The following is a 526,895-nucleotide window of genomic DNA, read 5'->3' on the forward strand; positions in this document are numbered from 1 at the left end:
TGTCCAACTGCTTACGTAATCTGTTCAAAAAATGTAAAGTGTATAACTGTTATTCAATATTTCCTTTGTTTCCATTCTAAATAAATTGATGCATTTGACTGCCATTTGTCGTTTTGTTGTTGCTTTTTGTCGTCATCCAAATAAAAGAAATTACGTTCATTTGATACCAGATGGGGTTAGAAGATAACGACCTTTTTCGACTCATTAATATTCGCGATAAAAACGAAGATGTCAGCACACCCCACTCAAAAAAAAAACTTCTAAACAAATATCCAATCGGGAAAAGACTTAATTTTTACCACCACAACAAAAGAAAACGAATCATAACCAAAGTATGATGTATAACCATAGAAAATCGAAAAGGGGGAGGTGTGTTCAAGAAAGAAAAGAAACGGGCGGGAACTGAGTAGTCAGTCAAGAACATCACGGGGCCCATGCCAGGGCATTAGAGCTTAGCAAACCTTGCGTAAAAGCAGACCTACTGTTGGGTAGCTGCTGCCACTGGACTCTGAACCCCGCGTGTGTGTGTGTGTGTGTGTGTGTGTGTGTACTGCAGTAATAAAAGGCGCAATAGTCCGTCGGCTGCAAGTCAGTTGCCTGTTGGCTGTCGCCCTACACGTGTCTTCTCGTTTTGTCGCCCTCCCCCCTCCATTTTCAACATCGATTCGTTTTTGTTTTTCTTTTCTCGGTGATTTAGGAGGGGAAAAAAAAGCGAGGGAAATTGTCAGGCGATTGGCAAATGACTTGATGAGTGGCGCTTCATATCAAGTGTAGTGTGAGACATGCATTTGCAACGATGACACAGGTGCAGTGCTGCGATTCCAACTATTAAAAACACGTGGCGAAGCTTTCGATCGTACGCACTTGGTGTGGTTTTTCAAGGAGTGAGATGTTGCAACAATCGTCGCCTCACGGTTTACAACAGCAGCATCCAACAGACGATTTGTATTCGACCGAATTGGTTCATCACCACAGTGGCCACCATCAACAGCAGCCGGTTCAGCTGCAGCAGCATCCACATCATTCCAGCGGCCCTTCTTTGCCCATGGACTTGCACCTACCTCAGGGATATCCCTTCTACACGTCGTCCCACACCGTCAATAGCAGCGCCACCAGGTAGGCCTTTTCGTCTAGAACGTCGAATGTTGTTGTCGTTTATCCTCTTTCATCTGTCCCTCCCTTTGCAATCGGATCGTGTTACGCTAACTAGAAGGTGTCGATATCAGATCGACACATAGTCGCACTATTTTTGTTTTTGAAGTCTATCCATGTAACACGAAACCGTGAGGCCAGACGCTGTGCTCAATGGTGATCGATCCCGATGGTATACGATCGTCATTGTTGATTGATTTCGGCATCCGAATTTCTTGCTTTTTTTTTTTCCTCGTGGGTGTTCCAGTAGAACTGCCCTCCTCTCCCCCCTTTTTTTTTTTTTTTTTGGCTCTTTTGATATTACCGGCTGGAATTCAATTGATGCCTATGTCGATCACAAGACGCAGAAATCCCGCGAGTCTTCTAACTTCCCCTCACCGCCGTCTGTTCGATTATTGGCGTGGTGCTTGCACGCCATAGAATTGAGTGCGGATGCTTTTTATTTTTATTATTTTTTATTTTGTTTGATAAGTACACGCAATCCCGCAGGATGGTGAGAGGTGTCGAACGATTGAATAGATATCACGCCCCGACCCGTTTGATTGATAAATGTGCAGGGCAATGCGGCCTATGGTGGAATCATCTTTGGTATGCGCCATGTTGTGGAATGTTCCAACGACTAGAACTTTAGAGAAAATGAATTTGAATTTGAAATTTATTATTTTTTTTTTTTTTTACGTAAAGAAAATGTGTGGGAGACAATTTTCTTCGTTCCTCGTTTCGTCTCCCTTTTGAAGTAGTTTCACTGAACTCATTGGTCGGCCATCTTTTTTTTTTTTTTTTTTGGTCAAATGTGTGCGGGGCATTTACGGCGGCACGTCATCCCTTTCATTTCTTTTCTTTTTTTTTTTCATGCGACATTTTGACTTTGTTTGATTTCCCGCCTCTTTTTGTGTGCGTTGTTAAATTTCCCTCTTTCGTTTTTCTTGGAAACGATCATTTTCTCTCGTTCCAAAACGAATGAAGGAAAGCAGTTTGAAAAAAAAATAAAAATGAAAATTCCGCCGTGTGTGCGTATATAGTATTATTATAGATCGAGGTATGTTGAAAAAAGCGCAAGGGCCAAACTCGGGAATTAACTCTCCGACGTATGTCCAAGTTCTACGTGCGTTCACCGGACGACATCTTGACAAACGGATGTGGCATTTTTTCATTATGGTTGTGTTTGGGGTGAGATTATTTTCTACGGTCAATGCGGATCACCTCTTTTTTTTTTTTTTTTTCAAAAGGTTAATCAAAACGAACATTCCGAATCGATTTAATACGGTCGCATTCTTTTTCTTTCATTTTGTTTTTACCCCCCTTCACGTCGATGACATACACACCGGGAATAAGAATCCCCAATAAATATGCGCAATGTCCTGATTGTTGGATCATTTGGTAAGGTTAATTGCAATTTAATGGCCGTGGTAGTCACAGGGATTTTTTTTTTGTCTTGATTGGCTTCCCATCGTCATTGAAGCTGAGACATGTGGGAGCTCCTGGCGGTCCAACTGGGCCACGTCCGCAATGGGATAAGGTCATTTGAACAGGTCGCCGGTAGAATCGGGAAAAGTTCCAGCTCGTTTTATTTTTATTTATTTATTTTTTTTTAATTTTTTTTTTTGGCACACACAAAATTCTGTTTGTTATCCAGATCGAACTCGACCTGATGACAATCAGCCGTCGGCTCCGTTAAAGAAAAAAAAAAAAAAAAAAAACTACCTGTCGTTGCGATCAGCTGATTAGCTAATGAGTACGAACACTGCGAGACGGAAAAAGAAAAACAGTTTTGACGCAATTTCAAAATCGGCACGTTTTTTTTTTTTTCAATGGACTTTAATGGGGGGGGGGGGGGAGAAGAAGAAGAAAAAAAGGGGACCAAGTTGATGAATGTCCGACTGGCCCAGTACCGCGAGGCGGCCACCCATGGATCGAAGGGCTGACGATGGAAAGGATATAAATATATGTAGTGATCGATGGATGAGGGGTATCCATCGCGATAGTTTTTCAGAGTCTCACAGACTACTGTAAAAGGTGGTGACCTTGTTTCTCCTTCCTCTTTTTCTTTCTTTTTATTTCCTCCCGTCTTCCTTCTCTTTTGCTTCTCTCTCTCTCTCTCTCTCGCTCCCCTCTCTTTCTTTTTTTTTTTTAAATGGATGTTCTACTAGGCGCGCGCGTTCGACTTCACTGGACTCTGTGTAATTAATGACCGGCCGTCTTTGCGACGTATTCTATAAACACTGCCGCGCGCGCGACTTGCCGGACAAGAGCCGGCCAGCTGGGGGGCTTCCACAGTATAGAAAAAGAGCGCGGCAGTCGAAAGAGCTTTTCCCTGTTCCAGATTCTCACTTCTCTTTTCTGTTTTTTTGTTTTTTTCTTTTTTTGTTTGTTTGTTTGATTTTATTTTTTCGTCTTTTGCTTCTCTTTTTTATTTCATTTGATTTTTTTTTTTTTTTTTTTTTCAATTTGGCTTCGCGACTTGTCACGTCATTATTCACAGAGGTTTGCGTGTCAAAGTGTATGGACAATCACTGCCAATATCGTTTGAAAAATTAGTACGTTCCATTCGTTTGTTTTTTTTTTTCTGTTGCTGTTTACATCCGCAATTGAACACAAATTTTCATGTCCGTCTTTTTATCCGGGCATTTTTAAACTATCGTTTTGTTTTGTTGCTGTTTTGTGTTTCGCTGGACGATGGTCGTAATCATTCATCCACAACGAGAGTGAGCAGCGTTTTGATGTGTGTGTGTGTGTGACTGGAGCGGCCAGCATTGAAACTGTTAGGAATCTTTGTTTCATAGGAAGAGACCCACAGAAAAAAAAAAAAAACAGGGGCGGGCCACTTTTGGCCGGCGACGCGGCTCATTTGTCTGTGAACTTTTGAGAGCGGCAGCAAAGATTTTTTAAAGTCAGTTTCTTTTTTTTTGTTTTTTTTTTTTTTAATTTAATTTTTTTTTTCTCTTCCTCCCTTTTTTGTTGTTTACCTAAAGTACTTTGTCTTAACCTTTCGAGCTTGCTAGCCGATTGTAGCAAGTACCATCAGTCCCCCCCCCGTCCATCTCACCGTCCAAGAGTTGTTCCTAGTAATCGTACAATCGCATCTACGGTGATTCAACTTCTATGTTCTACCGAGCGGATGACTGCGTCACTTCACCTAACCATTCATTTCACATGTATTCTTTCAAAGTTATACCCTTTTTTTTTTTTTTTTTTTTTTTTCATTTTACCTTACTGACACAGCCAGGATGAATTTTTTTTCCATTTAGACCAGCATAGGTTTTTATTGAAAAACTAGCCATTACCGCCCGTCCCGACCCAGACAACAATCGTTTTTTTTTTTTTTTTTTTTTTTTTTTTTTTTTTTTTTCTGATATCTGTAAGTAGAAAAAGAAAGAGAGAAAAAGGTCACACACAGCGCTTCGGATTGATTGTTCACAACATATACCGACGAAGCGATAGATATTGACTTAGATGGACAATCAGGTGGAACCACACGCGCGCGCATCACTTGGAGAGCCCATGCTGATAGAAACTGTATAATAATACAAGAAAAACAAAACAAGGAAGGAAGAAGGTTAAACAGAGACGGAGAGAAGGGGGGAAAGAAATCAAACGAGGACAAGGAGATGAAAATAAATAAAAAACAAGTTTTTTTTTTTTTTTTTTTTTAAAGCTTGTAAGACTGTCACAAGACGGTCGACTGTTTTTTTTTTTTTTTTTTTAATTTTTGTTTATTTACCTTCTTTTGTTTTTTTTTGAATTTTCGGTTGCTTGTGTATTTCATAAAAGGCACCGGTATATATATCGCGCGACGATAGGTTTTCTCTTATAGGCAGGGCCAACAGCAGCAGCAGCAGCTACACACCCGAATGTATAAAGCGTGCCAAAAAAAAAAAAAAAACCGAGAGGATATACGCAATTATACAGATATACCAGTTAACGGACTGTTTTCATGACTTGGGTGGCCCGTCTTGGCGACACTGGGTGGCTTTTCTTGTTTTTTGTTTTGTTTTGTTTTTTTCTGAATACAAAATTCAAGTCGGATGGACATTTTAAAGCAAATGAAAGCGCGCGATAAAACTGGGTAGCCACTGAGAAAAACTAAGGCAGTCCCCGCTTTAAATTTTTTCTTTTGAATGTCGGACCGCACCTGAAAGGACAACTTTCTCGTTAAACGTCATCAGCCGACCCCGATTAATTAGCTCGGCCATTTAGGAATTAAAGTAAAAAAAAAAAGAGGGAAATTGATATTAAACTCTGCGCACAGAAAAACGAAATCCAAACAGAAAATTTTCCCTTAAAAAAAAAAAAAAAAAAAATTTAAATCAAAGTTTTTTTTTTCTCTCTAAATTTTATTTAACATTTTTTGTTTGTTAAAAAAAAAAAAAAAAAAACTTGATGGAATGGCCCCGGAATGGGGAGAAGAAAAAACTATAAGGGTCCACACCGCCGTTTGCCGTTGTCCTTTGATAATCGAGCCCTCGTTTGTCTCTTTCAAACTCTCCGGAGTCTCAGACTTCTACGGTCCGTTATACGCATTCACGTATAAAGGGCAGACACGATACATTTATATATCGTCTCTCTATATACTCTTATATATATATATATATATATATATACTTATGCCCACACACACACACACACACAGACGCATAATATGCTTTCCGAATGTCTTAAATATATGCAAAGAGCCGGTCGTGTATTTAGGCCTGTTTAAGGTTTTGTTTTTTATTTTATTTATTTATTTTTTTTTTTCTTCCGTCTGGCGCTTATATCGATTCATCAGAGTGTACAAACGAAAGAGATGGATTCAATCGGGTGTTGTCAACTGACGCTGATGTCCATCCCTTTTTTTTTTTTTTTCTCTCTGTTTCTTTACAAAAAAAACAAAAACAGCAGCGTTCTATCAATATAGTAAGTCCGGCATTTTGCGTTTAAGAGTCGGACGTGAATCGAACGAAATGGCCCCTCACTTCACGCACGAAATCGCGCAACTGTTTTCTATCTTTTTTTTTGTTGTTTGTTTGGTGGCTGATTTTAGGACCAGCTGTCCGTCGCTAGCCATTCATTGGCCCGTCGTTGATCGCGCATAAATTAATGCGAGACACCTGTTGATTCCGATGGCGTTTTTCTTTAAATCTTAAGCGTTAACCTGACAAAACGTTTTCTAAAAAGAATGTTCTGGCCTTGTTGTTACAAAACACTAACTGCATCTATTATTTCCTCTTTTTTTTTTTGCGCTTGTTTCCCTTGTTTTGATTGAACTCTATAGGCCTACTGCGCTTTATGATAAACGCAATGTGGATAAACACAATTGAATCAAGCCATTTCCAAAAACAAAAAAAAAAAAATTTGAGAATGCAAATGAGGGGAGGGGAGGACCGCGTTGATTGGGTTTTGCGGAGGAGAAAGGCGCGCGTGCTATAGATATGTGTTTTGAGAAGGGACGGTTTTGACTCGGCTACTGGAAGTTGCCCCGCTTCGTTGTGGATGGTTAAAAGAGAGAGAGAGACAGCGGGAAAGTGAGCGTACCCAGTGGAACTGGAGGAGCGCGTCTATCGTGGCAGAAGTTGCGGGTGGCGCAAAGGGGTGGCATTTGCATGACGAAAATGGCAAAATTCTATCTACCAAACAAAACTAAAACTCTCAGAGCTTTGAAGAGAAGAGCGAGCAAAAGGGGTGGGGGGAGAGCCTGATAAACATCAGCACTGCAACCGGCAGTTTTCCCAAAGTCAAGCTGGAACAGCAACTACGAACGTCTACAGAGGGGAACTGGAAAAAGAAAAAAAAAAAAAGAAAAAAACGTTGGCAATGTGAAGGCAGCCTTCGGGGACCAATCCAATCAGTCATCCACCTAAAGAAAACGACGTTCGGCTTCTGTTTTTAATCGAAAAAAAAAAAAAAAAAAAAAAAAAAAGCAAAAGGGCAAAACGCAAAAGTTCCATTTTCTTTGATTTCGATGATGGCGATCGAACGTTTCGCTTGTATGTCTCTTATTGCAAGAGTCTTAATCAAAAAGAGCGTCATTGTTTTGATTTCATTCTGAAAGCTGCTGAAACAAAATCTTGTACATTTATCGCATTTAGGCGCATCTTGTTTCGCGGTTTGTTCGAAACAAATGGCAAAACAAGATGCAGCGTGTCACGTAAATCGCATCGATCCATTTCCCTGTTTGTTTCTTTTTTCTCTCTCTCTCTCTCTCTCTCCCGTTTTATTACGAGCAAGCGGCTTAGCATATGCAAATTAGACAACCGTCAATCGTTAAACGTTATACACACATCGGGGGGATGTAACCCTTCAACAAAAACTAGTGGCGGCAGCAGTTGTATCTATATGCACGTAGAGAGGGTGACGATCCTCCTCCCCACCCCCCCACCTTTTTTTTTTTTTTTTTTTTTTTTATTGTTGTAAAAAAAAAAAAAAAAAAAAAAAAAAAAAAAAAAAAAAAAAAAACGATTCGTTTCCCTATTAGAATGACACCGCCAGGCTGGACCACCCTTCGTTCTAACCCCCGCGTTGATATCTCGAATTCTTAAAATGCGTTAGATAATCGTAAAAAAAACAAACAAAAAAACACAACAACAAATCAACACACAGATGTACGTCAGTTTTTTTTTATTTTTTTTTCGTGTATGTAAAACAACTGCTGTTCATATTTGTTTTCGTTCACGCCTGTAATCGAGCCGCGACTCTTATTGGCAGTCTCGGGGGCAGCTGTTGCGCTGTGCTGTAAAAAGATATCGCATTTAGAGGAAGATGACTCGAGTTTGCCAAGGCCTATCATTTTTTTTTTTGAATTTTCAAAATAGGCCTATCCGCATTTTTGGTGACGATAATTAATGATTGTCGAAAGAAGAATGCGACCGCTGACGCATGATGAATGGCTATTGAATAAAACAAATAATGGGATGACATTGCAGTGGTACATGTCAATCGAACAAGGGCAAAAAACAAGGGCCTGCTTCCTTATAGACGAACACGCCGATTCAAACTGTCCACCGATGACGAGAATTTGTTTCGAAAAAACAAAAAAACAAAAAAACTTTCACAATTCCAGTTTTTTTTTTTCTCCTCCGTTATCTATGTATGTCTTTTATAGATTTTTCATAGTCGACATGATTGATGCCGCTCCATCGGAGAAAACAACAATCGGGGGGCTCGCGTACACGATTTATTTCGCCGCATGAATCGCCTGTATGTAGTGCCTATCATATGTTATACCGGAGCTAACGTAAGAAAAAAAAAAAAGGGGGCTTTTCAGTTCTTTTATGTAGAAAAACATTCCGTCACGATTGGGACAATGTAGACATTCCTCAAATATATTTTTTTTTCTTTTTTTTTCTGTTCAAATGATCGAAATTAGAAATTGGAAAAATACGTCAGCCGTCATTGCCGATCACCTCCCAACACACTGGATAAATGAATTTTTAAAATTGTTTTGAAATGAAGGGCTGAGATGAGAATGTATTTTGTGTGTGTTAAATTTAGAGGCTAATCTAAAAAGGGGAAAGGGATTTGGACGTGAGCACGTCATCGCCAGGAGCGCGCGTGAAAACATGGGACAGGTAATGCGCGCACATTTATTTTGTATATCGATAAAGATGAATTTACGTTACTATAAACAGGCGTGATTTTTTCTTTTTTTTTCTTCCCCCTTTTTTTTTTTTTTTTTTTTACGAGTCGGCCAACGTCTAGAAGGTGCGAAGTAATCAAGATGGACAGTAAAGATAATCAACCGATGGATATATATATATATATATATACATCCCGCCCTTTAGTGCCCCTCTTACTCCCTCCGCCTTTCGACGTTGGCATATGTTTAAATATATTCCACGCGTATCGCACCGCCAAGCCCCGCCAACGCCTTCGGGCCCCCTTTTTTTTTTTTTTTAATAAATTCAACATCATCACAATTTCGATCAATTCAACCGTTCGTTTTTTTTTTTCTTCTTCTTCTTCTTCTGATTTATCGCACAATGTATCATCAATTGGCCTTTTCTCTATCGACGAATGAGGAAATTATCCGTTTTTTTTTTTTTTTCACGTCAATTGTTTTTTGTTTGTTTTTTTCCCCTCCATTTGTGTATCCTTTTCTCTTGTATCTGGTCAAGAGTTCGGTGTAAAAAGAATGGCCCATTGCGTCTAGAGGAAGGGAACAGGTTATGTTGCCAGCAGCATTTTTTTTTTTTTTATTTTAGCTGAAGAAGGCCATCGATGTAAGAAAAACTTAAACAAGGGAGAGTGAGAAAAGAAAAGAAAAAAAAATAAAAACAAAACAAGGAGATAGAAAGAAAGAAGACGGAAAGGATAAAGGTGTGCATTTTTAACGCGCGCGCGCGCGCATCGCAGTTTGTAGCCAACATTTTTTTTTGTATTTTTTTTTTTTTTTTTCTTTCGAGCTCTTGGTCCGTCCAGCAAAAATCTAGCGACAGTCCAGCTTGTAGTGAGCTGAGGCGAAGAAGGGACCGTCAACGTTTTCGGCCAGGCTGCTTGCTGCTGCTGTTGGGTTAGCTGTCTGTCAGCATTTAATAAATCAAAAAAAAAAAAAAAAAAAGCGAAACTGGCCTGACTCGGGCCGTCATCTTTCAGGTGTTCGGGCGTGGTGTCTCTGAAAATCGTTTTTTTTTTTTTTTTTTTTTTTTTTTTGTAAGTTGTTTCTTTTGTAACACTCGATCCGACTGTTGATGCAACAACTTTTCATGTCGCTTCCGTCAAACGGATTCCCTTACGGTCCAGTGAAACCGACGAGGTGGACAGCATTTCAAGTCCATTGTTTTTCGGGTTTCTTTTTTATGATTAAATTATTTATTTTATGTTTTTTTATGTGTGTGTGTGTGTGTGTGTGTGTGATATTTTAAAGTTGCTATTTATATTGACCGTTGTTTTTTTTTTTTGTTGTATTGATTGAAGCAGGAAAAGCGGACTTGAGGATTTCGTCAGCGGTCACCATCATCCGAACAGCGGACTCCATTCGGGGTAAGTCCGTCCTTCATTTTGGGTTCCTTTTTCTTTCTTTTTATCGGCATTCAATTAGTCTTCTTGTTTAAACTGCGCGTTTTCAACTGTTGCGTTCAATCAGCGAATCGGCTTTTCTTTTGATCGGCCAAAAAAAAAAAAAAAAAAAAAAAAAAAAAAAAAATCCCGCGTCGCTTTCGGTACCACTTTCGCCCAGCAAACGGCCTTTCTTGAATTTTTATTGCGACCATAACTGATCGCCTTTCTTTCCCCCCCCCCCTCCTCTGTTTCAAGACGTTGCCATTGCATTTAAACCTCGTGTTAGATAGCACACAAAGCTTGCGATTTTCTCGATCCAATCATTCAAATTTGAATCATTTGAATTGATTTTTTTTTTTTTTTCTGAAGGCCTAAACGGCTAAATCAAACTGATTCATTAGATCTCGTGATGATGGCAGGGGGGGGGGGGGGGGTTTGCGTGTTGAATCGTACCCGTCACTTAAAAGACGCTCGTACAACACGACCCAATCTAATGATGACCGACGTGCACGAACACGAGTTTAAGTTGCCTGTGGACTACCTACCACCTGCTTAGCCCAGGTGCATTTTTTTTTTGTTTTTTTTTGTTTTTGTTTTTTTTGTATTCGGGAATATAAAAAAAAAAAAGAAAATAAATAAATAAATAATAGAAACTTGTTGCCGCGCGATAATCGGTCACGCGAGCCGAGGAGCCTCTCTCTCTCTTGTCCCTGTCGTTTTGATTCACATGGTAACAAGCTCTCACGCCCGCCACACCTGATGATGTGTCCTCCATTTTGCGCTGTCATCCCTTTTTGCTCCCGCTTTTTTTTTTGTTTTTTTTTTTTTTTCAATTTTTTTCAAACGCAAATTTTGAAACCCGAAACCCCCTAAAGTGATTAGTTGCCATTCGTTTTGGGACCTTGATACTTTCTTTCGTTGCGTACACCTACAACTGATCTATCAGTAGCTTGCTATCTGGTGACGCAATTCTTTTCTGTTTCTGTTTTTGTTTTTTGTTTTTTGTTTTTTTCCAACCTTTCTGGTCAAACGGGGGGAAGGTTAAAGATTTTGACATGGTAAAAAAAAAAAAAAGAAAAAAAGAGATTTTTCTTTAATGGAAATATAAAGCGCGTTGGTGTTTTTCCTTGTAAGTGTGGACACACGAGGAATAAGGAAACAGGCCAAAATGTTTTTTTTTTTTGAGGAAACATCCTTTAGAGCTCGGTGGTGGGGCAGGTTCCAGCAGCAGCAGGAAATGTGTCAGAAAAAGTCCGTGACAGGAAACGATACGATTTTGAATGTTGGCGCTTTTTAAAAACTCACAGCACCACCATTGCGAACGCGTTGTGTGTACAACGGGGGAGGGTGTTGGTGTGTAAAAAGAACCTGCCGTATATATTGGCAGTTTATTGAACGAACGTCAGCTGTTTTTATACGAGAATTATTCAAATGGTCCTTCGTTCGTTTCACGAAAAGTACCGAGGCTTTTTTTTTTTTTTTTTTTTACTGGTTTTTAATTTATTTTGGCCGTCGATATGGAATTTAATGTGAAAATAAAAACAAGATGGTGTGGTATCGTTTTCATTGTGACATACGTGTTAGAAGACAATAGAAATCGTAATTAAATGTGAAGGTATTAAGAAGAAGATGCGTTTTATTTTTCACGTTGGCTTAACTCGCAGCGTGTGACGTAAACCACAATCGGATTGCACTCGTTTTCCGCGTAAAACGTCAATCGCATTATACGTTTGCACGCTAAACTCGGATTCCAAGTCAAACTAGAATTTCTTTTTTCTTTTTTTTTTTTTTCTTTCTTGGGTTTGCGCTTATTCTTGGAAGCTTCGTATATTTTATTTGGCGTGGAACACAAATTGGCTGCAAAGACTTTGTCCAAGTGCTACCGGACAGACCTTCCTCCATCTTTTCTTTTCTTTTCTTTTCTTTTTCTTTTTTCCCTGTCTGCTCTTTCTTGTGACATTTGTGACTGAACGGCACCTTGTTCGTCTCGACTTCTCAAGTCACTCACCTAGCGAGCGGTAAAACAAAAACAAGAAAAAAACTAAGGAAAAAAAAACGAAATAATTTAAAAAGAAAATTTACAAAATAGCTTAGCAATGTAAATCTTGGATTATAAAATGACTCACCGCTAACATGTAACGCCACCCCACCCCCTTAGCAAGTTTGTTGTTTTATAATTTTGAAATCAACGGTCTCGGTAGTAAAAATGAAGTATGTTAAAATCTTACAATGTTTTTTGGTACCTTTTTTTTTTTTTTGAAGGAAAATTGTAGGGTCCCAAATTTAAAAAAAAAAAAAAAAAAAAAATGCACAAGGGCTCGTCTAGAAAAAAAAAAAAAAAAAAGAAAGATGTACAATTTCAAATTTTCACCCCTTGGAGACGTAGTCTCAAATAGGAATAATGAGCGGCTCATTAACATAGTGGACGCCGGTGCGGGAGACGGCCCCCTTTTTTTTTTGTTGTTCCCCTTTCGACTTTTTGTCCCACCATTTTTTTTTTTTTTTTCTTTTACTTTTGTAGATTAAATATTTTCACTTAGTATACGTAAAAGTCTACTATGCGATTTGTAAGGGAAAGCCTTGCACACTTGCCGTATCGATGGTATTCAAAAACAAATATGATTATTGCTTGCGTAGCACACATTCTGCGAAACAGTTGATTGGCTGCGGGATTGAAACTGTTCGAATCTCGCCGCGATTCGCTATCGTTTTGTACTTTCACGGATGTAGTTTTCCCCGAATCGTAGATATATGTCTCGTGTTCTTTCTTTTTTTTTTTTTTTTTTTTTTTTTGCTTGATTACGCAGCCAGACATACAATCAATTGAGGGTCTCGGTGTTCGTTTGAATCATTCATCGTGCGCGCTGTAATCACGATAGGATCCCCCAGTTTCTTTTTGTTTTGTTTTGTTTTTTTTTTCCTCCCCGATTTGGTATGGCCACCATACAACGCCATCTGTTAATGTGAACGAGTACTTGACAAGTAACGCACTGCCAAACGGATTGCGTTTTGTTGTGAAAATACGGGACGAAGCAAAGTGGATTTCCTGGTTTTTATTGTTGTTGTTGTTTTTTTTTTGTTTTCGATTTGTTTTTAGCGATTACACACACACACACACAAAAAAAAAGTAAAAGGCCCCGCTCTTGCGAATCCGAGTTGGCTCGCGCTTCGCCGTCTTTTCCGATTATCTGAACACGAATCTGTTGAGGTACTTGTAATATTTCCTTTTTGCGCGTCGCCGTAATGTTTTTCTTCTTCCCCTTTTATCATACAAGTGCCTTGATACTTACCCCTCCCCTTTTCCCTGGATAACACACAAACACGCGGCGTCTCGTCCCGTGATGTAACAGCTAGATTCCACTTTGTTGGTTACGAAACAAAACAAAAACAACAACAACAAAAAAAAAAAAAAAAAAAAAAAAAACGACTCAAATGTACGTCTCCTTTCGGCCGCATTGGCATGCTACACTAGTCAAGTCTGCCCTCTATATATGGGTGGTTGTTTGGTTAGCCTAAGTCTCGCAGCCGTCTGCCAAATTGTTTGGCGAGCTTTCGTTTTGGGCCGGAGATGAACGTGCCTGGACGCAACAGTTTCTGGGCTACATGTTCGAACTATGCGGACGTATACACACAGTCCAGAAAACAAAAAAACTATAGAGCTGCGTTCTAGATAATATTTGCGGAAGAACTTAAAAAAAAAAAAAAAAAAAAAAGAAGTAAAGAATTCAAATTCTTTTCTTTTCTTCCCTTTTGTTTTGTGTGTGTGTGTGTGTGTGTGTGTGTGTGTCTATCCAGTTATAACCAGGGAGCTCTCTCCGTATTTGTGTCTCCTGGACAAAGATCCGCTTCGAATGAATAGACAAAATGTAACATGACATACCTTTGGGGAGGGAAAACAAAAACAAAAACAAAAAAAATGAAGGAATACTGTAGAAAACAATTCTGAGGAACTCGGCGTATGTAATCAACTCTAAGGGAAAACTACAAAAAAAAAACAAAAAAAAAAACAAGGATGGTTATCCATTGAGCCATTGTTGATGGATCGTATCGGTGCGGCTGCTCATTTACCATCTTTGTAACATGACGTGCCCTGCGTCCATCAAACAGTTGGGCTGATATGAGGACGGCTACCGGTTCCCCCTCTCATCGTCCCGTATCTGATATCCAATCGTAAACATTATTGCCAATCGAAGTCACCGTACAAAGCATTTGTTTTTGTTTTTTTAACGGGGGGAGGGTGGTTATTTCAATTAAAAAGAGTTCAAAAAAAAAAAAAAAAAAAGAAAAAGAAAGGGATAGATAAAATTTGAATGCCAATAATATCGGATCGTCGTTGGCGATCAATCTAATTTCGATAACGTTGATGCGCATATATAGCCAGTGATTAATTTAGCTTACGACATTTCGGGTCTTCTATACCTTTGACTCTGGTATGTGTGTGTGTGTGTGTGAGTGCGTGTGTCCTTTATTTTTCTCTTCTTTATTTTTTTTTTTTTTGTTTTGTTTTCTTCTTTGATTTTATTTATTTATTTTGCTATGCTGTCGTAATGGGAGGGATTCCAAGATGGCCGACTGGACCATGTCTTGACATTGACGAATTTGCGTCACCACCGGTTTCCCAGAGAGACACATTCAAGAACCTGAAGAAGCTTCTAAAGAGCGAAGGTAGACAGTCAAAGAGAGAGAACGAAACAAAAGAAAATCAAACTAAAGCGGAACATAATAAATATCTCGTATGAGAATCAGACGAAATTCTTACAGTCCTCCCCTCTCTCTCCGTGTGTGTGTGTGTTTTCCCATTGCTGCGATTGTCACTACGACTTTTTTTTTTTAAGGTTCTTTTTAAATTAATGAGACCAACTGTTCTATCTGATTTTCTTTCTTTCTATGTTTTTTTTTTTTTTTTTTTTTTTAAAGATTTATTTATTTTATTTTATTTTTTTTTTTTTTTTTTTTTTTTTTTTTTTTTTTTTTTTTTTTTTTTTTTGCCTTTTGGTGTCCCTTCAGTTTTCTCCGCGCATCATTTATCTATTTCTGAGGACATTGTAATTCGATACTTTCCAAAAATCGCATGAAATCTCTTGACTGGCGTTTTGAATAATGTTCCTCCATCTTGCGATGATAAACACGATCTAGATTTTTATGTTTTTTTACAAAGAAAAAAAAAAAAAAGCATTTTTTGCTTGATAATTCATGCATAATTGCTTGTGTCTACAAAAATCATAAATAATGGCGAATCGCAGTTACGAGAGACTTAAACTACATGTCGTATTCGATCGGTAAACGACGTTCTTTTGCATAAATAGAGCGCACAAATAAAATGGTGGGGTTGAAATTTAAAAAAAAAAAAAAAAAGGGGGGGGGGGGGTGGGCAAATGGAAGTGCGTCTAAAAAAGGACATGTGTGCAATTAATGCGTGACATAAATTCGCCGTGTACGACAAATCAAGTCGGTCTAACTCTTTCAAACTTTGTATACGAGGCGGCACGGTGCGGCGTGGGAACAGCGGTGCGCTCTTATTTTCCTAACGATTATGCGTCTTTTATTTATGATTTTTGTAGCGCCCCTTTTATTTCGATTGGTGTGTCGGTAAAGATAGCGTCAAAAGCGGCAGCAAGTGATAAATTTTCTCGGACAATATCAACAAGAAAGACGGACAAAAAAAAAAAAAAAAAAAAATTTGTTATTTGGATGGGGAAAAATAATAAGAATAGCACAGCCGGCTTGTAATGTAGGCTATTACGTGAAGGGGGCCTTACGTGAATGAAACGGAGAGGGGTGGGCCGAAAATAAATACCTCCACAACGAAAAAAAAAATTGTACAAAAGAAATTTGAGGGGGGGGGGGGCTTCTTTCTCAACGATTTGCATATGTAGGTACCAAAAAAAAAAAAAAATGAAAGAGCAACTTGAAATGAAAGAAAAGCGAGCAAAAATGGCAGGGAGGGTTCCACTTACCTCGTCTCTCATTATACCCAACAAGGCAACAATCCTCCCTTTTTTTTTTGTGTGTGTGTTCTTTTTCTTTTTGTATTGCAACTGTTTGATGGTGTTCCTCTTTGGCAGAGATAGGCGTCTCAATGTTAAGGTAGCGTTTGCTACCTTTGTGATACAGCAAACTGGTTGTTATAGAGCCTAACTTAATTGGACTATCAAAATGCAGAGGACTTTGATCCTCGAGGCCAAATGAAGCGATCATTTTCGATTTAATTATCATTATTTGTTTGTTTTTTTTTTTTGTTTTTTTTTTGGCGTGAGAACGTTCACTTTTATCGCATCCGGGAATCCAAGAAATGTTGCACGACAAAGGGTAAATGATTCGCTGAATGTTTCGGACGATGTACAGTACATGGAGGAAAAACAAAAACAAAAAGAAAGCAAGGACCGAGTTTTGTACTCACTTCTTATGTCACCCCGCCTTATAGGACACGAAGTGAGACAGCAGTGGGCTGTTTTTGAGCATTCGTTAAGGAAATACAGCTTTGCGAGTATCCAACATTGTACCGATCCTTCTTTTTCATGGCAATGTGTCGTTGGAAATTGTTTAGGGTACAATGTGCAACAGTAGCCGAAGAACTCTTTACTTTTTTTTTTTTTTTTTCCTTCTTTTATTCAGGCAAAATTTTTCAAGTGTTCAAGTGCTTTCGTTGTTGTTCAGAGGGCAAAAAGAGAAGGAAAAATAACAGGGCAAACATGTGTTGCTCGTTTGGTATATATTTTGAATATGCAAATGATCGTGCGTCTGTGTGTGAGCCGCTTTTTCTTTTTTCGTGAGAGAGCTTCTACTGCTAGCCTGACATTGAGGATAAAAAAAACGGGGGGAGGTGAGGGGAGCCGTCACTCTCAGCAACTGGAGCCCTCTTGGAAAAAAAAAAAGGAAAAAAATCAACTGGAGATCATCTACTTGATGACAACAGTTATTCACTTGCATGGAGGCCAATTTTTCTTCTGCGACATTGTACACCTTTTGGTACGGGCCACGGGAAGGATGGAGAAGGAGGCAACAGTAGCGCATTGTCAAGCCCCCCCCCCCCCCCCCCAAAAAAAAAAAAAAAAAAAAAAAAAAAAGATTTTGGCTAGATTCTGTTCACAGTAGCCGCATGGTAGATGTCATCCGGTTTTGGGCCGCGATGAATTCCGGGCGTGTAGAAAATTTTAGACACCAGACATTCATGAACGACAAGCGACTCTACATATCTTTCGAAATTCAAACAAAACTTAAAAGAAATAGATTGGTGGAGAAGCGTGAGAGGGGGAAAAAGAAAACGACCCAAAACTTTTTTTTTTCTTTTCTTTTTTTTTGTTTTTTTTTGTTTTTTTCAATCCCTGTCGTCTAAAATAGTTTGAAATTCAATGAAATTCGTTGTTTTTTGTTGTTGTTATTGCCATACGCCATCTAGCGGTAGGTTTCGTAAGAGGTCGCTAGATGGCGATACTTGTTTTGACTCAACGTTTTTTCATTTTTGCGTTCAATTAAATGTTGACAGGGGAACGATAGAAACAATTGAAATCAATCATTGCCAATCGAGAATATGATTGATGGCCCATAACCCAAAGATGGAATTTAGTTTTTCCGAAAGAAGACGGGTAAGCGTTATGACAAATTTGCTTTGCCTTTGTTCCCGCCGATGATAAAACTTGATGACCTTGTCATTTTGACGGAAAAATAATTTCCCTGCACGGCAATCGGAATGCGGATTTGAAATCAGCCACAGAGATATCGCAGCGAATCAAACAGCGATATTTCTTTGCTAAAAAAAAAAAAAACAAAGTGGTGTGGCCGGAGTCATTCAATAGCGTAGAACGGGCTTCCCATTATGATCCGACAAGGGCAGGACGCTCCTGCTCTTGTCGCTTTTTAAATCATTTCAAAGTTCTTATGCATTCAACAGTAGTTTCCCTCATTCGTGTTAACCGTCCACATCATTTTGCATACCAAGTACGCGTCGATGCGCGTACGCTAAACGTTGATAGCTGACAATGTCATCGACTCTACTTTATTTTATTTTTTTCGGCCACTACGAGTCAATGTAAAAAAAAAACACGTAAGAAAAAAAAAAGTATGGTTTAATATAAGGCGGGCGACATGCCATTGCGTTTTCAGAAATGCGCTGCGTGACGCGAGTTTGAAGAAACAAGAAGAACAAAAAAAAAAAAAAGACATTGAGGGAGAAGGGGGGGGGGATATCGACCTACGGAAACGAAGAAGAGGTACGTGTACGAGCCAAGTGTGTGATCCGATTTAGAGGGATGGGGGGGGGGCTGCTGCTCGGCAAAAGAAGAGACTGGAGGAAAAAGAAAAGAACAAATTCAAGAATAAGAGTAGAGAAATCCAACGAAAAGAAAAAAAAAAAAAAAAAAAAAAAAAGGGGGGCAAGAACACAGGCACAGGAGCATGTAGACGGTACAGTACAGAGAGACCCGACCTGTTTAGTAAGCATAGGACGTCGTGACGTCATTTGGTATTCCGGCCGGCTTCTTGCTCATCAGCTTTGCCCTCTTTCCTTCTTTTTTTCTTCCCTCTTTCTTTTATGCGCTAGTCTACATCGACTGCTGCCTCTCTTTTTTTTTTCTCAATCCACCAGTATATTTATATATTATTTATATAAATGCACGGCACTATAGCCGACAAGCCGAAGCGAGTCACCATTAAGATGATTTCTTTGAGCGACTTCAAACTTTAGTGCAACGACTCGAACGTATTTTTTGTTTTTGTTTTTTTCACGTCAAATCAAAAGAATGAGAAAGCGAATGCGAAGGAGAAGGAGAAGGAGAAGGAAAGACAAATTCGGGGGGTAACCGGAGCAAAGTCGACAGTTTGATCCAAGCAATGCATTTCGATCGCGTTCAGATGAAGGGGAGAAAGAGGCAAAGATGATGCGTGTACATCATCAGTCAAATGGATATAGGCCTATATCACATCCGTGTCATGGATATTATTATTATTATTATTTTTTTTTCTTTCTTTCTTTCTTCTTTCATCCTTCCGTGATGTTGGCATATGGTTTGCTGGTTAGGTGTTTTCGACACCCGAGGGATCTAGCAATAAGGTTTCTGCGTCACGAGAGCTTGCATAATGAGGGCGACCCTTTTTAAATCTTCTAAGCTCCCGTAGCGAATGAGATCTATCAGAAAGCCACCGTAGAAAAAAAAAAAAAAAAAAAAAAAAAAAAAAACACAAAACAGATCGATTTCTTGTTTGTACAATTTATTTGACGAGCCTTAAATTGATGAAACTAATAAAACGAGGAAAAAGTTTGGAAAAAAAAGTTAAAGATCAAAAGGTGGGTTTCGTTCTATTTCCACATAATGATTCATTACAACCGTTCACGTGTGTGTATATATATAGACCTATGGCCTACCAATGCAGGTGAAGGATCAATTTCTAAAAAAAAAAAAAAAGTTGTGGATCTTAATTCTGGGGGGGGGGGGGGGGATGATATTTTGGTGCCCCGAAGGTTAACGGGTCCGGCAAGTTGATCATACTTTTTGGGTTGAGTAACGCACTACTACTGCCATTTCACGTCCGCATTCGAAATCCACAGGGCTCTGGCCCGGCTCAACTAAATGGCCATTATAGGCCTCTATATATAGCGAACCGTGTACCACACACCAAAGTCCCACTTTTATTATCGAAACTTGTTTAACTCTCTCTCTCTCTCTCTCTCTTCTCATCTCTTTGTGGCTCAGCGTACAGAATGTCAGCGGACACGCCCACAATGTGTTACCGCACTTTTTTTTTTCTTTTTTTTTTTATTATGTTCAAACAACAAAAATATGTTTTTGCTTAAAATGAGAAATGTGAAGAAAGTCCCCATATTCATAAGCGACGTGATGACTCCGTCACAGTCATCTTTACGAGTACTGCCCCCAATATAATTTATTCATGGCCGAAGTAAAGGCTGTTTTGTCCGGAGAGCTGCCGGCCGTCGGATCTCTTTGCTTTGATTTTTTTTTTTTTTTTTTTTTATCCGTTAAAAGAGTCTTCTGCAAGATCCCCCATTTCGTCCGTCATCTTCAATTATCCATCCCTTTTTTTTTTTTTTTTCGTGAGCCTGGCTCCAGCCTTTTTCTGATTGGAGCATCTCGCACGAATGTTAGCCGTGGCAACATCCGCACGCCTAAGAAACTCCTCCCACTTTCTTCCATGTTTCGATGAAGCGGGCGGGAACAGCGATAGTCATGCGCTTTCAACTCTTGTTCAGCCTTCAAAGTTTTAACGTGCACACATACTTAAAAAAAAAAAAAAAAAAAAGAGAGAGAGAGAAATAAACAAGAAAATAAAAGCTCATATTTCCAACGCGTGCGGCCATTCGTGTGTTTATAAAAAAAAACAAAAAACATTTCAATTGAAATTCAACTGCGTTGTTTGACGTGCTCATCTCTGAAACGTCGTACGGTTTAGATCATTTTCGTACCCTCCCTCCCTCCTCCCGCCCCGTGGAATGTTTTTTTAAACTTTTTCCCGCAATTTCTGGTTAAGAAGCTACGCGAAGTTTGAGGGCAAATGTCAATCACGCATCAAGGGCGAACGAAGAGAACGTGACGGCAGCCAGAGAACAACATATTCGACTGTCAGATTTACACTTGTAGCGTTCAACACATACGCACGCATACTTTCTGATAGCCGAAATTTGGCGGGACGTGAAACGTACACACACACACACACACACGTACATAATCCAAAGAATTTATCCATATTAGTCTCACGTACCCCGTTCTTTGTTGGCCCGCCCCATCCCCCGTAGCGCATTTCAAAAGAGTCATTTAGCGAATAGATTTTTTGTATCCAGGTGTAAATAATCGCAAAGGCCTACAGAAAAAAAAAATAGGCCCTCGACATCAAAAGATCATTTTTCTTTTTGACCTCTGTGCGTACCCGTGTAAGGGACTTGTGTGCCCTGTGACAAGCCAAGCAAAGGCTAAAAGAGGCACGTATGAAGAAGTCCAATTCGTTTGATGGATGCTCTTTTCTTCTGAATAATGGCCTGATGGAACAAAGTGCAAAAGAGGTCTGGAGCGATGAGTCAATATACAAGTGAACATTTTGCGTCCCAGATGCGATTTCTTTTTTTGTGTGTGTGTGTGTGTGTGTGTGTGTGTTGTTTGGGCAATCTCTCTCCATTCGTTTCTATCTAAAGGGCTCACACAGACTCATCACGGCCTCGTGAACTGAAAGAGCAATATCAACCCCCGTCCCCCCAACCCCTAAAGTATATATATACAATATAGGGATGGCAAAAGGTTCTGTAAAGGGCATGTAGTGGGTGGAGGGGGAAATGAAGAAAGAAAGAAAGAAAGAAAGAAGAAGAAAAAAAAAAAAAAAAAAAAAAAAAAGGTCATTTGTCGTCACTAGACTTATTGGTTAAGTATTAGCTTATAAACACAGAAGGCCGGGTTGTGTGTCGTGCCACCATATCGAACGATCGTTTATTATGTGGAGGGCTTGCCTGCCCTCCCTTTGGCCTTTTTGCTGTGTCGCTACTCTGTGTGCGTGTGTGTTAATGTATCGTTAACAACCTCATCAAAACTCACCCTCCAACTTTAACCCACCCTGGCTTTTTCTATAGCCGTTATGTCACAAATATGTACGCAACACTTGTGACTCGGCCGAAACTCTTTTCATTTATCCGATTGTTTATCGCCGTCATTTTCGCCAGCGTATCGTTCTTTACTAGTTAAACAATTGCGTAAGGAAAACGATAGTATGTAAACCTTTAAAAAACGATAAAAAAAAATGTGCTTCACTTCCTTATGTTAACGGCCTCTATTTATTTATTTATTTTTTTTTTTTCTTCCGGGATCTTTTAAATAGGCCATATATAAATAAATAAAAAATATAAAAAAAAAGGAACAATCGCCTCGTTGCGTTTCGAAAATCATCTGCAACCTCAGCAATCCAGCATTTTATATAGATGCAATTGTGCTGGACTGATGCGTCCGAACCCCGATGCTGAGTCCAGCAACATCGACACTTGCCACTCTATTGAGTGATTGCGCGCGTGGGTGTGTACACACGATGCGGCTGTTGACACGTGACCTTATAAAAGATCGCGGCCCGGTATGGGGGACCCACAGTCATGGGTTAGTTCAACCTCATTAGCACCTTATTGAAAACCATCATCTGACTCTATAGCCTTAACGTATTTTTTTTTTTTTGTTTTTTTTTTTTTTTGTTCTTTTTCTTTCATTTTATTGCATTCCTTTTTTTTTTTTCTCTTTTAAGTTTGGTATTATTGTGTTTTTTGTTTTTTGTTTTTGTTTTTTTTTTATCATTTTCATCTTCGTCTCGGTTATATTCCGGAGACGGCCGCCGCGATTGCTCGATTCTGGCTTTCCCCGAGATCAATTTAATTATAGCGACGTGACACGAACGACTAATTCACGAATGAACAGAAGGAAAAAAAAAAAATGGAGATCTTTTTATTTTCGGTATTTTTATTTATTTTTTTTTTTTCGGAGGGAGGGTTTTAATTCGGGTCAGAAGTCGGACACTCACGGATTGCGTTTGCCACTAATTAAAACACACCAGTCATGTTGGCCAATTGGAAACGTCGCCCGAGTTGACGGAGAGCGTGATCGTGACATCCGCTTGCATCGTATCACGTATTTTTTTTTGTTGTTTGTTTTTTTTTTGTTGAGCGAAGAAAGGTAACTAGTTTTTCCTGCAAAAGAACTAGTGACTGATGAGAAAGAAAACGGGGGGAAATTAAAACGAGAAAAAAAAAAAAGAAAAATGAGCTACCATCTTGAATAATTGGAGGTAAAAATAATTGAACAGTCTCGTCACGCGCTTATTGATTTCAAAGAGGAACGGGACGGCCGATTAAAAAAAAAAAAAACGAATTGGATAGCGCTGGTTGTACATGTCATCTACACTCATCTTCTTTTTGGACGTGAGCCCCCCCCCCCCCACCGCCGGGGACTTGTTCATTCTATTTTCATAGCGCAAAACAATTTCATTTCAAAATCTGATATCAACATCACTAATTTTAAATCGTAGAATGTCGTAACTGCTGGAAGGAAAATAAAAACACATTTAATTTATTCTGAATTTTGTTTTGAACCACGAGAGCTCAATCGATACGTTCTAAAAAAAAAAAAAAAAAAAACTAAATCGAAAAAACCTCAAATCAGCTTACGAATTTATATTTGAATGACTATATACGCATGTAACGTAGAAGCACAGAAGCAGAAGGAGGGGTGACGTCAAAAAAAAAAAAAAAAAATGTTATAAAAGACGCAAGGTTCTTACAAGGGTAATCAAGGTCTATTGGAGGGTTCGGTGCTAGTCTTACTGGTTTGATCAAATGGAAAAAAAAAAAAAAAAAAAGAAAATCGCTCGCTGTGTGTGGTACTATTGACTATGGTCGCAAATCCAATTCACGCTAGACCTTAACCTAACCTAACCGTCTTTTTTTTTTTTTTTTTGGGCTTGCCCATTTTCTCCCCTTCATTCCCCCGCCTGACATCCCACTGATCGGAAATCCTCCCCTCGGCCCAACTTGTCTGCCTTATGCGCGTTTGTGTATGCTTTTTTTTTTTATTTGATCCATGCACATCCAACCATATGGCGAGAGGCGGGAGCGCGCTGGCGCGCGCGCGCGCAAAACAGCGATGGTTGATGCGCGTAATTGCATTGAATTTCCATGAACAAATGAAGGGGGGGCTTCCACGAACCGCGGAGCAAACTTTCTAGCGGGCTTAATTGCTCTTAGACTCTGCTACAGACGGAGAGAACAGCACGAGGGAGGGGGGGGGGATGAAAACTTGACAAGGGGCTTCAATTCGATGAAGATACTTTATTAGCTGGTTCTTATTTGTCTTGGGGTTAAATCCACATTGATTTAAGCAAAATGAAACACTGTCTTCAATAGTTAGCCACGCGCAGCGCTGAATGTAGCGGTTAAAAATGATTCATCCCGCCGATTTTGAAATTCTTGGGGACTGGCTTTAAAAAAAAAAAAAAAAAAATGCATCATGTCCCACACGTACTACTGGAACGTTTCAACGGCTCGTTGTACGAGCCGTGATATTTATTTTATTTTATTTTTTTTTTTTTTTTTTTCACGCCAGCATTATATTCTACGATTCCAACTGCGTGCAAGTGATGGGCGTGCGAGTGTGACAAGGAATATAAACAAGTTGTTCCTTTCTGGTTACAGAACGTGTACAATCACGGCACGTCGCCGTACTGGCATAGGCAACTTTCTTGCCCAAAGTCTTGGGCTGTTTTGGAAACAAAACAAAACAAAAAATAAGAAATAAGAAATAAGAAAATAGCAGGAAATAGAAGCAAAAGATTCACACGCTATTGATCGTTGATCTGAAGATAATAGTATCTATCCTAACATTTCCGGTTATACCTATCGTATCTATATTTTCTGTTTTATTTCGTGCAATAAGCGGAGAGAGAATGATGTCGAATAGGAACATGGACATGTCATGTTGTCCGCCTCAGGTAACGCTCGTAAACGCTATATCCGGACATATAGGATGGCCGGCAATATATCCTTTTCAAGTGTCTAATAACCGACACGAAAACAAAACAAAACAAAACAAAAATCTCACAGTTTATACTATTAATACCGACCGTGAGCAGTGATTTTTGTAAAATAAAAACAAAAAAAAAAACAAAAAAAAATCCCACGTCCAAACGTCTAATACTTCGAAAACAATTTGAGTTTATTCCTGTCCAAGTGAATCAGACGGGCATTTTCGATCGTTTATTTGTTTACGACCGATGCGGATCATCTTTTTTTTTCTTTTTTTTTTTTGAAAAAATCCTGTATGTCTGACCGGAATTCCGGTTTGGTAGATAACGGGGGAATTTGGACTGGAGTCTGACATCTATAGGCAAACGAAATCGATTGCCTATAAACAAACAAAAAAAAATTGGCGTAGAATTTTTTTTTGTTTTTTTTTTTGTTTTTTTTCCTCCGATGTTTTGCCCCTTCCGTCTTCAGCCGGACGAGTAGGAGGAGAGACAGCGAACGCTGTGGGTGGTTGGGAGTAGGCGGAGGAGGGAGGTGGGGGCGGATGAAGAACGAGGAGCTCATACCAAATGGGACGGATGAGGAGTCGCCGGCGACAGTCTCCATCCCAGTGGCTAGCAGTAAGTGCGTACCTGCTTCTCTCGCTCTCTCTCTCTTTCTTTTTTTCTTTCAAAATTACTTGCACTGCAAAATCGTGCTCCCGGTACCGGACAAGTTGTTTGATCAGGCCGGTCACATTCCGCAGAAGAGGAAAAAAAAAAACACACAAAAAAAACAGGCGCTTGAACTGAAGGTGCAGAGAGAGAGGAGGGAGACCTTCATGTCATAACAAATACCTAGGGCTTCTAGCTCCTCCTACACCAGTTGTGTGTGTCCACGTCGTCGACGTTTTTCTTCTTTTTTTTTTTCGAGAGGACAAAAAAAAAAAAGCGGAAGCAAGTCGGGACTAGTACGTCCGCCCGCCTGCCCGCCCCCCTCCGTTTGGAATCATTGATATGCAAGAGCATCCGGCTGGTGGACAGTAGTAGTAGTGACCTGGTCGGAATCGATGATTCGAATCCCCTCCGACGGCCCTACAAGAATTCAGAATTCAAGTTGTGGAACACTTTTTTTTTTTTTTTTTTTTTTTTTGGTGGGGGGGGAGCGGTTGGAAGTTTTTTTTTTTTTTTTTTTTTATAAATATCGGGAGGTGTGTGATTGTTGCTCACGATGGCCGGCTACGCTCTGGGCTTGTGCGGAAGAGCCGCTGCCACCGCTGCCGGAATCCGCGATCATTTTAGTGACGAGTCGTCGTCCGCCTCTTGGATGGTTCTGCCACCGTATCCGCATCATCAGTATCCTGGCGGTCCGGGAAGTTTAACGGCAGCGGCGGCCGCCGCCGCTGCCATGGCTGGAAGTCTGGTCGGTCACGCTAGTATGGGCCACCATCACTCGGCCGTTGCCGACTACTCCGCACTGGCTTCCTCGCTCCAGCAGCAGCAGCAGCAGCAACAACAACAACAACAACAACAGCAACAACAACGTCGTTCGCCTCTCTCTTCCGCAGCTTACACGCATTCATGGTTAGTTCCAGGCAAAAATCGAAATTCGTCTGCTATTTTTCCCCAGCTCCGTTCTTATTTATTTTTCCAACGATCGCGTCGCAAAGAAATTAGAATTTGTACTGAGGGTTCAATTAATTCGTTCACTTCGTCCATGGGTGGTTCATTGACGCGCACGTTTTGATCTATGATAGGGCAGTTTGTTTCTAGTTTTTAAAATGGAATTGAATCGCCTTCTGTTTAACGTTACGAAGATGCGTAATGGAACGGACATTTTATTCTTTCCGTTTGAAGAACATGCGGACACATCACAAGAGAGAAAAAGGTCCAACTGGGGAAAAAGAAAACGAAAGTGCTAAGTTGATTTATTGAGAGCTGGAGCAATCCCCTTGTACACCATCTTTTTTTTTTTTTTTTATTCCTATCTTTTTCGACTTGTTCTTCAGCCATTTGCAACTGGCTCTCAAGTGGATCTATGTTTTCCAAAGACCTTCGCATCGAATGTAGTACATAAAAAAAAAAGAAAGAAAGAAAAGAGAGACACACACATCAGACAGTAGTGTTAAGAGAAGGGCGGTGGGGGGGGCTGACGGATAATCCAATCGTCCAGTCGCTATAGCTTGTCCTCTCATTCTCTGGAGAATTCCGCCAACATCACACTCCAGGATTAACTTTGATGCCGAAAAAGCAAAAGAGACTCTTACTCTCTCTCATCGTATATCGTACATGATGATGAACGTCTATATCTTTTTGCTCCAACCATCTCCCTCTCGCTTTCCCTCTTGGCTTTTCTCTTGACGCGCAAAATCAACGAGCCTAGAGGTGTCCGTCCGCATCGGATACGTTCCAGCGGCCGAATCTTTTTTTTTTTTTCCCAAGCAATATGGCGGCTAATTTGGTTTCATCTGTTCTCGCCTTCTTTTTTTTTTTCTTTTGCCCCTCTGCCGATGGTGTTTATGTTCTTTTACTTTTAGGCCTATAGAGATGTTCATTTATACTGGCAAGCCTGTTATGATTGTTACCGTGCCTTTTGGTGTATAGTACATAAATGCAGTTCTCCCTTACGTATTATGCGTACGGCCCCATGAGTCTCTTATCATGACCGTTGCGCATTTTTTTTTTTTTTTTTTGATCTTACGACACACGGGCCGTTTGAATCACTTCATTCAGTATGGTCATACGTGATGGTCGTCTAGGCCTATTTTTAGGGTCTACCCCAATTTGATCTCTCGCCTTATGTACGAGTGCGTCTTTTTTTTTTTTTATGTTGAAGCCTAAGCCTCCTAATAGGCCTATACGAACTTATGAACATATCCGTGTCATATATTATCTGGGTTAGCCGAAATCAATATCTTTTTTTTTTGCTTTCTTAAAGGATCTTGTTCAATCTTTTGGTTACATTCTTTGGTGGACATGTTGTGAACATGACGAACATTAGAAATGTGTAATAATTCATGATTTAAAGCATCATTTTCTTTGCTACATTTTGCCATTACTGGGTCACTCTTTGCAATGGCTTATTCCTGACAAAGTGATGATTAGTTCACTTACCATTCACAGCCATTTTTTAGAATTAGAAAGGCTTCATTTTCAACGAGTACGTTTGCCGTGTACGCACCAAGTTTAACTCTGATATCGTCAGAGTACCGTAGATGTGAAGGGTGTGGACCTGTCGACTGTCTCTGGAACAAGTGGGGGGATTTACGTTTGCTATTTAAAACTACACGATTTGCCCATCTAGAGTACATCTACTAGCAAAACATCGACGTGCGACTATAATTGATTTGCTAGTGTTGAAAAAGCTCACGTTGATCGCTGTGTGTATGTAAAACCGTAGATCTGTTTGTTTTGCGTACGCCTCTATAAGCTGTATTGCGGGACGTTTGTACAGGTGAACGTAAGCTGCTCACTTGCGTCGATATAGAGATGGAAAAATTGAAAGAAATAAAAAGAGGCGCATGCAGCCCAAATTCAAACAAACAGTCCCGACGGATGGGTCGCTCTTTTTCTTTTTTTTTTTTGAGTGCCTCTTGTTTTGTTTAGACCTAACGCCGGCACGTGCCGTTCGTTTGTGATCTACCCCTCTTCAAAAGGAGTCCCACAGAAGAAAGGCCAATTGAATTCTTTTCCGTACACGGTCAATGAAACTGCGTGCGAATTAAGAAATGATGAATCATTTGTTTCAAGTCCATCATAATGTCACCCTGAACGGCAATACAGCATATGTTATTCCGACTGTCTTTTTCGATGAGAAGTATGCCGTGTTATTAAAGAGTAATGGACAGCTATTATTCACAGTCTTGCTCGTCTTTTTTTTTTTGCTACCCTAAATAAGACCCGCTGTGGCACGAGTTCGTATTGCACTTCATTTACATCTGAATAGGTGCCAATTATTGATCTGACCCTTTGCCCTTTATGTAGAAACCTCCCCCCCCCCCCCCGCTCCTCGAAGTGGGGTGGCGTAGGCCTTGGCATTTTGTTGAGGATGTCAATGAGGGAGTGGGGTGTTCTATACGCTGGTTGGAACGATCTGAATGACTAAAGCAATCGAACATGATTCTTTTCTGCTGGTCTTTTTGCTTCCCTGAAAATAATAAATATTACGCCATTCTTTGCGTATCAAACCATAGCTTCTCACCCTATATCGTCCGTGTGTCCGTTGTATGCCACTGGGAATCCTCCGGTGGTGTGGATCATTTCAAACAAACGGTAGAACATTTTTTTTTTTATATACGTATATTTTGTGTGTGTGTGTGTGTGTGTGTTTGAGGGGGAGAGGTCGCCCCAATTCGTTCATTCCCAAGACGCAATAGTCATCGGCTAGTTCTCGAAAAAAAAAAAAAAAAAAAAAAAAACGGGCGTCCATCGTTTTGAGTGGACAAGCCTCTTATAAAAACGGTACCAGAAACAAAAAAAAAAAAAAAAAAAAAAAAAAAATGGGATATTACCATGGGCAAGTCTTGAGGACAAGTCACAAGTGTGGAAAAACAGCCCTCCTCGTTCACCACTATGCCCATATCGGTCATCCCGCAAACGTATACAAGTCGCCCCCTAAAGACCCATTTCGTGAGCAACGGGGACTTGCTCCGGCCTGTGTCATTTGATCGAACAGTCTGCATTTTGTGCTACTGGCTTAGTATCGTTGTCTCTTTCTCTTATTTTATATTGCAAGCAAGAAAAAAGAAAAAAAAAAGAAAAAAAAAAACACAATGGGCATGTCAAAGCTCGTGAGAGAGATGAAAGCCATTTTGGAACGAGGTTTCTGTATTTGTTAGATAACCATCGCAAGTAGCCATTTGCTGGATAGCTTGAATGGCTCGTATTGATGATGTGAACCTTTTCTTTTTGTGTGTCACAGTATACTGGAGATGAGGAAAGAGAAATCAAGGGACGCGGCCCGATCCCGTCGCGGCAAAGAAAACTATGAATTCTACGAGTTGGCCAAGATGCTACCACTTCCGCCGGCCATCACTTCCCAGCTGGACAAGGCCTCCATCATCAGATTGACCATTTCGTTCCTTCGGCTAAAGGACTTCTCCAGTAATGGCGACCCGCCATGGATCAAGGAATCCCTTTCATCCATCACATCAGCCAATTCGAATTCTTCGTCATCGACAACGTCGTCTTCGACGGGATCTTCTTCGACGTCAAACAAGGCCAACAAAGGTCAGTACTTTGTGGTCCGATTAGGCCTATAACGAAATGTGTTGCCTTCTCGTGCCAGAGATATGCAAATGTGTCGGCTTTCCACTGATTCGATCAATGAATCAAATCAAATGAACTTGTACCGACATACGCACTTTGACAAGCATTTCTAGCTGTGTGGGCAAATCGAAGGGACGTCTTTTTTTTTTTTTTTTTTTTAAAGGGATTTGAGTTTTCACGATTGGCTGACTGATGACAATCGACCATCAGGTTGAATTGAATCAACGCTGACAACCCCTCGCGTCTATAGTTCTTTGGTTTATCCAATGGAAACTCAATGTGCATAACCCACCGAACGGAGGTTTTAGAAACTAGCCCCTTTTTTTTTTTTTTTTTTTTCCTCCTCCTCTCCTCCTCCACACACTCCCTTCTATTATGATGGAAAGTTGAATTTGATTATCTCCCTTTTTTATGGACGCTCGAAAATTCTGACATGTTCCACCACCACGTGTAAAACTGTGAGAATCCTAGTTTTTAGATTCAAAGACGTGGCTTCCCATCATTATTAAATCGAATGATTCTAAATGGATTATATTTTTTAGGTAACAGCCGTTCGAGATCGCATCAGAACCATCAACACAATCAACACCACCATCAACATGCACACCATCAATTGCAGCTGCAACAACATCAACAACACAATTCGATCCCGGCGAGCGTTCACGTCGAGTTGTTCGATCAACACCAAGGCACGCACATCTTGCAAAGCCTCGATGGTTTCGCTTTCTCGCTCGGCTCCGACGGCCGATTTCTTTACATCTCCGAAACTGTTTCCATCTACTTGGGCCTGTCGCAAGTCGAGATGACTGGCAGCAGCGTCTTCGATTACGTTCACACTGCCGATCATGCGGAATTAGCGCAGCAATTGGGCCTGACGTTGGCCACCAATCAGGCCCATCATCCAGCCAGTTCTTCCGGTACGAGCTCATCCCAACAACTGCCACCGTCGCCCGCTTCCGGCACGGGAAGTGTCGACGATGGAAGCTGTTGCATGAATCCTGATGGTATGTTATTCTTCACTGGACAACGATAAATTGGGGCCTTCTGATTTTGTTTATTTTTGATCAAACAGTAACATCGTTAATGAGTTTGGAAAGTAACTCGGCCTACCAGGGCCTCGATCGTTCGTTTTGCATTCGAATGAAGTCGACGTTGACCAAACGTGGCTGTCATTTCAAATCGTCCGGCTACAGGGTACAAACTAAAATTAAAACATTTATTCTAATGTAAGTCAGTTTTCTCTTTAAAACAACCATCTTTTTAAATTTCCAAGGTGGTGATGGTTCTGTGTCGACTTCGACCGCAAAGCCAAGCGTCTATTGCCAGCAAATCCGGTGTCGGGCAGCCGAACAGTGGGCCGTCAGGTCAGAACCAACCGGTTCCTCTACTTGGAATGATTGCCATGGCTATCGCCCTACCGCCGCCTACCGTTCACGAAGTTCGGCTTGAGCCGGACATGTTTGTTACACGCCTGGCATTCGATTTGAGAATCATTCACTGCGAGCCTAGGTGAGCATTTTAAACTGAAGACAACACTTAAAGCTTTGAACATAAAATAAATGATGCATAAAATCGTTGTTAGGATTGCTGAGCTTCTAGAATTCGTAGCCGAAGATCTAACTGGTCGCAGCCTCTACACTTTGTGTCACGTAGAAGATGTCCGCCTATTGCGCAAGGCCCACACAGATTGTAGGATTTACAATTTCAATGTTGTTCAGCCATTGGCTCATTTAACTAGAAAATTGAATTTTACGTTCGCTAGTGATGCACAAAGGGCAAGTTATGACGCCCTATTACCGAATCCTTAATCGACATGGAGGATTCACTTGGATTCAATCGTGTGCCACTGTAGTTTGCAACTCGAAGAACGGCGACGAGCAGAGCATTGTCTGTGTAAACTACGTCCTCAGGTAAAACAAGCGATTTTCACAAATAAATTTAAATTGTATATTAATTCAAATTTATCTGATCTGACACGCAGCCGCACGGAAATGAAAAACGTGGTGGTGGATCAATGCCAACTGGATTCAGCACCTAGTCTTCCGATGAAACCCAACGTTTTCAAGACGGACCATGGAGCGGTGGACGTCCTGCAAAGCTCAACGGAAGAGTCCAATTCGGAATGCTCTGAATCGTTAACGAAGAACGGAGTGACGTTAACCGATCCGCACCGATCGTCCGTGCAGAGCTCCGAACAAAGTCGGCCGTCTTCCGAAGTGGAAGTCGAGGTCGTCAACGCTGCGCCGGAAGAATCCGTTTCGTCGGGAATGCGGAATCGCGCGTTGCCCGGCCGACCGCATCACCATCGATCGGCCAAACGCAAATACGACGAGTTGGGCACGGTTTCAGCAACCAGCGACAGTGCGATGATCGGCCTCGACGCCAACAATCAACATCATTCAACAGACAATTCGAGTAGTAACGAGAGCGTATCCATCCAAGATCATCACCACTCGAACGCGATGACGGATCATCAAAGCGAAGTTGATGTGGCCCGCTGGAAGAGGCTGTACGCCGGAGCCATGGAAAATGATTCCCTTCAGGTATTTTTAACTCTTACACAGTAAATGATTTCGGTAGACTAACGTATTTTCATTTGATGAAAACGCATTAGGATCGGGATCTGGATGGAAGTGGGATGAATGGAAGTACTACAGATTTTAGTACGGATGCTCTACTGTCTAATGGGAAGCCACGCTCGACTATTCAGTGGATCGGCACACCGCCCGTACCATCCGGTTCGTCTTCAGCGGCCGCAACGGCTGCTGCCCTGTCGGTACCGTCGTTGTTACGTCAACTGTACGCGAGCAGGGAAAGCGTCATACGCGCTAACGTGCACGCAGCTGCGGCCGCAGCAGCCGGACGCGCGCAGTCCAGCTACTTCGCGAATGGTGATACCTTGTCCACAACGCCGACTGGTGTGCCCGTTGGCAACGATTACCCCGGTGATGTGTTTCCACCTACCTCCTCTCATTCTTACCATTCCGCATCGGCAGCAGCCGGAGGCTTTCTACCAGAGTATTTACCAGCCATGACTCCTCCATCGTCCGTTTCACCTCGCGATGCGGCTGCAGGTGCGCTGTTTGCCGCCGAGGCTTCGTTACGTCATTCGGCCTACAGCGGTCTCACCTCGGCCGAGTCTTCTTACACAGCCAATCCGAGCCAGCCACTGGCGTTGAAACCTCATCATCACGTTCACTACGGTCACGGTTCTCTCGAGCATCATCATCACGCCCACCACCACCACAATTCGGCCGGAGCCCATCATCAATATGCTACCGTCCAGCCTCTCGTTTCAACCGATGCTGGCCAATTCTATTCTCACGCACCTTCAGGTTTCCACCTGTACCATCCGCAGGTGGCCAAATCCTCGTCATCATCGTCAGTCAACAATTCTGCCACGTGGTACCCCAATTGACCTGCGAAATTTTACCGACTTTTGGCGTTGTCCGACCGAATTTTGTTTGACTGAGAAGTCTGAATAGATGTAGATTTTATTGGATAGGTGTTCGTCGACGGTCTGCGTTTAACTGTTTTGTTTTGTTTTTTTTGTTTGTTTGTCTGTTTCTATCCATATGAATTCCATTGACGAGTCGAATCATGCTTTCTTGCCTACACAGCCACGAAGACAGTTCCCCGTTGCGTATTTAAGAAGTTAAAACAAAAACTAAACAAAATGACAAACAGTAATAACCAAACGTCCCCCTTGAAGTAATAACATTCCGACAGCATTCACATGATTTGGAAATGTTCAGTGACTAGTCTTTGTTCCGTTAAATTTCAACGTAGCCAGTTTTATATCATGGACAAAACATACAATGTCGTGCTAAAAAAAAAAGTCCTTCTCTATAAAATTGTACAGTACGTTTTATTGCAAACAGTTCCAGACTGTTAGATTTTTTCCCCTTTGTCAGTGACACCGAACTGATAAAAAAATTGTTTGTTTGTTGTTGTTTTTTTTTTTTTAATCCACGCTGTCTTGTTATTGATGTGCTTTTCATTTTGAATAATTCTACTGAAGAGGAACTGAGATGATACCATTCGTGCAAAATGAATCAGCGTGCAAATGTGCTATAGAAATACTTCGTAGACTTGCAAACAGGCATTAAGTAGAATCTATGAAGGTTATTTATTTCATAGAAATGGATTTACGAAAGAAAGTGTTTGTTTTTTGTGTCTCCCCCGTCCTTACCCCCATCCCGTTTGAATTTCTATTGATCTTTTTGTATACATTCTTTTTTTTTTCAATTCTGATCGAAGTGTATCTCTGGCTTCACCTGCCATCGCCTCTTTTTATTCGCAATACACACACCCCTTATGGTTTCAACCCAAGGTTTTTCAATTTTTCTCCTTCACACTCGATATTCATAATTTATGAGTATTCAAATTCAAGTTGGTTACGATGCAACCATTTTTATTTCGTTTTGTGGAATTAAACGGAAAAACAAGAAATAAAGTTGGGCGCTAACAGCACTATGTTTTTTTTTAAATTTATTTAAAAAACGACTGGTCTAACGAGAAAACCGATAACTAAATTGAAATCGGCGTTCAATTTTGATTACGTTGTGCGATTTGTTTTCTCTAGGCTACCGAAAACTTATCGAATACCGGGAGCGATTGCGCATTGCGCTTTGCACAATTGAGTTGTAACGTACTAGCGTGCCAACATTTGGTACCGTTTTTGTTTGTTTCAGAAAAGTTTCTCTCATGAAAAATATAAAGTCATTTTTCGTGATTCTCGTTGATTTCAAATCTAAAGTAAATGTGTTCATTGATAAATTGGAAATTTTGGGGAAAATACAAAATTGGTGGAAAAGTCGGGCTTATTTTGCCGGACTTAGTTTGCCGGGCTTATTTTTAAGGCAATTTGCAGCAATTTGGCAACAATTTGGCCAGCTGACGAGCTATCAACTACAGAAACACAAACAAGAATTAAGTTCCTTGTGGTGTATGTAATAATAACCTAATAGTAGATTTAGTTCTTGTTGGGAAACTGTTTAGAATGTCCACAACATTTTTTACTGCAGACTCATATGGTGTCTTATCTCGCAGTTTATCTACGATGTAGCTCAACAGGCACATAACAGTACCAGACATCGAACGTCGGCACTTTCCCATTCCCAAGGACATACTTCCATTCAGGAAATATTGGTCGTCATGGACAAATTTATCACCAATGTTCGTATACAAAGTGCACCCTCATAATATGTAATCGATTGTGTAATTTTTTTTCTTGTGATTCTTCAAGGATTCCAGAATTGCAGATCAGCTGGATATCATACAGCAACTGCACGAGAAATGTTTGGATTCCGTAATGGTATACATATTTTCTCTGCTAGGCATTAGCGATTTACGTACCACTGAAACAGTTTGTAAACTTTGGTACTCCATTGTAAAGAAAAAAAACCTTTGGGAAAAACTTTACCAAAGACACAATGTTCGATCCTCCACATTGAAACTACTACTTGATCGACGAACATGTGAAGGCTTTAATACAGCCGAAGATGAGTTCTTGCATAAAAGACTGTTAAACGCTTATGAAAAAGTACAGCATAACTGGGCCACGGGCACCTGTGTGAAGAAATCCGTCAACGTTGGTCATTGTTCGCGATTCGTCATGGATTCAAAGCGCGTCATAACATTGGATTCGACTCTTCGTGTTACCATGTGGAATAGGTGGACACTAGAGGAAGAACGTTTACCACTCACGTGTGAAGATGGTATTTCAGAATTAACTCATCTTCAATTGGCCGAGGATTTGGTCTTTTGTTCGTATAGAGACGGCACAATCGTAGCATGGGATATAATGGAAAAAGCTGCTCGTTTTCGGTTCAAAGACGAAAATATTAGCGGTTGCGATTTGAAAATTCATACTGCCCATGGCTTATTGGTTAGTTTTGTGACGGTAACTGGGCCAGTTCGGGGTTGTGATCAGACCAGATTTTCAGTACGATCCCTTCAAAAACCTTTTAGTATTGTCGCTGACGAATTGACAACACGAATTCCCTGTGCCAGAGTGAAAGATGTAACGTCCGATAGTAATTATTTTGTTGTATTCCTATTTTGCTCAAACAATTATGTCGTTTCGGCTGACGATGTTAAGATTCAACTTCGGTCTGTAGATACGTTTGAAGTCCTTCGTGAAGTTTGTGGAATTATCCCCTCAGATCATGTATTCAAATACTTTGATGGGTGGCTTATAGCTGGAATTCGAACTATTCGTATATGGGACATAGAGAAAAGTGACTGTCAACATGTCATTCCGCAATCAAACAGTAGTATTGAAGAATATGAAACGCTAGTGGTTGATATCCAACTTGACGGTGAGCGTCTAATCATTCGCGATAACTCTGGGACGTTTAACGTTTGGTTGTTCTGTTGTAAAAAGGGAGCGAATTTGTCTAGCAGAATGGGGTTGCTTTCAAACAACAATGTTTCAATATCATCGGAACCTATTGCGAGAAGATGTGAAAAGTTTAAGTTTGACGAGCTCCAGATCGTTACGGTTGAGAGAGTCCAAGACGACCTTCGTGGCCCGTTTGACCTGCTGATAATGAGAAATTTTTTCTGATATGGCCACTGTTTACTAGTGATATCATCACCACTAATAAAGTCTTTGCTGCAAAATGTTCTGGTGTCTTGTAACATTATTGTTTGGATTACTTTATTCTTTATAGGTTTTTTACCTTGATCGTATCATTAATTCCTTCTACTACATGGAATAAATAAAATTTCCAGGGTAGCAAAACTATAATTGCTCAAGTCTAAAGAGAGATGTCAGAAAAAAAAGGAAAGAGACACATGAAAGGTGACACTTGTATTATACAAATTTGTTGCTTGCAGGGGCGAAGTTGTCATACAATTTTTCCTATGCAATTCGATGATACGCGTGTCGACATTTGTCATTCAGAAAAAGAGCGAAGAAAAAAAATAACTAATTGATTTTCATTTGTCGGTGGGTTACTTCTTTCTTAATCGTCTACGTGACTTGATATTTTCGTTTTTTATTGCTGAAATTCAGTTATTTTTATGAAGTAAAACTTGAGACTAAAAATATGGAAACACTTACTGGGGCATGACAACGACTTCCCCGAAAAAAACAAAACAAAAAAAAAACAAGATAGGCCAAGCACCCACTTTAGTTGAAATTTAGAACGGCAGATGGCTAAGTAACAAAATGTATTTTGCTGTTTAGGACTGTTTTTTCCGAGAATTTCTCTTTTCTCGCCTGCAAGCGCCTCGTCAAGGTTGCGTAAAACCACTTCCGTATCCCACCTGCACTCGGACTCAAGACAGAATAAAAAAGTTGCACAATGAAATGAATCACCTTATATGTCGGTAAATGATTTGGCTTTGTTAGTTTTATGGACACAAAGTGGAACGATTGAAAACCCTTCTAGCTTATCCCTCACAAACAGTCATTGGAGCATATGTCCTGAATGTTGGTAACCTGAATGTACCAATTAAAATTTGCCGATCTTGAAGTGCAATTTAATTGAAGAATATATATATTTAATAGAAATTCGACTTTGTAGTGAACAGGCGGGAGAAACTCAATTTTAGTGCAGCCTGATCGAGCAAGTCAAACTTTCTACAGCGCTTTCGCTCTCGACCTTCTACCAGTGAAGCGAGTCGCGTCTCGCTTTCTTCTTACCATTCTCTGAATGCAATACTTTTTTTTCTATTAGTGACCTATAAATCCCATTTCGTTTATAGGCAACATTCAAATGGTCAACAATGCTTTTTTTGCCTACGTCTGTAAGGAGACAACTGGTTTGCTGTACTCATCGCAATAGTACGTCATGTATTTATGGCGAAACCGTTTTCAGGTGGTGCAATCGCGAAATCTGATCGTGTCCCACGATGAACCACAATAATCGACGAAAGCTGTCGCTCGCGCATAAACTTGCTGACTGATAGCGTCCGGCCAACTTTTTCCAGCAATAGTGGAAAGTAGCATAATTCGTAGGGGAAAACAGAACGGTGGACTCGTTTATTTTATGTCTCTATAAGAAATAGGCCATCTGATAAAGAATATATATTTACTGCATGGGAGGAAACCTATAGCGAAATTACTAGAGGTGTTGCGTTAGTTTTCTATAAGCGTATGACGCTTTTTTTATTTTTAAAGCAGAGGTACTGTAATACATAGCTATGAAAAGCAAAAAGTTGATCTGTTGAACATTACCAAATGTAAATGGAAAATTATTTGTCCTTACAGATATTGGTCAACATAAATGAAAATGCGCAATGTGGCGTTCGTGAAGTCACGACACAAGAGAAATCAGCGGACCGCTTTATTGGTTTGAAAAGAGTGCTACAGCGCCGCAGTGTCAGAGTCGCGAATCTTATCAATGAAGTGAATCGTAAGCTGTATTGGGAACCTAGCCCCCTTGAGACTGCGATAACTAAAAGAAGTTTCCGAGCATCGGCACCGCAGCGCTGCCAGCGCCATGGTTACATTTCGTGTCATTTGCCAGTCTCGAACGAACCTAGTCTAGAAGAAGTGGGGTTGAGGTGGGGAAACACTATTGTATTTGGCATTGTCATTTCGCCGTGAAATAAGTGAGGAAGACAGTGAAATGGAAGCTGAAAACATCGTGGAAGATGTTCCACCAGCGATTGGGGTAAATAGGGCTTGTTTATTCCTAGTTTAAACTGGAGAAAGACATTGGTTAATGAAAAGAAGAGACAGTGCTATAACTCCAATGGCAGCCATGTTGGAGGCCTAATTTCCTTGTCAACTTCCGAGTTTTGTCCGTAGTTCCTTTACTCGTGATCAGTGCTGTTTTACATAATTTGCAATATATGAAGTGTTTTGTGCTTCATTTTAGGCGAATACGATGCTCAGCCTTGTACGAAGTCGTTCGGAACTATCGTCCAATTACCTAGTTGAAAAGGAGCCCTGTCTAAAGTGCTTTGATTCTTGGCCAGAATCAGACCAGGTGTGTATTCTTTTGTTTTGTCCTATTATGTATCTAGTCTGTACAGTTAATGACAATTCTTGTCCAGGTGGAGTTTGTGGAGCAATTGTTGCAGCGAATGTGTCACTACCAACATGGCCACATTAACTCGTTTTTGCAACCAATGCTTCAACGAGATTTTATATCATTCTTGCCCAGTAAGTATAAAGATATTCATTGTATTTTATTTGTGGTATAAATTTTTGTTTTCAATTCAGAAAAAGGTCTTGACCACATAGCTGAAAATATTTTAAGTTACCTGGATGATAGTAGTCTTAGAAATGCCGAACTAGTCTGCAAAGAATGGAGGCGTGTGATTGCAGATGGAATGTTGTGGAAGAAACTTATAGAAAGAAAAGTACTTTCACTTTACAAAAAGCTTGAACTTCGAGTTAACGGTGTCTTAAAATAGGTGCGAACAGATTCACTCTGGAGAGGCTTGAGTGAACGGCGAGGATGGGGTGCATATCTTTTCAAACCTCGTCCCGGTGAACAACAGCCAGACCATTCCTTTTATAGAAAATTGTATCCACGTATACTTAAGGACATTGAACAAATTGAAAATAATTGGCGGTGTGGCAGACACACACTGCAACGAATAAACTGCCGATCAGAAAATTCGAAAGGCGTATACTGCTTGCAGTACGACGACCGACGCATTGTCTCTGGTTTGAGAGACAACACCATTAAAATTTGGGATCGGCAGACTCTACAATGTGCAAAAGTAAAATTTTTGTTTTAGCGGCCTAATTGGATTTACTTATTCTCTCGCGTGATCATTTTTAAGGTTCTCACCGGACATACTGGATCAGTGCTTTGTTTACAGTACGATGAGCGTGTGATAATTAGCGGATCGTCTGATTCAACTGTGAGAGTGTGGGATCTCAGTAGTGGAGAAATGGTACTCAAAGAAAGACATTGATATAGAAATAGTGTTATAATATTATTATTAACTCTTTTCTTGTTGGAAGGTCAATACACTCATTCACCACTGTGAAGCCGTCCTTCATTTACGGTTTGCTCATGGGCTCATGGTCACGTGTTCCAAGGTAATCTAAAGTGTTTATTTATTCGAGCAAACACCAAGTGGAAAATGTTTTTATTTCATGAATTAAAAATTATTTTTATTTTTAGGACCGAAGTATTGCAGTATGGGATATGGTGAGTCCCACCGAAATCAACCTCCGTCGTGTACTTGTGGGTCATCGTGCAGCTGTTAATGTCGTTGACTTTGATGACAAGTATATTGTCTCAGCTTCGGGCGATCGAACCATCAAGGTCTGGTCAACGGCAACCTGTGAGTTTGTCCGTACCCTAAACGGACACAAGCGGGGCATAGCCTGCTTGCAATATAGAGACAGACTAGTTGTCTCTGGTTCTTCCGATAACTCAATTAGGTAGAAGTTACTTAACTTGATCCAATAATCATATAACTCACCTTCAATGTTCTACGGTCGTTACCTTGCAGGTTGTGGGATATTGAATGCGGGGCTTGCATACGCGTATTGGAAGGACACGAAGAATTGGTTCGATGTATTAGGTATGAATGGTGAATTCAACTTTGAAACGCGTCAACGTTTTTAACTGATTTTTCGAATGCTTTAGGTTCGATTCCAAGCGCATCGTAAGTGGAGCATACGATGGAAAAATCAAAGTGTGGGATTTACAAGCGGCACTGGACCCCCGGGCACCAGCTGGAACCCTTTGCCTTCGAACCCTCGTGGTATTATCCTTAATCATGAATCTATTTTACTTGTTATTCATGGAAATATTTTTAGGAACATACCGGCCGAGTATTTCGACTCCAGTTTGATGAGTTCCAGATCGTAAGCTCTTCGCACGATGACACGATCCTCATTTGGGACTTTCTTCACACAGATTCGCCTTCTAGTTTAACGCCATCATCACGTACCTCACCCCAGCGCACTTACACCTACGTGTCCATGTAAAGCTTCTCTAGGTCGAGGACAAGAGAAACAGGCATCAAACTTAATGCGTTAGTGAAGGCTATCGCTCCTGTTGTTTGAAGTCCCGATTCGAATCGAGGGATGTCTCTCTTGCCTGTCTCTCTCGCCCGTTTTTTTTTGTGCTTTTTTTTATTATTATTAAAAAAACGTCATTCGCTAAGTTGTTCCATTGTGTACGGTCCAAATAGACGTCGTCTACCTTACTGATTGGAATGCATAATTATCTCGGGAGTGTTAGTGTCATTTTCGGCCGCATGTCAACGGAAGCGGAAACAACTTCGAGTATGTTTACTTTCCAAACAGCGTTTCGCTTTGTTACTTTTCTCCTATACACTTTGTGTATTTTTTCTCATCATCCCCCCTTACTACTGTAATGTGTGCTTTTTCATCATGGCAGGGGAGGGACTATTGTACAGTACATGTGATATTCCATCTCCAGTTATATGTCGTCTTTTATGCACTACCCAGTTGGGTCCAACAATTTCAAACTACTCCTTACAAGAATATGGGCTTAGGTAAAAACATAAGAACCAGCTCATTGATGATTTCATGACCAAGCAGTAGTCTACTAAAGGTAAATGCTCCGCAATTACCGCTTGATTGTCTTTTTTAAACACTGAAACTGTTTTTATTTTTGCACACACACGTCTGCATGAGGCGTACAGTTAAAATAAAATTTCTCCTTGGAAAGTAATGCATATTTTAGAAACGATCTAGTCAATAGCAACCAGGGTATACGAATAACAGTATGATTATTCTATCGAGCGTGCAACATAGGAATGTAAATGTAGAAATATTTTGCTTTGTTCATGTCGCTACTCTCTCCGCTGATTTTTCAGCACTCCTAATCAGCGTGCCAAAATTTTTCCTAATAACCAAAAGCACCTCTGCCAATCATAGTTTAGAGGAGATAGCAATGCAATATTCTAGTGTAGCTATTATGTATTTAGTCTTGTGATCCAACTTCTGGCCGGCTTTGCAAAATCATCTATTACAACAAACTAATCTAGTTTTGCAATATAGCCTAACTCATGAATTCAAAGACTCGAATTGTGTGAAAGGTGCCACAACAGTGCCAAATCGAACTATTAAGTGCCCTAGAAAAACAAAGTGATTTTGAAGAAACCAATGCGAAACTTTATGGTTAGAATTGGCTTTCAAAATTGAGACCCACTCGTTTACCCGGCAGTCGGCACACCTGTTTAATCGTGAGATCATCAAATAGGCACGCCCTTGTAAATCGAGATTCAAAAAACGGCCAGTAGGTGGATGAAATCCTTCGACCAGACGTCACGGTACTGCTGTAGAGCGCAGCGAGTGTTTCGGGTTTTTTTTTACTTCGGTCTGCTATACTGCCACCAGTTCCTGTCTTCTTACATTACCCATCACTCTATTGATACCTGCCCCATTAGGTGATATTTATGCAAGTCAAAGTAAATTTATCGCATTATGGATGCCTATGATGTAATAGTTAACCAACCGGTTGTTATCGACAACGTAAGTTTGTTACCATTTCGAACAAGCACTAATCGTTTTGTGTCGATTATGACGTTTACATTTACACATAGGGTTCCGGATTAATCAAAGCAGGATTTGCTGGTGACCAGGCTCCCAAAGCCCATTTCCCTAATTATGTTGGGAGACCAAAACATGTACGTGTCATGGCTGGAGCTCTTGAAGGAGATATGTTTATTGGTCCAAATGCTGAAGAACACCGTGGGCTATTGAGCCTAAAATATCCAATGGAACATGGTTATGTGAATGACTGGTCTGATATGGAACGAGTATGGCAGTATGTATACAGCAAAGAACAGCTCAACACATTTGCAGAAGAAGTACGAAACATTTGAGCTAACATTGGAATTGTTTTCCACGGCAATTAAGGAACATTGTTAATTAAATGGGAATTAATTTCCTTTTTTTAGCATCCAGTTCTTCTTACTGAAGCACCACTTAACCCCCGCCACAACAGGGAGAAAGCTGCTGAAATATTTTTTGATTCTTTTAATGTTCCAGCTCTATTTGTATCTATGCAAGCTGTTTTGAGCTTGTATGAAATATTTCTTATTCATATAAATTTTTGCTTTTTATTACTACTTTTTTTTATATGCCCAAGTATTTAATGCTCAAATCATAATGTCAACTAATAGGTATGCCACAGGCAGAACAACTGGTGTTGTTTTAGATTGTGGAGATGGTGTAACTCATGCTGTACCTATTTATGAAGGATTTGCCTTACCACATTCAATTATGAGATCTGATCTAGCAGGAAGGGATGTTACTAGATATTTAAGGTATGTTTGATGTTACATTGTATCACCGCAGTATATGATATTTTGCTTTATATCGCCCATGTCAGGTTACTTCTACGAAAGGAAGGCTATATATTCCGCACCAGCTCTGAAATGAAAGTTGTCCGAACGCTAAAGCTGTGTGCTTGTTATCTGTCATCAAATCCTCTTAAAGAAGAGAGCATTGCCGATGCTGATAAGGCTACCTATGCGCTTCCTGATGGCTCTAGTATTGAAGTAGGCGCTGCACGATTCCGAGCTCCCGAAGTATTATTCCGTCCAGATTTGATAGGGGAAGAGTGCGAAGGTCTGCATGAGGTTTTGGTCTTCGCCATTCAGCGGTCAGATCTGGATTTGAGAAAAACTTTGTATCACAACATTGTACTTTCCGGTGGATCTACTCTCTTCAAGGTATGTGTAATGTGGTGGAGTACTCGAAATCGGCTATCAAAATGTTTTCTTTCATTTTAGGGTTTTGGTGATCGCTTATTGTCAGAAGTAAAGCGTTTAGCTCCACGTGATGTTAAAGTTCGAGTAAGTCGATTGATTATAGAAATAATATAGTGTAAATTCAAATTTTACTGTGCATCAATGCTAGATGGCTGCCCCGCAAGAAAGGCTGTATTCGACATGAATTGGTGGTTCAATTCTGGCATCACTCGACACTTTCCGGCAAATGTGGGTTTCCAAGCGAGAATGGGACGAGGAAGGTGCGCGAGCAATTCATCGTAAAACTTTTTGAAAATTTATTTATTTTTTTTATTTTACATTTATTTGGGCTTCAAATCCTATTAAGCAATTCATTGTTTACCGTTCCTTCTATTGCCTAAACTATTCTTTTTCTTATTTTTCCGCCTTTTTTTCAAAAAGAAAATGGGAAATGATATAACTTGAATGTGCACACTTTTCTCCCTCATTCTACCGCAGCTGAAAATAAAAAGCAGTCAAGTCATTAATTGATTTTTTAAACGTACGAGAGTATTCGATCGATCTGGCTAAATTTGTCTTAAAAAATTTTATGATTCGTCAACCCTTGTTATTCCAAAGCGAACTTCCAGTTTGAATGGCAAGACACGACATATTTATTCTTTGTAGATTACGGCATTAGCGCAACGGGATTCTCATATGGCAATTCGTTTTACCCAAAAGAAAAAAAAAACATTGGGCTTTTTTTCTCTTTTACTGCTTTCGCCACTTACCGGTAACATTTCTAGTCAATCATCTACATACACCGACTGAAAAAAATTTTAAGCCCGACTTTTCTCGGTCGGGCTTAAAAATTTTTTCTGAAAAAACTGAAACTCATCAAAATTGGTTGAATATCACAGGATATACCCAAAATTTGAATGCTGATTCCGGGAAAATTGCTATTTTTTTCATTAATTTAATTTTTATTGAAATACACCAAATATTTCTACTGCATCACGCTAGCGCTGTACCGTGATGGCGCGCTAGCATTACGTTAAATATTCGCCGTAATTCAAATGTTATACGCAAAGTGAAATGCTGATTCAGGGAAATTATTCGTTTTCTCGTCAAAGCAGCTGTTTTTGAAATATATTTAATAGTACGATACTCTGTTTTGTACAGGTGTGCTGTACCCTGTACCGTACTGGCGCGCAAACCTCGGTTTGGGAAAGTCCGGCTTATTTATTTTGTCGGGCTTATTTTCAAGCCCTAGGTTCTTGAACATTGGGAGCGGTTGAGTGAAATAGAACTGGATACCTTACCACTAGATGGCAATACCGTTTGGTGGGTCGTCTGCGATATAAATCCAAGGTTTACCATATGTATATGGCAATATATGGCAATCCGTTTTACTATGGCAATCCGTTTTACACAGAAAAAAAAAATTTCGCCAAAAAAAAAAAAAATCACACTTTTTTCTTTTTTTCCGACACGTAGTCATCTATCGCTCAGACTCGTTATTACTGGCGTAGGCAATTTCAGTCCATTGGATGCCATTCGCAGTTAGTTCAGTAGCGTGGATGGAGAGAATAACGCGTGGCTGGAGGAACAATTGAAAAATGGATAAGATGATACAACAAAAGGATGGTAAGTATAAACATTATTATATTGGTTTTCAATTATTAATTATTGTTTATTAGATCAAATTATGAAGCTGCAGGCCCAATTATTGGAACAACACAAAATATTAGATAACAGCAAAGCTAAGGATGGTAAGGCCTAATATGTAATGATTCTATTTATTTGCTTTTATTCACTTGTGTTTTGTAGCTCAAATTTTGAGTCTACAAGCTCAGCTAGGGGAAAAGAACAAATTGGAACGGAACAGTTTCCAAACAGTGAAGGAGGTTTTTCCAAACTCATCCCTAACTGAACATGAGGATGAATTGGCATTAGGCGAACACAGTCAGGTACCTAAACTTTTCAAATAAGAATTCAAAATAAGTATAGAATTTTAACAAACAATTATTTATTGTTTAGTTATTCAGTCTACCACCTGACAGCGAGTTAAAGTTACATTCTGTTAGTGCTGCACTAAAAGAATTGTTAGTAATAAGTCCATGCAGCGAAGGAAGTGAACAATTGTGGGACCGTATATGGGCTGAAAATGGGTGTGGTACGGAAACCCAGAAATACCACGAGTTCAACATAAAACATAAATTAGTTACTTTTCGGTTTTTTGTCTATTGAAAAAGTATTTTAATGCTATTATTTTGCATTCACAGAATTTTAGTGGGGGATCAAGTCAAGTCTGGAAGTGTTACAGGATGGAAGAGTGAGCCTACAGTTGAAAAACACTGAAAGTGCATTACCATTAAGGTATGAGGTAAAGTAATAGAGTATGCAAATTGTCTAATGAGAAGTACCATCTTGTGTGAATGAATCCTGTGTAACAGCAATCCCTTATAGTTCTGTCACAGCTAGAAGCCTCAAATAATTCTGCTTCTCTTGCTAAAGAACAACTTGTCCTTTACGTTCAGAGTGTTGGTGAAGCTGGGTACTTAAATGGCCCTAAAGATGTTTCATTTCGTTGGCATTGCAGCGATGAACATCATACATGGACTTTTAGGTATGAAAGGAATTTTCTTGAAAATTTTTTGAATTTATGACAAAGCATTTCTCCTGCTTTTTGCCAACCATGTCTAATCTAAAAAAAAAATTATCCAATAGGAAAGGATTTTCAGCATACTGGGAACACAACTATCAACAATGCAACATTCTAGGGGTGCTATTTTATCATTCAAGAGCCTTATACAATGATTTTCATCTGCAATTTGTATGGCCTTTCCCAAGCTTCTGCCAGAAGTTGAATCTATAAGTCATGTAAGTCACATGAGCAACAATTGAGATGCTTAATGGTGTTGTTTTTCTTTTCTCTGCATAGGTTAATAGTAACATTGGATCTGAAAAGATTCTTGGTTGGGACAAGACACTGAATAAATTGTAATGATTGAATGGATGACATAACATTTCTATACTTAATTTGGATTCCCGAGACGGTATTTTATATTTAAAAAATTGAAGTGCATATCTGGGCTCCCTTCCTTTCCGTAGCCCCGTTTCCCCTTGACTCGTAATAAGCCCGTAGGGGGTCATGCCCCTACTGTACGGTATATATAAAAACAACATATACCGAGGTTTGGAGGGCTCTGGCCGGAAAGGGGACGTGGATGTCCGCTTAGTCCGATGATGTGTTCACGGAGGGCTCTGTGGCTACCCACAAATCCGAACTAAAGGTTAATCGCTCCTGTAAAAATGTTCCAAATCTTCAGCTCTTCTTCCGGCTTCTCTTAGCCAATCACCGGGTAATCTCCCCGGTGGGTCAACAAGGCAGTGTCTCCCCCTGCCTGGGTTGACGGCAACTTTTGAAAGGGCTATTGTGCCTTTTTAAAGTTGCAAAAATAATTGTAATGTGCAGAGAATTGTCAATAAATTTTTTTTCATAAAATATTTTTTGCAAAATTTGTCTCTTTCATTGTCTGTGTTCGATTTGTTAACAGATTACAACTACCATTTTTTTTTTTATTTAGCCTGCTCAATTCACCTATATTGTTTTATCCCAGCTTTGTTGGTAAGCATTGTTTCCATTGGTTTATCGTTTATCTGTAAGCATTCAATTATAATCCAGGGATCGAACCCTGGATGTTCGGCATACCGCGCCGATGCTCTACCAATGAGCCATGAATCATATGATATCAAATTGGCTTTTTTCTAGTCACTTGCGGACTCGCATTTACACTTTGAATAAAACTGAAATGCAATATTCTCTTCTACATTTAGATATAGATCTTTCTACATCTACTAAGGTTTGAACCCAGGGTAACAGTAATCGCAGCCGAATGCTCTACCACAGAGCTATGGACCTCACGAAAGCAATAGAAAGATAAACATATAGTTGTGAAAGACTGCATAAACATCCTAGACGATAACATATGATATGCGATAATAGAAAATTTAGATATATCTCGTGGCTCAATGTTAGAGCATCGGCGTTGCACGCTGAATGTCTGGGGATCGATTCCCATGCCAGTAAAGCAATATATAAATACAAAATTACTTCAGAAAATATCCAGGTATTACACGTTGTTCCTTGTCTAAGTTCAAGAATTCAAAAAGCGTAATAATAATAATTGAATACTTACAGATAAATGATACAACGGTGGCAAAAACAATAAAGATGAATTGAGCAAGCTAAATAAAAAAAAAAATGGTAGTTGTAATGTGTGAACAAATCGAACACAGACAATGAAAGAGACAAATTTTGCAAAAAATATTTTATGAAAAAAAAATTTATTGACAATTCTCTGCACATTACAATTATTTTTGCAACTTTAAAAAGGCACAATAACCCTTTCAAAAGTTGCCGTCAACCCAGGCAGGGGGAGACACTGCCTTGTTGACCCACCGGGGAGATTACCCGGTGATTGGCTAAGAGAAGCCGGAAGAAGAGCTGAAGATTTGGAACATTTTTACAGGAGCGATTAACCTTTAGTTCGGATTTGTGGGTAGCCACAGAGCCCTCCGTGAACACATCATCGGACTAAGCGGACATCCACGTCCCCTTTCCGGCCAGAGCCCTCCAAACCTCGGTATATGTTGTTTTTATATATACCGTACAGTAGGGGCATGACCCCCTACGGGCTTATTACGAGTCAAGGGGAAACGGGGCTACGGAAAGGAAGGGAGCCCAGATATGCACTTTAATTTTTTTAATATAAAATACCGTCTCGGGAATCCGAATGAAGTATAGAAATGTCATGTCATCCATTCAATCATTACAATTTATTCAGTGTCATGCCCCAACCAAGAATCTTTTCAGATCCAATGTTACTATTAACCTACACTGAGAAAAGAAAAACACCATTAAGCATCTCAATTGTTGCTCATGTGACTTACATGACTCATAGATTCAACTTCTAGCAGAAGCTTGGGAAAGGCCATACAAATTGCAGATGAAAATCATTGTATAAGGCTCTTGAATGATAAAATAAAACCCCTAGAATGTTGCATTGTTGATAGTTGTGTTCCCAGTATGCTGAAAATCCTTTCCTATTGGATAAATTTTTTTTTTGTAGATTAGACATGGTTGGCAAAAAGGAGGAGAAAAGCTTCATCATAAATTCAAAAAATTTTCAAGAAAATTCCTTTCATACCTAAAAAGTCCATGTATGATGTTCATCGCTGCAATGCCAACGAAATGAAACATCTTTAGGGCCATTTAAGTACCCAGCTTCACCAACACTCTGAACGTAAAGGACAAGTTGTTCTTTAGCAAGAGAAGCAGAATTATTTGAGGCTTGATCCCCCACTAAAATTCTGTGAATGCAAAATAATAGCATTAAAAATACTTTTTCAATAGACAAAAAACCGAAAAGTACCTAATCCATGTTTTATGTTGAACATATGGCATTTCCAGGTTTCCGCACCACACCCATTTTCGGCCCAAATACGGTCCCACAATTCTTCAGTTCCTTCGCTGCATGTACTTATTATTAACGATTCTTTTAGTACAGCACTAACAGAATTTAAATTTAACACACTGTCAGGTGGTGGACTGAATAACTAAACAATAAATAATTGTTTTTTAAAATTCTATACTTATTTTGAATTCTTGTTTGAAAAGTTTACGTACCTGACTGTGTTCACCTAATGCCAACTCATCCTCACGTTCAGTTAGGGAAGAGTTTTGAAAAACTTCCTTCACTGTTTGGAAACTGTTCTGTTCCAATTTGTTCTTTTCCCCTAGCTGAGCTTGTAGACTCAAAATTTGAGCTACAAAACACAAATGAATAAAAGCAAATAAATAGAATCATTACGTATTAGGCCTTACCATCCTTAGCTTTGCTGTTATCTAATATTTTGTGTTGTTCCAATAATTGGGCCTGCAGCTTCATAATTTGATCTAATAAACAATAATTAATAATTGAAAACCAATATAATAATCTTGATACTTACCATTTTTTTGTTTTATTATCTTATCCATTTTTCAATTGTTCCTCCAGCCACGCGTTATTCTCCATCCACGCTACTGAACTAACTGCGAATGGCATCCAATGGAATGAAATTGCCTACGCCAGTAATAACGAGTCTGAGCGGTAGATGGCTACGTGTCGGAAAAAAAGAAAAAAGTGCGATTTTTTTTTTTCATATATATTTTTTTTATTTTATTTTAAACGGATTGCCATATATGTAAGTTTCCTTCATATTTATATGGCAATCGTGCAATTACGTGCAATTACGTGCATGATAAGGTTATAATAATAGCACGAGGCATATCTTCATCTATACTTATCAGGTATACCTTCCCATTAGTGTGATACATAATGCTAGTAGTCTCTGTTAACGAAGTAGTGTTAAGTATATGCAACTCGCGCGATCAACCAATAATGAAATAGCAAAACAAATACGAAAAAAGACGCCACCCCATTTCATTTATGAACAAAATGCTAAAAATGTTTTTAATATTAATGTTCATTTTTTACTTTTTGCAAAGTTGAAAAAAAAAATTACCGGAAGTGATCGGAAGTAGCCTATATCTCCAGAAATACTAGACCCACAACAAAACGAATATGATTTTCGTAATCCTCGTGAAATTTAAGGTGTGTCTGACCTATTTTGACCTGTTTTTGGCGAAAAGTCCAATTTGGCCAAAATCGCGATTTTTCCTGAAATTCGGGGAAATTCCGTTCCGTTCAGGGAAATTTGCGATTTTTGACGATTTTCGGGTATTTTCTACTGACACATGGATTCGACCCCAAATTTCACGAAGATCACGCAAATGCCGGTCTTTTTTTGTTCAGACCAATAGATAGTGAGTTATTAAGCATTTTCAAACCGGATCTTAAACCGGACGTTGAAATTTCGAAAATTTAAAAAGTGAACTATGTTCTTCTTTACAAGGTTTATAAGATCTGCGCAGTTTAAAACGTTAAATATAGTAAATTAATATAACATGGCCTTTTAAAGTTGTTGAAGTTCAGTTTTCAGGTATGACTCATATACCACTTAAAAGCAATACCACACACATAATAATCCAGGAAAATATTTCAAAACCCTCACCTTTATTTGATATCCATCAGAATAATTAGCTCCACACGATTACACTTATAAGTTTACATTATTATTAAATAAAACCTACAGCACAAGCACAATTCTGATACAACTTTTCATAACAATGATTTGGGACATCTGGCGGCCGTAGGTAGACTTCGTAAAGCCAGACTTCGTGAATGTTAATAGCCGTCTCGTCGTTTGCATAAGATAATTTTTGTACCAAATAACATTAGAATCCAATAGATTCGTCCAAGAAATCGTTGAAATGTTACAATGTCACTCGCAAGATAGAAACTGAAGTTCTAGCAATTGCAAGTGGATTTTTCATTCCAGATAGTTGGCCCAGAGCTGGTATAGCCACCATGTCCCAGCTTTCAGAGAATACTACTTGTATGCAGTGGCACAGGCTGCGCGTAACTACTATATGCAAATTTAGAATATGTTGATTTGAGTGTAGACAATGGATTGCATAACAATGTCAGCTACAATTACCAATTTTTAAACATTTACACCCACCTGACAGAGGAAATCCTCTGGTGCCGAATAACCCCTTTGTTTTTCTCGTCTGCCAGGTTTTCCTTTTCACAGTATATCCCTGATGAATGAGTGAATGGTTTCTTGTGGGAGGCCTTTCCAGTCACCCTACTTTGTCTTTTTACACAGTGCTAACTATAAGAGATGTTCAGAGTTGAATTCAACCTACATATTGTAATTACTAACTGATATACATTCCTGCTATTGGTTTAAGGTAACCATTCATTTGCTAACCATTTTTTTCCCCAAATAAACAGCTCTATGCCTTATGCCCCCACATTTCAATGCCCAGTTCATTCCTCATCTTCATTATTCTAGTCACTGTAAAAAAAAAAATATTTCATATCACACTTACATAAAACATTTCATGCGCGTAGATATTAATGTGTGTACACCATTACAATAAGCTGAATCTGAGGCGTCACGCAATAGATGTTGTAAACGGGTTGGCTGTACGGCAATCACTATGTATTCTCTCGCAGTAGCTTTTTTTTTTTACTAAAGAAGAAAATTTGGTTCTATGGGCAAAAAAAAAGATAAAAAAGAAAACACTAAGAAGCTAAACAGTAGAAACTATTAACTTACCAATCATTCAGGCACAATATTTTACAACTTTAAAAAGAGAGGATTCAATTTCTACACAAAAATCAAAATGGAATGGTCGTTATGTCTTCGAAGAAGCCCATACCTTGATTTAGGATAATTCACTTTCATTATCCAACCATTATTCTCGAAGGTAGCTTTTCCAGGTCGAACTTCGTCCAACCCTTGCTGGTAATTTCAGTGATCAATTCCTTGAAGTCAATAGGAATATTATGAAGTTCTTTTCCTTGCATAAATTTTATCCGCAGCAAATGGCTCTACATCTAATATGCCTATATTAAACACATACCACAAGAAAGGGCTGCAAACAACACCGCATGGGACACACAACATATATATATCCTATACAACCTGCAGAAAGAAATTCATATGTACCTTATGAAATCACTGAACCTATTAACTCATTTGCGATATACAAAATTTGATACCATTTTCGGCTGACTTGTTTAAAACGTGCATGGCGGAAAACTCGAAAGTTTTTACGACAAAGAAATTCCAGAACAGCACTAGACGGAGCAGATGTAACTATGATGGCAACTGATGGTAATTTGAGTTTCGTCTGTTTGACGCCCCTGAAAGCTATGACATACTAAAACAAAAGCATCTTTGAGATTTCTTTTGCATAATTTTTGTTTTGAATAAATCCATACAACCCTATAAGGTCCTTGATTGGGCTGATTTTACCTGGCAATCACGGTTATAACAGAAGTTGCAGATGATGTCTTAGCCTTAACCTTTTTCTACGATGTTACAATTTAAATTTATGGCCGGTTTACTTACAGGTTCCCAAAAAACTACGTTTAGACAAACAGTTGGCGGACATCTATTAACTAGCCTCCAACGTGCTGCCATCTAGTAACGACATAGTACGCATCCACTTTAAAATTTATACCTACAAATACAGCCAATATTCGAGAATGCTAGCGCGCCAGTTCGCTACGGCGCAAAGAAAGTGCCACTAACATGACTTTGTTTTCTTTTATTTTCAATACCGCTGGGTTAGGAAGAAAACTAATAGCTGAATCGAAATCAGCGTTCAATTTTCATTATGCTGCGTGAGTTTCTTCGAATTCCAAGAGATGCCGTTGCCGTCGTCGCCTTCTCACTTTTCCGTTTTTGGCCAAGTTTCAAATTTGGCTTAAAATACACGATTTCGATGCAGAATTGGATGCTTGTCACGGAAATTAAGTTTATTTTTCAATAGGTATTATAGTTTTAAAATTATAAGTCAAAAACACAAGTCGGGCTTAAAATTTATACCTACAAAAAATGCCACTCATTGGTATTAGGGAAAATCACAGGATATATTCAAAATAGAATGCTGGTTGCGGGGAAAATGTTATTTTTTCCACTAAGTCAATTGTTTTTTAGTACAGCCAATGTTCGGTAATGCTAGCGCGCCAGTACGCTACGGCGCAAATAAAAAGTGTCACTACCAGCACTTTGTTTTCTTCATCTCTTGGAATGAGATGAAACACACACCCCCATCATTACTCATCAATAAAACAAAAACCACAAGTTTTTAATGGCAGTAATGTTCTGTCAACCTTTTTAAAAGGTATTTTGCATACAGATTTGAAATAAGACTGAAAATCTCAATTAAATGACAAATATTTACCATGTAAATTTTTGGGCCAATTATCAGCTTCGCAGGATCTACAACTATACAAAATAATTATTTGTTGAAAATTTATTTGATACATAACAGAAGAAACCTTCGTCTTTTTTCCCAATAAGTTCTGTACAAGCGTGACAATTTGTAATTGTAACACACTAATAAATAAATGTCAGACTAACAAAGTTGATGATCAACTGGTGTTGAAGTCCAATGGTTGCAAAATGCCATTTTCGTGGCAATAGTTTTAAGATGTTTTTTTTTAATACTAAAAAAGCCCCTAGAATGTCATGTTTTGTCCTGACGGGTATTTTGAGCTAATGAATGGAATCCATCCCAAATTTGACGATGATCACAAAAATGTTAATCTTTTTCTAACAAACCAAGAAATAAGGAATTATTTGGAATTTTAAAACAGTAGGTAAAACCGTGGAAGTATGCACAAGAGCAAAATTCGGGACTGGTTTCGGAAGCACTAAAGCTGGTAATGGCGCTTCCAGCAGGGCCCGTGTTTCCTTCTAGTCGACCTATGGCTTTGTCAATTTGAGCTCGTTGTGCGTGTCTCCAGGTTAATACAATGCGAACAATCGAGTCCGGCCCGATTTCAGTGCCCTTTTGTATTAAAGGACCTGCCCAACGGAAGATTCGCGCTTCAAACAGCGATTTTTCCCAATAGAACAGGCTTGCGACATTCACCCTGAATAGACACCTAAATCCCTTAGTTTATTCACGAGGATACGACCCTATCTGGTTTCGGAAAGCATATGAGCTTTCCGTCTCTGTTGTCTTCGTTAACAGCACTTCACCGTTCGAAAAATATGACATACTTTTTCATCTGTACGAGCTTTCAAAACTTACATGCCTCATTTTCATAGAGGCAAACATCAGCGTTTTCTCATTCTTACTCAAGAATCGCCCAACTCAATGGGTACAGTTTACGTCACTTAAGAAAGGACACTTGGTCAACTGACCATGAGTTATAAATTCAACTCGGATATTCAATTTCTTTACGGACGTATCAATCCGGGCCCGACAGCTCCGGAAGCCTTGTAAGAAACAAAAAAAAAAAAAATGAATGAAACAACATACTTTCCTTCAACAGGAACTTCAAGAACTCTGCCACCAACAAAACCACGCAGGGCGTCAGGATGCAATTCAAAGAGCAAGCAAAGAATGGTCGTGAGAGCTCCTTCGCCAGTGCCTAAATTGTAGCATGAAGGATACCGGCGCCGGCTTTGGCATCGAACATTGTAACAAGATGTACGGTAGGAAGAAAAAACGTATAAATTTCATTATAAGTTACATTTATATTATTTGACATGTAAGCTTAATTCTAGAAAGTACCGGTTCCATTTGGTTGGTGTGGTGGAGAGTCCTATAAGTGGTGTAGTTAATTCAGCGCGACCGAATCAGCAGAACGAGGTGTAGAACCACTGCATAAAATTCAATGCAAATAATTACATCAGGTATAGATGGTATGCAATCATATATAGAAACATGAGACCATGCATGTTTGCTGAACGCTTATTGGTTCTCGTTTTAAAAAATTTAGTATGGCCTTCTACTAATTAAACGGAGCTTATACTTCTCGGCAAATCTTGAGCAAGCCCGCAAATGCTCATAAAACTTGGACATAGCACATAAATTATCTTTACTAAGGTAGAGTAACTCGACTCTTAACGTTTTTGCAAATGGTTTGAATCGACAGTCGAGGATAGGGTTGTTGGCACTTCCTCATGGCAAATGCAAGGCGCCATAACGTGTCTATCTGTTGCTTACTTGTTCATTTTCACAAATTTAATTCACCAAACAGCTAAAGACGTAACTAGAATCAAATTTGAATGGCGACGAAAATGCACTTAAACTATGCACATTAAGATCAACCAAACAACTAAAGATATACTTAGAATCAAATTTGAATGGAGACGAAATGAACTTGACATGAAGCTATACTCACGTTTGGGAACAATGTAAAGTTCAAAGGCAACCGACTGGTGAAGTTTTAACTAGCAACGATAGTAAACTTTCTACCATCAAGCTCAACTGCATTCACGACCAGGGAAATGGGATTTTTTGCATCCGATCGATGAGGATGAATAAGGAATTTCTTTATTCTACAAGTTTTTTCATATGCAAAAAAAAAGAATATTCTTTGTTTCAACAGTAACACTTAATCATTAAGAAAAAAAGCGAGAAAACGGCATAAAGAGTGCAAAATAACAGCTTACCTTGTCACTGAAAATGAATTTGTTTTCGTCATCCAACAGAAAATTCATTTTGCCGTCGTCGTTTACAAAGATATCATAATAGTGCTTGTTCCGTTTCACAATTCACCAAGTAGTGTCTATGAAATGAAATAAAAGAAAACCATTAAACAAAATTCTATATACAATATTCTATCAACAACTTTGATACGAGTTTTAATTATTCGTAACGGTGTGTTAATTTTTTAATCCGTCAACGTAGATGTGATAGCCGAATAAAACGGGAAACACTACTGCTCTTAATTACTTGTCACTGGCGTTTTCTACTTAGCTCCTCATTGTTACCGCAGTGGATGTACATCCAGCTCCAGTGATGAACCTTTAATCTGTTCATGCAGGAACTGAATAGGAAGTCTTAAATAAGCCTCATCGCCTTACCTCAAGTAAGCCTGCTTACTTGAAGATTTTCCTTATAACTGAAACCAAATGTTGGTAATGTAAATATGATAATCCAAGATCTTATTAATCAGCAACCAAGTAGTTTACAATATTATAGAAAAAAATCCACATTTCTAGCTTTGTTTGATATTTTTGAAGAAACATTCAACAAACAAAAATGAAAAATGTGGTTATCACTGATCCCCTACAATTTAAAACTATTACTTACTAGATAATTCTTCAACCTAAAACATACTTAGGAGATATTGATCCTTCTATGCTAGCTGTAACGCAGTAGCTTGGATATGTTTATCCTATGAATTCATCTGAATGCTTTTTGCTACAGTTTGTCCTCATCTAGACACACAAAGTGTGTCACCATAAGCACATACAATCACAAGACAAGAATGAAAATTTGGAAATAAAATGACTAATATTTAAAGAAAATAAATTTGACATTATTTAGCATAAAGCTTACCAAAGTGAATAATTCACCTATGTGAACGTACAGCAAGGTAAATAATTCACCAAATCACCTTCAATTAAATAGGTAATATAACTGTCAGTAGAATTCTTATCTGAAATTTTCATTATCATAAATGTAATCATGAATGAGTTAGTATAAACCCATTCTAGTATTGTTTCAAACAAGATGTGCATGATTGTTATTACAATGGATGAAAATTGTAGTTTACCTAAATATTAGCAGATTTTTTTCCTGGTGGCCAGTTGTAGTTGCCAAATGAAACAAATCTCGCCAGCGGTGCAACGGCGAATAGTTTTAAGCATCGGCATTTTTCCCTAATGATAAGCTGGTGTCAATTGTCACTTAATTCGAATTTTTTCATCCATACCAATAGAAATAAAATCCTATAAACAATGTTTAGGATTAGAGGCAACATTGATCCTTAGATCAGCAACAAACTTTCTGGAATAATACTTTAAAAAAACTTCAGTCCAAGTGTATGGAAGTTCTCCGCAAAGAACCATGAAATCCATTACGACCTACGGAACATGCCGAAACAAAATGGCCACTAGTGAGATTTTTTCCCTTTCCCTAGCCTTTTTTCTCCTCAAATTCTATTGGCTGGTCCTTAGACGTCGGCCATCATTTTTCCGAGGAAGGCGGGAGAGAAAATGGTTTCGGCAACTTTCCTGTAAATTTTATAAGGATCGTTTCAAAGTAAAGTAGGGGAGACTGGGGTGATTTGGGACACCTTTTGTTTTTGTTCCATAACTCCTTCACAAATTGCTTGATTTTATTTTTGACTGGATTTATATTTTTGTTGTACCTTTCTTTACCTCCGTGTTTTTTTCCCGATTTTTATAATAAATAATTTACGTTTTACAGATTTTTAAAGTTTTGAAAAATTTGAGGGAGGAGCCTATGGTGTTGGGTGAATTGGGACACCAGGGTGGGTGATGTGGGACACCCTAAGTTTATACTCATAAAATACATTTAAAAAATTGTAATAAATCAGTAGGATACTACTAGATATACTCTTTTTTTTAAAAAAGTAAGTTAGTTAGAAATGTAACTTTTTTACTAATTAATGCAACGCTGTTTTTGTAGCTCCGCCTTTAACTCCACCCACTACTGTTCAATTTCAGGCACATTTGCTGTCCCAACTAGCCCCAAAAAAAGTCTTTTGGTAAAAATACAATTTCCCCTCAAAATAATGGTCCTAAAATTAAATTTTTTTTTGCAAACGATAGAGAAATGAATAGACTACCTGTTTGTATGTATAAAATATTAACTACTTGTAGTATTGTGAAGAAAAACACTAAATGGCGGCGAAAAATTTAAGGAAAAAAATACCGTTTTTTAAATTTTCTACATAACTTTCGTATTTTTTCAAATATTCGTTTAAAACTTTTACCCTAAATAGGAAACACAAATACTAATAACATATATTTTTTTTTAAATTTTAAATCAATTACTTCTATTTTTCCTCTAGCTGTCCCACTTCACCCACTGTCCCGGCTCACCCCAGTCTCCCCTACACCTTGAAACTAGAAACCACTAAAAATGGATAGTTCTTTTCAAGGGCTACAGAAGACTTCCATTTGGCTGTATGAAAAGGTGGGCGATTAGCCAACATAACCACGTCCTTAAATTTACGAAATACTATACACCGCATCTGTGGGTGAACAGGTTTGCTCAAAAACCTAGATCCACAGTTCAGGCTATGATGAAAGCGAGTCCATTGAACTCAATAACAAGTTAACGACTGAGTCACGTCATCTAAGCAGAGCATCAGCTGAACTAGATTTATACGAAATAGTTGTGTCGTAGCACATGAAAAAATAATTAAAAATTGGGGCCGCCAAAGCAACACACAAAATTTTTGAAAATGTCTTTTAATTTTTCTTTGCTTGTTGAAGCAAAGCTTGAACCGTTAATATTACTGTAGTAGGGTTCACTTACCTATTGTGCTTGCCTACATACGCAGATTTATTTTCTCGAGTTATTGCCTTGTATGACGATAAAAAAAACAGAAAGCTTGATCACAATTAGATACCCAATAGTCAACATTCATATCACGGTGTTAAAATGGTCCAAGCTCTTCCTGAGCGAGAACCTACCAAAAAAGGAAACTGGACGGGCTACTATTTGCTGCATCACTCAATAGCATAGCCAAAACAATTTCCATTTACAGTTTACGACTGATTTATTTTCCCCTATACTGCTTGCCGTATTTCTATTTCTCAAAAGGCACTTCGTGGCCTAGATAAGGTGCACGAAAACATCTCTCTGTCATCACTCTAGTTCTTTTCTCCACCATGGCGGTAGCTCCACTAGGCTTTTGCGACCTATCGCAGACGAAAGGATTGTTCTTCTATGTGTTCATGGCGATTTGGTTCAACGTGCAAAATATCTGTTGCCAAGTGTTACCAATGCAACCATCTACCAAGAATATTCCTCACCAAGTGTTCGTGGATTGGCTGATACAAACCAGTTCTCCAACTGCTCTAGCTTCCAATATCAGTGAACAATGCATCCATCACACACAATATTACTTAACAGCACTCGATCGACGGCAATCATGGGCAGTAAAAAGTAAGTTGTTTCACACCTTTATGTTTTTCTCCAGCATGGTTTTATAAGGATATTTATGATGTAGTGTACGAATCTTCTGGGCGACTGGCAGAGCAGTTATTTCATACTAATAGTCACAACGTGCATCACAGTTCGGGTTTGTTTGATGAATGCCTTTCCATCCAACCAGAAGATGTGCCATTTCAGGGGCAATATTGCACTGTTTTCTTTGAAAATGAATCAGTCCGGGAACACGAAAACGACCACAACTATCGAAGCCAGGACCTTCTGGAAACGGGCAAAACGGCTGTTTGTAAAGAAGGAGAACCCAAAGAACATAAATCGAATTTTGTGATGCCAAGTGTTGGTTTTTGCCTTCCGTCCACTTGTAGTGCAAGGGATTTGCGCTCTGCCGTGGCTCAGATGGTTGGAAAACAGCTTACAAACAAGATGGATTTCACTATGGTGGCCATTGCAAACGAAAATTATTGTTACTCCCAAGACAAGATCAGTACCAGCAGGATACACTACGATAAGCTCGCAATGACCGTAATGTACGTATGCAAATTCACGTTGTTTAGCATGTTCGTTTACCAATACAACTAATATGTGTCAAACTTTCTTTTAGGATTGCCTTTTGCCTCCTCATTGGGCTTGTTTTAACGGCTACCGTTCATGACAATTGGAGTGGGACATCGTCGAGCTGCCCAGATATTGCGCCACAGGCCTTCCACATCAAACTGTTGCATTGTTTCTCGGCGAAAAGGAATTGTCGAATGCTATTCTCGACCAAAGATGACGTCAAAGACAGTTTAGCCTGCCTGCATGGCATCCGAGTTATAACGACATGTTGGATCGTCTTGATTCACGTAGCAGGAGAATTTAGTCAGCGAATGAGTTACACTAAACAATTGGATATAAAGGTATCAAATTCGTACGTGTGAATTGCAATATTCGTAAAGTAAATTAGACGCAGTATTAAAAATTTGGCATTTGCACACAGAACGCATCACGATGGGAATTTCAAATCTTCACAAATGGATTATTTGCAGTCGATACGTTTTTCTTGATGAGCGGCCTTTTAGTCGCATTTACGCAAACGCGCCAGCTGGATCAACATGGCGGTTTCTTTAACATCAAACGTTTTTACATCCGTCGATTCGTCAGGTAACAACCCAAAATTAAAAAAACGCGAATGTTTTCTTACGTATTGCCAGTTTAAAGGCTGACACCAGTCTACGCGTCCGTTCAGCTTTTCATAGCGACATTATGGTCGTACGTCGGGACGGGGCCCGATTGGAATTACGTCCGGCAAATGAGCAAGAGCGTCCGTCAAAATTTGTGGGCCCACATGCTTTATATTAACAACTACGTCGCCGTAATCGATCAGCAATCGAGTTTGAGCAATCCGTTGACGGGCATGATCGAGGCGTGGTATCTCGCCTGCGAAATGCAAATGTTTTGGATTAGCCCGCTGTTTATCTACCCACTCTGGCGATGGAGGAAAGGCGGTTTAATATGGACAATGGCTTGTTTTATGTTTTTCTTAGGATTTTGCATGGCTCTGTTTATAGCTTACGACATACCACCGACAGTCTTCTTCAATAGACCGTAAGCTTTTCATGAAGCAAAGTGTTTTCCTGCTTTTACACTTCCATTTGCTAGGTCAGACATGCAGAAACTCAACGAGTACTGTCGAAAACATTATCATCTAACCATCGCACGTATTCCACCGTACGTTATGGGCATTCTACTTGGATGGTTGTTACATAAAACCAAAGATAGAAAAATCCAAATCAACAAAGTAAGGGAAAAGTTATGCCTTACATTCTGCTACTCATACGCACCGTTTAACTAAAAAAAAAAATGCAATTAGTTTTTAGTCATTGCAGGATGGGTGATGGCCTTATTGATTGGTTTGCTCGTTATCTTTGGTATGATGCCTTACTTGGATGAAGCCCAAATCCCTGTAATCAATCCGTTTGTCCGCATTTCGTACGGAGCGTTTCATCGTTCGTCCTGGGCGATGGTCGTCGCTTGGCTCATATTTTCTTGCACTCACGGATACGGAGGTATTCAATTATCATTGCTCCATCAATGCCCTACCTCATTATACCTGAATTGTCACTGTACTAAATGTTTTTCCGCAGGTTGCATTAACACTCTTCTATCGTCAAAGTCCCTCTTGCCTTTAAGCCGGTTGAGCTATGCAGTCTACCTCGTCCACTTCGCTTACGTCAAAGCATATGTCTCTCATATGCGTAAGCCCATGTACATAGCGGAATACTATTTCTTCACCACGTATCTGGGAATACTGATGGTCTCCTTCATGTTGGCTTCGGTCATCTCCGTCATCATGGAAATGCCATTTATGAATTTGGACAAACTTCTTTTTCCAAACAGCCTGGAAATTAAGAAGAGTAAGTTTATATTTCTATGTATGATTGGTGTGTGCAAAATGCGCCGAATCTAAATTTTCTCTTTCGTTTAGCAAAAAAAGAAGATGTAAACGGCTTGGTAACGAAGAACAAGTATCACTGATATACGTTTCCTGAGCGAGAAGAAGAATAAAAAACCAGTTAGGATTTACGTGCTGTTGCTTTGAAAAATGAAACACACGGATGTCATTAAATACATGTTTTTTTTTTGTTTTGATATACCTTTGCTTGAAGGAGGTTTTTTTTCACGTAGCATCCCGCTTTCTAGCCCTGCGGTACTTCACTTTCTAGGACAGTTTCGTTCGACGTACCCGTGTAAACCGCGTCTGCCATCTGCTTAGTATACGCTGGCCGGCATTTAAAAAAAGAGAAAGACAGGAATTACCTAATCATCCTGAGCTTGCGTCTGCTAAAACAACGGCCAACAATGTGCAAAACAATCAAAGAGCAATGTGAACATCCAATAATTACTTTCTTTTATAGTTTAGCTACGAAAGAGAAAAGGATAACGTACGCCAACACAGCATTTCTCAAATAAACAATACCTGGTTACAAAAAGGGAGAAGAACATGCCGTACCCGATAGCTATAAGAGTTGAATCAAGATACTTTCCATTTACCTTAAGAAGAAAGCACCTCCGGAAATCGGAAACCAAAACTTCAATTGTATTGAACTAAATTACGCAGATGCCTTAAAAGGTTGATGAGGATAATCAAAATACGTTAATCTTCATTCTTTAGTTAAAGCGATTGACTCACAGGATTTGCCGCTGTCCTACGGAACTATTTACAACGTTATTGTTTCATAGCAATCTTTGCGTTCATCATGGCTGCGGAGCGTGTACGATGCTTAGAGATTGCGACTGCGTTATTGAGGAAACAAGTACGTCCACAGTTATTGGGAAAACTACCGAAGCGGTTCGAACATTACCGTAAGAATCTAAAAAAGAAATCGTGAAAACAAGTCAAGCAACGGTTCTGAAGAAATCCGATGAATAACATGCACGCATTCATGATCAAAATCTGTCCTCTTCCATTCCGATCCAATCTGTTCTGTTAAAACGAATAGTGTCCTTTGCACTATAAATTATTCTATACATTTCGTGTAAAACGTTCCAGCCGGAGAAATTAAAGTCCATTGAATTCCCTTTTTCTATTTAGTTATTCGTTTCTGTATAATTTTAAATGCAGCAGCTGCCAGCAAGATTGGCTGAACCAGATCTTGGATTCACATCAAATGTTGCCTTCCGCATCGCTTTCTGCAATTAAAACTCGACTAGCAAATGAACATTGCCGTAAAGAAATCTTGACTTCCGGCTCTGGAGTGTGGCAAATGCCCGCAGAAAGTAGTTATACCTCATCATATGGGGGTCACCTTAATCGAGTTTGACGTGCATATCTTACGTCACACGCCGAAGCTGGGAACGCGAGTTCCGCATTCCAAATAAAGAAAATCCGTCGTTGTGGTGGCGTGAAAATTGCATAACTTTCGGTCAATACATTCGCGGGCTTACCATCTGTGAAAAGCAGTTCCTCATCAAGTTTAATGGAAACGAACAATCACATCCGCCAGGAAGTGAAAGCGATGGCCCCCATTGACCATCCGGTAGCTGTAGAATCGTGAACCTTTTTCCCAGTTCTTGTTTGCATTTTTTTTTCTCTGTTAGTCGTGGTCGTGGAATTTTACCGTTAAAATCAGAAATGAATTCGATTACCTGTTTCCTTCGTCACCAAGTGAAACTTGTTCTTCCGTTATTCATTTTGTTTTCCGTAATGGAACTTGAAAATGGAAAGGAAACGCGTGGAAATCCGCCAGCGTCGTTGAACCCTACGTTTCACCATCTACCGTACTTTTGCTTGATATGCATTGAATTAAAAAAAACGAGTGAACAATCGACAGAAGGAAAGTGTCTGATATGTTGGAAAATAACAGCACAAACAAGAAACAGAAAAAAAACTGTGAAAAAAAATGTTAACCGCGACAGTTATCACAGGGAACCGCGTGAGTATACCCTGTCTTCAGCTCGTGCAGGTTTATTCGCACGCAACCCATCAGATAAAAAAAACTTTTCATTTTTTTTCGCTCTCCAGAGAAAACATTTTTGTCTGCCTTTAAAATTCCCTTATAGGGAAGCAGACGTGTCACTACAAGTCCGTTAGACTCGTGTACGAATGCCGTTTAACCGCCTGCAGGACTATGTAAATATTGTTGCATAAAACAAAGGCTATCAAATTTTTATTTTAGCTGAACTTTGGCTTCTGCTAAAGTATGCAACACAGCATAAAGTCATGATCATTCCCGTGTTTAAATGATTTCATTTCATTTTTTTAATCGCCGGATAATGAAGAGAGGAAATGACCCTCAGTTGCTATATAATGGAAACTGTGCACGCACGAATGTTGGGGTAAATACAAATATGACGTTCGTGCGTAAGGCAAGACAGTAAATGTAGTACGTATTATCTACTAATATAAAGTAACGAAAAAAAAGAAAAGGGACAAGTTGTAAGTGACTGGGTTGTCTGTGGCGGCGGCCTCTGCTTGAGCAGCCGGGCGTTACAAAATTTAGTATTATATTCGGTCCTGTTTTATGGTCTACCTCTTTGAATAACTGTTTCTTTTTGTGCAGTTTCTCGGTGAAGAAATACAGCGTCCCTCAAGTGATGACTAGGAAGAAAACAAAACAACTAGTACAGAAGAACCAAGTTTAATGGGTCACAGGGATCTCAGTTGTTTTCTTTCAATTCGTCTCGGTTTACTAACGTCCGAAACCATATACACACACACATCCCATTCTGCACTCACCTGTTCTCTGCTGACAGCCCCTCCCACCTTCCCCTTCCTCCTTTTTTCCTGTACTATTTAGACCGGAGCTTCCTAACGGATCGACTCCAGTCCTACTCGTAACGGCTTCCCATTCGTATAAGGCTATAGTGCTCTTACTCGTCCCTCATCAGTCCTTTTAAACCGACCCTCTGCGTTGGTTCTTCTTGCCATTTCGCATTTTTTTTCCCCAACTTAGCGTGTTTTTCGCAAGATAACGTACAAAAAAGAAAAAAGACAGTGGTTGAACAACAAAAAGCGGTTCACGGCTATTATGAAATCTTGTTAACGGATCGCGAAATTTTCAGCATCGTTAGCCAGGTGAGAAAATCTTTATCGAACTTTAATATATTCATATTGTTTTAGATTGCCATGTCGTTTAGTTAAGAAGGCTATTTGGGAGTGTACGTTGAACCGATGTTGGTGTATAATATTTACGGCATTAATTGACCCTCGTTAAACGAAAAGAATCGCAAAAAGAAGGCCTGCAATTTTGTTGATGGCTCGAGCCAGGAAATGCGAGAATGACGTCGAACTAGGCGGAGCCAACAGGTTAAGGCGTTGGGGTTCAAACGATGTTCCCTACCCGGTGTGGCATGTTAAAGCGTGAAGTTAAAAACCATGGCACAACGTTATAGCACAGTATCATCTTGTTTCAAGCGAACGTGCACGTCCTTGACCTTAACCTTCAACGCCCAAGAAAGATGTTCCTCTAAAAAAACTTGGAGTTGTAAACCAATCCCGGTTTCCAATTTCCCTCTCGCCCTTTCTCCCATTTCACCTGTTAGCGGCGCTTTGAGCAAACGGTGGGGGACCTGGAGAAAAGCTAACGGTACTATTGAAAAAGAGTCGAGAATGCCCTATGAATTTATAATAGACGAAAGGAGGGGGGGGGCGAGAGTAGTACATCCCTTCGTTTTATTCTCAAACGTCTTTGTTTACCAACAGAAAAAAACCTCCTCCGGATTTGGTTTTATTTAAGTGGGTTATACGAGCAAACAAAAGTAAAAAAAAAATAAATAAAGAGAAAATAATAACAGTAATAATAAAAAAATAATTCACATGTTGTAACTTTTCCTCTTTTTGAAAGAGATAGTTCAGTGACGTAGAGATATTTGATCTCCGACATTGTAACCCAGGAAGGGAGCGTACCACATTCCTTTAGAGGGCATTGACCCTCTCCGTCTTTTTATTACGCATTATTATGATTTTGATTTCCTTAACTTATTTTTTTTTTTTCAAAGATCCCCGTTGACCAGCGGTCATTTCTTTTTCCTATTTCCCATCGTTATTTATTTTCCACGTGTCCCTCCCACCTTTTTATTTTCTCAAACCACAACCCACGAAGGGAAATGTTTGGGTATTCGTTTTTCATTTATTTTCCAGTGCTTTGAGGCAATTTCCATGTTGGAAATTTTTGACAAGCTACATAATAGCTGAGCCAAAATATAATGAAAATTCTTTTTTGGCATCAAATCAATTTCGAGAAATCTTTGCACTCCGGGTTGATGGCATCAACCAGGCATGTAAGAATATGAGACCTGTAGCACCGGGTACCGTTTGCCAACTCAATTCGGGAGTAACAGGTTTTTCTGTTTTGCTTGTTTTTGCTTCCTCATTGTTTCTTTTTCAATTATTCGTCTTCTTCGAAATCTTGCGTCAATGTGAAAGAGAAGGACGTAACGGCACATCACAGCCGAAGCTCCGCAATTCTGCAGATGATGCGAAGCAGCAACAAGTTTCCGGATGCGTGAATGATGTGTCATGCGATGCGTGTGGTATTTTTTTTTTATGCCTATTAATGTGTGAATAAGAAACTGGTTATGTGATGATGACGATAGCCACGATCAAGCCCACTAGCAACAAACCTAATATGGGTGGGAAAACGCTAGCAAACCAAATTCGGTAAATCTACCGTTAAAAGAAAAATGAATTTGAAAATTAAAATTTAGATTTCAAAGTGTGATGTTCTTCTCGCTAAGCTAAAAGCAATTTCCGATGAGGAAGTGGCTCAATAACGTTCCATCGCTTCAAGAAAGAGGAGAGTGTAAACAAATATAGGAAACTGTGTCTCCGACAGTGGTCTAGACAAGGTTTGTTTAGTAACAAAATGAGGGACCTGTATCACATCAAAGTTGAACGATAGCAGCTCTAGGAGTTGACCCACTAACTCATGCCACTTCTCTTTCTTTTCTCTTGCGTTCATGTCCAGTCGTAATGCAAGAATCACTATCGACAAAAGTGAACCAGCTCATTTGCCATATTAAGCTTTTGTGCCACATTCATTTGGCACTCACAATGAGGTCTCGTACGTCTCACCCAATTCTTAAACGATTTATTTGGTCACAAAAACATCGAAACCTGCGTACTGAAACGAAAAAAGAAATAGAGCGGCTCTCTTTCCTGTCTGACATCTTGATCAAGCGAAGGAGAATTTATTAACCTTCCTGTAACAAACCAGAAAATATACAGTATATATAACAATAATAATGACGGGAAATGCATTGTTTTGTTAGAATGAACTTCAAGAAAAGAATAGCAGCTGTCGTCTTCGTTACGGCAATGTTCACCGCAACGGTGTACTGCCAGCAGCAGAAACAATCGCCGTTGTCATCGGGCGTACGACAACAACGACCGACAGCGGCACCAACGGTTCCGCCAGCCGCAGCCATCAAGAAGGACGGGCCCAATTTCGACCAGCAGCGCTTGACTGCTTTGTTCGGGTCGCAGGCTCAACCGGTATACGGCAAGCGGGATCCGACCACTGGCCAAGTCGTCCTCGAAGCGGCTCCGAACAACCCGGCACCAACCGGAAACCGACCAGCCAATCGATTCACTTCGCCAGCTGTCGAAGCGAAAGAGGAAGTTCAACCGGTAGATGCAACCCAAGATGCAATCGATCGTAAGGATACCAGAGTGCCAGAAACGAACGAAATCAATCCATTCGAATTGCTCCCACCTCAGTTTCACGATTTGCTGAACATTCCTCTTCACGATTATGGCAATGGAACGACTTACAATCCTTACGACAAATTCAAATCGCCTTTGAAGAACAAGTACCCTCTCGTTTCCACTGGATACGCCAATACCAAGTACCAGGGTTCACCCAGTACGACGACAGTTAAACCAACCAAATCGGCCGTTCAGCCGGTGAAGCCTAGCGTTGGTCAAGCGCAGAGTGGCTACGATTACGACTACGATGTAGAGGATTACGCTCCAATCAAAACTACCCGTAGGCCTTCGTCGAAGCCCAAAACAACAACAACGACGATCAGGACGACAACTGAAGATCAACGTTATCAGGATCAGTATTCAAACAGACCAACTACTAAAAAGCAAAGAGTCCGTCCGTCGGTTGACGTTCCCAAAGATCCTGAATCGTTTGATTATCGACCAAAGTACCAAGCGGAAACAACACGCAAACCATTGGTCCGGCCTCAGGTTTACGATGATATTCCTTATTCGAGTGTAGGCACATCGACGCACAGACCGGAGAAAAGACCAGAGAACAGGCCGTACAGACCAGAGACTAACCAGGAATATGTGCCGGACAACAGACCGGACAGTAGACCAAGGCCTTCTGAGTTTTCTTACGAAGAGACATCACATCAACCGGCAAGTGATGATTGGCCTCCTCGTCAAGAAGAATTTAAACCCTACAAACCAAATAGGCCTCCAGTGTTTGATGGGTTCAGTCCGTACAAACCAGATAGTCGGCCGAAACCAGCCAAGGAGGAAAAGGCACCCACTCAACCACCATCGAGACCAAATTATTCGGTAGTTGCAGGGTTGGACAACAACGATCGCGAGCCTATTTTTACACCCCATCAGTCCTACCGGCCTCACTCAGACGACCATATAGCCGAAATCAAAGTGACGCCGAAGCCGTTCTTTGCTGCGGATGAAAATCAGAACTTCGGGCAACAGCAACAGCCGCAAATCACTGTCGGACAAGTGGACGATGTGCCCGACATCATCTACGATTACGACGATGAACGGAGCAAAGGGGAAGGTGTCATGTTTATGTTTGACAACGGGCCTTCTGGCGTAGCTTCTGGCCCGGATCTGTCCAGCACGTCGGGCGTGACACAGAAACCAGCAGCACCAGTCACGCAGAGTCCCGTGGCCAGCCCTTATCCAACTGTGGCCAGTCGCGATCCACGACCGCCGCAAGTTTTCAGTCCAGCCTTCCGGCCTTCTGCTCCCGTTCGTCCCTCATCGGACAGTTCGTTCCTGCCTCCCCTTCCATCCAATCAGAGATTGCCAGACAGTTGGAATTCGTTCCCCCAGCAGAAACAACAGGCCGGCAACGATTCACCGCGGCCGCCGTTCCGGTTCCCAACCGATCATCAACAGAACGCCAAAGAGAACCAGCCACCCAATATCCTGCCACTCTTCCGTCCTAATACGAACCCGACAAACGAATTCCAGTTCATCAAGCATCCGCAACAGGTTGAATTCAATAGGCCGCAAACACCTCTGTTACAACCTGGACCACAGCCGAACTTGCGACCGAATGGGCAAGCAAGTCCATCGCGAGAGCAACGACCAGGAACAATCAATCCTCTTCCTTCCGCTCTGCAATCGCCATTTTCTTCCATCTCTCAAGCGGTAGCCAATTTCTTCGGACGTCGTTCGGGCCATTCGACAGGTAACCAACGATCCGGAAATTTGGATGCCACAGAGAAAATGGATCGTTCCGGCATTGCCGAACCGACTGACACGGAAGCTGACCTGGACACAGCAGAAAGCAACAGTGGCTCTTTCGTTCTTTTCAGCCGACCTGATCAGCCCTTGGTACCTTCGCCCATCTCCGTTGATCGGTCTGGATTGAGCCTCCAGCTTCCGCAACAACAATTACCTCCAAATTTGGGTGCAACTCCGGCTGCCACGCATCCGCAAGTAGTCGGAATTCGGGCATCGCCAGAAGATGGTGCTAGCAAACCACCGGCTTTCTACGTTTACACTACCCACGAACTCGAGCAAGGTAAACCACCTTACCTCGTCGTTGGTCCTGTTCTTTCAGGCCCTCCGAACGTGGCCGGTGCCCAGCTAGTTCACTCCGTGCCCGCCACTCCGATAAACACTCCTGGAAGCCAACGTCGAAGCGATGTTTTGAACGATGCACCCAATCGTCCTAATTCTCTCTCGTTCCCAACGTCCAATCAAGAAGAGACATTGGCTCCTCGTCAACCTGAAATCGCGCCTGTTCGCAAACCATTTTTCCCAATTTCATCCGCAAGCAATAACAAAGAAAGACCCAACCGTCTTCCGACTGGATTATCTCCACCTCGTCAAAACCCCCCTCCTCATCGTAGACCACCTCCAGGATTTTTATTCCCAGAGATTCCATTGGAAACTGATTCAGTTCCACCGCAAGGCATCAGTCCAGTATCGCAAGGCATTCCACCTCCTCGAGTTCCGTTGAATCCTCACAAGGACGTCGCTTCGCTGTTTAGTAACCCGACATTGCTCCATAGCCGACCAAGCGAAGAAGCTGTCTTCCCGGTCAACCAACAACCGAAGGTGCCAAGTGAGCAAGCTGTGGCTGTTAAGAATCCTGATGCATCGGTTGGCGTTGCATCTGTTTTGAGCGTCCCGCTGTACGAAACTACGGTGACGAGCACAGTGAAACCGCCCAAGCGGAAAACGACCAAGTTGCCATCACGGACGACTACGTCGCCTGCTTACATGGAGTCATTCAATAATCAGCAGCCAGTCACGTATGCAACTATCCAACAAGAGGATGGTAAGAAGATTGCCGTTGTTAATCCAGCGTACATAGTGACGTACAAGAGTCAGCCGGGACCACCGGAATTGCTCGACTTGGACGCCCCTTTCGTGCCTTCGGTGGAGAGTCCGTCGGAAGTGGGAGAAATGTCCAGCATTCCCTTCGAAAAATGGCACGCTCTGCCGCAAGAAATCGAACGTAAAGGCGAAGAATCGCCGGAAGAGATTAGCCAACGTGGTGTAGTAGACAGTAGCCAAATCGGTCATCAATCCAGTGGAAGCGATCAATTAAAATATTATGGGGGATTTCTCCCACTCATTCCCCACGCACAGGAATGATTCAATTGAAGAAACTTAAATTATGATCTGATTATTTGTTGCGCTATTTGTTTTGTTTATGACAGTTTGATAAAAAAAAAACACAAGAAAAAAAACAGCGTTCTCTTTATTCCTTTTTAAAGCCGATATTTTTTATTTATTGGGTAATCTTAAGTTCGATATGGTTATGTTGGGCGCAGTCGGTGGCATTCTTACTTATAATTCTTCAACCTTTATTTTTGATTGGTCTGGCCGAAATTTTCATTACGTGGCCGCGGACAACCATCACTTGCGAATCTGCCTCTATGTTTATATATATTCCCAACAGAACGTCATGATTGACAATACACAGTGTCAGTTGACTTGTACTTTTCCCAATTTCCAGAGTTAACGTTGTATTTTCTTTTAAATTATAGGCTTCTTTGTACTGTTTTGCTTCGTAGATCTGGAGCCTAGACGGACTGCGCAAGTCACGTTGCTGAACCGTATATAGTCATGCGCGCTGCTGGGGGCATCGCTCAATAATGTCAACAAATAGAATGAATCGAAGTGATTTGTTCAAGCACGTAAACGCCAAACCCGATTTTTTTGTAACTGATATCTTGACGATACTTTGCCTGAACATTTTGTGTTTACCTGATTGTGTTACCTAGACATAATAAGGAGCATCTCAGTTACCATGTCCATTTTGTCCGAAAAATCGTATTTCACGTATTCTACTGTCCCTCAAGATGACCGAAATGTCGAATCTGGCTACAAAACGGCCTTTGATTACAAATCAATATTCTCTTATGATAGCGCTTTTAAAGACCAGGATGGAACTGGTCAAAATAGTGCTGCTGGCGAAAAATGTTCGGAAACCATCACTTCAGAAGGATTATCTGAAAAAGTCATTGCCATTCTTGCTTTGGGTTTTAGTTATCTTCTGATATTTTTTACTTTACCAGTTACTGTCTGGTTCTGTTTCAAAAATCTCCCGCAATGGGAAAGAATTGTTGTCTACCGCTTGGGAAAACTTATTGGTGTCAAGGGTCCTGGTAATGTATTTCTAATTCCTTGGCTAGATTGCTCCACAAAGTTAGACTTACGTACTCAGGTTATATGTCATCCTCTCAAACAGGTATTGCTGTTGCTTAAATTTCACTTACTTGGATTAGCAGCTAATCTGAAATTTCTACCTATTCGTTTTTGTAAACAGTTCCTCACAAAAGATCAAGCCATTGTTGAAGCAGCATGTAGTGTTTTTTACAGAATTGGTGACCCAGTTCGATACATTAGCAATGTACAGGATCCAGAACTCAAAGGGCTGAAAATTCTTGCCAATGCAATTGTCATGAAACGGCTAGAAGCCGCTGAGGCGAGAGAATTTCAAGCTGCCAGGAAAGCTGTCATAGAAGAACGCATACTGAAAGAGCTCAACTCGATCACTACACCATGGGGAATTGAAATTAGTTCAGCACATATGTACGATACTGTCTACTGCATAGCAAATCATTACTTTAAAAGATTCAATTGATTTAACCGTTTATATTTGACCCCACAGTGAGAATTTCCAGATCCTCAAAGAAGCCCAGCCAGTCAATGCTTTCATGAATGTCATGCAACAAATGGGAATTAACTTTGGTTCCGGGGATGGAGCTACCGCCGGTCCAGTCATCCCCCCATCGGTTTCGGTGGCAGACGTCGGAATGGTTATTCAAAATGAATTGCGACCAAAATCCAAAAACGCCGTCAAACTTAGACACATATTGGATGAAGGTCCCGGCGTTTTAGATAATCCTGTCGTTATCTGTTTCAAAATTGGGAATGAGGATGTAATTTACGCAGATTTTACTCAAGGAAAAGGTAAGCGAAACATTTTAGTGCAAACGTGCCCATAAATTTGAACGGCCACGAATTTTTACATTGACCGCAGGCCAAGTGTACGAAGGCATATTCTCGGGAGCTGTCGGCATCACGCTGAGCCTTACTCAAGAACTTTTCGATTCTCTGATGGACGGTGCATCACAGTCACAATTTCTGCAGGCCTACCTTGAGGGACAAATTACAATTGATGGAGACATGCAAACTCTCATGCAATTGCAAAAATTGCTACCAAATATGCAAAGTAGTTGAACAGCACACACATTCTACATTAGATCAACCAAATCTCACAAATCTAGTCAGACATACCTTGGTTTATTTGATGCGGATTGTCCCTTCGAGGACGTGGGCTACTTGGCCCGTCAATTCGACCCGCTGTTCCACAATTTTCACGATTAAATCCCCTCCTCGTTTTGAACACTGTCTAGCTATTTATGTAAAGATCTACTCATTTGTTACAGTCAACTAATAAATATTAGTAAGTGTCTTACCTCGAAAGTGACGCTTGTTATAAACTGTTTGCCAATACGGTGCGAGTACTGTATGGGCAGATCCCGTAACTGGATCCTCGGGGATTCCAACCCAAGGAGCGAAATAACGGCTGTAAAAGTCGTAGTCCTCTTTGTCGTTAGCTTGCAGGGTAACTATCACTCCTTTGACCATGCCATTCTTCTCAACGGCAAGCAGATCTTGTAGAGATGGGTTTAAAGCCTCCAAATCTTGTCTGCATATAATGACGGGAATTAGAAACATAAGTGGTATTTTAATATAGTATAGATCACTGTTTGCTACGCAACAAGCTACCGAATGATCATGCTCTTGCACCGCACCCAACCTTGACGCAAACCTACAAGTGTTAACAAACCTGTTATATTTATTGGCTAGGCGCAAGAGTAATTTCTTGGTTGTGGCAGAATGTTGAACATCTTGGATTTCAAGGTTGCCAACGACGATGCGTACAATATCTGGCAGATTTTCTGCTTCAAATGGCGAAGGAGGATTTATTGGGAAATCCAAAGTAATAGATGATTCACCTTCCTGAATGGCTTTTAGGATTCCACTGCGTGTTTTAAATTCTATAGTTTTTTCTTTATTTCCTGTCAAATGACACATAAAGAGATAATTGTGTTATATTAATGAAGGCTTATGTTCACTTAAACAACCAATCAAGCTAATAACTTGCCTAATTTGTGGAAAATAACAGCAGCAGTTGCAAGTGTAGCCTATAAAATGTAACCCAATTATTTTGTAACATTAACCATATATGCTATTGTCATCTGTATTACATGACCACACAAATCAACTTCATGTGTTGGTGTGAACCACCGTAACCCAAATTTAGTGCCTTTTTCAAATGTCTTATCACCATCAGTGTCAATGGTAGCAAAGGCAGTTTCAGACAAATTCATTTCAGCAGCTATTTTACTTTTCAATGTATCTGGAATATCCTGGAAATATTTAAAAAAGTTTTTTAAATTACAATGTGAGATGAAGTAACCATTTGGCAAATCCCTTACTTTTTCCAAACAACAAACAGCTGCTGGATTACCAGAGAAAAGCTCGTTCGTGAAAGCATCAACAACAAAAACAGTAACAGAAGATAGTTCCATGTCTGTGTTAACTTGTTGCGAAAATATAACTTCAGCTGTTACCTATCGAACAGATTTCCAAAAAACGTTTTAAAACCACCTTTCGGAAGAGTGAAGGTTGTCACGAATTTGCATGAAGTAAGACGTCTGCTTGCCTTTGCCGATGAGTTTCAGGTGGGGAGATGACCCGCCTCGAGAAGGAGGGACTAAATTAATCTTTAAACTGTTGAGTATTGACGTTGAATAGCCTAGCCTAAAAAAAAGAACGCAGCTCAAGGGCACACTAGTTCGTACCTGTAAAAATCAAGCATGCAAAATTCAAATACAAAACTAATGTATTATTACACGAAAGGAAACTGAGAAGATCAGTGCAATTTACATTAAATAAGACGCAATTTGAAATCGCTGTACGAAACGATAATGGCATTACATCGCCATACCCGAAAACGATTTAACACAGTTCAATTGATGAATACCAAATTGGAACGACAATAAAGGATGTCATTGATCTCCAAATGTAGGAGTTTCATCAGTTCATAAAATTTGATGACTTCATCAAGTGAAACGTGTTGCAATTATTTCTTCACCTAAAATTGCCGGCAGTTTGAACTTTGTCACTTGTTTCCATAAATTTGATGACCATTTGAGTGTTTTTCAATCCTCTGGTACTCGTAACAGCCTGTTGCATTGAGCCATAAAAGAAATTAACGATTTTGAAAAACAGCATAATAGAAAGAAAATTCAATAAATCTACTCACATTTGCAGTTAATTTAAGAAACTCGTAAAACTTTTTCAAAACGACGATCATTTGTGTAAACTTCTTTTCTGGAAGTAGTTCTTTGACTTGATTTTCATATTCCTTTATCGACAATAAGCAGAAATATTAGCAACGTTAATCTAAAATGCGAACAATAAAAAAAAACAAACAAGACAATTGAATACCGTATTCTTCATGACAACATATCCCAACAATAGTGCAACATATGCTGCGACCATACTGTCTTCCATGTGCCGACCAGCCTTATGCAATACTGAAAAGAAGAAAATACGTAAGTTTAAATCACACTGATAATTATATAAGGGAGTTTCGGGAAAACGACTTACATTTCTTAACTGTTTCTTCCATAGCGTCTTCTTGGGTTTTTCCGGTATTATTTGATGCAGGTTCACTTGCACCTGTAAATAGAAGCAAATAAACATTGTTTTTAAAACCTACTCCGTTCACTAACCAGTAGAGGTAGATTTAGCTGTACCAGCATCAGTTTGATCAGGTTTACCATCCAAAATCTCGTCAGTTCGCGCTTCTTCTAAACGAGCACTGTCTTCTTTTCTGACGAACAAGTCAATCAAAGCCCTTATGGCTACGTTTTTGTTGCCAACTTCATCTTCGCTATTGGCTGGAACCGTGACTGTCATCAGTCGATCGCGGTTACTTGAGGAGCGCTCAACCAAGTTGATCAATATTCCTAATGCCTGATAAGAGAGAGAGAAAAAATCAAGTTCAAGTAGATCCTTGGAAATGCAAATAGATATAATTTTGACGTTGATGCTAATGTTGTGATAAAAATCATCCACTATACCAGAGTCATAACATCAAAAGATTTATCTTCGGGTAGACATAGTGATGTCTGAAGAAGGCATACAAAAGTCGTATTCCACGTAAGGGATTTATTTCCGTAAACCTTACTGCCAACAGCTATGGGGAATCAAAGAACAACATGACGATTTAGAAACATAAACGCCATTGAGATACCAAAGTAACTTACAGTCATCGTTGCTATCGTGAGTGAGATTCATCACCACCTTCATTAGATTGGAAAGAGTTTCGCTCAGGAGATTACCCAATGAAACATTATTTCCTGCTGGCCAGAACACTGCAACTTCTCTACAAAGAAGCATTAGTAGACTTAGAGTTCCATCGACCAGACGTCCGTTGGAGAACTCCATTAAGTAATTCTGATTTTCCTCATTCTGGAATGTCACCTACCATTTGGATTGGAGGAGAGAGAAGATTTAACGTGTGAACGTATCTTTGATGTTGAACAATGAACAAATTCGAAAAAAATAACTTACATTTTCTAAAACCCTCAGGCATCGATCGACTTTCTTAAGGGCATCAAGCCGACATTTATCCCATTCCCAATTTGAAATTCCATCGGATGGGGAGGTGAGGACAGCTGTGCAAACGGTCACGGTTTGGATAATGTGATCGAGACCGCCTAGAACACGCAGCTCTTCTTTGAACCATTCACCAGCTTTTTTCGAAGTCAGGCTTAAGAGTGTTTCCATAGCTAGCTGGGCAGCCGTTATGTGATCAAGCTGCAAATGCGGAGCGTGGCCCTTACGAACCATTTCTTCGCATAATTCACGTACTTTAAGTTTATTTTTTTCTAGTTCTTTGCCTTCCAACGGGTCGACCTGACCTGCAACAATTTCAAAACACGATATAGCATGACGAGATTTAAGATATGTTCAAACCATAATCAATTATCTTACCAGCATCGATTTCGAGAAGATTAAGCATAAGTTCTAGGCTATCGCGGTCCAAATCCATGTTTAGTCGATCTTGAGTAAGAACAAACATGATACAGGACGTGCATAGTGCAACACTCTGTGAATGGAATGACAGGCCAGTCAGGATTATTTCTTAGATTAAGGTGACTTTCAACACTTACGGCTTTAGAAGGTGCATCCTTGAGCGCTTTGAAAAATTTTGCTACTGTAGAATGTGCCCGAAGATGCATTCGGAAGGCAGGTTCCATGCACTTTGAAGCTAGGCTCATGGCAGAAAGACACCTGTAGAAACAACAGGGCAACATCGAACGTAAGTATAATGGAGCAATGGATACGTAATTAGCTTTACACACCTTGTGGCTGTAGGATTTCGATCTTGAAGCGCATCAAGAATGTAGTCAACATCATCATTGAATTCTTGAAACTCCCCAGATTCTTGTATCTGATGTGCTTTTTTTACGTTACGCACCACCGTATAATAATCTTTGACTTTGCGGGGGCAGCGCAAGCTACTATTGGTCTCTGAGAGTTCTTCGCCATCGAGTTCTGAGGAATGGGCAAGCTTCTGGGGCACTGAGGAAAGAGAATTCGAAGACAATGCACCTAAACGAGCAAGTTTAGGAGGTGGTCCCTCTGGCTCATCACCTAACTCGTCCCAAGGTGAGGAGTGAGGACGTTGTTGCTCTTCTGGGGACAATCCTGCTGACGATGACAGAGCAGCAGCGGCTGATACACCGTCAGATTCGGCAGACGCTGCTTTGCGTGCGTCATCCTCATGCCAAGTGTGACGATAAAGGGCAAGACCTTTCTTGCCTTTGGCAGCAACTGAAGATTCACCTTTAACTAACGAATTTTTGTCCACTGGAGGTTGTGTCGAGATGCCTCGACTTTTGAAAATACTCGACTTCCTTTGATGATGTTGAACAGCTGGCGGAGGAACTACAGACGCGTCTATGCTAGCTATCTCTTCCTTGTGCACCGTTATGACATCCTCTGGAATGACTGGCTTCTGAAAAGTCTCTTCCTCCTTTCAAAACATATTAATGTATCACTGGATATTTTCTGAAGAAACTTTAACTATCGGAAGGCGATGTACTTACTTCAATAGATGGACAATGCTCTGGACTTTCTCGCTTTGTAGGTACTTCCGGAGAGATTGCCATTTTTTCTTCTACTGGAACATTAAAAACTTTCTCGGGGCATTCCACTGGTAGAGAAACTTCTTCTTTGGGCATTTCTATGACAGGAGGAGTAGCAATCTCGCTCGTTACCTTATCGGCTTCGGTTCCTACTTTGCTTACAAAAGCATTCGTGTCATTCCGACGGATTATACGAAGCTTGATTGGCGGCTTACATTCTTCTTTACTGTCGTTCAAATTTTCAACACCATTATTTCTTTCCATTTTTTCTTCCTCTTGAATTTCTTCTTCTTCTTCGAGGTCGGCTTCTCTGACTAAGGTCAAAGGTTCTTCCAGTTCTGAATTTGCAGCATCTTCTTCCTCTTCTACTTCTTCTTCTTCGGACTCTGATTCACCTTCCCACTTAGCCCGCTTTCGTTTGCCACGACCACTAGATTGTTGCCCTCGTACAGAACGGTTGTTTTTGACTCGGCGTCTTCCGCGTGGCGCTACTCCCCTTCCAGGATTGGGTTTATAACTTGTCACAGCTGCAGATCCACGTGGGCTTGATACGCGAGCCCCTTTCGGCCGCCCTCTTCCTCGTTTTGTCGTAATTTTTGATGTCGGTGATGTATACGTAGGGGAGAGATAACCCACTCCACCGGACGATGCTGGGTAGAAATTGGTATTACCAAGGATTTCACCGTGGTTTGATGGATAGTCAATACAGTTTGATGATTGAGACGAATTTTGTACATTTGAAGGATTTTTCGTAACATCTTCCACTGCCCGCGATTTAAAAAATTTTCTCGGTTTTGGTTGAGCTGTACAATTCGTAGTAGTATTCACACCAGTTTCAAAATTAAAGGCATCCAGTCCAGTGTTTAAAGCTGTTGATGTGTGACTTGCCAATCCATATTCTACTGGTATGCATTTTATAGGACTCATCCCTCTTTTACCTATAGAATCAGATTATTAAACAATGGTACAGCACAAGTTCCTGTAAATTCTTACCAGCTTTACTGCCATTTACTTGACTGCTTCTCAATGATGTGAAAGATGTTGTGCCCCATTTGCCCACAACTCCAGCTGACTTTGAGGCAGTGGGCCTTTTATTACTGTCTGCAATAATCTTGTCAAATTGAATACTTGCTACAGGGGCAGATACTCCTCGTTTTCCATAAGTTTTGTTGTGTTTCGACATTTTTGCAAATCACTTTTAATGCTGTTGTGGTCAACTAAGCTGCTTGTCAAGTGAAACTGAAGAAACTAGTTTTCAAATTACTTTAAGCTATACCTTTTATTCACATACTACTGCATTCACCATATAGTTTGTATTTCAGAAATCCGTGGCGCGTACTGCAGTCTGACGACAGACGCCAACGACTCGTGTTGCACGACAGCGTCTTATTAGTGTATCGGTAATCCAAATGGTAAACATGTGTCTTCGTGACAGCTTGTAAGTATACGCATAAAAATAATTGTCATAACTTCAAAAGAGTAGCTGAAATTAGGTAAAAACCAGGCGCTGATAATTTTTATGATCACAGTTCTTTTTATCAGACATCAAGAGCGGTTGTAACACAAAGTGCCACCTAGAAGGCGAAATTTGTACTATCAGGACTATCATTTAGATAGTTTTATCTTTTCGTATTTGCATATTATTCTAATATTTTTACAAAATGATTTGCCCCTGAATGGCAAGCATGTTGCTTTAATAATGATCGGAAAGACTTACTGAAACGGTCCTATCCAGTAATCCCGGTGCATTTTAAAATATGTACATTATATACTATTAGGTTTGAAATTCCGGTAACGACAAATTTGTGATGATAGGTCAACAAATACGAGAGTTGTTGGTTAAGGATTATTTTACCCAGGCTAGCTTATTGTTGTACTCAGCCCGTTCTTTGCCGGAGACTTGATGTTACCAATTAGTTACCCACAGAAAACTGCGCGGGAAATGACACAAAGTGCAAGATTATGATTGGAAACATTACTCATTGTCCTAATGGAAAGAGTTAGACAATAAGCGAATAGTTTCACTTTACAATTCGATTCTTATAAACTGCAAATTTAGCGTTGGAAATTTTTTTTATAGCTTGATTGTTTAACTGATAAACAGCGGTTAACTAGTTAAACGTTAAGGCCACCTAATGGTGGTAAACATTATGATGAAAACGAAGGATCCGTCTGCTAAAAAGGAAAAAACGAAATCAGTGTTAGTGCTGGGTTCCGACTTTTTGCTTCATTTGTCGTCGGTACAATTGCCAACATAAAACTAAAAAATAAACGACTAAATTATCATTAAAAAGGCATTGACATGAGTCTCCTATTGTTACACCTGAGCAAAAGGGAATTCCTCAAAACATATAGTTGCCATAAAAGCATATATATTCTAAGTAATACAAAACAAAGGGAAATATGTGGGTTATTACCACTGCTTGAAAGGGATGGAAGCAAACATCGCGCTGAAGGCATACCCTTTCAACAAATTCGACGACTTCAATACAAAGATTTTGGTCATCGTCCAACACCTACATCAAAGTTTAGTGGAATTTGGTTTGGCATTGTTGGCTGTGGAATGTTTTTGGCACTTTTCTGGGATGTTCCAATTATGTAAGATTGTAGTTATATTAGATACAAATCTTTAATTTGCAAAATGTTAATAATAATCTTATTTAACATACAGGCTATTTGAAAAAATCAAGGATTCCATCAAGCCTCCAAGGGTTGATGCTGCTTCTCTAAATGAAACAGATCAGGATGCTGAGCACACAGAAGCTGAAGATCAAAATGATAGTGTTGTAAAATCTTCAAAGAAATCAAAAATTGGCTTCAGAGAAAGAAAAATCATCGAGTATGAAAACCGAATTCGCCATTATTCAACCCCGTAAGTTAAAATTTAAAAAATTTATATAAATGGGGGTGTTGATGGCAGTTGCCAACCACCTTTTTCTCACATTAGTTAACTAATTATTTAATAATACTCTGTATATATTTTTTCCTAGATAATTTCTTCAGCTTGATGTAATAATTTCCTTTCAAGTATACTGTATGCAGTATTTGGCATACCAATATAATTATTCAGGTTATTACATAGCTTTGCATGACTATTTTAATTAGCTAGCCTATAATTGCTGATCCCGTATCGGGGGTTGTCAGTTGGGTTCAATGTTCCGCTCAGCGTTGTAGATTTGGACGGCTTTTTTTTTTTCCTTTCTGTGGTTTCAAGTTATTTTTGCCATTTTTAACCGATGCAACAGTAGGTGAGGCAGTAACAATTTATGCACAGTTGTATTTTATTTTTTTTTTCTAAATGTACAAATGGATCCTAGATATTCCAATTCTTCGACCTTTAATTTTGTATCTCTTGAAAAAATGTATTTAAAGTATTCTTCTTCATCAAGGGACAAAGTTTTTCGATACTTTGCCAGCCTTCAAGTTGTACAATCGCATGGGGAAACAGAAATTTACATGACTCCAGATGATTTTTTAAGATCGATTACTCCGGGGATGAAACAACCAGATGGTACTGAATATTAGTAAAATTTTACTGTAACAATTCCAGTTGGATGACAAACACTCAATGCTTTATTTGCTCAAAGGTCTTGGGCTAGACCAATTTCGACGTTATGATCCTAAAGTAAGTATTAAGCATATATTTGAAAACAAAAGTATAACAAATGAATGCCTAACAATTATCAACTGTAACCCATCTATTTAATTTATCGTACTAATATCTTTCTTCCTATCTGCGTGAATGCCTGATGATGAAATGAAAATGGCGATTGCGTTAACTGCAGATCATGACACAGGTGCGAAATGCTTTGTATCAAACTTTTTAATTTCCATTTTACCTTTTTTATTTATTGGTTTATTTATAGATTTGCTTGTGTGCATGCATGGATTCTTAAGTTGTTTCTTAAAGTAACATTAAATAATTTTCCTGTATATAGACAATGACTGAGCAGTTAATTGGTGAGCTTGGTCTACGGGAGGATAGCGTCTTCTTAAAACTCGGCAGTTCGGGACTGATTTCTTTTTCCGATTACATATTTCTCCTGACTCTTTTATCAAGTAAATTGGAAATCATTTCAAGTTTACAATTTCGAGTCAAAAACTGAAATTTTTGCCAAATAGCTTCCAGTCGGCATTTCGAAGTTGCTTTCCGTATGTTCGACTTCAATGGCGACGGGGACGTTGATGCCGAAGAGTTTGATCAGGTGGCCACCCTTTTGCGACAGAATACGACTCATGGGTCAAGACATAGGGATACTACGGGAAACAGCTATAAGGTAACACAATGTTAATTCTCTGGATGGAGCAGAATTTTAAATCTCTTAAATAGGGTGTGAATTCTGCCCTCAGTACCTATTTTTTCGGACCGAATCGTGACCAAAAGTTAACGATCGACAAATTTCTCGAGTTTCAAAAGCAGTTAAAAGAGGAAATCTTAACTCTTGAAGTAAGTTGTACAATTCAACGAATTTTAAAACCCTGAATCATTAAACTAATAAGACAACATACTAGTTCCGTCGCAAAGGCTTAAGCGACGACGCAAAGCTATCTGAAGCCGATTTCGCGGAAATGCTCCTGGCTTACGCTGGGTATCCAGACAAGAGGAAGACCCGCATGATAAAACGTGTTCGTAAAGGGTAGGCCAATGTGTTCTTTGTTTCATTTTTCCTTCCTTAGTGTACAATAGTATCGCATTTATTTGCTTGGCTCATACGTTTGGCATAGAAAAATCATTTATATTTTTTTTTGGGTCAGGTATCAAGGTGAAAAGAGCATCGGAATCAGCCTGAAAGATTATTTAGACTTTTTCCATTTTCTGAACAGTATTAATGATGTTGACACGGCGGTAAGCTTCATATTTTCTTATTGTTAAACTAATAATATAACACATACGGGAGTATGTCAAACGTACGACATTAATTTAATATATTATTTTTTTTTTACTTTTTCGTTTGCCGGTTTTCGCAATTCTCGTTACAGTTAACCTTCTATCACATCGCTGGGGCATCAATCGAACCGAGTAATACCTACTTCCTTTTCGGTGCTGTAGTTAGATTTCTAGCTTGATAACTGCGTGAGACTGGTGTCAGAAGAGAACTCTTTAAATTTCGTAGAAAAACTGAAACGTGTCACTTATTAAACCGGTCTCATTTTTTAACGTTTGGATTGCGACATGTTAGTACTATGAAACACTGACTAAGGGTCAGTACGGCCGTTCACCTTCTAGTTCACCTGAATTATTCGTTTCCAGTACCAATTGATTTTGTTTTAGTCAAACCTTTTTGGTTGAGTCCAACCGGGAAGTGCGAGCGAAATCGTTGTTCAACCTGATTTCTAGCTTTCCTGATACAGTTGCACACGGTTACCGTTAAAATGTCAAGTTTATTTGTTTGAGACTATAACATTCCGTTTGATTGATACAACACTTGGTAATGTTTTTCTTTATGGACAGCTAGTTTCGTTTCTGCCATGTTATTTTTATTCGCACGTCTTGTAAAGCAAGTTTTAAAATTATAATCAACATTTTCCTGTATTTTTTTTTTAAACTACAGGTACGTTAAAGCATGTGGCACGTACGGTGGCACATGTCGAACTTGCTGATCACGTTGTTGAAGTGGTTTTTACTATATTCGACGAAAATCGTACGTATCCAAGTTGTAACCTGTATTTTTTAAAATCTTGCCTAGCTTAATCAACTTTTACTATTTATAGAGGATGGGCAACTGAGTAACAGGGAATTCGTTGCAGTAATGAAGAACAGAATGATGCGTGGTCTCGAAAAACCCAAAGATACCGGATTCATTAAGCTAATAGAATCCTCTATAAAATGCGCCAAACAAACCAAACCTGCCCTATTGGATTTTTAATATTTCTGCTTTTATCTGGCTTCCTATTTATTGCCCATTTTAGGGACGGCTTAAGTGTTCAAACCTCTTTCCAGTTGTGCTACGTTTTTGGTCTTAATATCTCAACATTAATGATTGACGTTAACTTAAAAACTAGTTACAGAATTTTTCCGGTGGCATTTTGCCAAGAAGCTCGAGAAACCGATTCAGTATTTGATAGCTTTTCGTTTTTATTAACAATTTACTAAGTTTTATGATGTTCTATTATGAATAAAAAATCTAGCAGAGCAACGCATTCAACATTCAGTATGCCCAGTGTGTAATACATAGTTGTGATTCGTGTATAGGGAAACGAGGTAACAGTTGTTTTGAATTTGAAATTCTTGTTTAGTTTATTCATTTAATAAAATGCGTTTACATATATGATTGTTTTTAACACCCCGTGGAAATACACGACCATTACACTCGGAAAGCAGACCACCGTACTATATAGTTCATTTACTCCGCAACTGCTAGAGAACATGAGGAACAGGCAAAACACAACAACCAAACAAACAGAAAACACCAAGTATCGTTCATTGCCTTCGTGTTCTAACCAACAAAAGTCAATTTCAAGTTGCACGAACTACAACGAGTCCAAAATCTAGATATCAGGTACTCAAACTACTTATACAACCACTACTAAAGTGGTTTGAAATTTGAGAAGTGCGTCTCTAACGAGAACTTTGGTTGAATGTTGTAAAAGCAATAAAGCAAGATATCGGAATGCTCCTTCTTGACAGGTTAACAAAGAGATCAAATATGTTCTCCATGGCTGGTCATAGATGAGCGGGCTTCTATAACAGCTTCGGTAGATTGTGCTGCCCTGGCATAAACTTGATGCGACCGTTTAATATGTTGGTTTAACGTTTTTCGACGAGGATAAGCACGACCGCACAAATGACACTGCATAAACAAGTATATTCTAGTCGACTTATTTCAACGTAAATACGAGGGATACCTTTACCTGAAAACTTTGCCCGCTATGACTTTCCATGTGTTGTCGCAAATCCGAACGGAAACAGCCACACACATTGCAAATGCCACTTCGCACCATCGGTGCGCCTACTGAAGATCATTTAAAGTTAGAATTTTGCGTCTAACGAGGGAAAACCATCAAACTTACTTTCTGAATCTTGAAAGCTTTGCTCTCCATCTTCGTCGTCACTATAACTATGAGAAGAGGTACCGGGTTCGTTATTTTTTTCTGCAAACATCCTGTTTTCGTGCCTGAAATTTGCGCGGAAATCATCGGGAGTGGATGGCACCCTTGGCGAATTTTCCTACAAAAAATTGCGCATTTGCTATAAAAGAAGTGGTCATGCGAAAATTAGCACTTTGTCGCCTTACTTGTTCATGATGTGATTTGTCAGAAGCATCACTCATTTCAGATGAAGGTGGGGAAATTAAGGCCTCTTTGGGTTTCAGGTAAATTTTGTTGGGTTGCTTGATATTGGTGGGATCTATGGCAGAGTAGGAAACTGCTTGGATGACGGGTTGGAAAGAAACCTCTGGTTCAAACTTTGGAAGGGATAAATCTGTTGGCTCCTCAAAGGAATGGTTTTGTTCTTTAGAGTTCACTGTGAAAGAGGGTTGACTGACATCAGCAGAGAAATTCCTCCTGCGCTTGCGTGGAGGAATGCAACTATCAGGATTTACTGCAAATTCTTCTTGGTATTGCTCAGCATTAGCAAGACCTCTGACTTTCAAGCTCTGTGCAGTTTTCAAGAACCCAGGAAGCTTACTTTGGCTCACAGTGACTTGGCCAGTGTACATGTACTGATAAGCAATAGAAATCGATAATTCAACAGAATGGCTTGTTGAAAAATGAATCATTACATCAATTAAAGCTTGAAGCTCTTCTGCTTTAACATCCCTGAGGATGACAATTGGATGAGAGTGAACTGTTTCTATGAAAAGTTCCTCAAAGTAGGGACTGCATGCAGAGAGAATGGCACGGTGGACACGGAATGACTTGCCCTCACAGGACAGTGTGACATCTACCAGTGCTCCTCTTTTGAGCATGGATTCCAAAACCAAGCAAAGGTTACTTTCATGGTTGTTCCAACGTAAAGAAAATTCTTGCTCTCCTCTGTTCATGTTGATTGTCCAAATATATCCACAGCAAAACTGAACACCTTATGTAAGTTGAGGTTTAGCTGTGAGGAAAAAAACCATTATTTGTTTTCAATTCAAATCATTCTATTTTGGTACACGTGCATAACCCTAAATATGTTAAGCGAGTAAAGGCATGAAAAACCCATACATACAGAGGCTGCCAGAGAGAATTCACTCGTCTCTCACAAGGCAAAATACGTCAATCGTTCTTTTGCTTGTGGAGCCACTCGAATGTCGTCGTTCAACAGGTTGAAAGCCAGACACACAGTTTACCGATACCGCCACAGATGGCAGCCAGAAGCTATGCAGCTTTTCTCAACTTCACAGCATTCACAGGCGACTGCTACGAACCAACGGACCGTTTTTAAATGAAGACAGAGGCCAAGCCAAGTAGTGAACAAGTGTTCTGAAACTTCAGTGCACTTTCAAATTCGACAAGTGTTTCTCGTGCGTGCGAATGAAAAGGTGATCGCTGTTCAGTGCAGTTAGTTGTTCTACACGCGTCAGACACACGACAGCAACTAACCAGCCTGATGTCTTTATTAGATTGTTTTGAAAGTGAAGCAGAGTAGCAGCGAGTGCATCAGGGGTTAATAGCCCGTTGGGCGTTTGACTCGAGAGGGCGGCGTGACTATTCCAGGTTCAGGTTGACAACCTGTTTTGGATCCCAAATTTTTCTTAAACTCTAACGTCCGAGTGCCTATTGCCAATACTTGTTCTGGTCGTAAAGTTGGTCACCTTGATATATCTCGTTTTTTCGTCTCCTCCCATCTCATATTCATCCACCGAGTTCTCTACCATCAGCATCGTCTGCCAGACTTGTTTTACCGGTAAGAACGAATTAAATAATATGCATTTTTTTTCCCCTCTTTTTTTCTTCAGCATTTAACAAAAAAAAAAAAAATGTCGGGAAGAAAAGAACGTGGTACGACTCCTTTTTTGGTCACGTGGACTTTCCCCCCTTCTCGTTCCAAACGGCTCGCGGCCAACTTGGGGAATATTTCTTCCACTCGAACAGTTTTTGAAGACGTTTACTTCCATCTCAATTTACGAATTTCAGCCAGCCGTTGTAACAATTTCCACTCTCTCTCTCTTTCTCGCGCACGCGTAACTCTCTGTGAGGCCTTGGTTAAGAAATATGAAAAAAAAAACTAAATAGTGGGTCAAGAGGGAGAGTCTGTGCAGCAGCAGCCACTTATTCCCTTATCACAGATTTTTTTTTTCTTTCGTCTCCAGATTTGGGCATGGCAGTTTTTTTAGAATGCCGCACCTTTTCTAATTTATTTTTCATTGCCTTTATAATCCTTCCCTCTAAAGTCAATGACATAACGTATGAGAGATTTCCTCTCTACGTAAATCTTTAAAGCCGTAACGGATTCTCGTTTTTCTTTGTAAATCATTAGACATTTCGAGTGTTGTCACGAGAAAGACAACACTTGAGTTCTTTTAGTGCGTGTGTGTGTCATGTAATCATTATCGGCATTATCATGTGCCCATCATTGTGCTTAGATGCAATGGCGCCACATTTATTTAGAACGAAAACTCGATTTGTTCTTTTCCCGTCCTAATGTTCATGTAAAATAACCTTTTTCGAACGAAATTCGGGGGAATTTTGGTTTGATTTTGTAAATCTATTTTCTTTTCCTTGTCTTTTAAAAAATCGTGTTTTTTTAGTCAACAAAAACAGAGATAAACATTTTAAGGTTGTCGCGTGTTTGCTACCCTCTGCTGGTAGTACTCACGAATTGTCAACACAGTCAAGGTTTTTTCCCAACGTTTTTCTAAATAAGGGGGGGAGGGGGGGAGATGTTCAGCATTTTGTACTCGACTTAAAGGCGATAAATTATCGAACGCTCTCAGCTGTTGTATAGTTCGTTGGCTTTGTGTAACAATCGAATAGAATCCCCAAAATAAAAAAAAAATGGCGCGTCAAACCACAATGCTCAAATCAAGGCTAGTCACTGCATTGTATTTGTTCAACGAGTGAGAAATGTACGAAGCGTCAAAGAGATAAAAGTATTGCTTTGATAATAGGACGCCCTCCCCCCCAAAAAAAATGGCTTACCTGGTCGTAATTACACAACAAATTTTTCTTTTGTTTTTAACCGAAAACAAATGCACCTACCACAAGACGTTACGCTTTGCCAGTGAACAAGCACAGATTTCTCGCATATATTCAAATTAGTGTTATAGGGTGTGTGTTACAAAACGAAAAAAAAAAAGAAAGAAAGAAAGAAAGAAAATGGGTTGGATGATCACGAGTCGAGAAGATGAGGATTCCTTTTCTGCTCAGTTTGCAAATAACGGGTAAATTGCTGCCGGTACCAATCGTCCAAGTAGCGCATGATTTTAATGGAAAAGTAAGCCAAAATGACCACTACCACCGTCACTTTGATCCACAAAGACGATTCTGCCATCCTCCTTTTTTCTTCATCGGCCGGACCCCTGTCATTGCAACAAGCTCTCGTTTTTTGTAAAAAGTAGTGCGCAATAGATCGTCTTGAAAGATGGATGTGACTTACGGCTTGGATTCGTGATGTGAACTGCGTTGCAAATGGGTTTTTTGTTTCAGTCGGAAGACGAGTAGGATTTGAAGAAGTCGATCGATTCCCAAATCCTTGGCAAACCGGTGGTCAACAGTAGGATGATTGCGTTCGTTACGACGAAAAATTGCATCCAGCCTACACCTATTTCCAATTAAAAAAAAGGTCGGTCTTCAAAAACAAACGAGCGCTATACACGTTGCAAATAGTTTATCGCCTTTTTTTTACGCTGGTTTTGCCAATTACCTTCACTGCTCGCCAGCCATGCAGTTAAGCCCCCTGTTTGATCACGAAAATGCAATTGAAAAAAATTAAGTTTTCTTTTTTCTTTTTGGAAAATTTATGACTAACTAATTCATTAACTGGTATGCAAATTCAGTACCTTCGGGCTTGTCGGTTTCGGCCGCCTTTTCCTCTTCTTTGCCTTTGACGCTGTTACTTTCTGTGCTACTACTAACGGCCTTGCTATGCTTCAGCGCGTCTCTTCGGTTGCCCATCACAAATGTCGTACTCGTACCCGTTCCTTATTGAGCAAAACTAACGTGTCTTTCAACTCCACCTACTACGATTTATAGCTTTTCGTTTCTTCAAACAGCAGCCATAGGAAAGCGAACTATTTTTTTTTTTTAAGTTGGATTATCTACTGTTCCCTTCCGTGTTGTTCTAGCAGCAAAGGCTTCGTTTCGTCATCGTTTGGTCGCTAGCTTTTCTCTAATTTAATTTGCTAACTAATCGATATTCGTGTTGAGCTTAACGCTTGACGTCGTCACGTTTTCCTATCGAAAGGGATCGGATAAAAAAAAAAACTCGTATCAAATGTTTTCTTGTTTTCAACTGTTAACGCATCACGTGATCGAATTCGAGGTCCTGTTTCCCGTCGCTGGGTTTTGCCAAAACTTGCGATGAAATACGCGGACCACCTATTGATCAGTCGAGAACCTTATAGAGAAGACGGACAACTTTAAGTCCTTTTTTTCTCTTGTTACTTGTCCGTTTGCAGCCCTTCCTTTTCTTTGCCATCGGAAGCCAACGATTCGTCATCAAGATGAGCTGCCAAAAATGGTTCAGCGAAGCGGCAAAATTCCCTTTCCGTCATCGTTTCGGGTGTAAAACGATCCTAGGGGCCCCGTGTTTATCGTAGCGTAAACGAGCGTTTAAAGGCGGAATGTTTCGTTTTCTTTGATATTTATTAGATGATGTCGTTTTTACTATTCTAGGTCGCTCAATTGCCAAACACACAGAAATGTGCAATACGAATTTTTTTTTTTTTTTTTTCGTTCAATTTCAAAGGATTTTTTTTTCTTCCGGTCCTGTGCAAGTTCGATTTTTCGAGTTGCGATCGGTAATGCGCGTGCGCGGATGTCTTTCGGGCCGGAAAGAGCGGTAGTCATAGTAAAGAGCGAGGAGCGCTAGACGGGCATTGCATCTCAACATTCACATCCGCCAAGTTTTTCTTTTTTACATTTCTCTCTTTGCCTCTTCCATCCGTGATAGATTTTTAGGGTGGTTTTTCTCGCCCCGTTTTATTTGTTTATTTTATTTTATTTTTTTTTTGCCCATCTTTGAATTGTTTGTTGTTCAACATCTAGCCCGTTACGAGTGCGAGCCGATGAGTTCGAAGCCAAAATGCCGACGATGTTGATCATCTTCGATCACGTTTTCCTGCTTTTGCTCCTGTTGGTAGCTCTGTTTTGCGGAGCCTACGGCCGTTTTCGCCCGTCGAAAGTTGTTTCTCTTCCCGACGATAGCAACGTCCAATTAGTGTGAAAACAAAAAAGAAACAAAAATGAATTCGCTGTTGACTTTTGACTTGCTCTTGGTGTTGGTGATTGTCGGCCTCCTGATTGTCACCGTCAGCTGTGCTGTCTTTGAACGACCTCCTGCTCGTTGCCGTTACTACCAGACTAATCGCAACTCGACCGTAAATGAGTCGTCTGTCGGGGCCGTCCAGCTCTGAAAAACAAACAAACAAAAAAACTTAGAAACTCACACACAAGAGTCAATACTCCATTAAGTCCGCCAAGGAGAAAAAAAAAGGCGAGCAGCTCAAGACGAAGAGGGAAAAAAAATAAAATGTGACGGCGCACACACATCGACTTACTTCTTTTGCTTCCTCGTTTTTTTCCCTATATCTCTTCCCAAATTTTATTCGTCTTTATTCTTTTTTTTCTACATGCAAAATGGATTTTTGCCAATGTTATACTGTTGGTTGTGCATGATTTGAAGTCCGTTGGCCCGCATCTCCTTTTTCATGCATCCCGCAAAAAAAAAGGGAATAAAAAAACATTTCTTTTTTTTTTTCTTAACGAAATATGATGATTGAAGAGTGTACCAAAATGTATATAGATGACGAAGATTAAATAACACGGAATAACTAAAATATCGTTAAAACAAAAAAACACAAAAACCGGTTTACCTCAATTTATTCGCGACATCCTGCCGTCATTTATCGCGTTGCAATGGATCTTAAAAGAAATACGTAGAAGTTGCAATAATGGATGGGACGACTTCGGTTCCATCGTACGGGTTTCTCTCGAAAACGAACCGTTTGGTTCTTACTTGTCAACTGAGTTCATTCTGGGTAGCGCATTTTTTTTTTCTTAATGATTTGTTTATTTTTTTCGATTCTAAGAAAACACAAAATAAAAGAAAAGAAAAAGCTGGCGGAGATAATGCTGGTGTCGGCCGAGGAGGTGTTGGACATCAGAGGTTCGCTTCTTCACGTCACCGAAGCTGAGGCCATCTTATTGCAGCTGCTGCGGCAATTAGCATCGTACCAACTTAAAGGTTTCCTCTCTTACTTTATTTTTCATTCAAATTTCCCGCCTCCCCTTTGGGGCAGTCGTTTTTTTTTTTTTTTTTTAACCAAAATGAATCATTTTTGTGAAACAGATTCACGATCGCCGGAAGGAGAACTTCGTCTTAAGCACATCCTATTAGAAGCTTCTGGACAGGTTCAACTTCACAACGACGTTGCCCAAGTGAGTCGCATTTTTTTTTTTTTTTTCGTTTAAATTTTTCGTTTTTTTTTTTTTTAATTCCCGAGATTTATCCCATCCTCCCTTTTCTCGCCCTTTTTGTCGTGAGCCAAACCGGATCGATATTCATGACCCACCCGTTATCGATCTGATTTATCTGCGCTGCTACTCATTTCTCGATATTGTGTCCGACATCTAAAAAAATCTTGAATAATGCATGAAGATGTAAAGGCTCCCTTTTTTTTTTTTTTTTTTTTTTTTTTTGGGTCTCACGACCTGCCTTAGTCGAGAATCGTTGAAGCCAAAACGGGAAATTCGTTAGTAATTATAGTTTAAAAAAAAAAAAAAAAAAAACTCCATCGTTTTTCATAAAGCCAAATTTGAATATCAAAAGGATCAAGATGGAAAGCGAGGCGAGCGCTCGTCGAATTCGAAAGACAAGCGTCGTCTAGTGCGCGGGGCGGGATGGTATATCGTTGTCATGGATTCCCAGCGGCTCGTTCAACCAGAAACATTTGCTGCTAGAGCTTAGTGCACTTTAGTTACACCCAAAAACTTTTGTTACGGTCGTGTTTTTTGTAAGAAGAAGAGAAGAAAAAAAAAGGGAGTTGGGAAATTGACTTGGTTTTTTTTTTTTTTTTTTTTTTTTGCGCGCGTCCGTCAGAATGCGGCCATTTTGATTGTATTTACGAACACGTAGAAAATAGAAAACATGGTCTCTCTCTCTCTTTCGTGGGTTAAAGAACAAAAAAAAACAAAAGGGCAACGCGGGTTGTTGGTCTACCGATAAGCTGGCCCTTTTCGTCGCTGCACGCTTTCTGGTGGGACGGCGATAAAAAAAGCCAAAACTAACGGAATAAATAAATATTATATTTAAAAAACAAAACAAAATAAAGGATAGCCAAAAAAGAAAAAAAGAATCCTTGCTGCGCCTGCTTGATTGCCTCGTTTTCTTGTCTACCCTTCAATATTTGAACGATGGGTTGATAAGAACAAAAACAACAACAAAACGCAGTATGTTTAGATGCGGGAAAATCGTTTGCTACGACCCCTCAAGTCCAGCAGTTTTGAAATATTTAAAAAGCGGCCTTGACGTACCATTTATTTATTTATTATTATTATTTTTTTTTTTTTTTGCCGGGTTTTAAGGCGTCTCACTTTATCGAATCCTATCAACGAATGATTGCTTGTATAGTGGAGAGATTTCGAAGCTTTACAACTTTCTTTTTTATTATTCTTTTTTTACATAGAAACGATGGAACGTTAGCCAACTGGCTCGATTGTTGGCCGGCGCCAGCGTTGGATTCGGAAAGGGCGCGCGGACGGTGCTGCAAAATTTAGCTGATCCCACCATCCGTCCCGTTTCAGCTGATCGCGCAATTCAAGTAAAGTATACGCATCAAAGGCAATTCAATTTATTCTTTTATTCTCGCAAATAGCCAAACACACACACACACACGGTCCCTTGTTGTTACATCCATTTGTTTTCTTTTGCCCTGCCCGAGAGATTGACACAGTCGATTCTTCCTTGAAAAGGTCGTAAAAACAACGAAGTAGAGAGAGAGAAAGAGAGGGGCACTGAAATTTTTGGGGCCATAGTAACAACTTGTTCAAGAAGAAAAATCACGAGGAAAAAAAAAAAAAAGTTTGAAAACTTTTTCAATCGACTAAATGGAACAATAAAAACTGGAAGACCGGGTACAGCATTCCGCAACGGTGATTTTTCTACGGTCGCACTATGACAGGGAGCCATTCGACGTTCGACAATGTCACGATCCTACCGAGAGAAACAAAACCTGATTGGACTTTCTTCAAACGACGTCGATTGAAAAAGAAAAACGCCAAACTTTTGGCCGAGTTCAACTATCCCCCCCCTCCAAAAACAAACGTTAACAAGATTAAATAAGACGAGGTGTTCTTGGTATGTCTTCTTGATAAGAAGAGCGTAGTAGAGCCAAAATTCTATCCCGTCGTATCGAGGGCAGAGCACTCTGCCGATCGATGTTAATCAAAGTCCGTCTAATGGAGACGAGTGGATGGCCAACGTGAATCGATTGAACTGCGCGTCGCCAATGTTTGTTGATTGACGAGATCATTAAATAGATGGTAGAAGTTGTTCTTCTTTACGGGTGGAACAGGCGCAGGGGGGGGGGGGGCATATAGATGTCGGCCACATCTACAAATCTTAGGCTTTTAATCGATGGTCCCCGAACTATGCCCCGATCGGCTTATTGCAATATCTCTTGTTACGTAAGCTACCGATGTATCATTCTGAAATGTATTTTTCCTTTGTTCGCGCTGTAAAAGACGATGAGAAATTGTACAGTCGACAGCAAAAAGAAGAAAAACGGCCATTAGTTTTTTTCTTTGTACAAACGAGTTCCATCCGGTTTGTGCGACCCTTTAAAGGGTCCCCCACCAATCGTTACCTTAAAAAAATTTGTTGGTTGACGACTACGCAATTGTACGCACACAGAGATGCGGGTAGAAAAGTGACTGACCGAGTTCAGCGAAATGGGATGGTTACATTTCTCACGAAGTAACAGAGACACAAAGAAAAAAAGAAAAGAAAAAAAAACCGGGTGTACCGTACACTCCACGAAACGTAACAAACAACAATCTTTTCGGGAAGTTTGACCCCAGTTGACTCGACGAACTGGCAAGGTCTCCGCGTTTTGTCAAATGCGGTTTTAAATTTTCATTCGGAAAGAAACAAAAATGAACGAAACAAAACAACTCAAAAGATCGTGAGAGAAAGACAAGAATATCTTTTAACTATTAAAAATGAAATAAAAAGAGGTTAAAAATTTCTCCATTGTTTTCGCATGACGTCAGTCACGAAAAGAAAAAGGAGGGGAAAGCTGTGGAGAAAATGTCTAATGAAAATTCCTGAAAAAAAAAAAAAAGTCGAAGAAGAGATCTGCTATAACAAACAATCGAGTTCCGGATGGGACGGGCTTTTGGTGCCACAAGTGCCTGCTTGATTTCGATAACATTTTTCGATTATCCGCTCCAACTAGCGTAGGACTTCCCTTTCGATGATTGGAGCTTTTGAAGCTTTGATTTCTTTCCTCTTCTCTTTCTCTTTTTGATATATACATTTGATTCCGGTTGTTTTAGTTGTGTCGCACAACTCGGGCCAAAAAAGTATGGCTCCCTGATGTCAGTTTCCATCCGGGCGTAGCGTGATCGAGTGATCCCATCTCATCACAAGTCTCCAGCTGAGCTCGGGTTCGATAGATTTAACCGGTTATTTTTGGCCTACCAAAAAAGAAAAGGAAAAAAAAAAAAAAAAAAAAAACAATTTGATGATTCACAAACATTTCGGATGCATTTATTCAAACGGAATGTGGTCGTCCATCATTGCATCCAGCCCTTCTCGCCGGATCCTGATTCCATATTCGAAGAAACAGTGAACAGTGCCCACTCATTCGCTGCTGAATTTCCTTTTTTCTTTTTGTTATTTTTTTCTTTTTAAAAAGAAGAAAAACAAGGAAAAAGAAAATACTACTAACCGTGTAAATATGTATTTTCTATTATTCTGCTTTGACAGATTCTCAAACTCAGGATCCAGCCGGCCATTGCTGCCCGCTACGTTGCGGCTTTATACAGTGAAGTGCTGGGCAGTGAAGCTTCCAAGGTAAAAACCGACAATTCTGCCTATACACATTTTGTTTTGTTTTTTTTCCTTATTGCTATTTATTTCTTTATTCAAAAAAAAAAAAAAAAATAATAATAATAAAACAACTGGAACATTGTCAGCGGACGGTGAAAGGGCGGGCCGCTGACAGCCATAGTCACGGTGGAGGCTATTCGTCAACGGAAGACTCTGCCATTTCATCCGAACATTTATCGCGCCATCCGTCTACAGACAGTTTGGACCGTTTAACAATGGCCAACCAGTCGGGTATACTCCATTTGTTTTAGTTTAGTTTTTTGTAATGAGTGTTTGCCAACGTTGTTGTTTCATCCGACGGACTTTATTGATCCATTGTAGACGAATTTATACGGTACCAGCGTATTCTAGTTTCTAACAGCCGCCACATCAAAACGAAGAGAGAAGCCAAAACAAAATGAACAAGTCGATTAAACTCTGAGAGTTCAATCAAGTTGTTAAATTTCCATACTCGACTGGTTTTCTTTAAGTCCTTAATTTTTTTATGAAAAAAGGAAGGAAACGAAAAAGAAGCTCGATTGAACCCTTACGTCTATTTTTATTGTTTTGTTTTCGTTTGAATTATCAGCAAGTACCGGACATGGTACGCCCCAAGAGGCACAGAATTACGGCATCTTTCGTCGGAGGAGGCCCATCCGCTTGGCTCGGTCACGTAGCAGCGCCGGAGATGGCGGAACCACTGGAGCGCTCAAGAACTTGGCCTGGGCAGCCAATGCGGCCATTCAACGCGCTCCGTCCCGCCTTTATCGACTTCACGACCAACCGTCCGCAACGCCTTCCTTGCCGACGGCAACGTTTCAGCCGCGCAAGAGCCAGTCCTTTCGCGATCTGAAAATGTCTCCAGAACGAGAAGATGAACCTTCAACCTATCCCGTTACCTGCTGCGGCCCTGAATTTATCGTCAAAAGTAGCTTACCTCCCTACGTGCTTATATTACCACATCAGCCGAAAAAGGTAGTTCTTGTTTTGTTTTTGTTTTATATATAAAAAAAAAAAACATTTTTAAAATTCCTAAATAGCGATACGCAAATTTATTTTTTTGACGTCCAACAGTTGAAGAAAAACAGGTTTCCATATCGCAATGGAATCGAATTTTTTTTTATGTTGGAATTCAATTCGAGTTTTTAGTCCGAAATGTTCATCCTTCACGAAAGGACACGAGATGTAGAATAGAAATGATTTCTATCATATAAAAACAAAACAAAAGTTGTTTTTAAACTGATGTCCGTAGCACGTTTTTACTGCGAATTGGCATCCAACGTAGCGCAGGTTGGGGTAGTTAAATGACATCAATAAGAAGAAAGACAAAAGAAAAAAGAAAAAATGTGGATACGTGTGCATGTCATTATGCTATCCGGTTATGCGTCAGCCCAAAAGCGTGTAGCTTAATGCCTTTTTTTTTATTATTATTAAAATATGCTTTGAATTTTAGCTATTTCCGTGTAATAAATAAAAAAAAAAAAAAGGAAAAGAAAACACTACCCTCATTTTTACCGTTATACGCAGAAAAGGACGGTGAATATTTTGCATTTGGATGGACGCCGATTACACGTTGAGTGTGACCCGGGTAAAACAAGAATCGATCAACTTCTGCAGGTGACCCACCTTCTGGTGGAATACTTTAAAAACGACTAACTAATTTGAAATATGGAAATGATTCTATCCCTTTTTTTTCAAATTTTTCAAGATGGTGATGGATCATTTTGGAATCGCAGCCAGCGACGCCATTTTTTTCGGACTATCTTCCATTAAAGGCGGCCAATTTATCTTCCCAAGACATGATGACAAGGTGTACAGTTTAGCGCCGGACAATTACAAGCAATTGCCCTATCCCAGTTTTAACGTTTATTTCCGCTTCCGCTTTTACGTCCACTCGGTTTTCGCGTTACAGTAAATTGCAAATGGATTCTGTTTTCAATTTAAAAATCGATATTAACCAATTTCTTTTTTATTTCTTTCCAATTGCAGTAGTCTGGAAAGCGAACATCTGCTCTATCTCCAATTACGCAAAGATCTGCTTGAGCAACGATGGGTTATGGACCCCATGGAAGAAATGGGCTTAGCCGCTTTAGCATTGACGATAGAATTTGGAACATACAATCCTAAAGTAAATAATCGTGCCTTTTTTTTTCAAATGATTTTTCGAAATTTTAAATCATTTCTGGCAATTAGATCCACGGAGTTGGAGGATCCTACTTCCACGTTGATCATTACCTGAGTCCTGGAACTCAGCAGAGTGTTAAGGGTGGTGAATTGGCTGCTCAGGCACTGGAGCGTCTACACGGGCGCATTCCTAAACTGCTGGAAAGACGAGTGGTTGAATGCAATTTCGTCAAACGGATTATGCAAACGCAGTCGTACGGATATCACCACGTGCACGTCATCGAGGTTTGGCGTCATCTTTGCGTTAAGGATAAGCACAGCTCTCTATTTTAATGAGTTTCTTCTTTGTAGGATGACGGATTGAGGACCACTCCGCTCAACTTGCTCGTGGGATTGGAAGGACTCAAATTAGTTCCTCACGCCACGTCGACTTCGTTTGGTACACCGTGCAAACACGTCAACTTGTACTGGGAAGATATTAAGACGCTGACACACTCTAAACACCACATCGTGCTGACATCCGGCACGGGTTCGCTCATCCGCAAACGACGTCTGTGCGTCGGGACGTCTCGAATTCGAAACACGTTCGACTTGTTGATTTCCCACCAAAAGATGGCGCTGACGTTGAAAAAACGTAAAATGCTTATCAGACCGGAATCCGCCACGCTACCGAAACTGCGTCACAACAGACCCGCCAGTTTTATCGAACCTGTCAAAACGCCGACGGAACCCATCAAAACATTGTCGAGCTCGACACTTCCACGTCCGTCAAACGCCGTCCGTATCTACGTGCCTTTTGGGCGTGTCGAAAAGCGACTCGAACCAGATGTCACGAGCCGGCCGATTGACGTCAAATCGAACGTCCCTTCGCCGGAACCCGTTTCGGTGACGTCACCAGAATCCTCTCAATACTCTACGCTGAGTTCGCTTTCCGAATCGACCATCCCCACGAGCCCTCGCAAAAGCACTCTGGTGCGGATGGGCACCAAGATATCGTCTGACGCTCTCATCCGTGAGAAAATGCGCCTTCAAGAGGTCAGCTTTAGCGAACGCATCGCTTCTGGCGATCCTTCTGGGGCGTACGTTGTCGGTAAAATTCCGATACGGTGTGACTCCTCGTGCTCATTTCATTTATATTTACCGTTCCCTTTTTTTTTTCCGCCAGACACCAGCGTTAAATCGGAGGATGAATCGCTCGTCTTTGACGCCCACGAGAGCATATCGCAATCATTGTCGGAACGATTTAATCGTTTACCTTATCTTCCATCACCGCCTCAACAACCCGGAGTCACCGTCAGGTATACCATACGAAACTGGGAATTTTTGTTTTTTGTTTTAAATTTAAATTAATCATTTTCAATCATTTTTATGGTTAGATTTTCAAAGGATCCTGATGGCTCTCTGGGCATTTTGATTGCCCGTGGTGTCCGCGGCGGTATCTATCTTATGGGACTGACGCCCAACGGTGCCGCTCATCGCCAGACATCACTAAAACCAGGTAAGCAAAATTAAGAAAACTCTTTTACGCTAATCCTTCAAAAGGTGGGTGGGGGGGGGATAAGAGCAGATGTCTGTCATTAAATGATTGACAGCTCGACACTTTCTCTCGTCTTTTGCGGCCTTCCACATTATCGAGGTCATCACACAATGTTTCGTCCCTTCTTTTATCATTTCTTATTTTTCGTTGGACGAAGCAAAAGAAAGGGTCGCATTGCTAAGTCAGCGAAAAATTCTAAAATGAGTTGGCTCGTTGAATGCGATCGCGTCCGTTTTATGGGCGATGTACGGATTATCAAAAATGCGTTATTTGTTAAGAAAAGTGGGGGGGGGGGCTGCTTCCGTCTGACCTTGCTTTCACCAGCAAACATTTTTATTCGATAAATTTGAAAGAAGAATAAAAAAAAACCTTTCACCCCCGCGTCCGCTATATAAGACGATCTCGTTCGTTTAGTTTTAGTCAGAATTCACCCTGCTTCCGAACAAGTTCAGATTTATTTTTTCAGCCGATTCATTTTGAGAAAAATGGTTTCTTTAAAGGTACGTCGAAACGAAAAAAATGCAGATTATTTTAAGTTTTTCCTTTAAAAAAAAAAAAATATCCGTTGGGCTCCGTCGTGTACACGTTGTAGGTTATTGTTTTACTGGCAATGGTGTCCCGATCACTAGCGCAGCCTGTTGGCAGTTTGCCGCGAAACTCGAAGGAGCGAGCCGCGCCCAAGGAGGAACCGGTTGTACCCGTAAATCACGATTACCATAAATTTCTTTATTATTTTCACTGTAGTCTGCGCACATATACGAGACGTTTGTTTATCTTCTTTAGCGCGATTATGCTTTCAACTATGACATTCAAGATGGTTTCGTCGGCATGACTCACGCCCGCAGTGAAGTCCAACGTAACGGAGTGATCAAAGGATTCTATCGTTACAGTCGCCCCGACGGAGTCCTTGTCACTGTCACGTAATATCATAATTCTCAAAAGAAAAAGATTTTTCCAACGCCAAGACTGACATTCAACAACAACGAAATTCCAATCTGTTTACATAGTTACACGGCTGATGAAACTGGTTTTCATCCTGTCATCACGGAAGAAAAAGCACCCAATTTGAGGTCATCCAGCGCTGTTCATACGATGTATTCATCAGATAATGCGGAACTGATCAAAATTACGCTGACCGAAGACGATGCTCAATTGGCTCGTCAAAAATCGGAGGCTGCACTGGTGGCCACCACGTCCCAACCTGGTCCTAGAGTTCAGCAGGATTCTCAGAATTCTGATAGGCAGATCGTATCACGATCCGAATCCATTTCGCAGCCACAGGATCAGCAGATTGCTCGTTGGTCCAGAATGATCAATCCTTAAACTGTTGTCTCTGCTGTCAACTCGCAAAGGCGCTGTAATTAAAAAAAAAAAAAAAAAACGATGAGGTATTGTTTCTTGTCGCTAGATGGCAGCTACGACTAATCTTCTCTCAGGCAAAAAAAAAAAAAAAAAATCTCATTCCAGTTCGCCGATAACCCCCGCATTTTGTCTACTTTGTCAGTTCCTTAATCTTTTACATTGTAGTCGTGAACCACGAGATATCTCTATCTTTCTTCGACATTTCGAATTTTTTTATTTGCAAATCTCTCCGATGAAATAAACAGTTCATTAGCAGGAGAAAAACAAGTTTCCCTCGCATAATTAGTTTCTTTTTTCTTTTGCATTGTTGAAAGTCGGGGCGTTGCCCTGTTTCGTTCGTGCAAAATGAAAATAGATAAGACTTCGAGGAAGAGCTTCGTGTTATGCTCGATTTTTAAATTGACTTTTACCTTTTTATCTAGTGCATTCTGGTACATTCTTGAAGATGTTCCACAAGCAAATGCGAAATCACGTTGACAGCGAAGTCACGCTGTCAATTTTGAGAGCTGACATCTTTCTAAAATTAATCGGTCGCACACACTGTGCCTAATGTGTTAGAGCAATGCGTTACGCTGGCGACCGATTCCCTGCCTTGTTTTCAAATAAATTTTTTGATTAAAATAATCAATTCACTTGAATGATGGATGACTTTTCGTCTCTTGTGTTTCCGTGCAGGTGATCGTATCTTATCCGTCAACGGACTCGACTGTGACGAATTGGACTACGACCAGGTGATTGATCAGATGCGCCGTATACCTCGTGACGTCGAACTGCTCGTCCTCCATCGTTCCGATGCAGCGAATTGAACAATAGAATGACGTTCCTCCCTTTGAAAATAAAGAAGAAAAAAAAACTCATCCGCAATGCAATCTGGCCTTGAAATCTTTCCGGATTCGGAAAAAGAATAACAAAACAAAACCAACCCAAATGGGCGCATTTGTCTACCTCGTCTTCTTCGACAACGACAATCAGATATCAAGCGGAATTTTCTCAGCACCGCCCAAAACATGCGCCTTATAAAGAAAAACGGAATCCTTGACGATCCAAATCTTTTCTTCCATCAACAACCATGACAATCACGTCAATCGGTGAGCAATTCTTTTATCTGTCAAATGTTTCTTTTTCGCCAAAAACGAAAAAAAAAGAATAAATAAAATGTTACTTTATTTTACCTGTTTGATCCTCCGACCCACCTCATAAGAGTTCGATGATTATATTGTTGCGTTTATGGTATTATTTCACAATGTACATGTTTTGCAAATAAAAATTCATTTTTCTTCAAAATATCAAGTCCGTTGCCTTCTCTATTTTTTTCCCTTTGGGTTGAATACCTTTTGTTCCAGTTTGTCCAACACCCCCATGTCTAATGAGGACATTGGCAAACGGCCATAGTTACAAAGTGTGTACACGAGTTGGAGTCCCGATGTTGAATGCATTTTCATTACGTTTTGTTTTCTTGGCGTCGGTCAAAGAGATGAAGCCAAGTAGTCGCGACGAAGAAATGGATCTTTGACAGCTGGAGCATGTCCAGCAGCGACATCCAGTATTCCCACGTTGAGTAACGTGTGAAAGAATCGGGCGTGTTCTTCTGTTGTATTTTTGCAGCGAGAAAACTATCCAGACCAGCAGAAAACCGCAACCGGATCAGTTAAAAGAATTTTCGTGCAACAAAACAGCAACAGCAGGGATCGGGTAAAACGACTGGCCAAAGGCGATAAATGTGTCCTACATGAGAATGGCGGTTTAACCACCATTCCGTATGAATTACTAGCGTAACCTGCATCGATCATTTTCTACTGGAGCCGGATGACCGGTTTCATTAAGTTGCCCGTAAACATTCAATCGTCACGGTGACCGCAACGCATTATGATAGTTGAACGACATAACGGAACGAGTCTCGTTCGTGTCACGCTTCGTTTACTGTTTTACCCCAACTACTACCTAGCAAGGGAAAAAAAGAGATCCAATAAATAACTTGACTTGATTTGAGTGTTTACTTATCAACGTTACCAACCGAAGGAAAAAAAACTCATCAGATTTTGATGTTGTTCGCTCAAGTGTTTCGCCTTTGTGTAAAGTCAACACGCGAAGAGGTGGGTCTTGTCGGTGTGCAGACGAGGGCGTCATCCATTGAGTCGGTCGTCTCTCTTTCTCGTTTAATTCGAGTTTTCTTTTCTTTTTCTTGTTTCTTTCTCTTGCCATTCACATTAGTGATGAAGTCCAAGTCGTAAATATTCGACGATTTTATGGCTTGAAGCAATTCGTCGTGGTATTAGCAAGTATAAATAGCGGCCCAAAACCAGTTGTTGCCATGCCCCATCTTTTCCTACGAACAAAATGTTTGGCAAAAAACAAAACATTCCTCCCCGTTTTTGAAACAATTTGCGTTCTGTTTATCAAATTGATTTCAAGCGCGAAGCATGAGAGGAATTTGGCTATGTACACAAGGCCAGTATATTGTTTTATTGTTTGCCTAATGTGTTTGCGTCTCCAACACAAAGCACATGAACTGTACGTAGGCAGACATTTGCGGGGTTGTTGTTGTTCGTAGTTCGCTACGCCACCGCAAAAGAAAACGCCAACGGCCTGAAGCTGGAGCGAAAATGTATACCATGGCTATACGCCCAAAATCCTTATGTGATGGTGACGGAATCGAAACCCAAGAAATACCCAAAGGCGAAACTTTATTTTGCTTTTATTTTATTACCATTTTCTTTTCTTCTTCAATTCTGAGCTTCGTTCGTTTGTGACCATAGCAGCAAGACTTTCGCCCAACATTCGAGCAGCGATTCTCTTTCTACGGTTCCCTCTCTGCGCGCTCTTTTTGTTAATGTAATTTTCTTTTACCTTCTACAAAAGGCATACAAGGCCGCGAAACCAGGTCATCGTCATTCTATTTCCTTCTCATTTATTTCCTCGTCATATTGCCATTGACAGAACAAAAAAAAAGCGTAACGATAAATATTGACAATGAAATCGATAGTTTGCAACAGCTGCTTTTTCATCACCCCTTCTCCCTTTCATCCTCCCCCCCCCCCTCTTTTATGAAACATCGTGGCGTCTGCTAACTATTAGTTCATCCTCTCTCTCCCCCCATATTGCTTAACAGCATGGCTGTCTCTTCTTTTTAACTGTTACACAGTTTCTAGCTAGTTTGACTATATTTTCCAAAATGGCATCATTTTGGGAATGATTTGGCTGAATGCCAATTGCCAGAGGCTGGTAGCACAGCGTTGCGTGCCTGTTGTGTGTGTGTGTGTGTACATGTTGCGTGCGGTATTCCCCACCTAGTTCTCTCATCGGGGTGCAGCAGCCCGGAGCCTCAAAAGTGTTTTCGGGGGTCGCAACAAACAGCCGTCCAGACACGAGCCTGACGTTGTTCATAGCGGTTCACGCTGGTTGCACTGGAACGTGTGTTTTGCCTTCCTTTTTTTTTCTCCTTCTTCGTGGTAACTCATCTCTAAGTATTGCACATTGTTGAAACTCTTCGAAAATGTTTGTGCTCAAGTGAAAGAATACCACCCAACAAATAAGTTTTGGAATGATTTGAATGTGACTCGTGTTTTCGTTTCCAGATATTTTTTTTTTTTTTAGTTCACGACAAAAACAGTGACTCGTGTGTGTGTGTGTTCTAAATTTGTACCGCTGCAGCTGCAACTTTCGACCCTCTACTCGTCGAAAATCCATCGGCCACCATTTTTATTTTGTGTCTTTTCTGCATTTACCTCGCCGTTGCAGCGGACGGTTCATTAATAGCTGATGGGCTTTTGATTACTCACGATCTTTCATCGATGATTACCCATCATGAAAGTTTCCACCATTTTTGAATGCATGTGGATTCAATGTCTGACTGTGTGAATTGTGAATGACAACGAGTTACGCACGGAAATTTTATTATCAAGTGAAACTTTATCGGGCTATTGTTTCTCAAAATAATTAAATAAAAAGAAAAGGCGATATGGCTGCCAGTGGCAAAACGGGTTCGGCCCTTGCTTCGACTGGCAAGATCGTCAAACCGGGTCAAACTCGTCCAACCAGTGTCACCTCGCAATCTTCTAGAAGGGCGCAGACGACGCTGACGTCAGCGTCGCGACGTAATGGCGCATCAGCACCCGTACTGCAATCGCGGAAGTCCAGCCTAGTGTCTACCACCTCAACTACATCCGTCAACAGCAGTAGTCAGCAGAGAGGCTTGAAACTTCGTCCTCACAATCAATCCGTCTTGCCTGTTCTTTGTGTCTACTCGGACCAAAATCAGCTGGTTCGCAAGGAACAATTTCGCGCCCCAGCTCCTGCTTCAAATCAAGCCAAAGTTCAAACCAGGCACAACAACGAGAACGTCCAAGCTCCCCGCTCATCCGTCCCCAGCAACTCATCCGGTAGCCAGATTCCGGTAGCAACGCAGGCCAGGGCCATTCATATGAAATCGACGATTTCATCGACTGCTCGTGTGGGCAACGCCAACAACAACAGCATCAGTAATAATGGGGCCAAACGCTCCAAAATGACCGTTCCGCGTTCCAATACAATGAAGGTCCCGCAGCCCGTTGCAGCGCCGCCGTCAAACAATAAAAGCAAAGGTAAAAGCAAGAAAAAAAAAAGCGGAAGAAAAGAAATTAGGTAAATTCAAGGTTTTTGCAATTCTCCCTGCCGCTAGATGGCAATGAGGCGAGTGAATAACCCCTAGGGCAATGTCATGGAGGTAGAGGAGGAATTTCGGGTCTTTTGGGGTAAGAAAAAAAAAGGAATTTTTTTTATTCCAATCCCCCTTGGGGGTAGCCATGACAACAGACCAAGGTCGTATGTTTGTGCGGCGTGGAATGTGTCGTTTTTCGATATAGAAAAAGCGCCCACATTTTAGCCAGTCGGTGCGAGTCATTCTCTCTCATCTCTCCAAGCCAGGGAAAATTATTACTCTTCAGTTTGTGGTCTGTTTGTGGTGGCGGTGCTTCTTTTCTCGTCGACATTTGCGTTTGTTTATTTCGGAAGCACGCTATTTTATTCGTTTCGATTCACTCACCGGGATCAGTAGTGTGTGCTTGACTGAGTTTTCGTACTCACCATTTTTTTGTTTCCCTTCTCTTTCCCCCCCGGAAATCCACAAGTGGGTGCCATTCTTTCGTACTGTCGTCCTTAGCCCCCCCATCAATTATTGGATTTCCGCTTCGGCTTCCCTCCTAATCAAGTGAGTTAATTGTGCACATTTGCCTCTTTCTTTCCTTCAACGTTAAACGTAATTATTTCGTCTGCCGCATAGATATAGAATCTGTTAAAGAATGAATGTAATTTTAAGCATCGAAACGTTTCGAAGGAGGGGGAAGGGTTTGGGAAAATGAACATTAAAGAAAACGAGTATCTTTTTGTCCTAATGTTGGTGTTAGTTTCTCATTCCGACGTAGGTGGAAATGAGGGGCGTATGCAGCGCGGCGACGGCTGACAGCAACAACATTCAACGAGATGAGAAAACGAACGAAAGAGAGGGGAGGGTGTGAATGTTTTCACAGTCACGCATCGACATTTTTCTCGACTTGCACCATCCAGCCATGTTTTCACAACAACAAAATATTCTTCTTTTTTTTGGTTTTTCACCTTTACGTAATGGCTTCGTCGTGAGTCATTGTATCATAGAAAATAGGTCTTTTTTCATGGTTGACCGCTAGATGGCATCATGAGTATAACTATTACGCCAAAACAAAATAAAAAACTATTATTATTTTGATGTTTCCTGTGCGGTTCGATGGAATAACACAAAACTACCGCTTCGGGCTACAGGAATTCAGTCTTCGCCTGTTTTTTGTGCTACCCAGAAAGATGTTTTTGTTGACTTTGCCTACGGGTCTTTTGATTTGTTGTGGCTTACGCATCGTATCATTCGTATAGAAAAGAGGTAAAAAAAAAAACGTTACGGAAAATCCGGTCTGCTCTGCTTTCGCACAGAAAAACAAAACTCGCATGTCACGCGGGGTTATTTTTTTACGGTGTATTGGCATCAAGGTTTTCCAGTTACTTTCATTTTTCTTTTTACCCATAACATTAACTCTACGTTGCGTTGGAAGAGGCACAGGAACGTGTTTTGATTTTGCCGTATCATTCGAATTTAGGTTTGTCATTGTTAGTTGGGGGGGGGGGGCCTCAAGGATGTATTGCCCAAGAATCTCTTGGCAATCGATTGCAACTTTGCAAGTGGTTTTGTTTTTCCCCTTTCTTTTTCCGAGAGCCATGTTATGTAATGCCCCCGGCGGAGTTCAATGATGCGACAGAGCAACGTCAGTTACGATCTCGTCGATGACTTGATGAGGCCAACACCCGTACCTGGTGGGCGACCACCAAATAGCCGTTACATTTCAATCCCTTCATGCATGGATAAATCAATTCTTTCTACTACTGATTTAGCTTTTTCGTTTCATGTGAAACAAAACCAGGATCATAAGCCTATCATCAACTAAGGCCAATCAATCTGATCAGCCAAACCGAAATGTGTGATCTAAAGAGAGTCGAGAGAGAAGAAAAAAAAGGACGAAATAGTTTTGATTTGCTTTCTAGGTTACGTCGTTTCTATTTCGAGCCCACCCTACCTAAAGAAGTGAAAGTTGTTAGCCCGTGCGTTCGCCCTGGCGACAACCTGGAACTGTCAGCCTTTGTGAAGAAGGGGGAATGTTAAAATCAGAATCGTTTTTGTTTTCTTTGATTGGGTGGTTTGAGGAATAAAAAAAGGATATACAGATGGAAAGGAAAGAGAAAGCCATGATATTGTTATATGGTTGAAATTGGCACGTTTATCTATTGTAAAATATCGTTACTTACCTTTGTTCCATCTTTTTCAAAAGCTTATCTCGTTCGTTATTTTTTTTTAGCACACTCACTCAACGGTTTTTATTTTTCAATTTTGTTTTGACAGGAATTGAGAAAGTGAATCGACGCCGGAATGAGAAGAGCGTTCCGCCGCTTCAATCCCGTAAAGCGGAAATGACAAGTGGCGTCTCCTCTTCCTCTGTTGGACCGAACCAAAACAAACCGACGGCCAATCCCCAGCTTCCTGGCTTGTCGGGCGCCCGTCCAACTACCACTAGCAGTAGTACTAGTAGTATTGCCGACGGGTCGGTGCGTGGTTCAGTTGCCGCTCAGCCTGCCTGTCGAGTGGAGTCGACCAACAACGTGCTCCCGTTGGCTCAGCGTCCTTCAACCGTTACTTCTCTACCTTGCAACGCTAGCAAGAAAGTGACAAGCGCACGGAACCATTCCAAACCGGCTCGCATCTCCACAAGCTGCGTTTTTGCTCCGCCTCGTCCCTTTCACTCGTCCGTTCGTGCGCTGGTGGCAGATAACCCCGACCCCAAACTCGACGAGTCTCAAGGATCGCCAGCCGTCGTCGCCAACCATCATGGCCCGCTACTTGTGGATGGCGCCGTCGCTGCCGGACTAGCCGACGCCACCGATACGTCTTCAGTCTGTGACAGAGACACTAATTACGTCGTGTTTGACTATCCTGAAGCTTTGAAGGAACCGGATCATTACAGTCAAGTGGTTGTGGGCGAACGAGAAGAAGAGGTTAAAGAGTCACCGCTGTTAAATCAACAAGATCACGACGTCATGGGCACTTACCCGGATACAGTCGGATACAGTTCCGAAAAATCGACCGATGACGCCAGCTCTGCTGCTGACGTTCCACAGCAACACGCGAAAGAAGATGATCTCCTCGATGACTTCTTTAAATTTGTTTCCAACGGTACGTGACACACTTTGCATACCTGTACGTTTGTTCTTCTTTCCCCGTTAACGTCTTTTTTATTTTTTTAGAATTTCAATTTGTCTTTTTTTTTTTTTTTCAATTTCTCGCTTTCTGCGTGAGGTGCATTCAATGCGGGTCCAATGACGTATCTCTCGTGACGTTCGCTTTTATTTTTTCGTGTCTTTTGTGGTTTTTACGATGAAAGTCTTGTCGGGTTTGAGGCGGATTTCCCGTCGTCACATGAAGTTCCGACGACAGCAAAAAACGGAAGATATGACGGCACCCCCCCCCCCCCCCCCCCCCAAGACATGAAATTGCATTAATGCATACCGCTATTGTTTTCATAATTCATTTTTCTCATCGAAAAAAATGTCTTATGTTTTCATTTCCTCGTTTTCTTTTTTTTTGTTCAATAGAAAACCTGAGAAAAGTGACGGTTGTGAAGACAGTTCAAGGCCTGGGTCTGAGCGTGACTGGAGGCGTCGCCTCCTCTGCAATAGGCACAGCGGGATTTTCACCGCCATCGACGCTCGACGCAGCCTTTGTCGCATGTTCCTGGCCAGGATTGATTCGTATCAAAAAGATCTTTCTCCACGGAGCCGCCTGGCAAACGGGTCAGCTGGCTGTCGGTGATGTTTTGTTGGCCGCCAATGGGCAGCCGCTTACCGGCTGCACCAACTATGTAAGTCTCTTTCTCTCTCGCAACTTATTTTTAATTCTACATGGCTTCTTTTTGAAATCGTATTATCCACCTGGCATTAGGAAGTCGTTTTGAGGTGAGGGGGAAGAAAAAAAAATGAGACCCTACAGGGATATATTTTTTTTTTTTGTTATTCATTAACCTTTTTTTTATTAATGGGAACCTGTCCATCACGCACTTAGGATTGAAGGTCAAAACACAATCTATTCCGCAATGGTCACCTTCAAATAGGGTACATTGTCCCAGGAATCAATTTATCTGATTTCCCTTTAAACAGTTCTCGGGATTCTCTCGTACACTTTTCGTTTCAAAAATTAGGGATTACGAAATAACAAGATTGGGCAGATAAGAATCTGTATGTTTTTTCTCTAGAATTTTTTCTTTTGTTTCAAGACTCGTTTGCGGAAGAATTTCAAGTCTTCAACTGAAATAATGATGATCTGACTGTATAATAGTTAATGGCAAGACCGCGAAGAGTGTCTTACCTCTACTTTTGATAATGAGGGCGCATTTCGTGTCTCACGGCTCAGACAGCGAAGGTCATGTCTGTTGCGAGGAGGACGGAAAAATAAAATGCCGTGTACCATTTTTTTTTATTCTGTGGCGACCGGATACGCCTTCAGCCTCGAGGCGATCCGTCAAAGAGACTGTAACGCAGCACACCCTGCGGGTCGTGATGAATCCGGTGTGTGTGTGTGCGTTCGCATTGTTCTTTTTCCTCTAGCGAAACCCCCATTTTTTATTTCGTGCTGACGCATTCAAAGGGGGAGGTAATATCAGAACGACCCCAAAAAAAGGGCCAGCATATGATAAATCATTGAACAGAAGGGCACTGAACGGCCATTTTTTGTTTCCTACCGTCCGTATCAGGCAGTCGTTTGAATATGATTATGTTCAACCAAGAAGAAACATGCTCAGAGCATGACTGATCATCTGTCCGTGTTGTAATAACATCGTCTTTATTTTTTTTTTTTGCATGAAATCTAAATGACTTTGATTTTTGAAACTTAATTTTATGTTTTCTCATTACAGGAAGCCTTGGAGGTGTTGCGCTGTTCGCCGCGTGAGACTCACCTTTTGGTGTGTCGCATCCCGTCTGAAACGGCAGAGAAGATGGGCATTCACCCTCCCGAGACGCCCACAGCCTCATACTCTAGTCATACTAACTGGCTCTCACCTGTGTTGACTCTCAGCACGCTAGGCGTAAGTGGCTCACCAACATTTCGTTTGAATAATTTTCCTATTATTATTATTTTTTTTTCCCCCTCTACAGGAATTTGAAATTAGCATGACCAAAGTGAATGGCAGCTTGGGCTTTACTTTGCGGAAAGAAGATGAAAGCATTTTGGGACATTATGTTCGCTCGCTGGTGAAAGAACCTGCCATTTCTGACGGGCGTATCAGTCCAGGAGATAAGATTATCAGCGTAAGTATTTTTCTCGCCACTTTTCGCATTGTTGGCTAGTATATACGAAAATCTAACCCGATGACACACGCGCTAAAAACTCGATAACAGGTGAATGGAGTAAACATGTCGGAAATGAGCCACGCTGAAGCGGTTGCGTTTCTACGTCGATGCCCGGACTCGGTCACGATACGGCTGTTCCGTGACTCGGCCGTTACGCCGCTTTCACCATTATCGCCAACCGAGCCAGAATCGGGATTGAACCGACCTCGCCCACTCCTCAGGTGTGTTTTGATATACTTTTGCCAACCGCTTCTTTGTTGGGGAAAATGTAAAAGTGTTCTATTTTATTTAACGAAAAACATTTGTGGACGTTCTGGTTGCAGACAAGAAGCGCAAGACTTGCTTCACGATTTAGCAGTGCGCAAGCAAGGTGGTTCACGAGGTGGTTCACCAGCTCCGGCTCTATCTGGCTCTCCTTGCTCACCCCGTCGTCGTCGACTGACAAAAACACCAAGCCCCGATTTAGCAACGGTCGTCAAAGATAGTAAGTTGTTTTTTTTGTTGTTTTTTTTTTGTTGTAGAAGTATTAAATGAATCGTTTTATTCAAGGATTCGGATCGCCATCTTCTCATAAAGACAGTTGCTGCAGTCTCCCTCCCAATTTCACAACGTCGCCGCCTATGAGCCCTCTACCTGAAATGGACATGGAACGCGATGCTATGGCTAATAGTCTAGATCTCACGGGTAAAACAATTGTTCTCTTTGTAGACGTGTCAGCAAATTTATAAAATGAAATGTGATTTTTTTTTTTTATAGATTCAAATTCAGCATCGTTCCACACCCCTTCAGGAACGACCAGAGCGTCGCGACCGGATTTTCTCGACCTCAGCAATTCGCTGGTGAAGAAGCAACGATTCATGTTCACGCCACCCAACGATCATCCACCGTCGGGTTTCGAAGAACGTCAAGCGGGTGATGGGCAACCCGAACCGCCAGTTCTCGACCAGGTCGAACTGGAGATCTCAGAGTACCTCACCCCGAATCGAATGGCCGATTCGATCCTTGACAATTGCTCTAGAAAGAGCTTCAGTGGATCGTTTTGTATACGAGACGATTCAGTAACTGACCATCCGGCCATGGGCAGTGTATTGGAGGAGACAATGGATGAAGAATTTGTCTCTTTCCAATCGAATTCGACAATGGAGCGGTACGCACCGCAGGGGCTGTCTGATCACGATCTCAGTAACCGCTTCCCTCTTTGCGACAACTCCGGAGCCAATCGTGGAAAAGACGGTCTGGTGAAATGGAAAGGCATCGTTCTTACGCCGGACGAAGAATATGCCGAAGAAGCTCATCTGGGATTGGTAAAATAATTTCACAAGTATTTTAATTTAAGACCTGAATTAATCTTTTTATTTTTTCGTTTTGTCCCAACCAGATCCAAACGATTGAACTTAACAAGGGATGGAACAGTCGTTTGGGATTTAGCGTAGGTCACGATAATGACGGGCAACTTGTAATCAGCGCTATTTACGATGAAAGTGTTGCAGCTAAAGACGGTCGATTGAAAGTTGGAGATCACGTCTTACGGGTACATATCATCGCCATTTGAAACCAAATCTTTTTCATTCTTTTAACGTGTTTCCTTTGTGTTTAGGTCAATGGCGAGAAACTTGAAGGTTGTCCGAAAGATTACGTTATCGATATTCTGCGTAAAACGAGAGGTCCAGTTGCTATTACCGTCCGCAAAATTGCTTAAGAGACGATTCTTCTTTTCTCAAATGTCCCTCTCGTCTTCATATTTCGTTCTCTTTTGTCCCGTCCGCGTGCCAATTTACCTACCAAATACTGTCTGGAAAAAAAAATAAGCAATGTACTAATCATGCAAATGATAGATCTTATACCGGCATCCAACTCTTTTTCGTGTGTAAAGCCAACCCTTCTCTTCTCGTTTTACCAAATAGCCTCCAAGGTTTGTCGCACACTTAATTTAGTGCCATTACATAATCCCTGATAAATAGTCCTTAGCGCCGTAAGCGTATCGGCTGTGGCCTTAAAGAGTGTATATGGTTTGTGTGCCTGTACAAAGCAGTTACTAACTTAATGTAATGATCACAAGATGTCGAACCGGTTTTAATAAAAGTTTTCTACGAACATTTTACTTAAGTGTTGTGCATAGTCATCCTTTCTGCTCCCTTCGCTTTTTATGACGAAATTTATTATATATTTCTTGTTGAACGAAATAAAATGTTTAGTTGAAGATCATCTTTTTCGTTTTTTTTTTCTTAATTAGAATTTAGACAAAAGTTAGTTTGTAAGTTTAACTTTAAAGAACTGCAACAAATTCCACTATCCAGTTGTTCCTACTGTACTTTTTATGTACTTGTATTCGAAACCTGTTGAACTAGTTCATTTGTTCTGTCAAAATTTCCCAATCGAGTAGCATCTACACATTCTCAGGACTTAATGACGTTGTTCTGCGATTTTTCAGTCGTCCGTCACAATTCATTAGATAACATTTGAATTCATCGTTAGTTTTGTTTACGTGCTCGTCGGTAAAGCAGACGTTATTCAACGTTATTCTACGCAGTTTTCTTTCAATACGTCATCCTCATTAGAGGTTGTTGGTCCAGAAATCTAAACTGAACCGAACGTGCTGTTCAAGATTCCACGAATGTTTCACTCGTCAACCTGTTTTCTTATTAAAAAGTTTGGACTCGCCTAAACCAGCTATTTGTTCTTCGATCCGTTCTGCACGAGCGTAATGTGAAATCCTCAATATATCGATTTCTTTGACAGAAATTTGTTCCATGAATAGAGTCGTCTGCTCTCTATTCCTGATGTAAGCCTTTTTTATTTTTTTTACATTTCAAACGTGCTCGTAAATATAAAGAAAATCACGAATTTTTTATTCATGTGCATGCGGTGCAAGAACAATGCCCCACCACGTGCCGTGAAGCAAAGTGGGGAGAGGCAAATAAAAAAAACTTGTTTCTCTTCCCTCCCACCATTGTCCACCTCGCCTTTGCTGAGGGCATGGCATTGGATTTGGCCGTTGAATTATCACTTTGGCGAGAACTACAGTATGAGGTGATGTAATTGCATAATTTAAATCATACAACCGTCCTACGCCCTTGTACACGCAAATCTTTTTGTCGTTTCTTCGACCAGAGACGCCTTCCTTGTTGCCTTGTGATTTTTACGTTGCAAAATGAACCATTGAACCGAACTAGTTTCTCACGGAATTAAATTACCTTTTGAAAGCTAAAGGAACAAAAACCAGCTGGGTAATAAGAAATTTACTGTGTTTATTACTCTCCATTGAAACAGGCCATCAAAATTACGTTATGAGTACTTTTATTTTATTTTCCCTAAATCGTGGATTGCATCTGTTTGGATATGTCGATGAAGATTGCACTAAGGCTAAGGCATTAAAGAATTTCTTTCGCAAACCCTGCTGGATTGTTTGTCAAATTAATTGGGTAAAAGCAATACTAAATTGCAGAAGACGAACAACGATCAAGTTATTCCGACGAACTTTCAAATATGGCTACATTTGGTTTGAACTAGAATACGTAAATGGATGTTGAACACATAATATGGCTCGGAAGCTTTTAGGCACTGTGGTGAAAGCTCCTTGACCCAGAAAACTACATACAGTTTTTGAATTAAATTAGTGAAATAACTTGTGATAGCAATCTGTTGTCCTGTTGAATCTAAACCATGTGTTTTCGTGGTAATATCTAGGGTTTTGATTTAAAAAAAAAAGAAAAAGTCGGGCTTATTCTTGTCGGGCTTAAAATTTTGACTTGGAAGAGTTTGGCAAAACTTAATGTCTAACCACTAGATGTCCACGCAAATTTACGACCTCTAGCCTTCGGCAATCTATGGCAATCCGTTTTACATAAAAAAAAAAAAAAATCGCACTTTTTTCTCTTTTTTCTACCCGTAGCCATCTATCAGTCGGTTTCGTTATTACAGGCATGTAAGCAATTTCAGTTAATTGTATCCCATTAGCAGTTAATTGAGTAGCGTGGCTGGAGAACAACGCGTGGCTGGAGGAACAATTGAAAAATGGATAAGATAATAAAACAAAAAAATGGTAAGTATAAACATTATTATATTGGTTTTCAATTATTAATTATTGTTTATTAGATCAAATTATGAAGCTGCAGGCCCAGTTATTGGAACAACACAAAATATTAGATAACAAAGCTAAGGATGGTAGGCCTAACACGTAATGATTCTATTTATTTGCTTTTATTCATTCGTGTTTTGTAGCTCAAATTTTGAGTCTTCAAGCTCAGCTAGGGGAAAAGAACAAATTGGAACGGAACAGTTTCCAAACAGTGAAGGAGGTTTTTCAAAACACATCTCTAACTGAACGTGAGGATGAGTTGGCATTAGGCGAACACAGCCAGGTACCTAAAGTTTTCAAATAAGAATTCAAAATAAGTATAGAATTTTAAAAAAACAATTATTTATTGCTTAGTTATTCAGTCCACCACATGACAGTGTGTTAAATTTAAATTCTGTTAGTGCTGCACTAAAAGAATCGTTAGTAATAAGCTCATGCAGTGAAGGAACTGAACAATTGTGGGAACGTATTTGGGCCGAAAATGGGTGTGGTACAGAAACCCAGAAATGGCACAAGTTCAACATGAAACATGGATTAGGTACTTTTCGGTTTTTTGTCTATCGAAAAAGTATTTTTAATGCTATTATTTTGCATTCACAGATTTTAACGTGGGATCAAATCAAGTCTGGAAGTGTTACAGGATGGAAGAGTGAGCCTACAGATGAAAAAACACAGAGTGCATTACCATTAAGGTATGAGGTAAATTAATAGAGTATGCAAATTGTCTAATGAGAAGTACCATCTTGTGTGAATGAATCCAGTACAACAGCAATCCTTTATAGTTCTGTCACAGCTAGAAGCCTCAAATAATTCTGCTTCTCTGTCTAAAGAACAACTTGTCCTTTATGTTCAGAGTGTTGGGAAACTGGGTACTTAAATGGCCCTAAAGATGTTTTAATTTTGCTGCTATTGCAGAGATGAACATCATATATGGACTCTTTAGGTATGAAAGGATTTTTCTTCAGATAATTTTGAATTTATGAGGAAGAATTTCTCCTCCTTTTTGCCAACCAGGTCTTATCTACCAAAAAAAATTTTATCCTATAGGAAAGGATTTTCATGTACTGGGAACACAACTATCAACAATGCAACATTCTACAGGTGCTAGTTTATCATTCAAGAGCCTTATACAATGAAGTTAATCTGCAATTTGTATGTCCTTTCCCAAGCTTCCACCAGAAGTTGAATCTATGAGTCATGTAAGTTCCATGATCAACAATTGATGTGTTTAACGGTGTTGTTTTTCTTTTCTCTGCATAGGTTAATAGTAACATTGGATCTGAAAAGATTCTTGGTTGGGGCAAGACACTGAATAAATTGTATTGATTGGATGGATGACATGACATTTCTATACGTCATTCGGATTACCGGATCGGTATTTTATATTTAAAAAATTGAAGTGCATATCTGGGCTCCCTTCTTTTCCGAAGCCCCGTTTCCCCTTGACTCATAATAAGCCCGTAGGGGGTCATGCCCCTACTGTACGGTATATATAAAAACAACATATACCGAGGTTTGGAGGGCTCTGGCCGGAAAGGGGACGTGGGGTGCCGCTTCGTCCGATGATGTGTTCACGGAGGGTGACGTGGCTGCCCACAAATCCGAACTAAAGGTTAATCGCTCCTGTAAAAATGTTCCAAATCTTCAGCTCTTCTTCCGGCTTCTCTTAGCCAATCACCGGGTAATCTCCCCGGTGGGTCAACAAGGCAGTGTCTCCCCCTGCCTGGGTTGACGGCAACTTTTGAAAGGGGTAATTGTGCCTTTTTAAAGTTGCAAAAATAATTGGAATGTGCAGAGAATTGTCAATAAATTTTTTTTTATAAAATGTTTTTGCAAAATTTTTTTCTTTCATTGTCTGTGTGTGCTTTGTTCACACATTACATTTATCAACTCTTTTTTTTATTTAGCTTGCTCAATTCATTTTTATGGTTTTTGCCACCGTTGTATCGCTTATCTGTTAGTATTCAATTAGTATTTATTACACTTCTTGACTTCTTGAACTTAGACAAGGAACAACGTGTAATACCTGGATATTTTCTGAAGTAATTTTATACTTGTATATTGTTTTACTGGTATGGGAATCGATCCCCAGACATTCAGCGTGCAACGCCGATGCTCTAACATTGAGCCACGAGATATATCTATTATATTATATCTATTATCGCATATCGTATGTTATAGTCTAGGATGTTTATGTAGTCTTTCACAAGTATATATTTATCTTTTTATAGCTTTCATAAGGTTCATAGCTCTGTGGTAGAGCATTCAGCTGCGGTAACTGTTACCCTGGGTTCAAACCTTAGTAGATGTATAAAGATCTACGTTTCAATTTTATTCAAAGTGTAAATGCAAGTCCGCAATTGACTAGAAAAAAGCTAACCTGACATCATATGATTCATGGCTCATTGGTATAGCATCGGCGCGGTATGCCGAACATCCAGGGTTCGATCCCTGGATAATAATTGAATGCTTACAGATAAATGATAAGCCAATGGAAACAATGCTTACCATCAAAGGTGGCATAAACAATAAAGGTGAATTGAGCAAGCTAAATAAAAAAAAAAATTTGTTAAATGTAATGTGTGAACACAGACAATGAGAGAAAAAAATTTTGCAAAAAAATTTTATAAAAAAAAATTTATTGACAATTCTCTGCACATCACAATTATTTTTGCAACTTTAAAAAGGCACAATTACCCTTTCAAAAGTTGCCGTCAACCCAGGCAGGGGGAGACACTGCCTTGTTGACCCACCGGGGAGATTACCCGGTGATTGGCTAAGAGAAGCCGGAAGAAGAGCTGAAGATTTGGAACATTTTTACAGGAGCGATTAACCTTTAGTTCGGATTTGTGGGCAGCCACGTCACCCTCCGTGAACACATCATCGGACGAAGCGGCACCCCACGTCCCCTTTCCGGCCAGAGCCCTCCAAACCTCGGTATATGTTGTTTTTATATATACCGTACAGTAGGGGCATGACCCCCTACGGGCTTATTACGAGTCAAGGGGAAACGGGGCTACGGAAAGGAAGGGAGCCCAGATATGCACTTCAATTTTTTAAATATAAAATACCGTCTCAGGAATCCAAATTAAGTATAGAAATGTCATGTCATCCATTCAATCATTACAATTTATTCAGTCTCTTGCCCCAACCAAGAATCTTTTCAGATCCAATGATACTATTAACCTATGCAGAGAAAAGAAAAACAACACTATTAAGCATCTCAATTGTTGCTCATGTGACTTACATGACTTATAGATTCAACTTCTGGCAGAAGCTTGGGAAAGGCCATACAAATTGCAGATGAAAATCATTGTATAAGGCTCTTGAATGATAAAATAGCACCCCTAGAATGTTGCATTGTTGATAGTTGTGTTCCCAGTATGCTGAAAATCCTTTCCTATTGGACAAATTTTTTTTTTTAGATTAGACATGGTTGGCAAAAGCAGGAGAAATGCTTTGTCATAAATTCAAAAAATTTTTAAGAAAATTCCTTTCATACCTAAAAAGTCCATGTATGATTTTCATCGCTGCAATGCCAATGAAATGAAACATCTTTAGGGGCATTTAAGTACCCAGCTTCACCAACACTCTGAACATAAATGACAAGTTGTTCTTTAGCAAGAGAAGCAGAATTATTTGAGGCTTCTAGCTGTGACCGAACTATAAGGGATTGCTGTTACACAGGATTCATTCACACAAGATGGTACTTCTCATTAGACAATTTGCATACTCTATTACTTTACCTCATACCTTAATGGTAATGCACTTTCAGTGTTTTTCAACTGTAGGCTCACTCTTCCACCCTGTAACACTTCCAGACTTGACTTGATCCCCCACTAAAATTCTGTGAATGCAAAATAATAGCATTAAAAATACTTTTTCGATAGACAAAAAACCGAAAAGTACCTAATTCATGTTTTATGTTGAACTCATGCTATTTCTGGGTTCCGCACCACACCCATTTTCAGCCCAAATACGGTCCCACAATTGTTCACTTCCTTCACTGCATGGACTTATTACTAACAATTCTTTTAGTGCAGCACTAACACAATTTAACTTTAACACACTGTCAGGTGGTAGACTGAATAACTAAACAATAAATAATTGTTTTTTAAAATTCTATACTTATTTTGAATTCTTATTTGAAAAGTTTACTTACCTGACTGTGTTCACCTAATGCCAACTCATCCTCACGTTCAGTTAGGGAAGAGTTTTGAAAAACCTCCTTCACTGTTTGGAAACTGTTCTGTTCCAATTTGTTCTTTTCCCCTAGCTGAGCTTGTAGACTCAAAATTTGAGCTACAAAACACAAATGAATAAAAGCAAATAAATAGAATCATTACGTATTAGGCCTTACCATCCTTGGCTTTGCTGTTATCTAATATTTTGTGTTGTTCCAATAATTGGGCCTGCAGCTTCATAATTTGATCTAATAAGAAATAATTAATAATTGAAAACTAATATAATAATGTTGATACTTACCATCCTTTTGTTGTATTATCTTATCCATTTTTCAATTGTTCCTCCAGACACGCGTTATTCTCCATCCACGCTACTGAACTAACTGCGAATGGCATCCAATAGACTGAAATTGCCTACGCCAGTAATAACGAGTCTGAGCGTTAGATGGCTACGTGTCGGAAAAAAAGAAAAAAGTGTGATTTTTTTTTTTTTTTGGCGAAATTTTTTTTTTTTTTGTGTAAAACGGATTGCCATATTGCCATACCTCTGGAGTGTTCAAAGTTCTGAAACTGGGGTTTCGGTGTCAATCTACGGACCGCTATGGTAGTTCGCATCAACGCCGCTAGCCTCGCCGCACGCGGGCGTTTATGCCGCATCCTTGTCAGGGAATTTAACGATGTTTCGAAAGAAGTTCATAACAGTAACAAGTGTTGCGTTTGGCAGCTTTTTGGCCGGATTTGCTACTGATAAATTTTATTTTTCGTCAATTAAAAACACAAAATTTTTAGAAGGTACAATAACAAACCACGATGATGTTCTACTGTCTAAACCTGGCTTACCAATATTTGGTACGGTATCTGCTGCTTCAATTGTACCTGCGAATACTAAACTTGATGAACGCAGGAGTATTCCTCCTGAACCAATCCCTGGTGCCTCTCGGGTTTCTCAGGTACGAAAAATAAATGCGACTTTTCTATACAACTCTGTTCCTAGTTAAATAATGGTTATTTAACATATTAGATTATGAGATTTGGGTTTCCTGGATTAGACAATGTGAGATCGCTGGATGATTACATATTATCCTATGACAGAAGAAACAGAACTGCCCATTGGGTATTTGAACACCTAACTGCTGAAACTGTTGCATACAATGAAAAAGTTGATCGTTCAAAATGTGATTTTGTTGAAGATGAATCAGTCCACCCCTACTTTAGATCATCTAATTCTGATTACAAAGCTAGTGGTTTTGACAGAGGTCACTTAGCTGCAGCTGGAAACCATAGAAAAGATCAACTACACTGCCAACAAACTTTCCTATTATCTAACATGTCACCACAAGTTGGAAAAGGTTTCAATCGAGACTCATGGAATAGACTGGAAAGACATGTCCGGAATCTGACAAAGAGCAACAAAAATGTTTATGTCTGCACAGGTATTTGGAATGATTTTTTTGGAGTTAACACTTAAAAATCAAATAAATTCTTTGTTGTTGTTTAGGGCCACTCTATCTGCCTAGGTAATCGAAGTTTTATATATACTTATTTTTTCTTTCAAATGTATACAATATTTTGTCTTCTTTAGGAAAGAAGCAGATGGTAAAATGTATGTTAAGTATCAAGTAATAGGCAAAAATCATGTTGCAGTACCTACACATTTTTTCAAAGTCATTGTCATGGAAAACCACAAACAGGAACTGTCATTAGAATCTTATGTTATGCCAAATCAACCAATTGATGATAAAACACCATTAACTCTTTTCCAAGTAGCTCCAGAAACAGTGGAACGAGCGGCTGGACTTTTATTCTTTGACAAATTGTCTCTTGACAAATTAAAAACAATTAATGGGAAAAGTGAAGTTTGGTTGTAGAATTTACACATTTACTGTTGATTAGTGCCAACTCATTATTTGAGTACAAGACAGAGCAATGGATGCAAAAGAAACATTCAACCTTATGATTTATATTCTTTCTGTATTATTTAATGAAGAAGAATACAAGACTTGATAATCATATCGATCGAAATGTAACTCCACTCGGATTCTTATAAAAGCGACCATGTACATTTAATTAATGAATGGAAATCAACCCTGATTCAATCAACTTCTGGATTTTAGCGGCGATGGCTGGATTTTTCAAATGACTGAAAAGAAAAAACGATAAATGTTAGAAATTGTTTTACAGAATTGCCTAATAATACTTACTCTTGAAGAGCGCGGGGTTCATTTTGCATTTGTTCTAAAATCATGCGCATTGCAGGATCGCGCAGTATCGCCTGTACTTCAGGGTCCGCCATCGCTCTCTTGCGTACTTCTTCGGGATTCGAGTTTGTTTGCATCATACAAGCTCGGTAACCATCAAGCGCTTCCTGATAACGGAATAAAAAGGTTCTTAAGAATTTTAAATGTTTGGAAAAAGAACAACTACCGATGCGTTTGGGTCAAGTTCCATGGCTTTTTGAAAAGCAGCAGAAGCCTTACTGTACTGCTGCATTCCTTGGAGAATTTTCCCTTTCCGAATCCACCCCTTAACTGAATATGACAAAAAGGTATTAAAATCGAAGCTCATTTTTTTCCAAACTGCACATCTTACCAAACGTTGGTTCAAGCTCTAAACACGAATCGCAATCTTTTAAACCTAAATCGAACGCTGCCAATTTCGTATAACAGGCAGCACGATTGCTGTAAACTTTTGCGTCGCTAGGATTCCGCTTTATCGCTTCTGAGTAGCACTTTAACGCATCGGCATATTGACCTAGGCGGCAGAAAAACACAATTTGTTTTACGTTACTATACTTCTACAAACCACAATAAAAAAAAAATAATCAGACCTTTACGGAAGAACTCGTTTCCTTTTTCCTTCTCCTGCTCAGCAATTTCGGGATTGATATACGCCTTGCGTTCTTCTTCGCGAATCAGGCTTTCCACTTCAGACAACAGAGTTTTCGTTTCGGGAGAGCGGAATTCGGAAAGAGATTTTTCGAAATTCAATTTCGCATTTGTAAAATCCTAAAAACTCCAACTGTGGTTTCAGCTGACTTTCAACAACAGCAGAAAATCATTAGTACCTTAAGCTTCTTGTAGGAGTTACCAATACGCGTGTATGCCTTGGCTATGAGTTTAAAGTCGGCCCTGTTTTCTCTTCCAATGTCAATGGCTTGCTTACATAATTCGATACACTTTAGGTAATCCTTTTGTTCAAAATGAACAGCAGCCAAATTGGTGATGTAAGTCATGTCAGTTGGATCTAGTTCAACAGCTTTGTTGTAATGTTCCAATGCCGCAACAAAATTCTTTTTCTTGTAGGCAGCATTTCCTTTTTCTTTTTCACTGAGGGCCTTTGCACATTTTTTATATGCTGATTAATTGTTCAATATGAGAATGACAGTAATGTACCATTTTTTTGTTTTCCGGTAAAGCATCATATTTAGCTTTTTCCTCCTTCTTTCTTTCCTCTTCTTCCCTTTTTTTCTTCTCCTCTTTTGGATCAAGTCGTGGAGAAGGTTCTGTAGTGTCCATTGGTTCATCTCCTGCATAGTATATTGCCTTTTATTAGACACTTCTAAACATAACTATTTTCTATCTTACCTTCGGCTGATGCCTCCAGGTCTACTCCTAGCAAGACACTGAGGGTTGCCAATACTCTTGGATCCCCTAACTTAGTGGCCATGGCACTTGGGTTATTCTGAAGGTCTTGTATCAACTGGAGGTAAGAAGGATCTTCAAACATTGCCTTTGTTTTTGGGTTGTTCTGTAGTTTGCTCATGACATCTGGGCCTGAAAATGGATTCATGAGTTTGGCTCCATGCTGATTTGCCTCCAGTTTTGCTCTGACTTCTTGAAGACCTTCTTTAAGTTGCTCATTGTTTGGTTCATATTTAAGACCTTCTTCATAAGCTGTTTGAGCTTCACCGTCACGTCCAAGATATGCTAATGCAGCACCCTTTCTCGAGTATCCTTTTACCCAATCAGGTTTCAAAGAAACAGTTTTCTCTGCATCTTGTAAAGCTTCAAGATATTTTCCTGCTTTGGCGTAAGCAGCTGATCGGTTCCTGTAAAGGACATGATTTTCTGGATCTATGGCTAACGCTTCGGAATAAAGTCCCACAGCTTCGTCTAATTTGCCGGCTGCTAGGGCGGCATTTCCCTGATCTTTGAGTTGTGTAGCCTAATCCATGAAATCAAAGCTCATAACCGACCGCCTGTGAAATGTTAGAATAATATGTTACCTTGTTTGCCATTTTACGGCAAGACAATTAGGAACAGTACGTAGAGACCAAAACGTTGATCTAAATAGGTTCACTTGCAGACTGTCAATGAAACGTTTAAAGGAGCAGCAAGCCGATCTCTACTCTCTGTATGCGAGGGAAAATACTCGAGGTCGACCAGAAACTTCGGGAACTTTCCGTCTGCCGAAAATTCAAAGGTCTAGATACAACATGACGGCCTGGTCTTCGAACAGTGCCACAGATTTTCGAAACACCTCGTTGTCGATGTCGTTTTCCTACTCGAGTTCTATAAGCATAAATTAATAACTAAATAACGTAACACTTCGTAGCAGGGGTAATTCTTTTTATAAGGAACACAATTTATGGGTTCAAATATTGGTGTGGTATGTATCTTTGCGATCCATAGCAAGTTTTTTTTTACGTAGAAAAATCATTAATATAATGGCTAATTTGTAATTTTAATGTTTCCCTCTAGGGGGCAGCTTAAGTATGGCTAAATTTTTCGAACTGGCCTCAATTATGGTATCTCACCGTGCTGTACCGTGTTGTTTTTATTACTGATTTATGGTGCTAGCCCCTAGGTATCCACTTACTAATGATTCAATAACTTTCTTAACTTCGAACAATTTCCAAATTTTGCAGTAGAAAGGGAAAAACTTGTCAAAAAGATCTCCAGAATTCTAATGTTTAATTGAGATGGATACTGTATTGTTGCGTTGTTTCTTATACATACAAAAAAAATCCCACAACTTTGGATTGTTTATTTATTGTTTTGTGCTAAAATATTAAATCTTTGTCCTCTTTCACGACTAGAGATATTTGCACCTTCTACTTTTCTATAACTGGAAAGACTTGTTGCGTTGCCTAAAGAATCATATTATCAATTACAATTGTCCTACGTTTCCGCACGATGTCGACCACTTCGACGTCCGGCGTTATAGGCTGCCATGGAAATAAACACGACACCAAGGACAACGTAGTAACCCCCATATACTTTAAACTAAAGAATGCCATGTGTTAGATTTAATAGAAAGTAATGCCTTCTTAACGTACTTGATCTGGTGGGGCGAGCGCAAGTCCGGCACTGTCAGCCACAATCAAAGTAAGAATGGTCTGGAAAAAGAGAGCTAGGAAAGTATTGATTCCGAATACCAGCCCATAGCTCTCCTGTTTCAACCCTTTGGCCACCTCTGAACTATAATTATAACAACGTAATTACGAAACTACCAACCATAACATAATAGCCAAAATAAGTACCTAGCAATAGTTATGAGTACACTGTAAGTTATGCAAAATGCCATGTATGTGACATACGTCACCCATAGCTCATTTGTCGTTCCAGCTATGTATAACATAGCACCTTCAAATAACGATATCACAGCTATTACAGGCTCGCCGTATATGGACCAATTGACAGGGGTATAGCCAATGGCCACAATTGCCAGAGCGCCTAATGTTAACGTCGATATTAAGTCATTTTTAGTTACTTGTTTACTAAATAATTTTTTTTTTACTCAAAAAAGTATGTAGTGCTTCTACAGCGCCATTGTAGATATTGGTTGCTTCCGAAGTATAAGCCACTGTTTCCCACAGTGGCTGGATATAGTTCAGTACTTGAAAGTAACCGCACATCGCAAATGCCCACCTTGAACGAGATGAAGAGTAAATTATAAAACAATCGAGAAAGAGAATGTTGTTACTCTTCACTAAGGATTCATTGGTAAGTAAATCATACCAAAGAGACCACTTGAGCATGTATGCATTTGAAAATGAAGCCTTGAAATCAATCCAAAGAAGACGATAGACCGATGTCAACGTCCATTCGGGTTCCGATTCGCTATCTTCAGTTGTAATCTGATGAACTTCTTTTACATCGTGCGTTTGTTGGCTATTGAGCTGATCCTGCGCTTTGTCGTCTTCTCTTGGCTTTCCACGATGGAAATAGATGGATTGAGATACACTGGGTAGAAAACACGCGACAACAGTTGCCGCCGAAACAAAAGCCAGGGATATAAAGTTTAGGGTGTAATAGTCACACAGTCCAGTTGCAACGAGCACCTGACCCAAAATACCTGCAACACATCTGCCTGTCAACAGAGCAGCTTGAGTGTACGCTGTGACCACCTGAAACTTGGACAGAGGTACTTGAGCATAAATATAGGTGTTGTATGCAATTTGGGTAGCTGTAGCGGCAGCATACAAAAACTCCACTCCCTGGTTATACACATATTAATAATCAAGTGTTTACTAATTTTGTTGTTTTAAAAGTGCCACATACCTGCATTGCTGCTACTCCTTGACCCCAGATAAGGACACACCATGTCATTATGTAGCATATTCCTTCAAACACAATTACAGGTTTGTACAACAAAAAATCTGTGACCAGGAAAACCACAACTAAAAGTGCCAGGTACGAGTAGGTCCAAACTGGGAAAATTTCTGAATAAACCTGATGCCAAAAAATTGTGAACATTAACACAGCAGTAAATGGTCGTAGCAAAATCTAACCTGATCTGTAGTCAAGTTTTTCCATGGACCAACAAGGTACTCTGTCAAAAATGGTTCAGAAGGCCTCAATTCCTTAAGAACACCAAAGAGGCATAATAACAAACAAATTTTGAACCACCTCTCCATTGTGCTCTCAGGAAATGACGAGTATGATGCAAGACCTTAACAGGATCCTACCGTTGTTTTACATGCAGATTTAAAGCAACTGGGATAAGATCGTGAGATTAGTCGAACTGAATAATACCCCTAACTCAAGTTATCATAGACCGAACGGTAAAAACCGGAGAAACTGTATGAACCTAAAGCTGGGCAGATACATCATACTGCCTGTACAAAACTTGGACTTTTTGAACTTCTCTTTTTTTTCTTCTCTTCAGATGATCTCCTATTACGTCACGCGGAAATCCTTCGTCTGCAAAGCCATCTATCGTCATAAGAAACCACTTCTGGATTTCTCAATAATAACACAGGAATAATAAACGAAATGGTAGTCGAACAAATGTTTGCGTAAATAACGAGCACATGTTTTTCTATTAGTCCAATCGTTTATAATGAGTACACAAAAGTATAAAGGGGCGGGGGCGAAATCGGAGGGGAGGGGATACTTCAAAGTAGGCAGGAGAATATATAGCGGGCGGGACCAAAGGCCACCACCACAATGCACACACATGAAAGCATTGTACTCTCTTATTTCATTAAATCTCAACCACAAAATGTTTTTTTTTTCTTTTCCTCTTGGCTCTCAATTCCATGTTACTTGAATAATAGATGTAATAACGAACAGAAAAAGAAAAACGCCACTATTTTTTTCACACGCGTCAATGGTAAATTATATCTTCGTTTAGCTCTATGATATAATGCATATTATATAAGGGGGCGAGTGCGTAGAAAATATTACTTGCTTCTTTTTTTTTTCTTCCACTTCCCTCGCCATTCGTGTCATATACAACGCGTTCGTGTATGTGTTGTACGTGTGCAATTTGCGTATTAACAAAGATATTTTTTTTTCTTTTTCCCTCGACCACTGATGCGATGTCGGGAATTTTTTTTCTTCTTTTTTTTTTTTAAACATTTTTTTTTATTGTTTTCTTCCTTTCTAGCCCGGGATAATGGAGGGATCATATTAACGAAACAGAGGATATAAAGAGAGTTTTGTGTGTCTGTGTGTGTCTAAGCCCTGTGTGGAAATAAAATCGAAAACAAAAAAACTTGAGATGACGACAAAAGAGATTTGAGTCGGGGTGGACTGGGGAAAGGAGGGAAAAAAAAAACAAACAAACCAAATGGATGAATGCGTATCGTTTCACGCGCAATTTACAAAGGGTACTTTTGACACAAGCAGCTGATTTTTTTTTCTTCTTCCGAATGCAATTATTTTTAAGTTTACATATTTACTCTAAGAGGCCACAGAATGTTTAACGCTTCACTGTGAACCGGGCGAATGCGGGAAACGAGAAAAACAAAAAAAAAAAACTCGATATTTCACAACTTGGTAATTTCATTTCGTGTGTGTTTCTTTAAAGAGGGGGGGTTTCTCTCAACGCTACTGGGCCTTCACGCGTGATCGTTGCTCTCGAATATGCCACAAAGACACAAAGTTAAGCTCTTCTCCTAAGTTCGAACTCGTGCTTCGATCCAGCGGCGATGAAAAAGGCACAACCTATGTTTTCGTGAAAAAAAAAAATGTTTTTTTTTCTTCTGCTATTTCCCTCTTCGTGTCTGTCAAACGCATTTGGGAAGTCGACGCAAAAAAAAAAAAAAACGCACGAAAATGTGTAACAAGGATAGCGAGCTGACGAAAAGGAACCGGCCCGTCACGTGACCAAACGAAAAAGAGAACAAAAAAAAAATGAACGAAAAAAAAAATTCATTTAAATAATAATAAAAGAAAAAAAAAGGATAAACACGACCTGAATAGATCGTGCGTAATTTCTTTTCTTTTTGTTTTGTTTCAATTCAACGGTTTTGCACTTGGGTTCGTTATGTGTGTCTCCTGACGAGGATAGCGAAGTGAGAGATAAGGACTGTTGTGGTCACGTGAACGAGATCGGATAAGTGTTTGTTAAACTTGATTAAGCTGTGACACTTTTTGCTTCCCTCCTAAGCCTTCTTTTTTTCTTTTCTCGTTTCAAAAATGAGAGGCACTTTGGCAAGTAAATTTTTTTCTTTTTCCGTACGCGATCAAGAGAGAGAAAAAAAAAAAAAAAAAAAAAAAAGAGAGAAACAATTTTCTATGTCACCTAAACGTGAGGGACATTTGCTTCCCTTTTTTTTGGTATTGCAAACGAAACAACAAAAAATGCTTTTACAATAAATACCCGGTAAGAAGGCAAACTAAGTCTACATTTCCTTTGTGTGTGTATCTAGCGAAGATATCAGGAAAAAAAAAAAATCAAATGAAAGCGTGAGCGACCTTTTTTTTTATGACGAGCCGTTTCTTCTCTTTAAGTTTTTCTCTTATTTTTTTTTTTTGCTGGCTACCGACCCGGTTGAATGTAGGCGTCACGCAGTCGTTGAACACCAGCCCGGACGTAGCGGACAACGTCTCTTAAGGAACTGTGAAATGTGAGCGGCCCGCATTGCCGATCCAGCTGGATAAAAAAATCTGAAAAAAAAAACAAAGCAAAAAGGAGTTTCACTTGAAAAATAGAATAAATTAAGAATGAACGTACCTTGAGCTTGCGCTCTTTGTACTAGATTGTCCGCCTGTTCCCAGAGCTCGTGGCAAGTGCACAGGTAGCTAAAGTACTGATTCTGCTTCTGCATGACACTGTGCACGCCGAGCGGTACCGAAACGCACGGGCCAGCATTGAGGTGATTGGGCGTCGACATGGCTAGCGGTTGACTGTTGGCCAGCTGTTGGGGTCGTTGTTGTTGCTGACCAACCTGGCCACTGTTGGGTTGACCGGGTGCTAATTCGCCACTACTGTAGCCCGACGATTGGCTACCCACTGAGCCAACCGACCCCGCTGGTGACGGAGTAGGTGAGAGTGGAGAAGGCGTCCCGGTGGTCCGGTAAAGAACACCTCCACCGGCATTAGCCTGTCCATGCATATCCAAGGCAATTCCACTGCCAGAGGCTCCGCCCATTGCCGGAGACGTCACCGCCACTGTGGTGGCCTTTAACGAGATCAAAAATTATGTGCATTAAAACAAAGTGGGTCCATCATCGGAGAGGTGGATGTTTACAACGAAAGGTTCACCTTGGCGTGATAATCTCCGAGCACCTTGGAGAACTCTTTGACCTCGTGCCGCCGCATTTTGAAGAGTTTGAGGTAGAGGAGCGACTGGCAGCGTAGCGACAGGATTTGAAGCTTGGCGTCAATGTTGGCCGATTGGGAGCCGGCCTGAGGCTGATGCCGGAACTTGGACGAGATGTAACGGATCAGATTGAGCGTGTCCTTGTACATGGTAAAAGCTGCTTTCTCCGTCATCCGGTCGTGCTCCATAGCGTTGCCCGTCAGGATAAAAAACAGCACAGCTTCCAAATATTGAACGGCTTGCAGGGTCCGGTCCGTTTGCTGTTCCATAGTAAAGACACAGAAACACAATCAACACTCGAAACGGGCAAGGGATGAATAAACATTTAGATCATTTCGTTACCTGTTTGTCGGCCGCGTGTTTGAGAGCTTTAGCTTCACTGAGGAAATGATTATGATCTCGATCTTCCTGTTCCAGCTGATGTGCTGGCGGTTCCTCGAAATAACTAAAATACACGATGCTGGTGCCCGGCTGCGTTTGCTGTTGGCTGCGCATCATGGGCGGTGGTGCTGGTGAGGCATTTCTTGGATCGTATGGAGATAGACAAGACTTGACATCGACGGACGGAATGTGTGTGGGTGTAGGAACGACCGGAGCGAGAGGGCCAGCCTCGTCCTCCTCTTCTTCCGTGCTGCGTTTCCGCCTGCTTTTCTTCTTCTGAGCCTTGCCCGCTTGAATCTCGGCCGCATCGTCCCCTTCGCCCTTCCGTTTCCGTTTGCTCTCCTTGCGATGCGATGGCGTTGCGTCCACCGGCGGCGGCACAGAGACGGACGACGTCGAACTGATGCTCGATCGTCGCTTGGAAGATTTCGATGACGACCTGCTGGGCGTCGACGATTTCTCAGCCTCACGTTTAGGCACTGGAGTTCTCGTTTTGTTCTCCACCGGCCGTTCGGGCATCTTCTCCTGCGTCGGCGGACGGACAGGAGCGGCCAATTTGCTTAGAGGTACTTGACACATCAAACTAGGCCGGCCGTTGACGTACGGAACGGCCGGTGCAACTTTAGCCGGTGGCGGAGGCGTCGGTGCCACCGGTGCTTTGGGACTGGCCGCCACTTCACTCACGACCTTCTTCGGTTCCAGTTTACCCTTCACACCTTTGCCACCAGCGGTCGGAACGGCCGCATCGGGCGCCGCCGCGCGATCTTGTCTTCCTTTCGCCCCAGTCGGTCGATAGATTTTCATAAACAGAGCACATTTACGATCAGAGTTCGGTTTCGAATCCATGTCCAGCTTGGGTGGGCTGTAATCCTTTTGCAGATCTTCGTCTCTCGGCCGCGGCTGGCCTTTGCCACCTCCGCTGGGCATCGATCTGCAACTGCTGCTGCTGCTGCTACTCGAACTGCTGCTCGAACTGCTGCTCGAGCTGCTGCGACTACTGCTCGAGCTGCTGCTGCTCCTACTCCGACTGCGAGACGGGAAAAGGACCCGGCTGGCCACGGCCGTCGGCGGCGTGGGCATTTTCGCGGTCGTCGTCAATTTCGATGGACTTTGAGAGTGGACGTTGTTTTTGCGCGGAGTCGTCGGAGGCGTCGCCGTCACCGACAGGCTCGGCTTTCTCGCCTTCAAAGGGGACGGCGTGTTCTCGACGTCGACTTCGCTGTTGGACGGCGACGATGAACTGCTCACCGACGACGTGGTCGTGTCCAGGATCTCGCGTGATATCGGAGCCTGGACGTTGGCAGATTGTTTCCTCGGTGCCCGACCTGGCCGTTTGGAAGCTTCTTTGCCCGAAGCAGGTGCAGTAGATGAATTGACTTGTTTCTTCGGCCGGCCGGGCCCTCTTCGTTTAGGAGGGGCTTCCACTGGCGCAGCGGGAGCAGGCAAAGCTGGCGGGGCCGTTACGACAGGCTGTCGTGGCCGCGCTTCTGGCACTGGACGCTCGTCGTCGCTGCTGCTGCTGCTCTCCGAATGAGACAAGCGATTCAAACTGTTTTTACTAGAAGATTGGGACTGTTTGACTCTCCGGTTGGTGGACGCTTTCGAACCAGATGAAGGCAAGTTAGGCCGGGGTGTAAAGTGATCCTCCGAGTCGGACATCTCCGACAATATGTTCTCGGGCACAATCATTTTGGACAAGGCAGAATTGACGTCCGGCTGCTCAGAGTCGCTATCTGAAGTCACTTTGGCTACGGACGATGTCGTCGCGTTCTTGTCTCCTTTGAACAGTCCGTCCTCCAGCTCGGAGGCGGGAGTTGGGCTGTCGAATCGAAGACCTGCCGAGCTGCCAAAGAAGTCATCGTCGTCATCGTCGGGACGACGAAGCGAATCGCCCAGGGTGTCCCTTCGATCCAATGAGATTTGATCAAGGCCTGACTGCGAAACGTCCGAGCCCCTCGTCGTGCCTTCGAATATGCTGCTAGGAGGATTGATGGGCAGGAACGATTTCAAGCTCCAGCTGGGAGTATTGGCCGGCTGTTGTTGCTGTGGCTGTTGTTGTTGGATGAAGAAAAACAAACAAACAAAGGATTACACGCTAGATCAATATCGATCTTGCTGATTGACAGATCACGCGATAACACGGGTTTAACTCTCTCTCATTGTTTACCTGTTTAGGCGGAGAAACGTGAGGGGGTTTTGTTTCCGGCTCAACATGTTCACCCTCAGAGCTAGAATCCGAACTGGAACCCTCCGATTCCGAACTGGAATCGTCATCTGAATCTTCAGCCTCACTAGGAGCGGCTGTAGCAGGACCAGAGAGTGGCGAACGAGGTCTTGGTGGACTGTTCATCAATGGTTCCATCGGACTGGAAGGCAGTGGGCTGAGAACTGGGGCAGTTGAGGTGGTGGCAGCGGCGGGAATCTTGATCGAAGATTCTGCCTCAGAGTCCTGATCGCTATCAGAGATGCTCAAATCATCCATTAGCCCGCCGTTGGAAGGCATCCGCTTCGGCGGTGGGTGTCCGAAATCGAAATGATCCACTTCTTTGCGCGGAGTGGCAGCAAAGGCCGTTAACGGTGTCACAGCAGCCGATTTCATCTCCTTGAGGATATCATGGACATCCGGTCCTTCCGGTGTCGACGGAGGAGGATTGTTGAAACTCAACTTTGGTGGATGGGGTCGAGCATTGTTCATTGGCGGACGCTGCCTCGATGAAGAGGTAGACGATGATGATGAGGAAGAGGAGGATGAAGATGATGAAGAAGACGAAGACGCACCGCTATGATATCCTCCACCGGGGCCAGGTCCAGGAGCCTTGTGTAACCCCGTCATACTACTTGTAGTATTACTATTACTACTGCTGGACCGGCCGGGCGGAGCTGAACTTCTTTGATGAGCAACATGCGGTGCAGCGTGCGACGGAGGTTTCATCAGATTACCGCCCGATGAAGAGAGCCGTTGGTGAGAGTGTCCCTGACCCAGACCCGAGGACGGGGCCGGCTTGGTAGGTGTAGCGAATTCTGGCCGGCTACTACTGCTCGATGGTGGAGGTGGAGTGTCGGGTGGGTCATGATGTTCCCGACTCGGTAGGGGTGTAGAGGGTTCTTGGTACACTCCGATCAAATATTTGGAATCTTCTATGATCGACGGAGCGTACCGGCCCAGCGTCTTGACAATCATCTGATGCGTCGGGTCATCTGAAGACGGCCGAAGCTGCGAATTAGAAACGCAATAATAACAATTAATTTTTTTTTCTTTTTTTGGCAGGGATGAAAAAAGATGATGAAGATATTACGCGGACGGGCGCGTCAAAGACGGGCATGAACGACTCCTCGGGCTCGGCCAGCATAGATGACATCTGGGCCCTGGCCCTGGCCTGGAGTTCACGATCACGTGATCGATCACCGGCATCACGACTGCTGCAATAGAAAGAAAACAAGTAAACATTAATGAATTATCCGGTAGACGACAAAAGCGAAAGGCCAACAAGTTCCTTGACGGCCTTGGATCATTGAAGATTTTGCAAAACAAACACAAATAAAGTAACAAGTGAAACGAGCATATACAAAACCGAGATGACGTTCATGTTTTCGGGTTTTGAAAATGATAATAAAAAGAAAGGCCAACAAGAGACTGAAGCTGTTTAGGTCTACCACTCTACGCCTTTCGGATGAGATGCACCGTTATTAGAGCCAACAGCTCGTTCCCGTTAAGTTCAATGGCCCTTTGGGCGGGGAAGAGACGACGAAATGCCTCTACGGCAATTTGGCGTGACGGCCTGATCATCTCGCCTATTGCAATCGAGAGGCGATTCCTTGATTGTCCATCTAACTTTCATCGATCCATAAATCCGATCAGTAGGGATAAACAATGTTAGTCACGCAAAAAAACCGAAGGGGAAAAATGGCGAATAAAGGATGACTATACTGTTCCAGTAGCTGGACTTGACTTTTACGGCCTTGGCCGAGCATCGAGTCGATTTAGGCCATGGACGACAATGCAAAATCCAAAGACTCTGCACTATTGTGTGGATGAAGTCTTCCAATCTCTACAGTTGCCTTATACGTTTCTTCATAAAGTTGTAGGGGGATCACTTGACCATCCACTTTTAGATCATTTCAAATCCAAAGTAACCAGAAAAAGGACAAGGTTCAGTAACTAGGGGACATGGACATAAGAGAAAACACCAAATACTGTTTGGTTGGTTGTGCAACACAGCGCCACCACTTTCTTTTCTCTGGATTTGGTCGAAAGTAGGGCACTCTTAAAATTTCCTGACTCTACCCTGTGCCAGTAGAAAAGACAAGGACAGCTCGCACTAAAATGCAATCAAGCTCCATTTGCACTTGAATCTCACAAAGGAAATAATGAGACGGTCAATAAAAGAATCAAATTCGCCTGCAAAATTCCCAGTCGACCTGATAAAATAACCAAGTTCCACCTGATAAGCCTGCATGTTTATATGTGGCACTGGACGCTTGTAACTTATCAGGGAGTAAACATTCACTAAAAGTGAATGTGTAAAACCTGTATCGAAGGGTTGATGAGCAAAAGAACCACTGCAATGACACACAAACGGTGATAAATAGAACAACAATAAATTAAATAGTTCATTACCTCAAATAATTAGACATTGTAGAGTCAAGATCATGAGTGATAAGATGAGGTCAACACCGGAAAATAGAAAGAACGGAATATTCTTTTATAGGCGACGAGTCGAACAATGAAGAGGTAACACACTCAGGCGTCGAGTGTGTGCAGAAGATTGAAATTGTTTTTCTTCCTTCTCTTGGTCGTCCGCCACAAGTTACAAAGGCTTTTTTTTTCTCGACCGTGTACGTTTGTCTTGTTTAGATATTTAAATGGCGAATCAACTGGCCCACAGCAAAGTCTGTCCAATCGATAGGGCTGGTAGTGCACATTTTCCACCCCATACGTGCACGTACGTAACCAATGAGAAATGTGTGCAAGTCTCTCGGCCACCACAATCCGAGACGCTCAGACGCTGTCGCGAGATGTCAGAAATCACACACACACACACACACACAATGGAGGAAGGGGAGGAGGAGGGGTAAAGTGGAGTGAATGTAACCAACACACACTAGATCTCCAATATATCCCAAAACTGATGACGAAATGGCCACACAAACAACGTTGATGTCTTCCAGTTAGTAGGTATATATGTATGTATACACAATAGGCAAAAGGGGGGGGCCTGATGTGTCGACGAGTTAACGAAAACTTATGAACCCTCTCACTACTCGAACTGCGCCACTGTCAGCAACGACGAATCACGAAGATTGCAAGTTCCGTCCAAATGGACACTGGAAGCCATTTGTGGCTTCATTACACTTTTTCAGATCGTTTCCTGACTATACGGGCCTTTGATATGGGGAAAAAACGTATTTCTCTCCGTTTCTCTCTAGCACAGTAGATGCTACAGGTCATGTCACTCCGCCTTACTGTGGTGTGTGTGCTATTGCTGCTGGGGCCCTTTTTTTCGCCCACTTCCCCATACAATCCTTTTTAACCACCTTTAAACGATTAATATGGGTTCCACTTAAAACACCAAAACATTAGCAAAACTTGGACGTGGCGTTATTGTTCAACGGATTTCCACTGACCAAATGGAGAAACTCGGTACCGTGCTGAAATAAAAAACACAACGACACCAGATCTATTTAGTCGTCCCTTGTGCCTCTTTTTTTCCGTCGGGGGTTCTCTCTTTTCACTTCTTCTGCTAGTTTTCCCAACTCTCTCTCTACGATTTCTAATATGCGAAATGGCATCGCTGTGCCGGCGCCATTTTTGAAAATCAAACACCAACAGCCTTCTGTATTACAGTAAAAGTGTATTTGCCATTTCAAAGAAACAAAAAAAGAGCTTTGGTTATTACCGTCAATGACAGCTCAACACTTTTCATTCATTAGGACAAAAAGGAGGTCAAAGTAAGAAGGATCAAACCAATAACTCGTAATGCAAACAGAGAAAATGAAGAACCAAAAGTGAAGAAATGTTTTTTTTTCATAAAAAAAAAAAATACCAGCTAAATTTATGTCACTACAATTGTCGGACCGAAAAAAAGGTTCTCAGCGACAGTCAACGACGTCCAGGCATGGTAACAGAGAAAACAATTTCAATTCCATCGTTAAGAAAAAAGTGTTGGGTAGGTCGAGCAAAATATGTTGAACACCGAATTCCAAGGTGAATCGGAAATAGCATTGCTCACGTTTTCCATTATAAAAAAGGAAGTTAAGATGAATGGGAGACCAAGATTCACGCAGACTAAAACAGATGACATTCTGCGAGTCCCTTTCTCTCACACTATTAAGATTTGTTGTTTAGTTTGCACGGGCGATATAATAATCTAAACGAGGATTTGACGGGCGGGAAAGGAACCAGGTTCCACTTGGCAAAACCACTGCTACAAAGAACAGACGATTTAGTTAGGAAAATTTTCTAAATGGAAAATTCCTTTGTTGGAATTGGCTTCAATTGTTAATTCTTTTCAACGAACAAAAATATGGAGAATTAAAAAAAAAATCATCGCGATCGATTTTTTTTCTTTTTTGCTTTGTTTTTTTTTAGTGGAAAAAAAATATGAGGTTTGTATGAGGCATGAAGCGATGCAGTAAACGCTGGTGTGCTGTGTGGGCTGGCATGTTGTAGTCGATTGTTGTTTTTTAAAACCGGGCCCGAATATAGACAGCTGAAACGTCGTGATCGGCGTAGCCCAGACGCTTAGCGTGTTTATAGACTTCGTTGGCAGCGGCCGAGACGGGCAAAGGCTGCTCAAGTTGGTCTCCCATAGACAGCGACAATTTCAAGTCCTTCTGCATGTGCTGCAGCGGCAGGTTGGTGGGGAAGGCTCCCTCGAGAATGGCTGAAATTGGTAAAACAACAATATAAATAATCAATATTTTTGACACTAGACATCCATAATATTTCTATGGTTTCAACGTATCGATTCAGCCATTCAAATTAAAAATCTACGACGCAACAATTTCGATGTTTGTTTAACCAAACACGAAAAAAAAAACGAATCAACTGTTACCTTTTCCCTTTTCAAGCAACAACGGACACGACAAGGTGGTAAGCTCAAAGATCTCTAGGACATCGCGTTGTTGTAGACCAGCTCGATCAGCAAGTGCCATTCCTTCAGCAACACCAGCTACGGCTACACCCATCATCAATTGCAAGACTAGGTTCATCTTTGACGCGCTTCCTACTTCGCCTATTCCATCCAAACAACAGATCAATTGAAACACTGACGTTCATCAAAAAATTTAGAAATTGTTTTTTATCGTTACCGAGGAAAAAGGAATTTTTGCCCATGGCCTGAAAGCAAGATTGGCAATCATCGAAAAGGCTCCTATCTCCAGCAGCTAGGATGACCAGCATTCCTTCTTCAGCTTGAACTTTACTGCCTTGAATTTGCGCCTCCAGATAACGACCTCCTTTACCGGTAATAGCCTGGTAAATTGGTTAACGAGTTCACCGATTATACTTTGCAACGTATGGCTTGGTAAATGTAATATACCTCCGCAATGTCTTGCGATGTTTCGGCGTCGATGCCTGTCATCTCAACAAACCCCTTGTCAGCTGACATTTCTTGGAGAACGCCACAATTGCCAAATACCATCTACATGCCGCGCCAAGGTAAAGAAATGGTGGATGAGTAACATTGTCATAAACTAGGCTATGAGGTTAACATGTTGGTATAAATAAACAAGGCAGAACGTCAAAACAATTATCCTTACGTCTTTGGCTACTTGAGGGTCCGAAACGCACGAAAACGTAATATCAGCCGCCGATATCACATCCGATGGAGTCAGTGCCTCCTCCGCGCCAGCTTTGACAAAATCTTGACACTATTTCAAAATAGAAAAAAATATGTAAATATTCATATCTATATATATATTGTTCGTTGTCATTTCGCTACGCTTATAGGTTCTTTGCCAACATTTATTTTTAAAATTATTTGTTTGAAAAAATGTTGAATCTATTGACCGCTAGATGGCAAGACGTTCTTTGAAAATATACCAGATAGAAAAAGAGAATCTGTGCATCAGGAAGATAGAGGAAGGGAATAGAACAGGCCGAGATAGCCCACTGTTAGATAACACACAAATGAGAAAAACGGGACCAAAACAACAGGGAGGGGGGAGCCTCAAAGGATGTTAGGCAGCCATAGTTATGTTTGCAAGTCGAACTAGAACATATAAACGAAACCCGACGAAAGGAAAGCTGATTCCTCATCTTTAGAGCAAGTATCATCATGTTGTAGTTTGAACCAGTCCGGGGGTTTCTGTAAACCACATAACTTAACGCACTGGTTTAAAAATATGCAATGCTATCGTGTTTTCAAGAACAAAAATTAGGTCGGACTGATAGAAGTTTTCGTTGTCCAAAATAACAATTTGCTATAGGGAATACGAAAGTATGTTTTCTTTCAACTCAATCATAAGTTTTCCTATTTCTGTTGGCGATATTGGTGCATTGAAAGTCAGACAAGGAGAAATGCATTATTATCAAGGCCACGGAGATGGAAGAGAGTGTAAACAACTTCGTATTCGTACATTAAATAAAAGTTCGGGGGCCAGAACTACAACGCTATTCCCGACTGACGATTTCTTTTCTAGCCTCGCAAACCACGAGATGTGTTTTCTTTTCACAGAAAACACACTTCCTTTGTTATTGCACAGCGCCCCAAGCGGACAGAGAATTACTAAGTAATCAAAAAATGTAACGGTCCTTTTTCTTTGACCCATCGCAGTGTCGACAGTTTAATTTTGATAAATGCAGAAAAAATTACAATGATTTAACCAGATGCATTTTTAACGCACACGGAAAAACTCAACGATTCCCATTCTTAAAAAAAAAAAAAGGACGATCAGTTTTCGCATCTACAAAAATGTCAGAAAGGCCGACGTGATTTTGTAAAACTTGAAACGTTGCATTACCCGACGCCACAGCTGATAGCTAAGAATCAGCCACACTAAGACACATTGGAAAGAGGCTTCCAAGGCTGCAGAAAAAACCGTTTCGGACGAGAAATGTTTTACGTGCTGCAAAAGTGATCTCCCCAAATATATACAGGTAATTAGTAAACGACACTGATTCGATTGGAAATTATGGCGCTCAGTGTTGTTGGAGGCTCGCGAACGTGGTGGAATCTGATAGTAGCTTTGTCGTTGACATCTCTCACAACAGCTAACGAAGTACAATGCCCCTTGCCGTGCCATTGCGAAAATGGCGAGGTAGACTGCACTCAAGCTGGTTTGAAGGTATGGCCAACTAATTTGCCAGCCAACACAACGACGCTTATACTTAGTCGCAATCAGTTAAAACGAATTCCTGTCGATGGATTCTATCTTTACCCTCGACTCAAAGTGCTAGACGTCAGCAACAATCAGGTCGAGCATATTGATGGGAATCTGCAACTGGATCATCTAGAAAAACTGGACTTATCCCACAATGCCATTAGAAATCTCGTGTTCCTACACGGGCTACCTAAATTACGACATTTGGATGCAAGTTACAACCAACTGAATGAATTGGAAAATAATACGTTCATTCGCTCTACCAGACTTCACTGGCTACGGATAGATAGCAATCCCATCAAAACACTGCCAGCGAGTCTATTTCGTCGTAACGAAATGATAGGCTATCTGTCGCTGTCAAACCTAGAAGTGGAGTCTTTACCACCGAGGCTGCTCGATCCAATGACTAGACTTCAACAGCTCGAAGTACGTGATAACTACCGACTGGATACGCTACGCGACGAGATCTTTCATTATCTGGGCAACAGTTTACGACACCTAAACCTTGCTAACAATAGTTTAAGCTCACTCCCACGCTCCCTACGGCAACTGGACGCTCTACGCACTTTAAACTTGGATGGCAATCCATTCCAATGCGACTGTCAACTCTTTTGGTTCGCGAACTGGCTCGAAAAACGCTCTGCTATCGTCCCGTCGAATGGCATGTTTTGTTTGGATTCGGGATTGCCCTTGGTCGAATCTTTGTGGAAGATGCACTGCAGTGCTGTCCGCCTTGAGACGTCAACTTTGTTCCAGGAAGGACTCTATGGACAGCCCGTTGTTTTGACGTGCAACTTCTCTGGCAACCCACAACCCAGCGTGACTTGGGTCACACCCGATCGCACTGTTCTACGTTGGCCATCAAAAACTCCTGCAGAGGAAGAGGAAAGTGTGGCTCTTTTATCACCAAGCCAGCTTCAAATTAACACTTTGAGTCGTCATACTGCCGGTGATTACGCATGCCACGCTTCGAACGCCCTATCCAACGTGACGGCTTTCATGCGCATTCACATCACTCCTAAAGGCTTTCGTAGGGTACAAATTCACAGCATTATTGCTGGATTTACGTGCGTCGGCGTTTTTGTTTTCGTTGCACTTTTGGTTCAAGGATTCCGCTACCTAATGGACAGGTTCGCAATACAACGCAATAAGATATAACTACCTCATATAACACTAATCGCTAAATGTTTCTTGTTATAGATTCGGATGGTGGGAATGCTGCTATTGCTGCGGTGAGAGACTCTCGCCACGGGCTAAACAAATCCGCAACTTACTAGAAGCCATCGAGCAGTATAAGAGCCAGCAATTGGAACGCCTTAGAGAAAATTACACAGGACAGGTACGGTAGCACAAAATGCAAACAAAACAAAATTCCTATATGTGACATACGCACAGGTTCATCGCATTAGGGAAAACTGTGTCCAGCAAATGGAACGTATCCATCAAGGCTATGCTGGGCAGGTAAAGTATCTGCGAGGCGTACGCGTTTACGGTACTCAACAGTTGACAACTATCCGCGAACAGTACAACGACCAGGTGAATTCTATTATTCCGCTATAAATGATTTAAGAAATGGCTCAAATTGAACGAAAAAAATTCAGGCTAAAAAGGTGTACGATTACACTGTTGACCGACTGCAAACAGTGCAACGCAATTACGTATCGCAGAGGTCTAAAGTACGTAAATTCAGCGCACATCAACTGATCCGTCTACGAGAAAAATATCAGTTCCAGCAGAAAACCCTCAACAAAATCATGGAAAATTTACCCGCATTTTACTTGGATTCGTGCCGCAGTGCTGCCTGTGCACGCACCGATTCTGTCTACTTTCAAGATGTTGGAGAAGTAGACGTTAACATTGACGTAGTAGAATCCATCATTAAGCAAGGCATCCAACTTGACTTGCCCGATGACATTTGCCTGGAAGACGAAAATCTTAACGGTATGGGAGAAGAAGAAATCGAGGCAGCCCCAGAGGAGACAGAAACAGCGGGAGGGAGACCACGAAAACGTTTTGGCCACGGACGACAGGCTAGTGCTGGTAGTCTAGATCTTAGTTTTCTTTTTGCACCAATTCGCTTCCCATCTCTTAACTGGCGACGGCGAAACACGGTTGATGAAGAAACGAAAAACGACGGTAGCGGAACAGCTCTAGAAGTAGCAGTAGAAATTTGCCCCGTTCCAGTTGAACAGGAACCTGAATGTAACAACACCCTACAAACCGGAACTCCAGCTGAATGTTAAACATTTCCTCAAACACTAATTCCCTATCGATGTTTCCTTTATGTGTCTTTCTCATTTTAACTGCCCCCCAAATATGTCCATAATGCGATTTTGGATGTCTGTGATCAAGTGGGTCGTGGTATGAATAAACGGATGCATCCCGCTATCATTTAACGGAATATAACAATATGTATGTGTTTTGAATGCGTACCTTTTCTGTTGTGCGGTTCCAGACGATAACTTTATGACCCGAGTTGAGGAGGTTCTTGACCATACCCGAGCCCATAATGCCCAGGCCAAGGAAGCCAAACTTGAGCGTGGACGGTTGAACGTTTTTCTCTTTCAGTGTCTGAGTCACTCTTTCAACATCAAGTGGTGGAGTGTCCTGTACAAACAAACATCAGGAACACGACGTGTGATTAATTTTACATTTCTAACAAACGCAAAGTATATGTAAGTAGCATTAAAACGTATTTAGCCACTAATGAATTGTAATATCACAATTCAGACACTACAATGCCATTACCGGTCTTTGAATTGTAGCAGGTTGGTCAAGTATTCTAGAAACCAATCCGCTTTTGCGAGGAGAGGTATGGTTGGTCATAACAGAAGTGTCACTTGAGTTATCGATGGTTGTGTTGCTGCGTGGTTTTTTCCGGCTGGGGGTGGGCCCGGAATCACTCCCCGACTCGTCTGATGTCCGCCGTTTTCGTTCCTATGGCGGAAAAATACCCAAAAAATGTTAGCTTATTTTTACCAATATGACCAGCACTGTATTCTTTATTGAATAATTGATAGAAACTTATAGAAGCATATTTAAACACAATTTCTGACACTTCAATGGAAATGGTTTTGATACCTTTGGTGTGCGCTTCACTTCTCTTTTGACTTTTTTGGGGCTGTCTTTTTCTTTGACTTCATCTTTCAGTTTGTCAAAGTCTTCATCACTCTTTCCATCATCGGTAACAGCTTGCACCTGTTCTTCTTCCTTCTGTAACAGGTAGGTTGTGAAAATTTGATCAACAAAATTTGTATAGCCCTCATTTTCTGTAACTTACAGGTGGGTTAACAATGTGTTTTTCAATTGCTTGGCAGGCATCTAAAAAGGCACGGCTCTTGCACGCTTTGGTAAACTGTTCTTTATATTCATGGTATGGTTTTATGTTGAAATCTTCAATCCAGGCACTGGTCAACATCAAGATTGTGTTATTATTCTATTTTACTTAGTAATTTTTTATAGTACTTACAAGTTGTCTGTTCCAAAAAAAAATACACAAGATGCAGTTTTTCCTGACGGTTTGGAAATACGTTTCAAGTCCTTAGGAGGGTTGGCAATCTAGTATAAATCAGAGAAACATTAAATGCAGAAATATTCTGAAAATAAGTAGAAACCAAAAAATATATTTTTCGAGTTTCAAACCCTATTTTGACTATACAAACGAACCTTTCCCGGCCAGGGTGAGAATCCTTTCATCTTGGCCCTGTTTTGGCAAAAACACAGGGAGTGGAAAATCAACAATTAACCAAGTGGACGAAAAAAATTTAATATTTATGAATATCAACTAACCACACTAAATCGCCTAATTTTAATGCTGTTTCCGACATGCTGAAGCAAGTTTTTTAACCGGACGAGGCGTAAAGTTTTCAACTGACTACACGCAGATGTGTGAGCGGCACACACAACAAGGAGACGCCAAAATTACAAAATTTATCGAGCGACATTGCCAGATCGACTAAGCCGCGAAGCTTCCGCGTGAGCAGGAGCATTCCCTCTCTCTCCGTGACTCCATCCGCTGCACTGTCTTAAGCCATCATCTTCTTCTTCGATTTTTTCTAACACATCATGTTTAAATGATTAAATGTTTGCCAAATATTTATCATTGACAGTTATAGAAAGCTCATGAACCGCCAGCATTTTTGTAAAATACCCAGTGGAAGCAAATTGTCGCAGTAAACCCTACGGCTTTGCATTTAAATGTCCTTATTACAAACCTTGGAAGTAGGAATACATTCTGTAAGTACAGAAAAAATACAGCGCTCAGTAGACAAAATATGCTCCTTGAAAAAAAAAGGAAAAAGAAAAACTGATAATATTTGTATGAGTTTTTTCTTATCTTATTTAAGAAGAAAAAATTCTTATACTCATCTGTAGGTGGCAGCATACTACGATCGATTTCTTGTAGGCGCCAATTTCCATCGCTGTAAACCACACAGAAAAAGGTTCTTTTGAAAGCAATCTTGTAGTCCTGATTGGTATGTTAACAAAGTCGAGAGAAGTTCTCCCCATTTGTGCCATGTTGATCACTCGTTACGTCCAAAACATGAAATGTTCTATTTTTTATTTCCTAGAAAACTTGTCATTTTCCCACTATTTGGGACGGATTGAAGTAAACCAAAGCTGTGTACGGAATGTCTAATTTCGTCTAGCTGTCCAACATGTCGACGAAAAATACCATCCCGCTAAAACTAAAAAGAAGAAAGATTTTTCGTTTTCGTCCTTCAACATTTCTCGTGAAAAACTATTGAACTTTGAGGGAAAGTAGTTCTCGTTATGAAGAACCACATTGACCAGACAGTTGGGCCTGGCCCACAGACAAGGTTTTCGAACTGGTACAGGTTAAGTCCATTTTGTTGCAACATGACCGACTGAACTCGTTCGAAGCTTTTAAGCATCCAACAGGTTACGCCCCAGCCGATAGATGTCGTTCGAATGGCAGTGTAGACGACAGAAACTTGCCGAACAACATAACATATTGTATTAAATTACCAAAATGCAAACTGCTGAAAGAAATGTAAATGGTTTCTTTAATTGCTATACTTTCCCTTAAGTGTTCTCATTTTTTGAAATAACATAATCATGTTTCTTTGCACACTTAGAGCCCTGAAACTGCCGCGGAGACAGCAGATGTACCTCTTCAGCTTTCAAACATAAAAGTATGACTGTTTTAATTCTGCGCATTTTCTCTTCTGCTAATTTTTTAAATTTAGGCCCTAGTCGACAAAATTAATGTAGAAGGTCTTGGTAGGACGAAAGATGACCTTGTTATCAAAAGTGTACAGGAGCTTTTTGAGGCTGGAGATTTCCAACAAGTTGTACTGAAGTCTCAAGAAGTCAGAACAAAACTGGAGAAACTGGGATGTTTCAAGAATGTTGGTGTGTTCATTGATACCAGTCGTGGAGACCATTCTTCCCCAAATGGATTGGATGTCACCTTTACAGTTAAAGAACTAAAACGAGTTCTTGGAGGCATAAACACTCTTGTTGGAAATAATGAAGGCTCTTTAGTCATTGGCAGTAATTTACCTAACACATTTGGAAGAGGAGAAAAGTTGCAAGCAGAATATACCTATGGCACAAAACAGTCAAAAGGATTCAATGGAATGTTTGTGAAACCCTTTCACAACAAAGCCAATAGCATGTAAGCCAAAGTTATGTCCATTATGAACTTCCATTTTAAGATTTTGTTTACATCTAATTCAGATTGACTTCATCCTTCTACCAGCAAAATTCCGAATGGGCCTCATCTGGCTATCACTTGTGTGAGCAAGGAATCTCTCTAGACGCTAGTTTTGATTCAGTCCCTCTTGTAAGTATATCAAATTAAATACGAAGTTTCATGACTAGAGACAAGAATAGCTTGAAACTTATTGTATTATAGTTACGCCATAGTGTTCAATGGGAGGGTGTCTGGCGAGAACTTTCTTGTCAGAGTCGCACAACGACGTTTCCTGTCCGTGAACAAGCTGGTCATTCACTCAAGTCTGCCTTGCGCCACGTGATACACTACGATAACAGAGATTCGGCTGTGTTTTCGAATAGGGGCACCCTTTTCCGTATGGTACAGGAGCTCGCTGGACTTGGTGGAGATGTCGGTTTCGTCAAGCACGAACTTACCTATCAATTAAACGTCCCAATCACAAATGATGTGGTGAGTTTTACATCCTCATTAATTCTGATTCCCTAAAAGATCGTTTTGAAAATTCCTTTCTTTATTTTGTTTATGATTAAAGGTTCTTCAAGGCTCCTTCCAAGGCGGTTTTATGAAACGATTGAACGATGAAAAAATGATTTACATTTGCGATCGCTTTTTCCTAGGAGGTCCGCATACTATCCGTGGCTTTGAACAGCGTGGCATAGGTCCACAGTCTGATAATCAAGCACTTGGAGCACAGGTTACACCGATAGCGTTTAATTTCAATTGGTTCGAGTTTTGAATCATCTCTGTAAAATATGCTACAGACTTACTGGGCTGCTGGTCTTCACTTGTTTACTCCTTTGCCCTTTAAGCCGGGACATGGTGGTCTAGGAGACATCCTCCGCACGCACTTCTTTGTCAACGCAGGAAACATAGACAATTTCAATTTCGGTAACGCGGCGATATCTGCCTCCATGGTTAAATAGTCTATATAATGCTATAGCCACATAACTTTGTTTGCTCCCCAGGTGATAATATCAAGGAAAGTGCCCGGATTTTAACTGACAGATACCGTTTGAGCTACGGAATGGGATTAATGTTACGGTTGGGCACGGTGGCTCGGATTGAATTAAATTATTGTGTACCCCTTAAATGTCAACGAGGAGATCGAACTCATCATGGCGTGCAAGTGGCTGTTGGAGTGCAGTTTCTATAATGGTAGCCAGGGAGCCGTGGGTGTCATGTTGAGATTTCGAAGATTAAACGTCATCTTGGAGCATTACAATTGCTTGAGACGAAATTGTTAAAATGTCCTAACTTCATCCCGTAGTGTTCGTCATTTGGTTGAAAATAGTTTGCAAAGAAGGTTTCTGTAAATACAGAGTTCATTTAGTTTGTTTTGTGTATTCGGATAGGCGCGGGAAAAGAATAGACGGATGGTTTTAATGCATGCAAATAAAATACGGGATTGGAGGCGACACAAAATCATTAACGGGGTGGGCAAAATAATTAAAAACAAGGGGAGGGAAACATTCCAGCCGCCTACTTTTTCATGTATGAACATCTAGAACGAGGAGGGTCAAGGTGAATTCCATCCCACGAAAAAGAAATTCAATTTAATTTTATGATTTAGGGCTTATGCTCTGGTCTCCACAAAAAAAAAATTTACCCACAAAAACTATGAATGAATGGAAATTCACTACACACACGCGCAAATGGAATTTGATCTCAACCATTCCTCGTTCTTCTGTTGTAAACCGCAATAATGACCTTCAGCGCGTCAGATGCTGATTGGGTATTTACAAAATTTTTACAAAATTCACGTGGAGATTTTTCTAATACTTGCAAACTTCACCATTTAAATCTTCAACATTTGCTTTTGGGGTGATAGGGATAAAACAATCATTTTTATATGAAATTCAAAACCATTGCTGTCCCGTTTCACCTTCCTTCTAGAGAATGGCGCAGGAAATCGAACAGCAGCTGCTGCGCCCACTTTTGCTTTTTTGTCGTTGATCTGTCAAAACCAATAGGTAAAAATTAATGACGAAAGAAAATTGGTTGAACCACAATTTACCTTGAGAATTAGGTTCAGGTAGAGTTTCTCGTGGAACGAGATGCATCACTGAAGTGCGACCAGGCGGCAGACCCAATGCTCCCAAGGTTACATTTCCATGTAAAAATCTCCCTTGATATATCAAACGCAGTATCTCTGCTCTTGACACACCTTCTTCATTCCATTCTAGACCCCACATTAAAAACATTAACAATTTATATTATTGTATGAAACTACTACACTGAATCATTTACCTTCTGGCCAATTGTCAAAAACAAACTGTGCAATCTCTGAAGCTGAGTCCTCAGGGGAAAAGAGGAACTCTTTAGTCTTGCCAGAGACCAGAATAAGTCTCAGGTTCACCTAGGATATTTAGGAATCTTTCATAAATTGTTCTGGATATAGAAACTATAATTTTAAATCAATCTTTGCAACAAGATAGTCAATGACCTTTTGCGAGCTAAAATAACTGTATCTTCGGCCATTGAAAATAGACAAGGGAACTTCTTACCTTATCCATAGGAATGTTTTTGCAGGGGCCCATTTTATTAATAAATGTTGAAATTTGATCAGTTGTCTGATGTTTGAAATTGGTAAATGTTTTGCTTTTGTTTAAAAGATCACAGTTGAACACCTTTAAAAACCTCACTAAGCGAGCCACATTTTAGTGATGCTTAAAACACTGGTATGCCGTCAGCACTGCCATGGCACAATTTGGCACACTGCAGAAGTGACGATTATTGAAAGAATAAATTATAAAGTGTTTAAATTCAGTTCAAAAACCAGCGAAAGAAATGAAACAGCGATTTCTCTCAGCGGTACGCAGATCAACGGGGAAGGGTGGGAATAGCCCTACACAAACGAACAATACCCAGTTCTTAGCCAGGAAACAGGGTGGGGGGATGACTACTAAAATGGTAACGATATCAATAAAATATGTGTAACCAAGTAAAAGAAGGTGATTTCTTGGAATTTGCAATGAGATTTAATAGAGAGATTCGCAGACAAAATGGCCAAGGAAGCTGGACTAACTATTTAGGTCACACACAAAAGGAGGCCTCCACCATGACAGTGCCTCTGTTTTTTTTACGTACGTTGCCAGAATATATATATCCAACCACGAAAGCCCTCTCTTTTCCTTTGCGTTGAAGCCTAAGGTATCGATCATGGGCGGTGATCGATACATTTTATTTATTAGCGATTTTCATTAGGCGTAAAATAAAATGGAAATCTTTCCTCGACTACTGAATTAAAAATTTTATTAAAACTTTGCTTTTAACAAGGAAAATAACATTATTGTCTTTCATTCGTGGAAAACGAATATTCTCGTTAGGTAGCGCAAGGTGTACGTTCTAGGTATTATACACACATAATTGTGGCATGTTTTGCGTTATGGCGGTACTTTTTTGTTAGTTGGAATTAACATTTTCCGTTTTAAGTATTAAACTTAACCGTTTATCTATGGACCGAAATCCTCGCTTTAAAACTAAAATTACTGTTACGAGTAGAACGAACATTTGCCTAACGTTTTCTAATATCAATTTTTCACGATCCACGTGTCACGTATCTGTAACTACATGATCAGAACAGGTTATTCGAAAGTTATCGAATTTGAGAGAAACGGCTAGAAATCTTCAGATCAGGCTACAGAGTTAACAGTTTTGCTAGGTTCGTTATGTGAGCTCATAATGTTTTAAAGGTTACGTCATGTAAACGTGATAGTAAATTGTATAAAAAACGGACACAACAGAAAACTCGTAAAATTCAATTACTCGAAATTGTTTATTTTGTACAAATGCGACAAACTCGTCAATACACCCGAGTTTTCGTTTTAGTTGACTACAAATGGTATTTCCTTTAAAATTAAGGAAATTGGCGAGCGCAATTTGGAACTTGTAAATTATGCTTTTTGTCGCTGAGCTTTTTCTTCTTTTGTCTCATTGGAACTGGAATCGCCGTCAACAGTTGAACGAGCACTTTTCGAGCCCATAGAGAAGCCATTACTCGCCTTTTTCGTACCTGTACAATTCGGAAAATCAATTTGGATACGTCAAAACTACAGGCACTTCATTAGAATTTTGGAGGCAAACGTGAGCAAACTCACAAAAAACTAGTTCAACGAAAACCATTTAATCATCAATATATAGAAATTCTTTCTATAGAATAAGACGCGGAACATGGACAATTTTAGTCTTAAGAGTTACATAGCTGAGGGAGTCACCCAGGGTTTGTCAAATTATACTCGATATATTTCAAATTTTACTAGCTTTACTTACATACACTATGGCAGTCGTTAGACATTTCATATCTTATCCAAAAATAGCTTTCTTAAGGCGACCAAGAAGACCATTTTCTTTCCCCTGGGTGTCCTGGCTGGCCGTTTGAGACTCCGAACCAGCCATCGGTGCTTCATTGATCCCATCCATTCGTTTACCTAACAACAATTCAACGCACACTATACGAAAAACTAATGTTTTTTGCCCTATCACACTGTAGCGTACAACGGAATCATTCACAACCTTTGGCTTTTTTCGCTATCAATTCATTAAACAAATATATAAATTTTTTTTTTATTTATTACCATCTTTCGTGTAGGTTATTCCGTTCACAGTTCCAGCGGTATCTTCCTCGACTTCGGCGTAGGCCAAGATAAGGTTTCTTTGTTTTTCTGTGAGTCGGATGGGGATTTTGATTTTCACATGTATGTAGTGATCACCAAATCCATAACTATTCACTTTGCGTAATCCTTTTCCGTTCAGACGGATACGTGTATGTGACTGCGTTCCTTTAGGGATGTCTACCGCTAAGTCTTCATATACTCCTTGGACACGGATTCCTCCCCCAAACGCAGCCTGCGGGAACGAAATATAGGCATCGGTATGGATGTCGGCACCGTCACGGCGGAAGTAGTCGGATTTTTCCACCCGAAAAGTTATGAAAACTTCCTTTTGGCCAACTTGCATCCTCACTGTTTGGCCATCTTCAACGCCTGGAAATAAAAAAGATAATAAAATATGCAAGGAATAAATTAGTTCCTTGGCCCTATTTTAACATAAATTTTGTTTGATTTTCTTTTTCTGATTTTCAAAAAATAAATACCTGCGGGAACTGGCACAGTGATCTTTTTCCTCTGAACCGTAGAGCCTTTCCCTTCGCATTCCATGCAAGGATTCGATATGTACATTCTAGAACCCATGCATCTCCTACAGGTCGATCTCATGATGAAAGGTCCGGTGCTGATTGTTTCCATTCCTGTTCCATTGCAGTACGGGCATTTAACAGCTTTCGTTCCAGGTTCGCTTCTTGATCCTCGGCATTTTGTACAGGTATCAACAACGTTCAAAGAGACATCTTTGTTTACTCCTTTTGCAGCTTGAGCAAAAGTTAGATTCATTGTCATCTAATTGTAATAAAAATACTGTAAGACACTTTCTTCCTTTTGGCAAAACATTTTGCATTACCTCCTGTGCTGCACCAAATCCAAATCTGGATTCTGCAAAATCTTCACCACCAAAGCTTCCTCCTTGGAAACCACCTTGACCAAAGATTTTTCGAAATAGTTCTTCTGGATCAACACTTGATTGGAAATTCCAATTCTGATGTCTTGAAAAATCAGGACCTGCATTTGGTCCACCCTGTCCACCACCCATTTGCTCTGAAGTAGCTCCCCAAGTATCAAATTGCTTCCTTTTGGTATCATCACTCAAAACCTACAACACCATTACTTGAATTTGCATCAATAGAATGAATACAAGAAGAATACCTCATAAGCTTCAGACACTTCTTGAAATTTTTTAATAGTTTCAGGATCATTTTTATTCGTATCTGGATGAAACTTTTTTGCTAGTTGATAATAAGCTTTCTTCACATCTTTTAAAGAAGCATTTCGGGGAACTCCAAGAACATCATAGTAATCTCTTTTTTTCTGGAAAATGGAACTGGAAGAGTGGAAATTTCGGCTACCTAGTACGTGATATTGATTGCAAAGAAAGAAATTTGAGGGAACTTAAATAAATTGTAATAAGTTAACTTTCCTACCTGATATACCATACTGAAGGAGAGCACGACCTGATGGAGGTTTGGGCAATACAGTTGCTGAACAGTGTTTAAATATTGCCCACACGGTTCTGGAAGAGGCAGACATTTTCTGCGGCTTCAACCACATGTGGTATACACAACCGACGTTGCCATCAAATGGTTTACGTTTCAGCAACTAGGAAACATTTACATTCGCCTCCGATGCGCGTAAAGCGCGATGTCGATCATTCAAGTTTCCAACGTTTTTCTTGAATAACGATAACGATAAAAGGGAATAAATATAAAGGCAATTTTTTAAATGGCAGAAGCAAAATTCTATATTGTTTTAACAATAGGCCTTGTTTTTTTTTTCGTGTCCAAATTTTTCCGCGAAATTTCATCCATACAACGTAAAACATTTTTCATACCCAAAAGAAAAGATAATAGTATACCTTTATAGCATACAATGGAAAATAATAGTAATGACATAGGACCGTAACACAGCAATTTTATGTTGATTAGTTAATTTAAGTGTAGTATAACCATTACACTTTGAGCAAAGCGGGTAAATTTTGCCTGCCACAAATATATTTGTATCAATAACAAAAAAATAAATTTAAAAAATCGAATTCATTGGCACCATGTGCCAAGAATGCAACCCAAAAAGAGTATGGCGCCGATATCCCTATTTGATTTAAATAATTTCGCGCAACTTTCACGGTCGTTGATCTTTACTGTTGATATCTGGAAAATAAAATAAGTTGCATGTAAAAAATGTCATTTGCTGTTATTTGATGTAATTTTGTTACTTGATAAATTAAGTGTGCACTGGTTGCTAAAACCGCCATATAATATGGCCAAGATTGATTTGCATTGATTCCGGCAATAGTAAATCCAGTAGCAGTGATCAAGCTAAACCCCGTGAGCCATTTTGTAGTGGATTCACCGAATCTCAAAGCAGTTGACTTAACTCCTACGACAGCATCGTCGTACTTGTCCTGTTGCAACACTTCATTAGCTACATTTGGCACGTATCAGTTACAGAGCTTGTACTTGGTGGGCGTATATTGTATCGTAGACCAAAGTCCACGCTACTCCAGCAGCATAGAGTGGCAAGCACACGCTCCAATCACAATAACCTTTGATGGCAGAATACCCAAGTAATGCTCCCCAGTTAAAGGTGAGGCCAAGAACAAGTTGAGGCCAATATGTAACACGTTTCATTAAAGGATAAGATACAACCAATGCTGTAAGAAACAACAAAAAAGTAGGAAGGAACTTGCTTGATTAAAAATATTTTTATAGGAAGGTAACCTACCTAATGAACTTGCTCCCAAAAGGATGCTGTACCAGTTCAATTGCAACAGAATAAGGAGTCCCACACTCAGTTGTGTCCCCAAAAAAACCCAGGCATTAAGAGCTTTGATTTGATTGCTGGCTAAAGGCCTATCTTTGGTTCTTTCAACCTATATAGATAGCAGAAATAACCACAAATTACAAGAAAAATTTTCTTCAAAATCAACAATACCTGTTGATCAATTTTTTTGTCCCACATATCATTTATGGTGCAACCTGCTCCTCTCATCACGATAGAACCAGCCAACATAAGACTCAACATGCCAATATCAGGAAAATTTCCTGCAGGTGCTGCTAAGGTTACACTCCATCCACAGGGCCAAAATAGTAGCCACGTTCCTGAAACAATTGATTATTAAAGAATTTATATTTTGGAAAATCATGTAAACCCTTATATTTTGTAACACTGATTGTCATGGGATTATAACCAGACAACTCAAATTCCCACCTATAGGACGATCTATTCTCATGAGTCTTAGGTATGGCTGCATTTCCTTGGGGGAGCCATTCACGAGTCTTTCAGCAAGGGTTAATTTAACCAATTTTGCATTGTGTTCTTTCTCAGTTTGTACAAACTTGCTGGTGGAAAACACTGTCCCATCCCAAGGTTTCTTAAGAAAAGCAGTTTTCAGTGATGAATTTGGTAACACACGCAAAATGCCTCGGTATTCCAAAGAATAACGAACAAAGATGCAGGACATCATTTTACTTGTCACTTCTAGTTTAAGCGAACAGGTTTTAGAATAAAACATCAACATCGAAAACGTTGCCTAGTTTCCTTTTTTTGCTACATTTCAACTTCGTATTCTATCCAGTTATACAGGTTACACCATGGTTCCACAACTCTGTGTACACTTATACTGTTGCTGTTATTATACCACCTGGGCTAGCCTCCAGGCTGTTGCTGGCCAGTCGCAGTCGTGCTCCCCCAAAGTGGTTGCCGCCAATGCACTTTCGTTCTTGAATTATGATTTCACTGAAATTATAAGTTTATTAGGACATTTACCTATTTATTTCCCAGACAATTAAATAATAGTAGAACAGAACTCTGCCTGATAACTCTGTATTGTTTCTTCAATCATACCAAAGCTTGACAGTAACAAAATTATTAAACTAAGAATTAGAATGGCTTACGGTGCCTTTACAGCTTCAGACACGAGAAATAGTGATTGAAAAGGTATGGAAAGCTAGGCTGTTTAATAGATAGGTTTAAAAAATAAACAAAGTAGACGTTTATTCATACCACACTGCTTACGATATTTACAGCGTATCGTTCAGGTTTAACAATATCCGCAAGAATGGTAAATTTTTTACATAATGGAACAAAGTCCGGAGGTCTCAACACCTTTAGTCATAGGAGGGAGTACCGTTAATTTTCGGCCAGCCAATCTTGGCTTGTTATTCACAGCGTTTTCGTCAGCAGTAGGAATTAATGGTTTGTTACTATTTTCTGGTACATTCGCGGCCGAAGGAACTAACGTCGTCTCGGATGGTGGGGGTGTGGGGGGCACAACCTGTTGTACTGTAGATGCAATAGTTGACGCTTTATTGAAGAGGTTAATTTTAATTTTAATTCCAGCAGTAGGCGCTGGAGCAGGTTGTTTGTTGGTCATTTCAACATTGCCATCAAGCGAAGAGTTCACCGTGGGAGTCTGAACAACCGCAACCACAGGTTCAACAATCGGTTCAGTTTCTTCGCTCAAGATCGAGTCTCGACATTCGATTTCTTCGGAAATTCGAGGAGCAAGCGTGGCTGGAGAACTTGATCCTTCTAAAACTTCTGTAGATTCCATTTTGTCTATCGGCTCCTGAACATTTCGAGGAGCTTCGTCCATGTCATCAAGTAGATTTTCATTCTCGCGTACTTCAGCCAAGTTAAGATGCAAATTTTCGCTGTCGCTGATCACATTCAAACTTTCCACTATGCTTTCCTCAATGGCATCCGAACTTTCTACTTCACTTGCTTTAACTTCGTCCAAACTTTCAAGCAGGTCTGCATCGTCTTTTAACACACTGACAGTACAAATTTTACTGATTTCTTCTTCGAGTATGTTTGTGAAATCCGTCTGATTAGGATCATAACTGGTGGGTCCTATTTCTTGACTCGTTGCAATCGGTAAATAATCACTTTCAAGAACGTCTAGCGCCTCGGTTTTTACACTACTCGATGAACTCGTTTCGACGGCTCGTTCAGGTTGAACCGGTTCGCTCTGAGTAACGCTAACTTCGAACTGCATCTCATTGCCAACAGGTTCTGTTTTGATATTTAAGCCGACAATTTGTTCTTGTGATATCACCTCTTCAATCTTTTCCATTTTGATCGGTTCTGTTTCAAGGAAAGGAAGTCCAGTGTTTATATCTGACAGACTGACATGCATATCCATAAGGTCTTTATCAGTTTCATCTTTTTTCGTGTCTGGCAATTCGAATGCAGGTTCATCCTCACATGATGCCTGTTTTTCATCCTCGGAGGAACTTTTGCCTCCTTCTTCGTTACCCGATTGATATTCATCCAAAGCATCGGAGGGGGAATAAGCTCCAGTTTCCTACATAGACAACATTTAAGGTGTTTTGTGTGTGTTCGATTACGTTCGGGTTCTGAAATTTTTTCATTAAAAATAATACCATGTTGGTGAGATGGTCCCGATAGCACAAACGATGAAAGGTTATTCCTTCAACGCGAACAGCATCTTTCAAGTGCCACTCTTCACTTTCTTCGTGGAAAAACTGGTCTAGTTCTTCATGACACACGAAGCATTTATTCTCTTCGGGGGCACTGCCAACTGCAACTGAAGTACTCTCTTCCCTGCTACAAAGAAAAGTTACCACTCAAATAACTCACAAGTTTGTTAAGACAGAAACATACGAAGTTGATTCATCTCCAATTCGCTCTCCATCTTTCTCTGACTTTTCTTTCGCTTGAGCTTCGAACCAATTCAATCGTTTTTCCTCGGAACCCTCTGTTTCTTCAAACTGAATCCAGTCGGAAACGCTGCAATACCTGTGGAAATTGAAGTTCATTACAAAAGTTTAAAAATTAAAGAAATGTACAAGACTACGTGCCATTTACGACTTTGAGGCCGTTTCGATGCGCCTTTTTCTCGTCTGTTTTGTCGGAAATGCCAATCAAGATGAGTGCTGTAACGCACCGTCTGATCGGCAGGGAATCGTAACCCGCAACTGCCACATTGCATGCCACTGTAGAGCATGGATATCGCGACATTGGGACGGACTTTCATGCTCTCGGAATCAGTTAAATCAACCACTGCCAAAGAAAAATGGTTTAACAAAAACGCATTAACCTTATTATTTGACTGGAAATTACCTCGCATTTTCAACTCTTCTTGTTTTATTTCAGGTTTAACAGGCGCCGGTTTCGCAACTTCAGGTGTAGTACCGGGTAACAAGCCAGTGGCCACCAACTTGGACAAGAGTTCACCAATATTGACCGTACTCAATGGAGGAGTTTGACTAGCGGTTTTCTCTTCATCCAGAGCACGGCGATTTTCTTCACTTTGAGTAAGAGGTTGTAGAACACGGCCGGGTTCAACACCACGTGGGAGTGACGAGAAGCGAACAAAATGCTTGCGACCGTCAAGGTAGATACCCATAGGCAAACCACCAAAGTCAACACTGTACGGATTACCGTCAACCACCGCTGTACGCAGTGCATCTTTGAATTGCAAAGTGAAGACTTTGCCATCCATTTCAAAGTGCTGCAGTTTGAGATCTAAATAAACAGGGATGACACTATGGGCATCAATGATCATTGTTACACGGCCAGCCAAAAGATCCAATCGACGTTCGGTGCCAATTTTTACGGTGGGAGGTGGACCTTCCAAAATCGCCTGTACTGGACGGCCGCTCAAATTAACTGTAATAGGTGGCCCACCAAACATGCACTCATACCTGTTATCAAAATACGAAAAAAGACTATAAAAGACTGTTGATAAATGCAAATTTAAATAGCAATGTCATTACCAGGTTCCATCAATATATAGTTCTCTGGTAGGTGCTCCTATTTTAATTTTATGGAGTTGTCCGTCGAAATGGAAATCCACGTAGTCATTACCAACCGTACAATCTACAGGCATATTATCAAGCAAAACGCGTCGAACGCAAGTCTGAAAACCAAGGAGACGGGGGTCATCGGCGGCCATAAGAATGATTGCTTTGTCTCCATAGAAGCGAATTTCGCGAGGTATGTTATCGATTGGGATGGTTTTCATGTCTTCATCTGGCCTAACCTATAAATGAAAAACAAAACATGCTTAGAATGCCGTAAAGTTTCGCATTAATCGTTTGATTACGTACCTCAAAAGCAGAGTTAATCGGACCCATACCACCTGGGCCATGGTGACCACGACCCGGCTGCATCATATCAAAACGTTGCATACGACCTGGGCCAGGAGGGAATGGTCCACCAGGCGGGAAGCCACCACCTCGACGGGGATCATTCCATCCTCTGTCTTGTTCAGGACCGAAAGGCTCAGGGCCAAAGGGTTCAGGACCATATGGCTCAAGACCATAAGGCGGTCCAGGCGGTCCGGGCGGAAGATCTCGACCGGGGAAGCGAAAATCATGTTCCATGCCGGGGTGTGGACCATGCGGACCCGGAGGACCAGAGAATGACTCGCGACGTTGAACTTCACGAATCATCTTCGTTTCCGACATTTGGAAGACTTGGCGAATGATGGTGCTGTACTCGCCGTCGTTGATGACTCCGTTGCGATGATTTTCCTTGGCTTGTTCCAAAATGTAGTCCATGTTGCGAGGTGAACCGCTGCCATCCTGTTCTCTTTCTTCTTCTTCACGAAGGCCTCCTCGTCCACCACGTCCTCCTCGGCTAGGCCAGGCTGCTCGACCACGAGGGGCAGCATGACCTCGTTTTGATGGTGGCCATGGTCCTCGTGGCGGACTTTCTCGGGTTGCTAATGGAGGTGGAATGACCACGCCTGGAACTGCAGGGATAACTGGAACGGCAGGCACTTTTCTTAAATCGATGTCTTCGTTACCAAACAAACTAAAAATCAAATGTCATAGAAATAAAAAGATCCCAATTTTTTCATCACATAATCGATCACTTACTCGTCAAAACGATTGGTTCGTCTTTTCTTGGGTTCGACCACGGTTTCTTTCTTTATGGTTTCCATTTTACGCCTTTCAGCTGTAAAGATAAATAAGAAACAATTTTAAGTCATAAAATTCAGATTTGCCTCACCCGCTTCCCCCAGCCAACTATTACGAACTACCAAAGTGTGCAGTTAATATTTCTAACAAATGAAACAGGGAGTTATTAGTAAGGGTGTCCGCGGAATATTATCAACCTTGGATTCCAGGTGAGTGGGGGCGTTTGTTGTTGTGGCTGTTGCGCGAACGGCCGACGTTATTTCGAACATTATTACTTCGGAAGGCGGCCACCACTTGGATATCGTCCTCAGACGCGAGTGCACTACAGTTTTTACCACCACCAACAATATCAAGACCACTGTGCACATCCTTTGTTAGATTATGTGTGTGTCCGGCACCTGGAATGAAGAGAGAGAGAAAAAAGAAAGAGCTGAGATTGGTCGACTCACCCTGACTTGGTTTGAGCATCATCAATCGCGGGTCACGGCTTTGTGGGGCTGACGGGCCAGTCGCAGACGGGTGGCGTTGACTGATTTTTGGAATGCGAGGCATTGCCTTGGCTGCTTCTCGCAAGTTGGGCTGATTCCGGGATTGTGGAGCAGCTCGTCCGCCAACCACTACCACCTCGTCTTCACCAGACGGACCCTTGCCAGTCTCAGAGTCTAATACGATCACATTTTCGGGATGGTGTTGTTCCTTGCCTTTACGTGCGCGAGAGGAGTCCTTGGATTTGGAGCGAGAATCCTCTTGGCCAGAATCTTTTCGTGATTTCTTGCGTCCAGGTTCCTTATCTCGGTCCCTATCCCTATCTTTTTTCTCTTTTTTTGCTTCCGTCTTCTTCTCCGGGGAACGACTGGAACGGTGGTGTGGTTCCACTGGTTCGGTTATGGCTACGGGTTGTTGAATAATCAGCTCTTCTATGCTAACATCTGGAGGCGTCAGGGCCAATTCCATCGGTTCTGGAACGGTGAAGGCATCGGACGGTGGTGGAACCGGTAGATTAGTGTCATCTAACGGACTCGCAGCGAAGAAAGCTGGAGTTTCTTCAGGAATTGGTAGTCCATTAGCCACATCGAGTGGGGATTTCTGAACTGTGCTGATGAGCTGTATCTACATAACATGGATGGTTTAAGCCAGGTCATAAAATTTGATTTGATTGTTTTCAGTTACCTGTTGTTGTTGGAGTCTGGCTTTGGTTTGCAGCAGCTCAATTTCTAATTTCTTTTGCTGAAGTTCAAGCAGTTCCTTTTGCTTCTTCAGAAGACTTTCACGCATTTCTGTTTCGCAAAGGTCGCTTGCAGGCACAGTAGGTACGGCAGCCGGTTGTGCTACTTTTGCGGCCGGCTTAGTTGGTTTGGTAACGCTGCTAGAACTCGACTGTGAACAACAAAAGAGAAAACATTTAAAGTATTAATTTGAACAAATTGTTAAACTGGCAAATTACCTTTCTAGTTGAATTGGGTTTATATCCCACGCGTTCCTCCTGAACGATCAACGAAAAGTAAGCACATCATCGAATTGTTAAAACAAATTCTAAATTAATTTCTATTGCAATGCGCTTGTAAGAGGATTCGCATCGGGATATAACATACCCAATAAGAGCTTCTCTAACGAAACGGATTGGCCATTGAAAATTAAAATTGAATTTACCTTGGGTAGGAACGCGGGATTAAGATGAATACTTGTAGGTAGCGGTGCAGTGACGGGCCATGCAGGATCGATCGACTTAACTCGAACGTCCAAGGCGTAAAGTTTTTTAGGCGGGAATACGTCCGACCATGTCTGGCGAAGTTTAAACATCGAGGCTCGCGTCGATTCTTCCACCTAAACGAAGTTTACGTGACATTGGTTTCGCGCTCATTTTAGACTCTTGTTTAAAAAAGACGCGCTTTGGTTTTCGAATTTCTTTCCCCTCAAAACACGACGGACGACTTCCCTCGGCTGGATTGTATTTCAAAGACAGTCGGAAAAGTTGTCGCCAAGATGAACCCCATTCTAGCTCCCATTGTGTTGAAGTGGTGTCATGGAAATACAATCAAACACAGACAAAACAATAACACTGATGTTTGTACTGAAAGGCAATTTTTTTCAAGACGCATCAAGCACGAATCAACAAACTGATTAGTTATGCCAACTTCAATGCTTCCATGTGGTGAACGACGATGTCCCGTTCCAATTAGCTACAAGAGCTTTAACAATCAGTCAGACGATCAAGACAAGCACATAGATCCCAGAAGAATTTGCTAGGTTTGGAGGGGAGTGCACTCCATTTATTTCGATTTCGGGGAAATGGGATGAGATAAAAAGACAAATTTTTAACGTGTTAAGTCGTAAGCCTAAAGCTGCTCAAGTGTTTGTGTGATACGCGTGTTCTTCCCCTTCTGGTAAATTATAATACCTTTTCAAAGACACTGCAAAATGAAGACACGATGTTCTGCGTGAAGAGCGATGTGTAAGCGCCGCCAATATTCTTCACTATAGAATCCACCAAGTAGAGAACAGGCAACTTCATCTCCGGCTTCACCTAATTTTGGAGGACCGTTTCAAGTGACATGAGTTTTCATTCAAGAGTTTTCACAGATGAGACCCAAAGGAATGTAACACATTTGTGATAGTCTCCAGATGAGGCAACAAAATGTGCATTGCAGTATTTCATCACAGACAATGACCAGAACTAAATGGGCTTCCAACAGCAATAATGTTACTGCTTGTATGGAACCCAAAGTTCAATCGTCAAGTCTCCATATGCAATCTTGCTCAACTGGGACAGACACAACAGAATTTTTTTTGGTTTTGTTCCATTTTCACTAACAACCATAGGGCATTTCAACATTACCCATTAAGAAACATTGGATATTTCAAAATCATCCACTAGAGATGAACAAAGTGTTACACAATTTAAAAAAAGTAACACAATAAGAATTATATAAAATAGACTTTTTCAACCTAGAAATCAAATGTTATACTTCTTCTGTTTTTTTACTCTACTTTCTATCGTGACCCATAACAGTTGGACCATGTATTCACCACCACTACAAAAAAAGATTTTCAGAAGACTTGTTGATGTGCATCAACAAATACAAACAGGCCTTTATCACCACGGAGATAAAATTTTATTGTATATAAAAAGAGAACTTAAAAGTTAAATGTAAAACCTGTGATAGATGCTTTTCAATAACTTTGACGATGACTGGGGCAGAGTCGACATTCTCCTCGGCCAGCATGGTCAACATATTGATGAGAGGCTTGCTATTCACCGTCAAGTCGGCCAGGGACGACATGTATTCTTCGGCGATGACTTCCTGTTGAGGATTGTTTTGTGCTTCACCCGCCATTTTAAGGCCAATTCCTGGATTCTGAAAACTTACCACATTCGACGAACAATTTTTTACTATGAAACCGATGAGGGTGACGTTTAATTGTTGAAATGATCTAGAGGGTAGATCGTTGTGTTTGACGTGCTATTCCCAAGCTCACAAATGGCGGATGTGAAAAATCGCTTTTGCGTTTCTCCAACGACAATGCTATGTTGCCATATCGTATCGATAAGAATCACTAAATTTAAAATCTTTAGAATTTAGCACTTTACACTTTAAACAAATTTGATTTGTATGTTATATCGCTGTATGTAACAACAATATTATGAATCTCACTAACTTTATTTTGTACTGGAGTAAGTGAACATCATTAACATCGAAATTTTAATTTGCATAATATGAAGCGTTTGTTTTCTGGAACTTTCACTCATTAAAATTTATTATCGCGTTCTTGCGAGTTCTGCCGTTCTATTTGATAAGACTTAATGTCTGCGTCAAGTACCAAATGCCTAAATCAAGCAAGTCATTGTGACGAGCTATTAAGCTAGGCTCTCAGGATCAAGACTTCAAGAGGCAGGACTAAGGCTAGCTGGCAACTGTTTTTGTTATTTCTTATTCGTGATTTAGAAGAAGTCTGTCTGCAAGTTGATCGTGTGCTCTCGTTTTTTTCAGTTCTGACATACATATTAGCGGGCAATTTAAACATATTTTCTGCCAACTTTGGCACCTTCAGAAATACCTGCACTATTAAAATCAACAAAATGTCAGCACGACTCGAACCTTGTGTATCGATTGATTTTGACAGTTCCGCACTTGATGAAGTAGTGACTAAAGCTAAAGATTGGGCACTTATGCATGGTAGTTATTGTTTTAAAGAACCTTTATTAACTTGTATTCTCATATGATATCCCTCTTGATTGATTGATGATATCCATTTTTTACAGGAGTCTGCATGAGATCACGACAAAACTTCAGTCCAGATTCTATTAATTTTGCCCCATTTGTTCTGGTTCCTTCAACTTTTCCAAAAAAGGAATTTGAGAAAGCCGTTGAACTGCAAACCCTTGTAAATGAGATGATTTATCGGATAGCCAATAATTATGACTTTCTAAAAACCACTTTAGCTATGTAAGTGCCTTTTAGAAAATTATTTTTTGTTAAAGTCCTTAAGTGAAATGCTAAAACCAATCTATCTTTTGTGTAGTTTTCATTCAGCGCATTATACTAACAATCTGTTCATCTTTATTTAGAACCAACACAGTTGACCCATTTACTGCACAGCTATTTAAAATATACACCACTGTCCAAGAGGAAGGTGTTTCTCAGGTGAGTACTCAGTTTTATTAATTTATTAACACATCAGTAAACACATTGGCAACACAGTGGGGGCTAATGTCACTGCTTCAGCTACGGTATTCAAACCCTTTCAATTTGTAACAGCAGTCTTAAATTTCTCTGAGCTGATAATTAATTTTAAACTGATTTTATCCCAAAATAAGTTTGATTTCATTTGCCTTTGTTATTGCTGATAAGGGTGCTGGTCTCGTGTCACTATTGCAGGATATAGCTTTAGGTTTAATTCGAAGCGATGTGATGCTGGGTGCTGAACCTGAGATGCCCCTTTCCAGTTTTAAACAGAGGCAAGTGGAAGTTAATACCATTGCTGCTGGGTTTGGCTGGCTAGGACCCGCTTCAGGTCATCTTCATAGGTCAGCTGCTATCAATCCAATATTATTTTTTATGTAGCCACATTATTGGTGTACCTTAGGTTAATTCTACAAAAACATGCCCCATTTTTTTCTCATGGTCGAAAGAAAAGATCCATTTTAATCATTTTTTTCTTATTCAGTCCCATTTATGCTATATGCTGCTGAGCAAAGCAATGGTTTATCTAACTACAGTAAACCTTTGCAAAGCAAGCCATGGGTATATTATATTAACAAGAGTGTTCTTTGCTTAAAGTGGATCGGCAATGCATGCGTACGTTGGTGCAAATTGGTGGCGGGGAATTTGAATAAGGTCAGATAGACCAGGTGCAGTTGTAGACGTATGCTTTCCCGTGTTCCTAACTCATCGTAAACCAGAAGGCTTCTTCTCTTGACATTATTAAACCCGTTTTGGGGCCGACATCTCAATCGTGGTAGCCCACGGTTGTCGTTGATGGAGACTATTGCCGTCAATCAGTCTTTCATTTGGCAGCGTTCATAAATCTAAAATGGCAATGGTATGAGTGGGGGTTGTTTAAAAAAATGTTGTGCTGTAACATTGCGACTTTACGAGCGATATAGTAGAAATTCACCCAACAGACTTGATTACATTAGAAAATCCCAGTTGAGTTCCGTTTTACTTTTCTTTCCTTTTTTAAGGGGGGGGGGGGGAGATTCTGGGGCCGACGTCACGTTACGTTTAGAGGGTTCTGGACTTCTCTGTAAACTCGAAAAATTAATCAAACGATTTATGAACGCTGCCTCATACGAAGTATTTGCGGAATGTAAATCCGTCAAAAGATTATCTGTTGTCGTTTTCGCTTAGGCTGCTTTGTGCAACATATTTACTCCTATTAATGTACAAGTACCAACTTAAACTTTTTGCACGCATAACGCAAATAACTTCTTAGCCGCACACCACATCCTTAGGTTAGAACTACTATTTTTTTTATTCGTACATCCCTTAATATTTTTCTATATGTTAATTCAAAACGAAGACACAAAATAAGCAGAAAAGTTTTTAGTTACTTCTTGTAAGTCAGATGAAATACCACACTACTTCAACGAAAACAAAAACACGTTATATAGGAAGAGTGCTGTGGTGGCTTATTCCGGTGCGATTACATGGTTGACAGAGATATCGTCCGCCAGGTCGAAATAAACACGATAGCCAGCTCTTTTGCGGGTATCAGTACGCGCATACCGCGGCTCCATAGGTAAGCCTACAACACCAAAAACATTGTTTGTAACCCAGTTAAATGTAAACCAGAAGTCGTGAGACAAGCTGATACTCTCTTTTCAGTTGTTACACTAATTTCACTAAAGGCCTGTAGATTCACATAGAACACAACAAAAAAATTACTTATTTCTCATGTAAAGCCGTGCATATTACCCTTTTATTGTTGAGGTTGAAATTTCGCCATTCAGATCTTGTCCTACACCTGGTCATTCTTGACTTATTTTCAGTCCCCAATGCACACGCTTTGCTCTAGTCGTTTCTTAATTGTGTGGCCCATTACCGGTGCCCGCTGTTTAAAAACAAAACCTGAATTTATCCGAGTTTTTTTTATATTGTGATCGTCCGTACAGTACAGTAAATGTTTGTGCTTTGCTAGAATTACAGCCAATACGCTGTTATGTAAACTGCGTGCTCTTCAACAGGTTTGTGATGCAAGAACTCGGTCATGGAGATTTACTTCAGCAGGTATTGAAATGATGTACTCTCTCACAGTTTTTGTACTTCGTTTCTAGTTACCATATTCGATTCTTGTAAGGATAGCTGCCAGAGAATAATGCGTTGGAAGCTCTTTGCGGTGGGATGCTTAAAGCCTGGGAAATATACAATCAACCTCGGTGAGTGACCGTGGCCATAGAAATGAAGTTCGAAGGTGATTAAAATCTTCATATTTTTTTATCATAGGGCTGTCATACTATTCATCGTGGAAGAAACTACATACAACATTTGTGATCAGAGATTCCACGAGTTTGAAATTCGCAAGCTGAATCCAAACGTTCGAGTTGTACGCCGTAGTTTGACACAATTGGGGAAAGGAGGAGCAGTGCTCGATGCGGAAAGGAATTTGATTGTGTAAGTACATTTATCAACAATTTACACTTCATTTCAAGGCAGATTTTCATTGTTTATGTGTAACAAAAAATTGTTGGAATTTTTCAGAGATGGCCAGGAGGTTGCCGTGGTTTACTTTAGATGTGGATATGCTCCTGATCAGTACCCGTCAGCTGACGGATGCGAATGGGATGCTCGTCTAATGATCGAGCGCTCGAAAGCCATTAAATGCCCGAGCATATCGTATCATCTAGCCGGGACGAAAAAAGTACAGCAGGTGCTAGCTGAACCTGGATTTTTAGAACGTATCTTTGATGATGCTGAGAAAATTGCCAAACTCCGCGATGTTTTCACTGGACTATACTCCCTCGACCTGGTAAGTGAAATTCCCTAAATTTGAATTACGATTTTATTGATGCTTACGTATTCGCTAGAACGAAGAAGGAGATCGAGCTGCCGAAATGGCCATTGCGAATCCTGAAAAGTATGTTCTCAAACCGCAGCGGGAAGGAGGTGGAAATAACGTCTATGGGAAAGAGGCAAGTTCTTCAAACGAACAAGAAGAATCGCATTTTGTTTTATTAAAACAGTACCTTTTTCTAGGTCGCTGAAGTGTTAAAACAACTTAAAGGGAATCCTGAAAGAGCTAGCTACATTCTAATGGACGTCATCCAGCCACCGTTGCTTCGAAATTGGATGATACGTCCTTCAACGCAACCTATGCTTGTAGATACATTGAGCGAGCTTGGAATATTCGGTGTTATCATTGGGTATAACAACTTGGCTATTGAACCTTTTTCAGACACTTATGTATTAAATGAAACCCTCCGCCTTATTATTTCAGAAATTCCAAGGAGATTTTATATAATTCAATGGGTGGGCACATGTTACGTACGAAAATCCACACCGCCAATGAAGGAGGAGGTAGGCTACACATTGCATATTATTTCAAACTGCCTTTTCAACTAAAAGAGACCTTTGCTTTATCAATTCAAGTTGCTGCTGGACTCGGAGCCCTCGACTCGCCATTCCTTGTTGAGTTGTGATTTCCATCAGATCAATTCTGTGTCACGTTTACCTGTAAAGTCACTTCTATAGTAGGAAATCGGAAAGGGAACAATAGAGAATGCAATAGCTACCAAAACGATACTTGTATTCATGGTAACTGTTTGAAATTTTAATTTCTATTGGCAACGTTTTGTTTTACTTGTTCTTGCCTGAAGATGCCTTTCGTCAATCAGTAAATGATGTTTCCTTTAGAATTTATTTTAAAATCGCACGATATGGTTATTACAGAACCTACAGTGATTATCTATCTAAATCTAATTGCATGTAATTTTAACTTAAAAAATGCGTTCTTTTCCATGTCCAGGTACATAGGGACAATGGTACTTAGCGTCGTTCCCCTTTTCACACCTTTCTTGCGTGACCCAATTTTCTTTTCATCAGTTGTTGATGCCGTTGCGCCGCAATGAGCCCACGCCCATTTTTTCATTCAAATTGACACACAAATTGCATCCACACTTTGTTCTAGAAGGGGAAAGTGAAACGGAAAAGCGACACATTCAAAGTAATGCAGCACTCTTTTTAAAGACGTTAAACGGTACCGATAAACACGATAAACGGTGTACGTTCCTGAGACAAGAGTAGGATGGAATGCAAATGAGAAATGTTTCAATTCACGAAAGCTTTTCAGTATAGGGTGGAGTTATCTTATGTCATGCTTCACAGTCGTCGACGGAAGCATCTCATCTCTCTATTCATATTGTATCCTGTTTTGTATATCCCAACGAGCTCTTTGCTTTACGAAGACGCTTATGGAGGCGTTTGGAACAAAAAAAAAAGAAATGTCCAAGCAGTCTACTTATTGGAAGGGGATGAAAACTTTCTCAACTGTATTAAATAGTGGCTTGCGTCGATGCTGGAACGTCAGTCGACATTTCCCCGTCATGTCATCCAAAGGTTTCGTGATATTTACCTTCATTTTAACACTGGTGCGTTTAACATTAAAAGTTTATGCGATACGTTAGTTACGTAATGTAATGAAATCCAAAATTGTTTTACAACCTAGACGGCGACGCCCAGCTGGAGTCAGGATTACGAAGTGGCCGATGTTAAATGCCATTTGTATGGAGATGCAGTTGCTGGAACAACTGCTTTCCCTTATTCGGAGGGGACGTCCAAACAGAAAATGGTAGCCCGATTGAAGAAGCCACAATACTTTCGTGGGCATCCTCTGTTCGCTGATGACTTGAAAGTCAATCCCTACACGGACTCCTATTGTTCCATTGTGCCCGAGCCTGGTGATAAAACGGGCCGTATCTACCGCCTGATCATCACGGACCTTTCCCGTTGCGGAGTCACCCATCATGGCGTGAGTATAGTGTAATTTTAGTTTAGTTATTCAAAGTAGTTCAATGACATCAAGGAATTCTTCCCTAGGGTTATGTCCACGTTCGCATATGGTTTCCACTTTTACCTGGTGCCATGACATCGCACGACCAGGAAGTTATTCTTGTCTGCAAGCCACTAGAATCTACAGTCCTGACACACAAAGTGTCTGAACTGTCCAGCACGGCGTAAAAATCTTAAATTTTCGCTTAATTCTTGTAAAGTTAATTGAATGGCTGCTTTTAAATGCGTAAAATAGTCCAAAACAAGCACGCGTATCGGGAGTGGTGGAAGAAACATCTTCCAAACTTGAGTACCAAGTCGATGTCTACCGCTATGTCGATGTGAGTCCATACCCAACAGCCCAACGGCAAACTTCGTTAAATGGTGCCAGTAAAACTAGCCCTACAGGTCCATACCTGGTTCCCGTTGATAGTGCGGTTTCAATTGGCAGTCGCTTGCAACTCAGAACGAATTTCAATCAGCAAAGTGGTTGGTATACTACCTTGAAAAACATTTCACGAACGAAGTTTAACGAAGGGATTTTCCGACGTAGCATGGAAATATGCCAAACTAGTGGAAGTGACTGTATCAACAGATCCACAAGATGCACATGCTGATGGTTATGTGCGTTTACTCCATCTAGGGTAAGACTTCATCTCATTTGTGTATATTTTAAAAAATTCATAAACAATATTGTACTTTAGATGTGTTCCACCAGAGATGAAGAGCTTGATGCGCTGCCAAGTAAAACGTCTTCCTGCAAAGCCGTCTGAAGTCTGGCTAGATTTCGAAGCCTTTTTTCTTGCTCCTACGAATTATTCGCTTCAGTCGAAGAAACCTAGACGTGAAGGCCAGCAATGGATCCACACAACTGTTCTTGCGTGTCTGAAAGATGAAGATTGCCCGCCGGTAAAATCCATCAAAAGTTTGCGACCAAATTATCTTAAAAACACTTCCTCTAATGAAAAGGAGACCTGCGATGATCCTGACAACCCGTCAGGGTATGGAAGACGGAAAAGATCGTCAACAGTCAATGAGACTAGCAATGAAGTGCAGTTTGATCAAAGACCGATTGCCATTCAAATTGTTGTACCTAAAGGTCTCTTACCCAAATATGTTTCAGATGACAGAATCAGCTAGAATTTGTTCTCACAGGTGAAGGTGATTCCAGCAGGGAAGTAAATTGCGGGATTTGGATTGTTCCGGTCGGCGTGTTATTTTCAGTGGCAGCTGCTAGTCTTCTTTTGTTATTCATCACCTGCAGGTGGAACATGCAAAAGAAAAAACAACTCTCCATAATGGAAATGCCTCCTAACTTTACTACCCCACAAGGGAACTTCCACTAGAATCCAATCTGTAAAGTTTATCAAACATACGCTATTCTTCAAATAGTTAAAAAAGGTTATATTGGGAAAAATGCAAAGAAAAGTTATTTAAAAATGCATTCTTGATATTGTATGATTGCTGAACGTGATACACTTGTAAACTCCCGAATGATTTCGAATGAATGTTCGTCCCAAATGTGGAGGGTAAGTGGCAAGCCATGCTTGGCAATAGAATAACGGTTTACTTATGCCATCACAAACTAGCTTTTCTAAAATACCTAATTTTTATTTTATTTCACTATTCCGCTTTGATTTTTTGATAACGTAGAATACAAGTAAAGACAATAGAGCTACTAACCTAGTGCAGGAGTATTCTTGGGTCTTGGTATCACGTCTTTTCAATTTCGAAGTATTCAAATTGTTCGGCAAAAATGGCACTGATGCATCGTCTGCTATTTGGTGTGTTTATGTTTTCAAGGTAGAGATGAAAGAGATTGGTAAGACACACGGAGAAAAAGTATTTTTTATACAAGTGTCGCAACCCAACGGTTGACCAAAGAAGCTGTTGTGATATGACCACGGTATGGTTTCTTCTAACCATAACATTAGGGGACCCGCAACGAATTTCTTGGGCCAACCGCATCAGCGCTCATTTGGTGGACAAACAAGAGAAAAAAATATCTCGTTTTTTCATACATGGATTTGCCAATCTCTCCTTCATCTTTGATTTAAGGTGGCCGGCGCTCTGGATAAATAAGATAATTTCGTTATACTAGATACTTTGGCCAAGTAAGCCATTTAGATGTGAAAAATGGAAGCAGATGTGCAGAAGAAATTCAATCACCTTATAGCGGTGACAACAAATTTTTCTTCAGATGTACAATCAGAAGCTTTGCATGTTGCTATAAGAGTGAGTTTTAGTTTAAGTTACTTTTTTATATTTTTTAAATACAAATTCTTGGGATGATTTTTCAGGGTTTGCTTAAAACAATACAAAACTCAAAGAAACAAGAGTTCCAGTTGGCGAATCTTCCAGCCAATTTCTTGGACATGATTGATTCATTGATTCAGAATAAAGAACTCAGCGTAGATCTAGCAATTGTTGCTGGGCGGGTAAGCTGCTTAACGAAGGTGTTCATCCAGAATAACCCTTCTGCAGTAGAGCAACTGACAGTAAACACATTACAGGCTGAGGGGGTCCCCAAAATCTGCCTCTTATTTGGTATTATTGATTGCCTACCAAACAATAGGTGGGATGTGGCTGTAGCCATTGTTGCTGAAGAAATTGCCCAACTGCTGCTGAACTTTAATTCAGTATATGTTTACCAAATGAAGTTGTTTCATACTTGGTTGGAACATGTTCGAAACATTGTTAATTTCATCCCTAATTCAAGTCCTGTTTGGACACAAATTCTGCTTCCTCAAAGTCGAGTGATGGAACTAATTGATCACCATTGGGAGACCAGTCAAATACGAAATTTATCCGGCCAATGCCTAACAACCATCTGCGATATATGGCGTACCTCCGAATCAACTTTGCAGTACGCTAATGTTGTTGCCAAGATTACGTTAACTAACCTAACGTGGCAATCGCAACCCAAGTACCTCATCTTAGCTACCTTGGTGCCTTTTATACACTTCAAGGAACTTCTTTTCGAATATCCTGATACCATCTACGCCATGACGGTCAGTCTTACTTCAAATCCAAAATGCCTGTTGGCTGGCGGAACGTCTCTTTTTAAGGCTCTAACAAAGCACCTGAACCCTGATGATTGGGAAGACTATTGCCAAAGCGTCCTACTTGAAGCGTTGAATCACGCTAATCCTGACATGCGATGTAATGCGGCTAATCACTGGCTTCCATGCATGATTCTTGCTTCGCCTGTGCTTCTGATGGATCTAAAGCAACGTCTCCGAAAAACCGATCCTCTTAATTGGTTGGCTTACATGTCGCTATTGAAACTAATGAATCAACTAGATGAAAACGATATACTGCTAACACAACAAGCACTTCATCATGGCGATGAAGATGTGAGAGTAACAGCGTTTGGAATACTTCTGCATAAAACTAAAAAAACTGAAATCGTACGTGCTGAAGATTGGACTTTGGTAAAAAAATTTTTGTTAAAGAATCTCCGATGCGATAATTCGCAATGTAAATTTAAATTACTATCCACAACACGGTTTTTCCTAATCCGAGTTTTGAAGTCCTGTCTCAGCCGAATGAAAGCCAAGTGTACCATAGATGAAGATATTGAGAATTTGCGTCAATTGTGTGACCATCTGTTAAAATGTTTGACACCAACCTCATGCTACCAAAAGAAAATCACGTTGCTAGATATCCTTTGCGACATCCACCAACTCTTTGGCGTTAGTGATACAAAAGCAGAAAATTTGGTTAGAGGTTCTTCGTTAACTAATCGCAGCGAGCTGATAAAACTGGCTGGAGAACGCTGGAACTTTACTGGAAAAGAATCTTTGGAACGTTACACGATCTGCTTGATGGATGAGAATGTCGATGTTCGCCAAAAAGCGGCCGAGCTTCTTCAAGACTTTTTCCCATGTCCGCCTTCCTCTTATGTGCAGTTGATATACAATCAAGGACTTGTACAGTGTGATAATTCCTGGTTACACCGCAGTGAGTGTGGTGTCAGCGCACTTGACCTAGTCAGTCATTGGTCATGGACGAACACCTCTGTAATTCCAAGACTGACAACAGAATCTTTAGTGGGCGAGATTTACAAGCGATTTCATCAACTCAAGCTTGACTGGACGGCTTCAGGACAAGCCGTTCACGGTTTCATTGGCGCTCTAGCGAAAGTGCTTCAAGTGACGAATCATCAGAACTTAATTGTGCCGTATACGGAGTTGATGGCACTGACTGACATGGTTAGTTGCTACGTGTTGGACATTTTATCTAGCAAATCTATTGGAAGCCCCGGTAAAATTATGATTGCCCTTTAGTGGACTGTTAATCAATTTCTACTTTTTCCTATTTTAAACCAAGTTATTATGCGACCGTTGGATGACAAGAGCCCGTCCATTGACGATCGTACAGGCCAGAATGTTCCAGTCGAGAAAAACGGCACTGCTTTCGATGACGTGCAGCATAAGTTGATTTTGACTCGTGGATTGTTGACTTTGAAGGTAAGTAAAATATAAATTCTAAACATAATTTTGTGCTAAAAATTTTTGTTTTCAACGCAGGAGTCGAGTAATTTGGCTGTTCAAATCACCACATTGTTGCTAAATGATGAGCGGTTATCGAAAGAAGAGCGCGTTCATTTGGTAGAACAGTGCGTTCACATAGTCTATCAAATCCTTCTCCGTTGCCGTCACGAATATGCCGTCGAAGCAGCTGGCGATGCTATGGAACTACTATGTAAAAAATGCTTTGTCAATCAAGAAAACGTGATCAGAGCTATCCCAGGCAAGCTGTTGGAAAATTTTCTGGGAAGCCTTGAAAATTCTAAATTAGGTACATCCGATATTCTTCGCCCAATTGGGATGGCTTTTTTAGTTAATAAAATAGTATGCAGTCAATCGGAGAAATCTCAGTTGGTAAATTAACAAACACAGTTTCTCAAAAATTATTTCACCAATTTCATTTTTCGTTTTATTCAGGATTCATTGGTCACAATGGCGACCAGAAGATTGATTCGTATTGCTGAGCGTCCAGTCGATATGAGTCAAGGACTCATCGATGCATGCAACGTACCGCAGCCAGTGGCTATTCACGTACTAACATCGCTAGTTCAGGATGCCTTACTGAACGTTGATCTCCAACCAGAGTTGATGGACCTCACCACCCAATTGGGTGTCAACTTGTTCAATCACCCACTTTGGTTTATCCGTCATGCTGCTGTACAACTACATGGAGCCATCGTGACAAGTTTGGTGGGCTCATCTAGCAAAACAACTGCTGAATTCTTCCACAAACTCCCAGGATTGGAGACGTTTTTCCTTGGCAAACTGGCCGGGCAAACGGATGGCCAACACATTTTTGCCGGTGACCTTATCCCCGTTCTGAGCATATTGAGCAGACTCTCACCTGATTATAGAAACGAGGATAGAAATTCCCGTTTTAAGGGCCGTCTTGTGGCGTTACTTGGCCATCCAGCAATCCAAATTCGTCAGTTGGTTGCCAGGAGCCTACTAGCATTTGTCCCGTTACCAAAGACGAAGTGGATAACTATGCAGCTTTGTGAAGATGCGTTAACTTTGGCGTCTCGGAGTATTTCAGCCACGCCTTTGCATTTATGTGTACGTGGATCTTCAGCCACGAATAGCCTTCACGGCTGCTTATTAGCTATTCACGAGTTCATCAATCGCTGTCGTGAGATTGCAATAAGCGTCCAAGACTGGGAAATGATTCGCAATTCGGTGGCGACATTCGTACCTATCGAAAAGCATCATCCTAGTTTCTACATCAAGTTGACCATCTTGAAAATTTTCAAAATGTTGAAGGGCATGGCCGGGACACCCGAGTTTTTTCGAATATATCGAGATGAATCGGTGCGTCAATTGTATTACCGTCACCCTGGTTTCAGTGAATGGCTGGCGCTTACGACTGAGCTTGTGCTAGGTGAAGGCTCGCTCAATTCCGTATTGGAAGCACATTCAATGGCTATTCAAGAATTTCTAGCCTTCTACAGCGGTAAATATTGGCCTGCTGTTAGTTTCAATTTTAAACCCTGATGCATTACTACATTTTTTTTCCCTCTAGGATTGGAAGTTGTGGAAGCTGCAATGCGATCACTCACGAATCGTTTTGCTCGGTTTTCCCGCTCAAGTGTCATGGCTAATCATATCAACTCCTATATTACGTACTTCATCTCTCGTTGGCAGGCACATCCTAGTCTTGTACCTATTTGTCTTGAATTTATCCAAATTCGAGGAGCCTCCGCTCTACAGGAGAGCGAAACTTCTCTACGTGAACACATAGATTTTTTTTTGAATACTTGTATAGAAATGAGACATCTGGGCTCTGCTGTAGCTCTATTGGCTTTCCCGACAGCATCGATCGTCATCAAAGAAGCATTCGCAAAAGGACTGCTAGTGGATAATGTGGACGAGGTTGCCATCCGTCTAAGCCGCTGCATCTTGAACGCTTCCCAGCAAGAAGAATCTTTGCCTTTTCGTTTGGCAGCTGCAACTAGTCTCAAAACAACGGGAAAGGCACTGATGGAGAAGGCGATGAATAATGCTCAATTAAGTCGAAATCTCTTCTTCCTCATCATGTATCTTATTCACGACGAAGCAAAAGAAGTACGAACAGAAATAACTTTCTTTTTGACGGAACTAGTCTCTTCAATCAAAAGCGGCTCTCATGGATATCCACCTTTGCTCCAGATGAGTGCCGAAGAGTGTCTAGAACAATTTGCCAGCCAAATTCACTTTTGGTTTAGTAAACAGCATCTTATTCCGGTCGTAATTGAGATGTTAACAGATCCCGATCTCGAAAAAGAAGATGAAGTAAAAGCTTTGTACGAGTGTGAAACCCAAAACGTATTCAGCGAGGAGATCGAGTCAATATTTCTCTTATCAAAAATTGTCCAGTCTTTCTTAGGGACTGTAGAGAGTGATAGTAATCCGTTCTTGTTGGATATCAATGTGCAAAAGGTGGTAGAAGGAGCCGCACGTACAGTTAGTAGTATCCGGTCCTTTGCCACTTGTAGAAAAAATACGTCAGGGTGGTTTTTTATTATGTCAAAGAGAATTTATTCAATGCTCAGTCGACTCGGTGCCCGACTGTCTATCTTAGCAATGTGTTGCCCATCTTATAAAGCGGACAGCCGTTTTGTGGAACTTCAAAAAGCAATTGATAGTCTAGGTCGGTATCAAATGCTGTAGTGTGTTTTTTGTTTGTTTCCCTTTTATACAGTAAAAATGGGATCAAATTATTCCGAGAAATGTTTATGCAGATCCTCCTGTGAAATTGCTAATTAAGTTTGAATTCTAATAGAGTTATGTATCAAAGATGCTGCATAGAAAACAAAATATACGGAACCGGGCACATTTTCTTAAAGATTAACCGCACAATAAAGGGAAATTATTCATTAAATTTTACTAGAGGGCTTTTTCATTGAATCTAAGTTGACGTCCCACTGTTCCTTTAATTTGATTGAAGTTTGAAGTCGGCGCAGTGCGCACTTAAATGGCAATAGGAAACAGTAAGAAATCAAACAAGATTCGTGGCTTAATGGTTGAGTATCGGTCCAGCCGAAAGTTGGGACGCTAACAGCACTTTGGATTGTTTTATTTAAAACCGGGTGGTTTCACGAGAAAACCAGTAACGTAATCGGAATCAGCGTTCAATTTCGATTATGCCGCGTGATTTTTGTCGAATTCCGAGATATGTCGTTAATGACCGATTCTCACTTTTTCATTTTTGGCCAAATTTTAAGATTAGCTTAAAATACATGATTTCGATTTAGAATTGAATGCTAATCACGGAAATCAAGTTTATTTTGCAATAGCTATTATAGTTTTTAAATTATACGTCAATAACACAAGTCGGGCTTATTTTGTAGGGCTTATTTTGTAGGGCTTAAAATTTATACCTACAAAAAATAATACTCATTGCAATTGGGTGAAAATCACAAGATATACTCAAAATTGAATGCTGGTTGCGGCAAAAATTTTATTTTTTTCATTAAGTCAGTTGTTTTTTAAAGACAGACAACAAATTGTTGTTAGCGACATTTTTTTTTACGCCGTGGCGTACTGGCGCGCTAACTTTATCAAATATTCGCTGTATATCGAAAAAAATTGACTTTTTTGAAAAAATAACATTTTTACCGGAATAAGCATTCAATTTTGAGCATATTATGGCAATCCGTTTTACATAAAAAAAAAAAAAAAATGTCGGAAAAAAAAAAATCACACTTTTTTCTTTTTTTCCGACACGTAGCCATCTACCGCTCAGACTCGTTATTACTGGCATAGGCAATTTCAGTCCATTGGATGCCATTCGCAGTTAGTTCAGTAGCGTGGACGGAGAATAACGCGTGGCTGGTGGCTGGAGGAACAATTGAAAAATGGATAAGATAATACAACAAAAGGATGGTAAGTATAAACATTATTATATTGGTTTTCAATTATTAATTATTGTTTATTAGATCAAATTATGAAGCTGCAGGCCCAATTATTGGAACAACACAAAATATTAGATAACAGCAAAGCTAAGGATGGTAAGGCCTAATAAGTAATGATTCTATTTATTTGCTTTTATTCATTTGTGTTTTGTAGCTCAAATTTTAGTGTACAAGCTCAGCTAGGGAAAAAGAACAAATTGGAACGGAACAGTTTCCAAACAGTGAAGGAGGTTCTTCCAAACTCATCCCTAACTGAACATGAGGATGAATTGGCGTTAGGCGAACACAGTCAGGTACCTAAACTTTTCAAATAAGAATTCAAAATAAGTATAGAATTTTAAAAAACAATTATTTATTGTTTAGTTATTCAGTCCACCACCTGACAGTGTGTTAAATTTAAATTCTGTTAGTGCTGTACTAAAAGAATTGTTAGTAATAAGTCCATGCAGCGAAGGAACTGGAGAATTGTGGGACTGTAGTTGGGCCGAAAATGGGTGTGGTATGGAAACCCAGAAATGGCATGAGTTCAACATAAAACATGGATTAGGTACTTTTCAGTTTTTTGTCTATTGAAAAAGTATTTTTAATGCTATTATTTTGCATTCACAGAATTTTAGTGGGGGATCAAGTCAAGTCTGGAAGTGTTACAGGGTGGAAGAGTGAGCCTTCAGTTGAAAAACACTGAAAGTGCATTACCATTAAGATATGAGGTAAAGTAATAGAGTATGCAAATTGTCTAATCTCTTGTGTGAAAAAACAGCAATCCTTTATAGTTCTGTCACAGCTTCAAATAATTCTGCTTCTCTTGCTAAAGAACAACTTCTCCTTTATGTTCAGAGTGTTGGTGAAGCTGGGTATTTAAATGGCCCTAAAGATGTTTCACTTCACTGGCATTGCAGCAATGAACATCATACATGGACTCTTTAGGTATGAAAGGAATTTTCATGAAAAATTTTTGAATTTATGACGAAGCATTTCTCCTCCTTTTTGCCAACCATGTCTAATCTACAAAAAAAATTATCCTATAGGAAAGGATTTTTAGCATACTGGTAACACAACTATCAACAATGCAACATTCTACGGGTGTTATTTTATCATTCGAGAGCCTTATACAATGATTTTCATCTACAATTTGTATGGCCTTTCCCAAGCTTCTGTCAGAAGTTGAATCTATGAGTCATGTAAGTCACATGAGCAACAATTGAGATGTTTAATGGTGTTGTTTTTCTTTTCTCAATATAGGTTAATAGTAACATTGGATCTGAAAAAATTCTTGTTTGGGGCATGACACTGAATAAATTGTAATGATTGGATGGATGACATGATATTTCTATACTTCATTCGGATTCCCGAGACGGTATTTGATATTTAAAAAATTGAAGTGCATATCTGGGCTCCCTTCTTTTCTGAAGCCCCGTTTCCCCTTGACTCATAATAAGCCCGTAGGGGGTCATGCCCCTACTGTACGGTATATATAAAAATAACATATACCGAGGTTTGGAGGGCTCTGGCCGGAAAGGGGACGTGGGGGTCCGCTTAGTCCGATGATGTGTTCACGGAGGGCGACGTGGCTACACACAAATCCGAACTAAAGGTTAATCGCTCCAGTAAAAATGTTCCAAATCTTCGGCTCTTCTTCCGGCTTCTCTTAGCCAATCACCGGGTAATCTCCCCGGTGGGTCAACAAGGCAGTGTCTCCCCCTGCCTGGGTTGACGGCAACTTTTGAAAGGGCTACTGTGCCTTTTTAAAGTTGCAAAAATAATTGTAATGTGCAGAGAATTGTCAATAAATTTTTTTTATATAAAATGTTTTTAGCAAAATGAGTTACTTTTGTCTGTGTTCACACATTACATTTATCAACTTTTTTTTTATTTAGCTTGCTCAATTCACCTTTATTGTTTGTTTATGCCACCTTTGATGGTTTAGCATTGTTTCCATTGGTTTATCGTTTATCTGTAAGCATTCAATTATAATCCAGGAATCGAACCCTGGATGTTCGGCATACCGCGCCGATGCTCTACCAATGAGCCATGAATCATATGATATCAAGTTGGCTTTTTTCTAGTCACTTGCGGAGTTGCATTTACACTTTGAATAAAACAAGTAAAATATTCTTTTCTACATTTTGATGTAGATCTTTATACATCTGCAAAGGTTTGAACCAACGGTAACAGTTATCGCAGCTGATTGCTCTACCACAGAGCTATGGCACTTATGAAAGCAATAGAAATATAAACATATAGTTGTCAAAGACTGCATAAACATCCTAGACGATAACATATGATATGCGATAATAATAAATTTAGATATATCTCGTGGAAAATGTTAGAGCATCGGCGTTGCATTTCAGAATTCTGGGGATCGATTCCTATACCAGTAAAACAATATACAAATACAAAATTACTTCATAAAATATCCAGGTATTACACGTTGTTCCTTGTCTAAGTTCAAGAATTCAAAAAGTGTAATAAATAATAATTGAATACTTACAGATAAACGATACAACGGTGGCAAAAACAATAAAGACGAAATGAGCAAGCTAAATAAAAAAAAAGTTTATAAATGTAATGTTTGAACAAACCGAACACAGACAAGTCAACCAACAGAAACAAATTTTGCAAAAAACATCTTATAAAAAAAAATTTATTGACAATTCTCTGCACATTACAATTATTTTTGCAACTTTAAAAAGGCACAATTACCCTTTCAAAAGTTGCCGTCAACCCAGGCAGGGGGAGACACTGCCTTGTTGACCCACCGGGGAGATTACCCGGTGATTGGCTAAGAGAAGCCGGAAGAAGAGCTGAAGATTTGGAACATTTTTACTGGAGCGATTAACCTTTAGTTCGGATTTGTGTGTAGCCACGTCGCCCTCCGTGAACACATCATTGGACTAAGCGGACCCCCACATCCCCTTTCCGGCCAGAGCCCTCCAAACCTCGGTATATGTTGTTTTTATATATACCGTACAGTAGGGGCATGACCCCCTACGGGCTTATTATGAGTCAAGGGGAAACGGGGCTTCAGAAAAGAAGGGAGCCCAGATATGCACTTCAATTTTTTAAATATCAAATACCGTCTGGGGAATCCGAATTAAGTATAGAAATGTCATGTCATCCATCCAATCAATACAATTTATTCAGTGTCTTGCCCCAACCAAGCATCTTTTCAGATCCAATGTTACTATTAACCTATATTGAGGAAAGAAAAACAACACCATTAAACATATCAATTGTTGATCATGTAAGTTACATGACTCATAGATTCAACTTCTGGTGGAAGCTTGGGAAAGGACATACAAATTGCAGATTAACATCATTGTATAAGGCTCTTGAATGATAAACTAGCACCTGTAGAATGTTGCATCGTTGATAGTTGTGTTCCCAGTACATGAAAATCCTTTCCTATTGGATAAAATTTTCTTTGTGAGATAGGAGTACCCAGCTTCACCAACACTCTGAACATAAAGGAGAAGTTGTTCTTTAGCAAGAGAAGCAGAATTATTTGAGGCTTCTAGCTGTGACAGAACTATAAAGGATTGCTGTTACACAGGATTCATTCACACAAGATGGTACTTCTCATTAGACAATTTGCATACTCTATTACTTTACCTCATATCTTAATGGTAATGCACTTTCAGTGTTTTTCAACTGAAGGCTCACTCTTCCACCCTGTAACACTTCCAGACTTGATTGATCCCCCATTAAAATTCTGTGAATGCAAAATAATAGCATTAAAAATACTTTTTCAATAGACAAAAAACTGAAAAGTACCTAATCCATGTTTTATGTTGAACTTGTGCCATTTCTGGGTTTCCATACCACACCCATTTTCGGCCCAACTACAGTCCCACAATTCTCCAGTTCCTTCGCTGCATGGACTTATTATTAACGATTCTTTTAGTACAGCACTAACAGAATTTAAATTTAACACACTGTCAGGTGGTGGACTGAATAACTAAACAATAAGTAATTGTTTTTTTAAATTCTATACTTATTTTGAATTATTACTTGAAAACTTTAGTTAACTGGATGTGTTCGCCTAATGCCAATTCATCCTCATGTACAGTTAGGGATGAGTTTTGAAAAAACTCCTTCACTGTTTGGAAACTGTTCCATTCCAATTTGTTCTTTTCCCCTAGCTGAGCTTTTACACTCAAAATTTGAGCTACAAAACACAAATGAATAAAAGCAAATAAATAGAATCATTACTTATTAGGCCTTACCATCCTTAGCTTTGCTGTTATCTAATATTTTGTGTTGTTCCAATAATTGCGCCTGCAGCTTCATAATTTGATCTAATAAACAATAATTAATAATTGAAAACCAATATAATAATGTTTAAACTTACCATCCTTTTGTTGTATTATCTTATCCATTTTTCAATTGTTCCTCCAGCCACGCGTTATTCTCCGTCCACGTTACTGAACTAACTGCGAATGGCATCCAATGGACTGAAATTGCCTATGCCAGTAATAACGAGTCTGAAAAAAAGAAAAAAGTGTTTTTTTTTTGTTTTTTTTTTACGAAAATTTTTTTTTTTTTTTGTGTAAAACGGATTGCCATAAGTATATCCTGAAATTTTCAACCAATTCCAGTAGATATTAGGAATCGAAGCTTCTGAATCGTGTCGAATCGAAAAAAAATTTTGAAATTTGGCCAAAAATGAAAAAGTGAGAAGGTTATATAGCCTTCCCACTTTTGTCAAAATGGGCCAAAAACGTCTCTTGGAATTTGTTGATTTTTTTTTTTTTCAGCTATTGCGTTAAACCAGCCATTTTTTTTTTTTTTTTTTGCACCGTAGCGTACTGGCGCGCTAACACTATCGACTATTGGCTATCTTTCAAAAACAACTGACTTAATGAAAAAAATAAAATGATTCAGCCCGACAAAATAAATTTTAAGCCCGACTTGTGTTGTTGACGTATAATTTAAAAACTATAATACCTATTGCAAAATAAACTTGATTTCTGTGATTAGCATTCAATTCTAAATCGAAACCATGTATTTTAAGCTAATCTCAAAATTTTGCCAAAAATGAAAAAGTGAGAAGGCTATAGCCTTACCACTTTTGTGAAAATCGGCCAAAAACAACATATCTCAGAGTTTGATAAAATTCACACAGCATAATCGAAATTTAACGCTGACCCGTTTTTTAAAATAAAATGAAGCAAAGTGCTGTTAGCATCCCGATCGCATACGGTTGCCGTGATTCAATAACCATGGCGCATCCCTATCGGCAGTTTCCCGAACGCAATGAAGGCTCCTAGTTTTAATAGCAAATCATCGGTGAATGTGTAGACTAGTTCCATTTTAGAGTTTCGTTTCCAGTAATCGGATTAATTCTACTGCTAGTCCCCAAATGGTATTAGGTGTTGTTTAACGGCTGTGGTGCTTTGTTTAACGCATGTGATAACACCTATAATTTTAGTAAATTGCTCTCTTTTTATTAGATTGATTGCACTAAGTGGCAGACCATAGAAGAACAACAAGGAAGAAATGACAAACGTTTGATTTAATTTTTTCGTGTTATTTTTTCTTGGGAACAAAGACGACCGTGTACATCTCGCCCTGGAGACAGATGTAAGTCCATCAAACGAGGAATTGGAAAATCTTAATCGAGAAACATAGCTGCTGAAGTCCGTCATGGATGTAGGACATGCCATCCGACTGGTCTTCATAAATCGGTAGATTTGGTCATAATCGGCTTCACAACAAGAGAACACGAGTTAATGATTGTTTCCAACATTTGAGAATCAGTTAATTACCTTTGGGGAAGATGTTTTGTCATTTTCCAAATCGGAGGAATCAAAAGGTGGACAGACCCAATCGTCGCAATCGAATTCATCTGGTTTGCCCTTTCTGCGTTTCAACGTAAATTGTGACTTCTTAATTATCTGTTAAAGATGAAAAAAACATTACATTGTAAATAGAATCATATGAATATAAAGAAAAATAAAACGAACTTTGACTTTGGCGACAGGAGTCAGGAGTGGATAGGCCGATGAAGTCTCCATTTCGCGTTTGGCTTGCACTACTTCCCGACCCACCAACTGATTAAAGTGGGTGGCCAAATGACGACGCAATAGCGTCTTACCCTGAGGAATTGATAGCAGAGTGGCTAGCAGCTCGGCATTAAAGCGAGCCTCGTGCACCAGCAGACCACCGTGAACACCTTTAATTGCGAAAACGACAGCAACCATTAAACATCCCAGTCTATCCGAGGCTATGCAATGAATATCTAATTCGTACCAGATCCTCGCATGTTTGGGGCGTACTCAGACAGATCAACAGCTCTTAGCCATTCCATGACACGGTGATTAGTCCAAACAGCTACTTGGCCAGGAGTAGGATGGGCCGGTTCTTCCGGAACCGAGCGACGTTGCAAACAACTCGGATTGTAATCGTTCATTCGCAACACTTGAATCCCCCGCCGAATGCAGATGAGGTGAAGTAGGTTTGTCACCTTCAGATGGGTACACAGGTCGTCGACTGTTAGTAAATGAAGCATACGACCATCCAGTCTAGACTCTAGGAAAGCGTCTTTGTACTGGGGCAAGCCGATATCATCCAACCAACGAACAGCCCATTGATGATCCAATTTCCCAGCGTTCTTTAGCAAATCTATTGAAGGAAAAAAGATGTGATGGATAATCGACTCACAACTGCTGCATAAATATATACCTGGTAGGATTGGTACAGGCGACATAGGATCCTGAGCTCGGCCTCTGGCCTCTAGAGCTAGGATTAATTTCTTTTTGTGCAGCGGATGCTTTACGGATAGTTCCTTTTCTATCTCAGCCACCGGAGCTTCTAGTAACTGCTGACCCCTACAATTCCAGCGTTGAACTTCGCTGACGTACAAGTGCAATCCCATATCATGAAGCCACGATGCGATATCGTCGCTGGACCATTGTGCGAAGGGAAGGTCAGATCTAGATCAAATAATCTGCTTTTAGATGATGCACTTTGATAGAAAAAAACATTATGTATACTCCTGGATAGGTTTGATCGTTTCCGCTGGGCCTGGAGACCCATTTTTCCAGCCTAAACGGGGCCCAGCAGTAGAGCGAAGAGTGCCACCACGTCGGAAATCTTCGGCTGAAAGCGGTGTCGATGGATCGCCCTCCAGTGCACCAGAATTGGCTCGTTTTAATCTTGAATAAAAGAAATATTATGATTAGTATGTCAAACAAATTCTACTCGCACAAGTTATTACTTATCGAAAATCTTCTTTAGACTTCCACGCGGTTGCTTCGAGAAGCTGTTGAGCGATGGTGAATGGGGTGACGTCGGGCTATTGAACGATGACTCAGTCATCACATCCTCACGTTCTAACGTGCTGGCGGCTTCATCCTGAAGACGTTTTTGCTCCGTTTCAGCTATTTCGTTTGTCACAACAACAAGAGAAAAGAAAGGGCGTTAAAAAAAATGCAACCGAGATGAGCGTGGCGGCTAAGGCACCAAACGATCAATGCAAAGACATGCATTCGGCCATGCAACAACAACAACACAAGCGACCATGCTCTACGAAAGGACCCGCCTAATCGGACGTCATCACGAACCCGGAAGCTACGAAATGCCAGGACGTCAAACAAAAACAAAACAAAAAAGAAAAAAAAAGGACGGAACTGCTAAATATCACGCGCTTCCGGCAAGCCGGACATCTTTGAACTACAAAGGCAAAGCCAATAAAAAAAAATGTTGTCATTCGTTTGAGGGAATTTTTTTCGTCCTCTGTTTCACCTAGATTGGGGGCCGAACTGCTGCGTTTGCTGCTGACGCGGAGCGAAGGGAGTTGAAAATGTTTACCAAACACCACGGCACGCTTGTTGGCTGTTACTGGCGGGCTGGTGCCCATCGTCGACAGACTGTTGTTGTTATTGTTATGATGGCTGTTGACACTGGTCTGGCGAGGTAGGGAATTGTAGGCATCCTGATCCAGTTTGCGGAAGACGCTGGCAGGAGGAGTCTGGCATTGGAACAAACAAAACAAATCAGGTCAATGTTTTTTGACGCCAAAAGCAGCAGCAACAATGACATGTCTACATACTTTGGGCGATTGCTGATAGGCAGGTCGCGGCGAATCCGTCACATGAGGCGACTGATTCGACTGCAGTGACGACGCTGAATTGGCGGAGAGCAAAGCCTGCAAAAGTCGTTCCAAAAATAGGCTCACATTCAACCGATGCATATTTTCAAATAAAATAAAAAAAGTTCCGAGTATCATGACTACTACCCGACGAGGAAATTCGGCTGTTGCACTGCCCGGATGGCGAGGTGGTGTGCCAACCACGGAGGCAGGCGAGGTAGCATTGCTTCTCAAATTCATCGATTGCAAATTTTCTAACATATCCTGTGAATTGGAAATGTAAATTAATTCAGCGTACGGACAAGCGATTTACGATGAAATGAAGCAATTACCTTTTTGTTGAAACCAGGGCCCAGCGTGGCTCCGCACAGCGCGTAACACTGCAAAACGTGATAATTAAGACACAAATGGATCGTGGTTAATGAGAGGAAATCGATTGTTTTTACCTGGCTAACCAATGTGATCATGTCCTGTTCGCTTCGCTTAAGCTGCCCTCTCAGTTCCATGTTATCTTTTTCCATGGCGGCGAATCTCAATTTCAAGCCAGAAATGTCGCTGAGCAACTCGAGTTGGCGCGTTTCGGCCGCGGAGCGCGACAGTATTTCCTGGCGATTGAAAACAAGCCAAATTAGCTAATGAAAAAATGTATGTCAGCATGTAAGAGACGCCGCATTCCACCTTTTGGAAATTATCTTCAGATTTCTGTAACTGGAACGCTCTGTCGGACAGCGTTCTTTCCAAATCAGCAATCTTCTCTGTTTGTGCTTCGATCTGGTCCATCAGGATCGAGACTTGCATCTGTAAGGAATCCTTGTCTCCTTCCAGTCGTTGGACACGTTCATCCGTCTCCGGCTTTAAACAGAATAAAAACAGAAAATTGGACATGATGAGCTAAAATTCCGTGATGGATGTCAACTAAAATATATCTACAAAAATAATAATAATAATAATTTAAAAAATGAGTTGGCGTGAAGACAAACAAATTTAGCCTTCGCCAGACGCATCGTAAGAAAGGGGTGGGGTACTAAGGATAGACGGACTGCGTATACAAGCAATTCAGTTTCATGAATTAGCCTTGGAAAATGCGGAATGATGGATGGATAATCTTGTTTTCGTTCATGTGTATCAACCTGACAGGGGACGGGCGGCGTCTGGTTGCAACAGCAGCACGAGCCGCGTTGCACGGCTGGATAGATTTCGGCGGGCGGGTAGAGCCACGGGGATGGAGAGGCGGACCAAGCCGGTGTTGCGCACCATCCTGCCGCGTGTCCGTGCGGATGCGATCGATCAAGACTGTACGTCTGCTGGACGTGATAGTGATGCGGCGACGGATGAGGGTGACACGGCCGACGGCTGTGCACCTTCTCTACGCTCGAGCGGCTGGACGGACGTCGATGACGTGCCGACGTCGAATCCACTTCGCACTTCGCGCTGGGCAAGTTTTTGCGCCGGATGACCAGCTCTTCATCGCTGCTACTGCTGCTACTGCTACTATGATTGCTAATGCTCGATTTTGAGCTGGCGTGATGGCGCATCTTGGGAGCGGCTCGACCATGCTTCTTCTTGGTGACAGTCGTATTAAACATGACGGACCTAATGACTTTCCCTTGATGAGCCAAAGTTGTTTGGCGCAATACGCGTTTTTAGTCGGAAATTTCACTTTTAACGAGATGCCCCATCAAAAACTCGTTAGCTTTTCCAGATTGCTCCAAGAGGTGACGGAAATAACGGGGTGAACCGCGCACCGCAATACACCCATATACACACAAACACACACACACAAAAAAAGGGGGGGGGAATCAAATTGAAAAGCAACACGAGCCACAATGAAAAGGGTCAATCTCAATTAAGAAAATTGAGGGGATACAAGTGCCAATGGATGGCGACGCATTCGAGCAGATCAGCCGACGCAACAGACTGCACGTCCTGAACGAACAGTCGCGTCTGACCGTATTAGTTCGGACCGTCTACTACTAGGCCACGCATGCACGCACGGACCTTTTTTTTTTCTTTCTGTTTTGTTTTGTTTCATCTTTCTTTTTTTGGGTTCACCCAAAAAAAAAAAAAAAAAATTTCTGGGCGAGCAACATCCACATGTGTGTTGGAGAGGAGAACAGAGGGTTGCGTAGGGTGGGATATCGAAGAAAAGCCGGTGTGGGAATCTGGCAGTGCAGGCATCGCTGGTCTATGTCGACGGAAACGACAGCCAAGAAAAGTTTTGAAGAGGGGAAACAACACTACAGAGAGAGAGAGAGTCTGGTAGAGGGTTTTAAATTTAGAAACACTCCGGTCTCCAAAAGGTGAAGACATTTCTGAAGGAGATAGAGACAGATAGAGACGGAGAAAATAGGCAGCCAAGAAGGCGTGAGGGCTTATACGCTTTGGGAAGAACAAGAGAAAGCTAACTTGAGTCGGGCTTTTCATTCTTTGAATAGTATCGCCTTTTTATCCACAATCAGCCTTTTTTTTTTTCTTTTTTAAAAGGGCTGTTCTCATCCGTAAGATTCATTTTGTTGTTATCCGGCGGAATTCCGGTAACTTTGAGGAGGGTCTTGCGCCTGAAAGAATGCGCTGCGCCTTGAAGTTTCAACAGATTCAGTCATCCATTGCCACCCAAAACACAGGATACACGAAAAGATAAAGTCAACTGCGTAGAATTAGAGATTCTCTTACGCTGACGGTTCGTTAATAGGATGAATAGCTTCGCTTTTTTTTGGTTAACTAACTATGGCTGTTCGCGGTCCTGCAAAAGACGTCATTCGCCATTGCCAAATTGAAAAACACGGACGTAAAGAGATGGGCGCACAACGAAATGCAAATGGCAACATTCCGGATGACTTGACTGACAGGCGGCAATTTCAAAAAAAACAAACAAACCACATCTTACTGAATGAAACCTTGAAAAACAACAAGAACGGACCCAGTGCCACTTTTAGCATGGCAACAAAAACAATATCCTTTCAAAGGTCCGTAAATAACCCCATATAAACGTCGTTCCATTTTCTTCTTCAAAGTGACTAACCGACTGTACATCCATGGGGTGGTTCAGTATCACGCCACCAATCCATTACGGCGCACTTTAATGGAAGAACAAAAGCGGCCAAGTTTGGCTGCCACATCGCAGTCCTGCCGTAGGGATGTGAGTCATCCCCAATCGCAAAGATGAGTCAAACGGAACACTTGCACTCAAAATGTTATTTCTTCAAACAGCTGCGTTTGGAAATTTAAAAAATACTGGTAAAACCATCAAAAGAGGTCAATGCAAATTGATTTAAAAGAAACGACAACTCCTGCGTGTGGGTGTGGTGTGAAAAAAAAAATTACGAGACGGTACCCGTATTCAACGCCCTCCCGCGGTGCCAATGTGACGTGCCCGCTCGTATACACACACACAAAAAAAGGGCCACGGACAACAACAATATCCGAAAAAGAGAACGGGATAGTTCCATCTGCCAATTTGCATGTCATGGGGGGGGGGGTACGGGCAGCTATAAATACCTTGGGTCGTGAGGAGTTGAACGCGAATGGACTGGGAGCGCCGCTAAAGGTGGCCGAACGTGAACGAACTAGCGGACTGTTGGCAACCATCTCCAAAGCGGCGGCGGCCAAATCGGCCGCCAATTGATTGTCAACCGTTCGCGAAGAAGATCTAGCGCACGGTGGCGAAGGGGCGACAAAGGCTGGCGGAGGGGGTGTTGCGGCCGCGAAGGCCTTCAATTGCTCGTAAAGCGAATCCAAACTGGGGATCTTGTTGCCAGCCTCCAACGGCTTCTGAGGCTGGAACGGATCGCCATCGCTAGATCCGTCGGCGAAGTCGATCGTTTTCGCTTTGACCAACGTCGGTCGGTTTCGAAGTGGCCGCGGTGGTTTCGATGCCGCGCCATTTTTTGGCGGTGGAACAGGCGGAGTTACCCGACGCTGATTATGATGTGCCGGACGGCCCATGGCGGACGCTGGAGACGATCCTCGCGCCCGGCTCAGGACGGGGGAGCTAGTTGGGGTATGAACGGGAGAGGGGGCGGGCGATCGGAAAGAGTAAACAACAGATGGGTGATTGAGCCGTTCCATACTGTAAGACTTGTACGGTGGCGGAGTGGAAGGCGGCGGAAGCGGGCGATAGCCCATCCACGAGTCGACGACCGGATGCACATAGGAGCCGAATCCTGGATAATATTGCAATGAGCCATTGGCGCCGTAAATAGGACTACTTTGCCATTGCCACGATTTATCAGCCGGCGGAGGTGGCGGAGGGGGAGGTAGGCCGGGCAAGTAGACAGTTTCGTACTCGTGATTGCCGTTCAGTGGCGGATGATCGAAATGGCGATCTTTATTCATGAGATAATCCGACTGCATGTTGATGGCTTCCAGCGGGTATGGACAATCGTAGATGTGCTGGTTGGACGGAAATACTGCGGATCGCTTTGACTGGGGTGGGTGAGAAACTAAGGCGGTAAGGTGATGAGAAGCGGGCGAATTTCGATTGAATGACCACATCAACAATGGGGAGAAAATGTCACATTTCAAAGTGCACACATGACAAAAATAATCAAAGCAAGAGGGACACTACACCACCGGGCCGGCTGATCGGCAGCGAGCGACTGTTGTCGTGTTGTGAATGCGAGTCAGCTGGGTTCGCTTCTAAATAGGAGACGCACGCCCGCGCTGCGCCTTCGACTGAAACACAACGTACACACCGAGGACCTGGAGCTCTCGGCACATATTCATTAGGTCCCCAGACGGGAACACACAACGGTTGTAATACACAAGAAGGGTAGAGGCAAACGCCTCATAAATATGTGATGCTCATTTCCTCGACTCTCTCGCCGAGGCCTTCAACTCTTGTACTAATTGCATTTTCCCCCACGTTGCCCAGTCATTAATCAATAGTGATGTGAGGCTTAGGATTTTTTTCCCTTTCTTTTTGGAATCACTAAAGGCTATTGTGTAATGAATTTTTTCTTTGCTTTAGCCATTTTCTCTTCTACGTTCGAAGAATTCGTGACAGCAGCATCTTTTCGTTCAACCCTCTCTTTCTGTTTTCTTCCCTCTTTTTTGGAGGGGCTCATTTCAATGGTCTAAATTTGACACTCTTGACTAGACTGATAGTGTGGTTGATGACAACTTGCAAAGCTTAATGTTTCGACAACATACATGTTTTCCTTCCATCTAAGAGTTGCTAGCACAATGTTTTAAAAGCAAATAGAAAAAAAAGACTCACCATTCCAAAAGCATTCATGATCCACTTGAAGACTTGCTTCTTGTCTGCGCCTGCCATTTCGACAACATCCTGTAGTTGATCCAGGGCTTCTTGGACTGATTTAGGGGCTGTGTGCGAATCTTGCGATCCAGAGAGCTTCCTCAGTTCTTGTTGTGTGCCTAGATTTCAAACTGTTAACTTCATGGCACACTAATTATTGTGAGGGATATAACCTGCAATGATTCCATCCATTTGTTGTAGAGCAGCTTCCAGCATTTTGCTTGCCTCTGCATGTGCGCTTAGTGCATTCTCAGCATGTGTGGGTTCCAACACCTGGTTATCATCATCATCCATGGGTACTGGTGGTTTCATATCACAATTTATGCTAATTTCCATGCATAGGGGTGATTCTCACACAACAATAAAAGGGGACTTGTTGATTCCACCAATACGAATCATTAACACAGTTGCAATCGACTTTTCTCGGATTCAATTTCGGGCGCTTTGAAAGCGATGTAGGACAAGGTTCACTTGAGAATGAAACAAAAAAGGCGAAACAAAAAAAGGCAAACGATAACAACCAAAAATAGGAACAAATTCCTAGCTGGGTGTGACGGAGCGAGCCAAGAAAAACAGAATATTTTTCACGTCGATTTTTTGACGTTCCATACAGCATTGCCAGTTCACGAGCCAAAAAAGCTTTTATTCTAATTCATTTGTTTATTTTCCATCGTTTTCTTTTTTTCCTCGGGAAAAATCACTTATTAGTAAAATTTTTAACAAAAATTAACAAAAAGTTTGATTTTATTTGTTGTTGCAATCACTTAAGCTGTTCCCTTTTCGGAACTTCGCAGCGATCGATTGGTATTTCAAGCGGCTTTTCAGCTTCTGGCTGGGGCGCTTCGATGCATAATACCTTGAAAAAAAAAAACGTTTGGTGTAAAAACGATTAATGTCAAGCCATGCCTAGTTTTTTTTTTCCTTTACCCCATCGTCGGTGAAGATCGATTTCAGCTCTTCCACCTTCAACGTTTCAGGTAAAAGATACTCGCGACAGACTTCCTGGTAAAACCGACCGCCGTCGTCTGATTTACGTTCCATTTTCGCATGAATATTCAACATCCGATCCTTTAGGGAAACTACATAATAGTCGATTTTTTTGGTTATAAAGATAAATGAAAAAGCCTATAAAATAAAACTGGAAAAAATACTTTTGATATCTTCCGGTTTGAATCCCGGCATGTCGATGTTAAGACGGTACATGGGTTTTTCATCGGCGAGAGATGCGTGTGGAAGGGCACGTGGAAGCATAGATTGGTTGAACGTTCGTCCGACATCCTGATACAGGCTGTTAAACGTGCGCTCCATATCGCGGACGAGTGATCGGAAAGAGGGATCAAAGAATCCGAATCCCCGACCAAACACACCTCTCGCCTATAATATGTAAAGAATCACTAAATACTTTATGCTTTGCTTGTGTTATAATGAACCTTTTCGAATTTACCTGCGGCTGATTTAATTTGAGAGCGGACCGGGACAATCTGCCCAAAACATTACGCGCAATGACGGAAGACATTTTCTCGACGAGTGAAAAGCAAACGCATTAGGCCAGACTATTTATAGAGATGACGACGTCGATCCGATGAAAAATTGTTAATCGTTCGCCATGCGAATCATTTCGCGGAAATTGAAACTTGAAAAACGTTTTCTTTACTTCCGAAAGCGCAATCACGAATGAATATAACGCTGTTAGTTTCGTTTGAGCTTAAGAGCCTGCTGATATCCTGAAATTGCGCAATATTGTACTGGATCACCTAAATTGGGCTTTCGTTTTTTACTACTGGGAAAAACGAATTTCCAATTAAATAAAATATGCGATCGTCAGATCAACCTTTGAATTGTTAATGTTTTTGTGAGATATACTCTTCTGAATACGACCGCGCTCGAGTATATTCATTTATCAAGGCTGACAGTGGTCGGCTGTACAGGTCCAGCTATAAGAGGTCATAAAATAGGGCCTGAGAAAGGCCCTTTAGGAGCGAAACATTTTATATGCACGAAGAAATAGTGACGGTCAAAAGTAAGTGGAAGGACCGCAGTATATCCCCTCATGATACTCTTGAATATAATCACAATGGTAAAGTTCATTCATGTCAAACATAAAACGTAAAGGTAAACGAACGAGAACATTCTCCGTAGGTGGCTTATCGCTTTCGTCCCATACGCACACTAGGCTATGTTATAGTCATGAAAACGTCAATACTCTGCATCAAATTAAAATTATGACGTATTTAAAAAAAAAAAAGAATATATGGGAAAGACAAAAATAACGCCAATCTAATTTATGGGTAGATAGAACGTTCATTTTGCTAACGATAGAGTAGCAGCTAACGTTATGTGCTTTTGTTTTTTTTTGTTTTTCTTTCACAACTCAAATCGGAACAATAATTCTCCTGCTGTTTCCGGTTATGAAATTGTCAGGCGTGTTCACATCTTTTTTAAAACTCAAGTACAATATACGAGTCTTTTGTTTTCCCTTTTTTTTTCAGCTGCCAACGACAGAAATATTAGGAGGGGGATGTTCACGATGATGAAGCAGCGTGTATGTTAGCGTTTATGTGTCACGCTCTGATCAGGAAGATTGCTGAATTATGATGGTGAATAATGGCAATGCGGTTTCGCTATTAGACCAACTATTTTTGCTGATTCATTGAACATCTTTGATTCAGAACTGGTTGTCCTGCTGGCTGTAGGAAAAGCTTCATTAGAAGGTTATTGAGTATATGTCTTCACAATGTATAAATTTCCCTACTTCCGTTTCTTGTTGAAATGTTGTACTTGTTCAACCTTCTCTCGTTTGGACGCGTTGACAGGGCGTGCGACAGGCAAACTGTCAATAGTTCGTTTGTAATAATTATACGAAATGAGGTCTCTATTTCCGGTAAAGCTCCCTTGTAAGCGTCGACAATTGCCAACAAATCAGTCTCTGCCAAGTTAGAAAACGGAATAATAACTAAAATTGCAACTTGGCACTGTGCAACGGATATGGCTGATGGAACGACTGGCTCTTTCAGTTTTTACTATGGGGAGCGTCTTTATTACAGTTTTGATATAACGTTCGTTGCCCTGTACATCTTTACTGACTCGCAAAGAGGGAAAATTGGTTAGATGGAACCCGTTCGTAGAAGGAATGAAGTCGAAATTATGAAAACGTTTTATTTTTACAATAGGGAAAGCAGCGTGTCATTTAGTCAAGAAAAAAAGGTTGAGTTGTTGAACAATATCCATAGTGGCAAGCTTGGCAACGAGTCGAATCGTGAGGAACAAACGAAGGTGTTCCGGAATTGCGGAAAAATCGGTCGCTAGGAGAGAGTTTTGGTAAATCTGCTCCGCCATAGTAAGACACGATCACTTGGCCTGCAAGGAATCTAATGGCATTTTCAATTTCCTCAGGATACCACAGTGGAGTCAGAAATTCAAACTGTAACGATGAACAAAACAAAAGGTGAATTAATAATCATTCAACGTTCGGAGTATCAGAAGGAGTTACCTCATTGATGGAATCAGCGTTGGAGCAGAAACTGCATTGTTGTCCGAACAATTTGAATAAAGCTTCCGACACGATTTGTTCACCTTGCCGTCGAACGCGGAACCAAAAAACGACTCGTCCCTTCATTGACGTCCAACCGCGTTTGCACTAATAAGACAATTGTTATTAATAAAATTACGACGGCTTAAAAGAGAGTAGTTAAGGAAGAGAGAACAAGTCAGTTTTACCTGACATTGGAATCGAACTTTAGCGAAGTAAGTTGCAGAATGCCATGGCCATTCAATAGACAATGGAGGGAGTTCTGTGGGCTCCAATGTCCAGAGATGTCCATGGGATGCCAAGAAAGGATGGAAAAACCAACGAAAGGCGCTCTGCCAGAATGCCTCCAATCCACTAAGATAGAAAATCAAAATTAGAAAGATTCAAGACGGTTGGTTAATTAAAAAAAAAACATACTAGGGCATCGGATTCCATCCAGGAAGAGGTATAAGCGCAACTGATGGAGGAGGCAGCGACCATTTGATAAGGCGACGCTTAGATGGGATTGGAGCGTGCTGGTTAGTATCATCCTGGACATCTTTGATGGACAGATATTCGTGTCTTACGAGGTGAACTGGAACAAGCTCCACATTGATCAACGGAAGAATGACACCGACGTTGATAAACTGGGTACACAGTTGCTGCTCGCTGAAAATTTGCAAAGAGTCCATCGAGATGCCACTGTCGGAAGAATGTCCGTATTCGGAGTCTGTAAGGGAGAATTATGTGTTAACGATAAAGGATCAACCGATAAAGAGCATAAATGCTAAACAAAAAGATCAGCAAGTTACCTGAGCAGACGCTTGAATAATCTTGGGAAGACATGTTGAACAAAATGAGGTACTATTGGATAGATTCGAATTCGAAATGAATGTGGCTGTAAGACAGAAGGAACTGAATGATTTCCGATGGCTGACCCATTGCTTATATATCGGAAGATGTCACCTAGACAAGCCAATAGGAACGTATCGGTGTACATCAAATGCAGGCCGTTTCTTCTTCAAGTTCCGTGCCCTGTGTCTTGCAGACATCTTATTATCTCCGGTGAGGAACCGCAAACAAGGAGGCGCGCGTTACAACACAAGCGATCCTTGGACGAGACCCTTGGGAATTCGACAAGCGAGGAAGTGATCCAACTCTGGTACATCTTCCGACGAGGCTACTTCCTACCTGTGTCCCTTTGATCCGAGCGGAGTGGGCAGGGACACGGAACAAACTGAGATGGGGCCGACCGGTGGGGTTCGGCATTTTCAATTGAAATGTTCCCTGTTTGAATGTTCTTACAAGAACTGTGGTTACTATGTGGAAGTCAATAATGACTTTTCTATGACATGCTGAAATGGTCCGCAAACTAACCTTACTGCTGATATTTACTTTATCAGTTGTCAATCAATGAAAAGAATTTACTCCTGAAGAATGCTGCTGATATCGTTACTTCATATTGATGGTAATGCTCCAGGACGTTAACTATACGATTTCTCTCATCTTTGATCCCAGCATGCATCAATTCAAGTGTCGAAGACATGTTTGTCAAACACAATCATGTTTCTGTAAGGTTGTAGCCTGATTTTCTCTCCGCTAATCGAATTATGCATAACAATATGTGGGACTGAGATTTAAATTACGTGCTGTAAATGGACATTAAAATGAACTAGTTTCCTCCCAAAACGCGGCTTCATTTTAGGAAGAATGTGGGCGTGAATCTACGTGACTGTTCTCTATGGCCATCATTCGTTCAACGGAAAAGGCAAGGAGACACCCAAGGTAATTTCCAACTCAAAATCCCACACCCTTCGATAACCATAGGCGAATTAAAATTTCTTTGTTTATAGAATGCAATGTAGGTTTGATTACGATAATCAGTGATGTACGCTGTGTGATTATGTAGTCGTTCAATCGCATAGAAACTAGGAAAGCAAAGCAAATAGAAAAACATTTTTTCGGCACCCAAAAGCTAAGTATCTATTATCCTATCTGTATATTGTCAAAGGAACTATTAGCAGTTAAGAAAAGAAAATTGGATCGGAGAATATGGCAGAAAACCAAAAGCTTTTACTATTGCTGGATAACTATGTATTCATTATTCAATCCTTATTATAGCATAAACGCATATGAGCTGCAACAAACAGGGCGGCTTGGCTTTTGCGCATAATAGACGATTGATAGAAAAGCAAGTATGCAAAGAAATAAATGTTACGCTGTTATGTGAGTGATTGTGAATCTATAGATTTCTTACAAGGTGACATTGATTACGTATCCTTAATCTGTGTCTAGAAAACAGGAACCACACCCATCAGGACGAATGCTTTGGCATATGGTCAGCTATCGGCAACCTTGAAGTCCAAAATCAAGGTGAACGTTTCAAGTATGCACTAACCTGAAGCAAGAAGAACAAGCCTTTGTAACGGATGACGGAAATTCTCTGCTATCAACAACCGAGTTTCTCCTCCCACATGGAACTATAAAAGAGCTGTGTTGTTGGTCGATCAAATCACCAGTTCTCTCAGTTTGAGAAAGCAGCTTCTTCTCTTCTACAAAAAAACAAATCAACATGAAGTGCCTGGTATGTATACACTTCCCCCCGTTAAGACAACAATCCATTTACCTTGTCATGGAGGAATCGTCATTCAAATTTGTTTTCTTTGTTTTATTCATTTTTCATTAGATGATCTTGGCTGTTTTGGTTGCTGCCGTCGCTGCTGCACCCCAGTACTTGCCTTATGGGTACTCTTCCCTTGGCTACGCTGGTCTTCCCTACGCCGCTGCTCCTGGCTTTGCTTACAACTACGCCACAGCCCCCGCCGCCTACCCTGTCGCTGCTCCAGTTCCTTACGCCGCCGCTGCTCCAGTTGCCTACCTACGCCGCTCCTGCTCCCATCGCCTATCAGACCGGTGCCAAAGTTGTGGCCAAATACGAGCCCGTCGAACAACACGGATATCAAATCGCTTATTAAACGACGTACCATACCTGAACGGGAGCATTAAATCATCTGTTTCTATCCGATAATTCGATGAATTCACCATTGGGAAACGCGGGCATCCATCTGTTCATTTAAAAAACGCAATAAAATTTATTGAAACGATTTTTTATGATTCACGTGATCCTTGACTTTAAGCAAAATAGCTTTGGCTGTTAAAAGCGTAACCCTTGACAGGTATTAAAAAAGGGTAATTTCTAGCTGAAAAAGATTTTGGTAAACAAAAATAACGATGATACAGAAATGCCATTCTTTCTGCCTGCCAATTTCAGTAGCAAACCTAAAAGCTATTTTTAGTGTTACAGAACAAAACACTGTCGACAGTCACAGAGAATGGAAAATGCCAAAAATTCATACTACGCAATGGTCGGTACATTTGTGTCTAGAAGCTGTACCGATAACAATTCATCAAACAATTGGTAAATGGATAAGCAAAACATCAGTACAGAGGTCGTATTTGAATCTGTGCAACCCTTGATTTCTCATACAATGCATTTTTCATAAGAATTTGTGGTCAGTCCTCGTCTATTTCATTAGTTTTTTTCTTTTGAAGTGAACTGACCTTCTACAATGGATTGCAGATTGAAATAAGACCCTGTAAGCAGCAAGCGACTTTGCTTTCCTATTTGCTCAGAACTCAATCAATCTAGGTGGCTATCGTGTTACGAAATATCAACAACAACGATGCCGGGTACATCGCAAGGAGTGGACATCATTCTAGACACCAGTATAAGGAAACAAAACTAATGACGTAAACAAAGGCCAAATCAAAGATGCGAAAGAATAGTCAGGTAAGAACTCAGACACACACACACAGACAGGAGATACCTGAAATATAAAAAAATTCTTTGCAATCCAAGAACATTATTTTTCTTTAGAAGTCACTGCCCAAACGCCATTCGGTATTTGTCGTGATGTACATACAAGGAGCGGAAAAATTCCCCAACACCGGAGTCCAATGGTATTGGCACTCCAAGAATAGCGTCGATTCACAGGAGAATGATTGCGAGTGAAAATTATTCTCCCAATTTTAATATTCCAGCATCACCCGCATCGCCATCCGCCTTTAACGTCATCTCTATGTAAAACTACGTACACATCCATCCGAATGAAAACAAATACACTGAAATGTAGTCTTTAAAAAAATCTTTATTTCGTCTTTTAAGTGGCCAGATGGACGCCCCTTATTGCCGACAGAAAGGATGTTGAATTCGTCGGCTTTAGATAATCTGTTGTTCACGTTCAGGTATGGTACGTTATTTAATAAGCGATTTGATATCCGTGTTGTTCGACAGGCTCGTATTTGGCCACAACTTTGGCACCGGTCTGGTAGGCGATGGGAGCAGGAGCGGCGTAGGCAACTGGAGCAGGAGCGGCGTAGGCAACTGGAGCAGCGACAGGGTAGGCGGCGGGGCCTGTGACGTAGTTGTAAGCAAAGCCAGGAGCAGCGGCGTAGGGAAGACCAGCGTAGCCATAGGAAGAGTAGCCATAAGGCAAGTACTGGGGTGCAGCAGCAACGGCAGCAACCAAAACAGCCAAGATCATCTAATGAAAAATGAATAAAACAAAGAAACACATTTGAATGACGATTTCCTCCATGACAAGGTAAATGGATTGTTGTCTTAACGGGGGGAAGTGTATACATACCAGGCACTTCATGTTGATTTGTTTTTGTAGAAGAGGAGAAGCTACTTTCTCAAACTGGGAGAACTGGTGATTTGATCGACCAACAACACAGCTCTTTTATAGTTCCATGTGGGAGGAGTACGATGGTTGAGATGCTGGCAGTGAAAAAAAAAGAAGCTTCCGCGATCCACCGCAAAAGCTAGTTCTTCTTGCTCGCGGCTTTATTTGAACACGTATGAAACAATTCACCTTAAAATTCGTTTTTTTTTTCAAGGTTGTCTTTGTTCACCAACCTTAGTCGGGATTATGCATCTTTATACTGATGGGTGTGGTTCGCTTTATTTTGTGAAACTGCACGTCGTAGACACACCCGTTTCAATGCCACGTATTTTTTTATGCTGTCGAGCGAGAACGTGATTCACTCGCAACTATGAAAATAATGTTTGTTCTTTTAAACATGTCAGCACCACGTACCCCAAACATTATGCAATATATCTTTAAAACACTCAATTGTTCATTTGCGAATGGCTCCAAGTTCCTATACTCTCTTAACTAGCACATTAGAAAATTGAGGTGAAGGAGTGGGGTGTCGTTCAGGATGGCCTTCAGTTTAACGCACTTGTGGCCAGCCAGGAAAGACTGGCTTGTCCAGTTCAACTTTAAATAATACACAGCAAGTAAAAACGCCTTGGCTTGAGGCGTCTCACGTGTTACCTTGCATTTCACAGTGGAAGGGTTGATAATATTTCAATGCTTTTGTCAAATTCATTTCATGCTTCGCAGATTGCCTATCCTATTACAGAGTCGCTTTAACATAGTAAATTCATTCTGTTCTGTGATGCTCAAAATCCTTTTGGCTGTCTTGTTCGATTAAAACAACTATCACCTTAAAAATTGTATCGGCCAGAAAAATGAAAACTAGTGGAACAAATTCAAATGTCAAGAACCTTTCAAATTTATGTCGTACATAAAACGCGTTCTCTCTTCTGTGTCAATGGCATTAACTCCCGACGTTTCAAGGTATTTCCTGTTGCTGGGCTGAAGGGATGCCGTGCAAGGGCGTGGCACCCTCTATACAAGCCATCCAGTACCACGCAAGGGATTACAAAGAGATAGTACAAACAAACACCGGCACGCAGTGTTTGGTGTATAAAAACCCAACGCTGAGAATATCAGACAGCCACACATCCAGCAATCGCGTTAGCAACATCAGCTCATTTGAAGACAAACGTCCGCAATGAAATTCTTAGTTCAAACATTTAAATCAGGATTCATTTCTTATCTACTTCATTAACTATGTAGAACATATTTTGATTTCAGGTAATCCCAGTCACTTTAGTAGCTACCGCTCCTAGTCCCTTACGCCGCTGTGTCCTACTCCGCGGCGCTCACCAATGTCAACCCTTCCGTTATGAAACCCACTGCTGTTCCGCCTCCTTATTCCGGATTATCCTTTTCCTATGCTCCTAACCCCCATCACATAAGTATGCCCGATCTCTAGTCAGGCTGGAGCCAAAGTTGCTGTAAAGTACGAACCCGTTCGAGCAACACGGATATCAAACTCGCATATTAAAACCTTTGGAAGTAATGGCTGCTTTAAAAGAATTACGATGAAGATCGCGCGCGTATGAAATGTAGAAACGGGTTTTAGGATCTTGTAATTACCTAGTCGCCAATGCGTTTTTGTTTCTTCTCTTTGTAAATTTTGTCCTTCAGCTTTTGAAAATAAAAAGTCAAACGACAACAACCGAATTCAAGTGTTTTACGTGTGTCATAAACGCAGCCGTACATTTCACAACGAAAAACGCACATCATTTTATAAATCAGTCACACTATATCCAAAGGTCTGTTCTTATGCTGCAAATCATTAGACTATTCAACTTGGATTGCAACCGTTGCAATGGGACTGTGCGGCGCTTTGATAGGTCTATTAGAGCCAAAACTCTTCCATGTTTATTAGTTGGCTAACTGACAAAATAAGACTAACGTAGCAGATAGATCAAAATAAGGTGGCCCGCTTTGTTGGAGGGATGTGCATTGAAATCCTGTTATTCTACTCACTTGCAACAGCGGTAAATTAGAGCCTTAATGTGGAATAATAAACAAGTAATTCAAAAGCCACGGCACGTTTTGGATATTGCGAAAGCGATAGGCGTTTAATTTCGCAATCAACTCAAGTTGTTGACAGGTAATACATCGCCTTTGATAAATCAATCGTTGTTTTACGGATAGCTCCAGCACGTTTTTTTTCCGCCATAATTTTGACAGAATACAAATGTTTCCTTGTAAACAAAACATTTAAAACAATCAATTCATCGACGACATATATAGCCGTATACGTTTATCAAGCATCGCTCTTTCGCCATGCGTTCGCACCTTCATTATGTCCGGCGGTAATAGTTTTAACTTCTGTTACATAATAAACCAAATCCGGCTTTATTATAATTAACTTGTAGATAGCCGAATATCTGGCCATGACGCGGGGATTTCTGTGAGGGGCGTTCCAATACCAGCTACCTGTTCAACAGTATATTGTTGGCGGAATGCAAATGCGACTTGTCCTAACTTTGATGACAATGAAATTATTGTCGTTGTTTCAAGGTACTGCCTTTGCGAGCAAACGCGATAGTTTAAACGGGCGAGGCTCTTTGAGTTACACTATGCAAAGCATAATAATATGGCGAAGTGTATGGAGATGTTCGATACAGAGACCGACTAACACGCGGTGGATTTTTCGTATAAAACGAGCCGACTTAAGTGCAACACAATCACACAATCATCAACTCTCTTTGCAGTTGCATTTCACTTCAAATCTTGGATCAAAATGAAATTCTTGGTAAGCATTTAACATTGTCTTTTACTGAACACTCTTTAACTGTTCCATTCTTTGATGACAGGCTGTTCTAGTTGCCTTGGCTGCAGTCTTTGCCTGCGTGATGGCTCAAGGATACGGTAACAACGGAAATTGGGGTTCTTCATCGTACGGTGATCAGGCTGCACCTCCTCCGAGCTCATACGGAGCTCCTGCTCCTGCTCCCAGCCCATACGCACCGCCTGCCCCTGCTCCCAGCCCATACGCACCCCCTGCCCCTGCTGCAGGCTGGTACTAGATCTGTGCCGAAGTACGAAAACTTCAACCAACGCAAGCCGAATCGTCTTTTGGATCCATTTGACGCCATGGTTTCTGGAAAAGAGTGGTACGGTGCGTAAAGCATTGTATATCTTTAAGGTGGTGACAATTTTGGGAGCTCTTCCTCTTCAAGTGTTGTTGTTACTATATTGTACAAATTCAGCCTTGTTTTATTAATTCTGAGAACATGATTGGCTTGACATTTCAAATAAAACGAAACAAAACAAACAAGCTGTAGACGCTTCTGCGCACGATTTTTCACATTCACGCACGTTCCGAGATTAATAAGAGACACTTCACGCTAACACAACACATATGTTCCAGTTTGCAGGCAGCTAACAAAATGATTTAGTCATTAGCTGAGAAATTTCTCTTTTATTCAACTATGTGTTTATGATATAAAATCTAAAAAACTTCAGCATAGAGTTTTTTTTTCGATTGATTCGCCTGTCGTGCAACAAACCAACATAGCTTTGCGAACCTTGGGACACGTTCCGACATTCCAGTTTTTAATAAACCAATAAATATACAGTCAAAGACATGTGCATCTTATATCTGCAAAGACTTTCCGTCAACTACTGTTCAATTTTTTTAAATAGATTACAGCAAGCCCTTCCCTGCTGGCATGGACTTGCGATGATCACATTGGATTGCTACTTGACATTGAGCTGTCACCAGTTTTTGCCAAAATGATTTCATCAAACATCAGCTTGATGTAAACTCCTTTTAATGTTAAACACGAACCATAATCTTTTGAACCGAACGCGATACCTGTCGCAGTACATGAAAACACTGCCAAAATTTCCCATTAGAATGTCAACAAACTAAACCAGAACCTGCCAACTTTGCTGCAAAATGCAAATGTGACCTTCATTCATTTTTGTCTGTCAATGAAATGCCCACAGATTTTCAAGGTACTACTGGTATGAGCAGACGGAATAGGAGAAAATGGGCGCATGTTTATTTAATGAAAGCAAAACCAAATTAGGGGTGGAATTACTCAATGAGCATTAAGCATTCATCAAGCACAGTTGATGTTAGCCTATAAAACGAGACGAATAAAGTGTAAAACAATCACACATTCACCAACTCTCTTTGCAGTTGCAACTCACTTTCAAATCTTAATTCAAAATGCAATTGTTGGTAAGCTGGTAACTCATACTTTGTTTTCCCCAGTGTTTTTTTTTTTTTTGGCTAATTTAATTCTTTGATTGTAGGCTATTCTAGTTGCTTTTGTAGCAGTCTTCGCTAGTGTGATGGCACACTCAGATGACAACTGGGGTTCTTCGTCGCGCGGTTCGCCGCCAGGACCTGCTCCGGTAAATCCGACTGGTAGTAGCCCATCACCGTATGGAGCTCCTGCACCCAGCCCATACGGAGCTCCTGCTCCCATGCACCCGGCGCATACGGAGCCCCTGCTCCCAGGGCATACGAAGACTATGCTCCCAGCGCATACGAAGCCCCCGCTCCCAGCCCATACAGAGCTGCTGCCCGAGGAGGGTATTAGACTGGTGGAAAATTATTGCCAAGCAGTAGCCAGTCGATCAACATGGATAAGAAAATGAGGAATGCCATTAAAATCAACATCAATTTGCTTTATTGCTTTAATCCGTTGTACATTTGTTGATTGTAAATTTCGAATAAACCTGAATGAAAGAAACGAATTGTTTCTAAAAGTATTATGTCCTTACGGTTACACCATAAGCTGGCTTTGAAAACCTGTTATAAAAGAGAGTAGCTCAATCTACCAGCGTCTTGGATTTTGGCAAATCAAATCCAATTCAAATCATTTGCGAATGTGGATTGAGTTGGATTGAATTGGATTGGATTGGTTAGGTTAGCTTAGGTTACTCGAGGACTCTTGGTGTCTTGAATGATTCAAAAATCCAATCCAAATACGCAAATAATTAGATTTGATTTGGATTGGATTTCTTTGCGGATTTGATTGCCAAAATCCAATACCCTGCAATCTAGACTGAGTTATCAGATCGTTTAGTAATGCGATGACAATGACAGTAATGGGTGACAATAATGTAAATAAATTTCGTTGATCTAATGTTAGTTAATTTTTTAATTAAAAATAACCCGTCCACGACGCGGGGAATTTTATTCACGATATTTTCTATGCTGATAAGCTATCGACTGTTGTAAAGCTGTTGTTTGCAAAATACAAAAATATAGCCTTCCCTAAATAGGATGACAATGAAATCTAATTGCGGCGTTTCAAGGTTCTATTGGCGTTAGCCGAACAAATAGGGTAAATGGGTGCGGTTCATTTAGCTGGTACTGTGCAAAACATTGCTTCGTGTAGAATTAATCTATTGATCGTAAAGTCATACGCAGTTGGGTTTTTCGCTATAAAAAGAGAGGACTCAAGTGTAAGAAAGTCAGACAAACACCGACTGTCTTTGCAGTTCCATTCCACTTCACATCTCCGCTCAAAAATGAAATTCTTGGTAAGCGCTTACAGAACGTTGTTTTTCGTGCATTCTTTAAGTGTGTCAATATTCTTTGATTGCAGGCTATTGTTGTTGCCTTGGCAGCAGTCGTTGTTAGCGCCATGGCTTTGCCGTACGGCTCTGTGCCTCAATCTCCTTATGACGAACCGGCAGCACCTCCTCAACCAGCTTACGAAGGTCCTGCACCAGCCGTAGTTAGTGATCCCTATCCAGTCGCACCAGCCGTAGTTAGCGATCCCTATCCAGTCGCACCAGCCGTAGTTAGCGATCCCTATCCAGTCGCACCAGCCGTTGTTAGCGATCCCTATCCGGTCGCACCAGCCGTTGTTAGCGATCCCTATCCGGTTTCTAGTTCCTCTTATTAGAGTGGTAACCGAATTGAGATCAAATACGGGCCAGTCGATCAATAACTTGCACCAAAATGAAGTACGGAAAACAAACAACGCTTTCACCACATGCCAACGCCATTGATTTCATTCATTATGAAAACCTGTCGTTTAAACTTTGAAATAAAAAAAAAGCAGAAAAAAAAACGAAAGAATCTGTTCGTCCTTTGTATGTGTCATATAGCAATGATGTCTAAGCTATGGTATCGATGAAAGAAGGCAGTTTCTAATGCTGAGCAATCCTCGAATCGTGTGATTTGGCGATGCACTTGATGGATAGCCTTTTCACTTGACATTGTAAACAGGGGGTGACTCGTTGACTAGAAGGATTGGAGTAAGAAATTGGGGGAAGCTATCACACCTTTTGTACAGGGAGCCTTACTTTATCGTGTTGAAGCATTTACATCTTTATTTACACACAATAATGTTATGTCATTTTTATTTTAAACAAAAAGATCCGCAGTGAACGGCGGAAATGGTATGTGTGTGCACGTTAAGTGTAAGTTGGAATTCACGGTCGTACGAATATGGACAGATTATGTAAAATCTGATTATGTAATATGGTATGATATGATGATCTGTTAACTACTGAAGGCGGGCTAATCGAAACAATGAATAATCAGTGAAGGGAGGATGGCGTAAACCTTAGGAAACAAGAAAAGCAATCCAACGAACAAAAGACTAGCTCGTCCTCATCTTTTCCAGCAGATGTGTGTTGTAAAGGTGAAATGACTAATAGTAAAACAAGCGTTAGAAACCATAGGCGGTACGTAGCGCATACGTAAGACAGTTGAAATGAGTACGGTTACACTTGTAGATAGAAGGCTATTTATCCACATCGCGGGGAATTTTCTTAAGGACGTCTGGCTGCCAAGAACCTGTCCAATGTTCTTGTGTTGAAACGATGTGCATTTAACCTTGCCTACTTTTGATGTCAATAAAAAACAATCAAGAAGTTTCAAGGTTCTACCGGTGCGACCAATAAAGATAGGGCAATGGGCGCGGCTATTTTCGTGACGCTATGCAAAGCGTAATGAAGGAGGCAATTCTCCATCGATTGGTCTACATGCAGTTGACAAATTTTGTATAAAAACGAGGCGACTAAAGTGTAAAACAACCACACATTCATCAACTCTCTTTGCAGTTGCATCTCCCCTCAAATCTTCACTCAAAATGAAATTCTTGGTAAGCATTTGACGAACATTGTTTATTTTACACTATCTAACTGTTCCATTCTTTGATGGTAGGCTGTTCTAGTTGCATTGGCTGCAGTCTTTGTCAGCGTAATGGCTCAGGGTTACAATAACAACGCAAATTGGGATACAGCTCCGAGCTCATACGGAGCTCCTGCTCCTGCACCGAGACAATACGGAGCTCCTGCTCCTGCCCCGAGCCAATACGGAGCTCCTGCTCCTGCCCCGAGCCAATACGGAGCTCCTGCTCCTGCGCCAAGCCAATACGGAGCTGCTCCTGCTCCTGCTCCGAGCCAATACGGAGCTGCTCCTGCTCCCAATTGGTACTAGTACTGTACCAAAGTATAACCATTTCAACTAACGCAAACTAAACAGTTTACTGGATCCGATGCAATGATTTCTTAAAAGGAATGTAATTTGCGTAAAGTATTATGTGTGTGTTTCAACGTGCCAACTGTCTTTGGGAGCTCGTCCTCTGAAAATTGTGTTGTTACATGGCCACATTGTATAATTCCAGTATTGATTTCATTTTTGAAATTCTGAGCAAAAATAATTGGTTTAAATTTCCGAATGAAATAAAAACAGAACAAACAAAATTTCGTACATTATCGCACGCGTTTTATGATAAACACACACGTACCGAGATGATCACGGAAAACCTCACTGAAATAGGATCGTTTGCGCGCATACTTGCGAGTAACGTAGGCAGCCATCGAAATGATGTCATCTTTGTCTGAAAACATTTTTCTATATTTCCACTATCTATTCATAGCCTATAGAAAAAGAAGTATGATGTCTCCCATTGTCCTCTATGGATGCACTCATGGTTGCCCAGCTGTTTCTTTGAATTGGTTCGTCCGTCATGTTACGAACGCTGAGACAACTTCCGACATTCCAGCTTTATATTAGCCATAATAACTACGCAAAATGTATCTACCGATTATAATAGGTCTGCCCATCTTTCTGCTGGCTGGGCTGGTGATGGCCAAACTAGACCTCCACTTGGTAGTGACTTGCTAATAGTACAAGTTTTTATCCAACATTATCTTTTCAATTATAAATTTTAATGTACTCTTTCGTGTTAAATAAGGCCTGTGTTTTTTTTAATCGATGTGATATCTTTTCGCAAGATTTGAAACCATTGCCAACATTTTTTGCTGCAAGATGCAAATATGACCTTCACTCATTTTTGTGTCAATGAAATTTCAAGGTACAACTGGTAGGAGAAGATGGAATAGGGGAAACGGGCGCATGTTTTTTAGTACAAGCTATCCAAAACATATCGGAGGTTGGAATCATCTATTTTGGTTGTTGGAACGATCAGCAACACGCAGTCAACTTTTGCGTATAAAATGAGGCGTCTAACGAGCAAAACAATCACACATTCATCAATTCTCTTTGTAGTTGCATCTCACTTCAAATCTTCGCTCAAAATGAATTTCTTGGTAAGCATTTGACGAATATTGTCCTTTATTGAATACTCTTTAACTGCTCCATTCTTTGATGGCAGGCTGTTCTAGTTGCTTTGGCTGCAGCTTTTGCCAGCGTGATGGCTCAGGGTTACAATAACAACGCAAATTGGGGTTCTTCATCCTACTCCGCGCCATCGGTAACTCCTCCAGTTTACCACGCACCTGCTCCCAGCCCATACGATGCCCCTGCTCCCAGCCCATATGGTGCCCCTGCTCCCAGACCATACGCACCTCCTGCGCCTGCTCCCAGCTCATACGCACCTCCTGCGCCTGCTCCCAGCCCATACGGAGCTCCTGCGCCTGCCCCTAGCCCATACAGAGCTTCTGACCGTGCCTGGTATTAGATTAGCGGTAATGACTGAGCATTAGTCAGTCCCATCAAACACGGAAATGAAATTGTTCATACTAAAAATTATAGACATCTTCAATATCAACACCAATTGTTATTTTGATTTGATTCCCTGTACATTCCTTGATTGAAAATTTCGAATAAATGGAGGTGAACAAAACAATCACGTTGTCTCTACTCGTATCGCATCCTTCACCTTTATGTGTAAGTCAACACTAGTATGAATGAGACCAGCTTGGACTGGAGTTCAATCTCTCGTTGATTTGAACTTGCCGTGAGATTGCAGTAAAAAACGATGAACAGTCCATAGCCTGGACAACATCGCTAAGCTCATGAAACACATTAGGCAGGAATCTGTATGTCCATGATATATTTTGCTTGTCACACTGCGTCATATTAATTTCAATCACGATCAAGCGGAGATGGAACCCTTATTTTCGTGCTCAATGTTTTTTGGAGGTCTTTTGGCATTAAACACACAGTGCTTGTTTACTGGCTTGCGTTCTTCCTCGTTTAAGATCACCTTATGAAACCTTCATCGTTTGTTGAAAGCATTCGACTGAAATAATGCAACCACTGCGTACTTGAGCTTTAACTCTACTTGGTCATTACCAGGGCGTTAAACTAGTCCAAACCCTTTCCGTAACAACTTCTTTAGTTTCTGCGACCAAGGAATATAGCAATACATTTGTGAAAATTTAAATTTTGTTGAGTTTGTCAACTGAAAATGGTCTGTCTACAACGCGGGGAAGTTTACTAATCGTGTTTCAATGCCAACAACCCATCAAGTATACTGAAGCTACTATTCGAAAAACGCAAATAGATGACCTCTCCTCATTTTTGATGAAAATGAAATCACTCACGGAGTTTCAAGGTTCTACTAGTATGGGCAGAACAGATAGGGTAAACGTGTACAACTCTTTGTTGGCGCTGTACATACCATAACCAGCTGGCGAAGTTATATATCTGGTGTTAGTTAAGCAACGACCAGCACGCAGTTGCATTTTGGGTATAAAAACGAGACGACTATAGTGTAAATCAATCACACATTCACCAACTCTCGTTGCAGTTGCATCTCCCCTCAAATCTCGAATCAAAATGAAATTCTTGGTAAGCATTATATTATTTACAAATTATTTTCCATGCATTCTGTAATTGTTCAATTGTTTGATGGCAGGCTGTTCTAGTTGCCTTGGCTGCAGTTTTTGCCTGCGTGATGGGTCAGGGTTACGGTAACAACGGAAATTGGAATTCTTCACCGTACGGTGCCCCTGCTCCGGCATACGCAGCTCCCGCTCCTGCTCCCGCATACGCAGCTCCCGCTCCTGCTACGGCATACGCAGCTCCCGCTCCTGCTCCGGCATACGGAGCTCCCGCTCCTGCTCCGGCATACGGAGCTCCCGTTCCTGCTCAGCCCGCATACCGAGCTGCTGCCGGTGGCTGGTATTAGAATGGAGCCAAAGCTATGGCCAGTCATTAGAAGGCTGAATAACACGGATTTGAAATGGCTTGCTGAAAGTAATGGAAGCCTCCAGTAACATCACATTTCTGTTTTGTATTTTTTTCTAATTCACTGCAAATTCCGTCATAAGAAAATTCAAATAAAACGAGAAGAAAAAAAGAATCATTTTGGTCCCTATGTATTTAGCCTACTTCACTCCGGGCCTTTTGTTTAAATTTCAGCATACGCCATAAAGGCCTTATTATTGGCTCATTAAATGGTTTCGAATGTTTGATATGGTAATTGGGATATATTCAAATTGCTTCGTTGAATGAACAGGTAGATCCAAATGGTTGATTATCTATTATGATGATAACCTAATGTTAGGTATCATGAGAACAATCCGATGGACATTAGCTCGTGATCGCGTTTTCGACAGGTCGTATTGCAAAGATAAGTGACTTGTCAAATTGGCGTAAGGAACGATGAGCGACTCATAGCCTGCGTAAGGTTGTTCAGTTGGGTATGATTAGGCAGACTACTGTAGCCATAATTTACTATGCTTATTGCGTCATTGCTCAGAACTGCTCAGAAATTTGATCTTTGATGTGCCATCACCAGATCTTTAAATCTCCATCAGTCTTGGCACTACTTCTGATTCAGTTTGTGTGAAATAGCAATAAAATCAACTGTATGAAAACAAAATTGTTAAGTTTACAAACTGCATCAAACTGAGATAGAAAAACGTGTCTACGGTGCGGGGAATTTTTTGTAAGTGCGTGTCAATGCTAAAAATCAGTTCATTGTCTTAAAGACGTTATTGTAAAATGCAGATACGACTTTTTCTAATTATGGTGTCTATAAAAATCAATCGGGAAGCTTCAAGGTTCTACTTGTACAAGCCAAAGAAAAGGGTCAAATGGGTGTGGCTCTTTACCCAAAAGCCATGCAAAGCGTAACGAGGGATGGCATTACCGACTGATTGGCCAACACGCAGTTGAGATTTTCGTATAAAAAGGAGGCGATTAAAGTGTAAAACAATCACACATTCATCAACTCTCTTTGCAGTTGCATCTCACTTCAAATCTTCGCTCAAAATGAAATTCTTGGTAAGTATTTAACGAACATTATCTTTTATTGAACACTCTTTAACTGTTCCATTGTTTGACGGCAGGCTGTTCTTGTTGCCTTGGCTGCAGTCTTTGCTTGCGTGATGGCTCAGGGTTACAATAATCAGGGTCCGCAGTACGGCCAGCAGCCGCAACCTGCTCCGGTATACCCCGGTGCTCCTCCTGCGCCCGCTTACCAAGCTCCTCCTGCCAATCCATACGCACAACCTCCTCCCGCTCCTGCATACCGAGCTGCTTCTTCTAGCTGGTATTAGTACCAAAGCACGGCCCTTTCCACCAACGCATATCGAATCATTTTACTGGGCCAATTGGACGCAATAACTTCTTAAGGACGTGATTTGCCTCAAATGTTACGTGCGTGTTGAAACGTGGCGACAGTCTTTGGGCGGTCATCCTCTACAAATGTTGTTACATCGCTACACCATATAATTTTTAAGTTTGATTTCTTGTCTTTCTTAAACTTTGAGAAAAATTCATTTGGCATTTCAAATAAACAAAAGCAGAACAAAAACATCTATGTTTTTTTTGGAATGTTCATCTTCAGACACCGGTTCACAACCATATACGAAAAACCTGTTGCTGAAAACGGGTCGAGTGCATTTACCTGCTCGTCCGCATGCAGCTATCAAAATGATTTGATCTTTAGCGGAGCAAGGAGAGCAGAGCAAAGTGAGGCTTTAAACTCACCGAGAGGTTAGGTTTCATCCATGGCTGTTCATTAGTTGAAATCGATTCGTGATTGCTGTCGTGTTATACTATAACAAGATTACTCTGCTTATCGTAGTTCACTACAGCAGCAAATGTTATCACGTTAAAACTCCCCCAACCTTGAACTCCACCCATCATGTTGATACTCCACCGCGCCATATGACGTCACTGCCATAAACTCTCACTTGAATATTAGCAGATTTAATTGCAAAGGTTTTAAATAATCAATAACAAGAGAACAGATGGCAGGTACTTATCTTTGTTGAAAAATGAAAAGAACAAGTAAGTACATGTCCGGATGAAAACGGCACACTGGAGACAAGGCAGGAGGGGGACAAATTGTGTCAAACATACACAGGCAAAAATGAAAAATTAAACACACTCACAACAAAATCAATGAGTCGAAAATTCAAAAAATGTTTGGACCACACTGGGATGATATGGATTTTTCATCTGGTGTCAAGTTTCAATTCAAAAATAATTGGCTTTCTAAACTCGGGTGTGCACTGCATACATATGTAAGGGGATTGGCTAGACAGAAAAATATAGCTGTAATTTGTTGATAAAATTGTACGTACCCTGGAGTAAAAATTATTGTTGAATTAACATTTCTTTTTTCGTTAGTTCTGTTTTCCATCGTATGTTTCTAATGCGTAGATTTTTGGCTGCGAGTGGCTATTTACCCACTAGTACAACACAATAAAAGGGTCCTATTTCTATTTTCAAAAAAATATATATATTGTCTAATGAATGGGCGCCATTTTCGTGCTCACGTCCGAAACTTTTGTTTTCGACTTTGTCCAACGTTGTAGACATGGAATGAAGAAGAGCATCAAGCCACTGGCTGCAATCATCGCACCCGCCAAGTAGAAGCCGGCGTCGTACGAGCCGAGGTTATCCTTCAAACGGCCTATTTCGTTTGAAAGTATGCATTCACATTTTTCGTTCCACTACATTGATGCACAAATAATTTTTACCTGCAATGGGCGGTCCGACGAGTGAGGCAATGCCCTGAAATAGCAACAGCAATCCAAAAGCGTTCGTCAATTTTTCTAGACCGAGTAGATCGACCAGGATGACGGACGTCAGGCCGACGTAGGCACCGATGGTGAAGCCGAACGTGGCGCAATAGACGATTAACGTAACGTAATCATCACAAAATGCGCTGAAGGCGGTAGCTGTTTAAAAATCAGAATGAAACAATGGATGAAAGATAGATGCAAAAATGAAGTTTTACCTAAGCCACAAATCGTAAGGGCTCCATTGTAAAGCCAAAGGCGATTGAGCCACGGTTTATCGGAGATGTAACCGAGAATGACACGACCAATGGTGTTGGCAATGCCTACGACGGACAAGAGAAAACTGGCGTTGGCCGACGGGATTCCCAGTTCGAGGGCTTTATCTTTGATGTAGACGTAAGGTACGTTAAAGCCAATACTTGTGCAGAAATTGGAGATGGTGAAGAGAATGAAAACGGGGTCTTTGAGTAGGCCAAAGTCCATCATTTCCATGTAAGCATCGTAGGATTCTTTGCTGCAGGGAATCAAACCGCAGACTTTGACCTTCTCGTTTTCGTTCGTCGTTCCAGAACCCGTGTCTTCCGGGATGCGCATCACGGAGCCGGAAAATCCCTTGGGGTCAGCTCGGTATTCGGGTATGTTCAACATGGAGCCGCTGTACAACGCGTCCTTGCGATACATGACACCGGACCCTCCGTGCTGTGAGCGCATGTCAGCTGTGGAACCCTTACGGCTAGATACGGTTATACCCATTTCCGCGTCTCGATTGCTAGGCAAATGGCCGTAGCTGCCAAATTTGCGATTGTCTTCGCCAGCCACGTCGCCTGGAACTTGAAGAAGATGCGGTTGGCTACGTGCCATTCGAGCCAGTGATGCATCCCCAACAGCTGTACTGACCATCAACGTGTTGTTGGTCGGTTTATCTTGATCGATCTTACGCGTTTCGCCGTTGAGCGCAACATCGTGAGCACTCCGCCGAGCGGAATCTGCCGGAGAATGATCACTCTCTTCGTTAATGGCCATCAGTTTTTCCTTCTCGACCATTTCGACAGCCATCTCTGACGTGGTCCTCTTCCTTCGAGGTCTAGTCGTCTCTAAGGGCCGGAATAAAGCTCCAAAGATAATGCAATTTAGGGTGATGGCCGTGATGATAAGCAGAGCTCCCCTCCACGAGTAAGTTTTGATGAGAGCTTCGGTTAATGGAGCAAAGATGAACGTGCCTATTCCAGATCCGCAAACGGCAATGCCCGTGGCAAACGAACGCTTTTTCTCGAAGTAGCACGTGACACTGACGATGGCCGGCAGATAAATCAGACCGAAACCGAAACCTGTTTGACGATTGATCGATGAGTTCAAAACGTCAACTGTGCATTTATTTTTGTTGGAATTAGAAAAACTACGAACCAGCTAGTAATCCAATAGTAACATAGAGTGTGGTTACACCATTAGCCAACGTACTGATGCCTAATCCTAAGGCAGCAATTAAGGCCCCAACAATCGTGATGGTCCTGCAGCCATATTTGTTCACAAGCGAACTGACAATAGGCCCTGTTTGATGTAGGACAGAAATGTTAATTGAATTTCGAAGAACAAATTAAAGGGTCTATTGATTGGAACATTACCTGATCCTAACGTGACGCCGACCATAATTGAAGCAATCCAGCTGGTGCGTTCGGAACCTTCATCGAAGTACCACATCAATTCGACGATGAAAATGCCCAATGTGTACGTGAATCCGTCCGCTGTATGGATTACATTTTTAATTAGAGAAAGTTAATTGTGTTTTTTTTTGTCTACTGGTTGAATATATGATTACCGATAATGTGAATCATAAAGGAACCGAACACGACAGCCCAGCCCCAACCGCCGTCTGGGGGTGGAACGACTTCTTCATCGTCGTTCGTCGGTGTCTTTTTGGCCGGCGCTCCGTGAGTCATTTTTTTTTCTCTTTTTAGATAATATTTAAAAACAAAAAAACAAAAAAAAAAAACGCCTAACGAGTTTCCAGTACGTCGGTTTGCTGATTGATGGCGTTAAGGAAATTCTATCTAGCGGGTCATTCAATAGGAAACGTTCGTTTTCTTTCTCAAACTTTCATCAGCATTTGTCCAACGGCATCGTTTCCCCCCTGCATAGAATTAAAGAAAAAATATTTTTTTTTTTAAGAATTATATATAGGTTAACCTAAAACGCTAAAAGGGCAATGGATAACGTAAAAAGTCTGAAGGTGCGGGTCACTTTCTTATCGATTTATTTCAAATCGTGCCTGCCGAGGACTGTAGTTCGTTTTGGAATTATACCTCTAGACTCTGTTTAGCGCAATCTTTGTGTGCTTGAATCTAAAATTAGAACTCTACTGCACGCTGTGCGCACTGCCGGATAATCAACTGTCGGTTAAATTTTCCCGAGGACATTTCATTTGAATAAAAAAAAAAACACATTTCCTTTCTCTTTTCGTCTTATCGAGTATGTTGTTACAACCAACGAACATGTTTAAGGATAAATGAATAAAAACCGCAGCCATATCCAGTTTTTGGCAACAACGACAGACGTAATTGAGCCACGTGGTGGCCCACGTAATCAGATATTCAAGCCACCACCCGCACACATACGCACAGCTTGAGAAACGTTCTCTTTCCTATTAACTTCTTCAAATTGTTTAGCTCTGTATTAAACTCAGAGCAGGCAGCTCTGCCAATCGTGAACAAGATGTTCGTTCACGACTTTACCTAGCGTATTGATCTCGAACAAAATCCATAGACTCTTGAGTTGTGACGTGTGCTTTGTCTTCTTTTTTTCGTGAGCGTGAATCTCACGAAACTTGGCGCCCTTGCACTCTAAACGAATCGTAACTCCCCTCCGCGCACGTCAAGAGCTCAACCCAATGGCCGAGTGACTGAAATTTTCACTTCCAAAGACTGGCAAAGACATGGCGTCTTTTTGCTTTCACTATAGAGAGCGGAGCCTCGTGTGGGAGGCGTGTCTATCCATCGGTGTAGGGGGAAACAAAATGCGCCTGATGTAACAAGCAGGGACGTATACACACAAAAAAGGAGAGGGAGTTCTGGCAAAGAGAGAGAGGAACTTAAGTTTGTGAGGCAACGGATGAGGGGAGAGAGATAAATTCCCGTATTGATGTTACCCTATGTAACTCCGGTCATAGTTTACTGCTCTCCCTTTCATCCGCTTTTCTTCCCCCCCCCCCCCCCTACAGCTCCCCACCCTTCAGGTCCAGGCTTTCCCTAACTGTTAACAGGAACACGATGCTTGGAAAGATAATCAAAACTTTTATTTATTTATTTTTTTCTCCTTCTCTCTTATGTAGAGAATATAACAGATGAAAACAAAATAATAGGTCTCTCCCTTATTGATTGAAAACAGAGTCTAGTTTTCAAGAGCGTCCTTCATAAAAATAGATAACAACGAGCGAGTGCAATGTACAATTCCATTGGCCCTTTCTTTAATAAGAGGGGAGGTGTGAATGCGAGTTTAAATCATTTTTTTTTTTCGATGTACGTGATTCTGATTAATAATGGAGGAAGAAACTGCAAATGGTTTGTGCCTGTGAATTTCCTTTATCGATCGGCGGAACAATGCGTTAAGTAATGTGCTTTTTAAATCTGACATTTCATTACTGAGCAAGGATATTGTGTATATATAGAAAGCCAGCTGCTGTAGCATTAATATTACGTGGCAAAACGCTATAGAAGGAGTTAATCTGTTCAACGAACTCAATTTTTTTCGGGTAGAGGGGGGGGGGGGAATGAAAAAAAAAATATGTAGAAAGTCCTAACGATTTCGCTGTTTTGTTTTCGTTCATTTTTTAATTACTGGGTGTCTGTTCTGTTGGTGTAAGGCAATTCGAAACCGGCATTCAATTCAAATTACCGGATAGGGAAGAAAAAAAAAAAAAAAAAAAAGAAGAAAAACAAAACGAATGGATGTGAAAACCTAGATAGGAACGAAGCGACTCAAGATCACAGTTGAGGTCGAAGAGGCCCCACTCCTCCCATGAAAAAATCTAACGACCAAAGTCCTGATCGATAACGTTAGACGGTTATCGCAGATCGTCTAGAGAAACTGACCATAACGAAAGCCAAAAAATGTCCATGTCTTTAAAGAATGTCAATGGGGCGTGAAGCGTGTGGGAATATCCGTTCAAACTATAGAAATTTCACAAGATTATCACCTTCGTTCTCTAATGATATTCACAAAAATGAAACGACAAAATTCTTTGGGATTTGGACTGGGGCGTGTAGCATGACCTACAGTCTAACGTCCGTTAGGAAAACAAAAGATGACAAGAAAAAAAATGGCTTAGCGACAGAAAGTACTGTAGGTGTTTATTGGTTTGGTTTATTGAAGATGGAAATAGATCCGGTATTTCTGGAATAATTAAAAAAAAATAAGCATCCGGCAGACGAATGAAGCGTGACGTTTGCCGGCTGAGCCAACATTCAATCAAACGGATCTTTGTCGCCCTGTGGATATTGGCAAGGTGATTGTTTGTTCAGTCGTGTAAACAAACCGTTGCCCGCAAAACCCTCGTAGATGTATAAGGTCACAGATGGCTATGTTAAGGTCCTAAAACAGGATAGCTCGAGTAAGAAGCCACTTGCGTCCAGTTCCTAGCGAGGTGGAGTGAACAGAAAGAAAGCCGAATGGATATCCAATTGTCCATCACTAATCATTCGAATGGGCTGACGCACCTGAGGTACTAAGCTCGTGATTTTGTGAACACACTTTAGTAGACGAGCGTTAGATTGCTTCATTCTTAATCTCGTATAGTTTCCAAAACATAAGCAAATTCGATCGTCTTCCCCGTGTCACATATACAAAGCGATGTTTTGAATTTTAATGGTAATTAAATAGCTTAACTTACCTGTATAGATTGATGTAAGCCAACGTTGGATTAGTGAGGCCGGCTAATGGGAACAAAACGGGACCAAGCTGAAATGTCTTGATCACGGCCCGCGCGGCTGCCGCTGGATAAATGATCTCGTTTAGTTCGGTAGCTTATTTTTCATGGAGTAAAACATGATACATGGTGGCGCTAGTAGTGTGAATGATTTTGAACGTTCTTTTCCCTACAAATCACGCGTTCTCAATACAGAGTCGATACTCGCTCGTCGGCTGGAATTCATCTGATCACGCCATCAGCATTTAACCGTTTGTGTTAACGTGGATCGTCAGTGTTGGAACAGCCACCGTTTGCTTCTTTCAACATTGAAAAGACGACTCAGCAGTTGAACAAAATGTGATCGGGTTTCTTTTCTTGCGTGCACCGGTTCCAATGAAGCCATCTGGCAGCGGGAATCATAACCGCAACGTGCAACCGTATGCAGATTAACAGACGGCCACGCTCTGCGGTGAATGCATCACAACTTATGGGCCGAATCGATAAAACCACCTAAATATAATTAATCAAAAACCTTATATGGATATCGATCGCTTAGAACGAGCTTCTTTTAAGGCAAAAACTAGGAATGCTCAGCTCAAATCCTATTATGGTCTATGTCATTAAGTTCGTCTCGGGCTAAATCGATTTGTTTGTAAGAAGCCACCTTCTTTTGCCTGAAAAAAAAAAAGAATTCTATTTTTTTTTTCATGTCAAAACGATGACGATGATGAGAAAATTTATGATACGGCTGACCCCATAGCAACTGCGCGTTAAGTACGGGCTGCTTGAAAAAAAAAGCTGGACACATCTGTTCATTGTCAAATTGGCTACTCGTGCGAACTGCCCGACAGCCGGTGTTATGCAATGTTGTTGATCACGAGCCACATGGGAGCCGTTACAATTCTTTACAGCCTTTTCGGGGCACCAGTTCCCCTTTATTTTTGTTTTTTGAATAGACTAATCGTGAAAAATGACGCTATATAATTTAAAGATTGGGTCAATCGAATTTCGCTATTTATTTTGAGCAATTAGAAAATGGAAAAGAAGGACAAGAATCACGAGAAAACTGGATGCCTCGGTGAATAATGCAGCGCTCTTTTGGCAACGGGTATCATAGGCTTGTGAATCTAGTTGATCGAACATAGTCCCATTGGCGCACGTTCCCGATACTCTCGTCAACAAGTGTCTCTTTTCATTGATGAGCCAACCTAAGTGGCAATCATCACACACAATGGGATCTACAATGAAGGAAGAAAGATGAATGAGCGGCTTATTTTAATCTGCAAAAAGCGAACTTACTTCCATAAATGTCAATAGAGCCGGATGCTTGAATCATCTGCTCCAACAGTTCTTCGAACGTTTCTCGTGGGAACGCAATTAACTTACCGAATACCATATACACCATCGCTGCTCTATAGTTGCCTGTAAATGATTAAAAACATATTTCTTTAACCTTCCTGTTTAGACTAGGAAGTAATTGCAGATTACCCTGGAACGCATCTGGCTCAATATTCTGAATTGGCATATTAGCCAGCCCGAGGGAATTCAGTGTTGACGTGAAAGCTAACGATCCGCTAGGCAACGTACTGATTTGATTCTCGCTAAAATCGAGCGTATTTAAGTTCGTAAAATTTCTCGCTGCCGGAGGAATCCTTGTCAATCCCAAATTGACCAGGTACAAACGGGTCAGTGAGCCCGTGTAATACAGCAAAGTGTCCACGATCGTCTCCATGGTGTCCTGATCCGTGTCCGTAGCCGCATTGATGATGATCGTGTCGAGGAATGGAGTTTGAGCTGGATCGTGCCACTCACGGAGTCCGGTTGGAGCGTATAATTCAATCATTCGCATGTGCGGCATCAAAGGCATCCGTGCCATGGTGGTCAAGGTGCAATCAGCTATTCTCATGGTTTCCAGAACTCGTAATTGAGCCAAAAAAACGAAGTCGAATTCGGTTAAATCACATGACATGATTTGGAAAGAACTGGTCCTTCCAGCTGAAGCTATGAACGCTTGAGGATCGATAGCACCGAGTTTCGTTCCATCTCCTCTGCACTCGAACGAAATTAAACCGGCTGTCTTGTTGCTGAAAATATGTCCTGGGATAGACATTGATGCTGTGAGGCTGATTCTAACCTCGTAGTGATCAACAATGGGAGTCTGCTCGAATGTCTTCTTAATGGTTTCCAATTCGGCTGGTGATGATGCGTTGCAGTAGATGTTGTAAGTTTCGTACGGCCAGTAATCGCATATGCAGTGAGGACCGTAATTCAATTCAATTGGGCATGCAAGTCCAAGCCGTTCTTCTGGTAAACTACTGGCCATTTGGTGCGGCGTAATTTCATGGCTCTCTACGCCGATTAAAATCAGCAGCTTCAAGAAGAAAAAAAAGGTAAAGTTTAATTAATTGAATTTTCGGTTACGTGATTCAAATCTGTTTTCTTCGCTTCAGTTCAATAATTAGAAACATTACGCTATGAAAATGATATTAAATAATACCGACCCCAATGATTGTACCCAACATTTTCCTGACGACTGTTTGGTCTTGACTGTATTTTGACAGGAATTAGTTTAACGCCTTATCATCCCAAAATTACATCGTTATAAATAAATGTATGTGTCGGACTTATCTTATCACGTTGTTGTTCACAATAACGTATTTACCCAAGTCTCTAAATGGCTATATGTTTTGATCAAAAAGATCAGTTTTAAGTGTGCCCCTATCGTACTCAATAATTTATGACAGTATTCAGTATAGATAAATATTTGTCGTGATGATTTCAGCTTTTTATTTAAACTATATCGCATTTCCCCGGCCACGAATAGTTTGGTGTATTAAGAAAGCATTAAAATAAAAAATTAATAATTGTTCGTAGACAATGTTTCATGTATGAAACGGATCTAAAATTTGATTCCGGGGAGCTCCACTATATTTTGGATCACGTTCAATCAGGACGTCAGATAGATGGGAAAGTAGTGGAGAGGCTTCTCAATTTTCTCTTATACACACGTCTCAAGTGTCTTAATAACGAAATGAGGAACCTATTGCAACCACGTTTTAATCTGCAACACTGCCTACACTTTAGATAAAAATGAGCGTATAATTATAGTGCCGAAATTTTTTTGCATAATCGCTTCTTCGCACGTTTTCCTTTTCCCAATGCTTATCATCTTCAGTTACTTAAAACTAGGTCAATCTTGCAGTGTGACAACATAGTCGATCAGAAAATCACACTCTTTATTAATATTTTTTCGTTCGGCACAAATTAGATCTTTAAAAAAATATCTGGAGAAAATCAAAGAAAAGGGAAACATCCTCAAGACGTAAACGCTATCGAGATGCGCGTGTTTTTAAACGTGCTTCCCCTTTGTGTTTCCATCAAATCTAAAATCGAATTCTATTGCGGCTGATCCATTCGGAGAAGGAAGAGATGCGGGTGTAGACGCCATACGTGTCAGTTGCGCATCCGATTCCCCAACTCACGATTCCTACTTGACATTGGCGGTTGCCACGGTTCATCATCAATGGTCCTCCGCTGTCACCCTGTCAGCAGAAAAGCGTTAGACTGTCAACAAAATTATGCAAATTATATCAGTTGTTACAGCACAGGAGTCCTTCCTTGGTGCTGTGGCACAAATGAAATGGTCCACGATGCCACCCGGAGCTCGAGTGCCGAAATTTTGCCTGCAATCTTGTTGCGATTTGATTTGAAGCGAAACCTTTTGCAACGTTTCAGCCCTAGGCCCACCTGAAAACAAACAAAAGGAGTTCAGGTCGGTCAGTGCAGTCCAATAAATTAGGATGGGTCTATAGTGTGGTGTATTTACCATCTCTGATGTTTCCCCAACCGATAGCCACTGCCTCTTTTCCATCGTGATTGACACCTACGTCGTCGTAGAGACATACAGGTGATAAAGTATTGCTGTACTGGACTGGCGAATCCATGGTCACCAACGCAATATCATTATACTAGATTGAACCGATCAGATAAGGAAAAATAAATTAAATCCTGTGTCCAGTTGGAATGGGTCCAAAACAAAAGTCATACCAATTTGGTGGCATCGAATGCCTTGTGGCGTGTAATGCTATGCACGCGTCTGACAACCATGGCCTGATCTCTCAAATCCACGGCTCCCATAATAACCGTGAGCTGGGCAACGCCTTGTGGTGTCAACCTTGACAAAGCCAAACAGGGTATTATTTACACACTGCGAAAAGGTATCGTTTAAGCAGTTTGAATGAATCACCTGTGAACGCAGTGCGCTGCTGTTAAAATGTGTATACTGTCAAGTAAGGAGCCTCCGCAATAAACCTTTCCGTTACCCATAATACCTGCCTTTTTTTTACGTCACAGGAAATGGTAAGGCAATATATGCCTTGAGACATATTAAGTTTAACCTTTAAATTTAACGGTTTACCATAAACGGGTATTCTCCAGCATAGGAATTCCAACCTCCAACAATACGCGACGTCGCGTCAGAATAGATCGTTTCATTTTCAAATGAATTTTCTAATTTCGTTGTACGATTATACCGTTGCGAAGGGTGACAGCATACTCCATAAATCTGTAAGAACATCAAATATTGTGAATGTTATCTGTACCTTAATTTTGACCAATTTAAAGTTTAAGAAAATAAACGTATCTAGCGGGCATCTAGCTAAAGACAGCATACATTATGTTTGTTCATACATGCTAAGAAGAAATCTGGTTAGAAAAAGTAGGGTTTATGATTTTCACCTGTTTGCCATTGGGCTCGACGTAATTGCACGTACCACGCGTGCCGATTACCCACGTATCGAGGTTGTCGATAGATCTGTGCGCTTCAGTATAAGGATAGCATTCTGATACGGGCAGGCAAACACCTGAATGTCCGTCATATGTTAGACATTCACTCATGTCTGACGTTTTCTGCTGATGGTCACTAGATTTGGGTGTTCGTGCATACTCTACATTTTGATTGGGTGAATGTCTGCTACCCGCTACGCCATAAAACGCCAAAAAGAAGACCGTTGACACCGAGTGGTTTGTTTACTTTAATTAATCAACTATTTTATTTCGAAAAAAAAAGTATTTACCCTTGACGATGATCGCGTCATCCGTTTCAAGAATCAATGCTTCTGTAACTAGAATTTGGAACGATAGCAGCACTCCGACGAGTATCCAATTAGAAACTGACACTTCCATCTCATCCGCACGTTGAATATAACTCAAGCGACTCGACAGAATTAAGTGATTTCTGATCAGGCTGCCTGTATCGATCTAAAAAACAGTGTGAAGATGCCCTACACTCGCTCACAACCAAACAATAAAACGAACTGGCAGAACTTGATTTTTCCCTTTTCCTTTCCGAGACAACAGCAGTTGGGTAAAGTAGCTGCTCGATCGTCAGCGTTCCACTTTACGATGTTTTACTTTGTTCATTCTTCCCTAAAGAAAAGCTATATAATGCAGCCGCACTGGATGGTGACCGAACCAGAGAAGAACGGCTATTTCGTGAGCTGCCCCCTTGAGAGCCAAAAGCGCAATTCTTGATGTTGTTAAATGCGGAAGTTTTCAGAGCTGACATGATTACGCATAATACAATCCAGTCCGTACACACTACCGTTTGTTTTATATTTGGCTTCTGTCTCCGCCTTTCTGACCCGGGAGGGTCATCTCTCCCATCAGAAAAAGGGGGTTTCCATGGGGATGCCTGAAATGGGCCAGCGTTTCTGACGCGCACAGGTGGAAAAGCCTTCAGGTCAACGATCTTACGTGACAGGCAGTCCCAGTATTCTTTCCGTATTGTATTAATGAGAAGCTTCAATAACGCGGTCACGTCATGCTTCCAGACTGAAATTCAACGTGTAAGTTCGGCTGTTATATGTTTGCAAACGTTTCGGAGAGCCCCCGTCGAAACTCATCGATCATTCAGATTGTTCTAATTAAAATACATAACTTACCAAATGGAAGGATAATTCTATGGGATGCCTTAGAAAGTTGTTAAGGTATCTTTCGGGTTTCGATATTTTCTAGCGGCATAAATGTATGTTTGTGTGGCACGCCACCTGCAGTTAACATACTTTTAAAAATATGTAAAAAGTAAACAAATGGCGCTGCAAAGACACGCCCCCTTATTCAGAAGGAATAATTTTAGAAATCTGGCAACAAAGCAGATCCCGTAAAATAAAATAAAAAACACATTTGTATTCGGTTTTCCTAAAGAACATTTCCCACATGCATTTTGAATGGTTTAGAAGTTTGGATGAGATTCGAACACACTAGTTTACGATTTTCATGACTAGTATTATACTTTTGAAAATCTGCTGATTCAGTTATAGTTAAAAATAATATAAACTACGTGAGAATGAAGGTACATTTGGGCTCAATAATTAGATAATAATTAGATTCATTATTTTTTTTCATGGACTGATATAATCCTTACTATTAACAGAAGCTAGATGTTCGTCAAATTCTGGCTGAGAGAAATGAAAGGAAGAAACGTGAAATGGAGTTAAATGGCTTTCCAACAGACACGAATGATTCTTTGCCTATGACACCAAGCTTTTCAGGTAATTTTACATTAAAATGACAGTCTAAACAGTTTCTGTTCACACAGAAAGCTTCCCTAGCAGTACAGCTTGCGTTGAGAATATCCTGAAGATGTCTAGCAGTTCTACTGATATCTTCACGAAATTTGCAAGACAAAGTATGCTGTTAGGGTTTACTGATTCTCAGTTTTCCAAAGATTCCATCTTGATTGAATCATCATCCCAGGGGTATTCATCACAGAGCAATACAGAGAAGAAATTAAATAGTTTTACAAAGTTGGACATTTTTTATGAGAAACAGGTCTTTCGTCTTTTTTCAGAGGGTAAAATACCAACCTTTAGCTACAATATTTAAAAACTCACTAATAGTTTTGTCTGATGTTTCCTTGAAAATTGTCTAGATCAAGTAAATTTTTCCTGGCTAGAAAAAGATGCAAGGATTAAAGATGTTCCAAAAATGCCCCATGCAGATCTGAAGAACTATTTACAGTCAGAAATACTGGTACCTTTTACAAACTAATGTTTGTTATGTTTTTTTTTTTCATTAATTTTATGCTCCTCTCCATGCAATTGTATTTCAGGCCAAACACTGTAGGCGTTCACATAGCTCTAACATTCTGGCATGTAGATACTTGTTTTTCTTAATGTCTGCAACTGCTAGCACGGATGTGATGCAAACTTGCCTTAAGATTCTTCAAGAAAAAATATCTGATACAAATGAGCCATACTCCATCCTAGTGCCAGACTTACTCATAGTTCTAATGAATTATGGCACAGTGAGCAGCAAACTCTGGTCTGACGGGAATCATATTTCCTTTCCTCGCACCTTTCGCGTTTATCCGCTGAACTCATTTGATTCAGAACTAAATCATAGTTTGCCCTTCCCTCGTCTAAATTTGGAAAAAGTATTATCCCTCTTGCGCTTTAACATAACAACATATCCCTATTTCTCCGAGTCCGAGAAAGGGGGTTTACTCAACCTGATGCTTAACCTTTCAATGGCGAACTACATAGTAGGAGATACTTTTCTCATCCTCATAATTAAAGACATAATATGTGCAATACTTGATAGCTTCAGAGCAGAAGAATGGACGGAAGTTGATTACAAAATGGTATTTTTTTTTTTTTTTTTTTTTTTGCATTTATTTTTTTTTTTTCATATTTCAACACTACAACTTATTCTCGCTTACTTGCAGGTGGAAGAACTTGCGTTGCAATGTTGGAGTGATGAACTAGATGCAATGGAAATAGTGCAACGAATTAGTTTTATACCGACGACGACAAGCCGTGGAGTGCAACTACTTCAATCTGCTGCGTTCCTTGCAATACAACATCTTATGGATTTGGAAGAAATTACTGTTTGCGGCCGTGTTCTGGTAACTTAAATACTACGTAGGGGTTTCGAAAAAAATCCATAGTAACTTTCTGTTTTTTTTTCTATAGTTGGAAGACGTTTACCGATTGGTTTTGTTATTAAGCCAAAATAATTTTAAAAATTATTGGACATTATTCGGTATCATCACGCTATTCAGTTTTACCCTGGATTCGAATGATTCATCGTTAGACAAAGTATTTCTGTTGTTAAAATTAAATGAAGCTATTTTCAAACTGTGTGTGTATCTGTCTACAGGAGAAAATGACAAATCTTTACGTAGCGATGAATGAAGCCCGCCATAGAATCAGAGACATTTCGGATCAATTGGATACTGCCCCTATGCTTGTAAAAAATCTCATGTGTGAGGTCTCTCTGATGTGGAAGGATTCCATTCCCATTGATAATGTTGTGTAAGTTTCATTAGCTTTGTTTATAAAGAGCTTTACCTCATTTCAGGAAGAGTGTGTTAAAAATGTATTTGCAAACTGCGATTTTGCGTAACCTGGTAAAACCCAAATGATTGATTTATTCTGAAGTACTATTACATGTGTGAACACATTGTGTCATACCGTAAGTATCATCTTATCATCAAAGATCTACCTCCAACGTAGTGGTGAGCCTTAGTCATTGAATTAAAGTAACATGAAAAACGACTAATTATCGACAGAACGATTTATTTCTCAGCTTTTATACAAAAGGTTAATTACACTTTGGGACACTCAGAACGACTTTGCAGTCTCTAGTTAGTCCTGTAAAGGTCATTGAACCTTGATCCGATTCATTCAAAAGTTTTAGCTTTCTTAGGGCAACGAGTTTCTTGATTGCCACGCGAGTGTGTGTATCGACATTCGGCAACGTAACAGTCATGATGAGTCTGTCGCGAATGCAAGCTTCAACGGCCAGGCGAGTTGTTTCGTTACCTCCAGATATGATTATGTTTCCATTATCGCCTTGTGGAAGATCTATTTTGACTCCATGTTTTTTCTCTAGGAGTTTTGTAATCCGTCCGCCTTTACCAGCAATTCGAGGAATTTCTGAACGTGCAATATAACGGAGGGTGGCAATACGGCCGTCGTTCTCATTTGGTACCAGGATCGGATCTGACTTTGTCACGTTTGGAATGTCCCCACCCTTCTTGCAGCCCTCAGACGACAAAGAACTTGACTTTTCGCCAAAGTCCCCTGTGTCTCCAGGACTACTCGGAAGGTCGGTGGCATTTTTTTCTTCATTGCATAATGAAACCAGAGGCTTTTTGGCAGATTTACTCGAACAAGATGTGCTATGATTAACTTCACAGGCATCAAACGGGTGAAGACGCGGCTTTACGCCGACGTCCGCCGTTTGCCCGGTATTAATCGGACAGTCTATGTCAAGAGTCAAATCTTGCCCTTGGCTTCCATTCGATGTGCTGATCCGGTTCTTTTTGCGCTTTCTTCGGTCCCTTTTCGCTTTTCGCTTAGCACTTTTATCAGCAGTGTTGAGCGTTTGGGTCATGCTCGCTAACTCAGACTGCTTCGCGTTCGGAATGTCGCGTCTTTTGTGGGCGAAAAGGCACCACAGCAGAATAATAATCGCACCAACCAGAAAAAACATTGTTGTGAGTTCCATGATGGTATATTTTTGAAATTACCCGATCTTGAAAGTAGTTGTCGTAAAACTAATCCGGTTTCAATAGTTTTCGAAACTCGAAGCGATGGAATGGTTCTAGATTTGTCGGTTTGTCTGAGTAAGCCAGGTTTCTAGAGGTGTTATATTTGAAAGCTGTAGAAAACTTATTCAAAATTTTCCTTAGTAAACAGCGCAGTATATCTGTTCTTCAATGTAATGAAACCTCCTCACAAGTGGCCGTTGCCAAGGATTTTTACTAAACCGAAGCCCAAATCTAAAGACGCTACAAATTTTTCGATTGATTATTAATTAAGTTTTCCTTTACGCACCAAATTCTGTTTGTTAAACATTTTCCGATCAAATCGTTCATTTTTTAAATGCTTGTACAAGTTTAGCCTGTCATCCTGGGATAGCCGGCATTGTGTCGTCATCCAAAGCTTATGACGAAACGTAGTCGACTATGTTACCTCTGAAGCTATGCCAGGTTTGGACACGTTTTCTCTTTCCTTTAATATGTCGAATGGCCATTTGACTAGGTTAGCAAGAAACGAAAATCGGAAGGTTTCCTGTTTCCCAAATAACATCATCCAATGTAAATATCGCGATTCGTCGGTCATTTTCTCCGTAAATGTATTGTGATTAGAAGGTTGTAACATCGCCATTTGTTTCAATAATTTAGATTTGAACTGGATGGATACTTAACGTTGGGAAAATTTTGGCTGGGCCGTATCGCAAATTAGAAGTCACTAATGTGTCATACTGTCTGCCTTGTCGGCGAAGACTTTCAATGCTGGAAAAAAATCTTCACATATTGGCAGGATTAGCGAGGGGGGTAAAACGAATCCGTAGGTTCCAGTATCGCCTAATTCGACGCCATAGCTGTATTTGATGCCTATAGATTTCGCCCAGTCCACCGAACCACCTGCGAAAAAATCAATCCAAGAGTCACGCTTAAAGCAAAGAAAGATTAGCCTAAAACAAATGCACATACCAGATGCTGAGTAAAGTAATTCAGCAGTGTTGCCTACAGTATACTTGAAACGTACAAATTTGGACGCAGCATCGTCCGCCAATGCTAACAATTCATCATAATCTGCAGGACGAAGGGCCTCATAACCCCAAGGAAGTAGTATATACTGACCATAACTATGAAGAGTGATAAAGACCTTTTTAAACCAAAAGATATTTTAAAAACTTTGACAAAGAGAGGAGTTAAAGGTAAATGTTACTTTAATTTTGGTCGATTTGCCCTGAATGAAATTTGAAACGGCAGCAGTTTCACGCTCGGAAAAACCAGCGGGTCCGCGAAAAGTTTCAGTGCACGGTTGTCGGCTAGCGCCCAATCCTCCCCACTGTTGAACACGTAGGAATGTGAGTGACAAATCAAGCCTGAAACCATCAGGAAGAAAAAGAAATAAAAGTGGAAGCATACCTTGTAACCAAAGTTCCGGTTTTGATCAACACCTCGACAAAATAACGCAACCTTAGAACGACTTTTTCGCCATAGGCGATTTTTCCTGTGTGTATACTCGTAACCTTAATTGTTAAAATATCAAGCAATTTTTAAGATAGGAATATATAGGAAACATGACATAACAACATTTCAAATACCATCAGGATTGATCACGGGCATAATGTACCAGTCAACGTTAGTCGAGAGGCCCGCGTTACCAGCAACTTCTACGAGTTGGTGGATAATATACGTCGCAACGGCTGGGGTAATCCATTCTCTCGCGTGAATTCCTTCGTAATAAAATTTACTTTCGTTTAAATAAAACAGAATGCAAGTGAGACTGTCGTTGAACCTTACCTCCGTCGATCCAGATGGCTGGGTTAGTATCCGGCGAAGAAGCTGATGAGATACGGACAACGTAAAGTGGCCGACCTTCGTATGACCAGCCAATATTAATCAATTTGACAATTTGCGGATAAGTTTTGGCCAGGTAAGTAAGGTAGTCGTATATATCACTTAAACGATGAAAGCTAGTCCAGTCCATTTTGTAGGCTGATGGACCAATAAAAGAAAAGAAATTATAGGTAAAAAAAACGAAAACAAATAGTAAGGCACTATCGAAGAATTTCAATGAACATATCGGTACGTCGGAAACTAATTAATTATCACTACTGCGTTGCTTTTAGTTCTTGATTTAGACTAAGGAAAAAAAATGTTGTGTAGAAACATCCGGAAAATGTACCTCGTGCTTTAATATTTTCGTTTAAGTTTGTAACGTTTGCATTGCCGTTGTTGATTAGCGTTTGAACATCGCCTATTTTCACCAGGTACGGGATTTCGGCATCGGCCAAACGTAATTTCAATTCCGACTGGAAATCTGGAGGTATCATTAGATCCATTGTGTTGTTTATGGATCTGCTTTCTTTCCACACATCGAGTTCTTTTCATTATCACGAGAAAAACAAAATTAATAACGGTAATCATGAGGAAATTTTATTTTCTGAATCGTTTTACCGTAATCGCGTTGAATTTTCAGCAGGAATTCAAGTCCTTCATTTGTGTGAGGTGTGATCGACCACAATTGAAATCCAGAATAAGAAACGACCTCTTCTGTCCAGACATGTTCTTGTGGAGCGGTAAGACAAGCAATAAACAAACAGTTGAAGATCAGAGCGGCAAGAAGATGAGACATTGCGTGTGGCACGCAGAGCTCTGAATAACAACGATGGCCCGGCAATGGGGGCAAACTGGATAGCTCTTCTTGAAACAGCCGTTAGGATCATGATATTGATTGCCTCGATGTGGGGCATGAGTCCCGTGCAACAGTATTTGCTTGTAACCCATTAGCAGCCAACCTGTTCCTTAATGTCTATTTTTACATTTAGCTTTTCAGATATGATTGCAGAACAGAAAGGAGTTCATCAAGTTTTGCATTTACAAAAGGATGTATGGAAATGCCTTTAAGAGTGTTGGTTACTCGCATCAATACGACCCAATATTCCAGTTTTTTATGTTTTGGAAGTTATCTTCTTCGACGAGGTTGAAATTCTGGTTATGCCACAACAATTAACCAAAAAAAAAAAAGAAACCTAATAGAGGCTTCAGTAAGTGCAACGAGTAGATTTTAATTTACATATTTGTCATGGTGGCTGCCTTATCGGCGAAAACTTTCAATGCTGGGAAAAAATCTTCACATATTGGCAGAATTAGAGAAGGGGGTATAACGATTCCGTAGATTCCAATATTGCCCAATTCGACGCCATAGCTGTATTTGATACCAATTGATTTAGCCCAGTCAAACGAGGAACCTACGTTTAAAGAAAATCTGGAAGTTATGGTTAAATGCAAAGAGGAATCAACATTAAACAAGCGCACATACCAGGTGCTGGATAAAGTAATTCGACGGTGTTGCCTACAGAATACTTGAAACGCACAAATTTTGAAGCAGCATTTTCCGCCAGTGCCAACAGTTCGTCATAATCCCGTGGATAAATGGCCTTAACACCATAAGCCCAAGGAAGGAGTATAAGCTGACCAAAGCTATGAAGTGTAAGAAAAACCTTGATTTTTAAATCAAAAGATAATTTCAAAACTTTGATGAAGAGGAAAGATAGATAAATTTTACTTTAATTTTATGCGATTTGCTCAGAATGAAATTTGAAACGGCAATAGTTTCCGGCTCGGAAAAAGCAGCGGGTCCCCGAAAAAACTCAGTGCACGGCATACGGCCAGCACCCAATCCGCCCCACTATTGAAAACGTATGAATCGTGTGAAAAATCAAGCTTAAAACCATAACGAAGAAAAATAGATAAAAATACCTTGTAACCAAAGTTACGATTTAGATCAACACCTCGACAAATCTTCCCACGTCTAGAACGACTTTTTCGCCAAAGTCGATTTTTCGTATGTGTGAACTCGTAACCTATATTTTTTCAATTTAAACGTTTTCTTTAGCACCTAGGAAGCATGAAGTACGAAAATTCCAAATACCGTCTGGATTGATCATGGGCATAAGGTACCAGTCAACGTTAGACCAGAGGTCCGCGTTGCTATCGACTTCCACAAGTTGATGGATAATGTACGTCGCTAAGGCTGATGATATCCACTCTCTTGCGTGAATTTCTTCTCATTTCCGTTTAAATAAGACGGCGTTTTAATAAGATTGGCTGTTGTATCCACAGTTGATCCTTACCTGCGTCGATCCAGATGGCTGGATTAGTGTCTGGCGATGCGGCTGATGAGATGCGGACAACATAAAGTGGCCGACCTTCGTATGACCGGCCAATGTCAATCAGTGTGACGAATTGCGGATAAGTATCGGTAAGGTAAGCTAGGTAATCGTATATATCACCCAAACGATGATAACTGGTCCAGTCCATATTGTGGCCTGATTGACACAAAAAATTACTAATAAGAGGAAAGAAGTCATTGATGGAAACACAAATGATAATGCACTATCAAAGAATGTCAATGAACAAAGCGATTCGTCAGAAACTAATTAAGTATCAATAGTGCGTTGTTTTTACTACTGTTTTTACAGTAAGCAAATACGTTTCTATTCGAAACTTCCTGAAAATGTACCTTGTGCTTTAAATATTTCGTTGCTGATTGTAACGTTGGAATTGCCGCTGTTGATTACCGTTTGTACATCGCTTATTGTTACCACGTACGGGATATCAGCATCGGCTAAACGTAATTTCAATTCCGTCTGGAAATCTGGAGGTATCAATACATCCGTTGTGTTGTTTCCGGATCTGCTTTCTTTCCACACATCGAGTTCTTTCCATCCACCGCGAGAAAAAGAAAAATTGTCAGTAACTTTGAGTAATACCAGGTCTTATTTTTCTGAATTTCAACAATCATCTTACCATAATCGTGTTGAATTTTCCGCAGGAAGTCACCTCCTTCTTTGTTGTGAGGCGTTATCGACCACAATTGAAATCCAGAATAAGAAACGACCTCATCTGTCCACACATGTTCTTGCGAAACGGTAAAACAAGCAATGAACAAACAGTTGAAGATCAGAGCGACCAGAAGCAGAGACATTGCATGTGGTAAGCAGAACTCTGAATAAATACGACGGTCCGGCAATGGGAAGAAACTGAATAGCTCTTTCTGAAACAACCGTTAGAACGATGATACTTGATTGTCTTGATGTAGAGACCAGTTGTCTGCAACTGAATATAAATGCTATATTATATCACCTACCGGCTACTGATTTGCTATTTTGGCATTTTGCTTTTCATCTATGATTGGTTTTAGGAAAAACGGTTACTCATGATTCATGAAGTTGTTAATTTAAACAAGGACCTTAAAAAATGCCGTTAGAGATGTTGGTTACTCCCATCATGGTGACCCTTGAATCCAGTTTTCACGCTTTGGAAGTTATTTTCTGCCACCCGTTTGGAATGTCGGTCTTCCCACAGCAGTTAACTTGATTTCCGGGATTTTATCTCGACAAAATAAGCCCGGCTTTTCAACCAATTTTATGTTATTCTATGTTACGGTGCAATCGTACTACAGTACAATATTCAAAATATTTATAAAACAGCTGCCTTGATGAGAAAACCAATAATCTTGTTGAAAACAGCGTTTTCTTTTGAGTATAATGTATAATTTAGTACAAAACTCCAAGTGGTATGCTCTTATCATCAAATGGAAAATTATCAGCTTGAAAATAATAAGCCCGACAAAACAATAAGCCCGACAAAATAATAAGCCCGACTTTTGCTCCAATTTTATATTTTTCGAAAATCTTCGATTTTACAGTGAACAAGAGTACTTTAGGTTCGAAACAAAGGAGTATCATGAAAATTTACTTTGTATTTTTCATAAGATCAAAAATTTCTTAAATAAATGGGAAAAATGGTAACAGATGTTGGCGCGCTAGTACGTTACAGCGCATTCGTGATACAAAATCATATTCAACAGCTCCCCTTAAGTTTTTGATATCCCTGGAGAAAAAAAAATCACACTACATAACCAAATTGAACGCTGATTTCGATTAAGTTATTGGCTTTCTAATTCAACCAGTGGTTTTCTTAAATAAAAGAAAACAAAGTGCTGTTGGTGCCATAAGTTTATTTTTAGTTTTTTACGATTAATTACAAAGCTATTGGGCCAATTGCAAAATAAACTTGATTTTCGTGATTTCTATTTAATTTTGAATCGAAAGCATGTAATTCAAGACAAATATGGAATTTAGCCAAATATGGAAAAGTGGGAAGGCCTTACCACTTTTGTCAAAATCGGCCTAAAATGACATCTCTGTTAATTCGATGGAAATCACACAGTATAACTGATTTGGAAAAAGCCACTGATTTTCTTGTCAAGTTACTCGTTTTTGAATTACACCGAATATTCGTGCAAAAAATAAGAACGGTCGGGCTTATTATTTAGTCGGCAATAAGATTTTTTTCTGCAAAACCGGCATTATCGGGATTGCGAATCTTACAAGATATACTGAAAATTGAATGCTGATTCTAATAAAATTGTTATTTTTTTCATTTAGTTAATTGTTTTTTAAATACACTGAATAGTTCTGCTGCATCGCGCTAGCGCTATAGCGTACTGGCGCGCTAGCACTGAGTAAAAAAATATTTAATATAGATCAACCTAAAAGTTATTTTCTTCATCCTTGATTGATTTCGAACATAATTCATGCATAATTTTTCATAGTTAGGTTAAATTAAAAAAGTTAATTGAAATCAAACGCGCTATTCTTTAAAGAAGATCTACTTTAACTTGAATATTATGTAATTTAGATAAAAATAAAAGTTATTTTCTTCATCCTTGATTGATTTCAAAGCTATTTCATGCATAATTTGTAATATTTAAGTTAATTTAAAGTGGATAAAGAAAATCAAACGCCCTTTTTTAAAAATCCAGTCTACTTTAACTTGAATAACTCAAAAATTATACAATTTAGATTTTAAAAAATGCTATTTTCTTCATCCTTGATTAATTTCGAACATAATTCATCCATAATTTGTCATAGTTAAATTAATTTAAAGAAGTTAATTGAAATCAAATGCGCTATTATTTAAAGAAAATCTACTTTAACTTGAATAACTCAAAGAATACGTAATTTAGATTAAAATAAATATTATTTTCTTCATCCTTGATTAATGTCGAAGATAATTCATGCGTAATTTGTCATAGTTAAGTTAATTTAAAGACGTTATTTCAAATCAATGGCGCTTTGTCTTTAAAGCAAATCTACTTTAACTTGAATAACTCAAAAGCTACGTAATTTAGATTAAAATAAATGTTATTTTCTTCATCCTTGATTAATTTCGAACAAAATTTATGCGTAATTTGTCATAGTTAAGTTAATTTAAAGAAGTTAATTGAAATCAAATGCGCTATTATTTAAAGATAATCTACTTTAACTTGAATAACTCAAAAGCTACGTAATTTAGATTTTAAAAAATATTATTTTCTTCATCCTTACTAAATTTTGAACATAATTTATGCATAATTTGTCATAGTTAAGTTAATTTAATGAAGATAATTGAAATAAAAGGCGCTATTATTTAAAGAAAATCTACTTTAACTTGAATAACTCAAAGAATACGTAATTTAGATTAAAATAAATGTTATTTTCTTCATCCTTGATTAATTTAAAACATAATTAATGCATAATTTGTCATAGTTAAGTTAATTTAAAAAAGTTAATTGAAATCAAATGCGCTATTATTTAAAGAAAATCTACTTTAACATGAATAACTCAAAAGCTACGTAATTTAGATTAAAATAAATATTAGTTTCTTCATCCTTACTAAATTTCGAACATAATTTATGCATAGTTTGTCATAGTTAAGTTAATTTAAAGAAGATAATTGATATCAAACGTGCGCTTATTTAAATAAAATCGACTTTAACTTGAATAACTCAAAAGCTATGTAATTTAGATTAAAATGAATGTTATTTTCTTCATCCTTCATTAATTTCGAACAAAATTCATGCGTAATTTGTCATAATTAAGTTAATTTAAAGAAGTTAATTGAAATCAAACGCGCTATTATTTGAAGAAAATCTACTTTAACTTGAATAACTCAAAAGCTACGTAATTTAGATTAAAATAAATGTTATTTTCTTCATCCTTACTAAATTTTGAACATAATTTATGCATAATTTGTCATAGTTAAGTTAATTTAATGAAGATAATTGAAATAAAAGGCGCTATTATTTAAAGAAAATCTACTTTAACTTGAATAACTCAAAGAATACGTAATTTAGATTAAAATAAATGTTATTTTCTTCATCCTTGATTAATTTAAAACATAATTAATGCATAATTTGTCATAGTTAAGTTAATTTAAAAAAGTTAATTGAAATCAAATGCGCTATTATTTAAAGAAAATCTACTTTAACATGAATAACTCAAAAGCTACGTAATTTAGATTAAAATAAATATTAGTTTCTTCATCCTTACTAAATTTCGAACATAATTTATGCGTAATTTGTCAAAGTTAAGTTAATTTAAAGAAGATAATTGATATCAAACGCGCGCTTATTTAAATAAAATCGACTTTAACTTGAATAACTCAAAAGCTACGTAATTTAGATTAAAGTGAATGTTATTTTCTTCATCCTTGATTAATTTCGAACAAAATTCATGCGTAATTTGTCATAGTTAAGTTAATTTAAAGAAGTTAATTGAAATCAAACGCGCTATTATTTAAAGAAAATCTACTTTAACTTGAATAACTCAAAAGCTACGTAATTTAGATTAAAATAAATTTTATTTTCTTCATCCTTGATTAATTTCGAACAAAATTCATGCGTAATTTGTCATAGTTAAGTTAATTTAAAGAAGTTAATTGAAATCAAACGCGCTATTATTTAAAGAAAATCTACTTTAACTTGAATAATTCAAAAGCTAAGTAATTTAGATTTTAAAAAATATTATTTTCTTCATCCTTACTAAATTTCGAACACAATTTATGCATAATTTGTCATAGTTAAGTTAATTTAAAGAAGATAATTGATATCAAACGTGCGCTTATTTAAATAAAATCGACTTTAACTTGAATAACTCAAAAGCTATGTAATTTAGATTAAAATGAATGTTATTTTCTTCATCCTTCATTAATTTCGAACAAAATTCATGCGTAATTTGTCATAATTAAGTTAATTTAAAGAAGTTAATTGAAATCAAACGCGCTCTTATTTGAAGAAAATCTACTTTAACTTGAATAACTCAAAAGCTACGTAATTTAGATTAAAATAAATGTTATTTTCTTCATCCTTACTAAATTTTGAACATAATTTATGCATAATTTGTCATAGTTAAGTTAATTTAATGAAGATAATTGAAATAAAAGGCGCTCTTATTTAAAGAAAATCTACTTTAACTTGAATAACTCAAAGAATACGTAATTTAGATTAAAATAAATATTATTTTCTTCATCCTTGATTAATTTCAAACATAATAAATGCATAATTTGTCATAGTTAAGTTAATTTAAAGAAGTTAATTGAAATCAAATGCGCTATTATTTAAAGAAAATCTACTTTAACTTGAATAACTCAAAAGCTACGTAATTTGGATTAAAATAAATGCTATTTTCTTCATTTTTACTAAATTTCGAACATAATTTATGCATAATTTGTCAAAGTTAAGTTAATTTAAAGAAGATAATTGATATCAAACGCGCGCTTATTTAAATAAAATCTACTTTAACTTGAATAACTCAAAAGCTACGTAATTTAGATTAAAATAAATGTTATTTTCTTCATCCTTACTAAATTTTGAACACAATTTATGCATAATTTGTCATAGTTAAGTTAATTTAATGAAGATAATTGAAATAAAAGGCGCTATTATTTAAAGAAAATCTACTTTAACTTGAATAACTCAAAGAATACGTAATTTAGATTAAAATAAATGTTATTTTCTTCATCCTTGATTAATTTAAAACATAATTAATGCATAATTTGTCATAGTTAAGTTAATTTAAAAAAGTTAATTGAAATCAAATGCGCTATTATTTAAAGAAAATCTACTTTAACATGAATAACTCAAAAGCTACGTAATTTAGATTAAAATAAATATTAGTTTCTTCATCCTTACTAAATTTCGAACATAATTTATGCATAGTTTGTCATAGTTAAGTTAATTTAAAGAAGATAATTGATATCAAACGCGTGCTTATTTAAATAAAATCGACTTTAACTTGAATAACTCAAAAGCTACGTAATTTAGATTAAAGTGAATGTTATTTTCTTCATCCTTGATTAATTTCGAACAAAATTCATGCGTAATTTGTCATAGTTAAGTTAATTTAAAGAAGTCAATTGAAATCAAACGCGCTATTATTTAAAGAAAATCTACTTTAACTTGAATAACTCAAAAGCTACGTAATTTAGATTAAAATAAATTTTATTTTCTTCATCCTTGATTAATTTCGAACAAAATTCATGCGTAATTTGTCATAGTTAAGTTAATTTAAAGAAGTTAATTGAAATCAAACGCGCTATTTTTTAAAGAAAATCTACTTTAACTTGAATAATTGAAAAGCTAAGTAATTTAGATTTTAAAAAATATTATTTTCTTCATCCTTACTAAATTTCGAATACAATTTATGCATAATTTGTCATAGTTCAGTTAATTTAAAGAAGATAATTGATATCAAACGCGCGCTTATTTAAATAAAATCGACTTTAACTTGAATAACTCAAAAGCTACGTAATTTAGATTGAAATAAATGTTATTTTCTTCATCCTAGATTAATTTCAAACATAATTAATGCATAATTTGTCATAGTTAAGTTAATTTAAAGAAGTTAATTGAAATCAAATCCGCTATTATTTAAAGAAAATCTACTTTAACTTGAATAACTCAAAAGCTACGTAATTTAGATTAAAATAAATGTTATTTTCTTCATCCTTGATTAATTTCGAACAAAATTCATGCGTAATTTGTCATAGTTAAGTTAATTTAAAGAAGTTAATTGAAATCAAATGCGCTATTATTTAAAGAAAATCTAATTTAACTTGAATAACTCAAAAGCTATACAATTGAGATTAAAATAAAGGTTATTTTCATCATCTTTGATTGATTTTGAACTTTATTCATGCATAATTTTCCATAGTTAAGTTAACTTAAAGAAGTTATTTCAAATCAATGGCGCTTGATCTTTCAAGCAAATCGACTTTAACTTGAATAACTCCAAAGCTCGTAATTTAGATTTAAATAAATGTTATTTTCTTCATCCTTGATTAATTTCGAACCTAACTGTTGCGTAATTTGTCATAGTTAAGTTAATTTAAAGAAGATAATTGAAATCAAACGCGCTATTATTTAAAGAAAATCTACTTTAACTTGAATAACCCAAAAGCTACGTAATTTAGATTAAAATAAATGTTATTTCGTGGTAATGCCTTACCACTTTCGTCAAAATCGGGATGTTGGTGGTTTTCTCCGTAAACCAGCCGTTTTCAAAATAAATTTTAAAAATGTTCCGTTAACACCCCAAATTTCTATCGCACTTACTTTTATCTTAACGATTACTCAAAAACCATAAACTCTACGTTAAATAAAAGTTCTTTATCGTGTTTTTTTTTAAATTTCGAAGTTAAATCATACATTGTTATCTAGATTTAATGATATTACTTGTTTAAAAGAAAAGTCGGGTTATTTTGTTGGGCTTAAAATTTTTGTTGCAACTAGTCTACCTTTACATTTCAAATTACTCAAAAACCATATACGTTAAGTAAAATCTAAGTTAATTTTCGTGTTCCTTATTAAATTTTGAATTTAATTTATACATAGTTATCTAGATTTAATTATATTATTTTTTAATAGGAAAAATTTTTAAGCCCGAAAGATAAAGTCGGGCTTATTTTCTAACCTAACTTTTACCGTTTTTTACGTTTTATTCAAAAACTATGAATCCCATGAATCCGAGAAAACAACTCTTATATTCGTGATGCCCGTTCAATTCTGCATCGAAATCATGTATTTAAAGCGAAATCTAAAATTTTGCCAAAATTGAAAAAGTAAGAAGGCTATAGCCTTCTCACTTTTCCAATTTTCTTCAAATCCTAGATTTCGTTAAAAATACATTATTCCGATTCGAAATTGATCGCTGATCACGAAAATGGGGTATATTTTTATATTAGGCTCCTACTTTTTGAATTAACCGTAAAAAACAGAAAGTCGGGCTTATTTTGTCGGGCTTATACTGTCGGGCTTAAAATTTTTTCCTATTAAAAAATAATATCATTAAATCTAGATAACTATATATGATTCTGATTCGAAATTTAACAAGAAACACGAAAATGAAATTTGTTTTTACGTAGACCTTATTGTTTTTGAATAATCAAAGAAGTTTAACGTGTCACGCTAGCGCTGTAGCGTATTGGCGCGCGCGCTAATAATGGTTTCGATTCACGCACACACTAATTTTTATTTTAGATTACTCTAAAACTATAAACTATTTATTTTTTTATAGGAAAATAAAGAGAAATTTTAAGCCCGAAAAAATAAGCCCGATTTTTGTTTTTTAGGTTTAATTCAAAAACTATCAGGCCAATAAAAAATAAATTTGATTTTCGTGATTAGCATTTCATTCTGCATCAAAATCATGTATTTTAAGCCAAATTTAAAATTTGGCAAAAAATGAAAAAGTGGGAAGGCTATAGCCTTCCTACTTTTGTTAAAATCGTCCAAAAACGATATCTCTTAGAATTCGACGAAAATCACACAGTATAATTCAAATTGAATGCTGATTTCGATTTAGTTATTAGTTCGTTTAAAAAAAAAGTGTTATGAGCGCCTCATCCTTATTTTTTTTAACGTTTATTTCAAAAACTATAATGCCAATTGTAAAATAAATTTGATTTCCGTGATTGTCATTCTTCAATTCATAATCGAAACCGTGTATTTTAAGAAAATAGGATATTTCATTGATGTGTCGTCCCTAATCAGGACAGTTAAAAATCAGAGAATGTGATGTTGCACTCCGCCGCACCGTGGATAAAAAAAGCCGCTTTGAACAATTACTGAATTATGCAAAAATTTCTTTTGCAATGTTTCTTAGATACTTACGGTATGTTAGCAAAAAAGAATACCATACGAAAAATCCAAAGTCTTTCATCAGTTTAAAGTTATCAGCCAATATGTGGATTATAAAATTTCAGCGCGCAAACTCACGGAAATCTGAAAAGAAAAATATCCAACCGGAAGGATGGCTACGGGACTATTTAAGACAGCAAAGAGCGCATCAGAAGACACAATTTTCTAGAACGAATCAAAAATTCGTTGGTGGGCAAAGTTCAGGTAGAATTTCTCTAGGATGATCGGAACTACAACCACTTACGAGCAATTTGCTACCGTCTGATTTTTTATCTGAAGATTCGCCTTCTAACTGGTATGCCTTAAACTCAAATGTTTTACATTTTATTCAAAGTGGTTAGCTTACTTCTGCAATTCGTAATTCTTAAGGTTGCCCAGTTGATTTACGACAACTGGAGGATGTTAGCTAACAGTTAACCTCACATGATAAAATAACAACTACTATTAGCAAACAAAACAATCTGTTCCTTACTAACGAAATCAAGAGGTCTACAGCCTTGTCAACCTGTACACTGTTGGAATTCTTGTAGAGTCAGAAATCGCAACCTGGCCTTTACAGCACCAAAGATGAATAACTACGGCGACCGCAAGAGAGAGAATATTCGTCACGCAGCAGGCGAAGACGTTTGCATTTCAGAAAGTCTACAATCTTTATTTGTGTGTATAAAATCCTCGTGCACCATCATCGGATCACTTTTTATCGTGTCTGTCATAGTTCTCATTAATCACCATCGACAACTGCGCAACAAGCCCATCAAAATGTATCTATTAGGGATCTGCTTTAGCTACTTGTTGTTTTTTATCACGTCCACTCACGAATTCATTTATTGGGATAGGACCGAATCAAAATGTCAAGCAGATATAGTCGTTTTTGGTGTCCCTCATGGTGCTGTTTTCTTGAACGTGTTCTTGGTTCTAATCGACAGATTGGTGGCCGTCAGTTTCGCCGATTGGTATCAAAGCATTATGACCGAAGACTTGGCATTCTGCATTATCATCATTAGCTCGATATTTTCCGTGTTGGTCATGCAAATCTTCTACCCCATCGCATTGGGTTCTTTACCTTGTGAGATCTCGTTTATTCGAGCTTATGTTAATGGGATACTCCTAGCTATTATATGTGTTGTGGGCATCGCATTGTACTTCACTGCTCGAAAAAAAATCGATCATCTCATCGCGACACAGAGCCGAACCAGTTCCACATCCATCCTTGAATTTAGTAACCTTGCAAAGAATGAAAAAACGCAGCGTCAATATCGGAACAGGCGGGAATTCTCGATCAACAATGATGAGATAAGCGAACAAGCGAAGGACAGTGAACGTCTCGATGAAATTCAAATAGAAATCACTCGTAATTTGCTTACGGGAGTCCGTTATCTTATATTGACGGCTTTTACGGCTCTCGTCTGGATCTCCGTTTTTTTCATCGGCCAATCGGTCAACAAAGATGTCAAATGCAGTTATTTTATTTTGCTTGAGCCCTTTTTAAAAGTATTGCTATTCACTTATGCTGCTTATGGATCAATGGTATTTTTTCATGGACTAGAAAAATTGAAACCGACGATTTTTGTACGAGTATTTAATTTGAAAAATTTTTGTTAACGTCAAAAATACGTATCTATATCCTAAGTTTTAGCACATTTTTTTGTAACGGATTTTCGGAAACACACAATTATTTAACGCAAAAACATTTAAAGCATTGTTACGTTCCCCCACCAGAATTACTCTAACCTATTTGGACAGCTGTAATTATTATTTAAAAACTTAATATAAAATAAGTAATTATTATTAGTATAAGTAATTATTAATTATTAAACCATTTCTAAAGTGTAATCCTACTTTATTAAAAGATTTAACATTTTAATTTGAGCGTTTCTTTTCGACTGATTCAAATACTCTTATAAAGTATTGCAGTTAAATACAAGAATAACCTGTTCTTCCATTTATTCTGCAGCTTTTTGTCGTACTTATAGTTTTAGCTTGCTGGTAACAAGCAAAGTGAAGAGTGTGCTATGTTAAGCAATTCCGCTGAAATGGATGACATCTCAACAATAAAATGCTGCCGATTTTCGGGATCCCCGGGATTCTTTTCCTCTGCGTTCTTTTCACTATTGAGAAAACAAAAATGTTTGGCATTAAAAAAGGAGAACGTTCTATTGCGCAAACTCGGGAAAAGAGGGATGGTTATGTTCGCATATTGTGGGTAAAACGGGATCGACAAATTAAGCCAATGGCGTACAGAACGGACATGAATTGGGAGAACGAAGTTGGACGACGATTGACGCCACACCCTCACAGCTTTGCGCCAAAGCTACTGGGCATATTCGATTATGTTCTGTAATCTGATGGACTCCAAACGATAATTGCGACGGTCAATTCGAATTCTTTTACATAACAGCGACTAATCAGTTAACTGGGAGAACGTCAGAATTGCCAGTCTGCTTTTTGAATCTATCCCTGTCAAATTTGGTCAGCGTGATCTCGCCGCCTATCACAACGTAAAGATTACCAGAATTTCAATCAAGAAGTCTTATTCCATACGAATATACAGTACCTTGAGTCGAGTCACACGCTTTGAAAATGTAACATAATTTAATGTTCCATCTGGTCGCTTTCTGTAGCTTCCTCTCGCAGGAGCCCATCTGATTGAAACATCTGAGCATTAGTTGACAGCAAATGTCTTTATCAATCAATAATTTAACGCAATCCAAATCAGAAGAATCTATCGAAGAAAGAGCGAGAACAAGGGACGTACAGAACAATCAACGCTAAAAGAGTACATCCGAAGCAAAAGGTGCAATAAAAGAAGGTAGATTTTCCTTACAGTCAGCAATTAACCTACCTCCTCTTTTGAAATGAAATCACGAATCTTTGTACTTATTAAAAAAATATGGACGAAAAGCTTTCTTCCATAAGATATTCAAAGCTCAAGTAATGTGCCACAAGACTCATCCTTCATTTATCCGCAAGTCGATGCTGATTTAGTTCCGTCCGTAGAGATGGATATCAGGTGGAAACGCTCTTAAAGATGCGCACACCAGAACTGCAGCTCACAGGTGGGAATAAGCTCTCCGCGATGTGAATGCCCAGTAGAAGCAGCAGGAAATCTACGGCAATCCAAGATCATCTAAACAGAATAACAAAGACTTCGTAATGATACACATATTAACAATTGTTACTAAAACACATTTCCCAATTATTCGCTTCGGTCTTGTCTCAAGGTACAAAACATGTAGCCACAAGGTAACATTGCTGCCATCCAAAAAACATATATGAAATACTTTACACGTAAAAGTCGTCCAAATAGGACTACGCTCATGATCTTCGGCTTACTGTGTGGAATAACGTCCCGTAATCAGGTTACAGTGACAAGTCGTGGTGCTATATTCTTTTCACATTTCAAGGACCATTTCACATAGTATGATTCAGCCTGTGAAATTGTAAATGTTTTATCACAGGTAGATGCGTTTTGTAAGGCAATAATGCACAGACAGCGAGAGTGCGAAATCAAAGGAACTGATGTCATTTCTTCTAGACTGATTAACAATCTTCATCGCATATGCTGCCCCAGTTCTATTGCTGCGCCCTACAGGCTTTCAGTTACAATCTAAGATTAGAATCGCAAGATGCTATTTTAGCTGAGTGCTCTTTGTAAAAATATACGTGTATGTGCCGTCTAAAACTTTATTTCTGTAAGCTATTACATTTTAGAAGTGGCAAAGCTTTTACTGTACGCACCCGTTGGGCTCGTGAGTACAAGCGTGATTAAAACAAGAACACGAATTTGAAATCAGTTTGTTGTCAGATTTAAAAAAAACGTGATACTCTTGTAACAAACACGAAAGATCAAATAACTGATCACACATCAAGAGTGTTCAGCTGCGTATTTGAACGATAAACAATCGAATACGCGACAGATCTGGGCATATTTATTATTTGAGAGATATTTCAACTAAGTGCTTCAATTAAAACTCATAATGGGTAAACAGACGAATGCAGAGTTCCACGTCAATTCAAATGTTTCTATTGACATAAAGCTCTAAACCTTTTAGATTATTCTTCTGGGCTTAATATCGCTTAATAAATGTAAACATTTTTGAAAAAGATCCTAACTTTCATACTCTTATGCCAATAGCTGGGTTTGCTAGCATTCAATAAATAAAAACAAAAAGACAGTGGTACCCTGGCAGGTAAACTTTTACTACAGCGCAGACTCATCGCAAAAACACGTAGGTAGTTTTTTAAAAACCTACACGAATCGAGTGAATGTACAATATAGAGCATCTATTGGCAGGATCAGTGGCTCATTCAGCTATAAGACGGCAGATGGATCGTAGCAATACGAGCAATTGAAACCGAAAGCAGCACGAAAGATTTGTTAACAAACACGAAACGTATCCATAGATCGCTACGAGTCAATATAGTTGTCTCTCCACACTCACAATCTCAATGGTACTTATCTAGTTCGATGGACAATAGTTTCAATCGCATCTTGATATAATTATATTGTTTTCAGACTGGGAGAAACGCAAGATCTTCATTATTCCTAAAATTGCAATGATGAAAAACATCAGCAGCAACGACAGGGAAGCCCTTCGTTACATTTTCAATCCAAAATGGAACATTCCGTCTTCGCAAAACGCGTTTTTCCATGTTATGAAACTGGTCTTGTCCATCGCCGGATTACTTGTCAACACATCGGCTGTGCTGAACATTGTTCGCCGTTCTCCGCTTCGAATCACGCCGGCAAATGTTTTTCTGTTGGTGGTCAATTTTCTGTATTCGCCTTTTTTATACGTACCTACCATCGAGTTCATTTGCTCCAATTGGTACCCTATCCAGTCCATTTATCAGTCACAAGTAGCTCTTGTACCTCGTTATTATACGTTCATGAATCTCTGGTTGGTTATGCTTGACAGATACGCAGCCATCAAGCACTCGGTTTGGTATCGAGAAAAAATCACGACACCTGTCGCATGTGGCATCATTTTTCTCAGCTCAACATCTGCGTTTCTTGTGAGTTTTCTAAGCGCAGTCGGATTAGACATTTGCGATTGGTTATACCGGCTCGTTTGTCCTACAGCTTTAGCAATTACGCTTGCCATTCTATGTGGATTATTCAAAACGATAAAACTGATCTTACACTGAATGAGACACTCCCCTTTGTACTGTGATTCTTTAGTCAATGGACCGTTTTTGGATTCGGAAATTTAGGGAAAACTAAACTGAAAAAATCAACGGATTTACTTTGAACGCAAGGAGACACGAAGGACAAGTTGATTTCTCCATTTTTGAAATAAAACGGTAAGGAAAATAAGGATGTTATTCAATGCGCAAACTCGGTAAAGAAGGCAATGCAAAAAAAAGGAGGCGTCAATGTAACTAAGCGATTTGGTAAAAGAATAGATCGTACTAGTGAATCTATTTAAGCAGAACAAGGACCTAATACAGCGTCACTTGTGGAAAAGATCCAAAAGAAACAACACCCCCACAAAAAGAAAAGTAAATAATAAAAGGAAATTGACTGACCAAAACTATAGCGAAGCAACACGTCCGTTCACCTTAAAATCGCTTAGATTCATGGTTACTCGCCCAAATCAAACGGTAAGCAACAGGAGAGTCACTGATTTAGAGTGCTATTAACCACACCACACCACACCACACGTCAATCACGTCACAACTTTAATAACCATAATCGTTCCTCGAGAAAGCCACTGGATTTTATTGCACGCGGATTTCAAAGATGGCCAATTCGAATGGACAAGACAATATTCCTTGCGTGTCTAATACGTCAGATGGAAAAAATCTCGTCTGCTTTAGTAATTTATTTTTTACTTCTCTTTTGAGCTTGCTCTTTCTTTAACTCTGGCTGAATCTTTTCGTTTTGGTTTTAACACTAACGCCGATTATGCAAAGGCGTCATCTTCATAGCGTGCACCGCGGCCAACTTGTTCACCTATCGATACAGGAAAGCAGCACCTTGTAAAAGCTGGGGGTTTGATTGTCCGACCACTGCTTCTATCACAGACAAAGGTAATGCGACCGTCGCAGATAATGAAATGGTCGAACGCGATGAAGCCAACAACAACGGAGAATCGTCCAACTATTGTACGACTTTCAACGACTGGCTTCAGGAAAACTTTGATATTGTTTGGTTACTAGATACCTTGGATGGGTTGCTGTGTTCTTTCGTTGTGTTGACTTACATTTTAGTCACAGTCTTTTTTTTTTCCTTTGCTTATCGGTTTGCCACTAGACCATGTGAGGATAATAAATTTAGCTGGCTGACATCTTACTCACACGAACTGGCTGTGGTGATTCCCATTGTCTACGCACCTATGGTATTCCGTATGAGACTTAAGAAATTTTGGCGTGTACCACAACGGTAAAAGAATTCTAAAACGACCAATAAAGAAATTGGCGATTATGAGAAAGATTTACTGCGTGGAATTGGAAAGCTTATTCAATATCTTTACAATGATGCTTTTTATCTCGTTGTCGTTTAATACCCTACCATTATTTAATCTCGTTTTGATAATCATTTACACAATTGATTTTGAAAGAAAATGAAATTTTGTTCGATTTTGACGTCCTTCACATTTATCGTCTATATGTGGTTAACTGAATGTCACATTAAGTGTTCGCATAATGTTCTCAATTCGTTATACTTCGTGCCGACATTTTAGGGAGCGTATGCTACACGCTCAACTGTGGATGTCAAATATCTGTCTTTTGGTTGATTCATGTAAATATTTTCGTACCTAATAAAAATAAATCGTACAACTAACCTCCGCACAATCTCTCATCTTGCACATTTTTAAACAGAAAGAGTAAGATAAATGATAAACATTACATTTGTCAGCATCCTGCTTGATTTTCAACTTTTTTACAATTCCGTACGTAAAACTTGATGACAACTGTCGCATGCATCAATTATTTGCAGCTTCTTCTGCCTGTCTCAATATATCTAAACACAATCGAATGAGACATACGCGAATAGATAGATGGAGTTGTTTATCCTGAAGCTTTTTTGCGGTTATTTTCGTTTTTCTATGTGGGTTATTCACAGCAATGACGATATTATACTGATTTAGCCCCATCCAGTTCTATTGGGATTCCTGTAATCGAGCTGCCATTATTCTCTATTGTTGTTTCGGAAATTTTAGCGAAACAAAATTAAAAAATCGTGGTATTTCATGCAACGCGCAAACTCGTCAAAAAAAGATGCAAGAAAACGGAAGGCGCTGGTATCAACGCCAAGCGACTCACAAGGCCAATAGAGCGTCCTAGCAAATCTATGAAATGAGAGCAAATACCTAAAAACAGCGCCACTTCTAAAGAAGATTCAGAAGAAGTAACATCCAAAAAGAAAAAAAACTGAGCGGCGCGAACTATAAGCGAAAGCCAACAACTGCGTCGAACTCGTTTGATCTTCCAGATCAAACGGTAAGCGATAGAATATATCCATCACGCAATCCTAAAAGTTAAGCAATTAAACAAGCTTTATCGCAATCAGATTCAACCAAATCGTTTCTTATATCATTTGAATCAACACTGCGCGCAGATTTCAAAGATGACCAATTGCAAGGGACAAAGCATTCTTTTTTGCACGTCCAACCCTGAATTTAGTAATTTCATCTGCACAAGTAATTTGTTCTTTTAATTTTTCTCTTTCGAACTCGGCCATCGCTAACGGTGCGTGTGTTCTTTACACTAACGACAATCATTGCAATCGAAAGGCTTCATCTTTATAACGTGCACTGCAGCCAACTTGTTCGCCATCGTATGTAGGAAGTCCATGTCCTGTGAAAGCCACAAAATTGATGCTTCAACCAGCATGGCTACTGAAGAAATCGTTTCCAGTGAAAATATTGAAAACGTCGAACAAGGAACGGTCAAAGACAACGAAAAGAAATCATCTGACGATGTCGTCGCCAATGCTAACGCTATGCCCGACCGCTGGAACCCAAAAACTGTTAATGCAATTTTGAAGTTAGATGTTTTGAGCATGACGCAATTCTCCGTTGTTGGGATGGCTTATGTTTTCGCCGCTGCCCTTTTTATTTTCTTCGCTCATCGATATGGCATTGATGCACATCACGGTGATGAAGCTATTTGGGCAACATTTTGGTTGCAAAATCTAACTCTGGCGTTCCCCAGTTTTTACTGTCTTATGGTATTTAATCTGAGAAACAAGAAATTATGGTATGTATATCACAAGAAAATTTAAAAAGAAAACAAACAAATGACAGAGAAGTTGGCCGTTGGTTGGAACGATTGATTTTGGAACGATTTTTGGTGAGTTCGAATGCTCTTTGAACATCTTTGCAATGGTAAGCTTCGTAAAACAAAAGAGAATAGAAAATCCCCGTAGTCAGCCGTTTAGAAATGCGTTTTATCTGTTGCTTGTTTTTTAACATAACGCAGATGAGTGTTTGAAAAAACGCACTTCGCTAACCATTTGCAAAATAATTTTATCAAGTAAATTAAAATCTCGTTCGCTTATGGCATTGTAACACTAAATGTCCGCTTAAATTGTTCCCTGTTCTTTTAAATAACTTTCATTCAATTTTACCTAATAAATAAATTGTAAGAGACATGTGCACTTCAGCCAACTGGGGAGTGTCAAATTTCTGAATTTAATGGTTCATGTAAAGATGTCTGTGTCTAATATCAATAAAACAACATTTTTCAACTTTACCCACACAAGTTCCTATATTTATTTTTGTGAATTTTTCAAAAGTAAGCGGACAATAAAGGATAGAGGTTTAGTGCGCATCCTGCTCTCTTCCGCGATCTTTCCCATGTGCAATGTGTTACGTCCAATTGCTTGTTCCCTCCCTTATCACTAACAATTTCAGAAAACAAAGGTAAAAAGTGATTAAAAAAATATAGAGCAGCACAAAAATGACGAACGATTGATTGAATTACTCTTTTCTCATTGAGCCTAAATGCAATTCAAGACCACTCCAGCTCAAATTGCTGTTTACCTCTAGCAAGTGTCCGACTTAAACATGAAACTTAGAAACACTAACGATGGCCCGTTGCATACACGCCCGAAATTGCAGCCATTAACAGCTTTGCGCCATTAAAAACAAGCTGGGCAATCCATGCAAGGTTGATGTGCCATCTGGAAAACACCAAAATAAGAATAAGAGGCTGTCAGAAAACCTTCTTTTAAAGCAACGGGACTATGTGTTCGTGCCTTGTCGTAAAGTAACTGGGATTAAAATTCAAATTTCGAATGCACAAAAGCGAAAAACAACACTCGGAATACGAGGCGTTACGAGCGTTGTATGCTAATCAGTAACCGCTTTTACAATAGCTACAATAATACGTCCAAAGATCTTAATTGTTAACATGGCCATGATGTGGGCTAATAGCGAGGGATGGAGGAGGGGTTAAGAGATTTGTAAAATAAAAAGCAGGATTAAATGTTGATGGTTAAGCTCACGATGGCCACATCCGTCATTACGTGCAAACCAGTCACTGCCGCACTATTAATACCACCCATCAGTCTCGTCCTAATCCAGTCTCATCAGAACACCAAAAAATCCGCACATTTCAAGCACGATTATTTAGGAAGATGTAAAAGAGCCTTCTCGCATTTTCTCACAAAGTAATTCCAGTTCTAATCTGCAATGCAAGTTCAAAAACGAAGGTAACAAGTGCCACTCAGACTTCCTTGGCGCAGACTCGCACAAAAAGTAAAGGAGTGCGCGAGAGGCCTCTGTAGTACGAGAACCTGTATGAATTGGAGCAATAGTTTCAAATGGGATAAGCAACACTTTGTTTTACAACTCGTCAGAGCATTCATCTTGAGAAACGAAGGCAGTAGAATCGAACTAGTCGTAAGAGCAACAGCATAGTCGCTTTAAACGTTTCGTTTTTTCTTCCGTCAACATGAACAAGGTAATGTTTACGAAAAAAAAAAGGAACTCAAAAATCGATTATTTAGTTCTTAGTGTTTCAGTTATCTGAGATTTTGAGATTCGTTCAACGTAAATAATTAGAAAATTTTCTTTTTCATTTATAGTGTATTTCGAAAATCGACAAAAGCAGTCTGATGAGCAAAGAAGAATTTCTTCGAGAAGCGCGTAAACATTACACAACCGACCTTAACATTTTAGTAATGAGTCCAAAATGTCTCTACTGGGCTTTAGGAATGTCGATTCTCGTTTTATACATAGTGACCATTCTGCGTCATGCCCATCTCCGCAATCAGCCAACAAACGTGTTCCGATTGGCCATGGCTTTTTCCTATTTGTCATTGTTCCTCCCTGATGTAATTGATTTCATTTACTGGTTTCTATTTCCTATCAAATATGTTTGCAATGGTTACGCGCCCGTTATCGACGTACCTCCGGCGATCGTGTTTGCCAACGTGATTTTAACCCTCGTCAATTACTATTTAGCCAGTAAATTCCCCTTGTGGTATGGACGAATGATAACAGCCCGACTTGCATGGCGTGTAGTTACTATCAACTCATTGGCATGCCTGTTCTTCTCATATTTGTTTTCCTATTTCTGGCGCTGGTGAAAACATTTAGAAGTCATGGCATCGTTGTTTACGTTACTATAAATGTAGTCTTGCATTTCGTTCAATATGAGACTATCTAATTGGAAATATTTGATGTTTTAAATGTTATAAATAAACTTTAACTATACAAAACGTTTTTGGCAGATTAAAACAAAAAATAAATTTTTTGAAAATTACTTTTGTCGTTTAGTTTTCAATTCGACAATAACCTTCAAAGCTGGTATAATCAAATTTAATATACTGGTATGATTAGAACACCATATACCAGTATATTCTACTCAGCGTCCGTATCACATTTAAATCGTTAACTCGATTAATGCCCAGGAAAAAAAAAAACCATACATCTCGAATGTGAAAGAAATTTTTACAATCTGTCGTTTCTTGTAATTTGATACATCATCTCTGAATAAGACGATCAATCTCTTACTATAGCAAAACAAATCTGTCCTTCAATCTGAGGTGGCAGCAAGCACAAGAGTTAAACTCAATGAATACTTAATGCTTCAATCTGATCGTAAGAGAATATCTGCTAGCTGACCAAATGCTTCAGATGATTGTTACACAGCAAAGAGGTAGATTAAAGTTTCAGTAAAAATCAATGCGACATTGAGAAATAGAAATGATTTTAATAATGCCTCTTCCATACTCGTTTCTTATTAACGCAGATCAATGAAAGAAGACATCACTATCACAAGTAAAAAGAGAAAAACCAAAGGACTAGCTAATAGTTGCGAATTCACTAACGAATAATATGTCTAGTTACTTTCCCAAGACAATGAAGACGGACGGGATTCATCGTAATAACTCACAATCAAAAGACGATATTCTGATTCAAAAATTGGCGTTAGTCTTTCTCAATCCTCTCGTGACTCTTCGACACTTCCAGAATACTTAACCATTTTATGAACATTTACACTTGAGTGCTAGAAGGCAAAAAGCGCAAATCAAACATACTTTTTACTTCGAGAGCCTTCCTAATAATCTATATTGCATTGACAATAGAAATTGAAACCAAGATGTAAAAGTAGATTTAAGAACAATAGCACTCACGTCCTATTAGCAATTGATAATTCATGCGAGGACAGCAGATGAAGTCGACGTTAGTGATTCAAGGGCTGATCTATCGCCTATCCAACGTCTGACGTTGCACTGTAGATAATGTAGTTGGCACACGAACACAATTAAACTGTTCACTGCGGCGTAGAAGACACCAACGTTAAGACTAACTTTTGTACCACGCAACGCAAACACCTTAACGACCACTGTCCAACAGGTGAATAGCAAATCAAAAAGTGAAAAGGGCTGCCAAGGTGACACCAAGTTCGCCCTTCAGCACGTGGAACAAAAAGGACGAAAGGAAAATTCTAACCCTACCCACTTTATCTACGCCTTCCTATGCCTGTAAGGTAAATTTCAAGGGTATACAAGGTAGGCGGATTTATTTCGCTTTAAATTTTTCTTTTATCACGGACGTTTTTGTATGTCCTTGTCTTCGATTGCAACGATAGATCTCATTCAACTAGAATGCGCGCCTCTCGTAATGCTTTCACCGCTTTTACTCGGATTTAAATTCGATAATTCACGGTGGGCCTGGCGTGAAATGCATCCCCTTTTTTCGATGTAAAACAATTATTTTAGATATATCCTTTGAACACAAAAAGAATCTACGCCAAAGAGAGCATTCAATTAAACTGCCAGTGGAAATTCACTTACTGGTGTCTAATGGTCTTGATTGTAAAAAAGTGCAAAACGAAAAGAACTGACGTTATATCCTTGGGAGTTACTCGACATCGGGCAGCATCATAGTTGATTTGAAATTCATTAGTTGCTGGTTCGAAAAGCCAATGCTACTGCTGTAAAAGACGTATAGCTGAGATGCAATAATGGACCAAACATCAATTATGTTGATTTGAATAATTAAACGACGTATCGCGGGACAAGCAACAGATTTGGGAACGGTTGGTGTTTGTTTGACAGTTCCTGTCCAAATTTGAGTGCTCAATAAAATCAAACTCATATTATTGGCATACATTTACCCTAAATCCGCACATGACCCCTTAGTTCATTTGCATCTGCATGGAGGGCTTAATGTTGAAAAGCATCAGTACACAGTTTCCGGCTGCTTAATCCCGTTTGGTAAGGTTCGTAGTTGTATACATAGACCCATTAAACAAAAAGTGCCTTGGTTGATGACAACTCTTTGAACTCTTAGAATTGACAATCTTAATTCTAAGCAGGATCTACTTTGCATTTCGAGAAACGATAACAAATGAAGTGGCAAACTTTTTAATCCAGGGAGTTTACAGCCTACTAACGATGGCAGAGATGGTTAGCAATCGTATCGATCATGCGTTTACAGCACTTGGGACATAGATAACCATTCGATTATGTACACCCCAGAAAAAAAGAACCAAGAAGTCAGTTTATAATGGATACAAAAGACAAACAAGAGATCGGGTAAACGTTCGCCGTGCATTTGTGGATATAGATTCACCCAATGCGCAAACTCCATGGAAAGACCTGGGCTAACAACGCGTCTCAACATGTTAACTGTGCCAGCGAGTCTATATAAAGAGAACAAAAACATAGCAACGGACCACTTTCCTCGGAAGAAAGTTCCAAAAGGAGATGACATCCAGATTTCAAATGTAAGAGGGAAAAATCAACTAGCCAACTCTCAACAAATTCCTTCTATACTTCAAATTTGCCCGTGACCTCACCGTTCGGTAAGCCATGAATTAATCTCCTTACATATCTATCGTCCAACTCAGATCATCCAATTCAACTATCGTTACATTTAGTTCCATTAAAAAAAAAAAATCACCTGATTTGATTGCATTATGAAGATATCCACTTGTAACGGAGAAGACGATGTTGCTTGTGCATCCGATATCGAACTGAATAATCTGCTGACTTTAGGTAACTTCTTCCTTTCTTTTATGGCTTTCATGCTCTTTAACTGTGCAGTATATGATTTACTAATCTTAGACATAACAATCTTAGCCATTTTGTTTATGACGTGTACCACGATCAACATAGCTGCTTTCTTGTACGAGAGACATGATTACGATGAATCCGAAGAAGTTGATCCATCCACTTCCATGGCTACTGGATGCGAAGACACTGCAACCAGCGAGAGGATCGAAACGATGGAACGAAACAAAATCAGCCCAAAATGAAGAAGAGTCACATTGCATGACGACTGTTGACGATGATCCACTCAACGCTATGCCCAACTGTTGGTACAAGGTTATTGCTAAGGCAATCCGAACAGGAGATACGTTAATTATTGTGTTGTTTACACTCGTTTCGGTGGCTTATAGTTTAATTGCTAGTCTTCTTCTTCTCTTTGGTTATCGATACGTTACCGGTCCGTACGAAACCAATCCGTTTAGCTGGATGACACCTTTTATAGAAGGATTGAGTAGCGTGTTTCCACTTGTTTATGGCCCTATGGTGTTTCTTATGGTAAATAAGGAAGCACTGTACCCGTCTCGAAAGAAAATTAAAAACGATTAATTGAGATTTCGGATATTGTGAATGAGATTTCAACGGAGAAGTTTCAATGATGACCATCTTATAAAAACACGATGAGATGTGGCGGAGACATAAGATAAAAACAATAGATGATTGCCTAGAATTGTGTTTTACCTTTTTGATGTTTCAATTACACGCCCACTAATCATTCCCATGTTTGCATTCACCACCCTTGTCGTTCGTGTACGATTAACCGCTTGTAACATGTAAATTGTTTGAGAAGACTAATTACAAAGATAAGAGTTAATTCAACATGCAAATCACGCGTAATTTTAAACAATTACCTTATAGCTGTTTGCAAAGACACTGAAATTCGAAAGGCGACTATAAGACCACATATTATTCTCTTATTAAGTGTTGTCAATCTTAGCCAAACCTATTTTGCATGTATGGTAAGTTTCCTCCGTGAAGATCAATCGCCCAAACGCAGAGTGCCATCAATAGTTTTTACATTCAAATCAAATCGTTTAGTCAAGACTGCAGCATCCAAGCGTTGTATTTCGATAACTTAAACAAAACTAGAGACGAAACGGAAATTTGAACAATAAATCAATCTTGCTAATCTAATGACGTTAAACTTTGATGGTGGCCACTTTATCGGCAAAGACCTCGAGCGCCGGGAAGAAATCTTCGCACACGGGTTGAATAAACGAAGCGGGCAGAATGAATCCGTAGTTGCCCGTATCGGCCAGCTCGACTGTGTAGCTGTACTTGATACCGATAGATTTCGCCCAGTCATCCGAGCCGCCTGAATGTCGAAGAATTCCCCCCCAAAAAATGTTTCGTTTAATTAAAAAAAAAAAATAGGTCCCTCATTGTTTACATGCATTTTTTGAAATTGTACCTGCAGCTGGATAGAGAAGGTCAGCCGAATTGCCAACGGTATATTTGTAGCGGCGGAATTTAGAAGCGGCCGCTTGAGCGAGATCTCGCATCTCATTATAATCAGCTGGATATTCAACGGCATAACCCCATGGAATCAGGAAGTATTGACCGTAGCTATGCAAAGTCAGGTAAACCTATTTTGTTTGTTATTTAACAACGTCAAATAAAAATCAAATGGTTAGTAAACAAGGTCAACGTGTAGGAAGATGAAGTTGTTTACTTGAATTTGATTGGCTTTTCCGCTGATGAAATTCGAAACGGCGCGCGTTTCTGGCTCCGAAAAGGCGTTGCCCCCGTGATAAATTTCCGAACACTTATCTCGACTCGTTCCCTTACCGCCCCACTTGAAATGCGGAAAACAAACATTGCGAAATAAAATTTAAAAACCAACTAATTAGCAATGCCAAAAGAAACACAAAACAGGTCAGCTGCAAAACGATTAACAATAGGAGTTCACCTGGTAACCGAAATTACGATTGGGATCGGCGCCTCGGCAACGTGACCCGGTCATCGAACGAGTTTTGCGCCACAGGCGATTATTGGCGTGGGTATATTCGTAACCTAATTATTAACATGAAGCAATGTCGATTTTGTATAAAATTGAGCTTTAAAAAAAAAAAAAAGAGAATTCAAATTCATTGCATTTACCGTCGGGATTCATGACGGGCATAATGTACCAATCGACATTGCGCAACAGCCTCTCGTTATCGGCTACCTCCACTAACTGTTGAATAATATAGGTGGCCACTGCTGGCGAAATCCATTCTCGAGCGTGAATCCCTTTTTTTTTTTTAAAGAAACAAAAATTCGTTTTTCCCATTTTAAGGTTGAAATGTGATATTATGAAAATGTTTTTGTGTGTTGTTATTCTACCTCCGTCTATCCAAATGGCAGGTTTGCTACCGGACGATGAGGAAGAAATGCGAACAACGTAAAGCGGACGACCTTCGAACGAACTGCCGATGCTGACTAGCTGAACGAGCCTCGGATACGAGTCGGCCAAGTAATTTAAATACCCGTAAATATCTTCCACACGATGATAACTATTCCAGTCCATTCGATGGCCTGGGCACGTACACAAACAGGATCAAACTGACGAGTTGGATTTTAAGACACGTGTTTTTTTTTTTTTCCGTGACTGTTGTACAGCTTTTTTGAGATCAACTCAAAAGCTGTTTTTCTTTTGTTTTTGTTTAGGAAATTGTTGAAATGTTAGTAAAACGATCCTCACCGGGAATGAAAGAAATAAAGGCAGCCATATACCGCTTAAAACGAGCCGCTGATTTGTTTAGAAAAAAACAAACAAATCGATGCAAGAAAAAAAAAGAAACAAAACAAAAATAACCGGAAGCCATTGTTAGTTAGAGGAAATGCAACAGGGCCGAATAGTTTTTTTTTTTTTTTTTTTTATATCAAAAAGAAATGTTTGAAAAAAATTTTACTGAATCGATTTTCGAATTCGGTGCCGCTGTCGGTGATGTTGGGATTTTCGTTGTTGATCTCCGTCTGCATGTCGGCGATCTTCACTTCGTAGGGGATTTGCGCATCGGCCAATCGCAATTTCAATTCCGTCTGGAAATCAGGTGATATTAAAAGATCCACCGGACTGTTGTCCGATCTGCGTTCTCTCCACACTTCCAGTTCTATCCGTTTTTTTTTTTTTTTTTTTGTTGTTGTTAACAAGACGATCAATAAACCTCGGACGATGTTAACATTTAGTAATCTCATTACCGTAATCTTGTCGGATTTTCAAGAGGAATTCACGTTCTGTCGCGTTGCGAGGCGTGGCCGACCACAGCTGAAAGCCAGAATACGAAACGACATCTTCCATCCATGGCTGATCTTGCGGTGCCGTTTGGCCAGCGACGAACACACAACTGAAGACGGCAATGGCCAGCAATAAAGTCATGGCTCTTCTTTTGTTTTTGTTTTTTCCCCTAAATTATATTCGGAGACGAGTGTTTGGGACAACTCCGATCGTCGCCACTGCTCAAACAGTTATACTGCCTCTTCTTAAACTGGCCAACCAGTATTTATAAAGTTTCCCTGCAGCGTGCGAGAGCAAAAAAAACAAGATGACCCACATGGATAAGGGGGAGGCACCACTTGGTATCTTGGCCTTTTTATTTTACTTTACTTTGTATGTATTTTTCTTTTCTGGGTTGGTCTCTACTTCCGCATTTGAATATCGGTTTGCTAAATGGATCGGTTAATTGCTGGATTTCCAAACATGAACTTCGTTCGTTCTCTTTCGTAATGAATCATTTAAAGAAAAACGGTTTAATCTTCAGGAGTGTTTCAATTATTCCTGGAAATGAAGAAACTTTGATTGGTGTAGGGTTCTGTCCTTGAAAAAAGCAAAACAAAGTGGGATCGCACCACGGAATTCCCAATATCCGTTTCGGTTAAACTGCTGCTTCTAATTGTATTTGGTAAATCAAAAAGGCAATATGACGTTTCCTGCTGATCGAGATCAAGACGGACGTTCGGCCAGCTATAATTGGAATGGGCAAGGGAGGGAACCTTTTTGTTTTTTTAAAGTTTACGTCTTAACTTCATAACTTAGTGGGCTTACGCTTAAAGCGGGAATGGTATTAATAATAATGTAATATTTGAAAATACTTGCGTTTACATGCACTTGTTACGAGTAGGTCTCTCGCATGGCATTGCCATTGTTATGCAGATTTCTCTCTTCCTTTTATTACGCCGGTGAAACGTATCGTGATGGGGTTAAACTTAATCTAATTTAGATTAATTAACCAAAAAAAAATTAATCGTCGGGCTCGGCCGGGATTTGAACCCGGGACCTCTCGCACCCTAAGCGAGAATCATACCCCTAGACCACCGAGCCGATGTTATTCACATCAAAAACTAAGAAGCAATCGTTGTCAAGCGATCAACAAGTTCCATCAACTCGTTTAATTAAATAAGTTCGTAGCTTGACTTTAACCCTCTTATTCAATGTGACAACGGGCACATTTCTACCGAAATATACCAATAAAAAACGCCTAATCGAAGATCAAAATATAGTTGATGATGGCGTTCGTGCTAAGTTGCTCCGTTCGTGAAGACAAGCCATATGTGTGCGGACGCGTCTTGACACGCTTTCTTTCACGAAATGAAAAGCCACGTAGTTTCAATAGCGTCCAACAGATGTCCACGTTCACTTTAATGCGCGCAGCAGGTATTTTTCTCTGCTGGCTATTTTTATTATCAATTTTTTATAGCACTGTATTTTTATTACCTCATTTTTATATCGTATTTTTATTTTGGCTGCCCGTCGGCGCTGAGCAGATATTCAAAGCCAATCGTGAGCGGGCTCGCAGGAATGTATAATCCAAAAGAGATGGGCACTCGTAATCGCTTGTGCGGTCGTTTCTTTACCTTTACGCTGAAGACGATTCATAAAGGGAGGGTTGGAAAGAAGAGCATTTCATGTAATTTCGCTGTCGACCTTGGCAGCGGTTCTTATCCCCTCTTGGAAGGTAAAAAAAAAAAAAACTTACCTTAATTACAAACAAAAAAAAACTGTTTACTTGTTTAGTTTCCGGTTTCCTTTGTTCTTTCTCCCAATTTCATTTTATTTTTTGCCATTGTCGTTTGCTCCGATTCTTCCTTTCATATTTCTCAACTAGTTCGGGTTTCAGGTGAATTAAGTCGTCCCGGCACACGAACGTTGGCTTCCGTGACCGGTTGCAAATTACAAGAGAACGACGCACGCCCTCGAGCGAAATTCGCACCGAATCCAACGGGGTCATTTGGTTGTGAACAGCTTCCCTTAGATGGTATATTGCAATCGTAGGGAAACACGTCTAGCGGGAAAAAAAAAAAAAAATAAAATAAATAAATAAGCGGAATGCTGTGAATGGAATCGGGCCATCCATTTAGCTCATCTGCCGTTGTGTTTTAAATTAAACTTATATACGCTAATGAAGCCGTGTTACACCTGATGCAGGTTCAACTTAAATTGGATTTTATTAACAACATTTTTTTTTTTCAATGGCATATAAGATCAGATTTCAGGAGAATAAAAGAAAGACGATTAAGAACATTTCTTTAATGACTTTGACGGGATTTACGGTCGGATGCTTTGACATTGCGCAATCACGGACGCCTGGTAAGAAGAAAACGAGGACAGTCAAAGCCACTCTGCGCAAAAAAAATATCGTCAGGTAGGTCGAGGTCGATGCACTCAGGCCAACGAATAAAATTTGAATATTTTAAATGGGGACCTTCGCTGTTTGTGGGAGAAAAATATTTTGATAAGTTCTATCAATGAAATCGATAGACGGAGTAAGTATGTATGTAAGAATAATAACATTCTCAGTGTCAGTCGCAAAGCCGAGTGTTAAGGCATCAATTGGGCAAGAGTTTGCAAGGCCTGCCGGCGCGACTTCCGATGGTCGAACGTCCTTCATCGCGGTTTGTCGTGAACAAATATGACGCAAGCTTCGAAACATAGAATTTAATTTTTTTTTTTTTTTTTTCAAAAATAAATAAATAAAAAATAGATATGATCGCTCGTGAGGCTACGAATAGTTAAAATGCCCGTGATTGTGAAACATGTCTGACACAAACGAAGTTTTTTTTTTTTACGCAAACGCAGAATAAATGCAACAAGGACGGCGTGATTATCTTCGTCAAACGCGATGATGATGACATTTTCCCAGCACGTTTCAAATTTCCTTTCTTTTTTAAATTAAAATTTGAAGCAATGCATTATGTGCGTAAGAAAAACACAGGCCATGGGAATAGTCAATTTGACAAAGGTGAATCAACACACGCCACCTTCGTCCCTGCATTTTTTTTTTTGAATCGTCAGCGCGACTGAGAAAAATAAATAAATAGGCATTTAAAAAAAAAAACGAAAAGAAAGAAGATTATTTCAGTACATATATATATTTTTTTTTTAAGTAAAAATAAAACGTGTAATACATTGTGTTCAAAAGGAAAATGAAGGACACGTAAGACTGCGATGATTGCGTCCGACGACTGGCTTTTGAACCTGCAAGCTCGATGCATTATACACCGAGATAGGCAGAACACGATTGGGGGAGGTGGGGGGGCACATACACAAACATAAAAAAGAAAAAAAAAAAAAAGACTTGCGATGGATGAGCCAACCCGAAAAAGGTAAGGGGAAAAAGAAAAAAAAAGAAAAAAAAACCCAAACAAAAGACTGTGGCAAGTGAAACGAGCTCAGGTGGGTTCGCTTTCATGTAGACGCGTAATAATATATTGTATCTATATATTCAAGGGGGTAATACCACTAGGTCGGCCTTGAACTCTGACTCAGGTAAAAAAAAATGAAAAAAAAAAAAAAAACAGAAGAACATCGGAATAATAATAATAATAATAAAGAATTTTTCCCTTTTTTTAAACATGAAAGATGGTTCCCTGCCTATCTGGTTATGTTTAGAAATTTCTCCCTATTCATTTGTTTTTAACGACTGACACGAGTAGCATATAGGCAGGTAAAAACAAAAGAACTGAGAGAGAGAGAGAGAGAGAGTGAGTCGAAAATATATTTTTTAAAATAAATAAATTGAAAGAAAAACGACCATCATTAAGAGAACGCAGATGTTTCTTTGGTAGTCCCGTGATAAGCTTTTGATTGTCCGCCACAGACGTTGCGTGATGAAATTATGCATAATGATTTTTTGTCAATTGAGCAGTGCGTTGACCCTTGGAATGTTTTCATTTACAGGTTCGTTCATTTTTCTTTCTTTCATTGAATGACAAAGAAAAGCCAACATTTTTCAAAACGAAAACCAACGGAGAAAGATGAACAACTGCCATTAATATAAAGGTGACCCGCTAGCCATGGTTTTTTTTTTTTTTACACCGTAATGAAAATGGAAGACGAAACACTCGAGGGATGGAAAATATTAAAAATGGAAGGGGGAGGAGGGGGGGGGCCTTCCCCTTCTATTTTGTTTCATTACACATTTTTTGTTTTTTTACGGAAGAAAAACGGAAGACGAGTCGCTTCAGGGTGAGCGGTGCAAGGTAGACGCAATCATTTGTGTAACAAACGCGCATTTTTCATTTTTTTTTTTCTTCCTCCCCCCCCCCCCCCCCTCTTCTTTAAAAAAAAAAAAAAAAATTGTTCCAGTCAATTATCCGGACAGAAGTATATAGTGGAGGAGGCGGAGGAGGGGACGACCGACGGCGCCCTGGTCTTCACATAAACCGCAATTGCAGCCGCTTTGGTCTGGGTCCGCGGCCATTGGTCACGAAATCCGCTGGAGGAGACCTTGAAAAGGCCGCAGTGAAAACAAAAGTTTTTTTTCTTTTTTTTTTTTCTTAACATCCTCCCAGGACCGCCTTCCAAACACCCGACGATCCCTCTCGATTACCCCCCCCCCCCTCTCAGCTAGACCAACCCTATTTCTCCTCCCACTAAAAAAAAAAAAAAAAAGAAATGAAAATGAAAACAAAAGCTCGCTGACTCCGCCACCTCCGCCGTTCGCTGCCGGCTCTAACTCCGCTAACAAGAGAGGGGCAAAAAAAAAAAAGGGACGTGCTGGAAGATTTGAAGAAGAACCAGCACCAGACGCAAACTCGTCTTCAGTCCACTGAGTACCGATGGTCAGTACCAGTCCGACACATTTCGGCTGTCCAACTTTCGTTTTTCAAATTTTCCGTCCCGTTTTTTTTTAAGACGTCGAATCCAAAGTTGTTGTTTCATTACGTGATTTTTGATTGACTTACAAGGTGAGTTTATACTCAATGAATTTCTATTTATTCATTCATTTTTTTTTTCCCGTTTAACTAACGTATCTGTTTTCGATTTATTTATTTTTAAATTGCAAGTTGATTCAAAGTGTCCACGTTTCACCATCGAAAGCCACGATGTCCGGCCGAATTGTCTACGTGATGGCTCTGCTTTTATGCGTGCCGTTCTCATCGGCCGCTCCAGCCGACATCGGTGCATTCTTATCAGGTAACTTAAAAATTTTTAAAAATTGATTACATTTTAAAGTGTTTAATGTGTGTGTGCGTTCAATTTCCTTTTTTTTTTTGTTTTGTTTTAAAGACACGACTCAATTAGTGACCGAACTGATCGAAACGGCCACTGATTCCCAACCGGAATCTTCGACGGATGTCACCGCGGCTGAACTGATAGACGCCGTGACGCTGGAACCTGCGCAACCGACGACCGAACTCGACCTGGAAGCCGTGATTATCGATTTAGGGGTGGACCGATTAGCGCAGAAAGATCCGGCCATCGATTTGAAAATCGAAATTCCCGCGTTGGGAAACGATGAGATTCAAACGACCACCGACGTCGCTCAAAGCGATGACATCTCAACGGACATCCCGTCAGATGCCGGAGATGCTCCGCACGATGCTGCTCATGTAATTCATGAGAAAGTCGAAGCCATCGCGCAATCTGATGATCATCAAACGACGTTGAGCGATGAAGGAGCTCCGTCTACCGAAGCGGCAACATCGCAGCCGGAAGCGGCCGTTGAGGATGTCGGTTCGAAAATCGAATCAAAGAATCAGACAAAGGAAGCGATTCCCGCGGTCATCCTGGCCGATCCTGAAGATGCCCCTATCGAAACGACCACATTAACACGTGAAAAGGTCGAACTCGCATCTGATTCCGATGATTCGGAAACGACGGAAAGCGTAGCCTCGTTAGAAGAGGCTTCTTCAAGCGAAACGGCCACCGGACGACCGGAAGCCGATTCGGAAATTGGCGTCAATTTGAAGGCCGACTTTAAGAACCCGGCGGAAGAGCGCGATGAAAACACGGAGGTCGTCACCGGTGGCGCTACCGTCCAACCAGAATTCGACGTCACGGAACAAAGCGAATCTGTTCCAGTCGCGTTGAAAAACGATGCGGAAACGACGGAATCATCCGGTCCGACATCCCTGCCATTAGCGGACGAACTCGGGACGCCGTCCATCAACGAAGACGTGACCGAAAGCGCGTTCCAGTCGACCGATCCCGGCACCGATGCCATCGACACGCCCAGCGACGATGAGATCGTGCGGATGGAGCCGCAATTGGTCAAGATCTTCGATCCAAGCGTCGACGTCGAGGCCACCACTTTCTTGGCGGAGGCCAATTTGCAAACGGATGCGGAAGGTGACGCAACGACGGAATCTTTCCATCAGGCGGACTTGGTCGATGATGTCAAAATCGAAGGGGACGAGGAGGCCTTGACAACCACCGGCGAATCGGTCAGTGTGACGTTCGAAATTGGAACCGAATCCGGAACAGAATTGGCCACCGAGTCCGGCACGGAATTAACGAGCCACATCGACACGACGGCCTTGCCGGTCAGTGTGAAATTAGCCACACCTGGCGGTCCGGCCGCATCCGCTGCCGTTAGCAAAAGACGTAGTTACAAAGGCTACAAGGTCTATCGTGTTATCCTGCCCACCGAGGAATCCGTCCGTCGGATTCTATCCATGGAAGATGAACCGGGCGTGGAATTCTGGGCCGATCCACGGCTCCTGTTGCGGCCGAGGGGCCTCTTCGTCACATCGGCCGCTGACGTCATGGTGGCTCCTCAAATCGTGCCCGAAATCGAGTCCGTCTTCCGCCAAGCCCGCCTCACTTACACCGTCCTCATCGACGATGTTCATGTAAATGAATTCCGTTTAATTTGTTTGTTTTTTTATTTGACGTGTAATTTTTAAATTTGAACAAAAAACAAACAAACAGATGTCCATCGCTAAAGAGAATCCTGTCGGTCCGTCTTTCGCTCGAAGTCAAACCGGTCCTAGCGGTCAGCACCGGTTGACCTGGGACCGTTATCACCGTTTATCAGGTAAAAACAAACAAAACAAACAAATGAATAATAATAACATACACACACACACACACACAAAAAAAAAAAACGAATGTTCAATGACCTCCATCGTTCTTCTTCCGAATGGAATGCTTCAAATCAAAAATAGATATCAACAGCTACGTGGAATATTTAAAAGAAGCGCATCCCGATTGGATCGAAGTGATGCCCATCGGGAAGAGCAGCCAAGGCCGTCCGATTCACGTCATCAAACTGAGCCGCAGTAGCAGTCGCCAACCGGATGCAGTGGAAAGCAGCCAAAAGAAAGCCATCCTAATCGACGCAGGTGCGCTCACCCTCCCCCCCCCCTCGTCCCTCTCCCCCCTCCCCATCTTGAAATATATGAGATGAAATGTTTATGATTTTTGGGGGTTTGCCGATAGGTATTCATGCCAATGAGTGGATCACGCCGGCCGCGCTGACTTGGATGGTCAATGAACTGGTGGAGAACGCCGACTCTTACAGTTGCATCTTGGACCGATTTGATTGGTATTTTGTACCCATGGTCAATCCGGATGGCTACGAGTACTCGCACTCGGTTGACCGGATGTGGCGGAAAACGCGACGCAACTATACGTCCAACTTGGTCCGCTCCAGCGCTCGCAAACTCCGCGTCGACTCGGACGACGAGCAATGTGTCGGCGCCGATATCAACCGCAATTTCGAGTTCCACTGGCGTAAAGGTGGCAGTTCCAGCAATGTCTGCTCGCCGGCCTTTGCTGGCGTCAAGCCGTTCAGCGAGCCGGAATCCCGCGCTTTGGCTAATTTCATGCTCAAACAGGTACAAGAAAACGATACGCTACGTATGAGATAAGCACCGACTCGTAACGGTCAATCACACGATAAAGCGTTTCGGGTCACGACGTGACTTGGAACTGTAAAAAAAACTAACTAGCCAGATGGTCAATCTTGATAATTTTTGTTTTGAAATCCCTCCAGCGTTCCAGGCTGGCCATGTACATCTCGTTGCACTCGTATTCGCAAATGTGGCTGCTGCCGTGGGGTTTCGCAGAAGCCCGCCCCGAAGATTTCAGTGAACTGTAAGAGTTAATTCGAAATGTCCTGGAACAACACTCAATCAGCCCAAACTGACGTTTTACATCAAATTTGAATTTCGAATTTTTTTTTTTTGTTTCTTTGTTTGTTAAAGGTATTCTTTGGCTAAAATCGGAGCTAGGGCTTTGCAGAGGACGCATAATACGTCGTATCTCATCGGCAGCGTTCCAGACCTTCTCGCTTTAGCGTCAGGTAAAGAAACTTTAAATGCCAAATGAAAACAAAAACAAAAACACAATTGCTTTCGAAATCGATTGAGCTGTTTTGAAATGATTGAAATGATTTCTGTGGTAGGCACGAGCCAAGATTGGGCGAAAGGTGTGGCCGGTGTTCGATACTCGTACACGCTGGAAATGCGGGACGCCGGCGTGAGAGGAATGATCCTTCCGGCCCAGCAGATCGTCCCGACGGCAGAAGAGACTTGGGCCGGAATCTACGCCGCCTCTATCGAATTGGCGCATCGCCTCTACCAACACTTACCATCCTGTTCGCCATTTTAATTTTTTGTTTTCTTGTAATTTGAATGTGACATTTTTTGTTTTTTATTTTTAATAATTCGGTATTCGTTGAGGAATCCTAATTCTGCTAAAAAAATTTTTTTTTTTAAATCTGCTTCCTATTTTCTGTTAATTTTTTATTTTTGATTCGGTTTTGTTTTGTTTTGCGTTCAAATTGCCCGCGCTCTGTGTTTGTTATTTTTTTTTTTTTTTAACATGGTTTGTGTTGTACGTGGTGTTTTGCACGGCATTGACTTTCACGTCCGGTTTACGTTCTCTGTCTGTTTAATGGAGGGGGGCTCCATTAAATGTGTGTCAAAAATAAAAATGCAAAGCAAGACGTGTTTTGAAAAACTCATTTTTCGTAATTCCCCCATTAGCCCAAAACAAACAAACAAACAGAAACAGTTGGCTAAAACTAGTTTCGATTGCAATCCAAAACTCGCCATCTCGCAATGGGGTCTGACGACGTGCAATCAAATGAATCATTATGAAAAAGAAAGATGTCTGTCATAAAAAAAAAAAAATCTCCATTACTTGTCATCTTTCACGTCTCTTAATTTTTACTTTGTATTCCGATCCTTTTGTTTGAGGTGCATCACCTTTTAATCGCCCAATGGGGGTCCGAGATATCACATCACCTTTGGCCTCAAGGTGTCCTTTCATTTTGCTTGCAGGTGAAGAGATGTATTTTCTTTTCAAGAATTGCGTCATTAACAGCGACGCCTCGGACGATGATTTACATTTCGTTTAAAAAAAAAAAATAAAATTCTACCTTAAATTTAAAAAAAAAAAAGAGATAAGACTTTCATTTTTCTTTTTTTTTTTTTCACGAAGAAGAAGATGAAGATGAGGGACCTTGAAATCAAAGGTTTTCTGGCTTCCATTGGTTCCACTGGCGCTGTGACTCCCACGGACCAACAACAAACAATACAGACTATGCTTTAAAAATAAATAAAAAATGAAAAGTGCTGACTGTTTTCTTTTGGTTTCGTCCTTCTAACCATTCGGCAAGTCTCTTTTGAAATACGAAAGAATAAGAAAAGCCTATTCTTTTCTTTACTGTCACCTTTCCAGGTGGGGTGGCTGGTGTAAATAGGCTTTACAAAACAAACAAAAGGCTGAGGGAGCGTCACATACAACGAAAAAGAACAAAAAAAAAAAATAAAATAAAATTCTAAAAAGGAATAAAAATGTACATCTACAACGTGATAATAATCAGAAGAACAAAATTCAAACAGATAAAACAGAAGAGCTGAAATCGTTGTGTGTTTTTTTTTTCTTTTTCTTTTTTATAAGAGAAAAAGAGGGAGTTCAGTGTCCGACCCCCTCCCACCTTTTTTCCTCCCCGTTAGCAGCACGCAGGGATAGCCGCTCCTCCGCTTTAGAAAACACAAAATCGTAGGCTGCCCACCCGAGAGAGCACCGTTTGCACGGTGGGGGTATAGAAGATGGTGAGTCTGTTTAGTTTTTGACTTTATTTCTTTGACTCGCAGTGTAACGAACGTCTTCACGCCAGCAGCATCACGTCGGTCAACCAGCTAGCGCCTACATGACAGGTAAAGCTTTTCTATAAGTTTAATGTTTTGTTATTTTTAAAAAGATCTGATCTCTCCCTTCGATCGAGAAGCGCAAATTTAATGTGCACTCAGACGCACTTTTTAGAACGTCGATCTAATCATTTTGAAATGCGCTAAAAGGAAAAAAAAAAAAAAAAAAAAAAAAAAGATGGGACGGAATTATGCATAATGTATTACCCTCGGTGATGTCATTTCACGGTCAAATGCTCGCACGTGTAAGGCAAAAATGATGGAAGATCGTTAATCGTCATTTAAGATATTCACTTATATTCACAAGAAAAAATGAAAATTTGGATTTCAATCTCTCTGAATGATTTCTTTTCTTAACTCGAATAGCCTCCAGGGTCAATTTCATTATTTTTATATTCCCTACTTCGGATTGCGGTACACCAACGGTCATTAAAAGAATTTTTATTGATTCATTTTTTTTCTTTTTTCTTTTTGATCTCGTATTTATTTGATTCTTTTTAACATTTTTATTTCGTTTCTTTTTTCTTCTTCCTCGTTCATTTCTCTCTGTGGTTAAAAAGGCGATCGCATTCCACCACGAACAGCAGGCCCCAGCGTTCGTATAGAAATTTCCACATAGATATCCAATACAAATAGCATCGTATAGTAAAGGAATTTTTTTTTTTATGGCTTTTGAATTTTATGACCATTTTTTTGTCCGGACTAGCCAACAATGTTTCTTACATTTTATTTCATACTAATATTTCTTTTTTTTTTTTTTTTTTTTTTTTGCTTCTCGATATTCGGCCATTTATGGTGTCGATGGCCCGGCCGACCAAACAGCGACGTCGCGCACACGCTAAAAGGTCACGGTCAAAGTTTCGTGTGTAAAATAGCGGAGAAAGAGCAGTTTTTCTTTTTTTTTTTTTTTTTTTGCCTTTTGGAACTCGCGCATTCAAAACATGTAAAAACTAAAAAAAAAAAAAAAAAAAAAAATGGTCCTATCCCCTCCTCCAATTTCTACTTGTTCTAGAAGACCAGTTTTTTAATAACGGTACTTGAATATTCAAATCGCTTTTTCTTTCTTTCTTTGTTTTCCTTTTTTTTTTTTTTTTTTTTTTTTTTTTTATGAACACCAAGGATTATCACCTACACTCGCCAGGTGTTTCCTGGTGAGCTTTTGCCTCTCGGTCGTTAGTGCCGCCCCAACAGCTGATCACGCCGTCGTCCAGTCAGGTAATAAAAAAAAAAAAAATATTTATATACACTGTATATATATTTTTTTATTTGATATTTCACGTTGTTGTTTTTTTTTTAATGTTGCATGGAATGGCAGTGAGATCAACGACTGAGACGGCCCCAACCACGACGGAAGAGCTGGATTTCAAAGACGTGCCCATTTATGAGAAAGAAAAACTTCGGAAACCTCCCCTCGGATTTAAATACGTGCCCGTGTTGAGATGCAATCAAGGTGAAACAGAGAAAGCTGCTCCAACGCCATCTAGCGACCAAATTATCGTCGATCAAGAAAAATCACGCCCGCTTCCCGAAACGGCTGTTCAAGCCGTCCGGCCGTCGGTTGATGAAGAAAGACAAGTCACGGATGCTGCGGATGTGGAAGATTCTCAAACGGAACTTCCAGTGGACGCCATTATAATCGAAGATGCCGACAGCGTTACAACAACTGCAACGACCGATCAAATCGCGGACGAAGTCAACGACGTCACGGAGGAGAACGTCCAACCGATTCAGCCAACGGACAAACTTACAGCAGAAGAAGAAGAACCAATTAAAATTGTGCAAATAAACGATGACAATAATAGCCCAATCGTTGCGAGTTTGAGTCTCGAAAAAGAGGGTGAGTCAACTGGCGTTGCGGAAGCCAAACCGGATTCTGAAAATGCGGACGCAGCCAGCGATGCCAAGGTGAACGCGATAGAGGTCAACGTCCCGTCGGCGGATGCACTTCCATCTGAGGTCCCTGTCGATGATAGAAACGCTGTCGTTTCAAAGGAACCGGAACCCGTTCGGCAATCGCAAGTCGTGGTGGATAACGTGGACGTCGTCGCGTCGATCGACGTGAACCCCGTCACTGAAAAATCGGACGCAATCGACGAGAATTTCGAAACGAACGGCGCCACCTCGTCGAACGAGGACGTGGCCAAAGATTTCACTGGATACAAAGTGTACCGCGTCACCATCTCGACAGAGGAGGTACAATAATGAAATTAAACTGTCGTCCCGTCATTCGTGTGATTTTGATTTCACATACTTTGAATTCGATTCGGTTTGCATTTAAAAGGCAGCTCGTTGGATTCTGAAATTCGAAGATGTTCCAGGCATTGAGTTTTGGTCTGATGCCAAATTGTTGCTCCAACCTCGGGGCATCTTTGTCACGTCAGCAACGGATATCCTCGTCGCTCCCGATGTGGCTGATCACATGGAAGAGTCTTTGAGGCAAGCCCGTCTTCCGTTCGAAATCCTCATCAACGATGTCCAAGTAAATGATGACTTAAAACGCCCACAAAAAAGACACAGTTTTTCTTTTAATTAAAAACAAAATAAACCAATTTAGGATGCCATCCGTAATGAAAATCCTCCAAAATCAGAGAACGAAGAGGATCTGATGAGTCGCAATGGACACACGCTGACGTGGGAACGTTACCATCCGCTCGAAGGTACAGTACATCAAAACAATTGCTGTTCATTTCAGTTTTTTTTTTTAAACAGCTTAACATATTTTCATCATAGATATTGATAGTTATCTGGAATACTTGAAAGTCACCTTCCCTAATTTCGTAACCGTCACCGAGATTGGACGCACGACGGAAGGCCGGCCCATCAAAGCCGCCCGGTTTCATCAGGAAGGAGGTCGAAGTGACAAGAAGACCATCCTGCTCGATGCTGGTAAACGATAACATCATCACCAAAAAAAATAAATTTAAATATATCAAGTCTTTTGATGACTCATCGATTCGTGTACAGGTATTCACGCACGCGAGTGGATCACGCCCGCCACCATTACGTACATGATGCGCGAGATTGTAGACAACCCGGAAAAGTACCATTGCATCATGAACCAGTTCGATTGGCTGTTCGTGCCCGTTCTCAATCCCGGTACGTTTTCAATACACCCCCCCAGAGAACGATAATGAAAATCTTATTTCAAATGCATTTCCATTGGTTTGTGTTAGACGGCTACGCGTACACCCACACGCACAATCGCATGTGGCGTAAGACTCGCTCGCAAACGGAGAGCATCATCTTCCGCCAATCGGCCGAGGCCTCTTTAATAGCCGATCGCATTACGCGTTTCGAAGATGATCCCATCCTCGACGACGACATCCTGGACAAATTGCGAGCAAAAGTAGCCAGCCCGAAAGTGAGTCTGTCGTGCACGGGAGCTGATGCCAATCGCAATTTCGATTACTATTGGCTGAGTGGCGGATCGTCGAGGAATCCGTGTTCAGACACGTTCGCCGGATCGAAGCCGTTCTCCGAGCCGGAATCCAGGGCACTACGTGATTTGGTTTTAGATAACAAAGATCACCTGGCCATGTACATCTCGTTGCACGCCTACAGTCAAATGTGGCTCATCCCCTGGGGTAATTTTTTCTTTCCACTGGAACATGTTTTTTTTTGTTTTTTTTTTTTAAATTTTCAATCCTCATTATATATGCATACCTAATTTTCCTCTTTTTTTTTTTGTTTCTTTGGGATTCCCTGTTGCTTAACGGATGTTTTGCGATAGGTCACAAACAAGAGAAGCCCGAGGACTTTACCGACCTTTATTCGCTGGCCAAGACGGGCAGCAATGCTCTGGAAAGTGTCAACGGTGTCAGCTATTTGATTGGCTCAATCCCGGATCTTCTCTACATAGCCTCAGGTACATTTTGAATATTTTTTTTTTTTTCTGTATTCAAAATAACACGCAGATTCTTTCCATCTGATTGGCCGTTCTTTTAATGCGAGTGTAGGCAGCTCCATCGATTGGGTTAAAGGAGCCGTTGGGGTCAAATACTCCTACACTCTGGAGTTGCGCGATTCGGGCCGTTTCGGTTTCCTATTGCCGGCCAAGCAAATCGTGCCGTCCGGTAAAGAGACGTGGATGGCCATCTACGCTTCCGCCGTGGAATTAGCCAAAAGAACGTACGGCGATAACGTCCAATGTGCTGAGCCCACACTCTAAAGACCACCAAGTTCGTTTGTTCAAAAAAAAAAAAAAAAAAAAAAAAAACGTTTCGTGATTTTCAATCATTTTAATGAAGTATAAATAATGACGTTCGTTTTTATTTGGCTTTGCCCGTTTAATGCATTGGGTAATTTTTGTTTGTAATTGATTTCTACGCGACCGCGGGGAAAGGTCGTTCGCTTTTGGTTCCAAATGATTTGACGGGAGATTTCTGTATTTAAGTACTTCCAAATTTTTTTTTTTAATTGGTCATATAAAGATCGGAAATGTTTGGTAATAATGGGATTTTGCGTGTTGAATACAAAAAGTTGAATGCCGTTTGTTCCTTAACTGATTGTTATTACAGGTAAAAATTCACGTTGATTTCGGCTATTTTTAGTTGGTTGGCGGCAACGCGATTGCAATCAATTCCTTCTCGCGAACGAACAGAAAACAACAAACGGTAAAGAACGAAAAACAAAAGAGCGTTATTAGTTAGGAGGGCTTGACCCTGAATATGCGCATACCCTTTTGAATGCCATCGTTGTAGCTGAGCATTAAAAATCCAAAACAAAACGACGATGGAATGCGAATGAAAGTCTTGCGTTTTGTTTCATTCGTTGTACGGGGCACGTTCGGTTAATTGGTTTTTGGTTAGTTTTGACATTTTTGCTCGTGAATGGCGCTCAGATAAACAGCAATAATTGCAAGACGTCGCCAGCTGTCCGGCTCGAGAGTAGTACAGGGCTGTTGCTGGCACCAAGAAGTTCCACTACATTTCGTTTTCTACCTTCCCATTTTCAGTGGCTCCGGGAAATGATTTATGTGACCATAAAAGGGCGAAAATTTCCATTTCGCCGTAGCTGATGGTTCGTTTTTTTTTTTTTTTTTGGCTTGAGCTCTTCCTTCGTTCGCAGTCAACAGCGTATAAACACTGCTGGACGTTTTTCTTTTCTTTTTTTTTTTTGTTTTTTTTTGCTGCCGTTAACATGACCTTGGCCTTGGTCGGACTAAAAGTCCGTCGCTGCTTCGTGCAGTCATGTGTTTCTTCTCGTGCTAATATGGATGAGCTTGTACCCGTAGCGTCATCATCAGTATGCTTTGAATGTATATATAACTCTTTCGGTGGCTATCTACTGTGCTTGTTGTCTTCTCCCCCATCTTGTTTCACCTGCATTTCTTTTCTTTTCTGTTTTTTTTTGGGGTTTCGTTTGACATCAGACCGAAACGAAGAAAAGACAAGGAGCCAATCAGATAAAGGTTGGAGGAAAAAGTCGAACAAGACCAATAGTCTTTGATTGTTCTGACAACGTCCGCAAATTGGAGTATACAATGACGCTTATATTTGATTGTCTTTGCATCTGCGCAATCAGTGTTCACAATTTTTTTTTTTTTTCCATTCAAAAATGTTTTTATTTTGTCGTATCTATGCGAGGCTTAAAAAAAAAACTGTGTTCGTTTCTTTCCAGGAAATCAAAGATGGCATCGATATGGAAATGCCGTGTCGATGTATTAGCGGCAGACTTTTGAACGTATTCCAAAAAGAGAAAAAAAAAAAAAAGGGATCCACCATAAAACAAAAGAAAGAACCCGGCTTAACTTTTATTCCGTTTGATTTCAATCTCGTTGGTGCTATCTTAACGAAAAAGAAGAAGCAAAACGATCAATTACCTTATTTGTTTTCAATAGCCTCGTTTGAAGCTACTTGAACAGTGTTTGGAATTTCCTTTTTTTTTTTTTTTTTTTTTTTTTCCCAAACAAAACCAAAAAGAAGGAGGAAGAAAAAATGAAATAAAATAAAAAAAAAAAAAAAAAGAAGGGAGGAGGATCTTAGCCAAAAAGAAGAAGAAGAAGAAAAAGAAGGAAGGTGAGAGAGACAAGTGGCGCCACACTGTCAACCCCTTAAAAAAAGGTGCGCGGACGGAGCAGTAACTCAGAAGCGGCTCTCTTGTGCCAGGGGGGGCCAGACTAAGAGCTTTGTAAAAAGTTTCGTTTGATTTTGATTTTTTTGTTTTTGTTGTTTCAGCCTTTTAATTCGTTTTCAAATCTTCGCAAAAAAAAAAAAAAAAATCATCATTATCTTCAAAAAAAAAAAAGAATACCCTTTTTACTGAGACATTGCCGGTCAATCATCAAAGTCCGGAGCGAACAGTCTGAACATTTTGGAACAAAAAAAACAAACAAAATCTAGACAGGGGGAATTTTAGAAAAAAAAAAGGCAGTACCATATTGCGACCACCTGTTGCTTCCAGTCAAGCGGAGAAACTTCTCCGAGCAAGGTGACAACTCAGTCGGAGCTACCGGTATTTCGTCTTTTTATTTTTTTTTTCAATCAGTTTTGTAATGAATTTTTTTGTATAACTCGTTTTTCTTTTTTAAATTATTATTATTATTTCAAGACAGGCTTGGCAATGGCCCAAGTTCGTCATTTAACGGCCGCTTATTTAACGGCGCTTGTTCTGCTCTTTTGCTCCGGTTCGGTCACCGGCCGCGTTTATCAAACAGACGATGCCATCATTGTCGAAGGTAAGATGCTCAATTCCATTATTTTCTTTTTTTTTTTTTTTTTTCTGGGTATGGTTTGTTCAAATCGTCTTCGTAGAGTTTCGATTTCGAAGAAGTTCGCGGTCGATTCACACCGGAACAAATTCGAGCGTGAAATACAGGCGGGCAGAAATGCGGAAACGAATAGAAAAAAAAAAAGAAAAACAAATTCTAAGTAATATGCGATGAGAATGAAATAGAAAACTCGGGAAAAGAGAAGACATTTTTCTTTTCTTTTTTTTAAGAAAAGAAAAATAGAGTGATGTTTGACAGTGATAGCGTTAGGTCAATGACCGTCCTGTTCCAAAGACGAATGGAGAGAAGAAGCAAAACGACTGGATGAAAAAAGGGAAGGAGCAGAGCGGAAACCTTGAAAATGTGTGCGGTGGTTTCATAATGGGCCTCCACATCTTCACGGACGGAATAGTCCGCCCTTCCTTCCACACCAACGCCGTCGGCCAAGCCCGTTAACAGTCGCCATCAACCGAACGCACGACGCCATTTTACCTTTACCTTCACCTTCACTCCGTCTTTAAAAAAAAAAAAAAAATAAATAAATTTCTTTATTGGTTTTTTCATCTTCCCGTTAAAGGAACTGCATTCATTTTGAGCTTTACCAACGTTTCGCTTTAGTTCCATTTCTATTCTTTCCCAAATTCAGAAACGGTACGCACGAAATATGGAAGCAAAACCAACCAGTTTCACAACTATTGACCTGCCATCCTTTATTTTAATTTTGCTTTTGTTGGTACAAAAATCATTGGAAAATAATTTAAAGAAAGTGCGTCATTATCTCCCCCACCCCCCACCTCACCCATAATTATCGCCTGTTAGTTTTCCGTATCTACGTGAGGGGTTCGTTACAATCGAAATGTGCCCAAATTAGGAAGAAAGGTGCAGGTCATTACACGATTTTCTTTTTTTTTTTTTTTTTTTTTTTTTTGCCCGGCAATGACCAAAAAAAAAAAAAAAAAAAAAAAAAAAACAATGTGACGTTATTCGAAATGAACTCATTTTATCTCTTTGTTTTTTTGTTTTTTTTTGTTCTTATTTACATATAGCTGAAAACGCAGGTAGCCGGGAAGGTCGATCGGCCATGAACGATGGCGCATTCCCGTTCCCGTTTCCATTCGCCGAGCAGGGCGATACGTTTCCAGCCGACATTTCGGCTGGCCAGACTGCCAACGTGCCGAGCGACAGCAGTTTGTTGGCGTCGGCCAAATCGTGCTTCACGACCGAGGGCAAACTCGGCTCTTGCACGTCCGTTCACGCCTGTTACCCGAAATTCAAACTGCCCCAGTTGAGCAACCTTGAGACGTGGGTCATCGGCACACGCGGGACGTGTCACTACGTCGAAAGGGACGGCCGACAGGTATGCACACATATTTTATCTTCAAGTCAAATTGAGTAAGCAAATAACTAACAAACGAAAATGCGTTTGTTACGCAATGATTACACAAGATTTAGAGTGACTTTTCAAAAACCATCGCGAAAGATGACGTCACAATTGATTTGTTCTTTTTTTCTTTTTTTTTTTCAAAGGTTTACGGAGTGTGTTGCGCAAGACAAGCAACACTTCCTGATGGCGTTATCGTCGGCAGTCTTTATGGAACTGTACCGACTGTTCCAATCAACCCGGAGACAGGTCTTCCGCAGGCTAACTTCCCTTGGTGGTTGTACTTCCCTTACAGGCCGAACAACGTGACGACCACCACGACCACCACGACTACAACAACAACAACAACAACCACAACGACAACAACTGCTGCACCTCTTCCGCCGAAAGAGGCCGTCTTCGTCGACAACAAAGCTTCGTGCGGTGTTGGACCGTTCAAAACGCTGAGCATCGATGAACAGAAGCGCATCGTCGGCGGCACGGAAGCCATTAGGAATTCGTGGCCGGGCATCGTGAGTTTCAATTCAATTCAATACGATTGAGTTATAGTTGAAATTCATTTTAAAAACGAAAATGATTGCGTATTCGTAGGTGGCGCTGAAGAATAATGGCCGCCAGTTTTGCGGGGGATCGTTGATGAGCCCCAATCACATCCTGACGGCGGCTCATTGCGTGGCGCAGTAAGATCGCGGAAATTTCAATAAAAATTCATGCTGCTGATGATTGAGATGAATCCATTTTTTTTAGTATGTCGTCGTGGGATGTTGCGCGATTGACCGTCGAACTGGGCATGCACATCTTGAAGCCGACCAGCGACGCGCAGGTGTCGAAGAAGGTCCGTCGCGTGACCCGTCACAAAGGATTCGATTCGAGGACGCTGGTGAGTCAACGAACCCATTGAAAATTGTTAGTTGAAACTGAACGTGGAATTTGATTGTTTTTAACAGTACAACGATGTTGCCATTTTGACGCTGGAATCGCCCGTCTTCTTCACGTCGACGATATCGCCCGTTTGCTTGCCTCCAGCGGGATCCAACGATCAGTACACGAACAAAGACGCGGCCGTCATTGGATGGGGAGCCTTGAAAGAAGGTAAGACATTCGATGAAAGTCCATTTAAATCATTAACAAAATATATACTTTATACGTATATATACATGATTTCATTGTAGGTGGAAGCCAGCCGTCCGTGTTACAGCAAGTCACCGTTCAGATCATTACCAACGACAAATGCAAGAACAGTTACGGTAGCGACGCACCGGGTGGCATCGTCGATCACATGCTTTGCGCCGCCTATCCTGGCAAAGATTCTTGCAGCGTAAGGACGTTTGAATTTATCACGCGTGTCTTTTCTGTTCAATGATGAAAAATGTTTGAATTCATTACGTATCAGGGTGATAGCGGAGGCCCGCTGCTCGTTCAGTCTTCGCCCGGGTCTCCTTGGGTCCAGGCCGGCATCGTCAGTTGGGGAATCGGTACGAGAGCTTCGATCGTTTTTAAAATTCAGAATTTGTTTTAATTATGTTGTTGCCCGTTCTTTTAGGATGCGCACAACCAAAATATCCGGGTGTCTACGCCAGGGTATCATCGTTCATGAACTGGATCGGTAAAAACGCCGTCTGAAAGGCGTTTGAAGCATTTAAACATCACGAGGGCTGTTCACGAAACATAACACGAGTAGCATTTAACAAAAAAGCCCAGTGAAAAACACGCACCGGGAGAAAAACATCGCGCAAACATCATTGTATCTCTCTCTCTCTCCTTTTTTTTATATACAATTTGATTTGTTGAAATAATTTTTTTTTTTTTTTAACTATGTTATTTGGGGGGGGGTTCTATCCATTTAAAACATCCTATTTAATTTCCATATTAAACCTCCTTGTTCTTGTTTTGAATGCTACCTTCTGATTCGGCTGACGTTATTATTATTTTTTTTCTAATAATGCATTATCCAATGTCGTGATACGAGATGTTGATTTCTTATCTCCAAAATTAAACTATTGAAAAACGGTCAACAAACAGTCGTCCATCTTTTCAATTCATTCACCATATTACAACAATCAAAGATGTGCTTATTGCGAACGGAAAGTTCTTCGTCGTTGGGGTCTCCACGTTTCCATCGGAAATGTTCTAGACCAGACGCTTTCAATCCCCCGAACTGCCCCGTTCAAACCTGCCACACCGTGTTCTGATTATTTTGGAACGGGATCAACATTTTGTTCGTGTTGCAACCAGCGGGGCGTTCGGTCGTCACCGTTACGATAGCGAGAACACAAATGTGTTGGGCGATACAACGTTCAAAAGAAAAAGGAATTAAATTGTGTAACGGGCGTGGCAACAACTCGCATAAAAGATTTCCGCGTCGTTTTCAAAGAAACATGACCTCATGTTTGTAAACAATTTCTTGAGTGTTAAAAAGCCCCCCCGAGAGAAAAGCAAAGTTGCAATGAAAGTTAATGAGAGCGAGAAAAAATCATTACAATATTAAAAGCTATTATAACCTTTCCGAAAGAGCTAGCGCGTGTGTTTTTTTTTGTTTTTTTTATCTCACCATTCATGTTGCCCGTATTCCTCAAAGAATAATGCGTTTTTTGCCTGACCACCGTACATGGACACTCCCGCCTTTGGGACGTCATTTGCATACGAAAAAGAACTTGGCAATAGACCAGCGGATGTTTCGATAAGAGAATTATTTCGGCTTTCCGTATAATATAATGACGAATAGTGTAGAGGTTATAAGGATAGCACATCCATCATCTATTCGACTGTCGAATATCATCGCAAATTGTATAGAATTTTCAGAGACATTTGTATTGGAATCCTCCAAAAAAAGGAAAAGGGCATTATGAATATCACGTCCTTGATGCCACCGATGGATCGCGCTGATTGTTTTCCCCGCTTGGCGTCAATGGGATGATAAGAAGAAGAAAAAAAACCTGTCTTGCCCAAAACTAACCATAAGAAAATTATACATGCTAATTTCGTTCGCCCAAAGTTTTTATTCAACTGGCAGATACGTGGCGTCGATTCGAAGTTCAACTTCTTTAATGCAACAAAAATTCAAGACGGGCAGCCACTAAGACAGTTCACTCTTCTGCGTGTGGGCGACTTATCGAGCTCCTAAGTTGTGTTCAAAAGACACATTCAAGTTCAGGTATTTACATACGCGTATGTATTGCTAATTAAAGCAAAAAGTCTTGAACTGCAACCTTGGATGCAAGAGCTCTTGTGACTGGTATCATATTGTTTTGTCTTTTTCTTTTTTAATGAATTGCTATCGCTTCAGTTTAACAGCATTTTGTTTTTAACAGAAAACAAACAAACAAACTGGCAATGAACTCAACTTATTACTCGTTAATTGCTGTATCAATAGCAGCCATTCAACTACTTTGCCCCGGCTTTGCCAGCGCTCGAGTTTATCAAACGGACGATGCCATTATTATGGAAGGTAAACGAGTCCTCGCTCGTTTCGTGTCCGTTGTTTTCCTTGCCTTTTTCCAAAAGAAGCTTGCGGCTATTTTGTTTAAGGATTAGACATAATAATAATAAAAAAAAATAATAAATAAATAAATAAACTAGTTTACCCAAAGCCTTCCTTGGTGGTTTGCTGAAGCGAAATGCCAGTGCGTTAAAACCAACGCTATTGCCTTTTTAACAGCGAAAACTTAATGTGCAGAAAGAAGCGAACGATTATCTGTCTTTAAAGTTAAAGCACTAAAATGTCACAATGTTCTAATATAATTTCATTGCATTTTTCATTTTTTATTTCCAAGACGACGAATACGCAGCTCGTTTACACGGAGATCAACTGAACAAACATGATGTCCGCTTTAAACTGGCCCATCCATTCCTGTTCGCAGACACGCATTCCATCGTCCGGCCTTCGGAGTTTCGGGAAAAAACAAACGCAATGCCGCAATCTTTGTGTTTTACGAGAGAAGGCAAACTTGGCTCTTGCACATCGCTTCGTTCTTGTTACCCGAATTCCGAATCGTCCGCACCGAACCCGTTGACCTGGGACATGATTAGTAAGCGCAGTACGTGCCGTTACGTCGGCAATGGCGGCAAACAGGTGATACGAACGTCTTAGCAACTTAAACGAAAGCAAACATTTCATCCAAGTATAAAGCGAATGATTAAAAAAATAATAATAATAATGTGTTTTTATTAGGAAGATGGGGTCTGTTGTTCAATGCGAACGATCGACGGCAACGATGCGGTTACAGGTGGTGGTCGTCGAACTATACCCGTGGTCACACTCTACGATCGTTACCATAGTTTAGTGCAACCTAACTTGATGGCGTCATGGTTAAGTTACTATTATCCCTACTGGCGAGTCGTTGTCTCGACGAATCCGATGGCAACGAGCAAGAGCGTTCCGGTTAGTCAGACGGCCTCGGGTCAAGGTGAAACGAAACAATCCAGTTGCGGCGCCGGGCCTGCCAAGGCCTTGAGCCTCGACGACCAGCGAATTGTCGGAGGCAATAACGCCATTAAAAATTCTTGGCCAGGCATTGTGAGTTTATTATTATTTTTTTAATGATAATTGCAAAATTCCGGAAATGTGAACTTATAGACGCGGTTGTTGTTTTACGTGTTTCAGGTGGCGTTGAAATTGAACGGCCGTTTCTTGTGTGGTGGATCTTTGATTTCCAGGGATAAGATCTTGACAGCAGCTCATTGCGTGTCCTTGTAAGACAATATTCAGGGCGTTTTCACTGTTCCAAATGTTGTTGTTTTTTTTTTTCAAAACGCCTTAACGAATGATCATGTCTTTTAGTTGGTCGATGATTTTCCCCCGGTTGTCCGGGCTGTCTGTTGAACTGGGCCTGCACACAGTGAACCCGACGAGTGACGCCCAGGTGACACGGAGGGTCACCCGCGTCGCCCGGCACCTCGGATTCAATTCAAATACTTTCGTCAGTATTTATCATGACATCGACCACGTTACAACTATAACCGAATGCCATCATTTCTTGTGTTTCAGAGGAATGACATAGCAATCCTGACGATGGATTCACCCGTTACGTTCACGTCAAGTATATCACCAGTCTGTTTACCATCGCCAGGTGCAAATGACACGTACGTCAATCAAACTGCAGCAATCATCGGATGGGGATCTACTCAACGAGGTGAGTGTTTATCCTTTTTCGATTAACGCGTATACATTTTGACGTAATGTATTGAAACAAAATGTTTTAAACGTAGATGGGAAAAAGGCATCGGTTCTGCAACAAGCCGCTGTCCGAATCCTCGATAATTCCCAATGCAAGAAACAATATCAAGGTGAAAACGACATTGTGGATCACATGCTCTGCGCTGCTGCTCCTAATACAGACTCTTGTCAAGTAATGTTTACGTACATCTCTTGCATTTCGAGTTGAACGAAATTGATTTTGAAATGTGGATAGGGTGACAGCGGTGGGCCGCTACTCGTCCAAGCGGCGCCGGAATCTCCTTGGGTCCAGGCAGCCATCGTTAGCTACGGCATTGGTATGTGAAACAAAGTGTTTTACATATTCATTGTTTAGCGCTTAATTTGCATGTTGTGGATTTACGTAGGCTGTGCCGATCAGAGGTATCCGGGTGTTTATACGCGAGTGACGTCGTTCTTGCCTTGGATTCGCAGGTACATGTGAGCAATCGAGATTGACGCACTCCGCCATTGAAAATGCATTGGGGATCGCTAGGAATTTTGGTTTTATATTTATTCAGATAGAAATTTATTTATAGTAAAATGTTGGTGAATATCATTTGTTTCGTGCAAGTTCTTTTGGCACGTAATAGTCATGACTTACTCACGTTTCAATTCCCGCAAACGTCTGCCAGTTGACAAATTGCAAACGGCGGTTCTAGATAATTGTCAGTTGGCGCCCCTTAAAAGGGCTAATGATTCGCCAACTAGTTCTAGGACAAAATAAAAGTACAGAAATACAAAACGAGTATTGCGAGAGAAAAAAAGAACGCTATTATATACCGCTGCCTCGGAGGAAGAAGCTTAAAAAAAAAGACATCGTTTAGCGGTAGTTTTACTCGTTTTGAGGAGGTAACCTATTTCATTTAGCTCTGAGGCTACAAAACAAGTCGGAGGCAAGAGGCAGACAGTGCAGGCTATAAATCATAGTGTAATCGTCGTGAAAACAAGTTGCTGGGCAGCACGGCCGGAATTGAAGGCAAAGAAAAAAAAAACCAGTGGCGCCACGCATAGGCCAAAAATAAAGCGTCGCTTAAGAAGAATAACAGTAGCAGTATATAAAGTCAGATGCGACATTCTCGTGCGAAGGACGGCCGATGTTGAAAAAAAAAAAAGATAACGAAAACAAAATCGTGTTAAACAAAAACCGGTCCCCCGTCATCCAATCAAAATAGTTTTCAAATTTTCACCGACAATCGATGACCAGTTGCTCAAACAAAGGAGACTTGGCAAGCTGAAAAGTCAAAACATACAGGAAATACAGCACATTAGCTTCAGTTGTTGGAGAAACTTTGCAGTGTGATACTTCACTCGGAGCTATCGGCATTTTTGTTCTTCTCTTCGTTTGGTATTTTTTGTTTAGTTTTTTTTTTTTTTTTTAATTGAAAGATATTACACAACCTGACCAGCTTGTTTGTTTTTTCCCCGACAGGACGCCCAAGCTCGTCCATGATTCGATTGCGTCATTTGGGAGTTTCCGTTTTACTTGCCCTGTTGCTGAACTGCCTTCCGGTTAGCAGCGGATTAGTCTACCAAACAGACGATGCCATTGTTGTCGAAGGTAAGAAGAGGCTGTTTTTTTGTTTTGTTTTTCCTTTAAGGTTAAATTCCGATTGCGAACAATTGTAATGAACGAGTGTGCTGTGACCGTGAGGCCGTGACGTCAACTGGCTGTCGAAACTTCACGAATACTGAAAACAAATGCCAGAAGAACGAACGAACGGAGACAGTGCGTGCAATTGCCTAAAGGACAACGCGGCTGGGTTGATGACCGCCTGATTCCCAAAAATTACGAATAGTGAGTCAAAGCAGAAGGAAGAAATGAGAAGAAGCAGACACATGTCAGTGTGTCTCGTTTCACCAAAATATCACATCACCTAATGTTAAAGGAAACCAGGTTGATCGGTCGTCCTCGTAAATTACACCGAGGACAATCGAACGCCAATTAACGCATACGTTAATCTTTTTGTTTCAATTAAAATAGAGGAATAACATTCTATAATTGACGTTTGGCGTATTGCAGTCGAAGACATTGGACTTGATCGTCAGGACGTGTCGATAAACGATGCTGAAACCACTACTGTCTCGATCGAAGAACAGACTACCTTGTTAGCCAACAGTGTCAACCAGTTGATCTATTTAACGAACACTACGTTCACCAAGGCGAATGAATTGATCAATGTTACGACGACTACGATGATGACTACTAGCGTTGCAACAACGACGCGTAAACCACCGCTGGTTGAAGATTCCATTTTTGCCGATTCCCAATGCGGAATTGGACCTGCCAAAACGTTGACTGTAGAAGAGCAACGCATCGTCGGTGGAACAGAGGCCGTCGAAAACTCATGGCCGGGCATCGTGAGATTATTATTATTGATAAGAATTTTCTATTTATAAACGAATCATGGTTATTGATTTGGACAGGTAGCGTTGCGGAAGAATGGGACGTTCATCTGCGGCGGTTCGCTGCTTTCACGGACTAAAATCCTTACCGCGGCTCATTGCATAGCTACGTAACAAATCGTTATGAATTTTCGGATGTGCCCGCCCATGATACAGATCCATCTGTTTAGGATATCTCTAAGGGACGTGAAATTACTGACCGTAGACCTGGGACTTCACATTCTATTGAACCAAGCAGCGGTGACAAGGAAGGTCAAGAGAATGACACGTCACAGGCGATTTAATTCCAGGACATTTGTGAGTCATTGTATAAATAAATTGAAAAGCTTAAATGTTCCTATGTTGATCGTTTCGCAGTACAGCGATATTGCCATCCTGACTTTAGAATCACCTGTGGAATTTTCAGAGACCATTTCACCAGTTTGTTTGCCATCGGCAGATTCAAATGAAAAATACCTTGACAGAGATGTCACCATCATTGGATGGGGAAGTCCAATTGAAGGTAAACAATCCGTGATATTTGATGCTTATGTATAGATAAAACATTTGTCCTTTGATTTTCCTAGGAGGGTTTCAATCGCACGTCTTGAGACAGGTGACTGTTCAAGTCATGAGTAACGCCCAGTGCCAGAAGTTCTATGCTGGCAAAGACAAAATCTTCGATCACATGATGTGCGCTGCAGCTCCTGGCAAAGATTCGTGTCAGGTACTGTATATTAAAGTTGACCACAGTATTGGCTTATTTAGAGTTCCAGCGGTCGTGTTGTACAAAAGTTATTCGTTGGTGACATTCGCAGGGGGATAGCGGAGGTCCGTTACTCGTCCAATCATCACCTGGATCTACGTGGATCCAAGCCGGCATCGTCAGTTGGGGAATCGGTATAATAATATTCAGTTATTCGTGTGATGGTCATACAATAGTACGTAATCATTTTAACTAATTCTAACAGGATGTGCAAGACGTGAATATCCCGGTGTCTTTATAAGAGTGTCATCCTTTCTGAGCTGGATCCGGAGACACATGCGTTCGTGAATATTCTGTTGAACCGTACCACAGATTTCGGTGGTTAATTCTTAAGCATATAACGTGCATTAAAATTAACAAGCACGGTGAAAGACATTATGAGGGATCTGCCCGTTTATTGACGTTGTTCCATTGATTGCTGTTCATGTAAGAAGTGTTGTAAACAACTATGCATTTATTGTTCCCAATTAAAGTATTCCTTCAGCGTTCAACTGAACTGGCTTATTATAATTGAGTTTCATTGTATTCTTTAATATAGGACGATGCCTTCTAACACAATCACGTTCATCTATAAAAATTCTGTCTAGTAAAAATTATCCTTCAGTCTTACTGTGGACGTCTACCGTTATCTATTGCATGATGTCATATCGTTGCAATATCTCTGTCATTAGTGGAAAACAGCCCAAGGCAACACACCTTGATCTAGAACAATCGGATGACATGATTTTCACGTTTTATTTTAAAACTACCCACTTGACGGCCAAACTAATATTTTATTCGACTTCAGCATTCAAAACTGGTTATAATAGGCCAAAGTTTGATCGAATTTAAATCAAAATGCTTAAACCCGATCTTAAAAATTAAGCCTGACAAAATAAGCCCGGCAAAATAAGCCCGGCAAAATAAGCCCGACTTTTTTGTTCATTTCTTTTATTTATTCAAAATCCTCAATATAGTTGTAAATATACGTGTGTAGATATAAAATTTAACAAGGATCGCGAATATTAATTTCATTTTTTCATGGCACTTGTAGTTTTTTTTATTATTCAGATTCAGGGTCGTTATTACGTAATAATTAAAGCGTCGTTTATTGTAGCACTGTTAACTGCGAACGTTGACTTATGCGTCTCGTTCGATGATGGCTGTCTGAACACTCAGTTGCATTGAACTTGTATTTACGACTAATGAGGACTTTAAAATACGATGCCCATAATTGGCGGTTAAAGATAAGATAAACCTCATTGGCGCCCGGGAAAATTCAGCCTTGTTCTGAACTTAATTTTTAGCGTTTTGCACTCGTTAGATAACACACGTATTATTGCGGACGATAAGCATCATTACTTTTCATCACATCCACGGAATTATTGTTTTTTAAAAACATTATTTTATACTTCGGTATACGTGGTGTTTTATTATTAGTTGTGCTAAGACATTACTTTAGTTTTAAACCCATTGACCCATAGTCCTTTCCGTTTCGTCACACCTCACTTGCTTCACAGAAGAACACGAGCGTCACGGTTGTTCACCCGTAGCTCGTGGAAGGCGTGTGCTAAATTCCATTAAATGACGCCATCAAATGAAAATAACGATATGGATTTTGCGCACGGGCTACTCTTCATCTCGATTTTCGATAGCGAAGCAATTGATGTGAAACTCAAAGTCGTATGAATTAAATGTTAGATTGAATTTTGTATTATTTTAAATTGGGAACTATGAGTTATCTTTTCATCTAATGCAATTGCTTTGTAAAATGTGCGAAAAGCTCTTTGGATTTATAGAATCTTGTGGTTAATGTCGACTGGTTTGATGGGATAACAGTGCAGGTGTAGTGCAATCGATTAACGACTTTTAAAAAACCACCTATAAGACATCACGTCATTCGACCGTTAAACTCAACCGGTTAGTACGATACTAGAAATTCAGCGAAACATGAACTTCTCTCGAATTATTTCATGGGTCACGGTTGTCGACGCTAGGACGGCTGTTCCAGTATATCAGCCAAATGGGAAAAAAAAAGAAAACTCGTAAAAGGAATATAACGTACTAAAGTTCTTGTTTCAATTTGTTATTCGGGTAATAATAATTTTTTTTTTTGAATTCTTCGTGTTGTAAACGATCATCTCATTTGTTCAGTCGAGTATTTTTATTTATCACGCTGGGTGGTAAGGAAGGGCGGGGGCTTTGTATACCATTTGTGCTTTATGTGTGAATAATAGCGTTGGTCAGTCTCGTTCACTACGTAACGCACATTTCGCATTGACTTCCTCTTCCGAATTTGATGGCCCCCTTTTTCACGTAGTGTCGTTATCCAGCAGATGTTGATCCTTGGGAAAAACTCTTGTTCTTTATTCCCGTATTTCTGAGAAGACAATCCAATATTTACTGTAAATGTGTCTTGTTGGTCAATACATAGTAGGATGAACTTATCTCTTATTATTTTAGGAATAATTTTTCCAAACACCAAAACATTCAAGGTTTGGTCATTGGAATGTTACGTTCTCCATACACCCACCACGCAACACAAATGCAGTTACGATGGATACGAAAAACATTAAAAATTGATCGTCATTCCGTGGGAACTAGACTGGATAGTTTCTCTGCTTCCAGAGTAGGTCACTTTGATATTCCAGAAAAAAATAGGGAACAAAGATGATCTTTTGAGTTATCCCGACTGATCAACTTGCAGCTCTGGAAACAATGTAGTTGTCTGCAGTTAAATGCAGGCTGATATTAATACTCCAGCGGCTGGCGTTAACCGGCGGAATGGTCATCACGATCCTGCAAATCGCTTAATGCTCTATGACCCCCATCAACGAAGAAATATTTGAAAAGATCCTACTGTCAACGAGGAATGTTATTCTTTTGCTCTTCTCGATTGTCGATAACTAAACAAGTCACCGTATGGCAAGTGGATATGGGAATCTCTCGGAGGGAGGAGGTGTCGGAAAAACTGAACGGACGCAGGTGGTGCCAGCTCAACCTGTCGGTTGACGGAGGGAGGGGGGGGGGGGGGGGGGGGGGGGGGGGGGGAGGGAGGGGGTTCTTAAAAAAAAAATATCGTTATCAATAAAAAAAAAAAAAAAAAAAAAGGGTAGAAGATAAAGAGAAGACGCTGTGGTAGTGGTAGGCAGAAGCCGAACATATTCGGTTGAGTTCGGTACCATTATTGTCAATGTTTCTCGTCCCTCGTTTTTAACATTTAGTAACTTGTAGTTTGAAATTATTCTTCGATACGAGCTATCGTTGCGCGTGTTAACACAGCAGCCAAAATTCATAACGGCGGATGAAGGTGGATTCTAAACACCTGAGAAAATAGGAAAAAACATCCAACATGGGCAAGTTTAGTTTGCTACTCATTGTGGCTCTCGCTTACCAAGCCAATCTCGTCTCTTGCCGCATCTACCAAACCATCGACGCCATCATCGTTGAAGGTAATATGAGACTTCCATTCAATTTCACGTTTTAACTACGATACATTGAACTGCACGTTAATCGAATTATTCCTTAAACAATGTATGGAAAACAAACGTAGAAATATCATTAAGAAATAGGCTCGGAAAAGTGCTTAAGTTGGGTAAACTGAAACCAATGATTAGCAACTCGTTCATAGCATCTGTGCGTATAGCGTTGCATTGCGTAAGGGTTGGAGATGATGCAGAAAGCATTATCTTTCTAGCGATATGATGTTCCGCGTTAGTGTTGCGCCAGTTTAGTGACTGTGCTATTATCTTACTTAAATACAGTTACGTTTGGGAAAACCCTGTGAGTGATTCGTACCAAATTTTGGTAACAGTTAGCTTTGCAAATCAACTGCGGTTTGTGGACGGTTAGACAGCGGTCTTTTATAAAATTTTTGCTTGTGATTGCTTTCTGTGTCTCTTGGAAACTAGAGTGAGAATGTCCAAGCGTGTGAAACAAAATGTCACCTCCGTTACAATATAAACATAACTTCAAGAGGTCATCGACCGATCCCAGAAATTTCATTTAGCAACCAACAAGTTGAACAAGTGCGAGACAGATGGGGCTTGTAAACGAACGATACAAAATCACGCAAAGTGTCGTCACGAACGAACAAAGCTCTGCAACGTTACACAATACAGAAGAGCATCAGTCCGATATAACATCAAGTATGCACCAATGTCTTTCATGCTGCGCACAGCCTCATTCAAAGGGAAGTTAAACATGAAAGCTATCGTTGTTTTTGTTTTAGATATCTTGCGTTTCCCCATAAGCTGTTGAAGATTTAAGGGATCAGTAACAATGTCGATTGGCTGCAATTGTTGTAGGCTAACATAAGCTTTTCCCAGTTACCTGTGTCCATTCGCAGGACGTTTTTGCGATTGGGAATTTGTTGGTTACATTCACTTTTCGTTTGGTTGGGACTAAAGCTCTTTATAGACAGCCAGGCTATTGTCCTAGCGCATTTCTTCGTCTATCCAATGGCTTTGCTGATTGGCTTGTGCATCTGCAGTGTCCAACAGAGTGTAGGCAAACGCAATTGCAATTCTCAGATTTAAATTGTAACCGTATCTTTTCCGGTTAGTTACAGCTCGTCACACGCACAACTCGCATGACTAGCTAGCTTTTTTTGGTACACGGTTAACATGGCCAACACCTTAACCTTGACAATGAACGTACATTCCGTTTCGGTTCTGCTGGTACAACGAAGAGCATCACGATTCTCCTTCACGTTGGCACGTTTTCTAATGGACACAGTAAGAGGCTATTAAGAAACGCTAAAAGAAATCTAATTTATGCAAACAAGTAAGCATATGCATAAACACGAAAGGATAGACTCCCCTCCCCTCCCCCCCAAAAAAAGCACTAGAGGAAACCGAGTAAGAAGAAAGAACTAAATTATAAAAAAAAAGCTCGAAAAGAAACAAGTTTTATTCATCACCAATCGTGGGGGTAAAAAAGAGATTCGTTGCTATACCAGCGATAACAAAACGCGGACTTAAATTGGTAAGGTTAGCAAGTGTTTGCGGAAGTCAAAGAGACAGTGAATAATCCATCTAAGGCATTACGCAACATGCACCTTTTCGTTGCTGTCACGATTTTGTGCGATTTGCAACCATTTCGTATCTCGTTTGACTTTGCTGTCTGACATGCCATTCACTTTATGCATCCATTTTCGAAAACACTGGACTTGACAAGTGGTAGCAACAAGTTTATCCATGTACTTTTACGTTTCGTGTGCATTTCTGTTCAAAATGAAAGCCATAAGCGAAAATCCTTTTGTCTGTTCGTTCCCATATTAACTCTGATTCTTCATAATTCTTAAATGTTAATGTTTTTTTTGTTACTTGTAGCCGATGAAGTTCCTGATCGTGTAGTGCGATCGGCCGTCTACAACAATGAAGAAACAGATTTGGAAGCCGTGTATCAATACCCTCCGCCCGAGCAGCTGGCTGTGTCCAGCAACACTTGGCTGGAAGGACGGTCTTGCTGGACTGTAGATGGCATCTTAGGTACCTGTGGCTCTATCCAGGATTGCTATCCAAACATTAGATTGCACGGATCGAGCATAGCTGAGAAATGGATCATAGACGCGCGAGGTAGTTGCAGCTACTCTAAAACTAATGGCAAACAGGTACTTTTGATTTTGAAAATATACAAGAATTAATATTGATATAAAAACGTCATGGAATGAAAAACGTTATAGTTTTATGGGCTGTGTTGCGCAAGGCAAACCACAACGACCAATACGACGGTAGCGATATCGACGATCCCAGTTGTTGACGTTGATCCGATCACCGGTTTGCCCGTCGGAACGTTCCCGTGGTGGGAATATTTCCCTTTCAATCCGTTGACGACAACGACCACACCGAAACCTACGACGACGACAACGCCAACAACACCGCCCACCAAAGCGCCGTACTCTGACATTGCGTTGCTTTGCGGTACGGATGGCATTCCAACTGTTCCGATCGATCCGCTCACTGGTCAACCGGATCCTACTTTCCCTTGGTGGTTGTGCTTTCCTTATTGGCAGAAGACTACGACGACTTCAACGACAACGACCACCACAACAACAACGACCACTCGACCTACCACGACAACAACGACTCCAACTACGACAACAACTCCCACCACAACTACGACTCCCACCACAACCACAACGCCCACCACAACCACAACGCCCACTACAACAACAACTCCGACGACTACAACAACAACTCCGACTACTACAACTACACCTACCACAACAACAAATCCTACAACCACAACGACTCCAACTACAACAACTACTACTGAACCCACCACCACAACTACAGAGCCAACCACCACAACCACTGAACCGACTACAACCACCACCGAACCAACCACCACAACCACTGAACCGACAACGACCACCACCCAACCAACCACGACTACCACCCAACCAACCACGACTACCACTGAACCAACCACGACTACCACCGAACCAACCACGACAACCACCGTGCCACCAACAACTACAGCAGAACTTCCTGTCACCGAGCCGCCTACAACAACCGCTGTACCCACAACGACAGAGGCTACCACTACGACTAGCGAGCCCACTACCACGGAACCCATGACCACCACGACTGAACCCCCTACCACTACGATGGAACCCACCACTACAACAACGGAGGCTATCACGACAACTACAGAGGCTGCCATCACTGCAATGCCTGTCATAACAACAGCTATTCCAACAACAATCAGCGAACCCCCACCAACTAAGACCGCAGTCCCTACCACGACAACAGCTAAACCGGCGGTATCGATCAACGCAGAGGGTTGCGGCGTTGGACCTTACAGATCGGGATCGTATGACGAGCAAGAACGCATCATCGGTGGCACGGATGCCATCAAGAATTCGTGGCCGTTTGCTGTAAGTTTGCTCGCTTTATTATATTTGTATTGCTTTTCAATTAAATTTTGTATTGTTATTCATCAGGTGGCTATTTTCAATAATGGGAAGCAGTTCTGTGGTGGCTCGCTCATCGATACCCTTCACATTTTAACAGCGGCCCATTGTGTGGCTCAGTAAGTCCTTCGAATTTCATCATTTGAAGCCTCACAAATTACACATAATTCTATTAAAACGATGCAGTTTGTCTTCGTGGGACATTCCTCGATTGGAAGTTATGCTGGGAATGCACGTCTTGAAGCCCAGCATTGATCCCCAGGCGTTGAGGAAGAAAGTCAAACGAGTGACCCGCCACAAAGGATTCGATTCAACGAAGATGGCAAGTTGCCCGTTTCAGTTCACAGTTTATATTCCAACTAAATTTTTGCTCCCAATTCGACATTTGCATTTAATTAAAAAAAAAACTGGTTCCACAGTATAATGATATCGCAATCATCACGCTGATCTCGCCTGTGACGTACGGACCGACCATCTCGCCCATCTGTCTGCCCACCACGACGTTCTCTACGACGTACGCCGGAAAGGATGCCGTCGTTGTTGGATGGGGTTCACTCAAAGAAGGTATGGTTTTGTAGCGCAAACGTTCCAGAGGATCAAGCAATGTAAAATACATTCTACCATTCAAAAGGTGGCACCCAGCCAAATGTTTTGCAGCAAGTGACCGTTCGGATCAAATCGAACGCCCAATGCAAAAAGGACTATGGAACAGACGCACCGGGAGGCATCGCTAATCACATGCTCTGTGCTGGAACAGCTGGCAAAGACGCGTGCAGTGTAAGAGCGTTTTTGTAAGACAAACTGGAACGTTTTCGTGTGTTTACAATGTGAATCGATTTCATCCAGGGTGATAGCGGAGGTCCGCTAGTCGTTCAGGCGGCTCGTGGCGCTCCCTGGGTCCAGGCCGGCATCGTCAGTTGGGGAATCGGTGATCAATTTTAAATATTCTAATTTTAAAATGACGATTGAAATTTTTATTAATTAAATTGTTATGTCAAAAAAAAGGATGCGGCCAAGCCCAATATCCAGGAGTTTACACACGAACGGCTTCTTTCATGAACTGGATCAGAACGAATGCGCAGTTTGAAGACGAGGAAGTGAGACGTGCCTCTATTATACAGCCCTGGAGCAAACTTTTCTAAATCCACATCAGCATGTTCCATCAGTATTTAACAGTTCCCCTTAATTTATTTCTCTCTACTGGCTAAATAATCCTATTATTCTGATTCTCGGTACAGCACAATCAATCTCTTTTTTGCAATCACGTTAACGAGTATGAAATACACCTCGTTTATGGGCTAACAACAACAACGGAACGTTTGAATTCCACCCTTGTTTATTCTGCTCATATATTGCTAGCAATGTGCTTTGATTAATGAAGGCGATGTGCCAATGCCGACCGGTTATTTCCACTTTCCAGACTCGCTTCTCTTTTCCAGACCGTTTGTTTCTATGGAGAGAAATAACGCAGAGGTAAGATATATCATTATGCATGGCCTTTTGCTCTGGCAAAGTGAATGCGAATACCCAAATTGGGAAAAATGAGGATGCGCTTTAAGTCCCTGATCTACTTAAAAGTGATCTGATACAAATCTAGTTCGCAGACGTGAATATTTTTGACGAAGTTTGAATCGGACACTTCAGGTTGAATGGAGAACCTTGTTTCTATAACTGGGACAGGACTAAATCAAGCCACAAGCTATATAACAGAGTTCCTTATACTTCGCAAAGGCTAAAAAACTAAACAAGTTTTTTTTTTTTTTTTTTTCACGAAAAGTATTTTTTGCTCCTGGAATTTCCCGGGGTTTCTACGCTTCCAGGCTTCCTCGCTGATCTGAAATGATTGGCGTTGTCATTCATGTCGTGTGCTGTAGCTGGCTGGAGAACAAGAGTTGGCAGTGTATTTCCCCGGTTACACATTCCGTCTTCGAAAGGTCAGTGTATCTACAGTTAAATTACGCGATATGAAATCGATATATTAAAATCCTTTGAAAAATAAATATGAGTTGACTCGGTGATTGGAAAGTCATTGATCTTGATGTTTACGTAGCTCTTTGTCCTGCAAAGCAAACATAATGTTTTTAATTGCGAATTACGTAGACTAGGCTAAACGACCTGCAAGGCTTTTCATACTAAGGAAAATGCCATTCAAATTTGGCTTACGTGATCTAAATAAACACAAGTTGGCAGCTTCTCCCATCATATAGAATTTTATTTTTTTTTCTAGGATTTAAAATACAAGGTCTCCTTGTCTCATAAATTTATCTGGCATGTTGGCATGCAACAATGGGTTCCTTTCATAGCAGTAAACAGCACGGCAGGTACCTATTAAAATGCAAAAAAAAAAAAAGAAAAAGAAAAAAAAGGCAAACAAATGAGCAAAAAATAAATAAATAAATAAATGAAAAACAGAAACCAGTGGCCAACTTTTAGCATGTAGTCTTCCCTATTGGGAAGAACTGGTTGCAGGCCAACTAGAATACCAAACCGAAGAGCATGCAAACAAGCATTAGGGTTTTTAGTTGCTCTCCGCTGGAACGAACTGCAAGTTGCTTCGCGTCGCCAGTGTGCGTCTCAAACTCATTGGCTATTATACAATCGATTCATTTCATTCTATACGTGAATTTCAATATCATTCCTCTGATTCTACTGGCATTCCTTCCAATCGAATTGAAATTGCCATTAACTGTGGGTTGTCAGTGACGTAGTGTTTTGCGTGATTGATCGTTAACGCATTCCGATCTGTTAGAAGGAGGCAATCTCATTTGTTTCACCAGGTGTCATTGATGAAAATGAATAAGACAGTCGTCATCATTTTGGCCGCCGTCTTTTGTTCCAGCGGATTGGTTTCTTCCCGCATTCACCAGAGATCCGAGTCCATCGTCATCGAAGGTGCAGTTCAATTACCTTCCATAACAGACTTGTTATTCAAATAGTTAACCACACACTTGAACGATTACTTTATGAATCTACTGCTGAGTTGGAAGAAATTTGCATTGAGGCACCTTGAAGGAATGCAAAAAAAACAAAATAAATGGCGTAAACAGTTAGCAACCTTTAGATTATTTTGCAACAAAATGCTGATTGGAAAGCTTCAAAACAAAAACAAAGTATAGACTTGTTTACGTTTGAAACTCAGTTTTTTTTTGGCAAGCGCGTGCGCTTCCCATTCTAGCGGGACAATGGCCAACATACAAAAGAGGTCACGCAGAAGAAAAATAAATTCCGACAAAAAAGAAAACCTGCTTCTTTTCATTTGTCGGTGAAGCAAAGATGTTCAACTTGGTTATTGAACTCGTTCTCGAATAAATTGAGGGTCCATATCTGAGGACGGTGATCAATACCCACGATTCCCGATGATATCTCCATATCATATGTAAATCCGTTTAGATTCAACACCGTCATTTGTAACTTCGTTTTCGCTCACATTTCTCAGAATGAAAGTTTAGTTACGTCTGCATGTAGCAATTGATCGTTTAACCAATACATTATTGTCACAGTCGGGCCGAAAGCAGCTGGACGCAAAGAACGTTACCCGAGCTCTACTGGCAACTCACTGAGGCCATTTTTGATTCCGGCTTGGGATACGGATCTTTTAAAGAAGGCGATGAAGTACAAAATGCCGCACGTGCCAGCCAACACCTACCTGATAACAGAGAAACCCAACGAATGCTGGATGTCGGACGGGACCTATGGCATTTGCAGTTCGGCCCTTTCGTGTAACCTACGGGACAAACTGCACGAAGCTCGTTACCCTCAATCCAGCACGTCTCCGTCGCGCAATACGTGCCGTTACGTCACCAATGGCAAAGAGGTAACTCAGTTTTGATTGCACGTTCTCCAACGCCTCGAGTTTTTTTGGCAGCTCGGACGCTTCACGTTGTCGATAACATCGAGCCGACTTTTCACAAAGATGTAGCTTTCGACGTTTTCTAGGTTAACCAAAATAGCGATATCCTATTCAAATGAACGTTGACATCATTTTTTTTTGTTTTCAATTCACTTAGGAAACAGGTGTTTGCTGCCCAAGGGCATCATCTAGTTTCGGTGGCATGTTTGCCTGGCAGCACCCTCTTTTCATTTTTCCTGTCTCCATACAAGACATCGCATTGTCATCGCTGACCGCTAACTGGCCGTTATGGAACCCTCAAACAACGTCGACATCTTCCCCTTCGATGAGCACAAGTCCTTGGTGGGTACCTGACGTTTCATCGACAACTGACTCACCATCAAGCACAACGAAGCCCTGGTGGGTACCAGATGTTTCATCGACGACTGCCTCACTTTCTAGCACGACGAGTCCTTGGTGGGTACCGGACAATTCGACAACCACAAGTCCTTGGTGGGTCCCCGAATCCCCATCGACAACGCCCTTGCCCTCTAGTTGGTGGGTGGCTGAATCTTCGTCAACGTCTCTGCCCACCACGACCAGTCCCTGGTGGACCCCGGAGGCCACGTCGACGATAGCATCTTCTACTACGACTCGTCCTTCTTGGACAACTAGACCACCATCTACAACAACGACATCTCCTAGTACGCCTAAGCCTAGCACGACGAGCTCTTGGGTTGCGGAAACGACAACGACTTCACGACCAACTACAACGAGCCCGTGGTGGGTCCCGGATGCCTCGTCGACGTTGAAATTGCCAGTTGTTACGAGTACCCTTCCGGCGGTAGAAACCAGTACGGTTGCCATGACAACTGGCAGCCAAAGCTCGGGAGGTAGTTGTGGTCGAGGACCTTTCAAACTCCTCGATTGGCCAAGAATCATCGGTGGAACAACATCAGCCAAAAATGCATGGCCTTTTGCTGTGAGTGGACCCCCCCCCCCCGTCTTTCACAATTGGCAATTTCAAAATGATTACATTTAATATTAATGTCACTTTTGTTGTTTGGATAGGTTTCTTTGATGTCCAATGGTCGCCATTTCTGCGGCGGATCGCTGTTGGACGAACAACACGTCTTAACAGCAGCTCATTGCGTAGCACCGTGAGTCGTACATCGTTTTGCATGTTATCGTGTAAAACATAACTGTTGTAAAAAAAAAAATTTAATTCTGATCATTGGCACAGGATTCCAACAGATGAATTGGCCCAGGTGGAAATCATATTAGGCTTACACACCCTGAAACCGATGGACCAGCAAATCGTGCGCCGGAAGCTCAAACGCGTCGTGCGGCACAAAGCTTACCACTCAGCTAACTTCGTAAGTTATTAAACGTACGCTGCAAAATTATGCGAAACGATTGACAATTGATTCTTCTTCGTTTAGTACAACGATATTGCCATACTGAAAATGGATTCACCAGTCGAATTTAGCGATACAATTTCACCTGTCTGTTTGCCATCTTTTGGTACGGCCGATCTTTATGTTGATAAAGCAGCCGTCGTTGTCGGTTGGGGAGCATTGCAGGAAGGTACGTACCTTATTCAATTGGCGAAACAGAGTTTTTTTTTTTTTTTTTTTTTTTTTTTACATGTTAAAAGTTTATTCTTTCCAATAGATGGTAAATTGCTGCCCACGTCTTTGCAACAAGTGATAGTCCAAGTGCAAACGAACACCGAATGCCAAAAGAGATACGGTTCTGAAGCACCAGGTGGAATACTCGATAACATGCTGTGCGCCGCCAGTCCGCATAAGGACTCTTGCATGGTTCGTTTGTCTTTCTTTCTTATAGAATCATTTTTGGGGATGAATTGACAATCGATTGTCTTCCTCTTGTTTATCATACAGGGTGACAGTGGGGGTCCTTTAGTTGTTCAAGCGTCTCCAGGATCTCCTTGGATTCAAGTCGGCATCGTCAGTTGGGGAATAGGTGATTCATTCAAATGCTATTTTTTTTTTTTTAAATCATTATCTAGATTTGTTTTAAAACCGATATGGATATGTCTTTGGGATTATTACAGGATGCGGAAGGGACACGTTTCCGGGCGTGTATGTTAGGACAACATCGTTTACGGACTGGATAAAGAAGAATTTATATTAAAAGCAATGAAAATCTTCTTTCAACGTTGATAAAGAAGAAGAGATAATGGATGCCCGCTCGCATCGGATATTGTGTAGACTACAAGCCTCTAAATATGTGGCGCTGTCGTTGATTTTGGAAGCTCGGAACAGATCTGAATATTCCACGTTTTCTTATTTAAAATGGGTCCAATATTTGTTCGATATTTTATGAAACTTTAAATTACATAACCTTAACCAAGACTGCTGCGTCTTTGCCTCGTTGATTGAAAACGAAAACTGATATGATAACTCCATGATGGGCTGCGTAGACGAATCTCTTTGTCCTTTCTTACAATAATAAAATGATAATTATTATGCGAAAGAAGATTGTGTGTGTGTGCAAAGAAGCAATAACAAATCAAGCCAGCAATGGTTTATAGTTGTCAATTGGCAGCTACGCCTTTAGTCACAGCGTTAACGCTTCGGACTGGTTTTGCAGTCGCGTCGCGGGCATTATCACAGAACGTGACAAGCAGCTTCAATTCGTCCTTGTTTTTCTTTCGACATAAAACGATTAAAAACGTGAAGGAGAAATCGATGGTGCGTGGACGATGTGAGAAAATTCCGGACCTATATAAGAAAAACTAAACAAAATTCGACTGAAAAATAAGTAGTGGCCCTTTAAGAAGATACAGGGAGATACGTGACGACGTACAACGCGAACCCGGACATGCTTGACAAAATATGCCAACTGGCGTGAAAGAGATCGCCGATAGTAACACACAATGTTGGCGGAAACGGTTATGTAACCAACTTTTATTTCGTTCATAGTAAGTCGCCCTATACATTTACCGGTTTTTGTGCGATAACAATCTCTGTTGCGACACTTGAGAGAAAAACCCTGGTAGGTTGTACGAAATTAATAATTAACACATACAACACAAAAAAAAAAGTTACACCCGGGCATTTCGTCATTCGCACTGTCGAAATGCAATGGGGGCATTACCCTTATTTATTATTGTTTTTCTATTGCTTCTTACGGATTTCCGAACAGGCTGCGAGGGTTCGTTCTTCATCACGAAAATGAAACTTCGTGTAGTGTTTGTTTGTGTTGTTTCAATGTAGCAATCCATTATTCCATGGCGGTACAATAAAAATCAAGTAAATCAATTGGGAAACACATTCCCATTGGACGTTCCGGCTGCCGGGAATTTCAAAAGTTACACAAACAAGAAGTAGAGAGAGAGTTCCATAGTGGAACAATTGCGCTTCCGCAAACAAAGAGAAGTGCCACAATCAGAAGAGGACACGAAGCAAGGAACACATACAGATCGCGTTGCTCAATCCTAAAGGGGGAACTGACGGATGGCGGTGAGAAATAAAACAAAAACAACAGAGATGATGATGTAGGAGGAGGAGCAGAAGACATTCCCGTCAGCGATATAAAGACTAGTGGCGCCGCTATCGCCTTTAAAAGCATTGCAAGTTACGACGCCATCGGACACGTAGCAGCGCACTTTTCACGAGTTGGTCCCTGGCGTTTTCCGCCTTCCATCTTCAAGATTTATTGCCCGTTTTTTTTACATGGTTTAAATTTTTTTTTTCCTCATCAGCCGACCTACCAGTTATAGATAATACTAAGTTGGGCCGGTGCGTTCATTGAGAGTTTTCTTGCCACATTCGAAATCATCCGCTTAGTGAAAAGTGAAAATCCCACCCTTTCCAATCATTAAAAACAAACAACCATGAAATACTGTGTGTTCGGCGTGCTGTTTCTCATCGCTGCTCTGCCAATCGAAGCACGCAATTACGAGACATCGGATGCCGTCATCACCGAAGGTACGTGGCACATTCTGATTTATTTCTAATATTTCAACGTTGGCGATGTTAGCCGAATTTATATCGCGTAATTAGAAGACTTGGCTATATGTCCATCGGCCGAACGAATAAAACTAACAGAGACGAGAACACGCCACTTCATCTCATAGTTCAACGACCCAACTAGATGGCTATGTACTTGTGCATGTGAAAAGAAGGCAAACATCTGCAAGGCAAACGGCGACGTGCAGAGAGCTAAGAAAATGTTTTTTGTCAATAGCCAACAATCAGCAAGCTCACCTTTCCCTCTTGTCTGATGGCTCGTGTTGATAGGACACTTGAAACGAAAACGGACCAACATAAAAGAACAAACTCGTTCTGTAATTATTCTGAATTCAATCATATCGCTAAAATAAGGCATGTCCACGTCGTTGGGATGAACTTTCAAAGCATGAAACGATTGAAAATTAGCATTACTTTTCCATTCAACTATAGCAAATCTAGTTTGGATTTTTCGGATGTATACCATCCGAAATACAAAAAGCAAACGAAATCAATTAAAAACGAAAGAAGGGAAAACAAAAAAAAACATTTACCTTCAAGTAGCACCCGTTACAAGGTGCATTCAAGGTTATGAGGGCCTCGCCATTTTGCTAGATGCACGTGTGAAATGTACTGATGATGCTCGTCCGAGCAGGACAAAGGCGTGGTCTTGATCCGTTCACCTTAACCTTGACAGTGTAAATATATTTTTTTAAAACGGGCTGGAAAGAACCAAGAAAAAAAGAAAAGAAAAGAAAAGAAAAGAAAACGAGATTCTTCTTCTTTTCTTGTTTCAAATAAGTGTAAGAAACAACCTTCGCAACGGAAGGTGGATGGACTCCGTTTCTCCATATGGATATGGAACACACATTTTTTAACGGCAGCATTTTAAACGCCATGAATCATGTTAAAAGAAAAAAAAACGATACCCGCGTATCTAAAGAGCGCAAAATTGCGAGCCTCCAGGTGATATTGCTCGCGTTGTCATCGTCAAACAGCTGAAGGTCGATTTTCGAATCAACCAAGAAAACTTGGATGGTCATCAGACCGAAACTGATAGCTTTCAAAACATGCGTGCAATCTCGTTGCACGGGTTGGCTAGCCATTGGCTATCACCAGCGTCCAGTTGCACAAGTTAAAGATGATAGTGAATATGCAATTGCCATAGCGAGATGTTCCAACCGTTCTTTCTTGACGCGGGCATTTCATCGCCCCAGGTGAGGGCGTGGATCAATTTGGCGATTCACTTCTTTTTTTTTTTTTTTTTTTTTTCTCGCCAGCATGAATTCAAGTTGCCCCCATGTCAGGCATATCTGTGAAAATCGGATGCAATCAAGAAACAGAATCCTATCGCACAAATGCTGGACAGTGCAGGTGGAAAGCTAATTGCTATGTCGAATTGAAAGGCATTGGAATTTGAATGTAATAAGGCGAAATGCCGGTCCATTAGCAAAACGAATATAATCAAGTATGGCTTTCGATTCGTTTTAGTTGAAGATGTCAAGGAGAGCGTGAAAGGACGGTCGATGGATAAGAGTGACGCGGTCAAGCCAACAGGCGAACCAGTTTTCGGCAGATCGCGCAAGTTTGTTCCAATGTTACCTAGTGGAACGTTCCTGCTGTCGGACCGCACTTGCTGGACACCTGACGGCAAATTTGGCACCTGCAGTTCCGTCCGTTCGTGCAACCCAAACGTCAAACTTCCATTGAAAAATGATGTGGATTCCGGAATACCCAGCGCTCGTGGCACTTGCCACTATTCAGAATTAGACGGCCGACAGGTTCGATAAAGATTTTAATCTCATACTGACCAAAAATCCTACAATTTTCTTTTTAATATCATTCTCAGGTGTACGGAGTGTGCTGTGCCGTGAAACAAGCCCCACCTTTCGGAATTTACGGCCCGCCGTTCGGCAGTTCTTTCGGGTTTCCAGCAAATCCATGGTGGCCACCTTATTTCCCCTTTGGTGCGCCAGCATTTCCGGCTGTTGGAACCGGACCTTCTTTCGCACCTCCCACGACACCTTCCCCACCCAGTACTACTAGCCCATGGTGGGTACCCGATCCAACGACTACGACTTCAAAACCAAGTACGACCAGTCCGTGGTGGGTCCCTGACCAACCGACCACAACAACCGCGGCCAGCGTTACGACCTCAACCACCGGACCCAGCACCACCAGCCCGTGGTGGGTACCGGAGAGCACGACATCTACACCATCGACAACTAGTACATCCACAACATCGAAGCCAATTGTTCAACCAGTTGTGGCTGCCGAAGAAGGCACAGGAAGTTGCGGAAGAGGACCGAAGAAAACGTTGAGCCTTGACGAGCAAAGACGCATCGTTGGTGGAACGACTGCGCTCAGGCACTCATGGCCCTTCATTGTAAGTTGAAGTGATATTCTTAAAAAAGATGTTATAAGGTTAAATGTTAATGCTCTTATCAGGTTGCACTGTTCAGCCGGGGGCGCCATTTTTGCGGAGGTTCCTTGATAGACGAGTCTCACATTTTGACCGCTGCGCATTGCATTGCTCAGTAAGTTATTCATTTTAAATATTTGTTTAAAATAATGATTTTAATGTGTTGAAATGGTGTGCAGTATGTCGTCGACTGACATCTCGCGCTTAGAAGTAGCGCTGGGCATGCATACCCTTAAGCCTTACGACACGCAAGCGTTGCGGAAGAGAGTCCGTCGCGTTGTCCGACACAAGGGCTTCGATCCCGTTACGTTGGTTCGTTAAATGAAAATAAGGTTTTATGATTGATGTAAACATGTGTATTTTCTAATGAAAAATCATTCGTTTTTTTTTTTCAAGTACAACGATGTTGCCATTTTAACTTTGGATTCACCAGTGACGTTCTCAAATGCCATTTCTCCGGTGTGTTTGCCACCGATCGGAACCACCGACCAGTTTGTTAGTAAAGAATCTACCGTCGTCGGATGGGGAGCCTTGAAAGAAGGTATGCATAATCCTTAATTAATATTTTTGTTTAATTAATCATGTGTGTAGTGTGTTGACGTGTTGTAAAACTTGATGTGTCATTGACAGGTGGCCGTCAGCCAGAGACGTTGCAACAAGTGACCGTTCAAATCCAGTCGAATGCCGAATGCAAAAGGAACTATGGAAAAGACGCTCCTGGTGGAATCGTTGATCACATGATTTGCGCCGCTTATCCCGGAAGAGATTCGTGCAGCGTAAGAACCACACAATTGATAATTGATTTGTTCGTTACTGTTAAAATCTCGCTGTTTTTGTTTTTAGGGGGACAGCGGAGGCCCAATGGTAACGCAAGACTCTCCCAATTCTCCTTGGGTACAAGCTGGTATTGTAAGCTGGGGAATCGGTAAGAACAATCAGCATACCTTTAAGATTGCACTATTTCTATACGATGCCCTAATCAGAGGAACTAGCATAATGAATTAATCAGAGCATAAGAATTCAATACATTTTTTTTCTTCCTTTTAACATTTTAGGTTGCGGAAAACCTCCTTATCCAGGTATAACTATTGCATAAATTATAAGAACCATGGCACACATCTCTTCTAAATTCATAATTTTTTATTATTAATCTTTAGGAGTTTACAGTCGCGTTACATCGTTTTTGGAATGGATTCAGAAGAACACGCAGTAATTCTAGCAACAAGTGGGAATGAAATTACCATCGAATACGCTCTACCACGACGTAATTCAACTGCTTACAACGAAACGGTCAAAAAGGGGAGGGGACAATGACCCAATTTAAAATTTTCATTTAGGAGTGTTTTGTTTTAAAATCTAAGAAAAAAAAAAAAAATTCTCTATCTGAGATCATCTTTTATCTTTTCTTCTAATGAAATGGAACGTGTGACGGTTTGTTTTGTTTGGTTTTTTTTTTTTCGGTTGGAGTTTTGTTTTTACTAGAGTATTTTCAAGATTAAAAGACAAGATTCAAAACCGAGTGCTTCGTCAACACTTTACTTGCCTAATATGGTGGAATTCTTTTAGAATGCATAACAACTTAAAAAAAAAAATGTGTGTTCACAATCAAGTTGGTTGCGCATAAATCATTCCAATTTGTTGGGGGTGAGGCCCATTCTTATATCTTCAAATCGTCTTTTTATGCAAAAGCCGTTATCAGATTGGAAGTAAAATAAAGGTGTTAAGTGTTTTTTTGCGCTAAAAATTTAATTCAATCTTCAGTTTCGAAATTGCTTTAGTTTTCTTCTTCGCTGTAAATGCTGATACTTTTTAAAAACATCTCGTTATATTACGATCTACTTATTGCTATACACTCACTGACATCAGGCCGTACATCTAATTTCTCCAAAAGCCCTTTTGAAGGAATGTTTATTACGTAACGCTGTGTGTACATGGTTTAATTGAAAAAATGCCATATCACCGCATTCAAACCTGTTTTCTCTTTAATGGACCCCATACGGACGTTTGAGGCACAGATGCTGACGTATAGAGATGCGTAGTGGGCAATTGGGCATGGTGGAAAGTTCTTTCACTTGTGCCTATATGTACTGTAGGCACGCTCTCTCCCGTTTGATAAAGGATACCAGACAGGTGGGCCGAAATAAAAAAAAAAAAGCCTGTCGGAATTCCGCTTTGATGCATCGAAGTACTCATCTTCTTCGTTTGCTTTTACTTTGCGTCCTCTTCACTTTCAATAACACAGCAGCTCTTTTTCGTTTCTCTTTTCTATTCCGAAATATTAACTCTCCTTGAAAATGAAAATGATCGTTAAAAGAAAAAAATGTTTAACGCAGATGTGCTGCTGTTCCTTGGTCAGCTTTGGTTGATTTATTCTGAATATATTAGCCGACGTGGAGGTGCATCTCTGTTTTAATTGCATGTGTGTGTTTGTTTTTACAACGCTTATGGTCTTTGCCTGCCCACTCGTCATTTCAAAACGTATAGTACTTAATCAAATAACTGAATAATCATCTGGTTGGACCATGGCATCATAACCACAAGCTTGCGGAGTCCATGCAGATCATCCCGTTAACACCAAGACATGTGGCGTATACCGATGGCGAAAGCACTGCAAATTTCGCGGCTGTGCAATCATATAGCCATGTAATTGTTATCAGATCATCTTGTACCAATAAAGTACACATACGTATGTCCCTTGCTGCGATCCCATTCTCCAGCGTTTTGCACCAAAGTCTTGGAACAAATGTTTTTGCAATACAAGTTAAAATTTCATTGATTCATTGACAAGCGCAGGTTTACTTTCAAACTACATGAATCGCAATGAATTCGCATTCTGCTTGCCTAGAAACACTAAAGAACGACGCAGTTCTTCGTACTATTGCTTTATAGCGGTGAAACTGTACGTAGATACGAATAGTTGATGGCATGCTTGTAATAACAAATCCGTAATATTACGGTGAACTGCTGTCAGCTGCTGTGGCATCTGTTGTCTGATTGCGAGTATCTCGCTTTGGCTTTTAGCCGTGGCACTGACAAGAATTATTTACGCAATTCTTCCAGTCACCCAGTGGCAAAAATGGATGCGCAGTGAATAATAACGGTTTTTTCCGGGTTCTCTCCTTTCTGAACAACAACACGAGATGTTATCGTTTTATTCTGGTGAACTACATCCCATAGCATTCTGTTCCGTTTACAATACCATTCATGTCTGTCTACACGAAATTATGCTTTCGAAAACCTTGACCTGCAAGGTCTATATCTTTCATTGTAATCACATTTCTTGTGCGGATCCTGACCCAGGAGATCGTACCGTCCTTATGACATCTGTACTACATACATTGTTTTTAAAAAATTAAGAACACAAGGGACACTTTGTATGTGCGTGTTTAATAATAAACTGAAAGTTTGCAATAGGAAATTCCACTTGTTATTCAATTAGTGCTCGACGAATTGGAACATCGAACAATGAACAGTTGTAATACATATACATTCCCCCCGTTGTCCCGAAACTGCGTCTAATGCACTTTAGCCTGCTTTAGTTGCCACCGTAGTGGCAGACAATTAAAAAGCTAGTTCTTTTTTAGCTCGCTCAGTCAGCCATATCCGGAAGACGTTAGCCCACATTGGTTTCAATTTAACAGGGCGGAATGTTATGTATATTCTCTCAGCACATGTTTACGATGGAGCCCAAAGGAAGCTCTTCCGTTGTTTTTTTTTTGTTTTGTTTTTTAACCCTCATCTACTGCAATAAAATTCATTGACTTTTGTCAGTTTATTGGAGATTTAGTGCCCTACTGGAAAAAAAAAAACTATAACGGGCCTGGAACACAAATAATCAACGGATGGGACATCGAATTATGTCTTCATCATATTTGTGTGCCGTTTGTTTGGACTCGTCTAAAATATTTATTTGCCATTAACTCTTTCGGCTAAATAAGAAATTAGCGAGAAAGTTTTATTTTTTTTTTTCCGGTCCAGTGACCGATTGAACTGGATATGTACAATCTTTCTAGCGCTGCACTAAAGATATAGAAATTTAGTGTGCAATTTTCTTTATACGGCGAGTTTTAGTGACTTTGCGCTGATCGCTTTGTTTGTTGCAATGAAAGTCGACATCATTTCTTATTTCAGTACATAATTCATTTTAAAAAGAAAAGGATGTGTTTGTTCTGTCGATGAAGAAACATCCTAGAGCCATTCCTGGTTCGAAACGCAGCTGGAATCGTCCCATAACTATACCAGAAAAGAGACAGCCAGCAAATAACAGTGAAAAATGGAAGATGAAAACTGTCGTTAATTAATTAAAAAAAAAAAAAAAAAAAAAAAAAAAGAATGCGACGTGCGATGCGGGTGGTTGTTAAAGAATTGCGTGAATGTACACACAGCGGCCGGTTTTGCGGCCAATATATTCAATGAGCAGCTCGACTGATGAGTCCACGCCTTTTTCTCGCCTTCGAGCGTCATCATGACCGGACCACTTGCATAAGGTAATCCCCGCTGACTTGCTAACCTACATCGTCCCGGTCTTACTGTGGTCACCGGACACGGGGCTTATACTTTAATTACGTTGTTGATGTTTTTTTGTTGAAGACCGATAACCGTTACAATTAAATGTCGAGACAAAGTACTGGAACGCTATTCAGATAATCGATTGCGAATTTTCGAAACAATTGTCAGGCAATTGTTTGTTATTAGAGTATAAAGTGAGGCTATTTTGCTTGTCGATATTTCAAACAAACTTTAAGTTTCACTGATTTGGATCGCTCGTTCACACGTTTTTCTTTTGTTTCGTGTCACGCAAATGTTGCGTATGTTTGTGTGTGTGTGTCCTAGCGGCGTATGGATGGACCGGAAATGACCGAATGGGACAAACCCTGTATACTTTTCGTTGTTTGATTCCTTGTTAAACAAGTGGAAGGATCTTGGCGTTTGTCTGAAAGTCTTTAACGCGTGACGATCGCAACTGCTGGTTAAGTACCTAGGGACATAAACACTAGACTTAATAATGTACGAAAGACTAATTAGACATTTCTGGCCTGCAATCAGCGTACATTGATTGTCGTTGAGTGATATAAAAAGCCGAACCCCCCTTAAGGATTAAAAACGTACAAGAAAACTATTATGATGGATTGCTTTAAGTACCGTGTTTAAGATCCGGTTTAATCGCCACTGATCGCATTCCTTTAGGGGTATAATAACTAATTTCTTTTCTTTGGTATTTCAATTCAGACGTAAATAAGTGGGCATCTAACACGTTTCGGATTAACTAGCCGCCATAATCAAAAGGGAAAACCAACCGAACACGATTTGAGGGCAAAACACTAAAAATTAGCTACTTCACGTTATGGTTAACATGTATACATTCGCCCTTTATGTGTTCTTTTCTTTTTTTTTTTTTTTTTAAAGATTTGCTATCTGTGAAAATAAGAAAGAAAGCAACATAAGAGACGAGGAGGGGGGGGGGAGTGCAAAAGCAAATTCTTTTTACAAATACCTTACGGAGCCTTAGGCATTTTGTAACTCGTGTGATTCAGATTAACCTATTCTAGTTTTTTTTTTTTTTTTTCTCTTTAAAAAAAAAATGAGGTATGTAGGAGAATAAAATTGTTGACAGCCCCAAATACTCGAGAGAAAAAAAAAAACTTGCACTGTCCATAAGCCACATTTTTTCTTTTGTGCCTTTTGTGATAACAAAAAGAGTAGAACTTTCTTTGAATTTTTCAAAAAATTTCCCATAACAAAATGTACGTCATTAGCAGTGCGGGACAGGTGCAATGCCGACAACCATACGTACTATATATCTTAAGCAAAAGTAGAAATCAAAGTGTTGTTTCTTTACGAGGCCGTGTAAATAGCGATGCACTATAATGGTAGCATTGTTCCACACATGTCTTTGAAACTGAAACGCGCAGCGCATAACCAAAAATAGCCGTATTAAAAAGGTATGCCGGTTTCCGGTGAAAAAAAACCATTAACGACATACGCGATTTCTTCCCTCTTTCGTTAGCTTTTTTTTTTTTTTTAAATGAAACGAAATGAACAAAACTTTCTTCCTTTTGTCGCATGACATCCGTCATTGTAAATTCATGTATTACACTGGCTGCAAACAGTTATACTTAATTACGCGTCTTTTACATACTTTCTCCGCCGTGGCTCGGGTGAAAACTGCCTTTGTACGAAAGCCAATCATATCACCCAGAACTGCGTGACAAATAGCATTGCGTTCGGCCAGGTAAAACTGTGTTTATAATAACAACGTTTAATGGAAAGCGTCCGTTGTTCGGTTCCGTGTCGATAATAGGTGGTTACATACGTCATGTAATTCTTGTTTTCTAAGGAATTTTGTGATCTCTCGAGATTGCGATATCAAATTGCCTCAAACATCTGATTCTGATTGAGTGCTATTAACTCGGTTAATAGTTCTGCCTTTTCAAGTTATCGAACAACTTTCTCGTCTATCAAAATCCAATTTCCGCATGGGAAAAGAAAAAGGAAAATACTAAACGCCAAGAAAGCCGGTAAAATTTGAAAATGGAGGCGACAGCTCCTCAACGCAGATGTTCTCTAAGAAAAAAAAAAAAAGACCAAAGAAGAATTTTTGTTTTTGTAAGGAAAAGATGATCTGTAACAAGGATAAATATTGGATAGCCAAACTGACGGTGGGGCCCGAGGCTGTGACTATTAAATAATTGATGAAAAAGAAAAACCACAGCAAGAGAAAGAATACGACGACAGGGCAAAAAGAACGACGCTATTATTCGACTCTTGAAATTTTGTTAGAAAGTACGAGAGATGACACTCACGCCACTGCTGATGTGACGTCGAAATAATGAGGTAAAAATTTCTCATCTCTCGTTTGTATCCCCGGACATTAACAAGAAAACGTGAAATAACATAACGGTATATATACTTGGAATCCATAAGGCGCTTGACCCGAGACGAAATTCTCTTATCTACGGTGGTAAGTCGGGCATGACTTTATCGCTATAAATATATTTAATAACAATCCAGTTTATTTTAATTATTATTTTCTAAAAAAAAAATAAGTAAATAAATAAATGGTACGAACGAAATTCTAACGTTTTCGCTAACACAGATTGTTTCGTGCTCCGATTACGAGTAAAATCACAAGCCAACAATAATATTTTATAGCTCCTATTTTTAGGAGCTTCGTGAGTGTTCCTAATACGTGAAACAACAAAAAAAAAAATGTTTGTCTTATAGCCATTGGTATTGGGTTTGCCTCCATAGCGTGCCTATAGATCGCCATGGCGTATACAGAAAAAGACATATCCTCACTGGGAAAAAGGAAGAAGCAGTTTGCGATGGTTTTGCAGCAGCAAGTCGTGCGACAAAATCGAACCATCACAAGAAAGAAGAAGAGATAAAAAAAATAAAATAAAATAAACGACGTATAGGGGAGAGAAAGCTAGCCTTTTTTTTAGATGCCATCTTTCTTAGGGAAAGAAATAAAAAAAAAAAAAAAAAAAGGAGCCAAGAAAATAAAGAGCAGATGGCTTCGACACAAAATCATGCCGCGTTTCAGTCCCGTACGGTCAGTGTATTCCCGTTCGCCGTGCAGGAAAGATTATCTTGTTTCGGGCTCTGAACACAAACACAAGTACCGAACTGTTGTGACCAACTTAGTCTCATCCTCTAGTGTCTATACGTTTTCCGCCAGCATGGCATTCGCACGCTATTGATCCATCGCCCCACCGTGTTTTGTTTCACATCTCCTCGAATTTTTCATCGGTGTTTTTTTTTTTTTTTCTTGCTGGGGTAATAATTCTGTTGAGTGTGTGTGTGGAATTAACTATTGCCAAAGTGTTTTGTTCGTTCAATTCTGTGTTACATCACAATCGCTCTAAACGTTTTTGTTTTGACACAATTTCTATTGACGTTTGTAGGCTTTTGTTAACCGACGTTAATTTGAAAGACATTTTTTTTTCAAAAGCAAATGTGTGTCATATTTTCCAGGCGATTTGACATTTTCGCACGTTACTTTATTAAATACTTGTCATGAGAAAAAAAAGGCACCGTAAAATAGGACTGGAATTTAGAGTAGAATAGTTTTTATTTCTTTCTTTGGATACGGCTTGTTAAATATGAACTGAAAACAGCGAATTGAAGTTGAAATGATAGACTCTCTATGTAAGGACTAATGGAGCTAGGGATATGTGGTGGGCATTTGTATGGGATAATATAGTAAGCGAACTCAAAGAGTGCGAGAAGGGAAGACATTCACGGACTTCATTCCTTAAGGCACTAGACAACGTATACCGTTCGATGCGACCCCCTTTCAAAAATAATAATATTTTTCTTTATCATTTGATACCTTTTTTCTCTTGTATAATCAGTGGGTCGTAACGGTTCCAATCAACGAGGCACGCGCTTGCATTGGATAACCTATTTGCTACAATGGCCCGATACATCGCCCTTGGTGAGTCATTTGTTCATAAATGGTTGCTTGCAGGAATATGATATTTATAGCTGTAATTTTGACTCCCCGTATAAGCATCGATGGTTCAGTGGTAGAATGCTCGCCTGCCACGCGGGCGGCCCGGGTTCGATTCCCGGTCGATGCAAGATTCTTTTAAAAAACTAAGAAACTGTTATTTTTTATTTTTAGGGATTTGGACGTTTATTGGCACGGCAATTTTATGTTTTATTGTCTCCACTGCCCATGGGTTTGACTCCAATGCGCAGAGTCAATTCAACAGTGAAGAGGAGGTGGCTAATCGGCATTCTGCGCTTGGCGTTCGAAACAGTCGGCGTCGAGCTGGTGGGGCCATTAAATATAAAAAAGTTAGCGTCATGCAAAGTGATATGGAGAAACCCGACGTGTTTGAAGTGGCAGACATGGGACAAAACAAAACGCGTCGATTAAAAACCAAAACGTCGCATCGCCACACAATGATTTACAAACCGACAAAGAAAAGAATATCCCAATCGAAAAAGAACAGCTTTACATCATCGACGAGCACGACTCAATCACCGGAAGTGAAAGCAGAAGAACTGCCTGACAGTTACCGAAGAACGAAAACGTGGCATCAGGTGCAACCCGTCACTGAAATTATTGACAGCTTCATTCGTCCGACCAAACGCAATCGATTGCGCGTCAACAGCCGCCAACAAACGTCCACGCACGAACCGACGACGACAACTCTAACTCCAAAAGTAACAAAAGATCCGCTTCGACCAATCTCTCGCGTCCGCAGCGGCGCCATTACGACGACCACATCGAAATCTACCACGTCGAAATTCCTCCGTTTGGATCGCAAACCCAATCGATGGCAGAGCAATGCATCAAACGAAAACAACCGCCAGCAGCCAACCAAAATCAGTGAAACATCAGTGACATCTACAACTGAATCGACCACCGCCATCCCTGAAATTACAACCCATCCGTCAAGGGAAGTGTTCCAGGTCACTCCAGACACCGTTCCCGACCCTCACGATTCATCAGAACGACCCGAAATCGAACATGTCAAAGAAGAATCTTCCATACGGAAGGTAGCCGCTAAACCGGACAAAATCGCGTACTTTGACATGAACGATCCGGCCGCAAATGTCAACAGCGGGACCCGGAATTCACAGGAGAGGACCGTTCGACCGAGGATACACGTGCCGAAGAAAGATCACGACATCCAACGTCCGTCTCAAGAGCCCATTCTGTTGCAAACAAAGGAGCAACGAGAACAGCAACAGTTAGAGGCGAGTGGTAAGCGCAAAGCAGAAGAATCAGCCCAGCTCTCGAGAACACGGCCGAGAATACCACAAAGCGAGTCAAATGCTCAACCGCAATCTGAAACGGACGAAGAAACGGAAAGGCGGCACGAAAAGTACGAAGCGGAAAAAAGTAAGCAGCTGGAACGCTTGAGACAGACCAACGTGGCAGGTGCCACGCAGTTTGAAGTGGACTTGCCTAAAGCGCGCAGAATTCCCTCCAGAACTGATTATTCTAATTCGGCCGTTCAACATTCGGCGCCCGTCAAACTGAACGAAGAATCAAAGGATTCTGGCCGGCTGCCTCCGTCAGCCTACGGCCAACGGCTTCCATCATCGGGACACGGTAATTTACCATCAGCTGATTCTCGTCCATCGCATCCAGAGTTTGAAGCTTCTTATCCATCACCTGGGCATAAGCCTGAACAACAAAGATACACTGATAGCCCATCCAGCTATTCGGAACGTCCGCCGAATCGGGTACGTCATCGACATCCTGACGTTGTAACTGGCCGGCCCGATGAAGATAGGAGATCGACCTATAAGACCACAGCCCCACCTATTTATGGCGAAGAGAAATACAAGAGGCCCGAATTAATTTACACACCCCCAGAGAAAGAATATCAGCCGCCATCTGCTTATCTGACCGGTCATGGAACTTACCCGCGTTTGAGAATCGTCTACCAACCTGCCTCGTCTTCAGTTCCACCTCCTCCAGTCACTTATGAGCCTCCGCATTTAGAGTACATGCCGCCGGCGGCATCACCTCCGCCTAGAATTTATGTGCCTCCCGTGGAAGATTATAAACCTCCTTCAACTACAGGTAATCATAACATCTTACGGTATAATAATGAGACAGCACACACACACACACACACAAAAAGAATGTTTTCATTTTTTTTCTCACACCCTTTCTTGACTGTTGTATCAGCTGTTCTTCTTCACGGCCGTCGGCAAGAGGAAGAAACGCCACCTGCCAGGCATCCGCCACGGCTAGAGGCAAGCCGAGTGAATGAAGATTTGCGCAAGTTGGAAGAAAGCAATACGTACACACGGCTAGTTTCGGTTGGCCACCCGTCCATCAAAGAACTACCGTATCCACCTCAACGGAACGCGCCATCCAGCCGGCCAGCCCAGACGATTGAACCGGCTATTACGGAGGACCCTTACATCAGGACTTACGAACGGCTACAAAGCGTCAGGGATAAAGGCGAAACGCTTCAAGAACATCCTACTCGCGTGTACCTTCAACCTGCTGCTCCAAAATCGCACGTAGTTGAAGGGACGTTCATCGTTGATAACACTGGAACGCAAATCAATGAAAGACCACGTCCCAGCTACGCCGGATCGAGTTTGATCGTTGGCAAACCTTACTATCAGAAAGAAGAAGTGCCGGTGAAAGTCAATCCTTATTTATCTTACCGCCCTTCTTATGATACTGAAGTGACCCAAAAACCTTATTCACCTCATTTGGCTGATGTAAACACCGGACGGCGTTATCCAGATGCACCTCCTTCGTCCAATTCCGGCCAGCAAATTCATCAATCTAATCCAGTTTACAAGGCCTACCAACCTAGCAACGCGTACCAACAGCAAATTAACGAACCTTTTCAGCCTAAAGAGCCACGTCAACTTCAACAACCGGCTCCGGTATCGGAGAAGCCTTACATCATCAGCTGGCCAGAGCGGGACGACTTGGAAGTGGCTGATTATCGACATGAGAACGTCATTCCAGTCAGTGAACAGCCACCGTACAAGCCGTGTGATCTACCAGAAGTGGCCGCCTTGAGACTGGAGAAACCTCTCAAAGAAATACCGTACGTGGCGTCGGAAAAGCCTATCACAGTTACAGTCCGGCCTTACGGCTTAGCTACGGCGGAATCTGAGCGTAACGAAAATCTTTACCGGCCTCCGGGACGCAACAGCCACCCTCGATCGCTCTCATCCGAGCCCAGAACAAATGTGAGAAATGATCTAAAACAAACGATAGATAAGGAACAACAAGATGATGCTCGGGACGTGGCTGAACAACGGCCGAAACATCAGTCAGAACAGCAGACGAACATTCCGGTTTCGTTCTTACCTGTCGGTCCGGTGAGAGCGTACCAAGTGACTCAGGCCATTTATCCATCGCCTCCGCCTCGATTTTTGCAATTTCCCGCACCGCTACCGAATCCTTTTGAGAATCAATTTGCCTCTCCGGCTACGCCTCCACCTACTCCGCCTCCGCCATCATCTTCGGCTACCTCAGATTCGTTTGGCAGCCATAATTTGCCTTCGGGTGACACTTGGTCCGTCAATCCTCTCTTCCCCAATCAACAACAGTTTCCGAGCAGTCGTCCGTTCACTAGCAGCATTCAATCTCAATCACCTGAGGAACCTGTTCATTCTGAACGAATCGCACGCTACCGATCTGCCTCAACTTACCGCGAGAATCAGAGACTCAATCGAAGTCTGACGTATGATTCGATTCCGTCCTACGAGCAACAACAACGGCCGTCTGATGAAAGAGTTAGAGAAACTGTTAGGCAAACGGATGTAGAAGATGAAAGGTACCATCAAAAGCATCACGATTACAACGATCCTGATTCAAGTGAAACGTTTCATCAACAACGAAATGAATCGCTGTACGATCATCGTGAAAAGCCCTCCTACCTTCAAGCGCCGCCTGGCTACGAAGAGCCGGCCATACAAAACGGACGGATCCATCCCTTTCAAGAAGACCCAACAGATCACGATTCTTCATCATCGGGAGGGGATTTTTCGGGAGTCAAGGGCATCCCGGGTGTTGATTATCCGATCCTTCACGCCATCCCCAATGATCTGAAATTCAAATGCGAACTGGTGGACTCGGTGGATACCCACCATCCGGCCTATTACGCCGATCCGTATACTCGATGTCAGGTAGACATTCCCACAAGTCTTCCACGATCATTAAGAAATCTTAATTGATTTAAACGGTGATTACTTTATCAGGTATTTCACGTCTGCCAAGCGAGTCGCGCCAAAAATTCATTCCTCTGTCCGAACGGCACCATCTTTAATCAGAAGGTTCGCGTGTGTGATTGGTGGCACAACGTTCAATGCGGTATGAACGCCCTACTAAATTTTCAAAAGTATTGCATTTAAATCAATACTAATATTGGTTTCATTTCAGACGAGTCTTCGGCGTATTACAACGTTAACGACGATAATTACCAGTTCAAACATTAAACTTTCGAGAGCTGTTCTTTTGAAACGAATAAGCTTCATCCTCATTTTCATCCTCATTTACATATATACATAATTACATAATGCCACAACCTGAAGCTGTTGACGACAGGTTGGTCAATGGCCGTTTTACCTTTTGATGATCTATGCATGTTTTTGTCTAAATGTTTCGCTCGTAAACAAATGCGCTTTTACATTGTACACGCAAACCGGAGCTGGTCTTCGGCCACAAGCGATGCCTTAATACATTTGATACGATTAAATTTGAATTGAAACTGTTATTTGCATTTTTATTGCTTACATTAACGGAGTGCCAATAGAGAAAACGAGGCTACTTTCTCGTGGCAACCTGATTGAATCATTTGATTCGACGTGTTGACTTAAAGTCGCACACAGAGTTTAAATATTTGGCCAAGTATTGACTTACTTTGACCACACGCTTTTTGGTATCAAGTCTAAATTATGAAGATAGCATGAAGATAAGTTGGTTGGTAATTTTTTCTGGGATGCTGTGACGTCAGTTGCTATGAAAAATTACCCCAGTTCACGGAAGTGGTGACAATAATCGTTTGCGGAAGTAAGGTTAACCTCTCCGCTTATCGAATTCTTTGCAGTTCAAGACACTCGGTACTTTATGCAACCTGAGCATCACGTTTGAACATTATTTGTTTCTGGTCGTTTAATGTGTGCGTTGCTCTGATACAATGAGGAAGACAACCCCAAGTAAGTATTGAATCACAAACTATTTAATCTAAATTTGTTTTCAGAATTGTTTATTTCATTTTTACTTGTGTTTTTTATCATTCATTTTTCAATTAATTCTTTAGCGCCTCAAGTTTATACTGATCGCAAAGCGTCTTCTGCCCTGGTTTTATCCTCGTTATCGTTCGTCACTGTCATCGTATTCGTCCTCATGTTTCTGCTCAGAGAAAAGTAATGAAGCGATCCATCAAGTTGCGACCCAATTATTTTTTTTTATAAATGAATAGGATTTCAAAAATGGACAAACGAAGTGTCGGTCGCTGTTTCAAATGGGCGCGCAAGAAAGTTAAAAAGACGCGAAAAGTCTTATCGGAAAAACGTAAAAAAAAACCAGAGGCCAAAATAAACGTTGAAGTGTTGGACACGAGTAAGCAGTCGAAAGAGCAACACCTTTACGCCACCATCGATGAAAGCCGGAAAGCTGCGAAAAAGAAACGTAGCCCGAGTCGTGCAAGTGATGATTCAGATTTCTCAACATCGGAGAATGCAATCGATGATAATGCTGTGGTAGCTGTGGAGTTACACGCGTATCAGTCGGTGGCTTTGGAATCGTACAAGACACCGTCGATGCTCGAGGAAGTTAATTTGCATGCCGTAACGAGTGTGACCTATGGTTCGGAGAAAAACATGGAACACCTTGTTGATCAAACAACTGGCTGTCAAATTTATGATGAAATAGGAGACGAAAGAAAAACTACTTATTAGCTGTTCACATAAGATTAAAATACTGTGTTACACGCCTCTAACCAAGAAAAACAAATATAAATGCCTGATTCGTTTTAGAACGCAGCCGTATCTATTTTTCTGGGCTCGAACTGTAAACTCATAGTGATATATCCTACTTAGGAAACCTAGATTTTCGAGTGATTTAACGTTAGGCGATCTTTTAAACTCAATTTTAAATAATTTATTTAAATTCATGGCCCGTGGAAGAGACGCAGTTAACCTGCAATGACTTACATAACTTTTTGTTTACTTTGTCTTAGGGTATTTTCAAACCGCTAGATGGCTCTGACTAATGCCAATTTTCTCACGTAAGCATGCAACAGACACGTGTCTACAAAGCGGACACGGCGCGAGTCATATACGCACAGCACACTGCATTGGTACAATCTGTCAACAAAGCCAAGACTATAAACAATCGCGCTGTTTCCCGCAAGATTATGCGAGCAAAAAATTTTCATTTTGGAATGGAATCTTGAGGTAAATTCATAATATAATAGCCAAAGTAAATTATCGAGTGGATTCTTAAAGACCGGAAATAGCTTTAGTGAAATTTTGGTGTTTCAGCTCGACGTGTCCAGCCTTGTTTTGGATGGCCTACTTTTTGCTTTTGTCTCTGATGGTGGCTTAACAATGCCGGCACAACAGTAAAATATTTTTCTTTTTGTACCCCGTCTAGTTGTCGAAATACGTAACCATGGAAAAGCCAGGTGGTTCGTGCCGTTGTTCTAAAAGTAAGAGCAAGTGTGTGGCCTGTAAACCTGGGCAGGTCCTTGATCTCGACGCAGCCCTGCTAGAGCTAGATGCCCTCAACGGGGCAACAAACAAGCAGGAAAACAACCAGAAAACTAGGAGACAAAATGAATCTAAAACTTGCTTTGAGCAAAGTCCACCTATGTGGATCAATAGTCCTACCTCAATTAGCAGTAATATTGTGACTGGATTTCCACTACGAGTTGATATAGAGTACCCCAAAGATCCACCTGAACAACCACCAAACTCACCAGTGTCACCCCAGTTACCATATGAGCAGTTCAGAATGAAGTAATCAAGTTTCTTTACTTTTCCCTTTTCTAGATAAGTTTCCTTGACAAAGAAAAAGATCTCCTAATGTGAACGGTTGGCAGGTGTTTTCAGAGAAATCTCTCTAATTTACACACTCGAGGTTTCAGTCTCAGGAATAAACATCATACTTCCAATTGATTGACTAATAACTATTGGGGTTTTTTGTTGTTTGTTACAGGGAAGATCCTCTACCTCTGAGATGTGAATGGGACACCCGAGTGGGAGGTCGACGTATTAGCATGAAAGGCCGACAGCGCATGCTTTCAGGCCCGGATGGTGGAACCAGCCACAACGACCGATATGCTGAACGAATGAGAGACAGGAACAGTTGGCGACCTTACCGTATCCCTCGGCCCAAGTTGCTCAACATGGGTCATTGTTCCAGAATACGGACCATCAGTGCTTTATTGCATGAAGAATCCGATGTTAGGTTACCCCCTATCATAGACACTAGTCCGGTTGCGGCGACAAGCGAGCCGAGAATGAGAGACATGAGCGACGCTCTGCGGTGCATGGCCATTGGGGAGGGCTTTTCCAAGACTTTAGTAAGTCTTTTCATTTTTTTTTGTTGAAGATGTTATACATTATTGTTATCTGTTTCATCTCAATCTGGACGGACAGGATAATTCTGAATGTAACATGAATTTTCCACGATCACGTTCGGCGGAGAACCTGGAACGCCGCGTGATGGATGTGGCAGCCACCACTCTAGATGTCGTCTCAGAGAAAATCGAAAAGCTTCATGTCAATTGAAGTGGTAGCCTATCTTTTCGTCCAAAACGAGCCGCCCTTAAAATCTCTGCATCTTTATTTAATTATTATTTTTTAAACCTTCCTCTATTCTCTTGTTTCGGCATCTGCTGCTCAAAATGATTTTGCTAGGAAATAATCTCTCCTTTTTTTTTTTTTCAAAAACTGCCACACAAAAAAAAAAAAATTAGGAAAAACAAACAAATATTGCCATTTAAAAATCTAACAACATCGATCTTTTTTTTCCCCTCTTCGAAAAGTTACCTGAATCTTTTTCACGTAAAAGAATAACGGGAGACGTAATAAGTATTTTTTTGCTGGCTTTATTGTCAAACATGATTACGTGGCCAATGTTTACCAGCGAACATGTGCATTCCATCCATCATTTGTGTGTGTGTTTGGCTAATGGAAGCTCACATAATCGGCGCCATTTTCTCTTCTAAAATTGCTTCACTCCGAAAGAAAAGAGACAAGCAATTTTACGATGGGGGAGGGGTAGCAAAATGTGACGAATAATAAGCAAACGCCGTCTTTCAATCGATCCCCTATCCTTGTAAAAAAAAAAAAAAAAAAGTATTGTGGGAATGACGTAATACAGTTTCGACATGTTTCCTCTTACACATGCCGTTTGCTCCGCATATTCCTACCCCACCCGCACAGATGCCTTCGTTTTTCTTTTCCAAATAACAGGTGATTCACAGTTCAATTTTCTTTTACGTTCCTTCCGTTCAACTGGATTATACTTATATTCGCTTTTTTTTTTTGTGTTAGGTGAGAACGGCCAAAACATGATAGTGGACCATCACGCCCAGGTCCTTGGTGGTTTTTTTCGGCACTGTTCTTCAGTGTCCTTGGAAGAGAAAAAAAAAACACATTCTTTTTTTATTTTATCCATTCTTCTCTGCTTTTTTTCTGTCTTTTCTGGAAACATTTTTTTTTTTTTTTCCAGTTCAGCTCTTTTCCAGCCCGCATTCACGTACCGACGTCGGGGCCACTGCGCTTATTTCGTTTTCTCTGTGGGTTACGCTCCAATGGCCGAGCGGAAATCCACCGTCGTCGTCGTCGCATTCGTGCCGGTCAGACATTCACTTCTTTTTTTTTTGTCTTCTTTCCATAAAAAAAAAAGAAATACCTAACATAATTATCTCCAATCTTTATAGATTTAAAATTTATTTTTTTTTTTACACAGGATTAGAACGACGTTTAATCATATTTTTTTTCTTTCATTTCTTTAGTGACCGAAGAGAATGTGTCGTGCAGTCTCGTTAATGGTGTACAGGTTTTTACCCGTGGGGCTCGTGAAAAACAACCGTAGTATTAACCAAAAAACCAAGGTGAAAGCGAAAAAAAAACAAAACAAGAGAGTCTCGATAAACAACGGTTGCACCTGTCTGGTCATCGGTTCCGGTTGAATATCACCATGTTGTAGCGTGCAGAAGACAAGAAAAGGCAAGTCGGGGATAAAAAGTCAAATGAGACACGAAAAAAAAACAAACAAACTGGACATTCCCGTATTTCAAATTGAAAATCATGAACATCTTCTTATTATTTTTTTTTTTCTCATTTGTTTTTGGCTAGTCGATAACTGGAAGGAAACATTTTCTGGAAGGCATAAAGCTAAAACCGAAGTCGAAAAAGGAAAACCCGAAAGAGGCCAGCAGACACTACCAATGAGGTGGGGGTGGAGTGGCTGGTATATAATTTTCGGACGTGTTGCCCGCTGGAGGATGACGGAGGCTATAAACTCGATGGCGTTCGTTTCGTGGCAGCTCCAGTTGCGCTTTAGTAGTCACCTGTACCGGTAAGACTTCTTCCGAGCTCACGAAGAAGAGAAAAAAGAATTTGTTTTTTTTGTTTTTGTTTTTTTCCCAAAGGTACACACTTCCTCATTCACATCTCTTCTGCTTAGTATCAATACCTGTCTGGTCCAGCTTTCGTTCTTCCGAGTGAAGTGGTCTCGTGCGACGAAAGAGGTCCAGCACAACTAGCCATTGTCCTAACGGGCTGCCCTCTCGAATCGCGCGAATTCGTTCGTCTCTCTCTCTCTCTCTCTCCTCATTTATTCATTTAGCTGTCAACTACTATCCACTCCGAAAACATATTCAAAATGGTAAGTAAAATTTAGAATTTAAAATCACTTCATTGTAATTATTATTTTGAAAGTTAAAAAGATAATCACGGCCTCTCGAGGCAATTGGCGTTTCGGGGTTGATGGGAAGGTTTTTGAAGAGAAATGATAATTTCCCTTAGACCTCAACGACTCGATTTACGCTTGACCGATCAGACTTAACATTATTTCCAACATTTTTCTGTTCATTTTCACACGTGGAATGGTTTTTCTTTTCTTTTCTGGTTAGAAAAGAATAGATAAAAATGAAGGGTGGGATATTGAGCTTCACGCTTGCACGAAGATGAGGGGTGGTGGTTGGTAAGGCGCACCACCTGTCCTCAATGGTAGGAAATTACAGGTGTTTTTATTGGGCTTTTTAAAGTTTGTGAGCGTTGAAATGAAACTTGCGTTAAAGAAAACATTGAATTATTTTGTGTGCTCACCAATCAATGACCTTGTCCTTTTCAGCGCGAAGTCATTTCCATCCATGTTGGCCAGGCCGGCGTCCAAATGGGCAACTCTTGCTGGGGTAACTAAATCAGTTAAATATTATTGTTATTTTTTTTTTTAAAATTAACTATTTAATTCTTTATTTTATTTTTTTATAGAATTGTATTGTCTGGAACACGGTGAGTTGAAGGAAATTCCAGTGCCCCGTGTTGATATTTTTCAAAATATGAAAAATTCTAATTATATTGTAATTTCACAACTTAACATATTTTAATTATTCTAAATAGGAATACGGCCCGATGGCATCCTCTCCGAAACACGTAAGTCCCCCCCCCCCCCTTGTGTGTGTGTGTGTGTGCATGATTTTTTTGCTATGGAATTGCTGCATTCAACAATAAAATCTAAATTAGGTCCACCTCAAGCGAGCGGCGGAAGCAATTCGCCCAGCACGTTTGGAACGTTTTTCAGCGAAACGGCCAGCAATAAACAAGTGCCCAGAGCGCTTTTCGTCGATTTGGAACCTTCCGTCGTTGGTGAGTATCATCAAAAATGGCCGTCTAACGCTATTCTTTTATTTTCTATTTTTTTTAAAGAATAAAAACATAAACAATTTTTTTTTTTTTGTTTTTACTTGAATGTAGATACGGTTCGCACGGGCACCTACCGTCAGCTGTTCCATCCCGATCAGTTGATAACGGGCAAGGAGGATGCGGCCAATAATTACGCTCGGGGTCATTACACGGTGGGTCGAGAGATTGCCGACGTCGTATCGGATCGCATCCGACGGCTGGTAGAGAATTGCGTCGGCCTCCAGGGATTTTTAGTCTTTCACTCATTTGGTGGTGGATCCGGCTCGGGATTCACTTCTTTATTGATGGAAAGACTCTCTGTCGACTATGGCAAGAAGAGCAAACTGCAATTTTGCATCTATCCGGCACCTCAGGTTTGTTTTGATTTCGATTGTTTTCATTTAAAAAAAAAAAAAAAAAACACAATTTTTTATTACAAAAAGGTGTCAACGGCCGTTGTGGAGCCTTATAATTCCATCTTGACGACTCACACAACTTTGGAACATTCCGATTGTGCTTTTATGGTGGATAACGAAGCCATTTACGACATTTGCCGCCGTAATTTGTCCATTGAACGGCCCACCTACACCAATTTGAACCGTTTGATTGGTCAAATCGTCTCGTCCATTACGGCATCCCTTCGTTTCGAAGGTGCTCTCAACGTCGATTTGACTGAATTCCAGGTTTTATTTTTAAACGACGGGCTTTTTTCAATTTGATTTTTAATTTGTTTGTTTTTTTATTTTAGACCAATTTGGTGCCCTACCCGAGAATTCATTTCCCACTGGTGACTTACGCTCCGATGCTTTCGGCCGAAAAGGCCTATCACGAACAACTGAGCGTGGCTGAAATCACATCCGCTTGTTTCGAACCCAACAACCAAATGGTCAAGGTAAAAAATGCCCAAACAATTTTTTATTTTCTTTCTCTCGCGATATTGAAATCGATTTTTGCATAAACAGTGTGACCCTCGTAAAGGAAAATACATGGCAGTGTGCCTGCTGTACCGAGGTGATGTCGTACCCAAAGACGTCAATGGAGCCATCGCATCCATGAAGAGCAAACGAACCATCCAGTTCGTCGATTGGTGCCCTACTGGTTTCAAAGTACGTCCCTGTTTCATTCAAATTTTTTTTTTTTTTTTTTTAAGTAATTGTATCTAATAATATTGTTTTGTTGACATGAAGGTGGGAATCAATTACCAAGCTCCGACGATCGTTCCAGGGGGTGATTTGGCCGCTATGCAGCGCTCCGTCTGCATGATATCCAACACTACTGCCATTGTCGAGGCCTGGGGCCGGCTCAATCACAAATTCGATTTACTCTACACGAAACGGGCATTCGTTCACTGGTAAAGTCGATTTGCTTATTCCCCTTTTTCGTTTGGCATTTTTTCTATTTTTAGATCTATATATTTAAAAAAAAAAAAAAAAAAAAAAAAAATTGGGGGAACGGGGCACGTTTCTTTGAAGTCCGGATATAACGAAGACAACATCGTCGTGTACTTGATTTGATGACGTTCCTTTCTTGATCTTGCGTCACGGCAGCGTTCGAAATTGCGAGAATTCTATAAAAGTGTTGTCGACATCCGTAAATAGATCGCCATATCCAGGTTGGATTTTTGCATGCGGAACATCTCCGTAACGACGATGACGTCCTCTTTCATACGACATGCGCCCCATCCATCCCCCTCCCAAAAATAGGCGGCAGATTTCACGATTCACTTGCTGAAACGTGTGTCTACTTTCCCACATGTTTTTTTCTTTTTTTTTTTGTCTGTCCTACACGTTTGAATGACCGTCTCCGAGTTGGGCCAGTATTTGACGTCAGCCGGATGTTAACTGGGTTGCCCAGCTCGATTTTTTTTTTTTTTTTTTTTAAATTCGATGTGACTTTTTAAAGAGTTCCTCGTCTTGAATGGGGACAGTGGCTTGCACGCGTTCTCACGCCCGCGTAATCCTTTTTTCATTTTTCAAAAACAAAAACAAGATCGTTATTTAGATGTTTACCGATTAAAATATTCATGTTTTCGCGTCTGCTTGTGTATTTTCTCAACCGTTTTTTTTTTCAGGTACGTGGGCGAGGGCATGGAAGAAGGCGAATTTTCAGAAGCACGTGAAGATCTGGCTGCTCTTGAAAAAGACTACGAAGAAGTGGCCATGGAGGACTTGTCTGATTCAGACGGCGTCATCGGCGACGAATACTAAAAATTAATGTTGTTGTGTGCTGCTCACTTTTATCAAATTTATTATTACTGTTTTGTTTTGTTTTTTTTTGGCTTTTCTTATCTCGTGTGTTTGTCTTTTTTTTTTTATTATTTGTTTTTGTGTTTTTCACAAACTGATGGCCTACTTCTATTCCCCCATTTTTTTGTGTGTGTTTCCATAGATTTTTTTTTTTTTTTCTTAATTCTTTTAATTATCTTTGGCTTGCTGATCGTGTACTGGTTCAATCAATTAAACTAAAAGATTTTTTTGTGCGTCGATAATGACGTCATTGCCTTCTTTAGTGAGAGCCTCCTACACCGTCTTGATCGATTGATGACGTCACCATCCTAATGGAATTCTTTTTTTCTTTTCTCTTTCTCCCTCCCCTCCGATCCAATCAATACTTCCGGTGGCCTAATAACGAATCCAATTTCCATCCCAATCGTTTTTTTTTTTTTTTTGTTTTTGGTTCGTTGTTATCGATTCCCTTATTTTTTTTTCTTTCCTTTTGAAAGGGGGTGGGGGTTCGTTTAATGACTTGGCACAGATATAAGATGTATATATAGGTCTTCGTTCTTATGTCACTCTTCATAACAATGGGAAAACTAGTCTCCCCCGCACACCGACTCCCGAACGAATTTTGTTCTTCTTCTTCTTCTGGTAAAGAGGGTCTTATAACAAAACGTTGCCATGGTAACGAAGAGTTGGTTCCGTTCGATCGACGCCCACGCAAGCACCAAAGGGAATAGCCTTTTATCTTATTTTTTTTTTATTTTTTTCTGTTTAAAAACTAATCTGCTAGTTCTAATTAAATGCGTAGCTCCTTCTTTAAAAGATCTGTGCGCAATTGCAACGGTACCAGTCCGTTGAGAATCGGGAACGTCGATCAAAAACGGTGTAGGCCGGATATTGAAACAAGAACTGCGTTTCCGCCATTTGGTAGGGGGGGGGGAGGCCAAAACGTAAGAAACCGTTGGAGATTTTTATGATTTTTTTTTTTTTCTTGTTCTATTCTTTTTTTTTATATATATTTTATATATCTTTGCCAGCCCCGGCTTTTCATTGAGCCGCGGGATAGTGGAGGGCCTTCATTCACAAAGATATATACCTCCTCCCCTTCCTCCCTATGGGAAAAAGGAGAGGGAATGGATTTTCATTCATCCTTCTCCATTCTTTACTGGCCCGACCCAATTTCATTCACAAACGCCGCCCAGCGGTTATTTCTTTTTTTTTTTTCTTTTACACAAAACATTGCCAAATAGATAAAAATGATGGAAGAAAAAGCAAAAGACCCAAACGCGAAATGAAAGAGGGGAAGTAAAATAAATGATCTCAACGGAAGTGAAATAGGCCTCCTCCTTTTATTTTTTTTTATTTCCTGTGTGTGTATCTTAAGCAACCGCCATTTCTTCTCCACCTCAAACCTCGTTCTCTTAACCGACAGTCGGGAAGGCATCGTCCAAAACTCTCCGCTCCAGGACACAACCCACACACACACACACACACACACACAAACAAATAAAAAAAAAAGAGAGCCATTTTCTTTGTAGGGAGATCTATTTAGAGTTGTTGTCGACGACCGGAACCGGAAACCGGAAGGCGTGGCGTTGTATTTATATCCGCTTTTCGTTGAAAAGTTTGCGTGGTCTTCAGAACGCAATACATGTTTGAATGGCTGCAACGAGGAGGGCCCCCCCCCCCTTCGTTGGGGGGGGGGGGGGGGGGGGGAAACAACAGCGGATGTCTTCCGAGTTCCATTGACGCCCACACACACACACATGTCTTATCCTCTTTTGTTTAAAAAAAAAACTAATTTAAATAGGCGTATGTGATGTTTTGTTTAACTCGATTTTTTCTTTTGATGCAATTTCGTTTGCGCAAATGGACGCGTTTCGTCTACGTGATTTCCAACATTCACGAGGTCATTTTTGTTTTTTATTTGTGGCCTTTGTTGTTGTTGTAACAATTTCAAACTGCTGTTATCGATCGTTACAAAACAAACACACATGCTACACGTCATCGGCTGGAAATGCGTATCTTTCATGCCACTCACGTTTCGTTAGATTGCCTCCCATCACGGACGTCCGTCCTCCCTAACTACGTGTGTGTACGATACACAGTTAATCCATTCACATTTCACTTCCCTCTGTGTTTGTTGTATCTCTTTATTCTCTCAATTCGGCCTTCAATTTTTGTTTCCCTATAGTTGATTGCTTGCGGCAGTTGACCAACGTACATAGCCGTTGGAATGCGAATAGCCCAACCAAAAAATAAATAAACGTTTGAATTGAACAAACCACGAACGCTATAAATTGGGCACAGCCTAAAAATGAAAATATATAGTTAACGTTTGCCAAACGAGCGATTATGTTCCGATCGTCTTTTGTTTCTATTTTTCTTATTAAAGCAATTTAAAAAAAAAAATTCTTTAAAACATTAACTCGTCTTTTACGTACTTCATTTTCCTATGGATGAAACGTGCAAGGCCTACGCCTATCTTCATTTGAATGTCATAAGAACATCATTGATTGATTTCCCTCCCCCCATTTTTATTTTTAATTGTTGTTTTTATTTATACATACACATATTAGTTTTTTGAATGAAAAGAAAAAAAAACGAACAAAACGGGTACGTGAATGAAGTGGAAAAGGGTTGGGTGTTGATGCGCGCTCACCCTACCTCCCCATTCGTTCCCGAACGGGCGTGGGTTGCCTTGATGGCGGGATTGATCAATGAAAACGCAGCCAACCATTCGCCACCGGACGGCGCTTCGAGCGTTTCTCTCTCTCTCTCACGTTCACGCGGAACGCACGGGGAAAATAAAAAAGGGACTTTGGGGGGAAGGCCCCTCCCCTTCAGCCAAGGTCATCAGGCGTGAATCAAACATGGCGGCCCATGTTTCAACGGGAAGCTCTCCCTGAAAAAGGTATTGATCGACGACACACACACACACACAGAGCGAAAAGGGAAGCCAAGAGCAGTGCGGGACTGGATCCCGCCCGCCATTCAGACACAACACAGACTTTTTCTATAGCGTTTCTCCCTTTTCTTTTTTTTTTTTTTAAATCCCTACTTGTCCCCACCTACACAGACGATGCGCGGACCTATGCAGCTCAAAAAAAAAAAAAGAAATGTATGCAAATATACAGTGTATGTATTCCCGAACTGTTAATCCAGCGGGCGGATATGGAAGGAGAACGCGTGGGAAGAGAGAGAGGGGAGGACACGGTAGGGACGACGACAGTGGGGAATTGAGTGCGGGGTCTTTAGCCGGATGATGACAAGCGTCGACGACGTTTCGTCAATAATTTGATTCATAACCGAAAATCCCGAAAGGAGAAAAAAAAAAATGAATCTACCTTGAACAAACGAAATTCACGTCAGTGGAATTAAAAACAATTTCGAATGAATTTGCATACAAAAATTCGTGAAAATAATGAAACAAAATACAATAAAAAGAACTTTATTTGTGTGTGTGTGTGTGTGTGTGTAAAATGTGTTTACGTGTTAGTCACGAAAAAAAAAGAAAAGCGCGGGAAAACGGGGTGGAGCTCTTCGGGAATCAAATACGCATGAATGTTCGAACGGTGGGTGGGAGACCGGAAGTGGACTATTGATCCAGTCTGCGCACACGCACCTTGACACGCAAGGTCATTTCCCAATCACTCCTCTAACGTGTCACATTCATTCGTTTTCCTTTTTCAATTGAAATATTAAATCTTTTCCTTTTTCAATTCAGCAAATGTTTACGAATTGCAAACAAACAAACAAACAAAACAAAAAAATGGACGCACACACTTCCTGTTTGTTGTTACCATCCCTACGCACCCAATTTGGTCATGTTGAAAGAAGAAAAGAAAAACACATTTCTTTTAATTTTTGTATTTATTTATTTTTTGTTTGGTCGGAGGACACGGGCCCAGGTGTATACATTACGGGCCATATACAAGGCGCCCCCGTCTTGTCCGGCAGTGAAAGAATGGGCGCCAGGTTGGCGACTGGGCGCCGCCGCACGTCCTCACCTTGGGCTCTCTCTCTCTCTCTCTACTCCCGGGCCAGTTTTCTCTCTCCCGTCACGAAGAAAAAGAAAAAAAAAAAGATGGACTGAAGAGAGGCCGAATTTGCATATCATTCCAATCATACCAAACATCCTGTTCGTGGCCTCCATTCATCGCTTGTGCTACCCCAATCGTTCTCGTTATTTGTCGCTGGCTTTTAACTTGTTTTTTTTTTTGTTTCTTTTTTTTAAATCCTCCAAGTGAATGAGAACAGCCCCGCCCATTTTGGGTCGATGAGATAAAAGGAGAAAAATGAAAGAAAATACGATGGAAATGTCTTAAGAAAAATAAAAAAAAGAAACATTGTGTGCTTAGATCTCACTGATTGAGAGAAAGAAAAGAAAGAAAAAAAAATATATTAGACAGTGCTGCCATCTTATCAAGGTTCTCTTTCATTCTACGGCCTTTCCTAGCCCTCCAGTTCTACTGTTTCCATGTCTTTTTTTTTTTTTGTTTGGCCCACCCATCGCTTATGAGGCCCCTATCACCCGAATTTTTTCGCCCTTATCCCGAGCCACGCCGCCCACCGGACGACTACTAGCGCCACCGCTACTGAAAGCCCGGACTAAAAAGGCTTTTCACCCAGAGGCTACAGAGCGTAGAGAGTCAATCGCAGTGCAGCTCTGACGAAGGACGGACGCTTTCTTTTTTTTTTAAATATATATATATTTTTTTTTACTGTGTTTGGGGGGAAAACGAAACGAGAAAAAAAAAAGATATCCCAAACAAAATCCATTGATTGTTTGTGTTTCTCTCGCCAGCGTGTGTGTGTGTGAGTGTGTGTACGCAATCTAAAAAAAAACAACACCCCTCGTTTTCTTCCGATTTTTTGTTTCGTTATTTCAGTGTGTTGTGTGTCGCCCGTTCAGATTTTTTGTTTGTTCCATTTCGCCCTCTGCACAAAAACGCGAACTGAAAGAAGAAACACTCGTGCTTTGTGTTCGCGCGTGTTCGCGTGTATGCATATTCCATCTGTGAAAGCATCAGAAAAAGGAAAGCATTGAAAAAGTCCAAAAAAGTTTGTGTGATGGTGAAAATGCCGGCCATGTCCGAAATGGCAGATTGTGTTGACGGAGTGATTAGCGCCGATGGATTGTGGGCTCAACTTCGCGACGCAACAGCCAATCCATCGGCGTCTGTCGAAGCCGACATGTTGACATTGTTGGATTGCCGTTCGGCAGCGGATTTCGGCGAGTGCCACATCCGGCGAGCCGTCCACTTGTCTCTACCGTCCATCATGTTGAGACGGCTGGCCGGAGGCAAAGTCACCATCGGCTCTGTGCTCAAGTCGTCCAACAATCACGCCAGTGTCGACGGCTCCAAAACGCGACCCTTCCTGCCCACCGTTTCCGCTGGCGGATCGTCGGCCAACAACAAGAAACAGCACACGTTCGTCTTGTGCGGAGGAGTCGGAGACATTGTCTCCGTTCTACGCAAATCGCTCATTCAGGACGGCTGTCCAGTCGTTTGCCTTCAAGGTGGGAGACATTTAATTCTTTTCTTTATCAAGAACGAAAAAAAACAAACAAAACAAACAACAATAAAAATGCTGGCAGACATTTTGTTTTGTTATCGGCTTTAGCAAGTAGACTTTCAACCGACGCCATTTTGTTTTGAAGTTTTACGTTTTTTTTTTCCCGCCTTCCTGATGTGGCGGACGCATTGATAACTCGTTGTAAAAAATCGGCACAAAATGGCGCCCTTGTTGGGGGGAGGGAGGGAAAGAAAAAAACAAAACATGGGGCGTACAACATCCGGTAGAAAAAAAAAAACATGTACACATTGTGTTCATCGCCAATTTTTGTTTTACCCCACTTCCCATCAAACAATGCCGCATTAAAAAATCAAACGTAATCCGCAAGTTTCACCGGAAATCTTGGGGCTTATTTATTTTTTTTTTAACTAGAAAAAAGAAAATCTTCCATTTTTTTTTTTTTAAAGATAAGGATGAAACAGATGGCCCTCGGGACGTCCTTAAAACACACGGCAGGGAGTTAAGGTTTTTTTTTTTTGACAGCCCGAGGGGGAGAGACCGACTTCCGGTGGATCTCTCAAACATACACACACGCACATTTTGCTTGGGTCTGTCTCTCTCTTTCGAAATCGTGATTTAGACGAGAGAGAAAGAGAAACGAACACGAATCCTTGAAATGCGACTGAAAACTCATTACTTACCATTTAAAAGAGAGAAAAAAAGTTGAGTGTTTTGAATATTTCAAATGCAAAAAAAAAAAAAAAATCTGACCTCGTTTTTACCAACCGAATCAAAACTCTCTGGTCTGCAAATAAAAGAAAAAAAAACGGTGACGAAACTGTTGCATTTCCGCCGTCTGCTATCCCCTTCCTCCTCAAAACTCCATTCAATTTTACAGCACACACACACGAGGCGTGCGGTTCGCGAACCGTTTTCGATCCGCAAGCTACCCCAAGCCTTTCTGGGTTCTCGAACCTTTTGTGTGTGTGTGAAGAAAAAAGAGGGGAGGGGAGGAGTTGGTAGTCTGAATGGCGCCCAAAACAAGTCACTTCCCTCTTTTTTTTTTCTTTAGTCTCTTACGATGTGGCACATTTGATGGCGTTCAAGGACTCGAGAAATAAAACGTGAACGATTGTTCATTGAAAAAGATTTTTTTTTTCTGTTGAAAAATGGAGGCACCTTCTTTTTTTTTTCTTTAATTTATTTTGTTCGTTTTTAGAGACATTTCAAAAGTAAGAATAGGCATGCGTAGCGGGGGATATTTTCTTTCTTTTGCTACCTTCCATCCATCCACGTTGAGTGTGGAAGGGGGGGGGGGGAGGAGAAAAAAGAAGAGGAATCTTGGCTTTTGTCAAGACTACGCGCGCTTTCTAAAATAAAAAGCCTTTTCCCCTACGAAGACGGAGAGAAAGACCCCTAACCTCATTTTGACACAGCGCCATCTTGTTCAGTTTCCATTTTCAAAACAATATACATAGATTTTTTTTAGGGGATTCACTGCATTTCTTTAAAAATATCGTTGGCAATTGGATTTTCTTTTAAGTAAAAAAAAAAACGTCCAGTTAATTGATGGTTGTTTGTGAACATTTTAGTTGAGTAGTGAGGTTGGCCACCAACAGATGGCCTTGCATAAAAGCCTACAAAATAACAATAACAAAAGAACGTACGGTCATTTAAGAAAAAAAAAACAGCAAAACAATGAAAATGCTAATTAAATTGATTTATTATTCATTCATTAGGAGGTGTGGAAGAATTCCGGAACAAGTACCCAGAATGGTGCGTGACGCGGGAATCGGAGACGGCTAACCCGAGTGAAGTCCTTCCCAACTTGCGCATCGGAGGCGAAGGCTTGAGGCCGACGGCGGGTGTAGTCCGCCCACTCAGTTTAAACAATCGCCGACCGGGCTCGCTCGGTTCCCGGTCCGCCTCCGACTCGGAAGAAGAGCGTCCCGACTCGTCCTTGGAGTCGGGTGAAATCCGTGCCGACGATGAAAACGGATGCGGAGTTGGCCCACCGGAATTTGGTTCCGGCTTCAGTTTGGGTCTGTCGGTCGGACTTCGACTCGGCCTCGAATCCGAACCTCTTCCTCCATTGATGCTGGACAACGTTGCCGTCGACTCGGCCGACATTGGATTGACGGGACAATTGGGAGGAATGATCCCCATGAATGACACGGATCCATTGGCCGATCCCGGTTTCCCCGTCGAGATCCTTCCTCACCTGTTTCTGGGCAACGCCCAAAATTCCCGCGACTGTGACGCACTCGATAAGCACCGCATTCGCGTAAGTTACTTCGCATAAATGAGAGGCTCGCACGTGCCGAGAAAAATTCATTTTTCATCCTTTGATTTATTTATGATTTGTCTTTTCAAACAGTACGTGGTTAACGTGACGCCCAATTTGCCCAACGTCTTTGAGGATTCGGGAACGATCCAGTATCTGCAGATTCCCATCACGGATCATTGGAGTCAAAATTTAAGCAGTTTCTTCCCTTCCGCCATCGGCTTTATCGGTAATTGCAGTCCCGTATTTATCGTTTGAATTTAATTCTGTTTCACACCCTTTCTCATCATGGCGACTGAGGTTGTCATTGATTATTATGATTTTTCCTTTTACAATATTTCACTGAACAAGTGTCAGAAACGAAATTTTAGAGAGGAGAGAGTGAACAAAAATCGATAAGCTTTGCCATGTTTACATCCGTGCAGCTGCATAAGCGTATGCGAAAAAAAAAGAAAGAAAGAGCGACAGGATTCTTTGCTTCCTGCTCAGCTGCCGTTGTCATGGCAACAAGTTTTTTTTTTCCCCTTTTCTCTCTCCTTTCCGTTTCTCCTTTAGTTTTTCTACATATATTTTTTTATTTATTTATTTTTTTTTTTGCCTCTCCTTTATCTTTTGTGAATCGATATTTCCATCAAAGTACACAAGGTCGTGCGCGCGTGCTCCGCAGAGAGATTTATCATCGTCTTTAATTTTGATTTGCTTTTCGATTAGATGGAGCTCGAGAGCGACAGGAAGGCGTTCTAGTCCACTGCCTGGCCGGAATTTCCCGCTCCGTCACCATCACAGTGGTGAGTAGACAGATAAACAACTCGTTTGGGATTCGTTCCAAAAATAATTGTTTTTTTTTTTGTTTTTGTTTTTTTAACTCTGTCCTCTCCATTTTTTTTTTTCCTCCATGAAAAAAACAAAAACAAAAACAATAAATCTAGGCTTACTTGATGTACAAAATGTCGATGAGCCTGAACGACGCGTACGACTTTGTGCGCCGAAAAAAGTCCAACATTTCGCCCAACTTTAACTTTATGGGCCAGCTGCTGGATTTCGAGCGTCAACTGAATCCGCCGAGTCCGCAGCGCTGCACGTGCCATCTCTCGGCCAACGACAGCAATAAACCGGAAGATCACGCCCTGATCCCGTTTACGCGGCTCTCGATTGAGGAGCCGGAAGACGAGGAAGAACTACCTTCGTCAGCCGATGCCAACAACATTGGCGGAATCGATTCCGGTCTTCCGTCGTCCGTTTCCATGTCGCCATGCTCGGCTGACTCTTCCGTCGCTTCCTCACCGGCCGTCATCCATTCTTCATCCTCCTCAACCGGCGGCAGTGGAAACGTCAAGCGCTTGCGCACACTCGTTTGCCGCTGCCAAGCCTCCCTCTCCCAGTGCCATTTTACCACCCCGACCACTTTGTAAATTCAAAACAAACCAAATTTTACCACAACACACACACCCAAACATGATCACACATAACAGGCAAAAATCATCAATGGCAAACCACACACACACAACCGTGTGTTGATCCGTTTCGTTGCGTTCTTAAAATCTTTTTCTTGACCACACAATTTAAAAAAAAAAATTCCTTTTTTATTTCCCAAAACACGCGTGTCAGTAATAAGCCATCTGTTGGCGTTCAGCATGTGCAGTGCGTTTTTTATTTTTATATTTTTTTAAAAATAGGAGCGGATTCTCTCCAATGGTCGGATGGGTTTGGCGTGCCTTTATTTTTGCCCCTTTAATTGTTCCGTCACAGAGACGTAAAATATTTATGGTCTCTGTTTTTAACAAATTTCAACCTAGTTTATAATTTGTACCTTTTTTACACACACATACAATCCAAACATACGTTCTCCGTTCACATCAGGGACGTCGAATCCTTTTTTTTTTTTTTTTTTTTAAATCAACTTACACACGCGTTTAGAGTTCTGATAATTGTCAATCTATTCGTGGCTCAAAACCTCCTCCCAGTTCCCCCGGACCTCACTTTGAAATCCTCCTTTTATGAATTTAATCCAGCTTCGTTCGTTTTTCCTTTTTTTTCAGGTGCCAAAACAAGTAAAAATAATTAGTATCAAAGAAAAAATTATTTTTTCCCCCCTCACCTCGGCGATGTTTGTCTTCTACCCCCCCCCAGAAATGTTGATGTACGTGTCAAAATATGATAACCTTACAAATTGTGCACGTGTGTATAATATATCGATTTTCTATTCAACCACTAAAAATCAATAGCATTATAGCAGACCTTTTAAATTTTCTTTAATCTACCGAAAAAGGCGAAAAAATTGGATACAGTGCGACATTGATAAATCTGAGAGGAAAAAAAATTTAAAAAAGAGGAATTAGGTGTGGAGCACGACAAAATGTATCATAATCAAGAAACGATGTGTTTCCGTCGAAAAAGAGAATCAGCAGTTAATTGCGACCGGTTGTTCGGGCTTTCACAGACAAAGCAGAGCTCCACTTGGAAGAAAATTAAAAAAAAATAAATGAGAACACAAAAGAGTCGGATTCGCACAAGAGGATTTGATGTCGTACTGAGTTGGCTGCATTTGATATGACTGACCAATTATCGCTCTTGCTCTTTCTTGTCTTTTTCTTTTAGCCCCAAAATATTAACGGGTACCGCCCGACTTGGAATGTGTGATCAGCCACTGTAGTGTGATGTCAATGTTGCCCTTTTCCTTGCATGAGATCGAATAGCAGCAGATCTCTCTATCCTGGATGGCTGACAAATTCCTGAGTAAAGATGTCACGGTTAGTTCCACGTTCACTTTCAGATTACATATACTTTTTTATTTCTACTCACATCCTCTCAATAAGTCCATTTTCATCCAGTGCATTTGGTAAGTCTCTTTTGTTGCCCAAAACCAAAACAGGAATGCCTGCCAGCTGGGGTTTGTCCAGCAAGTGGTGCAACTCGTTTCGGGAAGCCTCAATTTTGTCATGATCAGCTGCATCAACCATATAACTGTAAAAACGAAAAAAATTTGCTGAAGTCGGCTATACAAACTTTTGCAGTAAATGATTGCTTACACAATAGCATTGACTCCTCTGCAATATCTTTCCCACATTGATCTGAATCGAGGTTGGCCACCAATATCCCATAGTTTAATTGTGACATTTCCTTTTGTAATCTTCCTCATGTTGAAACCAACTGTAGGAATCATATCTTCGCTGAATTGTCCCGACTTGCAAGAGACATGGGATGTTTTAATGTGCTAGAATAACAAGAATGATTCATCGAAGATGAGATTACCGCGATAACGTTGACAAATGTCGTTTTGCCTGAATATTGCAATCCAACTAAAGTCAGCTCCATTTCTTCCTTCCAAAATAGGCTTTTAAACCAGTCGAGGATTCGATTGACCAAGGCAAACATTTCTAATCCCTGGAAGGAATTAAATATTTGGCCAAAAACCGGGAGAGACAGATACAGTTATTACTAAAACACAGCAACTAACCAATACTCACTTGGCAAACAGATGATGAGACTTGACAAATAGGTTGAATGTTAGTTTGCTTTTGATATCGCTCGTTAGATGTCGCTGTTCTTGTTCGCAGAAAGCAGACGAAATTGTTTTGGGAGTCTAGTATTATGGCAATCCGTTTTACCCAAAATAGAAAATATTGGCCTTTTTTTCTGTTTTACTGCTATCGCCATCTAACGGTGACGTTTCTGGTTAATTCTCTGAGACAAAATTTTATGCCCGACAATAGCACGGCCTTCTGTTTTATTTTGTTTAATTAAAAAAATATAAGACCAGTTAAAAAATAAACCTTATATTCGTGATAAGCATTCCATTCTGCATCGATATCATGTATTTTAAGCCAAATTTGAAATTTGGCCAAAAATGAAAAAGTAAGAAGGCTATAGCCTTCTCACTTTTCAAATTTTCTTCAAATCCTAGATTTCATTAAAAATACATTATTCGGATTCGAAATTGATCACTGATCACGAAAATGGGGTGTATTTTTTTATATGAGGCTTCTACTTTTTGAATTAACCGTAAAAAACAGAAAGTCGGGCTTATTTAGTCGGGCTTAAAATATTTTTCGATCAGTGTATGTAGAGAATTAACTAGAAATATGACCGTTAGATGGCGATAGCAATAAAACAGAAAAAAAGGCCAATGTTTTTTTTATGGCAATCCGTATATGGCAATCCGTTTTACATAAAAAAAAAAAAAAAATGGCGGAAAAAAAATAAAAAATCGCACTTTTTTCTTTTTTTCCGACACGTAGCCATCTACCGCTCAGACTCATTATTACTGGCGTAGGCAATTGCAGTCCATTGGATGCCATTCGCAGTTAGTTCAGTAGCGTGGATGGAGAATAACGCGTGGCTGGAGGAACAATTGAAAAATGGATAAGATAATACAACAAAAGGATGGTAAGTATAAACATTATTATATTTGTTTTGAATTATTAATTATTGTTCATTAGATCACATTATGGACCTGCAGGCTCAATTATTGCAACAGCACAAAATATTAGATAACAGCAAAGCTAAGGATGGTAAGGCCTAATACATAATGATTCTATTTATTTGCTTTTCTTCATTTGTGTTTTGTAGCTCAAAGTTTGAGTCTACAAGCTCAGCTAGGGGAAAAGAACAAATTGGAACGGAACAGTTTCCAAACAGTGAAGGAGGTTTTTCCAAACTCAAACCTAACTGAACATTAGGATGAATTGGCATTAGGCGAACACAGTCAGGTACCTAAACTTTTCAAATAAGAATTCAAAATAAGTATAGAATTTTAACAAACAATTATTTATTGTTTAGTTATTCAGTCTACCACCTGACAGTGTGTTAAATTTAAATTCTGTTAGTGCTGCACAAAAAGAATCATTAGTAATAAGCCCATGCAGTGAAGGAAGTGAACAATTGTGGGACCGTATTTGGGCCGAAAATGGGTGTGGTACGGAAACCAAGATATGGCACAAGTTCAACATGAAACATGGATTAGGTACTTTTCGGTTTTATGTCTATTGAAAAAGTATTTTTAATGCTATTATTTTGCATTCACAGAATTTAATGGGGGATCAAATCAAGTCTGGAAGTGTTACAGGATGGAAGAGTCAGCCTACAGATGAAAAAACACTGAGAGTGCATTACCATTAAGGTATGAGGTAAAGTAATAGAGTATGCACATTGTCTAATGAGAAGTACCATCTTGTGTTAATAAATCCAGTACAACAGCAATCCTTTATAGTTCTGTCACAGCTAGAAACCTCAAATAATTCTGCTTCTCTGTCTAAAGAACAACTTGTCCTTTACGTTCAGAGTGTTGGGGAAACTGGGTACTTAAATGGCCCTAAAGATGTTTTAATTTTGCTGCCATTGCAGAGATGAACATCATACATGGACTCTTTAGGTATGAAAGGATTTTTCTTCAAGTAATTTTGAATTTATGACGAAGAATTTCTCCTCCTTTTTGCCAACCAGGTCTAATCTACCAAAAAAAAATTTATCCAATAGGAAAGGATTTTCATGTACTGGGAACACAACTATCAACAATGCAACATTGTACAGGTGCTAGTTTATCATTCAAGAGCCTTATACAATGATGTTAATCTGCAATTTGTATGTCCTTCCCCAAGCTTCCACCAGAAGTTGAATCTATGAGTCATGTAAGTTACATGATCAACAGTTGATATGTTTAACGGTGTTGTTTTTCTTTTCTCAATATAGGTTAATAGTAACATTGGATCTGAAAAAATTCTTGGTTGGGGCAAGACACTGAATAAATTGTATTGATTGGATGGATGACATGACATTTCTATACTTAATTCGGATTCCCCAGACGGTATTTGATATTAAAAAAATTGAAGTGCATATCTGGGCTCCCTTCTTTTCTGAAGCCCCGTTTCCCCTTGACTCGTAATAAGCCCGTAGGGGGTCATGCCCCTACTGTACGGTATATATAAAAACAACATATACCGAGGTTTGGAGGGCTCTGGCCGGAAAGGGGACGTGGGGTGCCGCTTAGTCCGATGATGTGTTCACGGAGGGCGATGTGGCTACCCACAAATCCGAACTAAAGGTTAATCGCTCCTGTAAAAATGTTCCAAATCTTCAGCTCTTCTTCCGGCTTCTCTTAGCCAATCACCGGGTAATCTCCCCGGTGGGTCAACAAGGCAGTGTCTCCCCCTGCCTGGGTTGACGGCAACTTTTGAAAGGGCTATTGTGCCTTTTTAAAGTTGCAAAAATAATTGTAATGTGCAGAGAATTGTCAATAAATTTTTTTTTATAAAATTTTTTTGCAAAATTTGTTTCCTTCATTGTCTGTGTTCACACGTTACATTTATCAACTTTTTTTTTTATTCAGCTTGAGCAATTCAATTTTCTGCTCTAACATTGAGCCACGAGATATATCTAAAGTTTTTATTATCGCATATCATACGTTATCGTCTAGGATGTTTATGCAGTCTTTCACAACTATATGTTTATCTTTGTATTGCTTTTATAATGTCCATAGCTCTGTGGTAGAGCATTCAGCTGCGATAACTGTTACCCTGGGTTCAAACCTTACTAGATGTATAAAAATCTACATCTAAGTGGAGAAAATAATATTGCAGTATTGCATTTCAGTTTTATTCAAAGTGTAAATGCAAGTCCGCAAGTGACTAGAAAAAAGCCAACTTGACATCATAAGATTCATGGCTCATTGGTAAAGCATCGGCGCGGAATGCCGAACATCTAGGGTTCGATCCCTAGATAATAATTGAATGCTTACAGATAAACTATGCTTACAGGAAACAATGCTTACCATTAAACGTGGCATAAACAGTAAAGGAGAATTGAGAAAGCTAAATAAAAAAAAGATGATAAATGTAATGTGTGAAAACAGACAGTGAAAGAAACAAAAATTGCAAAAAAATTTTATAAAAAAAAATTTATTGACAATTCTCTGCACATTACAATTATTTTTGCAACTTTAAAAAGGCACAATAGCCCTTTCAAAAGTTGCCGTCAACCCAGGCAGGGGGAGACACTGCCTTGTTGACCCACCGGGGAGATTACCCGGTGATTGGCTAAGAGAAGCCGGAAGAAGAGCCGAAGATATGGAACATTTTTACTGGAGCGATTAACCTTTAGTTCGGATTTGTGGGTAACCACGTCGCCCTCCGTGAACACATCATCGGACTAAGCGGCACCCCACGTCCCCTTTCCGGCCAGAGCCCTCCAAACCTCGGTATATGTTGTTTTTATATATACCGTACAGTAGGGGCATGACCCCCTACGGGCTTATTACGAGTCAAGGGGAAACGGGGCTTCAGAAAAGAAGGGAGCCCAGATATGCACTTCAATTTTTTTAATATCAAATACCGTCTGGGGAATCCGAATTAAGTATAGAAATGTCATGTCATCCATCCAATCAATACAATTTATTCAGTGTCTTGCCCCAACCAAGAATTTTTTTCAGATCCAATGTTACTATTAACCTATATTGAGAAAAGAAAAACAACACCGTTAAACATATCAACTGTTGATCATGTAACTTACATGACTCATAGATTCAACTTCTGGTGGAAGCTTGGGGAAGGACATACAAATTGCAGATTAACATCATTGTATAAGGCTCTTGAATGATAAACTAGCACCTGTACAATGTTGCATTGTTGATAGTTGTGTTCCCAGTACATGAAAATCCTTTCCTATTGGATAAATTTTTTTTTGGTAGATTAGACCTGGTTGGCAAAAAGGAGGAGAAATTCTTCGTCATAAATTCAAAATTACTTGAAGAAAAATCCTTTCATACCTAAAGAGTCCATGTATGATGTTCATCTCTGCAATGGCAGCAAAATTAAAACATCTTTAGGGCCATTTAAGTACCCAGTTTCCCCAACACTCTGAACGTAAAGGACAAGTTGTTCTTTAGACAGAGAAGCAGAATTATTTGAGGTTTCTAGCTGTGACAGAACTATAAAGGATTGCTGTTGTACTGGATTTATTAACACAAGATGGTACTTCTCATTAGACAATGTGCATACTCTATTACTTTACCTCATACCTTAATGGTAATGCACTCTCAGTGTTTTTTCATCTGTAGGCTGACTCTTCCATCCTGTAACACTTCCAGACTTGATTTGATCCCCCATTAAATTCTGTGAATGCAAAATAATAGCATTAAAAATACTTTTTCAATAGACATAAAACCGAAAAGTACCTAATCCATGTTTCATGTTGAACTTGTGCCATATCTTGGTTTCCGTACCACACCCATTTTCGGCCCAAATACGGTCCCACAATTGTTCACTTCCTTCACTGCATGGGCTTATTACTAATGATTCTTTTTGTGCAGCACTAACAGAATTTAAATTTAACACACTGTCAGGTGGTAGACTGAATAACTAAACAATAAATAATTGTTTGTTAAAATTCTATACTTATTTTGAATTCTTATTTGAAAAGTTTAGGTACCTGACTGTGTTCGCCTAATGCCAATTCATCCTAATGTTCAGTTAGGTTTGAGTTTGGAAAAACCTCCTTCACTGTTTGGAAACTGTTCCGTTCCAATTTGTTCTTTTCCCCTAGCTGAGCTTGTAGACTCAAACTTTGAGCTACAAAACACAAATGAATAAAAGCAAATAAATAGAATCACTACGTATTAGGCCTTACCATCCTTAGCTTTGCTGTTATCTAATATTTTGTGTTGTTCCAATAATTGCGCCTGCAGCTTCATAATTTGATCTAATAAACAATAATTAATAATTGAAAACCAAATATAATAATGTTTATACTTACCATCCTTTTGTTGTATTATCTTACCCATTTTTCAATTGTTCCTCCAGCCACGCGATATTCTCTCCATCCACGCTACTGAACTAACTGCGAATGGCATCCAATGGACTGAAATTGCCTACGCCAGTAATAACGAGTCTGAGCGGTAGATGGCTACGTGTCGGAAAAAAAGAAAAAAGTGCGATTTTTTTCCGACATTTTTTTTTTCTGTAAAATGGATTGTCATATACGATTGTGTGTATAGCAATCCGTTTTACCCCCCCCCCCCCAAAAGAAAACATTCATATTTTTATTCTTAATTTAAGATTAAAATATAAAATTTATTAATATTTTAATAGTATTACTAATAAATAAAACATTAATAATCTATTGAGAATTGCACTCAGGGTAACCTGAATCATAGACTCGCGCTCTTCCATTGAGGCTCAATGGAAATAAAAAATAAATATCGTAGCTCAATGATTGAGCTACGATATTTATCTCATCCTTGAACAGATAAACAAAATATGCTAGACTAGAAAAACATCCAAGGCAAGATAACCATATCATAGATACAAGGGAAAATAAAAAAAGGTTACACGTAATTCATGGCTCAATGTAAGAGCATTGGCAGTGCATGCAAAGGGCCTAAGGATCGGTTCCCCCCAGAGCCCAGTGGGTGAGACTAATAGAGCGTAAATAACAAGAAGATAGAAACATTAAAAACTTTCTAAGTAGGAAAAACTATAAACGTGAAGTATAAAAGCAATTTACAAGAATGTTGGTAAGTGTAAATCAGAATAGTGTCAAGTTTTAACACCATGTCAACAATAAGACAAATTTTGCAAACAAATTGTAAAAAAAAATTTACTGACAATTATCAATACAATTCCTTAACAAAGCCAGTTTTTGAAGTAAATATAAAAAAACAATGGAAAAAGTTATCGCGTTGACAACAGTACATCAGTTTGACAAAAAATAAAGCTCGAGCACATCGCTTTTTTATGTAACCTTTCAATATAAAATAATTTTGAATATGAGTTTAGTTTATAGTAGCGCAGTTTCCCGTGCACAAATGTTTTTCCAGTTCTCAGTCAATAAGTGTTACAAGAGCTTTTCTACAGTCACGAGACGTATGATCCTAAAAACATGCGTTATTTTAATATTTTTCATAGTACAATACGAAAAGAGCAATACAGAAACATCAGCTTGAAGATCTGTGCCGAATTTATTTTCGTACTCTCTTTTAATGTTGCCCAGATCAACATCGCAGCGGCTGACGATCAGACGAATAAGGTGGTGGCTAAAAGAACCAATTGGTGATTACTTTCAGTTAAAGAAAACTAAAAAAAATCTACGTTAGATCAAGTTAGCTTTACTCGCTGGTGCCTAATCATTTTAGAGCATTGTATAAACGCTCAGCGAGGTCTCCCGGTCGATTTTGGAGACGCTCCACAGTTGGCATTAAAATTTTGAAATGAGACAAGTGAGACATTGAGGAAGTTTAAGCTTGAATTCTTACATAGTTCTAAGATACCCCATCGAGCGTTGGTGGAAGATTCGCTTGTCACGGCATTTTCCAAAGAGAGGCCATGCATAGTCTCATATTCGGCAATAGTTTGACGTAATTGACCCCAGCCAAGGATTGTTAGAATGGAATAGAAAACTTTTTCATCAGTTTCTAGTTTGGTCGCTCCTGAATATTTTAAAATACGTGATACATTAAAATGTCAATAATATCACTGTAGTAAATAAATATAAAACACACAGCTGCATAAGCTAATAGTAGGAGTCATCATAAGTTTTAGTATACCGGCTTCAAACAAATGCAGGCGTCGGTTTAGCTTGCGCCACACAGGCCATCTGCGTCTCGTCTCCTTGAACCTAAGATCATATTTTAAAAAAGAAGTTAATCTTTGTTCTGTTGTAGGAAAGGAAGTTAAGCAAAGGGTTCGTTTGGTACTCGTGTACCTGAACAGGTGAAAGAAGCAACGCGTCGAAGTCTCCAAAAGTATCTCGTTTGATATCGTCTTGCGCGGGATGACCGTATACTAAAAAATTTAAATTTTTATTAAGAAAACGAACTATTAAAAACTAGAAAATTTACGTCGTTGGTATATAGCGCTCATTTCGAGTGTCTCCTGATTAGTTCCGTTGCCGAGACAACCATTCTCCCTTCGCTAGTTCCTACTCCAATCACTGCTTTATACATTTCCCGATTTTTTCGATGGCAAAAAAATGGTCGTGAAGGCTTCTTCGTCAGTGTCTAAGTCAGTTGTTGCTTTATGAAGGGCATCGGCGACGGATTCGGCATCAAACATTGCAATACGTTGTACGGTAGGAAGATTCTAAGTACAAATGGCACTATAAGTTACATTTAGCTTATCTGACATGTAAACTCAATTTCGGAAAGTACCGGTTTCATTTTGTTGGAGTGGCCCAGAGAGTCGTATAAATGGTGTAGTTACTTCAGCGCGACCGTGACAGCAGAACGAGCCACTGGATAAAATGCAACGCAATTAATTACATCATGTATAGATGGTATGCAAACATGACATCGAAATTTTATATTATGCATGTTTATCGAACGCCAATTAGTTCTAGTAAAAAAAAAACTTAACTATTGTATTCTACTAATTAAATGGGCTTATGCTTCTCGGCAAATTGTGTACGATTCCGCAAATGCTCACAAAACTTTTAGAGAACATACGAATTATCTCAACTAACGTAGAGAAAATCGAGTCTTAACGGTTAGACAATTGGTTTGACTCGACAGTCGAGAAATGACGAAAGAGTTCAATCGAAAAGCAAAGATAATGCTTTGTAGGATAGGGTTATTGGCACTTTCTCATGGCAAATGCAAGGCGCCATAACGTCTCTACCTGTTGCTTACTTGTTCATTTTCAACACATTTAATTCACCAAACAGATAAACATGGAACTAGAATCAAATTTTAATGGCGATGAAAATGAACTTAAACTATATACATTTAGATTCACCAAACAACTACAGAATATAACTAGAATCAAATTTGAATGGAGATTGAAATGAACTTGAAGTATACTCACGAGAGCCACTGTTTGGGGAACAATGTAACGTTTCAGGCAACCGACTGATGACGAAGTGTTAACTAGCAGCGATAGTAAACTTTCTACCGTCATGCTCAACTGCATCCGCGTTCAGGAAACGGGAAAAATGACCGGTCACGGCTGGAAGCAAATGATGGAAAAACGGCCATAATTTACGTCAGAGGCGTTCTGCAGCCTCTTTTCTTCGTAAAAACCATAACCTCGAGGTAGAAAAGGAGGTCTTTTATGTTGTCTTGCATACAATGTAATGACAATCAAGTATGTGTTATATCTTTACACTTTGCCTGTTTACCTGTTTAAAAAAACGTATTGAATGTTTTCCTATGGATGGGAAGCAAGTTTTGCATTACTATTACCTAAAGACAAAATGATGAATTAACAATCAACTAATAAAAGATTTTTATAGAAGAAAACCTCATGAAGTGCCTAACTTTAATGTCCAAAAATAGCTTTTCCAACAGGGCTACTTTTCGTTCCTGTCCTGGATGAATGTTAGGATCAATAAAAGTGAGGAAAATGGAGAAATTGATTAACCACAAGACAGGAAAAATTGAAGAAGTTTAAAGCTAAATTTACTTACCTTGCACAATGCTCAATTTTCATGGATGTCCTTTAGAAGGTGGTAAAAAAGCATAACATGTGAATGATTCAGTGAAAGAAAAACATTCTACGAAAATAAAGACAATTGAAAGCCTGCCACACTTACTTCAAAGTAAGTGATTTTGTCGAACTACCACAATGGTCATTTACCTATGAGATGCAGGATAAAAAACCTCCAGGAGTCCAAGTCACATTGAGCTGCTTTTCACTAGCTTTTATAGCTAGAGCTAGCAGGGACGATCTACAAAGTGGCTTGACTACTTTTAAGTCACAAGTAATGAAATAAAACGTCGTGTGTGTCATTGTCCGGTCGGCATCCAAGTGAGTCTTGGGAATGATGCTTTATCACCTTCTCGCGAGTCAAATGGATCTTCTGACATCCAGTAATGACACATACCCGTGTAGTTTTATCCATCCATTACTTTATGACTTTGAAATACCACCCTTTCCTCTTTCTTGAGAGTACAAACAAAATGGCAAAACGGGCTAGATATTCGTCAAACTACCTACGGCAGCCTACAAACAGTTCCTGTTCAAGCAGATTCATTGAATTCCGATTGGTACTTACCTATTTGCGGTGATTTTGATCGAAGCCATGAATCTCCTCTGCGAAGATCGCCGACCAAAAAATGATGTTCAACAAGGGATAAAACTCGGGCAAATGAGGGCAGCCGCTACTCGTTTTCTATCGCTTGATTCAACTGTAGTGCTGCTTGTAGTACACATCGCATTGTATCCTGTGTTAACCCTAAATGAAAAATAAAATTTTTGAAAAATCTAACAAATAACAGTTTATTTTATTCACTAGTAGTTTATTATGGGAAGGAAAAATGTATAAGATTGTTAATATCAACAACAACAAAAAATCCAACGAGTAAAACTCGGTAATTCAATCAGTGTCACAGTGGCAGTGCGCAAAAAAAAATTCGTAGGCTAAAAAGAAAAAATTACGCCGCATTTAGAAGGTATTGTTTACAGCATACAATGAAGACTTAGGGGGATTTGTAGCGGATTCAGTTACCATAATAAATAGTGCGTCCAAGACCAGTTTTGAATATCACTTTTTATGGGACCATGTTCCATTAGAATTTTTTGCTACTGTCACAAATGCTTGCGTGTCATTCAACTCATTTCCTGGATTAATGGCCTTTTCATAGAAGATAATTCTCCAATTGCTTGATTGCTTGAAATTTTCTAGAGGAGTTGGTTTCAGGAATTCCAAAATTTTCAGATGGAACTTTTCCATCAGTCTCTTATCCAAAACATATTTAATTATTTGTTGAACTTATTTTGAAACAGCCCCTTTCATTTTAATTGGGTTACCTCTTTCGCAGAATTTTCTTCTGCTTACGTTCCATTAAATGTCAGGATACTTGTTCATGAAGCTATGTCAAGTATATTTCCATCCATATATAGCTTATCAGATTACTATAACCCCCAACCAAAAAAAAAAGATTAATGGATGAGTTTAATCAAAAGTACTTTTTCTGTTGAGATAATTGAGAAATTGTCACGCACAGAACAGGAAAGATTAAAGAAGTTTAATACTATTGACTTATCTTGCATAACACTCAATTTTCATGCATGTCCTATAATACATGACAAACAACCTTAGTGTGGGAAGGTTCCGTTCTAGAAAAACCTTTAATGTGAATATATGCAATTGAAAGCCCACTGTGCTTACATGAATTTTGTTTAACTACCACAATGTTTATTTACCTCTGACATGCAGGACAGAAAACCTCCGGGTCAGGTTGAACTCTTTTTCACTAGCCTCCATTGTTAGAGCTACCCAAGATTACATATGGTGTTTAAAATACATCTGCAAGTTTAAATAATTTAGAGAAAATTCAGCACATAATGAAATTTGACAAACCATGCGTTTGTACGACGTCATTGACAGCAAAGATCGATCCCCATTCCTGGTGGTAAATGGATGTCGGCGACCTCACGGTAAATTTCATCGCAATCACCCAACGTTTTCGAACGATTCATCATAACCTGATTTCCCCAAGTTTATGTCTTTGAACGAGGAAACGTCTTATTTAGCGAACAGACACATACAGCGTATACACAATAGTGAAGAATCGTCTGCATTACGCCGAGGTGCTACTGCGAATGGCAATGTATTAAATTAAGAATGACTTGCTGTGATCGTTATGTATGCTCATGCATTCTGCAATGATGCAACTTGTGCCAAATAATCCACCTGATCTGGGCTTAATTTAAGGGCAAGCAAGTACAGATAGACAATGAAAATGATGCTGACAAGGTTAGAAATCTGCGAAGAAAGTTAATTTTTGTTTTGTCAGATTTGTGGTATTTCGATTTTTTGTGTTTCTGGTTGCGATTCTCAATTAGGTCCGTGTATCATCGTATTAATTTTTGAGCTTTGAAATGAAAATAAATTAATCTGTACCAATATAACGACTTGTTTTGAAAGTTTTAATTTTACGAGTTTACTTTGCCGTGTGAATGAGTTCAATGTAAATACCAAAATTAATCATAGATAGAAAAACGACGCAAACGCACGAAAACTAATTGTTGACCTTGAGCTTTTTACTAGTAAACCCCGCCTCTATACGACGCTTTGAAATTCTTCTAGCTCCCCTTCCTTCTCCCCCTGCAACAGCCCTCAACATCAACGTTTGAAAAGACAGAATTAACCCCTTTTCGTTAAAGCAAAGATTTCTTCACCAGAGCCAGCCGTTTTTTACTAATGCAGTGCCGAAAGCGACCATTAAATTAAGTGAAAGTGATATAAATATTCAACTAGTAGTTATACTGAAACATGAATCGAGTAACCTGTCCGTTTGATCCAGCCCACGTCGTTGAAGCCAGAAAACTCCAAGCTCATCTTATCAAATGCAAGCGAGTAAGTTACCTACCCTATGTTCCTTAACTTTCAAACATTTCAGTATAAACGAGAAATTGCAATGATTTGTTTGTCTACAAACTTACAGAATCTTCCTACCAACCACGATTTTGTTCAGTGTGATTTCTGGCATTTGCATTATGTACGAAAAAGTCAGCTTGATTCGCATGTCGCCAACTGCGAACATAGACTTGAAAAGGAGGCCTTTAAAATAACATGGGAATGTATGTTGTCAACTAATTTCTACCCACGAACTCTTTCTATTGATTGATTTGATTGCTTACTTGTTTCTAGCCGAAGCCTCGAAATTTTCCCAGCCAAAATTGTTACCGGTTGAAGTCTGTGAGCCCAGTGAAATAGAAGATCAGGAATCCTGGGAAAGCACGTCAGGGCCTGCTTTTCGAATCCCATCTACCTTGGTAGCACTTCCGACTTGTAATCAATTCTATATTTTGTTTACGTTTCGAATTGTTTCTCTCACAGTATTCCACAAGGTTTATCTAAGTCGAAACGTAAAGAATTTCGTGAAAAAGAACTTGAACGACTTCGCCAGCGTAGGTAAATCTAAAAATCCAACCAATTGCCTCTAATCAATTCACTAGACTCGGTGCCATGTTTTTTTTTTTCACTTACTGCCATGTAGAGAAAGAGAGGGTGACGTCACGACTAAAACAAGGGAAAACGTAAGTGGAACTGGAAGCCATTTTGTTCAGCAAACAAGAATACCAGGTTATTCATAAAGGTAATAATGAAATTTTGTTAAGAGCAGAATTAAATAACAAATCGTATAACCTTAGACGTCCGATTTCCTCTCTCGTGTAAATCAGAGGTTCCCTTGAAACTGCATCGCATAGTGGCAAAATTTCCGGTACCGATAGACAAGGCTGACAATTTACCACATCAGTCCATAAACACACAAGTGCTTGGGTCTGGGCGCCAAGGACCTGATGATGTTGCACGAAATCGGACAGCTGGAAGAGGCAGGGGTATTCTAGGTAAGATAGAAAGTAATAAGAAAACGTCCGTGTGCTAGTTAATTTATTGTTCTATGTCAACGTCTTTAGGACCCACAGCGCCTGGTTGGAGCCATTTCGAATGAAAGGAAAGGTCTAATTAAAATTACCACTGTTGCTTCTTCTGCAATCCAGACCAATTGAGATAACTCTTGTAAAAGTAAAGCAACAAATCAGGATAAGTTCTATGACCAAGAATCAGTTTTGTATTTATACTGCCATTCGGCTAACACTTGTGGCAAATTGATTTTATCTTTTCCGCAATAGAGTCGTTGATAAGTGTAATTGTATCTTTGCCATTTGAAACGTTAAAGTTTTTAAGGAAACGTAGAATTAATACATTTAAAAAATTCTTTTCAACGTTTTCGGCTGAGCATCAAGAGCAGAAATTTTACGTCTGTTATTTGCCATTAATTTGAATGAACTGCGAAATAAACAAATTTAAGTCGATGAAAGAAATATCAGTTTATTCCTCTTGAATGGACAAATTTTCCAATAAACCTGGTAGTCGACAGGTTAGAGCAGCACGACTTTGGCGACCAGGGAGGACCATGGCAGATCCCTTTTGAATTGTAAAATAAATTTTTTGATCGTGCGGGATCAGCCAATGAGCTTTACAATATTTGTTGCATCGATGAGAAGCAAAAAATGTTGAAATTCCATGAGCACCGAGGTCCGTTGGTCCATATTCTTGATTAGTTGACATAATAACAGGATCAGTCAAAACAAAGCCATCCTTGTAGACGCCACCTTGTAGGTCGCAAATGGCGATTGGTTGTGTGATTGGAAAAGTGGCTGAGCGCTTGCATGGCATTTATCCAAGGAGATGATTCTTCTGGAGTCCATCCTGTGTTAGAGTTGAACTTTTCAAAATTGGTAATCATGGGCTCAATCATCATCTTTTCCCCCTTTCTTTCATCGGTAATAAAAGTCCACACAGCTGGCTGGTTAAGCCAAATGTACTGGTCAATGTTTTTGTTTCTGTTAAACCTGTTGACAATCTCGAGCGCTTTGGCAACCACTTTAAGCTCGGCCTGGAAATACGATGCTTCAAAGACGCTTCCGGCTTTGAAAATCTTGCAGACGCATTCTTGGCTAGCTCTTTCTCCTTTGCTATAATTTCCTTTGTACACATTTTAGAAAGCACCACTTGCAAAAATTGTTTGAGTGTATATTTCGGCATGGGTTGATTTATTCTCCCGCGTAAAATCAGACATTCTAAGGAACCTGCAAAAATTAAGTAAAAGCCCATAATGAATAATGGCAAATAAGAACAGTTACTTCACGTATACATCTTGATATTACAGTCGGGCAAGGCCAAGTAGACTGTATATAGGGTATCGAAGGCCTAGATCCAGATCCGTAAGGTTTCATTAAGTTCCAGTCACTAATGTTGGAATTCAGAGTGCGCCATGTACACGTTGTCAACGTCTAAGCAAACACAAAAATACGGCTTAAAAGAATGAGTAAAACAAAACAGATAAACCCGAATGATCTTACTCAGCATGAGCCCAAAAAAGTGTTGCGTTTTCCGACTTGAAAATTTTTATTTTAGAACCTATGTTTGTTCTAATATGGCGGTTTTGCACTTCAAAATGGCGCTATTGGGTCGTAACACACTAGCCAGTAATAACCAAACAATCCATGCAGTTATCTGGTAAGTTTGCAAATAACAAGGACGAATATTACGAGACACTACTGGATCGTTTAGTAATTTTTTAGTTTTGGCTAACCAATTTACTTAAAATTTGTGCTACATTTACCACTTGCACTTCGACGTTTATATGATGTCGTTGGTCTGGCGTTTCAGAAGCAAATGATACGTTTTCAACCCAGTCAGTTGGCCTTGATAACTTGTTGACAAACTTGCCACTTGAGGCACTGTGCTATGTGCTTCCCTGTTTTGCCATGGCGCAGCAAAATGGCGTAATACTAGTAACACGGACGTCCTATTCGAGAAGAATGTTCAGATTACAATTCCTTGTTTTGAAATTTGATAAATCGCTGAGAGGCTTATTCGTTTTTCGTCGATCAGTGACTGAAACATCTCTACAAATATTAGGCCACGTCCTACACAAATTTTGTTTTGAAGCAACACAAAAAAGTAGGTTTGTTCGATTATGCAAATGGCAATACCTCGAGAATTTTGCTAGATGATAGTGATCAACCGGTAGCTAGTGATAGTTAATGTTTCCCTCTTACAGTTGCCGAATGTTTTATCAGCAAATAGAGCTTGACAGTTGACACGTACCGAAGGAACTGTGAAAAGTCAAAGAGATGGTAAGTTTCATTCCGTGTCTGCTTCATTTACAACAAAAAACCAGCATCAATAGTAAAGATAATTTTTTAACAATAATATACCCTAAGAAAAAAAGACTTGTCGCACGGCACTGTCAGCTATGACATTCGGCGGTTTTTTAAGATGAGTCACAGCTTTTTTTTTTATAGATGCCTCGTCTATGCAGTATGTTTCATTGGGATTTGTCCCCTTGCCTTTCATTCAGATCAAACGGACAGGTAGGAAATAGATGATTCGGAAGACATAACACAATTCGATCACTTCCTAGCTCGTGTATTCCCAGGGGTATCGTCTGGAACAGGTTTGTGATGTGACCCGCAACCTCCTTGTTTGCGGTTCTTCACCGGAGAGAACAAGATCCGTGCAAGACATAGAGCGCAGAACTTAAAGGGGAAACAGATTACATCAGATGTACACCGACACGCTCCTAGTGGTCTGTCCAGAAGACATCTTCCTGTATATAAAACGTCTGTTCAGGTATTACAGTTAATTTAGTTACTTCCGTCTTACAATCCCATTCACTTCGAGTTCGAATCTCTCCAATAATACCTGATTTTCTCAGCATGTCTTTCCACGATTATTCAAGCGTCTGCTCAGGTAACTTCCTGATTGTTCTCTTTATGATTTATGCTGTGTTTCAATTGATCCTTCATCGTTAAGATCATTATTTCTTCCATTTTTAGACTCTGAATATGAACATGCTTCGGACAGTGGCATCTCGATGGATTCATTGTAAATTTCTAGCGAGCAGTCAGTGCTTACCCATTTTATCAACGTCGATGTCAGTCTTCCATTGGTCAATGTGGAGCTTGTTCCAGTTATCCTCGTATCACATGACTATCTGACAAATTACGTCCAGGGTGGCACTATCCAGCACACTCCAATCCCATCTACCCGTCGCCTTATCAAATGGTCGCTGCCTCCTCCATCTGTTGCTCTTGTAGCTCTTCCTGGATGGAAACCGATGCCCTAGTATGTTTTAGTTTTTTGCTTAAGCGACCGTATTTAATCTTTCTTGATTTTCTATCTTAGTGGATTGGAGACGTTCTGGCAGAGCGCCTTTCGTTGGTTTTTTCAGCCTTTCTTGGCATTCCATGGACATCTTTGGACACTGGAGCCCACAGAACTTCCTCCGCTGTCTATCGAATGGCCATGGCATTCTGCAACTTACTTCGCTAAAGTTCGATTCCAGTGTCAGGTAAACATTGATAGTTCTCTTTTCTTAAACTACTCTTTTAAGTCGTCGTAATTTTATTGATAACAATTGTCATTACTGCAAATGCGGTTGGACGCCAATGAAGGGCTGAGTCGTTTTTTCGTTCCGCGTTCGACGGCAAGGTGAACAAATCGTGTTCGAAGCTTTGTTCAAACTGTTCGGCCAACAGTGTAGTTTCTGCGCCACCAGTGATTCAATCAGTGAGGTAACTCCTTCTGATACTCCTAACGTTGAATGATTGTTAATTCACCTTTGTGTTTGTTTATCGATATAGTTTCAATTTCTGACTCCACTTTGGTATCCAGAGGAAATTGAAAATGCCATTAGCTTTCTCGCTAGCCAAGTGATCGTGTCTTACTACGGCGGAGCAAACTTACCAAAGCTCTCTCCAAGTGACCGATTTATACCTTTCAATATAAAGTAATTTTGAATATAATTTTATTTTATAGTAGCGCAGTTTCCTGTGCACAAATGTTTTTCCAGTTCTCAATCATTAAGTGTTAAAAGAGCTTTTCTACAGTCACGAGACGTATGGTCCTAAACATGCGTTATTTTAATATTTTTCATAGTACAATACGAAAAGAGCAATACCGAAACATCAGCTTGAAGACCTGTGCCGAATTTTTTTTTTCGTACTCTTTTAATGTTGCCCAGATCAACATCGCAGCGGCTGATGATAGGAAGAATAAGGTGGCGACTGAAAGAACCAATTGGTGATTACTTTCAGTTAAAGAAAACTAAAAAAACCTACGTTAGATCAAGTTAGCTTTACTCGCTGGTGCCTAATCGTTTTAGAGCATTGTATAAACGCTCAGCGAGGTCTCCCGGTCGATTTTGGACACGCTCCACTGTTGGCATTAAAATTTTGAAATGAGACAAGTGAGACATTGAGGAAGTTTAAGCTTGAATTCTTACATAGTTCTAAGATACCCCGTCGAGCGTTGGCGGAAGATTCGCTTGTCACGGCATTTTCCAAAGAGAGGCCATGCATAGTCTCATATTCGGCAATAGTGTGACGTAATTGACCCCAGCCAAGGATTGTTAGAATGGAATAGAAAACTTTTTCATCAGTTTCTAGTTTGGTCGCTCCTGAATATTTTAAAATACGTGATACATTAAAATGTCAATAATATCACTGTAGTAAATAAATATAAAACACACAGCTGCATAAGCTAATAGTAGGAGTCATCATAAGTTTTAGTATACCGGCTTCAAACAAATGCAGGCGTCGGTTTAGCTTGCGCCACACAGGCCATCTGCGTCTCGTCTCCTTGAACCTAAGATCATATTTTAAAAAAGAAGTTAATCTTTGTTCTGTTGTAGGAAAGGAAGTTAAGCAAAGGGTTCGTTTGGTACTCGTGTACCTGAACAGGTGAAAGAAGCAACGCGTCGAAGTCTCCAAAAGTATCTCGTTTAGTATCGTCTTGCGCGGGATGACCGTATACTAAAAAATTTAAATTTTTATTAAGAAAACGAACTATTAAAAACTAGAAAATTTACGTCGTTGGTATATAGCGCTCATTTCGAGTGTCTCCTGATTAGTTCCGTTGCCGAGACAACCATTCTCCCTTCGCTAGTTCCTACTCCAATCACTGCTTTATACATTTCCCGATTTTTTCGATGGCAAAAAAATGGTCGTGAAGGCTTCTTCGTCAGTGTCTGAGTCAGTTGTTGCTTTATGAAGGGCATCGGCGACGGATTCGGCATCAAACATTGCAATACGTTGTACGGTAGGAAGATTCTAAGTACAAATGGCACTATAAGTTACATTTAGCTTATCTGACATGTAAACTCAATTTCGGAAAGTACCGGTTTCATTTTGTTGGAGTGGCCCAGAGAGTCGTATAAATGGTGTAGTTACTTCAGCGCGACCGTGACAGCAGAACGAGCCACTGGATAAAATGCAACGCAATTAATTACATCATGTATAGATGGTATGCAAACATGACATCGAAATTTTATATTATGCATGTTTATCGAACGCCAATTAGTTCTAGTAAAAAAAAAACTTAACTATTGTATTCTACTAATTAAATGGGCTTATGCTTCTCGGCAAATTGTGTACGATTCCGCAAATGCTCACAAAACTTTTAGAGAACATACGAATTATCTCAACTAACGTAGAGAAAATCGAGTCTTAACGGTTAGACAATTGGTTTGACTCGACAGTCGAGAAATGACGAAAGAGTTCAATCGAAAAGCAAAGATAATGCTTTGTAGGATAGGGTTATTGGCACTTTCTCATGGCAAATGCAAGGCGCCATAACGTCTCTACCTGTTGCTTACTTGTTCATTTTCAACACATTTAATTCACCAAACAGATAAACATGGAACTAGAATCAAATTTTAATGGCGATGAAAATGAACTTAAACTATATACATTTAGATTCACCAAACAACTACAGAATATAACTAGAATCAAATTTGAATGGAGATTGAAATGAACTTGAAGTATACTCACGAGAGCCACTGTTTGGGGAACAATGTAACGTTTCAGGCAACCGACTGATGACGAAGTGTTAACTAGCAGCGATATAGTAAACTTTCTACCGTCATGCTCAACTGCATCCGCGTTCAGGAAACGGGAAAAATGACCGGTCACGGCTGGAAGCAAATGATGGAAAAACGGCCATAATTTACGTCAGAGGCGTTCTGCAGCCTCTTTTCTTCGTAAAAACCATAACCTCGAGGTAGAAAAGGAGGTCTTTTATGTTGTCTTGCATACAATGTAATGACAATCAAGTATGTGTTATATCTTTACACTTTGCCTGTTTACCTGTTTAAAAAAACGTATTGAATGTTTTCCTATGGATGGGAAGCAAGTTTTGCATTACTATTACCTAAAGACAAAATGATGAATTAACAATCAACTAATAAAAGATTTTTATAGAAGAAAACCTCATGAAGTGCCTAACTTTAATGTCCAAAAATACCTTTTCCAACAGGGCTACTTTTCGTTCCTGTCCTGGATGAATGTTAGGATCAATAAAAGTGAGGAAAATGGAGAAATTGATTAACCACAAGACAGGAAAAATTGAAGAAGTTTAAAGCTAAATTTACTTACCTTGCACAATGCTCAATTTTCATGGATGTCCTTTAGAAGGTGGTAAAAAAGCATAACATGTGAATGATTCAGTGAAAGAAAAACATTCTACGAAAATAAAGACAATTGAAAGCCTGCCACACTTACTTCAAAGTAAGTGATTTTGTCGAACTACCACAATGGTCATTTACCTATGAGATGCAGGATAAAAAACCTCCAGGAGTCCAAGTCACATTGAGCTGCTTTTCACTAGCTTTTATAGCTAGAGCTAGCAGGGACGATCTACATGTGGTGTTCAAAATACATCTGCAAGTTTAAATACGTTAGAGGTTTTTCAGCACATGATCAAATATGACAACCCATGCATTTGAATGACGGCATTGGCAACAACGGTAGATGTGCATTCCTTGTGCGTGGATGTCGGCGACGTTACGGTTAATTTCACCGCAGCCACTCAACGTTTTTTAACGATTCGTCACATCCTAGATTCCGACAGTAAATTGTTTGCACGAGGAAACGTCTTACTTTCAGAAGAGACTACATACACAATGATGAAGGATCGTCTGCATTGCGCCGAGTTGCCACCTGCAATTGAAAATGAATAAAATTAAGAATTACTGACTTGCTGATTCTTATGTATGACCATTATTCTCATGGCAACCTGCGTAAAATAATCTACCTGATCTTGGTTTAACTTACGGGCAAGGCAGTAGGGATAAACATTAAAAATGATGCTGAAATGGTTAGAAATTTGAGAACAAGGTTAATTTTTGTTTCCTAGATTTGTGGTATTTCGATTTCTTGTGTTTCTGCTTCCAACTGTCAGATAGGCCCCGCGCCCTGCAACAATAGTTTCTGCATAATGACGCGTAATCGTCCTATCGCGATATCGCATACAAAATTTACTTTTACCATTTTCGGACATTTACTTTTATGCAATTGATTTTGTTTTCATTGAACCATGTTTTTAAAATACAAATGTTTCTGACTGACATCAGTTTAGTTCATAATAAAAAAAAAGCACATGTGAAAAATTCAAAAACAGGGAATGCCAAGCAGTGTATGTTTGGCTGAAAGCATACACCTGCGGATGTGATTCAACAAAAATAGCTACGTTTTCAGAAATCCCACCTGATTTCAAGTGATTCAACGTGATCCAAAGTGATATAAATCTTTTTGAAAATGCCTTTTTCCACTGTTGTACCCTATCTCGTTTACCAGTGGCAATTCATATTTCAAGGTATTCCTGAAAAACCTGTCGTCGAATGTGCCCCTGTGGAAGTTAGAGCAGTGTTTGGCACGGAGAATCACTCTGAAGACCCGTTTGATCTTTCTGCTGGGAACCAAGAATTGGAATGTGTCGTCGAACGAGTATCGAAGACAGATGATGATTGCAGCATCCGAAACGAGTGCAACGAAGGAGCGCTGAAGGTTCAGCTTGCTGACCTGATGGAAGAGAAGGAGATGATTTATTCGGCTAACAAACAACTCGCAGAAATCAACGACAACATGAAATTGGAAGCCATGAAGGCCAGCGCTGCCCGTGAGGAACTCACCAGGCAAAACATCGAGTTGCAAAACGAGTTAGTCAGGATGAAATGTGATCTGCGGAAGACTGAACAAGAAATGAAAGACGTGCTCTTTTCTAAGGAACAGTATTCAACTAAGGCCGGTCTAATGCAGCAGGAAATCAGGAATCTCAATATTCGTCGAAAGGATAATGAAGAACGTATCTCTTGTTTGGAAAAGGAACTGGTGGATAAGGAGAGTCAACGCAAATTAGAGCTAGCCCACCAACAAGCTAAGATGCAGCACGCAATGGCGCTACATGCCAAACAGCTGAACGTCATTGAGTCGGAAAACAAGGTGTTCGTACAAAGGATGGTTAAGCAACACCAGCTCGAAATGGACGAACAACGTGTCCAATACGAAACCGCCATGACTGAGCTACGCAACCACCTTGAGAAGGAACATAAAGCTCGGCTCCATTCGGCGCTAGAGGAGGCAAAGGCCCAATACGCTGCTAACTATTCCAAGGTTTCTTACGACTTTCGAGTGCAAGAGCAAATCCTTCGCAAAGCCGCCTATTCAGATCGCAAGAAGGCTGAACAACTAGCCACGCATCTCGAAGATTGTACGAGCAAACTTTTAGGCATGGAAGCAGCTAACCGCATTCTGAAAGAGACACTGCACAGACAAACCGAGGCCTCAACTCGATATTACGAACAACTGATCGACAGCCACGACACCATTGGCCGAATCCGCAATTTTCACGCACAACTGCTCGAAAACCGTGATAGGCTTATTGAGCAATTGGAACAAAGAAACGAAGAATTGGAGAAAGGCGCTGACAAGGATGTCGAAGAAGTCGGACCTGATTACTATAAACTCTTGGGGGTCGGGCGAAACGCTAAAACGACCGAGGTTAAGTCGGCATATTATGCAAAATCGCTAATACATCATCCCGACAAGCATCGAGACTCGCCCGACCAGAAAAGGCATGAAGCTATCTTCAAAACGATTAAATATGGCTACGAAGTTATATCTAATAGCCATTCGCGCCGCACATACGATGAGTGGCTCGACATGACATCGGTTCGACTTGCCCATCAACAGAAGTATTGTTAATGCATTTCGAACTCTCTCTGATTCGAACCTTTCTCAACCCTTTGGCTTGACTTTTAAGTCACGAGTAGTAAGGTAAAGCGTTGTGCATGTGACTGCCCAGTTAGCGTCCATGTGAGTCTTAGGAACGATGTTTTGTCATCTTCCCTGGACTCTGGGATATTCTGACATAAGGTAATGACATGCACCCGTGTAGTTCTGCCTGCGCGGGAATTTACTTTACTACATTGAAATTCCACCTTTTCCTCTTCCTCGAAGATGGGTCCCAACTTTTCTTAAACCCTTTGGCTTGACTTTTAAGTCACGAGTAGTACAGTAAAGCGCTGTGCATGTGACTGCCCAGTTAGCGTCCATGTGAGTCTTTGGAACGATGTTTTGTCATCTTCCCTGGACTCTGGGATGTTCTGACATAAGGTAATTACATGCACCCGTCTAGTTCTGCCTGCGCGGGAATTTACTTGACTACATTGAAATTCCACCCCTTCCTCTTCCTCGAAGATGGAAACCAAAATTCAAGTGCGCGATCGCCATCATACATCCTTAACTAAGACTGGCTATAAGCGGATTCTAATCGAGCGACTTCACCTTAGCTCGGTCACACAAACATGACAACAAGAAAATTTCAAAGGTAAAAAAAGTGGCTTGACTACTTTTAAGTCACAAGTAATGAAATAAAACGTCGTGTGTGTCATTGTCCGGTCGGCATCCAAGTGAGTCTTGGGAATGATGCTTTATCACCTTCTCGCGAGTCAAATGGATCTTCTGACATCCAGTAATGACACATACCCGTGTAGTTTTATCCATCCATTACTTTATGACTTTGAAATACCACCCTTTCCTCTTTCTTGAGAGTACAAACAAAATGGCAAAACGGGCTAGATATTCGTCAAACTACCTACGGCAGCCTACAAACAGTTCCTGTTCAAGCAGATTCATTGAATTCCGATTGGTACTTACCTATTTGCGGTGATTTTGATCGAAGCCATGAATCTCCTCTGCGAAGATCGCCGACCAAAAAATGATGTTCAACAAGGGATAAAACTCGGGCAAATGAGGGCAGCCGCTACTCGTTTTCTATCGCTTGATTCAACTGTAGTGCTGCTTGTAGTACACATCGCATTGTATCCTGTGTTAACCCTAAATGAAAAATAAAATTTTTGAAAAATCTAACAAATAACAGTTTATTTTATTCACTAGTAGTTTATTATGGGAAGGAAAAATGTATAAGATTGTTAATATCAAGAGTAACAAAAAATCAAACGAGTAAAATTCGGTAATTAAATCAGTGTCACAGCGACAGTCCACAAAAAAAATTCATAGGCTAAAAAGAAAAAATTACGCCGCATTTAGAAGGTATTGTTTATAGCATACAATGGAGACTTAGGGGGATTTGTAGCGGATTCAGTTACCATAATAAATAGTGCGTCCAAGACCAGTTTTGAATATCACTTTTTATGGGACCATGTTCCATTAGAATTTTTTGCTACTGTCACAAATGCTTGCATGTCATTCAACTCATTTCCTGGATTAATGGCCTTTTCATAGAAAATAATTCTCCAATTGCTTGATTGCTTGAAATTTTCTAGAGGAGTTGGTTTCAGGAATTCCAAAATTTTCAGATGGAACTTTTCCATCAGTCTCTTATCCAAAATATATTTAATTATTTGTTGAATTTATTTTGAAACAGCCCCTTTCATTTTAATTGGGTTACCTCTTTCACAGAATTTTCTTCTGCATGTTCCATTAAATGTCAGGATACTTGTTCATGAAGCTATGTCAAGTATATTTCCATCCATATATAGCTTATTAGATTACTATAACCCCCAACCAAAAAAAAAAAGATTAATGGATAGTTTAATCAAAAGTACTTTTTTGTTGAGATAATTGAGAAATTGTCACACACAGAACAGGAAAGATTAAAGAAGTTTAATACTATTAATGACTTATCTTGCATAACACTCAATTTTCATGCATGTCCTATAATACATGACAAACAACCTTAGTGTGGGAAGGTTCCGTTCTAGAAAAACCTTTAATGTGAATATATGCAATTGAAAGCCCACTGTGCTTACATGAATTTTGTTTAACTACCACAATGTTTATTTACCTCTGACATGCAGGACAGAAAACCTCCGGGTCAGGTTGAACTCTTTTTCACTAGCCTCCATTGTTAGAGCTACCCAAGATTACATATGGTGTTTAAAATACATCTGCAAGTTTAAATAATTTAGAGAAAATTCAGCACATAATGAAATTTGACAAACCATGCGTTTGTACGACGTCATTGACAGCAAAGATCGATCCCCATTCCTGGTGGTAAATGGATGTCGGCGACCTCACGGTAAATTTCATCGCAATCACCCAACGTTTTCGAACGATTCATCATAACCTGATTTCCCCAAGTTTATGTCTTTGAACGAGGAAACGTCTTATTTAGCGAACAGACACATACAGCGTATACACAATAGTGAAGAATCGTCTGCATTACGCCGAGGTGCTACTGCGAATGGCAATGTATTAAATTAAGAATGACTTGCTGTGATCGTTATGTATGCTCATGCATTCTGCAATGATGCAACTTGTGCCAAATAATCCACCTGATCTGGGCTTAATTTAAGGGCAAGCAAGTACAGATAGACAATGAAAATGATGCTGACAAGGTTAGAAATCTGCGAAGAAAGTTAATTTTTGTTTTGTCAGATTTGTGGTATTTCGATTTTTTGTGTTTCTGGTTGCGATTCTCAATTAGGTCCGTGTATCATCGTATTAATTTTTGAGCTTTGAAATGAAAATAAATTAATCTGTACCAATATAACGACTTGTTTTGAAAGTTTTAATTTTACGAGTTTACTTTGCCGTGTGAATGAGTTCAATGTAAATACCAAAATTAATCATAGATAGAAAAACGACGCAAACGCACGAAAACTAATTGTTGACCTTGAGCTTTTTACTAGTAAACCCCGCCTCTATACGACGCTTTGAAATTCTTCTAGCTCCCCTTCCTTCTCCCCCTGCAACAGCCCTCAACATCAACGTTTGAAAAGACAGAATTAACCCCTTTTCGTTAAAGCAAAGATTTCTTCACCAGAGCCAGCCGTTTTTTACTAATGCAGTGCCGAAAGCGACCATTAAATTAAGTGAAAGTGATATAAATATTCAACTAGTAGTTATACTGAAACATGAATCGAGTAACCTGTCCGTTTGATCCAGCCCACGTCGTTGAAGCCAGAAAACTCCAAGCTCATCTTATCAAATGCAAGCGAGTAAGTTACCTACCCTATGTTCCTTAACTTTCAAACATTTCAGTATAAACGAGAAATTGCAATGATTTGTTTGTCTACAAACTTACAGAATCTTCCTACCAACCACGATTTTGTTCAGTGTGATTTCTGGCATTTGCATTATGTACGAAAAAGTCAGCTTGATTCGCATGTCGCCAACTGCGAACATAGACTTGAAAAGGAGGCCTTTAAAATAACATGGGAATGTATGTTGTCAACTAATTTCTACCCACGAACTCTTTCTATTGATTGATTTGATTGCTTACTTGTTTCTAGCCGAAGCCTCGAAATTTTCCCAGCCAAAATTGTTACCGGTTGAAGTCTGTGAGCCCAGTGAAATAGAAGATCAGGAATCCTGGGAAAGCACGTCAGGGCCTGCTTTTCGAATCCCATCTACCTTGGTAGCACTTCCGACTTGTAATCAATTCTATATTTTGTTTACGTTTCGAATTGTTTCTCTCACAGTATTCCACAAGGTTTATCTAAGTCGAAACGTAAAGAATTTCGTGAAAAAGAACTTGAACGACTTCGCCAGCGTAGGAAAGTCTAAAAATTCAACCAATTGCCTCTAATCAATTCACTAGACTCGGTGCCATGTTTTTTTTCTTCACTTACTGCCATGTAGAGAAAGAGAGGGTGACGTCACGACTAAAACAAGGGAAAACGTAAGTGGAACTGGAAGCCATTTTGTTCAGCAAACAAGAATACCAGGTTATTCATAAAGGTAATAATGAAATTTTGTTAAGAGCAGAATTAAATAACAAATCGTATAACCTTAGACGTCCGATTTCCTCTCTCGTGTAAATCAGAGGTTCCCTTGAAACTGCATCGCATAGTGGCAAAATTTCCGGTACCGATAGACAAGGCTGACAATTTACCACATCAGTCCATAAACACACAAGTCCTTGGGTCTGGGCGCCAAGAACCTGATGATGTTGCACGAAATCGGACAGCTGGAAGAGGCAGGGGTATTCTAGGCAAGATAGAAAGTAATAAGAAAACGTCCGTGTGCTAGTTAATTTAATGTTCTATGTCAACGACTTTAGGACCCACAGCGCCTGGTTGGAGCTATTTCGAATGAAAGGAAAGGTGTAATTAAAATTACCACTCCTGCTTCTTCTGCAATCCAGACCAATTGAGATAACTCTTGTAAAAGTAAAGCAATAAATCAGGATAAGGTCCATGACCAAGAATCAGTTTTGTATTTATACTGCCATTCAGCTAACACTTGTAGCAAATTGATTTTATCTTTCCCACAATAGAGTCGTTAATAAGTGTAATTGTATCTTTGCCATTTAAACGTTAAAGTTTTTAAGGCAAAGTAGAATTAATACATGAAAAAATTCTTTTCAATGTTTTCGGCTGAGCATCAAGAGCAGAAATTTTACGTCTGTTATTTGCCATTAATTTGAATGAACTGCGAAATAAACAAATTTAAGTCGATGAAAGAAATATCAGTTTATTCCTCTTGAATGGACAAATTTTCCAATAAACCTGGTAGTCGACAGGTTAGAGCAGCACGACTTTGGCGACCAGGGAGGACCATGGCAGATCCCTTTTGAATTGTAAAATAAATTTTTTGATCGTGCGGGATCAGCCAATGAGCTTTACAATATTTGTTGCATCGATGAGAAGCAAAAAATGTTGAAATTCCATGAGCACCGAGGTCCGTTGGTCCATATTCTTGATTAGTTGACATAATAACAGGATCAGTCAAAACAAAGCCATCCTTGTAGACGCCACCTTGTAGGTCGCAAATGGCGATTGGTTGTGTGATTGGAAAAGTGGCTGAGCGCTTGCATGGCATTTATCCAAGGAGATGATTCTTCTGGAGTCCATCCTGTGTTAGAGTTGAACTTTTCAAAATTGGTAATCATGGGCTCAATCATCATCTTTTCCCCCTTTCTTTCATCGGTAATAAAAGTCCACACAGCTGGCTGGTTAAGCCAAATGTACTGGTCAATGTTTTTGTTTCTGTTAAACCTGTTGACAATCTCGAGCGCTTTGGCAACCACTTTAAGCTCGGCCTGGAAATACGATGCTTCAAAGACGCTTCCGGCTTTGAAAATCTTGCAGACGCATTCTTGGCTAGCTCTTTCTCCTTTGCTATAATTTCCTTTGTACACATTTTAGAAAGCACCACTTGCAAAAATTGTTTGAGTGTATATTTCGGCATGGGTTGATTTATTCTCCCGCGTAAAATCAGACATTCTAAGGAACCTGCAAAAATTAAGTAAAAGCCCATAATGAATAATGGCAAATAAGAACAGTTACTTCACGTATACATCTTGATATTACAGTCGGGCAAGGCCAAGTAGACTGTATATAGGGTATCGAAGGCCTAGATCCAGATCCGTAAGGTTTCATTAAGTTCCAGTCACTAATGTTGGAATTCAGAGTGCGCCATGTACACGTTGTCAACGTCTAAGCAAACACAAAAATACGGCTTAAAAGAATGAGTAAAACAAAACAGATAAACCCGAATGATCTTACTCAGCATGAGCCCAAAAAAGTGTTGCGTTTTCCGACTTGAAAATTTTTATTTTAGAACCTATGTTTGTTCTAATATGGCGGTTTTGCACTTCAAAATGGCGCTATTGGGTCGTAACACACTAGCCAGTAATAACCAAACAATCCATGCAGTTATCTGGTAAGTTTGCAAATAACAAGGACGAATATTACGAGACACTACTGGATCGTTTAGTAATTTTTTAGTTTTGGCTAACCAATTTACTTAAAATTTGTGCTACATTTACCACTTGCACTTCGACGTTTATATGATGTCGTTGGTCTGGCGTTTCAGAAGCAAATGATACGTTTTCAACCCAGTCAGTTGGCCTTGATAACTTGTTGACAAACTTGCCACTTGAGGCACTGTGCTATGTGCTTCCCTGTTTTGCCATGGCGCAGCAAAATGGCGTAATACTAGTAACACGGACGTCCTATTCGAGAAGAATGTTCAGATTACAATTCCTTGTTTTGAAATTTGATAAATCGCTGAGAGGCTTATTCGTTTTTCGTCGATCAGTGACTGAAACATCTCTACAAATATTAGGCCACGTCCTACACAAATTTTGTTTTGAAGCAACACAAAAAAGTAGGTTTGTTCGATTATGCAAATGGCAATACCTCGAGAATTTTGCTAGATGATAGTGATCAACCGGTAGCTAGTGATAGTTAATGTTTCCCTCTTACAGTTGCCGAATGTTTTATCAGCAAATAGAGCTTGACAGTTGACACGTACCGAAGGAACTGTGAAAAGTCAAAGAGATGGTAAGTTTCATTCCGTGTCTGCTTCATTTACAACAAAAAACCAGCATCAATAGTAAAGATAATTTTTTAACAATAATATACCCTAAGAAAAAAAGACTTGTCGCACGGCACTGTCAGCTATGACATTCGGCGGTTTTTTAAGATGAGTCACAGCTTTTTTTTTTATAGATGCCTCGTCTATGCAGTATGTTTCATTGGGATTTGTCCCCTTGCCTTTCATTCAGATCAAACGGACAGGTAGGAAATAGATGATTCGGAAGACATAACACAATTCGATCACTTCCTAGCTCGTGTATTCCCAGGGGTATCGTCTGGAACAGGTTTGTGATGTGACCCGCAACCTCCTTGTTTGCGGTTCTTCACCGGAGAGAACAAGATCCGTGCAAGACATAGAGCGCAGAACTTAAAGGGGAAACAGATTACATCAGATGTACACCGACACGCTCCTAGTGGTCTGTCCAGAAGACATCTTCCTGTATATAAAACGTCTGTTCAGGTATTACAGTTAATTTAGTTACTTCCGTCTTACAATCCCATTCACTTCGAGTTCGAATCTCTCCAATAATACCTGATTTTCTCAGCATGTCTTTCCACGATTATTCAAGCGTCTGCTCAGGTAACTTCCTGATTGTTCTCTTTATGATTTATGCTGTGTTTCAATTGATCCTTCATCGTTAAGATCATTATTTCTTCCATTTTTAGACTCTGAATATGAACATGCTTCGGACAGTGGCATCTCGATGGATTCATTGTAAATTTCTAGCGAGCAGTCAGTGCTTACCCATTTTATCAACGTCGATGTCAGTCTTCCATTGGTCAATGTGGAGCTTGTTCCAGTTATCCTCGTATCACATGACTATCTGACAAATTACGTCCAGGGTGGCACTATCCAGCACACTCCAATCCCATCTACCCGTCGCCTTATCAAATGGTCGCTGCCTCCTCCATCTGTTGCTCTTGTAGCTCTTCCTGGATGGAAACCGATGCCCTAGTATGTTTTAGTTTTTTGCTTAAGCGACCGTATTTAATCTTTCTTGATTTTCTATCTTAGTGGATTGGAGACGTTCTGGCAGAGCGCCTTTCGTTGGTTTTTTCAGCCTTTCTTGGCATTCCATGGACATCTTTGGACACTGGAGCCCACAGAACTTCCTCCGCTGTCTATCGAATGGCCATGGCATTCTGCAACTTACTTCGCTAAAGTTCGATTCCAGTGTCAGGTAAACATTGATAGTTCTCTTTTCTTAAACTACTCTTTTAAGTCGTCGTAATTTTATTGATAACAATTGTCATTACTGCAAATGCGGTTGGACGCCAATGAAGGGCTGAGTCGTTTTTTCGTTCCGCGTTCGACGGCAAGGTGAACAAATCGTGTTCGAAGCTTTGTTCAAACTGTTCGGCCAACAGTGTAGTTTCTGCGCCACCAGTGATTCAATCAGTGAGGTAACTCCTTCTGATACTCCTAACGTTGAATGATTGTTAATTCACCTTTGTGTTTGTTTATCGATATAGTTTCAATTTCTGACTCCACTTTGGTATCCAGAGGAAATTGAAAATGCCATTAGCTTTCTCGCTAGCCAAGTGATCGTGTCTTACTACGGCGGAGCAAACTTACCAAAGCTCTCTCCAAGTGACCGATTTATACCTTTCAATATAAAGTAATTTTGAATATAATTTTATTTTATAGTAGCGCAGTTTCCTGTGCACAAATGTTTTTCCAGTTCTCAATCATTAAGTGTTAAAAGAGCTTTTCTACAGTCACGAGACGTATGGTCCTAAAAACATGCGTTATTTTAATATTTTTCATAGTACAATACGAAAAGAGCAATACCGAAACATCAGCTTGAAGACCTGTGCCGAATTTTTTTTTTCGTACTCTTTTAATGTTGCCCAGATCAACATCGCAGCGGCTGATGATAGGAAGAATAAGGTGGCGACTGAAAGAACCAATTGGTGATTACTTTCAGTTAAAGAAAACTAAAAAAACCTACGTTAGATCAAGTTAGCTTTACTCGCTGGTGCCTAATCGTTTTAGAGCATTGTATAAACGCTCAGCGAGGTCTCCCGGTCGATTTTGGACACGCTCCACTGTTGGCATTAAAATTTTGAAATGAGACAAGTGAGACATTGAGGAAGTTTAAGCTTGAATTCTTACATAGTTCTAAGATACCCCGTCGAGCGTTGGCGGAAGATTCGCTTGTCACGGCATTTTCCAAAGAGAGGCCATGCATAGTCTCATATTCGGCAATAGTGTGACGTAATTGACCCCAGCCAAGGATTGTTAGAATGGAATAGAAAACTTTTTCATCAGTTTCTAGTTTGGTCGCTCCTGAATATTTTAAAATACGTGATACATTAAAATGTCAATAATATCACTGTAGTAAATAAATATAAAACACACAGCTGCATAAGCTAATAGTAGGAGTCATCATAAGTTTTAGTATACCGGCTTCAAACAAATGCAGGCGTCGGTTTAGCTTGCGCCACACAGGCCATCTGCGTCTCGTCTCCTTGAACCTAAGATCATATTTTAAAAAAGAAGTTAATCTTTGTTCTGTTGTAGGAAAGGAAGTTAAGCAAAGGGTTCGTTTGGTACTCGTGTACCTGAACAGGTGAAAGAAGCAACGCGTCGAAGTCTCCAAAAGTATCTCGTTTAGTATCGTCTTGCGCGGGATGACCGTATACTAAAAAATTTAAATTTTTATTAAGAAAACGAACTATTAAAAACTAGAAAATTTACGTCGTTGGTATATAGCGCTCATTTCGAGTGTCTCCTGATTAGTTCCGTTGCCGAGACAACCATTCTCCCTTCGCTAGTTCCTACTCCAATCACTGCTTTATACATTTCCCGATTTTTTCGATGGCAAAAAAATGGTCGTGAAGGCTTCTTCGTCAGTGTCTGAGTCAGTTGTTGCTTTATGAAGGGCATCGGCGACGGATTCGGCATCAAACATTGCAATACGTTGTACGGTAGGAAGATTCTAAGTACAAATGGCACTATAAGTTACATTTAGCTTATCTGACATGTAAACTCAATTTCGGAAAGTACCGGTTTCATTTTGTTGGAGTGGCCCAGAGAGTCGTATAAATGGTGTAGTTACTTCAGCGCGACCGTGACAGCAGAACGAGCCACTGGATAAAATGCAACGCAATTAATTACATCATGTATAGATGGTATGCAAACATGACATCGAAATTTTATATTATGCATGTTTATCGAACGCCAATTAGTTCTAGTAAAAAAAAAACTTAACTATTGTATTCTACTAATTAAATGGGCTTATGCTTCTCGGCAAATTGTGTACGATTCCGCAAATGCTCACAAAACTTTTAGAGAACATACGAATTATCTCAACTAACGTAGAGAAAATCGAGTCTTAACGGTTAGACAATTGGTTTGACTCGACAGTCGAGAAATGACGAAAGAGTTCAATCGAAAAGCAAAGATAATGCTTTGTAGGATAGGGTTATTGGCACTTTCTCATGGCAAATGCAAGGCGCCATAACGTCTCTACCTGTTGCTTACTTGTTCATTTTCAACACATTTAATTCACCAAACAGATAAACATGGAACTAGAATCAAATTTTAATGGCGATGAAAATGAACTTAAACTATATACATTTAGATTCACCAAACAACTACAGAATATAACTAGAATCAAATTTGAATGGAGATTGAAATGAACTTGAAGTATACTCACGAGAGCCACTGTTTGGGGAACAATGTAACGTTTCAGGCAACCGACTGATGACGAAGTGTTAACTAGCAGCGATAGTAAACTTTCTACCGTCATGCTCAACTGCATCCGCGTTCAGGAAACGGGAAAAATGACCGGTCACGGCTGGAAGCAAATGATGGAAAAACGGCCATAATTTACGTCAGAGGCGTTCTGCAGCCTCTTTTCTTCGTAAAAACCATAACCTCGAGGTAGAAAAGGAGGTCTTTTATGTTGTCTTGCATACAATGTAATGACAATCAAGTATGTGTTATATCTTTACACTTTGCCTGTTTACCTGTTTAAAAAAACGTATTGAATGTTTTCCTATGGATGGGAAGCAAGTTTTGCATTACTATTACCTAAAGACAAAATGATGAATTAACAATCAACTAATAAAAGATTTTTATAGAAGAAAACCTCATGAAGTGCCTAACTTTAATGTCCAAAAATAGCTTTTCCAACAGGGCTACTTTTCGTTCCTGTCCTGGATGAATGTTAGGATCAATAAAAGTGAGGAAAATGGAGAAATTGATTAACCACAAGACAGGAAAAATTGAAGAAGTTTAAAGCTAAATTTACTTACCTTGCACAATGCTCAATTTTCATGGATGTCCTTTAGAAGGTGGTAAAAAAGCATAACATGTGAATGATTCAGTGAAAGAAAAACATTCTACGAAAATAAAGACAATTGAAAGCCTGCCACACTTACTTCAAAGTAAGTGATTTTGTCGAACTACCACAATGGTCATTTACCTATGAGATGCAGGATAAAAAACCTCCAGGAGTCCAAGTCACATTGAGCTGCTTTTCACTAGCTTTTATAGCTAGAGCTAGCAGGGACGATCTACATGTGGTGTTCAAAATACATCTGCAAGTTTAAATACGTTAGAGGTTTTTCAGCACATGATCAAATATGACAACCCATGCATTTGAATGACGGCATTGGCAACAACGGTAGATGTGCATTCCTTGTGCGTGGATGTCGGCGACGTTACGGTTAATTTCACCGCAGCCACTCAACGTTTTTTAACGATTCGTCACATCCTAGATTCCGACAGTAAATTGTTTGCACGAGGAAACGTCTTACTTTCAGAAGAGACTACAACAATGATGAAGGATCGTCTGCATTGCGCCGAGTTGCCACCTGCAATTGAAAATGAATAAAATTAAGAATTACTGACTTGCTGATTCTTATGTATGACCATTATTCTCATGGCAACCTGCGTAAAATAATCTACCTGATCTTGGTTTAACTTACGGGCAAGGCAGTAGGGATAAACATTAAAAATGATGCTGAAATGGTTAGAAATTTGAGAACAAGGTTAATTTTTGTTTCCTAGATTTGTGGTATTTCGATTTCTTGTGTTTCTGCTTCCAACTGTCAGATAGGCCCCGCGCCCTGCAACAATAGTTTCTGCATAATGACGCGTAATCGTCCTATCGCGATATCGCATACAAAATTTACTTTTACCATTTTCGGACATTTACTTTTATGCAATTGATTTTGTTTTCATTGAACCATGTTTTTAAAATACAAATGTTTCTGACTGACATCAGTTTAGTTCATAATAAAAAAAAAGCACATGTGAAAAATTCAAAAACAGGGAATGCCAAGCAGTGTATGTTTGGCTGAAAGCATACACCTGCGGATGTGATTCAACAAAAATAGCTACGTTTTCAGAAATCCCACCTGATTTCAAGTGATTCAACGTGATCCAAAGTGATATAAATCTTTTTGAAAATGCCTTTTTCCACTGTTGTACCCTATCTCGTTTACCAGTGGCAATTCATATTTCAAGGTATTCCTGAAAAACCTGTCGTCGAATGTGCCCCTGTGGAAGTTAGAGCAGTGTTTGGCACGGAGAATCACTCTGAAGACCCGTTTGATCTTTCTGCTGGGAACCAAGAATTGGAATGTGTCGTCGAACGAGTATCGAAGACAGATGATGATTGCAGCATCCGAAACGAGTGCAACGAAGGAGCGCTGAAGGTTCAGCTTGCTGACCTGATGGAAGAGAAGGAGATGATTTATTCGGCTAACAAACAACTCGCAGAAATCAACGACAACATGAAATTGGAAGCCATGAAGGCCAGCGCTGCCCGTGAGGAACTCACCAGGCAAAACATCGAGTTGCAAAACGAGTTAGTCAGGATGAAATGTGATCTGCGGAAGACTGAACAAGAAATGAAAGACGTGCTCTTTTCTAAGGAACAGTATTCAACTAAGGCCGGTCTAATGCAGCAGGAAATCAGGAATCTCAATATTCGTCGAAAGGATAATGAAGAACGTATCTCTTGTTTGGAAAAGGAACTGGTGGATAAGGAGAGTCAACGCAAATTAGAGCTAGCCCACCAACAAGCTAAGATGCAGCACGCAATGGCGCTACATGCCAAACAGCTGAACGTCATTGAGTCGGAAAACAAGGTGTTCGTACAAAGGATGGTTAAGCAACACCAGCTCGAAATGGACGAACAACGTGTCCAATACGAAACCGCCATGACTGAGCTACGCAACCACCTTGAGAAGGAACATAAAGCTCGGCTCCATTCGGCGCTAGAGGAGGCAAAGGCCCAATACGCTGCTAACTATTCCAAGGTTTCTTACGACTTTCGAGTGCAAGAGCAAATCCTTCGCAAAGCCGCCTATTCAGATCGCAAGAAGGCTGAACAACTAGCCACGCATCTCGAAGATTGTACGAGCAAACTTTTAGGCATGGAAGCAGCTAACCGCATTCTGAAAGAGACACTGCACAGACAAACCGAGGCCTCAACTCGATATTACGAACAACTGATCGACAGCCACGACACCATTGGCCGAATCCGCAATTTTCACGCACAACTGCTCGAAAACCGTGATAGGCTTATTGAGCAATTGGAACAAAGAAACGAAGAATTGGAGAAAGGCGCTGACAAGGATGTCGAAGAAGTCGGACCTGATTACTATAAACTCTTGGGGGTCGGGCGAAACGCTAAAACGACCGAGGTTAAGTCGGCATATTATGCAAAATCGCTAATACATCATCCCGACAAGCATCGAGACTCGCCCGACCAGAAAAGGCATGAAGCTATCTTCAAAACGATTAAATATGGCTACGAAGTTATATCTAATAGCCATTCGCGCCGCACATACGATGAGTGGCTCGACATGACATCGGTTCGACTTGCCCATCAACAGAAGTATTGTTAATGCATTTCGAACTCTCTCTGATTCGAACCTTTCTCAACCCTTTGGCTTGACTTTTAAGTCACGAGTAGTAAGGTAAAGCGTTGTGCATGTGACTGCCCAGTTAGCGTCCATGTGAGTCTTAGGAACGATGTTTTGTCATCTTCCCTGGACTCTGGGATATTCTGACATAAGGTAATGACATGCACCCGTGTAGTTCTGCCTGCGCGGGAATTTACTTTACTACATTGAAATTCCACCTTTTCCTCTTCCTCGAAGATGGGTCCCAACTTTTCTTAAACCCTTTGGCTTGACTTTTAAGTCACGAGTAGTACAGTAAAGCGCTGTGCATGTGACTGCCCAGTTAGCGTCCATGTGAGTCTTTGGAACGATGTTTTGTCATCTTCCCTGGACTCTGGGATGTTCTGGCATAAGGTAATTACATGCACCCGTCTAGTTCTGCCTGCGCGGGAATTTACTTGACTACATTGAAATTCCACCCCTTCCTCTTCCTCGAAGATGGAAACCAAAATTCAAGTGCGCGATCGCCATCATACATCCTTAACTAAGACTGGCTATAAGCGGATTCTAATCGAGCGACTTCACCTTAGCTCGGTCACACAAACATGACAACAAGAAAATTTCAAAGGTAAAAAAAGTGGCTTGACTACTTTTAAGTCACAAGTAATGAAATAAAACGTCGTGTGTGTCATTGTCCGGTCGGCATCCAAGTGAGTCTTGGGAATGATGCTTTATCACCTTCTCGCGAGTCAAATGGATCTTCTGACATCCAGTAATGACACATACCCGTGTAGTTTTATCCATCCATTACTTTATGACTTTGAAATACCACCCTTTCCTCTTTCTTGAGAGTACAAACAAAATGGCAAAACGGGCTAGATATTCGTCAAACTACCTACGGCAGCCTACAAACAGTTCCTGTTCAAGCAGATTCATTGAATTCCGATTGGTACTTACCTATTTGCGGTGATTTTGATCGAAGCCATGAATCTCCTCTGCGAAGATCGCCGACCAAAAAATGATGTTCAACAAGGGATAAAACTCGGGCAAATGAGGGCAGCCGCTACTCGTTTTCTATCGCTTGATTCAACTGTAGTGCTGCTTGTAGTACACATCGCATTGTATCCTGTGTTAACCCTAAATGAAAAATAAAATTTTTGAAAAATCTAACAAATAACAGTTTATTTTATTCACTAGTAGTTTATTATGGGAAGGAAAAATGTATAAGATTGTTAATATCAAGAGTAACAAAAAATCAAACGAGTAAAATTCGGTAATTAAATCAGTGTCACAGCGACAGTCCACAAAAAAAATTCATAGGCTAAAAAGAAAAAATTACGCCGCATTTAGAAGGTATTGTTTATAGCATACAATGGAGACTTAGGGGGATTTGTAGCGGATTCAGTTACCATAATAAATAGTGCGTCCAAGACCAGTTTTGAATATCACTTTTTATGGGACCATGTTCCATTAGAATTTTTTGCTACTGTCACAAATGCTTGCATGTCATTCAACTCATTTCCTGGATTAATGGCCTTTTCATAGAAAATAATTCTCCAATTGCTTGATTGCTTGAAATTTTCTAGAGGAGTTGGTTTCAGGAATTCCAAAATTTTCAGATGGAACTTTTCCATCAGTCTCTTATCCAAAATATATTTAATTATTTGTTGAATTTATTTTGAAACAGCCCCTTTCATTTTAATTGGGTTACCTCTTTCACAGAATTTTCTTCTGCATGTTCCATTAAATGTCAGGATACTTGTTCATGAAGCTATGTCAAGTATATTTCCATCCATATATAGCTTATTAGATTACTATAACCCCCAACCAAAAAAAAAAAGATTAATGGATAGTTTAATCAAAAGTACTTTTTTTGTTGAGATAATTGAGAAATTGTCACACACAGAACAGGAAAGATTAAAGAAGTTTAATACTATTAATGACTTATCTTGCATAACACTCAATTTTCATGCATGTCCTATAATACATGACAAACAACCTTAGTGTGGGAAGGTTCCGTTCTAGAAAAACCTTTAATGTGAATATATGCAATTGAAAGCCCACTGTGCTTACATGAATTTTGTTTAACTACCACAATGTTTATTTACCTCTGACATGCAGGACAGAAAACCTCCGGGTCAGGTTGAACTCTTTTTCACTAGCCTCCATTGTTAGAGCTACCCAAGATTACATATGGTGTTTAAAATACATCTGCAAGTTTAAATAATTTAGAGAAAATTCAGCACATAATGAAATTTGACAAACCATGCGTTTGTACGACGTCATTGACAGCAAAGATCGATCCCCATTCCTGGTGGTAAATGGATGTCGGCGACCTCACGGTAAATTTCATCGCAACCACCCAACGTTTTCGAACGATTCATCATAACCTGATTTCCCCAAGTTTATGTCTTTGAACGAGGAAACGTCTTATTTAGCGAACAGACACATACAGCATATACACAATAGTGAAGAATCGTCTGCATTACGCCGAGGTGCTACTGCGAATGTCAATGTATTAAATTAAGAATGACTTGCTGTGATCGTTATGTATGCTCATGCATTCTGCAGTGATGCAACTTGTGCCAAATAATCCACCTGATCTGGGCTTAATTTAATGGCAAGCAAGTACAGATAGACAATGAAAATGATGCTGACAGGGTTAGAAATCTGCGAAAAAGTTAATTTTTGTTTTGTCAGATTTGTGGTATTGCGATCTCGTGTAGAAGTAAAGCAATAAATCAGGATAAATACTATGACCAAGAATCACTTTTGCATTTATACTGTCATTTAGCTGGCACTTGAAGCATATTGATTTTATCTTCTCCACAATACTGTAGTTGACAAGTGTAATTGTATTTTCGCCATTTGAAACATTAAAGTTGTGAATGCAACCTAGAACTAGTACATTAAACAATTGTTTTCAACGTTTTGGGCTGATACAAGAGCAGAAATAAGTAACGACTGCTATTTGCTAATAATTTGAATGAACTATGAAATAGACAAATTTAAGACGATGAAAGAAATATCAGTTTATTCCTCTTGAATGGACAAATTTTCCAATAAACCTGGTAGTCGACAGGTTAAAGCAGCACGACTTTGCCGACGAGGGAGGACCATGGCAGATCCCTTTTGAATTGTAAAATAGATTTTTTGATCGCGCGGGATCAGCCAATGAGCTTTACAATATTTGTTGCATCGATGAGAAGCAAAAAATGTTGAAATTCCATGAGCACCGAGGTCCGTTGGTCCATATTCTTGATTAGTTGACATAATGACAGGATCAGTCAAAACGAAGCCATCCTTGTAGACGCCACCTTGGAGGTCGCAAAGGAGCAAACGGCGATTGGTTGTGTGATAGGAAAAGTGGCTGAGCGCTTGCATAGCATTTATCCAAGGAGACGATTCTTCTGGAGTCCATCCTGTGTTGGAGTTGAACTTTTCAAAATTGGTAATCATGGGCTCAATCATCACTTTTTCTCCCTTTCTTTCTCCGGCAAGAAAAACCCACACATCTGGCTGGTTAAGCCAAATGTTCTGGTCAATGTTTTTGCCTCTGTTAAACCTGTTTACAATCTCGAGCGCTTTGGCAACCACATTAAGCTCCGCTTGGAAATATGATGCTTCAAATACGCTTCCAGCTTTGAAAATCTTGCAGACGCATTCTTGGCCAGCTCTTTCTCCTTTGATATAATTTCCTTTGTACACATTTTTGAAAGCACCACTCGCAAAAATTGTGTGAATGTTTATTTGGGCATCAGTTGATTTATTCTCCCGCTTAAAATCAGACATTCTAAGGAACCTGCAAAAATTAAGTACAAGCCCATAATGAATAATGGCAAATACAGACAGTTACTTCACGTATATATCTTGAAATTACAATCGGACAATCCCAGGTATACTGGATATAGGATATCGAATGCCTGGATGTAGATTGCAAGATTTCATTAAGTTCCAGTCACTAATGTTTGAATTCGGAGTGCGCCATGTACACGTTGTCAACCTCTAAGCACACATAAGAATATGGCTTAAAAGAATGAGTAAAAACAAAACAGTTCAATCCGAATTATGTTACTCAACACGAGCTAAAAAAAAAAACGGATGTGTTTTCCGGCTTGAAAATTTTTATTTTAGAACCCTATGTTTGTGATAGTATGGCGGTTTTGCATTTCAAAATAGCGCCATTGGATGGTAACACAAGCCAGTAATAACCAAATGAAAAATGCAGTTATCTGGTAAATTTGCCAATAACAAGGATGTAGCTTAGCAGGTACTACTGGATCGCTTAGTAATTCTTAAATTTTGACTTACCAATGTACTGCACTTAAACTTTGAGCTACATATACCACTTCCACTTCAACGTTTGTGTGATGTCGTTGGTCTGGCGTTCAGAAACAAATGATCCGTTTCCAACCCAGTCAGTTGGCCTTGGCGACTTGTTCAAACTTGCCACTCGAGGCACTGTGTTATGCGCTTCCCTGTTTTGCCACGGCGCAGCAAAATGGCGTAATACTAGTAACACGGACGCTCTGTTCGAGAAGAATGTTCAGATTACAATTCCCTGTTTTGAAATTTGATAAATCGCTGAGACGCTTATTCATTTTTCGTTAATCAGTGACTGAACCATCTCTACAAATATTAATTCACATCCTACACGAAATTAATTTTGAAGCAACGCAAAAAAAGTAGGTTTGTTCGATTACGTAAATGAAAATACTTCTAGAATTTTGCCAGCTGCTAGTGATAAACCGGTAGCCAGTGATACTTAATGTTTCTCTGTTACAGTTGCCGCATGTTTTATCAGCAAATAGAACTTGACAGTCGACACGTACCGAAGGCAATGTAAAAACCTAAAGAGATGTAAGTTTCATTCAGTGTCCGTTTCATTTACAACAAAAAACCAGCATCAGTAGTAAAGATAATTTTTAAGCAACAATATACCCTAAGAAAAAAGACTTGTCATACGCCACTGTCAGGTATGCCATTCGGCGGTTTTTTAAGATGAGTCACAGCTTTTTTTTTTAGATGCCTCGTGTATGCAGTATGTTTTATTGGGATTTGCCCCCTTGTTTTTCATTCAGATCAAACGGACAGGTAGGAAATAGATGATTCGGAAGACGTAACACAATTTGATCACTTCCTAGCTCGTGTATTCCCAGGGGTCTCGTCTGGAACAGGTCTGTGATGTGACGCGCAACCTCCTTGTTTGCGGTTCCTCGCCGAAGAGAACAAGATCCGTGCAAGACAAAGAGCGCAGAACTTAAAGGGGAAACGGATTACGTCAGATGTACACCGACACGCTCCTATTGGTCTGTCCAGAAGACATCTTCCTGTATATAAAGCATCCGTTCAGGTAATACAGTTAATTCATTTACATCCGCCTTACAGTCCCATTCACTTCGAGTTCGAAACTCTCCAATAGTACCTGATCTTCTCAGCATGTCTTTCCACGATTATTCAACCGTCTGCTCAGGTAACCTGCTGATTTTTCTCTTTATGATTTATGCTGTGTTTCAATTGATCCTTCATCGTTAACATCATTATGTCTTCCATGTCTAGACTCCGAATATGAACATTCTTCGGACAGTGGCATCTCGATGGAGTCTTTTCAAATTTCTAGCGAGCAGCCAGTGCTTACCCATTTTATCGATGTCATTCTTCCGTTGGTCAAAGTGGAGCTTGTTCCAGTTATCCTCGTATCACATGATTATCTGACAAATGAAGTCCCGGGTGGCGCTATCCAGCACACTGCAATTCCGTCTAACCGTCGTCTTATCAAATGGTCGCTGCCTCCTCCATCTGTTGCTCTTGTACCTCTTCCTGGATGGAAACCGATGCACTAGTATATTTTCGTTTTTTGATTAAGCGACCATCTTTAATCTTTCTTGATTTTCTGTAATAGTGGCTTGGAGACATTTTGGCAGAGCGCGTTTGCTTGGTTCTTTCGCCCCTTCTTGGCCGCCCATGGACATCTCTGGACACTAGAGCCAACAGAACTTCCTCCTCTTTCCATCGAATGGCCATGGCATTCTGCAACTTACTTCGCTAAAGTTCGCTTCCAGTGTCAGGTAAATATTGATACTTCTCTTTTCTTAAACTACTATTTTAAGCCGTCGTAATTTTATTAATAACAATTGTCATATTAGTGCAAACGCGGTTGGACGTCAATGAAGGGACGTGTCGTTTTTTGGTTCCGCGTTCGGCGGCAAGATGAACAAATCGTGTCCGAAGCTTTATTCAAATTGTTCGGCCAACAGTGCAGTTTCTGCTCCACCAGTGATTCAATCAATGAGGTAACTCCTTCTCGTACTCCTAACGTTGAATGATTATTAATTTAGCTTTTGTTTGTTCATCGGTATAGCTTGAATTCCTGACGCCGCTTTGGTATCCAGAGGAAATTGAAAATGCCATTAGCTTTCTCGCTAGCCAAGTGATCGTGTCTTACTATGGCGGTGCAAACTTACCAAATCTCTCTCCAAGTGACCGATTTTTCCGCAATTCCGGAACACCTTCGTCTGTTCCTCACGATTCGACCCGCTGCCAAGCTTGCCACTATGGATATTGTTCAACGCCTAAGTGTTTTGCATGACTAAATGATACTGTTTTACATATTGTACAAATAAAACTTTTTAAATCTTCATTTGGTTATGATTACTCTGGGATCCAACAAGCCAATTTTTCTCCCTACATTAAAATCTCCAAAGATTTGAATGCCACTTAGTTTGGTGGGACGATTGGAGTAAGTTGTCAACATACAATCGAAATGTTGACTTTAATTATTGTTTCTACGTACGTTGTCCTAAGGCAGCTATCATGATTATGACTCAATCCTCGCCGAATTACAGGTAGAATAACGCTCATTAAAAGCAAGCAAAAGTTCTTTCTTAATGCACATTCATGTCCATGCATCACTGAATGAAATTGTCAACTGCGTGATAGTTTGAGCCTTTCAGCGTTTGGCTGATGAATTTGAACGCTATTGCAGTATTGGTTAATCACGGAGTTATTCGAATTATGCTCAGAATGGAGAATTTGAGGTTTGGTTGTCCAACACTCTAGTGAATTCACCGAGTCCACTTTCACTGGGAAACCGCAAAAATTATCGACTTTCACGCTCGAAGGGATTCATAAAAGTGGTCGTAATTGGCATCGCCGTTACGAAATATACCGCCTACTACATTCTAATAAAAATGGATCGGTTTCAGGACGCATAACAGCAACCCGAAATCAATTGTTTGCGAAATACACATACCTTACGATTTTATATTGTTAATGTAAGATTTTCTTAATATTTAGCGTTATAAGTTCAAACAGCAAGCAACCAAGGGGCATTCGCTTTGGTCTCTATAACCTACGAGTGATTGCATTCATTTAATTGCTATTCCTCAAGTCGTGATGCAACTCTGGATGCTCTTAATCTGTGGAGTTCTGTAGAACTCTTCGAACAACTTGTGGTTTTAAATGAACACACTATTTCGCAAAAAGAAAAATAAATAAATAATAACAATAATTGACTCGGTATAATAAGAAAAATAGCCACCGGGAAGCCAATCAAAATTGTCTTCAGATTATGGTGTTTAGCAATAAAATAAACGGACTCGGACGAATCTGAAATTGTTCGTTTTTAAATTACTGTTATTATCTTTTTCACTATTTGTGATATCTTGTTGACTTCGAGTTTCTATATGTCTAAATCCTGAGGGCTCTCCGAAAATCACAAAATCAGACGTAGAAATTGAGTTTTCATATTCTACTATACGCTAATGGTATTCGACGCTTTCTCGTCTGGGACCAAATAATAACTGAACGGAAATGAATTTACTTGCTCCAGGATTGTTACCTCGTTTCCCTCCATTCTTTTCCTTGCCGCATTAGCCGATATAAGCTGTTAAAGCAATCTGATAGAGACGCCTTCCTCACGTGAAGTTCTTAAGTGTCGATGAAACCTCTTCCGAAGCTCTCAACAGAAGAGAAAGGACGCACATTTGCCTTAAAACCTGGAAATGGCTAACTCTATTTTGTTCGTGTAACCGTACAATATACGGCATCTATGCATTGAAATCACATAAACTTTTATGTCCCTATGCATTACAATGAAGACACGTCAAGCCCAAATGAAAATTGATGGCGAATCGATAAAAAAAAGGGAAAGGGATTAAAACGGTGAAATCGGAAATGAAAACAAGGATGGACAGGACACCTTCTCCTATGTCTGGGTACTGACGGAACAGTATTAATCTTTATTTTTAATATAAAAAAAAATGTGACCACTGCATTGTAGTCAATGTTTTGAACATCGATGCAATCGAACCAGACTAAAGTGGGCTTAACCCAAATTATGTTGTAAGGGTCTGTGGTTGAGTTAAGGATGTTGAAGAGAAAAAAAAAAGAGAAAAGGTGGGCCTCTAGGCTCGATTTCAACTACCTACGAAATTGCTTTGATAGCGATCCATTCTTCAGGAAACACAGTGAAAACAAGTTGTGTGTTATAGATTTCGTATTTGCTAAGATCAAGAATTCGCTACATTTTTGTTGGCGCAATATTTAATAAGCATTGAAGCATAACAACCGCAGATTAATATTCTAATGATAAAACCACGTAACCAAATCAAAGCAACTGGGCCGCTAATTTTGCTGCGCCTACCAGTTGTGCTCTCGGGTAGAAAATTTAGAGAGTATCAATCTAAGGCCGATTGGTTTATCAAATAATTTTTCAGTCTTATATGTGGTGGCTGGTTTGCATTGCAATGAACGCAAATTCACCGGAGAGATTGGACCTTATTTTGCCTTTAGGTTTCGGTTGTTGGGGCGTGATAGCATCGCACGTAACGGACTTCATTTGTGGCCTAGCTGAAATTTCCCGAACAAAATTGAATTGGCTGCGGTGTCAGCTAATAATGATTGTGATTTACTTTCGTTGTGCATTCTTACATTTCCGAGCTTGCAAAAACGATCATTCCTTTTCGATCGAAAATGAAAACTAGGCCAATTCATATTTAATTTTTTTGGAATGATCAATAGGCATCGATTGTTATCTTTCATAGTTTTTGCATACGTAATTTTGGAGTGGGCAAATACAATAGACTCATCATACAAATTGCAGATGCATTTTTCTATAAACCGTCCACATTTTGCCGATGCTTTGCTTTTACACGTTTGCTCAAGTTGAAAAAGTGGAAGTGAAAGGAATTTCCTAGTTGGACAGAAAGAGAGCCCAAACACTTTTTCTATGGGCAGATCCTAGGGGCAATACCAGGTATTCGATAACATTGCATTGCGGGATGCGTGCGATATCCAGCGAATTGGGGAACTTTCATTTCGCACTCGTATAAGAGTCACTCCAGTTGTTCGGTATGGAGTCACACAGCTTTCAGAGCTCAAACGAAGAAGTGCAGTGTCACAGCACTTGTCAATAGAGTGAAATATAAGGTAAGTTCTTTTGAGTAAAAAAACATTGAACTTCAGTTTCGGTTTTTCAAACATTCAACATTTTTAGCGGCTGGTTTCAACGAAACAGCTAAATATTTGCTTGCTAGTTTGATGTGTAGTATTATTTTTTTATTTGGAAAATTTATTTGCTCTTTTTTAGCTTGCCTAATATTGAAATTATCTTTCTGTGTACAGGTTTATACAAACGTCTTTGACTAATCCGAGAAAATGATCGTAGTGAAGTCATTGGTTTTCTCCGTTTTGCTCTTGGGTAAGATTCACATTACTTTTAAGTGGACACTAACAAATAGTATCATTGTGTTGAAATGTTCTGATGCCATTTTATCAAAATTATTTTTACAACTATAAGTAATTAACGTTCACGGACTGCAAAAGGAATGAGAGTTCCTGTTATTTGTTTGTGAGTTTGGACCGCGTTACGGAAATTTTAATAACAAAAATTTATTTAATTGCAGGAATACTTGGAGTTGCAGAGGTAGCTTCAACCGTAAGTTTTAAATCAGTAATTACCTTTACACCAGTGAAACATCCCAAAAATCAGTTTAATTTTAAAGCCAATTATTAAATTACGAATCCTGATCTTTATCTTACTTCATTCTTATTCCAACTAATTTTCATTACAGAGAAGAGGGAAAGGTCGTCGTTTACAGCAAAGACCATTGGCTCCTGCCTATCAGAACAACCCTATCCCAGTTGCACAACCACAAGGTCCGTCTTATCGCAGCCTTCCAAGCGGTTATCCGACACCTCAAGCATTACAACAACCTGCCCGTCCTATTGCGCCGAGGCCTGGACTAGTTGTGTTTGGTGTTGGACCAAACTCCCTTCAAATTCCGAATCACTACTCCAGTTATGCTGCGGCCCCTCAACAAACTAAACCAGCTGTTCCTGGGCCAGCGTACGCGTCACCAACTCCAATGGCGACCCAAACTCCACCTAGGATCCAGCCGGCTACATCTACTTACGCACAACCAGCCTACAATCAACAAAACGTTGAACAAACGAAGTACAATTCCCAACCGATTCAACCGGCTTACCCTGCTCCATCCCCACAGTATGGAAACAAGATTCCAGCAGCCCAGTCAGGAAACTATCAACAACCCAGCGCGCAAGTGGTGGCTGTTCCAGCATCTGTCCCTGTCCCTAAATTGCCAGAGAGCGTCCCATTCTACGTGGCTCCAGCAAAGTCCACCGTTTACGGATCAGCCTACGGAGATAATTCGGCAAGCTATCCCACATCAGACTCTTACACAAGGGGAGAAGCTTCAAAGCCAGTAGAATCCGTTCCGGCATCGTACCAATCCCCGTCCAAAAAGCCGCAGGAAAATTACGGAACTACTGCAACGACTTCATACAATTCAAAGCCTACCGCAACCTACACTGGAACGAAAGCAGAGCAATCAACGGAGGCTTATGGGAAGAAAACCACACAAGTAAAGGAAAGTCAATCTTATTCCTCAACCCCATCGCCCAAAGTTAAGTATTCTACGGAAGCTTCCTATTCCACTACTGAATCCAAACCAACAAGTGGTTCCTACGACAAACATTCTTACTCAGAAAAATCTAAGGCCGGCAAGGATCAGTACAAGAAACCCGTTCATCCAACTTCGCAATCCTATAAGGAAACAGAGTCTCTGTCGTATGGCGAAAAGAAGAAAGAAATTGATTCTTCATCTCTTCCTTATTCCAAAGTGGAAGCGAAGCCGGTGAGCCAATCTTCTAAGCAAGATGAGTACAAGGAGTCAAAGCAAGAAGATAGTAAAGCGAAGGCCCCTGCTTATCCTACAGCCGATTCCCATAAAAAAGGAGAGTACCAAAAAGATCAAAAGGAAGAAGTATCAGTCTACTCGCCGTCCATCTCTTCCACTAAATCGGAAACCATAAACAAGGGCAAGTCTTACCAGTCTCATACACAAACTGAGAAATCTTATGCCAACAAAGATAAACAGCAGACTCCAGCTTACTCAACCACGCAATCCTACAAAGATAAGCCGCAGACTCCAGCTTACTCAACAACGCAATCCTATAAGGAAGAGGATGCTAAGTCGTACGGCGAACAGAAGAAGAAAGTGGAAGAGCCAAGCCTTTCTTATTCCGCAGTGGAATCCAAACCTGTCATTGAATCTTCAAAGCAAAATGCATACCAAACATCAACAGAAGGCAAGGCAAAGGTTCCTACTTATTCCGCATCCAACGATGACAAGAAAGTAGAGTCAGTAAAAGAGGTCAAGGATTACAAAAAGCAAGAATCCACCTCTTATGAAAACAAACCTGTTAGTGACTCTTACACGAAACATTCAGCTTCCTACGTAGAAGAGAGTCAGTACCCAAAACTAGTTGTTTCCACTTCAGCGCCTTACAAGAAAGACGATTCGAATTCTGACTACAAACAGAAACATTATGGAGCTGAGCCTAGTTCGTCAAAAGCTGCAGCTGTTCCAACTTACGAAAAGTACCCAAGCACTTCGTCAGTTACACAAGAGCCATCCAAGTATCACGAGTCAAACTCAAAGACGTACGAATCCAAGTATCCGTCTGTTTCTCCAGCGACCAAGGCTCCAGTTAAAGAAGTAAATACCTATTCCAAACCAACGTCTGATGAATCAAAAAGTTACAGTTCGCCAGCGTATTCCACAACATCATCTCCATCATATTCAACAGGCTACACGACCACTACTAAAGCATCCACAATCTCTTACGAAGACAAACCAAAGGCATACTACACCACTACAGCCAAATATAAAGAGAACTCCACGTCTGCGAAAGTGGTAACACAGCAACCTCCTGCATACAAAAGTACAGTCGAGTACGCACCAGCTGCGACCACATCGACCCAAAAAGAAGACTATAGGGACCAATACTCTTCGAAGAAGGATACAAGCACAAAGGCACCTGTTGTAATTGAAAAATCTTACGCAACTCCAACCACAACGGCAAAGTACAATGCGAAGGCAAATGATCGAGTTTACGTTGTATCCGAGCAAGATGAAATCGTAGAAACTTACCAGACGAAAGAGCCTGTGTCATCCTATCCGTCTTACCCCAATCCATCGGTAGATGAAAAATTGTCATCCGCCAAACAAGTTGTGAATCAATATGATCCAAGCGGTCGTGGCTACAATAGCGCATCATCTAGCACATCAAACAAGTCAAGCTACGAAGGTCGACCTGCTTCTTCATCCGCCGCTGATCTTCCGGCGTATAACCGTAAGCCAACCAAAGAGGCCGATATCCTCACCACCTCAGTAGAAGGTGCAAAGGACTCCGGCAAGTACGGTCATGATGGCGTTGACGGTGACTACTCTGCCATTCCAGGAAAACCTGAAATTGATTATCCCATATATTCAGAGCTGCCGAATAACAAGTTTAACTGTTCCGAACAACAACTTCCAGGATATTATGCCGATACATCTGCTCGTTGTCAAGTGTTTCACATTTGTTTGGGTGATCGTCAATGGAGCTTCCTCTGCCCTAATGGAACGATATTTAGCCAACAGCATTTTGTCTGCGTCTGGTGGTACGAATTCGACTGCTCGAAAGCACCAGCTCTTTATGAATTCAACGAGAAATTGTTTGTCATTCCATCGACGCAACAAGCCCTCGATTACGAAGGTGAGCAACGCGCAAAGGCTGTAGCCACTGAAACTTTGGAAGAAACAGGTAAACGGTACGATCCATTAAGTAACAAGAAGGAAACAACTTCAGGCGCTTACTAAGCTCTCTCGCTATGTTGAAGCTAAGAAAATCTGGAAAAACAGGTAAAATGCGTCAGGTGGATGTTCAGTGAAGGAAGTGAGACGCAGAAGCGACGTAATAACGCAAAAGATTTTAATCATTTTGGAACGATTTCGTCTTGAAATTATTTTCCTTATGTAAAGCATTCATCATATACTATATAGATGTTACTACTCTGTACATTGTTTCAGATTTTAAATAAACAGTTTATACCTTGTAACGCAAACCGTCTTTGTATTTAATCTAGGGTACTGTGCTAAAATAAAGAATCTCACGGCTGCTATATTATAGCCGAGTTTTACGTAAAGCGATTCTGGCGTATAAGATTAATAATGCCGTAAATAAAAATAAAAAATGGAATCTTTTGAAAGACTAAGCAAAGCCCGTAAAGGGAAAGTTGCGGGCTTTGCTTATAACGGGTGACAGCACGTAAGCCGACGGGCAGTAATAGCTGGTGGGTTGCTAAACGTAAAAAAAATAATATAAACAATATAATAGTATTAAAAAATAATAATAAATAATAATAACTAATATAACAACAAAGATGCGAACTCAAATTAATATAAAAACTTAGAGTCGAACCCGTGAAATCAGCATGGCAGCCGTATACTAAGCCATAGTGCCATACTACATTATTACACTGCTGCCTAAGCTACCTATTTCAATGGTCACACCCAAAGCAAAATTTGTTTAGGATGTGCGGTCCTGGCACAGTGGTTACCACCTTCGCTTCGCATTCTGAGGGCCCCGGGTTCAAGTCCCGACAGCGCCAATTTCCCTCCCTCCCTTTCCCACCAATTCATCATTCAAGATACGCAAGATTCTACGCCTTCAAGAAAGAAAAACAAGAAGAAAGAAAAACAAGAAGAAAGAAAAGAAGAAGAAAGAAAAACAAGAAGAGGGAAAAGAAGAAGAGAGAAAAGAAGAAGAAAGAAAAAAGAAGAGCCATGCCTACTATAAAGGGGCTAAATGGCGCACCAAAAAAAAAGCCTTGCCAGGCTAAAAATGGCAAAAAAAAGCCTTGCCAGGCTAAAAATGGCACAAAAAGCCTTGCCAGGCTATCGATCTGTAGTACTGTTCACTACCTTGAAGATCGACCCAAAAAACTGAGGTAGAGAAGGGGTAATCGGAACTTGTAGGTTGTTCGTAAGTTCTCCCCATGGCCTGAGAGACGGTTCGTGGATGCAGGCAGCTTATCATCGAGTGATGTGACCCTCTTCGATACCTTTTTTTTTTTTTTTTTTCCTAACCTACCTACCGAAGAGAAAAACGAACACAACGAAGAAGAAAGAATTCATTTAGAAGTGAATGATGCGAGCGCTTCTTGTAGGGGACACAGCAGGTTATTCATTCAGGTTATTGCAGGTTCACATTTTAGCATCTTCCAATTTAGAAAAAGCTTTTGAAAAACACTAGAGGTTTAGGGCAAATAGAATTGTACCGCAAACCGGAGTAAAATACAATTATTCGTGCGTTTCGCTGTTACGTGTGTATATGCTATGTGTATAAGTATGTGCTGAATGTAAGATGGAAAATGTTTATTTAAAATCTGAAGTAATGTACACATGAATAACATTTACATATAGAAAGATGGAACACGTATGCAAGAAACTCGATCGATACAAATGAAATCCATAAATTCTTCAGCTTCTCATTTTGCTAGGTGATTTTTACACCAACAGACTTGATTGACATTATACAGGCAAAGGTGATCTATCTATTACACAGCGGTTAAACTCATTTCAAATTGTATAGTTGTTCCAGTTGAAAAATATTTCATTTTCGCATGAGAAGGGCTTTGCTATGTTTCAGAAGAATAAGAGGCTCATTAACGATCTTGTAGTTTCATCTGTACGTAATAAAAGAATTCTCTTTGACTTTTTCGGGGGCTTTTTGGGCGGAAAACTTAATACGAGCCTGGTGAGAACGGTCTTTCTTTTTGGTTAGTGAGTTCGTCGTACTGTTTACCTGTTCCTTCCGAATTTTCACTGTTTGAAGGTTTTGTGCGCTGTTCAGCTCCGTAATCAAGGGCTTGTTTCGCCAAAGGAATGATAAACAATTTCTCGTTGAGTTCAAAAAGAGCTGGTGCTTTTGAGCAGTCGAAGTCGTACCACCAGACACAAACAAAGTGCTGTTGGCTAAAGATCGTTCCATTAGGGCAGAGGAAGCTCCATTGACGATCACCCAAACAAATGTGAAACACTTGACAACGGGCAGATGTATCAGCATAATACCCAGGTAGTTGTTGTTCAGAACAGTTAAACTTGTTATTGGGAAGCTCTGAATAAATGGGATAATCAATTTCAGGTTTTCCTGGAATGGCAGAGTAGTCACCCTTAACGCCATCGTGGCTGTAACTGCCGGAGTTCTTTGCCCCTTCTACTGTGCTGGTAAGTGAATCGGCTTCTTTGATGGGTTTACGGTTATATGTCGGAAGATCAGAGGCGGATGAAGAAGCAGATCGACCTTCGTAGCTTGGCTTGTTTGCTGTGTCGGATGACTCGCTATTATAGCCACGATCGCTTGGGCCGTATTGATTCACAACTTGTTTATCGGATGACAATTTTTCATCCACCGATGGATTGGGGTAAGACGGATAGGATGGCACAGGCTCTTTCTTCTGGTAAGTTTCTGCGGTGTTATCTGGCTCGGCTACAACGTAAACTCGATCATTTGCCTTCACATTGTAATTTGCCGTTGGGGTTGGAGTTCCGTAAGATGTTTCAACTGCAACAGGTGCGCCTGCCTTTGTGTGTGTGTCCTTCTCCGAAGAGTATTGTTCCCTATAATCTTCGTTTTGCCTTGGAGTAGTCGCAACTGGTGCGTACTCGACTGTACTTTTGTATGCTGGAGGGTTGTATGTTACAACTTTCGCAGACGTGGAGTACTCTTGATATTTGGGTGTAGTAGTGTAGTACGTCTTCGGTTTGTCTTCGTAAGAAATTGCAGGGGCTTTAGTGGTGGTAGTGTAGCCCGTTGAATGGTGATACGAAGGGAACGAAGTCGTTGTGGAATAGGCATGTAAATTGTGATGTTTTGATTCATCTGACGTTGGTTTAGATGAGGTATTTACTTCTTGTACTGGAGATTTGTTCACTGGAGAAACAGACGGATACTTTGATTCGTAATCCTTCGAGTTTGACTCATTATACTTGGATGGCTCTTGTGTAACTGCAGAAGTGCTGGGGTACTTTTCGTAAGTTGGAACAGGCGCAGCTTTTGACGGACTGTACTCCGCTTCATAATGTGTCTGTTTGTACTCAGAACTTGGTTGAGATTCGTCTTTGTTGTGTGATACTGAAGTAGAAACAGCTAGTTTTGGGTGCTGACTTTCTTCTACGTACGAAGCTGAATGTTGTATGTAAGAGTTACCAACAGGTTTGTGTTCGTAAGCGGCAGCTTCTTGCTTCTTGTAATCCTGGACCTCCTTTAGTGTCTCTACTTCCTTGTTGTTCTTAAATGGAGTATAAGCAGGAACCTTAACTTTGTCTTCGATCGGAATTGTGGGGACTTTCCTGGTAGCTGTGGATTCCGTGGAATAGTGATGTAACGGCCGAGAAGTCGTCGTAGAATAGACGGGCAAACTGTAACGGTTTGATTCACCCTCGGACTTTTGCTTGGAATAGGTGTTAACTTCTTTCAATGAAGACTTCGGTGCTTGAGAAACAGATAGATCCTTTGTTTCGTACGCCTTTGGGTACGTCTCATGGTACTTTGATGTTTCCTCCGTAACGAGCAAAGTGCTGATGGGCTTGTCATACGTCGAAACAGACGCAGGTTTTGACGAACTATACTCAGCTTCATAATGTTTCTGTTTGTACTCGGTTTTAAGCGCAGAATCGTCTTTCTTATAAGATGGCGTAGCTGAAATAACTGGTTTTTGAGGCTGACTCTCTTCTACGTAAGCGGCTGAATGTTTCGTGTAAGAGTCACTTACGGGTTTGTGGTCGTAAACGGCGGATTCTTGCTTCTTGTAATGCTGGATATCTTTTTGCGACTCCACTTCCTTGTAATCTTGGGATGGAGAAACCTTCACCTTGTCTTCGCTCTGAATGATCGGGACTTTCGTGGTGGTTGCGTAACTCGTAGAATACTGATGCGACGGAAGGTTTGTTTCATCTAAGTTAGGTTTGGAATAGGAATTGACTTCTTTTACTGGTGCATTCGGGGCTGGATAACCAGAAGGATAATTTGGCTCGTACGTCTTAGACTCGTGATACTTGGATGGCTCTTGTGTAACTGTCGCAATGCTAGGATACGTTTTGTAAGATGGAACCGATGCTGGTTTTGATGGGATATGTTCCGCTTTATAATGTTTCTTGTCGTCCTCAGGTTTTGATTGGGATTCGACCGTCTTGTAGGAGTGTGTAGGAGCGGCTGGTTTCTTGGGTTGTTTTTCTTCCTTGTACGAATCTGAGTTTTTCACATAAGATTCGCTTGCGGATGTTGGTTGGTAAACTGCATGATCTTGTTCCTTATAATCCTGGACTTCTTTTGGTGATTCTACTTCCTTGTACTTCTGGGATGTAGGGTAAGAAGATACCTTTACCTTGTCCTCGGTTGATGATTGGTATGCGTTTTGCTTGGAAGATTCAATCTCAGGTTTGGATTCCACTGCGGAATAAGAAAGACTTGACTCTTCCACTTTCTTTTTCTGTTCGCCGTACGACTTAGAATCCTCTTCCTTGTAGGTTTGCGAGGTTGGGTAAGCCGAAGTCTGCGGCTTATCTTTATTGTCGTAAGTTTTCTCAGTTTGTGTATGCGACTGGTACGATTGGTCCTTGCTTGCGGTTTCCGATTTAGCGTACACTGATACTTGTTCTTTCTTCTCTTCTTTATACTCTGCTTTTTTGTGGGATTCGGCTATAGAGTAAGCAGGTGCCTTCAGTTTGCTATCTTCTTGCTTTGATACCTTGTACTCATCCTGCTTAGAAGGTTGGCTCACCGGCTTCGCTTCCACTTTGGAATAAGGAAGAGATGAAGAATCAATTTCTTTCTTCTTTTCGCCATGCGACAGAGACTCTGTTTCCTTATAGGATTGCGAAGCTGGATAAACGGGTTTCTTGTACTGATCCTTGTCTGCCTTAGATTTTTCTGAGTTAGAATGTTTGTCGTAGGAACCACTTGTTGGTTTGGATTCAATAGTGGAATAGGGAACTTCCGTAGAATACTTCACATTGGGTGCAGGAGTCGAATAAGAAGATTGACTTTCCTTTATTTTTGGGGTTTCAATCGCATAAGCCCCAATTGATTGCTTTGCTTTCGTTTCGGTATAGATTGCGGTAGGGTTTGAAATGTATGATACCGTTGGCGCAGTTCCGTAATTTTCCTGCGGGTGCTTGGCTGGTGATTGGTACGATGCCGGAATGGATTCTACTGGCTTTGAAGCTTCTCCTCTTGTGTAAGAGTCTGAAGCGTGATAGCTTGCCGAATTATCTACGTAGGCTGATCCATAAACGGTAGACTTGGCTGGAGCAACGTAGGTTGGAATGCTCACTTGTTGCTTGGTGACAGGGATTGGTGCTGAAACAGCCACCACTTGCGCACTGGGTTGTTGATAGTTCCCTGGTTGGGCTACCGGATACCTGTTTCCATACTGTGGGGATTGAACAGGGTAAGTTGGCTGAATTGGTTGGGAATGGTATCTTGTCTGTTCAACGGTTTGTTGATAGTGGACTGGTGGCGCATAATTCGATATGGCAGGCTGATTTCTAGGTGGAGTCCTGGTCACCACTGCAGTTGGTGGAGCGTATGCTGGCGTAGGAACGATTGGTTTAGTTTGTTGAGGGGCTGGAGCGTATGCTGGCGCAGGAACGATTGGTTTGGTTTGTTGAGGGGCTGGAGCGTATGCTGGCGCAGGAACGATTGGTTTGGTTTGTTGAGGAGCTGGAGCATAATTGGAGTAGTGATTCGGGATTTGAAGAGATTGTGGCCCAACACCAAACACGACTATTCCAGGCCTTGGAGCTACAGGACGCGCAGGTGGCTGTCGTAATGCCGGAGGTGTCGGATAACTGCTTGGGATAGTGTGATAAGATGGAATACGTGGCTGTGAAAATGGGACATTGTGGTAGGCAGGAGCGAAAGGTCTTTGCTGTAAACGGCGACCTTTTCCTTTTTTCTAAATCAAGTATAAGTATAAGCATAAGTTTCTGAATGAAATTCACTCTGAATTTTTCTGAAGAACATTTGTTGATTATTAACTTACGATTGAAACAACTTCTGTGACTCCAAGTATTCCTGCAAAAAAAAAAAAAATTCTTTATCATCGTATCCATTCAACAATAAAAATCTGAACATCAATTAACACAATTTCAAATCGAAGCGCTTACCCACGAGTAAGACGGAGAAAATCAAAGATTTTTTCGCTATGATCATTTTTGATTTCTTTAAACCGAAGAAGATTATATCTGTAAAAGAATGTAATACAAATGCAGTATTACTAGATGAAAAATCTCAACACGGTAAACATTTTGCAACGCGAAATCACCACGAGAAAAACAGGTAAACATCACTCATGCTCAACAAACTGTTAATGTTATTAGAATAATTGCAGTAAATGCTAATGTAAGCTTTTTTCAAAAGGTTTTCCACAGTCTACAACAGTTTAACGTAGAAGTAGATGGGATAGCATTTTTGAACTTATCACAAAACTTACTTAATCCTTGTACTCAGGTGTTGTTACACTACACTTCTTTCAATCAGCTCTGGAACTGATGTGACTCCATATCGACAGTCCAACTGATTCTTATACTTGCTCAAAATGAAAGTAGTGCATTTGCTGGAGATTGGTGATGGGGAAGAACTGTCGATTTTTTGTTGATGCCCGTCAGCATTCTGCCCTTAGAAAGATATTGAACCCAACCACACTTTCTTCCTACAGTGTGGTGGGTGCAAATGCATGTAAATTTACGTAAAAATCGCTACGTTGTCGAAAAATGTGAAGACCGTGCTATCGAACTGCTTAACTGCACTAACTCGGGTTTGATACAATTCCAGATTTCGTAAAAAGTTGACGAAATAAAAATTCTGGTTGCAATAAAAGTACCATGTTATGTATCAGAAGAAGGCCCTTAACTAAACTGGCATCCAAATTTAACGAAAAAATCCAGTATTTAATAATATCCATTGTTTCTAAGCAACGGACTGGACTTTTTATTGCGAAATAGTCAATCATTTTTACTTGTCCAAATGGTCGTGTAATTGTTTTTTTTTTGTTGTAGGCTAATTGGTCGTCAAACCCACCGCGCAACTGATGAAAGTGCTCAATAATTTCCTATGTATAACGGTTGATTTCTTGGTCGAAATTACGGATGACCACGTGAAAGTAATGGAAAAGTTTGGATTGCAATTGGATTGCAAAATATCAATCGACTGTTTCCGTAGGCTGGCTAGCGGCCATTTGGTTTTAATATGCTAGAGTATCGTCCCAGTCGGTAGACCACAAGAAAGACATGTCACGATCGAATACATTGGACAAAAAAGAACCACTTTTTACCGGCTGATTAGTACTCGATGGGTTTCTCCAAATCAGTCACAACCATATCTGACTACAATCTGATCAATACCCACAATATGTAATACTAAATAAGCTATACTTTTTTCGTAGCTTTCATTTTCAATTAAAGGTGCAATACATGCAACCACACAACGGAACTAGAATCGTTATTCTATTACTCGTTTGTGAAGTACCCTCTATCCTTAAATGTTGTGATATTATTGCTTCATGTTCAAGCGCCGGCTTGGAGACCGTATCCGGTGTGACGACATGTAATTGATGCTGTTGACTGCAACATCAGCGAAATTGAAATCAGCTTTCACGCAATAAAGTAGTTAACTGAAGATTAACCGTGAAAATTTTTTGACTTGCAGCGCCTCTAGCGCCTCGCATCGTCGTTGCCGCTAACCACTCCCACTGTACCCACCTAGCAGAAGAACAATTGTGCGCATGATGATAATACCAGTGCGTTTGCACATTAGTTTTGTTGCGCTGGTTGTATTTAATGTCGTAAAATTACAGGCTTCGCAAGTATGCGATCGTGGAGTAGTCCCTGGCCGGAAGTATACGCGTTTTCAATGAAAGGATGTTACATAAGCTATAATAAACTTATACTTTACTTTGATTGACAGTTACTTGATGTACGATTTGAATCCTGCCGAAGGATTTAATTTACGTCGTGATGTTTACATACGGATAGCAGTATTCGTAAAAAAGCTCCAGCAGCATGGGGACTGGGTTTTGGTAAGCCAATTTAGAGATGGTTGACGATATAATCTGCAATAAATGTAAACATTACATTGCCTATGCTACAGGTGTTACCACCGTGGGGTCCACTCCCTCATTGGAAATCTAAAGACATTGGAGAACAGCTCAAACTTCCATGGAAAAAGTTCTTTAATGTGGAGAGCCTTGTCAAGTATGTAACTGTTAAGGAGCTTTCCGATCTATTATCTGGTTAGTATAAATAGTTTCCAAAGATTAATCATTGTTACATAATGTAATTATTGTGAATTACTATTGCTGTGATATAGAAAAAAAGACATTGCAGATCAACAAGCTCATCTATTTGCAACATTTTCAGGATGGCTGGAATGATGGGAAATGGGAAGAAAAATACAAGTTCGAAAAATGCATACAAAAACCACCCTACTGGTAAGTTATGCTGTTTCTCAAATAAAAAAACATCTATTGTCAAATACTTGCATCATTAGGGAGACAAAGAGTGGGGTGATAAAGGGCTGGTTCTGGGGGCATGAAAATATTGAGGCCCAAAATGTCAGCTGCCTTTCGTTCCAAGGCCACTATGAGAAACTTTTGCCAATACTCTCAAAGGATTCCAAATCAGCTGGAAAAATGGTTATGATTGACAGAGGGGAGATTCCTCTACATGATGACTATGGAGGCGTCGATTATTGGAAGGTAAATATAGTTCTTGTGTTCAGCACTTAAAGAATCGTTAATCGTTAAACACACATTTGTGTCTTCCACAAATGTTGAGCTTTATTGCTTACGTACCGCTACCACATTTATAAGATAGATGTTTTCGTTGTATTTTATTGGTGTTCAGATGTCATAAAATGAAGCTAATAGGGTTATTAATTGATTCATTTTTTCTATAAACAGGCTCGAAGGAGTATGCGATATTCAGATCATCTTTATTCCTTGGCCAATCAATTCCGACGTGAATTCCTTCAATCCGATGATGAAAGTGACGCTACGTTGCTTCCGAGTGATTGGAGAGATGAAAGTGTCGACCTTAAAGCGAAAGGTGGAAACTACGTGTGTGGGCATTTGAGGAGACAAGATTTTCTTTACGGGAGAGCCAACGATGTTCCCTCATTAGAATTCGCCGCAAAGCAGCTAGAAAAAATTGCCCTACTTCTAGATCTTCAAACTATATTCGTCGCCAGTGATGGAACTAATCAAGGTACTGTCAGTCTTTCCTTATTTTTTTGTGGTTGGAATCGTGAATTTCATTCCGGCGTTTCTATTAGAAATGGAAAAATTGCGAAGCTACTTGTCTCCCAAGTTTCGATTGGTTCTTTATTTGCCCAGTTTTGAAACCCGCAAGGAGATCCTTGACGGAGGAGTAGCCATCGTTGAACAAATCATTTGCTCCAGAGCGAGGCATTTTATTGGGTCGTTTGAATCGACGTTTTCGTTCCGCATACAAGAGGAGCGAGAAATATTGGGTTTCCCATCCAATTCGACATTCAACCGCTTTTGTGCTGATGGCAGTAATTCTTGTGAACAGCCAGCCAAGTGGAAAAAAGTTATGTGAATTGAACACAATAAACGGCGCAGCTTTCACGTGTTTGTCGCAGCAAATGGTACATTTTCTTCGAAAACTGTCACCCGTGGGAACCTCGATGTGTATTAATAATGTCAATATAGAAAACGACCTAAATAGTAGAAGACCACGACCAGAACGTGGTAGACGACTTGTATGCTCTCTCATGTTTTCTTTTTACTAAGTTCTTGAGCACGTAAGTGACAGACTTTTATTTACCTAGCATATCTTGTACATTTTAACGGTACTGACATCCTCTCAGGTTATTAATACGTCATTTACCATATGGTAGTCTTTCTGATGTTAGATTTATATTTTTGTACTTCAAGGCAACAGCAAATATTTTAAATTTGAACAGTTTTATTTTATGGATTTAACCTAGTAGCTTTGACAGTGATAGTCCAACCCATATTCAACATACTTTTTCGGCCATTTAAACAAATTTTCTTTAATTGGGAGTGATTCACTTTGTTATCGTGCATGTTTAAATTGAAGGTTGTCTTCTGGAACACGACCTTCTGCTAATAATATGAATTTTTCACTCTGGTTTTGCACAGGTTTTGCTATTCATGTTAACAAACTACGAGTGCTAATGAAAGCTTTGTTAACTAAAGCCAGTCTAAAAGTGAACAATAGCAAAGGTCGTGTAACGTAGCTAACCTTTAGTTATTTGTTCTTTGATGTGCCTTCTTATGGCTTAACCACAAGACCAACGTACATTAATGTCTGCACGTTAATTAGAGCGAGAAAGATAGTTGACCTCCTTATTCTCTTCCGATATTTCAAAGCCCTGCATTACCTATGCCCAGCGCGCAATTTCAAATATTTTCTATTCGTGTCCTACCAAAAAACCTTTTTTCTTTTAACCTATTTTATAATTTCTTTTTTTCGTGTGTTCAACAAACAAAACGTGTAGCTTTTACCTGTTTTCTTTTCCGATGGTTGGCGAGTGGGGGGGGGGGACTAGGGCTAGTAATGCATATAAAATGGGGCTGAATGCATTACAGTGTAAAGCGGTGATGCAGATTATGGGGTTAAAGAAATGAAGGAGGACTAGTTTCCGCGAAATGTGCTCTGCTTCACATGCTCAATTATACCGCAAAAAAAAAAAAAGGATGCGAACGACAAAAAATATTAGCAACTGAATTAAGCACCTGATCGCCACCTGGTTAGAAATTCGAGAAAGCATTTATCATCGATGTAGGAAACGGACCCAAATGGGAAAAAAAAAAAGAAAAACGCGTTGGAGAAAATGTTTGAAGAAACGTTGTTTTCCAATAGCCAGGGGGGGTCTATCGAAAGCTTTCTCCCTTCGTTTTTTTTTTCTTTTGTGGGTCGCGTTTGAGTAGTAAAGGGCTCTCCCCTCTAGCTCGTAGTGGATTTCTGAGACTCACCGTTTGCCTGTAGACGGTGTGCCCAGTTAGTATTCGTTCCAGTAGTGAGCGGTACTAGGTGCCGTGCGGTCGCATGCTCGAGTCCTTCGTGTGCCACCTGTAGAACTGCACGGTGATACGAGTCAGTTGTGTTAGTCGTTGTGTCTTCAGTTGGGTGCTCGCCACGCCAAAACGCATAATCTTTTTTTTTTTTTGCTGAAAATATACATACACAAGGAAGGAATGACGTGCGTAACCGTGCATGACATTACAGACAAGTTTGCATTGTCTGTTTGTACCGCAACCGTGCTGTGATAGTTGTCAATGGTTTTTGTAGGGTCACGTTTTTATTCTGATCATTTGCTACTTCTTTTCGCTTCTGGTTGCCTTCTTCCTGGCTCTTGTGCATTTGGGGCGGGATTTTTTTTTTCGGAATACAGGAGAAATCTGGAACAGCAGAAGGAGTACCGTTGTTTTTTGTTTTTTTGAAAAATCGGAAAAAGAAAAAAACTGGAGCTGTGCTTTAGATTTATCCTAACTCGTCTTCACATTTGTTGTTTTTACCCACTTTTTCCTCGCCGTGTTTCCTCTTCTACGCGTTGTTCACGATACGATACGAGTGGTTAAAACAAAAACAATGCCGACATTCTTCGAGTGAGTTGATTATATTTTGAAAAAAAAGAAAAAGCGTGAAGCCTTTCCTAGCGGATTTCGTTACACCGATTTTTCAGGATCTCGCCTCGGTAACCGGTAAGTTCATTTACATTTAGCCCACATAGCGATACGATAATGAAAACAAAAATTTTCCATTTTTTTTTTTTTTTTGAAGCGATTGACTTTTATTTTTAACACGCCAAGCATCCATGTATTTCTAACGTATCCATCATTATTATAACGATTAAGGTAGCCCGCATTTTCTTTGAAGATGTCGAGATTGGTTGAAGACATAGCGCGAAAATGTTTTGACCACCTTGCCACTTCCTCGGGGGAAACGGCTGAAAAAGAATAAGGAAAAACAAAAAAAAATCTCGAAATGTGTTGCTAATCGTCGGGCCATGGCAGAAGAAATCCTTTTGTAGAATGTCGGTAGCAGATCGGTTCAACAAATAGCATCGAACAATGCGCTCTGCGTTTGGAGAGTGTTGAAAATAGCTGTGATAGATTTTGAATGGTTCCACGACGGAGGATGATAAAAGCAAAAAAATAACGGGAGGATGGGAGGTTCGTTAACAATCAGAAAACGAGTACCGGTAGGGGAGGCGGTGAAATTTTCCAAGGGCGCTTCTTCTTTTCTTTCTTTTTTTTTCCAAGGACTTCTTTGCCCTTCCGTGTGAGCACTGGCCCGAATATGCGCGTGAAACGCGTGTGTCGCTGGTGGAGGATGTAAACGGGTTAGAGGGTCACTCACCAAAGCCCGTTTGCGGTACCGCTGTCGCTTCCTTTCCACACATACACACAGCAGCAGCAGCAGCATCGAAAAAAGCAGCGGCAAAATAAAACCTCAGCCCGCTCTACACGGTTCCGTTGTCTTTCCTTCCATCGCATAGGCTGACTACGGTTTTTTTTTTTTTTTAAGTTAGCTAGCACAGAGTTCCCCCCAGTGCTTATGTTTTGGGTACATAGTTTTTATGGCTCCTAAAAACGTTGGCGTCTAGTCATGCGTTGCTGACGATATCCATCCAGATTGAACAGATCATTTATGAGATTGGAATGGTCTCCTGGTTCGCATTTATTTTTCGAGCCCTTATCAGCAGTCACTATACGATGAACAGGAGCGAGACAAAGCACGCCACATAAGGAAGAAAATATCTAGATTGAACGACGTGCTTTTTTAACCGTAAAGTTCGGATGCGCTTCACCAAAACATATTTTTCGAAACATTCCGACGTTGGAATTTTGTTTTTTGGGAGGCATGTTATTCCCACTAGTACCGTTCTATACTCATCTTTTTTTATTTCAATCTATTACAACTGGAATGGAACAATATTTAACGAGTTTTGAGGCTCTACTTGTCCAACCGTTTCGTGGGTACCAAAGCGCATAAAATTTGAAAGAGCAAGTCTCTTTCGTATGGCGGTATTCATATCGATTTTGAAAAACTGTTTCTTAACTTTTTGTTCCTGCTAGCCCGGATGGTTGGCTAAAGAGGATGTTAGCTTTCGCTATGGAGAAATGAAGAAAAGAAAAAAATCCGGATGATTCATTTAGCTCACGTCGTGTTTTCTATAAGGATATGGCGGAGTCTACATACCTGCCACATCGCTTTCTCTTTAAGAAGTTAAGGGAGGGCGCAGTAGGTTTGACCTACATGGCTTTCCTGTTTTTCTTTCTCGTTCTTCTTCTTCTTTTTACCTGCCACCCTTTTTGCTTTTTACAACACGTTAAAATTCAAGAGAAAAAACTGGCATAATAGAAAAGCTTTAGTACCTGTTATGCACGTTTTCACAAACTTTTAAATGTGACAAACGGCAGAAAAAGGAAACAATCGTGACAAGGGTCTGACTTTGAAAAGAATTTCAAAGATCTTTAGGACGTTCTAGCTTAGCTGTGTTTTATCGACCATTTCCATCAATTCTTCTACTCAGAGAGGAAGTCCAAAAAGCAAAAAGGATTAGCATAACTGTTAGCTACCTTGCTTTTTTCTTCTCGTTTCTTGCTAATGGTTCCAGTTACTAGATGTACAGTTCTTTTTCCCTCCCCCCCAAAAAATATCGACAGCTATTTTTACTAGCGCAATAAAAATGATTGTTTCGAGGTCTGTGATTTCGACTCAGTAGCAAGTCTTAGGGTAGCACATAACCGAAGGAAATAGCAGATACCCGGTGTTCTACTTCTTTTTCTTTTTTTTTGTTCAACTGGAAACACATGGCTGGCGCCTATAATGCTGCGGTTCAGTGTTAACGGTATCAGTGACGACCGTATTGGATCACGATTTTTTGGTCATTACAAAGACAGTGCCTATCCTATCGTTTGATGGATTAAGGGCATGAACACCCGCTTGAGTAACGGTGGGTACAACGGGCAATTATCGTAACCTTTTCCTCCGTAAATATTTTTCTTTGGAAGAAAAAAAAAACAATCACATATTTTTCTCTGGCCCAATGAACTACACGAAGCACGTATCGCACAATTTTCTTTTTTTTTTTCCCAAGAAAAATTTCAGTGTTAACAGCTGGCTCGTTTGCTTTCACCGTTGCGAGTTGTGACCTACATTTCCATCACCTTTGTTGTGGGGAACTAGGTGATGCCAGTTTTCCTTCTTTTCTCTCGACCTAATTGACAGTCTGGCAGGTTCTTTTGCAATAGTGTCATTGTCCATCATTTCCAATCTTTTTGCAAGTTTGTCTTTTTTTTGTTTAGAATGCCTACTAAGATGAAATGAATAAGCGGACGTAGTTGCGATAGAATTTCCTTGAAATCAAACGGAAAAAAACAAACAATCAGTACCTTTGCTGTTCTGTGATTATACCAGTGCCTTGATTAACTGTTAAACAGCTGATTAGGTCAATCAACCTTTCACCAACGTTTTTCCGCTACACGACAAAAGTTGAAACAAAGATGTGATTGTATCGAAATCTGGAGACAATGGCTAACAAAGGAAAGTAGATCGGACAAAAAGCCAACTTGAACGTTGGTCCGCAGTAACCTAGATCTTTAGTTTGGAACTAGATTCGTCAGCTGTGTTAGAATTAGGTTGGCAGTATTTTACACCAAACCCGCCTTGTGATTATGAACCTTAGTTTGCGCCCTTTTATGTTGCACGTATTCAGTTTGAATAGCAAAATGGCGACCGTCTGTCTTTGCGCGTTTCCCTGCGGTTCTGGAACGAATGGACGAGCGATTAGTTGGCGAAATATAGCAGCTGGGTATTGAAGCAAACGATCGAGATTGAGATAGGCTACATTCGTTACTTTACTGTTACTTGGGCGACAACTGCCGGCAAGTTCATCGCCGGCTGTCGTATTAGAATAACTCAAGGCATTTAATGTATCACGTTTGATTCGTTCGTATACTTAGCAGTTACGTTTGAAATCAATGCGTTGTTTCCTACAGTACCTGGAGTAATTTGAAACTTATTTTTTTTTTCCAGACTTGCGATGGATTTCCGATTTGGCATGGGGTTACTTCTGCTTTCGTTTTTGCCTCTAGTTTTCGCTGCCAGTCAAACACCGAACAATCTAACAACACGTGAGTATAACATGACACTCGTCTCATTACCTATTGATTAAATCCAAAAGTTCAGTCATAAACAATTTTATTGAGGATTTTAAAAATATTTTTGGAAAATCCAAACTACCCCTTTATTTTCTAAACTGAAATCATTACGATTTGGCACTTGATGTGGTCGTTCTTTAATTAACGTTTGTCTTCTTTGATATTCTCAGCTAGCTACCAAATCAGCCGAAAACCGTGTTATGTGAAAGGACAAGAAGGGACGTGTATGTTTGTTTGGGAATGCGTCAAGACGGAAGGCACACCATTGGGAATGTGCATGGAACGATTCATGTTCGGTAGTTGTTGTGCCCACGACCTGGACAACGATGTTTTCCCCAAGCCATCGTTGTCGTCAATGATAGCAACGATGGCTAGCAATTACCCACCTCCAATCGTGCCTACAAACATTAGCTCCGCAGCTACTCCCAGCCCGCCATCCATTTTAACGACGCTCATAACGTCAGTTGTTCCAGCCAGAATCAACAGCACGAACAAAACTGAAACAGAAACAACTAAACCATCGTCAGTGCAGCCGTTAACAATACCAACTGACACGTCGACAGATGCTACATTGTCGAATGAACTTGCACCGACAACTAGTTTAGGTTCCAGTACAGTTACATCAACGCATGGAACAACTCTACTGATGGACTCTAAGACATCCACTACAATTGCAGCCTCGTCCACGCAGCCTCCATTTGTCGAATCAACGACAAAGCCATCAGGTAGCCAACTCACATTAGGCTATATCAAATTACGTCCTAAGCCCTATCGACGGACGACCACACCCAGAGCTGCAATACCGACTGTTGCGACCGGGATAACTAACCAAGCGCTTGTTTCTTCCACAGCCACCAAACCTACCAATCCGACGTTGGCCACTGCACCTCCAATTGCACCGTCAATCAATCTACTGATACCCAATAACATTGTTAACCTGGTTGCAGTCCCCGTAGCCTCGTCACCAACCACCGCACAATCCTTAATAACTACCATACAGCTTTTAACGACGTTACAGCATCCCGATGCTTTAGTAGCATTAACTGTGCCAAGTTCCCATCTTTCCCCTGTAACCAACCAATCGAATTTATCGGCCCCACTGGTTGAGCTCCCCGATTCTTCCGTCAATGAATTGAATGCCACGGCTGATATTCAAATCACCGTTCCTTCGGCTACCAATAAGCCCGTTGATAAGCCCTATTTTCACCACGTCACCACAGGCGTTTTGTCGACCACAGAAGCCGAATCGACCGAACCCCAGAGCACGCAATTCGATAGCTCTACGATACCTTCCACTGTTTCACCTGTTACGACGTCGTTTGTAACTAAGCCAAACATCGACGTCACAGAGTTCATTGCCGTCTCAGCCAGTTCGACTGAAACCGTTGAGGTTACATCCACTAGCACTGAGAGTTCAAGCCGCAAACCTGAATCTAACGTAACTCCGACCAGTCACAAAAACAGCACGGAAAGCACGCGGAAGCCAACTTTGGCTGTCACCTCACTTCCTAGCTCCTATAATATTGGTACGTGAGATTTTAACGTTATCTTGTTTTGTTGATGTCGTGATAATGTCGGTCGGAAACATCCGTTAAAGGGCTACAGATTGTTTTGGAAAATGAGGGAGGTTATGTTCAGATTTGTTTTTCTATTTTATTCTACATTGCAGAATGCGGAGTACCTCCAATGTTAGCAGAAGTTACCAGAGAAGAAAGAATAGTGGGAGGCAACAATTCGAAATTTGGGTCTTGGCCGTGGCAGGTACTTGAGAAACTATTCATTTAAAAAAGAATCTCATTCCCATTTTCGTGTCTTATGATATTTCATTTTTGCCAGGTTTCTGTTAGGCGGACTTCCTTTTTTGGATTTTCCAGCACGCACCGTTGTGGAGGAGCCCTCTTGAACGAATTGTGGGTTATAACAGCTGGACACTGTGTAGAAGAGTAAGTCAGTTAGATAAATTTGGTTGAACGTGACGTATGATTATGCGCATAAGCCTAACGGGTCAACAACTATGTTCTATAGTCTTCTCGTTTCGCAAATTCGACTGCGCATGGGAGAGTTCGACTTTAGCACCGTGCAAGAGCCATATCCATTTGTTGAACGGGGAGTCAACAAGAAGATCGTCCATCCCAAGTACAATTTCTTCACCTACGAGTACGATCTTGCCTTGGTTCGACTAGAAGAGCCGATCACATTTCAGCCAAACATCGCGCCAATCTGTCTGCCAGCCACGGACGAGTCTTTAATCGGCCAAAACGGTGTTAGTATTCAAATTCTATTCAAATCTACCGATACCAATTTCAAAAAAGTATTTAAAAGTATTGGTTTAAATTAAATTGGCGTTTTTTTTTCCCGGCAGACCGTTACCGGGTGGGGGCGCCTCTCCGAAGGTGGCACGCTACCTTCGATGCTTCAACAGGTACTTTTGCTTTAAAAATTCAAAACATTATGACAAAATCAATTTTATTCCGCCATTATGGTTTTCCAACAGGTTACCGTTCCTATTGTCAGCAATGATAAATGCAAAGACATGTTTTTAAAAGCTGGACGTCACGAATACATTCCTGATATCTTCATGTGCGCTGGATTCGAAGAAGGCGGGCGAGACTCTTGTCAGGTAACCATTGGCATAAAGTAGTAGATTACATTTGCTGTAATCTAGACATAATCGAACAGTAGATTACATTTGTTACGATCTAGACATAAACGATTGAACAATTGTTTACACAGGGTGATTCGGGAGGCCCGTTGCAGATACGCGGCCGTGATGGCAAATATTTCTTGGGTGGCATTATCAGTTGGGGCATTGGATGCGCTGAGGCCAATCTCCCTGGAGTTTGTACCAGAATATCCAAATTTACAAACTGGATTCTAGAAAACGTGACGTGAAGAGTTTCACCTGAACCGTTAATGTGATATATGAAATTCTTGGTCGTGTTCAATCGATGGCGTCGAAACGGAAAGGGACAGTTTGTTTCAAGTCTTTCTTAATCATTTGGCCTTAATTCGTAGCTGGTCTGCCGAGAATAAGAAAGCTGAACTTTTAAACAGTGCTATTGATCCAAAGAGGAGGCAACTGTTGATTTAGGAACGAAACTGTTCCATCGATTTATTGATTTCTTTTCCACGAAAAATTCCTTTTTTTCTGTCTTCGTTTTGCAAATTCGTGTCTCGTCTTTGTGTACGTCTAAAGAAACCCGTCCTGTATATTCGTGTACTGCAGTTGGTTGCATAATATTGTTTTTTTTTCATGTTTTCGTTGAGGTCCTTTTTTTTTAAAGCTGTGGATCTAATATATTTGTATAGTGTAGATAATGGTGCTCAATTTGTTCTAAACTTCAAGTGAAGAAAAAGTTCTGTGTGATTCGAAAAATTTGAAGTTATTAGATGAGGCGTTGTATGGATGAAAATCTAAAACATACTGTAGTTATTTCGTTAAATTTCCTAAGAAAAAACTGGAAGGAAGTCAACCTTCAAGTGATAGGCAATTGTTTTACTGCGAAAAAAAAAATAACATCTGAAAACTACAGTTAATAAAGAAATATGATCCTGCATGAAAACACCTACGCTGCACAGAAGCCCTGGGGTACTGAAATCCTTTAGGGTATTTATATACATTACCCGTAGTAACTTCTACCGCCTTTCTACTAGCACAATGGGATCAGCGTTCGACTGCGACGCGGTAGGGCCTGCGTTCGCCTCCCGATCGCGACTAGTTGCCAACGCGAACCTTTAGTGAATGGTTAGAGAGACATTGACCTAACTATTGAAAGGAATCGCGGACAATAATGGCATGTTCGTCGCCTTTGTCGTGTCAGATTGATATGATGAAGTGAAACGTTCATGTACAAATCGTTTGCTAATTCACACAATTTTCCTCCAAGAGCATGTCCTCCACTAAGAATGGTTTCAAAGTTAAATACGAAAAACTAATTATTGTTTGGCAATTTGCCACTAGAGGCAGTGCTTTGACATTGAAACCTGTTTCGTTTTCGCTTACCTGATCGGGTGAAATGAACACACATTTGTGTGATATTAGTGTTTCTAATAAAACCAATTTACGGAACTTTTGTATGCGACATTATGTGCTTATTTTTGGTTTATTTAGACGTCCCTAGAAGCACACAAATAATTTTTGTGTTCTTGCAAAAGAAAAACCCCTAACAGATGGCGAGAGATGAGGAAATTTAAGTTTTTGTTTCCAGTGCCGATCTTCTATTGTTTTGACAGTTCCTTTTTGGGTTCTCGTTTTCTTGTTCCCATTCGCGCTATCACATCAACTCCTGTACGAGATCGCACATGTTCGCCATGACGAGTAGAAAAATCGCCATCGTCGGGAGGTACTTTGCATTTTCTGTTACAGCTTCCCTTTTTCCCGTTTTGAAACCAAACAAGTTGTTAGTTCTCTTCCATGGGAACCTAACAATGTCTCCTACTTTTACAACGTTTCGTAACATTTCTCATTATACTCACTAGTGGATTGATAGGAAGAAGTTGGGCAATGTTATTTGCTGGTGCTGGCTATCATGTCAACCTGTTTGATGTAACACAAGAACTAGTAGAGAATGCCATCAAAGACATTGAACAACAACTTCATGCTTTGGCTGCTTCTGGGCTGTTAAGGGGTAATTTGAGTGCAGCTGAGCAATTGTCATTAATAACTGGTAAGTAACAGTACTCTTGTTGTTCTCCCTGAGTGGACGTAAAGTATTTTTTTTTTTGTCTGTAGGAACCAAAACACTAAAGGAATGTGTGAAGGGAGCATTGTATGTACAAGAATGTGTCCCTGAAAATCTGGAACTTAAAAAAAAAGTTTATGCAGAGCTAGATGAACTTTCAGATGACAATACCATCATTGCTAGTTCAACAAGTTGCATACTTCCATCCCTGTTTTCTGAAAACTTAAAGCATAGAAGCAATGTTCTAGTAGCTCATCCGGTAAGTCTTTTGCCTGACAAAGTGCTATCGACTCAAGCTGCGATACGGTTCATGAAAAACGTTTGTTCTTGAAGGTAAATCCCCCATTTTACGTGCCGTTGGTTGAGCTTGTACCCGCACCGTGGACCGCACCAGAGGTTGTGGTAAAAGCGCGTAAGATTATGGAGGAACTTGGACAAAAACCCGTTTCTCTTTCCAGAGAAATTCCTGGTTTCGCCTTGAACAGAATTCAGTAAGTATTACGGCAAATGAGATATCTTCATGAAAATTTGAAAAACAGGAAATATACATGACAGATATGCCATCTTGAATGAATGCTGGTATTTGGCCCAAGAAGGTATTTTAGACGTCGCCGATATTGACGCAGTCATGAGTCATGGACTTGGACCGCGTTACGCTTTTATGGGACCGTTGGAGACAGCACATCTTAATGCTGAAGGTTCTAGAGAAATATTTTCTTCTTTTATTATTATTGTCTTTTTATTTCAATTACCTCAAACAGGTATGGAGAACTATTGCGAGCGATATGGCGAAACAATTTACAATGTGAGCAAAACATTGGGTCCTGTTACTCGTTTCGAAGGCGATAATTTGCACAAAGTCAATCAACAATTGCTTGATCAAGTGCCATTGGAAAAGCTGCAAGAAAAAAGAGCTTGGCGCAACAATTGCTTAGCCTCATTGGCCAAACTAAAGCAAAATATCGATAAAGAACAACTTGATTAAATATGGAATGTTTTAGGTAGATAGAGCTGTCGTAATTGAAAACTTCACTAACACAATTTCTTTAACCCTAATAATATTAAATAATTCATAGACATGTTATCGTAGTAAACTGGGTTTTCCTATTTCCTCTTTTTCAGGAACAATTTTGTTAACAAATATTTTAAAAAGGAAATCCGGCAAATGGTAAACTCAAATGTTTTGTTTTTGTTGTTTGTGGTAACTTGTCAAATTTTACGTAAGGTGGCGCGGTGGTTAAAGAGTCGAAATACTAATAGCCAGGCGTGCGTGATGAAGTTAGGCAGACTAACTGCGTCCGTCCGAAACATTGCTTGTAGTCACGTAACTTTGAAGTTTAATTTCAACAAGTCGTAAATTATTCGCTTGGTGCCTACTCACTCAAAAGCTTTTTGTGTAAAGAGCACCAAACGCAAAGCAAATTCCGTGATAAAGCAAAAATGGCTGCGATATTTAAGTGCAAATCGGTAATCGGAGGCAGCGGGTTGAACTTACGCTTCTTTTCAACGTCAAAACAGCGACTAAGTCAAAGGTACTGTACGTTCGACGCAATTCAGTTGATGCCAAACAAAGGAAAGAATAATAGTTCTCAGAGTTTCTAGTAAAAAAGAAATAATACGTTAGCATTGGATAACTAATCTCAAAAAACGTTGCCTTAGCGGCTGTTCGCATGAGGACTTAGTTAATGAAAAGCAAGTGATAAAAAGTAATGTCATGCCCTTGAGATGTTGGGCTCAGTCAACCTTCAAAGGCATTACGCAGCGTGAATTTCTCCACGTGCAAGGTAGCAAATATCCTTGTTCGCTGATATGTATGTGGCGTGCCAAAAGAAGAACGTTAAATTAAATGAAAATGTTGGACTGATGGTGGGAAGCAAGCCAACCTGTTAGATTAAATTCTTATTCTTGTTGGGATATTTTTGGATGCAAAGTATCTTTGTTTTTTATTTTTTACTTCTTCATAATCAAATATTGTTTCCAATGTTTATGTAATAAAATAATGTTTCTATTATTGTATTAACAGCTACAAAATTGTCGTTGTGGGCGGAGGCGCCGGCGGATGTTCAGTTGCGGCCAAATTCAGTTCACTTCTTCCGAAAAACCACGTCGCGATCGTTGAGCCCAGTGATGTTAGTCTTATCAAATCAACTATATTCTTATCAAAGTATAACTTCCCATGATTTCTTTCGCTAGATCCATTTCTACCAACCAATGTGGACAATGGTTGGCGGAGGGATGAAAAAACTTGAACAATCTGGACGGCCCATGGGTGAAGTCCTGCCCAAAAATGCTCGCTGGATTAAAGAGCGTGCTAGCCAATTTTTTCCTGAAGAAAATCGTTTGGTCACAGCTTCTGGCGAAGAAATCAATTATGATTACCTTGTCATAGCTATGGGATTGCAACTCGACTACAATAAGGTATATTGCTAAAAACTGGGCAAATTTCTTGGACTGCTAATTATATTAACTTTTTGTATTCATCTAAACAGATAAAAGGATTACCAGAGGCTTTTAATACCCCAGGTGTATGTTCGAATTATTCGACGCTTTACGTTGGGAAAACTTTAGAATCCTTAAAAAATTTCAAGGAGGGTAATGCCATTTTCACCTTTCCGAATACTCCAGTCAAATGCGCTGGTGCACCTCAGAAAGCCATGTACATCTCTGAACAGTATCTTGTGAAGGTACGTACGTCAGTGTAATAGCATTCCACCAAGTCCATTTGCTAACTGATTAAACCATCATGTATAGCACAACAAAAGAGATAAAGCCAACGTGATGTTTAATACGTCATTGGGCGTTATTTTTGGAGTAAAGAAATATGCCGATGCACTGGAAAAAGTTGTAAAAGAGAGGAATATCGCCGTGAATTTCCAACACGAACTTGTAGAAGTGAAACCGGATACAAAGGAAGCAGTCTTTCGCTTGCTCGATGATCCAGCAGGAACAACGAAAACCTTCAAGGTTAGGTTTCTAAAACTTCTTTACTCTTGCGTAAACAATGGCTTTCTAAAATCAATTCTCCTTGTAAACGCAGTATGAAATGCTTCACGTGACTCCACCAATGAGTTCGCCTGCAGTGCTTAGAGCTAACAAGCAACTGACTAACAAAGCCGGTTATGTCGAGGTCGACCGATCTACACTACAGCACGTGCGCTTTCCTAATATCTTCGGAATTGGTGACTGTACGAGTCTGCCCACCTCCAAAACAGCAGCTGCTGTTGGTAATTAGTTGTTCCAAATTCCTGAAGTAAGACTTCATTCTAATTCCTTTCTTCTTAGCTGGACAGAACAAAATAGTGTTTGATAATCTAAGGCTCCTAATGGATGGAAAAAAACTATCTCAAAAGTACGATGGGTACACTTCTTGTCCTCTGGTTACAGGATATTCAAAATGCATTTTGGCGGAGTTTGATTATGACGGAAAACCGCTGGAGACGCTTCCAATCAACCAAGCTAAAGAGAGAATGACGTCTTTCTTTATGAAAAAAGAACTGATGCCACAACTGTATTGGAAACTTATGTTAAAGTACGATCTCAACCATTAAGTCTAGAACTCACAAACCCCGTTAATGCCGTGTTATCAATTGATTCATTTCAGTGGATGGTGGAACGGGCCCAGTACAATCAGAAAGATTCTACATTTGGGAACTGGTCATTGAGCGAACCTTCGAATCATACTGATACAACGTGATAAGCATCATGACAAGCCGAATTGCGCAAATTTAACACTTTAATGCAAAATTTGAATATAAATGTTTTTTTTTAATTCCAGACAAATCAAATGACCAAATAGCAATCAGGGATACCGAAACACAATTCACAGAATAATTTAAGAAGTGATTCCAAGACTTTACAGTAAAAACGATACAGGTAACGCGGTTATTTAGCTTTCTAAAGTTTTGGTCAGATTGGCAGTGAAATGAGACTAAAGAAATAGGACTGACAACTGTCAGTTGTATTTTGTTTCACTCGTGTTCCATTTGCTACTGTTGGACAGCTCTAACTCACAGCGTTATTGAAGTCGGGAATCGACTTCGTGACTGATTACTACTGAATTCTCAGAGCGGTAACTAGGCGAGCAGCTCAGAGCACGCTCGCATTTCCAGTGAGTTATGCCAACTCTGCTATTAAGCGACGTGTTTAAAATATTGCTGTCGTTATGCATGTATATGCATCTTTAAATCAATTTCTCGGAGATTGTGCCATGCGGACAGCCTGATTCAAAATTAGTGCCGAAATATTTGGATGTTACGGTCTGTGAGGTTTTTAGCGCAAACCGCACATCAATTGGATACAGAGAATCACCGTGCTACTCAAAACAAAAACAAGATGTTAAAGGTAGATTAAAATTCGGTATTGTGGTTTGAATTATGTGTTCTTTTTTTTATTTACTTATTTTTGTTTGTTTGTTTCACCAAGCTTATATAAATCAGCATTGATGAGCTCACATTCATTTCAGTAAGGTTTCAAGTTTGACTATTGTAGCTTCTTCGCATCTTATTTGCAGGAGTTGAGGTAGAGGAAATCATTACCATAGCCAATATGAAACATCTTCGTATTTCAAAGGTGCGATAACTGCAAGTTTTTAGGAGGAAACGGCATCAAACCAATCAACGAGCACACGTCTCACCTTGATTTTGCTATGTTTCAGGTAATCGGTGCAGCCATTCTGATCCTATTGGCGGTATCAGCCATAATCGTGCCTTTCGCCCACTCCTTCGAACATGATACTCTCTCGAAATTGAATGCCGAGCGCAGAACAAACGAGATTAAAAAAAGAACTCAATCACACGGCGAGAGCAATTATATCAGTGTTTATCGTACGCCTCAAGTGCATCACCAGTTTAAGCCATTGATTTCACGACGTGACACTTCCATATCAACGCGCAATCACGATGAAGCACGTAAGGTAGAAATTCGGGAAGTGGCTACAGGCATCTTGGGAACTGGCTTTCTTCATTTTCTGATATTTTTGAAAAATTGGATGCAAAATATGTTCTATGATTTGCATCAAATATATTTCTTTTGATAGCTAAACCATTGTTGCTGTACTGTGGCGAACAATATTGTAACAGATGCACTGGGTGAAAAATTGTATTAAAGCACAAACGGCATATAGCATACGCCACACTAGTATAACTACTACACAAGACTATCACCCTGGCCTGTAGGAGTCCGGCTTTTAAGGCTCCCTACATCCGTTCAGAGCGGCAATGTCAATTGACACCTCACTTATGGATCGCCTATCATCTCGCGATAAGCGACAAATTCGAATGGCGCTACAATATTGCTTGGCTGGGCACTGTCTGTAAATAGATGTTGATGGCAATCTATTTTTACTAACTTATCTATTGATTAAAAAACACTTTTAGTCAGAGATAAGAACAAATGAGGAAAATTCGCGAACAGCAAGTTTAGGCCCACCGTGAAACTGTTACACAAAACATGATACCTGTAACTCAGCACTGTTATTTTGAGCAGTTTGCTCTTTTCTGCAAAACCTTGCGAATGCAATGGTTTGGGAAGCACACATTGTGTTATCAAATGGTAGCTTTTTTAATGTTTCGTTTATCGCGCTGAGTTACACTTAAACTACTACATTAACTCTGCAAAAGCAGCAGGTAAAATGCGTAGAACCCGCTTAGAAATCCTGCATTTTATCATCATGCACACTTTAGGAGTCTATTTGCTTTGACGTCTATATACAGGCTATTGGATTCTGATAATCCCAAATTTGTCAGAAACAAACCTTGTGGGGATGGATTGGCTGTCAAATTTTTTTAAAAAGTAATTTGACATCTGTACAAAAGTTCTTATTAGAACAAGGCTTTGCTTGACCGTGAACTGTTGAAAGGCTATAAACCATGGACATCGAACGCTTAAAGAATGAGGCAAAACTTGTCCTTTGTCGAAAATATTATTATGGTGGGTAAACACAACCGATTTTTTAGTTTTATTGCTAGGAAGTGAAACGTCACCATGACATAACGTTGTCAAGGCATGATACAAATTCTTGTGACATTCTTTGAGGTTGTATGAATCGTTACTGAGCAGGTCAATAATCACTGAAATACATATTATATTTTTAACACTATACAAATTTATATTAAAATTTTCATTTATGCTAATTATTGGTGTATATTTTTTTGTCATCTAGCTGGATTTGCATTCTTGCCGTTCTTATGGACCATTAATGCTGTTTGGTTCTTTCGAGAAGCATTTCACAAGCCTGAATTTGACGAACAACCTCAAATCAAACAATGTATGACATTTAATGTGGCATCCTCTCCATCATAAAATATAATCTCAGTTCCTTTTCAGATGTAGTTCGATCAGGAATTGGGGCATTTCTATGGATGATGATTTTCATTGGTTGGACCTGTGTCTTTCAGAGTAACAGAGCTACTTGGGGAGAACTTGGGGACCAGCTATCATTTGTGATTCCACGGGGCATACCATGATTTATTAAATGTGACATGTGGTGACGCCCATTTCTGTCTTGATGAAGTTCACTCATTAAATTTCCCACTTGCATGTGAAATAGTAGCATACTTTGAATAAAATTTGTGCAAGTAAATTATAGTTTTGTTCAGTTGTCACTTCATGCAACTCTGTGAGAAAATTCTGAGTGTTATCTATTCTCTCAAGAGGAAATATTTCTTTGGATTCTTTTCCCGCCTTAGTGGTATACCAAAGCCTCGTTGCCCTAGTGATCTCTAAGTTATATTGAGACCAACTGAAGTTTAAGATTTCCGATTTTGCTTTGATTTGAACTATAACGGCGGCTGGTAGTTTTGGTACCGAAACCACAGTTTCAGAACTTTCAACAAACCAGGTGACATTCATCTACATCAATCTGCTATTGTAACTGGTAAATCTTGTTAAGCAAGTAAAGGAGAACATAACTCATTTTTTAGATTTCTGAAATTTCAATTTCCGGTTTAATTCCGGTTTTAAAATGCCAAATAACTCCTTATTTGTTGGTCTGTGAGAAAAAAAAATTCTCATTTTCGCAATCCTTGTCAAATTTGGGGTCGATTCCATGGTTCAGCTCAAATTACTCGAAAATCGTCGAAAATCGCAAATTTCCCTGAATATAGTTCATGAAAAATCGCGATTTTGGTCAAATCCGACTTTTGGCTAGAAACCCACTATTACCACCCCAACCTTGATAAGTAGCTCGGAAATTCTACTTGTTTTGTTATGGGATCATTATTACCGAAGATATTAGGTACTTCCAATTACTTCCGTAAAATTTTTCATTGACGTACATGATTTCGATTCAGGATTGATTGATTTTCGTTATTCTCGTTTAATGCTGAATCGAAATGTTATATTAAAAAAAAAATATTAGAAAAATTCGGTGAGCATATACAGAGAATTAACTAGAAATTTGACCGGCAGATGACGGTAGTATGGCAATCCGTTTTACCCCCCCCCCCCCCAAAAAAAAAAATATCGGCCTTTTTTTTTCTCTTTCACTGCTATCGCCATCTACCGGTGGGTAGGAGTAAAACAGAAAGTAAGACCGATATTTTTATTTTATAATTTTTTTTTTTTTTTTTTGGGGGGGGGGGGGAGGGGTAAAACGGGTTGCCATACATTGCATCAGACTTACCCATTCGCCAACCCAAGTGTGCATATGTCTTTCTTGGACATTTGTTTTATTTTGCTATTATGTTTGGTAAACTGCAATTATGCCCAATATTTTTGTCTTTGCATTTTAGGTCTACTCTTAGATGATCTATACCTGATCATGTGTTCTAAAGTGATCTGCTTTCACAGCAGCTACATTTCTGCTGTGTTCTTTTCCGTTGGTCTATGGTTCTGAATTGAGCCAGGTATATCTATTATGCTATGTCACTAAGTACTATAGGGAAAAGAATAACTGAAGTTGATTGAGATCTATTCTGATTCTCCTGGTATCCATCTCAACAGGTTTTTATTTGCTTTTCAACATCCATTTCATAGTGGTACATGTGGCTTTGATTAATATTACCATAAAGACTGCTGAAAATGGGTGTGGTACGGAAACCCAGAAATGGCATGAGTTCAACATCAAACATGGATTAGGTACTTCTCGGTTTTTTGTCTAGCGAAAAAGTATTTTTAATGCTATTATTTTGCATTCACAGAATTTTAGCAGGGGATCAAGTCAAATCTGGAAGTGTTACAGGATGGAAGAGTTGGCCTGTAGTTGAAAAAACACTGAAAGTGCATTACTGTTAAGGTATGAGGTAAAGTAATGGAGTAATGCAAATTGTCTAATGAGAAGTATCATCTAATTCCGGTACAATCCTCATAGAATCCTTCATAGTTCCGTCACAGCTAGAAGCCTCTAATAATTCTGCTTCTCTGGCTAAAGAACAACTTGTCCTTTACATTCAGAGTGTTGGTGAAGCTGGGTACTTAAATGGCCCTAAAGATGTTTCACTTTGCTGGCATTGCAGCGATGAACATCATACATGGACTCTTAAGGTATGAAAGGAATTTCTTGAAAAAATTTTGAATTTCTGATGAAGCATTTCTCCTCCTTTTTGCCAACCATGTCTAATCTACAAAAAAAAATTTATCCAATAGGAAAGGATTTTCAGCATACTGGGAACACAACTATCAACAATGCAACATTCTACGGGTGCTATTTTATCATTCAAGAGCCTTATACAATGATGTTCATCTGCAATTTGTATGGCCTTTCCCAAGCTTCTGCCAGAAGTTGAATCTATGAGTCATGTAAGTCACATGAGCAACAATTGAGATGCTTAATGGTGTTGTTTTTCTTTTCTCAGTATAGGTTAATAGTAACATTGGATCTGAAAAGATTCTTGGTTGGGGCAAGACACTGAATAAATTGTAATGATTGGATGGATGACATGACATTTCTATACTTCATTCGGATTCCCGAGACGGTATTTTATATTTAAAAAATTGAAGTGCATATCTGGGCTCCCTTCCTTTCCGTAGCCCCGTTTCCCCTTGACTCGTAATAAGCCCGTAGGGGGTCATGCCCCTACTGTACGGTATATATAAAAATAACATATACCGAGGTTTGGAGGGCTCTGGCCGGAAAGGGGACGTGGGGTGCCGCTTAGTCCGATGATGTGTTCACGGAGGGCGATGTGGTTACCCACAAATCCGAACTAAAGGTTAATCGCTCCAGTAAAAATGTTCCATATCTTCAGCTCTTCTTCCGGCTTCTCTTAGCCAATCACCGGGTAATCTCCCCGGTGGGTCAACAAGGCAGTGTCTCCCCCTGCCTGGGTTGACGGCAACTTTTGAAAGGGCTGTTGTGCCTTTTTAAAGTTGCAAAAATAGTTGTAATGTGCAGAGAATTGTCAATAAAATTTTTTTAATAAAATATTTCCAAAATTTTTTTCTTTCATTTTCTGTTTTCGCTGTGTTCACATTACATTTATTAACTTATTGTTTATGTATGTTGGATATTTAGCTTGCTCATTTCACCTTTATTGTTTTTGCGTTTGAAGGGTATGTACGTTTGATGGTAAGCATTGTTTATCGTTTATCAATAAGCATTCAATTATTATCCAGGGATCGAACCCTGAATGTTCGGCATACCGTGCCGATGCTCTACCAATGAGCCATGAATCATATAATGTAAAGTTGGCTTTTTTCTAGTCACTTGCGGACTTGCATTTACACTTAGAATAAAACTGAAATGCAATACTGCAAAATTCTTTCTACATTTATTCTGCTTCATTTTCAAACATCTTCTGAGGATTGAACCCTGGGTAACAGATATCGCAGTTAAAGACTCTACCATAGAGCTATGGACCTTATGAAAGCAATAGACAGATAAACATATAGTTGTGAAGGACTGCGTAAACATCCTAGACGATAACATATGATATGCGATAATAAATAATTTAGATATATCTCGTGGCTCAATGTTAGAGCATCGGCGTTGCACGCTGTATGTCCGGGGATCGGTTCCCATACGAGTAAAATTGAATTCAAATACAAAATTACTTCAGAAAATATCCAGGTATTACACGTTGTTCCTTGAATCTAAGATGAAGAATTCAAAGAGTGTAATAAATAATAATTGTATACTTACAGATAAACGATACACCAATGGAAACAATGCTTACCATCAAGCGTGGCAAAAACAATAAAGGTGAGTTGAGCAAGCTAAATATACAACATACATAAATCATAAGTTGATAAATGTAATTTGTGAACACAGCAAAAACAGACAATGGAAGAAAAAAATTTTGGAAACACTATTTTATAAAAAAAATTTTATTGACAATTCTCTGCACATTACAATTATTTTTGCAACTTTAAAAAGGCACAACAGCCCTTTCAAAAGTTGCCGTCAACCCAGGCAGGGGGAGACACTGCCTTGTTGACCCACCGGGGAGATTACCCGGTGATTGGCTAAGAGAAGCCGGAAGAAGAGCCGAAGATATGGAACATTTTTACTGGAGCGATTAACCTTTAGTTCGGATTTGTGGGTAACCACGTCGCCCTCCGTGAACACATCATCGGACTAAGCGGACCCCCACGTCCCCTTTCCGGCCAGAGCCCTCCAAACCTCGGTATATGTTATTTTTATATATACCGTACAGTAGGGGCATGACCCCCTACGGGCTTATTACGAGTCAAGGGGAAACGGGGCTACGGAAAGGAAGGGAGCCCAGATATGCACTTCAATTTATTAAAAATTTAATACCGTTTTTAAATGAGAATCTGAATGAAGTATGGAAATTCCATGTAGTGTATCCAAACATAATAATTTATTCAGGACCTTGCCCCAAACAAGAAACCTTTTCAGATCAAAATTTATTGTTCATCTATAATAAGGACAGTAAAACACCATTAGGCATAAAAACTCTTAATTCATATATATAGTTCATACCTTACATGATTCGTGAGTTGATTGCGAGCATATTCTTCTGTCAGAAGCTTCGGAAGAGACATTTACGATTTTCGTTTACGCTCACCATGGATGCTGGTAGACTATACATTTAAAGTTAAGACACTTTGCCCAATTCCAACAGTTTTGATTCTTACTTGTAAGTTGTTATTGCACGAGAATGCAGCGACGAAATCCGCGGTCTTTTTGCTGTTGACAAAAAGGATAGTCTTGGCACCACCGAGATCTTGTAAAACGTCGATCAGCTTAGCTCTCTTATCTCTTTTCGAGCACTGAAAAAACAGCTGTTCAACACCCGGATTGGTGCCACCGACAATGCCTGTTGTGACGAATATGTAGTCTTCCATGTACGTCGCAGCCAGTGCTTGCACTTTATCTGGGAATGTAGCCAAAAACATACAAACACGACGGATTCCCTACAGAGAAACAAGTAGTATTACATCAGTCAAATCTCATACTCAAAAGCCACCGAAGACATATTTTCGGATGCATCGTTGGATGATTGACAATTTTTTCAACATTGGGACCGAAACCCATATCAAGCATTCGATCAGCTTCGTCCAAAATTTAAAACCTGACTCCCGAGAAGTCAAATACTTCACGGTCGAGAAAATCATTGAATCGCCCCGCGGTCGCGACAAAAATATTGCACCCAGCTTGAAGATTTGACCGCTGATGGCTCGTGAGAGTTCCTCCATATATAATCACACACTTTAAAACCGAACTGTAGGAGAATTTACACGCCTCGCGGTGAATAGGAATGGCCAATTGACGAGTGGGTGCGACAATTACAACTTCTGGCTTTTGCCCCATGGCATGAGACGCACCAACAACACCTTGTTCTAACAATATGTTCATAACCGGTACCAAGTACGCCGCCTGCATGAAAAAATGTAAAATTTTAGATGACTTAATCAACGAATATCACGAAGGGTTTGTTGAGTATCTTAGATGCAATTGGACCTTTTAGTAGTCGCAATCACCGGCGTGCCCACTCAAAATTACTTTTACTTCAACTTACCCAGTTCATACCGACCCATTCGAAGCAAGTCAGTACGAGGGCATCAAGGTTTCGAAATTACACAGCGTTAATTAGTTCGATTACCGTTTTTCCGGAGTCCGTGACCGCACAAGCAATTAAACCTCTTTTGGCAAGAATAACTACAATTGAAGCTTTCTGAACAGGTGTTGGTTTTATGTAGCCAGAATTCTTAATGTTTTGAAGTAGTAGTTGGTGCAGGCCGGCTTCTTTGAATGATGTTATGTATTAAAGTACATCTTTTCCTGTAGCCTAAAGCAAACACAATAGATATTTAAAAAAAAATACAGTTTCGAGAAATGGCTTACATGGAGGACAACTTTATCAAAATTGTTAAAGCGTTCCCACATAGACAATGCCCTTAAACAGTTCCTTTTCCTCGCATGTCACAGCTTCTGGAATGTATTGCTCATGTGGCTTTCCATCTTCCTTCAATTCACTGAAGAGATTCGGCAGCCTTCCGAGGTGTGGTCAGCTTCATTACACTAGGAGTAAAACAATGAACACTGAAACATAAAATATTTTTGTGATGATATAATTGATGTTTACATCATAACAGTTGCTGCCACCAATGCTTCCTCCTTGAGGAAAATCCCTTACTATATTGCCCTATTCTTCGTTAAAAATGAGCACTAAAAATGATGTCTTTTTTTGTTTTTTGTTTATCTCATGGCAGGTACGACTTCCACCACCACAGCGACCCTTTTGTGGACAATCCTTCGAGAAATGTCCCCCTTCCCCATACTATAAAAAGCACCAAGAAGTTAAGTTCGAACACATGTGTCGATATTTTCATCTTACTTTCTGACGTCAACGGACCACTACCGCCGCCCCCACCAGCTTGTGGACACGTCACTCTGGCAAAATGTCCTTCACACTGTTAAACAAAACCATAGTTTAAAGTAATCACACTAGGAATACAAGAAAGCAATAACCTTGTGACCCTGGACAGAAAAAATGTAGAACAGAATAAAACAAATAAGATTATATAGAGAGGTCAAGAAGTAAAATCTAGCGAGGACGGTCTATCTAGCGAGTAAAGGTAGACAGCAGACTACACGCTTTAAGCCAATCTAAAAATATGCCTGAAAAAAAAAACTGTCCGATGAGCCACGGTTTAAGGCGCCTCTTGTGGACGCAAAAGTCATTACGAGAAATTTTATCCGCTACAACCTAAATGTTTTTTAAACATTTAAAGTACTTATCCAAATGAAAATTTAACTAGAAAATTAATATGTTTGAGTAATATAAAGACGTTATTGTGTATTATTTTCACATCGCAACACCCAATAATGACTTTATATTACTCAAACATATTATTTAATATTTATACCTAAACAAGCAATTATTCTCATTGCTATTAGAATTGCATTCATTATAATTGCCATAGAAGTATGGCATTCCGTTTTACCAAAAAAAATAAAAAAAAATTTCGGCCTTTTTTTTCTTTTTTACAGCTATGGCCATCTATCGCCCGGATTCCTATTTAATTTTCTAAATACAACTTAACGAATTCTAGCCATATAAATATATAATTTTTTAAATTAATAACTTTATTTCATTAAAATATAACTATACAATAATTATTTTGTTATATTCTACTTACTTAACTTCATTATTATTACTATTACCTATTAACTTTCCATTTTGTGCTGCAGCAATTATAATAATATAACTATTAACTATTAACTTTCCATTTTGTACTGCAGCAAACATAATGAATGTAATTCTAATAACAATTAGAATGATTGCTTGTGTTAGGTATAAATAATATGTTTGAGTAATATAAAGTCGTTGCTGATTGTTGCGGTATGAAAATAATACACAATAACAACTTTATATTAGTCAAACATATTATTTATACCTAAAACAGGCCATCATTCTAATTGTTATTAGAATTACATTCACTGCTGCAGTACAAAATGGAAAGTTAATAGTTAATATTAGTAATAATTAAGTAAAGTAAGTACCACCAATTATATAATTGTACGCTTGTTCTTAATTCTTGTCCATTCCCTTGTAAATCTGAAACCAAAGACTAACTACAAGAAATGAGAATTAACAATGTGAAGAGTCATCACTGCCTCGTTCAATGACGACAAAATTGTCGAATACTAATTGCTGCCAATTTCTGTAAATAAAAAATCGTGACAAGTGCAATTTTTAAACAATTTATATTGACCTTTTTACCTTCCACCAAGGCTATATGTAATATATGAATAATTTCATGAAATGAAAAACTAATCAAGTAACGTGTAAATCCGGCGTTTATGTCTTTGAAGATTAGGCTTCAGTACTGATTAGTATTTTATTTCCATTTCGGGAGGCATATTATACTATCCACAAACTTTGTTTCACGGCGATGCTTTGTCCAAGAAATTTGTAAGAAATTATAAAGACAAAATAAAAAATAAAAGAGATTAGTTATACAAACATGGGTAATAAAACTGTATCATACCTATTTGAAGGAAAGACTTATATTTTTCCCCCATTTCGGGAGGCAAATTATACAATCCACAAACTTTGTTTGCCGGCAATGCTTTGTCTAAGAAATTTGTAAGCATTATAAAGACAAAATAAAAAATAGACGAGATTAATTATAAAAAGATATATAATGAAATTGCATGTTTACCTATTTGAGCAGGATATGCAAGATTTAAATTGTTCATTATCTCAACAAATTGTTCTTTAGTTTTGGTGAGACGCGGGTTGAACTTTTTCTCTTCCCAAACAGTTGTATCCATAATACCTAGCTCCATGGAAACAATGTGATGTTACTCTATCAATTTGCTGTACACTTGAATGATTAAATTACCATTGTAATCATGCTGGAAAATGTAGGAATAGTAAAATGTTAAAACACAACTGTGTGACAGGCATTAGTTAAAATTAGTTTCAACTATAATACCGCTGGAAATAAGCGAAAGTTATCTGGCAAGGAGAAGATTTGATTATAAACCGAATCGTACAATTTTTCTGAATTCCCTTCTTGAAAATCGGTGCGACCGCACCCCCGAATAAGTAAAGTATCCCCAGTGAAGGCGATTCCTTGGTCATGGCAAACGTATGTAACGCAACCTTTTTACATTAATCGTAAATATGACAGAGAATTTAACATTTTTCTATTGTATAATACAAAAAACTCTTAGTTTACCATTTGTATGGCCTGGGGTAGCTCTCACTTCTATCTTATGATTGCCAAATTGAAGGATATCACCATTTCCCACATATTTATCAGCTAAAGCTTGGCTTGCTGTGCTAATCACACTCTGAGAACCTGGTAAAAGTTTTTTTAATATACCTGAACCAGTAATGTGATCTGCATGCATGTGGGTATTGACTATAGTTGAGGTAAAAAATAAAATAAAAATAAAGCAGTACAAAAAGGAGAAAAAACAAAAAGGGAAAAAAAAAGATTACACTCATGTGTCAATGCCATTAGATATCAGGGAAAAACATTACTTGAATACTTCAGCTTTAATCCTAAGTTGTCAATGATTTTTGCATCTCTTTCAGCCAAATCTATTACGGGATCTACAATAATAGCTTCTTTTGATTCAGTGTCAGCAAGCAAATATGAATATGTGCAGCTGGCCCTATCAAACAGCTTCATTATGAAGAAAATGCAATATTTCAAAAAATGTTCCAATCTATTATCTTAATAAACTTGCCTGCTTAAAGAAGAAGTTTTCCGATAAACGAATATGCTGAATCATGGTAGTAAATGGTTTTGCGCGCGAAGACGACCTTGCATGCAAATGGGAAGCCAGAGCAAATGACAAAGGACTTTTTATCTGAGGGTACCAAACAACAGTTTTTTTACAGATTTTGCCAACCAAAAACACAGACATTTGTCTAGAAAATGCTTTGACGTTTTCCTTTAAATGTTTCGATACACACCGTTACTTAGGCTAGATGCGACTTCACTAGTACCCGCTAGACGAAGATCTTCCGTAGCTGTCGTGTTCGCTGTTACTATTTCACGGAGAGAACGCTGTGCGTACGTGACAGTTCAAGCATACTCTTGAAGGCGTAACTGCACACACAAAAGTTATTACAACCTGTGATAAGACGCAACACGTGTCTTGACAGTAACAATGCTAATTTTGAGCCAGTTAATATTTCGAAACAATTTAGATTTCTATGACGAGCACTCCTTAAAATGAACAGTAGTAGACAGGAGTTAACCGTTTTGTTTGTTTGCATGAAAACGTTTGCTTCCGTAAGCATAGAGCGCCATCTAATAGAGCACATTGGGACCGCTTTGCTAGTTCCGAAGTTTGTTAGTGGGTGAAAAATCGGAAAAGGCCGACTTCAAGACTCGGAAATCCATAACAATCTAGTTGTTTGGGCCATATTACACACTATTTTTCTTATCAGCAGGCTGTCAGTTTTAGTTTTGGTTACTTAATTTGAAATAGCAAATACGGATACTTCAGAAATTCTGTTGAACACATCTAAAGATTGATTTGGGTTCAAGGCTTGAAGTGCCAACAAGACAATGTCAGATCAGACAACGGAAACAGCCGAAAGTGAAGAAATCATGAACGGAAAAATTGTTGTCGCCGGAAAGTGCATCCCTAGCCTGGCTAGCAGGTTTCGTGGATGCATGCTTGGTTCTTTGATTGGTGACTGTCTGGGGCAACCATTTGAAGGGGAAGAGAGACCAATCTCAAAGTCGGTTTTGAATTCATATTTTGAAAAATTACATGACTCTAACTTAAAAGGTAACTTTTAAAAATAGTGCTATAGCTTCCATATATTTTAAGATTTTAGCTAAGCTAAGCCCCTTCTCTATTTTAGCACCTTATAAAGCCTATACTGATGACACAGCTATGACATTCTCAGTCGCTCAATCGTTGATCAACAAGAACAGATTTGATCCTCAAGACATGGCAAAAAAGTAAATATGCCCACCATTTATCGTTTAAGCATTAAATTAAAGTTTATTCATTTCTATTCATTTCTACAAATGCAGGTTTGTTGATGAATTTTATGCTCATCCTCGAAGAGGATATGCAAGCTCCATGACAGATGTATTCAAAGCTCTTAAACGAGATGACTGCAAGGACCCTTATGGTCCTGGTAGACTTCTTTATGCTGGTCGCGGTTCATACGGAAATGGGTCGGCCATGAGAATCGCCCCAGTGGCTCTATTTTGCCATTCAAATGCAGAAGAAGCCATGCATATAGCATACAAATCATCTTTGATTACTCATGCAAATGAATTAGGATACAATGGTGCCATACTCCAATGCTTGGCTATTCAAAAAGCATTGCACACAGATTCCTCTGTTCCACTAGATGTGGACCAATTCGCCCTTTACCTGCAGGAGAAGATGGCCACAATAGAAAAGAATGAAGAGCAGCCAAGTATGCTGAATTCATTTCTTCATCACAGTAGTCAGCCCCGCCGCACGACGATCAACATGACTAAAAGTTCTTACGTTCGCAAGCTACAAGAGATGCGTCATTTGCTGAAGAACCCTACAGTCAGTGCCGAAAAAGTTGTCGACGTGTTAGGTCACTTCGTATCAGCCTATGGCTCAGTCTGCACTGCTATTTACAGCTTTCTCCGCTCAGTCAAAGATGATTCGGCGAGTGCTGGTGGATCCAGTGAAAGTCCTGTCCAGAGAGCCATCCGTTACGCTATCAGCTTGGGTGGGGATACAGATACAATTGCCAACATGACGGGTGCACTTGCTGGTGCCTATTACGGCCATGAGGCCGTTCCGCCAGCTCTTCTTTCCCACTGTGAAGCTGAAGGTGTCGAGCAAGCGATTGAACTGGCTGACTGTCTTTACCAATGTGTGGAAAAATAGCTCAATGACTATAAAACAATTCAAATTCAAACAAAACAAAAAAGAAATAGGGTAAACATTTTGTGTAATACCGACGTGGCTGTGACCTACTTCAGTAACGATCACCATAAATCCACTGGTCGAAGGATTCTTTGTTTCATCCAACAAACAATTGTACAAAATACACGTATGGTTTCCCTCTCTCCAAACATCGTTTCACCGTGTCTTGCATGATTCCATTTAACTGTTATTTGCATGAAGTCATTTGAAGGCCATTGGACTTCTTACCAAAAATGTCTTTAACGTTGAGATGGATTCGAACCTTTTCTTTCCGCTCCGGTGGCACTGTGTTGAAACAAAATCGCTTAAAGGCTTCTAACTCCCTTTCGTCATCGTCCAAATCCCCACCTTCTAAATCCAAATCCGATTTAGGCACAAAAACATTTTCTTCCCATTTATCCTCGCTCGCCTGTGCGCATGCAGACGGTCGTGACTTCTTCTTTTTCTTCGAACTAGTTTTCCCTCCCGTCGTGGAAGTAGCACTACTAGTTGTACTCCTGAGGTTAGCAGCATTAGACGGCTTCCCCCGCCCAACTGCCTGAGGGGGTACTGATTTGGCCTGGTTATTGAGTAGTTTTGTAGGGGCTATTTCATTCTTTTTGCCACTGTCACCAACTTTCTTCGAGTTGGGGTCCAACTGCATATTAGCCAATTGGTTCAAAACAGCCTGCTCCTCTAGGAGTTTTTCTCTCCTCCGAAGTTTCTTCCGCTGTTGTTTATTTAACGGGCATACGTTATGGGATAACTCTTCGTCGACGTCGTCTTCTCCCGTTTGTACACCCACGCTACAAGTTTGGACCACTCTGGGTTGTTGTTGTTGATGAATTGTTGGCTGCTGCTGGATCTTACGAGTATCAACCACAATGACATTGGGTGCGGCTAGACCCCCGAGAGAACCTAGAAGGATGGTAACATAAGAAATGTTAACAAGGAAACGCTTTACTATGTTCGACGGTGATGTTTAAGCAAAAATAACACTTGCCTAAAGATTCTTTTGCTTTTGGGGCACTAAGCGGTGATGTGACAATTATTGGATTAGGTCCAGCTGAAGTGGTACTAGTTGCCGGATAGCTATTCTCCCGTTTAGTTCGATCCACCATTCGCATCGGAAGCTCAGGGTGCACAGGAGAATGAGAACCCTGCACTCGTGTGAGAGTTATGCCTGGGGGTAATCGAAAATTATCCAAAGTGAAGTCTTGTTGCTGGCTAGGATACTGAGGGTTCAAAAGCTTTTGTATCTAAATAAATTTTGTAATTGTCAGTGATAAAATTACATTAACAAGGCATTTGATACTAACTTGTTCGACTTGGGGAGGCTGCGCTGCAGATTCAACGTTGGAAGCAGCCTTTAGTAATAGCTTCTTTTGCTTTTTCTTTTCCTGTTTCTTCTGCTTTTTCACTGATTGAGCGGGAGTGGAAGTTGGCTCCGAGGTTCTGGATGATGTCATACTCGAACTTTGCAACGGAAGGGTCGAATTCCCAGCTAGAGAATTAGACGTAACACCCGCCGACTTATCAGTAGGAAGAACTTGCCCGTTGACCAGAGTGAAAAGGACTCTGTCGTTGTCGGGTGTTTCTCCCTTGAGAGTGACCGTCACTACCGGCTCACTGAGATTTGGTTGCATGACGCGCCGTATAGTAACCATTTGCTGGGGTTGCGATGATGTGGAAGTGTTACCCGCTAAGCCTGAGACAGAAGTTTGCTGCTGTGGTACAGGTTTGGATCCTGTATTGGGGATTGGAACAGGGCTTGTTCTGGTGGGAACAACAGAGATGGAGCTTGGAGGAGGAGCCAGTTGTACTGGTTGAGAGAGACCCAGTGGTTGCTGCAAATAGGAAGGGTTGGGTTCAAGAGGCCCATACAATGGAGTGATCACAGCAGAATTGGTCAGCGGATTGTGGGTAATTCGCACCATTCCATTTGGTACTCTTTCCTGAGAAACTTTAGACGGAACAGGAGAGGGTACAGGTTTCTTCTGTTGTTGTCTTGCTGCAAGTTCTTCTGCCTTCTTTTGTTCTAACTAAAACATAGTTGTTGTTTTGTTTTTAGCATTTTTAAGTTGAATTCTATGATGACATGTTAAGGCTCTTTCCTAATTATTTAAAAATATTTCAACTTATATAAACTTGTTTACCTTTTTTTCCTTTTGTCGTGCCTTTTTGGCTGCTCGTTTTGGATTATGTGGTCCAATTTTTTGAGGTGCTTTATGCCCTTCAATATATTTAACCAGATAATCCAACTCAGCATAGCCATCAATGTTACAATTTGATGAACTACTTCTAGAACCAGTGGATGAATCACACGCTGAATGAGTGAGGTTTTTTGCTTTAAGTCTTTGTTGAAGATGCTCCCTCATCTTCAGGTAATTCTGACTTTTTGCATCCTAAAATAATGGTAAAAATTCAATGAGATTCAACGTCTGATTTTGTTTTCAACCATAAAGGCACACCGAAATTTCCTACCTCTTGGCCTGAACCGCAATGACAACATCGACAGCATCCTTCTTCGTCCAAATCCTCTTCATTATTTTGAGCGACCGAGTTACTAGAACTACTTTTTTCCTCGATGTCCTTGGGCATATCGAATACACTGTAATGGTTGTTTACTAGATACTTGTGAAATTGAGTATCTCGGCAAGTACAGACAAATTTTATTTCTATTCTTCTAGACAACAGTACGCCGAAAATCAGCCGTCAACAATTTGGTCTTGAGCTTCAAGGTTGACAAAGCATCAGGTTAAATTATAAATATAATCGACAAAATACCTAGTTAAAAGTTGGCAATTTGGTTGATAGTTTCCAAGAAAAAGTTTAGTTATATAGGCTTTCTTTAGTCATTTTACGAGTATAATGGTGAAATATCTTTCTTAACTATTGCCAGAATAAATAAATTTTGCAACGCCGATCGGAAACCGGGAATCTTTTGAAAGTCTGCTTTTACTGAGCGAACGCTATGCTATAGGCAATGTTTAACGATAAATGAAATGACGAGTAGGGGACCATCGCGTGTTAGTGATTTTCCTCTGTATTTCGCACTAAATTTCTTTTATTTGTTTTTATTTTCCACGTTTTTCACAATATCGAAAAAGCTAAAAAATGGCAGCTGTAGATTACTTCACAACATTACAGCCACATCTAGAACGAAGGATATACCACTCACACATGGAGAAAAAGGAATAAAAGGATAACTGGTTGATATTCTCATAACGGGGCCCAGAATTTTTCAGAATGAAGGAGTAGGATTTGTTGGATGAAACCTTTTTCACACTAGTTGTTACAGTGATACAGTACAGAAAATCACTTTAAAAGTTAACAAGGGAAATTTCTGAAGAAATATATGTATAAATATATTTTTCAACTTAAAACAAAAGGAAATTGATTATCGCATACTCGAAACAGCAGAATTTGTATTTCAGGCTCTTCAGCGCGTTTGCTGGTGAAAAAAGATTGACAACAATTGGCCTATTTATTTAAATTTCCGAAACGTATTTGTGATATGGCAGATCATCAATTTATGATTCGGGATCAAAAAACAATGCCGATACTGCAAATATGAGAAACACAACTCCACCGACGAGTGTCACTGGAATAAGGCCGTGAATTTTTATTTATAATTTTTAAATATGACAAATATGTATTTACCTGTCTTGACGGAAATTCTTTGGGCAATCATTCTTCCACCTAATACCGCTAAGCCTGTACACAGACCATGTCCTAAAACGCCTCCTAGCATTACACCAAAGATATCCTGAACAGAAACTCTTGGTAAACAAAACAACAATATTTTGGTAATAAAAATTTCGACGTACTTCTCGAGCAGCTAAGATTATCGTTGCCAACTGAGAACGATCACCCCATTCGGCCAGAAAGGTAAGTGTTAACGCTTGCAGAAACACTTTGGGTATGTATCCTGAGATCCGCTGACGTACACTCAGAGTCTTCTGCACTGACGAACCTCCAGTTTCTTCATCTAGTAGCTGTGTCGTTTCTTTTTCTTTTTCCTGAACAGAAAATTTTAAAACCATAGCCCTTCTGTAGTGGAAACAAAACAACGATGTTAAACCAGTTACCTCATCTTCTTGTTTCTTCAAATCAGACTGCACTTCTTCAAACTCTTCCTGTCCTTCGTTTGGAGACATTGAATACCCCTCCTTTAACATTTTAAGTCCAAATATGGCAAACAAAGCTGTAGATATCCAGTAGGTGTAAACTCTGGGTATAATCACGGTTACCCATCCAAAGAACTGTTTATACAACAAGAATGTTATGACCATTTCATATTATGGATTTAATACATCCTGAACTAACTTTACCTGATATGCAAGTCATTATCACTAATGCAAGAATAGCTCCACTAAATACAACCAGTCGTGAGTGTCTCATTGCCATTATAGCAGCAATGAAGAAAGTTTTGTCACCCAGTTCTGATACAATAATTACAGATAAAGAAGCTATAAATGCATGAGCAAATCCCAGATCATTCAAAGGAGCCTCTGTCCCTTTAATTTCTTTACTACTTTTCCCATGTTCTATCTAAAACAAAAAATTACTTACTGTGTGATTATCAAAACAACTTTAAACTATGCCGAATACCGATATATCCTCTTTACTGTCTTCATGAGGTTCTTTGTCTGCATATGTTTGAAGTGCTAGCCAAGCAATGATGAGGAATGACAGCGCACACTTGTACTGTGTTATGGAAGAAGTACAAGCCATTTTTTTTCTTTTCTTCCTAAAGAGAAAATGAATTAGCTGAGTAGCCTGTTTCAAAAATGCCATTAAAATGTCTGCAGAGAAAAAGCAAAAATAAAGATCTTGCCAACGTACCCTCGTATCACACCACCGTAGAGGCTGTCAGTTTAAGTTAAAGCGTGGATGGAAAAAAAAATTCTCACGGATCGGCGCACGAAGGAAATGAGATTCTCCTTTCAATATGTGAAAAGGAGAAGTCTCTTAATCCAACTGACCTAATATACAACAACACATAAAGTTTTATCAATGACGATCGATAAAAGATTGTTCCAATGCGTTATCTTATTTATACGAGAACGGACATGTCTTGTACCATTATTCGACCTTTTTTGTATACGTTGTCAAGATTTGCTTTCGGCTGTCGAAAGGGGGCGGTCTACTTTTCTTTAACACTGTTGCATGATGAAGCGATATTCCTCAAGTCTTTCATCTACAAATCTACTGAATTGGTGATATTATACAAACCTACAAATCAAATAATCTACAGTCAGATTAAGAAGAATCGGAAAAAAAAGTTCAGAACTCAGAACTTCAGACGTCATTTTTGAGAATGAGTCAGAGCCTCTAGGGCTGGTCAGCTGGAGCCGGAGCACTTGATAGTAAAATAATGTTACCGATATTATTTGAGACCCTTAATTAACATGACCGAAACTTGAGCTAATTCATTTTTTCCCACTCGTAACTGCTGGGCATCACCGATTGCAATGATATTTGTGGATTCATCAGTGAACTAAAAAATAACTTCTGAATCCCTTCTGAATCATATCTTTCAAGAAACTCGTGAAAAAAAACCAGAGGAATTTAATACTTGTTGAAGGGACTTCAAGATAGGCAAAGAATGAAAACCATGGGCGATAGCTCCCGGAGGCGATCCGCTGAAGAGAAAATAAAATCCAAGGAATTGAATTATTTTACAAACATGACTCGGGATTGATTTTCACGTGCGTGACGAACTATGAACGAGATGAGGAACAATCTGTTCACAATCCCAATTCATGCAGCTAAGCAAAAACGGAAATAACGTATCTCATTCCAGTAGTTTACGTTATTAAATATTTTAATTTTTTATTTAGGGCAATCTAAGCACTATTCCTACTAACTTACTGTCACTGTCCAAATGTTATGCTATCGATGTTGTACTATCTTGTTACAAGACCACCGGATACACAATTCCGTAACTGATTTAATAACGTAAATTATCCAGCCGTAGAACCCATGCCCAGTCGTTGGATACTTTAGATTTCGAGGGAAAGCTTACTCGAATCCCAGATGCAGAAACTGTCCACTGGAAATCGAAAGCAAAATCAACCAAATTTAAATCACACTCAGAAAATAAGCTTCAAGTGAAAGACAATACTTTGACGGCGCCAGCATAGCCAAGAAATGTGACTCTAGTAGACCCAGAGGCCGTTGGAGCAGTCAATTCGATCACGCCGGATTTCGGCCATCCAAGAACTATTGCATACACAGGGTCTGACATGAATAGCTCCTTGGATCCTTTTCCCTTTGTATACCTAAATGGAACAATTCGATTACAACTCCTATAATGCCCGCATGAATTCTTACTTCGAAATGCTCACCAAATATCTGGGGTGTGGGTGTCGTTCTGAAATGTCCAGGGCCGAGAGCCGTATATTGCTTCGCCATTGATGTGAAGCCACCCTCCTATCTGACGAAGCCTTTCCTCATAAATGGGAGGTATTTGTCCATAATGTGTGGGGCCTGGGCATTGCACACCGAAGTAAAGAATTATGTTTTTTTGCAAGCATACTATCCCACATGATTGTGTAAACGTTGAAGCAAATTACCTACATTGAGGAGCATATTGCCACCACAACTAATTGTTGATACCATCTCTTTAATTAAGTCGGGCGTCGAATAGTAGTCTGATAACATGGCGTTACGCCGAAAGCCCCACGATTTCCGATCGATGGTGAAACAGTTTTCCCACTTGTGGGTTTGAAGCGTGCCTAAATGAAAAGCGGCACATGAACGTCATCGTTGTGCTTGCAATACAGTATAGATGCAAACCTGGGTTAAACCGATCGGTACAGGTATAAATATCTCCGTGCTTGCACGTTGTACCCGAGCCCCAGCGATCATTTACCACTACTTCATTTTTCACTGGGCTATCGTTATATAACCAAGCGATGAAATCGGTAGAATTCCAGTACTTGTCACTTGTTTCCCAGTCTCCATCAGACCAAACAACGCTAGGTTGATATTTATTAACCTAAAATATTTTTGATAATTGTCTTATAAATGTAGCATACAACTTACTATTTCGTAGAGTTCTGGCATTGTTTTCGACTTGACAAAATCTTGCGATTTCCAATTGTTTTCTTTGTCTTTTATGTATAGCGGATGGAACCATTCGTAAAGACTGTGATACAAGCCAAATTTGAGGTCGGTATTGTTTCGAATTGCATTTGCCAAATCACCTTAGTAAAATAATATCAAATAAATTTTTAAACGACGATGAACGAGAACAACCAGTTGGAAATTTTTTTGGTTTACTTACCAACTAAATCTCTTTTAGGTCCGACATCCATCGCGTTCCAATTCCATGAGTATTTGGAAGGCCAAAGTGTGAATCCTTCATGGTGTTTGCTGGTCAGGACAACATACCTACCAATAGCAATGACAGTATTATAAGTAAAATGATTGAAAAATAGTACAATCCTTACTTTGCACCAGAACTATTGAAAATATCAGCCCATTGGTCTGGATCAAAAAATTCAGCAGTAAACATTGGACCAAACTCTGCGTATGAAAATCCTGGTGGATAGTTCTTTTTCATGAATTCAACATATTTTGGGTTTTTTGAACCTAAAAAAAAGAGACTCCTTAAAAAATGGCATCAAATGTGCACAGACACATTTGATAATTCTGTGAATTTGGTATACCCTGCCAGTTAATCCAGAACCACTCACTTCCAAAACTGGGCACCGAAAAAACACCCCAATGAATAAAAATGCCAAACTTTGCTTCATCATACCATGCTGGAAGAGGCCGTGAATCAAGGCTTTCCCAGTCTGGTGTGTAACGGTATGATTGATCTTGAATTGGGACAGGTGGTTTCTTCTTTTGACTCATGCTAGGAAATTTGGTAGTTTCATATGGGCTTCTTTTCATTGCAGTTTCATGTTTCAGTTCATCTGTAGAGCTCCCAGTTCGGATGTATACAGTAATAAGGAAGGTAGTGAGCAAGCAGTACGCTAAATTATGCATCTTTGGTCATCGAAATAAAGATAGATTGGTGGACGCTGTTTACTTTGGGATTTTTAAAATGTTTGGGAATTCAGCCAGTAGGGAGCTAATGACGTGCGACAACGTCAAAATAAACAGTACAAACAGCAACGTAAGTTTTCAACCGACTTCACAACTGAATTGAATTCTAAGAAGTGGTTCTGTTAAAGCATCGAAACAAAGATAAGGTATACACATTCAGCTGTCCTCAGCTGTTGTTTTGAAAACTTTGTTTGGATTTGAACATCAAGTCTTGTAAACTGTCCCTTGGCGGCGCTCAAACCACATTAACTAAAATTTTGCGTTTTTCTTTTCGTTGAAATCATTTAACTGCACATAAACAAACCGACTATTGGTCTATTTTGGTTGGCGTTTTGTTTACTGCCCATTTCAATGAACAATGACATTGGCTATCTCTGTTGTTTAGTTTTCTGTTGTTTGGTGAAACTAAACAGTTACGTACCGGACAGTCGGTTGAAATAGAAAAACGGCAAAGTTTCATTTGATTTAGGTAAAAATGGCCTAAGGTAGTGCAAGAAAGACAAATTGGCCAATCCTAACCTGAAGACAGGCGATTCGACAAGGTTGCAAAAGGCTGAAGAAAATTTTTGAGCGGCCATCGGACTCCGATAGCCAAAAAAAGATGAGGCGCCAAAAACGTCGTAAATCAAAAGTGCCAGTCTTTTCCCTGTTTTTCTTGAAACCCCTTTTCTTAGTGTTTGAGGGTGAGACTGTTTGCCACTTCATACAAGTCTATATACCTGAGTGGGAGAGAGTGGAAGATCGTGTCTTTTAACGACTCGAGTCGCTCTCCAGTGACGAATGGGCTTTGTAACCTTACGACTTGCCAGGCTAGCCCCGTGATTTACAACGTGAGCCGACGTTCTGCATGACGAGCCACTCTCTCTTCACTCCGATGAGCGGGAAATCGACTTTTTCATTTTAAACATATATTCCATGGTCTTCTTCTTATGCTGCCAGCAGGAAATCGTGTGCAATCGCCAGAGCTATATTTAAACTTCATCCTTGTATACGATGCAACTCTGTTTACTAAGGTACCACGCTCGATTGGCCTCTCCTGCACTCCACGTCACGCGTGAGGAAGTGGGCAAAACGCGGGCTGCGGAGAAAGCTCCCTCCTTTTTCACACTCAAAAGGAAAGTAACACACACACTCTCGTTTCCATTTCTCTCAATGGAGTTTGAATTGCCGGAAAGACATGCTTTTGACTCTTTCCGGTGCTCGTCGTCATTTCCTCGAAAAAATAAAACGTGCTGGGCTGCTTTGTCTTATCTTTCTTTTGTCACCATTTTTTTTTTATTATGATGATGACATCGTCAAATGACTTGATGTGAGCTTTTTCGTATGTTGCGGGACGTTTCTATTTTGCGATGTGTGTAGATAACTCGCGAGATGAGTTGAGCACGCGGGAGGCCGATGTTTTGCGGGACGAAAGCCAAGTCAAATGTTCCGCGTGCGAAAACAAGATGAATAATAACCAGGGGATTGCCAGTGGGAAGAGCAAAACAATTTTTATTTTTAGATGGGAAAAAAAAGAGATTTTAACGAGCACGGACGCGTGAGTGGATGATGGACATGTAACGGGTGTGGGTACCCAAACGAATCAATGGCGAAGATTTCATTCAGAAAAAATCATTATTCTCACCATTTTGTAAACCGTGTATTTTCAAATAAAAAAAAAGGTAAAAAACAAATCGTAAGGTGTTGTTTTTTTTATAGACTGATGTAGGTAAAAAGATCGTTGAACTTCTCGTATGGGACATTCTTTGGTTGAATCTTACACAGCAAACGTACATAATATCTGTTTGTCTTTCATTTCGGAATACAAAGGAGGAGAAAAAGATCCGGATTTTCCGTGTCTTGCAAAATATTTGATTAAAATTTTTTTTTATTATTATTTTTTAATTTTTTTTTTTTGGACGTGATGTGCTGAATGTATATAATATTTATAAGAAATTATTTAATATTTATAACCAGATCCGATTAATGGGGGGGAAAGGTGGGTGTCTATTCACTGCAATGTGGCCGATCTATTTCCTTTCAAATATATTCGGAGCGATGTGGGTTGACCTCATCTCTTTTAATTATTCGTATAAGCGTCCGACCAATGGCCCCAATCCTTGCTCCTTGCGCCACGACGCCAATCTAAACAGGAACCATTGCTGCAAGGCGGAAAAAAGAAATGATTGGATTTAACGAATGGTATACGCAACAGCATGTCGTGCACAGTAGACAGAAATAAGAAGAAAAAAAAATGAAGGCGAGCGAGATTGGAAATAGCTCTTCAACCACTTTGCCAAGTGTTTCAGAGTTCCACCCACCCCTTTGGGGAGAGCGGGGATATATACACCGCATGTAACGTAGTACTTTCCCGAACGCAAGAATGGCAAGTGTTTTTATTAGAAACAAACGAAATAAAACAGAGAATGGCTGTTTCTCGGGAGGAAATAAGAAAGCAGAGCATATCATCGTCAAGGTTGAAAACGCTCAAAGGTAAGTGGCCGTTAAGTCGTAAGAGATCTTCTATTTCTTTTACATTCTTCCAGCTCATTCCTTCGTCGACTATCAATTCTTAATGTATCCCCCCTTCCAAAATAAAAAGTTGCAAGCATTCCAGAAGAAGTGCTAAAAAAGACAGCTCTAGTGTATCTATTGCGACGCTAGAAGTTGTTCTCAGCTCTCTATGGTAAACGGTACTGTTGCCCGGTCGCGGTCGGTCAGTTGCCCTCTAAAATTTTGCGCATTTATCTGGTTGCTAGCACCAGGAAATGTGGTACGGGGCACCCCAGATTTTTCAAAACAAAAAATGCGAGCAACTTTGATTCTCTTTGTTCAGCTCCAGTTATGTACAGCAATTATCGTTTGTGTAAAAGAAAAAAAAAACATAAAAAACAACGGTGAATAAAATTTTTTTTTTTTTTAGAAATTTTATCTATGGCTTTTCAAATTTAATTTCTAATTCATTTTTATATTCGTGTGGCGAAGGGCGGGGCCCGTTTTTATCGTCACATGCGCGTAAGCCAACGGCATTAATTCCAAAACCAAACTAATTACAAATTCCCCCTTTTTTTCTTATATTTCGTTTCACCATTCTGTCCTGTTTTTTGTTTTGTTTTAATTTTAGTCTTTTTTTTCGGATGACCTAACAACAATCTTGGCATTACGGGACGTTTACACGTCTACCAGCAGCAGGATATTGCGACATTTTGGCACGAAGGCAATACAGTTGCACGACTCGCTTCCAATGAGGCTTGATTGCTGAACCATGGATCATCATTAATGTCCAGTCACAAAACAAAAGTTCATAACAGTAATTAAAAAATTTTTTTAAAGAAACAAAGATTGGAAATATCCGGCCTGTTGCCAGCTGTCGCCAAGGACAACAGAACCCATTCGTTCCTTTTCGTTCGCACGTTTCTTTTCGGCACATGCGCAAAGTGAACGAATGAGGTGTACCGCATGACCGCGGTCATCGCTACCATCCCACTTCTTAGGCACGCACGCCGATTTCGATACACAGCAGAGATTTGCGCGATTACGCCTTAACTAGTGGTGTATATATATACTCTCTGATTCAACTGTGGGTGGGCACGAGGACGTGTAATCACGATGGTTTCCTTTCATCGTCGAGCCTTTAGGTGATTTTCCGAAGAACTGTGACGGCGTGACCGATACATTGACCACAAAACGAAATTTTGTTATTGCAGGTCAATCCTCGTAGAAAAATTCCGAGAGTTTTGATAATAAAAATGAATTGAGAGAAAGATAGCTTGGACATAAAACTGCAGTTAATAGAGCTCAATTAGCCTTTACGGAGATTTTAAAATAAAACCGGATTTTGTAAGAAAATCAGGGTCTGTGTGGTTTCTAATCAAGAACGCCTCTTTTATGTACATAAAAAGAAGACGATACTGGGCGTTCCAAAATGGGACATAAAATGCGAGGGACGTTATAAGCTGACATAATGTTAGAAAATACCGTAAGTTCACTCAGCTTTGGTTTTTATGTTTTCTCCATTCCCTGTGTCCTGAATTCCCATTTAAAACAGCACAGACCAACAAGGTTGACAATTTTTAAGTAAACATTTGTAACTACCCAAGAGACAATCGGGGGAGATCGTATAGTTAAATATGCGCCGCTGTTTGTAGTCGTCTAACTCGAAAAAACGCATTCCAAACTTGTTTATTGAGTCGTCGCAAAGGAATGAGGTCTACGTACCAATTCCCCCGCCAATGGAATGTTGTTTATATACGCTCGTTGGCTCGTATAATTTGGGTGAATAAGATACAGTTTAAACGAAAAGAAATAGCATATGATAGTGAAGAGGGAAGAAAAAAAAATGTTTTGCATACCTGCACTTGTTCTTCCGTCAATCCCGTTTCGGCTGACAGAATGGCCACATCGGACGGATGCATCGTCTTGTTCCGGTTGAAATGCATATCCAAAGCGGATTCCTGGTCGGGAGACATCTTCGGCTTCTCGTTCATTTCGTCGGGTGAAGAACTCGGGAAGTACTTGTTGGACATTTTCGTTTTTATTTAAACAATATTTTCTTACAAAATCTGAAATGATTTAAAGAAAAATGTAGATGGAATCAAGTGTTTACGGTAGAACTCTTTAGGAAAACGTGAAGAAATTCATAACGGGTTGTGTATCGTTTCGACACGGATTTTTGCTCTTTTCAAATTTCTAACAGTAGATGCGCTCTCTCGCGCATCGTATCCTTCTTATTTTATTTTTTCCACGTTGTTTAAGGAAGCTTAAAAAAGAACCATCTGGATTTTCGTTTGGCGTTGACTCGATTGGCATTTTGCCAAATTTCATGCCGATTTTATATGAACATGATTATCGCCTAACCGTAGGAATAAAGCAAAGGGCGGCAAAGGGACTCGTTATCTTCGATCCTTAATAGGAAAACTGGACAGATAAGTTTGCAAAGGTTCGTGAAAAATACAAACTTAGTAACGCCCTAGAAATCCCGTCCGTCAGGAATTGCCGAAGCTATCGCAAGCAATAAAACAAAATGTTGTCTACACCTTAAGACTTCCAACGCTGTAAATAGGTGGGGTCGATTGTTTCTTATTCGTAAATTTGCATACGCGTGTGCTGTAGAGAAGCCAACTGGTTTTTTTTCTTTTTTGCGGTAGCTGCACTACAGTGATGGATGGAACTGACCAATTTCAAATTCATGTTCAACTTTTGGATGATGACAGGTGGCCATGCCGTCTGTGTCACGAAATCATCGAGGTCCCCCTCACACTGTCATTTGTTAGGGTCCCCATTTTTTTTGTTGACAAAATAAGAAATGGGAAGCTCTGACAATAAATGGGACATTTTGTTTTGTTTTTTTCCCGGGATTCATTTACATAACGAGAAAACCCTGAGATGCTGAGTTTGGAAATCACGGCCGAATCGCACCGGTACATCATCCTGTGTTGTCCATATTAGCTTTTTTTTTCTTTCTTTTTGGAAAGGGGTTGTTTATTTTCTTGTTTAACCGTATAATGTACCTACTTCCTTATTTCATAGGGGGGGATCTTTTATCATTGTTCAAAACTTAAAGCTGCGACCGAGAAAAGTTGAACAAGACAAACAAGGAAAACATTGTTTTATACAGAAACTATAAAATAGGAAGAAAAAAAAAGATAGCTCCATGAACGGCCAGTAGGGCCGTCCCGCCCGCAGTTTCCCCATCGTTTCTCACAGTGAATAAACTACAAAAAAAAACAAAAAAACTCCAAAACCACGCAGTGAAAGAACCAATAGAGTCGTATACTCAATATTGCATAGTAGAGTCATTTGTAGCTAGTATAGCTATTAAATTAGAGTAAATATGGGCATCTTACCTGTTGTGCCTTTCACAATACGTCGAATCGTTTTTATTTGTTTTTCAAGAAAAGAGAACTAAAGAATCGTAGCGGACTGTTACAAAGGCACTGCCGACTCCCGTCGTGTAGTTGGAAGCGAACTGAACACGCTGGGACCATCAGTTGCGCATTTTGTATATACAGTACGAGTCCTGAAGGGACGTGAGAGAAGCCCGAGCTTACACACAGCTATATCGGAACCTTTTTTTTTCACAGAAAAAATAAAGAATACACAAAAAAAAAATAGATAAAAAAGGAGTAAAAAGAGACCAGGGTGGGATAGAACCGCCCATTCTGGCCGTGCATCACCAATCAGTGGCAAGCTAAACCGACAACTCACATCCTGGTTCGTGACGTCAACAAGTTCCAGCTCTTTTTCCTGCCTGTCTATTTTTTATTCCTTACATTTTCCCTTTCGATCATTCCAGCCCCTTTCTATCCTGCAGAGAATTCATTCGAGTAAAAGGTTTTTCATATTGTACAGGTATAGCAACACGCACGCGCTATGGGTGTCTAAAGGGAAGAGGATATGGCAAGATGAATCACAGGTGTGACACATCCACTACAGAAGTTCTAAAACACATTGCGCTATTGAATGTACAACGGACAGTCGGTCGGATGTGACGTCTAATTGATTCGAGCTCCCGTTTTCTGTCACGTTAAATGTACATAGCACTCGGTGTTGGCGGTGGCAAATTGAATTCGTAATTTATGGGAACGTTAATGGGATTTAGACGCTCCATCACGCACCAATTTCCCGATGCACATATTTTTATTGAAAAACAGATGCCCAAAGATAGCTCTCCACGCACTGGCCAGAACTTCTGCTCGGTCTTACGCGTATATATTTACGTATATATATATACTGCTATGAAAGTAGATATGGCTTGTGTTTGACAACACTAATGAGAACAGATAGACATAGAACAGGATATCACACTCAAGAGTGAAGTTTTAGCCCAAGGGTGGATCGCGTATAGTCAAAATAAGAAACGGGAAATTTCACACACTCGATGTGGACGAAAACAAGGACTCGCCCTTTTTAAAAGGCTATGTCGTCCTTGAATTTTGTCGTTTTTTGCGTGTCTTTTCTCCTGCGATCCTCCCACAGCGTCCGCCGTTTGTGCGTAAAAGGAAGGCAATCGTAACGTGAAGGACGAGAGGAATTTGTGTCACCATGTTTAGATCGTATGTCATTGGGTGGCCATGTTAAAAGATTCAAACATTATTTACAAAACCAAAAAGGATCGGTGGCAGAAAGTCGCAATTAGAGTGGCGACACGGAACGAGCCAGAGCTTAATTTACGCGACATGTGTCGCAACTGTTGGGACATCAATCAACGTTTATTCGTGTCATAATGGGTCATATAACAAGTTTTTTATGAAAGTGTGAAAAATGAGCAAGCTTTATTGGGAGAACCCGTTTCCTTTGAATGAGAAATCATGACGTTTTGCTTGTTAATCGTGAAAAGAGATTTATCGATAGTCAAGCAGTAGACGACTGCAACGGTCAAAAGTCGTGTTTACGTTTTTCCTCCTTGTTAGTTGGAAATGATTGGTGTTATATTGTTTGACAATCACGACGATTTACTCTATGTTTACAGTGATCATGAATTCAAAAATAGAATTCACTGCGTATCCAATACCTTGGACATGTGTGCTGTGCCCGGCGAGATTGCACAAGACGATGATATTCGGACGAGATTGGATGCAGAATCCATGATTCTGATGCAAATCTTTTCCCCTCTCTTGACTTCATACAGAATAATGAATCAAGAGTTTCAGAATTCTTATGACTGCATCACCTGTGAAGATGGTTCCACAACAGCCTTTTATGAACAGATGGGCTTCCTTTTAATTGCTGTTGCAAAGTCATCTGTCAGTGCTGTCCATTTAGCAAGGGTATGCTTCAGTGTCATGCAGCATGTTTGTGGACCCTCATTATCAGTGTAGGATGATAAATTACCCAGAATTAAAGCAGTGGCTAAAAATGGTGTTATTTTCCATACAGGTTAAAACACTCAAATACTCACTCAGAGCTTGCCACTCTTTTAATAGAGACATTTTTAAAATTGAGACAGTCTAGTCAACCAATTGTTACAGAATCATTACATTACGAACCCATTTTTGAAGCTGTAAATTCTTCAATTTTAAGAGTCCTTCAAGTTGCAGTGTCTGATTTGAGTGTACGTGGGGGAATTCCAGAAAACCGATCTCACATTCTAATCATAAAAGAAGCCAGCATTGTTGCCATATACTCAGGGTATACAGTTAGGTCTTGTATAGCATAATGTTTGTATTCATTTATTAATTTCCCCTTGTTTTAAAATAGGAAAGGAACATCAGAATTAAGAATCGATGAAATTCTGTTCCTGATAATTGTTGCCAATGCCTTTGATCATTCCAAATCTTCCACTCGCCATAGTCTCCTAATTCTTGAATCCTGTGTACCTTACACCATTCACATTCAACGAGTAGAAAATGACCTTGATGTCATCGTCTTAATTGAGGTAAAGAGGTAGAAAAATTCGCAATTATAAAATAATATTCTGAGCACAAATGTGCTGTGTAATTACGGTCGATTTCGTGATGAGATTCTGCATTTAAAATAACGTACTGAGAATTTTATATTTCATTATGACTTATTGACCTTCTTTTCTTGAGGAAGTAATAGAAAAAATCCTGGTACTATCACTCATGCAATCAGCCATTGTTTCAATCTGTGTCGAAAGCACTGGAACGAAAATAATGAAGCAATTATGGATGGATATTTGAAAAAATATGTCCATTCAACAGACCTGCAATACAATAAACTAATGCTATTTCTCCAATATTTTTTTTCTTTCCCTTTTTTTTTTTTAGTGTGGATTGCACCAGATAGCCACCAGCCTGTTTGCGTTGTTGAAAAGCGTATCCGCCTCACCCACGAAAGTCGACATGATTCCGAAACAATTGAAAGAACTGAAAAAAATGACCTACAAACTAAATCAGCGGCATCAGTGGTGTGAATCATTGATCTGGCGACCTGAACAAAGTCAAAACCAATCGGCCATGTCGGCATTTTGTCGCCAACTTCTTCGCGGTTATGAAGTCGTGTTCCTCAATCCATCTTTACTTTATGCAGCTGTCGAACTCGTTTCTGGTGTGATTGACGACATCCGATTAAGTATTCCGATAGAGTCTCTATCCCAACCATGCAGACTCACGCCGCTGCTCAACATCTATCCTGGGCTGGTGCATTTCGTGCTTATTGACAGAAAAAACCATCGCATGATCTCTCCAATTCTACCGCTAGAACGGCACGATTCTACGTTCGGAAATGTAATATTCATTAACGGGTAGCTTCAGAATGGAATTGTCGAATGAAACAATTTCCTTCTTTTGGCAGATGTGGAAAATATTTCATACTTCTTTAGAATGGTTAAACGAAGGAATGCCCAGTTTGCTGTGGAATGATAAACAGCTGTGTTATTCCCACGCCATATGGATTGAAGACGCAGCGGTAATTTATTTTTGTTTTGCACATCAAATCGTCAGAAAATGTTGCCCCGAGTTAACGTCGTATATCTGTTGCAATTTAGAATAAAAAATTGCCGTGGAAACCTAATTGGGACATTCAAACGGGTACATTTGGCTATCCATCCTTGATAGGTAGCGGTTTCTATGAGTAAGACATTATCCGCATTATGATTTGTTTATTTTCAGCTTGAAATTTGATTTTGCTTTATTATTTACCTGATTATTTAGAAATTTAATGAAAGGAGGGCTTGAAGACGAGGAAGCTGATCCGACCCATTACTTCCAGTTTTTCTGTATACATCTCGCCCTAACCAGCCCAACTATTATTGTCGAGCAATCAGAACGTTTGGCTAACTATTTGAAACGATTCATTTACCCATCGGTTGGTAAATTAGAAGATATTTTTTAGATCATACTTCCATGCTTCCATTGACTAAATCCGTCAAATATGAAGCTACATAACATTCCATTTCCAGTGATTCTCTGAGAGTATCTTAGAAAACTGTTTCAAACAACAGTTTTATTCAATAAATATATTTTTCGTGCAACTTTAATTGTTATGATATGAAATATTTAAACTCACCGAATAAATTCAATATTTTTAAGTTGTCAGTTCAAATGTAGTGTAACGTGAGATAAATGTACATATTCGTCTTGCGGTCACTCTCCTTTTTCCACGATCAAAATTGGCTCCACCCCAGCAACATGCCCCGGATCGTCGCTCAAAGTCATTCCTGGCGGGGCCCGTTTTCTTTTTTACCCACGAATGCTGAATCAGTTTTCTATTTCATGATGCTGTTGAAAGATTCTCATGAAAGAAAGGCATTGCGCCAGGGTCACGATTGAGCCAAAAGCAAGTCGGCAACAGGGAGACGCATAACAAGAAAAGAAAAATGGAATTAAATCCTTCTCATTTTAACCAGCAGCCCCTGTGAGGCGCTCGTGCAATGTCAAAGATGTTAAGCATTCAGCTCTTATAGCAAATGTTTGTAGCGAAAAAAACAAGTTATACGACGTTTTTGTTCTATCCCCTTGTATATGCTAACAGGACCATTAGAATAATGATGGTTAAACTTTTTCATTTAAGTTAATGCGCCTTCTTCAAGAAGAAAACTCGTAGAATGGGGTGGATAAAACTTGTTTCAGTAAATCGTTTCGACAGCCGAAAATTCGCTTACGCGTTAGGGAAATGCACAGAAAAATGTTTTATTTATTACGAAAGGAAAAGCCGAGAAACCAGAAGACCGAAAGCCGGAAAGCAAAATAGAAAAAAACAATATTTGCAAAAATAATAAATTATTTAACTAAAACTGACAACGGTGGAAAAGGAACGTCACTGTAATTTCGTCTGCAACATTCCGGTTAGGTCGAATTTGAGCAGAATTGATTCTGTTCGTGATTAGATCAAATGTTGTAATAAAAAGGAGCATAATTATGTATTCCATTAATCTAATAGTTTTTCTTGTAACTTTCTGTTTTATCCATACATTTGCGGACGAAGATTTTTTGGGATGCGGCGGTTTCGTTCAAGTCGATAAGGCAGTAGGGCTCGACTTATCAAAAGTTGAAATCCGACTGTAAGCTGAATACCATATTTTCATTGCGAAAGCGCATTGTACAGTATTTTTTTCGTAATCCCATAGGTATACTAAACAAGGAAACCTAAAATACCATACAGATTGTGCCCCGAACAATGGGTACTACTTCATTCCCATATATGACAAGGGAGAATATGTTATCAAGGTATATCCAATTACTTTTACATTTGCTTCCTCTATTACTTAATATTTTGATCTTATAGGTGGTTTCACCAAACGGATGGAGTTTCAAACCATCATCTTTCCCTGTAAACATAGACAGAGAAACAGACTGGTGCTCTCAAGGAAAAGATATAAATTTCGTGTTTCAGGGTTTTTCTATTAATGGCAGGGTAACTTGATCAAGATGCTGTTGTTATTATACTTTATAACTCAATATGCTTGTTGTGTTTAGGTTATTAGTCATGGAAGATCAAGTGGACCAGCTGGTGTAACACTTCAGTTGCTTGCTGATGACACTAATAATGTACTCCAAAGCATTTTATCTGAAAAACAAGGAGAATTTTCGTTCAAAAATATTGCGCCTGGCGAGTACCGGGTTCGAGCAAGCCATCCCGAGTGGCGACTCAGCTCGAGTGAAGTGAAAATCAATGTGCAATCTGATTCACATTCAATAGTCGAAGGCTTGGTTATTCTTGGCTACCCAGTTGAGGGTCAAGTCATCAGTGAAGGAGAACCTATTCAGAATGTCATCTTTTCACTTTACTCACGGGACGAGGACGCAACGTCGCATTGTGGATTGGACGCCCCATCTGTTTCTTCTCCGGTTCAAGAGGACAGTGGCTGGAATCTCGTTTGCCAAACGACTTCTGATCTTAAAGGCCAATTTCATTTTCCTGTTGTTCAACCTGGCCATTACAAAATAGTACCTCTCTATCAAGGAGAAAACATTCGTTTTGACATCACCCCAGCCACATTTGACTTCGACGTTGAAGACAGCCGATTTTTAATGACACAAAAGTTTGAAGTATATTATGATTTATGTCCTTGCACCTTGCAGCTCGATTTATTTAACTACTTTTAATTAGGTGCAAGGATTCCGTGTCAGCGGCCGAGTTCTAGAGCACTCTAGTGGCTCAGGTCTTGTTGGTGCCAAAGTTTATTTGAACGACAAGCAAGTCGCGATCACTGGTGACGAAGGCTCCTACAACTTGGAGAATATCAAAACGGGAATGTATCGTCTAACTGCTGAATCTGGTAATTAATGCAGCAGTGAAAATCATATTTGAACTCCTCTTGAAATGGCTCTATTTCAAATAATAGATCACTTGGGTTTTGAGCGTTTGAGTGTCCGAATCAGCCCAAACACACCGTCACTGCCGGATATAGTCGCTTCCTCATACCGTGTTTGTGGACAAATTGAGTTAGCTGACTTGGCTGTTGGCCCTAAAGCCAGGCAGGTGATATTTATTCCAACGTCGGTTAAGGATTCTTCTGTCGAACCAGTGCTTGTATCTACCGATGACACGGGAGTCTTTTGCCAGTTGCTAAAACCAGGCACTTATAAGTTGGAACCAATGGCGCTTGAGTCCGAAGTGGCTGCTGGCTTGAAGTAAATAATCGTTTAATTGCGTTTGTATGACAACAATTTAAATTTTTCTCTCTGATTTTGACTTAGATTCGTTCCTGCATTGCATGAAATTGTAGTAAAACAAGAAGCCCTGTCTGGTTTCAGTTTTTCGCAACTCAGAGCGTCAATTCGAGGGACCACTAAGGTAATCGGAACCGCCTCAAATGTGCCGGTTAGACTGACAAGCGTCTCACAACCGACACGTTTGGTCAAACCTGTAGAAGCAATCGCCGGGGCAGATGGAACGTTTGAATTTAATCAATTGCTTCCGGGAAAATACCGCCTATCGGTTTTGCAAGACGACTGGTGTTGGAAGTCCAAAACGATCGACGTAGAAATAATTGATTCCGATCAGTCCGACTTGGTATTTGAGCAAACTGGGTTCTCATTTGCCATTTCGTCGAGTCACGAAGTTGATTTGACATTTACCGTCAATGGGGAGAAGAGCGACGAGGTTCTAACAGTAAAAGCAGGTGTTTCGAAACACTGTCTTCCACGTGCTGGCCACTATGTTTTCACGCCCAAGAGTTGCCACGTCTTCGATGTTCCATCAGTGGAATGGAATTCCGACAAGCCAGCACTTGTCCACTTGAAATCTGTTAGCCATCGTGTCGGCGTCATTGTTCGTTCGGATCACGAGGTATCCGATCTGTCAGTGACGGCCACCTCATCTAACGGTGATGCAACACCCTTGGTGCTGGTATCGGTGGAAAAATCATCCGACAACGAGTACCAGCACCAGTTTGTCTTTAATGCACCCAGTGGGGAGACCCTACAGGTGGTGGCCACGGCTGAATCGCTTCTGTTTTTCCCATCAACACTATCATTGACGGTGGGCCGAGAATGCGACGATAAAGCGGGCACGATAATTGCGCAGCGTGGACTCTACGTCAGTGGTTCTGTTCGTCCGGCAATCAGCGAGGTTGAGGTCACCATCAGCGGAGGAAGATTGAGTCAGCCAGTCACAGTGGAAACAGACAGCAACGGCCAATACATTTACGGTCCCGTTAATTTGGACGGCCATCCCATTCTAGACTTGGCAGCTACTTTTACCGTCGAAGCTAAAAAGAGAGGATACATTGTCCGTCCAGCTAAAGCATTTGGTGATTTCATCGCTGAGAAACTGGCCGAGATCTCTGTGTTGGTAGTGGATAGTGCTACCGGCCAGCCTTTACCTTCCGTCCTGGTGGCGGCCGCTGGTGGAGTTGGTTACCGACAGAATAGTCAGACAGGATCAGATGGGCGAGTTACACTGAGTAGCTTGAACCCAGGCGAATATTTTATCAAGCCGGTCTTGAAAGAGTACCGATTCGAACCGAGTTCAAAACTTATCGAAATCGAGGACGGTGCAACTGTTGAATTACAGATCAAGTATTTCGAATTTCATCGTAATTTAATGCAATTACTTCGCTAATTATGTGATTTATTTTTAAATAGGGGTGAGAGAGTGGCTTTTAGCTGTTTTGGATCGGTCACAGCTCTTAATGGTGAACCGGAAGGCTCAGTGAGCGTGGAAGCAGTTGGCACGGGTCCGTCTTCGCATTGCGCCGAGTACCAAGAAGACGCGACCAGCGAAGCCAATGGACAGTTCCGGATCCGTGGATTGCTGCCCGGGGTACGTTTTTGTACTAACCACGATGAAACTGTTAATAAAACAAAATGTTTCCCTTTTTCTTTTTTTTTGTTCAGTGCGAGTACACTGTACGAATGAAGACGGGCAACGGTTTCAACAAAAACGTGGAACGGACTTTGCCACTCAGCACAAACGTTAAAGTAGAAAACAGTGATGTCTCAGGTCTACGCTTCTCCGTCGTTAAGGCCATCAACCAAGCGGATGTTGTAGTCACGGTCGATGTGCTCGAACCGGAGCATTTGAGGACGATCAAGTTGAATTTATTCCGCGAAGATCAGCCCGGTGTGGTGCTGCAGAGTCTGAAGTTAGACAACTCACCCCTCGTCATTCTTCCCGTCTTGCCTATGGATGGCCGTAAATACTTTATACAGCTGGAATCCAACCTTGGCCGGCATCACTACGACTATCAGATGCCAGAGCTTTCCTTCACTGCCAATACATCTGTCCAGCACCTCTCCATGCGTTTCCATCCACGGCGAAAGACAGTCGATGCCTCTGAAACAACCCAAGTATCAATCAGAGGCGTCCTTGTCGCATTGCTTGTTGGTTTGGCGGCCTACTATCGTGAGGAACTGGGCCCGTTTGTCAACAGGGTCTTGGCTGTGGTGAATAACGCTCTGAAACCCAACCGAGGCGGATTCGCTTTCGGATCCGGTTTGTCTGGAGCGTCTTCTTCGTCAAGCCATCCCAACAATCCAGTGTTTAGCGAGCAAGAGCTAGCCCTGATGGACGAAGGGAACAATGTGACGAAGAAAAGAGTCAAACCGAGAAGAGCTCAATAGAAAACCTTAAAAATTGTAAGATCGCACAAATTTGACGTGTGACGAGTTTGTTCAGAGCACAACACAAGTTTCTGTTTTTGTAAGTGTGGTTATTGTTTCGTGCTAGTAGGCCAATAAATTCAAACCTTTGACTTAAGCAGCTTGTTCTATTTTCAGATTATGTTTGTTATCTGATGTTTTTTGTCGATGATTGTGCGTTTCTTTTGAGAACAATTGAGCATCAAGTCGAAATTGTTTTGTTAGGGTTATAGGCCTTGTTAAATAGGACGGTCGGCTCCGTCTAGAAATGTTTATGCAAGACTTCCGATCGGGAACTGTTGGTAAACTTGGTCACACAATTTGCATTTTAACGGCCGTTGCTCGTCTTATTATTATTCTATTTTTCATTGTTTCAAACACTTCCGCGACTTGCTCGTTCGTTCAGTAGCCACACGTTTTTCATCGGACCTGAACGGTTGACCAACCGCGTCGAAACAAAGTCGGTCACAATAGCAGATTTGTGAACGCAAGACGGACAGTGTTCATAATACGGTCAACGGGATGTTAAGCGCGCGAGTCATAGACCAAGAAATGAGTCCAGCCAACATGGAAATATTATTACAAGTACCGGTACGTTACAAATGTTCTCTGCTTTCTTTCTTAATTGACGAAACACATTTTAAGATTAGCGATAAACGAGCCTGAGAAAAACATAGTCCAAATGAATACAACATCTGGGAGGGACAAACGGAACGACAGTGAATGTGATTAGTCGTAAGAGGCTGATAATAATCGAAAGGTGTCCTCCAGGCCCATTCAAAAAAGTCGAATCAGAAAATGTTGTCGGTCAGATTAAGCCTAAATATAGGTCTAAGTCGTTAGTTGTGTTGAAGACCCGTGTCATACAGTTTGTGAGAGTTTGTCGGACGAGAGGAGTCGGCTAACTTTAAAAAAACCAACAAAACTAGATAATGATTTCACCATCTGCGTCACGACATCAACGACGATGACCTTACCTGCGTGTGAACAGAATAATGACATATGTGCTTATACAATAACGGGTCTACGGTTTTTTTTTCTTAATTTTATTTAGTAACGGAAAGAGGATGTCAGGGTCCGGTCCGTTCTGGAAATCGAAATGAACAGAAATGTCCGGAAGAAGTTATCCCGTCTTGATTGTGTACGACGATCACGTACACTTAAGGATCGGGACAGCTTGATGATGAACCCGTCTTCTCATTCGTTAGACATTAGTAGACATCTGACTGTTTTAGTCGCTAGTGTTCGGTGCTTTCATCTACTCGTTGGCCGACCTTTTCAACGATGAATAACCCAATGATTTTGTTCGTTGTGACGATTTTAACAGCAACAGCGTCCGTTCACGGCACACTCACAGCAGCAGATCAACCAACTTTTAATCCGACTGTGGCAATCTCCAATTTCAATCAATTTAAAACCAATTTAGACAGTAAATTTGTTATTAAATACAAAAGGTTTTTTTTTATCCATATAAAAATATCGAATGTCTTCTCATTTTTTTAGAGGCCCAAGAGTTCTTAATCAGCATTTACAAAGGAGCTTTTGGAGGCATTTCGGCTTTTTGGTTGGCCTATTCCGTCTGGATAGTCTTGTCGGTTTTCTACTACTCTTTCGGTGTCAGTTATCTGAACGCCAGAGACGAAGCTGCAGCCGAACAAAAAGAAAACGAAATCCAAAGAGCTTTTCAGGTATCGCAAATTGACGTCAACTCCATCTTTCAAAAGTAAGTCGGTTTTAACGAATAAAATTACTTTTTAAACTGATCTTTAAATGAATAACGCATCGCAGATTGAGAAGCATTCACGACAAGGCCACTAGCAAGGTGGGCGACAGTTGCTATCGACGTGGCCTCTGCGAAATGCGTAGCTATTTCGCCAATACCAAGTTCTTCAAGGGGATTCCTAAATGGATGTACGACTTTCTTATCCATTTATTAGATGTTTTTTGGATTGATTTAATTATATTATTGGTTACTAATTTAGTCGGAAGATGTTGCGTTTAGAGCCACAGAGTCGTGAAGCAGGCACCTGCAGCCAAATCCATTACGAGTGCACTATGACTAAACTGCTGGCCAGCCTCATTCAATGATCACGTCTGATGTACGACTATGTATTTTTTGAGCTTGTTCCCTTTTTTCCAAAATAATTTATTATTCCATTTTTGAATCTACATATTTATCATCCCTTCTGTACAAAAGAGCGAAGAGGTCTCCTTTATATTCATGTGATTAGCTCTCAATAATACACTCCGTCCTTGGCGCGTTTCCGCTTGTTTGTTCCGATCGGTTTGCCCAGAAACGAATCAAGAGAAAGCAAACGGGTCCTTGACCGCGATCGCTAGCAAATTCACTCAAACATGAAGACACGTTTTTATTCGGCAGTTTGAGCCAATATCGTCCAGTCGTTTGCATCTTCAATGGCCCTTCTATGGAATATCATAACCGTGATAGCGATGGGTGGTGTATCGGCTTTCAAGCCGCGTGAGTCCTTTCAGCCGGTCGATGTTGGTTTCCAGTTTTCCACGCCAGTTAACTTGGCAAATACGTTACAAAACAGTGTGGCCGGCCCGATCAGTCTCGTTCTCGTTGTCGCCTTTAGTGGCATTCTCGTGGCCGGCCTCATCGTACCCAAATTAACTTCCGCTTGGTCGGCCCGTTCTTCCGACGATGATTTCTATTCCAGGTCGTGTTCGAGAGAGGTTGAAGTGTTATTAAATCAACGAGGGTTTGTGAATTAATGTATCATTTCCTTTTTCAGTTGGTGGCGTCGAATTTTGGATCCGCTTGACATCGAAGAGGCTTTCGAATTTATGGACGATCTGCGTGATCCTTGCCGAAGGAAGATCTTGTGTCACGTTCACAGTTTTGTGCCGTACGCTCCGAGTTGGCTGCAGACCGTCTTCCGCCTCATCAGGTCACTCTCCACCGGAGAGATGAGCTAAATATTTGTGATTGATTTGTGTAATTTTAATCGTTCGTTATTCACGTTCATTTTTATATACGACGTGTGTTTCCCTCTATGAATCTGTGTAGTAGAAACATCCGCGGAGTGGAGCGATACAAGGAGGATATCATACAAGGATTGGGCGGTGCTGACTGCCATCAACTCTATCAGTCGGAATGCCCGCAAACAGTAGGCCAACTTCTGACGATGACCAGACCCATTCGTCGCATTCTCCAACAACAGGGCCGGCATTTTCATTCGACTGGCGACCGATACTTCAACTTTGTTTGACGGGCAATCATCATACGTTGGCTAGTTTTTTTTTTTTGTAGCATTAGAAACAAAATTGTGTTAGTGTTTATGTTGTATGACGGAAGTGCATATTCGGAAGGAAAAGCTTAGGCCTAGGGGTTCAGTTTGATAGCAAAATGAGTTGACAAACGACAGGTCAGATGTTATTCAAGCCCCGGGCTGCAAAAATAGCTGGACTTACATAAACTCTATTGTATGTGGGTAATTCGTTATTGGCATTTCTCTTGTTAGAGACCGTAATACACGAATGCTAATGGTGACGTCTAATTACGAAGCTGTTCATTCCAATCTAACGGGTTGTTTGAAAATCAGCAACTGCTATGAGGTATCCAATAGTCCAGCTGCCATTTTTTATTTTGATTTCACGTAAGCCATTCGTTTGATTTGTAACGATGTCGATGGCTTTTTAATTAAGGGAAAATTTCCTTAACATTTTTTCCCTTTCTAACGCAAGACATAAGGTACACGGTTATTTTTTAACCAGATGTATATCGCCAATCAATAAGCTTTTAATAGGGGATTTGAGACATAAGAGCGGAGAACGAGAAATTTGGCTTACCTTAATACTTTAAATTATTCATTCAATTAAAACGAGCGGGAAATGGAACGGATTTCGTAAACACGATGGGAAGATGTTAACCAGTGGAATTTTTCTTGAAAGTGAAGAGTTACAGTCTGTGTTGACATGAAACGGGGCGTTCCTTTCGGAATGATGGAGCTGATCTTTCTATCGTTTATACGCTTATCAAACGACCGGTCTTAATCATGCCTCTAAAAAAAGTCTTATGTATACCCTTCAGAATTTATGGCCGATGCATATACAAGAATCCTATGCGCTATGTCTTATCTCTTCTATACGAATCCTAAATAAAATTCTGATGCTATCGTAACGCCTATTCCCTCCGGTGGTCCCAGCGTGAAAGAGGTGCGAAAGGTGCGATTGAATAGTTCACGTTGCTTTCGAACTGGCAGACTACTGCTAAGTGTTGCTTCACTGGCATGCATAAAAATGCTTTCAGAAGCAGCCAAACCAAAAATAGAAGCTCCTCCTATTTCTTTTTTAAATATTCCAAAGTCGATAGTAAGATCCAGCTAGTGACACACTACCAAACAATGCAATCGCCATACGAGCGATGGTTGGTTTATATTTCCACATTTTTTAGAGGCCGTTTTCATTCTGAATTTTAGTACATAAACATATTGATTTAACAGGTAAATTCTCGTTACACCTATAACCGTGGATGTAACCATTGCAGTTTCCGCTTTGTAGTACAAAGGGGCGATTGGCATTAGATTGACACAGATTTTTCGGGGGGGAAGATATACCGTTAGCGCGCACTCTTTGACTGTTTTCTGCTACTGGGCGGAACTGAACTCTCACCCGCTTTCCTCTTTTTCTAGTTGAATGTAATCACTGGAGCACAATGACGTAACTGTCGTTTTGGCAGTCTACGGCTTACTGGAACCGTTTCATTTCTTTTTGCGGGAGTCATTTTGTTTTGTTTTTTTAATGTCTACACATTGAAATCGCCTTTATGTTTGATTTGAATGTCGAGAAACACGGTAAATGTGGCAAAGGTCGTCGACGGTGAATGAGTTTAGGCCACCACGAATTTTCTCGCAACGTCAATCATATTCTGATGACGTAGAGCATGTTGATGTTATTTGCTTTTCTTTAACCTTACGCCCTCCTTCGTTTAGTTCGAACGGCTTCCCCCCCCCCCTGCTGTTTACCTGCAAAAAGACCTGGTGGCATTCTCGTAGAGTAACAACTGCGGCTAAACACACGAAGACGGTCATTTTCATGCCATTTTTATGACGAGACAACTGACTGAGTTTCTTGGAAAAAAAAAAGATGACAAACGTTTACCCAGTGACCGAACTCTCGACAGCGGTAATCGAACATATCGTATACTCGACATTTAGTTTTTCCCATCACTACTGTTATAATTTAGTTTGCGGTCGTACGTAGGATTTCTGTCTTTTGATCTAAAAATAAAACAGCCAGTTTAGCTTGGGCATTTGATTTTCTTTTTATTTCACTATTTCTAATCTAATTAGTCCGGTGAAAGTTATTGTTTTTGAACAATCTAAACCTGACGGACGAAAAACAATCGATTCGGCAATGAAAAGAACTACATGAATTTGTTAAACAAATCAGGAGGGCCGCAGAGCGTTCAACCCCGATCTCGTTGGACTATACTGGCGTCGACAGTTTGATATTGAAGACGATGTCAATGAAAGGAATATAATACAGAGATAAATTTTTTTTTTTTTAAAGAAAATGATGGGCAAGACGCGTCTTGGGCGCTCAGCCCCATCATTATGAGGCCGTGCGTAGCGGCGTCGCTCCAAAACTTCTGGCTGCGGACAAGAAATTCACGCGGCTGACAGCCCGTCATCAGCTGTGTGTAGTCGTAGCTCATCCAAAAACAACAAAACAAGCATCTGCTTCATAGGCTGCTTCAAAGCCATTTTTTTCAGCGTGAATCGCAAAGGCTTTTGAAGACGCTCCTGATTGGCTGGCTTTAGTCACGTGACTCAAGACGGTCGACCTGACGGTCTTGCCCTTTAAAAAGCCCGGTTAGAGGCCGGCCCCAGCATCAAACTCTCGTCTCGGTTCCTCCGTCGCAGTTCTGATTTATCGCGGCTGACGAAAAAAACAAAAAGAAATTGAAATCATTGTTTGTTTTTTTCTCTTTTATTCGTTTCTAACCGCGCCACGTTTACTTCGTTCCACGCGTTCATATTTAAACAAAACACCGTACACGTCAACTGATTACATTCTACCGGCTTGTTTTTTTTTTATTTGTTGTTGGCCTGTTCATCAATCTACGTGCCATCTTTCTCACTCCGGTAAGTCTTTGACATTTGTTTTGCTCACGTATGGAAATGAGTCAACGTTCTAAACATCCATTATAACGCTGGCAAAGGACAGTCGGTCTTTTCCACATCTATACCCTTCGTACCAGAATTTGTGATAGAGGATGTCTAGCTGTCACTGTAGTTGTAGTGTACGTTAGCCATCTCTTAAAAACACATGATTGCATGGTCCCGTCCTTTCGTATTTCTTGAACGAGAATCCATTGTTAAACACACATGCCGAAAAGAAAAAAAAGTTCAGTTTCCCCGTACCCATTAAAATATTTCCCGAAAATTAATGGAAATAAAAAATTATTCTTTAAAAAAAAAGTATGCCCGTGACTCCTAGAACCTAACCGTTACCTTACGAGTTAAAGCCGAGGTAAAAGTAGCCAACTGTCATGACCACATGCTCAACCTCCCAGTTCTGCAACCGGATGGAATCTGTTGTTTGAAATGTGGTCCGCAACTTGTCAGCGGAAGCCTATCCACAAAGCTCGCAGCTGTTGTTTCTCTCTCTCTTTCTTCCGCGATTATTATTAGTGTTTTTACCTCGGATGAGTAGTTCAAAAACGACCTCTTTTAAAATGAAAGACAACCGTAGAGGACGTCATAATTTACGATCGCGTATGCAGTGGCCACCTTGTAAACCGAAGCGTTTCCTTCACGAATAGATCAAATTTTAGACCCCCCTTCCAGAAGACGGAGTCCTCGCCCATAGCATTCCCGACATTCCTAGAAAGCAAAACAAATAAAATGCCACTCGAAAAAAGAAACAAATTTCCGGGAAAAAGTTCAAAAGAGCATTTCGGCTGGTGGTGTATTGTTAAGTTACTTTGTTTTTTTCTCGAAATGGATGAATAGAAAGGAAGCAGTTTCTTCCGGTTTCAGTTGGCCTACAGTTTAAAGGAGGGGGGATTTATAATACGCGCGGGACGTACCTGTCTATAGCGCAGGTGACCTACAGTCCTGCAGCGCTGGGCTTAGTGTATATGAAAAACACAACAGCAGCCCAATAGATCATCAGGGCGTACCCATTTTCTTTCTTTGAAAGTCAACCTCCCATATCGCCTCCCTCTTGGAGTTCGTCTTCTTTCTTACAACCGATGAATTCCAACGAACCCGCGTCAAAATCCCCCCTCTTGTTTTGTATGTACACATGTTTGTTATTATTATTTGCTTTCAGCTCGTGACCCAGAAAAAAGAAAAAAAAGAAATACTATGGGTCAATGATTTTATTTTTTGTTCATGTTCTTTCTTTTCATTTTCCTTTTGCCCATAGCGGAAACGGAAGCTGAACTTCAAGAATAAAAATGATGCACAAGTGGAGCGTAGCGATGATTTTATGCTGCTGGATGCTGTTGCTCTCAGTTAGCGCCAGAGCGTCGGCCAGTAATCTAGACGATGATAACGGTTTGGACGGTGATTTCGAAGATGTTAGCACCACCGACGTCCATCCGACTGCGCGTTTCGCTTTCGTCAATTTGAATTCCGACGGTTCGCTATCCTTCACGTTCAATGCCACGTCTCTTCAGTACACGCTATTAGCCGCTTTGACTGCCCTCGTCTTGGCGGCCATCCTCCTGCCGTTGTTGGGTCTCATCGGCATCGGTAGCCAAGAACCGGAGTACGGATACGCTTATACGGATCAGCAAGGCTACACTGGACCTTCTTACGACGCTCCGGCACCTACCTATGGCGCCAATTCTTACGGCCATTCTTCTTATAGCAAACGGTAAGGTTCCATTGAGTATGATGTCATTTAACGTGGTGCGTGTGTGTGCGTGATTCTAATCGTATCTCATTTGATTTTTTTTTTTGATGGGGCGGATGGCGCTATTGGAAAATGATAGGTCGTTGAGCTGGATGGGTCCTGTCATGGAAGCTCTTTCAAAGAGCTACCAGCGATATGAGATAGGCAGTGGAAGCAGCCGGAGCGAAGAGAAACATCAAGAATGAAACTTGAGTTAAACGATCTCTCTCTCTTTGGACGGATAAGAATTTTGAATTTGATGCTTTTTACTGACTGATGCATTTCAACAAGTCTTTTTTTTTTATATATATGCATGGTGCAAATCTAATCATGATTCCCAACGCATCCTATTCCCAATTTTGACTGATTGAGTTGTTTTTTTATCCCTGGATTTCCTTTTTATTTTTAACTTATTTCTATACGGTTTTGAACTTCCATTAAGGGAGTTTTCCTCTGCATTTTTTTTTGTTTCCAGTGCTATGTGGATTCTCCCCTTTCTATTTCTTGTGTTATTCGAAACGTATTATTTCACTTGCCTTGGAGTTATTTGGTTCATCGCCTATTCTATTTTCTAATCCTTCTATTGCCCCCTCTCCCTCCAGTGCGTAATCAAAGGAGGATAACATCTATCGCACTCCTTTTCCTTCCTAGACTATTATCTTCGACAAACGACCAGACAGTTATCCTTTTTTTAAAACCTTCCAGACTGACAGCTTTAATGACCGATCTGATGTTCTGTTTTTGTTTTTTTCCTCGGTTTTTTTTTTCATTACCTACATTCTTCACTAACTACTTTGTGACCTGACAACAACGTTTTAAAAACAAACAACTGTCGACTCGCTCAAAAGGCTTTTCCTATAGACCAAGCACGACACAAATACACGAACGCCTGCACGCGAACGATGTAGACAGCGGGACTTTTTGACGTGACCATTTAACGGACGCTGAACGTATACATCCACTAACGATATCTCAAATTTTGAAATAGCGAGCTTCTTCCTAGATTGTTTTCATCTCCCTCTCTGTATTTTGTGTGTGTGTGTGGATAGAACCTAATTCCACTTCGAGAACGGCAATCATTTCCAGACAGCACAAAGAAACATCGACCAACAAAGATTCACAAAAAATAAATATATTTAAATCTAGACATTCAATTGTAATCGAGATGAGATGATACCTTTTTTTGAAAATGTACATTTGATGAAGAAACTGATGCAATACAACAGATTATTATATCCTATTATAGTAGATGTTCAGTTTGTTCAACGTTCAAACAAGTGCCATCATAACCGTTCTAATCCGGAAATGAAATAGGTTATTAATAAATAATAGGTGTCATCGTCCCGTCTGGTGCCATTAAATCTGGCGTTCCGTGCCGGGCATATATCTAGGAAAAAAGGTCAGAGACGACGACGTTAGAGTTGAATCGCCTGACGGAGTTTGATTCATATTCATCAGAGAGGATCTGACATCCGTTATGTCTGCTTCCGTATTTTCCTTGAAAGTTGGACACATCCAGAAAAAAAAATTTCAAATGAAACCAGCTGACAAAAATTCTTCGTAATTTTCACGCATTTCGCGGAGTCTGCCTCTTCCCACCTTTTTTTCCCTTTAAAGTTAACATATCTTTACAAGCGATTGTAGGGCAGGCATTGACAGTTATCAGCGCGCTCTCATTACGCGCTCGGCAGCTACCGAACAATCACCGCCATCCCGACAAAGCAATTGACATGACCTTCTTCTTCCTCTCCGTTGTTGTTGTTGCCCTTTTTGTTCAAAGTTATCGTATTGTTTGACAGTGTCGACTTTGCCGGTTGACTGCTGATTTAGTTAAACAGCCGCCCTGCTTTTTCACGTTAAAAGCGAATCAAATGACTCCGCACACCAACATTGCACAGCTTTGCATTTTCAATTCATTTCTTCGTTAATTCTGAATAAACATGACCGCGAAAGTCTGTTGTGAATTTACCTACAAAATCGTATTCTGAAATAAAGACAAAAAGGAATACATAAGCCTTTTCAGCATCGATTGTTCGCTCATCTGGCGGTCGTGTCGAACTGATTAGCTACACAACGGGACGAGATGCGCTATTCGTTCCCGAGGTCAGTTACGTGTAAACGATGTAGCGAAAGATTGCCGTGTTGTTTGCACGTAGAGCCAACGGGATTGATGGCCACAGTAGCCGCTTATACAGCATAACAAGACATTGTAATCGTGGTCATTAGAGCCTACAGACTTGCGGTTTTTTAAAAAAGAATTAATTAAAAGGCATTTATAGTTACATTGGGCTTATAGAGCCTGGTACTGGAAAATGTGGTGTTACGTATCTTCAGATTACTGCAGTATCACTGGAGATTCGTTAGACAAACGGTATATGCGTCATTACCGTGATTCGGCAGCCGGTACTCGGTGGTCACGCGGCAGGGAATGTGTAGCCATTCATGCAATCATCCGTGTATCATTGAAATTACGTTGCCGCTTAGGGATGGAGTTGAAGTCCATTTAACCACATTCAGCAGTGGATTTTTTGAGAATTAGTTGAAATAATCATTAAAAAAAACCCACATGTGAACATGAACGCCATCTGTTTGTGAAATCTTTTACTATATTAGAAGTTAGTTTTTCAAAATTCTAATTCGAAAGTGCTATTTGCGCAGCAATTTTTAGCTTCTGTATTCTATTATAATTCCAAAAACTACATCTGCTAGGCAAAAATAAACCTGATTTTCATAATCCGCGTTTGATATTAAATCGAAATCATGTATTTCTAACTAAATCGATAATTTAGCCAAAAATGCAAAAAGTGAGAAGGGTATAGCCTTCCTATTTTGTCAAAATCTGCAAAAACTGACATCTCTTGGAATTCAATAAAAATTATACCCTATGTGTAGAATCGAACGCTGATTCCGATAGTTGTATTAGTTTTCTCGTCGGCAGAGTAATTTGTCAAATTTACGGGACACAAGTGATATTCACGCAACATCTTTTAGCTGCTGTATTCTGCTTTAATTTCAAAAACTGCAACTCCTAGGCAAAAATAAACCTGATTCTCATGATCCTCGTTTAATTTTGAATCAGAATCATGTATTTTTAACAAAATCTAAAATTTAGCCAAAATTGAAAAAGTGGGAAGGCTATAGCCTTCTCATTTTCACGAAAATCTTCAAAAAACAAAATCTCTTAGAATTTCTTGAAAAACACATACTATGCTCAAAATCGAACGCTGATTCTAACTGGCATGTTAGTTTTCCCGATACCGATGAAGTTTTCGAAATGAAGCGCTAGCACAGTAGTTAATATGCAGCTACTTTTATATTTCTGATATCTCAAAAACCATAAATTCCACGTTGAAACAAAGTTAGTTTTCGTGATCCTTGTATACATTTGGAACCTAAATCGTGTGTATTATTGATTATTATTGCTGAATAATTTAAAAAAGAAAAGTCGGGCATATTATTTTGTCGGGCTTAAAATTTATATCGCACCAACTTTTATATTTTACATTGCTCAAAAACCATAAATTCTATGTAAAAACAAAGTTTATCTTCGTGTTCAGCGATTAATTCTGAATGTAAATCATGTATAGTTATTTATATTTATTAATTGCCATTTTTAAAATTAATAAAATGGAAAAGTCGGGCTTATTTCGTCGGGCTTAAAATTTTTGCTTCACAAAAACTGCAACGCTTAGAATTTAATAAAAATAAGAATTTATAATCAAAATTTAATGCCGATTTCGGCAAAAATATTCATTTTTTCGTCACTTCGGCCGTTGTTGTAATAAACGGGGTAATAACGCGCTTCTGGCGCGCCAGCAGTATTCATCTATTTTTTTTTACTTTGGGTTCAAAAACTATAAGCCCAACTTAAAAGTAAGTTTTAAGTAGCTTAAAAGTAGCTTTTTTTCGTTATTTCCAATAAATTTCGAATCGAGATAATTTATTTTAAATTAAATCTAACATTTAGCGAAAACTGAAAAAGTGGAAAGGGTATAGCCTTCCCATTTTCGTCAAGATCTGCAAAAACAGACATCTCTTGGAATTGAGTAAAAATTATGAACTATGCTCAAAACTGAATGTTGATTTCGATAATTATACTAGTTTTTCTCATTGGTTGAGTAATTTTTTTTTATTTATTTCATCGTTCATTCCTTTTCATTTAGTATAGGCTACAGACCGAGCTATTAACGGGAAAACTAATATTTTATTTATTCAAGTATGCTAGAGGTCTACGGTTTTTATTGTCTAATGTCATATTGCTTTCGTTGATCAGGAAACCATCTAGGCAACAGACTAAAATCGTACTTCTTTATTTAAATATATAAAAAAAGCATCACTTACCATACTACAGGCAGTGGCGACATTTGGCAAGCAAAGAAATTCAGCCAGCTTGCCGTTGAATTTCAACAAAACAATATTTTCTCGCTAAAGGTTGTAACGCATACATGGGAAATGAATGTATCAAGTGCCATTCACAATTATTCTCTATTACAGACTACCGAAAACTTTAAGAATGTATCCGCTGATTTATAATATTATAATATTTTGTTTATTGTTGTTACTTGGGCATTCCAACGGCAATGTTACGCCAAACAAATCGACGATCATTGATTTAGTTCTTGAAAGAAAAGGTAAATGACGATGCGACCCGTCGACGGAAAACAAAAAAAAATAAATTACTTGCCGAAACCCGGGATCGAACCAGGGACCTTTAGATCTTCAGTCTAACGCTCTCCCAACTGAGCTATTTCGGCATACAATCTGTTACACATTTGTAATAATAATTGTGAGTACAATTTTAAGTCCATGTATTTCATTGTCTTCGTTTTTGGTATTCTCGCTTTTGCTTTTAAGGTAACGTTTTGGTTTGATACCCCAACAGACTTACTGTGGGCGAATTTCCATTTTCATGTGCACCCTTTTCCTTATGGCCGCTCCATAAATTTGATCACTTCCCAAAGCAGATTTCATTCCGCTCGACAGTAATTAATGATCTTCCTCTTTCCGCATTGAATGCGACTTTCCGCCAACGTATTTCAACATGCAGTGCTCCTACTATATAAGTTCTAACGACAGCGCAAACACGTCGTATAATGATGCTGAGATGAACTTCCTTGATAAAAGAATCACCATAAGGAAAATAAAAAGCACAACGCGTTTCTTTATACAGCAAAGAAACTGCATGATATTATTCAGAAAGAGGACAAGAATTTATGGCAATGCCATTGGCTTGCTATGCACAGCCCATAGGCTTGCAAAAGTATTATTCCTTGCTTTTACTATCGTCCTTTAAACAGTAGGTTATGCCTCACGCTCTCTTGGCAGGTCACGAAATACAAAGCGATTGTAACGCCAACAATTCACTACCGTCAGAAGCGCATTCTTCGATAAATCATTCGCATTTAGAACCGTGAAAACGTTCAGTAAAAAAATGCGCAACTTATTTGGAGCATACTGAGGGAAATGACGTTTTTCTATTTGAAAAATGCGATGGGTTTTCCCCAAGATTGAATGAATTAATTAGCTCGAAACGAACTAGCAATAACCCTGCACTCACCTGCGTCACAAGATGACCAAATAACCTAAATCGAACGGCATTCGAATGCCAAAGGTAAAGAACAAAAATGTAATAGTTTCAGCAAAAGACTTTTAAAAATTAATAGTCAATTATATGCACGTGAAAAGGGGCAGTGTGAAACCAAATGAAACACATACCTATGCCTGTAATTCTGAGTGAATAAACAACCGTTATACCGCATGAGAAAAAAGAATGAAATTATTATAGAAGTACAGCGCATTCCAATAAACCAAAGGCTACAGATGCAATAATTGGAAACGTCCATTTTATTCCACTATCTATAAGGCGTTTCTATACGTGTTCGTTGCCTCGGCAATGGCCGATACATTGAACGACTCCCTTTGTTCCCACTGGTTTACCACAATCCTCAATAATTGTGTACAACTAATTATAGGGTAACGAGCGAGTATACCGGAAATTAAAATATTATAGTTGGGTCTTGGCCGATTGACATAATGCTGACGTTTTAAGAGTTTATCCTATTGGCAGTAGGGAAACGAGTGAAAAGCTATTCGCCAAAAACGCTGCAACCTATTAATTCACCAAGTAAAACATCTATTCTAAAAATAAGATAAAATGGCTGTAGAAAAATTTCGAAATCTAAAATCATATAGGAAAGAACAAATCTAACCGTGATGGCATTGTTTTTTACCGTTAGCGAAACGCAAGACGGACGCAGTAACTACTCAGCTTGCTTCTGGCTTTTATTATTCAAGGAAAAATCGATGCATCGTTCTTTTACATCCTTATGGTGACAAGGTGCTGCACATCCTGTGACATCACTCGTTACAATGTGAATTATTTGACAAGAGTACAGATAACACACTATACGACACTCGGACCTATATAAGAAGCCGAATGTGTTTTATTTATTTGTCATTCATTCCTACGACAGTCATTCGTATTGCAGTCGGTGCCGATTTTCGTTTGCAAACAAGAAGTTGTTCGTCGCATTCTCAGCCTTCCCGTGTGGTGATTATACGCTCTTCATAACTCAAGGTATGGAGATCTGTTATTATTTCCCACCAACGATCAGCTTCTCTAGTTAAGAAGCTCAGATGGGGCAGATGCGAAACGTTAGTCAATAAAAAAAATGTGTGCCGATAACTGGAAAATTAAATTCTCAAAGCTTTCGCGCATTGCGCAAAGTCTTTACTTCGATTTTGCCTGCACAAATAACAAATGAGAATTCGGCCATTGACCGTTGACTTTTGTATTAATGGCCTCACGATCTTTTTCGAAACGATGGCTATCAATGTGCTTTTTGCTTTGGCTATTACCATAAATAATTCATCCAATGTTCTCTCAACAGGGCGCATATTCGATGTAGTATTAAAATGAGAGTGTAGGCCGCTATGTTGCAGCTGTTACTTTCCGCATAGATGATGAGGCAATGCAAGAAAAACAAAACAATAGAAGGGCGGTCAGATTGCAATCGCCATTACACGAGCTCACTGACGGCCGTAATTCTCTGCTGTTTTTCTTCTCGTCTTTTACGATTCCCTTCGCCGGACAAATAAAAAGCGCAGCGCGTTATCCAAAGTCATATAATATGCAGAAATGTCTATAGATTGTAGAATAAGAAAGAAACACATCTGGTTTTTGGGAAGCGGATCATTGTGTCTCGAGTTATCCATGTCGTTGCTGAGGTTGTTTCCTGGTTGACGGACTGTATATCCGCGCTCGTTAAACTTATCCTCGTGCGCAAGGCGGAATTAGTTGCACACTTCCGTCCTCTTTCCCAGTTATTACTAATTATTTTATTATTTTAAGAATTTCATTTTTTTAAATTTCTCTTTTATTGTTCGACCTTTTTTATAAAATCACATCGACACCAGAACACATTGAGTGGAAGCACCCTTGTTGTAAACAATAAAAATTCTCTGATCGCAATGCAGAATATGATTCGAGGTGAAAGAAGCGCTTTGGTCACGGTGGCCCTCCTGCTGATTGGCCTGTCCGCCCTATTGAACGAGGCCCGAGCTGAAAACCTATTCCCCACTTCCCTAGACGATGGCAATCTAGAGGAGGAAGCTCGTTATGGAGTTATTTCGGTAATGATTTCTTTTTATTTCCAAACTTTACGAGTAAACTTTAATAACGATATGACAAAATGACATTCCTAACGCGTATAACGGCATTATTAGAAACGGTTGAAAGACGCCTTCCTTTTGTTTTCCACGCTATACTCTTATCGTTTTTTATTGTTTGATCGAAAATGAAACCAATTATCAAGTTAGCGATAGCCTAATAACAAGATATTGCGTTGCCATATTACACTGTAATCAGCATTTCATTTTGCCCAGTGTATAAATGTAATAGACCCCTTTTTCAAAATGGCGATTAGTATCGAAACAAACGACGGGGACTTTCGGTTATGTGGTGGCTGTGCGGTTGCTAAAATACTGTTGGGCTTCTGGGTCGTTGGACTTGTTTAATGTTTCCCTTATTTGGCGAAATGCCATCAGCTGACCGGAGCAACTTCTAATACGACGCTCAACCTGAGCGGTATTGTCTTGTTGGGCATGTCATTATCTGCGGCCGTCTCTATTTGGGCTTATTCGCATAACCTATTATCGGAGCATCAGACATCCAGCGGCCACAACCACTTGTTCAAAAAGCTTTTCAAGGTACGCGTTCAATTTTCCCATTTGACATTAAATAAGACACGTTTAAATTCAGCCTCACCATCACTACCAAACGTTCAACTCTTTGCGAGGTTAGTGTTTTTTTTTTTCATTATTTGACTTTGACGACACCTGACGCATACCTGGACGAAATGCTTAACAACTTCAATGCCGTTGCGCGACTTCATTCTAACGAGATTGGTTTGGTTCGTATACGTGTTGACTTTGGGGGCATGACGAGCGACTCTTTAATCGAAAAACAAAAACAAAACCTGTTGATTTAAGTATCAATGTATACTTACGATGTGCTGGTTTCGTGAACTCAGTTAACGCCGTCGACGTCGTCGCTCAATTACACCGTAAACTTGTCGGGTCTTCTTGTGTTGGGATTGGGTGTCGCAGCCGCTACCATGTTCTGGGCCCACGTTACCACACTATCCGATAACAGACTCAAGGTAAAACGAAACATTTCACGCTATATCTAATTGTTTTTGACTACCAGTGAAATGGACAGCTACGGTAAGTTCATTCTTGCACATACATCAACTTTCAAGTTTTGAAGGCTGTTTATTTATTTATTGATTGATTAAATTCATGAAACTTTAACATGCGCTAATACAGAGATCGGCAAGCGATGAGGGCACTGCCTCGCTGGCCATTGCTCTCAACAATATGCACAGACGATTCGAACGTGCTGAAATCTACGAAATGGCCTGCCGTCAACGAATCATTTGCGAAATTGGAGCTGAGAAAAAGGATGACTTCCCTGAAAATAGCTTTGCATATTCGGTCAATTCTTTCTTCGGGTAATTCGATATTTACAATGTTACGTAATGTATTCATTGATATTATTGTTGAAACGATTCGGTTTTCAGCTCGGTTAACGGAAACAAGATGCTCACGGAAAGCTTCGAGAACCACAAAAGAGCGAAGAGTTACCTGATGGCCTGGAACGAGGGCAAGGGAGGAAAAAAATGCAAAACTGTTTACGACCAGTGTTCCATGACTAACGATAGCATAAACAAGCTCATCAAATCTTCGGAATAATAACGAAACTACTGCGAATCTAGACAATAGCTCCAATCAATCAAGGATATAGACATGATGCAATTAATCTTAACCGTAATCTTGCAATCTTTTTTTTTTTTTCTGCTGACATCAAAAGCAACCAGCTGTACATAATACTCAATCAATAATGTCTCTATTACGTCATTTCAAGTAGAACTTCAAGTGTGATTGCCCTCCATCCAGGTACTGGGAAGACACCTGGGTGATTGTCACTCGACACTTTGTCTCAAAGCAATTCCCTTCCTCTTCTTTTTCTTTGCCGTGAATTTAGTTAATTTATTTAATTTAAACTTCAACTTATTTATTGAAAGAAAAAAAAAACAATGTCATGAGAAGTATGTGTGGCAATGAGAACTTGTGAATCGACACGATCTCTGTACAGCGCGAATTTTAAACGGGAATGTTCGTGTCTCCTTTTGTTAAATGCTCATTCTGCTTTATTCCTTCGTAATACAAACTGGTTAACTAGAACAAACTCACTTGAATTTCGCTAGTGGATTTTAAAAATCCGTTGACACACAATTGGCATGGCCTCTAAATTTATTTATTATTTCCCAAGGTTTTCCTCTAAAAAAATAAAAATTCAAAAGCCTTCGTACCCTTACACAATATGATTTACGATGGTATTCGAATATGACGCGATAATGGAATTCCCCTTCTCCCCTTATCTGCAATTTGAAAATAATAAAACATGTCAACTACGGTCTACATATACTTAGCGACCAGTTCTTGTCCAAACAATAACTTTGCATAATTTATATTATTCGTCTTCGTGACAATATTTGATTTTACATCACTAAAAAAAAACGAATAAAATCTTGTTTTAATTGCCACACGGCAACGATGAATCAAACTAGCTCAATAGCTTTGATCAACTGATTATATTTCCGCATCATAATCTCAATAGCACAAAGGCTAATCACGTCTATTCTTTATCTTTTTGTAATTAGTCGGGAAGTGGATTCATCTCCAGGATATCACGAACGTTTACAGGGTACGTCCAAACGCAAATATCTCAATCTCAGTTATTACGTCCGGCTATGTAATTTAGCAACAATTATACAATCAAGAAATGAAGAGCGCAATTCAAATCCCCCCATATTACAAGTGACGTTAGCACCCGTTCATATGCAACGAACGTTCAATTTGGCTTTGAAACGACAGCGAAAAGAACTTAACTCTGATAGCGCAGCCTTTAATGTAATAACGTAAACCGATTTATTCGGAAAAAAAAAATAAAACTCCCCAGCTAAGTACACAACATAATCCGTTCGACGGCTGCTTATTAAGTGCTCAAGATTTTCTTATCGAAAGGGAGGGCGGAATGCTTGTTCAAACACGCAGCTTCAATCTCACTTTCTTGCGGAAAGATAACAACGTCTGACGGTTCGATAAGAGTCACGTATTTAAACGATGATTGTTGGAGACACATTTTTCAAGCCTTAGAAACAAGCTAATTTTATTTTTCAGCATCTGCTTGCGAAAGGAAAATGATGTCTTATTATTTTGTTTTCATAATTGCATCCATGGCGGTGGTACAATTTTCAAAGGTTGCCGGACACGGTTACATCTGCGATCCTCCCGGCCGATCTTCCATGTGGAGGAAAGAGTGCGGTGGGTTCTCAACACCGACAAATGTCGACGACATGGGCCTCAACTGCGGAGGATTAGAGGTAACACACCTGCTCAATTTTGCCTTCGGCTAATTTTTTAAAACAAAAAAATCACATGGCATTTTGTTGAAAGGTCCAATTTAATGGAGTCAATCAAGGACGATGTGGCGAATGCGGTGACGAATGGAGTTTACCGCGTCCGAGGTCTAACGACGAGGGTGGCCTCTACGGTACCGGAGTAATCGGGAAAACCTACCGCCAAGGGAGCGTAAGACAATAGAAATGTCAAAGGACATTGAACTTAATTAAGATTGACAGTGTGTAGAAAAATTGATTTTTCAAAAAGGTCATCAACGCTACCGTGTTGTTGACAGCCAATCACTACGGCTTTTTCACGTTCCGACTCTGTCCGAAAACATCTGCCCAGCAGTTGGTGACGCAACAATGTTTGGATCAACGTTTGCTCACCCTCTCCGACGGATCTACTAAATTCCTCATTCAAACGCTAGGTGTTTATTTCTACCCGAAGATCCAATTACCACCTGGGTTGACGTGCAACAACTGCGTTCTCCAATGGCGTTACACAACTGGTAAGTTTATTGTTTGATTGTAATCGGCACTTGCGTTTATACGTATAAGCGAGAAATATGAACATTGACACATTGATTTGTTTTCGAAAAAAACAAAAACAAAAGGTAATAACTGGGGAATTTGCGAGGATGGAACTGGTGCTGTCGGCTGTGGCGATTATCAGGAGACATTTGTCAATTGCGCCGACATAGCCATCGTTTAGGCTTCGTTACTTAACCGGAACTTCAATGAATAGAACGATTAGTATAAAACGGCCAACTTGGCCCTGTACCCCAAAAATTGTATCGTCATTTTCTTTTTCAGCTTTCAAAGCCCTCGGCTAAATTCATATGTAATCCAAATTGACCTTGATAGCGTGAATATAAGTATATGCTTGGCATACAGCGTAACCTCATCTCTCGTTGAGAGCAATACATTTATAACGAAGTTCATACTGAGTTTTAAATGTCCACGTTGCAAAACGCTGAATTAGAAAAAAATAATCATCCGTCCTTCTACAGTCTACGTTCACGGTCTTAGTTCGTGTTGGGACACGATAATGCGCAATGCTCAACGTTAATATATTGTTTTAAATGTTAGCGATGTTGAAGGGTCGTTGGAGAACTCCGATTGCGAACGATGCGGCTTCATAACAGAGAAGGCCAAGTTAAGATATTAAAAAATTGGATAGGCTCATAAGGAGATGTCATTAGTTTTTATTAGTCTGTGCACCGCTATTAAATTTCACCTTTATTACATCGACGGCCATAAAAAAATGTTAAAAACAGGACACGTTTGATTGTCACCTGTTGTGGGTTCATTCAATACGCGGCACGCAAAACAAGGAAGGCAGTACACAAGTTGAAACGTGCACATTGTTCTCGTGATTGCTCGTCAGTTATCTTTCACACTTTTGCGGAATCATTCCGCTTTGAAAAATATCAGTGATTTTCCACTGATTTTCCGCTGTGTTAAGCCGTACGTGTCGTAAAGACACGACGATCGCCAGCAGTCAATGAGTCAGCATGAAACTTTGTTTCGTATACGCAATAGTGGTAGACGGTGTGTATGCGGTGTCATGGTAACGGGACAATGGTGTTGCGTCACAGACTACAGCAGCAATATAAATAGTGGGTGCATCCTTTATTGTCGACTTGTTCAATTGTGAAGAGCAACATCAAAAGGGAAACAATTTTGGCCCTATAGGGTTAATGTATAGTACTAACACATAAGGTCGGTCTGCAAGTAGAACGTTTGTCGGGAGAAATACAAGATCACGGGCTTGAACAACAACGGACGAACATAAAATTCATGGGACATGTGAGAACTCTGTACAGCCTTATGAATAATAATAAATAAAAGCCAAGTAATTGGAACGTGATTTTCATACAAATTAACACATTTGCAATTGATTCAAAGCTGAAAACGCTATTTGAACTCGTGTTTTTCTTATCCTTTTCTTTTTTGAAACATTCGACATCTACAAGCGGTTAACTATACATTTAAAAAAAATTCTCACGTCGATATTTAACGCCGACGGTCTCGTGATTCTTCACGGAACGGTAGGGAACAGTGCGGATAAATCGCTGCGCACTCGACGCCCTGTTCGCCTTGCAGGGCCGCCTGGACGAGCAAGGCCATTTTGGATTGATCAACTTCTAACTGGATACCCAATTCATCGTCTTCTTTGAATGACTCGATGGCTTTCTGCATCATGGGTGACCTATTTTCAATAGCCGGTCCCGCAGTAAAGAAAAACAATTAGAACAGATTCTTTGTCATCCATGAGAAAACTTTGTGACAATTTAACCCTCACCAACGCGGGAGTAATCGAAATTAAGTAGAGCAAAAACGTGGAAGATATACTGACCGGTAAGCGGATTGACTCCATCGTGTAGCAGAAGAGAGCCAAGATGATTGCGAAACCAGCTCGCAAATGGCTCTTTGCTGGCAATCGGTTTGCTTGAGCGAACCGAGCCAATAGTCGGCCAACTGGTTGATGGCCGTCTGCGCGAACGAGTCGTCCTCCGTGTTGCCAAAAATTCCGTCCGAATGCTGCCTCATCTTGATCACTGGGGTGGCCGACTTGTTGACCAGGTACCAAACGAGGCCGGCCATCAAAGATAATGTGCCCATAACGCCATTCGGGTAAGCCGAAGCGATCGATTGGCCAGCAAGTCCATCGGCCATTTTATCGATCTCGTTTTCATGTTGTTTCTCCGGTCTCTTCGTTACGTGCTGCTGATAACCGGCTTGTTTTTTTCGAGGAAGAATCAAATAATAATAAAGAAAAAAAAATAGACGTTATCCGTTAATTGATAGCGTGGTTTCAATAACTGGACTGGCGAAGGGAACAGGATAAAATAACAGTTGCATTAGCTGTTGTAATCAAGTGCTTTTTCTTTTCTTCCAGATAGCTACCGCCGCTAGCTCAGATAATGCTGCTGGGAAAGAGTTGGAGAGAAAACAAACGTGTTATCCCAAATCTGGTTTTCACTGTTGTCTTCTTAAGTTGACGGATCGGTTCAAATCCAATTATTAACTCGATTTGATTTGGTTTGTTTTTTAAATGACCGGTGTGGAAGTACATGAACGTTGTTATTACGCAACGTCTTCACATCTATGTGTACCTTCCTAACTTCAATTAGCCATGCTTGGTTATGGCTCGTTTTCAAATGATTCTAATTATTGCTCAATGAAAATGTAAGTCTCAAATCCTAAACGGAAATCCAAATACTGGACGCGGAAGTCAATAAGCAAACCCATAAAAAGAAAAATTGTCGCTTTCCCCTCAGCTCGCACCAAATGTACAGTTAAGGCCCTTTTGTTTTTAGAAAATAGTGAAACAAAAGCTTATGGGGAATAGCTAGCGGTCTGCTAGTGATAGTTATTTATAAAATACATAAATAATAATATATATTTTTTAAAGGCTGTTCGTGTCTGTTCTGCGAATAGTCCTATACTGGAGGTACCGTAATTTTTAACGCAACATTTGCTGCGTTGAAACGTTTCAACACTGTCCCCTTTTTTTTTTTTTCTTTACGTAACCAGAATGTCATGATAGAAGAGCGCGTTATACCTGGATGAATCGGCCGCACTTTGTTCTTCTTGCGAGCTGGTTTTTTGCTTATAGGTTTGCGGGTCGGCCGCTCCTTCTGCTGTTGCACGTAAACTTGTTGTTGTTGTTGCTCTTGTTGTTGCCTGTGCCACGCATCCAGAACGAAAGCGTGTTGATCGGATAAAAGCGGAACAGGAGGTGCCGAAACAGGCCGATAGTTGGTCAACGTTGGCCGATTGTAGACGGTGGCGTATTCGTTGCCTTGCGAATCGATCATGTTCCACGACGTCTGGTAGACTTTGTGCTCATCAGCCGGCTTGTGGTAGTACCTCTTGAGCTCCTGGGCGAAATAAGGCCCACTGGGCACTTGCTCGGCAGCGCTGTTGCGAGACGCCGCGTCTGTACGAGTGATGTGCCGGCTGTAGTCGCTAAAATCGTAACTCTCCGGGTAGAATTGATGCCACGGTTCAGCTGTCGATGGGGTCCGAACGGCTGGCGCTGGATGACGGGGCATGACGAATGGGTACTCGAAAGCATCGCGATAATCGGACGCCACCTCCGCAATGAGCAGTAGCAGTAATAGCCACGCAAGTCGACGACAAGACATGTTTCTTTTGCCTAAAATGAAAATGAATTCAATTATTCGAATGACTCTTAGCCGCTTAATGAATGGACATCCATTTGTTGGTTTCACATTGCGATGTGATGCATGGCCGAAAGTAAGAAAAATAGGAAGGTTACAGTAAGCGTAGTAATGCATTTTTTTTTTTGCTTGCAAATTGACTCACGGTATTTAACGTGGTCGTATGCATGAGAGAAATCTAATAGACGCTAGGTTCTCGTGAGAAAATGTACCGTTGGTTAAGAAAAAAAAAGAAGACTCTTTTACTATGTACCATCACTGTATATATGTACGGCATATAAAACGTCGCGCATCAGTGATATCAAGAAGAAAAAAAAGGAAAAAAGCTATATGCATTACAACTGGTAAGGTAGAAAGAACAGGACACATGAAGATGAGGGGAATTCAGACGCTTGAAGGCTCAGCCGACCGTTAAGACGTGTTTCGAATTGACTCGCAAGATTCTTCTTTCTTCATCAGCAATTCAAAATTTGATCTTATTTCTTTTTCCTTTCGCTTAACAGTTTGAATTTCTCCCGCTCAAAAAAGACGTTGACTTTCTTTTCAAAATGAAAGTGTTTTGAACGTAAAATTTGTTTTAAGAGAAACAAAGAAGAAGAAGGTGAACACCTGTACCATCGAAGCGTAGCGATGCATCAACTTAGTCCCGCTAGGTTTGAAACGTTCCCAGTCGAAACTGGTGTTATTTACGAATCACACACACACAAGGCATAGAGAATGTGTTGTTGTTGGCTTTTTACCTCTTGGTCTCTGAGATGGTGAGTCCAGTGAGCTATGGATACGCTAAGGCACCGGTAGACGTATGGTGATTGAACGGATGTGGCAATTGTTCACTGGAGCATTTCACCGCACCAGGGGAGTCCGGAACCCGTCTTCTCCCGCACCTGTCTATTTTTATTCTCTATTTTCAATGTCCTATACTCGAAAGGCAAAAAAACTGAGATGATCACATCGGAAAATGTCGATAGAGAATCAGTTAGTTGATTACACACACAAAGTTTGGACCCTGAAAAAAACAAACTAACTAAAACTATAATGCAGAACGAGGAGGACTCACTTCTCGACTGACTTAAACCAAGAGAGACTGGCATTTGTTTTTCTTTCTGCCTCACAGCCACTGCTAAACTCACAGGGAGTCTGTTGGCTTGCGGAGGTAAAGGCGTAACACAAGGACACGGCCCGTGCCACTGGCAAAACCAGGTACCTCCTACTCCCGAGAAACCCCCTCCACCTCCCCCTCCAAAAAAAAAAACAACAAACGGCTTCCACGGGGAGAGCTTTAGAGGCTCTCCAGTTATTGCAGCAGCGGCCAACCCTGCAGGCATTTTCCGCTTCCTTTTATTTCTCATATTTTGTTCGACCAAATTCTAAAATACGTTTTCAGCTGTGCTCTAAATCTGTTACTATGTGTTTTTGTTCTGGAACGTTAACGCCCTTCCCCATCGTGTCACGAATGTTTTGTGTGTGTTCTATTGCCCTGCAGTTCATGCCCTTTTTTAAAAAAATGTCCCTGTTTCGCTCTGTTAGTCCATCCACTTGCAGGAGGTCGACTGACAATCTAACTCGTTCATCAGAATGTGTGCGTGAAGTGCCAAAAATTAAGCGAAGAGAATCAGGGAGGGAATAAGGGAAAGCCCATCTTTTTGCGGGAGCATTGCATTTGGTATGCAAATAGAATGATATGACGATCAACCCATTGTACACGTGAAGGATGTAACGGAACTCGCATTTTCTTTTTTCATTTGGGCACATGATTAGAGATGTTGTACTAATGTCTGACAGGAAGATTGTTATATAACATGTTGATTGATGGAAAGATTAATATAACAATACAATTACTGATGAACTTACGTTTATCGTTGAAAGGTCTGATTCTAATGAACGACGTAGTGAAAATCCTGGGTGTTAGAGCAAAATGTAGGAGAATTGCATCAACTGAATGGGATATAATAAATGATAACGAATATCACTAAAACACATAGACACGCACACTCACAAACAACACACAAGCGATCGCACTACAGACCCGAGTGTTTGACTGGGCGGCCTGACGAAGACTGCCAGTCCGGCTGGTTGGTCGAGCTCGTGTGATGCGACGTTCAGATTCCATCACGCATAACCAGGAAAAAAAAAAAAAAAAGAAAAGAATTTGAAAAGGGAGAATAGAGGAGAAAAAAAAAGGGAACGATAATAATAACCGATCATGCAAGTTGGCCGTAACATTCCTTTCGAATATACTTCCTCGTAAAATTCGTTCAACAACAGCTGGGGATTTTTTTGTTCTCTTTAATCCCCACCGAGATCTTATTTCACCTGTCGTCAAAGTTCATTGCCCATGCAGCAGTTAACAATAAACGTTTTAAACAGACAAGATTTCTTTTACAAACTGTCACTATTTATTCAATTGGACGTTAACGTTGGCCAATAACTCTTGACGTATTTCCTAGTAATAGTTCTGTAATAAAAGACGACGACCAAAACATCGTCATCGGTCGTGATTCATCTGAACCGGTTTGAAATAATGGATAGATGTACCGTAGACATTCCACTATCACCACCTGAACGCACCTGGCGTTTCTAATTCTCTTTTGCTTTTGTTTTTTCTTGGCGTATAAGTTAAAAAAGACGGGTGCATATACGTGTGGTTTCCTTCTTCTCTCGTCATAACACATTACTCTCTCTCTCTTTTCGTCGTATGCAGCAACATTGCTTTTCTATTTCGAATATATACAAGTTGAACGACCTTCTGTTTGCTGGCCTTAGCTGTTTGTGTTGTTGCCTGTTGTAAAATACAGCAGCAATAAAATACGTCCGGCGTGAATATTAACGAAGCAAACAAAATATTTTGCCAACACAACCATTCAATCACGAAATTCGAAGGTTTATTTTTTGTTGCGTTCAACCTGAACATTTTCTAAAATTAACAATTTAAACTCGAATGTCTAGAGGATAACTCAGAGTGTTTCAAGAGGGGGATGTTATTGCAAGTGAAAAAACTGTTTCTTGGAGATGTATTCATATCCGCCCTGGAAGAAACGGAGCAACTCACCCGTATCCTCCTACACTCGGAGCTCTCGAGATTCGTTTCGTCTTTGGTTACGCCATCATCACCTTCTGTTGTTTGTTTTTATTTATTTTTTGGCCACACTTTTGCATGGCAAACTATATGCGCGTGTCTACCGTTTTCTGTGGCAACAGGATGCTACGTACAAGAGAATTGCAACACAGATTTGAAAAGACGTTTTAAATCTTTTTTTGGTACTTTGTTAATGATCACAAAGGAGAACTAGGATGAAAAAAAAAAAAGACAGATGGGATCAGTTAAGTAAAAAAAATGGGTCGGTGTGTCAGAAGGTCAAATACATTAACAAATAGGTCCTCTGTGTTCTGTCACAGTTCCTAATCTTGCCCACTTGCAATACGATTTTTTATATTTTTATCCACTTAAGAAACGGGGGGTGTGTTAACATACCGATTTGCATTCTTAATTACACCGTAGAGTGGTGTGAGAAACATTGCACAATATCCAACAACTATTAGATAATCAGTTTGTGTCTGTACAAAGTGAAAATAGTTGAAATCAACAAAGGTGAAATGTAGAACAAACGGTAATGTTCCAGTTGGTAAGGCATAATCGGTTTGGAAAATCGGAATCATTGCGGCCAAGTCTGCCCCCATCACGGGGACATTTCATGCTGATTAACGGTAATCGATCCAGCCTAGTTTGAACAAGAAAAGGCCGTAATAAGGTAAGGTACTTTCGAACAAAACGCATCAACCCAATGACACCAATTATTATATTAAAAAAATACCAAATCGAAGAGGTCGTCGTGGTAGACTGTGTCATCGTTTCAATCTGCATTCATTTTTGATTCAGGAAAATCAGAATCACGGTCAGAACATTTTCTGTTGCGCTTCTGTTGACGGTTGACTCTTGTGCCATTCCAAATTTCAATGACTTTACCAGCTGCTGGCCTGTCCTCCTGACTTACAGAAATGTTGGCTCTAATTTGTTCTGTTTGTTTGCTTTTCTAGTTCGTTCTCTGTCATTTTGAGCGAAACAGACAAATGGGAATCAAGAATTGCCCTACAATTTTTAAAATGAATTGAATAAAAACGTCCGAGGAACATGTGTGAGCCGGAATTCTCTTGCCCATAAGCCCGTTCTTTCATGGCCGTTAAATGGCTTCGTTTGCCTTACTTTTCTTTAACTGCAACCGTCTGTTTTGAAAACAGCTGCCCCGATTTAAGAGAACAAAATAGAGACGAAAGAATCACCTGTCTGTGTAGAAACGTTTTCATTCTTCATTTTATTCGAAACATTCAAAAACAAAACTCTGAAATAGCAACTTGATTATGCAGCTCAGTGTTCTTTTTATTGTTCCTCCACCTAACGGTACCTTACATCCTTTGAACTTTTGACTGTCAAATCGTCAAGTTTATACCGATACCTCACAAGTATAATATGTTTAAGAAGTAAAAAAAATAAATTTGACAGTATAATAAGTGTATTGTTATTGTATGTCATGTTTAATCTCTTTGTACAATGGAAAGATAAACAAAAAAGACAAACACACATTTAGCAGAGAACAGGCCACGCAAAATCAGCAGCTAAGTGCTTGTGTCTTTTTCTTTTTTTTTTCGCGTTCCTCGTGACAGCTGTGTTGATAATAGAAAGGCGTTATAAGTAGACAGGCAGGGTGACATCTCCTTTTGTTTTGGTTTAGCAGGAATAAATAAAAATGAACCCGAGGAGGAACAACAACAGAAATGGGAACTTGAAAATTGCGCTCTTCAACACCATGGAGCCGCAATGAACCGAATAATTAACCGTTTGTGCTTTTTTTACTAGTTAAGTAAGAAACGAATTTGTGCAAATTAAAAATGAGAATTCCATGCAAATCAGCTAAACACAACAGCAAAAGATTTTGAAATCTAAAAAAAAAGAAAGACCGGAGGAATTCCTCCGGACCGCGTGTTGCTATGCGTGCGACGTGATCGATGCTGTTTTACATATAGAAATTAAATGAACTGGCTATTCGCTGTGGCTTTTGAGTTTCTTGAGGAACGTCTCCTTGACGCTGAACTCGCACGTATCAAACACGTCTTTGCATTCCTTGTCGTGTAGAGAGCGTCCCTTGTCAGCAGCATCCTGGTAGTCGTCGATCATGTTCTTCATTGCATCCGGTATGTTAAACACGGACAGGTAGCGAGCATACCTGCGTGATTCAAATGTTGATTATAATATTTTTATAAAAAGAACCACTGTGCATATCAAGAAGCAAAAAAAAAAGCAAGGCATACCCGAATGCGTTGACGATTTTGGAAGCAGCAGGACCTAGAGCTTTCTCGTTCTGGTGGATTTCGCAGAGGATGCGTTTCTGGCAGTTGGGATCGTGGACGTCCAATTTACGCCACATCTCTTCCATCATGGAGATGTAGTCAATAATTTTGAGGCTGTCCCAGTCCATTGGTGAGTCGCTCGATCTACAAAACATTTCAAAAAGAACGTTTAAAACATTTGGCGGGGCTAAATTTGAAAGCGAAAATGAGTTTGAAATATGCAAAAATCGGTGCTGAGTGCGACGAAATGTTTTTGGAAGGGCGTGACCCGGACCTGGCATAACCGTAATGACTACCAGAACCGGTACCAAAGGTACCGGTTCCGCTGCTGCCGTATGAACTGTAACCGCCCGATCCGTAGGTCGTTTGACCTTTCATCATCAACTTGTTGGAAACAACGTGGTAGATGAGGAATCCCAAAGCCGAAAGAAGAGCGGCCGTGCCGAGCAATGCCAACAAGGCGCCCGTCGTGTTCAAGTTGAGCAAATTGCCGGCGCCTGTCGGTAGAATGAGAAACAAACGAGGATCGAGCGTTTGCTCTCCACCGTCGTCTTCATTCTCTTCGAGCGCTTGACCCCCGTCGTCTGTAATATCGTCCTGGAACGCTTCCCAGTCCTCGGCTCGACTTGATCGAACTAACAACGTCACGAAGACGAGACAGGACAGCAGGATCCAATTACGAGATGCCATCGTAACGAGTACAATCTGTTTGTTTTTTCCCGCTTTCGCCTTTATGCTACACACTTGGACAGTTTGGGATTTTACTAATTTAACTTTAGTAGCTTTAACTTTTTGATGGCAATGAAACAAAAATTCAAACAGAAGCAGAAAAAGATTGTGAATATTTGAGAAAATGAAGAACGACTGCTGAAGGTACTGAAGAACGATCGTTCAATCGGAGTGAAAGATGAGATCTGATGTCGTCCGTCTAATTACCGGCCCTACTTATATATTCAAGGGAGGAGCCAACCGGAAGCTGGTGCTTTTTTTCTTTGATGGACGCGGATGTTCTCTTCTACGGGTTCTCCGCCTCGTCTACTGCCGACGAATCAAAAGGAAAACTAGATCACTGATCACAGCATCCGTCACGAGCAAGTTGAAAACATAGCGACTATCATAGGGAAGGCAGCAACGGCGTCGCGGCGCGTCGAGTCGAATCTTTTTTTCATTATTTTCAAATATTGAATAGACGTTTTGCGCCCCCTTTTTTTATTTAAAAGAATACAGTATCACCTTTCCGCTTGGTCAACGCGGCGGCTAATACCCCGTTTTCATTTTGTTTCGTGTTCCTCCTCTCTACGTTCAGTGTCTGCCAACATGGAACGATGGAATCAGCCAGACTGTTCTCGTTTCATTCAATCTCCATTTAAATGATTTGCATAGTGTGAGTGTTGTATTTAAATCAAGATTAGATTGAGGTCCCCGTGCTCATTAATGATAATGGGTGTCTACTCAACTATCACTTGTGGCCTATATAAAAAAAAACAAGAGCGCTATTGAGATACCCTGTCAGTTATCAATCATCAAACAATGAATTAAGAGATTAATGAATACAAGAATCGATAGTGACGTTATTGCTCGCATAAAACCTGACTGAGAAAAGAGTATGTTCCGCCAACAGACACATCAGGGTCATCTTTTTTAACGCTTGCATTATACCGGCTGTAGAGTGTTTTTCAGTTTGTTCTCCATCTTAAATCATTCTTCGTTGTTGTTTTCTATCTTACAATGCCAAGAGTTACGGTTTTTTTCCCCTTTGTTTACAAAAATCTACGTTTCTGGCAAACTTCTCATGAATTCTTCCGGCTACAGCTATTAATTGCAACAGCATTCAGTTAAGCTATCTTAACAAATACGCTTTAAAATGTTTACTGAGTTACATTCCAGACATTATTTGAATTCCTTTCGTAGATTTATTGCCATTAAGATGAACGACCCTGGCTATTTCCCGTGTAATTTCATTTGACTTTACCATGTTCCTCACAGCTAAGAACTACGTATGGAAATGAAATCATTTCGAAACTGTATTATCAACTTCCCCCATCGGGTCGTTCACGTAAGGAAATTGCCGGTGGACGGAACACCAAGAAATAGTGCAATGACCTTTCGTGCGCTTGTCGCCAACTCGTGTGACAACTTCCCGTCAATAGACATCCGCATCGTTCGTGTCTTTTGTCAGGCACAACAAAAAAAAGTGTAAAAAAAGCAAACAGATTGCCATCTGTTGTGGTGCACGTAGATGTTTAGCGTGCCATATATAAACGAAGCGTGCGGAAGTGTGACATTTTCTTTTTCGGCAGATAACCGACACTCTTCGGCCATCTACTGAGTGAAAACAAATCAAAGGTGCTTGTTTGCTAAAAAAAAAAAAGAGCTGCAATCTAACGGTTGCTCGTCGATCTTACCGCGCTACTGGCTGACTCTGATAGCCCAACTTTGAATAAGGTTCGTAGACGTATTGATGTGCCTGCGGCTGCGTGTAATATTGGCTCTGCTGGTAGCTTCCCGCTGGATAACCGGATTGAGTCAACCAAGGTGAAAACAGGTTGCCTCCCGTCTTCAATCCGTGATGATTGAAAATCAAGGAGATGAGGACTATAGCCCCGATGACGAGAGCTACGATGCCCACCGTCGAGACCAACATGGCACCACCTGATCCTAGAGGAATCAACGTGCTGTTCTGGTTGTTGAAATAAAGACGGCCATTTTGATTATCTTGAGGCTCGTTGGATTCTCCTATTTCGGCTCTGGTCATCGAAAGCACCAAGAGGAAAACGGCCAAATGGGCCGCTCGTTTAAAACGTCCGCAAGACATGATTTTCTAAAAATAAAACAAGCAATAAACTTGATTCGTCTCGATTTATTGCAAGCACGAACATTACGTTCCCTTTTGATTTTAATTGATGTTAAACTGTGTTGATAACAGTCAATGGTGAGGGTACAATTAGTGATTGACTGCGTGCCTGAGAGTGCTTTAGTGCGTGTGGCCGTCTTGTTACGGACTTACGTGCGTGAAAGTGTCTTACAAACCTCTAGAATTCGTCAGCCAGCATCCATTTTTCAGATTCTAATTAGAATTAAAAACAATAACTGCTATCCTAGCTTGATTATTCATAAATGCACGTCTGAGGTTAGAAAAGAGTATAGATCCCTCCCGTGACGAAAGAAATAATTCCACGTTCTTAAACGATCCGTAGCAGATGGCTCGATCGTAGGTAAACGCTGGTTGTGGTAAACACCGAAGAATGTTAATTACAACTAGATTGTTTAAACCGAGTTAAATTCTTTGAAAAAAAAACACTAGCCCATTAAGAATGCAACGGTTCTTTCATTGCTGTTCCAATAAAAGCATGTCGATGTCGATTGTTTTGCAACTCTTTTTGGAATGCGGTAGGTCGCAATCTTCACGTCTTTTCCAAAAGCCATCTGTCCATCCATGTTCCTAAAGATGATGACTTTAACCTTACCTGACAGATCGATGGAGATGATCGAGCCAGTCTACGCGTTCCAGCTGCGTCAAATAATAGAGATCTGCTTTTTTCTTGGCTGCTGCTGCGAAGGCGATGATCAGCGATGAAGCGATGACGGCCAAGATGATTAGCACACCGCAATAGATTACGATCGTGTTTAAATTCGTGCCCTCGTACAGGTTCACGATGAGTCCTCTAGCCGTCTCTCCAGTTTTGCGTGCGGCCGTCACCAACAGATTAGGTACGTCAACAAACATGTTTGGATTGTTGTTGTTTTGGATGAATTGTTTTACCACTACGTTGTAACTAGCGTTATGCACTGTAATTATTCACTATCCGTAGGCTGGTGCAATTATCGTGATTCGTGCAAGTAGGTGGTTTTCAGGTTACTTATTAGTTTAAATTGATATATTACAAAAGCTTTTGATTGCCTGGCATTTAGACGTAAAAGATTTACTATTCACTTTCTTATTCTCTGGTTTCGGAATGAATGATTTGTAAAGAGTTTCAGTTTGCGGATAGCCAAAATCGATTAGTGATAAACAGAGGGCGTAAGTAATGGATGTCTAGCCACTCAAACTGCTAAAGTACTAATGGAATGATAAAAAGACAATCTGCAATTCTCAAGTTCTAGGACATAAAGATTTCAACGAACAGAAACTACCAAGAGTTTTCAATAGATTCAATAGAACAAACGTCAATACGAAATTCAGTGTAGTTATAAAATAAATCTGAATACTACTTTAGAACGATTTGAAACTGGGAGTTTGGTTCCTTAGGAAGAAGAGGTCGGTGCTGAATGAAGGCAAGCGATGTACTAAAGCGTGCTGATTATGTGGCGCTGCCTTTTTGTGTTTTGCATCTCGTTAGGACTCTTTTTCTCGGTGAGACATGCACTTACACGGAATTTGACGGACGTGGAAGGACCACCTGTTGCAGACTGCTCCGTTCGTAGACAATAGGGACCTCCCGCTCGCAAAACTATACAACGCTTCCTAACCAGTGGTTATCGATGATCGCAACAACTCCGCCTCCTTGAACAAGGTAAGAAAACGAATCGAGGATTTTTCAAGTCAAGTTCAAGTTGACGACAAGTGATGAAGACGGTGACTGTACCATTTCATCTTCACGTTCTCTGCTATATATACGCAGGCTAGGGTGGTAGCTTTTCTATTGACGGATGACGTCAAAGCGGAAGCCAAAAACGATAGGTGAAAATTAAAAATTGAAACGCATTTCTATGATGTTATTAGTCCTGACGAATGTACCGTTGTTTTTTTTAGGGTGTCAAAGGCCGTGCATGGATGCAAAGACACTTAGATCCGCCTTTTTGCTGAAAGAATGTAGTCTATGACATCGGGAGAAAACGTTAAAAACGATGACAAGAAGAATAAATCAAAACGCTTCCGCTTCCCTTCAATGAAAATATCGAAATGCGACCTAAATTCATTTAACCTCTTTTCGATGCTATTAATATCGCTGACGCTGATACCGTCGAGAAAGCGTAACATCCTATAACAAACATAGAAGCAGAGTAAAAATACTCTTTTTCAAGAAAGACAGTCAGAAAGCACACTAGGTTCATTTTACGCGTTTAGTCAGGTCAATGTTAATTGGATAGAATAATTACTGCCTTTTTAGGAGACTAAGAAAGAAGCTGATTTGTTGAGCAGTGTTAGTAATAAAAGACCTTGAGTGTCAGCCACTTAGAGCAATTCTTTTTTGTTTTTTTAAACGGTACATTTCTAAACTGGAATCGCCTTTGATTGCCGGTATCCGGGGTCGATGCAAAGACGCATTATCCCCCCCAAATTCCAGCGAAATGGTGACAAATTATACATGCAAATATTAAAAGCAAAGTCTTTAGTTCTTGAAAGGCTAAACGAAACAAGACATATGGTAAAAGCATCGAGGATTAAAAAAAGCGGAAACCCGAATTACATATTGGCAGGCGTGACCCCGTAAACTAAAAAAAACAGAATTCTTTTTTCAGAGTTTGCTGGGCCATGTCGATGACGAGTGTTGTCTTCCACATATGAAGAGCTTCTTTCTTGTGGTAAGTCTGGGTCTCCTTGCTTCAAATTTATGTGAACCGGCTATCCCTTTAATTGGTCAGCGGAATGAGACGACATTTCATTTCAGCATACATCTTTTATTTTTGGTTTAACCACAACTAAATCATTCTTCCATGGTTTGACGGTCAGACAAAATGTTTCTTCGTAACATCTCGGAAGCTGGATTGCTTCATTTCATTGCTGCCCGTCTCCAACTTTGGATATTTTGCGGTGGTCTTAGTTGAAATAGTTTGCGATAAAGTTCGGTCTGTCAAACGAAACAACTTCTGTCGAGAGAAACTAGGTTACTAGGAATGTGATAATTACCCGTCCGTTTTTGGACGGCCCGTGGGAATGGGTGGAAATCTGAATTCTCCTGACTTTTGGAGCTCTTTTCAAAACAAAATAGAACAATGCAGGACTACAACGGATTGGCGTTTGAGGCTAACTCGACCGAGTCAACGTTGATGAGTGTATTAAGAAATTTAAACTTTTCGTTTAATCTACTTGAATGCAGCAGCGACTAATCAAGGAAATGGTTAAAAGAAAAGAGGTATTGCTAGACGTGAAGACCAGCATACGGTGCGGAGGGATTAGCTGGGGCGAACAAAGCATGATAAAATAGTTTTTTTTTCTTCTCATAATAGAATATAACAGGTGATCGAACATATCGACATTATTCAAAGCGTGTGGAGGAAAGCTTGCCTATACCATTGTTATGCTTCAGCGTTTCAAAAAAAAAAATTGAATCCAACATCCTGCTAAAGTAAAATACCATCGTCACACACGCGCATGATGTTCTACATTACTTTAGCTGCCAAGCCCTTGTCCTGAATAAAAATCAATGGAGTAGATGTTCACAAAAAGTGGAGAAGATGAGGAATTTTCCAGCCAGAAAAAAAATATCTAATAATAAAATTGAAAAAAAAAAAAATAGACAGATGTACAAAAAAAAGGAACAGGTATATGATACAAGATGGGAAGACGATTGGACATCAAGGATTGCGAGGGAACAAAGTAAGTTCATGAAATTGGCCAACGTGAAAGGCAAAATATTTATGTGTTCGCTAGAAAGTCATGTGCATTTACGTTTTTCCTCTCCAGTTTTGTCGTATTCTATTTCAGTTTCCTACTTGCTGAACGCTTGTTTACAAACGTTTATGCGCATTTAGTCCAAGTGAACTGCTTTTGAAATTTTTCAATGTCGAAGAACTCGGCGTCGTTTTCAATCCAGTGTCAGAATCAATCATCTTGAAACAACAAAGAACAGACGTGCAAAGTCAATAACTGGAAAAAAAATTAACAAGTTCCATTCAGTTAAGGAATTTTACCGCCAAATTGGCACAGCTGGCCGCCATGCCCACGGTTCCACCGTTCATCATGGGGCTAATGACGGTCGAATCGCAGAGATTGGAACTGTTGGACGATCGTAGAGGGCTCATTACCGTACTCATTGCCCTTTTTAGACGATTTGGCGTTTTGCTAAAACTGAACGCTCGGTTGACGGCCATACGCGTTTTCGAAGCCAATCTAAAAAAAAATTAAATCAACATATTCAAATTATTTCCGTTTGTTCTGAAACTTTAAAGAGAAAAACGACGTACCTGGCGGCTCTTCTGAGGGTGCCGGACGCTAAATCACTGGTATCTATATCAAGCTGCCGGGCCTCCATGCAGGCCATGTAATTTTCCTGTGTCAAGGAGGCGGTTGTTAATACCTGGAAGGTCATGCACATTTCATGCCGTACTTACCGCGTCCGCCCTGCAGGTAATGTTCGCCATCAGCCGACAAAGAGTCTTCAGGAATGCTACTTTGTCCACGTCTTCAGATGTTATTTCAAACGAATAAAGACGTTCCTTGGTTTCATAGTGACTCCGACAAATTAAGGCAAAAACGTTTTGGCAGTCTGATAAAATAACAAAATTAAGTAATGCAATTTAATGACCTAACTTGACGAGATTACCTTCTGTTTCCGTAATGTCGATAACCCTTTTTACGTGCGAAACTGATATTAACTCGACATGCTTGTACGTAGGTTTACTTCCTTTTTCAGCACCTCCCCTAGGTGGTTGCAGGCTGATTGTACTGACATCTCTTCTCAAGGTGTTGCCTCTTGATCGACGCTTGCATATCTATAGAAATATTTGGTTATAATTACTAGTAAAATGAGAAAGAAAAACACCAACAGGTGGCTTCAGTTTACCTCGATGACATCAGAAAATACGAACAGCGTCAGTTGCCCACCACGACCAACGATGCCATCGCCCAATTCAACGACGTCGCAATTCGACACAAAGCTACGGTGCGAGGAAACAATGTGGGCCTAAATTCATCAAACCAATATTAGCCCAACATGTAGGTTTCAAACCATGTGCGTTGAACATTGGTGGCACATTTTTACAATACTTACAGGGCAATTCTCGATGTCGTTGAAAATGTCAAAAAGAACGACTTGGCCTTCGGTTCTTCGCTTATCTTCGTTGATGTGCGTCATCACCTCTTTGATTGTCGAAAGAGCCTTTTCCAGTTCACCGTAATCAGGGTTGCTCTTAGGGGTTTGTTTCAGTAAGTCATTCAAAAGCAGGCTGATGGAGGGGAGTCGTTGTACAGGACGAATAAGCAACTCTTGAAGGCTCTGACGTCGACATTTGGGATTGCTCTGGCCCAATTTAAGGAATGCATGAAAACGAGGCTTTGTTCGATCGCTTACGCTGAGCACTTCTTTGGTTTGCTCGAAAAAGTTGACGAACGGCGGGTAGGCTTTAACTAAGTCGTGTGACTGTAAACGTAAATGCATAGAATTTAATGGCAATTCAAGAGTGTGGAAGGTACGGATCGACTTACGTGCTTTAAAATTAAAGCTCCGACGCTAATATCCTCTCTCCAGTTGAGCGCGGCGTTCTTTAGTTGCACAAGTAACTCAAAATGGATATCATGAATGGGTGGCAGATTGCCGAATATAATTTTGACCTCTGTTGGATCAAGCAGAGGGCCACCAACTTGATTGGGATCTTCAAGCGGTTTTTTGAACACCTGAAATTTTTTTCATTTTTTAACGAAGGCTTAAATAGAGAGAAATTAATGATAGTCAACCTCAACGATTGTTTCAAGTATTTCCACATAGTTCATTTCTGTATGTAACAACTCCATGAATACTTGATGTCGAGGCGACATTGCTTTGAGATCCTGTGGCGTCGGAACAGAAATGGTAAGATCCCCTAGGCCAGCCTTTTCAGGACTCGTTGCATCAAGAAACGAGCCACTAAGGCTGAGTAACCCCGATTCACTGATAGACGAACGTCGGCGATGAACATCTTTTAGATAGACAAAACAAAAATTACATGGGATAAGGAGGAATTTTTTTTTTAAATTGCGGGTTAAAATTTATTACCATGACCGGAGGATGGTACTTGAAGTAAACTAGGAGATCCTCCTTGGGCAGCAAGTTGGGATACTGTGTCCTTTAGACGCTTACGTTTACGGGTGCGTGATCCTGGAGTGGCGGGGGATAAAACTCCATTCCTCGGACTGGCTAAATGAGCCTACCAAAAATTTTAGTCATGCACAGCGCAAGATAAATAAAGGCATGAAATGTTAGGATATACCTCTTTGTATGGATAAAGTTTTTCACTGGCACAAATATCCATTTGAATGGAGACCCAAAACCACTTGACTTCCACCAATACAGCTTTACTAGGCAGTTTATCGGGAACGTTTCCCGCTCCAAGCGGGTCTATGACCTTTAAATTAAAATTTAATAATCGCTCAATGCACAACTTATTTGAATGCAATACAACATACCACGTGAGTGCAATTGGGATCGTCCAAAGTCGTAACTGATCCTCCGTTGTTTATTAAAATTTCGTTCATTTGGGCCACTTCGTCATCATTGACTCCTATCCAGCAAATGCTAGTGCCTTCAAAAATCTTTAAAGCATGGCTTGTTTGCTATAGAACAAAATACATTTTAATAAATCACAAAACAATAATGGCAAGAGCTAAAAATACCATAGAAGAGTCGATGGCACGTACACCTAGTTCGTGGCGCTTCTCCCAAGCAGAGTGGACCCATGAAGCGCTCATAACCGGAATATTGAACGTTACAGCATACTGGTATTTCTCTCCTCCAACTTTATTAGCAATGAGATGGGTAATTTTGTTGCAATCAAATTCCTTGCGGATACTGCCACCCATATGATGGATACAAGAGACCAGAGTGTTCTGTTAATGAAACAATTTCTGGTTGAATGAGTGCTTTGTTTTGTTTTGATATAAATGCAGCTTACCACTTCATCTCGATTTCTAAAGCCAGTGAAGCAAGAGACAACATTCTCCATTGATATAGAAAATAGTGGACGATCAAGTTCTGGCATAGGATACTTCTTTGAGACAATATCGAGCAGAGCAGCATAACCCAGAATCCTGCATTCTTTTTTATACAGAACTTCATATAAGGGATCAGCAAATTCATACAGAACAAATACTGTGTCCTGTTGAGGGCTAACATATTCAAGTCCATCTTGTGAATGAAATACTGGCACTCCAAAACTCTAAAAAGGAATGTTTTAGAAGCCTCTTTAATATTATTGTCAAATTAATTACTTCAGCAGCTTGTTGAACACCCTCAATTTCTCGCACTCTCCCAACTAAACATATCTTTGCAGTGATCACTGAAACATGAATGGAAAAAATCATAAAAGGACGATATTTATAAAGAAAATATCAGGATGAGTTTACCGGGTTGGGAATCGTCTTTATTCCTCCGAGATTTTTTGGACGGCGTTTGCAGAGTAAGATAATTCATTGAGGCAGACACTGAACCAGACATGTCACAGGTCGTTTCCATCGTTCTGATTTAACAAGTACACCGGTATTTAAATGTTTAGGAAATCAAACGTTCGAGTTTTGCTCAAACGTATAACAAAGAAAGATTCGAGCTGACATTGGGTTTAGAAAACAAAAGGGAGACGAGCCATTTCTTGGAGTTTATTGTGCAACTGTTAAACCACACTCGAATGTCTTGCATTGACTGAAGAAGAAGCCAAATTTCAAATTTCCTACAACGTTGCCGGATTGCCTGGCTGTGTTTATTGTTTGTACCTGCCGATCATGTTCTTTTTCCCCTCGCGACCGTTATGACTTTCGCTCGTTATATGCACCTGCCTGAAGGTGGGTTGTCCTTACGCTATCCTTGTGTCGAATAAAAACGAACAAAACTTGAGACGATGACTCAGAAAGTTCACTTTGCACCTTACACTACACTACTTGCCAGATGTACACCTGGCGAGTGACACATACCAGCTGTTCCTTTAAATTATTATTTTAAGAAAAACTGGTTCACATTTCGTTTATTCTAGTAGGACAATATGAAAGAGAAATTGAAATGTAGTTGTCGTTGTATCCGAAATGCCGAGAAAGAATCATTTAGTTTTGTTAATTTTGAGTCGCTTAGTTTGATACCTGAAGTAAAATCTGGTTTAACAAAATGTGAACCTGAGAGATTAAATCGAGAAATGATGTTGACCGCAAGCGAGGTTTGTTAAGATGTTGAAACACAAAGCTCTTTGGGGAGGGACATAGACAGGTAAGCATTGGCATTTACTACTTTCCGCTTCGGCGGAGAAACACAATAGAAGAGGGTTGGGAAACTGTTGAAACCCTAACCGCCAAGCAACCGCCAAGAGGTTAAAATGTTAATGGCATAGCAATGTTGAATGGTTGGAATTTTGAATCCCCTCGTTCGACAAATGATCTCGTTTGCCATTGTAAAAAAAAGGATACATATAAGCCAAAAACATTACAGGAATTTGACCAACGGCTGATAGTATAGTATAATAACCAGTTCCTCGCAAGAACCGTTGGGTCTTCGGTTGTTGATTATGAAATTTTCAGTTTCCTTCACACCAGATTTTTTTCTTGGAAAACAAACTTGAATATTACATTTCTGGGCAGTTTTCAGTCGCATTATTTTCAGCTTCCAAAAATCATACCCTCTGAACCTGTAATAAACTACGTCGAGCAGCGTGCTTGCCCTTTACAATTGGTCTGTTATATAAGTAGCCTACTTTCTCGTAAGAGCCCGTTCCTCCCTCAAAAATCCGTTGATCGGGTTCGGATGGGTTGGTATTTCAGCCAGGATGGATCGGGTGCTGGGGTGGGTTTCAATCCAGATGACCCGAACGCGAGGAAAATCATTTTTACCAAACAAATCTGACAATATGGGCTCTGTGTCTGCAGACGACAATAGCGGTAAAGTCTGTACTGTAATTTTTATTTTGGATTTTGAAAACAAGGAATGGAATAGAATTTAGTTGGTGAATTCCGGTTCTGACGTGAGTTCTACAACAGAAAGAAAAGAAGCAAAATAGACTAGAGTTAAATTTCTCATAGATCGTTATCACTTTACATGATGCCTTCAACTGCCCATTTGCAACAAGTCCTCAAATGCCTTGTTAGAAAGTATCTTCGTCGAAACTCAGATGCTGGCCTCCTATATTTACAAAAAGCAGCATATGTTACTAGCAGTTCTTCTTCACTGACATCTGCATTTAACTCGAAACCTAGAAAACTGAACCTAAGTTTTTCACTAGCAACAGAAAACACGGTAATACATTTGTTGGTTGTATGTTGTGGGCAAATAAGTTTATTGAAAGCATTTGTTTGAAGGGGCTTTTTGATATCCCACAACTAAGGAGTCCAGAGGGTGTTTACCTTTTGAAAGAAAACAGACTTAATCAAGTAGAAGATCTGGTGGCAGAATGTTGTGACCCCAATAGAAAGAGACGGATGGTGGAGATCTTTGATGATCTGTCAAATGCCTTGTGTCTTGTTGCAGACCTTGCAGAATTTTTAAGAATTGCTTCACCAAACCAGCAGTTTTCAAGTGCATCTGAAAATGCCTGTATTGCCATTTCAAACCTGGTTGAACAGTAAGACTAAACCATTTATACTTTTCTTCTTGTTACATGCCACCTAATTTAAACAAAATGTTTTTCAAAAGGCTCAACACTAACAGAAACCTTTATGAAATACTAAAGAGATCTGTTGAAAGTGGTGATTGTTTACCCACCTCAGCTATGGACACACATGTTGCCAAGCTGTTTATTTTTGACTTTGAGCAGAGTGGTATTCATTTGCCAGAAGCACAAAGACAGCAGGTTGTCAACCTTAATGAATACATTCTACATCTTGGTCAGAGATTTAGCATGAATGCCCATGAACCAAGACAAGTAAACAAGGAAGATCTTCCATCACATATTCGACACCAGTATGTACCTTACCATTTTGAAATAGCTCTTCATTCATGGCATATACCGCTTGAAGATGATTGTATTTCAGGTTCGCACTTGAAGGAGAAAATATAACCATAAATGGACTTTATACAGACGCAGCAAATGAAATTGCTCGTGAAGCTGCCTATAAGATCTACCTCTACCCATCTGAGGAGCAAGAGGCCACACTTGATAAACTTCTCCGGGCGAGGCACCATTTGGCGCAGTTGTGTGGTTTCCCTTCGTATCCTCACAGGTGTTCCTTTATAATCCATGTTAAACGATAGAGAATGTACTATTAATTAACGTAGAGCACTGAAAGGAAGCCTGGCAGAAACCCCTGAAATGGTGCTAGGCTTTCTTGATTCGCTATCTGCAGAACTTAAACCACGAGCTGCAAGGGACTACAACACCATGAGAGACTTAAAAAAGAAAACAAACTATAATAACAAAGTAACCGAATTTTACGCCATACTTTAAAATTTCCAAAACAAAGTTTTTATACTAATTAAGGAATTGGCGGTGTGGGATACGCCTTATTTCACCGGAATGGCCCGCCGTCAGATGACTGGTCATGCTGACGATCTCACGCCATATTTCTCTCTCGGAGCTTGCATGGAAGGATTGGATATGATTTTCCGTAGTATTTATGGTATCCAATTAAAACTTGGAACACTCAAGCCGGGAGAAGCTTGGTGTCCAGACATTTACAAAATTGACGTCGTTCACGACACGGAGGGCCTTCTTGGACACATCTATTGCGACTTTTATGATCGACCACGAAAACCTCATCAAGATTGTCATTTTACTATTGTTGGTGGTAAAGAGCTATCAGATGGGACTTACCAAGTAAGGATTCCGAACCGATTTTCTTCCAATTCATTATGAAATTTACTTTGATTTTTAATAATAGAATCCAGTTGTCGTACTGATGCTTACTTTGCCGTCTCCCTCATGGGGAACACCGAGTTTGCTGACGCCAAACATGGCTGACAATTTATTTCACGAAATGGGACACGCCATGCATTCGATGTTGGCAAGGTAAGAAAAGACATTCCGTTACGGCGCCATTAACTCTTTCTGATTTTTCTTCTTTTACGATTCAAAGAACTCGTTATCAACATGTGACAGGAACACGCTGCGCAACCGATCTTGCGGAAGTACCATCCATTCTGATGGAATTCTTTGCGTCCGATCCGAGAGTAAATGAAAGCTTCTATCGAGAAAGGTGATTTATTTTTAAAATTTTATTCTTGTGTAGGTGGTATCTAAGTTTGCTCGTCATTACAAAACCGGAGAACGGCTTCCCGCTGCTCGACTGGAATCCCTGTGCGCTGCGAAGCATACATTTGCCGCTGCAGAAATGCAGCAACAAGTATTTTACTCCACCCTAGATCAAAAACTTCACATGCATCCGCGTACGGAAAGCAAAAGTACAACTACCGAAGTCTTGGCTGAGACCCAGAACGAGTACTTTGGGTTGCCTTTCGTTCCCAATACGGTAAGTTCGCCTGATATATCGTACATTGCAACTGTCATTACCAACTTGTTTTAATATTTCGCTACTAGGCATGGCACCACCGGTTTAGTCATATCGTCGGCTATGGGGCTAAATACTACTCTTATCTACTTTCTCGCGGTGTGGCTGCATGGATCTGGCAACGGTATTTTCAAGACGATCCGTTGAGTCGTACGGCTGGCGAAAGTTTCCGCCATGGCTTTCTTGCTCACGGTGGTAGTAAGCCAGCACGTGACATGGTCACCGCCTTCTTAGGGAAAGAAGTCAACCCGTCTACATTGACGCATTCGCTCATCGTAGAGTTAGACTCCAAGCAGGAGACATTAATGTCTCACATCTATAAGAAGTAGAAAAAACAATATTGATTCTTATGATTAGTTAGCCTAGTCATGTTATGTTGCATTCAAAGACTGATTTAACGCAGATCACTTTAACAAATATGAATGTGCTGACTTAAAAACAAAGATGTACTTGATTCCATGAAAGGTGTGGCTGAATGTTTATCTGGCAAACAGATAAAAGGAGAAAATTTCTATTAGTGTTCTAAAATGCGTGATCGTCCTTTTTATGCTGTATAGGCGCAACAAGTAAACCGAGTAAGAAAAATACCTGACAGCAGCATCTCAAACGATATATTCTAGACGACATATATGAGAATGAAGAACGATGGGGGGAAGAAAAGAACTAAAGAAGACATTTCTTTACTTGATACGTTCGACCCGTTGCAACCAGAAATCCGCTAGCGGTTTTAAGTGGTTGCGTGTCATTCTTTTTTTTTCTTTCGAGTTCCCTTTTTTTTTTTTTTTTTTTATGAAAAGCGGCATTCCTGTAAAAGCGTAAAATCAAAGCCTTCTCAAATTGCAAGCATCCGTTAATCATAAACATATCCGATAAAAAGGAAATGAGTCACGCAGTTGGGGAAAAAGTGTTGGGATTGATAATCGAAGGCGGGTAGTGAAAAGGGGTCGAGACAATTCAAAAGCGGAGAGAGCAAATTTCTTCTTCATACAGAACATTCCGCTAGTAGACATGTCAGAAAAGAAGGGTAACAAAAAAAAAAAAAAAAAAAAAAAAAAAAAGGAAAAATACAGATGGGATGAAAATGAAGGCTGAAAACACAAATCAGCTGCGAAGATGGGGAAACAAATCAGCAACAGAACGAGAGGAAATGATTTCGATGAAGACGTCGACAGTAAAACTTAGGTGAAAAAGACGATAACGGCTGTACAGACAGACACACGCACACGCACTCACCATACAGAACATAAATGGGCTGTGAAAAATCATACTACAGATGGGTTACACGGATAAACGCATTCAATCTGTTGGGGAGGGATTTACGAACATGATGACAGATATTTTTTTTTCTTTTTTTTGTGGGGTGGGGTGGGATAGAACCAAAAAAAAAATTTGCTCTTATCATTAGCATTCCTCCGTTATGGAACTCAGCTTCTGAATGATTATTTGTTGCCTGGTGTCAAGGGATGCGAGAGACTAGATACCTCGATACCAACACGAACATTAGAGAGAGGGAGAGAAAAAAAAAATCCATTAAGGTCTCGTGATGACGAGTGGGCGACCAATCTGGGAATGAAAACAAGCGAATCACCTCTTAACTCTCCCTCTTTTCCCAATCGAACCAAAACAAAAAGGCGACCTAAGATCAACCTTTCTACAAAATCGAAAACAAAAATTGAAGATACTGTAGATCGAGATACCAAGTTGCTCTTCTGCAGTTATTTTTTGTCACTTAGCATTTTTTTTGTGCCCCATTGACATATAAAAAAAACGAACTGGGCGTAAATTTGTCCAATTAATCAGGGCTAACTAAGAGATTAATTTCACACGATGAGCTTTAAAATGCACATTCTGCAGAGCCTTTTGGTAGTAATAATGCAGAATAACTGCACGATTAGGTGGATGAATCGTTGTGAAAGGAGATGTTATGGGAAAAGGGCCACTGAAAGAGATGAGGTGATTCCTCTGAATCCTTCAAACACATTGGGTTCTTAAAAAACCCAGACAAAATTTGGTTAGAGCTGCTTGTGTTAAAACCGTCTCTAGGCGATTTGTTGTTGCATCGATCTTGCGGCAGGAGTAGGAGGTGCGAATGGAGGCGGGGTGTAGCCAACCGGCTTGGGTAAAGGTCGGATAAGGAAGAGCCGTTCTCCTTTATCCGACGTAAATATTGGGGATCGTTGGTAATGATCTACCAACTGATCGATGGAGTGGAACCTATAAAGAATAATGCACGCGTGAAATTTGAACGACTTCCATATGAATTGCGAAGGACTGGGACTTACCTGCGCTGACCAATGACATATAGTGCTCCTTCGACGTGGACTCGGAAATGCTTATTACGACCGGGTGCTTTCAGGGAGACGGAATAATCACCCACCTTTTTAGGACAAAATAGTTAGGCGTTAATTCATAGGCCAGAAGAAACCTCTTGTATAGTAATTACGTTGGTCTCTGAAGATCGCACAAGGAAATCACCATCCTGACCGTACTGGTTGAGTAGATTATCGCATTCGGACCGGGTAATGGCTCCATAAAACCAGTGTTTTTCCTTCAGATGGGGAAAGGAAGGATCTTGGCTGGAATTGGCCGATGTAGACGGAGGTACATTCAAACTGAGGGCATCTAAACTTCGGCCCATGCCGTCCACTGCGTTATTTCCATTGTTTACGGTATGGGGTAAGTGAGAAACGGCAGAAGGTCCTGCAGGAGCACCGTTGCCAGGTGCTCGTTGACGAAAGGGCTCTGTCAAGAAATCGCTGATCTCCTAAACGAAAAGAAGGCAAACATATTGAAAGACAACGGTTTTAAATAAGGATCTCAAATGACAATACGATCATTATTACCTGGACATAGTTCTTTGGAATCAAGCCAATTGAGCCAAGGGTATTCCGAGCTCGATACCAGTCAGGGTCCGCTGGTGGGCGATCTAGGATTTCAAGTCTCTCGCCTTTGACAAAGCTTAACTCCTCATTATTTTGTGCAACGAAACTGTTGAATGCAAGATAAAAATTGATTTTTCCAAAACATTATATTTTATTTAACAGTTTACCTGTAAAGGGCAACTACTACATCAAGAACATTTTCTGCAGCAGAATACATATGTTCTCCTGCTGACATCACCATAGCTGATGCAGCTGGTGGGGCAACACTAGCTGTCATGTTAGTTGCAGGCTGCTGTAAAGAATCAGGCAAGGTGTAATTTGATGGAAACCAACCTATCTGGTTTTGATATTGGCCTTTCCACCAACCATCACTGCTCTTCTCCAGCACCAGCACCTTTGTTCCTGTTTCCATAATTTATTTTTATACACTGTTAATTACAAAAAAATTTCCATAAAATACCTTTGACCAAAGATAATTCATCTGTTTGCTGGGCAGTGTAATTGTAACGGACAAGAGCCCAACCTTGATGAGGCCCTGCATTGAGATCATGGGTTGGATAATGTGATGTATCGGGAGAAGGACGTTTGATAACCCCAGGAGAGTCAACTTCTCTCACAGGAGAGCCACCAGGACTAGTGGATGATTTGTTGATACTATTGCCCTTCTTCACACGTTTCTTGATTGAATCAAATATAGAAGGTTTCTCCTTCTTCACATAATTACTAGGGACATATCCCCATTGGTGTTGAGAATTTTGAACTTTCCACCAATGTTTTGAGTCATCCAACAAAAGGAGCTTGTCATTCTTTCTCAGACTTAACTCTTGTGACCCCTGGGCAACGTAATCATACTTGGCGATGACATAACAGTCTTCAATGGCTTTGCCTGAAACGGATGCAATATAGAACAACACATAAACATCACGTTATGACAACTGCATAATGAGTCAGCCTACAATAATAAACCAAACCTACCCATTTTCAGACTGTTAGACATTATGTTGTGCGACCCTTAGCGGACACAAATGAGCAATCGTTGCCCACAAATGCTTCGCTTTTTTTTTTTCTAGCAATATGCTTATAAAACAATGCAAATGAAATGCACTGACTGGTTATTATCGATTTCAATTCTAGAGAAACTTGTCGTGGGCAGGGCTCAATATACAATGTATAGTTAGGCTGCCATATTGAATAGCAAACTTGGCTGTGTTGCCATTTCAACTTTAGCCTGCAGCTATTTATTTTCCATTTGCGTTAAGTGGGCGGAGTCTACAAGTATTTACATTTTATGTATTTTTTATTCACATTTATCAAGGATTGAATGTACTTAAGAAAACGTTAATATTGAAATGATCATTTGAAATGTTTGTGCACCGCGTGAAGACCAAAAGGAACAATATATTTTCACGAAATTATCCCATAGTGTCTCGCCTTGCTCATGAAGTCCGAACGTGAATAATAACAGCCCCTTAAAACTCTTTTGCCTTCATAACTATTTCGTCCATGAAGCAGTCGCCAATTATCGATGATCATCACAGTTCCTGGTGAGAGCCGAAACCAATATTCATTTTCTTTTTGCCTCACTAACATTGCCATGGTTCTTAGGTGACGATAAAAGGTACCAACTTCGGGTTGCGGTACACTTGTTAAGGGCGCCCGATCTAGCATGTTGAACCTATTGGAAAGAACAAAAACCGAAATCACACACGGCTGTATTAACGTGGAGAATTCTCACCTTATCTGTTCAAGCTGACCGCTCACTGGATCATGGCGGAGAATGGCACCTCCAGAAGAAAAATGTTCACCTGGCTCTATGTACTCTGCTGTTATATTAGCCTTAGATAGGTAGTCGTATGCAACGGGATCGAACAGCTTTAATTGTTTCGCCACGTGAAATCCGTCTACAAGAAATGACTCCCCACCTCTTCCATTGAAATGGGTACAATGAAAAACCAAAAACCTTCAAAGAAAGAAGAATACGGTAATTTTTGAGACGATTTAAAAGTCAGTTAATTTGCATACCCTTGTGCTTCAGTAAAATAAGTGTTGTCCGTATGCGCTTCTAAATAGCCGTTCAAATAACCGGAGTCCATATGGTCAAAATTAGTGCCTGTTTCCCAAAACTTTCCGAAGACCGTGCGGGACATACGGCAGACACGCTCAATTATCATTTTGGTGTCGATTTCCGTCGAGGGTACTTGTTCTATTTTAGCGAAGCCATAGTGGATGACCCGACGATAAATTTCACTTAGGGTATTATCATCGTGCAATGCGTTACGGTGCAGAATGGGCTCTAAATTCGTTATGTTTCCCATTGAACCATCCCACGTAATTATTCGGCTTGTCTCTTCCTCTTGTGTTTGGCACCTCCCTTCGTATGTATTGCTTACAAGCCACGGGATGGAATATATTGATTTATGCCCATCACACCCTCCATACGAAAAAAAAACAAGATTAACTTAAGAACTTACTATTTTGTAGATGTTTGAATGTATACTGATAATTAATATGATTTCTTACATAAAACATGCAAGAGACCGTCGCTTTGTGAATGAGCTGATATAGTACTATGTTCATTCAACTTCAGGATATCGTTGTTCCTTTGATATGTGACCGCATTATAACAATCTGGGCATCTGCAAAAATAAAATTCGCACTGATAAATTCTAGATAACCTGTTTTAAAAATATAGCAACTTACCTACAGTGATCTCGAAGCCAGGTCGGATCGAGCTTCAATGTTTGACGCGCGTTCGGTAAATGCACATCTAGAAATTTTGGCAGGGTAATATGTTCGTTTTCTGAAAGAAAGAAATGTTTACATACGTATATTGATTATATAAAAATATGAACATCGTACATTTTCCAAACTGGATAAGATATCCACATGTTGAAAATAAAACAAACAAACAAATAAAGAAATATGAAAAACAAGAAATAAAAAAACAAACAAAAAGGCTTTGCTCTTGGAGAGTGTTATGAATATCTCGATTACGTTGCGTTAAATAATGAACCAAAATTTGCGGAATTGTCATAATAAAAAAAATTCTTATTCCAAATTCTTAGGTTGATGATTATCGAAGGAACGAAAGAATGATTTCGAAAATAGCTCGTATGTCGAGCTACATTATTACCACTGAATAGTTTGCAGTTGGATTCACAAACTTACCTTGAACCTGAAGACTGTTTCCAGAACAATAGGTAGCACTTAAAAGGTTAGACTTCAAGAAGGTTTTGCTTGTAAGTAGATTATTATTTCCAAAGAGTAAAGAAGACAATTTGAATAAATGGCTTTTGAAGCTCAAGATGCCCATTTCCAAATAACCACGTAAAAAGCTTAATTCTGCACTGATGTTCTAATTACAAGTGGATGGAGTTCACTGAGGGCACTTTGTCCAGTGGCAGTTTTATTCTTAAAGCTTTGGATAATCCTTTTGTCAAAGTACGCCAGTAAGTTATCTGAGGCGATTCATCTGTGACCGGGTGCAAAGAACACGAAAAACATGACGTACTTGCAGTACTTTTATCCGAAGGTATGCATGTCTAGCATGCACCTTTTATACCATTGGATTTTCCCGTAGGCTATAAAGATCAATGGTGGTGCAAACGTTATCTTCCGTAAACTTCACCTTCAGATTCCAACAAAACCTTTGACTTTGATCTACTTGTTTGTTGTTATAGTTTCAAATTCTTGTACGTTGGCAAATGCAGCAGACGAACGAGTGCGCCTAAAAAACGTTAGCGCGATGTGTTTTTTTTTTCGACTAAAATGCAAAACTCAATGTGGAGTTGCTCCCCACGACCCGATTGACGCGGGCTGATTCCCGCAAGTAGACAGAACGAGTTCTCACTCTTGGTTCTTGTTAAATAACATTGCTATACGTACAGCCTTTAATCCTATAGTAAAAATATTAATATTTTGATGTGGTAAAAAAAAAACGAGGTATGCTTCTCTACTATGTGTTTCGTTCTGAATATTAAAATGTAAGCCACCAAGGATCCGGATTCCACAACCGTTGAATGAAACTTTACGTTTCAGTACTCTTGTTTGCAAGGTAGAAACCATCGTAGTAATCGCCATGTTAAACCATATGACCGTGAGTTTCCAGTAGATTCTAAAATGCGTTCAATCTCGAAATTGCGACAAACAACATTTTTAAAATGTACAAGTGAAAAATTTAACCCGGTATTATTTTGTCAATTCATGGTCAAGGTCATGTTACTTAATATTGATCATAATGATTCAGTCGATAAAGATGAGCTGATCCGTTGTTGAATCCTGCAGCCATATAACCACCGCTTGGAGAGAAGTCCATTGTGGTGACGCGGTAAGAGTCCTTTTTCTGTACAGGAAAATTCTTGAACACAGTCATAGATGGAAAGTGCGCCAACCGGACGGCATTCTCTTTAGCGTCGGAAAATATTGATACAAGTTCAGAACTTGGATGAAAGTTAATGCCAGAAATTCTTGTCACCAAGTTGAGAATGACTAAAAGAAAACACGAGGTTAGGCAAAAACGAACCGAATATAAATACAGTTTTTTTAGATGCAAACCTTTGTCTGGCTTTGGTAGCGAATTGTTTTCTAAATTGCTAGTATTGTACAAGTTAACAACCCCAGAAGAAGAACCACAAGCTAGATATTGCTGAGTAGGTGACATCGCGAGAGCTGTTCCCGTTATGCAACCGTCATCTACAAACTTATGGACACAAGTCCTCGTATTCATGTCCCAAACATAAACTTCGCCGAACTCTGGGAAACAGGGAGAAACAATGAATAAAAAGGATAGTATGTATCAACGTATCGTTTTAGACGGTTTACCTCCGTGGCTATATAATTTAGTGCCATCTGGGTTAAAAGTCAACGCGTTAACTTCTCCGTTCATTTTCAAAGAGGTTATCCATTCCTTAGAACGCGCACTCATTAAATGGATGTACCCATACTGGCCTTGATAAGCTATAAGCTTTCCATCGGGTGAAAGGACGAAGTTCTGAAAGGCCAAGTATTAAAAATAATACAAGCAAAACGAACTTGCATTTTAGAATATTTCGTACTTTGTAAGATCCTTTGTCCATTTGTTTGTTGTGCGGAATGATAACGCTTCTTCCGTTTATCAAGTTATATGCTTGAATATTGCCAGTTGCGTGAGAGGAAGCTATGACTTCTTCGCCACTTGGCGAGAAGTGAGCCATGTGTATAGGAAACTGTTTAAATGTGATGGACTGGATTTTGGCATTGGATGAACCACCAATCTATGAGATACAATAATTCTCACATAGTTATTTCTAATGCTAAATGATTAACAAAATACCTCAAACAGGCTGAGAACTCCAGAATTTCCTGCTACAAGGGCAACATTTTGTTTTTTATGAAACTCAACTGATTTGATAACAACTCCTTCTGCCCTAGTTTCTTTATTAATATCTGACATCCGTAAAAAATTTAGTATTTCTTGGGGCAACAACACTGAATCTTTCATAAGAAGATCTGCAGCAGTCTAAGATTTAAATGGATATTACATATAAAGAGAAACTTAAACTATAGTTTGTATCTTACTTTTGTTAAGTCTCTATCCTCAACTTCATCACTGCTGTCCTGTTTTGATTTTTTCTCATCTTTTTTCCCCAACTGGGCCCATTTAGGTGTCGTGTGACCATGAATAGATGCAAATTTTTGTTCCAAGACTTTTTTGTAAATTCTGTCTGATACACCCTTTCCTTCTGCAAGGCCTGTTTCTTTCGTAGCTTGGACACTTTTACATCTGTTTATCATTAAAGGAACACATGAATTCATGAGGAACAAAGTTAAGTAAAGTTTTAAAAGTTCTTACTTCAAAGCTTCATCGTCTTCATCAACCCACGCTGCTTTTCTTTCTCCTACTGAACTAATACCTAAATTGGTCCCATAAACATCTTGTGGAAGCGAACCTTCTCCTTCGCCAGGTCCTTTACTGAGGGATTGTTTCCCTACCTTTCCTTTGCCTTTTTGGGGGGGTTTTTTGCTTGTTTTGTTTTTTTCACTTTTAATAGCCTGTGGGTTTACATCAATTTTTTTTATCAGCTCACCAAAGAGTAACTCTTCTAGTCTCTTTTCTTCCATTTCTCTGTAATCCACACCTAGCACTTCAGGTTGTGAATTCTTGAATCTCTTTGGTTTTGACAGTTGCACATCTTCCTCATCTTGAATAGCTGGCAAGTCATACCCATCTAGAACTCCAAGGTCCAGTTGAAATTCCTTAGGTCCATTTTTTGGCGGTTGATTTTTTTGTTTAATCTTTTTTGATACAGGTTTTTTTGTTTTTTGTCCCACTCCATGCACCATTTCTTTTTTCTTTGGAGGACTACCTTTAGTTTCCAATTTCAGCTTTCCAGCATTTTTTTTGGCCTCTAAGGAGGTATTAGGATTGTTGGTTTCCATTTTCGAGCAACTGATGATTTTGGAACAGTTTCACCAGGTTCCACACACTGTTTGAGCACGTGTTTTCTCACTTGGTTTGCAGCCTGCCTTGCTGCTTCTGTTTAGATCTTTTACAATAGTGCTTCAAAATTCGTCTGCACCGAAGTTATACAGTTCCTAAAACGCAGAGTGGTTATAATCGCATGTACTCGATAAAACGTGGAATTCTGGTCGTACACCGGTGAATGTTTTCGTTTGGAAAGGAATTTTGAAGGATCGAAAGTCGAAATAGCTTGTTGGGTTATATAGTTTTACCACTGCTTTCCATTTCCGTCTACTACTTCGTGGGTAGCACATTTCTTTTTGTGTGCTTAGATGATGGTTTATAAATATAAACTGAAATACTATTAGGCCTACTGTTCTTTTAATAAAAAAAAATTAAATTATTATTTCTCACAGTATATTTTTCGATTGTGTCATGTCTTTCATGACAGGAATGAAAAGAGATGCGGCTCATTCTTCAGCGATCTGCTTAGCACGGATTTCCTTGAATCTGACATTTTTCATACATCTCCACTCGCTCGCATAAAACTAATGCACCAGCATCACGTATTCATGAGATTATTCATAGGCATTACCACAAAAAAAAATTTCCGTTAGAATGTGAGAACAACTATAGAAAGAGATAACATATCCTATGAAAATTTGTGTCGTCAATGTCTCATACACTTCAAGGACTTGGCGAAAGTTTATTTTCCTCGGACGAAATACGGATAAGCACAAATAACAAACAAGACATCTACATATTATGAAATTGGAATTTGGATATTAAAATTAGTTTAGGATAGTGTGCCGATCGTAAATATGTCGGCGTTGTTCTTGAACAGTTTTCTTCCATTTATCTGTGGTCTGACCCACACGGTTGAGCACTCCGGCCCCACTAGCTCTCAATGGTTGGGAATGAGTTTCACTTTCATCCTACAAGACAAATTGAACAATGTTAACAACTCAAGAGAGTGGTTGACAAAGAATTGGTTTACCTCTTCATTGTTGTGTTCTTGGTACTGTGTTGTTGTTTTCTTATTAAGAAGTGGATCCAGACAAACCAAGAAAAGCATGTATATGACAAGTAGAGAAATTATCCAGATGACAATAATAACAACAACCTACATAAGAACTTGTTTTTGGAAATCTTGAAAAACCCAAATGTAATACAAGAAAACCTTTTTACCTTGATTGTAGTTGTGTTCCTACTTTCATACTTGCACTCACACCGTGGACAGAATTCTTTTTCCTTGCCTTTAATGTCATCACCTACGCGTGGGAGCACAACATTGGTACAATCACACTTATTGGGAGGTACATTTTCAATGTATAATTTTCTATGTGATTGAGTGCCATTAACTACGGCGGTATCAGGACAGATACATTTGCACCTGACGTCTTCGTATTGGGCCTTCACCTATTAGAGAAAAGTAGACTGATGCATTTCAGATGCCGAAGGTGAATACTTCTATAGACTTCGGAAATTCATACATCTCTGATACCAAAAGAAAAGAAGAAAAGAAGGAAAATCGAAAGAAGCACAGGCACAGGAGTCGTCATAATGAAGACGATATTGATGATCTGATGAATAAACACAAACACGGCCGACAGACAGAAATGTCACCGGTGGTGGCGCCAATCGGGAAGAAATTTGTTAAAAATTTAGGACACCGCCCCCAAAAAAAATTTTTCCAAAATGTTCAAGTATAAAAGGATATAAAAGAATAATTCCTTACATTGGATTAGTAAAAAGGCGATTAAATTTAAGGAAACAACAAAAGATCACGGAAAACTAAAATAATCACTAACTTTAGTGCAAACGATTAAGCAAAGTCTGGCAATGTTTTTTCTTTTTCTTCTGTTTTTAAGTTGTTAAGTATTAGCGCAGTAGCGCGCCATCTCGAAAGTGGGAACCTGAAAGCTCATTGAGAACTACGACAAAACGTGTCGACTGCGAGAGAGCGACGTTCGAATCTCAAAGTGGAATAGAATAATATATTAGTTGTTCCCACCTTAAAAAAAAATTGCAAATTCATTTTCCTATTATAAGGAAAGCTTAGTAATTGTACGTTTTAGAAAAATTCTATGCTGTTGTTCATAACGTAGCACATGAAGTCATGAACCTACCTGTTCATTAACACATGGGAATTCTTTTCTCGCTAGGAAAAGCGGAAAACCATGGAGGATGATCTACCTTTCCGAGCAGAATACGCAAAATCAGGTCGATCGAGTTGCAAAAAATGCAAATCAAATATTGCTCAAGGTACATTGCGTCTTGCAGTTGTTTTTCAGGTAATGTTTCACCCTTTCTTTTCATCCATGGGGTAGCTAATTAGTATTGGTATTTTTTTGTAACCTTTTAATTACCTTTTTTTCTTTTAATAACACAGTCTGCCAAGTTTGATGGAAAAATGACTTCTTGGTATCACTTTGATTGTTTTTTTGAAAGACAAAGACCCAAGTCTGCTGGTGATATTGAGCATTTTGATCTTCTGCGATGGGAAGATCAAGAGAAAATCAATGAAAAGATTAAAAGTAAGGCTATCATTTGGATCACTTACATGAATTAGTTTTCCTAATTGTTTTCCCGATTACAAAGGCATAAATGATGGCACCATTGCAGTGATACCTAGTAAGAAAGGGAAAGGGAAGAAAGACAAAGTAGTAGAACACTTCTCTGATTATGTAATTGAGTATGCAAAGTCTGGGAGAGCTGCATGTCGTGGATGTTTGGAGAAAATTGCCAAGGTACTATGTGGAAATAGTTTTATCATTGGCCAATTTAGTTAAAAAAGAATTTATAGGATGAAATAAGAATATCCAAGAAAGGATATGATACCAAAGGTGGCATGAGACATGGACATATGTTAGACATGTGGTACCATGTCAAATGTTTCAAGGAACGACGGGATGAACTTGAATTCGTAGATGGGGTGGAAAAAATTCCTGGATACCAAAACTTGACAGCTGACGATAAAAAAGTCCTATCAAAAGAATTGCCTGCCCTCTCTGTTCAGTAATGAAAAAACTCAATCATTAAAAAGAATTTCTGTCAACGTCTTAAAATTCTTTAGGAAACGTAAAATTGAAGATACTGTAGACGGAGATGGGTCTTCTAATGCCAAAAAAATCAAAAAAGAAGAAAAAGAAAATGAACAACAGACTGAAGAGATCAAGAAGCAAAACAAAATCCAATTCAAACATAGGGATCAGTTGGAAACTTTGACAAAACAGGAACTCCAAGTTATGTTAGAATACAATGATCAGCAAATTCCTTCGGGGACATCAGAGGTAATATCCATTCTGTCACCTTTTTTGCTAAACGTGTGACGGTAGATTTTTCATAACCTTCTGGATTCTTTAGATATTGGATCATCTCTCGGATGTCATGACGTTCGGAGCTTTACGTCCGTGCCCTGAATGCAAAAACGGGCAGTTATATTATAGGTACAAAGCTATGCATTGCGTACTAATGTGTAATCCACAACACCATCCCTTTTGATTTGAAGGAGTGGTGTTGGCTACCAATGCTCTGGAAACATTAGTGGCTGGACTAAGTGTTCTCACACAACAACTGCGCCGGAAAGGAAAGCATTCAAAGTCCCACCAGAACTAGCCGAAGAATATTCGTTCTTGTAACTAAGCTTTACGTCTTATTACCAAAAAGAAAATTGATTCATTTCCATTTTAATTCGTCGTCTAGGAAAAAGTACAAGTACGTTGCCAGGCAGAGAGTGATTCCAGCGCTAACCCGAACAGTTCGAAAAGACACTACCGTCGAGGTGAACGTGAAAAAAGAAAAGTATGTACATTAGAGAGTCAGCTCGTAAGGCGTTAGCTACTTGTTTTAATGCCGCAAATTTTTTAATTTTCCTAAGTTATTATTACATTTTTTAGTTCTTATTTTTTCTTCATTATTAACAATTTTTAGTTCTTCAAACCCATCGCCTACATTGGAAGGTTTAAAATTCGTCGTCGATTCAAAGCTCGGGCGTTCAAAGGAAAAAATCGAAGAAAGCGTTAAAAAGCTGGGTGGCTCACTGGGCTCACGCGTTTCGGAAAAAATAGCCGCTGTAATCTCAACAAAAGGTACGTAAAAAAAAAAGTTTACCTGTATTTTAAGTAGATGCAATGATTTTGATGCAATCGATGGAATCGATGCAATTTTAAGTTTATGCTATGCTTCGTTTACAGACAATATGAAAGACATGGAGTCTAAGATAAAGAAAGCTTCGGAACTCGGTATTCACGTTGTTGATGTGAGTTTTTTGGATGAATTCAAGAAAAGCACCAATGAGTCGGCATGTTTCCTGATCACGAAAAAGAACATTGCACCGTGGGATTGTCCAAATGTAAATATTTTTGATACACTTTGGTATTTTAATTTCCATTATATTTTATAATTCTCCGCATTTCAGATAGAGAATCGTCTCGGTTTAAACAAGTCGGGGGGAGCGAAAGAAGGTGGATCTAGAAAGTCAACAGGCTCAGGTTAGCCAACAGTTTTGTTCTATAAAGTACGTAGTTTATATGGGGAAGTCATACGCTTTAAACTTGCAAGAAAACCGGTTTTAATGTCACAGCTTACCCCTAAATTAACTGAGTCGTCTGATGACTATGAGGGGTCAAAGTCTGCCCTTGTAGACAGATACGCGACCAACAATTTTAATTCATTTGTACTATACTCCATAGCAAAACTTGGTAAAGTGAACATAAAAAATCTGCATTTATTTTTAGGGAAGTCAGGTATGTCAGAGAAGCTTAAACTGAAATTGAAAGGGGGAGGCGTAGTCGATCCCGATTCCGGCTTAGAAGATAAAGCGCATGTGCTTAAAACAAAAGATTGTTTGTACAGCGTTGTACTTGGAATCGTTGATATCCAGGGAGGGCGTAATTCGTACTACAAGCTACAAGTTCTTGAACATGATAAAGGAAACAAGTATATTTGCTTTATCGTCCATTGACAAAAAATCGTTCTGATGCAATGATGTAATTTTTGATAGGTGGTATGTTTTCCGTTCGTGGGGTAGAGTTGGTACAACCATCGGGGATACCAAGTTGACCAAAATGGAGAGCAAACAAGAAGCCATAGAGGATTTTGTTGGGCTGTACGAAGAGAAAACGGGAAATTCATGGAAAAATCGCCATAATTTCGAGAAACAGCCTGGAAAACTATATCCTCTCGATATTGATTATGGAGAAGTATTAACTTGACTTCGTGTGAGAGACCCTTTGATACTTAAACAAATTTCAATCCTTGTAGGCAGAGACTGCAGCAAAAATGACGAGCGCCAATTCGACATCGAAGCTTCAAAAGTCTGTTCAAGACTTGATCTGCATGTTGTTTGATGTTGAAGCCATGAAACGAACATTGATCGAGTTCGAATTGGATTTAACTAAAATGCCCCTCGGCAAATTGAGTAAAAAGCAGCTTGAAAAGGCTTACGGGATCCTCAGTCAAGCACAGGAGTTGCTGGACTCAAAGGAAGTTTCGAAAACTAAATTGGTCGATGTATCAAACCAATTCTACACTCTTATTCCGCACGATTTTGGCAGGAAGACTCCACCTGTTCTTGATAATTGTGAAATTATCAAGGTAATTAGATCTAGCTGCATATATTAATTTTTCATGGAGCATGCCGAAAGCTATTGTCTTAATTTTTGCCAAGTCGAAACTTGAAATGCTTGAGAGCTTGATGGAGATTGAAGTTGCTTTCAGTTTGCTTAAAGCTGGCGATGCTGTCAAGGATAAAGATCCCATCGATGCCCACTACGAGAAACTCAACACTGAGATTGAAGTAAAATATTGCAATTTATTAATTTTTCACATGTATTTGATTTAATTTACGAAATCATCATTGCTAGGTTTTGGACAAATCTTCCGAGGACTTCAAACTTATCCAGACATATGCAAAGAACACGCATGCTGCAACTCATACTCAGTATACTCTCGAAGTGGAAGAAGTACTTTGTAATTTTTCGCCTTTAGCCACCGATAAAGACGTAACAAACCATTTTCTTTTTTAGGTGTTTAAAGTTGTGCGGAAGGGTGAATCAAAAAGATTCCGACCGTTCTCTAAATTGCCTAACCGTAGGCTCTTGTGGCATGGTTCTCGCGTATCCAACGTGGCCGGCATCTTGTCGCAAGGATTGCGCATTGCCCCGCCTGAGGTAAAATTCTTTTTTGGATGTTGCTGTTTTCTTATCTAATGGCTTTTGTTTAATATTCTTTACGTTTATATTTTACGAACGCGGCTGAATAGGCTCCAGTTACAGGTAATAAATTATCCAATATATCTCAAATTGTTCTACTTTTTCACGTGCTCGTTCGTTGTAGGTTACATGTTCGGCAAAGGTATTTATTTTGCCGATATGGTGTCAAAGTCGGCCAACTATTGCGTCACTTCAAAAAGCAATCCTGTCGGTCTTTTGCTACTCTGCGATGTTGCACTGGGCAACTGGTATGTTATTTCTGTCTTTTTTTATGCTTGTGTTGTAAGTTAAAAGGTTCTTCACGTTCGTGGTTATTTGAATTGCAGTTACGAGCGCAAAGAAGCCGATTACATTGAGAAACTGAAGAAAGGATATCAAAGTGTTCTCGGAGTAGGAAAGACTCAACCTAATCCAGAAGAATCTAAGGTATAAGATTATGACTGCTGCAGTTACGTTCAGTAATTCACTAACATGACGTTCTTTTACCAGATGATGGGCGACGTCAAGGTACCGCTCGGTAAGTCAGTTCCCACGAAAGTTAAAGACACGTCATTACTCTACAACGAATACATCGTCTATGATGTTGCACAGGTAATTCCAGCATTATAATGATCACATTCTTATGAATAATGCCGACTGCTTTTCGTCTTTAGGTGAACATCAAATACCTTGTGAAAACGAAGTTTCACTACAAGTAGGGAACTACCTATTGACGTTTTACAGTTTTTCTCAAAACAAAGATCTGACATCGCATTTTATGTTTATCAATGATTGAAACACTTTCACCTGAATTCCTTTTTTTTTTTTTTTTTCAAATTATTGTTTCTGTACCTCAAAGTTAAACAAGTTATTGACAGCATACGTCTCTGAAACTATGGATAAAATTCCCATTTAAAGGATTTTTGTAGAAAGCGGAACTGTGCCAGTGACAAGCCATTGGCACTATTAGTTGACGCCAAAATGCGCCCATGATTGGGAATTGCTGTTCTGTCGACTGCTAATTTAGCCGTGCTGAGTTCTGTGCGATTAAGACACAATCCACAAAGCTGACTGATCTAGATCCAGTGAATAATAGATGGTGTTTGGTGCAATAAGAAAAAGGACCAAAACATACAAATTTTTTTTCACCGCTACCTAGAGGGGGGGGGGGGGGGCGTTTTGGTGTCAACTTTTGTTGAACCTTTTTAGTTCAACTGTTAGTAAAAGTTGACGCTAAAAGGGTTGTTCAACGATAGTTGGTTAGTTTATTTTGTAGAGCAGGTTACTAGTGCCATAATAACTAGAACCCAAAAGTCATTGTTAATAATATTTTAAAATTAGTGTGTTACCCGTGTCTGTATTATCAATGCAATCATGTGCGCAGGGCTATTTTGGCCAATTGATGGGGGGTTATTTATATATCTTATCGTAGACCGGCGTCGTAGATAAGTCATATCTTACAATAGTAGATAAAAACCAGTTCCTGCTTTCAATTACAGGAATAAACACAAAGACGCCCCATAGACAGAACTCACCTTTCAGTGGCGTAAATCGAGAGGAAATTTGTTAAAAATTCAGGACACAGCTCCAAAGAAATTTTTTTACGAAGTCTTCAAGTTTAAAAGGTTAGTGAATGATTCCTTATTCCATTAGCAAAAAGGCAAGGAAATTTAAGTAAACAAGAAGCGATAACAGAAAACTGAAATAATCACTTACTTTAGTACAAACTATTAAACAAAGTCTGGCAATGTGGTTTCGTTTTCTAAGCGCAGTAGCGCGCCAGCTTGAAAACTAAACATGAAAGCTCACTGAGAATTAAGAAAAACGTGTCGACTATGAGGGAGTGGCTTTCGAATTTCAAATTGTAGTAGAATCATACATTAGTTGATTCCACTTTATTTAAAAAATTTGGCAAATTCAGTTTCCTTATATTAGAAAATTTAGTAACTGCACGTTTCAAAAAAATTTTATTCTGTTGTTCATAACGTAGCACATTAACCTACCTGTTCATTAACACATGAGACTTCTTTTCGCCCTAGCAAAAGCGGAAAACCATGGAGGATGATCTACCTTTCCGAACTGAGTACGCAAAATCGGATCGATCGAGTTGCAACGAATGCAAATCAAAGATTGCTAATGGTACATTGCGTCTTGCAGTTGTTTCTCAGGTAATGTTTCATCATGTCTTTTCACCCATGGAGCAGCCTATTAATATTGGTATTTTTTTGTAACATCCTATATTGAATTTTTTTCCTTTTTATAACATAGGCTGCCACGTTTGATAGAAAAATACCTTCTTGGTACCATTTCGATTGTTTTTTTGAAAGCCAAAGACCTAAGTCGGCTGGTGACATTGCGCATTTTGATCAACTGCGGTGGAAAGATCAAGAAAAGATCAACGAGAAGATTAGCGAGAAGATTAACGATAAAGAAGTCCTATTAAAAAAATTGCCCGCTCTCCCTGTTCAGTAATATAAGAGCTCAATTATTTGATATACTTTACAGTACCGTCTTAAAATTCTTTAGGAAACGTAAAATTGAGGATACTGTAGACGGGGATGGGTCTTCTAGTGCCAAAAAAAGAAAAAGAAAAGAAAATCAAAATGAACAACAGAGTGAAGAGATCAAGAAGCGAAACAAAATCCGATTCAAATATAAGGATCAGTTGAAAACTTTGACAAAACAGGAACTCCAAGTTATGTTAGAATACAATGATCAACAAATTCCTTCAGGGACATCAGAGGTAATATCCATTCTGTCATTTTTTTGCGAAACGTGTGACGTTAGATTTTTCATAACCTTCTGGTTTCTTTAGATATTGGATCATCTATCGGATGTCATGACGTTCGGAGCTTTACTTCCGTGCCTTGAATGCAAAACCGGACAGTTATATTATAAGTACAAAGCTATGCATTGCGTATTAATGTTGAGTAATCCACATTAGCATCACGATTGATTTGAAGGAGTGGTGTTGGCTATCAGTGCTCTGAAAACATCGGTGGCTGGGCGGAGTGTTCTCACATAACAACTGCACCGGAAAGGAAAGCTTTCAAAGTCCCACCAGAACTCGCCGAAAAATATTCATTCTTGTAACTAAGCTTTACGTCTTATTGCCAAAAAGAAAATTGATTCATTTCCATTTTTATTCGTCGTATAGGGAAAAGTACAAGTACGTTGCTAGGCAGAGAGTGATTCCAGCGCTAACCCGAACAATTCAAAAGGAAACTACTGACGAGGTGAACGTGGAAATCCAAAAGTATGTACATAAAGGGTCAGCTCGTAAGGCGTTAGCTACTTGTTTTTATGATGCAAATTCTTTTTCTTCTAAATTATTATTAACCTTTTTATTATCGTCCCTTTTATAATTTATTATCATTATTTTTAGTTCTTCAAACCCACAGAAGCTTAAACTGAATTTGAAGGGAGGAGGCGTAGTCGATCCGGGTTCCGGCTTAGCAGATGAAGCGCATGTGCTCAAAACAAAAGATTGTTTGTACAGCGTTGTACTTGGAATTGTTGATATCCAGAAAGGACGTAATTCGTACTACAAGCTACAAGTTCTTGAACATGATGAAGGAAACAAGTATATTTGTTTTATCGTTCATTGGCAAAAGCTTATTGTGATGTAATGATGTATTTTTTGATAGGTGGTATGTTTTCCGTTCGTGGGGTAGAGTTGGTACACTCATCGGAAATACCAAGTTGACCGAAATGGAGAGCAAACAAGAAGCCATAGAGGATTTTGTTGCATTGTACGAAGAGAAAACGGGAAATTCATGGAAAAATCGCCATAATTTCGAGAAACAGCCTGGAAAATTATATCCTCTCCATATTGATTATGGAGAAGTATTCGATAATTACTGGATCTCGTGTGAGAGACTCTTTAATACTATTACAAATTTCAATCCTTGTAGGTAGAAACTACAGCCAATTCGACATCGAAGCTTCAGAAGTCTGTGCAAGACTTGATCTGCATGTTGTTTGATGAAGAAGCCATGAAACGAACACTGATCGAGTTCGAATTGGATTTAACTAAAATGCCCCTCGGCAAATTGAGTAAAAAGCAGCTTGAAAAGGCTTACGGGATCCTCAGTCAAGCACAGGAGTTGCTGGACTCAAAGGAAGTTTCGAAAACTAAATTGGTCGATGTATCAAACCAATTCTACACTCTTATTCCGCACGATTTTGGCAGGAAGACTCCACCTGTTCTTGATAATTGTGAAATTATCAAGGTAATTAGATCTAGCTGCATATATTAATTTTTCATGGAGCATGCCGAAAGCTATTGTCTTAATTTTTGCCAAGTCCAAACTAGACATGCTTGAGAGCTTGATGGAAATTGAAGTGGCCTTCAACTTATTGAAAACCGGTGATGCCGTCAAGGACAAGAATCCTATTGATGCGCATTACGAAAAGCTTAACACTGAAATTGAAGTAACACTTTGCAGTTTATTTATGTTAATTTGTATTTGATTTAATTTTGGTAATCATCATTTCTAGGTTTTGGATAAATCTTCCGAAGAATTTAAACTTATCGAAACATATGCAAAGAACACGCATGGTGCAACTCATACTCGGTATACCCTCGAAGTGGAAGAAGTACGTTGTAGTTTTTCACCTTTCGCCATCGATAAAAATGTAGCAAACCACTTTCTTTCTTAGGTGTTTAAAGTTGTACGGAAGGATGAATCAGAAAGATTCCAACCGTTCTCGAAATGGCACAACCGTAGGCTTTTGTGGCATGGTTCTCGCCTAGCCAACGTGGTCGGCATCTTGTCGCATGGATTGCGCATTGCCCCACCTGAGGTAACATTCATTTTTGAATGTTGCCCTTTTCTTATCTAATGACTTTTGTTTAATATTTTTTACGTTTATATTTTATGAACGCGGCTGAATAGGCTGATGTTTCAGGTAATAAGTTATCCAACATATCTCACATTGTTCTACTTTTTTACGTGTTCATTCGTTGTAGGTTACATGTTCGGCAAAGGTATTTATTTTGCCGATATGGTGTCAAAGTCGGCCAACTATTGCTTCACCTCAAAAAGCAATCCTGTTGGTCTGTTGCTTCTCTGTGACGTAGCTCTTGGCAAATGGTATTTTTTTTTTCTGTTCCATCGTGCTTGTCTTGTAATTTAAGATGTTCTTCAGATTCTTGGTTTTTCCGTTGCAGTGACGAACGCAGAAAAGCCTGCAACATTAAAAAACTAGAGGAGGGATATCAAAGTGTTCTTGGAGTTGGCAAAACTGAACCTAACCCAGAAGAATCTAAGGTATAAGATTACGACTGCATGAATTACGTTCAGTAATTCTCTAACATGGCGTTCCTTTACTAGATGATGGGCGACGTCAAGGTACCGCTCGGTAAGCCAATCCCCACGAAAGTTAAAAATACGTCATTACTCTACAACGAATACATCGTCTATGATGTTGCACAGGTAATTCCAGCACTATAATGATCACATTTTATGAATAATACCAACTGCTTTTTGTCTTTAGGTGAACATCAAATATCTTGTGAAAACGAAATTTCATTACAAGTAGGGAACTACTTATTGACGTTTTACAGTTTTTTTCAAAACAAAGATATGACATCGCATTTTATGTTAACCAATGATCGAAACACTTACCTGAGTTCCTTTCTTCCTTTTTTTTTTTACTTCAAGTTATTGTTTCTGCACCCTTACCCCAAAGTTAAACAAGTTATTGACAGCATGCGTCTTTGGAACGATAGATCTAATTCCTATTTAAAGGATTTTGTATAAAGCGGAACTGTGCCAATGACATGAGTCATTCGCTCATGTCTTCACTTCTCGTCCATTGATGCGAATATAACAAGTGTCATTTTTTCCCCTTCCCCTTCTGCGGGGGGTACCCCAACAGTCTGTCACTCGTACAGAATGTACTCATGACAAGTGTTTAAATTCTGGCCTTCCGCCTTTGCAACTTCCTCGTATCTGTTCTCATATCCGGTCGTTACGTCTAGCGTGCAACGGTGAAGCCATTTGCGATGCCATCTACCCTTCTTGATGTTTCAAAACGAAGAAGTTCACGATGACGAAGGGTATGTTATAGTAACCGACTGCCTATTTCAGTCGTACGATTGACTTTGGAGATTCCTAGTGATGTGACAGTTGCCAATGTATTCGACGATGATGCACAGTACAGAGACTTTATCAACAAAGAGTAGACGGGCAACGGAAATGGCAATGACAACATGTGTTTCTCCAAAAATCGTAAACGCGAAGGGAACGTCTCGTTTTCTCTGAACCGGAAAATCGAATATATTCTGTATAGATATATACACTATGGATGCAGTGAAAGAGAGTAGGGAAGAATAACGACGATGAGCAAAAAAAGTTAAAATAACAACCTAATGGGGGGAAAGTGAAACAATAACTGAAAAAAACGGCCTTCCTTAAAGTTTGGCATATTCTTTGAAAAAGACGTAGAAGAGGGGGATTCAGATGACGGTGCAGTAAAAAAGAAAAAGAAATTGTTGAGAGCTCTTAATTGGTTGCCTTGTAACAGCGATCGTGTAGTCCGTAACAAGGGCGGATCAAAAACGTTTGCTGCCGCAGATCCACAGGAAGGTAGAAGTGCTGCAATGATGACGGATCTATTTTGTCTTGCTGTATTTTCAACATCCCCGTAGTAGCTCTCAGTTTGGGCGTGGATATTCATCCCGTCAAACGCAATGGCGAAGTCGATGGTCGATAATAGAATACCATCATATGCAAATCGAAATCGATCATTTCTACTTTCCGATTCTTATTGATCCACTTAAATCATCACCGCGATTTGTGAATATCATCATTTTTTGAAAAAAATTGAAAAAACAAAAGGAGATGCCGGGAAGCAAACACACCACTCGGCATAACCGGGTTTATTATTGTGTAGGAACTTTTATTCGACAAACAGCAGCTTTCTATTCGGTGAGGAACGCTGGTTCACCTACCCAGCGATGAGGAAATTGAGTGCACGCAAAGCTGCGATACCAATCCAGCCAAGAAAGGTAACCATAACGTTACAAGTGTTGCACCTTCAATGACCAGATAACGTTAACATTTGTGACTAGTTCTAGTTCACTTTGTAATTAAATGATGGTGATGTACCTGGGCATGAAGATGAGGCTTCTGTCTGACGACTTATCGGACGAGGATTGGTGCCGGAATCACGTGGTGCATCACTCATGTCTAAAAGATTTATTAAGAACACTTAGAGTTGCAGATTGAAAGGTCAATGTGAAACGTAAAGCAGACAGCCAAATGCACGTTGAAGAACATCATAGCATTGGACTTAACTCACTTTTTATCCCTCCATTATTGCCGTGGGCTACCTGCTTGTCCGTCTGTAAGTCTTCGGCCGATTCTAGACCAAAGATTTTTCGAGAATCAAGTCTTTTATTACATCTATATTCAGTAATAAATCTAAAGATACCTGTGCTTGTCAAAATATCAATTTTGGTTGTGTCCGCAGTGCTCTGAACTGTTTTGACCAGGTGACCCGTCCGATCAGTTTCTATACAATTCACAAAGAATTGATTCATTGGTTAGGTTTCTCTTCCTTTGATCGTAGGACAATAGGAACATATAATTGTACTATTATTATGTGTATGATTCGATATCCGTTTAGCAACGAGATCAACACAAACACGATCGCAGTATTTCATTTCTTGGCAGTCCAGGCTAAACGATGGTCTGACCATGAATATTGTTACATAAAAATATATGTTTGTAAGAACATAGCCCTCATCATCTAACCGATTACGATCGTAACATTCCACATATGACCAATTGCATCCAGTCAAAAGCTGATGGATTATGAATCTTCATGCGAATCGGGATATATCGACGGAAATGCGTTCTTTATTCGACGACTCATTATATTATATTGATAAGGGGGCCACTAAAGTTGATTCAGTTGCCGAACCACCGACGTGAAGCATCTCTTTTCCTTTTCTCTGTTGAACTCCTCTTGATCTCTATGTCCACGAAGCCTCCTCGCACATGGATAATAGATAGCATGAAAAGCCGGGAGGGCTAAAAAAGAGAGAAGAAGTGAAGAGATAGCCAAAGGAAAGAGCCGGATAAAAAAAAAAAAAGGACGCGGGAGTCTTCCGCATAGGTAGCAGACGGAGCAAGCTAAACTCGATCAAGCAGGATGCTCTTCCCTGGAGTCAGTCCCCATTAGGAAGCTGCCGCTTCTCTATTTTATTTTCTTCTTTACCCGACTTCCCTTTTTTCTTGGCTGCGGGAGCAAGTGAAGCGAAATAAATATCAGAAGAACCTTCCTACACACAGACACTGAGTAGATAAGAAAAAAAAAGCGAAGGGCAGGCGAAAAAGAGAGGTAACCCTAAAGGCTACTGAAAAAAGAAAATTTTGAAAAAAGAAAGGGAAAGGATTCAGAGAAGAGAAACAAAACGACAGTTGACTCACGTGAAGCGAAATGAGATTTTAGCTATAGCTCCTTGACTTCTTTTCATTCTTTTCTTTTTCAAAAGGAACTTTTTTTTTCTTTTGATTTCTTTCTTGTCTTATTCTTCGTCCTTCTTTTATTTTCTTCGACTGCTACATTCGATTCCGACTGCGAAAAGGTCTCGAGTACTAACGAGGCAGCTCGTGATGTTGTCATGCTCCTCTCCCCTCTTGTTGCTGTTCCTTTCTTTTGCATTCACTTGTGTCTTCGTTCACGTGCTTAAACAGTATCACGATATATTCTTTTATATATCACTGTTAAACCAACATCACAGACAGTGTGAACAAAAATGTTAGAACCTTCCTTTTTTTCTTTCTTATTTTTGATTTCTTTTTTTTTTCATCCACAACAATTCGTCATTCCTCCCGGCAAGCAACGCCCCCCGTCTTGCGTGCGCCACGACGACGTAATCTGATTCACTCGCCACTTTACTTTTCTTCTTCTTACAGATCTTCTTCTTTGTTTCTTACACTTTGCCCTCTGTTACACGTTCCTCGTGCGCGTCCAAAAAGAACAAAAAACTTATTGCTCTTATGTATTCACGCGGAACGATCTGTTCGTCTTATGTACATGAAATAACAGTTGTGCTCTGTCGGATCGGTATGGTTGTTCTATCTCATCTTGGGTTGCTATACATCGTGACACGAGATTCTAGGCGTTACCCGTTTTACACGCATGAGTGGGAGACGTCAGCGAGAGATCAAGTACCGGCGGATTCGTTTCATCCGCTCTAATCGCATTGTCAACCGAGGGCTATTAACAAAACAGGAAGCAGACTGCCATCGAGAAAGAAGATGCACATAGTGCGTTTTGTATTAACATTCGTTGAATTATGTTTTGAAATTGCTTTTCCGTCGGCCGCTAATTTAGCCGTGCTGAGGCTGTGCGATTAAGGCACAATCCACAAAGCTGACTGATCTGCACTCTATAACCGGAACTCAACTTCCCTCCTCGTCTTCAGTTTGATTAGGTTATTAATATTACTTGCAATATGAGTTCTCTCCCAATCGCTTCCCCCACCAAAATATGAAATAACAATAACATTACAAAATGAGCATTTCACTGATGTTTACTAATGACACCATTGCTCAAAAAGATATGCAAATTAGCTTTCTTTTCAAGCGGCCCATCGGAACTATTCGACCAACTTTGTAATGATTTTTAGATTTCTCTTGACGCTGCCTGTTTTTTCTTCCTTTGCCGAGTTTGCACGTTGTGTGTATACATAAAAGTGGTAGACAATGCGTATATAGACACTTCATCACCCATGTGATTAACTTCACGCACTGCTACACGTCGCCCATTTCCGAAGCCTTCTGCGAGGTAGGGTAGCGTTTTGGAACAGTGGTAATTAAGCGAGATGAGAGTTTCCGCAAGGAGAAAACGAAGACAAGGACACGGTAGAACAGGCCGAAACTTGCCGTTACGTACAGCAGAATTCCTGGACATTTTAACCGAGTCAAACTCTCTCGGCTCACAAGTCAAGAGGAGCTAAAGAGTTAGGCAAACATGACATTTGAAACTTGTGTCTTCGCCTGATGTCATTTGCCAACTAATTTCTCATCAGTTTAAACACTTGCATAAAGCGGCGTCATTTGTTCCTCATTTTTTCTTTAAACTATTTCGTCTGAACGAGTTAACGAGTCAATTATAGCGCCATCGAATTTTGATAAATAGCTTTAATATGTCATCGATAGAGTGTACAGCTCAGCAGAAAACGGGCACTACACGTCATCATAACGAGCCTATCAATATCAACATTTCTTTCTCCCTTCTTTATATTTCGTACGTCAATAAGCGGATGCAACGCATGAAAGGAAAAACAGAGACGAAGAGAGGGGGGGAAAAAAGGAGGAAATTGGGGAGAAAAACTGTACGTCTATGTAAGGCCTACAGTCAGCATCATAGAAATCCGCTCGATAAGGTCGTTCACTTGTTAGTCTGTATCTTACATAGCGATATGGGATGTAACTGCGTGACGTATTGACATCGATACTGAGGTTAGGGTATCAGTTTTGTACGGGATTTCTTATTTACATTCTTATATCAATAACGATTAACGGTCTGTGACGTGGCTTAATGACCCATTACTACTAGCTATGCGCTTCGTTATATAATTGGACCGTAAAACGCCGCAGCACGTACGTTGTTATCGTAGACTGAGCACACGAATTATTGAATGTCCTTTTTCAGATCGCTTTTTTTTTCACAAGAAATGAATCGATAAATACATCAAGGAAAGTCTCTGTGTATACATTCAAAACAGAATGCAACATCTCTCTTTCCACGTTGTTGTCATCATATCCTTTTTGATTCACAGGAGCTGTCGGAAGCGATCAGCTTGTCCTATTGTATGTGACAAACACGACCGTGCAGCATAAGCCCGTCATGTCTCCATTATTCACATATACGGCAATGAATTATTGAAGTTTCTTAAGACCTATTCCTCCTTCCGTTTGGCCTTATTTACTGAGACCTGTGCCCTTTTTTTTACATTCACGTTTCCTAGAAAACGTTATGAAAAAAATACACATACAGCCGCGTATGTATAATGTACAAAAATTTAAGACTTCCGACATGTTTGGCCATGGCTTTCTCTTCCATGTCGACAACGCATTTCCGACTCAGTGTCAAGCATCGTTAGGAGGCTCACATTCTTTTTGAAAACGACGCCATCCTCTTTTTTAAGAATTTCCTTGCCCTCCCATTAAGCTCAAGAGCTGTTACAATCAACATAGGCCTACGCGACAGTTTGTATGTAGTATAAACGCGAGTAAATATGTACGTAACACATGCGGCGATCGTTCTCAGCAAATACTGTACGACCCAATGCAAAGGGCAGAAGCTTTTGAATGTTTGTTGTATGCAACATTCAGCCCCACCCTTGATCGATTTTCAATCAAAGGCACGTCGTGATATACTTGAGAGATGCGCTACCGTTTTACTATGTATAATAGGAACGGTCAAAACGCATCAATCTCGACCTTCTATTCACCTCTTTTCCTTATGGTCTATTTCCTATTTTTGAAAGGGAAAAATGGGATAACTCACGGTAGATCTTGATGGTTCCGTCCGTCTCTCCTCGTGGATTCTTGGCGACACAGCGATACCTTTCATTCATCGCAGAAAGCAATAAAAAAAAAAAGAATGAGAATCAGTTTGAATTGAAAAGAACGTGCGAATGCGTTTCAAAATGGCAATGAGCAAGTTCCAGTTGATATATCGAATGAAAAAAAGGTCAAACTCACGGTCCGTAATCACGCACAGTCAAATGGCGAATGGTTAATTTCAGATGGGTCATGTAAGACGATGGGTTCATGTTGGGCGTTGCAAAAGGGGCATCACCAGCAGCAAGATTTTCTAAATAAATTCATACGCATAATTTAGTAATCAAAGAATAATTATTCATCATCGACATGTTATACTCTTCTTGTCGTGAAAACCGTTGTTGGACGAGACGGTGTAAGATGGCCAGGTGGCGTTCATGTGCTGCTGCGGCACTGCCGCCGTCACACCGTTAATACTTTCGATCCTGTACTTGGTGGGATCGTGAAGCACCTGGCCGTCTGGTCGTGCCCAATAGTGCAGCGCAGCCGGATGAGCTTCCAGCCAACATTCGATGGTCACAGTTGCGCCCAGCGGAGAACCCACTAGCTGTTGGGGTACCCAAACCATTGGCGGAACTATTCCAGCATTTTCACATAAAAATTCGTATTGAATACATGGTCAATATTCAGAAAATAAAACTATATGATGTGGAATATCCTATTACGTTTGATGAGTAGCAATAAAGTTAGCTTTAAACCCATTTTTCGATCGCGTTAAACGTTATGATGACGTAAAAAACACCAGTCGTAACAGCGCAATGATTCATGAAATAATAATGATTTCATATGTATTAAAGTATGCCGCATTACAACGTCGCTATCTGAAAGGGAAAAGTTGAAATGCCCCAGGATGGCTCTACCATCATTATGAATTCACTCTCTTGCGCTATATGGCTGTCCGCTTTCATTTTTGCCCAGCTCTGCGGAAATCCCTAGCAACGAACAGATAGGGTCTGACGTCACTACAACCTCAGTGACTTAGCTCATGAATTTTTATCTAGCTGTTTAATTCTTTCTATGCATGGCTAAAAACTCGTGTTTGTCTCTGGTTCGACTATCGTGCCAAGCACGCCCAATCTAATCCATGCTTTTATGATGTTTTGGGATCCGAATCAACCCGCAAAAGTGAAGATAAAATCGTTTATGATTGCGAAAAATCAAAAAGATAGAAGAGAAGAATTTGATGAAGTAAAAAAGAAGATAATCCTTCCAGCAAGAAGCGAAAAACGGCCTTGTCTAATGCGGAAATATTTGTGCTGCGTACGTAACTGGCTGTTAAGCAGCTTTTGTATAATCAGAAAAGACTGACGTAAATAAAAAAAAAGAGAGTCAAGAGAGCAATCCGATAATGTAAATCAATGTCTGGCCAAAAAAAAAAAAAGAAATAGTAGAAACATGAAAGATGTACTTACAATCGACGCTGACATAGATCCTCTTGCTGACCGTTGGGGGTACACCGTTCGAGGCGATGCAGAGGTAGACTCCCATATCCAGCCGACTGATTTTTTGCAGTTCCAAGCTCGAGCCTTCCACTTCCGTGCCTAGGTAGTTGTCGAATAAAGCCCCGACAAGGGTATCAACACTCGGCTTAGTATGCTATCTTCTAACAAACAACATCAGCCGCCAGGTAAAAGGTGATTGGTTGCTCATTGAACTTGTTCGTGTGTACGTGAAAGAATACTTGTACTAACTAGAGAAGCTCTTGTTGGTCGAGATTTTGCGGCCGTCCTCTCGGCGCCACTTGACCGATGGCGTTGGAGACCCGCGAGCCTGACAGGTGAGGCTTAGGTCGCTGCCTTCGCGCACAATCACGTCCGAGCTGCTAGCGCTGTCTTCGATCGTCGGGGGGACTGCGTTCGTTCGCCGTATTTGATGAAACAATAGAATTCGTAGAAAAATTTCGAGGATTAAAATAAAGGCACACATCACTATTTGTTTTGAAACAAATGAAAGAGCTATATTGAGGTATTGCGCCGTATTTGAATTTCCGAAGAGTAAACAATGTGAATCTTACCGACGATATTCAAATAAGCAGATTGAGTTTTGGCCTGGGCTGTGTTGATTTGGCAAAGATAGCGACCCCTGTCGGTTTCCTGGACATCATTAAGGTGCAAATGCCACATCCGATGATTCTCGTGTGACACTGGAACACGATACAGGATACGAATTACATTACTAGCATAGAGTTTTAATATTAGAAAAGTTCTTTACCTCCCACCCGAGGATTTCGTGTTATCACTTGGCTGTGAACTGTTAAAATAGCCGATCGTTCGAAGTGAATCCATGCCACCTATATCGACATCGAAACAGTCCACACAAGACCAAATAAAGCACTGCGTTTTAGTTTGAATAAAATTTTCTCATCATTTCATGAAAACAAAAACGAGCATAGAAACAAACAGAATATCTAACACAAAGGACGGCAAACAATTGAGGCACACTGCTAAAGGAATTCTAGATGAATTTCTACGAAAATGGATGTTTCAACTGTTGTAAAATTACAGCAAGTGTGTATGGGACAGTGTTAAGCTTTAGCCCGAGTGCAAGTCTCTGAGCAGAGGCGGTAGAAAGCATAAAGTGCTGGACCGAAGCGATGCGTTCGTGTTAAAGGCAAACTAAGTTATCTACTCTGCTTCAGCAGCATAGTGAAGACAGACGAAATGGACGGCTATAGTCATGAGGAGCTGATTCGAATGTTCAACAAAAAGACGGGGAGGGACAGCCTCAGCCAGGGTGTCTATACACTCCAGAGGGACTCGATATAGTTGAGGACGGTGGAGGAAGAATAGAAACGAGCAAAGTGAAAGGCAAGTTGGTGGGCCAAGGACAAGAAGATTCGGATCAGCTCCGTTTGACGACAGCAAAAGAATGACCAAGTCTTTCAAAAATGCCAATCATTTTTTTTTTTTTTACTGAGGGCACGTCTTTGGGTTTTTAGGACAGCTGCACGTGTAAAAGAAGGAACAGTGAATTTGAAATAAAAGGAAAAAGAGACTTTGTAACTGGTGCCCAAGTGTCGGACGTGACAGGAGAACTTGACGTCCCGGCCGACGGGTACCGTGATGTTCTGGACGGCGTCCACGAATTCCGGCTCCAAGTGGCCGCTCACTGTGAATGTCAAACATAGAAATTGACGTTTTTTTTGTTAAAAACATTTATTTGTTGCCATGACTTTGCTACTTCTTATTCAATTGTTTTTCCACCCTGCCTTTTTCGAGCGAATTCCGCTTAATATTCAAGGAGACACGAACACACACTGTAAAACTTGTGCTATTTTCTTATTTTCTCTCGTTATAGGAACAGTGTTTAGTTTGAAACCTTTGGAAGCCTTTCGTTTAATAACGACGTCTTCGAATTCGTCCTAGTACCACCCCAAAGCTCTAAAAATAATAATGTCGTGAAATTGAATGAATCCCGTCAATGCGCGTTCCCTTGGCAACTCTAAATACGTATCGTCCATTCACCCAACAAAAAAATTCGTGAACACCTTCAAACAATAAACCTTGGACAGTGTTGTGCATGTCCCGAATTATTTTTGGGCCAAAAATAAAGTTGAAGCCAAGGATAGGTAAACGTTCTGTTGTGAAGGACGAGAATGGAAATGATGGTGGGTGGAAGACTGTCCATTTTTTTCCTATGGAAAACAAGGATCGTGCTTATTCTTCGTTGGGTTACGTCTACGTTTAATGATGCATAGATTCATGTGTTCCTCCTTGTAAGGGTACATTTATGCATATATAATCGATGTAGAAGCTGAAGTAGACTGTACATCAGTACACGTCGGAAATGAGGAGAACAAGGAGAGGGATCTAATCGCATTTGAATGATTAATGGACGGCAGAACTAGTGCAGAGCGTTGCGTGGCTATAGCAGCAAGTCGCCATCGAACCACTAGAGGAAACATTGTTTTATAGGTAAAGTTATAGCCTTACATGTTTATCGAAAAGGGTGGAGTCGTTTCCTTTATCTATCCCTGGTTTAGCATGTTATCATCGTAGTCAATGATGTCGTCTAACAAGAAAATCCATTCGATGCACATGAAGGGGTTCACTACATTTCTGCAGGTCTTCAAGATTCACGTAAACTTTTCCCTTTCGTCTAACTGCAAGATAAAGCCGAAATTGAGGTGGAATACATAAATGGTCTTCTGTTCATAGTGTAGACCAACTCCGAACATAAGAGGCTTTGCATAGAAAACCATCTGTATGCAATTCAACGTTTTCATAATTCATTTTTTTTTACCTGGTACTCGTCATGTGTAACATGCTGCAGGATAAAAAAAAAAGGCAAAAGATTTTTTTTTTCACCATTAATGAAACGATGGATAATAGACTCTTATGCTTATACGATCAATAAGACTTCTATTTATAATGGGGCTGTAACAGAATATACCGGTCGAACCTCTAGAGGTTGGCGCATAATGCCCCGAGTGTACACACCTAACGAGGCCAAGTTATATACGTGTAGCCGAGCTTCTGGTAGGACGTGGTAGAATGCCAGAAGCCAAAAAAACGGGCAATAGATAGGAGTAACAAGATCTCTGAAGATAACAAGGACACCGAGACCCGATGCTTATATTCTATATGTTCAGCTATTATATGCACATTCAGCGGTTGAAGGGCCACATCAGGCCATCAGTCCTTTTATTTTCAAAGCCAGTGTTCTTCTTTAAGAGTTCAGACGATTGGGTAGACGGAAACAAACGTGTGTGTACATTTATTGTACAAGAGGCAAGTCACCTAGTTCCCAACGGTCTTTTTTTATGGGGCTCCACTTTTGGTCTTTGGCATCTCGTCGTCGAGTCTTGTCACTCGACTCGCACTTCAACGTCCGTTCAACGGCCTTCGTGCATGTTATAAAAACATAACAAAAACTGCCCTGAATTCAACCGTCTTGTTAGAAGATCGTTCCGAATGTCCGGTAGGCAAGCGGCTCAATTTGCTTGTCTTCTTTACGAAATCAAAGGACGGATAAATTTCTAATACATACACGGTCAAACTGTTGTGTTGTTCACGAGATTACATGTGAGCATAGTAGAAAGGAATCTAATCGATTCAATTCCTGAACGTTTTTGGTTCTCTCGTTCGGACACACAACATGTCGATCGAGGCCAATTTCACGAACTAGTGAACCGAGGATCAACTGCAATTTCGATGCTCAGGTATCGAACAAGAAGAGTCTCATTCCGCACGAGCGATAACACCAAAACCACCCAGTCTTTTCTCTACTGATTTTATTTATGTATTTGCTAACATTTTTGTTTTTTGCTGTCTTATTCGTCCATTCCCGAACGAGCCATTGTCGCATCCAAAATGAGCAAAAAGAAAAAAAAAAGCTAGACGTCTATATTTAGTGATTGTGGCCAATTGACGCAATTTGATGGAAGGCTTTTGTAGGATTACCTATCTCGTTAAAGAAAACTAGTTCGTGTCGTTGTCGGGTATTAAATGAAGCCGATAAAAAATTTTCATCGTGCCTCGTTGTACATTTTCTTAGACTTTCAGTTCGTCGGCTTGATAAGTCATTGCGCACAAGATTTATAATGCATCACAGCCGCAAGAAGAGGGACAAAAAAAAAAAGAATAAGGTGATGATGAAAGATAGATGTAAACGCTCAAAGATGGTTTTTAGTATGCGGAGAACGAGGCGACGACGTTGGAGGATACGCTCAGTGGCGTTCTTAATATGTTACGCGATAGATCCTCGAGATTCCTCTGCGCCGGCAAAGGGTGGGCGGCAGAGAAAGAAGGGATCACTTTGAAAACATGTAACAGACGCCGCCGATTTGTCACAAAGCTTTTCATCCTTCCATCTTTTTTTTTTTGGCGTCGCATTTTTTCTTTTTTCACTTAAAAAAGAAACTGAATTCTTTTCCTAGTGACGATAGGAAATAAAAGCGATGGGTTTTCAGCTACTTGTACAGGCGTCGAATGTAACAACCAAACTTCGTCGCATTGTACAGGCTTTTTCTTCTCCATTCCAAACGAATCAAAGGAAAGAAATATGTTATCGTTGATTTTGTATAACCGACAAATGCACGTGAAATCTCTTATAGGTTTCTTTGTTGTTGTTTTTTTTACTTGATATTCCTACTGTAACATCGGAACATTAGAATGTATTTCTCTTTGATTTCAAATCAACGAAGCGATTTTTTGAAAATGTCGCTCTACCGTGGTAGGCCAGGAAAAAGAAGTGCACAAACGTATAGGGTAAAGTTGCTTTCACGTGATGCCACATCAGACGGGGAGGAGGCGGTTAAACACTCGACTTGATAGTGTAGTATAATGGTGCGAGAAGCAGTGGAGAGGACTCTTCAGCATCAATCAAATGGAGCCCTTCAAGCGCTCCATTCTGCTCGTTGGCGATTGATTGCACTAGCGATAGCGCAACAAACGCACGTTGGAGATTGGTTTCCTCCTAGTTCGATTTGACATTTTCATTGTAGTGCCACTGTGAACCAGGATTGTAGTTTTGAACGGTAAATAACCGAAATGAACGTGCCGTATACATTCGACAGTTTCCCTTCCTGATGTACAAGTGACCTACGGAGCTTCGATACCGTACACTTATAATTGAATCGATTTCCCACCGCACCAAAATCAACTATGTAAAGATATTCTCGTACAACAACACGATACCCCGCCCTGCCTTCAAACGCTTTACAATTTCAGAGAGTTGCAAAATAAAATGCCAGGAAATCAATTGCATTTTTTAACAGCTTCTCTGTAAAAAGAGGGGGGGTCGTTCCAGCAGGTAAAATAGATCCCGTTTTCATCAAGAGGATCGAATTGATTCATGCAGCCGACTTGCGAAACAGTGGTGGATGAACATCCATCGTCCTTATGCGTCATACAAATATACTAATCATGCATGTAGAGGCGTTTCTAAGCGTGTTGCGTGTAACATCCACAACGCGGCCCATTTGTCTCGATTAGGTCGACACCCAATCCACCTACGCTGATGGAACCATACGATTTAAGGCGTGCTCTATTCACTCCAGCCATCGGTGAATAGGTCGATTCCTAACCAGAGATCATACCGACTGTGGGCTAGTAAACGTATAGAGGAGAAGATATGCAGAAATGGGTTTACAAGACATACGGAGTAGATTCCAATTATTAGCTAATCTAATAGTCATCGATTTGAAGCGAGATGGCCATCGCAATATTTATGGGTGAAGCTCGACTGTCCAGGCTTTTAATCATCTTTTGAAGTTGAGCCGGAATGATTTTCCAAAAACATCCCAGTTCGCAAATGACCCCCCGATAATTATATTCGGGTTAGATGGGCGAACCATTGATTGATCTTGTGTATACAACGATGATGTCGTGTACATGACATGGAACCACTTACTAAGTAACTCATTGTCGGATCATTCCCTTCTCTTTTCCTTCGTTCGTAATAACATCAAAATGAAAATATTTCATCGCTTTTTCACGTTTTGTTCCTGATGATATCGAACGGTTGAAGCAGCTGTTGCAGTACGTTATGTAAACACACGTTTTTTGTATGTGTTTTCAATCTCGTCCAAAGTTTTAGCGGTTTGCTATACATATATTGCAAAGCAGTTTGTTTCTTTTTTTCTTTTTCTCTTTTCCCTTGTTTTGTTTCTCCCCCCTTCTTTAAACGCGAATAGGAAAGTCGTAGAAGTGTTGTTAGACGAGCTCGAAGCTATTCGGCTATTTCTTACAGCCGATGGCCACTCGCAAGAACTTTGATGGGCTCGTGGGGAGGCGTAAAACCATTTACGGGCGCCTCAACGCCAATCAGAGATTCTCCGTTATCTATAGTACAGGACAGCCTATGTATAGCACTCTAGGAAAATCGCCCTCGTCATTCGCAATACTCGAGCAGCACATTCCCTTTCCGCTAGATTTACGTTTGTGTTCAGCGTCTCTTCAATCACAGCAATCTGGTAAACAATTCTAATATTAAACTATGATAACCTCTATGCGTTATTTGCATGTGTAGACCAAAACATAACTGTTATGAGCCTACCTAATAAATTGGAGACCGGGAACTTCCCTCGCTATTCGCTTGTTATACCGTTTCGAAATGCTACCAACTAATTAGAGCGGGAAATACAACTGAGGTTGAAATAACAAGACCCCCATTCCCCAACAAGCAGAAATGTTACAATAACAAAGTAAGCTTTGATCTGTACCTGGATACGCGATGAATAACAGTAGACAGACGACAAGGAAATCAGTTGACATTTTGATCAATTTCCTTCCTATTTTTTGTGGTTTTGGTTTTTAAAAGCCCACAGATCAGCAGCTCCCTTCGAAGGACGTAAACGTTGGCTTCAATGCGCAATTGAATTTAAAAGACAACCGATAAAAAGAAACGGTATTGAAAAGACGTTCTGCTCTCTCTGATTGTAACACGCGACCTGTGATAACTCGACTCTTTTCACTATCCTCCTGGCCGCACCGAGAGACTAGTAGCGAGTGGGGTCCAGCCTCCGTCGGTTGTCTCTCTATATGGCGCACGGCAAAGCGGAGATGCTCGAATGAAAAGAGGAGGAGCCAGTTAGGAAGCTGCTTTTCCCCTTGCATATAATAGGCATGCATAGTCTCATTGTATCGTTGATCGTCTCCTATGCATATGGAAGGGGGATCAGACCCATCGCCTATTATCCGGCTAAATCGTTTGCTTTTTTATCGACAGTCTTTTCAGATTGGACAAATATCCTTTTTCTTTTTTGTTTTCATTCTTTCCTAGAAGTTTGCACTTTTAACCGGCGGTAGGGGGAAGAAAAAAGGAAATGAAAAAAGCGAAAGAAAAAAGTCAAGATTATCAAGAGCTGTTGTTGAACACTAGATTTCCTTGACGCACAAAACAGGATAAAGAACTCCTACTGAAAAAAAAAAAAAAATAAAAATAAAACTAGTGCATAAAAATTTGCATGATAATCAGATCGTGATTGAGATGTAAGCCTATATCCCACGGCTGCTCATTGTCCCTAACAAGAGTAGCTATTTCCGACTCAACAGGCCAAGCGTATACGGGCATCCGCCGCTGTGCGTATCCACATAATCGGTTGGCTGTGCTTATTCCCCATTTTGTTCTCTCCGTTGATTTTCCCCCGTTTCTGTATAATCTTCAGCCGATAAAGTGTACATCTACAAGCTAATGGGCAACATAGTGTCTGAATTCCACCATAGCCCCCCCCCCTCTTTCTTTTCCCCCGACTTTTAAACAGATGCTAAATCTGCCGGAAGGTCTTCTTTGCTAGCATCACGCGTGATCTGGCACAATCGAGCCAGATCATCACGGCCAAGTTCGGCGTCATCGCACCGACCAGTTATAGCCTAACGAAATGGAGCGGGAACGTGTCAAGATGATCGAGCCCATCATCATCGATCCTATGCATATACTGTCGATAGGCATCCGGCCAGAAACAAACCAATGTCCTTACTAAAATTGCCCAAGTTCTTAAAGAAAACAAAGAATGGAAATATGGCTGTCATACAGTCAAATAACAGAGAAGACATCAATGTTGCATTCAAATTTGTGAGGCATCCGATTCGAAATGATTGTAATGTACGCTGTAAACGTATACTGCCGACGTTCGTTATAACCTTTTCTTAATCACATAACGAGCAATATTGAATATCAACAGGCCGTCGTTTCATTTGATACGCGTACAAATTGGCCGACCGAGCGCGTTATACAGACTGCCACTATACCGCAGCAGTCAAAAAGCCAGAAATTGTAATAGCGAAAATAGGCTACCTCTGTATAGCCTCATAAAAGAAAGGCCATATAATGCCACATACACACACATAGTATAAAGTTGATGAATACGAAAACTCGTATATAGCCCTCTTATGGAAACTAGATGAGTGCTGTTCGGTATAGTGTGACAACGGCGATAGCCAAGAAACTGAAAATACGTGCTCCGGCTGTATACTCTGATTATAAACGTATACAGTACATGTGTATGTACACACACATACGGCTCTATTTCTCCGCTTTATACATTTGTGATGGGTTAACAAGAGCCTTTTCAACGCTCAACCGATGGATGATGATAAAGCACAGAGAAGGGCAAACACTCACACTGCCAAACGCAAACTATGATCATCGTGATTCGCCACGGACTCGACCGAGATGACAGTGTGCACCCAAAAACTACTACGTATCCCTTTCAAGCCAGCTAAACATTTCGTCAGGTAAAGTGTAATAGATGTCGTCGCTCTCTGTTATTCACATCAGCTACTACATGGTGATGATTCATTTTTTTTTTTTGGCATCCCACTTGTCATCGTTCCAGCAAACCAAAGATACGGCAGCCTGTTCACACTTTGATTTGAAGTTGTTTTTTTTAAACAAACATTTCTTATTTTTTGTGTCTGATGTTTACATTTTTCACAGAAGCGGCTTTTTTTGCCTGTTACCTTTGTAAAGAGACACACCGATTGACTGGATGATAGTCTGTACACGAAATACTTCAAGTAGGCTATAATCGTTATTCTGGGGCGTTGTGTCCCCTTTTTGTTTTTAACGTAGTACCATGACACTTTATCTCAGCCTTTATGTGTGCTGACAGATATGTGTATGTTACTGTACACAATGTATACGATATATATATATATATGTACTAGCTTTTTACTGCGTGTTGTTCGTGTTGTTGCACGCAAGGGCCCGTCTTGGACGACGCATAGAAATGAAGAGCTAAGCGTCGTGATGGCAATCAAGTCGAATGACCATTGTGAATGGACAGTATTAGAGCTGACTTGCAGTTTAGCCAGCAGGGGCGATATCAAATGATGTCATTTTTCATTGAGAACAAGAAGAATGAGCAGCAATGCAATCCCCTAAGACGGCCTGCGTCCTATCTGCTCATTGCTCTGCTGTTTTGTATTTAGTTGTCGGTGCCTAGAAGCGCCTCCACTTTGTAAGTTCTTCGTAAAATGCCAAGAACCCACTTCTTGTGCGGCCTCAAACTCCGTTCAAATATGCTGTAACTATTTTTTTCCTCCTCCTTTTTTGAGTTGGTTCTATATTGGGTGTTACCTTTCGGGATGCGTGGAACTCAATACAGTCAAACTGTCGTGACTCACAATTTACAACACGATGTGCTTTCAACAGTCCGATCACGCGTAGGCCCTTGCTTCCCGGACGTTAGGTCTACACATACGTTTGCCAGTCCGTTGTCAGGCAATTGAAGCTAAAAAAAAAGGTGGTAGTTTGAGTTTGTTTATTAGTATATATATGTTTATATTTAGGCTTCGGTCATACATCTATAATTATAGAGTGGCATCCGGTATACGTTCCTTATCTGGCCGACAACTTATACATCAACAAAACGCATTGTCGTACGCGAATTTGTATAGGCTATCCATTGAAAATGTGATGAGAACCAATGGGAAGTAAATATCAAACTCAATGCCAAAGATCCCGCACTTTTACAAAGGCGGAAAGGTAAAAGAAAAATCGGTTGAAGAATTCCCCCCCCCCCCAAAAAAAAAAAAACCGTTCACATTTTGCATGCGGCTGCGGTTACGGAAGGGCATCAAGTATGGACGAGGTTTTAAAAGATAAAAGACCCAATAAAACTGTAGCCGTCGCTGTTCGCCGAATAGCCGTTTCTTGTTTGCTCGTCCAGACGGAAAACAGAAAAGAGCAGGAAGCAACGAAAGCTGTTTCACTCGCCCTTTCACTGTTTCTTGTTTTTTTGTTTTATATTCGACTTTTCTCCTTCTTCTTGAAAGCCTTTCGCTCGTCCACCAAGTCATGGATTATTCAAAACGGTACTCGTTTGTCGACAGCGTGTCCGTCCAAGGCAAACGTTGGAGTGTACTCCGCCTCTGCGGATCTTATACACCTAACAGACGGAGACGGGCAACAGAAAGAGAAACATTGCTCCCAAAATAAAAGTCAAGAAGGATGATGGCAGATTGCTGACCAAGAGGAGAATCACAACGCTAACAGCTAGTAGGATAAATAGCATTAACTCCCCGCGCGTATAGTTCCACGTAAATACGTGCACATGAAATACAACCTAAATGAGTGTAATAATCGGTGAGTCTACATAACAAAGCGCTGATTTCAATTATAATAAAATTGGCAGTTGTAAGAAATGAGGAAGGAAGTTAATGTTTGAGATAGTCTAACTGCAATATTAAGATTTACGCAAGGTTTAGCGATCGTTAAATCAACTTGAAATCGATATTAAATTTGAAAGTGAAGATAAGCAAAGCCAGAGAAAAACGGGAGCCGGTCACTTGACATTCAACGAAGACAATGAATAAAAAAAAAAAAAAAAAACGACGGCCTACATCCTTTTTATGTTGATTCAAAAGATTTAAACTACAGACAGTGGCACCAGTGGCCTAGTTCAACACGGAAGACGGATGTCAAAAGGGGAGCGCCAACGCCCTCGCCGTTCAACTTGTCACGTATTCTAAACGACGAACAAGGCGTGCGCGTGTTATACGCGTCCGGCCACTCTACCACTCTGGCGTTATATCACCATCTCAGGCGCGTGCCGGGACTGCTCCAGAGGCCTCTCGACACGAATACTGTCGGTCGTTATCTTGTAGAGCGTGAACAGGTGCGTCGCGTTGGGCGGCGGTTAGGTGTTGAACGGAAAGGAAGCGCCAGCTGTTCCCGCTGCTCATTCAAAGCTATAGAAAAAGATGGCAATCGACGCTCACAAAACGCCAGAGCTTTTTGATGTCGACAACTCGATAACACTCAAGTCACTCGGTCGTTTATATGCGCTCAGAACACGACCAAAATCCAATCATTTTTTCTTTTTTTGGCCTCCTCTTTTTCTTATTCGTATGTTAACTGTAAAAATATTCCCTGTTTACGGTTCTTTCTAGGCTAATACAGATAACGATGTTGTGTGCGCATCTTGTTAATATAGCATCCTGTATGGTAGGAGATACGCTGCGGGGTTATGTATAAAACTGCGGGAACGAGTTAAGCTACCCCGAAAAAACCGAAAATAAAAATAAAAAAACTGGGAAAATGAATGTAATATGCAAAACAAATTGCATCTTTGTGTTGAATAGGCATCGACCTCTCCTCCAAAAAAAAAAAAACAGGCAGCCAGCAAATGTTGCTCCAGGCATGGGAGTTTGCCGACTGCATAGTGGCAGAAAAGTTCGACGTAGATGGCAGCGCCGGTAAAAGTTGAACGGCGTCATGTTGCTTTTATAACCGGAGGAAGTGACTAACAAAAAGGAAGAAGAAAAAAAAAAAGGCAGATGGTTCTCATTTTCAGCCAACAGGGAGCGAAAAAAAAAGGAGGCAGCAGTATTCGTGGCAGCAATAGTTTTAAAGATCTGGGATGATTCCATTCGCGTGTCCGTTCCACGTAAGACTGACGCATGTCCCGCACTGGTATATCTAAGCTATTTGAGAAGCTAGTCTGGCGCTGTTCGTACAAACCGGAAAAGATTAACATAAGTGCATCATGTCGAGAGCGCCGTCTCGAAAACTCAGAGGTCGTAAAGTTCCGCCAACTTTCTGTCACTCTTGTGCTACAGTAGCTCACGCAGTTCAGCCAGCATTACACTGCAAAGAACGCAGACTGGGCATCAAACGTTCGCATGGAAATTAAGGCCTATATACTATCATATTCATACGCGATTTGGATATCCGAGAAATACTTCATTACTTTTTAATCTCGAACGGGCAATCCCAACCCGCGCAAAAAAAAAAGTCCAACATCCCTGCTGGAAACCTAAACAGACTCTCTGTCCTCGGAGCTTCGACATGAAAATTTGATCATATGATAAACGAGTACAATCGTTTATTCATTATCAGTTGATAACCCAGACGATGTGATGGAGCTTACTATTTTGAGACATTTGGTTTAGCATCAGCGAACGAAGAATCTCAAAGAATCCTCCGTGTGCAGTTTAACGTCCATGTGTGTATAGGGCTGACGTGTTAGGGCGCACGAAGAAACAACGGGCCCTTTGTGGGAGTAGCGGAAGAGCGATCGATAAACTTGTATAATTAAACGCATTCCACAAAGAAAGTTCACAATCCGTATATACGTACATCATTGTCGATGCGATACGCCTTCCCTACGTTCTTTTTTGCTTAAATTTTATGTTACTTTTTTTTTCATTGTCGGGATAAGTCTATTCTGGAATTCTTTTCGCGACTGGAAACTGCCTAGCAAAGGAGCATCGCTTTAAAAAAATGAAAAATTGTTTGATGACTATATCGAGCGTGTTGTGTCTGTAAACGCAGATTATTGTGAAGAATTAAAGCAAATTTTTTTTCCATTTTTAACGGCTCTTGTTCGGACGGACAGGCTGTTAAGATTAATGTTCTGTTCACCGTGAATGATATGCTGAAAGAATGCCATTGAACGATGTTTGTATACAACGCTCGTTCGGTACCATAGGGGCCGAGAATATCTGAATATATAAAAACGTCTCGACGTGAGTAAAAAATGGGATGCCATCTACCTGATGACCTTTAGTTAACGCGTCTCTGATTCAATTATTATCTCGTTAAACGCCGTAGTGAATTCTCCCACTAGGGATACCATGGGCAAATAATATTCCGAATAACAGGTCTAATCGCCGTTCCCAATAAATAAAAGGAAATCAAGACAAATAACCTGTTTATATTATGTACGGAAGTGGATTCTTGCCATTCAACGAACGTTACAAACAGACCATTCACATGAAAGCCCTGGCTTGTTTTTCTAACTCTTCCATCTGTGCATGGATCACACGCCCGTGTGTCAGGAACAAATAACACGAGCAGCTCAAGAAAGACAGAGAGAGAGAAAACAAAAATGAAAATGTACAAAAAAAAAAAAAAAGAAATGGGGCAATTATTCGCTTGGATCTGCCCCGGGGTCCACTTAGCCCGAACATCAGCAGCGGAAACGCATATAAGATCCGTACAGCCGGCCGTGGTAATCGGCATAAATGTGTAGGCACGCAGTACATAAATTGGGCCATCTACGGCATGACGGAAGAGTGGTGCATCAGCGGCATCATCAACGAATGCAACTGTTTTGCCCGCCCACGGCATTGTTTTAGAAATAGAAATGAGAAGGATTGTTCAAAGGGTCGAGGGAGAAAAATCTTTGGATATTAATGCGAACATCAGCTGCACTTACGTCATTAACCGATAAGCTCCCGAGTCTAAGCGTCAGGTTATTTGGAACCGCGTAGTTAGCGATCCTTTTTAAATATGGATTATCAAATAGTCCCGTTTGTTTCACGGTGATCTGAAATACAAAATGATTGACTGTTTGCGGCACCATACGTCATACTGGATCGCCAACATCATCGCAAACGTGCCAGCTAGAAGACGGTGGAGGAGGAAATAAATGATTTGGAATGTTTGAAGATTTATGAAGTCACGTTCGAAACTAGCGGGAAAAGCTCCTCCGACGCTTTCTATTGAGAAATTTCGTAACTGCAAGGTGAGAATTTGACAGTTTGAAATTAGGAATTGTGAATCGGATACCGTTGTCTAATGATTACAGAACTACAAACAATTAGCTAAAAAGAACATAGGGGCGCGAATTCCGTTATGGCATATTTTTTATTGCAAAATGGTAATACGAATGTAATGTAATATAACTACAATGGTTGCGTTCTATTGAAAACTGCATACTAAGCTGAAAACTAACAAGTCAGTCGGAATTAGCGTTTGATTTCGAGTATAATTATGGCAATCCGTTTTACCAAAAAAAAATTGAATTTTGATTCCGAGAAAATTACCACTTTTTTCATTAACTAAATAGCTTTTTAAATAGACCGAATATTTGACAGAATGCTAGCGCGCCAGTACGCTATAGCGTTAGCGCATGCAGTAGAAATAGTCGGTGTATTTCCAAAATGGTAGACTTAATGAAAAAAATAGCAATTTTGACGGAATCAGAATTCAATTTTGAGTATATCCTGTGATATTCAAACAGTTCCCATGAGTTTCCGTTTTCACATAAAAATTTTTTAAGCCCGACTAAATAAGCCCGACTTTTCTTATTTCTTAGTTTTTTACGTTTAATGACAAAACGATAAGGCCCATTCTAAAATAAAATTGATTTTCATTATAAGTGTTCAATTCTGAATCGAATCATGTGTTTTAAGCGAAATTTAAAATTTATCCAAAAATGAAAAAAGTGCAAAGGGCCTTACCACTTTTGTCAAAATCGGCCTAAAATGACATCTCTATGAATTCGATGAAAATCACACAGTATAACCAAAATTTAACACTGATTTGGAAAAAGCCACTGGTTTTCTTGTCAAGCTACTCGTTTTTGAATTACACCGAGTATTCGTGCAAAAAATAAGAACGGTCGGGCTTATCATTTAGTCCGCCTTAAGATTTTTTTCTGCACAACCGGAAATTATCGGGATTGCGAATCTTACAAGATATACTGAAAATTGAATGCTGATTCTTTTAAAACTGTTATTTTTGTCATTTAGTTAATTGTTTTTGAAATACACTGAATACTTCTGTTGCATCGCGCTAGCACTATAGCGTACTGGCGCGCAACCAATATACCGTACTGGCGCGCTAGCACTGAGTCAAAAACTATGTAATTTAGATTTTAAAAAATGTTATTTTCTTCATCCTTGATTAATTTCGAACATAATTCATGTATAATTTGTCATGTTTAAGTTAATTTAAAAAATTTAATTGAAATCAAACGCGCTATTATTTAAAGAAAATCTACTTTAACTTGAATAACTCAAAAAATATGTAATTTAGATTAAAATAAAAGTCATTTTCTTTACCCTTGATTGATTTCAAATCTATTTCATGATAATTTGCCATGTTTAAGTTAATTTGCAGAAGTTAATTGAAATCAAATGCGCTATTATTTAAAGAAAATCTACTTTAACTTGAATAACTCAAAAGATATGCAATTTAGATTTAAAAAAAAGTTATTTTCTTTATCCTTGTTTGATTTCAAACCTATTTCATGTATAATTTGTCATGTTTAAGTTAATTTAAAGAAGTTAATTGGAATCAAGCGCGCTATTATTTAAAGAAAATCTACTTTAACTTGAATAACTCAAAAACTATGTAATTTAGATTAAAATTAATGTTATTTTCTTCATCCTTGATTATTTTGAAACCTATTTCATGCATAATTTTTCATGTTTAAGTTAATTTAAAGAAGTTAATTCAAATCAAACACGCTATTATTTAAAGAAAATCTACTTTAACTTGAATAACTCAAAAACTATGTAGTTTAGATTAAAATAAATATTATATTCTTCATCCTTGTTTGATTTCAAACCTAATTCATGCATAATTTGTCATGTTTAAGTTAATTGAAAGAAGTTAATTGAAATCAAACGCGCTGTTCTGTAAAGAAAATCTACTTTAACTTGAATAACGCAAAAGATATGCAATTTAGATTTTAAAAAAAGTTATTTTCTTCATCCTTGTTTGATTTCAAATCTATTTCATGTATAATTTGTCATGTTTAAGTTAATTTAAAGAAGTTAATTGGAATCAAGCGCGCTATTATTTAAAGAAAATCTACTTTAACTTGAATAACTCAAAAACTATGTAATTTAGATTAAAATTAATGTTATTTTCTTCATCCTTGATTATTTTGAAACCTATTTCATGCATAATTTTTCATGTTTAAGTTAATTTAAAGAAGTTAATTCAAATCAAACACGCTATTATTTAAAGAAAATCTACTTTAACTTGAATAACTCAAAAACTATGTAGTTTAGATTAAAATAAATGTTATATTCTTCATCCTTGTTTGATTTCAAACCTATTTCATGCATAATTTGTCATGTTTAAGTTAATTGAAAGAAGTTAATTGAAATCAAACACGCTGTTCTGTAAAGAAAATCTACTTTAACTTGAATAACGCAAAAGATATGCAATTTAGATTTTAAAAAAAGTTATTTTCTTCATCCTTGTTTGATTTCAAACCTATTTCATGTATAATTTGTCATGTTTAAGTTAATTTAAAGAAGTTAATTGGAATAAGCGCGTTATTATTTAAAGAAAATCTACTTTAACTTGAATAACTCAAAAGCTATGTAATTTAGGTTAAAATAAATGTTATTTTCTTCATCCTTGATTATTTTGAAACCTCTTTCATGCATAATTTGTCATGTTTAAGTTAATTTAAAGAAGTTAATTGAAATCAAACGCGTTATTATTTAAAGAAAATCTACTTTAACTCGAATAACTCAAAAGCTATGTAGTTTAGATTAAAATAAATTTTTTATTCTTCATCCTTGTTTGATTTCAAACCTATTTCATGTATAATTTGTCATGTTTAAGTTAATTTAAAGAAGTTAATTGGAATCAAGCGCGCTATTATTTAAAGAAAATCTACTTTAACTTGAATAACTCAAAAACTATGTAATTTAAATAAAATTAAAAGTAATTTTCTTTATCCTTGATTGATTTTAAATCTATTCCATGTATAATTTGCCATTTTTAAGTTAAGTTAAAG

The 526,895-nt window shown here is 40.1% G+C and overlaps 94 protein-coding genes, 15 long non-coding RNA genes, 4 other non-coding genes and 3 pseudogenes across 156 annotated transcripts; 62 read left to right on the forward strand and 54 right to left on the reverse strand.

Moving 5' to 3' along the window:
• The first annotated feature begins 464 nt into the window (after positions 1–464).
• On the forward strand, positions 465–34,195 carry LOC130696870 (protein trachealess-like). Of its 4 annotated transcripts, none has more exons than XM_057519997.2 (10): positions 465–1,116; positions 10,045–10,110; positions 29,522–29,829; positions 30,411–30,872; positions 30,941–31,062; positions 31,142–31,377; positions 31,451–31,557; positions 31,631–31,778; positions 31,850–32,411; positions 32,483–34,195. In XM_057519997.2, exons 1-10 carry the CDS (start codon positions 890–892, stop codon positions 33,284–33,286), a joined length of 3,042 nt encoding a protein of 1,013 aa, XP_057375980.1. In that variant the 5' UTR covers positions 465–889; the 3' UTR covers positions 33,287–34,195. The 4 variants fall into 4 exon arrangements, with proteins under 4 accessions (XP_057375980.1, XP_057375981.1, XP_059351462.1 ...); XM_057519998.2 differs by having other exon boundaries at positions 466–1,116; positions 10,048–10,110; XM_059495479.1 differs by lacking the exon at positions 465–1,116 and adding an exon at positions 9,794–9,883 and having other exon boundaries at positions 10,048–10,110.
• Positions 34,196–34,776: 581 nt separating this feature from the next.
• LOC130696561 (F-box/WD repeat-containing protein 1A-like) lies at positions 34,777–36,495 on the forward strand. 2 transcript variants are annotated; one of them, XM_057519644.1, is made up of 3 exons: positions 34,777–34,816; positions 34,921–35,046; positions 35,117–36,495. In XM_057519644.1, exons 2-3 carry the CDS (start codon positions 35,026–35,028, stop codon positions 36,437–36,439), a joined length of 1,344 nt encoding a protein of 447 aa, XP_057375627.1. In that variant the 5' UTR covers positions 34,777–34,816; positions 34,921–35,025; the 3' UTR covers positions 36,440–36,495. The 2 variants fall into 2 exon arrangements, with proteins under 2 accessions (XP_057375627.1, XP_059351346.1); XM_059495363.1 differs by having other exon boundaries at positions 34,783–35,046.
• A 1,839-nt stretch (positions 36,496–38,334) lies between these two features.
• On the forward strand, positions 38,335–40,810 carry LOC130696472 (F-box/WD repeat-containing protein 1A-like). The gene is made up of 11 exons (XM_057519546.2): positions 38,335–38,495; positions 38,703–38,813; positions 38,881–38,989; positions 39,050–39,189; positions 39,244–39,555; positions 39,619–39,732; positions 39,803–39,880; positions 39,966–40,228; positions 40,300–40,371; positions 40,437–40,554; positions 40,610–40,810. Exons 1-11 carry the CDS (start codon positions 38,451–38,453, stop codon positions 40,778–40,780), a joined length of 1,533 nt encoding a protein of 510 aa, XP_057375529.1. The 5' UTR covers positions 38,335–38,450; the 3' UTR covers positions 40,781–40,810.
• A 1,242-nt stretch (positions 40,811–42,052) lies between these two features.
• Positions 42,053–44,045, forward strand: LOC130696513 (alpha-centractin-like). The gene is made up of 7 exons (XM_057519590.2): positions 42,053–42,295; positions 42,367–42,633; positions 42,724–42,848; positions 42,949–43,092; positions 43,158–43,500; positions 43,561–43,623; positions 43,688–44,045. Exons 1-7 carry the CDS (start codon positions 42,248–42,250, stop codon positions 43,721–43,723), a joined length of 1,026 nt encoding a protein of 341 aa, XP_057375573.1. The 5' UTR covers positions 42,053–42,247; the 3' UTR covers positions 43,724–44,045.
• A 960-nt stretch (positions 44,046–45,005) lies between these two features.
• On the forward strand, positions 45,006–46,428 carry LOC130696904 (uncharacterized). Its single transcript, XM_059495389.1, has 5 exons — positions 45,006–45,144; positions 45,198–45,269; positions 45,328–45,467; positions 45,538–46,126; positions 46,228–46,428. The coding sequence occupies exons 1-4, from the start codon at positions 45,117–45,119 to the stop codon at positions 45,745–45,747; spliced, it is 450 nt and encodes a 149-aa protein (XP_059351372.1). The 5' UTR covers positions 45,006–45,116; the 3' UTR covers positions 45,748–46,126; positions 46,228–46,428.
• A 2,780-nt stretch (positions 46,429–49,208) lies between these two features.
• On the reverse strand, positions 49,209–49,580 carry LOC130695808 (uncharacterized). The gene is made up of 3 exons (XR_009421056.1): positions 49,513–49,580; positions 49,388–49,459; positions 49,209–49,329 (listed from the first exon to the last, which is right to left on the reverse strand). It is a non-coding gene; the product is annotated as an uncharacterized LOC130695808 (long non-coding RNA).
• Positions 49,581–51,605: 2,025 nt separating this feature from the next.
• On the reverse strand, positions 51,606–52,369 carry LOC130697058 (uncharacterized). Its single transcript, XR_009002784.2, has 3 exons — positions 52,176–52,369; positions 52,037–52,098; positions 51,606–51,938 (listed from the first exon to the last, which is right to left on the reverse strand). It is a non-coding gene; the product is annotated as an uncharacterized LOC130697058 (long non-coding RNA).
• A 1,834-nt stretch (positions 52,370–54,203) lies between these two features.
• LOC130697060 (uncharacterized) lies at positions 54,204–55,685 on the reverse strand. The gene is made up of 4 exons (XR_009002785.1): positions 55,591–55,685; positions 55,320–55,476; positions 54,707–54,795; positions 54,204–54,595 (listed from the first exon to the last, which is right to left on the reverse strand). It is a non-coding gene; the product is annotated as an uncharacterized LOC130697060 (long non-coding RNA).
• A 3,097-nt stretch (positions 55,686–58,782) lies between these two features.
• On the forward strand, positions 58,783–61,657 carry LOC130696541 (nose resistant to fluoxetine protein 6-like). Its single transcript, XM_057519621.2, has 9 exons — positions 58,783–59,065; positions 59,130–59,598; positions 59,673–59,967; positions 60,048–60,211; positions 60,269–60,655; positions 60,710–60,848; positions 60,921–61,116; positions 61,195–61,464; positions 61,536–61,657. Exons 1-9 carry the CDS (start codon positions 58,789–58,791, stop codon positions 61,583–61,585), a joined length of 2,247 nt encoding a protein of 748 aa, XP_057375604.2. The 5' UTR covers positions 58,783–58,788; the 3' UTR covers positions 61,586–61,657.
• A 2,788-nt stretch (positions 61,658–64,445) lies between these two features.
• LOC130696741 (BRD4-interacting chromatin-remodeling complex-associated protein-like) lies at positions 64,446–70,720 on the forward strand. The gene is made up of 2 exons (XM_057519840.2): positions 64,446–64,625; positions 66,821–70,720. Exon 2 carries the CDS (start codon positions 66,822–66,824, stop codon positions 70,371–70,373), a length of 3,552 nt encoding a protein of 1,183 aa, XP_057375823.1. The 5' UTR covers positions 64,446–64,625; position 66,821; the 3' UTR covers positions 70,374–70,720.
• A 157-nt stretch (positions 70,721–70,877) lies between these two features.
• LOC130696448 (stomatin-like protein 1) lies at positions 70,878–72,705 on the forward strand. Its single transcript, XM_057519520.2, has 4 exons — positions 70,878–71,472; positions 71,551–71,816; positions 71,896–72,197; positions 72,268–72,705. Exons 1-4 carry the CDS (start codon positions 71,032–71,034, stop codon positions 72,465–72,467), a joined length of 1,209 nt encoding a protein of 402 aa, XP_057375503.1. The 5' UTR covers positions 70,878–71,031; the 3' UTR covers positions 72,468–72,705.
• Positions 71,860–73,884, reverse strand: LOC130696449 (phenazine biosynthesis-like domain-containing protein 1). Its single transcript, XM_057519522.2, has 7 exons — positions 73,733–73,884; positions 73,502–73,663; positions 73,399–73,438; positions 73,081–73,312; positions 72,707–72,939; positions 72,525–72,643; positions 71,860–72,141 (listed from the first exon to the last, which is right to left on the reverse strand). The coding sequence occupies exons 1-6, from the start codon at positions 73,823–73,825 to the stop codon at positions 72,531–72,533; spliced, it is 873 nt and encodes a 290-aa protein (XP_057375505.1). The 5' UTR covers positions 73,826–73,884; the 3' UTR covers positions 71,860–72,141; positions 72,525–72,530.
• A 237-nt stretch (positions 73,885–74,121) lies between these two features.
• Positions 74,122–79,020, reverse strand: LOC130696003 (protein wings apart-like). 5 transcript variants are annotated; one of them, XM_059495216.1, is made up of 14 exons: positions 78,762–79,020; positions 78,452–78,680; positions 77,420–78,396; positions 76,673–77,346; positions 76,481–76,601; positions 76,302–76,416; positions 75,879–76,228; positions 75,572–75,788; positions 75,386–75,501; positions 75,035–75,278; positions 74,910–74,981; positions 74,748–74,836; positions 74,563–74,664; positions 74,122–74,483 (listed from the first exon to the last, which is right to left on the reverse strand). In XM_059495216.1, exons 2-14 carry the CDS (start codon positions 78,639–78,641, stop codon positions 74,388–74,390), a joined length of 3,363 nt encoding a protein of 1,120 aa, XP_059351199.1. In that variant the 5' UTR covers positions 78,642–78,680; positions 78,762–79,020; the 3' UTR covers positions 74,122–74,387. The 5 variants fall into 5 exon arrangements, with proteins under 5 accessions (XP_059351199.1, XP_059351200.1, XP_059351198.1 ...); XM_059495217.1 differs by having other exon boundaries at positions 78,452–78,706; XM_059495215.1 differs by having other exon boundaries at positions 78,750–79,020.
• A 610-nt stretch (positions 79,021–79,630) lies between these two features.
• LOC130696011 (calcium uptake protein 1 homolog, mitochondrial-like) lies at positions 79,631–83,781 on the forward strand. Its single transcript, XM_057519077.2, has 12 exons — positions 79,631–80,056; positions 80,130–80,330; positions 80,848–80,969; positions 81,046–81,083; positions 81,397–81,517; positions 81,581–81,735; positions 81,789–81,905; positions 81,971–82,095; positions 82,214–82,304; positions 82,439–82,478; positions 83,011–83,100; positions 83,171–83,781. Exons 1-12 carry the CDS (start codon positions 79,761–79,763, stop codon positions 83,323–83,325), a joined length of 1,551 nt encoding a protein of 516 aa, XP_057375060.1. The 5' UTR covers positions 79,631–79,760; the 3' UTR covers positions 83,326–83,781.
• On the reverse strand, positions 83,668–85,787 carry LOC130696017 (zinc finger and BTB domain-containing protein 8A-like). 2 transcript variants are annotated; one of them, XM_059495227.1, is made up of 6 exons: positions 85,614–85,787; positions 85,183–85,502; positions 84,694–85,122; positions 84,470–84,626; positions 84,311–84,408; positions 83,668–84,249 (listed from the first exon to the last, which is right to left on the reverse strand). In XM_059495227.1, exons 2-6 carry the CDS (start codon positions 85,441–85,443, stop codon positions 84,100–84,102), a joined length of 1,095 nt encoding a protein of 364 aa, XP_059351210.1. In that variant the 5' UTR covers positions 85,444–85,502; positions 85,614–85,787; the 3' UTR covers positions 83,668–84,099. The 2 variants fall into 2 exon arrangements, with proteins under 2 accessions (XP_059351210.1, XP_057375066.1); XM_057519083.2 differs by having other exon boundaries at positions 84,311–84,411.
• Positions 85,788–85,984: 197 nt separating this feature from the next.
• LOC130696007 (tyrosine-protein phosphatase non-receptor type 13-like) lies at positions 85,985–100,920 on the forward strand. The gene is made up of 15 exons (XM_057519071.2): positions 85,985–86,291; positions 90,637–90,791; positions 90,897–90,985; positions 92,233–92,367; positions 94,536–94,622; positions 94,745–94,889; positions 95,227–95,612; positions 96,165–96,254; positions 96,346–96,548; positions 96,627–96,765; positions 96,831–97,046; positions 97,113–97,851; positions 97,927–98,059; positions 98,138–98,259; positions 100,336–100,920. Exons 2-15 carry the CDS (start codon positions 90,677–90,679, stop codon positions 100,464–100,466), a joined length of 2,730 nt encoding a protein of 909 aa, XP_057375054.1. The 5' UTR covers positions 85,985–86,291; positions 90,637–90,676; the 3' UTR covers positions 100,467–100,920.
• LOC130696023 (uncharacterized) lies at positions 87,410–88,553 on the reverse strand. The gene is made up of 4 exons (XR_009002532.1): positions 88,387–88,553; positions 88,251–88,283; positions 87,984–88,148; positions 87,410–87,906 (listed from the first exon to the last, which is right to left on the reverse strand). It is a non-coding gene; the product is annotated as an uncharacterized LOC130696023 (long non-coding RNA).
• Positions 98,705–99,928, forward strand: LOC130696019 (uncharacterized). The gene is made up of 4 exons (XM_057519085.2): positions 98,705–98,798; positions 98,891–98,998; positions 99,082–99,218; positions 99,306–99,928. The coding sequence occupies exons 1-4, from the start codon at positions 98,784–98,786 to the stop codon at positions 99,619–99,621; spliced, it is 576 nt and encodes a 191-aa protein (XP_057375068.1). The 5' UTR covers positions 98,705–98,783; the 3' UTR covers positions 99,622–99,928.
• A 2,491-nt stretch (positions 100,921–103,411) lies between the features above and the next one.
• On the forward strand, positions 103,412–111,762 carry LOC130696005 (uncharacterized). Its single transcript, XM_057519069.2, has 11 exons — positions 103,412–104,240; positions 106,559–107,386; positions 107,806–108,071; positions 109,122–109,292; positions 109,363–109,515; positions 109,606–109,778; positions 109,881–110,041; positions 110,107–110,241; positions 110,314–110,861; positions 110,936–111,088; positions 111,155–111,762. Exons 1-11 carry the CDS (start codon positions 103,619–103,621, stop codon positions 111,254–111,256), a joined length of 3,312 nt encoding a protein of 1,103 aa, XP_057375052.1. The 5' UTR covers positions 103,412–103,618; the 3' UTR covers positions 111,257–111,762.
• A 5,098-nt stretch (positions 111,763–116,860) lies between these two features.
• On the reverse strand, positions 116,861–118,249 carry LOC130696021 (uncharacterized). The gene is made up of 6 exons (XM_057519087.2): positions 118,121–118,249; positions 117,996–118,067; positions 117,798–117,937; positions 117,545–117,727; positions 117,138–117,482; positions 116,861–117,035 (listed from the first exon to the last, which is right to left on the reverse strand). Exons 1-4 carry the CDS (start codon positions 118,146–118,148, stop codon positions 117,557–117,559), a joined length of 411 nt encoding a protein of 136 aa, XP_057375070.1. The 5' UTR covers positions 118,149–118,249; the 3' UTR covers positions 116,861–117,035; positions 117,138–117,482; positions 117,545–117,556.
• Positions 118,250–118,452: 203 nt separating this feature from the next.
• Positions 118,453–119,831, forward strand: LOC130696018 (endonuclease G, mitochondrial-like). Its single transcript, XM_057519084.2, has 4 exons — positions 118,453–118,769; positions 118,841–119,252; positions 119,318–119,336; positions 119,402–119,831. Exons 1-4 carry the CDS (start codon positions 118,497–118,499, stop codon positions 119,685–119,687), a joined length of 990 nt encoding a protein of 329 aa, XP_057375067.1. The 5' UTR covers positions 118,453–118,496; the 3' UTR covers positions 119,688–119,831.
• Positions 119,771–122,225, reverse strand: LOC130696009 (stress-induced-phosphoprotein 1-like). Of its 2 annotated transcripts, none has more exons than XM_057519073.2 (9): positions 122,045–122,225; positions 121,404–121,983; positions 121,212–121,345; positions 120,884–121,153; positions 120,647–120,824; positions 120,409–120,570; positions 120,244–120,347; positions 120,021–120,184; positions 119,771–119,959 (listed from the first exon to the last, which is right to left on the reverse strand). In XM_057519073.2, the coding sequence occupies exons 1-9, from the start codon at positions 122,054–122,056 to the stop codon at positions 119,887–119,889; spliced, it is 1,677 nt and encodes a 558-aa protein (XP_057375056.1). In that variant the 5' UTR covers positions 122,057–122,225; the 3' UTR covers positions 119,771–119,886. The 2 variants fall into 2 exon arrangements, with proteins under 2 accessions (XP_057375056.1, XP_057375057.1); XM_057519074.2 differs by having other exon boundaries at positions 121,212–121,342; positions 122,045–122,224.
• A 582-nt stretch (positions 122,226–122,807) lies between these two features.
• LOC130697062 (thiamine transporter 1-like) lies at positions 122,808–125,023 on the reverse strand. Its single transcript, XM_057520172.2, has 7 exons — positions 124,553–125,023; positions 124,323–124,493; positions 123,780–124,258; positions 123,559–123,689; positions 123,302–123,494; positions 123,098–123,239; positions 122,808–123,044 (listed from the first exon to the last, which is right to left on the reverse strand). Exons 1-7 carry the CDS (start codon positions 124,676–124,678, stop codon positions 122,940–122,942), a joined length of 1,347 nt encoding a protein of 448 aa, XP_057376155.1. The 5' UTR covers positions 124,679–125,023; the 3' UTR covers positions 122,808–122,939.
• Positions 125,024–127,001: 1,978 nt separating this feature from the next.
• LOC130696002 (AF4/FMR2 family member lilli-like) lies at positions 127,002–132,896 on the reverse strand. 2 transcript variants are annotated; one of them, XM_057519067.2, is made up of 7 exons: positions 132,813–132,896; positions 131,491–131,614; positions 130,362–131,408; positions 128,156–130,243; positions 127,756–128,073; positions 127,225–127,672; positions 127,002–127,157 (listed from the first exon to the last, which is right to left on the reverse strand). In XM_057519067.2, exons 1-7 carry the CDS (start codon positions 132,827–132,829, stop codon positions 127,030–127,032), a joined length of 4,170 nt encoding a protein of 1,389 aa, XP_057375050.1. In that variant the 5' UTR covers positions 132,830–132,896; the 3' UTR covers positions 127,002–127,029. The 2 variants fall into 2 exon arrangements, with proteins under 2 accessions (XP_057375050.1, XP_059351206.1); XM_059495223.1 differs by having other exon boundaries at positions 131,491–131,611; positions 132,813–132,888.
• On the reverse strand, positions 132,252–146,330 carry LOC130696022 (ubiquitin-like protein 3). Of its 2 annotated transcripts, XM_059495228.1 has the most exons (5): positions 145,724–146,330; positions 145,467–145,575; positions 145,234–145,398; positions 145,158–145,173; positions 132,252–132,306 (listed from the first exon to the last, which is right to left on the reverse strand). In XM_059495228.1, the coding sequence occupies exons 1-5, from the start codon at positions 145,754–145,756 to the stop codon at positions 132,267–132,269; spliced, it is 363 nt and encodes a 120-aa protein (XP_059351211.1). In that variant the 5' UTR covers positions 145,757–146,330; the 3' UTR covers positions 132,252–132,266. The 2 variants fall into 2 exon arrangements, with proteins under 2 accessions (XP_059351211.1, XP_057375071.1); XM_057519088.2 differs by lacking the exon at positions 132,252–132,306 and having other exon boundaries at positions 144,541–145,173; positions 145,724–146,327.
• LOC130697061 (cytokine-like nuclear factor N-PAC) lies at positions 134,027–141,458 on the reverse strand. The gene is made up of 12 exons (XM_057520171.2): positions 141,308–141,458; positions 141,185–141,221; positions 140,988–141,076; positions 140,799–140,925; positions 140,600–140,731; positions 140,267–140,455; positions 139,952–140,125; positions 135,956–136,066; positions 135,736–135,837; positions 135,506–135,668; positions 135,250–135,429; positions 134,027–135,078 (listed from the first exon to the last, which is right to left on the reverse strand). The coding sequence occupies exons 1-12, from the start codon at positions 141,343–141,345 to the stop codon at positions 134,879–134,881; spliced, it is 1,542 nt and encodes a 513-aa protein (XP_057376154.1). The 5' UTR covers positions 141,346–141,458; the 3' UTR covers positions 134,027–134,878.
• Positions 137,166–139,904, forward strand: LOC130696008 (amphoterin-induced protein 3-like). The gene is made up of 4 exons (XM_057519072.2): positions 137,166–138,648; positions 138,719–138,857; positions 138,914–139,054; positions 139,120–139,904. The coding sequence occupies exons 1-4, from the start codon at positions 137,330–137,332 to the stop codon at positions 139,759–139,761; spliced, it is 2,241 nt and encodes a 746-aa protein (XP_057375055.1). The 5' UTR covers positions 137,166–137,329; the 3' UTR covers positions 139,762–139,904.
• Positions 142,428–144,549, forward strand: LOC130696015 (sorting and assembly machinery component 50 homolog). The gene is made up of 8 exons (XM_057519081.2): positions 142,428–142,532; positions 142,618–142,674; positions 142,729–143,159; positions 143,222–143,327; positions 143,400–143,669; positions 143,752–143,913; positions 143,981–144,107; positions 144,185–144,549. The coding sequence occupies exons 1-8, from the start codon at positions 142,512–142,514 to the stop codon at positions 144,370–144,372; spliced, it is 1,362 nt and encodes a 453-aa protein (XP_057375064.1). The 5' UTR covers positions 142,428–142,511; the 3' UTR covers positions 144,373–144,549.
• On the forward strand, positions 142,552–172,543 carry LOC130696001 (uncharacterized). Its single transcript, XM_057519065.2, has 7 exons — positions 142,552–142,568; positions 167,316–167,435; positions 167,501–169,466; positions 169,533–169,672; positions 169,733–170,086; positions 170,150–171,182; positions 171,252–172,543. Exons 2-7 carry the CDS (start codon positions 167,337–167,339, stop codon positions 172,376–172,378), a joined length of 4,719 nt encoding a protein of 1,572 aa, XP_057375048.1. The 5' UTR covers positions 142,552–142,568; positions 167,316–167,336; the 3' UTR covers positions 172,379–172,543.
• LOC130696014 (protein tumorous imaginal discs, mitochondrial-like) lies at positions 146,976–149,407 on the reverse strand. Of its 2 annotated transcripts, XM_059495226.1 has the most exons (7): positions 149,251–149,407; positions 148,976–149,175; positions 148,674–148,922; positions 148,312–148,612; positions 147,794–148,201; positions 147,489–147,646; positions 146,976–147,231 (listed from the first exon to the last, which is right to left on the reverse strand). In XM_059495226.1, exons 1-6 carry the CDS (start codon positions 149,375–149,377, stop codon positions 147,522–147,524), a joined length of 1,410 nt encoding a protein of 469 aa, XP_059351209.1. In that variant the 5' UTR covers positions 149,378–149,407; the 3' UTR covers positions 146,976–147,231; positions 147,489–147,521. The 2 variants fall into 2 exon arrangements, with proteins under 2 accessions (XP_059351209.1, XP_057375063.1); XM_057519080.2 differs by lacking the exon at positions 147,489–147,646.
• LOC130696016 (4-hydroxybenzoate polyprenyltransferase, mitochondrial-like) lies at positions 149,567–151,410 on the reverse strand. The gene is made up of 6 exons (XM_057519082.2): positions 151,034–151,410; positions 150,758–150,924; positions 150,548–150,695; positions 150,283–150,476; positions 150,039–150,227; positions 149,567–149,973 (listed from the first exon to the last, which is right to left on the reverse strand). The coding sequence occupies exons 1-6, from the start codon at positions 151,341–151,343 to the stop codon at positions 149,860–149,862; spliced, it is 1,122 nt and encodes a 373-aa protein (XP_057375065.1). The 5' UTR covers positions 151,344–151,410; the 3' UTR covers positions 149,567–149,859.
• LOC130696000 (uncharacterized) lies at positions 151,794–159,222 on the reverse strand. Of its 3 annotated transcripts, none has more exons than XM_059495221.1 (14): positions 158,871–159,222; positions 158,114–158,239; positions 157,366–157,539; positions 157,160–157,198; positions 156,886–157,092; positions 156,165–156,825; positions 155,674–155,752; positions 154,900–155,608; positions 154,567–154,832; positions 153,911–154,494; positions 153,649–153,850; positions 153,452–153,586; positions 153,211–153,391; positions 151,794–153,131 (listed from the first exon to the last, which is right to left on the reverse strand). In XM_059495221.1, exons 1-14 carry the CDS (start codon positions 159,048–159,050, stop codon positions 151,896–151,898), a joined length of 4,779 nt encoding a protein of 1,592 aa, XP_059351204.1. In that variant the 5' UTR covers positions 159,051–159,222; the 3' UTR covers positions 151,794–151,895. The 3 variants fall into 3 exon arrangements, with proteins under 3 accessions (XP_059351204.1, XP_057375047.1, XP_059351205.1); XM_057519064.2 differs by having other exon boundaries at positions 153,211–153,394; XM_059495222.1 differs by lacking the exon at positions 157,160–157,198 and having other exon boundaries at positions 153,211–153,394.
• LOC130696012 (glutathione synthetase-like) lies at positions 159,599–164,115 on the forward strand. 2 transcript variants are annotated; one of them, XM_057519078.2, is made up of 12 exons: positions 159,599–159,890; positions 159,977–160,160; positions 160,283–160,358; positions 160,593–160,741; positions 162,401–162,443; positions 162,519–162,592; positions 162,660–162,827; positions 162,915–163,182; positions 163,241–163,345; positions 163,410–163,576; positions 163,651–163,730; positions 163,803–164,115. In XM_057519078.2, the coding sequence occupies exons 1-12, from the start codon at positions 159,794–159,796 to the stop codon at positions 163,850–163,852; spliced, it is 1,461 nt and encodes a 486-aa protein (XP_057375061.1). In that variant the 5' UTR covers positions 159,599–159,793; the 3' UTR covers positions 163,853–164,115. The 2 variants fall into 2 exon arrangements, with proteins under 2 accessions (XP_057375061.1, XP_057375062.1); XM_057519079.2 differs by lacking the exon at positions 160,593–160,741 and adding an exon at positions 161,828–161,955.
• On the forward strand, positions 164,494–166,705 carry LOC130696010 (uncharacterized). Its single transcript, XM_057519076.2, has 8 exons — positions 164,494–164,800; positions 164,878–165,180; positions 165,249–165,385; positions 165,457–165,689; positions 165,754–165,844; positions 165,905–166,109; positions 166,170–166,299; positions 166,356–166,705. The coding sequence occupies exons 1-8, from the start codon at positions 164,522–164,524 to the stop codon at positions 166,544–166,546; spliced, it is 1,569 nt and encodes a 522-aa protein (XP_057375059.1). The 5' UTR covers positions 164,494–164,521; the 3' UTR covers positions 166,547–166,705.
• A 1,234-nt stretch (positions 172,544–173,777) lies between the features above and the next one.
• Positions 173,778–174,763, forward strand: LOC130696025 (uncharacterized). The gene is made up of 5 exons (XR_009002534.2): positions 173,778–173,915; positions 173,986–174,169; positions 174,232–174,332; positions 174,460–174,549; positions 174,651–174,763. It is a non-coding gene; the product is annotated as an uncharacterized LOC130696025 (long non-coding RNA).
• Positions 174,764–177,713: 2,950 nt separating this feature from the next.
• On the reverse strand, positions 177,714–178,042 carry LOC130696024 (uncharacterized). Its single transcript, XR_009002533.1, has 3 exons — positions 177,974–178,042; positions 177,849–177,920; positions 177,714–177,790 (listed from the first exon to the last, which is right to left on the reverse strand). It is a non-coding gene; the product is annotated as an uncharacterized LOC130696024 (long non-coding RNA).
• A 1,076-nt stretch (positions 178,043–179,118) lies between these two features.
• Positions 179,119–187,565, reverse strand: LOC130696006 (liprin-beta-1-like). Of its 3 annotated transcripts, XM_059495225.1 has the most exons (15): positions 187,145–187,565; positions 186,933–187,090; positions 182,393–182,566; positions 182,161–182,319; positions 182,047–182,094; positions 181,862–181,978; positions 181,676–181,771; positions 181,369–181,594; positions 180,842–181,004; positions 180,618–180,779; positions 180,307–180,557; positions 179,875–180,246; positions 179,589–179,797; positions 179,391–179,519; positions 179,119–179,329 (listed from the first exon to the last, which is right to left on the reverse strand). In XM_059495225.1, the coding sequence occupies exons 1-15, from the start codon at positions 187,305–187,307 to the stop codon at positions 179,300–179,302; spliced, it is 2,457 nt and encodes an 818-aa protein (XP_059351208.1). In that variant the 5' UTR covers positions 187,308–187,565; the 3' UTR covers positions 179,119–179,299. The 3 variants fall into 3 exon arrangements, with proteins under 3 accessions (XP_059351208.1, XP_059351207.1, XP_057375053.1); XM_059495224.1 differs by lacking the exons at positions 186,933–187,090; positions 187,145–187,565 and adding an exon at positions 185,213–186,326 and having other exon boundaries at positions 181,435–181,594; XM_057519070.2 differs by lacking the exons at positions 186,933–187,090; positions 187,145–187,565 and adding an exon at positions 185,213–186,326.
• Positions 187,566–187,641: 76 nt separating this feature from the next.
• LOC130696894 (alpha-crystallin A chain-like) lies at positions 187,642–188,490 on the reverse strand. Its single transcript, XM_057520031.2, has 4 exons — positions 188,416–188,490; positions 188,123–188,345; positions 187,899–188,050; positions 187,642–187,827 (listed from the first exon to the last, which is right to left on the reverse strand). Exons 1-4 carry the CDS (start codon positions 188,485–188,487, stop codon positions 187,732–187,734), a joined length of 543 nt encoding a protein of 180 aa, XP_057376014.1. The 5' UTR covers positions 188,488–188,490; the 3' UTR covers positions 187,642–187,731.
• Positions 188,491–190,158: 1,668 nt separating this feature from the next.
• LOC130697059 (receptor-transporting protein 3-like) lies at positions 190,159–191,190 on the reverse strand. The gene is made up of 4 exons (XM_057520170.2): positions 190,918–191,190; positions 190,689–190,854; positions 190,462–190,608; positions 190,159–190,392 (listed from the first exon to the last, which is right to left on the reverse strand). The coding sequence occupies exons 1-4, from the start codon at positions 191,169–191,171 to the stop codon at positions 190,159–190,161; spliced, it is 801 nt and encodes a 266-aa protein (XP_057376153.2). The 5' UTR covers positions 191,172–191,190.
• Positions 191,191–194,609: 3,419 nt separating this feature from the next.
• On the reverse strand, positions 194,610–195,280 carry LOC130696705 (cuticle protein 21-like). The gene is made up of 2 exons (XM_057519798.2): positions 195,126–195,280; positions 194,610–195,023 (listed from the first exon to the last, which is right to left on the reverse strand). Exons 1-2 carry the CDS (start codon positions 195,135–195,137, stop codon positions 194,739–194,741), a joined length of 297 nt encoding a protein of 98 aa, XP_057375781.1. The 5' UTR covers positions 195,138–195,280; the 3' UTR covers positions 194,610–194,738.
• Positions 195,281–202,163: 6,883 nt separating this feature from the next.
• Positions 202,164–205,726, forward strand: LOC130696896 (vitelline membrane protein Vm26Ab-like). The gene is made up of 2 exons (XM_057520032.2): positions 202,164–202,264; positions 205,271–205,726. Exons 1-2 carry the CDS (start codon positions 202,253–202,255, stop codon positions 205,541–205,543), a joined length of 285 nt encoding a protein of 94 aa, XP_057376015.1. The 5' UTR covers positions 202,164–202,252; the 3' UTR covers positions 205,544–205,726.
• Positions 205,727–207,613: 1,887 nt separating this feature from the next.
• Positions 207,614–213,405, reverse strand: LOC130696476 (monocarboxylate transporter 3-like). Of its 2 annotated transcripts, none has more exons than XM_059495466.1 (7): positions 213,274–213,405; positions 210,208–210,519; positions 210,014–210,133; positions 209,796–209,939; positions 208,610–209,719; positions 208,350–208,550; positions 207,614–208,282 (listed from the first exon to the last, which is right to left on the reverse strand). In XM_059495466.1, the coding sequence occupies exons 2-7, from the start codon at positions 210,326–210,328 to the stop codon at positions 208,116–208,118; spliced, it is 1,863 nt and encodes a 620-aa protein (XP_059351449.1). In that variant the 5' UTR covers positions 210,329–210,519; positions 213,274–213,405; the 3' UTR covers positions 207,614–208,115. The 2 variants fall into 2 exon arrangements, with proteins under 2 accessions (XP_059351449.1, XP_057375532.1); XM_057519549.2 differs by lacking the exon at positions 213,274–213,405 and adding an exon at positions 211,121–211,286.
• An 878-nt stretch (positions 213,406–214,283) lies between these two features.
• LOC130696697 (uncharacterized) lies at positions 214,284–215,863 on the reverse strand. The gene is made up of 4 exons (XM_057519791.2): positions 215,793–215,863; positions 214,780–215,662; positions 214,591–214,713; positions 214,284–214,529 (listed from the first exon to the last, which is right to left on the reverse strand). Exons 1-4 carry the CDS (start codon positions 215,811–215,813, stop codon positions 214,303–214,305), a joined length of 1,254 nt encoding a protein of 417 aa, XP_057375774.1. The 5' UTR covers positions 215,814–215,863; the 3' UTR covers positions 214,284–214,302.
• Positions 215,864–216,626: 763 nt separating this feature from the next.
• LOC130696539 (chymotrypsin-1-like) lies at positions 216,627–218,784 on the reverse strand. The gene is made up of 8 exons (XM_057519619.2): positions 218,367–218,784; positions 218,029–218,270; positions 217,709–217,855; positions 217,538–217,626; positions 217,339–217,465; positions 217,118–217,259; positions 216,893–217,038; positions 216,627–216,833 (listed from the first exon to the last, which is right to left on the reverse strand). Exons 1-8 carry the CDS (start codon positions 218,473–218,475, stop codon positions 216,675–216,677), a joined length of 1,161 nt encoding a protein of 386 aa, XP_057375602.1. The 5' UTR covers positions 218,476–218,784; the 3' UTR covers positions 216,627–216,674.
• Positions 218,785–219,494: 710 nt separating this feature from the next.
• Positions 219,495–225,224, forward strand: LOC130696859 (uncharacterized). Of its 6 annotated transcripts, none has more exons than XM_057519979.1 (12): positions 219,495–219,643; positions 219,725–219,842; positions 220,019–220,144; positions 220,223–220,323; positions 220,403–220,933; positions 221,018–221,197; positions 221,265–221,390; positions 221,452–222,402; positions 224,422–224,522; positions 224,585–224,747; positions 224,809–224,899; positions 225,085–225,224. In XM_057519979.1, exons 1-8 carry the CDS (start codon positions 219,638–219,640, stop codon positions 221,608–221,610), a joined length of 1,347 nt encoding a protein of 448 aa, XP_057375962.1. In that variant the 5' UTR covers positions 219,495–219,637; the 3' UTR covers positions 221,611–222,402; positions 224,422–224,522; positions 224,585–224,747; positions 224,809–224,899; positions 225,085–225,224. The 6 variants fall into 6 exon arrangements, with proteins under 6 accessions (XP_057375962.1, XP_059351451.1, XP_057375961.1 ...); XM_059495468.1 differs by having other exon boundaries at positions 221,452–221,938; positions 221,992–222,402; positions 224,585–224,899; XM_057519978.1 differs by having other exon boundaries at positions 224,585–224,899.
• LOC130697057 (carboxypeptidase B-like) lies at positions 223,517–225,538 on the reverse strand. Its single transcript, XM_059495470.1, has 8 exons — positions 225,272–225,538; positions 225,000–225,197; positions 224,615–224,809; positions 224,416–224,547; positions 224,237–224,340; positions 224,034–224,156; positions 223,796–223,970; positions 223,517–223,726 (listed from the first exon to the last, which is right to left on the reverse strand). The coding sequence occupies exons 1-8, from the start codon at positions 225,447–225,449 to the stop codon at positions 223,551–223,553; spliced, it is 1,281 nt and encodes a 426-aa protein (XP_059351453.1). The 5' UTR covers positions 225,450–225,538; the 3' UTR covers positions 223,517–223,550.
• Positions 225,539–225,882: 344 nt separating this feature from the next.
• LOC130697055 (carboxypeptidase B-like) lies at positions 225,883–227,880 on the reverse strand. The gene is made up of 8 exons (XM_057520168.2): positions 227,627–227,880; positions 227,340–227,537; positions 226,951–227,145; positions 226,749–226,880; positions 226,577–226,680; positions 226,383–226,505; positions 226,137–226,317; positions 225,883–226,065 (listed from the first exon to the last, which is right to left on the reverse strand). Exons 1-8 carry the CDS (start codon positions 227,802–227,804, stop codon positions 225,887–225,889), a joined length of 1,290 nt encoding a protein of 429 aa, XP_057376151.1. The 5' UTR covers positions 227,805–227,880; the 3' UTR covers positions 225,883–225,886.
• Positions 227,881–249,178: 21,298 nt separating this feature from the next.
• Positions 249,179–250,178, forward strand: LOC132087976 (uncharacterized). The gene is made up of 2 exons (XR_009421008.1): positions 249,179–249,300; positions 249,385–250,178. It is a non-coding gene; the product is annotated as an uncharacterized LOC132087976 (long non-coding RNA).
• Positions 250,179–250,396: 218 nt separating this feature from the next.
• LOC130696861 (carboxypeptidase B-like) lies at positions 250,397–252,755 on the reverse strand. 2 transcript variants are annotated; one of them, XM_057519983.2, is made up of 9 exons: positions 252,535–252,755; positions 252,246–252,446; positions 252,035–252,082; positions 251,677–251,868; positions 251,452–251,583; positions 251,261–251,364; positions 251,024–251,146; positions 250,763–250,937; positions 250,397–250,666 (listed from the first exon to the last, which is right to left on the reverse strand). In XM_057519983.2, the coding sequence occupies exons 1-9, from the start codon at positions 252,710–252,712 to the stop codon at positions 250,491–250,493; spliced, it is 1,329 nt and encodes a 442-aa protein (XP_057375966.1). In that variant the 5' UTR covers positions 252,713–252,755; the 3' UTR covers positions 250,397–250,490. The 2 variants fall into 2 exon arrangements, with proteins under 2 accessions (XP_057375966.1, XP_057375967.1); XM_057519984.2 differs by lacking the exon at positions 252,035–252,082 and having other exon boundaries at positions 252,535–252,752.
• An 827-nt stretch (positions 252,756–253,582) lies between these two features.
• On the reverse strand, positions 253,583–253,654 carry Trnap-agg (transfer RNA proline (anticodon AGG)). The gene has a single exon. It is a non-coding gene; the product is annotated as a tRNA-Pro (tRNA).
• A 3,726-nt stretch (positions 253,655–257,380) lies between these two features.
• LOC130696545 (uncharacterized) lies at positions 257,381–261,506 on the forward strand. Its single transcript, XM_057519626.1, has 9 exons — positions 257,381–257,520; positions 257,620–257,749; positions 257,843–259,407; positions 259,487–259,592; positions 259,723–259,899; positions 259,997–260,394; positions 260,553–260,653; positions 260,764–260,861; positions 260,964–261,506. Exons 2-9 carry the CDS (start codon positions 257,659–257,661, stop codon positions 261,167–261,169), a joined length of 2,742 nt encoding a protein of 913 aa, XP_057375609.1. The 5' UTR covers positions 257,381–257,520; positions 257,620–257,658; the 3' UTR covers positions 261,170–261,506.
• Positions 261,507–263,750: 2,244 nt separating this feature from the next.
• On the forward strand, positions 263,751–267,205 carry LOC130697054 (uncharacterized; the record flags this gene model as incomplete). Its single annotated transcript, XM_057520167.1, has 9 exons — positions 263,751–263,931; positions 264,032–264,909; positions 264,998–265,195; positions 265,271–265,373; positions 265,447–265,602; positions 265,681–265,812; positions 265,890–266,300; positions 266,447–266,581; positions 266,673–267,205. Coding segments are annotated over 9 exons (2,406 nt in total), but the record flags the coding sequence as incomplete, so codon positions are not given.
• A 2,060-nt stretch (positions 267,206–269,265) lies between these two features.
• LOC130696404 (transmembrane protease serine 9-like) lies at positions 269,266–272,437 on the forward strand. Its single transcript, XM_057519488.1, has 9 exons — positions 269,266–269,392; positions 270,472–270,782; positions 270,953–271,318; positions 271,398–271,486; positions 271,554–271,686; positions 271,754–271,898; positions 271,979–272,124; positions 272,200–272,281; positions 272,350–272,437. The coding sequence occupies exons 1-9, from the start codon at positions 269,278–269,280 to the stop codon at positions 272,427–272,429; spliced, it is 1,467 nt and encodes a 488-aa protein (XP_057375471.1). The 5' UTR covers positions 269,266–269,277; the 3' UTR covers positions 272,430–272,437.
• A 1,465-nt stretch (positions 272,438–273,902) lies between these two features.
• Positions 273,903–276,520, forward strand: LOC130696407 (transmembrane protease serine 11D-like). The gene is made up of 10 exons (XM_057519493.2): positions 273,903–274,041; positions 274,118–274,254; positions 274,580–274,878; positions 274,978–275,322; positions 275,410–275,498; positions 275,587–275,725; positions 275,794–275,938; positions 276,015–276,154; positions 276,218–276,299; positions 276,369–276,520. Exons 2-10 carry the CDS (start codon positions 274,140–274,142, stop codon positions 276,443–276,445), a joined length of 1,431 nt encoding a protein of 476 aa, XP_057375476.2. The 5' UTR covers positions 273,903–274,041; positions 274,118–274,139; the 3' UTR covers positions 276,446–276,520.
• Positions 276,521–277,437: 917 nt separating this feature from the next.
• On the forward strand, positions 277,438–279,486 carry LOC130696406 (trypsin-1-like). Its single transcript, XM_057519492.2, has 8 exons — positions 277,438–277,561; positions 278,024–278,361; positions 278,428–278,516; positions 278,577–278,703; positions 278,764–278,908; positions 278,973–279,112; positions 279,204–279,285; positions 279,357–279,486. The coding sequence occupies exons 1-8, from the start codon at positions 277,450–277,452 to the stop codon at positions 279,437–279,439; spliced, it is 1,116 nt and encodes a 371-aa protein (XP_057375475.1). The 5' UTR covers positions 277,438–277,449; the 3' UTR covers positions 279,440–279,486.
• Positions 279,487–282,393: 2,907 nt separating this feature from the next.
• On the forward strand, positions 282,394–287,259 carry LOC130696401 (mucin-2-like). Its single transcript, XM_057519485.2, has 9 exons — positions 282,394–282,582; positions 284,464–284,744; positions 284,817–286,013; positions 286,080–286,168; positions 286,236–286,371; positions 286,469–286,613; positions 286,681–286,826; positions 286,896–286,977; positions 287,055–287,259. The coding sequence occupies exons 1-9, from the start codon at positions 282,483–282,485 to the stop codon at positions 287,189–287,191; spliced, it is 2,313 nt and encodes a 770-aa protein (XP_057375468.1). The 5' UTR covers positions 282,394–282,482; the 3' UTR covers positions 287,192–287,259.
• A 1,488-nt stretch (positions 287,260–288,747) lies between these two features.
• On the forward strand, positions 288,748–292,282 carry LOC130696411 (transmembrane protease serine 9-like). The gene is made up of 10 exons (XM_057519496.2): positions 288,748–288,941; positions 289,550–289,863; positions 290,057–290,249; positions 290,307–290,860; positions 290,950–291,038; positions 291,122–291,254; positions 291,321–291,465; positions 291,553–291,701; positions 291,783–291,864; positions 291,956–292,282. The coding sequence occupies exons 1-10, from the start codon at positions 288,836–288,838 to the stop codon at positions 292,033–292,035; spliced, it is 1,845 nt and encodes a 614-aa protein (XP_057375479.2). The 5' UTR covers positions 288,748–288,835; the 3' UTR covers positions 292,036–292,282.
• A 1,393-nt stretch (positions 292,283–293,675) lies between these two features.
• LOC130696403 (transmembrane protease serine 9-like) lies at positions 293,676–298,006 on the forward strand. The gene is made up of 10 exons (XM_057519487.1): positions 293,676–293,834; positions 295,347–295,636; positions 295,705–296,241; positions 296,304–296,392; positions 296,457–296,589; positions 296,674–296,818; positions 296,908–297,053; positions 297,121–297,202; positions 297,333–297,356; positions 297,435–298,006. Exons 1-10 carry the CDS (start codon positions 293,741–293,743, stop codon positions 297,488–297,490), a joined length of 1,596 nt encoding a protein of 531 aa, XP_057375470.1. The 5' UTR covers positions 293,676–293,740; the 3' UTR covers positions 297,491–298,006.
• A 5,835-nt stretch (positions 298,007–303,841) lies between these two features.
• LOC130696400 (titin-like) lies at positions 303,842–309,482 on the forward strand. The gene is made up of 6 exons (XM_057519484.2): positions 303,842–304,056; positions 304,635–304,717; positions 304,907–306,826; positions 306,935–308,907; positions 308,980–309,091; positions 309,161–309,482. The coding sequence occupies exons 2-6, from the start codon at positions 304,696–304,698 to the stop codon at positions 309,214–309,216; spliced, it is 4,083 nt and encodes a 1,360-aa protein (XP_057375467.1). The 5' UTR covers positions 303,842–304,056; positions 304,635–304,695; the 3' UTR covers positions 309,217–309,482.
• Trnag-gcc (transfer RNA glycine (anticodon GCC)) lies at positions 304,792–304,862 on the forward strand. Its single transcript has one exon. It is a non-coding gene; the product is annotated as a tRNA-Gly (tRNA).
• Positions 309,483–309,887: 405 nt separating the features above from the next.
• On the forward strand, positions 309,888–310,760 carry LOC130696409 (uncharacterized). The gene is made up of 3 exons (XM_057519494.1): positions 309,888–309,936; positions 310,041–310,146; positions 310,203–310,760. The coding sequence occupies exons 1-3, from the start codon at positions 309,918–309,920 to the stop codon at positions 310,678–310,680; spliced, it is 603 nt and encodes a 200-aa protein (XP_057375477.1). The 5' UTR covers positions 309,888–309,917; the 3' UTR covers positions 310,681–310,760.
• Positions 310,761–311,030: 270 nt separating this feature from the next.
• Positions 311,031–313,131, forward strand: LOC130696412 (uncharacterized). The gene is made up of 4 exons (XM_059495403.1): positions 311,031–311,178; positions 311,378–311,742; positions 311,942–312,308; positions 312,385–313,131. The coding sequence occupies exons 2-4, from the start codon at positions 311,396–311,398 to the stop codon at positions 312,514–312,516; spliced, it is 846 nt and encodes a 281-aa protein (XP_059351386.1). The 5' UTR covers positions 311,031–311,178; positions 311,378–311,395; the 3' UTR covers positions 312,517–313,131.
• Positions 313,132–314,421: 1,290 nt separating this feature from the next.
• On the forward strand, positions 314,422–318,130 carry LOC130696405 (tubulin alpha-8 chain-like). Its single transcript, XM_057519489.2, has 11 exons — positions 314,422–314,623; positions 315,092–315,152; positions 315,232–315,252; positions 315,361–315,393; positions 315,484–315,606; positions 315,715–316,016; positions 316,086–316,325; positions 316,391–316,534; positions 316,605–316,748; positions 316,830–316,993; positions 317,714–318,130. The coding sequence occupies exons 1-11, from the start codon at positions 314,621–314,623 to the stop codon at positions 317,847–317,849; spliced, it is 1,371 nt and encodes a 456-aa protein (XP_057375472.1). The 5' UTR covers positions 314,422–314,620; the 3' UTR covers positions 317,850–318,130.
• A 4,465-nt stretch (positions 318,131–322,595) lies between these two features.
• On the forward strand, positions 322,596–327,085 carry LOC130696402 (dual specificity protein phosphatase 9-like). The gene is made up of 5 exons (XM_057519486.2): positions 322,596–323,385; positions 325,121–325,665; positions 325,759–325,894; positions 326,377–326,453; positions 326,595–327,085. Exons 1-5 carry the CDS (start codon positions 322,935–322,937, stop codon positions 327,075–327,077), a joined length of 1,692 nt encoding a protein of 563 aa, XP_057375469.1. The 5' UTR covers positions 322,596–322,934; the 3' UTR covers positions 327,078–327,085.
• An 815-nt stretch (positions 327,086–327,900) lies between these two features.
• Positions 327,901–329,148, reverse strand: LOC130696410 (ADP-ribosylation factor-like protein 8B-A). Its single transcript, XM_057519495.2, has 4 exons — positions 328,918–329,148; positions 328,695–328,849; positions 328,468–328,629; positions 327,901–328,397 (listed from the first exon to the last, which is right to left on the reverse strand). The coding sequence occupies exons 1-4, from the start codon at positions 329,038–329,040 to the stop codon at positions 328,274–328,276; spliced, it is 564 nt and encodes a 187-aa protein (XP_057375478.1). The 5' UTR covers positions 329,041–329,148; the 3' UTR covers positions 327,901–328,273.
• Positions 329,149–330,109: 961 nt separating this feature from the next.
• On the forward strand, positions 330,110–331,645 carry LOC130696414 (uncharacterized). Of its 2 annotated transcripts, XR_009002624.2 has the most exons (6): positions 330,110–330,176; positions 330,235–330,374; positions 330,445–330,628; positions 330,691–330,784; positions 330,854–331,036; positions 331,108–331,645. It is a non-coding gene; the product is annotated as an uncharacterized LOC130696414 (long non-coding RNA). The 2 variants fall into 2 exon arrangements; XR_009002623.2 differs by having other exon boundaries at positions 330,691–331,036.
• A 1,185-nt stretch (positions 331,646–332,830) lies between these two features.
• On the reverse strand, positions 332,831–334,190 carry LOC130696417 (uncharacterized). Of its 2 annotated transcripts, XR_009002631.1 has the most exons (5): positions 334,087–334,190; positions 333,833–334,016; positions 333,677–333,770; positions 333,425–333,607; positions 332,831–333,353 (listed from the first exon to the last, which is right to left on the reverse strand). It is a non-coding gene; the product is annotated as an uncharacterized LOC130696417 (long non-coding RNA). The 2 variants fall into 2 exon arrangements; XR_009002630.1 differs by having other exon boundaries at positions 333,425–333,770.
• Positions 334,191–335,353: 1,163 nt separating this feature from the next.
• On the reverse strand, positions 335,354–339,558 carry LOC130696418 (uncharacterized). 2 transcript variants are annotated; one of them, XR_009002635.2, is made up of 13 exons: positions 339,399–339,558; positions 339,097–339,325; positions 338,226–338,823; positions 338,056–338,142; positions 337,890–337,956; positions 337,768–337,831; positions 337,455–337,675; positions 336,803–336,885; positions 336,494–336,734; positions 336,358–336,437; positions 336,200–336,270; positions 335,909–336,082; positions 335,354–335,689 (listed from the first exon to the last, which is right to left on the reverse strand). It is a non-coding gene; the product is annotated as an uncharacterized LOC130696418 (long non-coding RNA). The 2 variants fall into 2 exon arrangements; XR_009421002.1 differs by having other exon boundaries at positions 336,494–336,750.
• Positions 339,559–339,629: 71 nt separating this feature from the next.
• Positions 339,630–340,693, reverse strand: LOC130696422 (uncharacterized). Its single transcript, XR_009002640.2, has 3 exons — positions 339,952–340,693; positions 339,795–339,897; positions 339,630–339,717 (listed from the first exon to the last, which is right to left on the reverse strand). It is a non-coding gene; the product is annotated as an uncharacterized LOC130696422 (long non-coding RNA).
• On the forward strand, positions 340,680–342,323 carry LOC130696415 (gametocyte-specific factor 1 homolog). The gene is made up of 7 exons (XM_059495404.1): positions 340,680–340,950; positions 341,039–341,174; positions 341,245–341,370; positions 341,415–341,508; positions 341,594–341,679; positions 341,778–341,945; positions 342,015–342,323. The coding sequence occupies exons 1-7, from the start codon at positions 340,867–340,869 to the stop codon at positions 342,047–342,049; spliced, it is 729 nt and encodes a 242-aa protein (XP_059351387.1). The 5' UTR covers positions 340,680–340,866; the 3' UTR covers positions 342,050–342,323.
• Positions 342,324–342,403: 80 nt separating this feature from the next.
• LOC130696408 (alpha-protein kinase 1-like) lies at positions 342,404–343,180 on the reverse strand (annotated as a pseudogene).
• Positions 343,181–343,558: 378 nt separating this feature from the next.
• On the forward strand, positions 343,559–345,902 carry LOC132087987 (uncharacterized; annotated as a pseudogene).
• A 344-nt stretch (positions 345,903–346,246) lies between these two features.
• On the reverse strand, positions 346,247–347,296 carry LOC130696416 (uncharacterized). Its single transcript, XM_059495387.1, has 6 exons — positions 347,288–347,296; positions 347,082–347,219; positions 346,843–346,922; positions 346,685–346,755; positions 346,394–346,567; positions 346,247–346,326 (listed from the first exon to the last, which is right to left on the reverse strand). Exons 1-6 carry the CDS (start codon positions 347,294–347,296, stop codon positions 346,247–346,249), a joined length of 552 nt encoding a protein of 183 aa, XP_059351370.1.
• A 2,407-nt stretch (positions 347,297–349,703) lies between these two features.
• Positions 349,704–351,149, forward strand: LOC130697053 (dnaJ homolog subfamily C member 7-like). Its single transcript, XM_057520166.1, has one exon. It carries the CDS (start codon positions 349,704–349,706, stop codon positions 351,147–351,149), a length of 1,446 nt encoding a protein of 481 aa, XP_057376149.1.
• A 2,993-nt stretch (positions 351,150–354,142) lies between these two features.
• Positions 354,143–354,807, forward strand: LOC130696807 (gametocyte-specific factor 1-like; the record flags this gene model as incomplete). Its single annotated transcript, XM_057519914.2, has 3 exons — positions 354,143–354,409; positions 354,498–354,633; positions 354,704–354,807. Coding segments are annotated over exons 1-3 (324 nt in total), but the record flags the coding sequence as incomplete, so codon positions are not given.
• A 1,053-nt stretch (positions 354,808–355,860) lies between these two features.
• LOC130696733 (alpha-protein kinase 1-like) lies at positions 355,861–356,637 on the reverse strand (annotated as a pseudogene).
• A 378-nt stretch (positions 356,638–357,015) lies between these two features.
• On the forward strand, positions 357,016–358,911 carry LOC130697052 (uncharacterized; the record flags this gene model as incomplete). Its single annotated transcript, XM_059495388.1, has 3 exons — positions 357,016–357,077; positions 358,464–358,691; positions 358,752–358,911. Coding segments are annotated over exons 1-3 (450 nt in total), but the record flags the coding sequence as incomplete, so codon positions are not given.
• A 3-nt stretch (positions 358,912–358,914) lies between these two features.
• LOC130697051 (uncharacterized) lies at positions 358,915–362,054 on the reverse strand. Of its 4 annotated transcripts, XR_009420993.1 has the most exons (12): positions 362,000–362,054; positions 361,834–361,900; positions 361,712–361,775; positions 361,399–361,619; positions 360,747–360,829; positions 360,438–360,678; positions 360,302–360,381; positions 360,144–360,214; positions 359,853–360,026; positions 359,689–359,785; positions 359,529–359,634; positions 358,915–359,472 (listed from the first exon to the last, which is right to left on the reverse strand). It is a non-coding gene; the product is annotated as an uncharacterized LOC130697051 (long non-coding RNA). The 4 variants fall into 4 exon arrangements; XR_009420992.1 differs by having other exon boundaries at positions 359,529–359,785; XR_009420995.1 differs by having other exon boundaries at positions 359,529–359,785; positions 360,099–360,214.
• Positions 362,055–363,157: 1,103 nt separating this feature from the next.
• LOC130697050 (dnaJ homolog subfamily C member 7-like) lies at positions 363,158–364,603 on the forward strand. Its single transcript, XM_057520164.1, has one exon. It carries the CDS (start codon positions 363,158–363,160, stop codon positions 364,601–364,603), a length of 1,446 nt encoding a protein of 481 aa, XP_057376147.1.
• Positions 364,604–366,470: 1,867 nt separating this feature from the next.
• On the reverse strand, positions 366,471–366,953 carry LOC130696907 (uncharacterized). Its single transcript, XR_009002749.2, has 3 exons — positions 366,866–366,953; positions 366,709–366,811; positions 366,471–366,631 (listed from the first exon to the last, which is right to left on the reverse strand). It is a non-coding gene; the product is annotated as an uncharacterized LOC130696907 (long non-coding RNA).
• A 674-nt stretch (positions 366,954–367,627) lies between these two features.
• On the reverse strand, positions 367,628–368,927 carry LOC130696724 (alpha-protein kinase 1-like). Its single transcript, XM_057519824.2, has 2 exons — positions 368,912–368,927; positions 367,628–368,402 (listed from the first exon to the last, which is right to left on the reverse strand). Exon 2 carries the CDS (start codon positions 368,390–368,392, stop codon positions 367,634–367,636), a length of 759 nt encoding a protein of 252 aa, XP_057375807.1. The 5' UTR covers positions 368,393–368,402; positions 368,912–368,927; the 3' UTR covers positions 367,628–367,633.
• Positions 368,928–370,039: 1,112 nt separating this feature from the next.
• LOC130697048 (uncharacterized) lies at positions 370,040–371,189 on the forward strand. Its single transcript, XM_057520163.1, has 5 exons — positions 370,040–370,073; positions 370,160–370,442; positions 370,503–370,668; positions 370,747–370,893; positions 370,962–371,189. The coding sequence occupies exons 1-5, from the start codon at positions 370,040–370,042 to the stop codon at positions 371,187–371,189; spliced, it is 858 nt and encodes a 285-aa protein (XP_057376146.1).
• Positions 371,190–373,965: 2,776 nt separating this feature from the next.
• Positions 373,966–378,005, forward strand: LOC130696544 (adhesive plaque matrix protein-like). The gene is made up of 4 exons (XM_057519625.1): positions 373,966–374,029; positions 374,225–374,300; positions 374,506–374,537; positions 374,674–378,005. The coding sequence occupies exons 2-4, from the start codon at positions 374,258–374,260 to the stop codon at positions 377,764–377,766; spliced, it is 3,168 nt and encodes a 1,055-aa protein (XP_057375608.1). The 5' UTR covers positions 373,966–374,029; positions 374,225–374,257; the 3' UTR covers positions 377,767–378,005.
• Positions 378,006–379,383: 1,378 nt separating this feature from the next.
• Positions 379,384–384,495, reverse strand: LOC130696696 (adhesive plaque matrix protein-like). The gene is made up of 4 exons (XM_057519790.2): positions 384,444–384,495; positions 384,118–384,195; positions 383,994–384,025; positions 379,384–383,906 (listed from the first exon to the last, which is right to left on the reverse strand). The coding sequence occupies exons 2-4, from the start codon at positions 384,161–384,163 to the stop codon at positions 379,692–379,694; spliced, it is 4,293 nt and encodes a 1,430-aa protein (XP_057375773.1). The 5' UTR covers positions 384,164–384,195; positions 384,444–384,495; the 3' UTR covers positions 379,384–379,691.
• A 1,241-nt stretch (positions 384,496–385,736) lies between these two features.
• Positions 385,737–387,567, forward strand: LOC130697047 (GDP-fucose protein O-fucosyltransferase 2-like). The gene is made up of 7 exons (XM_057520162.1): positions 385,737–385,846; positions 385,916–386,027; positions 386,099–386,240; positions 386,318–386,438; positions 386,498–386,705; positions 386,910–387,213; positions 387,281–387,567. The coding sequence occupies exons 1-7, from the start codon at positions 385,737–385,739 to the stop codon at positions 387,565–387,567; spliced, it is 1,284 nt and encodes a 427-aa protein (XP_057376145.1).
• LOC130696862 (serine proteinase stubble-like) lies at positions 387,080–396,486 on the forward strand. Of its 3 annotated transcripts, XM_057519988.2 has the most exons (10): positions 389,023–389,699; positions 393,040–393,137; positions 393,335–393,889; positions 394,016–394,690; positions 394,834–394,925; positions 395,001–395,107; positions 395,190–395,427; positions 395,527–395,586; positions 395,659–395,784; positions 395,898–396,486. In XM_057519988.2, exons 2-10 carry the CDS (start codon positions 393,047–393,049, stop codon positions 396,054–396,056), a joined length of 2,103 nt encoding a protein of 700 aa, XP_057375971.1. In that variant the 5' UTR covers positions 389,023–389,699; positions 393,040–393,046; the 3' UTR covers positions 396,057–396,486. The 3 variants fall into 3 exon arrangements, with proteins under 3 accessions (XP_057375969.1, XP_057375968.1, XP_057375971.1); XM_057519986.1 differs by lacking the exon at positions 389,023–389,699 and adding an exon at positions 387,080–387,213 and having other exon boundaries at positions 393,335–394,690; XM_057519985.2 differs by having other exon boundaries at positions 389,022–389,699; positions 393,335–394,690.
• Positions 396,487–397,349: 863 nt separating this feature from the next.
• LOC130696882 (lambda-crystallin homolog) lies at positions 397,350–398,921 on the forward strand. The gene is made up of 6 exons (XM_057520016.2): positions 397,350–397,507; positions 397,644–397,831; positions 397,897–398,105; positions 398,180–398,337; positions 398,402–398,544; positions 398,608–398,921. Exons 1-6 carry the CDS (start codon positions 397,467–397,469, stop codon positions 398,829–398,831), a joined length of 963 nt encoding a protein of 320 aa, XP_057375999.1. The 5' UTR covers positions 397,350–397,466; the 3' UTR covers positions 398,832–398,921.
• Positions 398,922–399,191: 270 nt separating this feature from the next.
• LOC130696880 (sulfide:quinone oxidoreductase, mitochondrial-like) lies at positions 399,192–402,886 on the forward strand. 5 transcript variants are annotated; one of them, XM_057520013.2, is made up of 11 exons: positions 399,194–399,378; positions 399,870–399,975; positions 400,040–400,264; positions 400,336–400,530; positions 400,598–400,810; positions 400,884–401,070; positions 401,129–401,375; positions 401,448–401,954; positions 402,046–402,187; positions 402,269–402,415; positions 402,501–402,886. In XM_057520013.2, exons 1-8 carry the CDS (start codon positions 399,287–399,289, stop codon positions 401,506–401,508), a joined length of 1,326 nt encoding a protein of 441 aa, XP_057375996.1. In that variant the 5' UTR covers positions 399,194–399,286; the 3' UTR covers positions 401,509–401,954; positions 402,046–402,187; positions 402,269–402,415; positions 402,501–402,886. The 5 variants fall into 5 exon arrangements, with proteins under 5 accessions (XP_057375994.1, XP_057375996.1, XP_057375998.1 ...); XM_057520015.2 differs by having other exon boundaries at positions 401,448–401,719; positions 401,781–402,187; XM_057520012.2 differs by having other exon boundaries at positions 401,448–401,719; positions 401,803–402,187.
• A 689-nt stretch (positions 402,887–403,575) lies between these two features.
• On the forward strand, positions 403,576–404,431 carry LOC130696883 (gamma-secretase subunit PEN-2-like). Its single transcript, XM_057520017.2, has 3 exons — positions 403,576–403,774; positions 404,007–404,111; positions 404,171–404,431. The coding sequence occupies exons 1-3, from the start codon at positions 403,714–403,716 to the stop codon at positions 404,308–404,310; spliced, it is 306 nt and encodes a 101-aa protein (XP_057376000.1). The 5' UTR covers positions 403,576–403,713; the 3' UTR covers positions 404,311–404,431.
• A 4,302-nt stretch (positions 404,432–408,733) lies between these two features.
• Positions 408,734–410,832, reverse strand: LOC130696895 (uncharacterized). The gene is made up of 6 exons (XR_009002738.2): positions 410,721–410,832; positions 410,587–410,662; positions 410,335–410,529; positions 410,094–410,270; positions 408,884–410,037; positions 408,734–408,829 (listed from the first exon to the last, which is right to left on the reverse strand). It is a non-coding gene; the product is annotated as an uncharacterized LOC130696895 (long non-coding RNA).
• A 1,292-nt stretch (positions 410,833–412,124) lies between these two features.
• On the reverse strand, positions 412,125–413,704 carry LOC130696502 (persulfide dioxygenase ETHE1, mitochondrial-like). 2 transcript variants are annotated; one of them, XM_059495447.1, is made up of 9 exons: positions 413,686–413,704; positions 413,457–413,579; positions 413,248–413,392; positions 412,940–413,125; positions 412,694–412,863; positions 412,601–412,613; positions 412,418–412,534; positions 412,244–412,330; positions 412,125–412,150 (listed from the first exon to the last, which is right to left on the reverse strand). In XM_059495447.1, exons 2-9 carry the CDS (start codon positions 413,499–413,501, stop codon positions 412,140–412,142), a joined length of 774 nt encoding a protein of 257 aa, XP_059351430.1. In that variant the 5' UTR covers positions 413,502–413,579; positions 413,686–413,704; the 3' UTR covers positions 412,125–412,139. The 2 variants fall into 2 exon arrangements, with proteins under 2 accessions (XP_059351430.1, XP_057375559.1); XM_057519576.2 differs by lacking the exon at positions 413,686–413,704 and having other exon boundaries at positions 413,457–413,646.
• A 336-nt stretch (positions 413,705–414,040) lies between these two features.
• On the forward strand, positions 414,041–415,626 carry LOC130696501 (ADP-ribosylhydrolase ARH3-like). Its single transcript, XM_057519575.2, has 3 exons — positions 414,041–414,512; positions 414,589–414,688; positions 414,764–415,626. Exons 1-3 carry the CDS (start codon positions 414,287–414,289, stop codon positions 415,605–415,607), a joined length of 1,170 nt encoding a protein of 389 aa, XP_057375558.1. The 5' UTR covers positions 414,041–414,286; the 3' UTR covers positions 415,608–415,626.
• An 18-nt stretch (positions 415,627–415,644) lies between these two features.
• On the reverse strand, positions 415,645–418,330 carry LOC130696450 (nascent polypeptide-associated complex subunit alpha, muscle-specific form-like). Its single transcript, XM_057519523.2, has 5 exons — positions 418,110–418,330; positions 417,782–418,030; positions 416,945–417,667; positions 416,629–416,884; positions 415,645–416,543 (listed from the first exon to the last, which is right to left on the reverse strand). Exons 1-5 carry the CDS (start codon positions 418,224–418,226, stop codon positions 415,834–415,836), a joined length of 2,055 nt encoding a protein of 684 aa, XP_057375506.1. The 5' UTR covers positions 418,227–418,330; the 3' UTR covers positions 415,645–415,833.
• Positions 418,331–419,033: 703 nt separating this feature from the next.
• Positions 419,034–420,705, reverse strand: LOC130696228 (transmembrane protein 165-like). Its single transcript, XM_059495398.1, has 7 exons — positions 420,470–420,705; positions 420,240–420,378; positions 419,955–420,179; positions 419,717–419,890; positions 419,456–419,647; positions 419,289–419,394; positions 419,034–419,229 (listed from the first exon to the last, which is right to left on the reverse strand). The coding sequence occupies exons 2-7, from the start codon at positions 420,360–420,362 to the stop codon at positions 419,159–419,161; spliced, it is 891 nt and encodes a 296-aa protein (XP_059351381.1). The 5' UTR covers positions 420,363–420,378; positions 420,470–420,705; the 3' UTR covers positions 419,034–419,158.
• Positions 420,706–421,532: 827 nt separating this feature from the next.
• On the reverse strand, positions 421,533–423,885 carry LOC130696241 (alpha-L-fucosidase-like). Of its 2 annotated transcripts, XM_057519325.2 has the most exons (9): positions 423,305–423,878; positions 423,086–423,227; positions 422,920–423,026; positions 422,679–422,839; positions 422,430–422,631; positions 422,207–422,368; positions 421,979–422,120; positions 421,756–421,912; positions 421,533–421,683 (listed from the first exon to the last, which is right to left on the reverse strand). In XM_057519325.2, the coding sequence occupies exons 1-9, from the start codon at positions 423,627–423,629 to the stop codon at positions 421,582–421,584; spliced, it is 1,500 nt and encodes a 499-aa protein (XP_057375308.1). In that variant the 5' UTR covers positions 423,630–423,878; the 3' UTR covers positions 421,533–421,581. The 2 variants fall into 2 exon arrangements, 1 of the variants encoding a protein (XP_057375308.1); XR_009421001.1 differs by lacking the exon at positions 421,533–421,683 and having other exon boundaries at positions 421,772–421,912; positions 422,211–422,368; positions 423,305–423,885.
• Positions 423,886–425,549: 1,664 nt separating this feature from the next.
• LOC130696242 (uncharacterized) lies at positions 425,550–429,701 on the reverse strand. Its single transcript, XR_009002586.2, has 3 exons — positions 429,515–429,701; positions 428,021–428,230; positions 425,550–425,830 (listed from the first exon to the last, which is right to left on the reverse strand). It is a non-coding gene; the product is annotated as an uncharacterized LOC130696242 (long non-coding RNA).
• LOC130696240 (mitochondrial intermediate peptidase-like) lies at positions 428,608–481,823 on the forward strand. 2 transcript variants are annotated; one of them, XM_057519324.2, is made up of 10 exons: positions 478,851–479,152; positions 479,215–479,477; positions 479,549–479,815; positions 479,887–480,075; positions 480,131–480,272; positions 480,333–480,668; positions 480,733–480,860; positions 480,928–481,021; positions 481,081–481,320; positions 481,389–481,823. In XM_057519324.2, exons 1-10 carry the CDS (start codon positions 478,955–478,957, stop codon positions 481,686–481,688), a joined length of 2,157 nt encoding a protein of 718 aa, XP_057375307.1. In that variant the 5' UTR covers positions 478,851–478,954; the 3' UTR covers positions 481,689–481,823. The 2 variants fall into 2 exon arrangements, with proteins under 2 accessions (XP_059351380.1, XP_057375307.1); XM_059495397.1 differs by lacking the exons at positions 478,851–479,152; positions 479,215–479,477 and adding an exon at positions 428,608–428,611 and having other exon boundaries at positions 479,751–479,815.
• On the forward strand, positions 430,672–433,579 carry LOC130696220 (uncharacterized). The gene is made up of 7 exons (XM_057519302.2): positions 430,672–431,484; positions 431,547–431,798; positions 431,868–432,045; positions 432,398–432,856; positions 432,924–433,037; positions 433,117–433,202; positions 433,283–433,579. The coding sequence occupies exons 1-7, from the start codon at positions 431,087–431,089 to the stop codon at positions 433,461–433,463; spliced, it is 1,668 nt and encodes a 555-aa protein (XP_057375285.1). The 5' UTR covers positions 430,672–431,086; the 3' UTR covers positions 433,464–433,579.
• On the forward strand, positions 434,392–438,773 carry LOC130696217 (BOS complex subunit NOMO1-like). Its single transcript, XM_057519299.2, has 9 exons — positions 434,392–434,631; positions 434,698–434,797; positions 434,856–434,984; positions 435,047–435,619; positions 435,681–435,849; positions 435,916–436,204; positions 436,271–437,593; positions 437,660–437,837; positions 437,912–438,773. The coding sequence occupies exons 1-9, from the start codon at positions 434,489–434,491 to the stop codon at positions 438,635–438,637; spliced, it is 3,630 nt and encodes a 1,209-aa protein (XP_057375282.1). The 5' UTR covers positions 434,392–434,488; the 3' UTR covers positions 438,638–438,773.
• On the forward strand, positions 439,878–440,918 carry LOC130696235 (uncharacterized). The gene is made up of 4 exons (XM_057519318.2): positions 439,878–440,084; positions 440,159–440,378; positions 440,444–440,566; positions 440,638–440,918. Exons 1-4 carry the CDS (start codon positions 439,940–439,942, stop codon positions 440,741–440,743), a joined length of 594 nt encoding a protein of 197 aa, XP_057375301.1. The 5' UTR covers positions 439,878–439,939; the 3' UTR covers positions 440,744–440,918.
• Positions 441,014–441,890, forward strand: LOC130696234 (uncharacterized). Its single transcript, XM_057519317.2, has 3 exons — positions 441,014–441,336; positions 441,412–441,567; positions 441,687–441,890. The coding sequence occupies exons 1-3, from the start codon at positions 441,071–441,073 to the stop codon at positions 441,886–441,888; spliced, it is 624 nt and encodes a 207-aa protein (XP_057375300.1). The 5' UTR covers positions 441,014–441,070; the 3' UTR covers positions 441,889–441,890.
• LOC130696237 (uncharacterized) lies at positions 446,056–446,833 on the forward strand. The gene is made up of 2 exons (XM_057519321.2): positions 446,056–446,506; positions 446,625–446,833. Exons 1-2 carry the CDS (start codon positions 446,085–446,087, stop codon positions 446,728–446,730), a joined length of 528 nt encoding a protein of 175 aa, XP_057375304.1. The 5' UTR covers positions 446,056–446,084; the 3' UTR covers positions 446,731–446,833.
• Positions 451,206–451,278, reverse strand: Trnaf-gaa (transfer RNA phenylalanine (anticodon GAA)). Its single transcript has one exon. It is a non-coding gene; the product is annotated as a tRNA-Phe (tRNA).
• Positions 452,987–455,808, forward strand: LOC130696231 (uncharacterized). The gene is made up of 5 exons (XM_059495289.1): positions 452,987–453,101; positions 454,001–454,156; positions 455,056–455,184; positions 455,351–455,535; positions 455,605–455,808. The coding sequence occupies exons 2-5, from the start codon at positions 454,004–454,006 to the stop codon at positions 455,774–455,776; spliced, it is 639 nt and encodes a 212-aa protein (XP_059351272.1). The 5' UTR covers positions 452,987–453,101; positions 454,001–454,003; the 3' UTR covers positions 455,777–455,808.
• Positions 457,259–458,432, forward strand: LOC130696232 (uncharacterized). The gene is made up of 4 exons (XM_057519316.2): positions 457,259–457,470; positions 457,544–457,678; positions 457,757–458,000; positions 458,106–458,432. The coding sequence occupies exons 1-4, from the start codon at positions 457,288–457,290 to the stop codon at positions 458,201–458,203; spliced, it is 660 nt and encodes a 219-aa protein (XP_057375299.1). The 5' UTR covers positions 457,259–457,287; the 3' UTR covers positions 458,204–458,432.
• LOC130696227 (uncharacterized) lies at positions 459,191–461,650 on the reverse strand. Its single transcript, XM_057519309.2, has 3 exons — positions 461,060–461,650; positions 459,851–460,232; positions 459,191–459,703 (listed from the first exon to the last, which is right to left on the reverse strand). Exons 1-3 carry the CDS (start codon positions 461,643–461,645, stop codon positions 459,508–459,510), a joined length of 1,164 nt encoding a protein of 387 aa, XP_057375292.1. The 5' UTR covers positions 461,646–461,650; the 3' UTR covers positions 459,191–459,507.
• Positions 466,654–471,573, reverse strand: LOC130696230 (uncharacterized). Of its 3 annotated transcripts, XM_057519313.2 has the most exons (4): positions 471,396–471,573; positions 469,430–469,845; positions 466,986–467,168; positions 466,654–466,900 (listed from the first exon to the last, which is right to left on the reverse strand). In XM_057519313.2, exons 2-4 carry the CDS (start codon positions 469,837–469,839, stop codon positions 466,717–466,719), a joined length of 777 nt encoding a protein of 258 aa, XP_057375296.1. In that variant the 5' UTR covers positions 469,840–469,845; positions 471,396–471,573; the 3' UTR covers positions 466,654–466,716. The 3 variants fall into 3 exon arrangements, with proteins under 3 accessions (XP_057375296.1, XP_057375297.1, XP_057375295.1); XM_057519314.2 differs by lacking the exons at positions 469,430–469,845; positions 471,396–471,573 and adding an exon at positions 470,492–470,766; XM_057519312.2 differs by lacking the exons at positions 469,430–469,845; positions 471,396–471,573 and adding an exon at positions 467,299–467,751.
• Positions 472,980–477,816, reverse strand: LOC130696239 (protein ECT2-like). 2 transcript variants are annotated; one of them, XM_059495292.1, is made up of 17 exons: positions 477,649–477,816; positions 477,286–477,577; positions 477,151–477,218; positions 476,835–477,098; positions 476,557–476,769; positions 476,350–476,496; positions 476,154–476,288; positions 475,940–476,090; positions 475,642–475,862; positions 475,393–475,581; positions 474,959–475,327; positions 474,752–474,871; positions 474,512–474,680; positions 474,300–474,454; positions 474,153–474,238; positions 473,880–474,078; positions 472,980–473,798 (listed from the first exon to the last, which is right to left on the reverse strand). In XM_059495292.1, exons 2-17 carry the CDS (start codon positions 477,392–477,394, stop codon positions 473,697–473,699), a joined length of 2,697 nt encoding a protein of 898 aa, XP_059351275.1. In that variant the 5' UTR covers positions 477,395–477,577; positions 477,649–477,816; the 3' UTR covers positions 472,980–473,696. The 2 variants fall into 2 exon arrangements, with proteins under 2 accessions (XP_059351275.1, XP_057375306.1); XM_057519323.2 differs by having other exon boundaries at positions 477,286–477,816.
• Positions 481,824–481,954: 131 nt separating the features above from the next.
• LOC130696222 (cytoplasmic protein NCK2-like) lies at positions 481,955–485,435 on the reverse strand. The gene is made up of 7 exons (XM_057519304.2): positions 485,217–485,435; positions 484,702–485,127; positions 484,409–484,643; positions 484,203–484,347; positions 483,803–484,123; positions 483,642–483,736; positions 481,955–483,573 (listed from the first exon to the last, which is right to left on the reverse strand). Exons 1-7 carry the CDS (start codon positions 485,236–485,238, stop codon positions 483,399–483,401), a joined length of 1,419 nt encoding a protein of 472 aa, XP_057375287.1. The 5' UTR covers positions 485,239–485,435; the 3' UTR covers positions 481,955–483,398.
• A 144-nt stretch (positions 485,436–485,579) lies between these two features.
• Positions 485,580–487,950, reverse strand: LOC130696226 (trimethyllysine dioxygenase, mitochondrial-like). The gene is made up of 6 exons (XM_057519307.2): positions 487,410–487,950; positions 486,942–487,041; positions 486,762–486,877; positions 486,264–486,672; positions 485,977–486,201; positions 485,580–485,916 (listed from the first exon to the last, which is right to left on the reverse strand). Exons 1-6 carry the CDS (start codon positions 487,552–487,554, stop codon positions 485,646–485,648), a joined length of 1,266 nt encoding a protein of 421 aa, XP_057375290.1. The 5' UTR covers positions 487,555–487,950; the 3' UTR covers positions 485,580–485,645.
• A 460-nt stretch (positions 487,951–488,410) lies between these two features.
• Positions 488,411–490,740, reverse strand: LOC130696219 (U3 small nucleolar RNA-associated protein 18 homolog). Its single transcript, XM_057519301.2, has 7 exons — positions 490,072–490,740; positions 489,798–490,002; positions 489,553–489,738; positions 489,296–489,493; positions 489,063–489,231; positions 488,796–488,993; positions 488,411–488,729 (listed from the first exon to the last, which is right to left on the reverse strand). The coding sequence occupies exons 1-7, from the start codon at positions 490,656–490,658 to the stop codon at positions 488,464–488,466; spliced, it is 1,809 nt and encodes a 602-aa protein (XP_057375284.1). The 5' UTR covers positions 490,659–490,740; the 3' UTR covers positions 488,411–488,463.
• Positions 490,741–491,366: 626 nt separating this feature from the next.
• LOC130696236 (uncharacterized protein CG1161-like) lies at positions 491,367–492,312 on the reverse strand. The gene is made up of 4 exons (XM_057519319.2): positions 492,174–492,312; positions 491,869–492,099; positions 491,678–491,803; positions 491,367–491,615 (listed from the first exon to the last, which is right to left on the reverse strand). Exons 1-4 carry the CDS (start codon positions 492,240–492,242, stop codon positions 491,472–491,474), a joined length of 570 nt encoding a protein of 189 aa, XP_057375302.1. The 5' UTR covers positions 492,243–492,312; the 3' UTR covers positions 491,367–491,471.
• Positions 492,313–492,595: 283 nt separating this feature from the next.
• LOC130696238 (poly [ADP-ribose] polymerase 1-like) lies at positions 492,596–497,756 on the forward strand. Its single transcript, XM_057519322.2, has 23 exons — positions 492,596–492,747; positions 492,846–492,974; positions 493,073–493,217; positions 493,282–493,430; positions 493,487–493,698; positions 493,757–493,973; positions 494,047–494,129; positions 494,192–494,317; positions 494,386–494,484; positions 494,614–494,771; positions 494,877–495,034; positions 495,101–495,173; positions 495,420–495,621; positions 495,686–495,884; positions 495,946–496,278; positions 496,352–496,480; positions 496,548–496,646; positions 496,710–496,853; positions 496,946–496,958; positions 497,020–497,143; positions 497,222–497,321; positions 497,385–497,486; positions 497,549–497,756. The coding sequence occupies exons 2-23, from the start codon at positions 492,861–492,863 to the stop codon at positions 497,591–497,593; spliced, it is 3,024 nt and encodes a 1,007-aa protein (XP_057375305.1). The 5' UTR covers positions 492,596–492,747; positions 492,846–492,860; the 3' UTR covers positions 497,594–497,756.
• LOC130697082 (small Cajal body-specific RNA 8) lies at positions 495,214–495,347 on the forward strand. Its single transcript, XR_009002789.1, has one exon. It is a non-coding gene; the product is annotated as a small Cajal body-specific RNA 8 (non-coding RNA).
• A 615-nt stretch (positions 497,757–498,371) lies between the features above and the next one.
• On the forward strand, positions 498,372–502,712 carry LOC130696218 (poly [ADP-ribose] polymerase 1-like). Its single transcript, XM_057519300.1, has 18 exons — positions 498,372–498,499; positions 498,914–499,042; positions 499,143–499,342; positions 499,401–499,617; positions 499,690–499,772; positions 499,838–499,963; positions 500,032–500,130; positions 500,260–500,457; positions 500,522–500,720; positions 500,789–501,106; positions 501,180–501,308; positions 501,375–501,473; positions 501,537–501,680; positions 501,773–501,785; positions 501,847–501,970; positions 502,048–502,147; positions 502,211–502,312; positions 502,374–502,712. Exons 2-18 carry the CDS (start codon positions 498,929–498,931, stop codon positions 502,416–502,418), a joined length of 2,310 nt encoding a protein of 769 aa, XP_057375283.1. The 5' UTR covers positions 498,372–498,499; positions 498,914–498,928; the 3' UTR covers positions 502,419–502,712.
• A 285-nt stretch (positions 502,713–502,997) lies between these two features.
• Positions 502,998–516,877, reverse strand: LOC130696224 (lachesin-like). Its single transcript, XM_057519305.2, has 13 exons — positions 516,627–516,877; positions 511,458–511,570; positions 510,674–510,752; positions 510,477–510,605; positions 510,154–510,312; positions 509,875–510,003; positions 508,781–509,038; positions 508,604–508,715; positions 508,407–508,465; positions 504,315–504,395; positions 504,183–504,245; positions 503,990–504,070; positions 502,998–503,916 (listed from the first exon to the last, which is right to left on the reverse strand). Exons 1-13 carry the CDS (start codon positions 516,676–516,678, stop codon positions 503,825–503,827), a joined length of 1,407 nt encoding a protein of 468 aa, XP_057375288.1. The 5' UTR covers positions 516,679–516,877; the 3' UTR covers positions 502,998–503,824.
• Between the last annotated feature and the right edge of the window lie 10,018 nt (positions 516,878–526,895).

The sequence above is a fragment of the Daphnia carinata genome, chromosome 5 (assembly GCF_022539665.2).
Source record: "Daphnia carinata strain CSIRO-1 chromosome 5, CSIRO_AGI_Dcar_HiC_V3, whole genome shotgun sequence".
NCBI classification, from domain to species: domain Eukaryota; kingdom Metazoa; phylum Arthropoda; class Branchiopoda; order Diplostraca; family Daphniidae; genus Daphnia; species Daphnia carinata.

What these genes read in the sequence shown, in the direction of transcription:
- LOC130696870 (XM_057519996.1), top strand. Translation starts at nt 25,832, where the DNA reads ATGGCCGGCTACGCTCTGGGCTTGTGCGGAAGAGCCGCTGCCACCGCT. An exon ending in GCAGCTTACACGCATTCATG is followed by an intron (nt 26,185 to 29,521) that starts GTTAGTTCCAGG and finishes TGTGTGTCACAG; the next exon opens with TATACTGGAGATGAGGAAAG. An exon ending in TGGAAAATGATTCCCTTCAG is followed by an intron (nt 32,412 to 32,482) that starts GTATTTTTAACT and finishes AAAACGCATTAG; the next exon opens with GATCGGGATCTGGATGGAAG.
- LOC130696561 (XM_057519644.1), top strand. Translation starts at nt 35,026, where the DNA reads ATGGACAAATTTATCACCAAT. An exon ending in TGGACAAATTTATCACCAAT is followed by an intron (nt 35,047 to 35,116) that starts GTTCGTATACAA and finishes TGATTCTTCAAG; the next exon opens with GATTCCAGAATTGCAGATCA.
- LOC130696472 (XM_057519546.2), top strand. Translation starts at nt 38,451, where the DNA reads ATGGAAGCTGAAAACATCGTGGAAGATGTTCCACCAGCGATTGGG. An exon ending in CTTGGCCAGAATCAGACCAG is followed by an intron (nt 38,814 to 38,880) that starts GTGTGTATTCTT and finishes ATTCTTGTCCAG; the next exon opens with GTGGAGTTTGTGGAGCAATT. An exon ending in ATCTCAGTAGTGGAGAAATG is followed by an intron (nt 39,733 to 39,802) that starts GTACTCAAAGAA and finishes TCTTGTTGGAAG; the next exon opens with GTCAATACACTCATTCACCA.
- LOC130696513 (XM_057519590.2), top strand. Translation starts at nt 42,248, where the DNA reads ATGGATGCCTATGATGTAATAGTTAACCAACCGGTTGTTATCGACAAC. An exon ending in AACCGGTTGTTATCGACAAC is followed by an intron (nt 42,296 to 42,366) that starts GTAAGTTTGTTA and finishes ATTTACACATAG; the next exon opens with GGTTCCGGATTAATCAAAGC. An exon ending in ATGCAAGCTGTTTTGAGCTT is followed by an intron (nt 42,849 to 42,948) that starts GTATGAAATATT and finishes GTCAACTAATAG; the next exon opens with GTATGCCACAGGCAGAACAA.
- LOC130696904 (XM_059495389.1), top strand. Translation starts at nt 45,117, where the DNA reads ATGGATAAGATGATACAACAAAAGGATG. An exon ending in GATGATACAACAAAAGGATG is followed by an intron (nt 45,145 to 45,197) that starts GTAAGTATAAAC and finishes ATTGTTTATTAG; the next exon opens with ATCAAATTATGAAGCTGCAG. An exon ending in CATTAGGCGAACACAGTCAG is followed by an intron (nt 45,468 to 45,537) that starts GTACCTAAACTT and finishes TTTATTGTTTAG; the next exon opens with TTATTCAGTCTACCACCTGA.
- LOC130696541 (XM_057519621.2), top strand. Translation starts at nt 58,789, where the DNA reads ATGGCGGTAGCTCCACTAGGCTTTTGCGACCTATCGCAGACGAAAGGA. An exon ending in GCAATCATGGGCAGTAAAAA is followed by an intron (nt 59,066 to 59,129) that starts GTAAGTTGTTTC and finishes TTTATGATGTAG; the next exon opens with TGTACGAATCTTCTGGGCGA. An exon ending in TTGCACTCACGGATACGGAG is followed by an intron (nt 61,117 to 61,194) that starts GTATTCAATTAT and finishes GTTTTTCCGCAG; the next exon opens with GTTGCATTAACACTCTTCTA.
- LOC130696741 (XM_057519840.2), top strand. Translation starts at nt 66,822, where the DNA reads ATGAACTTCAAGAAAAGAATAGCAGCTGTCGTCTTCGTTACGGCAATG.
- LOC130696448 (XM_057519520.2), top strand. Translation starts at nt 71,032, where the DNA reads ATGTCCATTTTGTCCGAAAAATCGTATTTCACGTATTCTACTGTCCCT. An exon ending in TATGTCATCCTCTCAAACAG is followed by an intron (nt 71,473 to 71,550) that starts GTATTGCTGTTG and finishes TTTTGTAAACAG; the next exon opens with TTCCTCACAAAAGATCAAGC. An exon ending in GAAATTAGTTCAGCACATAT is followed by an intron (nt 71,817 to 71,895) that starts GTACGATACTGT and finishes TTGACCCCACAG; the next exon opens with TGAGAATTTCCAGATCCTCA.
- LOC130696449 (XM_057519522.2), bottom strand. Translation starts at nt 73,825, where the DNA reads ATGGAACTATCTTCTGTTACTGTTTTTGTTGTTGATGCTTTCACGAAC. An exon ending in AAGTTGATTTGTGTGGTCAT is followed by an intron (nt 73,439 to 73,501) that starts GTAATACAGATG and finishes TACATTTTATAG; the next exon opens with GCTACACTTGCAACTGCTGC. An exon ending in TGTTATTTTCCACAAATTAG is followed by an intron (nt 73,313 to 73,398) that starts GCAAGTTATTAG and finishes GTCATTTGACAG; the next exon opens with GAAATAAAGAAAAAACTATA.
- LOC130696003 (XM_059495216.1), bottom strand. Translation starts at nt 78,641, where the DNA reads ATGTCGAAACACAACAAAACTTATGGAAAACGAGGAGTATCTGCCCCT. An exon ending in CGAAATCCTACAGCCACAAG is followed by an intron (nt 76,602 to 76,672) that starts GTGTGTAAAGCT and finishes TTGTTTCTACAG; the next exon opens with GTGTCTTTCTGCCATGAGCC. An exon ending in ATGTTGTCATGAAGAATACG is followed by an intron (nt 74,665 to 74,747) that starts GTATTCAATTGT and finishes TTGTCGATAAAG; the next exon opens with GAATATGAAAATCAAGTCAA.
- LOC130696011 (XM_057519077.2), top strand. Translation starts at nt 79,761, where the DNA reads ATGAGTCTCCTATTGTTACACCTGAGCAAAAGGGAATTCCTCAAAACA. An exon ending in TTCTGGGATGTTCCAATTAT is followed by an intron (nt 80,057 to 80,129) that starts GTAAGATTGTAG and finishes TTTAACATACAG; the next exon opens with GCTATTTGAAAAAATCAAGG. An exon ending in TTCGACGTTATGATCCTAAA is followed by an intron (nt 81,084 to 81,396) that starts GTAAGTATTAAG and finishes TCCTGTATATAG; the next exon opens with ACAATGACTGAGCAGTTAAT.
- LOC130696017 (XM_057519083.2), bottom strand. Translation starts at nt 85,443, where the DNA reads ATGAACAGAGGAGAGCAAGAATTTTCTTTACGTTGGAACAACCATGAA. An exon ending in ACAAATCACATCATGAACAA is followed by an intron (nt 84,627 to 84,693) that starts GTAAGGCGACAA and finishes AATTTTTTGTAG; the next exon opens with GAAAATTCGCCAAGGGTGCC. An exon ending in AAGCTTTCAAGATTCAGAAA is followed by an intron (nt 84,412 to 84,469) that starts GTAAGTTTGATG and finishes AATGATCTTCAG; the next exon opens with TAGGCGCACCGATGGTGCGA.
- LOC130696007 (XM_057519071.2), top strand. Translation starts at nt 90,677, where the DNA reads ATGCTGGTGTCGGCCGAGGAGGTGTTGGACATCAGAGGTTCGCTTCTT. An exon ending in TACCACATCAGCCGAAAAAG is followed by an intron (nt 95,613 to 96,164) that starts GTAGTTCTTGTT and finishes CGTTATACGCAG; the next exon opens with AAAAGGACGGTGAATATTTT. An exon ending in TTCTGGGGCGTACGTTGTCG is followed by an intron (nt 97,852 to 97,926) that starts GTAAAATTCCGA and finishes TTTTTCCGCCAG; the next exon opens with ACACCAGCGTTAAATCGGAG.
- LOC130696019 (XM_057519085.2), top strand. An exon ending in AGGAGGAACCGGTTGTACCC is followed by an intron (nt 98,999 to 99,081) that starts GTAAATCACGAT and finishes TATCTTCTTTAG; the next exon opens with CGCGATTATGCTTTCAACTA. An exon ending in GGAGTCCTTGTCACTGTCAC is followed by an intron (nt 99,219 to 99,305) that starts GTAATATCATAA and finishes CTGTTTACATAG; the next exon opens with TTACACGGCTGATGAAACTG.
- LOC130696005 (XM_057519069.2), top strand. Translation starts at nt 103,619, where the DNA reads ATGGCTGCCAGTGGCAAAACGGGTTCGGCCCTTGCTTCGACTGGCAAG. An exon ending in TTACCGGCTGCACCAACTAT is followed by an intron (nt 108,072 to 109,121) that starts GTAAGTCTCTTT and finishes TTCTCATTACAG; the next exon opens with GAAGCCTTGGAGGTGTTGCG. An exon ending in TTGGAGATCACGTCTTACGG is followed by an intron (nt 111,089 to 111,154) that starts GTACATATCATC and finishes CTTTGTGTTTAG; the next exon opens with GTCAATGGCGAGAAACTTGA.
- LOC130696021 (XM_057519087.2), bottom strand. Translation starts at nt 118,148, where the DNA reads ATGGATAAGATAATACAACAAAAGGATG. An exon ending in GATAATACAACAAAAGGATG is followed by an intron (nt 118,068 to 118,120) that starts GTAAGTATCAAC and finishes ATTTCTTATTAG; the next exon opens with ATCAAATTATGAAGCTGCAG. An exon ending in CATTAGGTGAACACAGTCAG is followed by an intron (nt 117,728 to 117,797) that starts GTAAGTAAACTT and finishes TTTATTGTTTAG; the next exon opens with TTATTCAGTCTACCACCTGA.
- LOC130696018 (XM_057519084.2), top strand. Translation starts at nt 118,497, where the DNA reads ATGTTTCGAAAGAAGTTCATAACAGTAACAAGTGTTGCGTTTGGCAGC. An exon ending in GTGCCTCTCGGGTTTCTCAG is followed by an intron (nt 118,770 to 118,840) that starts GTACGAAAAATA and finishes TTAACATATTAG; the next exon opens with ATTATGAGATTTGGGTTTCC.
- LOC130696009 (XM_057519073.2), bottom strand. An exon ending in TACCGGAAAACAAAAAAATG is followed by an intron (nt 121,154 to 121,211) that starts GTACATTACTGT and finishes AAATGTGCAAAG; the next exon opens with GCCCTCAGTGAAAAAGAAAA. An exon ending in AACTTGACCCAAACGCATCG is followed by an intron (nt 120,185 to 120,243) that starts GTAGTTGTTCTT and finishes TTCCGTTATCAG; the next exon opens with GAAGCGCTTGATGGTTACCG.
- LOC130697062 (XM_057520172.2), bottom strand. Translation starts at nt 124,678, where the DNA reads ATGGAGAGGTGGTTCAAAATTTGTTTGTTATTATGCCTCTTTGGTGTT. An exon ending in ATGCTCAAGTGGTCTCTTTG is followed by an intron (nt 123,690 to 123,779) that starts GTATGATTTACT and finishes ATCTCGTTCAAG; the next exon opens with GTGGGCATTTGCGATGTGCG. An exon ending in AGCACTACATACTTTTTTGA is followed by an intron (nt 123,495 to 123,558) that starts GTAAAAAAAAAA and finishes CGTTAACATTAG; the next exon opens with GCGCTCTGGCAATTGTGGCC.
- LOC130696002 (XM_057519067.2), bottom strand. An exon ending in ACGTTTCTCCGCCTAAACAG is followed by an intron (nt 130,244 to 130,361) that starts GTAAACAATGAG and finishes CAACAACAACAG; the next exon opens with CCACAGCAACAACAGCCGGC. An exon ending in TCGGAGATTATCACGCCAAG is followed by an intron (nt 127,673 to 127,755) that starts GTGAACCTTTCG and finishes ATCTCGTTAAAG; the next exon opens with GCCACCACAGTGGCGGTGAC.
- LOC130696008 (XM_057519072.2), top strand. Translation starts at nt 137,330, where the DNA reads ATGGCGCTCAGTGTTGTTGGAGGCTCGCGAACGTGGTGGAATCTGATA. An exon ending in TTCCGCTACCTAATGGACAG is followed by an intron (nt 138,649 to 138,718) that starts GTTCGCAATACA and finishes TTCTTGTTATAG; the next exon opens with ATTCGGATGGTGGGAATGCT. An exon ending in GAGAAAATTACACAGGACAG is followed by an intron (nt 138,858 to 138,913) that starts GTACGGTAGCAC and finishes ACATACGCACAG; the next exon opens with GTTCATCGCATTAGGGAAAA.
- LOC130697061 (XM_057520171.2), bottom strand. Translation starts at nt 141,345, where the DNA reads ATGTCGGAAACAGCATTAAAATTAGGCGATTTAGTGTG. An exon ending in AAGTGAAGCGCACACCAAAG is followed by an intron (nt 140,456 to 140,599) that starts GTATCAAAACCA and finishes TTTCCGCCATAG; the next exon opens with GAACGAAAACGGCGGACATC. An exon ending in ACCCTCAAGTAGCCAAAGAC is followed by an intron (nt 135,838 to 135,955) that starts GTAAGGATAATT and finishes CGCGGCATGTAG; the next exon opens with ATGGTATTTGGCAATTGTGG.
- LOC130696015 (XM_057519081.2), top strand. Translation starts at nt 142,512, where the DNA reads ATGCAAACTGCTGAAAGAAAT. An exon ending in CACAACAAAGCCAATAGCAT is followed by an intron (nt 143,160 to 143,221) that starts GTAAGCCAAAGT and finishes CATCTAATTCAG; the next exon opens with ATTGACTTCATCCTTCTACC. An exon ending in ATCAAGCACTTGGAGCACAG is followed by an intron (nt 143,914 to 143,980) that starts GTTACACCGATA and finishes AATATGCTACAG; the next exon opens with ACTTACTGGGCTGCTGGTCT.
- LOC130696022 (XM_057519088.2), bottom strand. Translation starts at nt 145,756, where the DNA reads ATGGGCCCCTGCAAAAACATTCCTATGGATAAG. An exon ending in AAAACATTCCTATGGATAAG is followed by an intron (nt 145,576 to 145,723) that starts GTAAGAAGTTCC and finishes TAAATATCCTAG; the next exon opens with GTGAACCTGAGACTTATTCT. An exon ending in ACCTGAACCTAATTCTCAAG is followed by an intron (nt 145,174 to 145,233) that starts GTAAATTGTGGT and finishes TGGTTTTGACAG; the next exon opens with ATCAACGACAAAAAAGCAAA.
- LOC130696014 (XM_059495226.1), bottom strand. Translation starts at nt 149,377, where the DNA reads ATGTGGTTGAAGCCGCAGAAAATGTCTGCCTCTTCCAGAACCGTGTGG. An exon ending in GATTTGGTGCAGCACAGGAG is followed by an intron (nt 148,613 to 148,673) that starts GTAATGCAAAAT and finishes TATTACAATTAG; the next exon opens with ATGACAATGAATCTAACTTT. An exon ending in CACTGTGCCAGTTCCCGCAG is followed by an intron (nt 148,202 to 148,311) that starts GTATTTATTTTT and finishes TTTTATTTCCAG; the next exon opens with GCGTTGAAGATGGCCAAACA.
- LOC130696016 (XM_057519082.2), bottom strand. Translation starts at nt 151,343, where the DNA reads ATGTTGATGTTTTATTCTAAAACCTGTTCGCTTAAACTAGAAGTGACA. An exon ending in ACAAAAAAATTGATCAACAG is followed by an intron (nt 150,696 to 150,757) that starts GTATTGTTGATT and finishes CTATCTATATAG; the next exon opens with GTTGAAAGAACCAAAGATAG. An exon ending in TTTGGGAGCAAGTTCATTAG is followed by an intron (nt 150,477 to 150,547) that starts GTAGGTTACCTT and finishes TGTTTCTTACAG; the next exon opens with CATTGGTTGTATCTTATCCT.
- LOC130696000 (XM_057519064.2), bottom strand. Translation starts at nt 159,050, where the DNA reads ATGGCGGGTGAAGCACAAAACAATCCTCAACAGGAAGTCATCGCCGAA. An exon ending in CCAGACTCCAACAACAACAG is followed by an intron (nt 156,826 to 156,885) that starts GTAACTGAAAAC and finishes CATGTTATGTAG; the next exon opens with ATACAGCTCATCAGCACAGT. An exon ending in CGATTAACTCTGCTTTTGAG is followed by an intron (nt 154,833 to 154,899) that starts GTACGTAATCAA and finishes TTTCATTTATAG; the next exon opens with GTTAGGCCAGATGAAGACAT.
- LOC130696012 (XM_057519078.2), top strand. Translation starts at nt 159,794, where the DNA reads ATGTCAGCACGACTCGAACCTTGTGTATCGATTGATTTTGACAGTTCC. An exon ending in GCTTCAGGTCATCTTCATAG is followed by an intron (nt 160,742 to 162,400) that starts GTCAGCTGCTAT and finishes GCTCTTCAACAG; the next exon opens with GTTTGTGATGCAAGAACTCG. An exon ending in GAAATATACAATCAACCTCG is followed by an intron (nt 162,593 to 162,659) that starts GTGAGTGACCGT and finishes TTTTTATCATAG; the next exon opens with GGCTGTCATACTATTCATCG.
- LOC130696010 (XM_057519076.2), top strand. Translation starts at nt 164,522, where the DNA reads ATGTCATGCTTCACAGTCGTCGACGGAAGCATCTCATCTCTCTATTCA. An exon ending in TTACCTTCATTTTAACACTG is followed by an intron (nt 164,801 to 164,877) that starts GTGCGTTTAACA and finishes TTTACAACCTAG; the next exon opens with ACGGCGACGCCCAGCTGGAG. An exon ending in GCGGAGTCACCCATCATGGC is followed by an intron (nt 165,181 to 165,248) that starts GTGAGTATAGTG and finishes ATTCTTCCCTAG; the next exon opens with GGTTATGTCCACGTTCGCAT.
- LOC130696001 (XM_057519065.2), top strand. Translation starts at nt 167,337, where the DNA reads ATGGAAGCAGATGTGCAGAAGAAATTCAATCACCTTATAGCGGTGACA. An exon ending in AATCGGAGAAATCTCAGTTG is followed by an intron (nt 170,087 to 170,149) that starts GTAAATTAACAA and finishes CGTTTTATTCAG; the next exon opens with GATTCATTGGTCACAATGGC. An exon ending in ATTTCTAGCCTTCTACAGCG is followed by an intron (nt 171,183 to 171,251) that starts GTAAATATTGGC and finishes TTTTCCCTCTAG; the next exon opens with GATTGGAAGTTGTGGAAGCT.
- LOC130696006 (XM_057519070.2), bottom strand. Translation starts at nt 186,208, where the DNA reads ATGTGGTCATTCAATCGAAATTCGCCCGCTTCTCATCACCTTACCGCC. An exon ending in CAGTTCGGCCCCCAATCTAG is followed by an intron (nt 181,005 to 181,368) that starts GTGAAACAGAGG and finishes CAAACGAAATAG; the next exon opens with CTGAAACGGAGCAAAAACGT. An exon ending in ACGATCAAACCTATCCAGGA is followed by an intron (nt 180,558 to 180,617) that starts GTATACATAATG and finishes TATTTGATCTAG; the next exon opens with ATCTGACCTTCCCTTCGCAC.
- LOC130696894 (XM_057520031.2), bottom strand. Translation starts at nt 188,487, where the DNA reads ATGTCTTCCGTCATTGCGCGTAATGTTTTGGGCAGATTGTCCCGGTCC. An exon ending in CAAACCGGAAGATATCAAAA is followed by an intron (nt 188,051 to 188,122) that starts GTATTTTTTCCA and finishes ACTATTATGTAG; the next exon opens with TTTCCCTAAAGGATCGGATG. An exon ending in CGATCTTCACCGACGATGGG is followed by an intron (nt 187,828 to 187,898) that starts GTAAAGGAAAAA and finishes TTTTTTTTCAAG; the next exon opens with GTATTATGCATCGAAGCGCC.
- LOC130697059 (XM_057520170.2), bottom strand. Translation starts at nt 191,171, where the DNA reads ATGGACTCTTTGCAAATTTTCAGCGAGCAGCAACTGTGTACCCAGTTT. An exon ending in AAGTTCGATTCCAATGTCAG is followed by an intron (nt 190,609 to 190,688) that starts GTAAAACTGACT and finishes TTGTCTTATTAG; the next exon opens with TGCAAACGCGGTTGGACGTC. An exon ending in ACGCTGATTCCATCAATGAG is followed by an intron (nt 190,393 to 190,461) that starts GTAACTCCTTCT and finishes TCATCGTTACAG; the next exon opens with TTTGAATTTCTGACTCCACT.
- LOC130696476 (XM_059495466.1), bottom strand. Translation starts at nt 210,328, where the DNA reads ATGACTCACGGAGCGCCGGCCAAAAAGACACCGACGAACGACGATGAA. An exon ending in CGGCGTCACGTTAGGATCAG is followed by an intron (nt 209,940 to 210,013) that starts GTAATGTTCCAA and finishes TACATCAAACAG; the next exon opens with GGCCTATTGTCAGTTCGCTT. An exon ending in CCTTACGATTTGTGGCTTAG is followed by an intron (nt 208,551 to 208,609) that starts GTAAAACTTCAT and finishes ATTTTTAAACAG; the next exon opens with CTACCGCCTTCAGCGCATTT.
- LOC130696697 (XM_057519791.2), bottom strand. Translation starts at nt 215,813, where the DNA reads ATGTTGGGTACAATCATTGGG. An exon ending in TGAGCCAGATGCGTTCCAGG is followed by an intron (nt 214,714 to 214,779) that starts GTAATCTGCAAT and finishes AATCATTTACAG; the next exon opens with GCAACTATAGAGCAGCGATG. An exon ending in CTCTATTGACATTTATGGAA is followed by an intron (nt 214,530 to 214,590) that starts GTAAGTTCGCTT and finishes CCTTCATTGTAG; the next exon opens with ATCCCATTGTGTGTGATGAT.
- LOC130696539 (XM_057519619.2), bottom strand. Translation starts at nt 218,475, where the DNA reads ATGGAAGTGTCAGTTTCTAATTGGATACTCGTCGGAGTGCTGCTATCG. An exon ending in TGACGCGATCATCGTCAAGG is followed by an intron (nt 218,271 to 218,366) that starts GTAAATACTTTT and finishes TTTATGGCGTAG; the next exon opens with CGGGTAGCAGACATTCACCC. An exon ending in CAAGGAAGGACTCCTGTGCT is followed by an intron (nt 216,834 to 216,892) that starts GTAACAACTGAT and finishes TTCTGCTGACAG; the next exon opens with GGTGACAGCGGAGGACCATT.
- LOC130696859 (XM_057519978.1), top strand. An exon ending in TATGACACCAAGCTTTTCAG is followed by an intron (nt 219,843 to 220,018) that starts GTAATTTTACAT and finishes AGTTTTCCAAAG; the next exon opens with ATTCCATCTTGATTGAATCA. An exon ending in ATTTACAGTCAGAAATACTG is followed by an intron (nt 220,324 to 220,402) that starts GTACCTTTTACA and finishes ATTGTATTTCAG; the next exon opens with GCCAAACACTGTAGGCGTTC.
- LOC130697057 (XM_059495470.1), bottom strand. Translation starts at nt 225,449, where the DNA reads ATGTCTCATCTTCTTGCCGCTCTGATCTTCAACTGTTTGTTTATTGCT. An exon ending in CGAAAATATTAAAGCACGAG is followed by an intron (nt 224,810 to 224,999) that starts GTACATTTTCCG and finishes TTGGTCCATCAG; the next exon opens with CCTACAAAATGGACTGGACT. An exon ending in GCCCGTGATCAATCCTGATG is followed by an intron (nt 224,341 to 224,415) that starts GTATTTGAAATG and finishes TTAACAATTAAG; the next exon opens with GTTACGAGTATACACACAGG.
- LOC130697055 (XM_057520168.2), bottom strand. Translation starts at nt 227,804, where the DNA reads ATGTCTCTGCTTCTGGTCGCTCTGATCTTCAACTGTTTGTTCATTGCT. An exon ending in CGAAATATTTAAAGCACAAG is followed by an intron (nt 227,146 to 227,339) that starts GTACATTTTCAG and finishes TGTGTCAATCAG; the next exon opens with GCCACAATATGGACTGGACC. An exon ending in GCCCATGATCAATCCAGACG is followed by an intron (nt 226,681 to 226,748) that starts GTATTTGGAATT and finishes GAAAAAATATAG; the next exon opens with GTTACGAGTTCACACATACG.
- LOC130696861 (XM_057519983.2), bottom strand. Translation starts at nt 252,712, where the DNA reads ATGACTTTATTGCTGGCCATTGCCGTCTTCAGTTGTGTGTTCGTCGCT. An exon ending in CGAATTCGAAAATCGATTCA is followed by an intron (nt 252,083 to 252,245) that starts GTAAAATTTTTT and finishes TAAACAAATCAG; the next exon opens with CGGCTCGTTTTAAGCGGTAT. An exon ending in ATCGTAATTTCGGTTACCAG is followed by an intron (nt 251,147 to 251,260) that starts GTGAACTCCTAT and finishes CCGCATTTCAAG; the next exon opens with TGGGGCGGTAAGGGAACGAG.
- LOC130696545 (XM_057519626.1), top strand. Translation starts at nt 257,659, where the DNA reads ATGTCCGGCCGAATTGTCTACGTGATGGCTCTGCTTTTATGCGTGCCG. An exon ending in CTAATTTCATGCTCAAACAG is followed by an intron (nt 260,395 to 260,552) that starts GTACAAGAAAAC and finishes AAATCCCTCCAG; the next exon opens with CGTTCCAGGCTGGCCATGTA. An exon ending in CCCGAAGATTTCAGTGAACT is followed by an intron (nt 260,654 to 260,763) that starts GTAAGAGTTAAT and finishes TGTTTGTTAAAG; the next exon opens with GTATTCTTTGGCTAAAATCG.
- LOC130696404 (XM_057519488.1), top strand. Translation starts at nt 269,278, where the DNA reads ATGGCCCAAGTTCGTCATTTAACGGCCGCTTATTTAACGGCGCTTGTT. An exon ending in CTGGCAAAGATTCTTGCAGC is followed by an intron (nt 272,125 to 272,199) that starts GTAAGGACGTTT and finishes ATTACGTATCAG; the next exon opens with GGTGATAGCGGAGGCCCGCT. An exon ending in CATCGTCAGTTGGGGAATCG is followed by an intron (nt 272,282 to 272,349) that starts GTACGAGAGCTT and finishes CCGTTCTTTTAG; the next exon opens with GATGCGCACAACCAAAATAT.
- LOC130696407 (XM_057519493.2), top strand. Translation starts at nt 274,140, where the DNA reads ATGAACTCAACTTATTACTCGTTAATTGCTGTATCAATAGCAGCCATT. An exon ending in CGATGCCATTATTATGGAAG is followed by an intron (nt 274,255 to 274,579) that starts GTAAACGAGTCC and finishes TTTATTTCCAAG; the next exon opens with ACGACGAATACGCAGCTCGT. An exon ending in CATCGTTAGCTACGGCATTG is followed by an intron (nt 276,300 to 276,368) that starts GTATGTGAAACA and finishes GGATTTACGTAG; the next exon opens with GCTGTGCCGATCAGAGGTAT.
- LOC130696406 (XM_057519492.2), top strand. Translation starts at nt 277,450, where the DNA reads ATGATTCGATTGCGTCATTTGGGAGTTTCCGTTTTACTTGCCCTGTTG. An exon ending in CGATGCCATTGTTGTCGAAG is followed by an intron (nt 277,562 to 278,023) that starts GTAAGAAGAGGC and finishes GGCGTATTGCAG; the next exon opens with TCGAAGACATTGGACTTGAT. An exon ending in GCGGCTCATTGCATAGCTAC is followed by an intron (nt 278,517 to 278,576) that starts GTAACAAATCGT and finishes CCATCTGTTTAG; the next exon opens with GATATCTCTAAGGGACGTGA.
- LOC130696401 (XM_057519485.2), top strand. Translation starts at nt 282,483, where the DNA reads ATGGGCAAGTTTAGTTTGCTACTCATTGTGGCTCTCGCTTACCAAGCC. An exon ending in CGACGCCATCATCGTTGAAG is followed by an intron (nt 282,583 to 284,463) that starts GTAATATGAGAC and finishes TGTTACTTGTAG; the next exon opens with CCGATGAAGTTCCTGATCGT. An exon ending in AGAATTCGTGGCCGTTTGCT is followed by an intron (nt 286,014 to 286,079) that starts GTAAGTTTGCTC and finishes GTTATTCATCAG; the next exon opens with GTGGCTATTTTCAATAATGG.
- LOC130696411 (XM_057519496.2), top strand. Translation starts at nt 288,836, where the DNA reads ATGAAAATGAATAAGACAGTCGTCATCATTTTGGCCGCCGTCTTTTGT. An exon ending in ACGTCACCAATGGCAAAGAG is followed by an intron (nt 289,864 to 290,056) that starts GTAACTCAGTTT and finishes CAATTCACTTAG; the next exon opens with GAAACAGGTGTTTGCTGCCC. An exon ending in CATCGTCAGTTGGGGAATAG is followed by an intron (nt 291,865 to 291,955) that starts GTGATTCATTCA and finishes GGATTATTACAG; the next exon opens with GATGCGGAAGGGACACGTTT.
- LOC130696403 (XM_057519487.1), top strand. Translation starts at nt 293,741, where the DNA reads ATGAAATACTGTGTGTTCGGCGTGCTGTTTCTCATCGCTGCTCTGCCA. An exon ending in TATTGTAAGCTGGGGAATCG is followed by an intron (nt 297,203 to 297,332) that starts GTAAGAACAATC and finishes TTAACATTTTAG; the next exon opens with GTTGCGGAAAACCTCCTTAT. An exon ending in CGGAAAACCTCCTTATCCAG is followed by an intron (nt 297,357 to 297,434) that starts GTATAACTATTG and finishes ATTAATCTTTAG; the next exon opens with GAGTTTACAGTCGCGTTACA.
- LOC130696400 (XM_057519484.2), top strand. Translation starts at nt 304,696, where the DNA reads ATGGCCCGATACATCGCCCTTG. An exon ending in TAAACCTCCTTCAACTACAG is followed by an intron (nt 306,827 to 306,934) that starts GTAATCATAACA and finishes CTGTTGTATCAG; the next exon opens with CTGTTCTTCTTCACGGCCGT. An exon ending in GTGGCACAACGTTCAATGCG is followed by an intron (nt 309,092 to 309,160) that starts GTATGAACGCCC and finishes GTTTCATTTCAG; the next exon opens with ACGAGTCTTCGGCGTATTAC.
- LOC130696409 (XM_057519494.1), top strand. An exon ending in ATGTTTCTGCTCAGAGAAAA is followed by an intron (nt 310,147 to 310,202) that starts GTAATGAAGCGA and finishes ATAAATGAATAG; the next exon opens with GATTTCAAAAATGGACAAAC.
- LOC130696412 (XM_059495403.1), top strand. Translation starts at nt 311,396, where the DNA reads ATGGAAAAGCCAGGTGGTTCGTGCCGTTGTTCTAAAAGTAAGAGCAAG. An exon ending in TATGAGCAGTTCAGAATGAA is followed by an intron (nt 311,743 to 311,941) that starts GTAATCAAGTTT and finishes TGTTTGTTACAG; the next exon opens with GGAAGATCCTCTACCTCTGA. An exon ending in AGGGCTTTTCCAAGACTTTA is followed by an intron (nt 312,309 to 312,384) that starts GTAAGTCTTTTC and finishes CTGGACGGACAG; the next exon opens with GATAATTCTGAATGTAACAT.
- LOC130696405 (XM_057519489.2), top strand. An exon ending in ATTGTATTGTCTGGAACACG is followed by an intron (nt 315,253 to 315,360) that starts GTGAGTTGAAGG and finishes TATTCTAAATAG; the next exon opens with GAATACGGCCCGATGGCATC. An exon ending in CCAACAACCAAATGGTCAAG is followed by an intron (nt 316,535 to 316,604) that starts GTAAAAAATGCC and finishes TTGCATAAACAG; the next exon opens with TGTGACCCTCGTAAAGGAAA.
- LOC130696402 (XM_057519486.2), top strand. Translation starts at nt 322,935, where the DNA reads ATGGTGAAAATGCCGGCCATGTCCGAAATGGCAGATTGTGTTGACGGA. An exon ending in TCCAGTCGTTTGCCTTCAAG is followed by an intron (nt 323,386 to 325,120) that starts GTGGGAGACATT and finishes TTCATTCATTAG; the next exon opens with GAGGTGTGGAAGAATTCCGG. An exon ending in GCTCCGTCACCATCACAGTG is followed by an intron (nt 326,454 to 326,594) that starts GTGAGTAGACAG and finishes CAATAAATCTAG; the next exon opens with GCTTACTTGATGTACAAAAT.
- LOC130696410 (XM_057519495.2), bottom strand. Translation starts at nt 329,040, where the DNA reads ATGTTTGCCTTGGTCAATCGAATCCTCGACTGGTTTAAAAGCCTATTT. An exon ending in AGAGGAGTCAATGCTATTGT is followed by an intron (nt 328,630 to 328,694) that starts GTAAGCAATCAT and finishes TCGTTTTTACAG; the next exon opens with TTATATGGTTGATGCAGCTG. An exon ending in AATGGACTTATTGAGAGGAT is followed by an intron (nt 328,398 to 328,467) that starts GTGAGTAGAAAT and finishes ATCTTTACTCAG; the next exon opens with GAATTTGTCAGCCATCCAGG.
- LOC130696415 (XM_059495404.1), top strand. Translation starts at nt 340,867, where the DNA reads ATGAATCGAGTAACCTGTCCGTTTGATCCAGCCCACGTCGTTGAAGCC. An exon ending in TCGAATCCCATCTACCTTGG is followed by an intron (nt 341,371 to 341,414) that starts TAGCACTTCCGA and finishes TTGTTTACGTTT; the next exon opens with CGAATTGTTTCTCTCACAGT. An exon ending in GAACGACTTCGCCAGCGTAG is followed by an intron (nt 341,509 to 341,593) that starts GTAAATCTAAAA and finishes ACTGCCATGTAG; the next exon opens with AGAAAGAGAGGGTGACGTCA.
- LOC130696416 (XM_059495387.1), bottom strand. An exon ending in CCTGCATTTGTTTGAAGCCG is followed by an intron (nt 346,568 to 346,684) that starts GTATACTAAAAC and finishes TAAAATATTCAG; the next exon opens with GAGCGACCAAACTAGAAACT. An exon ending in ACGGGGTATCTTAGAACTAT is followed by an intron (nt 346,327 to 346,393) that starts GTAAGAATTCAA and finishes TAATGCCAACAG; the next exon opens with TGGAGCGTGTCCAAAATCGA.
- LOC130697053 (XM_057520166.1), top strand. Translation starts at nt 349,704, where the DNA reads ATGCCTTTTTCCACTGTTGTACCCTATCTCGTTTACCAGTGGCAATTC.
- LOC130697050 (XM_057520164.1), top strand. Translation starts at nt 363,158, where the DNA reads ATGCCTTTTTCCACTGTTGTACCCTATCTCGTTTACCAGTGGCAATTC.
- LOC130696724 (XM_057519824.2), bottom strand. Translation starts at nt 368,392, where the DNA reads ATGTCTGATTTTAAGCGGGAGAATAAATCAACTGATGCCCAAATAAAC.
- LOC130697048 (XM_057520163.1), top strand. Translation starts at nt 370,040, where the DNA reads ATGTCTTTCCACGATTATTCAACCGTCTGCTCAG. An exon ending in AAGTTCGCTTCCAGTGTCAG is followed by an intron (nt 370,669 to 370,746) that starts GTAAATATTGAT and finishes TTGTCATATTAG; the next exon opens with TGCAAACGCGGTTGGACGTC. An exon ending in CCAGTGATTCAATCAATGAG is followed by an intron (nt 370,894 to 370,961) that starts GTAACTCCTTCT and finishes TCATCGGTATAG; the next exon opens with CTTGAATTCCTGACGCCGCT.
- LOC130696544 (XM_057519625.1), top strand. Translation starts at nt 374,258, where the DNA reads ATGATCGTAGTGAAGTCATTGGTTTTCTCCGTTTTGCTCTTGG. An exon ending in TTTCTCCGTTTTGCTCTTGG is followed by an intron (nt 374,301 to 374,505) that starts GTAAGATTCACA and finishes ATTTAATTGCAG; the next exon opens with GAATACTTGGAGTTGCAGAG. An exon ending in TTGCAGAGGTAGCTTCAACC is followed by an intron (nt 374,538 to 374,673) that starts GTAAGTTTTAAA and finishes TTTTCATTACAG; the next exon opens with AGAAGAGGGAAAGGTCGTCG.
- LOC130696696 (XM_057519790.2), bottom strand. Translation starts at nt 384,163, where the DNA reads ATGATCATAGCGAAAAAATCTTTGATTTTCTCCGTCTTACTCGTGG. An exon ending in TTTCTCCGTCTTACTCGTGG is followed by an intron (nt 384,026 to 384,117) that starts GTAAGCGCTTCG and finishes TTTTTTTTGCAG; the next exon opens with GAATACTTGGAGTCACAGAA. An exon ending in TCACAGAAGTTGTTTCAATC is followed by an intron (nt 383,907 to 383,993) that starts GTAAGTTAATAA and finishes TACTTGATTTAG; the next exon opens with AAAAAAGGAAAAGGTCGCCG.
- LOC130697047 (XM_057520162.1), top strand. Translation starts at nt 385,737, where the DNA reads ATGATAATACCAGTGCGTTTGCACATTAGTTTTGTTGCGCTGGTTGTA. An exon ending in GGAGTAGTCCCTGGCCGGAA is followed by an intron (nt 385,847 to 385,915) that starts GTATACGCGTTT and finishes TTTGATTGACAG; the next exon opens with TTACTTGATGTACGATTTGA. An exon ending in ATACAAAAACCACCCTACTG is followed by an intron (nt 386,439 to 386,497) that starts GTAAGTTATGCT and finishes TTGCATCATTAG; the next exon opens with GGAGACAAAGAGTGGGGTGA.
- LOC130696862 (XM_057519986.1), top strand. Translation starts at nt 393,047, where the DNA reads ATGGATTTCCGATTTGGCATGGGGTTACTTCTGCTTTCGTTTTTGCCT. An exon ending in TTGGGTCTTGGCCGTGGCAG is followed by an intron (nt 394,926 to 395,000) that starts GTACTTGAGAAA and finishes CATTTTTGCCAG; the next exon opens with GTTTCTGTTAGGCGGACTTC. An exon ending in GCTGGACACTGTGTAGAAGA is followed by an intron (nt 395,108 to 395,189) that starts GTAAGTCAGTTA and finishes TATGTTCTATAG; the next exon opens with TCTTCTCGTTTCGCAAATTC.
- LOC130696882 (XM_057520016.2), top strand. Translation starts at nt 397,467, where the DNA reads ATGTTCGCCATGACGAGTAGAAAAATCGCCATCGTCGGGAG. An exon ending in TTCGCCTTGAACAGAATTCA is followed by an intron (nt 398,338 to 398,401) that starts GTAAGTATTACG and finishes TATACATGACAG; the next exon opens with ATATGCCATCTTGAATGAAT. An exon ending in AGCACATCTTAATGCTGAAG is followed by an intron (nt 398,545 to 398,607) that starts GTTCTAGAGAAA and finishes TACCTCAAACAG; the next exon opens with GTATGGAGAACTATTGCGAG.
- LOC130696880 (XM_057520011.2), top strand. Translation starts at nt 399,287, where the DNA reads ATGGCTGCGATATTTAAGTGCAAATCGGTAATCGGAGGCAGCGGGTTG. An exon ending in CGATCGTTGAGCCCAGTGAT is followed by an intron (nt 399,976 to 400,039) that starts GTTAGTCTTATC and finishes TTCTTTCGCTAG; the next exon opens with ATCCATTTCTACCAACCAAT. An exon ending in TGCAACTCGACTACAATAAG is followed by an intron (nt 400,265 to 400,335) that starts GTATATTGCTAA and finishes TCATCTAAACAG; the next exon opens with ATAAAAGGATTACCAGAGGC.
- LOC130696883 (XM_057520017.2), top strand. Translation starts at nt 403,714, where the DNA reads ATGGACATCGAACGCTTAAAGAATGAGGCAAAACTTGTCCTTTGTCGA. An exon ending in TTGTCGAAAATATTATTATG is followed by an intron (nt 403,775 to 404,006) that starts GTGGGTAAACAC and finishes TTTGTCATCTAG; the next exon opens with CTGGATTTGCATTCTTGCCG. An exon ending in ACAACCTCAAATCAAACAAT is followed by an intron (nt 404,112 to 404,170) that starts GTATGACATTTA and finishes GTTCCTTTTCAG; the next exon opens with ATGTAGTTCGATCAGGAATT.
- LOC130696502 (XM_057519576.2), bottom strand. Translation starts at nt 413,636, where the DNA reads ATGTCTGTGTTTTTGGTTGGCAAAATCTGTAAAAAAACTGTTGTTTGG. An exon ending in AAAACTTCTTCTTTAAGCAG is followed by an intron (nt 413,393 to 413,456) that starts GCAAGTTTATTA and finishes TTCATAATGAAG; the next exon opens with CTGTTTGATAGGGCCAGCTG. An exon ending in ATTAAAGCTGAAGTATTCAA is followed by an intron (nt 413,126 to 413,247) that starts GTAATGTTTTTC and finishes CCTCAACTATAG; the next exon opens with TCAATACCCACATGCATGCA.
- LOC130696501 (XM_057519575.2), top strand. Translation starts at nt 414,287, where the DNA reads ATGTCAGATCAGACAACGGAAACAGCCGAAAGTGAAGAAATCATGAAC. An exon ending in ACATGACTCTAACTTAAAAG is followed by an intron (nt 414,513 to 414,588) that starts GTAACTTTTAAA and finishes TCTCTATTTTAG; the next exon opens with CACCTTATAAAGCCTATACT. An exon ending in CCTCAAGACATGGCAAAAAA is followed by an intron (nt 414,689 to 414,763) that starts GTAAATATGCCC and finishes CTACAAATGCAG; the next exon opens with GTTTGTTGATGAATTTTATG.
- LOC130696450 (XM_057519523.2), bottom strand. Translation starts at nt 418,226, where the DNA reads ATGCCCAAGGACATCGAGGAAAAAAGTAGTTCTAGTAACTCGGTCGCT. An exon ending in ATTGCGGTTCAGGCCAAGAG is followed by an intron (nt 418,031 to 418,109) that starts GTAGGAAATTTC and finishes CCATTATTTTAG; the next exon opens with GATGCAAAAAGTCAGAATTA. An exon ending in AAAAGCAAAAGAATCTTTAG is followed by an intron (nt 416,544 to 416,628) that starts GCAAGTGTTATT and finishes CCATCCTTCTAG; the next exon opens with GTTCTCTCGGGGGTCTAGCC.
- LOC130696228 (XM_059495398.1), bottom strand. Translation starts at nt 420,362, where the DNA reads ATGGCTTGTACTTCTTCCATAACACAGTACAAGTGTGCGCTGTCATTC. An exon ending in TGAAGAAACAAGAAGATGAG is followed by an intron (nt 419,648 to 419,716) that starts GTAACTGGTTTA and finishes TTTTCTGTTCAG; the next exon opens with GAAAAAGAAAAAGAAACGAC. An exon ending in AAGAATTTCCGTCAAGACAG is followed by an intron (nt 419,230 to 419,288) that starts GTAAATACATAT and finishes GCCTTATTCCAG; the next exon opens with TGACACTCGTCGGTGGAGTT.
- LOC130696241 (XM_057519325.2), bottom strand. Translation starts at nt 423,629, where the DNA reads ATGCATAATTTAGCGTACTGCTTGCTCACTACCTTCCTTATTACTGTA. An exon ending in TTCAATAGTTCTGGTGCAAA is followed by an intron (nt 423,027 to 423,085) that starts GTAAGGATTGTA and finishes TGCTATTGGTAG; the next exon opens with GTATGTTGTCCTGACCAGCA. An exon ending in CAATATGCTCCTCAATGTAG is followed by an intron (nt 422,121 to 422,206) that starts GTAATTTGCTTC and finishes TGCAATGCCCAG; the next exon opens with GCCCCACACATTATGGACAA.
- LOC130696220 (XM_057519302.2), top strand. Translation starts at nt 431,087, where the DNA reads ATGATTGGTGTTATATTGTTTGACAATCACGACGATTTACTCTATGTT. An exon ending in TGTGGACCCTCATTATCAGT is followed by an intron (nt 431,485 to 431,546) that starts GTAGGATGATAA and finishes TTTTCCATACAG; the next exon opens with GTTAAAACACTCAAATACTC. An exon ending in ACGATTCTACGTTCGGAAAT is followed by an intron (nt 432,857 to 432,923) that starts GTAATATTCATT and finishes TTCTTTTGGCAG; the next exon opens with ATGTGGAAAATATTTCATAC.
- LOC130696217 (XM_057519299.2), top strand. Translation starts at nt 434,489, where the DNA reads ATGTATTCCATTAATCTAATAGTTTTTCTTGTAACTTTCTGTTTTATC. An exon ending in AGGGAGAATATGTTATCAAG is followed by an intron (nt 434,798 to 434,855) that starts GTATATCCAATT and finishes TTGATCTTATAG; the next exon opens with GTGGTTTCACCAAACGGATG. An exon ending in TAATGACACAAAAGTTTGAA is followed by an intron (nt 435,620 to 435,680) that starts GTATATTATGAT and finishes ACTTTTAATTAG; the next exon opens with GTGCAAGGATTCCGTGTCAG.
- LOC130696235 (XM_057519318.2), top strand. Translation starts at nt 439,940, where the DNA reads ATGAATAACCCAATGATTTTGTTCGTTGTGACGATTTTAACAGCAACA. An exon ending in ATTTAAAACCAATTTAGACA is followed by an intron (nt 440,085 to 440,158) that starts GTAAATTTGTTA and finishes TCATTTTTTTAG; the next exon opens with AGGCCCAAGAGTTCTTAATC. An exon ending in GTCAACTCCATCTTTCAAAA is followed by an intron (nt 440,379 to 440,443) that starts GTAAGTCGGTTT and finishes AACGCATCGCAG; the next exon opens with ATTGAGAAGCATTCACGACA.
- LOC130696234 (XM_057519317.2), top strand. Translation starts at nt 441,071, where the DNA reads ATGGCCCTTCTATGGAATATCATAACCGTGATAGCGATGGGTGGTGTA. An exon ending in GACGATGATTTCTATTCCAG is followed by an intron (nt 441,337 to 441,411) that starts GTCGTGTTCGAG and finishes TTCCTTTTTCAG; the next exon opens with TTGGTGGCGTCGAATTTTGG. An exon ending in ACCGTCTTCCGCCTCATCAG is followed by an intron (nt 441,568 to 441,686) that starts GTCACTCTCCAC and finishes GAATCTGTGTAG; the next exon opens with TAGAAACATCCGCGGAGTGG.
- LOC130696237 (XM_057519321.2), top strand. Translation starts at nt 446,085, where the DNA reads ATGATGCACAAGTGGAGCGTAGCGATGATTTTATGCTGCTGGATGCTG. An exon ending in CATTCTTCTTATAGCAAACG is followed by an intron (nt 446,507 to 446,624) that starts GTAAGGTTCCAT and finishes GGAAAATGATAG; the next exon opens with GTCGTTGAGCTGGATGGGTC.
- LOC130696231 (XM_059495289.1), top strand. Translation starts at nt 454,004, where the DNA reads ATGATTCGAGGTGAAAGAAGCGCTTTGGTCACGGTGGCCCTCCTGCTG. An exon ending in CTCGTTATGGAGTTATTTCG is followed by an intron (nt 454,157 to 455,055) that starts GTAATGATTTCT and finishes TCGTGAACTCAG; the next exon opens with TTAACGCCGTCGACGTCGTC. An exon ending in TATCCGATAACAGACTCAAG is followed by an intron (nt 455,185 to 455,350) that starts GTAAAACGAAAC and finishes GCGCTAATACAG; the next exon opens with AGATCGGCAAGCGATGAGGG.
- LOC130696232 (XM_057519316.2), top strand. Translation starts at nt 457,288, where the DNA reads ATGATGTCTTATTATTTTGTTTTCATAATTGCATCCATGGCGGTGGTA. An exon ending in TCAACTGCGGAGGATTAGAG is followed by an intron (nt 457,471 to 457,543) that starts GTAACACACCTG and finishes TTTTGTTGAAAG; the next exon opens with GTCCAATTTAATGGAGTCAA. An exon ending in CCAATGGCGTTACACAACTG is followed by an intron (nt 458,001 to 458,105) that starts GTAAGTTTATTG and finishes CAAAAACAAAAG; the next exon opens with GTAATAACTGGGGAATTTGC.
- LOC130696227 (XM_057519309.2), bottom strand. Translation starts at nt 461,645, where the DNA reads ATGTCTTGTCGTCGACTTGCGTGGCTATTACTGCTACTGCTCATTGCG. An exon ending in AGTGCGGCCGATTCATCCAG is followed by an intron (nt 460,233 to 461,059) that starts GTATAACGCGCT and finishes GAAAAAAACAAG; the next exon opens with CCGGTTATCAGCAGCACGTA. An exon ending in TGGAGTCAATCCGCTTACCG is followed by an intron (nt 459,704 to 459,850) that starts GTCAGTATATCT and finishes TATTGAAAATAG; the next exon opens with GTCACCCATGATGCAGAAAG.
- LOC130696230 (XM_057519312.2), bottom strand. Translation starts at nt 467,714, where the DNA reads ATGGCATCTCGTAATTGGATCCTGCTGTCCTGTCTCGTCTTCGTGACG. An exon ending in AGTCATTACGGTTATGCCAG is followed by an intron (nt 467,169 to 467,298) that starts GTCCGGGTCACG and finishes AATGTTTTGTAG; the next exon opens with ATCGAGCGACTCACCAATGG. An exon ending in AAAATCGTCAACGCATTCGG is followed by an intron (nt 466,901 to 466,985) that starts GTATGCCTTGCT and finishes TGAATCACGCAG; the next exon opens with GTATGCTCGCTACCTGTCCG.
- LOC130696239 (XM_059495292.1), bottom strand. Translation starts at nt 477,394, where the DNA reads ATGGAAACGACCTGTGACATGTCTGGTTCAGTGTCTGCCTCAATGAAT. An exon ending in GTGTTCAACAAGCTGCTGAA is followed by an intron (nt 477,099 to 477,150) that starts GTAATTAATTTG and finishes ATTCCTTTTTAG; the next exon opens with AGTTTTGGAGTGCCAGTATT. An exon ending in ACCCTCAGAAGAGCCGCCAG is followed by an intron (nt 474,079 to 474,152) that starts GTACGTCGTTTT and finishes ATTTTTTTTTAG; the next exon opens with ATTGGCTTCGAAAACGCGTA.
- LOC130696240 (XM_057519324.2), top strand. Translation starts at nt 478,955, where the DNA reads ATGATGCCTTCAACTGCCCATTTGCAACAAGTCCTCAAATGCCTTGTT. An exon ending in ATTTCAAACCTGGTTGAACA is followed by an intron (nt 479,478 to 479,548) that starts GTAAGACTAAAC and finishes GTTTTTCAAAAG; the next exon opens with GCTCAACACTAACAGAAACC. An exon ending in TGCCTTTCGTTCCCAATACG is followed by an intron (nt 481,321 to 481,388) that starts GTAAGTTCGCCT and finishes TTTCGCTACTAG; the next exon opens with GCATGGCACCACCGGTTTAG.
- LOC130696222 (XM_057519304.2), bottom strand. Translation starts at nt 485,238, where the DNA reads ATGTCTAACAGTCTGAAAATGG. An exon ending in GTCTAACAGTCTGAAAATGG is followed by an intron (nt 485,128 to 485,216) that starts GTAGGTTTGGTT and finishes CATCCGTTTCAG; the next exon opens with GCAAAGCCATTGAAGACTGT. An exon ending in TTCCAAAGAACTATGTCCAG is followed by an intron (nt 484,124 to 484,202) that starts GTAATAATGATC and finishes CTTTTCGTTTAG; the next exon opens with GAGATCAGCGATTTCTTGAC.
- LOC130696226 (XM_057519307.2), bottom strand. Translation starts at nt 487,554, where the DNA reads ATGGGCATCTTGAGCTTCAAAAGCCATTTATTCAAATTGTCTTCTTTA. An exon ending in AAACAGTCTTCAGGTTCAAG is followed by an intron (nt 487,042 to 487,409) that starts GTAAGTTTGTGA and finishes TCTTTCTTTCAG; the next exon opens with AAAACGAACATATTACCCTG. An exon ending in TATTTTACTGAAGCACAAGG is followed by an intron (nt 486,202 to 486,263) that starts GTATGCAAATTA and finishes CTTTCTTTGAAG; the next exon opens with GTTTTTGGTTTTTCATTGTA.
- LOC130696219 (XM_057519301.2), bottom strand. Translation starts at nt 490,658, where the DNA reads ATGGAAACCAACAATCCTAATACCTCCTTAGAGGCCAAAAAAAATGCT. An exon ending in GAAGACGATGAAGCTTTGAA is followed by an intron (nt 490,003 to 490,071) that starts GTAAGAACTTTT and finishes AATGATAAACAG; the next exon opens with ATGTAAAAGTGTCCAAGCTA. An exon ending in GAGTTCTCAGCCTGTTTGAG is followed by an intron (nt 489,494 to 489,552) that starts GTATTTTGTTAA and finishes TGTATCTCATAG; the next exon opens with ATTGGTGGTTCATCCAATGC.
- LOC130696236 (XM_057519319.2), bottom strand. Translation starts at nt 492,242, where the DNA reads ATGACGACTCCTGTGCCTGTGCTTCTTTCGATTTTCCTTCTTTTCTTC. An exon ending in TTTCTTTTGGTATCAGAGAT is followed by an intron (nt 492,100 to 492,173) that starts GTATGAATTTCC and finishes TTTCTCTAATAG; the next exon opens with GTGAAGGCCCAATACGAAGA. An exon ending in GGAACACAACTACAATCAAG is followed by an intron (nt 491,804 to 491,868) that starts GTAAAAAGGTTT and finishes GTTCTTATGTAG; the next exon opens with GTTGTTGTTATTATTGTCAT.
- LOC130696238 (XM_057519322.2), top strand. Translation starts at nt 492,861, where the DNA reads ATGGAGGATGATCTACCTTTCCGAGCAGAATACGCAAAATCAGGTCGA. An exon ending in TTCCTTCGGGGACATCAGAG is followed by an intron (nt 493,974 to 494,046) that starts GTAATATCCATT and finishes TGGATTCTTTAG; the next exon opens with ATATTGGATCATCTCTCGGA. An exon ending in GAACATGATAAAGGAAACAA is followed by an intron (nt 495,622 to 495,685) that starts GTATATTTGCTT and finishes AATTTTTGATAG; the next exon opens with GTGGTATGTTTTCCGTTCGT.
- LOC130696218 (XM_057519300.1), top strand. Translation starts at nt 498,929, where the DNA reads ATGGAGGATGATCTACCTTTCCGAACTGAGTACGCAAAATCGGATCGA. An exon ending in GTGAACGTGGAAATCCAAAA is followed by an intron (nt 500,131 to 500,259) that starts GTATGTACATAA and finishes CATTATTTTTAG; the next exon opens with TTCTTCAAACCCACAGAAGC. An exon ending in ATACCCTCGAAGTGGAAGAA is followed by an intron (nt 501,474 to 501,536) that starts GTACGTTGTAGT and finishes TTTCTTTCTTAG; the next exon opens with GTGTTTAAAGTTGTACGGAA.
- LOC130696224 (XM_057519305.2), bottom strand. Translation starts at nt 516,678, where the DNA reads ATGTCAACTGATTTCCTTGTCGTCTGTCTACTGTTATTCATCGCGTAT. An exon ending in ACTTGGGCACCAGTTACAAA is followed by an intron (nt 510,753 to 511,457) that starts GTCTCTTTTTCC and finishes ATGTCGATATAG; the next exon opens with GTGGCATGGATTCACTTCGA. An exon ending in CGGTTTTCACGACAAGAAGA is followed by an intron (nt 508,716 to 508,780) that starts GTATAACATGTC and finishes GAATTTATTTAG; the next exon opens with AAAATCTTGCTGCTGGTGAT.